We start from the raw sequence: 486,856 nt of genomic DNA on the forward strand, positions 1-486,856 counted from the left end.
AAAAAAATCGATTTTAAACTGACTTTTCCGCAACTCCCATTTTAAACTGGATTTGTCTACCAAAAATATGGGGGGAAAAAATCAATTTAAAACTGATTTTTCTGGAACTCCCATTTTAAACTGGATTTTCTACCAAAAATATGGGGGGCGAAGAAAAATCCCTTTTAAACCGATTTTTCGGCCACTCCCGTTTAAACCGGGCTCTCCCCCCACGAACCTGTCCCTCACCGGTCCCTTTCACCCGCCTGTCCCCGCTCTCCACGCCAGGCCCGCTCCAGCGCCGCTCCCGCCGGGCCTGGGCCCCGCGTCCCTCAGCGCCCCTGAGGCGGGAACGGCCGCGACCTCCCCAACATGGCGGCGGCCCTCGCGCCCCCGCGCGGCCCCCGCGCCCTCCCCAACATGGCGCCGACCTCCCGCCCATGGCCGCCCCCGCCGCCCTCGCCCTCCCCAAGATGGCGGCGGCGCGGCGCTATGACGCCATACGTCCCGCTCCCCCCCTCTCGCTGTCCCCGGCCTCCTCCGCCGCCGCCGCCGCCGCCGGTCCCCGCCTCCCGCGCTCGCCACCGCGGCGGCCGAGGGCGACTCGCGCCGCCGCCCCGCTCGCCCCCCGCCCGCCGCCCGCCCTCCGCCCGCCGCGGCCCCGCGGCGCGGGCCCGCCGCAGCGCAGCCGCTCTGAGGTGAGCGTCCTACCGCGCAATCTCCTCCAGCCCCGGCGCAGCCGCACCAACGCGGGGCCCCCGCCGCCCGCACCCGCTCCCCCGGCGGCCGCGACCGCCCGGCCGCGCCGGGCCCGCGGGGCCGCCCCGGGGCCGGGGCAGCGCGGGGGGGCCGGGACGGGCGGCGCGGGCGGCGGCCGGGGGAGCGAGGGCCGGGGGGCGGCGGGTGCGGGGCGGCCTCGGAGCTCCGGCCGGGCTGAGCCGGGCCCGGCCGGGCGGGGAAGTTGGGCCGCGGCCGCAGACATTGGCGGGGCTTTTGCTTCGCCCTTTTCCCTGCTACTCTCGGAGCCCCTTCTCTCCTGCTTTTGGCCCTCGTCACCTTTTTTTTTTTTCTCTCCCATTATCCCTCCTTTTTTCCTCCCTTTCACCCTCCCCCATTTTTTTCTTCACCCCCCTTTTTTTTGCCTTCACCCACTTTTTTCGCCTTCACCCCCACTTTTTTGCTTTCACCCCCATTTTTTAACTCTTCAGCCCCCCTTCTTTTTTCTTTGGCCCCCTCTTTTTTTTTCCCTTCACACCCCCATTTTTTTCCCTTCACCCCCATTTTTTTCCCCTTCATCTCCCCTTTTTCCCCCCATAATCAATAGGTTTGTAAAGGCCTCAGAGATAAATGAGTCCGGCCTTGATGAAGTTCCTCTTTATGACCCCTTTCATCCCCCTCTTTCACCTCCTCTTTTTTTGCCCCAGAATCACAGAACCAATTAGATTGGAAAAGATCTCTGAGCTCCTTGATGAAGTTCCCCTTCATTCTCCCTTTCCCCCACTTTTTTTCCTGTCATCCCTCTTTTTTCCCCTTTTACCCCCCTTTCCCCCTCCCCTTTATTTTTCTTTACATTTTGCACATGGATAGTTTTCCTCCCTCTGTACAGGAGGTTGGGAGCGAGTTGAAACGTGTTAATCACTCACCTCCCCTCCATTTAATACACCCAAAAAAGGGCTGTAAATTGCCTATAAAAAAGGGGTGTAACTGGCTGTGTGTTTAAAAACCCAAAAAAGGGCTCTAAAACATCTGGCTCAGGACAGACCTGGCTGTGACTGAGGTGCTCAGGCCCTTTTTAGTGTAAATAATAATTAAGGGACAGAAATAATTCAGCTCAAGACTCTTCCTACATTTGAGGTTACCAAGTCTAAGCTTTCTTGTAGCTACAGATGATTTTTGTTGCGTGGGGAGATGTTTTCTCTGTTCAAGTTTGGGTACTCTGCTTTATGTTTTTATTCTTTTTTTCCTCTTTCATTGAACTGTTACTTCCTGAATTTGGGATTTTTAATCCCTTAGGCAGGGCCTGGCTGTTGTGGTTTTGTTTCTAAGCCTCGTTGGTCTCTGAGCACGCTTTTAGACCCTCTTCCCACATCCTGAGAGGATTCCCAGTGTGAACTCATCCCTTCTTTTCCTTCATCCACGTCACAATTGCTCCTTTCCAAATCCTCTCACAGTGAACTTTCATTTCCCAAATATAGAGGAAATAGGTGAGAGAATTGTTTATCTGTTTAATGGCAATTTTTGTGCTGGTGGTAAAACTGGGAGCAATGTTTTGTTTTATTTTTTTCTTGAGGGTGAAAGATGAAGTGCATGATGATGATGATGGTACTTGTGGAAAGCTGAGGATTGCAATAACTGAATTTTTCCGGGTTTTAGTCTTGCCCATCCATCCCTGGAAATGTCCAAGGCCAGGTTGGATGGGGCTTGGAGCAGCCTGGGGTGGTGGGAAAATGGGATGGGATTTATGGTCCCTTCCAACCCAAACCATTCCATGATTCCACCAAGTGTCACAGTGCAGAGTTTGTTTAAATCCTCTCTTCTTCCTCTGTAGGTTCTTGGTGTGTTTGGTGTTCTGCAGTGTCTCAGCAGGTTTTTAGGGAGTTTTGTTGCATCCTGGTTGTTTTCCATGAGCCTCACATCGTTTTTGTGAGGTTTTGTGATGACCTCCTGTGCACAGGCCATAAACACAGCGAGCTGGGAGCTGTCAGCCTCACCCCCTGTGGGTTTTGTGCAGCTCTTGGAATATTTTAGGATTTAGGAGATGTGTGGTGTGACAGAGGTGGCTGGGGCAGGACAGCAAACACTCCATCCCAGAAGTTAAATGGAGCCATCCTGGAAAACCCAGCCCTGCCAGTGAGAGTCCTTGGTGTGGATGGGGGGGTCACACCTCTGTGCTGCTCCACCAGGAAAGTGGGAAATTTGGGGGGTTAAGCTCCGGGAAGGGGTGCAATCCCCATCCCTGGAATTGTTCAGCGTGGCACCCGAGGCTGTGGTTTGGCGGTGAGCACGATGAGTTTGATGGTTGAACTGGATGCTCTCAGAGGGCTTTCCCGACTTCACCTACTCCATGATTCCATGGAAAGGCCTCTTTGCTCCTGGGGGAGCTTGGCCCCGTGGGGTTTGTCCTGCCATGGATCCCCTGGAGCTCCCTGGACAGAAGCCCCAGCCTGCTCAGCTGCTCTGATGTCCACCTGCAGCCCACAGGTGTCTTGGCGTGAGGGGTTCTGCCCACGCTGGGATTTCATCACTTTTCTGTCCCTCAGGAGCCTGGATCACCTTTTTTCAGCCTTACACTGGGCAGTTTAACTTCTGGCCAGCTCAGGCCTGGGATCTTTCAGCCCTGTAGGGAAAACCAAGGGACCCCAGGAGAGTGGAGGAGCCCAGACTGGGAGCACTGGGGCCACTCTTGGTGACCATTTCCCTTCTAGGCTGGTCATGTCCAACTTCTGCCGTGTGCATGCACAAGCTCTGGGAATATTTCCATGGCTTTTCCAAAGGAGGGAGGTTTCCATGCAGCTTCTCTCTCCTGAAAGGTTTGGGAATTGTTATTTTTTATGCATTGCCTTTCTCTGATCTGGGAAACTGTCTTCCAGGAAGGCAGCAGGGCACAGTGAACTCTGCTGTGCTCCTGAATCCCTTTTACCAAGAAAATTTAATCCACTCTTTCCTCCATAAGAACATTTTGTGCTGTCAGTAGGAGTGGTGGGGTTGTGTTGATGATTTTCAGTGCAGGGAGTTCTGTGAAATTCAGCCTTGGACTTTATCTTCCTTAGGCTGCTTCTGAAGTTGATCTGTGGGAAAAAACCACACAGTTCAGATATTCTGTGTTACCCATTGCCCAGTGCCCAAGATACTTCATAAAATCACTTTAAACCACTTTTTTGGGGGGTTTAAAATAACTTCTGCTGCACAGTGGGGATTTTACTGTTGAGTGCCCCACTACCCTCTGGGGAAAGAACCTTTTCCAAAATCTGGCCTAAACCCCCTGACACAGCTCCAGCCATTCCCTTGGATGAAGTGGAACCCTTTCTCTGTGTGTGTTTAAAGGGAATCCATCCTCTTAGGGTTTGGAATTCAGCTTTTTTTTAGGTCATTTTAATGTTTTCCTACATTCCCACTGTTGGATGCAGATCCCCAGCCCTGCCCTGATCCATTTCTCACTTATTTTAGTGATTAAATTTGTGTGTCTGCTCTCATGAATCTCTTCATCAGCTCATTTTGCCTGTGAATCCAAACCAGGTGAATAAATCCTGGCAAAACCCCTCTGGTTTCCAAATATTGCAAATTACAGAACTTAGAACATCATTGGTGTCTTTTATCTCTTCAGACTGAAACTCCCACCAGAAGCCCTCACCACTTCCCAGCCCAAAGGCTGCAGTGGAGTGTGAGAAAAGTGTCAAGGTCCAGAATTGTGCAAGGCTTTGTGCCAGGGATGAGGAACCTCTCACCTGTCCAGGTAGACCTGGACCATCCAGCACCTTCCTTCAAGGTCCAGAATTGTGCAAGGCTTTGTGCCAGGGATGAGGAGCCTCTCACCTGTCCAGGTAGACCTGGACCATCCAGCACCTTCCAGCTTTGGGGAAATTCGGATTTGTTCTGTGCCCACTGCAGCAATTGTAGTGGTGTTCAGTATTTGGGACTTCCCCAATCCTGGTCCTTCTACTTGTGCTTTTTTCCCCAGAATTGGTGGGGCTGATGCAGTTGCTGGGTGGACAGTCCCACTGGGAGGGCTGGCCGGGGTTTGTGCAGTTTCTGGGAAATCTCAGAGCCTGTTATCCTTTGGGAAAAGCACAGCTACAGCCCAGAGCTGTCCCTCTGTGTTTCACCAGAGTGAGAAAGGTTTTCCCCAGGTTTTTGGAGCTCAGGCTGTGCTCCAGTTTTTTGGGAAGGACTCTGAGGCTGCTCTGGGTTTGTTGTGGATGAGTTGCTTGCCAGACTCTGAGAAGGAATCCAAGAAGAAGTCCAAGAGGGAATCCCTTGCTCTGCCAGATGGAGCCCGGGAGCTGCAGGCTGTGTTTGGTGGAGCTTGCAGCCTGTCCTGATCCATGCTGACATTTTGATGTCAATGAAATTCCACCTTGGTTTTTCCCTCCTGGAAAAAAAAGGTGTAGCTGTACAAAAACCCTTAGGACACTCAGGATGGCAGGTGGATTCCATCTGAGCAGGACTGGGAATTCCAGTGTCCCCTTCCTGTTTTCCACCCTTTCTCAGGGACTGTGCTGCTTTTGCCAGGGTGTGGAGCCTGGCTTTGTGCTGGAGGATGGCAGCAGGAGTCTCCTTGGTTTTTGGAGCATTATTTTTGTTGTTGTTTTTGTTTGGCAGATGTGTGAATTGTTTGTGTGCTGCCTGTGGTACCTATAAATAATAAATGGGTTGCTCAGATCCTGCAGCGACTCGGAGGGAAACTCAACTTTTTCAGTCCTACAAAATACACCTGACCTCAAATACAGAAGGGAAGACCCATGAAAGTGTATTTTCCCTCACAGACCACGATTGCTTGTGATCAGTGTGACCAAAGAAGCCAATCCAGAAGTAGCTGAGTCCCTCCCACTGTTCATTACATAACCATCTAATTAAAGGAATCAGACAGGGATGACTTGGAAAACTTCATACTCTGGGTCAAAAATACTTGCAAAGCCACAGCCCAGAGTGCCCATGTTTTATTTATGCTGAGGAATGCTGTGTAAATGAAGTTTATTCTTGGTGTCAGCCTTTAGAGTCTCCTGCTGCTTCTGCCAGCCTCTTCCTTGGGCACCAGGAAAATCCTTTAACTCCTGATTTCCCTTTGGAAGGAGAAGGGACTCCAACTGTGCTGCTCCCTTCCCTCCCTAGAAGGAGATGGATTCAGAGCTCTTCTTGTGGTTGCTTTGGGTTGAAAGTTGGGTTATTTTCAGGCTTATGAATTCTGCATCATGAGCATTCCCATGGATTTAGGGGTGAATCGGTGCATTTGGTCCTTTCTCCAGAAGGAAATGGTGAATTTCCCTGGGAATGATGGTTGGAATACTTCAGCCCTGATAATTAGAAGCGTGTGTAGATGGAGGTGGTGATGGAGGGACGTGAAAGAAGATCTGAAGAACAAAATGTGGCAGCAAATGAAAATCCACAGTCCGTTTTCAGCAGATGGAACACAGGGTTGTGGCAGGAGCTGTGGAAGCCTGGAATTCCCTCAGGATTTGCATACCTTGCTCAAAGCAGGAAAAGTACAGGGCTAGGGTGGGTCAGGGCTGGAATTCCAGGATGGCTCATTTCTGGCTGTTCTTTGTGGGTCTGCAGAGTCCCCTCTGCCCGTGTGGGACCGAGGGGACACGGGGAGCGCCACACCCGGCCCGTTCAGCAGGCTCTGTCAGTGTGGGAGCAGCGTGTAAACCCAGCTTGGGGGTGCTTTGGACCTGAAAGACTGGCAGACAAACCTCTCTGGTGTAGTTGGGCTGGAAATGCAATCTTTTTTCCCTCCACAAAACACAAATGTTGGTGGTGTGGAGTGTGAGGCTGTGAGTGTGACGTGGGATTTTCTCGTGGGGTTTTCTCACGTACCTGCTGTGTTTGCACAGGGTCAGTTTCCCTTTTTGGGGTCGTGGAGTCATCATGGAATTGTGGAATGGTTTGGGAAGGACCTTAAAGCTCATCTTGTGCCATGGCAGGGCCACCTCCCACTGTCCCAGGCTGCTCCAGCCCCAGTGTCCAGCCTGGCCTGGGACACTGCAGGGATGCAGGGGCAGCCCCAGCTGCTCTGGCAATCCCAGCCCAGGCAGGAATTCCTCATTGCCAAGATCCCATCCATGCCTGCCCTCTGGCAGTGGGAGCCATTCCCTGGCTGCTGTCCCTGCAGGCCTTGTCCCCAGTCCCTCTGCAGCTCTCCTGGAGCCCCTGCAGGCCCTGGAATGTGCTGGAAGCTCTCCCTGGAGCCTTCCCCTCTCCTGGAGAGCACTCCTAGCTCTCCCAGCCTGGCTCCAGAGCAGAGGGGCTGCAGCCCTGGGACAGCTCTGGGGCTTCCTGTGGAATTGCTTCAGCAGCTCCAGTTCCTTATGGTCATGAGTTCCCAGTGAGTTTTCTGGGGAGTTTTTCCTCCTCAAGTGCATGTTTTGCAGGGCAGCCAAGCAGACACGTTCTTGAACAACTTGAACTTCAAGAAGGGGTGGCCAGGCTGCCATTTTGGGTGGAAGTTTGATAATTAAACGTGGTTAGGGCTGTACTGTCTGTTCTCACCATGTGCTGATCTGGAGTTAATGCCATGTGAGGACTGAGTCCTTCAGGTGGTCCCTCGTAATTTGGGGCACCACCATAGAAAAGGTACAAAGGTATTAGAGAGTGTCCAAAGGAGGGACACAGGGATGAGAAAGGGGCTGGAGGAGCAGCTGGGGGGACTTGGTTTGTCCAGCCTGGAGGAGAGGAGGCTGAGGGGAGACTCACTGGGGGCTGCAGCTTCCTCAGGAGGGGCAGCTCTGACCTCTGCTCTGTGTGACCAGGGACAGGATCCGAGGGAATGGTATCAAACTGTGCCCAGGGAAGGTCAGGTTGGATATCAGGTTGATTTCAGGGATAGGTTCTTTCCCAGGGGTGCTGGCACTGCCCAGGCTCCCCAGGGAATGGGCACAGCCCCAAGGCTATCAGAGCTCCAGGAGCATTTGTGCAGCTCTCTCAGGGACAGAGTGGCATTGTTGGGGTGTCTGTGCAGGATCAGGGGTTGGATTGGTGGTCCTGTGCATCCTTTCCATCTGAGGATATTCCCAGCTGCAGCCAAGGCTGGGCAGAGCTGGTCCATGCTGGGCACGGTGATCCTTCCCACCCCGGAGCCTCTGCAGCATCCCTGTCCCCACCCCGCTGCTCAGACCTTTCTGTGTCACCCACTGCCATTCTCTCTGCTGGGGTAGTCCAGCACAACCAGTAATCCTCTCTCCCCATGAAAGAGGATTAAAAGTGGGAACGTTTGCACCTTCCAGCAGCCAGCGAGGGCTGTGCTCTGTCTTTTCCAGCAGCAATCCCAAGGGCTGTGCCTCTGTGCCCAGCCAGGAATGCTTCAGCCAGCACCAAACAGCAGCCTGTGCTTGTTGGGTTAGGGATTCTTACAAGACCACTTCTGCCTGTTAATTAAAAGAGCTGAATTGACTAGAGATGAGTAACTCGCTTCACGCTGTTAGAACGACTCCTGGGTTCTGCAGGTCTGAGGAAAATAGGTTAAAATTGGGATTTCCGTGTGGCTCTTGGAATAAAATGCAAGAGTTACAAAGTATTACCTCAGAGAATGGCATTTATCATGTCCTGGTTCCTAACTTGTGGCAGACCACACATCCTGCAGAAAGATTTTAGAGAAAAAGGTGCTACTGGTGGGTACTGGTGAGGGGGAGTCACCCCCAGTGCTGCCCGTGGAGCCTGCAGAGCCGGGGCAAGCCCAGAATGCCAAATGAGAATTCCATCCCCTGGGTCACGGTTCTGGGTGCAGTTTCACTGCCAGCTTTGGGTTACACTCGGCTGCCACAGCCTGGGCTGTGCTGGTGTCCTTCCCGTGGGTTTCCAAATGGGAAATGTGCCCTTTTCCTCCTTGCACTCTTCCTGGGGAGGGCTGATTCCACTGGGATATTATTTCTTGGTGCCAAAGCTCCAGAAGAGTGTTCAAGAGGAATCCACCTGGTCCTTGTGTTTGCCCCGTGGCTTCCTGCTGGTGTTTGGTGCTAAATCTCTGAAATTTAGCTGCAAAAAGGACCCATTGCAGGTCACTCTGTCCCTGATGTGTCCTGTCATCACCCAGTGGCAGCTCCCCGCAGCAAGTAGGAGCTATCATCCCAATAAATAAATACCTGTGAAATCCTGTTTGTTTCTTCTCCAGACCTGTCACAGTGAAGGTTTTTCCTGCAGGGGGATTTCTTTGCTCTTTGATGTGAGATTGTGAGAAAGGGAGCGCGTTAATAGGAGGAGTTTTGGTTTTGTTTGCTGGAATCCATTTGATTTCAGGGCTTTTCACGCCGAGACCAGGAGCATTGGGATTTGTTTTGTGCCCCATGCTAATTAAAAGGATCATTTTACTAATGTTATGCCACAGGAGGACGCTGTGGAACGAGAGCCGGTTCCTGGTGTTGCTCGAGTCGCCGTGTCTGTGCCAAGCACGTAAATGAGATGTTCACTTCAATCTTGATAGGTAGGGAATAAACTGGAGTGTCTTATCTTGCTTTGTGCCTGGTGTCAGCTGTGCTGCTGACAGGAGTCAGTGTCTCCAGTCCTGGAAAGTCCCATCCAAAACCTTGAGCAGCTTCTGGAGGGGCAGGTGCTCCACTGGAGGAAAATCCCCATTTTTTTATCAGGTTGTGGTGTTGGCCTCAAAATTTTCCTCATGAACAAGGGAGCATTTTTTTCTTTCCGTGGAAAATGGGATTTAGTATTTAAATGAGTGCATTTTCAATGAGTTGTGGTAATAAGTGAGATATTAATCAAGCTTATCCCGGTGAATGGTGGTGTTTGCTTGTCAGACCCGCAGGGGTGGTTCCCTCTAGGCACAGTTCCATACAGGAGTGGTGTCAAATTCACCCTAAATAGGAATTAATGAACGGTATTTACCAGTGAGAGATGCCAATGCAACATGGGAATCATGGGAAGAGCTGCATCTCTGTGACTGGGAGTCTGGAATCACCTGCTGGGGACACCTGGACAGGCTCTTCCTCCTGTCCCCGTGGAGAAAAGAGCAGGAGAAGGCCTGGGGCTGGCTCGGTGGTGGCAGCTCTGCTGAGTGAAGGGAGTGGGGGCTGTTCCCTGGCTCTCCCAGAAGCTGGTGCTGTTGGAATTGGCTGGCACAGAGCTCCTGGCAGCTCTGATATCTCCTGGAAGTGCTTTCTTAACCAGCACCGTCAGGAAATGCCGGGAGGGAGCTCCGTGCCCCGGCTGGGAGGTGGGTGAGATGCCAGGTTGGCCCAGATGGAGGAGAAACAGAGCCAGGACAACACCAGGAGTGGCCATTCCTCCTTTTTAAAGGTTTCCCTCTAATCCTCCCCTCAGCTGGAGCAGCTTCTCTAACCCAGACCGTCCCAGGAACCCCCAAAACCAGCTCGTTTCTGGCCATTCTCTTGGAGGGAAGACACAAATCCCTCCAGACTAACGAGGCTGACCACTGGTTTCAGTCTCAGCTCCTGGTGGAAATCGTGGAATACATCCCTGGATTTGTGTTTGTTCCCAGATGAGGTTGGCTCTCCGTGGTTGTGACCATCAAAATGTGACAAATCAGAAATCTGCAGGTGCTAAACCAGGATGTGCCTGCTCTCCTGAAAAAACGCATGGAGGGTCTTGTGCCAGAGCAGGAAGAGCAGGACTGGACAATTTCAAAGGTCTAATTCCATTCAAACAGGGTTTGATTTTATTAGTAAATGGCCAGTGATTGATTTCTGGCTAAGATCAGTTTTCACTTAGGCATTATCCCAGGCTGCCTGGGCAGGGAAATTGGAGTTTATGGAGACACGCAGCCGGAAGTGTGGAACAGCTTTTTAAAGAACACATTCCTGAGCACTGAGTGCAGAGGGAGTGCTTTTCAACCTGATTGAATCCACCAAGTGTGACCCACTTGAAAAATCTCCTCCACATCACATCAGCCCAGATCATCAAAGGTGCTTTTGATCCCTCCCCGTCACGAGCTGCCAGCGGTGCCGATGCTGCCGTGGCAGGCGGGAGGAAGAGGAGGAGGAGTTGCAGCCACAAACTGTTGGTAGATCTTGAAATAAACGGAAGTGGGGTCTTCCTTACCCTTCTGGGAGTGAGGAAGCAGCTCAGCAGGCGCAGGTGGGAAGTCCTGGGTGCCACCAGCAGCATTTGGGAAGCTGGACACTGCTCCAGCCTTGCTCTGTGACTCATGGAGATGAAGCAGCAGTTAGTGAGGAATCACCACAGCTCCCTCCCAGCAAGGGGAAGGGGAACAGCAAACAGAGGCCAGAACCTGATCTAGAGGGTGGTTTCCTACAGAGAAGGAAAGGGTCACCTTCCCCAGGGTCCCTTTCATTGTTGCATCACAGGAGGGATCCTCTCATGAGCGTGCATGAGAGGACAGAGCGAGCAGGTCTCTCAAAATCTCCATAGAATTCCTCTTTTGCTTCCTTTCAAAACTATTTAAACCACCAAAGAAGCGAGACCCAGCAATTCTTTTTATTTATTGCTGAACTGAGCAGGGTTTCAAATTAATGAGGTGTGGGCTGAGTTGGTAAAAATGGCACCATGATTTAACATTGCAGAGGATAATGCTCATCTCCAGCTTCAGTCTGTTTCAGTCGTGTCTCCTGCAGCATCTGAAGCAAAACCTCTTCAGTGGGATAAAGGTTTAAAATAATTCCAGGCCCTGCCTGTGTAAGGGAGTTTTTCCATGGTGCTGCTGTTCCTCATGATTTTTTCTGGTGGGGAATTTTTATTTTGGACTCAGTTTTAAGCGCCCATTAAGCTGGATGGTGATGGTAGAGGATGGTGTCTGTGGGTTTTTTTATGGTTTGAGTTGTGACTTGTCACAATCACACCACAGGGACCTTCATTTCAATCCACGTGGGTTTAAATTTGGTGTAGAGTTTATGGGGTTTGCAACCAGTTCCCGTTGTTTTCTGGTGGAACCCCACACACTCGTGAAGCAGCTGCGCTGTGTGGTGAGAGGGACTTTAGCCTCGTATTTTTTATAAGCACTTCAAAACTACTCCTGGCTGTCACCCAAGCCTTCTGGACTAAGGAAGTGTCCAGAAATGTCCCTGTAGTCACCACTGTGTCATTAGGCTTTCCCTCCTCCTGAAAGCGCCCTGGGATTGGGAGAAAACCAGGGATCGGCGTTCCTTTCCTGGAGTGGGGAATGCTCCTCTGTCAACATGAAGGGAACAGCTTTCCTTTCACCCCTGTGCCCAGATCCTGCTCAAATCCAAGCTCCACCCTTTGGATGTGTCACAGGGATGCTTGGCTGGGCCAGCTTGGTGGCACCTTCACCTGCCAGTCAAGGTGTTGGCCCACAAAGCCTGGCTGGTGTCAGGAGTCCTTTGGGAACAATTCGAATATGGGAATGGCTTCCCGAGGTTTCAGTGGTGGTGGCACTGGGTGTGGGTTGCCTTTGAGTGCAAGGTTTGGTTCCAGTGGTTTCATCTGCTCTCTTGGGGTCTTGTCTCCTGATTGAAAGTCACTGTGCTCTATCAGTCATATTCTGATCACATTTTTCCATGTTTTTTTTTTAATTTTAATAGTAAGAGAAGCAGCAATGTCCCCTTTCAGGAAAAGCTCAGTGTTTTGGGAAATCTGTTAAGCTGGTCCATAAGGATTTACTTGAGATATTTTTTCCCACCCATTTTTCTGTGGTGATGGCAGTGTGAGTTTCGTGGAAGGAGGTTAGGGCTGATTGTTTCTCCACCAGAAGTTTTCAGTTTGTCTCAGTTTGTACCTCAATGTCTCAGTCCCTTCCTCACTGGCACTGTTTGAACTCCTGCTATTTTTGGATGGTTCTAATATTACAACCCAAGTTGTAAACAGGGTTGGACAGCAGCAACATCAAACTCCAACAGCTTTTTTGGGAGGATTGGGAGTCTGAAGCTGGTTTGGCTTTAGCTGTAGCCTCAGTAGGTTTGTGACAGTCTCACAGCAACATTTCTGCTGTCCCTCAGGCTGGAATATTCCAACCCTTCCCCAGCACTGCCAATCCCACCACTAACCATGTCCCCAGGGTCTGTTAAATCCCTTCAGGGATGGGGGCTCCAGCACTTCCCTGTTCCACTGACAACCCTTCTGGAGAAGAAATGTTCCCTAAAATCCCATCTGAACCTCCCCAGCACAACTTGAACCCATTTCCTCTTGTCCTGTGGCTTGGCAGAAGAGACTGACTCCCACCTGGCTGCAACCTCCTTTTTGTTTGGTCAAAATACCCCTCTGGACAAAATGGCTTGGGTTCCTGTCTCTCACTGGCCCCCATGGCATTCTGTGATCTGTGCCAGTCAGGAGCTGTAATTCCATGACTGTACTTACCAGGTCAGAACCTTTTTTGTTTATTTTCTCATTCCCTGCAGCTGGCCACCTCTTTCTGCTCTTTGCCCTGAGCAGGAACAGATTCCCTGTGGGGGATCTATTTCTGAGGGTTGAGGTTCTAATTCTCCTGTTTGAAAATCTCGTAGGGATGTGCCTTTTCTTTTCCACAAACGTACAGCAGGCACAGACTGAAAATATCCCTGCACCTCCCATGCTGTCCCTTCTGCACCGATCTGTGCTCCCAGTGTGTGGTCCAGGGCCCTGCTGACTCTGTAAGCTGCTGCTTTGCTCAGTGCTTTGCCACTGGACGCTGTAATAAATCAGCTTTCTGTGATATTTGTGCTTGGGCTGTGATGGCTTTGCCTCTTTCTGGACTCTGAGTCCAGGTCTGGGTCCCCCCTGATCTGGAGAAGCTGGAGCATGTCCAGGGAATGGAGCTGGGAAGGGCCTGGAGCCCCAGGAGGGCTGGGGGAGCTGGGAAGGGTCTGGGGAACCAGGAGGGGCTGAGGGAGCTGGGAAGGGTCTGGGGAACCAAGAGGGGCTGAGGGAGCTGGGAAGGGTCTGGGGAACCAAGAGGGGCTGAGGGAGCTGGGAAGGGGCTGAGACTGGAGCAAAGGAGGCTCAGGGGGCCCTTGTGGCTCTGCACAAGTCCCTGCCAGGAGGGGACAGCCGGGGGGTCGGGCTGTGCTCCAGGGAACAGGGACAGGAGCAGAGGGAACGGCCTCAGGCTGGGCCAGGAGAGCTCAGGGTGGAATCAGCAGGAATTTCCCATGGAAAGGGGGGTCAGGCCTTGGCAGGGGCTGCCCAGGGAGATGGTGACTCACTGTCCCTGGGGAGGGGACATAGGTTGGGACATAGGTCCCAACCAAAGAAGGACTGGATGTGGCACCTGGTGCTCTGCTCTGGGGAGGGGACATAGGTTGGGCTCGATGATCTCAGAGGTCTTTTCCATCCTCTGTGCTGCTGGGATTCTGTACTGGATCCTTGTTTGTGTCCTGAGCTACTGAGGTCAGAGGAGACCTTGTGTCACCCTCAAGCCTCTTCCCTGAAAGCTGGAGCTTGACATGGCAAAACCAAGTTGCAGCTTTGGCCCCTCCATGTGTGGGTGAGGGACAGTCTTAGAGTTGCAGGGTCCTTGGGGACCTTCCCTCCAGCAGAGATGATGATGTCTGGGTGCTGTGTTCTGTTTGGAGGTGTGGATTTTTCCAAACTCTTTAACCTAAAGTCCCTCTCCTGGCTCTTGGCAGAGTTATTTCCCTCTCATAGATGCCCTTGTAGAGGGAGGTGATCTCTGTCCCCGGCGCTCAGCTTTTTGTCACGGCTTTGTGTCCCTCCCCTCTGGCAGTGACTCTTGATGGAAGACCACGGAGTGAGCCAGGCAGAGCACATGGCTACCATCGAGGCGCACGCCGTGGCCCAGCAGGTGCAGCAGGTGCACGTGGCCACCTACACGGAGCACAGCATGCTGAGCGCCGACGAGGACTCGCCCTCCTCGCCCGAGGACACCTCCTACGACGACTCCGACATCCTCAACTCCACCGCCGCCGACGAGGTCACCGCTCACCTGGCTGCCGCAGGTAAGGCCCGGGGGCTGCTCCAGCATCATCAGCATCATCATCATCATCATCATCACCTCCTGGTGATGCTCCAGCATCATCATCATCATCATCACCTCCTGGTGATGCTCCATCATCATCATTATCACCATCGTCATCACCTCCTGGTGATGCTCCATCATCATCATCATCATCATCATCATCATCATCATCATCATCGCCTCCTAGTGATGCTCCATCATCATCATCATCATCATCATCATCATCATCATCATCACCTCCTGGTGATGCTCCATCATCATCATCATCATCATCACCTCCTGGTGATGCTCCATCATCATCATCATCATCATCATCATCACCTCCTGGTGATGCTCGTATATTAAAATTCAGGCGCCCCCACCATCTGGGAATGATTGGCATCCGACTCTGTTGATTTAGAATGCTGAACAATTGTTTTATTAAGCTGTATTATATCATACTATACTACATTAAGGAGATGCTATACTATAGTAAATTACATGCTAGAGAAAACTCGTGGCTGTCTCGAGACAGCCAGGACACAAGCTTTGAGTGATTGGCCAAGGAAACAAAACAATCCTTAGCAGAAGCCAAGTAAGAACTCCCTTCAGGTAAACAATCTTCCTAACACATTCCACATGTGCAGAAACAACAGGAGTAGCAAGTGGAGATAAGAATTGTTTTCTCTTCTCTCTGTGCTTCTCCAGGAAAACACCTGGGAGAGAGAATTATCTCTCTGTTCAGAGAATGTGAATGCTACAATGCTTGGAGTGGCTGTTGGAGCCCTGGTTGCTGAGAATTTTAGATTTTCTGTGCTGACAGACACTGACACCCAAGAGAACACTGCATCTGACCTCAGATCATAGGAAAAGCTTCCAAAATTGAATAATAGAACTGAGATTATCAGTGTGTAAATGTCTGGGTTTGGAAAGCCAGGTGCCTGCTAAGGAAGGCAGGAGCCTCCCCTCAAATGGAAAATGCAAACCCCCTCCCTCTGAATTGTTATAATTTTGAAGTTAAGGGGGGCTCTCAGGCAAAGATATGGGAATGGGAATAACAGTTCCTTACTGGGAAAATTAGAAATACAAATGCAATAGTACAAACAAGAAACCAGCCCAGTGTCAGAGTGAGCAGAGCAGTCCCTGTCCCCTGTGTGCCAGGGTGGGGGCACAGCCCCATCCCAGGGGGGCTCAGCCCTCCTGCAGTGCCAGCTGTGGCTCTGCTGCAGCAGGATCCTGCACAAGGGGGGAGTTTTCCTCTGCAGCTGCAGGGCTGCTGGAGATGGGCCTGCTCTCCCTCTGGGAATGCAGGGCAGGAGAAAGCTGCTCCTCTGGGAGTGCAGGGGGCAAAGGCTGCTGTGCTGTTCCAGGGCAGATTGTATCCAGGTAGGAATGCTTGGCTCCTGCCCTGGGCACAGCATCTCCCCATGGGATGATGGAATTGGATCAGCCCTGCAGGGACACTCAGTGGCCATGGACAGCAGAGATCTGCTGGAGGGAGGATGGGCTGTGGGAGAGAGAGAGAAAACTGCCCCATGGACAGAAAGAACTGCCCCACAGATAGGACTAGAACACACACACCCATCTCCAACCTAAGACAGTACTTTAATTCAAAGTGTGTAATATCACATAGTAGAAAACTTAGAGCTTAAAGTTTTAGAATATAGTAATATATATAAAAGAAAATGAAAGTTTTAAGGCAGAAGCTAGTCCTTCTTCTTTACCTTCTTCATGAGTTTAAGTAGTATTGTGTAATTAAACTTAAAAGTTCACCTTGTGGAGCACAGGTAGTTGTTTATTGAGTTAAAAGTAAAAATAACTTGTGTCATTTTCTTAATTAGACATTTTATCCTTTAAAAGCCTTGTAGAGAGAGAAATAATCTCAATTTTTAACTTGTTATAGAAAAGTACTATCGAAGTCAGAGTTTGTGAGACTGTAATTTAAATAAGAACTAACAGACATCTAAGTCCAAACAAGAAATACTATCTCACACAATTTAATGCTAACCTTTAAAAAAAAAAACAAAATAAATCAACAGCTACCTAAAACAGAAGTTAGACAAAATTAAGAGAATAAAAGTGGGTGTTTATTGAAGGCCTTCCATAGATACACCTTGGGCAATCAGAAGCCTTCCAGAGGCTACACCCAGGATGGACGGTGGTCACAAGTTTTTCAGACAATTATAAGTTTGGTCCATTTACATATGGGGATTAATCCTCCAATTACAGCTTCAGGTAATGAAGTAATTTACCCCAATTTGCCCCCTACAATTTTTACATCTCTCAGGGTGTTCTAGATAGCAAGGCAATGTGTATTCTGCTCCCATCAGTCAGAGCTGGGGCAGTTCTCTCTGTCCATGGGGCAGTTTTCTCTCTCTCTCCCACAGCCCATCCTCCCTCCAGCAGATCTCTGCTGTCCATGGCCACTGAGTGTCCCTGCAGGGCTGATCCAATTCCACCATCCCATGGGGAGATGCTGCGCCCAGGGCAGGAGCCAAGCATTCCTACCTGGATACAATCTGCCCTGGAACAGCACAGCAGCCTTTGCCCCCTGCATTCCCAGAGGAGCAGCTTTCTCCTGCCCTGCATTCCCAGAGGGAGAGCAGGCCCATCTCCAGCAGCCCTGGAGCTGCAGAGGAAAACTCCCCCCTTGTGCAGGATCCTGCTGCAGCAGAGCCACAGCTGGCACTGCAGGAGGGCTGAGCCCCCCTGGGATGGGGCTGTGCCCCCACCCTGGCACACAGGGGACAGGGACTGCTCTGCTCACTCTGCCACTTGGTATTACTGCATTGTTTAGTTTAGTTTATTTTTTATTTTCTTCCCTAGTAAGGAACTGCTATTCCTGCTCCCATATCTTTGTCTGAGAGCCCCCCTTAACTTCAAATTTATAACAATTCAGAGGGAGGGGGTTTGCATTTTCCATTTGAGGGGAGGCTCCTGCCTTCCTCAGCAGACACCTGGCTTCCTAAACCAAGACACAGGGCCTAAGACAGTTCTTGAGTTCCAGGCCTAGAGAGGAATTGCTTTGTCTGAATAAAATGGGAGAACAGCAGCTGACAGGCTAAGGAGTTTTAGAGTTATACACTAAAGCAGTACAGGATCTGAAAATTAGAAAAACTAAATCCTCAGGCATCACTGGTCCATCCCACCCACAGGAATATTCCACAGGAAATTCTCCCTGCTGCCTGCTTGAATCCCACATCATTTCTGTGTGGATCACAGAGATGCTGGGAATTGCTGCTTTTCACTAAGGTCCCTGCTAAAATGCTGCCTCAAGTAACAAATTAAAATACCAAATATTTCAAAGAGCAAAGATGATTTCAGGCCCCACAGAAACAACAGCAAAACTAACCCAGGAGAGCAGCCTTGCTGAGTCAGGGAGCTCTCGTGTTAGGTCTCTCCCAGGGAGTTCTGCAGAAGATCCCGAAATATCTGGCCTGGGAAAGGACCTCAAAATCACAGATTCCTCCCAGTGAGCCAAATGTCCTCCAGACTGGCCCTGTAGTGGGTCTGCATTGGCAGAAAAAGGGGGTGATAATTAAGCACTGAGTCTGGCCTGACTCTGTATCAGACTTGAGACCAAACCTGTGATGTTCCACCACCCCCTGAGCATCCCATGCCTCCTGCTTATGAGCTTTCCAGCCTCCCATCCTTCAGGGTTTTCTCTCTCTTTCCCCTTCCCTTCCAGCACACAGGATTTGCAGGCCTGGGTGGTCTTCAGAAGACTCTGGCAGGGCACTGCTGGGAGCTCTGGATTTTACATTTCTTTCCCTGGTAGGGCACTGCTGGGAGCTCTGGATTTTACATTTCTTTCCCTGGTAGGGCACTGCTGGGAGCTCTGGATTTTGCATTTCTTTCCCTGGTAAGGCACTGCTGGGAGCTCTGGATTTTGCATTTCTTTCCCTGGTAGGGCACTGCTGGGAGCTGTGGATTTTGCATTTCTTTCCCGTTAGAACAGGTCCTCAATCCCTCAGGAAAGCCTCAGACTGCTGATGCTGTGGTTGAGGTGTCCAGGCAGGATTTGTGGAGCTGTACCTGGGTACCTCTTCCCAGCCACCAGGATCTCCTCAGTTTTTCAAAGTCTTGGGAGTTTCTCAGTGTGTTTAGAAGATGAAACACAGAATTCTCTGAGTGTAAGGAAAACTTCAGGCTGAAATGTGTGACTTTCACCCAGGACTGAGCTGGGATTTGCCAGCCCGGGGGATGGAGCAGTGCAGAGCAGAGCTCAGGGAGGGATTTGTGTCACTGGGCTGGGACACCCTGGGCACCCTTTCCTGGCTGGGGGCACGGTGCCAGGGTCCCTGCTGAGCTGCTGGAGCTGGCTGACCCTCTGTGCTGTGCTTTGCAGGCCCTGTGGGGATGGCAGCAGCTGCTGCTGTGGCGACGGGGAAGAAACGGAAGCGGCCGCACGTGTTTGAGTCCAACCCCTCCATCCGGAAGAGGCAGCAGACACGATTGCTCAGGTGAGCACTCACCTGGCCCTGCCACCTCAGCGTCCTCCAGCCAGCTCTGGTGCCCTCTGTGGTCACACCAAGGGCTGCCCAGGACTCCCCCAGCTCAGGGGTTTTTGGGAGTGCGTTTCTGGAAGCCAAGAGTTGTGTTTTAGTTTGCATTAAAGGGTTGAATTGCAGCTCTGCTCACCTCTGATTTCATGGTCACCGGGACTGACACTCTGGTGGATCCATTGTTCTGTTTAACCCCAGCTGGTCACCAGGTATCTGTCACAGTGACATTGCCAGATAGCCATAGTGGCTTCAGCAGAAATTCCATCCATGTCCCAGCTCTGCCTCACAAAAAAGTCATTTCTGCTCGATTGAACCATTCTGGGGATAAATTCGGTGTGTGTGTACCCAAATTCCCTTTGCCACTGGACAAACCCCACAGTGAAGACTGCGGGGATTAGAGCACAGGTTTAGGAAGAATCATCCAGGGGAGATTCCTGCCTGAGCTGAAACACTTCTGTTGGCTTTAGAAACTTCCAGTGGAGAGAGCAGAGCTGCACAGCCCTGCAGGTGCTGCACTCCAGGTGCTCTGAGGCTGTCTGCCCACCTGATGGCCCCCGAGCCCCAGCAGAGCCAGGGCACTGCGCAGCCCTGCAGGCACCACCCAGGCTCCCTGCTCTGGGAACATTTGTGAGCATTGGCTGCTGCTGTTCCCTGCCTTTGCAGCACAGCAATTCTTGCTTTTTCTGCTCTTTGGGGTCTCATTGGGCAGTCAGTGTTAAATGATGGGGCAGAGTTACTGCTCAATAATAATCCTTGGGAGTGAACTCCCTGCCTTTTACAGCTCTGTTCTGGTTTTCCCTCCTTCCCCCAGCTCAGGTGTTTGTTGCAGTGTTTCTGTGTTTATTGCAGTGTTGCTGGAGAGCAAATCCTTTTCTCCCTTGAAATATGAACAATATAGTTTTAAAGGAACTGCTCAGTGAAGGAATTATTTCTTCTCCTTTCACGCACCTACTTCATTTTGCTACATTAAGATAATGACAAAACATCATTTTTTTCCCACTCTGACCAATGGAACACATGCTTGTGCTCGATTTTAACCCCACTGGGAATCAAGTGGTAATTCCAAAGCCCTGACTGTGGGATCTGTGTGGAGCTGGTGGTGCTTTTTGGCAACAGCAGGTTCTGGAATGACCAGGACAGGGGCTGAGCTGTCACCTCACGGACTGCTCAGGTTTTCTGGGGAAAACACTACTTCCCTCTTGCTTTTGGAGTTTCTGCCACCATTTCTGACTCTTGCCCTGTTTCAAAGGGAATAAGAGGCAGAAAATATCCAGTGGAACGTTTGAATTCTGAAGGAGTTGCTGGTGGGGCAGGTGTTGGGACACCTGGGTTTCTTGGGCTGAGCTGTTGCAATATTTCCAGTTCTTGCTTATCCTGTAGCTTGAATTCCTACAGATCTGGTTTGAGGACTTTGGTGCTGGAGAATTGCACTGCTATGATCTGGATGTAAAGCAACCTTTGTCTGCAGGCCTCTTTTGATGAATCATTCAGGTGCTTCAACAAAACACAAGTTTTGTGTTGCTGAGACAGAGTGCAAGTGCAGACTCTCGCTGCCCCAGCTTTGCTGCTCTGGTGATTTCTTTTTTTACATCAATGAGAAAAGGAGAGAGGGGAGAATAATTGACATTTGAGCTGCTGGGTGACTGCAGGGAGTACAGCAGGCCTGTGGAACACAGGAATAAACTCAATATGTGGCCAAGCTGAGCAGCTGGGGCTCTGTTTCTCACCTGCTTTGTGGAAGGGAGCTGGCAGGCAGAGGGGTGGTGTTTGTGCAGCCTTTCAGCTGACCCCCATTCCCTGTTTTGCCCCGTTTCAGGAAGCTGCGGGCCACGCTGGATGAGTACACCACCAGAGTGGGGCAGCAAGCCATTGTCCTGTGCATCTCACCCTCCAAACCCAACCCTGTCTTCAAAGTGTTCGGTGCTGCACCCCTGGAGAATGTGGTAGGTGTCCCTAGGAAAGTGAGGAAAGAAATTCCTCACCTTCTCTGCAGCTCTTGTTCTGCTCAGGGCAGCCTTGGAGGCCTGGTAGGGATCTGAAGGGCATGTTAAAAACCCTGGAAAACGGAGGTTAGGTTTTATGGAATGCATGCTGGGCCTGGTTTAGTCAGTGATTTCAGAGATCTTTTCCAGCCTTAATGTTCCTGTGACTCCCTGGCATGAGGGCAGCCCTGAGGTCCTCTCTGCCCTTCAAGAATGGCTGCCTGGCACATCTCACCAGGGGGGAATATCCTGGATTAAACATCAGAGGGAACAGGTCAAGACACAGAATGCCAGAACCCCTGAGGTTGGAAAAGACCTCCAGGATCACTGAGTCCAAGGTGTCAAAACCCCACTTTGTCCCCAGCCCGGAGCTCTGAGTGCCACATCCAGGAATTCCTTGGACACCTCCAGGGATGGGCACTCCAAACCTCCCTGGGCAGCCCTGACCCCCCTTTCCATGGGGAAATTTCTCCTGGTGTCCACCCTGAGCTCCCCTAGCCCAGCCTGAGGCCGTTCCCTCTCCTCCTGTCCCTGTTCCCTGGAGCACAGCCCGACCCCCCCGGCTGTCCCCTCCTGGCAGGGACTTGTGCAGAGCCACAAGGTCCCCCCTGAGCCTCCTCTTCTTCAGACTAAACCCTAAAAAAGGCCATCTTTAAACTCAGCTCTGTTGTCTGCACCTTATTGCAGACCCTGCCCAGGACAAGTTCTGCCTCCAGAACTTTTCCTTTCGTCCCACAAATTCTTCCCTTGCCAGTGTTACTGCAAGTTTCATCAGCAGTAGGGCTGAGTCTCGGGGGGCTGCTGGCTGTTTCCTGCCAGCTGTGCCCCTGTTTGCTCCTCCCGCTCTGCAGCCCCTTGGGGAAGGTGGTTGGGCCCTCACCCTGCTCCTCTCCTGGTGCTGCTCACCTTGTTTACCCGAGCCTAACAACCCCCCTCAGGTACGCAAGTACAAGAGCACCATCCTGGAGGACCTGGAGTCGGCGCTGGCCGAGCACGCCCCGGCCCCCCAGGAGGTCAACTCGGAGCTGCCCCCCCTCACCATCGATGGCATCCCCGTCTCCGTGGACAAGATGACCCAGGTGAGTGGACAGATGGCCCAGGTGAGCAGCCAGCCCTGGCAGAGGCGGGGAACAGAGGGATGTTGGGCATCTTGCAGTCACATCCTGTTGTTTTGTGCGGCTGTGTCTCCAGGGGATGCTCTGATCTCTTTCCCCTGGGGCTGTAACAGCTCAGGTTGTGGTTGGATGTGGAGCTTTGTTAGTGGTGCTGATCTTCTCTGTGAATAAACTGCTGCTGGGGGGAGCTCAGGCTGCTGGGAGCATTCCCTTTGGAGCTGGTTTTGGCACCTCAGAAGGTGGGAACAGAAAATTTCCCTGTTCCCTGTTTGTTCCATTCTTTGCCACAATCTATAGGCACCAAGGTTGGGAAGGTCTCTCATGGACACTGACACCTTTCTGTGTCCTGTAGCTCATTCCCTCCTCTGTTTCTTGCTGTGGGTTGGAGCAGAGGGGAGTTTAACCCCAGATCAGACCCTGAGTGAGATATTTTTGTTGGAGCTTTGTTAGTGGTGCTGGTTTTCTCTGTGAAAGAACTGCTGCAGGGGAGAGCTCAGGCTGCTGGGAGCATTCCCTTTGGAGCTGGTTTGGGCACCTCAGAAAGTGGGAACAGGGAAGATGTTTGTTCCATGCTTTGCCACAGTCTTTAGGCACTGAGGTTGGGAAGGTCACTCATGGACACTGACACTTTTCTGTGTCCTGTAGCTCATTCCCTCCTCTGTTTCTTGCTGTGGGTTGGAGCAGAGGGGAGTTTAACCCCAGACCAGACTGTCAATGGGATATTTTTGTGGGAGACAGGGAATTATCTGCCCTGGGCATGTGGGAGATTCCCTTCCTCTCCAGGTCCAGCCTGACCTCACTGCTGGAAGAAAGTGGAGGGGGCTCCCCAGGAAAGCTCCATCTGGAGGGGAATCTCCTCCCCAGGGATGCAGGACCTGAATTCAGGCAGCTGTGTCCTGCAGGAGGCTCTGGGTGCACCAGTCTGAGGCACCACAACAAGTTTTAAATGCTGAAAAGCAATTTTTTTCCAAGGGAGTAGCAAGATGGAAAGGGCAGCACACAAAGAGGTCAGAGCAGGGCAGAGATGTGCAGATTTTTCTGTGCTCTGCAGAGGTCACACCCTGCTCAAAACACCATTTCCATTTCTTAGTGGAATCAGACAAGCTCACACTGATAATAAAATTTTATCGAGCTTACTGTGCTTTGGCTGGTACAGATCATTTCCCCAGTCCCTGACAAATAAGACAAAAATGATTTCTTAGATTTTTAAACTCCTGTGAAAGGTGGCATTGCAGGAGCTGCTCATGGCAGCTTTTGTTGTGTACCAGGAGCACTTCCCCATGGAAATGTTTTTCTCCTCCTGGTCCTGCAGGGCCTTTGCTCAGCCAGCCCAAAGTGCTGATGTGGAACCTCTTCTCTCAAACCCCCTCCTGCTGCTCTGTGGTAGAAAAACAAGGATCCTTTTAGGGATGGCCCTCATTGTTCCAGCCCAGTGAAGTAGCTCAGAAGAGCTTTGTGGAAAGGTTTCTCTGAGCTGGGCACATAATTTATTGTGGGAATCTAGATTACCAGAGCTTCCAGTATAGTTATTCATATTTTCTAGCAAAAAATCAGATTTTTTTTTTGCACCTTAGTTGCACAAAACCCTATGGAAAACTGGAACAAAAATAAATATAAATGTAATTAGGATGGCAGGGACTGGAAAAATGAGGCTTCTGCTTTCAGCAGGTGCCAGCAGGCAGGTGTAGAGGTGTCATCAGTGAGGAGGTGAAAATAATTCTCCTTTTAATTGCTCTGCTTCCCCAGTGGTCTGGAGGGAAATAAAGCTGTTATTTGCCTGGGCAAAGATGTTTCTCCAGCCTTGGGAATGGAGTTTCACCTGGGCTGGGCAGGAAAACCTGTGTTGCAGTGGGATTTTCAGCCCTCACAGAGGGGGATCTTGGTGCTTTCTGGACTTGGGTGACAGCTGAGTTTGCCCCTCAACTTGTTCTCAGCTGCTCGTTGATGTGATTGAGGAGTAAAATTGGGTAATCTGAGCTTAACCAAGCTGAGCTCAGTGCTTCAGTCAGCTCTCACTCTTTCATGAACAGGTGATTTGTCCTTTAAGCTGACTTTTTTTAAGCCCCTGTGATTTATAACTTGCTTGTAGGAGGGAGTAAAAGCTTTTCTGGCTCCTACAAGCCAGAAAAAGCTTTATAAAGTTTTTCAAAGACCATCATGGTGCCTGTTCACCACCTGAGAGTGCATTCCTGCTCTCCCAGCTGGTCCCTGGCACGGGGCAGGATCCTGGCTGGAATCAGCTCCCATGCAGCTGAGCAACAGCCTGGATGGTCTGATGGTTTCCCAGCCCTGGGCAGTGCAGCAGGGATGGATTCAGCCCCGGGCAGTGCAGCAGGGATGGTTTCAGGGCTGTGCTCCCTTCCAGCTCTGGTGCAGTTGCTGTTTTTCCCTCTCCCACTTCAGGTGCAGCCTGAGGTCCTGCGTGGACTCAACTTTGCTTTTCCCAGAGATCCTGAGGCTGAGCTGTGGGGCTGTGTAGAAAATTCCAGCCATAGGTTTTGCTCTGTTCTAGAACCCACTTAGTGTTTCCAGCTCTAGAGAGCAGTTGGGATACAGCTGGCTGTGCTTTGGGCTGTTCATTTGGGATTGGGATAGCTCAGTATCATTAACTCTTGAATTTAACATTAAAAGTGAAAACTGAGCCTGTGGGGAAGGGTGGCAAAGAAACATTTCTCAGAGTTTCTCTCAAATCCTCCATCCTGGGGGCACCTGAGCCCTTTACAAGGGCACAAACTGGCTTTTTCCCAGCAGAGGTTTGATTTTGGGCTGTTTCCTGGATGGTGCCAGTGGCTCCTGCAGGTGAATGTTCCCCCTGTGCCCCAGGGGTGTGGGGGACATTACCTGTGCCAGAGCCTGGCCTCGTTAGGGCACTAATGAGCCAAGTGCTCTCTCCTGCCAGTGCTGCTGATTGTCTCCCCGTGGATTAAAGACAAGCCCTCCTTAACGAGCACCTGGAGTAGCTGGAGCCCTGCACTGCCGTGGAGCAGACATTGCTGCAGCTGGAAACAAGGAGCAGGGCAGCTCCTTGAACTGGCTTTGCACCAGTCCTAAATGCTGAAAATTCGAAACTTTCTGTACCAAAAAACTCTAACCCCCAAAGGAATCCTGCATTTTAACCCAAAGCCCTAAACCAGAATTGTTACTGACACTAAAATGACAAGCCTGTAGTTAATTGAAAGTGTGTAATATCACAAAGTAAAAACTTAATGTTTAGAATTTTAAAATATAATATGTATTATTTTAAATATAATACATATATTATTTAAAATATATATAGTATATAAAAGCAAATAGAAGTTTTAAAGCAAAAGCAAATCCTTCTCCTTCCCTGTTCTTCATAAGCTTAAATAGTATTTTATAACTAAACAAAAAAATCTGCATTACACAGTTCAAGTAATTAATTATTAAGTTAAAAATAAAAATAATTTAAGTATAATTTCTTAATTAAATAGTTTAACCTTTAAAAACCTTATTCAAAAAATAGTTAACCATTTTGTAACTTATTAATAGAATACTATAAATATATATTATATATTATATATTATATATTATATATTATATGTTATATGTTATATATTATATATTATAAATATTATAAAGAATATATATTTTCTATCTTTTATATATTATATAAATAAACATATTATATATTATAAATATATAAACATATCATATTATAATATATTATAATACCTATTATATATTATAATATATAATTATATATTATAATATATAATATATTATATATATTGTTAAAATAGATCAGATAAAAATATATTATAAATATATTATATATAAAGAAACATATTATAAATGTATATTTATAATATTAATACAAAATAACAAGCATCTAAACCTAAACACAAAATACCATTCTCGAACACTTCAATCCCAACCTTAACAAAAACAAGAAACCTCAAAAACCAACTCCAAAACCCCTGCTGCTGCCAGGTTTATTTGAATGAATAATTGGGCAGAGTTGCTGCTCAATACTAATCCTTGGGAGTGAGCTCCCTGCCTTTGCAGCTCCGTTCTGGTTTTCCCTCCTTGCCCCAGCTCTGCTCACTCAGCCCTGTTTGCTGCAGAGTTCCTGAAGAACAAATCCTTTCAATGTCATTTGAAAGGAACTGCTCTCTGGAGGAATTCTTTCTTCTCCCTTGAGCAGGCTGCATCCAGGGAGCCTGGCCATGCCAGGGTGGGTGCTGGCCCTGCAGTGGAAGGTGGGTCCTGGACAGGCTGGCTAAAAGGGGCCTTGGGGCATGTTCCATGGAAAAGGCAGCTGGAAATGAGTTCAGGGACAGCTTGGAGCCAATGCCTGCAACATCCAGACTGTGTCCAGAGAGGGAAACAGCTGCAGCACGGCGAGGAGGGTCTGGAGGGGCTGGAGAAGCTGGGAAGGGGCAGAGCCTGGAGCAAAGGAGGCTCAGGGGGCCCTTGTGGCTCTGCACAAGTCCCTGCCAGGAGGGGACAGCCGGGGGGGTCGGGCTGTGCTCCAGGGAACAGGGACAGGAGCAGAGGGAACAGCCTCAGACTGGGCCAGGGCAGGGGCTGGGGGGATTTTGGGACAATTCCTCCATGGAAAGGGCTGTGCAGCCCTGGCACAGGGGTGGAATCCCCATCCTGGAGGGATTTCAAAGCCCTGTGGATGTGGCTCCTCTCAAAGCCCAACTGCCTGTGGATGTGGCACTTGGGGACACAGTCAGTGGTGGCCTTGGCAGTGCTGGGGAACTTAAAGGTCTTTTCCAACCGAAATTACTCCATGGTTCTATGAAATATTTTACTCTAAAAGCTCTGAAGGGATGCAGGGAGCTGCTCCTAAATGCAGTTTTTAAGCTCTGAATGTGAGTTTCTCTGATGTAAGGAGAGCTGTCCCCTTCCTGCTCTGCTCTGCAGCTGAACCAGCCTTTTCCTGGTGCACCAAGGAGTCCCTGGTACAAAACCAATCTTGTCACAAAACCCTGGGTGAGTTTTTCATTTATTTTGGCAGGACAGGGCTGGAGGAGTGTGAGATTGTGGTTTCCACATTTCAGCAGTCACTGAAGCTCCATCTCCTCACAGCATCTCTGTAAATGATACATCAGCTCATGCCTGAGCTCCAGTCCCTGGAGTGACATTGATTATGGGGGTTTTAATAGGTTATTGCAATTCTTTAAATTTTTTTTTCCATTTCAGGTTGGCTCATTCTCTTCCTGGTAGTGTTTGAATTGTGAAGTGTCAACACCGTGGCCATGCCTTGCTGTTGTAATTTTGTATTTGCTGATGGAATTTTGTTTCTTCTCTTCCACCTGCTGCCAAGCTGAGTCCTGGGGGAAGATGGCAAAGTACTGTCCACCTTCCTTGGGCTTTCAGGCCTCTTCTGTTTGATGGCTCCAACAGGATGGAAGTTGAGCCCAGTCCTTCTGTACAACACGCCTCAAAACCACCCGAGGTGTGACTTCCTAAACGCCTCCCAACCTTTGGTTTGTTCCAGGCACAGCTGAGAGCCTTCATCCCCGAGATGCTGAAGTATTCCACGGGTCGTGGGAAGCCAGGCTGGGGCAAGGAGAGCTGCAAGCCCATCTGGTGGCCCGAGGACATCCCGTGGGCCAACGTCCGCAGCGACGTCCGCACGGAGGAGCAGAAGCAGAGGGTGGGTGTCTCCCTGTCTGCCCCAAATGGAGCACAGGGGCTGCAGGCTGGGTTTTTGGGGTGGTTTTTGCCTTGAGGGACAGAAGAAAGGGTCTGTGTCGTGGCCTCCTGAAGGAGGGAAGGGATGCTGGCCTGTTCAGAGCAGCAGGGAGCTTTGTGCTTAAAGGAAGGAGTCGTGGATGTGCAGTGGAGCCAGGGAAGATGGGAGAACTGGGTGAAAAAGTAAAGTTTCTGTCGCAGAGATAATCAAAGGAAGCCACCATGGTGGGGAGGCAGCAGGGTCTGTGCAGGCTGCTTCAGGGCTGCTTGGCTGGGGAGGCTGGAGATGGTGCTGTGGCAGATTTCCCAAATCACCACGGTTTTCTGCTTGGAGTCACAGAACGGTTTGGGTTGCATGAGCCCTTTTAAAGGTGTTCTCATCCAGCCCTGCATTGAACAGGAACATCTTCACTGGATCAGGTGGCTCTCCAGGCTGATTCCCTGGGGGAAGGGGGGGATGAGCAGAGGGAGATTAAATATTGGGGCTGTTTGCGAATCCTCGCAAAGCACCCGGCAAGGCCCGGCGAGGACACGGCGCGAGCCCCGGCGCCGAGCGGGCTCAGAGCCCTTCCCTGGGCTGACTGTCCCCTGTCCCTCCCGCTGGAAGGTGTCCTGGACCCAGGCCCTGCGCACCATCGTCAAGAACTGCTACAAGCAGCACGGGCGCGAGGACCTGCTGTACGCCTTCGAGGACCAGCAGACGCCGCAGACCACGACCACGCACAGCATCGCCCACCTGGTGCCCTCCCAGACCGTGGTGCAAACCTTCAGCAACCCCGACGGCACCGTGTCCCTCATCCAGGTGAGAGCAGCCCCCCGCTTCTCCAGCTCCAGCACTGTTCAAACCACCCCTCTGGGGGCTTCAGCTGCTCACAGGGACCCCGAGATGGGTTAGAAAATCTCCTTTCCCAGCCCAGTGCTCAAAGAAGGAGTCAGAGCTCTTCTGTTCTCATTCTCAAGGTTGTTTAGTGTGTCTTATCTATAACATTCTTTCTCCTGCCCTGCTGAGGTCTGTTCAGCAGGTCAGACAGAGGCACAGTGGTTGCCCTCAGGGCAGTGTTATCTTTTTATACTAAAAGCTACATGTACAATATTTACCATAACTTCCCAACCCCTGTCACCTGTGTTAGACACTGAGCTTCTGCCCTCAACCAATCCCAAAGTGGCAGCATCACCCAGAAGATGGAGGCTAGGAAGAAGAAGGGAAAAGGACAAGGCACACCCAAATTCCTCCATCTTGGGACCACAAGCCCCCATTCTAAAGCCCCAAAAATTTATTTTTCACCCTGTGACAAATTCTCTATCATTATACTTCAACTGTTGTGGCTTGTAAATCCTCATATAAGGTTGGTATTTTTTTCCATGGGTCAAGATCAAAGGCACAGGGGTCTTGGGCTCTGTGCCAAGGTCTCTGAGGCCCCTGGGCAGGGGCTCAAGCCCTGCAGGGCAGCCAGAGGGATGTCCTGGGTTCCAACACCACAAGGTGGTTTAAGGAAGCTCAGAAGCTAAACTTGTCCTTCAGGAATTTCATCTTTATCACATCTTAGATAAAGATGTGATAAAGACAAAACAAAGATCCATCCTCATCCTCCCACAGCAAAGATCCATCCTCATCCTCTCTCTTCCCAACTCCCACCCCTTGTTCTCCAGTGCAAGGATTTCTGTGATGTGGTCAAAAAAAATCAGGGCTTTCACCCAAGTTTAGTGAGCCTACTTAGAACAAATCCAGTTCCTGGTGCCAGCACACAACACCCACCTGTGGTGGCAATGGCAGGAGAGGTGGTGGCACTGCCTTCCTTTAATGGTATGAAATGTAGTTTAATTAGCTGCATTTCAGGTATTATATATAAATATATACATAATATATATTATATATGTGATCTATCTATCTATAATCTATCTATATCTATATCTAGATATTTATAAATATGTATCTATATAGATCAGGTATTTCTGTGCCCCAGGTCTTTATCTGACACCTGAAGTGTATTATATTTATTACAAACACCAAATACATATATATATATAAATATAAAATATCTTTTTATATATATTAAAAAATTATATATATCTATATATAGATCAGGTATTTCTGTGCCCCAGGTCTTCATCTGACACCTGAAGTGTATTACATTTGTTACAAACACCAAGTGCACATCTGTTCTCATGGAATAAGGATTCCTCTCCCACTGTTCTTAGCTCTGTGCTGCTGCTGTGTTCCATGTGTGGGAAGGCAGACTCTGGCAGCTCAGGATGTCAAGAAAATTGGTTTTTCTCTTGAAACTTCCCACAAACTCCTTGTGGGGGTGAGAATTGAGTCTCAGTTTCCCCTGTGCCTCCACACCACCACTGGGGGTGTTTCCTAACCAGGCCCAGCACTTTGTCCCTCTTGAGCATGACATTTTTAGTGAAGTCTCAGCCATTCTTGTCTCAGCCATCCTGCAGATAAATCTGGGTGTATCAGTAGGGTTTTTCCCCCAAATGGAGCTTTTCAGTGGCTGTCAGAGTTTTCTGTTCCCCACCAAGGCCCAGCATACCTGCCAGGCTGGTTCTCTCTGCTCACCTGTCCATTCAATCTCCCTTTGACTGGTGTCCTTTCAGGTGCTGGACACCTGAGATGCCACTGACTTGCTGGCATTTATATTTCATTGTCCTCAGAGACAAAGCTGCCCATCTCCCTGCCTTTGTCCTTTCCCAGCTGTTAAGTGGGGAAAAGATCATTTCCAAAGGGGGATCGAGGAGGAGCTCGTGTTGGCCAGGGTGCCTGGAGATGAGACCCAGGGAATGGGGAGCAAGGAGGGTGTGCAGGGAATTCTGAGCCGGTGCTGGGTGGCTGGGAGAGGGGAGTTGACTCCACCATGCTCCCACAGCTGCTCTTCCTGAGGCTGGGAGACCACTGAGGCCTCCATGGACACAGGGACAGCACGAGAGATGGGCAAAACTTGGCTCCAGTCTGGAAGCTGCCATGGCTCCAGCTTGGGATTTCCTCCCCCCTGGGGACAGCTCTGTGTTTTTTGTGAGCTCTGCAATTACAATTAGTCACAGAATCATGGAATTTGAGGGGGTTGGAATGGACCTTAAAGATCCTGTCACTGCCATGGGCAGGGCCACCTTCCAGCATCCCAGGCTGCTCCCAGCCTGGCCTTGGCCACTGCCAGGGATGGACCGTCCACAGCCTCCCTGCACCACACTGGCAGTGAATTCCTTTATTCTTTTCAGCCTGGCAGCACGTGAGACCCCCACACCCCCGAGGGCTGTGGCACTTCCTGCACTCACAGATGCACTGTGGGCAATTCCTGCACTGACTGATGCACTGTGGGCAATTCCTGCACTCACAGATGCACTGTGGGCAATTCCTGCACTGACTGATGCCCTGTGGACAATTCCTGCACTGACTGATGCCCCGTGGACAATTCCTGCACTGACTGATGCCCCGTGGGCATTTCCTGCACTGACTGATGCCCTGTGGACAATTCCTGCACTGACTGATGCCCTGTGGACAATTCCTGCACTGACTGATGCCCTGTGGACAATTCCTGCACTGACTGATGCACTGTGGGCACTTCCTGCACTGACTGATGCACTGTGGGCAATTCCTGCACTGACTGATGCACTGTGGACAATTCCTGCACTGACTGATGCCCTGTGGACAATTCCTCCAGTAACTGATGCACTGTGGGCAATTCCTGCACTGACTGATGCACTGTGGGCACTTCCTGCACTGACTGATGCACTGTGGGCAATTCCTGCACTGACTGATGCCCCGTGGACAATTCCTGCACTGACTGATGCCCCGTGGGCATTTCCTGCACTGACTGATGCCCTGTGGACAATTCCTGCACTGACTGATGCCCCGTGGACAATTCCTGCACTGACTGATGCCCCGTGGGCATTTCCTGCACTGACTGATGCCCCGTGGGCATTTCCTGCACTGACTGATGCCCTGTGGACAATTCCTGCAGTAACTGATGCCCTGTGGGCAATTCCTGCACTGACAGATGCACTGTGGACAATTCCTGCACTGACTGATGCCCTGTGGACAATTCCTGCACTGACTGATGCCCTGTGGACAATTCCTGCACTGACTGATGCACTGTGGGCACTTCCTGCACTGACTGATGCACTGTGGGCAATTCCTGCACTGACTGATGCCCCGTGGACAATTCCTGCACTGACTGATGCCCCGTGGGCATTTCCTGCACTGACTGATGCACTGTGGACAATTCCTGCACTGACTGATGCCCCGTGGACAATTCCTGCACTGACTGATGCCCCGTGGGCATTTCCTGCACTGACTGATGCACTGTGGACAATTCCTGCACTGACTGATGCCCCGTGGACAATTCCTGCACTGACTGATGCCCTGTGGACATTTCCTGCAGTAACTGATGCCCTGTTCTCTCCCCCACAGGTTGGCACAGGGGCCACAGTGGCCACGCTGGCCGACGCCTCCGAGCTGCCCACCACGGTCACCGTGGCACAGGTCAACTACTCGGCCGTGGCTGACGGAGAGGTGAGAGCCTGCTCCTCCTGGGGGCTGCCCCAGCTTCCAGAAACATCTCTGGGCTCACAGCAAACAGCAGCAGCACCAGCCTGACACGTGAGGGCTGGCACACAACAGGAGGCGGGGGTGTGATACAGAAAGGGATGAATTGCTATTGTGGCTTGGGACTATGCAAACACAATTATATATGGAATATATATAATATAATATAATATAATATAATATAATATAATATAATATAATATAATATAATATAATATAATATAATATAATATAATATAATATAATATAATATAATATAATATAATATAATATAATATAATATAATATAATAATAGAATAGTGTATAAGTATATATAAAATTGTGTATATGTATCATTTCAGCTAGGACTCTGCAAGCACACACACATATAGCTATATATATTTTAAAAGTCATTATGTTATGTTATGTTATGTTATGTTATGTTATGTTATGTTATGTTATGTTATGTTATATTATATTATATTATATTATATTATATTATATTATATTATATTATATTATATTATATTATATTATGTATAATTGTGTATATATATAATTTCAGCTCAGGACTTTGCAAAGACATAAAATATAAAGTATATAATATATATTATAATATATTATTTATTATATATAAAAATTATATGGTATATTTTATATCTAATTATATATAATATATATCATATTAATAATATAATAGTATATATAATTGTGTATAAGTATCATTTCAGCTCAGGACTCTGCAAACACATTAAAAATATGATATGATATGATATGATATGATATGATATGATATGATATATAATATAATATAATATAATATAATATAATATAATATAATATAATATAATATATGTATAATATATGTATAATTATATATGTAATTGTATGTATATATATGTATAAAATTCTGTTTGCATAATCCTGAGCCAAAATAGCAATTCAGCACTGTCTGTATAAAAAATATAAAAGACATTATAAATATAAATTATAAATATATTATGATTATATATTTTACATACACACACATGCACACACACACAAACATACATATATATATATATATAAATCCACAATTATCGTGGAAGCCCTAGGTCTGAATTTTGGGGGTTTTTTTATATATATCTCCTATAGATTATTTATTTAGGGGTTTTTGGCATTTCTGTGCCTAAATCTGAACACTCAAACCTGCAAACATTTATTTTTCACTTTTTAAAAATCGAATCATACATTAAAAAATAGAATTCTTTCTCTGGGTTTAAGAAACATTCCCTTAAAATTATAGAGAGGTTTTTTTTTACCCCTTTGGCTTCACACCCCACCTTTAAATGAGGCAGTGGGTCCCTTCTGTCCCTTCTGTCCCTTCTGTCCCTTCTGTCCCCGTGCTGTCACGGCGAGAGGTGGCAGCACAGAACAGCTTTGCTGGCCGCACACCCTGCTCCCATCTCCGCCCTGCCCAGCAGCCTGCAGTGACCTCGGAGCGCTTTGCAGCTGCTTTGGGGTTTTCAAGAGCCAGTTTTACCTCCTGAGAGCCGCAGGAAATCTTTCAACGAGGCTGGATGGGGCTCACCTGGCTTAGGGAAGGTGTCCCTGCCCTGGGTCTGGATGGGGTTTAAGTTCCTTGTAAATCCTTGTAGCTGTAGAGTCTCAGCAGCTCAGCCTTGGTGGAGGCAGTCCCAGCTTCTTTTCCTTCTTTCCTTACCCCATCCCTGTTCTGAAAGCCCTTGGGCACCTTAGCAGGGCATCTTTGGGATCTCCCTTCCCACCCACAGTTTCAGGTTCTCCCTCCCTCTCCATCCTGTGCTGGGATTTCCCTTTGCCCAACAGCAGCAAAGTTTCCTCGTGCAAGATTTTACTTTGAGCCTCAGATCACCTCTGCTTTTAGGGATTTTTTAGCCATCTCCATCCAACAAATTGAGGTTTTTTTTTTCATCACCCCCTGCAGCATTTTAATTTTTGTTTCAGAACTTGGGGAGTGTCCTAAAATGTTTATGGGGATGGGAGGTGGAGGAGAACTCCACCTTGCAAAGCAGCCAGTAGGATTTGTCAGCAGATCCTCTGCTTTCTTGGACCAAAGTATGTTTTGAGTTCTCATCCTGGTGGATTTTGTGGCCATATAATCATTATCTCCACTTGAAAATATGGGGGAAAATGAGCAGCTGGGTGAACTTCAGGTAATATGGAAATTATCTATGGGAATGTCTGGAGTTAGGGAATTTTAAATACCTGAGATAAATGAACATTGCCAGCCACCAGCATCTTTTATTAAGCAATATGGCTCAATCCCATCCGAGGTCACAGGTGCTGTCCAGATAAATCCTGGATGGGAACATGGACCAATCCCCAAAAAGTGCAAATAGAAACAGGGAGGAAAGCACAGCTCATTTCCCTGGGAGATGTGATCTGTGCTGGGGCTCCAGCACTGCAGAAACACAGAATTCCAGGACAGCTGGGGTTGGAAGGGACCTTTGGGAGTCATCCAGTCCAAGGCAGGGTCACCCAGAGCAGGTGACACTGGGACACGTCCAGGTGGCTTTGGGATGTCTCCAGACAGAGAGACTCCACAGCTTCCCTGGACAGCTGTTCCAGAGCTCTGCCACTCTCCATGGAAGGAAGTTCTTCCTCCTGCTGAGGTGGAACTTGTGTTTTAATTGATGGCCATTAAACACAGCTAATTAACGAACAGCCCAGGCTGGCAGGCAGCAATCCAGGTACAACAACACCACCACTGCTGGGTTTGGCTGGACAAGAGGGATTTGGAAGGACTTGGAACACAAACCCTGAGAGGAGCCCTGAGGGAGCTGGGCGTGCTCAGCCTGCAGGAAAGGAGACTCAGGGCTGCCCCCAGCCCTCCCTGCAGCTCCTGAAAGGTGCCTGTGCTCAGCTGGGCTCGGGCTCTTTCTGCAGCAGCACTGACACAGCCAGAGCACACAGCCCCAAGCTGTGCCCAGGGAAATTCAGGCTGGAGAGCAGGAAAAAGCTTTTCCAGCAAGGGGATAAAGTTCTGCAGTGGCTGCAGGGGAGGTGCTGCAGTCACCATCCCTGGGTGTGTTTAACAAGCCTGGATGTGGCACTGCCTGCCAGGCTCTGCCCGAGGGGCTGGGCTGGACTCTGTGACATTGAGGGTCTCTCCCAGCCCAGGGATTGTGTGACTTCTCTGATTTCTGGGTTTTTGAGAACTTTTCTGGATCTCTGTGCCCTGTGAGCCTCCTGGCTGATGCAGGGCTGCAGTGTCCAGCTGGATCCCTCCCTCCCTTCTCCCGCTCCCAGAGCCGGGCACTGCCGGGCTCTGTGAAACCCCATCCATTTCTCCTCCCCTGGAGGGGGTGCCCTGACCCCCAGGCTGTGCTGTGTTCCTGCAGGTGGAGCAGAACTGGGCCACGCTGCAGGGAGGGGAGATGACCATCCAGACGACGCAGGCCTCGGAGGCCACGCAGGCGGTGGCCTCGCTAGCCGAGGCGGCGGTGGCGGCGTCGCAGGAGATGCAGCAGGGAGCCACTGTCACCATGGCACTCAACAGGTACCTGCAGAGGGCACAGCTGCCTCGGCCTGAGCCTGGCATCTCCTGCTGGGCTTTCTTCTGATGGGGCAGAGTTCACCCTGCTCAGCCCTGAGAGAGGCTTTTCCTCAGCGGATTCCTGCCTCAGGTGGTGAGTGCAGGGCAGCTCCCGAGTCCTGCTCGGGTCAGAATCAGAATTTCCTCCACTGCCCGCTGGTTTTGGGGGTTTTTTCCCCACAATCTTTCTGGAGTAGAAGCTGAAGGAGCTGCAGTGGTTATTGGGGTTTTTGGCTGCACTCAGGTTAGCAGGATCCGAGGTGTAGCTGCACAGGTCCATCCAGCAGGATGAAATATCTTTGCTCAGCTCTGCTGAGCTGCTTAAACTCATCCTGCTGTTCCTAAACCCTGGAAATGGCTGTGGCACTCCCTGAGGGACAGGAAATCACAGCACAGCAGTGAAGGAGGCTTCCCACTGCTGAGGTGTGGACAAGAATTTCCCTCATCCAAAGCAGGATCCTGGTTAGAGGCTGTTGGCTGAGCAGCCAGGGGGTGGAACAGGGCACCAGACCACACTGATGGTAGCTGGAATAAAGCTCCACGAGCTTGAAATTGCATCCAGAAATTGCTGGAGGAATCGCTTTGATCCCAGTTTGCTCCCAAATCTCTGTTGGGATTGAATCCCAAACACACCTAGAGCTGTTCCTGCTCTTTACAATGCAGATTTGGGTCCTTCAGATATTTCTTGTCTGCTCCATGAGGTTGAAAACCAAATTATCTTTTCAGGACACTGGAGTTACAGGAACAACCCCCATTTCCCCAAATCCAGCTTGCAGGATTTTATCCTGCACATTTCCAGGATTCCAGATTTCCCTGCATGGATTTTGTTTAGAAGTGGGAAGGCTGGGCATGGGGTTACACCTGATGCCAGGTTTGCTGAGCTGCCCTGGGCCTTCCTGCAGGGAAAATGCCTTCCCAGAGCTCCTGAAGGAGAAGGAGGTGCCAAGGGGAGGAGGGAAGCCAGGCAAGAAAATATTCTGGTTCTCTAGGAGTGTTTAAGAGCTGCTCTGAGACACAGAGGGGCTGTTGGGAACTGAAAATCCCCCCTGAGTGGATGCAGTAGGAAAGTGTTTGGCATCTAAGCAGGAAATGAGGGAAGAGAAGAAAAACTATGGGGAAATAGTTGGAAATATTTGAGTCAATTGGTCAAGCAGAGAATAAGCAGAGGGAGAGCATCCATGGGGAAGCTAAAGGAAACCCCTACTTTTTTTTTTTTTCCTAATTCAGGTAGGAATGGGTAGGAAATTTGACTTCAGGAATGTTTTACCACTGCTGAGCAGATATTGTCAAAATAAGTTGAATGTTAGGAATTGTCAGGAAAGGCATTGAGGGCAGGCCAGGATTAGGAATTACTGGTGGTGCATTCACATCTTGGACAGTGTGGGGAATGCTCACCACTCAAACTGAAAAGAGTGATCAAGCCCCAGGAATGATCCATGCCACAGTGGCCATGGGAAGGAGATCACTGGAAATGTGGGAAGCCACGAGGAAAACAAGAAAGGAAAAGTTTTATTTTCTGTTTCTCACAATATCAGACTAAAGGCTGAGTTTTTGAAGCACTATAATGTAATTTTTCCTTCTAATTCAATGTGAAACTCTTTGCTCCAGGATGCTGGGGCAGCAGAAAGGGTAGATGGGTTTCAGAGGGGATTAGAGACAGATCAGAGCTGATGGTCCAGCTGCAGACTCTGGGAAGCTGGGAGGGTGCAGGAGGGGAAGGATTGGGCACATCCCTTCCTAAATATCTGTCACTGCCCTGCTCCCAGCAAGGCTGCTGTGAGACAGCACAGAACACAAACCCTGAAACAGCCTGGGGTGACCTTGGGTGGGAAATGAATTTGGAGAGAATTCTTAAAGTTTGACAGAAGGCTCACGTGGTGTGTGCTTGTATGTAAACCTTGAGATAAGAAACATTGACTTAGAAATGCTATGGAATAGGATAAACCTTGTTAGGAGAGAAATGGAATCAAAAATAAGTTTTAAAGGATGGTTTTGTAAGTAAGACTAGGTATTTTAGAAAAATGTAACTATGAAAAGTGTATTGTAGTAAGATCTATGAGAAGGAACTTTAGATTATTAGCTTTAAAGCATTTACAGCATAGTGTAGTAAAGGCTGATGGGCTAAGGAACACTTGTAATTAAGAAATGGTTCATTTCTAATTGTAATTGTGTGAATTATAACATCTGTATTGTCTCACCCACAAAACCATCCCATATAAAATATATATCTTATAATATATAAAATAGAATATATTATTATATATTATGTTATATATGTATTATTATTATAATATATAATAGATATATATAATTATAACATCTGTATTGCCTCACCACAAAACCACCCCAGCTCTGGGTGAAAAAAGGCTTAATCCAACAACCCTGAAGCACTTTGCAGCTGCTTTGGGGTTTTCAAGAGCCAGTTTTACCTCCTGAGAGCCGCAGGAAATCCTTCCAAGGCACCAAGGAGGCTGGATGGGGCTCACCTGGCTTAGGGAAGGTGTCCCTGCCCTGGGTCTGGATGGGTTTAAGTTCCTTTTACACCCTTGTAGCTGTAGAGTCTCAGCAGCTCAGCCTTGGTGGAGACAGTCCCAGCTTCTTTTCCTTCTTTCCTTACCCCATCCCTGTTCTGAAACTCCCTGAGCACCTTAGCAGGGCTTTTGGGCCTGGCCTCATCAAATGAAGAAATTCAAGAATTTCTTCATCATGTGTAGAAATTTAAGAGCACTCTGCTGGAAAATAATGCTCATTAAAAAGAATTATTGAGCCACTTGGCTGGGAGGAGCTGAAGGCAGAGCTGGTGATGCTGCTCGTGGCAGCAGGGCGAGGGGAGGGGGCAGAAGGGAGAGCTCTGAAATCTGCAGAGGCCAGGATGCACCAGTGCCAAAAGTCTGATACCTGAATGCAGAGGCAGGAAGCAGCCACGTGGAATTGTCCCAAAGCTTTATCCAAGTCCCAGGGGAAGGGGAGAACACAGGGCTGTTCTAAAAGACCTGAAAAAATCCCATCCATTCCTCCTGCAGTGCCGATTTCCTGCTGTGCATCACTTCCCCCAGGCCAGATGGGAATCCCTGCGCTCTGGGCTGCTCTCCTGGCGTGTGTTTGCTGGTTGAAATGGAGTTTTATTTTATTTTATTTTATTTGTTTCTCTGCCGCTCCTAACCCTTGTCTCCCCCCTGCAGTGAAGCCGCTGCCCACGCCGTAGCCACGCTGGCCGAGGCCACCCTTCAGGGAGGGGGACAGATTGTCCTGTCTGGGGAGACTGCAGCGGCAGTGGGAGCACTCACAGGAGTCCAGGATGCCAATGGTAAGGCCTCTGCAAAGCTTTTGTTGTGGCTTGTTTTATTTAGGCTCTTAAAAACGGCCTTTTCCTCTCTTTTTACCGAAATGGCGCAGTTTGGGTGGTAAAGTACTCCTCCCTCCCTCAGGGGGTCACTGACCAGTTGTGAGTTTTAATCTCAGGGTGGAATGGGAGCATTAGCTCCTTGGTGGCTCCCATAGTGCTGCTGGCTCTGATCTTTCCCTCCTCTGCCATCTGACTCTCTACCCTTAGTTTTTTTGGGAAAACTCATCTGTGATGTGTGTCTGTGCCCAGCACAGGAAGGACCAGCCTCGATCACTTAACACAATCAGTTGGTGCCATAATAAACTCATCTCCAGGACTCTTAAACCAACATTTTATTACTTATTTCCTTCACTTCTCAAGGCTTTTTTCCTATGCTTGGTGGCTGTTGTTGAGTCAGCCTCAGGTCGTTTTCCTCCTGCTTCACTTTCCATCTTCCCACCACAGTCGATCTCTTGATTCCAGGGATTCTCTGTAGCATTTCTCCCCTGTTCTATGCCTTCTGCCAAGCCTGGTGACTTTTGCAGCTCTTCAAACTAGAAATAAAACTGTAAATCTGTAAAATCCAGTTCAAGAGATGAATGGAATATGAGAATGTGCCTCGCTGGGGCTCATCCCCTGCCTTCAGTTGTCCTGTGCTTCTGCCTGACCCTGGAGGTGTTTAAGGAACGCCTGGACATTGGCACTGAATGCCTTGGTGTTGGGTCATAGGTTGGATTCAGTGCTCCCAGAGGTCTTTTCCAGCCTGACTCTGGGATAATTTCTGAGCTCAGAGTGGTTGGTATGGAATTACCCAAGAAACCCGCCGGTTGTTTGGGTTGGTGGAAGGAGGTGTGTCAAAATCTGCCGGAAACGGGCGCAAAGGGTAAAGTCGAAAAGAAACCTCGCCTCGAGGGTGGGGCTGTTTGGACAGGAATTGTCAAAGAGGGGCCAAGCACGTGTGGCTGGGTGGCAGAACTGTCCCTCTGCATGAAGGCAGAAACCTGCTCAGGTGAGAGCTGCCTTCCATCAGGCTCCTCATGCAGCCAGGAGCGCGCTCCGTGTGAAACGTCCCTGTTCAGCTTGCAGCAGAGGAGAGGAGAGGAATTTGAGCTGGTTTGGTTCCCTTGCTGTGGAGTCAGCCAGCCTGAAGAGGGAGCAGGAATGAAGGGAAATCCCTGTCCCTGGAGCTGGGGATGCATCTGGCACCGAGGGAAGAGCAGGATTGTGTTTATTGTGCCGGCAGCCTGGCGTGAGGGCGATAAGTGCTGTGTGTTTATCAGAGGCAGGATCTGACCCCGGATGCTCAAAACCAGCAACTAATCAGATTTGGAAAAGCAGATCCTCACCCCTGGCTCCTTCTGCTCTGCTTCCAAAATGCTTTCCCAGTCTGGATTCCTCTGGATGTTTCTCCTAAAACTCCCCTTCTCCACACCCTCCCTGAGTCACTCCACCTCACTCTCCCAGCATTGACATCATTTCAGTACAGGCTGGGCTTTTTTTTTTTCCCTTTTTTCTTTTTTTTTCTCCTTTTTTTTTCTTCCTAGCAGCCGAGTTGGAAATCAGATGGGATTTAGAGTGCATTAAGAGGAGAGGCTGCAGCATTTTCCTGTGAGCACAACTTCGCCCACAGCCCCTCGCCTGCTTTCCACTCTCCTTCGATTTGCTCTAATCTCCGGTGGTATTAAGGGGAAGGGCTTTGGAGTCCTTGGAAGCTCCATGCTGCTGCTTCCTTACGTAACCAGCTAATAGATCTCCCTCAGGGATGGAGGAGATGCTGCTATCCATTGCTGCTGTCTCTGTCTGGGGAGGCAGAGCAGATGGATTTCACCGCTGGCAGGATTTATCTCCGTGGCCGGGGTGGGAGTGGGAGCATCCTCCTGGACACCATTTGATGGATGCAGCAGGAGAAATCCACTCTGTGCCCTTCTGTCCAGAGGAGGTGGGATTGGGAGTGGGAAAACAACTGCCAGAGCCAGAATGCTCCTAACCAGCAAATTCCCCCTTCTCGCTGCTGCTTGCAAGGTCTTAATTTGCTGATATTCCCAATAAATGCTTCTCTCTGGGAATGCTCTGACCCTTCTGCAGGACTTTTCTGAGGAAAAAACCTATCTGCAAGGGTAGGATAGAAGTTTATCTCCATCTTATTGATAAGGCAAAGGAGACAGTTGGACACCTTTGGACACCTTCCCATCCCTGGGAGTGTCCAAGGCCAGGTGGGACAGGTTTGGAACAACCTGGGATGGTGGAAGGTGTCCCCATGGCAGGAACACCATGATCTTTAACTCACTTCCAACCCAAACCATTCCATGATTTCTGTGAAAATTTCTGGAGGTCAGGCAAGGTGTTTCATTAGCCATTTAATGTAATTACTCTCTTTTTAAAATTTTTTTTGTTTGTTTCTCACTATGGCATTTTTCCCATCCCTTCTCTGAAATTATCTGAATAATAATAACAATACGAGACATCCAGGATGGCTAAAAAGAGGAGACCTCTGAATATTCATGGCAATGTTGGACTCTAGGGCTGGATATCTTGCAGGGAGCCCAGGAACGTGGCTGCACTGAGAAAGGGCTGTGGATAACCTTGTGATCTGTTCCATTCCCAGCTGAAGGAAACAAGATCTCCTGCTCCCATGCAGTGTCAAACCAGCTAAGTGCATTATGGTTTTCCTGCTCCTCAGGAGCATCTGCTCCGGGTGGGGATGCAGGAACTGCTGACCCCACACCGGGAGCCTCAGATGGTTTTTTTTCCTAAGTGGTTGGTATTGAACAGAGGGCAGCGTGGCAGCACCAGCCCCTGGAAATGCTGGGAAATGCTCTGCTGAGAAAAACTGCGTGCCCTGGAGCTGCTTTTGGAGCGAGGGGAGCGCAGAAGGAGCGGAGCCGCGCCGGAGCAGCTCCTCCCGCCGCCCTTTGTTTGCCATTGATCGCGGGGCCCTGGGAGCTGCCAGGGCTTCCCGGCTGCAGCTGAAATATTGATGAGGCTCCTGGCGGGGCCCGGGAGGGGCAGGGCAGCTCCCGGCACAGCCAGGCTTCCACAGCTCCGGCGGGGCTGCTGCGGGAGGCCAGGGGAGTGGAACGCTCCAGCTCCTGCGGTGAGGAGCAGTGGGACGAGCTGGGAAGGAAGAAGAAGCTGTGGAGGATGTGGGATCGAGCCATAACCAGGGAATTAATTTCACACACCGGAGCTTGGCCCAGCCGGAGATCCAGTGGGTCCTGCTTGTCCCCCTTGGCTGCTCTTTTCCTGTCCCCAGAGCAGATTTTCCTGCTGAATCTCCTCCCTGTGCTGCTGGAGATGCTCCTGGGAGCACAAAGGGGGGCACTGAGAGGAGCCCACCCCGAGTCCTGCCCTTCTCCATCCCAAAAATCCAATTCTGCTCTCCCCACAAGCACAGGGGGCCATGTTCAGGGCTGGGCTGAGCCAGGATCTGTGAGGAGCATTAGGGTCTGACGTGGGCAGGGGGATTAGAGAGCTCCCTGCTTTCACAAGCCCAGGAAAGAGGCATCAGTGCTGTTGGTTTTTTGGCTTCTTTTTCCTGCTTCTCTCAAGGCTGGGATTGAAGCTCTCAAGATGATACTTTGTGTTCAGATTTAGGTGTTTATTATTTCTTATTTATATTACAAGTGGTGAGTTCTACAGCATTGTATAAAGAAGCTACAAAATGGCCAACTATCTTTTATATGAGGTCATTTAAGGCTAAATTATCCAATTAAGAAATGGCACCTAAATTATTTTTACTTTTAACTTAACTATTCACTCGAAGTCCACAATGCAGAGTTTTTTGTCTAATAACAAAATACTACTTAAACTTATGGAGAAGAAGGGGAAGAAGAACAACTAGCCACTGCCCTAAAACTTCTATCTTGCCCCATATGTATTGTTATATTTTAAAACCTTAAACTCTAAGTTTTCTATGCTGTGATATTACAGACTTCTAACCAAACCACAGACCCCGTAGTGCTGTCAGTCAGTTTTGGAAGTTTTCTCCACAGCCTCAGGTCAAATGTAGTATTTTCTTGTGGCTCTGTGCCCTTCAGCACAGAGAGTTTAAAGTTCTGAGCAGGCAGGACTCCAACATGTGCAGGATAAAGGAGCCTCAGCGGGGTTTGGGGTGACGGTGCCACACAGAACTGCTGCCCCAGGTGGTGATTTCCATGTGAGAAGAGGTTTAAATGCTGGAAATATTCAGTTCTGGGCGAGGCTGCCGAGCTTCCCGCCCAAAGTCAGCAGGTGGGAGCTGTGCCCAGCCTGGCCGTGCAGGTGGGCGATGGGAGCGCTGCTCTGGCAGCTCCTGCAGCTCTGCCTGCCAGTCCCAGCCGGCTGCCTGCAGAGGAGGGCACATCCAGAGGGCAGGGCAGGGCTGGGATCCTGTTCCTGCGCTCTGTGTATCTCCCAGAGAGCAGGAACACGGGTGGGAAAGCCCAGCACAGGTCTGGGATCCCTGTCCTTGCTTTGGGATGCCTCGGGACAGGGAGGTGAAACACTGGGAGCTGGTGGCTTTTTCACATGAGAAAAACATTTATACATTTCATGGGGGGAGGCTTAGGGGCTGCAAATGTCACTTTTTAAAAAGGAGTATTTTATGTTTTTCCTGTTGGATCTCCTTTTTAGGGAAGATGGAGCCAAATGAATCGCTAGCAGCTTGGCAAAGTGCAGATCAGCATGTTTGCATCCAGGAGGACAGGAAGGAAAGAGTCAAGCTTTTTGTAGGGCCTCCCTGGTGGGAACAGAATTTTTTTATGAAGGTTTTCCCTGAAACAGGTAGGATTTAATCCCAATCTGAAGGAAAGGTGAGGAAAATAATTTTTGCAAGTGTGTTTCAGATGAGAAAGGGTAGAAGAGATGCCAGCAAGGAGAGCAGAAGAGTGAATTCCTGGGTTTGCTGAGCAGCTCCAGGAACAGGGAGAGGTGTTTGCTAGAGGACAAATTGCTGTGTATCAATGAATAATTATCAGCAACAGAGCTGTTGGGCTCTGAGTGAAATCTCTTGGCATAAACCTCAGTCAAAAGGAGTTTCATCTGTGTGGGGTCGGGGTCTCTTCTCCCAGGGAACAAGCGACAGGACCAGAGGACACTGCCTCAAATTGCATCAGGGAGGTTTGGGATATTAGGGAAAAAATTCCTCACAGAAAGGCACTGAAATTCCTCTCCTGTCAGGAACTGGTACAGGGCAGGGGTGCAGTCCCCATCCTTGGGGGGATTTCAGAGCCCTGTGGATGTGGCACTTGGGGACGTGGGGTCGGGCTGTGCTCCAGGGAACAGGGACAGGAGCAGAGGGAACGGCCCCAGGCTGGGCCAGGGGAGCCTCAGGGTGGATATTGGGGAAATTCCTCCTGGGAAGGGCTGTGCAGCCCTGGCACAGCTGCCCAGGGGGGTTTGGAGTCCCCATCCCTGTTGGGATTTCAAAGCCCTGTGGATGTGGCACTTGGGGACAGGGTCAGTGGTGGCCTTGGCAGTGCTGGGGAATGGTGGGACTCGATCTGGGAAGTGTTTTCCAACCTTAATGATTCCATGATTCCAAGGACACTCACTCCTCTGTGTGTGCTCTGTAGAGAGGGGGCTCCTGGCTGCATCCTGTGCCCACCCCCATTCCCTGTTGTTGGTTTTTTTAGTTTTTATCAAGATGGGGTAATACTGAGTGAATGGTGTCAGGAGTAACAGCAGCATTGTGTGGCAAAAGCTAATAGGCTGGAAAGCATTTACAAAGTATTGTGACCCAAAACCAGGTTAGCTTTTGATGGAATAGCACCGAGTTTTACATCTCTCATGCCTCACTATTCATCAAAACTGATAACAGAATAAAATCCCTTCAAACACCTCTCAGTTGCCCCATCTCTATAAAAGCTGGGAAAACCAACACTGTCAGCCTCTGGCTCTGCTGGGTGCGAGCAGGAATTCCCTGCTGGCGTTTTGGGGCGAGCCAGAGCATCCCCCGGCCGCAGGGGCAGCGTGTGCTCCGTGCCTGCTCACGCCTGGCCGTGCCCTCCGGAGCCCCGGTGCCGGTGCTCACCCCGCCGCGGTGCCCGTGACGCGGGGCTGGGCTCACGGCCCCGGCCGGCTCTGCCCTGACAGCCTGGCCCTGCTGAGGAGGCGGCTGCCGCTGGCGATTAGCATTTGTCTGCCCACCAACGGGGTTAAAAACAGCCCACATCCCCGGCCGGAGCTTCCCCCTCCGGCTCCCGTCCCAGGTGCGCGGTGGGAGCGGCCCCGCTCAGCCCGGCAGGGGCTGGAGGGGGATTCCTTTGGGCTTCCGTGGTGGGAACACAGAATGGTCATTGCTGGAGACAGTTTGGTCTTTTGGGGGAGAAAAACCTGATCTTATTGTCTTCATTCAGCCTGGAGAAGAGAAGGCTGCAGGGAGACCTTAGGGTGTGGAATGGGGATTTACAGGAGCGAGGCTTGCGGGAATGGCTCCCCACTGTCACAGGGCAGGGTCAGGTGGGATTTTGGGAAGGAATTCCAGGCCCTGGCACAGGGTGCCCAGAAGAGCTGTGGCTGCCCCTGGATCCCTGGCATGTCCAGGCCAGGCTGGACGGGGCTGGGAGCAGCCTGGCACAGTGGGAGGTGTCCCTGCCACGGGCACAGGGGTTGGAGCTGCATCCTCAAGATCCCTTCCGGCCCAAACCGTTCCATGACTCTTGGGGAGATTTTGACATGAGGGGCACTGGGGCTGTCCCAAGGCCTCTCTCCTCTCCACAAAGTGCCCGAGGAGCACCAGGAGGCTCCTGGGTGGTTTTGTGCCCCTGTTCTGTATCCAGGTCTCACGTGAGGTCTCCAGGCTGCTCTTTGAGAGCACAGAGGGAGGAGGCAGCGCCCTGGGGAGGCCCCGGGAGGGACTCAGCTCCTGATGTTGTCCCTGCTCAGCGTGTCCATGCCAGAGTTCCCAATATCCCAGAGGGAACCCCTTCCCTGGGGCAGAGGGGGCTTTATCCAAGGCCTTTCCTTGGACACTTCCATCCCTTCCATCATTTCTCCCGCTCCTGCCGGTCTCGGGGAGCTGCCAGCCCCTAAATGAGCCGTGCCCTGTCTGGCCTTGTCTCCTGGCTTCTCCCTGACCTCAAGCATCCCCAGCACCTGCCCTGCCCTCCCCGAGTCCCCTCCCCTGGTGAGCTGTGCCATGCATTGCTGTGATCAGGCCGTTGAGGCTGACAGGCTCCCCAGCTGTCACAGCCCGGGCTGCCCTGCTTTAAGCACAGGCCATTTACCTTCCACGTGTCCTGAATTAGGGGAAATGGACAGGAGGGCTGGCTCTGTTTAAAAATTAAAGCTGATTACAGGGCATTAACATTACATTTAAAGCAATAGACAGCAGCCCTCCTCTCTCTCATAGTTGCAATATGTTCCCTTTTGTTCTGGGCTGCAAGAGGGAAGGGAGCAGCGCTGCTAGCGACTCCAGGCTGGGCAGGATTTCTTCTTTAGCCATAAATTTTGAAAGAGGAGCTGCCTGTTGGCTGGTGCAAGAATTTAAAGCAGGTCTGACTACCTAAAGCAGTTCCTATCTTTGCTGTGCTATCAGGAAGCTGAAGTTCTTTGGCTGATCCTGAATTTCCCTTGGAAAATTCAGATGATCTGACACTATCTTCTGAATGTCATGTTGGGAAGTTTTATATTTGATGGATCCCAGTTGTTTTTTGTTAAATCCCACAATTTTCATGGTGACTCTTCTTTCCAAAAGCAGGAATTACTCAGCCTGGCTGGGAACTCTCTGAATGTGATGCTTGACTGGGACTCCTTGTGGGTTTGGGTTGGATTTGAAGCCTGTTTGTTTGGTGGATTTGTATGATGCCTTTCCAGGCTTTGACTCCTTCATCTCCCAGCCCCTCAGGAATTCAGGTGGCTTCAGCAGGAGCTGCTCAGTGCAGGGTGGGTGCTGAAAAGAGGCCTTTTGGCAGGTGAAGGGATGTGTTTGTATTCCCTGGATCCTGCTTTTCTCTGTGTTCAAGAAAGAAAAGCTCCAGGGAGAGCTCAGAGCCAGGGCCTGCAGGGGCTCCAGGAGAGCTGCAGAGGGACTGGGGACAAGGCCTGCAGGGACAGCACCCAGGGAATGGCTCCCACTGCCAGAGGGCAGGCATGGATGGGATCTTGGCAATGAGGAATTCCTGGCTGGGCTGGGATTGCCAGAGCAGCTGGGGCTGCCCCTGCATCCCTGCAGTGTCCCAGGCCAAGCTGGACACTGGGGCTGGAGCAGCCTGGGACAGTGGGAGTGTCCCTGCCATGACAGGGCTGGCACAGGGTGCCCTTGAAAGGTCCCTTCCCACCCAAACCATTCCATGGTTCTGTGATCTCTTAGTGACTTTTCATTTGACTTTACCACCAGCAGCATTCCCATTAAATTCCAGGGTGGGTTTTCTTTTTTTTCTGTTTATTGTGTCAAAATCCCCAACAACTTGGCTTTGAGAGCCATGCCCTGAGCTTTCCTGCTCCCCTCTGGGCAGCTGGGGCTGTCAGGGCCCGTGGCTCTGTGGTCACAGCAAATGTTTTGGGGTGTCTGCAGTAGATGGGAATTTTAATCCAAGCTCCTGTCTAAAAGAGATGTGTTTGAACCCAGGCAGGACAGGAATGGCAGCCAGTAGAGCTGGCATCTTCTCCTAAATACATCTAGAAGCACAAGGAAACATTTCCTTGTTTGCCACTGTTTCCAGCCCAGGAATGGGCTGGAAAGGACGGAGGTGTTTTTGAAGGGGGTCTGCAAGCAGATCTCAGCAGTGCCACCCTCTGGGATCAGTGTTCTGGCTCCAGCACAGGGAATTGCTCTCCTGACGAGCTGCACCTCTCCAGCCTGCTGCTGTTTTATTCACAGCCCTGGGCTTAGGGAGAAGGGCACAGGTGGGGGCAGAAATCCAGCTCTGCCCAGCCCTGCAGCACTCCTGGCCCATCAGAGGTGCTGCTGAATCCTTTCTCCAGGTCTTCTCCTCCTCCTCCACGCTTAACCTAACCTGGGTCATTGGCTTGGCAGAGCTTGACCAGCAGAGCTTCTTGAGGGGGTCCAGACAGGACCTGGAAGGGCCACAGGCACCACCAGCCTGGAGAAAACAGCTGGCTGGACATAGGTGAAGCCAAAATCCAGACCAGCTCTGCTTTGCTGCTCCTTTCTCCAGGATAAATTTCCCATGTGGTGGATTCTCCCTGCAGTAACAACTCATTCCAAACCATCTGCAGCGTGTGGCAGCCCCACCTCAGCTCTTTGAGCCCGTTTCTGGCAGATCTTCCAGCTTAACAGCAGAGATCCCAGGGCAGTTTCGTGCTGCTGGCACCATCCCTGCTGATCCTGCTCCTCCAGAAACCCCAAGGAGAGGTCCCAGCTCTCCCTCCTTGTGAGCTGCAGCCCAGAGCAGAGCTAAATTTGTGCCTGGAGTTCAGGGCAGTTCCTCCAGCTGACCCCAGGGGTGGGGATGTCACTGCTCCCCACAGCTGTGGAGCTGCTGCAGCCTCTCCCAGTGCAGATTTTGGCAGATTTAGGCTTGCAAGGCCTCCTGCCTCGTCCCCATCCGTGGTGGGGAGGGACAGTGCTGCACCAGGGGCAGGGCTGGGGATGTCACTGCTGCTTCCACCTGTGCCCCATGCAGCACCCAGGGAGTTCATGGCTGTGATTCCCCTGGGCAGATGGAGAGGGGCTCCCTGATCCCCTGCCCCCCATGGCAGAGCCTGCTGCAGGGTGACAGCAGGGCACAGCTCCTGCCACCATCGGGTGCCCTGGTGGCTGGGTCAGGCCATCCTCTCCAGGGCACAGCTGAGAATGGCAGTGCAAGGAGGCTGCTGTGACCCCAGGGCTCTGGGGGAGCTGCAGGCCCCTGATGGCTCTCGGGGTGCAGGCTGCAATCTGATCCAAATGGGAAGCTGGCTGAAATCCCAGCAAGCTGTCGCTGCTGCGGGAGGCGTCCTAGGAAATGAGATGGGCTCTGGGGGCTCTCCCCCCGGCCTGGGGAAGGAGAAATGCCCTGCCTGCACCTTGGGGCTGCTGCCTGCACTGAGGTTTGCTGGCTCTTCATTTACTGAGCTCGTGGCCTTTTGTTTTACACCAAAGTTTCCTCCCTGCGGGCCACTTGTGGTTTCTGTGCTCCCTCTCTCCCTGCTCCTCTCTGGAATGTGCATTCCCCGCTTCCTGGGTGGATTCTCCAAACTCCAGGTGGCTGTTGGCTTTCTTTGCCATGAAAAGTGCTCAGCCCCTCTTTTCTGAGAGCCTCAGCTGCTTCCTCAGCAGGCCCTGACCTCCCAAGTTCCTCCATTGCTTTTTTCCTGAGCACACCCAGAGGCTCACTTGGTGCCTGGATTTATCCTCCTCGTTGGATCTCTGGAGCAGGCTCTGATTTTGAAGGCTAAAAGCACAGCCCCATCTGTCTTCTGCCTCTGGGGCATAGTGAAGAGCCCTGTCCTGCAGCCCCCGAGCCTGTGAGCAGAAAGGATTTCCTTGTGCACCAGCCCTGCCCTGGCAGAGTGAGGAACACGGGAGGTTTTAATGAATTTCCCAAGTGGCTGCACTGAACTTCCAGATTTCTGCTTTCCCAAGTGAAACTCTTTCCTCTTCCTTGATGTTCAGCCGTTAGATTTGGGATTGAGGAGGACATTTCCTGCTCTGGGGTAGCCTGGGCTGTTATTTGAGGCATCAGCAAGTTGCACAAGAGCCTGAGGAGATGCAGCTGCACCTTGGTGTCCCTTGGCTGGTGAGCATTGGGTGGCTTTGTCCCAAACATCCGTGGGCACCCAAGGAAGAGAGGGCAAACTTGTCACCATAAGGACTCTTCCAGCTTCCAGCACTTTCCTTGGAGCCTGGTCACTGGACGGCAGTGGCTCAGCACTGGGATATCCCTCCTGTGATGTGGAGTCCAGCTGAGCAGAGGGGAGGAGGTAGAACCACCTTCCCTTGCCCTCTGAGCGTGGGGAACGCCCTTCCCACAGCCTGCTGTCCCTTTGGGAAGGCAGGGGAGGGTGATGTGTCTGTCCCTGCAGGGCCCTGTCTCCCAGTGACCTTCTCAGCTCATGGAGACAGCTTGGCTTTGCTGTAAAGCAGCTCATGTGACAGCAGTAATCCTCAGTGGGTAAACAGCTGTGCAGGAAGATTCCAGGGAATCGCCCTATTTTCCCTGCTCCGCACCCTGGCAGAGGCTGCACAAGCCCAGCCCCGCTGGATGTCTCTGGAGCCATCCCTGAAAAGCCAGGGCAGGAGCCCTCACTTCCAGGACTCCTCCTGGGAGCCCTCGTGGAGCTGCAGAACAGGTTCCAAGAATTTTATGAGCCATTTCTCCTCAAGTGGTTTCCTCTGAATATTTTCCAAAACCATGCGTGGCATTTTTAAGCCTGAATTTGACTCCTGCCTCCCACCCTCCATATCTTTTGGCATAATTTATTCCCTCACAGTTATACAAATTCCTCTCCCTGGGTAACACTTCCTGATGGCTCGTGTGGACCCTCTTCTGCTCCTGGGATACTCAATGGACTTTTTGCCATCTGCCCATGGGAAGCTCAGTTCTGCCCTGGAGAAAATGCAGACTGAGAGAGCACCAGCTTGGAATTGGTTTGAAATTAACCATGGGTTTATTATTCCCATCCCCACCTTACAGACTGTAGCACACTTCCTTTCCCTGTGGGTTTGCCCCCTTGTTGCCACAAATCCCTGAGCTTCCCCCTCTCTGTTTCCCCCATGATTTTAACCTTGCAGACCTCCCAGGGGAAGGTCAGTGAGTGTGTGCTGGTGCTGACAAGTCCAAGGAGCTGATGACAGCTAAGGCAGGTGCTTTTAGCCTGAGACCCGGGTTCCTGCCCCTCACAGGCAGCAATTCCCCTCAGTTCCCTGCAGGAATGAGGTGCCTGGGATCAAGTGGGCAGCAGTTTCTTCGTAGCTGTGGAATCCGGGGGTTTCTCGAGCAGAAACCACCAGCAGGGCGTTTGTGGCTGCAGCAAATTGTCCACCAGTGGCCCGAGACAATCCCTTATTGCATGTAAGCCACAGCCCAGCCCTGGGGAGGGACCATCTGTTCCTCTGGCCTAGGACAGATTTGAGCAGAGCCCTCGCAGTGAAAGGCTCTCTGCTATTCCCCCGAGCCGCCTGATCTCTTCCCTTCCACCTCTTCCCATGGGGGAGAAAACCAAAAACCCCAAAGCTTTGTGCTGCCAGGCATTAGGGGAGCTCTAATTGGTGTGCAAATTGGGACTGCTGCCTTTAAGTGGTGGACATGGAGCTAATGGAAGTGGAGTTTTATTGCTGGCATCAATGGGGGATGTTCAGCTCCTTTGAAGTCGCAGGATCAGCAGCCAGGGGGGTTTCTGCTCACTCAGAGCCAGCAGTGAGCTTGGTCCCTGTTATTTCCCGTTGCTCTGACCCATGGATGAGTTATGATGTCTTTCTCAGAGGTTCCTGGTGCGTTCTCCCAAAAAATCAAGTTTGAGTTGCACTTCCAAATAAGAATTACATAATAAGAGGTTGGAAGCCCAGCAGAAAATGAAGGCTTGGACTCGGCCAGGTTTTAGGGTTTCTGTGTGTTTGCTGCTGTTGGAGATGTGCTTCCTCACCTGTGGGCATCCCATCTGAGCCAGAGCAGTGGGAATTTGGGCCTGAATCATCCCAGCAAATAGAAACAGAATTCTCCAGCCACCACCACCACCACAGCTCTCTCATTTTCCAACCTGTTTTGTCTGCCTGGGAAGGGACAGGACAGGCTCTTGCACTGCTTGATTCTCCTCACAAATTTTGTCTGTGCAGGTCCATGTGCCACAAATCTCCACTTTGCACATCCAGGGTGAGACCCACAGGGACAAAACAGCTGGAAATCTCTTTTTAGGGAAAACAAACTCATCCCTCTCCCTGCAGCCATCTTTGCTTTTTCTTGGTGTGCAAAGGATGCTCCCAACCCCCAGGCCCGGATGGCTGGAGCACAAAAGTTCTGTGCCTTCAGCTGCCAGGCCAGGGCCCAAACTTTGTGTTTTTAGCACCAGATGTGCAGAGTTTACAAGGGAGGAATCTGCCAGAGGCAGCAGCATTCCAAGGATAAATACTCTCAGGAGAGCGAGGTGGGAACCCATCTCAGCTGCCGGGCAGCGGGAGACGGTGGTGTGCAAAAAAGGAGGAATGTGGACTGTAAAAACTTGCTCTTTACATGACAAGTTCCACCTCTGAGCCGTGTTTTCACTGTGATTTATTGCTTACCTCACTGAGGATGGGCCAGGCCCTACCTGGGGGGAGCTGTGCCCAATGTGTCCTTTGTCCTCTAAAGGACAGGCTGCGGACACCAAAGCCCAGGATGCTGCTGCAGGAGGGGATGTGCTGGTTTGGGGCAGGGATGCTTTTCTAGCTGGATTTGGAGGCTGTGCTTTCAGGAAAAGGGAAAACAGGAGCCTTCAGGCTGCATTTCCAGCCCATTTTCCCCTGAGGAAAAAAGCCAAACTTACCTCCTGGTAGCTGGGCAGGACCTAGTGCGAGGTGAGGCTCCAGCAGATCACCACAGCTGCAGCTTTCCATGTCAAGGTAAAGCTTTCAATGCCTTCCCAAGGAATTATCCTCCTCCAAAGGCTCTGCTGGGGGGCTGAAGCCACCTCTGTTGGGTTAGGAGCACAGAATTCCCTGGCACACAGGCACCGATGGGGCAGGGGGGGAGAACCTGAGGCGTCGGACCCACCGGTTGGCCATGAATGTGCACCCTGTTGTGGCAGGGCAGGCTCCTGGGGAGCAAGTCAGCAAAAATGCTGGGAAAGTGGCTTTCAGATGGAGCCAGGGCCTATCTGGTTACAGATTGCCTTTCTGCCAGCACAATGGCCGCTTTATGTCTCCCTGTGCTCCGCGCTCTGGAGGATGTGCCCGCGTCCGCGCTCGCCTGTGATCCGTGGGCAGCGGCCCCGCTGAAACCTGCCAGGCCCCCCGAGCCTTGAAATCACATGGAGCTCCTCCCAGCCCCCAGGAGTGCCTGCATTCCATGAGCTCCTCGTGCTCCTAGGACATGTGGAAATTCCGCTTGGGCACCATTTCTGCTCCTCGTCTGTCTCTCTCGGTGGGAATTGTGGAGAGCTTTGTTGGAGGTGGCCCGAGCTTCTCCGTGATGGATTTCACTGCTCTGTGCAGACTTTCCTCAGTGGGCCTCTCTGGGCCAGTTCAACATCTAAATGTGGTAAAATATCTGGCAGTGCCTTATTCTTAGCTCCCACTTTACCTCCCACTCACACACTCAATGTTCTGCATGGAATTAGAAATGTTTTAGTTGCTCTGCCTGGTATTGGGGTCCTACTTCTATGGGGGCACTGAATTTTTGCAATCACCCAGTAAACCAAAGGATGCATTTCCTATTAATACATCAGTCACCCCACTAAATCCCCCTCTCCAGCTGCAGTATCTCCCCTTTTACACTTGCATTTCATTGTCAGGCATGCTAGCAGCAGACTATTCATGTTGCAAGTGGAGCGTGGCAGAGGGTTCATCAGGTGAGTGGATTTTTGTGGTGGTAGTTTGGAATGTTGGGGTTTGGCCGGTTTTGCACTTGGACCTTTAGGTCCCTCTTGGTGTTTCTTGGGGTTAAAGGGATTCTGTCTGTCTGGTTTTTGTGCCTGGGCACCGTTTGGGGTTGCAATGCCTTTGGGATGTGGTGATATCACTCAGGTAATAAAATGCTTTTGTAATTTTAGGTGGTGCCCTGCCATGCTTCACAGAGTAGCCATTACTAAAAACCTGTGGAAAATACAGGACACTAAAATCAGTTTAAAAAAGCAGGATAAGAATCCATCTCTTCCTCTGGGAGAGCCCCTGGGGATGTTAGAAACATAACTGGGCAGTCAGCAAAGTGCAGAATCTACCCAGGGTCCCTTTGAGGTGATTGTTCAGAGTCTCGTTCGTGGGTTTGACACCTGATTCCTGTGGCCAGGAGCAGGCTGGTGGATCCTGAGGTGTTTCCTCTCCCTGCCCCCTGAGAAGCTTGGCCCTGATGACCCCTGTTTTGTACCAACACCCAGCAGGTCGTGGGGGAAGCAGAGCCCAGCTGGAGCAGACCTTTGGGGTTTGGACTTTCTCTATTTTTATCTGTGTTTCGTGTAGAGATGATTGACCACGATAGACTTCTAATCTTCTCAGGTGTGTCCACGCCAAAGCCAGCTCATCACAGAGGCTTAGACAGGTTATTCTCTAAGCTTCCAGCCCTGGAGCCCAGGAAAAACCTTCCTTCCCACAGGCAGACACATTCCCTGGCTTTGTCACCTCTCCTTAGTGACAAATCGACTCCAGTTTAAGGTGCCACGCCCTGGAGACCCAGCACCAGAGGGGTGAGGGCTGAGTTGGAGCAGGGACAGCTTAATTCTGCCTCAGGTGATGCCCAGGGTCTGTTCTGCAGCTCTGAATTCACCCCATGAAGGGAGAGGAGGGAACAGATGGCCTCAGGTAGGACACAGCAAAAAGTGTGGAGCTAATCCACCCCCAGGATACCAAACTGCTGTTCTGCTTTGCCCCAGCACCCTTTGCTTGGGAGTTTTCCCATAAAAAAAAAAAAACAAAGGGAAAAGCTGGGATTTCAGATTGTTTCCCATGTTAAACATCACTGCAAGTGTTTTTCCTCTGGGACTGTCCTTGCTCAGAGACAGGCCCATGGTACTGGTGTCACAGTGAAGGACAGGTTTGTCACCACTGCTGCAAACTGAGGGAATTTGCTGGGCCAGGGAAGAGTCTGGGCATCAGGTTGGCTCACTGGGATTCCCCTCTTTCCATGGAAGTGCAGAGGCTCCAGAGGAGATAATTCCTGTACTTCAGGAGTTCCAGCCCTGTCTTTTTTGTCTCAAAGTGCTGCAACCTTAAAAGAAGTCCAGAAACTCCCTAGGCATCCAAAACAAACCCCAAAAACTCAAAGCCCCCACAAAAGATCTGGAAGAAATAAGGGAGATTAATCCAAAGATGTTTCAGATTTTGGCTAGGCCATGGCCCTTCCCTCCCCACAGGGAGGAAGAAACCAGGGATGTCCCAGAGGTGCTGGTGCTCCCAGCTAGGGAAGACCGAGATTTGGAGGTAAACCTCGAGTCTGGATGGTTGGATTTCATTTAAAACAACACAAAATACCAACAGTGCCTTTGTGGGTCCCTGGGACAGCAACTCCTCTGCCCTGGTGAGCAGAGCAGGAGAGCAGCCAGAATCCCAGCCTGGATCAGTGAGGCTGGAGAAGATCTCCAAGGGCATCGAGTCCCAGCTGTGCCCAATCCCCACCCTGTCCCCAGCCCAGAGCCCTGAGTGCCACAGCCAGGAATTCCTTGGAAAAACGAGTCCCTGGCCACGCTGAGCAGGCAGGTGAGCCCCAGGGACCGTGTGAGAGGTGAGGTGTGACCAGGGAGGTGTGGTGGCTGCAGGGCAGGAGGCAGCAGCTCCAGGGCTGCATCCGTGCAGCTGTGCCTGGGAATGCTGGATCTCATCTCCTGCATTTATTGTCCCTACTAAGGAAAAGTCAGGGCTGTGGTGTAACTTAATTGATTCAACTTTGATATCAAAGCCTCATTAAATTGTTCTCTGTTGGGGTTTTGACCAGAGTAGCTCCTGAAAAGACAGATGGAGGAGGATCTTGAATGAGGACCACAGCTTCTTGCAGATAATTTGGTGGAGAAACCTTCACGTGTTGACCTGGCTGGCACAGAGGTTCTGTGGGGAAGAGCTGTGCCCTGTGAGCCTGGAAAGTTCTCAGAGCTCACATCACTGCAGGGGGGTTTGTGGTTTGTCAGCATCACAGAATCCAGGCCAGCTTGGGTTGGAAGGGACCAAAGATCATCATCCTGTTCCAGCCACACCTCCCACTATCCCAGGCTGCCCCAGGCCCTGTCCAGGCTGGCCTTGGACCCTTCCAGAGAGGGGGCACTGAGCCATTTCTGATGGGAAAAATCCTTCAGTGATCATCCTGAAAGAGATCAGTCAGAGTCAATCATTGATGCTCTTGCAGCTGAGGTGGTCAAAGAGGGAGGGCTGAGCTTTCAGTTCATCTTTTCTTAATCCAAGTGCCCATGCTGAGAGATGTCTTCTGCTCCTGTGTCACTGCTGAGTGTGGTGGCATTCCTGAAATGCTTCATTTCTGAGGCTGGCTTTGGGAGAAATCCCTTCCATGGTGTCCTGTCAGCACCTCGTGCCTCAAGGGACACGTTTGGTTTGGCACTTTGGGGTTTGTCAGGGTGACAGCTGACTTTGAGAGCTCTCCTTTCAGCTCCTGTGGCTGCACCTTGTTAGAAACTGGTTTATCTCCCTGCAAATACACCCTGGTGCCCACTGATTGTCCCCCTCCTCTAATCTTGAAGGCCCATCTAGTCAGTTCCCCAGAAGAGAGGTGGTCAAGAGGATAATTTTTTTGAAATCTTCACAAACCAAGTTCCCAGTCAAAGGAAACATCTAATAAAAATCAACTGTGGGACACTTTAACATTTGTGCTGAGCACTGTTGGCAGTAACACCCAGGTGGTGCCCAAAATGCAGTTGGTGAGGACAGAAATGAGTTTTGCTCCAGGATTCTGTGGGACCAGCCCCTTTCCTGAGCCAGCCTCACTCTTACTTCCTCTAAAACACCTCCAGTGATGGAGACTTTGCTCCAGAGCTTCACCAACCTTATGTTCAGCTGGCAGCTGGTTTTTCCCACTCCCTAAGGGCAGGTTTCCGTGCTGCACTTTAAGCTCCTCGTGTCTTACTGGGGCCAAGCCAATCAGAAAAGATGATTATTCCCTGCTTACCTGCACCAGCCTGCATGTTTCACCCTGGGAGTGCACACCAAAGCACGCCCTCTCTTTGTGCTGCCCCCCTAGGGCAAACATTTCATTTTCTGGAGGTCTTCTGGCTTGATTTTTTTTTTTCTTTTTTTGTGTATTAAAATCTACTCCTGAATCATTGGCAAGAATTCTTCCATCACTTCTCCCAGAGTCACCCTTGGCTCTGCAGGGAGCGAGATGATGGGATGGTGTCTGTGAGCCAGGGCCCTGGAGGGCATCCCTGAGCACAGGAATTGCAGCTGGAATTTCACAGGAATTCCTCAGCCCCTGCCTCCAGAGGAGGGAAGGAGAAGCTGCAGGAGTATCCACCATGAGTAGATGGTGCTCAGCAGGATGGTGCTCAGCACAGCTTGCTCTGGTTTCCCCCCAGGGCTGGCAGAACAAACTCCTCTGAAGGAGTTGGACGTCAACAGCCAAGAAAGTCCAGAGGAAAATTCCCACTCTTTTTAGCCTTTTCCATTTGGTGCTGGAACAGGGGGCTGAGGTGACTCCCTCCTGACTCTGCAGTGCTCACAGCTTGCAGCACCTGGGCCTTGGTGCCCAAGAGAGCAGAGCACAGAGTCAGCCTTGGCCTCTGGAGCCGAGGATCCCCAGTGGCAGCAGCAGTTGAGGTTCTGGCTTCTCATCAGGTGATGCTGCTCCAAACCAGACAGTGTCCTGTGGCTCTCTGAGGGGCTCCAAGGTGATGGCTCCAGTCCTTGTGCATTTTCCATTTTGTGCCACAAAAGAACTCCCAAGAGCAACAGTTCTGTGCTGCTTCACGAGCCCAGACTGGTGTCCCCACTCCTGCTCCGTGCCCAGCAGTGTTCCCTGTGACATCTCAGCCTGCAGAGCCATAAACCCCCCAGGGAACATCTCCACTCCTGGGTTCTTCCCTCAAGCACGAGGGTGCTGGGGAGGTTCCCACCATCTCCCCATCTGCCGGGAGCTGGCTCCTCAGCCCTGCCGAGGACAGGAGGGGCTTTTGGGGGCTTCATGGCAGTGATCCATGCCCTCTGCTGCTGTCCCTGCCGGGCAGGAGCTGCTCTGAGCAGCCTCAGCTTCCAGTGGGATCCCATTCCCTGCCTGCCCCGTTCCTCGCAGCGCTCCTGGCCCCGCTCCGCTTTCCTTGCAGAAATGTATTTCCCAAAGACTCGAGAAGTTGGTTTGGGGCTGGTTGGGTTGGGTTTTTTTTTGTCTGATGGATTTCCTGTTTTTAATACAATTGAAAGGGTCTGAAATCCATGCTTTAGATTAACATATGCCAGCTAGATTAGGGCTAATCAGGGCGCAGGTCTGAGCAGATGCAGCGCGGGGCCAATCCCAGACCTGATTATGGCATCTCAGCGCTCTAATCGTCTCTCTCCCAAGGGCGATCAGCCCTGCTCTAATGCACAGCAGACTTTGCAGCCCTCTCCTGCTCTGGTTTGTCACCACCCCTGGCAGGAAGGGCCGCCACGTCATCCGCTGAGGCGATTTGCGTTAATCCCACGCAGAGGGATCCGCGCCGCGCCGCCTCTCACGGAGACCTCCCCGCGCTGCCCAGGAGCTCCCGGGGCTGGCCAGGCTGGGCCAGGCCCTGGCTGAGCTGACTCGCCCTCCCCAGACACCCCCACGGGTGCCCGGGGCTCGCCAGTGCCGGTTTGGCAGCACGGAGGGACGGTGGCTCGAGCGTGCTGTGGGCTGGGGCCATGGGGTGGTGGCTCTGCTCCCTGCGCTGTCCGTGTGTCCTTTGATCTCCCCTGGGTTAACAACCCAAGTAACCCAAAGGGCTTAGTTGGCTTCTCGGTCTGGAGCGGGGATTTGAGGTGCATCCCAGGCCAGAGCTCCAGCCCTCGCCTAAACTGGGATGCGCTGTGTTCCCTGCGGGGTCTGCTCGGAGATTTCCTTCAGCAGGGCTGAGCCTGAGCTCTGTCTGCTCATTTCTTCTGGGGCCTGAAATTCCCACTGACCAGAGAGCGCCCCGGGAGCTGGGAACCTCCTCCTGACTCTGCACCTTTCATGGCAGCAGCTGCTGAGAGCCGAGCAGGGAACCAAGTCCTTGGCCGGGCCGGGGGAAGGTGGCCAGGACCCCTCAGGCTGGGGGATCCGGAACCTTCCAGCGCTGGGACCCCGAGGGGAGGGGTGAGGCAGCGCCTGGGTCACCCACCTGGTCAGGATGATTAACTCCTAAGCTTTCCTGTCTGCACACAGAGTTATCCAAGGACACCGAGCTGCCTGTGTTACCAAACCCGTGCCCTTGGCGGGGCAGAGCTCTGCTCCCTCTCCTCAGCCCGCAGGGATTGCGCTGCTTTTTCGGGAAAGCCCTGCTCAGGAGCCCGCTGTCCTGGCAGGGCTGGCCATCCATCCCGTGCTGCTGCTGCTGCAAGGATTTGCTGACCTCAAAAAGCTGGTTTTTGCCCCAGCAGAGGTGTGGGTAGTTGCTGAAATGTCTGAATGATCTCGCTTGTCCAAATCCCCCTGGGGCCAAGCCAGAGGTGGAGGTGGGCACAGGGATAACAGCACGATGGAGTTCCTGCTCCCAGCCCGCAGGATTTGCCATCCCCCTCCCCTGCCCAGCTCTGCCGAGTGCTCATTGCTGGTTTTTGCACCTCTTTCCACCGTTCACATCACAGCGACCCTCGGGGTGTTTTGTTGTCACCTTGGTTGGTGTTCCCTGGCTCACCAGGGCTCGCCTTTGGCACTGCGGCGTTTTCCTCCCAGCCCCAAGCTTTGCCAGCTCCATCCTCAGCCTGGAGGCGTCTGAGCCATTCCTGCAGCTGGGCCAGCCATGGAAAAGCTGTGTCTGCTTTGCTGGACCCATCCATGACTGGGGAAGTGCTGAGAAAGGGAGATTGCTTTCCTTTCTGTGTCCCACGTGTCACAGACAGGTGTGAGAGCCTGGGGCCAGCGCCAGGAGCGGGTTTGGCTTGGCCAGGGCTGGTCCCACACTGCCCTTTCCCTGCGAGGACAGAAGGACCTGGCTGGCATGGAGAGGGAGCAGGAGGAAGGGAATTGTGTTGGGGAGGGATTGTAGTGGGGTTCATGGATGCACGGCAATGGGATCCTCTCACGTGCCCCTGCTGGGGAGGTGTTGGGGTGACCTGCAGAGTTACAGGGGATGGGAGAAATTTATCCCTTCCTCAGCTCCACAGTCCCCAGTTCTGGGTATATCAAGTGGAAAACACCTGTGGGGAGTGTGTTCCTTGGCAGTGGGGGATCCCTGGTGGGCTGTGGGCTGGGTGGGAGCAATCCCTGCCTCCAGGAAAACTCAGCCTGATGGGTTTGGCTGAGCAGCCCAAAACATGGCTGGGCTGGGTGCCTCCTGCAGAAATGATGTTATTTCTTTGCTCCTCATCCTTATTCCCTCCCTGGAGCTGCACAGCCCCAGGGTGAGCCCCAGGGTGCTGCCCCCATCTCAACCCCATCCCGTCCCTGTTCCCGTCCTGTTGGCTCCAGGGAGGGCAGATCCAGCTCAGCGAGGCCACCAAGGCACAGATCATTCACCCAGCCTGGACACAGCTGGGGGCCATTGCCCTTCCTGATCGCTGCTTTCCATGGGTAGAGTCATGGAATGGTTTGGATGGGAAGGGACTTTAAAGATCATCCAGTTCCAACCCAGACCATGCACAGGGACACCTTCAAATATTCCCAGGGTGCTCCAAACCCTGTCCAACCTGGGACACTGCAGGGATCCAGGGGCAGCCCCAGCTGCTCTGGCAATCCCAGCCCAGGCAGGAATTCCTCATTGCCAAGATCCCATCCATGGCTGCCCTCTGGCAGTGGGAGCCATTCCCTGGGTGCTGTCCCTGCAGGCCTTGTCCCCAGTCCCTCTGCAGCTCTCCTGGAGCCCCTGCAGGCCCTGGAATGTGCTGGAAGCTCTCCCTGGATCCTTCTCCTCTCCAGCTGAGCACCCCCAGCTCTCCCAGCCCGGCTCCCTGGGAGCTGAGGGGCTGCAGCCCTGGGGCAGCTCCGGTGCCTGCTCTGGGTTTCCCCCAGCAGCTCCAGGTGCTGACAGAGCCGAGACCCCTGCAGGGCTCTGGGGGAGCTCCGAGGACGCCCCGAGCAGCCCCCAGAGCCCTGCAGCCCCAGTGCCGTGGCCCTGCCGGTCCCTGACCCCCTCGTGTCCCCGCAGGGCTGGTGCAGATCCCGGTGAGCATGTACCAGACGGTGGTGACCAGCCTGGCGCAGGGGAACGGCCCCGTGCAGGTGGCGATGGCGCCGGTGACCACGCGGATCGCGGACACGGCCGTCACCATGGACGGGCAGGCGGTGGAGGTGGTGACCCTGGACCAGTGACCTCGCCGCGGCCGCAGCCGGCCCTGTCTCCTCCACTGCAGGTTTTTTACGCCTCTCCAGAGATGCAATCAGGTGGCATTTGAGTCTCCCAGCTTTGGAAACGAAAGGTTTTGATGACCTTTATTTTTTTCTTTTTTTCTTTTTTTTTTTTTCTCTCTCTTTTTTTTTTTTTTTTTTAAATCGAGAAAAATAGAAAAAAAAAACAAAAAAACAAAAAAACCAACCAAATCCTGGCAGAGGATGTGTGTAAAGTGCATTTTTCTAGCGCCACTCTGCTCTCGGAGGAACGAGAAGCCAAATTGTGACGGGACTTTGATTCTGAGGAGGTTGGAAAGAAAAGAGAAATAAAAATAAAGCGACCCTTTATGCCCCGTTTTCCCCCACGTGGGATCGAGCAGGAGGAGGCTGGGGGGCAGCACGGACACCCTCAGCCAGCACCAACCTCGACAGCAAATTAGGTATCAAAGATTTTAATATGGACTTTTATATTCCAAAAAACCCGCCCCGGATAAATAAAACAAAACAAAAAAAAACAACAAAAAAAACCCAACAAACCACAAAAGGAAAAAAAAAAAAGTTGGGGAAAAAAAAAAAGACTCCTCTCCTGGGAAGAAAACAAAAAAAAATTAAAAAAAAGAAATGCATGTGTGACTGCAGGGGGTGGAGACCTCCCGAAGGGATGCCGCTCTTCCAGGAGCCTGCCGGAGGATCCGCGCCCGCTCGGCTCCCTTGGTGCACACTGGAGACCTGTTCCTACTTCTCTGCTCTCCTACCTGCCATTTGACATCCTGGGGTTGTTTTTTTTTTCTTTATTATTATTATTATTGTTGTTGTTGTTGTTGTTATTATTATTATTTCGTGGCTCTAGACCGGAGCGGAAGCGCCTCTAAAGGGGCTCTGGCTGTGTCCCCCCTCCCCCTTTTTCCCGGCACATTCCCAGGATTTCCCCCACCCGGGAGCCCCCTCGGGCTCGTCCCGTTCCCTGCTGCCAGCCCCGACCTCTCCTGCTGCAATTCCCACAGGAAAGGCTCTGCCTGGGGGGGGGATGCCAGTGAGACCCTTCCCTTTGGGGGCCCCTCCTCGCCCCAGCCCCCGCCCCGTCCTGCTCCTGCCCTGTGCCTCTCCCAGCACGGTTTGAACCCCAAAATCCTTCCCAGGAGGGTTCAGAAAAGCCTTTGGGGTGGGGTGGGGTGTTTTTGGGGGGCAGATTTTACTCAGCATCCCCAATGGGCCAAACCCTCGTGCCCACCCAAACCCCTTCCCCCCCTGCAAGCACTTCCCGTGGGATTTAATTTTTGGGGTTATTTTGGGGGGTTTTTTATTATCATTTCCAAGTGGTCGTTCAAGTTCTCCGCGTCTCGCTCTGCCTTCGAGGGAGTTTTCAGATTCTTGTATTTACCTGTTTTATATGGGGGAAAAAACCACAAAAACAAACCTCTCAAATGTTCTTTGTATACAGTTCTTTGGTCCTTTTTCCGAGGGGAGGGAGATCTTTCCAGCAGTCCTGGTTCTCCAGTTTCTGACGTTTCTTGGGTTTGGTTTTTTTTCTAATGATTATTTTTTTATCGTTGTTGTGAAGATGTCGGTGGCTTTCCAAGTCAGTGTTTCTTTGGCAATGAAATGAGGTTCTTTTAGTCCCCACCCCCCCAAAAAAAAAAGACAAAAACCAGGCAAATAGCAGAGCATGGACCCCCCCTTGTTTTCCCAGTGTCTATTATTGCCTCATTCAATAAATTGTTACAAATGTGTCTACCCGGCTGTCCAGCTCTCCTGTTTTGGGGGATTTGGGGGGACCTTTGGGAATATTTGCCATCCCTCCCTTCCTGGTGGGTGTTTAGGGCTTTGGTCCCTCCCCCCTCCCACCTTGGGGCTGGAGAGGAGAAGGTGAGCATCACCTCACGGTGATGGTTTTGGGGTTTAATCCTTTGTTTTGGTGCAGTTTATCTCATTTTCATCTTCCAGCACCGACCTTGGGGGTGCTGGAGCATCCCCCCAAGCTCCCAGCCAGGGGCTGAGCTGCCTTTTGGGGTGAGTTCCTCCATTTTCGGCCCCTTCTCACCCCCAGGGCCGATGTGTTTTTGGGATGCCAACCCAAGGAGGAGCCAGGAAACGCAGGGATGGGTTTCAGCAGCTTTATTGAAGGATGGTTGCTGGATCCAGGGATTCCTGCAGGGCTCCTGGCGGCCTGGGCTGAGAGGAAGAGCAGGAGAAGCTGAAGGACAAAGAGAGGGAGGAAAGGAGCAATGGGGCTGCTCCCCTGGGGATGCTCCCAGCTATCCCCCCCAGCTGGAGCGGATCCCTGGGACGTGGAAGGTGCTGGGAGCGTGACCTGGGGGTCTGGGGACCTCTGGGGACCCCAGGACATCCCATGGCCGGGCTGGGGTGCCCCAAAGGGGCCCTGGGTCCAGCAGCAGGGCCGGGGGAGGCGGCTCGGGCTGGCAGACGCTGCTGGGAGGGTTTAATCTTCGTTAATCGGCCTTAATCAGCAGGTCAGGGCCTCCTGCTGGGGCAGCCCCCCCCGTACTGGGAGAGACTGGTGGGGCTGCACCCATCCCCTCCCCCAGCCTGGCTGTAACAGGGGGGTGCCCCAGGCACTGGGGGGGTCTTTGTGCGGATTTTCTGCCCCTACCCTCCCATCCCAGCACTGCTGTGCCCAGGGAGGGCGCTGAACTGCAAAATGTGGCCCCAAACTGGAGGATTTGACCCCAAAATGCAGGTGGATGCTCAGGATGAACCTGGCTGCTGCAGCTGGGAAGGGCCAGGACGAGGGGGGGTCCTGGGGTGCTCCCCCAGAAGGAGCTGATCCCGGGAATGCCGAGCCGGGTGGGCACCGGCGGCACCTCGGGGCGGAGCCTTTGGGGAGGGGAGGAGCTCCGGGGGGTGTGGTCAGGGGTGGGGCTGGGGATGCTCCACCCCTGATCCCCCCGAATCCTCCCCCGGCAGGGCAGGGCCCGCTCTGAGTGGGGGTGGGGTTAAATCCAGCGCTGGGGGCGGGAGGGTGGGATGGACAGACGGACAGGTAGATGGACAGCTAGATGGAACGGCTGGTGGAGAGATGGATGGATGGATGGATGGATGGATGGATGGATGGATGGATGGATGGATGGATGGATGGATGGATGGATGGATGGATGGATGGATGGATGGATGGATGGATGGATGGATGGATGGATGGATGGATGGATGGATGATTCCACACCTGGACAGACAGACAGACAGGGGATGGGTGTCCGTACAGCCAATGGATGTGGCTGCAGGAATGGACAGACATTGGGTATTTGTTACTGGACGAGCAGAGGGATGAAGAAGCAGACAGACACATAGACACCTGTGCCCCCACAGCCCCCACCTGCCCCAGCAGGGCGATGAGGACCCCCACCCGTCCGTCTGTCTGTCCCTCCCTGCCCCCCAGCACGGGGAGGATGATTGGAGCCTGCAGCCTAATCCAGCGTGATCCAATCTCCGCGGGCTAATGCCGAAAGCTCCGTAATCGCAGCGCTGCCCTACATACCCGGCCCAGCCCGCGGCCAGCCCGCCTCGGGGCCGGGGGCGTGCCCAGCCCCCCGCCCCGCACAGCCCCAGCTGCCCCTCCCCTCACCTGCCCTGCCCCCTAAAAGCCGCCACCATCCCTGCCCCGCACCCGGGGACAGGCAGGGGACACGGGGCAGCTGCCACCCCCAGATGCTTCGTCCGTGCCTCAGTTTCCTCCCAGCACGGGGCTGGTGTGGGGTGGGATCCGGGAGCAGGGGTGGGATCCGGGAGCAGGGGCTGGATCCGGGAGCAGGGGCTGGATCCGGGAGCAGGGGCTGGATCCGGGAGCAGGGGCTGGATCCGGGAGCAGCGGTGGGATCCGGGAGCAGGGGTGGGATCCGGGAGCAGGGGCTGGATCCGGGAGCAGCGGTGGGATCCGGGGCTGGGGCTGGTGGCCTGACCCCGTCCCTGCAGGGCCCTGCCCGGGTCCCCCTGCGGGGCCGGCCCAGCCCTCGGCGCCCGGAGCCAGGCGGGGACACGAGGCCGCTCCAGTGACCGGTATCCCCTCAGATCCCGCTTCCCCCCGGCCACGGAGACGGGCTGGGGTGCCAGACTCCCCTCTGGGGCTGGGGGCAGCCCAGCGTCGCCATTCCCCCAAACCACATGTGCAGGGCACCCGCAGCATCCCCCAAATCCTCACGGGATGCAGCGGGGCCCTCCCCGGACCCCACGGGGCCCTCCCAGCCCGGCAGCAGAGCCCGGGGGGTGCCGGGGGGTGCCGGGGGGGACACTCGTGTCCGCGGCGGTGCCCCGGGGCCGTAGTTGGCAAGTCTAGAACCACCGGATCCTGCTACCGCACCAGTGTGAGTTCTACCATTGCCAAAGACAGCCCCGGGGCAGCCAGGCCCGGCCTGGGGACAGCCGGGGACAGCGGCCGCCCTGCCGGGCCTGGAAAGCTGCAAAAACCAGGAAAAAGGCATGATGGCACCCATCCGGCCGGGAAACCCGCGCGGGGCTCCAGATCCCCCCGGGGACGCTCCCCAGGGAGGGGGACGAGAGGTGCGGGGTCCATCCTGCTGGTGGCGGCCACCACGGGGACACGGCCTGGGCTGGGACACCGCGTCGGGACGGACGGCCCTCGGTGTCACCCCGGCGTGGGGGCGATGGACACCCCCCTCAGCCCGGCAATTCCAGAGCCTTTCCAGCTCCCCGTCCCAGCATCCCCACCAAAGCCGGCGCTGCTCCGTGCCCGGCCCGGCGCTGCTCTCCCCGCCCTCTCCCATATTGGCACTACACATAATTGCTCAAAAGCTACGAATCAAAGCAAAAATGTGCTAGTGCCAAAACGGGCCAGGCGGCGTCGGCGACGGCCCCGCGGGGCTCGCGGGTCTTTCTCTGCTCTGTTTATGGCCCTATGGTAATTCACTGACCGCGGGGTTGCACAGTGAATTCTACCAGTGCCATACACAGAACAGGAGTAGCGAGCTCGCACCTGCCTTTTTTCCCCTGGATTTCCACCCAAATCCTCCCCCAGCAGGAGCCCGGCGCCCCCGGCCCGGCCTCGGAACAGCGACGGGAGAAATGGGAATCGATTATTATTGATCGGCAAAACGATTCGGGAAGGGCCGAGGGAGGGAGGTGCTCACCCTGGCGGGGAGGATCCGGTCCCCGCTCAGCCGCTGCATTTTTTGGGATGGGGATGCTGGAAGCCATTTCCCAGCCGCTGCCTCTCCAGGGTTATCCGGGAATCCCAGCCCCAGGTCCGCCACCCCCGGGAGGGCTGCAACCCCCCTAAAATGCTCCCAGACCCCCAAAATGTGGCAACCTCCCCCAGATGGCCACAAGCCCCCCAAAACGGTCCCAGATCTCGAAATGTGGCAAAGCCTCTGGGTGGTTCCACAACCCCCAGACGCCGCAATCCCTCCAGTTAATTCCAAACTGTCCAGACGGCTGCAGCCCCCACAAAATGCTTCAACCCCCCAAAAGGCTGCGACCCCCCTGGACGACTGAAACCCCCCCAAAATTTGCAACTCCTCTGGATGGCTGCGAGCCCCCTGAAGGTTAAAACCCCCCTGGATGGTCACAGACACCCCAAAAGGTTGAAACCTCCCCTGGATGCTTTTGAAGCATGCAGATAACTTGAATTCCCCTCAAAAAAAAAACTACTGCAACCCCGTGAAAGATTACAACCCCCCTGAATGGCAGAACCCCCCAAAACATTTGAGAAGACTCTTGATGGCCTTAGACCCTCCAAAACCCCAAAAAGGATGCAGACCTCCTTGATGGCTGCAAGCCCCCAGATGGCTGCAAGCACCCCAAAATGCTGAACCACCCCCCCAGATGGCTGCAAACCCCCCAAAACTTGCAAACTCCCTTTGCTGCTGCAGATCCTCCAAAAGCAGGAGCCCACCCTAGAGGATGCAGATCCCCTCAAGCGGTTGAGACCCCCTGGATGGCTGCAGGACCCCCCTGAAATTTGCAACCCCCTCAGAGGGCGGCAAAGCCCCCCTGGACGGTGCAGACCCCCAGCTGGCAGTGACACCGTCCCCAGGGCTGCGGCAGCCACGCCGGAGGAGGAGGAGGAGGAGGAGGAGGAGGAAGGCACAAAGTCTCCTTTGTGTGGGCAAAGCCGAGGCCCCGGCGAGCCCAGAGGGCCCGGGATGAGCTCGGGGTCCCCGGGATCCGGGGCTGGGAGCTGACCCCCCTAAGGACGCAGCCCCGGCCCCCACACCCCACCCGGCCTCAATGCGGGACAAAGGCGAGCAGAGGCGGGCGCTGGGAGAGTCACACGCGGAGGGGTCAGCGCCAGCAGGGACAGAGCTGTCCCCAGCCTGCGCCCACCTCTGGGGCTCCAACAGCAACGCCCCCAGAAAGCGCCCGAAATTGCTGGAGAAGCCCCAAAACCGCGTCGTGCTCCGCCAAGCAACCCAAAGGGAAGAGAAGCCCCCCGTGACCACAGCTCCGTCCTCACCTGGGGGACCCCGCCCTGGCGCCGCAGTGGCCTGGGGACAGCGGGCCCTGGGGACACGGCGAGGCCGAGCCCGTGGCCATCCCTGCCGAGCCCGAGGCCATCCCTGCCGAGCCCGTGGCCATCCCTGCCGAGCCCGAGGCCATCCCCGCCGAGCCCGTGGCCATCCCTGCCGAGCCCGTGGCCATCCCTGCCGAGTCCCCGGCCATCCCTGCCGAGCCCGAGGCCATCCCTGCCGAGTCCCCGGCCATCCCTGCCGAGTCCCCGGCCATCCCTGCCGAGCCCGAGGCCATCCCTGCCGAGCCCGAGGCCATCCCTGCCGAGCCCGTGGCCATCCCTGCCGAGCCCGTGGCCATCCCTGCCGAGCCCGTGGCCATCCCTGTCGAGTCCCCGGCCATCCCGGCCGAGTCCCCGGCCATCCCTGCCGAGCCCGTGGCCATCCCTGCCGAGTCCCCGGCCATCCCTGCCGAGCCCGAGGCCATCCCTGCCGAGCCCGTGGCCATCCCTGCCGAGTCCCCGGCCATCCCCGCCGAGCCCGAGGCCATCCCTGTCGAGTCCCCGGCCATCCCTGCCGAGCCCGAGGCCATCCCCGTCGAGTCCCCGGCCATCCCCGCCGAGTCCCCGGCCATCCTTGGCGTGACTTTGACGGCGACGCCTTCGCCCCGATCCGGCGCTCGCCGCCCTCGTGGCCCCGGCACCGCGCCAGGCGAGACCCGGCCGCTGCCACCGGCCTGGGGGTGCCCCCTTTGTCCCTGTCCCCCTTTGTGGCTGTCCCCCGCCCCCGCCCAGGGCGCTGCGGCAGCCGGGCCCGGGCTGAGCCAGCCCCTCTGCAGAGCCGCCCGTGACGTTGGGAGCTGCCGCATTGCGGATGTTGCCCCCCCGGGGCCCCCCCGGCCCCGCTCCCGCTGCCCCCTCCGAGGGCTCCCAGACCTCCAGCGTGGGGACATCGGCGGCCCCTGGCCACCTTTTGGGGGCCAACGGGGCAAAACGCCGTCCCCGAAGGCGAGAGGCCGCCGGAGTCACCTGCGGCGCTCGTGGCACCAAGATGGTGCCCGGGCACGGCCCTGGCACGGCGGGGGACGGGGACCTGGTGGCTCCTGGAGGTGGCTGCCCTGCCGGGGGGGCAGTGGGGTGGGCACCCGGCCGGCCTCGACACCCTGACACGGGCGGCTGCATCCATGGGAATGGCCAGGTGGGGATGGGATGGGGACAAGGACAGGGACAGGATGGGGACAGCATGGGGATGGGGACAAGGACAGGATGGGGACAAGGACAGGGACAAGATGGGGATGGCATGGGGATGGGGACAAGGACACGGACAGGATGGGGACAAGGACAGGGACAAGATGGGGATGGCATGGGGATGGGGACAAGGACAGGATGGGGACAAGGACAGGGACAAGATGGGGATGGGGATGGGATGGGGACAAGGACAGGGACAGGATGGGGACGGCATGGGGATGGGGACAAGGACAGGATGGGGACAAGGACAGGGACAAGATGGGGATGGCATGGGGATGGGGACAAGGACACGGACAGGATGGGGACAAGGACAGGGACAAGATGGGGATGGGGATGGGGATGGGATGGGGACAGGGACAAGATGGGGATGGGGACAGCAGCAGGGATGGGAATGGGGACTCGGATGGAGATGATGGTGATGGGGGTGAGGTGTGGGACAAGGAGAAAGAGGAGAAGGAGAGGTGGAGAACAGAAGGACAAGGAGACAGGGATGAGCATAGGGATGGGGACAGGGACAGATAAAGATGGGCATGGAAACGGGACAGAGATTTGGTCAGGGATAGAGACGAGGATGGGGATGTGGCTTGAGATGGGGACAGGGATGGAGACAGAGAGGGGGACAGGGACAGTGCTGGAGCAGCCGCGAGCCCCCATTCGGGGCTAAACCGGGCAGCTTTGTGCCGCAGTGCCCGAGACAGCGGCCACGGCCCCCGCCCAGCGCCCGGGGGACACCTCCGCACCCCCCAGCAGCCCGCAGCCCGGGGCAGGACCCACCCTGCCACCCCGACTGGGGTTTGGTGTCCCCAGACAGGACTGGGGGACCCCCAGGGTCCCTCCACGCTCCGCAGCCCCGGGCGGGGCAGGGGGGGCAGGGGGTGCGCACCCCGGGGGTCGGGGGGCTCGGACGGCCCCCCAAAGCAGCCCCCCCGTGTTCCGGGATCCCCCTCGGCCGGGCTTTCGTTACCGGCAAAATTCGCGGCAGCGGAGCCGCCATCGGGGCCGCAGAGCGGCCACGGACCGCAGCCGGGGGCGGGGGAGGCACCCCCGGAGCCCCAGAGAGCCCCCCCGGGGCCGGGGGGCAGCGGCGGCCGCGGGCGCCGGGGCCGCTCCGCGATCTCGTTGTCACTCGCATCGCCCCGCCGGGACGCGACCGCTGCGCCAGCGCCCCGACGGGAGAGGGTTGGGGGACCCCGGGCAGGACGGGGGCGCCGGGAGGGGGGAGAGGCACGGGGGGCTCAGCCCGAAGGGGTTTGGGGACCCTCCCGTCCAGGAAAAGCGGGGAGAGGGGGGGACGCAGCGCCCCGGGCTGGGGTCCCGCCGGGAGCGGGTGCGGGGGGAAGGGAGCGGTTCAAAGGGGGGGTCCCCGAGCCCGGGGGGGCCCGGCAGGACCCGACCCCCCCCGGGCCGAGGGCCGCACTTACCTCGCTCCGGGCGCTGCCTCGGCTCCGGGCGGCCGCCCCGGGGCCCGACGGGGGGGTCACCGCGGGGCTGGGGGGAACCGGACGGACGTGGGAGACCCCCCCTCCCCCGGCACCCCGCATCCCCCGGGGGTCCCCGCCGCCGCCCACCGCCCCGGCGCTCGCCCGAGTGGCGGGGAGCGGCGGCGGCGGCGGCCTTAGCCCGGCCGGGGGACCCCCCCTGCGGCTCCCAATTGGCCCAGGTGCCCCGGAAGGTGGAGCCGGGCCCGGGGCGGGGAGGGGGGGGACGGGCTCACCTTGGGCCACCCCCCCTCCCACGCACCCCACCCCCGGGGCCGCCCCGCCGGGGCCAGCGGCGCCTCCGTGCCCCCCGTTCCCCCTCCGGGCAGCCCCAGGGGCGATGGCGGGACCCCCCCGGGGCCGAGGACGGAGCGGGGGCTCCTAAACAGGCGGAGCAGCCCCCCCGCTCCATCCCTCCCTGCGCTCCGTGGGGCGGAGGCGGTGCCCGCCCATCCCCGCGGCCTCGGGGCGGCTCCGTCCCGGCGGCGGCGGCGGCGGCGGCGGGCAGGGCCCGGGGAAGGCTGAGCCCCGACCGGCGGTTCCTTCCCCTTGGGGGGGCATTTTTATAGCCGGTGCCGTCCCGCCCCGGGGCCGCCGTCGGGGCCGCTCACCGGCTGTCGGACACCGGAGCCGCGCACCTGAGCCGCCCCGCCGCCGCCGATCCGGTTTCCCGCTCCCGAAACTCCCCCCACATCCCCCCTCGGGGCCGGGGGGGCGAGGGAAACCGATCCCGAGCCCCCCCGCACCCCCTCGCACCGCAACTCGAGAGGCGCAGCTGCCGCCGCCCGCCCCGAGGGGCCGGGGATGGGATGGGATGGGATGGGATGGGATGGGATGGGATGGGATGGGATGGGATGGGATGGGATGGGATGGGATGGGATGGGATGGGATGGAATGGGCGGGGGGCGCGACCCCCGCTGTGGGTGCGGGGGGCTCTGGGATGGATGCCGGGGGTGGGAAGCGCTCCCGGTTGTGCCGGGCTCCGGAGGGGTCCCCTCCGTGTCGCAGCGCTGCAGCTGCAGGGATGGTCCGCAGCGGAGCAGCCCGGCCCCCCCTCCTGCTAAAATTGTATCCCACTCCCCAAATTCCGTTTCTTGTCCCCGCATTAAACCCCCGCCCCCAAATCGCCCCCAAACTCTCCCAGCGCAATAACGCAGGTTCAAACCATATGTAAAAATCTAAATAAATAAAAATACAAATTTATAAGACTGTAACTCTCGGGGGGGGAAGTCAGTGCCGCCCCCCTGCCCAAGGCGCGTGTGCAGCGCGGGGCTCCAGCGCCGCAAACCAGCCCGACCAGTTTGGGGCCGGCTGCCCGCTGGGACCGGGATCGGGTTGCCGCAGGCCGGGATGGAGGGTGGGAGAAGCCATCGGCGCTTCCCGGGAGTTGTGGTGGGGGTTAAACCCCCTGGGCCTGGGGCAGGGGGCTGGGGGAGGGGGAGTAGCCCCCCAAGAGAGATGGGGGAGAGGGGAGGAAAGGGCAAAGGGAGGAGGGGGCTGGGATGGGTGAGGGTGGTGGATCCTGGGGTTGGGATGTGCTGGGGACGCTGCTCTGTGGGACCCCGGGGTGGTGCTGGAGAAAGGAGGATCCTGGGATGGTCCCCAAAGCCAGGGAGCCCAGGGTGGTCCTGGAGCCTGGGGGGCACCTCTGGTGGTCCCCAAGTCCTGGCGTGGCCCCCACCAGCCAGGGGTGGTCCCCAAGGGTGGTTGCCATGCAGGGAAGTGCCTGGGATGGCCCCTACATCCCACCAGATGCTTCCCAGGATTCCGGGAGGATCCTCGAGTAGGGAGGGAGCCAGGATGGTTCCCAGGTGCCAGGATGGTCACCAAGAGGGTCCTGGAGACCTCACGACACTTCTGGAGCCTCCAGGATTATCCCCAAGAAAAGAACAACCCCAGATGGTCCCCAGGAGTCAGGATGGTCCTCAAGACCCCAGGATGGTGCCCAAGAGCCTGGGATGGTCCCTGGGACCCCAGGATGGTTCCTGACACTCCAAAACTGTCCCCAAAGTGGGAAGCCTCCCAGATGATTCCCAGAGAGCAGGGTGATCCCTCCTCAAGGTCCTTGGATGGTGTCCAAGCAAGAAAGAACCTGGGATGATCCCCAAGAGCCTGGGATGGTCCCTGAGCTCCTGGGATGGTCCCTGAGCTCCTGGAATGGTCCCTGTGTTCCTGGGATGGTCCCTGTGTTCCTGGGATGGTCCCTGAGCTCCCAGGATGGTCCCTGTGTTCCTGGGATGGTCCCTGAGCTCCTGGGATGGTCCCTGAGTTCCTGGGATGGTCCCTGAGCTCCTGGGATGGTCCCTGACTTCCTGGGATGGTCCCTGAGCTCCCGGGATGGTCTCTGTGTTCCTTGGATGGTCCCTGAGTTCCTGGGATGGTCCCTGAGCTCCCGGGATGGTCCCCAAGAGCCAGGGATGGTCCCTGAGCTCCCGGGATGGTCCCTGAGCTCCTGGGATGGTCCCTGAGCTCCTGGGGTGGCCCTGAGCTCCTTGGATGGTCCCTGAGCTCCTGGGATGGTCCCTGAGCTCCTTGGATGGCCCTGAGCTCCTGGGATGGTCCCTGACTTCCTTGGATGGTCCCTGAGTTCCTGGGATGGTCCCTGAGCTCCTGGGATGGTCCCTGAGTTCCTGGAATGGTCCCTGAGCTCCTTGGATGGTCCCTGAGCTCCTGGGATGGTCCCTGAGCTCCTTGGATGGCCCTGAGCTCCTGGGATGGTCCCTGATTTCCCGGGATGGTCCCTGAGCTCCTTGGATGGTCCCTGACTTCCTTGGATGGTCCCTGAGTTCCTGGGATGGTCCCTGAGCTCCTGGGATGGTCCCTGAGTTCCTGGGATGGTCCCTGAGTTCCTGGGATGGTCCCTGAGCTCCCAGGATGGTCTCTGTGTTCCTGGGATGGTCCCTGAGTTCCTGGGATGGTCCCTGAGCTCCCAGGATGGCCCCAACTGAGGAGGGTCCCCAAGGCCGTGGGAGGGTCCCCAGAGCAGGTGGCTCCTGGGGTGGTGGCCGTGCCAAGGATGGTCCCAGAGCTGGCACACCCCGCTGGCCTGCCCGGTGCCAGCCTCAGCAGGGCTGGGCCCTCAGCTCCGGGCTCATCCCTCTCCTGGCATCGCCGGGATTTCGGCTCCCCCAGGGAGCGGCCGCAATTTCACGGCGGCCTCGTCCCGCGTAAGCCGAGCGGAGCCGACGGCCCCGTTTAAAAATTTACATCTCCTTCTTGGGTTCCTGTGCCAGGCTCGGGGGGGATGGAGCTGCAGGAGCCTCTGGGAAGGCGGAGGGGGCTCTGCGGGGCCGGGTGGAAGGATGATGCAATATTGATGTGCGGGGAGCCGCATCAGCCAGGGAACCCTCCCGGCCAAACCCTCCCTGCTCCCTGAGCTCCCGGCCCCAAAATGGGGGGAAGGGACTGGGAGGGGGGAGCCTGGTTCACCCTGGTGGGTGTCACCCCGAGCTGGGACGAGCATCCCCTTCCAGTGGGTTGGGGGTTTTTGGTCTGGAGCTGTTGGGAATGGGGAGAGGAAAACGGGATGAAGGGAGGAGCTGGGGGAAAAGAGCTAAAAATTGGGAATGAGCAAAGCAGGGAGGGAGAAACCCCAGCTCTGAAAGGCTCAGAATCACCGGCTTTGGGGAAAACATTTGCCACCAAACGTGCCCTGAGCTGGGAGTGTCCCCTGCAGGGACAGGGGCAGTGGGTCCATCTGGGAATGTCCCCACCGTTCCAGCCGGGCACACACGTGTCCCACAGGCCTTGGTTGGCTCTGAGGCACATCCTGAGCTGGAATTCGGGTCTGCAGGGAGGAGGAGGGAGCCAAACCCTTCCCACAGCCACCCTGCCCCTCCTGCCCTGCCCCGGGGGTGCAGAGGGCTCCGGGGGGGGGACGGGGCCGTGTCCCGCGGGGATGTCATGCATTAGTAATGGCCACCGATCCGCCGGCGCTGACGGCATTTCTTCCAGCGGGAGGAACAATCGGGCCGTAACCGGAGCCAGCCCGGGGCCGGCCGAGAGGCTCAGGTGTCCCCCGGGGACAGCGGGGTCACCACACGGGGCCCGTCTGCTCTGGGTGCCCGCCGGGGCTCGGGGCGCATCCGGACGGACACACGGCACCCGCCGGGCTGGGCAGGATCCCGGGAGACCTCCGGGGCTCCTCGGGCGTGGGAGGGGCTCCCGAGGCAGAGGGTCCCGGGGTCTGGCACGGGGACAAAGCCGGGAGGGCTGGGAATGGCACACCGCCACCAGGAGCAGCCCCAGGAGCAGAGCCCTGAGCACCTGCCAGCGCTGGGCTGTCCCCATCTGTCACAGGGGCTGTGGGGTCCTGGGGGTGGCACCCACAGACCTGACAGGGGTGGCACCCACAGACCCCTGGGGTGGCACCAACCAAAGCCCGATGGTGATGGCACCCAGATCTTCATGGGGGTGACACCGAGGTCCCCGCAGGGGTGGCACTGAGCAGAGCCAGAAGGGAGCAGCAGCCAGAGCCCAATGGAAATGGCACCCAAAACCCCACAGGGAGAGCACCCAGAGCTCCAGAGAGTCCTCAGAATCACCCAAAGCCCTGGGGAAACCCAGAGACCCACGGGGATGGCACCCAAAGCTCCATGGGCTGGCACCCAAAATCCCTGAGGGTGGCACCCAGAGCCCAATGGGAGCGACACCAAAAGTCCCATTGGAACAGCACCCAAAGGTCCTTGGGGACAGCACCCAAAGCCCAGCGATGGTAAAAGCAGAGTCCCATGGGAATGTCACCTGCAGCCCCATGGGAATGTCACCTGCAGCCCCATGGGAATGTCACCTGGAGCCCCATGGGAATGTCACCTGCAGCCCCAGGGGAATGTCACCTGCAGCCCCAGGGGAATGTCACCTGGAGCCCCATGGGAATGTCACCTGCAGCCCCATGGGAATGTCACCTGCAGCCCCATGGGAATGTCACCTGGAGCCCCATGGGAATGTCACCTGCAGCCCCAGGGGAATGTCACCTGCAGCCCCATGGGAATGTCACCTGCAGCCCTACAGTGATGCTCCCAGAGCCCCCTGAGGTGTCACCCACGTCCCAGGGAGCCCCAGCTCAGGGTTTTGCCCTTTGACCCTGCCACAGACGGGCAGGGTGACACCTCCGGGTGCCCCCGGGGCAGGGTGACACCTCCGGGAGCAGGAGCAGCACCTGCCGCCAGCTCTGTGTCCCTGTCCCCCCGTGTCACCCTAACACTGACCCTCCAAACCCCAGCCACGCCGCGAGGGGGGACGGCGGGTGGCACTTGGCACGCAGGGGACAGCGGGGACAGAGCAGCCGTGGGGGCACTGCCGGGGGACAGGGAGGGCACCCAGGGCCGCGCCCCGGACTGGGCGGACTGGGAGGCCACTGGTGGGGCACGGGGGCCACCTGCCGGGCAGAGGGGACAGCGACAGTGCCACCCCCGCTGGCCTTGGAGCCCCCCGAGGGAGGGGACAGAGCGAGGGGGGGGGGGGCTGTCCCCCCCTCCCGTCCCTCCGCAGGGGCAGGGGCAGAGCCCGGGGACAGCGGCCGCAGGAGGTGGCCCGGGGACACTTGCAGGAGGTGGCCCGGGGACAGTGTCGCACCCCCGCAGCCGCGGCGGGCGCTGGCAGCAGGTGGCACTGGCGTGGCACGGAGCCGCCGGCGTGTCCCAGGCTGGTGACAAACAGCCCCGAGCCGGGGAGGAGGAGGAGGAGGATGGAGAGGAAGGGCGGGCTGAGCTCCAGCAGCTGCAGGGGACAAGGGACGTGCCGGCCCTGTCACCTTCCCTGGCCCATGCACAGCCCCAAACCCCCCTGGGCTCCCTGCCCTGCTCCCACCACAAACAGCCCCTCTGCCTAATTACCGTCCGTTAATTAATTAACGAGTGACGCGGCTCCCGGGAATCCCGGCAGCCTCGCCCGGGGCGCTCCGGGAGCCGCGGCGGGGACGGGAGCAGCGGGAGCTCCGGTGCCGCTGCAGCACGGGAGGAACCGGCGGGGCAGGGGCAGGGCAGGGCCCGGGGCGGCTCCGGAGCTGGGCCGGGGATGCAGAGCCCCGGCGGCAGCACAGGGCCTCCCCTGCCCGCCCAAACACCAGGCAGATGTCAAGGTATATACAGATTTTATTTTAAAAAAAAAGGAAGTTTACAGTTCTTGAATTATACACAACTATTGGAGAGGTTATACCCAGAGGAGAGGCAGCCGTGCCACTCTACCAACACCAGGAAAAAAGGAAAAATAACAAAAAGCCAACTCAACCCAAGGGCAAAAGCACCCGCAGATCTCTGGAACCCAGCACGGGGAGGAATCGCGGCTGTGGCAAAGGGGCAGCAGGATGTGGAGGGAAATTAAAAAAAAGAAGAAAAAAAGAAAATTGTGGAACATATCCCAGGTGCAGGGAGCAGGGAGGGGAGTCAGGCTGGGGCACAGCTCTGCTCCCTGTGCCAGAAGCATCCCCGGGGCACAGCCCGGGCACAGGGCCCAGCCAGCCTCTCCTTGCGGGAAAACCTCGAGGGAAGAGGAGGAACGCCAGGGGGAGAAGGCGAGGGCTGTTCCCAAAGCGGCTCCGGCAGAGTTTGGCAGTGGGGAGCTCACCCCAGGGTCCCCAGGGTGACGCCACCGCTGCGGGGTGGAGAGGAAAATCACCCTGAAGATGGGCAAAGGAAGGTGGGGATGATCCAAAAAGCTCTCCTCCAACATGGTTCCACCTTCAATCCAGATGAGGGGGAAGTTTTCCCTATTTCTTGTGGGGGGGAAGATTCTTTTGGGAGAAAAAGGGAGATGTGAGGTGAGAAGAAAGGAGGTGGGAGATGCAGGAGGGGAAGCAGCAGCGGGGCTGGGGGGACAGGAGCAGCCCCCACCCCACCCCGGAGCACCCAGCACACCCCTCCAAGCAGTTTTGGCAGCTGGTTCTCCCTGCCAGGGCAGCAGCTGGGGTTTGTCACAGCTGGGAAGTGCTGGAATGTGCTGGAATGTGCCTCTCTGTGGCCGAGCCACCAGCCTGGACAAGCTCCACCAAGGCATCCCGTTGTGTCACACAGCCAGCTGTGCTTCCCCCATTTTGGGGGATTTTTGGGCATCCCAGCTTAGTGTCCCCCATCCAGCAGTTGGGTGCCCTAAATCCACGTGAGGGGAATGATGGAGATGCAAAACCCTGCAAGGGAAGGGGGTGAGGGAATTAGAACACTATTTTTATACAATATTGAAAAAATACAAATTTTTATTGTGATTTCTTCTTTTTTTTGGTTGCCTTTTTTTTGTTTGTTTTTTTTTTTTTTGTTCTGTTTTTTGGTTTTTTCTCGTTTTTTTGAAGCTTTTTAAACTGAAATCACCACCCAGCACTTGACTCTACTCCTAAGTAGCACCTACAAGTAAAGGTTTATAGCACAAGCAAAACTGCCAGGGCAGCAGGAAAGCGAGTTAAACGTGGCCCCTCCCTCCCCAAATTAATGAGCAAACAACGTGCTAGATAAGAGTTAATTACATCATTACATGTTAAATAATTAATATTACCCTCCAACAAGCCACAAATGCTAGATAGAGAACTTCAGCACAGTACTAGCCACAGCCCTACACCACTGCTGGGGAAGGATGGGGAGGAGGAGAGGGGGAACTTTGCTTCGTGCCCGGAATTAACAGAAAGGAAATTCATGGTAGGTTTTTTATTAAGGAAATTCATGCCAAAGCCAAGTGGGACTTGATGGAGTTTTTGTTTTCTCCCCCAAAAGCAACAGAAAGAAAAGAAACTGATTGTGCTTTATGAATCAGAGGTGGGGTTGGACTCTCCCAGCCCCAGCTCGGTGGAGTCTCCAAAGGAAAAGGAAACAAAGCCCAATAATTCTGGAGAAATGACAAATGTACCAGTCTGACATTCAAAACTCTGCTCCAGAGTCGCTCAGGGTGGGTTGATTTTTTTCCTGCAGGTCACATCACAAATGAAAAGATCTTGTCCAAACCCCTCCAAAAATCCCCAAAAGAAAACAGCAGGTAACATTCAGCTTTAAAATCCATCTCAGTTTGAATCTCCGACGCACAATTATCCCAATTCAAGTATCCCAAGGAGACATTTACTTAGCAGATTTCTAGGAACAACAGCAAAAAAAAAAAACCAAAAAAAAAATCTCTCAGTTTGCTGCAAGACACCAGGAGAAATCCAACATTCCAATTCCCAAACATCCTGGAAAAAAAACCCGAAAAACCAAAAAAACCCAAAAAACAAACAAAAAAAAAAACCCCAAACCAACCAACAAAAAACCAAAGAGTGAATTCATTTGCTTCCTCAATTGGTGCTTTTTAGGCTTTTTTTTTTTTTTTATTCAGCTCAAATTTTGTGGTTGTTTTTTTTTTTTTCCTAGATAATTTTCTTTGTTAACTCTTAAGGAATTTTTATCCTGTTGTACACACACAAGCAGATGGGAACCAAGCTGGTGCAGAAGGAGGAGGAAAGAAAGATTTAAAAAGGAAAAAAAAAAAACCAAAAGGCAAATCAAGCTCGGTGCCGATGGATTCGTGGACTTGGGCCAACGGGACGATTCCGTGGAGCCGGGCTCTGGCACGGCCGATCCATCCGGTCAGAGCAGAACTCCCAGACACAGCCGGCGTCCGTCAGGGGTCTGAACCACATCTCCGGCACAAGAGGGAGGGGGCAGAAGAAAGGAAGGGAAAACCAAAACCGCCAAAGCCAGCTGGGAGCCACGGAAGGGCGGCGGGTCCCACGCGGGGCAGAGCAGGCGCCGGGCTTCCAGGCTGCATCCTCCCCATCCTCGGGGCGGTTCTTGTGCAGGGCGTTCCAGAGGCCCGGGCTGAGCGGGGCAGCCGGGAGGGCGGGGAGCCCCGGGCTGGAATCGCGGGGTCGGAGCGTCCGCAGGTGAGCTCGGTCCCTCCTGCCATTTCCTGAACAACCTGCAGGAGCCCCTTCCATCCCTGCCCCCCAGGCCTCACAGCTGGAGGAAACACCAACCTCCGTCCCACAGCAAATCCCTCTTCCTTGTCTCTACCTCTTGTTTGGATTTTGGGTTTTTGGATTCCCTCCCTCCCAGGGCAGCCGGTCGGTAGCACACCAAAGCTGACTCGGCCAAATGGAAAATCTCAAGGCATGCATCCTGCATATTGCTACCAGAATGGAATGTTGGGAATGCTCTAATGCACCTGGGGAACCGGGACATGACCGAGAAAATCAAGACCTAAAGGGTGATATATATATATTTATATATAAATACACATATATATAAATATATATATAGAGAGCTCAATGCTAGAATTCATAAAAACCTTGTTTAGTAATAAAAAAAATTGCTTTGTTTAAATATGAATATTATAGTCTGCTTCTCATGGTTAGGAAATTAGAGTCTCTCTGAAAAGCAGGTGGCCTCCTCTACTACAACTCCATGTCCTGAGCCTCATCTTCAGAGAAGTCAGACATGGAGCTCTCGGATGAGCTGTCCCCGGTGCCTTCTTCCTGTTCTTTTAGTGCTTCTTCTGTTGCATATTTCTGGATGTATTCTGGATGGGAGAGAAAGAATCCAAAAAATGGGATATTTAGGGACAGGTAATCAACAGCTGTAGGATGTTTGATAAATCAGAGAAATGATTTCTTACAGAATTGGTAATGTTGTAAAATATAATTGTGAATAAAAATTATCATGAAATAGGATCAATTACCATAAATTATCACAAAAATTAATACTGATAAATCATGTAAATGTATAAATTATAAATGGCATATTTGATAAATCAGATAAATTACTTATTGTAAAATTGGTAATGTCAAATGTAATTGTGAATAAAAATGATACAAACACTATGCAATAGGATAAATTGCCATAAATGATCCCAACAAGATAAATCCTGGAAGTATGTAAATGATAAATGATCCCACTGCTCAGAGAAGCTGTGGCTGTCTCATCCTCAGGAATGTTCCAGAGCAGGGCTCGGAGCACCCTGGGGTAGTGGAAGGTTCCCTGCCCACAGCAGGGCTGGAATTTGGATGTCCCCAAGGTCCCTCCTGCCCCAAAGCATTCCAAGGTTCTGTGGCACATCCCCGGGGTGGCTGCTCCCTCCCCAGAGCTTCCCAAGAACTCACCTCCCTCTGGAAAAGGGAAATCCCCAGGAAGCTGTTATTCCTTGTACACTCCCCCTTCGGGGGGAGCTCTGGAATTCCCGCTGGGATTATTCCAAATCCACCCAAACTGTGGCTGGCAGCAGCTCTGGGAGCTCCCAGACACAGCAGGCACCTCCTCCCTGGCTGCCCCAGGGTACATTCCCACCTGGAAGCTGCAGCCTCCCCAGCCTAAGCTAAAACTCAAAGCCCTTCAAGCTCCAAATGCCACTCTTGTTCTCCAGGAAAGCTCCTGGGCTGGGTTTTTTGGAAAGTTTAACCCAGGAAAAGTGAAATTTCCAGGGAGTTTCCATGCTGAATGTCACATTGATTGGGATTTGTATTGGGATGTTCAGTCCATCAAGGAAAAAAAAAACCACCAGAATACCTAAATAGTGACAAAGGAAGGGGAAGGCTCAGGACACCAATTCCTGCCAGGAAAACAGCACTGGATTCCTGTGTCCCAGAGGCTGGAGCAGCAGGGAGGAGCTGTGCTCCCAGCCCTGGAGTTCCAAGGGATCCCACTGCAATTCCAGACAAGTGACCCAGAGATGTCCTGAGCTCCCAGCAAAAGCTCAGCCTGGACATGCTCCAGCTGCTCCTCACCCTCCCAAAGGAGGATCCCCAAGAAACCTCCCAGAGAGGAAGCAGAGAAGAGGAGGAATTACAAATTTTGGGGCACACCTGCGTGCCTGTGCCCCCCTCCCAGAGCACCAGGAACATTCCCTGTGCTCCAGAGCTGAAACCACCAGGAGCAGCAGCAATAAATAAAACATTGCATTTGCACTCCCAGAGCACAGGGGCTGCCAGCATCCTCTGCAGCACTTCCACCATGCCCAAGGTGATTTTTTAGAGCAGGGGATGGCAGAGTTTTTAGCTCCATGCCATCCTTGTCACGCAATCCTGGCAGGAGCTGCTGCACTCTGGCATTCCTGGAACACGTTCCAGGCACTCCCAGCTCCTTCCAACAGTCTGTACCTGGCTGCAAGGGTGCCAGGGAGGGAGCAGGCTGTCCCTTCATCCCAAGGGATGTCCTCAGAGCTTCCTGTGGCTGCAATCAGTTTTTCTGGCCTTTTTCCAAGGGTATTTTTGGGTTCTGGGCTGTTTTCATGAAAGCCCAGAGGACTCTCAGTGCTGGCACTGGAGATTTTATCTGACAAAACCATTTTTTGCCTGCAAGGGATGAAATTTTTTGCCTTTCCCTGGTATGAAAAAGCAGGGAATGGACTTTGGGATGCTGAGCAGGGCAGATCTGCAGGAAGTCCCCACAATCCTGTCAGAGGAATCAGCTGAGGATGGCTGAATAATTCACAATTTAAATCAAATTTTGAGAGTTCTACCCTCAAAACTCAGGCATTTCACAGCAGAACAGTGACTCCAGATTTAACACTCCTGGGTGACGTGGCAGAGCTGATCCCAGCTTTTGGGACACTTGAGCCTTCCCAATTTCCACCCCAGCAGCACCTCACCCCTCCCTCCCTCCCACAGCCCATGGAAGGGGAGAAAGCAGCAGAACCTGCAGCCCAGAGGCACCACTCCCTGGGATGGAACCCCAGCTGACTCTGCTGACTGGGCTCACCTTTAATTTTCTGTTTGTACTCTTCTGGTCGGTGGAGGTACATGGCTGCAGCGTCCCCATTGAGAGGGTCGATGGGGTTGGGGTAGGCCAGCAGCTGGGGCAGGAACGACTCAAAGATATTGGTGAGATCTGCAAGGCAAACACAAGCTGGGCTCAGTGTCCCCAGGGCAGAGCCATCCCAAAAACCACCCTGCAACACCCAGACAGCAGCACCAACTCCCAGGGAACCCACTGAGAATGAGGGGAAATCAAGGGAGAAAAGTCAAAAATGAAAATAGAACTGCTCATCCCTGCACATGCAGGCTGACATCCAAGGGTTAAACAAGGAAGGGATGGAACTTTCCTGATTTCTAATCCTGGCTTGAAAAATCAGGAAAAACTCCAGACAAAGAGTGCTGTGCTTTGCCCTCCCCTGAATCCCCTACCTCTTGCAATCCCTATTTTAATGGAAGTTCTCTGCCCAGGGAGCAGGGCTGCAGCTCAGCCTCTGAGCTCCTTCCAACCCCAACCATTCCATGACTGTGTGGAAAGCACAGAGCTCTTCCAGAGCCTTCCATGATGTGGTTAACAGAAACCAGCACTAAAAATGAAACAATTCAGGGAGTGTGCAGAGCTCCCAGAACTCCTCAGTGCCAGCAGGAATCTGTCACCAAACAATCCACAGCAGGAAACTGCCCAGGAGTGACTGGGGGGGCACAAACCCCTCTTGGGAAGCACCAACTCCCCATTCCAGAGCTGGGGATGGGCAGGAACCAGCCCTGTGCCACCATCCCTCCTTGGAAATGTGTTGGGCATTCCTGTGGGAATGTTCCAGAAATCTTTGATCTGTCTCTGTTTCCCTGTGCCAGGGAAATCCTGTGGGTGAGCATCAGCAGTGTGCTGATGATCAGAGGCAGGATCCCATCACAGCCCAGGAGCCAGCCCAGAGCAGTGGGGCCACCTCCACCTGTCCCTGCTCCTGCAAAAAAGCTGGATCCCATTCCTGAGCCCCCACAGAGCTGCTGAATGCAATTCCCAGAGCCCTCAGCTTGCCCAAAAATTCCCCACAAAAGGGGAAGGAGATCCCCAGGTGCTCTCCCTGTGCAAAGAGCTCCCCCAGCTCTGGGATGCAGCCACAGAACTCCAGGCTCCAGCTCTGGATGTGGTGCCCAGGTTTGACAGGAGCTCCTGGGATGGAGCACAGCAGCACCTGAGAAAGGATGTGAGTCCCAAAAGGGACCCCAGGGAGCAGCAGGAGGGCTCTGGGTGGGCATTCCCTGATCTGAGTCCCAAAAGGGACCCCAGGGAGCAGCAGGAGGGCTCTGGGTGGGCATTCCCTGATCTGAACCCCAAAAGGGACCCCAGGGAGCAGCAGGAGGGCTCTGGGTGGGCATTCCCTGATCTGAACCCCAAAAGGGACCCCAGGGAGCAGCAGGAGGGCTCTGGGTGGGCATTCCCTGCCCTGGCACTGCCTGGCCCTTGGCAGCTGCAATTCCCAGGGACTGGATTTGGGCACTGGCAGCAAGAAGTTGATTTCAGTCTGTAAAATTTGGGCCAGGTGTCTCCACTGGGCTCCTGAGGATGAGGAGCAGAGCCCTGGAATCCCCTGTGGCTCACAGGACACCCAGGAAAATGAGCTTTTCTTGAAGGATCCTTCTCTCAAACCCCCCAGATGAGGTTCCAGTGTCCCAGCACGAGGTGCCCCACACCTGAATCAAAAGAGGAATTTTGTTTTCCAGCTGCTTGTGCAGGAATTTCACCCACAGCACTGAGGAGCTGCTGCTCCCCCAGGAATGAGCAGGAACTGAACCAGCAGGACCTCAGGAATTTTTTGGTGGGTATTCCAGGTTTCTCCCACCTTGGCTGCTGCTGGAATTTTCTCACCCAGATCCTTTGCCAGCTCTGCTTTAAAGGAATTGAAAAATTCCTTTTTTAAGTCCAAAAAGGAAAGGAATCATTCCCTTTTCCATTTCTCTGGGAGGTGGTGTTGGAATCTTCATTGGTGACTTTGGAGGGAGCCCAGCCCTGCCAGTGTCCCCCTGCAGCTCCAGGGCAGCACCTGAATGCTGGAGCACAAACCCACTGGGATTATTCCTTTTATCCTTTGGTGGAGGAGTGGAGAAGCTGATCTCCCACAACAAATCCAGGCTGGGATCCTCATCCTCCACCACATGGCAGCTCCAGAACTCCAACGAGGAATTCCAGCTGAAATCAGTTTTCCAGGGAAGAACCTGAAAGCCTTGATGTCCACATCCCCCTGGATTTCTTCCACAAAGCAAACCTGGAATATCTGGAATTCCCATTTTTAAACAGAGACTCAGCTGTGCTCCTTCTAACAATTCCAGCTTGAAACTCTATTTGAAATTGACTGGGTTTTTAAATTGACCTCTTTATCTCTACAAAGTGGATTTTTAACCAGGAATGAGCCCATGGAAAGCACTCTGCAGCATCAGAGGCAACACCACCTCCTAACCTGTAAAAAAATCTTATTTTTCTCCAGATCTTGGCCCAGGGAGGAGTTTCAAATTCAGTTAAAAAAACCCAAAATCAAAGGGAAAAAAGCCCCAAAAAGTGGTCTGAAATCATCAGTCCCAGAGGAAAACGCCCAACTCACCGTAGAGAGCTGTCCAAGTTTGATTGATTACATCTAGACATACAGTTCCTGACCTGGAACACATGGAAAAAATGGAATTAACACTGCAAAACACTCTGGGAATTGAAAAGCTCCTCCCCAGCCCCTTCCCCAGGGTTTGGGGTAAGCCCTGATTTATTCCTATTTATGGTCTTTAACCACCTCAATCTGCCCACTCTGCCCACGAGAAAATAAATTGGAATTTTACAGCCAGGGAAGCTCCACACAACCAAAACATGATGGGGAAACAGTTGAGATTTGGAAGGATTTACTGCAAGGTGAAGGAAGGATTTACTCACGCTTCATCAATGTTGGGATGGAAGATTTTATTCATGAATCCTGCAAGGAGAAACAGAGGGAAATGAGCAGGAAAACCCCAAGAAACGTGGTTTGTTCCATGAGAAGTCTGGAATTTATGGACCAAGGAGCCAAAGCCATCCCAGCCATAAAGAACCTTTCAGATAAGCAGGCACCACTCCCTCAAAGCCCAGGAAATCCAGGAAAACTGCACTGCAACCACCAAGCTTCTGCTGGATCCTGACAACTCCTGTCCAGGAGCTCAGGGAGCTCCCCCATCTCATCAAGTGGGTTTAAAGGGCACAAATTTAAGCTCAACCTTGGATTTTTAAAATATATTTTAGATATATTTTCTATATTATACATATATATATATATAATATAAATATATTTGTCCAAGCAGAGATTTTCTGAGCTTGGTATCGTGACATTAATCTACACTTGTGAGCCAGGGAGGTAAAAATTGGAATTTTCCATCAATACAGCAATTAATTCTCCTGTTGGTGCCTCTGGTCTCCTAAAAAACAGGTTTAGGAGGAGGGAGCTTGGTGTGGCTTTGTCCACATTTCAGATTTCTGGATTTGAGAGGGATTTTTTTTTTTGTTCTGAGTTGCAAATTAAATCGTGAAATAAATAAAATAAATTTATTTCTTTTTTCTTTCAATATTTATTTTGAAATTTTTTAAAATAAAATTATTCAGAATAAATTTGGAAATGGTTTCAAGCCTTACAATGTCCCCCCACACTTGAATCAAAAGATAAATTTTGGTTTCCAGCTGCCAACTTCAACCCCAAGTTCAAGACAGTTGGAAGCTCCAAACACTCTTTTTTATCCCATAAATAATGTTAAATAAAATACATGAATGGAATTATGCACCATCCTCAGCCTGGGTGGAAGCAAAGCTCATCCATCCCCCCAAAAAAACGTTTCCAGTGATGGCTGAGGGTGAATGCAGAAGCCAGGATCCCAAACTCCTCACCAGGAGGAACCCAAACATCAGGATGTGGGCACCAACTGAACAGGAACAGGGATGGAATGAATTCCTGCATTTCTGGCTTGGACAGATCATGTGGGATCTGCCCAGGGGGGAGCCTCCAACCAGGAAAAACTGCTTCCAAAGCTTGGAGTTGTTCTTTGGAGTGAGAGTTTGCCATAAATCCCCCTTTTCCCTGTTGTGCCACCATCCCACAGATCCCAACAAACAGCCCAGGTGGGAATTTCCCTGAATTCTGCAGGAATCCTTTGAAACCAACAGCAACTATTGCTTCTGACAGGGATAAAAACAGGGAAGGAATTCAGGTTTGGGATATTGACTCCATCCATGGAGAAAGCTCCTCCCAGGACTCAAAAACCACGGAAGTTTTCTCTCCAGAGCAGCCAAAAAAGCCTAAAGCAATCCCTATTTAACCATTTGAATGGTGCCAAGCTCCCCCACCGCATGCAACACTTCAGGTGAGGCACTGGGGAGTCCTCCCTGCCCAAAGAAGGAGCAGCCCCAGGGTGAGTGCCAGCAGGGAGCCCAGCTGGGACTGAGATCCCCTCCTTCCTTCCTTCCTTCCTCCCCAGGAATTGGGCAGAAGCAGAGCCCAGCCCTGCTCTGCCCCGGGGGCTCTGCACTGACCCAAGCCCGGGCTGAGACAGCGCCCGAAGCCGGAGCAGCCTCCAGGAGAAGGGAGAGCTCCACACAGCTCCACGCTACCAAGTGAATTTCAGGAGCAGCCTGGCAGGATTCAGCTGCAAGAGCTGAAGCAGATTCACCAAGGGAAGCTGGGCTTCCATCAAATATTTACGTTCTGCAGCTCCCAGCAGTTTAAATCAGGTCACGGATCCCTGTGCCGGAGCGGGGCTGCAGCTGATCCCGACCCCAAAGCCTGCCCGGCTCTTTGGGACACCAAACACAGGCTGGGGAGGGTGGGGAACACTCTGGGAATGAGACATCCCTTCCTTCACACTGCCCTGGGGCTCGGGCTGTTGTGCAGGAAGGACAGGAACATCCTCTCCCTGCATTCATTTCATTTCCAGGGATCCCCCCAGCCTCATTCCATGGACACAGAGTGCCCAGGCCAGGAGCAGCTCCACGAAATCCTCCTTTGTCCTGATCCAGGGATAAGCACAACTCCCTCCTCCTTTACTTGAGGGGTAAATTCTCCTGTGCCAGTAAAAATAGAACTCCTCACAAACTGCTCATCCCTGCACACACATGCTGATATCCAAGGGTTAAACAAGGAAGGGATGGAACTTTCCTGATTTCTAATCCTAGCTTGAAAAATCAGGAAAAACTCCAAACAAAGAGTGCTGTGCTTTGCCCTCCCCTGAATCCTCTACCTCTTGCAATCCCTATTTTAATGGAAGTTCTCTGCCCAGGGAGCAGGGCTGGAGCTCAGCCTCTGAGCTCCTTCCAATCCCAACCATTCCATGACTGTGTGGAAAGCACAGAGCTCTTCCAGAGCCTTCCATGATCTGGTTAACAGCAACCAGCACTAAAAACCTGCCTGGCTCTGTATTTTTTTTTATGGATAAAAAGGACACAGTGCCCATAAACATCCAGGAAAAAATGAAATTCCAAGTTCTACAGGAAGCCAGGAGGGAGGAAAAAAAAAATTCTCAGCACTGGGGCAGGTTTATTGTCAGCCAGCTCATCCCAAGGAAAGCACTGTGCAGAATTCCAGGTGAGCATTCCATCAGACAGCACTGGCATTTTGGGGTTCCCTCCATGACATGGAGCCGAGGTCACAGCCTGAGATTCCAGCTGCTGGACTGCCTGCAAACATCTAACTGAATATTTCAAACCAAAATTCCCACTGAACTCCTGGAAAAGGCAGTGCTTGGGAAGGATGTGAGCAGCACAATCCCCCCTTTCTGTATGGAGACACTGCAGTCCAGGACTGCCTTTGGAATAAAAGCATAAAATCCATGTGGATAACAGGAAACCCCCTGGCATCCCTAAGGAACTCCACACCAGCAAGGGATGCAGCTGTTCCCACCCCTGAAAACCAACCTGGGAAACCATTGTGTTGTATCTACAGCCCTGGAGAGAGAATTCCCAGGATTGCCCAAAACCCTTGAGGAGAAGGGCCCTGTTAAACTGAAACCTCAGCTCACTGAGGGCTGGCAATTCCTCAGGGCTGGAAACTTGGGGATGGGCAAGATTCCCACCCTAATATCTGGAAAACCTGGAAATGGGCAAGATTCCCACCCCAATACCTGGATAACCTGGAAATGGGGAAGATTCCCACCCCAATACCTGGATAACCTGGAAATGGGGAAGATTCCCACCCCAATACCTGGAAATGGGCAAGATTCCCACCCCAATACCTGGATAACTTGGAAACGGGGAAGATTCCCACCCCAATACCTGGAAAACCTGGAATTGGGGAAGATTCCCACCCCAATACCTGGATAAATTGGGAAATGTGGGAGATTCCCACCCTAATACCTGGAAAAATTGGGAAATGTGGGAGATTCCTACCCTAATACCTGGATAACTGGGAAATGTGGGAGATTTCCACTCTAATACCTTGGGAATGTGAAAGATTCCCACCCCAATACCAGGATAATTGGGAAATGTGGAAGCATCCCACCCCAATACCTGGATAAATTGGAAAATGTGGGAGATTCCCACCCTAACACCTTGGGAATGTAAAAGATTCCCACCCCAATACCAGGATAAACTGGGAAATGTGGAAGATTCCCACCCCAATACCAGGATAATTGGGAATGTAAAAGATTCTCACCCCAATACCAGGATAATTGGGAAATGTGGGAGATTCCCACCCCAATACCAGGATAATTGGGAATGTAAAAGATTCCCATCCCAATACCAGGATAATTGGGAATGTAAAAGATTCCCACCCCAATACCAGGATAATTAGGAATGTAAAAGATTCCCATCCCAATACCAGGATAATTGGGAATGTAAAAGATTCCCACCCCAATACCAGGATAATTGGGAATGTAAAAGATTCCCACCCCAATACCAGGACAATTGGGAAATGTGGAAGATTCCCACCCCAATACCAGGACAATTGGGAAATGTGGAAGATTCCCATGGAATCCCAGAATGGTTTGGGTTGAAGGGCTCATAGAGCTCCTGCAGGTTCTACCCCTGCCATGGGGACATTTTCCACATTTTCCTGGTTGTTTTTCCACCATCCAGGCAGAGCTGACAATCTGGGAGCCAAGAGGGAAGAGTGACATTCCCAAAGGCACAGCCCAACTCCCAGCCTGGCCCAGCAGAGCCAGTGACACTGACGTGCTCTGTGCTCATCTGGATGACAAAAGGGACAAACTGAGCACGGACACCCATGGAAAATGAAATTCCAGCTGCAGTTTGGGATCAGGTCAAGAGGATTCCCCACTGGATGCAGGTTTCCATCCACCTACCCATCCCAAACTCCCCACACATGGATTTGCTCATGGACTGAGGCCAGCTGGACACTTCTCCCTCCCCAAACACCCAAGGGCCTGCAAGGAAAGTGGTTTTTAAATTTAAAATTTTTAATTTTTAACCCCACTTCACACCAATTTCAGGGACTCCCTTCCTGTGGAGCCACCTCTAGAAGGCTGAGAACCCTTGGCAGGAGGCTGGAGAGGGCAAACCCTCTGTCCCAGGCCCAGCTGGATGTTGGGATATTGGGATGTTTGCCTGGGGATGTTCCCATTTTCCAGGGATGCTCCCACCCTGGAGCTTCACTCCCTGTCAGGTCAAGGAGCCCCCTTGGCAAAGGCACAAACTGATTTTTGATGGAATTTGAAGTGAGGAGCCCTCTAAGAGCACTCACTAACTCAAGGAGTTTTTATCCCTCAAATCCCAGGAGCTTCCCAAAACAATAAATGAAGCAGAAGCCAGGAGAAATCTGTGAAATCCTGGCTGGAATTCAATGAAATTTAAAAAAAATGAAATTAAATCCAGCTGCATTCCTGTACCAGCTGCCACAATGCCTCATCCTACACACACACACACATATATATATATATTTATACATATATTCCATATGTTCTGTGCACACACCAGGTGTTTTGTTTGGGAAAACACTTGGAAAAAAGGGAAAATAGAAATGCAAGGGAAAGTAGAAATATCTGCACCTGCAGGTAACTGGGACAGAGATGGAGGAAAATGAGAGCTGGGTGTGAAGATACAGAAAATATAATAATGCAGATAATATAGAAATAAAGATAAAGAATTTATAAATATAGATAATTTATAAATATAGAGAAAAATCATAAATATATATAATTTATATATAGAGAGAGACTTTCTATGAAAATATGCAGCATATATAGAATGTATTTGAGAAATTGAGGCTCTGGGCATTTTGAATATGAATTTTCCAGTTGTGGTATTTGAATACTAACAAAGCCCATGCTGGCCTAATATTCCTGCAGATGTTAAAAGAAATAGTAATGAAATAGTAAATAAACTCCAGGCTGCCAGGCTGTTTCTGCTCCTGTATCCAAGCAAGGCAGGACATTCCCACTCTGGATTTCCTCCTGCTTGTGGCATTAAAGAGAATCCATCTGCAGGAGCAGGGAGGGATTAAAACACCAAATTCCCACAAATCTGAGTGAGCTGGGAGCTCCAAGGAGCCCTCCCAGTCCTCCCAACTCCTCTCTGGGAAAGCAGGAAAGGCAGGAATTGCCCTGAAGATTTTAAATCCCAGAGAAAGGAGAGAAGCAGAATCCCAAAGAGGGAAAGGAGAATCCCAAAGAGGGAAAGGAGAATCCCAAAGAGGGAAAGGAGAATCCCAAAGAGGGAAAAGAGAATCCCAAAGAGGGAAAAGAGAATTCCAAACAGGGAAAGGAGAATCCTAACAGGGAAAAGAGAATCCCAAACAGGGAAAAGAGAAGCCCAAACAGGGAAAGGAGAATCCCAAACAGGGAAAGGAGAATCCCAAACAGGGAAAGGAGAATCCTAACAGGGAAAAGAAAATCCCAAACAGGGAAAAGGAGAGAAGCAAAATCCTAACCAGCTCCCAACCCTTTGGAAATGGAAGCAGACATGGAGCAGGGAAGTGTTTCCTCAGAAATGCAGGAATATTCCCAATGATTGGCTGAAACACCAGGAGCAGCAGGAGTTGGGGTTTTTTTGGGAGCAACTGCTCCAGTGAAACCCTGAGAACTGGGATATTCAGGGATTGATTTATGCTGAGGGGAGCACTCAAGCTGCCAGCCCTACACCAAGCTCTGCTGAAATTCCTGCTTTTCCTGGATGTGCATTTCCCTTCTGGGGATTTCTCCTGTTGGGAAGAATCACCCTGCAAAAGCCAGGCTCTGTCAGACTGCACAGCAAACCCAGGCAGGGCCAGAACACTGCAGCATGGGAGGGAGCTGTCCCAGGAATCCCCACACCACAATTCAGCATGGTTTGGTTCTGTGGGAACTCAGAAATTCCCAGTGCAGCTTTTAGGGAACAGATAAAGAGCAGGGAATAAATGCCACGGATGTCAGAGGGTGGGAGAGGGGAGAGAAGATTTGGCAGGAAAAGAGCCAAAAAAGCTTCTCCTGCAGCCAAGGAATCCCTGCTCCTTCAGGATTCCCAAAACATTCCCACCCTTCCCAAGGGCTGCTCTGGGACCCACTGGAAACCCTCTCCTGGTCACATTGGTGCTCTGGGACAGAACACCAGGATTCCCTGGATCTCACCCTTGGGATCAAAGATTCTCAAAGATTCCAAGGGAATTCTTAACCATCATTTTTCTGGAGCACATGGATACACTAAAAAAGAAAAAATCAAAAGGTAAAACCAAAAGAAAAGCCAAAAATGCTAAAAAAATTAATATTTTTTTGCAAAAAATCCAAGCCAGGAGCAAAGATATTTTAGGATGGAAGGAATATTTCAGCCTCCAGTCCTGGAATATCAAGGGGAGGTGCAAGGATGGGGTTTGTGCTTTAAGCTTGGGGATAAAGGTGGAATTCATTCAAGGAAAAGCTGCTGGATCCCAGGTTTTCTCCAAGCAGGGACTCACAGTTTGAACCCTGCTGAGAACAGGAACAACTCCAGCACCTCCTGTCCATCTTTGGGCTCCAAACCCCTGAAATCTTTCCCTTCCACCCCTAAAAACCAGAGATCTCCACAGGAAACTTCCTCCCTCCTGACTGTAAGGATTCCCCAGGGCTCAGGCGGGGTCAGGAGGGGAGAATTCCCATTTCCATCGCTCCCAGTGCTCCCAGTGCTCCCAGTGCAGTGGGATGGAGCTGTTATCAGCAGGGCCCAGAGCAGAGATAATCAGGAGCCCCAGGAGGCTTCACCCAGGCCTGGCTCTCCCAGATAAGCCAGGCTGGGACAGCAAAAATGGGAAATAAAGGCAAACAAACCCTTCCCTGAGTTCCAGAACTTTCCTTGGAGCTTCCCAGCTTTTCCTGAGCTCTGCTCTGCTAAGCCAGCTCAGCTCCAGCAGGGATTTTACCCATCCCAACTCTGGTTTCCAGCAAGAGGCAGATTTTTAGGGAGAAAAATGAGGGTTTTCAGCAAGAGCCTGGGGAGGAAAATGGGGTTTTTCTACAAGAGGAAGATTTTGGGGAGGAAAAAAAGGGATTTTCCAGCAAGAGGGAGACTTTGGGAAGGAAATAAATGAGGTTTCAGCATGAGCTTGAGGAGGAAAAAAAGGGTTTCCAGCAAGAGGCAGTTTTTGGGGGTGGAAAAAAGATTTTTCCAGCAAGAGGCAGTTTTCTTGGGAAGAAAGAAAGGAGGTTTCAGCAAGATCTTGAGGAGAAAAATTTTTCTACAAGAGGAAGCTTTTGGGAAAGGAAAAGGGGTTTTTCAGCAAGAGGAAGATTTTGGGAAGAAAAAGAGAGGTTCCAGCAAGAGCTTGAGGAGGAAAAAAAGGGGGGGGGGTCTCAGCAAGAGGAAGCTTTTGGGAAGGAAGAAAGGGTTTTTTCAGCAAGAAGCAGTTTTTTGGGAAGAAAAAAAATAGTTTTCAGCCAGAGCTTGAGGAAAAAAAAAAGGGGTTTTCTGCAAGAGGAAGATTTTGGGAAGGAAAAAAGGATCTTCCAGCAAAAGGAAGACTTTGGGAAGGAAAAAATGAGGTTTCAGCAAGATTTTGAGGAGAAAAAAGGGGGTTTTCAGCAAGAGGAAAATTTTTGGGAGGAGAAAAAAAGTTTTGCCAGCAACAGACAGTTTTTTTGGGAAGGAAAAAAGGGGTTTTGCACCAAGAAGCAGTTTTTTTAGGAAGAAAAAGATGATGTTTCAGCAATATCTTGAGGAGAAAAAAGGGGTTTCTCAGCAAGAGGAAGATTTTGGGAAGGAAAAAAGCAGATTTCCCAGCAAGAGGCAGTTTTTAGGTGGAAAAGAAGGGTGACAGAGACCTGTCGGGTGAGGGAAGCTCCTCTGGGATAAACCAGTGGAAACACAACAGATTTAAATGAGAGAGGGATGGAAAACCGAGAGAAAAGCAGCAAAATCAACCTGAAAAGGACCAAAAGAGCTCGGGGATGCAAGCAGGAGAGCTCCCTGCACCCCAACCCTGCCCCTGGGCCCTGCAATGCCCAGCCAGGCTGCACTGGGGCTGCAGCAGCCTGGCACAGGGCAGTGCTGGCCTGCAGGAGCTTTGGGATCCCAGTCCAGGATCCTGCACTGCTCTGGGAAGGACAGAGCACAGGACAATCACTGGGAATTCCCACTGGGAATGTGCTCTCCAAGAGGGAGCTCAGAGCACACTCAGCAGGAAGAAAAGGCTCCTCAGAGCTGCAGATCCTGTGCTCTCACTCAGAAATGTCCAAAAACAAATTTAAAAAGGGGAAGGATGGTGTATGGAGAGCAGCACCCTCCCCAAAGGGCACAATTCCCACTGGAACAGAGCATTCCTCATCCCACAGAGCTCCCAAATAAACTCTGAGCCGAGGGGTGTGTGAAGGAAGCAGCCAAAGGAGGATGTGGATGTTGGAAAGGGTTCAGCCACTGCAATGGGCCCCTGCAGACATCTGAGGTGGTTTCCTGCTCCCCAGGGATGGATCCAAGCTCACAGCATCTCCTACTGGAATGTCCTATTGCTCTCCAAGGGGAAACAAGCCTGGCCAGTCAAGGCAGATTGATTTTGGTGATAAATCCCTGCTTTTCAGCTCTTCCACATGTGCATTCCCTGCTCCAGGAGGATGGAAGCTTCAGTGGAAGAGCTTCCACCCACCTTTGGACAGAAAACCCCCAAAGCTGGGTTCACCCCAACACCAAGAACTGTGGTCCTTGCTGCCCCACTCCCCAATGAGTGGAGCTATCATTAGAAAACCCCAGATGGAATAGAATGAATTGATCAACACACAAATATGCAGGCAAACCCCACTCCCAGCTCCTCCTCCTCCCAAAGCCCAAAATTCCTCTCTTCTTGGGATCTGGAATCCCATCCAAATCCTTATATTACACTGCTATCACTGCACCTGCAAAGGTCAGGCCCAAAGCACAGGATTTTGGTGGCAAAGGAGCATTTGTTACCTATAGATGGGGATTTGAAGGGGTATTTGTCAGGAAGGTCGACTCTAACTTTCCATACTCCACCTTCATAGGGTGCTGCAAGGGAGGAAAAGCAGAATTAGACATTGCACAGCTCAGCAGAGGACAAACACAAGCAGAGCACTCAGGAAAACACATCTCTGGAATAATGCACAGCTCCACTGGGAGGGAGATTTCAAAGCCTTCTCCCTGCTCTGCCTCACACCATTTGAACAGATCCTGGAGAAGATCTCAGCACAAAGACACCAGAGCCTGATTAAAAGCAGGCACTGTGGGATAATCTCCTTACCTTTGGAGATGGTGCTAAATTAAGGTGGAAAAGCCATTTTAATCACAAACTCCATGGAAATTCCCGTGGCTGATGCAATTTTGGCCAGGTCTAGGAAAGCTCAGGGGTGCTGAAGGAGTTTTCCAGGGGTCTCTCCGTGGCCATGCTCCCAGCTGGATCCTCCCCACCCTCAGAGATGGATTTCTCTCCACCCCCCTTAGATTTGCTCATCTGTTCCCCTCTGGAATGGCATTTCCTTATTCCCAAGATTGTTTCCCTGCAAGGGCAGGGTCATGAACTTACTTCCTTGTGGTCCATAAAACTTCACAACAAATTCGTTGAGTCCTCCTAGGATTGTGACTTCGTGTTTGCTCTCGATCCTGATGCAGCAGGTCAAGGAAAAGCCCCCAGAGCAGGAAACCAACCCCATTTACTCAGACCCACAGAATGCACTCAAAGCCCACTGACCCAATATCCAAAACATCCTGAGCCCCACGTGGGATTTCAGCGTCCTGACACCTCTGAGTGCCCACAGCACCACAGTGACGTTGGCAAAGGCAATCCCTCCCCCTCCCCTGCCCTGAGGAACCCTGGGATGATCCTCAGGGTTTTCCATTTTCCATCCCCTCCTGCACAGATTTGGGAGAGCACTGGGACACATCTGAAATAAATCCACTGCTCCAGTGAATCCCATTCTCCCCTCCCACAGCTCCCATGCAAATCCTGGCAATCTCACCCTAATCTGACTGGCAAGATCAAAAAACTCCTGAGTCTGGGAGAAATGGGGTGAAAAGAACAACAGGAAGAGTCAAAGGGCTTTGGGAAGAAGGGAACACAAAAGGAAAGGCAGGAAATCTTGATTCCAGGGAACACAAAGGGAAAGGCAGGGATTCTTGATTCCAGGGAACACAAAGGGAAAGGCAGGGAATCTTGATTCCAGGGAACACAAAAGGAAAGGCAGGGAATCTTGATTCCAGGGAACACAAAGGGAAAGGCAGGGAATCTTGATTCCAAGCCAGGCTCAGTCAGGACAATCACTGCTGGTGTTTCAGCACTGAAGCTGACAGGGAATCTGCTGTAAATCAGGGATTGGGAATGATATCCTACAGCAGTCACCTCTCATCAGTGCTCTGGGCAAGAATGACAAGGGAGGCAGGAGAAAATCCAAGGTTTGTTCCCACCTGAACTTTGGCTCTGCAGCACCAAGGCTGCTCCCATTTGAGGGAAGGGAATATTTCATATAAAGATGCTTCACATCACAGCAGGGCTTGGCAGAAATGCTCCAGCCACAGGGAACTAAAGGCAGATCCTCTTTTTTCCCCCTTGGATGGAAAAGGTTTCCTGCTTTCATGGCACCAAGTTTGCCCAGGATTGCAGGAGTTCCACAGACCCTGATGACACCTGGGCACACACTGAAATATTCCTAACCCACCAGGAATTCCCAATCACCAGGAACAAAGAACTCCCCCTCAGAGCCCTGATTCTGACTGACAACCCATGAAATCTGCTGGATGTCACTGGGCTGAGTGAGGCTCCTGCATCCCAAAGTGCTGACTCCACACTGGCAGTTTCTGTGAGGAGATCCCAGTCTGGGATCCCTCAGGATTTACTGCAATTCCTCAAGCACCAGAACTCCCAGATTGCACAGACTTTTCCCACAGTGTCAGCTCCAAAAGGGTTTGGACACAAGAATCTCCTTCCTCTCGTTCTCACAGGGAGAGGGAAAAGTTTACAGCTGTTTGCTCTGGAATTGTCTTGGTTCAGCAGGAGCTGCTCAGCCCTAGGACTCCACAGCAAGGAATTTTACTGGCTGCACCCACCCAGGAGCAGCCCCCAAAGGGCAGATGGGAACAGAAATGCCTCAGTGCCAGTGATGTTGCTGCTGAAATCCAGTGGAATCTCTGGAAACGCAGCATCCTCCAGGTTTGTGGGGAGGAGCCTCCCAAGGCAGGGTGCTGGCTGAGGGACATTTGTCACCAGACCTTTCCATGGCACTCAAGCTTTACAGCTTCCTGTTGAGGTACTCATTCCTTAGGAAATGCATCCCTGGATGAGCACTCCGAGCTCCCACAGTCCTGCACAGCCCCGCTGTGGGCAATGATGGCCCAGCAAATGTTTCATTGTCTGGACTGTCACACCCACAGAAGCTTCATGGATCACATTAAACACAAATGGTTTTACTTTGGACTAAATCAAGTCCTGCTTAATAAAAACCAGCTCTCCCAGGCTGCTCCTGAGCAGCTCCAGCCTGGATGCTGCTCAGCTCCCTGAGTTAATGCCAACTCTAAATTAAAGCTCAGCTTCCCACACTCAGACTCAATCCTGGTGTTGCCAAATTCAAAAAATATTCATGGGCCACACAGGGCCATATCAGAATATTGTCCTGGTGGCAAAGACCTGAAATTCCTACCAAAAATAAAATCAATGAGTGAATTACTTCATGAAAGGGAGAAATATTGGCACGAAAGGTTTGGGAACTATCATATTGTTTATCGACACAATCCCAGAAATTGTTCCCTGTGAGGGTGGGGAGACCCTGGCACAAACCCCCAGAGCAGCTGGGGCTGCCCCTGCATCCCTGCAATGTCCCAGGCCAGGCTGCACACTGGGGCTGGAGCAGCCTGGGACAGTGGGAGGTAGCCCTGCCATGGGTTGGAATCTTTAAGGTCCCTTCCCACCCAAACCATTCCCTGAGTCCATAACTGAGGACAGACTGAAAAGAAAATGGATTTCAGCAACAAAGCCCTTGCATCAACAACAAGGGAAATCTCTGGAAACAGCAGAAATGAAGCTGGGAAAGGCCCCCCTTCCTTGAAACGAGGTGAGCTCCAGTTACTAACACAGCTGGGGTGAGGCACCTGCCCTCGCCCTTCTCCACCAAGGAAAAGATGCCCAGGAAAGCGAAATCTTGGAATCCCACCAACAAAAAAGCTGAGAGCACTCCTGGGAGAACTGCATGGAGCTGGTACAGAAACATTTCCACCCTACAAGCTTTTTCCATCTCCAGAAAGTCTTCAGGAAAGGAAGCAACTATTGCAGAAGCTGAGACCTGGGAAATGCAGGAATCCAAGGCACACCTCCAGGCTTCTGCATCCCACAAACTGTCCCAGCAGCACAGGGGACCAGCAGAAGGGACCTTTGGAGCAGTGTCCAGAGCACACTCCCAGAGGAAGCTCCAGCATCACTCCTGGGGATGATCTGGCAGTGAATGCAGGCTCTGACCCAGCTGTTCTCTCAGCTCCCGCTGAATTTTTTCCATAAGGTGAAAATGTGACAGCCCAATCCCAGATGAATTCTGTCCCAAACACACCAGGAATTCATCAGCAGGCTCGCAGTCCTGAGGGAACCCAGCTGTGCTGAGGGCACGTGGGATGTCCTCTCCTGCATCCAGGTTCTGGTGGTGGATCCTGCAGTGATTCCAAGGAACTCCAGGAATGAGAAATGCTCCAGGTCCTCAGCAAGTGAGCACAGCTCCAGGAAACCCCAGGAAAGGAGCACCAAGAACTTGGAGAAAGATCCCCACAATTAAGGTGATCTCCAGAGGTTTCTGCTGGGATTGCTAAATTTGTGTCCAGAACTGCCAGCCACCCCTCTCATGGATACTGGGGTGATCCCTGCAGAAAGCCCCCAGGAACTCACCCACACATCCAGCATTTCCTGGGAAGACCATTTTAGTCCACCCTGTCCAGGCCAATCTCCCTGCACCCACAATCTCTCTCAGCACACTTCTCATCAGTCAAATTTACAAAACCCTAAGCAATTAATGGCTAAGGACTTTAAACATTGCTGATTCCAGGGGTTCACCCTGGAAGGAGCCCTTGTTCCCACAGCAGGACACAGAGCCAAGCTCACAGCTACAAACCCAGCCCTAAAATGTTGAAAAACCATCACCCAAATCCCTCCCAAGACTTTTGGCCTTGCTGCTTTTATCTCCTCATCACCTCAGGATGCCAACTGGAGCTGGTGCCAAAAAAAGCCAGTGGGAAAGTCAAGGGAAAAGAGAAAAATCTGGCCAGGAGTTAGATCTCTGAGTTCAAAAGCCACAGAAATGAGAAGTGAGTCCTGAGGATCTGAAGATAAATTATCTTAGTCCCAGGATGATGAAGAGAATTTTAACACCAGAAAACACTGGGAATATTCAGATGATGCTATGGAAGCTTGTTTTCAAATATCAGCTGGGAAGGGCTGCTAGCAAACAGCCAAAGGAATTTTTCACTCCCCATCCAGGGCCTGGAACATCCCAGGAGCTCCAAGGAGGACAGAGCCATGGATCTGCACAGCAGGAACACCCAGCTCCTGGGACAGGGGGACAGGGGGACAGGGGGACAGGGACAGCCCAGCTCCTGGGACAGGGGGACAGGAACAGCCCAGCTCCTGGGACAGGAACACCCAGCTCCTGGGACAGGGGGACAGGGACAGCCCAGCTCCTGGGACAGGGGGACAGGGACAGCCCAGCTCCTGGGACAGGGGGACAGGGACACCCAGCTCCTGGGACAGGGGGACAGGGACAGCCCAGCTCCTGGGACAGGGTGACAGGGACAGCCCAAACTCCCTGCAGGGATCAAGGCTCTGCTTTCAGGGCTGAATTCATTGAGGAAACTGAGACTGAAATTGTTTCCTCAGTCAGAATAAAAAGCAATTTAAAGCATTTTGGGTTTTCTATGTCAGGACAAAATCCCCTCAAAACTTTTCAAATCTGGACTGTCAGGACCTGTCCAGCAGTCAGGAAAATGTGGCCACTGTGGATTTGCCTGCTCCAGGGTCAAATTCCCATTTCCTCATCCTCATGCAGGGCCACCCAGCACTGCAGGGCTGGATTTCCCCTGCAGCAATAAAATAAAAATTTGTTAGGATTTGACTTCACAGCCAGACCTCCCCACATCCCAGCTGAACATCACGGCCTACAGATGGTCTGTCTGCTCACAGGGTTGAGTGGCTGTTTCCTGGCAAACCTTTCACTCAAAAAAAATCCTTTCATTAAGTTTCTTGAAAATTAACATTAGTTACAAGCTTGGTAAAATGAGTTACCAGCTAAAAATACTCAGCAAGCAACACAAATGGCAAAGAGGAGCAGAAAGTTGGAATATTCTGTAAAAAATAAAGATTTATCTGGGGGTTATAACTGAAGTGAGAGATGGGCTGAGGGTCATGATGAGGAATTAGGGATTTTTAAGGATCTCTGTCATGACACTTGTCTGCAGGTGAATTACATCCCCAGGAAAATCACCCTGAACTTGAAGGAAAACCAAACAGCACACCGGAATATATTCAAAAAATACAGAAGAAATTATCCAGCTCTGCCACCTAAGCAGAGAAGCTGCCTTTGAGCAAACAAGTCCCCGTGTTCTGTGACAAAAGATGATTTAAAAATGAGATTAACGCTCAGCCAGCTGATTTCCCATTGTGCAGAGCTCTGCCCCACCTGCTCTCTGGAAACCCGAGGTGGCAGAGGCGGGAATGCCTCCGAAGGAAGCCTTTGCAAGCAGCAGTTGTGCAACACCAGTGACCTCCCCGGGTGCAGCTGATGGTTATTCATGTTTGTTTTCCTCCAAAGGCAGATGAGCTCCAGGATTTCCCGAGCTGCCTGCGTGGGCAGCAAAGGGCAAGTTCAGCTCAGCCCCTCCCTGCCCCCGAGCCTCTGGAAGCTGCTTTGCCTCCTCCAGAGTCCCTCCTGCTCCTGACGCAGCATCCCCAGGTGCTGCACGTGAAACCGCAGCCAGCACCTGGGATGCTTTCAGGAATATTTATCCCTGTTTTCCCTCTATCCCTGTTTGCCCCAACTCCCTGCCCTCACTCACATTTCACTTCCCTCCTCCAGCCCTGCAGGGCACCAGAAAAAAGAACTTTTCAAAGTCAAAAAGGTTAGAAAGGCCACAAAAAAGCTGTGCTCTCTTGGAGCAGCAAGAGGTGGATTTTAGCACCTGATTTGTTGCAGACTTCATGAGAACTCCAGGCTAAAATTATTCCCATATTAAAATCCGTGGGCTTCCCTCAAGCCAGGAACTCTGATTGCCACAGGGCACCCTCAGAGTTTCTGCCTTTAAGCAAAGGGAGTTCTAGCACCCAGCCAGCTTTGGGATCTGCCAAGGATGTTCTGCTCAACACTTCCTGGGGTCTGAGCCTCACATTCCTGGGGCAATCCCAACCTTCCTTCCTCTGCATTCTCCTCTGCTCTGCCCTGATGAGATCCCACCTGCAGAGCTGGAGCCACCAGCAGCAAGAGCTGGGGGTGCTCACCTGAAGAGGAGAAGGCTCCAGGGAGAGCTTCCAGCACATTCCAGGGCCTGCAGGGGCTCCAGGAGAGCTGCAGAGGGACTGGGGACAAGGCCTGCAGGGACAGCAGCCAGGGAATGGCTCCCACTGCCAGAGGGCAGCCATGGATGGGATCTTGGCAATGAGGAATTCCTGCCTGGGCTGGGATTGCCAGAGCAGCTGGGGCTGCCCCTGCATCCCTGCAGTGTCCCAGGCCAGGCTGGGCACTGGGGCTGGACACTGGGACAGGGGAAGGTGGCCCTGCCCAGGATCTTGAAGGTCCCTTCCAATCCACACCATCCTGGGATGCCAAGAGTCTGAACTGGACTTATGCAGGAATCCCACAGCTCTGAAAGCCACAAAACTGATTTTAATCCTTCAGAACACAAAGAAAGGACAGCAAAGCACTCCTGGAAAGCTCAGAGGACAAACAGCTTTCCCTTGGCTCTCGTGATCCCTGTGACAAGTGAAGCAGGGACACCTCAGCACAGAGGGGGTTTCACTCCTTGTAAGACAACACCAGCTCTGCCTGCTGCCAAAACTGCCCTGGAAGGGCAGGAGTTGTGAATTAATAACTGAACAGCAACCTGTGCCTGGCTGCTGAGTTTTCATTTTACTGCACACAAGAGTTTCCTTGTTGAAATGCAGCTTTGCTGTGAAAAAAGCCCTTCCTGGCCACTCCTCCACCAGGTTTTACCTGCCTGAGGGAAGAAATCACACACAAAAAAAAGAATTTTTCAAATATTCCACAGGCATCCCTCCCAAATTCATATAAGGATGCAAATTTCCCCCAGACAAAGCCCTTGGTCACCAGTGACCCCATCAACTTTCCTGGGAAGCAAAAGGCACCTTCTGGATGAAAGCAGGGATTTGGGGAGAAGAAAATGCTGCTCCAGCAGAGCCTCCAGCCTGCCCTGCTTGCTTTGGAGCTCCTGGTGATTTACATCTGGCTGATTTCCACCCAGCTTTGTGCCAAGAAACTGGAGTAATAAAGAGAAGGTAGAAGGAGAAGTCAGCTTTTCCCTGGAGACACTCTGCAGCCGAGCTGGCTGCTCTGAAGCAGCACAAACCAAGTCAGCATTTTCCTCCAAAGCTGCTTCTCCTTCCCCAGAAGCACCACAGAAGACAGGGGCATCCCATCCCATGCTGGATGGAGCAGCACTGCCCTTCTCCTACAGAAAGAAATCCATTCCCTGCCCTCCCCAGCCCTCTGCTGCTCCCTCAGAAAGTTTCAACTGGAGGGAAAAAGAAGGCAGGTACACATTGGGTCTGTTATCCACGGAAGGGAAAGGAGCTGGGAAGGCTCTGGAGCAGCTGGGGGAGCTGGGCAGGGGCTCAGCCTGGAGCAAAGGAGGCTCAGGGGGGACCTTGTGGCTCTGCACAAGTCCCTGCCAGGAGGGGATGTTGGTTTTCCTAGTTTTTATAGAGATGGGGTAATTGAGAGGTGTTTAAAAGATTTCATTCTATTATCAACCTCAATAAATAGCAGAACACATTCTAATTCTCTAAAATATCTAATATTTTTACAAAACCCTCTTTAAAAACCTCTCTCAAAATATCACCTCTATTCTAGAACCTTCCTAAATCAACACACCTTATCTCAATATTTATATACAAATATACCAAACTATATAAACTTTCTATCCAATTTTACAAATTCCTCACAAATCCATTTCCCACAAGGGGACACTGGGGGGGTGGGGCTGTGCTGCAGGGAACAGGGACAGGAGCAGAGGGAGCGGCCCCAGGCTGGGCCAGGGGAGGTCTGGATTGGATTTTAGGGAAAATTCCTTCCTGGAAAGGCTGGTCAGGTTCTGGAGCTGCCCAGGGCAGGGGTCAGTCCCCATCCCTGCAGGGGTTTAAAGCCCTGTGCATGTGGCACCTGGGGACATGGGTGGCCCTGGCAGTGCTGGCAATGGCTGGGCCTGATGAGCTCAGAGGCCTTTTCCAGTTAAAACGATTCCACCACCCTGGGTTTTTTGGGTTTGGTTTGGGTTTTTTTGCTTTTTTTTTTTTTTTTTTTTTTTTTTGCATTAGAGAAATCAGATTGGAACAGACTTGCCCAGAACCGTGCTCAGCTTCCACGGGATGGGCCAGTACTGAGTGCAGTGGTGGCACCAGGAATCCCCTCCCTCCATCCCATACACAGACCTCAGCCCCTTTAAAGCAGCCCTCCACCCTCCTGGCAGGGAGGAGCTTCAGGCAAGGTGAGGAGAAGCTGGCACAGGAATTTCACAGGGGAGGGGATTTGATGGAAGCTGGACTGAAGGTGGGATCAATGAAGCTGAAGGATGTCCCTGTGTGTGACCACAGTGACAGAGCCACCTCCACAAGCAGAGATTTCCTTCAATCTCAGGAAAAGCCAAACAGGGCTCCAAGAGGGGCAATTAACACCTAATTAGAGACAAATGTCAATGAGCAAACTCCTTAAAGGGATCTTGGAGAGGGGGAACTGCAGGCAGGATTTCTCTGGGATAGCTGGAGAGGCAAAGCCATCCCCAGGACTCCACTGTGACCTGAGAGGTTCCCAGGAGAGCTCCCTGAGCGCTGGGGATGACCTGGAAGCAGAAGAACGCCCCAGCGTGAGGCTCAGCTCAGGGAGCCAGGGCTGGCCCCAGGAGCACTGAGGATGCAACTGGAGTATTTTGGTGGCCACACATCTGTCCCTGAGCTGAAGCACCAGACAATGTTTGCATCACTCCAAGCTCCCACCCTTGGAGCTGGTTTCCATGGAGACGGGACACACGCTGGAACGGAGCGGTTTGTGTACAAACCATCAACTTCTCCAACAGCCAGAAATTTCAAGAGTGTTTTCAGAGAAACAGCAGAAGGAGAAAATACAACCTTTGCCTTTTTCCAGGTGTGCTGGCAAGGGTTCATTTCCTGTTGGGGAGGATTCAGGAAGTGCTGAAACTCTCGTGAAAGAGAAGCCCTGGTTGTGAAACCACAGGACTGAGCACGACCCCAAACCTGTGCTAGACCTGACACCAAGCCCAAGATCTGAGTTTATTTTGGGGCTGGGCCTCATCACGTGATTTACAAGAATGCAGCAGGTCTGTCAAAAGCAGATTTGACATATTCTTCTCCAATTTAGTCTCCACAGGAAAAAAAAAAGAATTATTTTAAGATGTGGCCTCTTCCCTCAAGGGGAGTTTGGGCTAGGTTTTTTGAATGTGAGTGAAATGCTTTTTCCCTTGCAGAAACCTCCACAGTCATTCAGAAAGTGCCTCAAAGCACCTCAGTAACAGTGACACGAAGCCCCCAAGGGACAAACATCCATCTCCTCCTGCTGGAAAACCCTTGGGATCAGATGCTTGCACTCAAAGCAGATGCAGAGGAGGCCAAGAGCTGAGCTTTGGCAAGGGCTTAGTCAAGAAAAAAAACCAAAACCAGAATTATGTCAAGGTCTTGATTTTAAACAAGATAAAAGAGTTTCATGTCAGGAAGGAGAAAGTGTCAAAGGAAATATTTTAAGCTTGAAATAAATGAAGCTCAAATTTAGCTTTGGCATGGAGCAGGTCCAGTTCTGGAGGCAGATTCCACATCCCCTCTGCTGCCCACTGCCAGGACCTTTGCTTGCCTGCAGAAGATGCTGAATGAACCACAGAGAGTGAGGAGGAAGATGCTGATCCTCAGCTCAGACTCCAGCCTACCACTGACCAAAGGTGAAACCGAGCACTGGTTAAACAAACACTCCATGCTGGGATGCCCCAAGAAAAACCAAGCCTGGGAGAGGCTGCCCAGGAACATCCCAAGGGGGAGGAAAGGCCTCCCAGGCCCTGCTCAGATCCCAGGGGGATCCTCATGGCTGCCTGGAGCAGAGCCCAGGGGGAGGGGGCTGTCCTGCTGCCCAGGCTCCCCAGCCCCCAGCAGAGCTGAGCTCTCTCCAGCCTGGGGCTGCTCTGCAGAGCTCCTGCCAGCCCCACCAGAAACACCCAGGGATGCATCTCCCGATCCCACCTGCACCAGGCTTTTGAACCACGGTTTTCAGAGCTGAGACAGCACCAACTGCTTGAAATTCCAGCCTGGGCAAGCTGGGCTTGAACTCCAAAGCAGACTCAGAGCCCACAGAAATGGACAGTGCCACTGGAAATGAGGCAGCTCTGTGCTCACAAAGCTGCTTCAACCTTAATTCCTCAATAATTGGCTTTTGTGCTTCAAATCCAAACTCCCAGCAGGAACTGCCTCCCACCCAGGTGTTTCCTGCTCCAACCTCAACAGCAATAAAGTCTCCCAAAGATATTTTAGGGGTGACTTGTCCCCTGCTATCTCACAGAACCATAAAATTTGGGTGGGAAGGGATCTAAAACCATCCAGTGCCACCCCTGCCATGGCAGGGACACCTCCCACTGTCCCAGGCTGCTCCAAACCCCAGTGTCCAGCCTGGCCTTGGGCACTCCAGGGATGCAGCCACAGCCAACCTGTGCCAAGGTTTCAGCACCCTCACAGGGAAGAATTTCTTCCTAAGATTTAAGCTCAACTTATCCTCTCCAGTTTTAGGCCATTGCCCAGTTGTTTGCTCCAGAATTCTTTGCCACTTGAGCCAGAAGCTCCAGCAGTTCTGAGCCTTCCTGGTTCTTATCTGCCAATCCTCAAAGAAAAGAGCTTTAAAACAAATCTCCAAACCCACTGGGATTTCTCCAGCATAGGTGGAGGAAATAAAAGCCAGCTGAATGTGGAATTTAAGCCTGAGATAAGTGCAAGTCCTCTAACCTAAAGCAACACAGAGGAAAATCTTGCTTTGCCCTCAGTGCAGTCCCCAGCACCCAACCTGAAGGAATGCACCAGGTGGTTTTTTCAGGGGGGATCATTCCTGAGGCACCTGGGGATTTCTGTTCCATTCAAAACACCAAGAAAAATACACTTTTTTTCCAAGAACAATTAAAATTCTGCTCTTCTGATTCTCAGGGGCAGCAGAGAAGACACAGAGGAGCTCACCAGCAGTGGCAAATCAAGATGAACATCAAGCCTGTGGAAGGGGATGCACCCAAAATTCTTCCTGAAGTGCTGAGGCAACACCCACACCTTGGAGAGGCTCATTTGAAAGCCATCAGCAGGGCTGGTCAGGATCCTGCTCCTTGGGTTGGGGGAATGTTCACAACAGCTCTCCATGGCCTGCCAGGAACAGAACCCTGGGGGATCTTTCCTTTCCTGCTCCCCAAGCACTTCTAAACTCCATTTTCCTCGGTGCATCTCCACAGCGGGGTTGTTTTGCAGAGCTCCTCCCAATCCCACATGGAAATATTCTGGAGTTGGGGACCAGAGGGTGCTGTGCCTTTTCCAGATCCTTCTTAAACTCCAGAGGATGGGATTTGTTCCCTTCTCTCCCTGCCAGAACTTCCAGAGGGATCAGATTTGCTTCCCCCCACCTTGGCTTTGTTCAAAGTGTTTTAAGGAGCAGCTCAGGCAGGATTTACACACCATTTCCTTGGGTTTTTAGCCCAAATTCCAAACCTGAATCACAGACCTGGTGAAGTTACAACCACCCTTTTTTTCTCTCACACCAAAGCAGAAAACCCCCAAGTGATTTAGGAACAAGCACCCTGGTTACACACAGCTGAAGTTCATAAAATTTTCCTTCTTTCCAGGTCACCTGCCACATAAAACCACCACAAAGCCACACACCAGGAAACTGCAGCCCAGTGCTGCCACAGGAAAAGGTGCAGGAGTTTCCTGCATGCCAGGGGTTTGGACAGAAATGCCTCCAGCAATCCAAGGTGCCACTGTCACAGCTATTAACCCAATTATCCTCTTCATCCTCCCAGTGGAATGAGGGCAATGGGGCACTGTGGCTTCCCCAGTGCATCCCATAAACACATCCAACACCCCAGGGCTGCCTGGGAACAGCCAAGCTGCACAGGTGGCTCTGTCCCTCATTTTTGTCCAGTGCATGTGGCCACTTCTATTTAAAGAGTTCATTAATAAATCTGAGTTCATCACTCAGCCTCCTGCCAAGTCAGGTGGGACTCCACTGCACCATCAGTCCTGAGAAAATGCAAATACACAATTTCCAACACTGGCTCCCACCCATGGAGCCATTAACTCTGGAGAAGTGGAATCACAGGCTGCTTTGGCTGGGAATGGACCTTCAAACCCCCAGTTCCACCTGCAGGGACACCCTCCACTACTCCAGGCTGCTCCAAGGTCAACCCAGCCCGGCCAACCCTGCCTAGAATGTGAATTAAAGACTGACTCTGGGGCAGTTAATCACCAAACCACCTGCAAAAGTTCATTTAAGAGCCCAGGAAGTTCAGGAAATCAGGCTGGTGCTTCCTTTAATGCCAGCAATCCCTCCTGATCCAGCTCCCACCATCTCTGCACCAAGAACAACTCGCTCACAACAAAGCCATTTTCAGGCTTGAGCTTCTGAGGGGTTTTGGCCTTTCCCAAGGGATTCCTTGCACAGGATTTTCCTGCAAGCTGAAGGTCTAAAGATACATTGTGTTCCAGAGGAAGACAGGAGAGAGCCAGGCTGGAATGAACAAAGATCCCCACAGGAGCTCCCAAGGCAGGGGCCAAGGAGGGAGCAGCAAAGCCCAGAGCTCTGAGTGCAGCTGGGATGGCTGAGCTGAGCTGGCCAGCACCAACAAAGCCAGGGCCAGCCAGGGCTGGGCAGCACCAGAGCCAGGACTGGAGGGTGCCCAGACCCAGGACAGCTGCCATGGGAAACACCTGTTTTTCTTTTTTTTTTTTATGGTTTGCAGGCTTTGGAGATCCTCTTGGCTCAGCAGCTGCACCAGAAGGAGAAGAAGAGGTCCAGGCTGTGTTCAGGCACTGGGGATTTCTCTGACTGTGGGAAGCCTCTGATGACAGGAAGGCAGGGATCAAAATCATGGAACGGTTTGGGTGGGAAGGGATCTTAAAGATCACCCCCATGCACCCCCTGCCAGGGCAGGGACACCTTCCACCATCCCAGGTGCTCCAGGCTGGCCTGGGGCACTGCCAGGGATGCAGGGGCAGCCCCAGCTGCTCTGGCAGTTCCAGCCCAGGGCCTCCCGAACAGCCCAGCCCAGACCTAAAACTCCCCCCTCTCAGCTTATGGCCTTTCCCCCTCATCCTGTCCCTCCAGGCCCTTCCAAGTCCCTCTCTCTCTTTTATAACCCCCTAAAGCCCTGCAAGGGCTCATTGAAGCCACCTTGGCACAGGTGACACCAGCACAACCCAATACAAGGACAAGGGGATTTTTTTTTTTTTTTTGGTAACAGCAGCAGCAGAGGAGCAGAGGGTGTTGGTGGAACACAGAACACAAAGTCCTGGTCCCTGTGGCCAAGATTCCTCCAAAACAACCTCCAAGATGTGGAGTGGGAGGGCTGAGAAAGACTGGGATGTTTCCCAGGGAGAGTCTGGAAGGTGCTGTCACTGCTGGAAGCTCTTGGAAGTAAATTCCCCACCCAGAAGCACCAAATCCACTTGGAGAGGAAAGGAGGACACAGGAGTGAGTTTGCATCTGCTGGGATCAGGAGCAGCTCATCCACACTCCTGATCCAGATCTTGCTCTAGCACATCTGCTCAGGCTTAATTATCCCCCTTCCCTCTCAGCTCCCTCAACTCAGAGCCCAGGGGAGTTTCACAAATCAGCCATCCCTAAATTTATGTCCTCACATTTCACAGAGCTGCAGCAAGAAAAACTCACCTGGAGGTTTCCCCACAGGAATAACAACACCTGGGGCTTGTTGTGTGGATCACAAAGAAAAAATTCCAGCAGTCAGTTTAAAATGGAAGCTGGGCTTTGGGTTCAGGCCTGGAGTACACCCCACACTGTCAGGACAAATGGTGCTGTCAGGACACTGCAATTCCCAGCTTTCAGGCTGTGTCTGGAGTGAAGGCAGAGCTTTCTCATAATTAGTTAAATGCAGCTGAAACAGAAGATTCCTTGACATCCTCTCTTTGAATCACCATTATAGAAGAGACAAAGGAACACCACTGCAACTGCACTAAAAACTAATTAACAGTTTAGTCGTTAGCAGGTGCAGCTGCCTGAAAAGTGGGATTTTGTCACCAAGTTTGAAGTGTCTCCTCCTTCAGAGAGGAGCTGATAAAAACCCCCCGAGTTTTCCCCAGCACAGAACAAAAAGCCTGGAGCCGACCTCTGCCAGATGCTCTGAATTCCAGGTGACCTCCGGCAGAGGCAGGCAGCCTTTCAAAGGCACACATTTATCACAGCCTGCTTCAGGAAATCAGAATTAAGCAGCCTTGACACACTTGAAGCCACTTGGAGGACAGTATTACTAATCCACAAATAAAAAAATCCCAATTAACCAGCGTGCTGCTGCAGAGAACCAGGATGCTGCAACAATCAAGGAAGTTCACATAAAGACAGCTTGGAATTACAGAACCAGCACGCTGCTCCCAGCAATTTTCCCTCGTGCTGCCACTGTGACTTATTTTCCTCCCCTTTACTCATCTCTGCCATTTGACAATTTTAGCAGAGATGTGGGGCTTGGAGGAGAAAAAAAAAAAAAAAAGTGGGAACATTCCTTCCCTGAGATAAATTTACAGGGTAATGAGAGAAGTGGTTTTCTCCCTTTAGCCCGAGCTGCTCCCACCCTAAACCTACACAAATCTCCAGCAGCAAGCAGAGCTCAGCAAGCCACACTTTTCTGGGCCATGATGCTGCTGCATACACAGACATGGGCCAGGATTCTCCTCCTGGCCACACTGGCAGCCCTGGGGGGGACTCACACCCCTGATCCACACAGAGGCTCCATGTCCTGCTGGCCTCTGTGCAATTCCACCTCCTCCTCCAGGAGCTTCCCCAGCCCAGCTCAGGCAGTCCCTGCCCAGGGGGATTAGAACCCTGGGGATTTCAGCAGAGGCAGGGCTGGCTGCAGGGCACAGCCCAGAAACAGGGATGGGGCAGGAGCTGGGATCCAAAACCTCCCTCTTCTGGCTCACAGGCTAAATTTAGCCCAGTCTGGTAATGACCTAAAAAGCAGCTGATGTGGGTTTCTGTGACGCCTGTGGCAGCCCCAGCCACTTCCTGAGAGAGGGATGGGCACGTGGCAGAGCCCTGCTGCCTCCTGGGCGCCTCCAGGAGACCCAGAATGGGAAATGTGGGCAATATTTCACACCTGCACCCAAAGGATCTGCCTGAGCCAAGCGGTTCCAGCTCCTGACCTGTCCTACATCCTGACAGGATTAGGGGAATGCTCCCCTTTCAGGGTTTTTTTGTTGTTTGAGGCACCTTGTAAAAGAGTATGAAAGCCTTCAGCATCACAGCCCCATCCAGCTTTGCCTGGGATGCTCAGCAGCACATCCCCAGCTGCCCCTGGAAATAAAACAAAATCTGCAGAGGTTTATGGAGTTCACCTGTTCCAGGGTTCACCTCTGGAGCTTTCCAAGTCTGGAGAAAACTGGCAAGAGAAACTCACACACAGAATATCCTGAAACCTTAATGACACTGAATTTCAGGTGGCACCAGATAAATCTGTGACTCTGGAAGCCACCAAGAGCCACAGAGGACAATTTAAAGGACTCAGTGGCTACTGAGCTGAAAAAAACCTCCAAAACTCTTCAGAAAACCCCACTAATGCATCTCCTGGGCCTGCAGAATCCCAGCCACACTGAGCAGGAAGCCACTGCAAAAAGCTGAAGTCCAAAAAGAAGCAAACTCCAGCAAACTCAACATTCATCAGCACAGGACTGAAATGTGCCTCTACCAAGACAGAGATGCTGGTTCAGACTCAGAGCAGCCAGGTAATACAGAATTTCAGGGTGGAAAGGACCTTAAAGATCAGCTGATTCCCACACCTTCCCTAGACCAGGTTTGTTGTGCTATAACACAAACTCTTCTTACACACAATTCCCACTTATCCAACTAACTCCAGAAAAAACCTAAAGGAAAAAAAAGCCCCAAAGCCACGTGGAGAAGAGGCAGCAGCAGCACCAGGGCTCTCTCTCAGCACCGTGCCACAACAGAATCCCTGCACAAACCCCACAAACCCATTTCTTGCTACATTCCAGCAGGTGGAACAGGCAAATCTTTGCTAAACCCTCACTCTTTTCCAATAAACTTCCTGCTGAAGGGAGGAAAATTTCTGATTTTTTCCAGAGAACTGCCATTTAAAAAGCTCTGGCAGGTTGGGACCACACCTGAGGGGCTGCAGGGATTGCTGTGGTGCAGCAGAGGGAGAGCAGCTCAAGATCCCAAGAGGAGGCTCTGACTGATCCTCTGGGACACACCAGAAGAGCCAAACACACCCCTGTTCTCCACCATCTATTCCCTAAACGTGCAAATTTGAGTTTAGCACCAGGATGTGCAGATGCTTTAAATACAGGTCAGCAAATTTCCAGATCTCAGAGCAAAAGCAAAGTTGTGGCAAACCTTGAAATGCAAAATGGGGCCTTCCCAGGGATGAAAGGGATCCATTAGGGGCACATTATTGCTCATCAGCTCGCTTTTAGGGGATCTTCTGTTTCATCTGGCAAGGCACAAGTCTCGATTTTACTTCAAGCAGTGACCAGTGACTCAAGCAGGGCTCACAGTTTAACAGTGAATTTGCTAAAACCACGTGGGAATATTTCTTCAGTCCTGCCAAACTGGGGGCCTGAGGGACTCGCCACCCCTGTCCCTGGTGTTTGGGTTTTCTCCACCCCTGTCCCTGGGGTTTGGGTTTTCTCCACCCCTGTCCCTGGGGTTTGGGTTTTCTCCACCCCTGTCCCTGGGGTTTGGGTTTTCTCCACCCCTGTCCCTGGTGTTTGGGTTTTCTCCACACTGTTTTGCCTCCTGCCCAGTTTGCAGAAGGTGATGATTTTCTGGGCAATTTTTGCTCCAAACCGGGCAAGCATTTAAAAGATAATTCAAATTATATAGATAATTCAAATTATCAAAAGATAATTCAAATAATTCAAAAAGATAATTCAAATTACCTTTTCATGGCAACACCCAACAGACCATGGCACAAACCATGAAGCAACAAACCCAGTGGATTTTGAGTAACCTGCAGCTTTCTCAGCAGCTGTGAGCATGACAAAATGTGTTTCAATCCCAGACCCTGGAGCTTTCCAGGAGGTGCAGGAGTTGAAAAAAGCGTGGAGCAGCTCCAGTGGGAGCAGGGTGAGTTAACACCTCCTCACATACCTTCCCTTTCAAGGAACACAGGCTCTGGCTCTGACTTACCGGGATCTGATTTCTGACATCCCAACTTTTCAACCCAGCCCCGAGTCCCCCCTTCTCAAAGCACATTCTCCTGCTGGGATCTGAGCTCTCTCCAACATCCAGGCACGGATTCCTCCCCTGAGCCAGGAGGATTAAGTTACCAACGATGTTAAACAAAGCACTGATCATTCAGCTTCCTTATTTCCACCGCTTCCCTCAATTCAACACTGACACGGCCTCAAAAGAAAAAATATAAACAGTGGGACACAAAAAGTAGGAGGTGGCTTCAGGAGCAGCAAGGAATAAATCAGTGTAAGCACGCTGAGTCACCTCAGAGATGTGACATTCCCAGGATAACTGCTGCACTCCTGGAGGGACTGCTCCTTTATTTCAGCCCCCTTGACTCTGGAATGAGGATTCCCAAGCAAGGCCATTCCCAAAACTAGCAAAAATCAGTCCATATTTTCTTATCCAAACAAAGCCCCTGCTGCTTTCTAAACCTGGCTTTGTGTTTAGAGTTCCTAAAACTCAGCAGCACAGCCAAGGGGGACGTGGGTGCCTTGGGAAAGGATGGCAGTGCTGCTGAGCCACGGCCACGGGCACGTCCTGCCGCACAACATGAGCTCAGCACGAAAGCAGCCGGGGCATTGTGAGCTTTAAAACCTGCCTGGCTGCCATGTGAGACCAGGTCCAGCCCTCCTGGCTTTGGGGATCTCAGGGGGAAGGTCACTGAGTCTGAATTAATGGCAGCAGACAGAAGAAAAACAAATCCAGTTTCAGTTGCCTTCAGCAGGAGGAGGGCGAGGGAGCGGTGGCTTCCTCTGATGGAGCAGCTTCCACCCGAGTTAGCAGCAGGCAGAAACCTCCCCCCATTCACAAAAAGGAAGAAAAAGCAGGGAAATAACAGGAGAATTGAAACAAAAGATCAATTAGAAAAGGGTTTTGCCTGAACAAATCAGTTTGGGAGCAGCCAGGAACCAACAGCAACTTTTGGGCTTCATCTCTCACCAATTCCATCTCACGTTCTTGCTGTCCAGGCAAGTGTGGGTTCCCAGCCCTGGGAGTGCCCAAGGCCAGGCTGGATGGGGTGTGTGGGACACCCTGGGATGGTGGGAGGCGTCCCTGCCCATGTTTGGGTGGGAACTGGATGATCTTTGAGGTCCTTCCCAGTGAAACACTCCATGATTCCGTGTTCTGCTCCTCCAGGTTCCCCTCAGTGCAGATCTCCCAATATTATTTTCTAAAAAGCCAAAAACTCCCCTCCCCAAATGAATCTGAAAGCTCAACCTGGCCCTTTTCAAACTAAAAAGAGATCTGGCTTCACACCACTCACTCCACTGAGCAAGGCTTAAAAGAGCAGCTTCATTTCCTAAAACCAAGAGGAGCCTTAACTCCTCAACTGCAGCCACACCAGTGACCCAAGAGCTTCAGAGCCAGTTTTAAAACAGCATTTTCATTTAGAAACTCCTTTAAGAGCAAAATCACTTTCAATCTCTGCTCAGACAAGCTGGGCTTGTGTTCTCATGCAGCTTTCCTGCTGCAGAAGTCGGGTGTCTCCTCGGACACAGCCTCAGAGCAGGCCTGGACCTGCCAGCACCAAGACAAAACAAAGCACCACAGCCCACAAAAAAAAAAAAATTGCCAGCGTGGTTAAGTTAATAATTTATCAATCTTTTCAACTTTGCATCCATTAATCTACCACGGTGGAGGTTAATCCAGGACACCAGGCTCAGTATCACACACTGGTTTTTACTTTTTCAGGGGTTATGCTTGGTAAATTGTGTAAAGAGCTGATCCTACCCTAAAATCTGTTTTGTTTTCTCATAACCCCAGATTTTACAGCCAGCCAGTGTCTGTCCCTGCTGCAAACATCCTCAAGCTCACCTTCCCATGCCATTCCTGGCTCCAGGGCTGGGAGCAGGGAGCCTGGGTTCCTCCTCCCCCAGCCCCACTCCCTCCTCATGCAGGGCAGCACCTCACCCCTCTCCTTCCCTCCCATCCCACAGCCTGTCCCAAGCCAGGCTTTAGAACAGATCCCCCCAGCAGTGCCACAAACCCTGCTGTGACACACCTGTGACACTGAGAAGGCAGCAAGGACCTGCACAGCTCTCATTCCCACCCCAGAGCCCCCCTGCCACTGCTCAAAGCCAGGTAAAAGCCCCCTGGAATTAGGAAAATTATGCAAAATTTATTGAATAATCAACTGTCAGCTTTTAAGCTCAACCATTCACAGGGAATGACACAAAGCCTCCGGGGTGAAGCTCCTCTAAAAGGCAGCAACTGTCATAAATGCAGCTTTTTCCCAAAGAAAACACCAATAAATTCAAAACATTCATTTTTAAGGAAATAACACCAAGAACCCCCAAACAATTAAAGCCAGAGATTGCAAAACCTTTCAGAATTATCCACCCAGACACTCTATTTGTACAATCCTTAACAAAAAAAATATTTTCTGCTATTTTCTTGTAGTGATTCCAAGGAAAGCAGGCACAGGGAAATGCAGCAATCTCTGGAAAGCAGCATCTGACCCCCAGCAAAAACAATCCAAAATGGCTCTACCCCTTCCTGAGGCTGAGTCACCAATACCTGGGAGTCTCCATCGCCTCCTGGATGTGGATCATGCAGGATGCCCAGGCCTGCTCTGTAATTCCCAATTTAAATGGATTCAAGTCCAGAGACCACCAGGTCAGTTTACAAATCATCCACCCCTCCCCTGATCTGCACCACCTCATGCCAAGGGATTTGGGAGTGACTTGGCTTCTCCTGGAAGGCTGCATCAATTTGCTCCAGGGAATCAGTGAAGTGATTTAAGATTAGAGGATGGCTCTTGGAAGCTGCAAAATAAAACAGTGGCCAAGTCCTGAATCCAGAACCAACCCTATCATTACTGGATACTCAAGAAGCAGCAAATCACTGTTTTCCAAGAGATTAAATTCACCCTCAACCTCAGACAGATCTTCAGGGAGGCTGAGGAGCTGGGAAAAGATGGAGAGTGAAGATGAGGAGGCAGCAGCTGGAGGTGAGGGTTTGTAAAGGCGATAGGATGAGGGGGGCTGGCAGATGGAAATCTTGGGAAGAGACTGCCTTGGTGATGGGAGAGTGGATCCTTGCACTCCTCTCCACTAACCAGCACTCCAGGGGCATCCACATCAAGGTACAAGCAGCTCTGAGCACCCCAAGGAGGTGAAAAAAGGCAATAAAAGAAGCAGGGAAAAGCAAAGCGAGACCCAGCAACACAAGCAATGAGGCCATTTCCCTGGGACGTGCTGGGGGATCCATCCCATCCCAGAGCCCACCCAGAGGCTCCTGCTGGGACCCCCGGGGGCTGCAGAGCAGGGCTGCCAAGGTCGGGGGATCCTTCAGTGACGCGAGCTCCGTGCTGCTGAGGAGAAACAAAGAGCAGGGCTCTGTGCTCATGAGTCCAGAACCCATGGACAAACCCACAGGGAAATGGAGGCACTGAGGAGGGGAGCTGAATGCACACTGTAAGACACACAACGAGGTGCTGAGCTGATACACACACCCACATCTATAATTCACATCTCAGAGCTAGGAAAAAATTGTTATTCAGCATTTTTGCTGCCGGAATAAAGCTCAGGACAGCAGGAAAACTCAGGCACTTCTGCCTCAGCGTGGGATCACCTCTGACTTAAGCAGACAGTGAAAGCAGGAGGAATTTGGCTGGGAATCTGCTCCATATGGGAGCCTGTCACTTTAACTGTGGGCTCTCTCCTTCCTTCCCAACAACCTGTTATGTATTTATCCCGGGGACGGCTCTGATTAAATCACGGTTTCAGAAGGGCACGAGCACCAACAGGTGCTGAGAACATTTGGTGACACTGCACCCAGCTCTGGGTGCTTCCAGAGGCACCTTCCCTTCCCAACAGCCCCATTCCTGCTGCTCTGCCTTGATGGAAGGGGAGAAAAGCCCAAGAAAATCAAGAGGGAAAAGGTCTGTCAAGGCTTTCAATCTAGGAATAAAACCCAGAATAAATAACAAAGAAATGTTTCCTAGAATAAGGAAACAAAGAGGGGAAAAGTCTATCAGGACTTGAAATTTAGGGGAAAACAAAGAGGGGGAAAAGTCTATCGAGACTTGAAATTTAGGGAGAAAAAAGAAGAAAACAAAGAGAGGAAAAGTCTATCAGGACTTACAGTTGAGGAATAAAACCCAAGAAACAAACAGGGGGAAAAGTCTATCAAGACTTGAAATTTAGGGGAAAAAAAGAAGAAAATAAAGAGGGGGAAAGTCTATCGAGACTTTCAGTTTAGGAATAAAACCTGAGGAAACAAAGAGGGAAAAAGTCAATTAAGAGTTGAAATTTAGGGGGAAGAAAACAAAGAGTGACAAAGTCTATCAAGACTTTCAATCTAGGAAAAAAAACCCCAGGAAACAAAGAGGGGAAAAGTCTATCAAGAGCTGAAATTAAGGGGAAAAAAGGAGAAAACAAAGAGGGGGAAAAGTCTGTCAAGAGCTGAAATTTAGGGGGAATAAAAAGAAGAAAACAAAGAGAGAAAAAGTCTACCAAAAAAAAAGTCTACTTTCACTTTAGGAATAAAACTCAAGGAAACAAAGAGAGAAAAGGTCTATTAGGACTTTCAGTCGAGGAAGAAAAAATCCAAGGAAACAAAGAAGAAAAAAGATCCATCAAAACTTTCAGCTGAAGCACTCCTTTGCTTTTGTTTCCCCCAGGACACAGGGCAGGGATCTGCCCAAGATGTAACAGCCCCTTTGGGAATCACCTCCATGCTCAGGTAGCTCCCCCCTGTGCTGGCATTCCCACGGAGGCAGCAGAGCTGGAGCCTCCAGGAATGATCTCCTGCAGTGATCCCGGTGTGAGCTCCCAAGGAGGCACTCCAGGATTTACTCCCTCAGCTTCCAGACTGTCTGCTCCTCCAGGAACAGGAATTAAGGGTGATCTTGAAGGAGAAATTAATTAAAAAAACCCCAAAACATTAAAAAAACCCAATCATCATTTAATGCCAGTGCACGACGATGCGCAGAACCCTCCTGTGAAGATTAAATGTAATTTTCCCCTGGCAAATGAAACAATGCAGGGCCTCACGGAGGGGCATCTCCTGCTTCATCCAAAACACTGGGACCTGCCAGGGTCTGCAGGACTGGGAGCTCAGCTCCCAGCCCCCGTTATCAGCTCCTGCTGCCCAGAAACGCCGGGCACGTGGGAGTCACCCCGGGAGATGTTTCCAAAAGCTCACCAGGATTGTCAAATAGCCGTGGTGACACTGAAAAACAACCCCCTACTACACATCCGAGCACAGCTTCCCTAGGAAAGGCAGGAAGAGCAGCTGGCACAACCTCCTGGACCCAGTGGAAGGGAGAGCAAGGAGACCATTTCACAGGAATGTTTGTTTTCCTGAAATCCCGTGTTCACTTTTGGGGTTTTTAAAGAAAAGGCCTCTAGGATTTGTTTACTCAGCATTTAGTGCCCTAATGCCACTTCAGAGCTGGGAACCTGGGAAGCATCATCCTGCCAGACTACTCAGTATTCCAAAAACTCTGTTCTGAGTCGGAGGAATGAGATGGGGAAATAATTAAAATTACCCCTATTTTTGGTTCTTTTTAGCAGGCCTGGGATGTCAGGCTCCAACAGGCACTCTGCTCCAAGCAGCCCTAAGCAAATCCATATTTCCCAGTCTGAGCTCCACGATTGTGGCACTTCCATGATTAAACAGGTGCACTTGGCTTTCAGGCCTGATTGAGGAGCCCCAGCCCCCAAATCCTCCCCATTCCAACTGACAAAGCAACAAAGGGAGAGTGAACTTCCAGCTCCAGTCAATTATTTGGGAAAAAAAACATCCAGGCACCAGCAAAGACGCTGAATTCTGCTCTAAAAGCAGCAAGATGATACCCTTGGAAGTTGTCATTTAGGCAACAAAGATTATTTATTTTCCTCCAGTTGGTTTGGTTTGGGCAGAGATTTATGGATTTTGAGTTCTCCTGAAGACAGGCACCACCTCCCAAGCCACGTTTACCTGATTTGATTTATAAACCACCACCTGTGACAGCATTTCTGGGAAAGAGGGGGGCTCTCCCAGTTCTGGGAAGGGGCTGCTGCCACGTCTTTGTGCATTTTGAAGCTCACCACACGATTCCCCTCATCCCCGGAGACCTCATTAAAACAGAGCCCCAGAAGCGGAGCAGAAAGAAGCGTAGCGTGACATTCAAAAATTTACATTCAAAGTTTCCAGAAATATCCGTCCTTTAAAACAAAACAAAACAAAAAAAAAGGAAAAAAAAAGGCCCCAAACAAAACCCCAACAAAACAACAAAGCCCCACCAAACCCTACCAAAACAAGACATTCCAGTGCACACGCTCTTCCCTGGGGACAGGCCAAAGAGAACAAAGCCACGTGACGCCGCGATTGCTCAACGCGGCTCTTGGAAGGTGTTCAAGTGGGATGATAAGTGCGGGGTAAGCCTATAATGACCAGAAAAAGGAATTTATCCCAAATGTAAACTCTGTCCTACCCTTTGCCTCCACGGAGCAAACGCGGGTGGGGGAGTTTGGAGATTACAAAACGCTCTGCAGGTAAACTAAGGAGCTTTGTACCTTTATTCTCCTTGACTCAGGACGAGCCTAAAATTAGCAGGGAGTGCAACGCTCCGTGAGTTACGCTCCCGAACCCCCGGCTCTGCAAACCGGGCAGCGCAGGGAGATCCAAACAAAGCTGGCCACTATTTATAATTCCTTTCAGGCACAAAACAGGGTGACACTTCCCTTTTCCAGCTCTGACGCTTAAAAATAGAGCTCGGGGACTACAAGGCAGCCAGCAGCGTTTCTCCACAAAAGGAGGAAAATAAATCAGCACTAAATAAACTCCCGGCCAAGGGGAAGCTGCGAGCGCAGCGGCCGCCGAACAATGAACCCCGGGGCCGGACGGGAAACGGCCCCGGGCTCTGGGGGGAACGGGGTGCCGGGGTGGGTCCCCCATGGGTGTAAACACCCTGGCAGGGGCACCCCATCAGCTGCAGCCTCGCTCCGCCCCGGGCCCGGTTTCCGGGTAGTAACAGAGCAGCCAATCCGCGGAGTTGCGAGAGCTCGAGGCCTTTTCCCTGCAAACACGGCTCCGGGGCTGGCACTCGCCCCAAAACTGGGGGGAACCACAAAGGGGAGCCCCCGTTCTGCCGTCCCCAGGCCGGGAGCTACCTGGAGAGGCCTGCCCTGGAACCCGGGGGCTCCCCAGTGGGAGAAGCCTACGCTTCCAGGCCACCGGGGAGCGGGCCCGGAGGTGTTCTGGGGAGCACGGAGCCTTCCTGCAAAACCCCTGCTCTGAAGGGCCACGGGTCACCCAGGACACTTGGGCTGGAGCCCCCCAAAAGGGGGAGGAGGGATTCTGGCTCTCTTTTCCCAGCCTCAGCACCACAAACCCAGCCTGGAGGGAGACAATGAGCGACGGGGAGTTGGAGCACATCCTGGTCCAGGAGATGATTAAACATCAGCTCCACACGTTCCCGCAGAGCTCTGCCCTTCCTGCAGCCCCACGGAGAGCAGGCACCTCTCCCCTTCCCTCCTCACAAAGAGGCATCCACAAAAGGACACGGACGTGGTAGGATTGAAAATAGGAACCATAAAAAGACCTCGCTCGGCTCCTAAACCTGTCAGAGCAGGAGAAGGCAGGAGTGTTATTCACCCTGCTCGTGCCCCCTCCCTACTGGGAAAGGTAGCCCTTGGCAGGCCATAAATCCGTACTATTATTCTCTGTTGAAGACGTGGAAAGGGGATGAAAAGGGAAACTGTAATGAAAATGGCAGCAAAAAGGGGAGGTAAAAAATCCCAAACAAAAACCCTCCACAGCAACAAAACCCTGAAAGCCCTAGGAGGAGATGCCCTCAAGCACATTCCTTCAGTCCCTTCCCTGGCCAGCACCGAGAGAGACCCTCCTCGCAGCCGTGTCTCAAAGGAGAGCCTGATTTCAGATCAGCTTCCAGAGGGGGAGATTCCCCAGGGAAGCGTCTCGGGAGCCGGGGCCTAGCGAGCCTCTCACCCCGGGCGAGTGAGGCAGACAAACAAAAAAGGCTGGGGAGGGAGGGAGGGGGGAGGGAGGAGTGCTGAGGAGTCATCTGACACATCCAACTTCCTAAGTTTGTTGTCCGCAGGAGACCGACTGCTCTAACCCTCACTCCTTGGAAAACAAGGAAAGCAGAGCCGACAACAAGAGCTTTGCTTTAGGAAAAGCCATCGGGGTTCCTTTTGTCAGGGGGCAGAAAGAGCAGGGCAGAAACTGCCCGGCACCGAGAGGAATCCCGGATATTCGGGGCTTTCTACCTACCCAGCTCCTAGAAACACACAGCAAAGCCGCTTCGCAGGGAAAACCTGCTCTTTGTCCTGCAAAATGCTGCGATCGCTGGAGAAGCCGGCAAGGAACCGAACAAAAAGGGAAAAAAAAAAAAAAAAAAGGAAAAGAGAGGGGGAGGGGAAAGGGAAACAGAGCAGCAGCCGATCAGGTTGGGCCTCGGCCCCTCTCCGGCCCGAGCTCTTTCCAGGGTATCCCTAAGAAAGGTTTTCCCCCCTCGCTGAACAGCTGGAATTCCCGACCCTCCTCCCGGTGCGATTAAGCATCGATCGCAATTGGCGGAGTCTGACATGTGTGTAACTTTAAACCCCCGGATAAAAATAGCTCCGATTCGAGGACCATCAGGACTCATTTCCTATTTGCTTAAAAACAGGGCGAAAAATACACCGAGAGCAGCTTTGTGGGGAGAAAGGCGCTGCGCGAACGTCAGACAAGTTTCCTTCGATAAGCCACAAACAGGAGCGCTGCTGCTGCTCCTCCCTCCCCCCCCCCTTCCAAAAAAACACCACCAAATCCAGATAAGTTTGTTTATCTCTCTCTGGGAACTAAATCAGACCCGTTTCTCGACCCCTCGACAGCAGCAGGGCAGAGCCAGCAGCCCCGAGTCCTGCTGAGGGAGGTCGGGCACGTTCAGGAGACAGATCCGAAAAACATTTCATCCACTCGTGTCATTGCTACCCTTTCCCGGCTCACACCGCCACCTTGTAAACAAAAACTATTAATAAAACAATCCCAGAACCGAATTCCCAATGGTATTTTTCAACGCCACCCACTCTCCAGACAGAGAGAAAAAAGGGATTCACCGCCCCGTAAAGGGCCAGGAATAAAAACAAGGAGGAAAAATATAAACAGATCTATGTAGGAAGAAGGGGAAAAATAAAAAGTAATAAAGCCTAACCAAACCTGGAGGGTTACATAAACCTCTTGGGAGACGGGCTCGGGCCCTGATGCCCTTCACCCACCCCTGGGTCTGCTGAGCCAGACCCCGAGGGACCCCCCCGTCCTCCCCAAAAAATCAAATCCCTAAGCCGGCACCAGAAGCTTCATGAACTGCGGGGTGAGATAGGGGAATAAATAATAATAATAAACCCCACAAAAGCCTTTCTTTGGGCTGTGGCTGCTGGAACTGCTCTCCCCCTCCTCGCCCTCCCCGGGGCAGGCAAGGGGGGTGCGGTGCACCCAGATTGGGGGGGCATCACCGAGGGGGGTCTGCAGAGACACCCCCAGGGCCGCCTGTAAAGCCCCAGAGGGGGAAAACCCCCCAAAATACGGCAGAAGGGGGGGTAAGGCCTCCCCCGGTGAGAGGGGGAAGGTAGATCCGACCCCCGGCTCCGGGGAGAGGCCGCGGGGGTGCGAATGGGGGGGTTTGGGGGGCGACCCCGGCGGGGGTCCCGGTGCCCCCCGCCCTCCCACCCCTCTGCAGGCCCGGCCGTGGGGGGGGAATCCTCATCCCCCGCGGGCCCGGGGGGGGCACGGCAAGGATACAGCTTGACCACGTCGGTGTCCATCCGCCTCTTGCCCGGGCTGGGGGACGACATGGTGGCCGCGGCCGCCCCCGGGGCTCCGGGCGGGCTGTCAGCGCCGCCGCCGCCGCGGGCCGGGGCCGCCCGGCGCCGAGGGGAGCGGGGTAACGCCGGGCCGCGAGGCGCTGGGACCCGCCGCTGTCGCTGTCGCCGCTGCTGTCGCCGCTGCTGTCGCCGACAGGGCCCCCCCCGCGCTGCTCGCGCTCCCTCAGCCGCTCCGGCCGCCTCTGCCCCAGCCTCTCTCTGGACCCCTGACGTCACCCGCGGTGACGTCACCGCCCCGCGGCGCTACCATTGGCCGCGCCCTCAACGATCCGCCGGCCCCGAGGCACGCCGGGAGTTGTAGTTCTCGGGGGGAGGCGGACGGGCAGTGATGGATGGGCCGCGGGTTCGAGGCCCCGCTGGGGCCGCCAGCTCCAGTTCCTCCTTTTCCAAGGTTTCCCGCAATTCCCCCCGGCTCCCCGTACCCTCCCCGTTCCCCATGGATTCTGACACTCCTCTTATTCCCCCATTTCCATTTTGCCCGTCCCCACCACGGCCAGGGAACCACCTCATAAAACACGGGGTGCACCTATGTCAGGGCCTTGCAATTCCCCATGGCTCCCCCATTTCCAGTGTTTCTCCACAATTCCCCATGGCTCCCCCTGTTCCCAGTATCTCCCTGGTTCCCCATGGATTCTGACACCCCCTTATTCCCCTATTTTCTGTTCCACCGGGATCAGCAAACCACCGCCACAGCATATGGGGTTCGCCCATATAGAATATGGGGTTGGCCTATATAGAATATGGGGTTTGCCCATATTGCATATGGGGTTGGCCTATATAGAATATGGGGTTTGCCCATATAGCATATGGGGTTTGCCCATATAGCATATGGGGTTCGCCCATATAGAATATGGGGTTTGCCCATCCAGAATATGGGGTTTGCCCACACAGCATATGGGGTTGGCCCAAATAGAATATGGGGTTGGCCCATCCAGAATATGGGGTTTGTCCACATAGAATATGGGGTTGACCCATCCAGAATATGGAGTTTGCCCATCCAGCATATGGGGTTTGCCCACACAGAATATGGGGTTTGCCCACACAGAATATGGGGTTTGCCCACACAGAATATGGGGTTTGTCCATGGCAATCCCATTCAACCCAAGCAGGAATGTGGCAGCTGGCCAGGCCCCACAGCAGGAGTCACCACTCCGGATTTCCGCTGGGACATCACCAGAGCATTTCCCCGTGCCTCAGTTTCCCCAGCCGGATGATGACAGCACTAATGGGTGTCTCCCAAACTGATGGGATTCCTGATGGTGTGGAACCTGCCCACCCCACATTCCTGACCCCGGCATCATCCCATAAATCTGCCCTGGTGCTTCCTCCCCCTGTGGGGAGGAGGCACAGCCAAAGAATCCAAAAAAAGCTCCTCCACTGAATGCCCCAACATGCCCCGAGCTTGGCAGGGGCAGGAGGTGACATCACCTGGCGGGACTCAAATCCACACCCCACATTCCAGGGGGGAATTTGGCAGGGGAACAGGGCTCTGTTTGAGTAGAGCAGCTGGAAAACCTGGGATAGAGGACCCTTATTTCCCAGGCCACAATATTCCCTGACTGGTTCCGAGCAACTGGGAGAACTGCACAGGGAAAAACAAGGATTTTACCATAATTCCCTGGAATGCTTGTATTCCATCTGTGAAACACCAGTTTTGAAACACCAGGGATTATTCCAGGATGTCAGGGACTACAACAGCACCCTGTTCCTTTTTGGAACACCTCAATGCCACTCTTACAGTACCCAAACCTTGGAATGTGGGCGCAGAGGGAATTTTGGGGATCCTCTGGAAATCGGGATGGAGGGGTTGTGGCGGGGCTTTCCGCCCTGGGATGGGAATACCATCCTCCCTGGATTGGGTGCATCCCATGATTTGTGGGGTGGTTCCCTGACCAGAGATGGGGGGAGCCAGGAGAATCCATGGTCTGGGAATAGAGGGAGCCAAAGGGAACTGCTGGAAACCATTGGAAATGGGGAAAGCAGAGTTCCAGGGGGATGTAAGGAATGGGGAAAGCATGGGGGGCTGCTGGGGGATCTGTGGGTCCAGGCAGCTGGAAAAGGGGCTCTTCCCTGCCCATCACAGCCCATCCTCGTCCCTCTGGATTGGGGGCATCCCCATTTCCACCCCAACTCCCAGCCCAGCAGGGCCATGGGATGCAGCAGCCCCTCCTTAGGGCCCTGTAATTAGGGAAAGGAAGGGAACCCACCCGAATCCAGGCCCTGCTGCTTCCCATGGGATCCCAAAACAGTGGATCCCAGGAGAAGCCCCAAGGTGGGCAGGTGGGCAGGTGCACCCCCAGTTTTGGGGTTCAGGGAGAGCCAGGATCAGCCCTGACCAAGGCAACCACTGCATTCCCAGGCACAGGGCAGCTAGAATCCCAAAACCCATCTAAGGGCATGAGACAGGTGAAACCTCAGAGCTGGGGCTGGGGAAATGGAGGCAGGGGACTTTTTCCTCCAAAATAAAAAAGGAAGACCTGGAGGAAGGAGATCCAACTGTGCCAGGTTGTCTGTGGAATCCCAGCCCTTCCCAAAGCCCTTTCCCCAGTATCCTCAAGGATGGAGATGAAAGCACTCCCTTCCCAGCAGCCCAAGCCATGGAAACTCACCTCTTCCCAGGTTCTGGGAACCCCACCCTCCAACCAGAGGGGTTCATCACCCCAAACTGGCCCTCAGCAGAGGGACAGGGACTGAGGCAATGGAAAAGTGCCCACAACAGGCAAAGGAGACAACAGAATGTGGAGTGGGAAACAGGGATCAGTGGGATGTTGATCCCATAAGGACAAAAATCCTGAGGGACACAGGAGCCACACCAGGTCCTGACCTCCTCCTGCCCTGGGAAAAACAACCACGCCAGCAGGAAGGAAAAAGAAAAAACAACAAAAATGAAATGTTTATTCCCACCTGACATCACTTCCTGGGGAGGTGACAATGTCCCCTTGTCACCCCACGGGCCCACAGCACATCCCAGCTCCAGGCAGCCCTCAGAGGGAGGGACACAGCAGCAGTTTGTGAAGGCTCCAGCAGGGCAGTCAGGGAGGGGGATCCCAGCGTGGCTGGAGCTGCCTGGGGTGCCCTCCCGGGGCAGGAGCCAGGCAGAGCTGTGGGTGTGTCCCCTCTGGGTGTGTCCCCCTGCCCCTGCTGGCTCCCAGAGGCAGCAGCGTGCTCAGGAGGAATTCATGCTCTCCCACTGCCGGAAAATGCGGAACACCTTGCAGGACTTCTCCGAGAGGCTCTGGAAAAGATGGGAACAGAGCACGGGTCAAGGCATGGAGCAGGAGCTGCAACTGCCACTGGCAAAGGGCACGAGGAGAAACTGCAGCAAAAACCCATCCAAAATATCCCAGCTGGCTGCCAGGACACCACTTTGCTCCTTATCTTTGTGATCCCAATTTGCCAGCTGGAGGGGAGAACAAGGAGACTACAAGCAAGAAGCAGGAAGGGAGCCCAAAAAGCAGGAAGGGACCCCCAAAAGCAGGAAGGGACTCCAAGCATCCCCTCCTCCAGCTGGGTCTGGTGCCTCTGACTTGTGACTGGTCCTGCTGGACCATCTGGAGCTTTCCTGGCACATGGCAGAATCACAGAATCATGGAATGGTTTGGGTTGGAAGGGACCTTAAAGACCACCCAGTTCCAACCCCCTGCTGTGGGCAGGGACAGCTCCCACTAGAAGGGACCTGTTGGGGACACAAATGCCACGAAAGGCCCAGGACAAATGCTGAAGGGGGAATGCTCCACCGCTCCCCTGAGCTCCAAGTGAAGCAGGAAGGAGCTGGCAGGAGGAATCCAAGTGGATAATGAGATCCAGGGAGGCAGCAGATGCTCCACAGCCACATGGGGAGGGAGTTGTGGCCTCAGCAAAGCTGGCACCCCAAGAGCCTGGAGCCAAGAATGGGGATGGCTGCAGAGAGGAGCTCTGGGGACACTCTGGGGAATGAAACTGGATCTTGGGCAGCACTGTTATTTATAGCAGCCCTTGAGCAGCTCCAGCACGGCCCAGCCTTGGATGGAGCCTGGCTGTGGGAATGCCAGGGCTCAGGCTCTGCAGCTTGGTCCTTGTCACCTGGCTGGGACTGATCCCAAACAGAGCCCACCCATCCCAAATTTTTGCTGCCTGGACAAGCTGGGATGCCCCAGGCTCACCACTGGCTCCGTTTCGGGCACTGTGTCACATTTTTGGATGCCAAGGAGCCTCTTCAGCACCACTTCCCAGCCTGGCTCAGCCTTCCCAGGCTCCTTCTCTGTCTGGGATGCAGCATCTTCCAGGGATTCCTCTCCCTCCCCAGTGCTGACCCAGGGACACCAATCACGGTGCTGAGAGCTGGGGTGAAAGAAGCTCCTCATGGAAGTGTCCTGGGAAGCGAGGAGGGGACAGAGAAGGGACACAACAATGGCACGCTTTAGAGACACCAAGAAACCCTCTAGGTGCCCAAAGCCCAGCCCTGAGCAGGCTACAGGGACAAGAGGAGCTCCCTGCCCAGGTCACTCACCGAGCTGCTGGAGGAGCAGAGCCGCGTGCGCTTGGCCCTGCGGACAGGACTGGATGGCACTTCCATGGTGTCCCCCTGTCCCATGCTCCGGGTCACGGGACGGCTCCTCAGGGCAGGGCTGCTCACATCCAGCTCGCCCCTGTCCATGGAGCTGGGGGAGTCCCAACCCCGGGGGCGGGCCACGGCTGGGGACGGGCTCTTCTCGTGCTGCTGCGGGCAAAACCGGCACCCGTGGAGCTCCTCCGCTCACCGAGGGGCCTTGCCCGGCTCCAGCCCCCCTCAGCCATCCCACAGGAGCCCTTCCCACCACATGGACGTGTCCACTGGATGTGGGTGAGGGATCTGGAGCACCTGGAGCTGGCCAGGCGTCCCCGCCCCGCCCAGGGAGCCCAGGACGTACCTGCTCGGACGCGGGGTCCTGGCTGCGTGTCAGCATCCTGCGTGGGGAGGTGGGGACGGCCGGGAAGCGCTCGGGAGCAGCCGGGGGGGTGCTGCTGGAGCCGCAGGAATCCAGCTCTGGAGCTGCAGCAGATTCCAGCTGGTGGAAGCCCCACAGCCCCACCTTCCTCATGCAGCGGGAGCAGGTGATCACCGAGAGGTTCATGGAGCCCGAGGCAGCGCTGCAGGGACAGAGCCAAGGTGTGGGATCCTCGCAGGATCCTTGTGGGAATCCTCATGGAATCCACATGGGAATCCTCATAGGGTCCTCATGGGAATCTTCATGGAATCCTCATGGGATCCTCATTCTCTCATGGGAATCCTCATGGAATCCTCATGAGATATTCATGGAATCCTCATGGAATCCGCATGGAACCCTCATGGAATCCTCATGGAATCCGCATGGAACCCTCAAGGAATCCTCATTCCCTCATGGGAATCCTCATGGGAATCCTCATGGGATCCTCATGGGAATCCTCATGGGAATCCTCATGGGAATCCTCATGGGAATCCTCATGGGAATCCTCATGGGAATCCTCATGAGATCCTCATGGAATCCTCATGGGATCCTCATGGGATCCTCATTCCCTCATGAGAATCTTCATGGGAATCCTCATGGAATCCTCATTGAATCCGCATGGGAATCCTCATGAAACCCTCATGGGAATCTTCATGGAATCCTCATGGGAATCCTCATGGGATCCTCATGGGAATCCTCATGGGAATCCTCATTGGAATCCTCATGGGAATCCTCATGGGAATCCTCATGGGAATCCTCATGGGATCCTCATGGGAATCCTCATGGGATCCTCATGGGATCCTCATTCCCTCATGGGAATCTTCATGGGAATCCTCATGGAATCCACATGGGAATCCTCATGGGATCACAGGATGGGTTGAAAGGGATCTTAAAGCTCATCTCATTCCAACCCCTCATGGGCAGGGATACCTCCCACTATCCCAGGTTGCTCCAAGCCCTGTCTAACCCAGCCTTGGACACTTCCAGGGTTAGGGAAAGTCAGGAGAGGTGGTCAGGGATAAGCCTGGGCTTGGAAAAGTCAGGGAAATAAGTCCATGAAATCCCATTTATGATGTTGATTTAAACTGGCTCAGTTGTGTTTTGCCTTGCCAGGAAGAAGGAACAGAGGGGGAAAAGAGGGAAAAAAGTGGTAAAACAAGGGAAGTGGGAATGTAGTGGAAAAGTGTGAAAATAGTTTAAAAAGGGAAGCAGGATCCTAGTAAAAAAGAGGGAAAAGAGTGGTAAAATAAGGGAAGCAGGAATGTAGTGGAAAAGTGGGGAAATGATTAAATGAGGAAGCAGGATTCTAGTGAAAAAGAGGGAAAATTGCAAAATAGTGACAACAAATGAAACAGGGGAGTAGTGAAAAAGAGAGAAAAGGGAAAATAAAATCAGGTAGGCAGAAGCATGGTGAGAAAGAGGGAAAATGGCAAAAAAGGGATACTGAACATTCCACAGGAGGAACATTCCACATCCCTCCAGCCTCCAAGAGCTTTCATGGCCAGCCCAGAGTGTGAGGAACATTCAGGCCCAGCCCTGCAGCCCTGCCCACCTGCAGGTCCAGCCACACAGCGCCAGGACACAGGCAGGAACGTGCACCTGCAGGATTTCCGTGGAAAACTTCCCAGGAGGCTTCTCTCCCTCTGTCCCTTTGGGCTCCAGCTCCTCCCCAATGAGCTGGAGGAGCCGAGTGATCCTTTCCTCTGTCAGGGACTGCAGAGCACAGGGATAAAATGCACTGGTTTTACTCCCAAATCCTGTCCCACATGGAGAACAATCCCTTCTGCACCCCCAGCTCTGGGGAACAGGCAAAAGGCACTCAGAGCAATCCTCCCTGCCTCTGGCTCCCCATTCCCTGCAGTGTGCCCAGCCCCAGCTGCTCCCTGAGGAGGAGCAGGTCCCACTCCTGCCGTGCCTTCGGGAGTGCCCGGTGCTTTCCCAGCTCAGCCAGCCCTAAACCCCCCCTGGGCTGTGCTGAAGGGATGAAGATTCCCTGGATCCCACACAGCTCCTGGCTGCCCAGAGCCATCTGCTCCCTGGCAAAGGAAGAGCCAACCAGCCAGACTTGGCTGCAGCAGAGCAGGGCCACGACAGGTTCTTGCAGGGTGACAATTCCACACTTGCTCCTGGCGTCTCCTGATTTTCCCTCCTGCCTGTGGAGCCTCCTCTGGCTCCTTCACCTTCCCAGGTCTCTGCCCACACCTCAGGCTCAGGGTGGCAGCCCCTGGCATCCCAAATTCCTGTCTCCAGACATCCCAGCTAAAGGAGTGATCCGTGGGCTGCCCCTTCTCATGGAGTGCTGGAGCTGCCAGGGAGAGCCCCCAAAGGAGTCTGTGGGATCCCAAATCTCCCAGGCACCACAGAGCAGCCTGGACGCTGGGAAGGTCCAGAGTGGGAACCAGACACACTTCCCAGGTGATGAGCTATTCCAAATTCCTCTTTACACGTTTCCATGGTGGAACCACCACATGGGGAATGTCCAAGGGGAAAAACCAGGTGGGAGCAGATCCCTCACACACACACAGGCTGAAATCCCTGATTCTGGCTGGGCCCAGGCTCGTTCCTGGAGCCTGGAATGCTGCAGATTTTGAGAGCAGGAGGGAACTCACCATGTTTTTCAGGTCTTCTGGTTTGAGGGAGGGCAGCTGCAGCTCCAGCTGGCACAGGCTCTGGAAGCGCTCCAGGAAGTCCTGGAGAAGGACGCGGGGCTCGTCCACCAGCAGCCTGGCAAAGCGATCTGGGGAGGGCAAAGCTGTGCTCAGCATCCCCCCCTCACCCCACAGGGAAAGGCAGGGCACAGCCCAGCCAGGCTCTCCTGGTAAATGCAGCGCTGGGATAAGAGGGAGTGACCTTAAGCTGAAGGAGGAAAAGTTCAGGTGGGATCTTGGGAATGGGGAATTCCTGGCTGGGCTGGAACTGCCAGAGCAGCTGGGGCTGCCCCTGCATCCCTGACAGTGCCCAAGGCCAGGCTGGACACTGGGGCTGGAGCAGCCTGGGACAGTGGGAGGTGTCCCTGCCTTAGTGGAAGGGCTTTAATGTCCCTTCCAACCCCAACAATTCCATGATTATTTTCCTGGCTTTTAAAGGAAAAGCTCAGCACAGCTTTTTCCCTTCACAGCACTCCCAAGCAGCACCCAAGCTCCCAAGACAGGATCTATCCCTCTCTGAGCATTCCATGACACCCAACCTCCCCTGTCCCCTCCCAGGTACAACCCAAAAACATTTTAACTGCTCCAGAGGCACCCAAAGGTCAGGAAAAGCTGGATACAGCCCTGGGGCTTTCATCTGCTGAGGCTGCTAAGGGACATTGCCTTCCTGTTGTATTCCATCATTCCCACAGGGCAAAGGAGACTGTGATGGCAGGAACAACGATGGAAAGGAGGGGAAAATGGGAGTAATGCAGGGAGCTGAGGCACCCACCTGGGCAGGGGCTGTCTGGCCAGAAGCAGAACTTCTCATGGGCAGTGCTCAGAGCCTTCCTGAGCTCCTCACAGCGTTCTTTGTCTGCAGGGAAAAACTCAGGGATACTGCCCTGCACGGCCAGCTCCTCAGGGAATGGCCAGGAAAACCAAGCCAGGATGGCAGAGTTCCCTGGGATGCTTTCCCAGGATTTCCCAGGATGCTGCCTGAGGCTGGAGGCTGCACAGCCTGAAGCTTCACCTCAGACTCTTGGAATCCTGGAGGCTGAGAATTTTAAACTCTACGCACTCTTTCAGCACAGGAAGTTCAAAATTCTCAGCATCCAGGATTCCAACCTCACACTTCCCCCCTTTTCCCACCAAGAGGAATTCCAGGCTCCCTCAGGCAGCCCCGGAACAGCACATGTCACCTCAGCAGTTCCACCTGCACACAGCCAAATCCCTCCCTTTCCCAGGCACAGGAGCAGGGGAGCCTGGGGAAAAACAGCCCAAGCCAACCATGGGCACAAAACCTGCTGGATCCTGCCAGCTTCTCCTCCTGGGATGCTGCCAACCCCTGGCTGAGCTGATCCCTCCACCCCGGCTGTAGGAGCCAAATCCCAGCCATGTCTGGAAATCAAACTTCCCCCAAAAACCCCAAAAAAGATCTGACATTTAATTTCACTTACACTTTCAGAACTAAATAATTTCTTTTTCAATTTGTTTTTGACTGCCTCCTTCCCAATCTTTGATTATTTTAGATTTTCCTAACCCAGTGTGATTTCCAATGGAATAAATAGGCCAAGGTTTATTTAACAGAGATAATCTGAATAAATAGGGAATGTTGATCTTGAGTGACCCAAAAGGAAAGGCTCAGTATTCCCACATGGCAGCACCTGGCAGGCAGCAGGAACGTGCCCCCTGTTCACTTCCAGGGCAATTGCAGCCAGGAAAATTGAGAAGTGGGGATGACACTGCCTTGTGGGATAATAAGGAGTTCATTAATTAAATCTCACAGTGCAATTTCTGCCTGAATGGCTTTGGTGAACAGCAAGCACCAATCAATTTTTCCACACTGGAAAAATTCAGTGGAGGATCAGGGAAGCAGATCCAGGAACTGGGAAAGAAAAGAGAATTTTTAAAAGGATTTTCAGATCCTTAAATGCATCCTGAGGGCAACGAGGCTGGAGAAATGGCTGGAAAACCTGGAGAGAGGCTGAGAGCCTTGGGATTGTTTGGAGAAAAGGAGGATGAGGGGTGAACTCTGCACCTTCTGGAGGAGGGAAGGGCTGAGCTCTTCTCCCTGGAATCCTGAGGCAGGACTGGCATGGAATTCCAGCATGGGAATGGCTCAGAGCTGCCATGGGGAGGCTCAGGCTCAACATTAGGAACTATTTCTCTACCAAGATGATCCAGCTCTGGGATATTCCAATAGGTGATCAGTGCTCCAAGCCTGGAAGTGTTTCGGATGTTTTTGGATAATTCCCTTTGGTCTGATTTGTGGTTTGGAACCCCTCTGGGGTTTCCCAGTCCTTAAAGGATGGGTACAATGAGGATGGAGGGTCTCCTTCCCACAGAGAGGACAAGGAGCAGTGGGGACAGGGTGTGCTGGGAGAGGTTTTATCCCAGCACAAAAAAGGCATTTCTTACACTGAGAATTCCATCATTCCCTGGGACCACCATTCCTTGGAACCACTGTGCCATGGAACCATCATTCCCTGAGACCATCATTCCTGGCACTATCATTCCCTGGAACTGTAATTCCTTGGAATCATCATTTCCTGGGACCAAAATTCCCTGAAAGCATAGTTCCTTGGAACCTCATTGCATGAGATCATCATTCCTGGCACTATCATTCCCTGGAACCATAATTCTTTGGAATCATCATTCCCTGGGACCACCATTCCCTGGGACCACCCCTCCTTAGAATCATTCCCTGGACTCCAGGACGGAATGGGAGTTTTAAGACTCCTCCCAACCCAAACTCCCTACAATCCCATGACCTCTCCCAGCTGGAATTCCCTGACACCAAACAGGATTGATTATCCCATCCCCCAGCTAAACACTCCCACTGGCCCTGAGCTGCTTTCCCACCTCCCTGCCCCTGGACGCCGCCGCACCCCACAATCCCAAATCCCAAATCCCAAATCCCCAAATCCCCAAACGCCCAAAGCCCAGCTTCTGGCCGTCCCCACTCACAGTTGCTGAGGTCGAAGGCGAGCTGCAGGCTCATGCACAGGTAGGCCTGGCAGCTGGAGCAGCGCAGCATGTCGCACTCCACGCTGACCCAGCCGAAGCGCGCGCACACCAGCGGGGACAGCGCGGCCGGCTTGCCCGCCCACTTCAGGGGGTGCGCCCGTCAAGGAGACACAGCCACAGCTCTGGGGTCCCAACCATGGCCACAGCTCCGGGGTCCCCACCATGGCCACAGCTCCTGGGGTCCCTGACCATGGCCACAGCTCCTGGGGTCCACACCATGGCCACAGCTCCGGGGTCCTGACCATGGCCACAGCTCTGGGGTCCCAACCATGGCCACAGCTCCTGGGATCCCTGACCATGGCCACAGCTCCGGGGTCCCAACCATGGCCACAGCTCCGGGGTCCCAACCATGGCCACAGCTCCTGGGATCCCTGACCATGGCCACAGCTCCTGGGATCCCTGACCATGGCCACAGCTCTGGGGTCCCCACCATGGCCACAGCTCCGGGGTCCCTGACCATGGCCACAGCTCCTGGGGTCCCCACCATGGCCACAGCTCCGGGGTCCCTGACCATGGCCACAGCTCCTGGGGTCCCCACCATGGCCACAGCTCCGGGGTCCCTGACCATGGCCACAGCTCCGGGGTCCCTGACCATGGCCACAGCTCCGGGGTCCCCACCATGGCCACAGCTCCGGGGTCCCAACCATGGCCACCACAGCTCCAGGGTCCCTGACCATGGCCACAGCTCCTGGAGTCCCTGACCATGGCCACCACAGCTCCCAGGGTCCTGACCATGGCCACCACAGCTCCTGGGGTTCCTGAACATGACCACAGCTCCGGGGTCCCTGACCATGGCCACAGCTCCGGGGTCCCTGACCATGGCCACAGCTCCGGGGTCCCTGACCATGGCCACAGCTCCGGGGTCCCTGAACATGGCCACAGCTCCGGGGTCCCTGAACATGGCCACCATTCCCAGGGTTCCTGACCATGGCCACCATTCCCAGGGTCCCTAACCATGGCCACCACAGCTCCCGGGTCCCTGACCTTGGCCACCATTCCCAAGGTCCCTCACCATGGCCACCATTCTGGGGGTCCTGGGCTGGGGAAACATTCCCAGGGAGGGAGAGCTCGGGGCAGGCTGCAGCTGGCTCAGGGGGGGAAGCACAGGGACAGGGAGCAGGGCAGGAGCGCAGGGAGTGGTGGGAGCTGGGCCAGGGGGAGCTTAGGAAGAGGCTGGATTTAGGAAAAGGCTGGGTTTAGGAAAAGGCTGGGTTTGGGAAAAGGCTGGATTTGGGAAAAGGCTGGATTTCGGGAAAAGGTTTCATTTAGGAAGAGGCTGGATTTTAGGGAAAGGCAGGATTTGAGAAAGAGGCTGGATTTCAGGAAAATGTTTGATTTAGGCAAAGGCTGGATTTTAGGGAAAGGCAGGATTTGAGGAAGAGGCTGGATTTCAGGAAAAGGTTTGATTTAGGAAAAGCTTGGATTATAGGAAAAGTTGAGATTTGAGGAAAAGGCTAGATTTCAGGAAAAGGTTGGATTTTAGGGAAAAGCTGGATTTTGGGAAGAAGCTGGATTTTAGGAAGAAGCTGGATTTTAGGAAAAAGTTGGATTTAGGAAAAGGCAGGATTTTAGGGAAAGGCTGGATTTAGGAAAAGGTAGGATTTGCGGAAGAAGCTGAATTTCAGGAAAATATTGGATTTTAGAAAAAGGCTGGATTTGAGAAAGAGGCTGGATTTTAGGAAAAGGCTCTTCCCCAGAGGGTGCTGGGGCACTGAGCATTCCCCAGGGAATGGTCACAGCTCCAAACCTCCAGGAGCCTTTGGACAGCTCTCAGGGACGGGGAGGAATTTTGGGATATTCCTGCCGGGCCAGGAATTGGATCAATGATCCCTCTGGCCCTTCCCCCACAATTGCAAGCTGGAATTCCCAGCATCCCAAAGGATATGGTGAATGTTTCCACTCTGCTGAAATAGGCCTCCCTGCTGGCAGATTCCAAGGAAGGAGCCTCCAGCTGGGAAGGTCCATTGGCTTGCTCCGAGCAGTCGGACGTGTCCTTCCTGAAAGGAAAATCAGCAAGGAAAACTCCTGGGAAAGGCTGGACCTGGGAACAGGCTGCATTTGGGGAAAGGCTGGCTTTAGGAAAAGGCTGGACTTCAGGAAAAGGTTGGGTTTTAGGAAAAGGTTGGGTTTTAGGAAAAGGTTGGGTTTAGGAAAAGGTTGGGTTTCAGGGAGAGACAGGATTTTGGGAAATGCTGGGTTTTAGGAAAAGGCTGGATTTGGGAAAAGGCTGGATTTTAGGGATAGACTGGATTTTAGGAAAAGGCTGGATTTGAGGAAGAGGCAGGATTTTAGGGATAAACTGGATTTTAGGAAAAGGCTGGGTTTAGGAAAGGGTTGGATTTCAGGAAAAGGTTTGATTTAGGAAAAGGCTGGATTTAGGAGAAGGTTGGATTTTAGGAAGAGGCTGGGTTTCAGGAAAAGGTTGGATTTTAGGAGAAGGTTGGATTTTAGGGACAGACTGAACTAAGTAAAAAGCTAAATTTAGGAAAAGGTCGGATTTCAGGAAAAGGCTGAATTTGAGGAAAAGGCTGAATTTAGGAAAAGACTGGATTTAAGAAAAGGCTAGATTTAGGAAAAGGTTGGGTTTTAGGGAGAGACTGGATTTCAGCAAAAGGCAGGATTTTGGGAAAATGTTGGATTTTAGGAAAAGGATTTTTAAAAAAGCACAGAGCACTTCCCAACCCCCCCATCCCCCAGGCTTGTCCTGAGAAGGATCTTCCCCAGAGCTCCCCATTCCCAACTCTTATTAATTCCTAATAAAACAATGAACAAATGAAATTCCAGGGGTGCCTCCCCCAGTGCTGAGAGCTGGGCCAGTGGGATCTGGGACAAGGAGGGCACAGGGGTTTGTTCTCTGAGCCCAGCAAGGGCTGACTGAGGACAGGGATGTCTGGAACTGCAATCTGTGGCAGCAATGCCAACCCCATGGCTGCCCTGTGGCCTCCTCCCAGCACCTGAATTCAGCCAAAATTCAGCCATGGCTGGGACAAGGGAGCCCCTGAGACACCCCCAAAGCCCAGCCCCCACTGCTCCCAGTAACCCCAGTAACCCCAGGGACTCCCAGTGCCCCACTGAGGTGTGACCACTGTGACCAGGACGTGGCCACTTCAGGCCATGGGGACTGCAAGGGTCACTTGCCTGGGCTGCCCTCCAGGGCCCCCAGTGCCCTCCCAGTGCCCCCAGTGCCCTCCCAGTGCCCTCAATGCACTCTCAGTGTCCCCAGTTACCCTCTCAGAGCCCCCAGTACCCTCCCAGCGCCCCCAGTACCCTCCCAGTGCCCTTAATGCACTCTCAGTGTCCCCAGTTACCCTCTCAGAGCCCCCAGTACCTCCAGAACCCTCCCAGTGCCCTCAGTACCCTCCCATTGCCCCCAGTACTCTCCCAGTACCCTCCCAGTGCCCTCAATGCACTCCCAGTGTCCTCAATTACCCTCCCATTGCCCCCAGTGTCCTCCCAGTCCTCTCAATACACTCCCAGTGTCCCCAGTTGCCCTCCCAGTGTCCCCAGTGCCCTCCCAGTGCCCTCGGTACCTTCCCAGTAACCCCAGTACCCTCCCAGTGTCCCAGTATCCGTTTCAACTGCTGCCTTCTTGTCCGTCCAGTATTCCCAGTGCCCCCGAGTCCCTTCAATATTCCCAGTGCCCCTGAGTCTCTCCAGTATTCCCAGCGCCTCCCAGTGCCCCCTCCCAGCCCCCCAGTGCTCCCCAGTCGCTCCCAGCCCATTTCCCCGCTCTCCCTTCCCGCTATCCCCCCCAATAATAATTCCCAGCACCTCCCAGTCCCCTCCAGCCTCGCTCCTTCAGACTCCAACCCCGCCTCGGGACCCCAAATAACACCGAGGGGTTCCCGATTCCCTCACGAGTTCCCAGCCCTCCCCCTCCCCTCACACGGCCGGGCCTCCCCCCGACTGCCGCCCGGCGCCAGCGAGTCCCCCCCGCCGCTGGCCCTCACCCGCCGGGCCCGGGCCCCTCGGTGGCGATGCCGCCGTCGATGAGGTCGCGGATCTGCCGGGGGGTGACGGGGGGCGGCCGCCCTCGGTTCCCCCCGGCCGCCGCCGCCGCGGCTCCCCCGGCGCTGGGCGCCGCCATTTTGGTCCCCCCCCTCCCGTCACGGCCCGGGAAACGCGGGCCGGCACGAACGTTCCGCCCGCGCACGATCGTTCCGCCCGCGCCGCGGGGTCGCTCATGGCCTCGCGCAACCCCCGCGGGGCCTCCGGAACCTCGCGGAGGGTTCGGGGGACCCCGGCGCCCCCGTGAAAGTCGCCGCGAATGTCCCCGTGGGTGGCCCCGTGAGTGTCCCCGGGAATGTCCCCGCGCCCCCGCTCTCGGCGCTCTACTGCTCTAGCCTGGATCGATCGCTCAGCTCTCCCAACAGCGGCGCTCTCGCCGCAGCCTCCCCCGACCTGCCAACAAGCCCGCAGCTGATAGGCTCCGGCCGAAGAAGCCCGGCGCTGATTGGCGGTTGGCGCTCCGTCCCTCAGGCAGCGGACGGGCCATGTCGGCGGCGGCCGCGGCCCGGGACGGGCTCGGGGAGGGCGCGGGCGGCGCCGCGGGAGGCGGCGATGGCGGCGGGGGAGGGATCCTGAACCGCTTCGTGCAGCTGCCGGGCAGGCCGCGGGCGGCGGGTGAGTGGCGGCCGGCGCCGGGGATGACCCCGACGCCAAGGCCCAGAAGGGGTTCGGGACCGGGACAGCCCCGACCCTGACGGGTCCGAGGGGTCGGGGAGCGAAGCATCCCCATCTCAGGGGACCGCGACCGGAGCACCCCCGTTTCTACGGGCCTGAGGGATTCGGTGTCGGGGCATCCCCGTCTCCGGGGGTCGGGGACCGGGACACCGCCGTCCCCAAGGTCCTGAGGGGTCCTGGACCGAGCACCCCCATCCCGGAGCGTCAGGGACTGGGACAGACCCATTCTTCAAAGCGCCTGTGACTGGCAATTGCCCGTTCCCACGGGGCTCGGGAGCGGGGCGCCCCATTCCTGGGGGGTCCTTAACCGGGGCATCCCCATCCCCAGAGAGATCTGCCCACCGAGCCACAGGCTCCCGCTGTCCCAGGCTGGGACACGCGTGTCCCCAAGAGACAGGGGCACCCAAGCCCCCGAGGGGACAGCTGTGCCTGCCTCTGGGGTGCCCCCGCAGACCGGGAATAATGGGGTCCCCCTGTCCCCAAAGCCGGGAATGGTGTGGGGGGAGCTGGGCTGTTCCCATCCCAGTGATCCCGGGGTATGGAAGCTGGGGTCAGGGATGGGGGGCGGTTATCCTTTTACAAATGGATTTAGGGTCACCCCCTCCTACAGCCCCGTGGGTGGCAGCTCTTCCTTCCCCATCCCAGTGCTTCCCAGGTGCTGGGAGGTGCCTGGATGCCCCCCGTGGGCTGTTCATCCCCGTGGATGTGGGGATAGGGGCACCCCAGAGGGAGCAGCCCTGTTTCAGTCACCCTGGGTAAGCCTGGGGTGACCCCTGGGATCCCCCACCCTGCAGTCCCAGTGTATTGGGGGGTTTTGGGACATCCCCACAATGCTGGGAGGGGACATCCTGCCTGGAGTGTGACATCAGCTTAGTCCTGGTCCCTGGGAAAATTCCAGCTCTCTCCTAGCAAGGCTGGATGCTGAAGGGTTATTCCATCATTGCTGATGTCTGTCACCCCAAACCCCCCAGGGGGAGGCTGAGGTTAGCCCAGGATCCCAGGACTGGGAAGTTGTGCAGCGCTGGGAGAGCTGTGGGACAGCCCCTGGCCCTGGGGCACTCCCAGCTCCTGTGCCATATCCATTGTTCCTTATCCCTGTAGCTCCTCCTGACCTTGAGCTGCACGTCCCAGGGCCAGGAGTCCTTTCCTGCCACTCACATCCCTCAGTTCCTGTGGGACATGAATCCCCTCAGCCCTCAGGGCTGGCAGCAGCAGCAGCAGCTGGGAAGGGCCTTTCCATCCACGTTCCCATCCCTGAAACCTGCCGTGTCTTCTCCCTAGAAATCCATTTCCCACAGCCACGCTCTGCCTCAGCCTTCCAGCCTCCTCCAGCAGCACTGGGAATTTGCTGAGTGGCTCCACACCTTCTATTTTTGGGCAAATGCTCAGCCACATCTCCTTCCTTGCCTGGAAATGCCTTTTTTGGCACCAAGGCCCCGCTGCTGTCCCCGTGCTGGGTTGGAAGCGTTGGCTGGAGCGGGTGGGAGTTGCACCCTCCTGATCCTGCACGGATCCTGTCCCTCCCTGCAGCTGCCCAGCTCAGCCTGGCCACTCAAACCAGCCTCAGTCTGCCCCAAAAGCCCTGCATTGTTGGAGGTTTCTCCCACTTTGACACCTGTTAGGCCCTATTTATAGAGCCCCAGCAGCAGCCCTTACATAACCATTGAGAGAGGAATTTTCCCCCTCATTCCACTTCCTCCAACCTGATTTGTTCCTGAGCTCCCAATTCTCTTCCAGGTTTGTTTTCTTGGCTCCAGTTCTCCTCCAGACTTGTCAGGTTTCATTCCTCACCTGCCAGTTTTCCTGCAGAATTCCAGGTTTTCTTTCCTTCCTTCTCTTGCAGGGTTTTCATTTACTCCCTAAATTTTCTTCCAAACTTTTCAGGATTCTTTTCTTTCTCCCAATTCTCTTCCAGAGTTCCCAGGTTTGTTTTCCTAACTCCCAGTTCTTCTTCAGACTTGTCAGGTTTCATTCCTCATCTCCCAGATTTCCTGCAGAATTCTCAGGGGTTTTTTTCTTCCCAATTCTAAATTTTCCTCCAAACTTTTCAGGATTCTTTTCTTACTCCCAATTCATTTCCAGAGTTTTCAGGAGTTGTTCCTCCATTTTCCCCATGCTATTCCATGCCCTGGTGTTTGGAAAGATGAAAAAAAAAAGTCAAATATAGGTAATTTGTGGTTTGTTCTTCTTTTTCTGTCCACATTTTCCAGTGTTTTCATCAGACTGCTGGGATTAAGGGAATTGGAAGAATCAGGACACCTAAGTGGATTTTTGCCTCTCCTGGCTCAGCATTCCTGCTCTTGCCTTCAGCTGTAATTTTCCCAGTCACAGAAGGTTTGGGATTTTTTTCAATGGAGAGGTTCAGTTTTTAATAGGTATTTTAAAAGTACAGAAATTGCAAATATCCCAAAGCCTTTTGTGTCATGGAGAGTTCCCTAATTAATGGGATAACATTCCCGGGACCTGCTGAGGCTGCAGGAGTGGGCAAGCAAGTGTGAAGTGTACCAAAGACAAAATTCCAGGTGCAGCAGCTGGAATGACATCCCAGGAGCCCAGAATCTGGCATCTGGCAGGTTTGGGAGCAGCCTCACAGAGAGGGAACTGAGGGAAGGCAAATCAGGGCCTGGGCTGCAGCCACAGGGGCTCTGGGAGGGAGAGATGGGATCATCCTGCTCTTCCCAGTGCCCCTGGAATTCTGGGACCCTTCTGCTCTCCACAAGTCAAGAAATTCCCAGACTGGAGAGCATCCCAAGGAGATGGTCCAGGAAAGGAAGGGCTGAAGGATTCAAGTCTCTTCTCCCTGGAAAACCAGAGCAGCTGGGGCTGCCCCTGCATCCCTGGCAGTGTCCAAGGCCTGGCTGGATGAGGTTTGGAGCAGCCTGGGACAGTGGGAGGTGTCCCTGCCATGGAATGGGATGATCCTTTCCAACCCAGACCATGCTGCGATTCCATTCCATGATTCTGTGAGAAGGGAGGGCTCAGGTGGAGCCTCACTGGGGTTTTCCAGGCCTTGAAGGATGGAGGGTCTCCCTTCACATGGAGAGGACAAGGAGCAGTGGGGACAGGGTGCACTGGGAAGGTTCATCCCAAGGGAAAAAAAGACATTTTTTCCAGTGGGAACCATCGTTGCCTGGAACAAACAGCCTCCCCTGGGATGTGCTGGAGTCCCTGGAGGGTTTCAGGATGTGGCTGCTCAAGGTGCTGATCAACCTCATCCCAGTTCCTTTTCCCACAGGACACTGGGCCAGATGATTTTCCCAGTTCCATGGTTTTCATTCTCCAGAATTCCTTTCTTTTCCTTTATGCTTCTTGGAAACAAACACCCCAAGGATCACTCAGTTTTAGTGGTGTAAAATCCTTCAAAATGGGATTGCCCCAGAGATTTTGGAAACAAAGCCTGGCAGAGCCAGACCTGTTCACAGAATCCTGGCTTGGGAGAGACCTTCAAGCCCATGGAGTCCAGCCCAGCCCCTCAGGCAGAGCCTGGCAGGCAGTGCCACATCCAGGCTTGTTAAACACACCCAGGGATGGGGACTGCAGCACCTCCCCTGCAGCCACTGCAGAACTTTATCCCCCTTGCTGGAAAAGCTTTTTCCTGCTCTCCAGCCTGAATTTCCCTGGGCGCAGCTTGGGGCTGTGTGCTCTGGTTGTGTCAGTGCTGCTGGAGAAAGAGCCCGAGCCCAGCTGGGCACAGGCACCTTTCAGGAGCTGCAGGGAGGGCTGGGGGCAGCCCTGAGTCTCCTTTCTGCAGGCTGAGCACGCCCAGCTCCCTCAGGGCTCCTCTCAGGGTTTGTGTTCCCAGCCCCTCTCCAGCTCTGTTGCCTGTTCTTGACGTTGGTCCAAAGCCAGGAGCTCTCCCAGGATGATAATTCTGGAAACACTGCTCGGAGGTCTCAGCAATATCTGGAAATCTCTTGTCTGTCCTGCAGGTTGTGTTTGGCATCCTTGGCTGGATCCTCTGGCTTCTCCCATTTTCCATCTGCCCCTCAGAGCCATTGTTCAGGGACCCAGCTACAGCAGGGAATTTTTCCTCTTGGGAATTTCTCAGGCGTGGGCAGCCTGCCCAGGAAGGGAAGGGTGGGATCTGCAGAGGCTGAACACAGCTGGATGAACAAATAGGTTTTAAACCTCACTCTCAGCAATGCATTCCCAATCCTGCTTATCCAAACATTCCTGAGGGACTCCAATTACATGAGTTCCAAACTTATTTTGTCCAGATGTTGTGGAAAAGATGAAACTTTGAAGATGGGAGTCAAAGTCAATATTGACTTGTCTTGTTCTGGTTCAGTCCTTGTCCTAAATGTCCCTCAGGAACCCTGCAGGGATCAGAAATGGAAAGGGAGAGATTGAATCCTGCTGTTGTGGATGTTGAAATCCAGACAGGAGGAAAAATAATCACAAAACCATCTTTAGAAAGCTTTAAAAAGCAGAGAAAAGGATGTGTGCACAGCCCTGGGATATTCACCATGAATGTGGCATGTGGGAAAGAGGAGGATCCCAAGCCATGTTGGATTTGTTGGGCTTACACCCTGTAGTTATTCTGTTTGTATTTCCGAAAATAGGGCTTGAGTAGAAATTCTGCTGCTGGTGGTGATGCTGATAATGTGGTGGTGTAACACACAGCTGGTGGGATGGCCTTGCACTGGGATTTGTGGATTGACATCATGGATTGCTTGGGACACCCTGATAACAGGACGGGCTTTTCACTGGTGCTGTTCCTTTTTCTGTTATCCTGATAGGAAGGACTGAGGTACTCAAAGCACTGCAGATAATCCTGGGGTGGATATTGGGATTAAATTAGCTTGGGGAAAAAGGGAACTGATAAAGGAGTGTACAATTGTGGGATGGTTTGGGTGGGAAGGGAACTCAAAGCCCATCCAGGGTCACTCCTGTCATGGCAGGGACACTGTCCCAGGTGGCTCCAACCCTATCCAGTCTGGCCTTGGGCACTGCCAGGGATCCAGGGGCAGCCACAGCCTCCCTGGGAAGCTTGTTCAGTGCCCCATCATTCTCAAAGTAGAAGTTTTTCCTTATATCCAGCTGGAATTTCCTGTGTTTCAGTTTGTGCCCATTGTCCCTTCTCCTGTCACTGAGCAGTCTGGCCCCATTCCTCTCCACACCCACCCCTGAGATATGAATGGATTTGTTTAGGGTTTCTGACAGTCATAAGAAAAAGGATGCTTTCAGGAGGCTCTAAACAACCTCACGTTCATGGGATCATGGAATCCTTTCTGTTGGAAAAGGTCTCTCAGACCACTGAGTCCATCCATTCCCAGCACTGCCACGGCCACCGCTGCCCCACGTCCCCAGCTGCCCCATCCACAGGGCTTTGAAATCCCTCAGTGATGGGGACTGCCCCCCTGCCCTGGGCAGCTGTGCCAGTGCCTGAGCACCCTTTCCATGGAGGAATTGTCCCAAAATCCCCCCAGCCCCTGCCCTGGCCCAGCCTGAGGCCGTTCCCTCTGCTCCTGTCCCTGTTCCCTGGAGCACAGCCCGACCCCCCCGGCTGTCCCCTCCTGGCAGGGACTTGTGCAGAGCCACGAGGGCCCCCTGAGCCTCCTTTGCTCCAGTGTCACATCTGGAAACACCTTCTTGTCTCATCCCCTGTCCTAATTACAGCTCCTGCAGGAGAGGAGTTCAATTAGGAACAGCTTGGAAGTGTCAGGGCAGCAGCTCCCTCAGAACTCCTGGGGTGAATCACTGCTTCAGGGGAATTTAGCAGGGTGTTGGCAGGTCAGTGCCCAGCCAGCCCCTGTCTGGTGGATGGCTCAGCCCTTCATTAGGACTTTCTTTAATTATGTCCCTGTCCCCTGTGATGCTTCAGCCTGCAATCACTGAATCCATTGGGTTGGAAAAGCCCTCCCAGCCCATCCAGTCCCAGCTGTGCCCCATCCCCACCTTGTCCCCAGCCCAGAGCCCTGAGTGCCACCTCCAGGAGTTCCTTGGGCACCTCCAGGGATGGGCACTCCAGAGCTCCCTGGGCAGTCCCTGGGCAGCCTGAGCACCCTTCCCACGGGGAAATTGCTGCTGATTCCACCCTGAGGCTCCCTGGCACAACCTCTCACCCTGAGGGGATTTTCAGGGCCAGTTTGCCCCAGGACCCACCTTGAGCACGTGCAGGGGCCGCTGCTCGTAGCTCTGCCCGATCTGGACCTTGCTGACGAGCTTGGGATGATCCTCCACCAGGACATCCAGCCACTCGTAGATCTGCAAGGAGGAGCTGCTGCCTCACCAGGCTCAGCCTGGCTCTCACCTTTTGCTTTTCAGGGTATCCAGCACCAGATGCCACAGGCAGAGCTTCCCTGGGGAAGATCTGGTGCTTCCCTGGGGACCTGGGGCTCCTCTGGAGAAGACCTCGTGCTTCCCTGGAGAACATGGGGTGGCTGGGGCTCTGTGTGAGCAGGGAAAGGCACATCCAATCCAGGCTGTGACTAATTCCCACCTTGTCCCCAGCCCAGAGCACTGAGTGCCACATCCAGGGATTCCTTGGACACCTCCAGGAGGGCATGGGGACTCCAAACCTCCCTGAGCAGCCCCTTCCAGTATTTAACAACCATGGAGAAATTCCTCCTGATGTCGTACCTGAGCCTCCCCTGGCACAGCTTGAGGCTGTTTCCTCTCATCCTGTTGTTAAATTTCATTCTGAGGGTGGAACTTGTTCCCTGAAAATTTTACTATTCCCTTTTTTGTCCTCAGCACTAAGGAAAAAGAGTCTCCTTGTAAATGTACCTTCCCATCCTTCCTTCCTGCTTCTCTCTGGAATCTTGAACTGGGAAAACAAATGCTTCCCAGATCATATCCATCCATCCATCCATCCATCCATCCATCCACCATTTTCCCTAACTTTACAACCTCTTTCCCCCAGACCTGGTAGATCCTGCTGCTTTCCATGTCCAGCATCAAGGAATTCACAGCAGGACCTGGTGAATTCCAGCTTTTCACACCATGGGGCCTTGCTGTGCTGCCCTGAGCTTTGGGTGTTTTGGGGTTCAGCTCTGGGAAAAAGGGCTTTGCTCATGACAAAGCTCAGCAAATCCCAGGATTTTCCCATCTAAAAGTTACACCTGAGGAATGCGCAGCAAAACCAGCTGCAGACCTCTCCTGAATTTCAGCAGGAGCTGTGAATCATCCAGTGAGTTCTAATTAAATGGAAATGCAGCTCTCTATTGGAGCCATGGAGTGTGGCTGCTGAAGGAACTCATTGGAATTAACCCTTGAGCAGGTCCAGTTTTTACAGCTCTTCTCCTTAAAAAGACACAACTGGAGGAATCCTTTCTGAAGGCAGTGATGAGCAAGAGTTGGAAGGGCCCTTAAAGACCATCCAGTGCCACCTGCCATGGGCAGGGACACTTTCCACTATCCCAGGGTGCTCCAAGCCTGGCCTTGGACCCATCCAGGGATGTGGGATCTCTTCCTGTTGAAAACAGGGATTTCTGGCAAGGTCAGGTGCCTTCCCTGTTTAATTCTGGGAGGTGGATGGCAGTGAAGGCCTCCTGGGTGGTGTGTTTTAATTTACTTTTTTAGAATTACTCCTCTTACCTTTAGTTTATTGGCTTTATATAAAACTCAGCCTTATTGTCCTCTTTTCACTCTGGAAAATTCTCATGGCAAGTGTTAGAACTAGAGGGAAATAAAATCTATATTTAATATAATAGCTGAACTCCTAATTCCTTAACACCTCTTAAATTAGGATGTGGAATATCCCCCTCTCCTGTGCCCAAACATCCATGTCCCCACTACAGATTTTTCCCTTAAATCCTTAACTTTCTTCCCCTCTTTTCAGCCAGTGCTGATTAGTTTTCTGAGTGGGAATTGCTGTGAGACACAATTACTCCTGGAAACACCCCAAATCTGTCAAAACCTTGTTTGAACCCTGGAGAGCAGCTGAATTTTGGACCAGAGTCGAACATGATTAAGCAAAGCTGCTTGTGCTCAGCTCAAGTGTTTATTATCTGGTCTGGACAAATCATTTATTTCACTTTTCCTGTAGGAAAAATGCTTCATGCCTTTTTTTTTTTTTTTTTTTTTTTTTGCAGTGTTGGATTCACTGCTGGGAATTATAACAGAAGAAAACATGCTGGGTCCTCATTAGATGCTTTCCTGGCTCCTTTTCCATCCTAAAATCCATAAAAATGTCTGTGGGAGCAGGTGGGAGGTGAAGGTCACTGATTTGTTTGGGTTTGTTTTGGTCAATTGTCAGCCAAGACCTTGATTTCTGTTACTTCTGAATATTCCTGGTAGTTTTTCCTTGGCTGAATCCATCTTTTTATCTATTCCAGTTGAGAGCTGAGCTGGAATTGTCCCCCCTGCTTTTATTTCCATTGAGTTTATTTCCAGGCAGAAGATTCCTTTTGGGAATGGCTGCATCTGCCTGTAGGATCTCAGCTGGATTGCCTGCTCCTCCCAGTGCAAGTGCCTTTATTCAGGAGCAGATTTTCCCTCTTCTGTCAGACCTGGTTAGTGACAAAAGTCACTAAATTTTCTGTCACTAAAGTAAACTGAAGTGTGCTGTTTAGTGACAAAGTCTTCTTGAGATCCAAGGAGCAAAGGGAAGTCGCAGAGAGGTATTTGGAGGAGGAAAAGCAAATCCTTAATCGTTTTCTCTATTGGGCAGCTTTAAATACAAACACTTGGAATTGTTTCTAAGTGAAATTTGCCAAAGAGAATGAAAGAAAAGGGATTTTATCAAATACCTCAGAAAGGGCTGTTGTGGAATGATTGCCACGTGGTCCAGGGGCAGAGCGGCCAGGGATGAGATGGTGACACACAGACCGTCCCTTTTCCAGTTTGTCCTTCCAAAGTCATTTCCTCGTGCTGCAGAGGCCCTTCCCTGTGGATTGCCTGTGGAATCCATCCCAGGGGGTGCCCTGGGACACACCCTGAGCTCTTGTGGAGCTGTTGTTTCTCCTCCTGCTGCAGGTCACAGGTGCCCCCCGGCCAGGAGCGGCCATCGCTGCGTGGCCGACAGTTCCAACCTCTACGTCTTTGGGGGCTACAATCCTGACTACGATGAGTCTGGGGGCCCAGAGAACGAGGACTACCCCCTCTTCAGGGAGCTCTGGAGGTACAACTTTGCCACAGACACCTGGCACCAGATGGGCACCGAAGGCTACATGCCCAGGGAGCTGGCCTCCATGTCACGTACGTATGGAAATCCAACCCCTCCTGTGCCTGCTCCTGGAGCTATTTTAATCCTGCCTATTTTAATCCAGGCAAGAATTGGAAATCTGGATTCTGTTTTTCCAAGTAGGCCCTGAGGTTGGGTTGGGTTTGGGATTTTTCTTTCCATTTTTGCTCGGTCGAGGCAGAGGGAAAGGAAGAAATGGGAAAGCAAGAGGTGTTTCCCAGGTGTTTACCTTGCTGTGCTTTCAGCAGGAAGGTGCCTCATGCAGACATCTCCAAGCATCCAAAAATAGCTGTCTTTGTTCACTTTTCAAAGCAGACCTTTGGTTACCATGGTTTTAGCTGGGATCCTTTCTCCTTTAGAGCCTCTCAAAGCCATCAGTGCACGGGGTGGATTGTGGGGAATTTGAACAGGGCTGAGCACTGCTGTCTCCAGGGCAGGGAAACATGGAATGGTTTGGGTTGGAAGGGAGCTCCAAGATCATCCAATTCCATGCCGTGGGCAGGACTCCTTCCCTAGAGCAGCTTGCTCCAAGCCCAGTCCAGCCTGGAGAGCTCCTGCTCTGCTGATCTGCCAGCAGCGAGCACCCCTGTTTTCCCCCTCTCTCCCCCAGTGGTTCTACATGGCAACAACCTGCTGGTGTTCGGGGGCACCGGGATCCCCTTTGGAGAGAGCAACGGCAACGACGTCCACGTCTGCAACGTCAAGTACAAGAGATGGGCTCTGCTCAGCTGCCGCGGCAAGAAACCCAACCGCATCTACGGCCAGGTACGGAGCTCAGGGAGCGCCGGGGCAGTGCTCACACAGCCCCACAGCCCCCTCTGGGCCTCTCCAGAGCTCCTCCTCTGTGCAAAAGCACAGGGAAAAGCGGGTGTCCTGCGGGAGGAAATGAAGCAGCTTCGGTTCTTGGAGATTTCAAAGGAAAGGAGGTTTTCCCCTAGTCAGAAGGAGCAGAATTTGTTCATTAAATGCCTGGTGCAGCTGAATGAAGAAAGCGGGATTTAAGGAGTGGTTGGTAGTCAAAAATCTTCAAAACCCAAAACTCTAGATGAAAATAAAAAAGTAATTTAAGGAGTGGTTTGCAGTCAAAACCTTTAAAACCCAAAACTCTAAATGAAAATAAAAAATTCATTTAAGGAATGATTTGTAGTCAAAACCTTCAAAACCCGAAGTTCTAAATGAAAACTTAAAGTGATTTAAGGAGTGGTTTGTAGGCAAAGCCCTTAAAACCCAAAACTCTAAATGCAAGTTCCCAGGGTTCCTTTATATTAGCATTACACCTTTTAAGACTTTCTATTAAATGGATGAATGAGGTGACATGGAAATGAATTCCCACTCACCACATGACTGACCCTTTTTGCTGCTGCACATCTGCTTTGGAGGAGCAGGAATTCCCTCTTCTCCAGCCCCAGGTGTCCCAAGTCCTTTCTGGTTTCTCTGCCAGGCCATGGCCATCATCAATGGGTGTCTCTACGTGTTTGGAGGAACAACTGGGTACATTTACAGCACTGATCTCCACAAGCTGGACCTCAACACCCGGGAATGGATCCAGCTGAAGCCAAACAACATGTCCTGTGACATGCCAGAGGAGAGGTGAGCACCTGGGCAGCCTCAGGGAGCTTTTTTGGGAGGCAGGGAATGGGAAGCTTTGGGATACCTTGCTCTGCTTGCCATTTCCAGCCCTCCTTTGCCTGGGAGTTGTTGTGGTATTGGGAGGAAGGATTTTGGTCACTCTCTTCCGTGGCTTGGTGTCCAACTGAGAACAGGGAATTAGGAATGGAAGAAGCCCAGAATGGTTTAGGTTCATAGAAATCTTAAAATAAATCTACTTCCAGGCCCCTGCCATGGGCTGGGACACCTCCCACTATCCCAGGTTGCTCCAAGCCCTGTCCAGCCCGGCCTTGGACACTTCCCTTAGAAGGGGCTGGAATATTGATGGCTGTCCTGGTACTCACTAATCCTTGCACTTCATTATTTAATAATTACTCTGCAATCAGAAAATGCCTTTCAGACTTCTGGGGTGCTGCTTGGAGAGCTCAGGAAAACTTCCACATCTCCTGCATGCTCCCAGCCTGAGGGACTGATGCAGCAGAGCCAGGCTTAGGAGTTTCTGCTGAAATCCCTGGAATTTGATGGGGATTTCCAAAAGGGTTTTTGTTGTTGCTAATTGTGCTGCTCTGCACCTTCAGGTACAGACATGAAATTGCTCATGATGGTCAAAGGATTTATATCCTGGGAGGTGGAACTTCCTGGACAGCTTATTCCTTGGATAAGGTGAGGCATAACCAGCACAGCCTCTCCATCTGGCTTTGCCTGGAGAGCCTGGTAAAAAAAGAAGAAAAAAGATAATTGGGAGCAGATTGTTCTCCTATTTCTGTAAAACCTGGATTTGCCACACAGTGTCCTGGTGATGAATCTGTGGTCACTTTAAATAGTGCTCTGCTTCCAAAAAAGTGGAGTCTGCAGCACTTTATGTGACATTTTATCTTTCCATTGTCCCATTTTTCTCCCTATGTGCAGCAGGAGGAAGGTATTTCTAAATCCTTCTGAGAGCTCGAGGGTGTGGATTTTAATTGGTCCAGCTCTTTTCAAAAGCAATATTCTTTTCTTTTTTTCAGCTGTAGGGCTGAAATAGCAAAGCTGGGATGGAGCTTGAAAGGTGATTTTAGACCTGCTTAGTCACTGGCTGGGATCAGCTATTTTTGGGTATACACTTAATGAAAAAAAGGGATTTATTTCTAGTGGGTCAGAGCCTGTGGCTGCATCACCCTGGAAGATCTCATGGCTCCTCTTCTTCCCCCCAGATCCATGCCTACAACCTGGAAACCAACACCTGGGAGGAGATCACCACAAAGCCTCACGAGAAAGTCGGTGAGTTTGGAATTTCCCTTCTTTCCCTGTGAGCCCATGGCCAAGGTGCTTGAGGGTGCAGTTTTCTTGTTCAATGTGTGGCTTTATGCCGGACTGAGATCCTGCTGGTGCTGCAGCACTGAGGATGAACCCATGCAAGGGAGTTGGGCAGTCTGGCTTCCCTCTCTCCCTGCTTGGGAAAGGTGGCAGTGCCTGGATCTGCTCCCAGAGGATCCAGATCATCCCTGCTCCCTTTGAGGCCCTGGGCTTTCCCTGGAGTCTCACAGCTGCTTTTCACCAAGCCAGATTGGAGACTCTGGGGAACAAAATTCCAGCATTTTTCTTCCTTCCCCAGAGAGAAATTAAGACTCAAACCTGAAACAGCTGCTTAAAATTATACCTTTTGTACCTGGGATAGCAGGAAAGCAGAACCTCTTAAAAATGAAACTCCATGATTAAATGTTGAGACAAAATCACCACTTGCACAAGCACTTTAAAACGATTATTGCTGATATATATTTTTAAATTCATTCTCCCCAGGCTTCCCAGCAGCCAGAAGATGCCACAGCTGTGTCCAGATAAAAAATGGTAAGATTTACCTCTGGAAAATTGGTGTGTCTTGTACAACCAAAGAGGGGAGAGAACTGCAGGGAACACGTGGCTTTTCTGGAAGAGGATTTTTTCCTCACTAACCGGCTTTAAGCTGCCCAGTTGGCACCATTCCTTCTTCTGCACTGAAAAACCAGTTACAATCTTGATCCCTCTTTCCAAACCCTTCAGATCAGTGGCTGCCTACTCTCTGTTGAAGGGTGGAGGGAAAAGCTGGATTGTGCTTCCTAGGAGTGTTGATTGTGCCAATAAAAGTAAGGCAGGAGCTGGGAGATGCTTCCAGCCCACCAGCAGGATTTGGCAGCCTCTGAACTGAGAACTTGGGCAAAGCTGGGAGCAAGGCAGGCCTGGGAGCTGGGGCTGTTCCCTGTGGGTTTAAAATCCCTGGGATCTGATCAAGCCCAGGTGTTGAGAACCCAGCTTGGCTGTGAGAAGAGGGAACGCTCTCCTGCTTGCAGTGGCATTAGCCCTGGGTCTGCCATGGTGGGGCTGGGGTCATGGGCAGGCTGGGAAGGGGGACATGAGGCAGAAATCCACCCTGACCCCCAGTGTGGGCAGCAGGGGAGGGGGGATTCTGCCCCTCTTGGGTGAAACCTCATCTGCAGAGCTGCCCCAGCCCTGGGGACAAACAGCAGCAGCACCTGGAGCTGCTGGAGAGAGCCCAGAGGAGGCCCTGGAGCCCCTCTGCTCTGGAGCCAGGCTGGGAGAGCTGGGGGTGCTCTCCTGGAGAGGGGAAGGCTCCAGGGAGAGCTTCCAGCACATTCCAGGGCCTGCAGGGGCTCCAGGAGAGCTGCAGAGGGACTGGGGACAAGGCCTGCAGGGACAGCACCCAGGGAATGGCTCCCACTGCCAGAGGGCAGCCATGGATGGGATCTTGGCAATGAGGAATTCCTGCCTGGGCTGGGATTGCCAGAGCAGCTGGGGCTGCCCCTGCATCCCTGCAGTGTCCCAGGCCAGGCTGGACACTGGGGCTGGAGCAGCCTGGGACAGGGGGAGGTGTCCCTGCTCATCAGGCTGGAACTGGATGGGCTCTGGGGTCCCTTCCCACCCAAGTCAGTCTGGGAATCTTTCAGTGGCCTCTGCTTTGTGGTGGGCCTGATTTGGGAGATCCTGAGAGCCGTTGTTGAGGTGAAGGAGTTACTGATCCCAAACCCATGTGGGGAGGGTGATGCCTGAGCTCTCCCCAGCTGTCCCCTGGTTCCTGGCAGGGGCATGCCTGGGCCTGGCAGCTCCTCACATCCCCTCTCTTGCAGATGTGTTCGTGTGCGGGGGCTACAATGGAGAGGTGATTCTGGGAGATGTTTGGAAGCTGAACCTCCAAACTTTCCAGTGGGTCAAGCTCCCAGCTGCCATGCCAGAGCCTGTGTACTTCCACTGTGCTGCTGTCACCCCAGTAAGTGACTCCTTTTGTTCCTCCAAGTACTCTTACCTTGGTGTGGGCTGCAGATAGAGCTGATGCTCCCAAGGAATTGACCTCCACTGGATGCAGCAGCTGTTGGGAGGCTCTTCTTCCTGCTGCTGTTTGAAGAGTGGAGCCACACTGTGGATTTTGCTTTCTGAAAGAAATAATGCAGAATTTGAGCTTTTAAAGTCAGTGTGGGAACAGCAGTTCCTGCAATATTCTCTGAGTAAAGTGATTTTATCCTACTGAGAACAGCCTGAGGTGAAGGATTGGATGAGGCTGTTTCCAACCCTTTGGAAGCCACTAAGGAATGTTGGTATTACCAGAGATTTTGGCCTTAAGCAGAAGGCTGGAGACCTGGGATTGATAATTACCAGGCAGCAAGAAGTGCCTTTGCCCGTGCCTTCACCTCCTTCAGCTCCTCAGGGCAGAGATCACATTCCTTGGTGTCACTTCATTTGGGGAATGTTACAAATGCAGCTTTTCCTGGGAAGTCTGATAAAGGTGTTTCCCAGGCAGCTCAGTGACTGCCTGGACAGCTGGAATGCCCTTTCTTTGCCAGCCTGTGGAAAAAAAAAGCCACTCAGCAGCTGAGCTTTTCCCATCTCTCTGTGTTCCTGCCATCCCTGGCGCAGGGTTGTGCTGAGCCAAGGGAATGCAGGATGTCTGTGTGAGGTGGGTGTAGTTTAAAAATACATTCTTTTTAGCTGGAACATGAGTATGGCTCTGTACTACTTTATTAACAATTTGCCACACTCCTAAAATGGATTTCTTGTGTTAGAAGAACCTAAACCTCAGAGCAGAGCACTCAGAGGTGGTGGGTAAGTGGTTTAGGATGAGACATGGCTCCTCCAGCAGTGATTCCTCCCTTGACTCAGAGGATCCCAGAGCGAGTGCCTGAGGCAGTGACAGCTCTGCTGAAGGGAGGGAGGTGGGAATAGAGCCCAGTCCTGCTTCTCCTGGCTCTGTAACTCCTGTCCCCTCTCCCACCCAGGCTGGCTGCATGTACGTCCACGGAGGGGTGGTCAACATCCACGAAAACAAACGGACTGGCTCCCTGTTCAAAATGTGGCTGGTGGTGCCCAGCCTGCTGGAACTGTGCTGGGAGAAGCTCCTGGAATCTTTCCCTCACCTAGCAACTCTCTCCAGATCCCAGCTTTTGCACCTTGGACTGACGCAGGGACTCGTGGAGCGACTAAAATGAGAAATCTCCCACTTCTGTCCAAGACTCACCACGCTGAAGAGTTCCCCCTCCCACCCCCTATTTATGGATTCCATGGATGGTCTCGCTAAGAACACGGAGGAACCTGCTCAAGGCCTTACTCAGCAAATACATCAATGCCTTTCCAGACATGGTTACTTTTAGTCATTGGAAAAAAAGAAAGTCCCCTTTTTATTTATGGAGCTCTAAGTTACACCATTAATCCAAAAGTATTTTCTGAGACTAAGCAGCCAACCAGCAACCTGTCATCAGCACACGCTTGCAATTAATTGGGGAGCTTAACGAGTCACTGAATGTCTGAGCCCGTGCTTCACGTGGCACCTTCACCTTGGTACTTCCACCTTCGCATCCAACAAGGGACATTTGATGCAGAACAGGCACCAGGCTGCTCCTTAGCTGTGGCTGCCCCGTCCCTGGCAGCCAGCTGAGCTCCCTGTCCAAAGGCAGGCCGTTCCTCCAGCCCTGCATGTGCTCCATGGGCATGTTCCCACCTCGTTCCCACCCCCAGCCTCCGGAGACGGCTGGAACGTCGCCCGGGGCGGCGAGCCGAGCTTGGCCCCTGCAGCTTCCCCGGTGCAGTGTCTGTGTCCTCCCCTTTTCATATTGAAAGGTTTGCTTGGAAGACTGGGAAAAAGTTGCCACTTAAGGGACTACTGTGTAGTTTACTTGGGGGGGGGAGGGAAAAGGTTTTCCTGAGGCTTTTTTAACCTTTTTGGCTCGCTTTGCACCCAGAACGAGCTGCAGCAAAAACTTACCCTGTAGATTTCAAAGCTCTTTGAACCTGCTCAGCCAAGCCCTGGTTCTCAGCATCTCCCAGCTTTTTTTTTTCCTCCCTCCCACACATCCCAAAAATCGGCCTTTTTCTTCTTGCTTCACGTTCCCCTGAAGGTGGGAGATGTGATTTAAAGCTGGTTTGGGGAGTGGCTTTGTGGATCACTCAGCCCGGGAAATACAGCATCCCAAAAACAGGAGAGGGAACAACTGTCCCTCCTTCTGGGGACAGGGATTGTCTGTGCACAGGAAGGGGTGGCTCTGGTCCTCTTGTGCTCTCTACACTGCATTTGTTTAAGTGGCCACTGAACTCTGAACAGCTCCAGGCATGAGGTTTGTGCAAAATCCTTTTCAGTTGGAGCCCATTTTTAAGTGCCTTTTGTTTTTAAAATCAGCTTTTCCCAATGCTTTCCTCGTCATCAAAGGCAGAGGTTACACTCTGGGGTTTTAGTTTCTTTTTAAGAAATTGCATTTATGTTTAAATAAACCATAGCATTGTCTTCATGTTGTTAATCCAAAGGTGCTACCCTGCTGGAGTCACTGCCCTCCACGCAGGGAACTCACCCCTTGTCCCAAAATTAAGCTTCCCCTGGTCTTGAGAATAGATTTTCCTCTTTCTCCAGCTTCAGTTGCTGCCTTTCCCCCCCACCCCCCCAAGGCTCAGAAAACAAAGTCTGAAACTCACAGCTGAGGCTTTCTCAGGTGCTTGGACCACAGGAACTGGTGGGAGCTGCTTGGAGCTCTGCTGTCTCCATCCCCTGCGTTGCACCTTCACAGGAATTGTGCATTTCAACCCCTTCTCTGCCTCCCTGGCTGCTGAATCCAGACCCTGCTGGCAGGTTTGGGCTGGGCAAGGGTTTCCTGCTCTCCCACCCCGGCTTGCAGTGACCTGCAGGACCATTTCTCCAGCTCCTTCTTCCATGCCAGACTCTGAGGCTGAATATCCACACTTCCATCTCTGCCTTGTGGACCTTTGCCCTGGTCATCCCTGTGCTGGTTTTCCTCTCACCTGCTTTAAAGGGTATCTCCCTCGTCCCCAAGGTGATACTGGAGCCATCCAGGATCTCTGAACAAGCACATTCCTTGGGTTCTTAGGTTTTCTTTACTCTGGAAAGCTCTGGAGCTTTCTCTGAGGTTGTCACAAAGCCACTCTCGATGATTTTGGAGCAGTCTTGGCACTCTGGAGAGCTCTCAGCTTTCTGGAAGCTGGTCCAAATTTTCAAGGGATAACCCTGGAAACCACAGGGCTGTCAGTCCCACCTCAGTGCCTGGTAAAACCCTGGAAAAGATTATTCTGGGAAGTATTGAAAAACCTCAGGTGGACAGCACAGACACGGGTCACAGCCAGCACAGCCTCCGGAGAGGGAAGTCTGCTTGGCCACCCTGATTTCCTGCTACAGCAGCACAACCCACCTGCATGATCCTGAAAAGCCAGGAGATGGAATCTTCAGCCTTCAGCAAAGTGCACCCAGGACAGGCTGGGGAGCAGCTGTGGGAAGGGACCTGGGGGTCCTGGCACTCAGAAGTGCCCTGGAGCCAGGAGGGACACCTCTGTCCTGGGGATATCAGGGACAGCAGCAAGGGAGGGGATTGTTCTGCTCTGCCCAGGCTCCCCAGGGAATGGGCACGGCCCAGGAGCATTTGGCCAATGCTCTCAGGGCCAGGGGAGGATTGCTGGGGTGTCCTGGGCAGGGCCAGGAGCTGGACTCCATCCCTGTGGATCCCTCCGCCCCCAGCCGCTGGGAGAGTATCACCAAGAAAAGCACAAAGGTCCAAGGACTTCTCTTTTGCTGATAAAAGCTATACAAGCACCACCCACTGATGGATTTTCAGGGGTCTTTCCCATTCCATAACCTCCACTGACTGCTGCAGGAGGGACAGCAGGTCTTTGGAGGCTGCTCTTCCTAAAAAAATGACTTGGTTTAAGCACTGAGCTCACAGCTCCTGCTGAGGGGGGCTTTAATTGCTGCTGGGCTACTGCCTGTGGGTAAAAGCTTTAATTCTAATTCCCTAAGGGAGAGGGAAAGGATCCAGCATCTGCAGCAACTGATGGAGAGGAGTAGGAGCATCCATGGTGCTGCCTGGGATGGGGACAGGCTGCAAGGAGACAGGGAAAGCCAGCTCAGAACAGAATTCCTGAGCAGCCCTCGCCCCAGGAGAGATGGTTTGTTTAATGTCAGTAAGATGGTGGCACTGAGCAGGTTCTCCTACAGCTCTCCCATCCCTTTTCCATGTCCTGCCATCAGCAACTCCAGCCACTCACCTGGCAATGCTCCCAAATGTCCCAGAGGAAGGACAGCAGGACTGGCCCTGCTGATGCCTCCCTAGGAAAACAAAAAGGCTTAATAAAGCAGCTTCATTAATCACTAACGAGCTGCTGCCTTCCCTGCAAAGGAGGGCAGTCCCAGGCTGCTTCCTGCCTCACTCAGGGCTGTCCATTCTGTCCAACACCGCTGTGACAGCACTCCCTGGCTTTCGTGCTGAAGGAAGAGGGGAGGGGAAAGAGGCACCAGAGCCTCCTTGCTGTGTTAATGGATCTGCCAGTGTTTTGTTTTGGGATTGTTTTTGTTTTAAAGACAATAAATATATCCAAGCCCCAACTTTGTCCTCTCACCTCATCCACCAGCATTTCCCTGCATGGATGGGGATGTCCCCAGCCTGTCACATCCTGTGGACAACACCAGGAGCATCCCTGAACCTTCTCAGGAGTGTGGGACAGCCCTCAAAGCCAGGAGGACCAAGGACAGAGAAGGCTGGAGATGAGCTGGAGCTTTAGGAGGGTCATGGAGAAAGCTGGAGCCCACACCACCCCTCTTGTCTCTGTCCCTGGGATGAGGTGACAGAGGACAGGGAGTGGTGGCCACAGAGGGGCCCAGGCTAGGGCCTGAGGCTCATTTAAGAAGAAACAAACTTGCTTCTGATTTGTACAAAACTGCTTTAATGACAAAATAGCTGAAAATACCTTTGGGTGCATTTCTGGTGCCATCAAACATCCCGTGTGCGATTCCCAGGCCCCTGCCAGGCCTGGGAGGATGAGGGACTTCTCAGGCACCTCCTCCCAGTGCAGCACATCCCCAGGGAGGGGTCTGTCCTCGAGACACACAGAAATCCCCTTCCAGACCCTCCTCTAAGGACAGTTTTCCTTCCAGCCACTCGAGTGTGGGCTGGAGATGCCTGTGTGACGTGCTCTGGCTTCGAGGCTCCTCATCTTGGGAGCCCTCCCATTGCCACCACCCTTGCCATCCCTGAAGGCCCACGGGGGAGCCCAACAGCAGCAAGAGCTTCGGGAAACGGCGCTTCCAGACCGGAGCCAGCCCGGCCAAGTCCCTGAGACACTGGAAAAGGTCTTGATGGGTGCTGATCCCAACCAGGGGGCTGGAGACAGGAGAATCCAAACCTCAGCATCCGCTGGGCGACGGGGCGAAGAAATACACAGCCAGCAGGATGAAGTAAACCATCACCAGCACCGTGCCTGGGGCAGACAGAGAGGGGGGAGGGAGTTACTCCCTGGAGCAAGGAGGGACGTGGGCTTAGACCTGGTGTGGTCTGGGTTAGCCCCCTGTAGAGGACTTCCATGCTTCTCTTACAAAATGTTCATTCAAAGGGAGTTGGAAACCTTTTAAAGGGGGAAATGGGAGTGATCTCCCTTGGAGCTGCTGCAGGGGAACAGCTCCGGGATGTTCAGCCAAGACCCCAGGATTGCTCAGGTCACCACATGCCAAGAGCCCCAAAAAGCAGCTGACCCCAGGGTTGGGCCCAGGAGCCTCCATCCCACATCCCAAGGAACACAGGGATGCTCCAAGCCCCACGGCAGCCCTGTGGGAGGTGGTCACCTTGGAAATAGTCACATTTGCCATCCATGAAGATGTAGTTCATGAGCACCACGCTGAACATGCTGGCGTAGACGTGGAGGTCGCTGAAGACGAGGGTGAAGTTGGTTGGCTGCAAGGAAAAGGATTTGGGGTTTATGGCCAACCAGGACAACCCCGCACTGACTCTGTCTGAGGACTTGTGTGTCACCCCCTAAACCCCCTCTGCCACACGTCCCCAGGGTGGGGACAGCACCGGGAGACATCTGACCCCACTTGTCCTGCACTGAGCAGAGAGGACACTGGCAGGGGCAGCTGTGTCCTTCTTGTGTCCCACAGACACCGTGTCCCCAACCCTGCTGCAGGAGGTCCCCCAGGGCTGGCTGGGACTACTCACGTAGAAGATGGTGAAGAGCACCAGGATGGGGATCTGGAGCATGCAGACCTGCACCGCAATGCAGTTCCCGATCTCGATGCTGGGGAGGAAGGACAACTTAGGGGCTGTGTCTGGGTGAGAGAGCCCATCCCAGTTCTGACACTGTTTTTTGGGTGACTAATCTCCTTGAGGACAAGCTGACACGCTCTGACCCACCAGTGGCTGGGCAGCCCATCATGGGCACCAAGGCACGGCAATGGGAACGGGACGGGCAGAAGAACCACCCCAAAACTCATCCTTGGAGCCGTCTCACCTCAAGCTCAGATTGTTCTGCAGGGCAAACTGGATGCCATTGACAATCTCTGGCAGCTCAGGCACCATTGCCAGCACGGTGACACCGATGAAGTACTGCAGGGAAGAGGTGACATCAGCCTGGGCCTGACCACAGCCAGGCCCTGGCCAACTGTGCAGAGCACCTCAGCATCTTTCCCCCACTGCTTTTGGGGTTCCAGCTGCAGCCAGGGCAGGTCCCCATCCCTGGAGGGCACATCTCGGTCCTCAGGGACAGCCAGAGGCAGCTCACCTGTGAGATGGTGGAGTTGGTGAGGATGGGGCTGATGTGCTCCGTGGCCAGGTCAGCACAGGCCGACATGCAGAGGGTGGAGAGCAGGAGGATGACCAGGGCCCGCCAGCGGGACCAGTGGACCACAGCACTGTGGTGGTGGCCAGGCACTGGGGAGAGAGCAGAGACATGTGGGACACTCCCGAGCAGTGACAAGAGCCAGCCCTGCAGCCAGGACATCGGGGACACTCACTGTGACAGTCGCTGATGTGGATGTCGTAGATGTGCGTGTGGGTTTTGAGGGTGAAGAAGAGCCCAATGAGGTAGGCAGCAGGGAGCAGGATGGACACCGTGTACACCAGGGGTCTGTGGGACACAGGTGACACTGTCAGTGCCACCAGGGTCTGGCACGGAGACCCCAGGGGACTTGCCCTGGGGATGGGAAAATGGGGCACTGGATCATTGTGGTGGAGAGGGGCCCTGGGAGGGATGTAGGAACACGACCAAACACAGGAGGTGCCACCCCATCGTGGGGACAGCTCTGTCCCCACTGCATGGACACTCACTGGACGTGGCTGTAGTAGAGGGTGCCGTTGTTGTCCATCTGCAGAGAGAGCACCTGTCAACAGGGATACAGGGGACAAGGGACAGCCCCACTGCCACCACCCAGCATGAGATCCAGGGGGGCTCAGAGCATCCCTGACCCCAAATTCCCCCTGTTGGGGGTCCAGGTCCCCACTCACCAGGTCAAAGTGACAGTTGTGGCAGAGGTAGTGGCCCAGCGGGTTCTGGGTGACATTGTGGCACTCGCCACAGATCAGCTTTCCGTACACCTTGGAGAAGAGCGTTGGGGCAAAGACACCTGCAGGGACAGGACATGGAGCAGGCACCCATCCTGGTGGGACCCCCCACACTGGGGACACCCCGGTCCCCAACTCACCTCCCACGGAGAGGAAGAGCAGGGCCGAGCTGACGCCCGCAGAGCGGCTGTTGAACCGCTGCTCCTGGTGCCGGATGCCCCCGATCACCATGCACAGACCCTGGGGAACGGAAAAAACCCCCAAAAAAATTCCCCATCACTGCTTTGCTCGCAGCACCTTCCCAGCTCTCAGCGCCACCCGTCTCACCGGCACAAAGAGGACACAGCCCACCAGTGTCCCTGTCAACGCCGACTTGACCACCTCGGCGTAGCAGCGGTTGCCCTCCCGCGAGCCCTTGATGAGGGCGGTGATGTAGAAGGTGAGCTCGGTGATGGAGCCGAACGTGGCGTTCACCACCGCCCCCACCGCGAAATTGCTCTGGGCCGAGATGCTGGAGAGGAGGAGGAAAAGGTGTCACAGCGGGGCTGGAGTGTCCCCACTGGGCCCCCAAGCGTCCCCATCGCCGCTCACCTGGCGATGGCCATGCCGATGTAGTAGGAGAGGGGCATGATGGAGAGCAGGGCCAAGGTGAACTTGACGGCAGAGCCGGTCAGGTGGTTGGGGCTGTCCGCGTAGCCCAGCACCAGCGTCACCAGCACCAGGGGCAGCAGGTCTGGGGCGGCCAGTCAAGGACACAGCAGAGGGGGTGGGTTTGGGCTGGCTCCCCACCCGTCCCGCTCCAGCTCCCAGAAGGATACTGACGGCAAAGACGTTGATGCCGTCCACGGCGTATTTGTAGTAGTAGGGGTTGGCGGCGCGGTAGCAGCAGAGAATCACCTCTCCCTCCAGAGGCACCTCTGTCTGCAGAGGGACCAGAGGGTCACCCCCACCCAAAATGGCCCCCTGAGCAGGGTGTGGGACCCTGCCCCTGCCCAGAGTCACTCACCATCCTCAGGTGCCGGATGAGCACCCGCTCTGGGGGCAGCAGCAGGACGCGGGAGGCGGCGCGGGCGCTCAGCTTGGCCACGGGGATGAGGACGATGAGGAGCCAGGCGGTGACACACACGAGCCCGTGGGCCAGCGCCAGCAGCGGGTAGCCCAGGCACAGCCACGCTGCGGTGCTGGCGTGGCGCTGTTAACAGGAGGGCACCTTCAGGGACTGACCCCCAAACCACTGAGCCCAGGGGAGGGAAGGGGCCCGTGGGCACCGTGCCACCACGCTGGAGGCTCCAGGGGTGATGGCACCGGGTCCGGCACGGGGCTCACCCAGTATCCGGCGCCCACCCAGCACCGCGGGCGCCAGCGGAGCGGTGTGGGACCCCCGAGCAGGGCTGAGCTCTCTCCCACGCCGGCATCGCACGCCTGATGGGATTTGGGGACCTGGGGAGAGGGGGAACATCAGGGTGTGCATAGGGCACCCCAAGACCCCCCCAGGGGTTCCCCAAGGCACCCTTACCTCCACTTTCTGGATCACTTTGCCAAAGGGCCAGAGGAAATACCCAGCCAGGTCCCAGCAGAGCCTCCCTGTGGGGACACGACCATCAGTGTCCCTTCCACCTACAGGGACAGTCCATGGAGAAGGGACCCAGGAGACCCCACCACCTATCAGTGCAGCTCTGAGCTCATCCAGCCCTCACAGGGGGTCCCAAATTTGGAACTCACCATAAGGAGCCCCCATGACAGTGATGAACATCATGGCAGCCACGAGGATGTACAGGAGCGAGAGCCACCAGCCAAAGAGCAGCAGGTAAAGGACATTCCCACAGGTCAGCGTGGACCCTGCGGGAGGGAAGGCACCAGGTGGGACCGTTGTCACCTGCAGCTGCCCAAATCCACACTGGGTTGTCCCCAAGGCCACCCACCTCCAGAGCCTCGGATGACGTTGAGGTCAGAGTAGAGCTCCTTGACAATCTCCGACCGGTCCTCCCAGGGCCGCGCCGTCACGTGGCTCTTCCATTTTTTGAAGCCAAACTACAGAGAGAGGAGGGTTTTTTGGGATGAGCAAAGAGGAAGAAAATTAAAACCCATTACAGCTCTCCAGGAGCACCCACGGGTGCCCCCACCCACCTTGTAGTTGTTGGAGAGCTTGTTGGCCTCCACAGCGTTCTCGGCGGTCAGGGTGGTTTTCACCACGCAGCTCTCGCACACCTCCTCCGAGTGCTGCTGGCAGCAGGACGGGGTGGACGTGGCTGTGGGTGACACGCAGGGGGTGTCACAGCGGGTGTGGGACCCCCCCCGGGCCCCATACCCCGCCCACCCCACAGCCAGCCTACCTGGGGGGACACGGGGACGGTGCAGGTGGCAGCCCAGCTCCCCCAGGTCCCCCTGCACGTTGTTGATGGCAGCGCAGTGCCGGTCGCAGAGGGAGCCCCGGCGGGGGCCGTCGCTGTCACCGCGGTAATCCGGGACCTTGGGAGCATCTGCGGGAGCTGCCGGAGTCACCCCGGGGCCACATCCCCACACCCTGCCCGGGCTCAGCACGGCAGGACAGCCGGGTGCTGCTGTGCTGGGGTGTCACTCGGTCCCCAAACCCCGCAGGGGGGACACAGAGCTCCCAGGGCGGTACCCAGGGATGCTCAGGAGGGGGGACCTCACCAGCGCCCGGTACATGGCGGGGAATTCCCGCTCGGTGCCCGGCGTGGGGGCCGGGAGGGGTGGGGCCCGGTGAAGACCAGGGATGGGGGATCCCCTCTGGTGCCCGGGGATCCCCCGGCGGTGCCCACCCCCGCCTCAGCTCACCGGGCGTGTCCTGCGCGCAGCAGCGGCGGCGGCGGCCGGGCTCGACGTCAGTGGCCATGGCGGGAGCGGCAGGTGCAGCGCGGGTGGTCCCGGCCCGGCCCGGCCCGCCGGAATTTAACGGGCGGGGCCGGACATGCGCGCCCCCGGGAGCCGCCCCCGCCCCAGCGGGAGGGGCCGGGGCGGCGATGGGGGAGCACGGGGACCGGGGTGCGCAGGTGAGAGGATGCGGAGATTGCGGTGTGCGGGGACCGCGGTGCGGGGGGAACGGCGTGCGCAGGGACTGCGGGGCGGGGAGTAACGGGGTGCAGAGAGAGGGGGGTGCGCGGTGTTTTGGGGTGCAGAGAGAGCGGGGTGCGCGGTGTAACGGGGTGCAGAGAGAGCGGGGTGCGCGGTGTAACGGGGCGCAGAGAGAGCGGGGTGTGCGGAGTAACGGGGCTCAGAGAGAGCGGGGTGCGCGGTGTAACGGGGCGCAGAGAGAGCGGGGTGTTTTGGGGTGCAGAGAGAGCGGGGTGCGCGGGGTGTTTTGGGGTGCAGAGAGAGCGGGGTGCGCGGAGGAACGGGGTGCAGAGAGAGCGGGGTGTGCGGTGTTTCGGGGTGCAGAGAGAATGGGGTATGTGGGGTAACGGGCTGCAGAGAGAGCGGGGTGCGCGGTGTTTTGGGGTGCAGAGAGAGCGGGGTGCGCGGGGTAACGGGGCGCAGAGAGAGCGGGGTGCGCGGTGTTTTGGGGTGCAGAGAGAGCGGGGTGCGCAGAGTAACGGGGCACAGAGAGAGCGGGGTGCGCGGTGTTTTGGGGTGCAGAGAGAGCGGGGTGCGCGGGTAACAGGGTGCAAAGAGAGCGGGGTGCGCGGTGTTTTGGGGTGCAGAGAGAGCGGGGTGTGCGGTGTAACGAGGTACACAGGTGAGAGGGTGCAGATATTGGGGTGCTGGGGAACCAGGGGGCACAGGGATATGGGGTGCGTGGTACATCGGGAATTGGGGTGCACAGTGTGTGGGGCGTGCCCAGGGATCAGAACGAACAAGATTTGGGGTGTGCCGTGTATCGGGGTGCACGGGGATGGGGGGGCAGAGTTAGGGCCTGCAGGAACAGCGGTCTGCGATGTATTGGGGTGCAGGGGGAGCAGGGGCTGTGCAGTGTTGGGGTGCACAAGGAGGGGGTGCAGGGGGAGCAGGGGCTGTGCAGTGCTGGGGTGCACAGTGAGGGGTACATGGGGAGCAGGGGCTGTGCAGTGCTGGGGTGCATAGGGAGGGGTACATGGGGAGCAGGGGCTGTGCAGTGTTGGGGTGCACAGTGAGGGGTGCAGGGGGAGCAGGGGCTGTGCAGTGTTGGGGTGCACAAGGAGGGGTACATGGGGAGCAGGGGCTGTGGTGCAGAACATGAGGAGGAATGGGGTGCACGATGAATTTGGGGTGCACAGGGTGTCAGGGAGCAGCAGGACAGGGGTACACAGGAGTCTGGGGTCTGTACTGGGAGTGCAGAGTGCACTGGGATGTGTGATGTGCTGGGGGGCACAGGGAGCAGGCTGGATGGGAATTAGGGGGCACAGGGCCTGACTGGGGTGCACAGAGAGTGGGATGTGTGATGTATTGGGGTGTACAGGGAGCAGAGTGCACCAGGTATTGGGGTGCACAAAGACTGGGGTGTGTGATCTATTGGGGTGCACAGGCACTGAGGGGTGTCATGTACTGGGGTGTGCGATGTGTTGGGGTGCACAGGGATTGAGGGGTGTGAAGCACAGAGGATTGGGGTGCACAGGGACTGGGCTGTGTGATCCTTTGGGGTGCACAGGGACTGGGCTGTGTGATCCTTTGGGGTACAGTGGGACTGGGCTGTGTGATCCTTTGGGGTGCACAGGGACTGGGCTGTGTGATCCTTTGGGGTGCACAGGGACTGGGCTGTGTGATCCTTTGGGGTACAGTGGGACTGGGCTGTGTGATCTTTGGGGTGCAAAAGGATCCAGCTGGAGGCTGTGCAGGAAGAGGCTGTTGTCGCGGTGAGGGCAGTCTTGGGACTCTTAATGTAAGAATCAAATCAGCAAGCTCCCCCTTTATTGATAAGCACCAGACTTTTATACACAACAAGTGATAAGCTCATGCATATTCTGTAAGCTAAACAATCTCTTGGTTATACTACAATATCAGCTCTTCCTCATTCTTGAGAACTTACATTTCTGCTTCTCAGTCTCATCCTCGTTACTGTTATCGTACTACTGCTGTGCTCAAGGACATGATGTTGCAGGTGCAGAAACTCAGATTAGCTGGGTTTGGTACTTTCCCAGTCCTTCCTTGGTCAGCTAACAAAAGCATATCAGAATGGCCTCTACCCTGTAACCATTCCTCCACAGTCCCCCTGTTTTATTTTTGCACAAGCAAGGTTTGATTAAATGCAGCAGATATCATCCTTTGCACCATATTTTGCAAGCATATACAAAAACAAGGCAAAATTAACACTACTAACAAAGCTATAATGCCTACTATAATACCAGCCTTAGCAATAGCACGTGGCCAGGAGCCCAGGCCTAAAGATTTGAGCCATCCATCAATGCCAAGGCCCGATTCTTCCTGTAAGTTTCCAGTCAACCTCCGCAACTCAGAGAGCTGGGAGTGGATGGACTGAGAATGGTCAGAAAGGTTCATACAACACATGCCTTCAAATTCTTCACAGCCATGGCCCTGTGCAAGCAAAAGAAAATCAATTGCAGCTCTATTTTGAAGCATTGCATGGCAAATAGAATCAACATCAAGCCAAAGGCTGGAAAGTGCCATAGAAGTAGCGTTGGTTTGCTTTGCACGCCAGCATCCCAACTTATTTAAGGTGGCATGGGCACCTGCAGCTGACACCCCTGGAGCTAGAAAGGATGCTGCAATTATGGCCTCTGGGGACCAAAACTTTACATCATCTTTACAGTCAGCAGTAAATGCATGAGCCATTCTTTTACTTCTATAATGGTGGCAGCTCATATTCAATATCATGGAGGTGTTTGCTGTAAGCAGAGACAGCCGTCCAATTGTACATGGCCCCCCTGGCAGCATAGATGGGATACCAGGCCAGGCACGGTCTCCACATATTAATAAGTAACCTGCTGGCAATTGTGTAGGGTTATTTGATGAGATTGACACTTCCTTTGTAGCATAATTGCACCAGGCAGTTGCATTATGGTATTTGTTTCATAGAGAAAGAAATATTTTTAAATGAAATTAGTACATTTAATGGTAGGCTTCACTCAGCAAACTACTTGGGGCAAAGCAAAAACATGTGCTCAGAAGCCTCAGACTGACAGTGATTCTTGCTTTAGTGTTTTTTGTTTGTTTTTTACCCCTTTGATGGAAAGGTACATTTGTAAAAGAGTCAATTGTTGCAATTCCACTTATCATTGAGCTATCTGCCACTGTTGCCTCATATACAGATACAGATATCACATATAGGCCTTATAGTATTAATCTGCAAAATAGTCTTTAATAGTCTTTAAACTTTTCTCTCTCTCTCTCCTTTTTTTTTTTTATATTTGCATTTATTTATTTATAGAAAATGAAAATACGAAAATATGTACAAAAATTTCTTAGAAACAACAGATTAAGTTCTCCATCAGAAAACTACCACTTTTGTGGTACATATCCCTTTTTTTTTTTGGTGCAATCCCCAAATTTTATTTTCATTTTTATGTTTCCAAGCAAAAATGTTCCAAGTTGCATTTTGACCAAATACTGCGCTACGAAATCTTTTAAGTTTTGGAAAACAGGATTGCTTCTCTGGAGATTCTGTTCCTGGCCACTGATTTTCCTCACGGCTGACATCAGAACGCTCCGAACCAGATGCGGCCAGGGCTCCCCTGCCCCCGACTGGGGATAATTCTGTGGAACAATGCACTTCATGTGGCTGACCACCACACAGACTGTGCAGAGAGGGGAAGAAAGATGAAGGTTCATTCCCATCCTCTCCTGGAAACAGCTTTTTTCTGATAAATGCAGCGATCAGCTTTTCCTCAGACTCATCTGCCTGCTCATCAGTTCTAAAATATGCACCTACTATTTTCTCTAAATCAAAATCTACTGGCAAAGACAGTACTGTCTGACAAGCAGCATTGCTTTTCCTTTTCCAAGGCTGGAAGTTCAGCTGTGGAATCTGGGAAGTGTCACTTACAGCTATGTATGGAGTTGACGTAAACTGAGGAACTTGCTTGCCTCCATGTTTACTCCAAGGAGACGGAACTATCAGGTTTTTTGGGAAAAACTCTTCAATAGCTTTTTGCCTTCGGTCTTCCCCCTCCTTGTCAATTCCAGCACAGCTCAAATACACTGCTTGGAGTTGAATTTCTTCTGAGCCTATCTCCACAGGATTCCTCTGAGCAAGCTGACCAATGGACCATTCGAGTATTCCTTGTGCAGGTGAGGATGCCGTTGGCTTAAGGGATGAAGGACTGGAAACCATCAGCTCCCAAAGAGTGGAAAAATCACTGAGAGCATCAAAAGGATTAAAGATTATGGGTGGTCCTGGAGTTATTGGTGTTAACTCCATGTCATCTTCTTCTGAGTCACTCATAGCACCCAGCTATACACCAGGTCCTCTGTTTTCCATCAGGAAAGTCCATGCAATGGCAGTCTCTATAAAGGGAGATCTGTGGTAAGATGTCCCAATTGTGCCAACCTGTTGCGGCCCAGCAAGGCGTGGACACCCTCAGGGAGTGGTACTACAGAAACTGCACAGGTGACAGTCTTTCCCTCTATAAGAATTTTCAGCAGAGGGGATTTTTGTGCAAATGAGTCCTCTTACTCCTGCCACGGTAGCATTTCCTGCATGGGTGGGCCCCTGAGGTGGCCATTTCTGCGTCCCTATGATGCTGACGTCTGCGCCGGTGTCCAGGAGCGCAGTCAGAGCGATGGTGTGACCTCCATACTGAACGTCAATTGTCCCCTAGGACGATGCTTTAAGTCCATTGTTAACAAAGCCATTGTTCCTGTAGCCAAAACTACCCTCACCACGTTGCTGCTTGTTCAGTGGTAAAGTTCCTCCAGTTAACTGAGGTAAGGGAGTAATTCGTGATCCAGCCAGAATGAACAAAGGGAATAACGTTGGTGCCATTATTTGTATTTCTCCTGTATAATCAGCATCAATAAGTCCAACAAGAATAGTAAGTCCCACCATGCTGTCAGACGAGCATCCAATCAATAAAGCCCCCACTGATTGTCCACCTGCTGTAACAGGGTCTTTAATACGCTGTGGCTGGCTGTCTGTTAGGGTACAGTCTATTGAGGTTGCCAAGTCCAAGCCGAGGCTTCCTCTGGTTGCAGGGCGGAGGGAGGAGGCACTTGTGCTGGGAAGGCGCTCGGGTCCTGGGCAGCCAGCTGTGTCGACGTGGGGCGACCCTCTCACTCAGCTTCCCGTCTCCCGAGACGCGACGGCAGGGTGACTCTGTGTGTGTCAGACTGGCAGTGCCGGCACCAGACAGTTCATAAAACCAGCGATTCTAAAGCGGAGTCGTGATGGTCTTTTTCTCTGAGGCCGATTTACGGACGCTTGCAAGGTAGCAAGAGCAGCTGACCCCTGATTCTGCGTGGTCTACGCCTGTCCCTTTAAACTACCTAACAGTGCTCCGTGCATATATTCAGGGACCCCTGCTGTCTGAATAGCATTGGCCACTCTGTCGATAAGCAACCCAAATGGCTCTTCTCTGCCTTGTTTAATTCACATGAATGAGGGAATACACCCTGGGGATTTTACCCTGTCGAGCCTCACCCGGGCTAACTGCATAGCCTCCCTCGGCTTCTCGGGTCCGATTAACGCTTGCGCCTACCCCCGCTGCAAGCGGCGGCACGGAGGGAGCGGTGGGAGAGGAACCGGCCGAAGGGGAGAGCCAACCTCAACCTCCCCCTGCAAGCGGCGGCACGGAGGGAGCGGTGGGAGAGGAACCGGCCGAAGGGGAGAGCCAACCTCCCCCTGCAAGCGGCGGCACGGAGGGAGCGGGGGGAGAGGAACCGGCCGAAGGGGATGCAGCGGGGTGGGGGGGGAGAGGTATCTGACGCGGCAGCTGAGACGCCTGAGCAACCTTTTGCTCAGCCTGATGTTTTACGACGTTAGCAACTATCCGCTACGTTTTAAACAACTTTTTTACAGTTTTACAATCATCTAGCACCGCCACCCATAATTATCTCTAAACCTACGCCACTCCATACACAAGCAATCCCGGAAGTTCTTTTGCTAGATCTATACCCTGTAATTCCTGCTTTTCTAAAAAGCATTTTAAAAGATTATAAGCCGCTTGTCTCTCTATTACCTTCTAATTTAATCGTCAGCGCTGTTGCAGCCTTTCAAGACTTCGGGGGCTTTATCGGCCGAGCCCTCCCGTAAGGCCACTCGGGGCAAGGGAGCTCCCGCTCTTTGTGCCTCCCGCGCTGCTCCAGGACCGACACGGATTCTACACCGGATCGCGGCTCGCAGTTTCACCTTCTGTAAGGTCCCTGTGCAGGGCACCATTTGTCGCGGTGAGGGCAGTCTTGGGACTCTTAATGTAAGAATCAGCAAGCTCCAACTTTATTGATAAGCACCAGACTTTTATACACAACAAGTGATAAGCTCATGCATATTCTGTAAGCTAAACAATCTCTTGGTTATACTACAATATCAGCTCTTCCTCATTCTTGAGAGCTTACATTTCTGCTTCTCACGTCTCATCCTCATTACTGTTATCGTACTACTGCTGTGCTCAAGGACATGATGTTGTTGCAGGTGCAGAAACTCAGATTAGCTGGGTTTGGTACTTTCCCAGTCCTTCCTTGGTCAGCAAACAAAAGTATGTCAGAGTGGCCTCTAGCCTGTAACCATTCCTCCACAGGCTGTGCAGGATCCTGGGAGCACAGAGGGATGTGGAGTTCTGGGTACCCCAAAAACGTGCAGGGTCCTGGGGCTGCAGAGCCCAGGGCAGCCAAGGGTGCCCTATGGGATGGGCTCTTCCTGAGGATCCCCACTTACTGGGGACAGAAGGGATTTCTGCACTTCACGTTTTTAGAATGTGTGACTAACAGAGCTCATGGGGCTGTGCTGTCCTTGAAGGGGAGAGTTTTGGGGTGAAACCCAGCTAAATCTGGTTCTTGAACATTCCTCTGTGGTACATGGATGAATGTGGTCATGCTGAACACAAGAAAAACCCCAAAAGTGTTTGAGAAAACAAACTCATTTAATACAAGAACCAAATGAGCCATGTTGTTACCAGTTCCTTGGAAAAACCCAGGTCCCCCAGGGAAGAGAGACAGAGTGCCCAAAACCAGTCAGTTCACACCAAAAAACAGCAAAGTTCCAAAAACTCCTCTTTCCCTCCCCTCAGTAAAAAATACAGTACAATGATTCCATGTGTTTATGGTCCTATATACGCTTCTAAAATACTCATTTACCAGAATTTACAACAAATTCTCCCCCTGCCCTTTAGAGAAATTTGACAAATATTGACTGATCCTTTCTTTGAAGCAAATCCGAGTGCTTTTACCAAAAAAGGTACATTCCCAGAAACCTGTGGGTGTGTAGGGCCTGGTTTCCCACCAAGGTGCATAAAGCTCCCAAATTAGGTGGTAATTAGTGAAAAAAGCTGAAGGAAAATTAAATTCAAAAGCAAGGCAGGTGAGAGTTGGTGGCAGTCACGGTACCTGGGGAGTTCAGAGCTCTCAAGGCCCTTTAAGAGGGGAGGCCACGCTGGTTTTGTACAAAACAATGAAAATAAAAATTTAAAATATAAGTAAAATTCATATTTGCTGAACTCAGCAAGACAAACATGGTTTTGTCTTTCTTTTTCAGTTGCAGGAACATCTTGAGGGGTCAGAATTCACAATTACACCAGTAATCAGGGATAAAAATAATTGGTTTTTATCATGCAGAATAAAATGAAGCAAAACTGAGCCTGAGCTTCCAGACTTGGAATTTCTTGGATGCTGAAGTTGTCCAAGTTGCTTTATCCCTCCAAGTGCTCACAGCTGTGCACAGCCTTGGGGAGGCTGTTCCAGCTGCACCTTCCAAGGAGCTTGGGTTGGGTTTAGTCTGAGATCAGTGAAGCTCAGTTTGAACAGGACTGGTTGAGGTGAGGAGCAGGAAGCAGAACTCCTGTCTGGAGTTCATCCCCACAGTGAAACATTCTATGTAATTACAGGCACTTCCTCCCTCTGTCCACAAAGCTGAGCTTTAATGCTCCTGGTTTGTAGCAAATGCACGTTGAAGTCCAAGCTGATCCCTCAGAGCAGCGCTGTCCTCCAGGGCTGGGTCCCACTACTCCCCAAAGATCCAGAGCACGTTGACTCCTGACAACCCCAGATTTACACGCCTGCAAACCCCAAAGGGATCACAATTAGCCATTTCCATTTAAAAGCTACTGCTAATTCGATTTTAGCACCATTAATTAGCAGCCCACCGTGGTGGTTTTGGTCTGACACCATTCCCATGCTGTTCCCATGGGATACCTACCCCAACATCCCAGATTCCTTTGTCTTTATGATGTACAGGAACATCAGCAAGGTGTGGAACATGTTGTTCCTGCCCTGGAGCCACAGAGAGAGACAAGGATTTAGAAATCAAAACAATTCAAAATCTCAGATTTTTCCTAGTTTGGAACTTCCCCTCAGAATCTGCACTACCCTCAAGGGGTGACATCAGTGACACCACCCACCAGGGATTGTGATTTGGGGTTTTACAATAAATTGGCAGAAAATTAATAAGAGGAAGATCCTGCTTAGGAACTCCTGTCTCCTAAACAGACACAGGGGGTTTTCAGCAGCAGGGTAAGGACCACGTGCTGGGCAAAGACCAAGCTGGACCAGCCTCTGTGTAAAGGGACAAAAATGTGTCTAGGATTTAAAAAGATCCCAAATCAGCCCTGGAAATGATTCCTGAGAGCAGGAGGAGAACAAAGCCCTGTACCTTGGGCAGGCTGTAGACGTGGCACTCGTAGATCAGCTCGTAGTGGGGAGGGTTGATGCTGCTCTGGTAGATGCAGAACACATTTTCGTTTGAAGTGTCTGAATTCAAAATTAATTTAAAAAACAGATTTCAGAGGTGCTGCTGTGATGCCAGAGGAAAAGAGCAGCTCCAGGCCAGCCCAGTACCTGGTTTATCTGGAGTCTGGATGAAGTGTTGGGAAGTGAAGGTTTTGCCATCAGGATACTTGGGGTGAGGCGGGAGCCTGGAGTCCAGGTACGTGCAGAACACGTGCATCAGGATCTGGGCAAACACAACCAAATCTCACTGCAACGGCCCCAAACCCAGCAGCTTCTTCCCTGTGCTCCCAGGAGTTAATCCCAGCCTTTGCTAATCTGTGGTTACAATGCTGGCTTAGCCCCAGACTTAGGAGCAGCTTCATGCCTAAACCACCAATTTCAGATTTGGCTGAGAACAGCAGAGGAGCCCCAAAAACAGCTCTGCCCACCCCAAACCCAGCAAGGAACCTTCTCCCTTTCCCTCATGAAGATCACTGCAAAGTCTGCGCTGGCCACAAGTCCTAGGAATGCCAAAATTGTGAAATAAAGTCCTGGATGAGCATCCAGAAAACCAGGGACAGCCTGAGGGCTGTTTCAACCCTTTCTGAAGAGTTCTCAATATTTTATGTGGGTAACATCAGCAAATTATCTGTGATCTAGTGCTTTCTTTGTTGCTTATACCCAACAGGAGCTGTCTGGCAGGGAGAACAGACAATTTGCTAAAAAAAAAAAAAAAAAAAAAAAAAAGCCACAAATCTTAAAAAATCTGGGAGCTGCACCTTGGAGCTCACAGCATTTTATTACCAATAATTAAGAAAAATGTGCACTTTTCCCGTTTATCAGGACATTCAGAGCTGCTCCATAGCTGGACAATTCCAAATATTGAACCATGTTCCCAACCAGAAAATCAAATCCTCTTTCAAGGTTGATTTTCCATTTCGAGTAATGGAATCTCCTTAACTATCCAGCAGCAAAGCTCCATTTTCTGATTTCCCCATGATCCTCAAAGGCTTCCTGGCTGCTCCCTCCAAACCCTATCCCAAAATGCAAGCACCCCTGGGATCCAGGTGTGCCTGAACTCACCGAGGAGTCGGTGGGAAGGTCCGTGTCCCATTTGCGGCCCTTGAAATCCCCTCCTCCGTTCCAGCGGAAGGAGCTCATGCACCCTCCCTGGGAGAGCTCTGCAAGTACAGCAGTTTGCACCTCGCTGCAGGCACAGCAATTTGCACCTCGCTGCAGCCGCAGCAGTTTGCACCTCGCTGCAGCCCCGGCAGTGATTCCCTTCCCGGGGGCTGGAAGTGCATCTAAACAAAGGGGGGTTCTGGTGTAGGAAATGGGAACAATTCCAATTGGAAGGGAAGATATCGATCCAAGGGGTGAAGTTACAGGATGATTTTTGTTTGTGGATAATGAAGTGATTCGATTTCACCCTGAGCAGGGTTTGGATTGGAGGGAAAGTGAAGGATCATGCAGTGCCACCCTGCCCTGGGCAGGGACACCTCCCACTGTCCCAGGCTGCTCCAGCCCCGTCCAGCCTGGCCTGGGACACTGCAGGGATGCAGGGGCAGCTGCTCTGGGATGCAGAGCCAGGTAGCTCACGGCAGTATGGAAATGTTTGGCAGTCAGAACAGCAACAGCACGAACCTCTGATCCTTTCCACCAGATACTCCTGGTTTGGGGTGAGATCCAGGTACTGCACCAGCGCGTTGAGGGTGGGGATGAGCGGAGCTTTCACCAGGGCTGCCTGCTTCAGGCTGCTGATGCTGGCTTCTGCAACAGAGCCGGCCTCAGCGGGGCACTGCAGCTCCCCTGCCGGGGCTGCAAACACCCACACCCCACAGCCCAAACACCAGCCCAGTCACTACAAAGTAGCACAAGTCTCCTCCACATCAGCTACAAGGAAGCAACAGGAGCTTAAAGAGCAGCGGGAGAGAAACAAAGTGAAAACAAAAGCAGCATTTACAGGTTTTTTTAAGCACTTTGCAACAGTAGCTTTGGAGGAAACACTCTAAGAACAACCCAAAAAAGGCATTTAATTAAAAGGCAGCACATCAAATCCACTTCTCAGTTAATTTGAAACCGCAGGAGAAGCAGCTGCTACAGAATCCTAACCTGAAATGAAAAACAGAACCCCAGGTCATCAGAATTTCTAAAAAATTGAGAATTTAAAAAACCCTTTTCTTTCAAGAAGTGGGTGAACTGAAGGAAGAACCTGGAAAAGCAGATGGCAGTGGAGACAGTGAGACTTTTGGGAGACACAAATTTTAATTTACAGCCCATCTGTCTATTAAATGCTTTCTGCCTAATTAATAATCAATTGTTATTGAAAATTTGAGCTGTAAAATTAAACTCATGGGAGAAAAAAGGGAGAAAAAAAGAGGAATTTAAGAATTGTATCCAAGTGTCCAAGCATTGATATTTATAGAAGTACTATGGAAAACCTCAGCTTAAAGAAATGCAGGAGGTGGAACAAAGACAATATCTAAAGAGAGCAGAAATGGAACAAAACTGTTTGCCAGCCCTAATTTATGTCCCACCCATTCCAAGGGAATTCCCGGGCTGCTGATCCTACCTCCAATCTGCAGTTCTGGACAGCCCATCCTTCTCAGCTGAGTGCTCACAGATTCCATCTCCTCCACCAGTGGCACCAGAATGGTGTCATTGATCCACTGGGAGGGAAAAAGGGGAAAATTCAAGCTCAGAAGCAACAGGAATGTTTAATAAACCCCTCAGCTTACACCCTACAACCATCCCCACCACAACCACAAAGCAGCTCAACAGAAACACTGAAACCAATCAAGGAGGGAAATAACTGAATTTAATTGTCAAGCCAGGCAGAAAATTCAATGTCTAGGAGTTGGGAAAAGCCATCTGTATCAGGTGAAGCTTTTCTGGACAATGAGGAGAGGGGATAATGAATCCCAGCCCTGCAAGCACAAACTGATGGATGCAGTCCCTCTCCTGTTTGGCTCAGGAGAGCAGGGAGATGATAAATGTGTGGGTTTGAGTGTGACAGAGCACCCCAACCCTCAGCCAGGCACTGCAACCCTTCCCATCTCAGGCACAGAGGACACGGAGGAATTTTCCCACTTGAACTCCTCAGAGAAGGACTCACATTCCTGAATTTTGCTGTCCAGGAATCCATGTGATCCAGGAGCTGCCGGTTCATTGTCACCCGTGCCCAAACCTATGGAAAGGTTTATTAAATCCACATGAGAACCTCACAGAGCCCAGAGTTTTTAGGGTCTGTGACAATTCCTGCTGCTTGCAAAAGACAGGAGTCAGCTGAATGCTGGAGGACTTTTTCCCCCACATTCTTGACTCAGCTCAAATCCAAACCTTTGCACAAAGGCACATTTTAAAATCCCATTTCTCCCTCTTGACTTTTTTTGTGGAATTTACCTCTTCTGCAGCCTGTTTGGAGGTCAGATCAGCTTCATCCTTGTGTGCAGAAGGAGCCTGGGACCTGCAGGCCAGCTGATACTGGAACTTCCTCAGGATCTGTGCGTGGTCTGCCATGGAGCGGCTGTAGTTCCAAAACGTTGGGCTGCTGGAGGGAGAGCTGGAATCTGAGCTTCCTGCAAAGATTAATGCATTAAGAAGTTCAATTATTGCCAAGTGATTCTGGAGAAACAGCACGGGGACAACAGGTCAGTGAGAGTGAATACTCTGCAGAAACACTGCATTTACCCTTATCTTGATTGTCCCAACCCAGGAGAAAAACATACTGGGTGTAGTTCATCGCCTTTCTCCTTATCTTGATTGCTCCAATCCAGGACAAAAATGTACTGGATTCAGCCCCTTATCTGAAACCACTTAGACAAAATCCCCCTCTTATCAAGGTGATCTTATCTCAGTCCATTACAGCCACCAACTGCTACAGAGATAATCCAGCAGCATTCCCAGGCTTAGATCCTGTTCCAAGGAATAACTGGAGGAAAACTGCCTGAAGGGGAAACAGGGGGTTCTACCTCACACCCCAACTCCTCACTAGGAGAGGCCCTTTGCCTTTTTACTGGTACCACTCCCATCCCAAAAGCCAACACTGGATAGAACCAACCCCTCTTCCCTGCCAAGCTTTTCCCAGCAGCCCCCCCAGTTTACCCAATTGAACTCGGTGCTGTTTCTCCTCCTCGTTCCTCAGGAAGGTGTCCAGGGATTTGACGTCTGTGATGCAGTCGTCTTTGTAGGTGGAATTGTTGTACAGGATGGGGGAGAATCGGTAGTGAGACCTGATCCCAGCGCTGTCCACAGGCCCCACACTCATGGAATAGGGAGATCCATTGGGAGAGTGGCTGAAGCTGGAAACCTTGGGAGAAAACAACAACAAATATTCATTTCTTTCCACTGACAAGGCTGAAGCTGTGCCATTGGGAGCGTCCTGGTGATTACCTTGGGGTAGCTGCCGCTGGGTGAATAGGTGCCAGAGGTGCTGTGAGAGGGGCTGGTCCCTGCCAGAGCCTGGAGCTGGGGGCTGTAGCCACTCAGGCAGCCTGCAGAGAACTTGGGGCTGGCGCTGGGCGAGCGGGAGGGGCTGTAGCTCAGCACACACTGGCCCTGGATGGGAGGGGACGGCGTCAGGGACAGCACTCGCTTGGCTGCTGCCTCCCGCGGAGGGGTGATCTGCACAGCTGCAAGGCAAGCACCAGCAGGTTAACAAACTGCCCTTCCTCATTGAAATAAATATCCAGGGCAATTTTAGGGATGTTCAAAGGGACACTGAAAGGCTGGTCCCTACAGAACTCAGATAAAACTGACACCTGTGAGCCCAGCTCAGAATAAATCCTGCTGGGGGCTTCTCTAATATTCCATCAGCTCCTCCACCTGCCCACTGCTCTCATCCGTACCACACCAATTAACGTCTCAATTATCCAAAACACAATTAGTTCCACTTCAAATGGCACAAACTAAACCAGGACAGCCCCAAACACCCAGCTCAGCTCACAGCTCTTGCCAGGAGAGAATTCAGACTGAAGAACCCAGAACTGGAGAAACAACAATAAAACCATGGGAAAGAACAAGAGGGGGTTCATTCCCCACCTGCCTTGCGCAGCCAGCCCACGATCTGCTGGCTGGGACTCGTCACCAAGCTGGCTGGTGCTGCTGTGTAGGTGAAGTACCTCCAGAAGTCAAACAGGGCATTGAGGCTGAACAGGGCTGCCAGGGCAAATTCTGCAAGAAACACACCAGTTTCTGTCATGGCTTGAGCAAAAATTACATTATCTGCAAAACCAGGCTATGTCTATTTAAAACAGATCATTGTTAGTGCTGCCAGTCTGGGGAAGTATCCAAGATTTCTTCACTTTCTTAGGCAAGAACCATTGGAGAAAATTTTCCTCACTGTTGAAAATAATTTATACATTTTAAAACGGGATTGTTATTTTCCAAAAGAGAAATCTCATGATTCTTGCTTCTTTCCATCCTGTTGGACAGAGCTTAGAGTCTCCTCCTCTGAAAGCAACTTGAATTGTTGTAAAATATCGCCCACACCCAGAGCACAACACAGCAGGAAAATAAATCTAAGGCTCTCTAAAGCCTTAATGCACACATCAGGAAAGACTTCACACGTTAAATATGTCCTTCCTGCCCATTTCCCATAGAGAAATAGCTGTTAACACTCCTTATCTGCCCCTGAAAAGGCTGGAACTCCAGCAGCTTCAAGGGAGATCACAGAAAGCTAAACAAAGTTTTGATTTAAAACTCAAACAGAAAAAAAAAAAAAAAACCCAAAAAAAACACCCTGCCTTAAAAACGACCTCCCAGCAATAAAAATGAGTAAAGAACAATGCTGAAATTTGATTTAAATGCTGCAACGACTCACCAATGTACCAGAGTGGAAAGCAGGTGATGTTGTAATATGTGCTTAGGAGTTTCCCAGTCCTGAAAAGCAAAACAAGAAGGGAGAATTTAGCAGAAATTCTACCCAGGGGGGTATTTAGGGCTCCTCATGGTGGAATCTTTGCTGTTTTGAATCAGATGGAATGAGTAACTTACATTTCAGTGTAGATCATGCCTGCTACAGATATATTGAGGAGTCCCCAGGCCAGCACCACCTTCCTGGTCTCAGCCTGTTTCCTCATCTTCACAGCCAGGTCGATGAGGGAAGTGTCTGGACTCTTATTTGGCGTCATTGTCTGTGAGAACACAGGGAAAAGGCAAAATCTGTGAATTTTTAATCAATGGGAAGATTCTTAACCAGGTTACTGAGGAACAGTGTCCATCTTCTGCCTATTTTTGAATAATAATATCCTTCAAAAGGAGAAGGGAAAGCTCCTGCCTCCTCCAGGCAAGATCAGTGTTTTTAGTGAAAATTCTCACTTATTTCAGTAAGTAACAGAGTATTTTCTGTCAAATGAAACCCACAGATTTTATTTCCTCCTTTATGCCCAGTAACACCTAATATGAAGGAAATAACTCTGTCCCAGGCAGCCCTAACATCTCCCCCCCGACCTCAACCCCTTCCCCAAACTTTTCCTCTCCCCTCCTCAAACCTCACCTTCCCTCCACCCCAAAGCTCTCCACTCCCCAACACAAACCTCTTCGATGATGATCCTCCTCCTCAAATGTCTATGATCCCCCTCTCCAAATTTAAACTCTCCCGTTTCTCAAACTTCCTTTCTTTCCCCGCCCCAAACCTCAGCTCCTCCCCCTCCCCAAACCTCTCCGACCCCCCTCCTCATATTTCATCTTCGCAGACCTCGATGTCCTCCTCCTCAAACCTGCCCTCTTCTCCTCCTCCCCAAACCTCTCTGATCTCCTTGTTCACATTTTATCTCTGCAGACCTCAGTGTCCCCCTCCCCGGACCTCCCCGACCCCCCTCCCCAAACCTCCCCTCTCCTCCTCCCCGACCCCCCTCCCCGAACCTCCCCTCTCCTCCCCGCCGAACCTCTCCGGTCCCCCCTCCCCGAACCTCCCTTCTCCCCTCCCAACCGCCCTCCGCACACCTCCCCGTCCCCGTCCCGAAGCTGGGCTGTGCCCCTGCCCATGTCGCTCCTCACCTCTCGGCAGATCGGTCCGGTTTCCCCTCAGCCCGGGCAGATTTTTCCCCTTTTCCCGCCGGCTGTCTCGGCTCCCCTCACGCCGCCGGGGCCTCGCGCTCTCTGCGCCTGCGCGGGCGCTCGCGCCGCGTCACCGGCCGCGCCGGGGGAGGGGCAAAGGGGGCGGGCGCTCGCGCGCGGGTTTTGGCGGGAAGGGCGTGAGGGGGCCGCCATGTTGGGGGGGGCGAAGGAGCCCTCACGGTTTCGCTCAGGTTTTTTTCATTTGTCTTTACAGCTAAATTGCTAAATTGCACCTTGCCGTGTCTGTGCTGCCACAGTAGGGAAAACTGTAAGGGGTTTTAGGTCTCTTTGCGTGCTGTGCAAGTGTAGTTTCATATTTCTGCGGAGGTGTAACTTCGTATTTCCATGTGTGAAAAACGCCAATCGCTTGTTTTTAAAATTTAAAAAAAATTAATAGTAATAAATTGGTTATAAAAATAGTAACACAATTAGAGTAATAATAATTTGGAGAATTTGGATTAGGACAATAGAAGCAAAGAGTTGCAGATAGTCTGGTGCCATTTCTGGGCAGCACAACCTGAAAAAGGCCCCACGTTAGAGGATTAACCCTTAAAAACAATAACCTGTTGCATATTCATACACCTCATCCATGATGCATCAATTCAAATACAGGATTCTGTCTGGTCAACTTCTCCCTCTGAATCCTAACAGCACCTTTGAGGCAGGAAGAAATTAATTTCTCCTGATAATGGGGCAATAAATTCTCTTTCTCTGAAAGATTCAGCTGTCCTGTGGCTGCTATCTCGGTGTGAGTCCTTTCTTTAAAAAAAAGTATCTTACATAGCATAGTTTCTATTTTAAGCTTATGCTATAACCTAAAACTATATTTAACACACTGCTTAAGAGAATTAATACAACATTGCTTTCTAACACAACACATACAATATTCATTTTATATTTGCAAAAAGCCAATCATAAAATATGCATTTTTCACATTTATGTATTTTAACAAACAAATTATTGTTCATCAATTCTAAGTTGCAAAATCATCTTCATTAATTACCATTTTTATCAATGTTCCCTATTCATTTCTTCACTTTTCATATTGATATGGTCCAAATTATTTAGTAATTTTGTTTTCTTTTTCTCATACATAGTCTCCAAGCTTTCAGGCCTTAATTTCCTGTAATTTTCTGGTTACTCCAACATCCTTGAAGTGCCATAAATTTAAGTTCCCACATGCCCAGCCTTCAAATTCTTTGTGTCTGTTCCTTGAAGTTTGTCAGGTTTGTTTTAACAAACTTATTTGATGATCTCATTATTGAAATAATAATAAATTGTCTGTGGAGAAGATTTACTAGTGCTGGTTAAAAGTGGGCACTGCTCATAAATCATTGGAAAGACCAATTAAATATTAGTTAGGAAAGTTATATCATTTCCAACACGTGCACAACTTCAAATTTTGGTCCAGGTGTGAGTTCATATTTGTGCTCTGAAGTGCTGCAAATGGAAAGGGTTGTGTGAGGATAGGAGGATAGCCCTCCAAATCTGAGGGCCTTCATTTCCTAATTTCAGGAGAACTGACTTGGAAATAGATGGCTCCATTGCAGCCAGGGTTATTACACTGACATAAAGCCTCAGCTTTTCCTGACATAAAGCCTAAAGATTTTCCAGAAACATCAAAAATACAGGTTCTGCTTCTAAAACGAATTCTAGGTGTACAAGTGGTGAACCACATACTGAAATCCCTACTCATTCCTTATCCAGGGCATTTCCAAGGGGGATTAGGGACATGGAGGCAATCCATCATTTACAGAAACAATAACTCCCCCATCAGTAATCCAAAATAAATTGGCGTTATAGCCAATTAATTCTGATTATCCAGGAGATGAGCTGCCAGTGGAGCCCTTTGCCATGCCAGTGAAATATTTCTATCCAAAGGTGAAAAGTTTCTGGGATTTTTTCCCTAAACATGACGGGAGAGGCTACAGCCCTGGATCTTGGTTTGCATCATTTGGGGCAGCAACAACAAAGGGTCTGGATTTTACAGAAATGGACCCACCCCACTGAAATTTAATGATTTTTGAGGCTGTTCTAGTTGTTGTTGTTGTTGGGGGCTGGTATCCATTCTGGCCTCTCTCAGGGAAAACGTGTACCAGTGCAGGGATTTTAGGTGAGGAGAGGGTTTGGCAGGCTGCGGTTGGTTTCACCTTTGTGTCACCCAGGTGTCCCCAGCTGTTCCTGAGTCACTGGGTGACTCCACAGCCCTGCAGGGCAGCGGGGAGAGCCCTGCCTGCCCTCACCACACACCCTCCACCCACCCCGCCTGCGCAGCTGCCCGAGCCCCAGCCCAGCTGTTCCGGGGCTGGTTTGAGCTGCAGCGGGCTCAGGGGCACTTGGGCCTGTGCTTGGTGACATCCTGGCTCGGAGCTGCCCCGAGGACCTACTCAGTGCCACCAGACCTGCTCTGCTGCTGGCTGGACCCCGTGGGGCTCTGCTGCTTCTGGTGAGTCCCTTCTCCACCTGCCCTGCTGTGTCACCTGTGCCTCCCTGCTGCTCCCCTCCTGCACCCCGGGCTCAGCCCTGGGGAGGTTGGCAGCCTCTCAAAACCCCACAATGGTTTGGGTGGGAAGGGACCTCAAAGCCCACCTGGCTCCAACCCTTCCATTGTCTCAGTGTCCAGCCTGGCCTGGGACACTGCAGGGATGCAGGGGCAGCCCCAGCTGCTCTGGCAATCCCAGCCCAGGCAGGAATTCCTCATTCCCAAGATCCCATCCATGGCTGCCCTCTGGCAGTGGGAGCCATTCCCTGGGTGCTGTCCCTACAGGCCTTGTCCCCAGTCCCTCTGCAGCTCTCCTGGAGCCCCTGCAGGCCCTGGAATGTGCTGGAAGCTCCCCCTGGATCCCTCTCCTCTCCAGCTGAGCACCCCCAGCTCTCCCAGCCTGGCTCCAGAGCAGAGAGGAGCCCTGGAGCAGCTCTGGGGCCTCTCTGGATTCACTCCAATGTCACGGATGCCCAAGGCTCAGGGCTGATCTCCAGACCCTTTAGGACCTCGTGGTCACTGCAGCCCCCCAGGGGAGGAGGGGTGAGTCCAAGGTTTGGATTTAGATGCAGCTCCTGAAGTGCCATGGGTGGAGGCCCCAGAGGATGCTGATCAGGGCACTCAGAGCTTGTTGGGATGCTTTGGATCCTGACATCAGGTTTGGCAGGGTTTCCTGGCAGCCCTTAAATCCATGTGGGATGTAGCATGAGTAACGAAACGAGCTCTAATATTGCCCTAGATTAAATCCCTTCTTCCTGTTTTCAAAGAGTGAGCCGTGGCAGGTCGTGTGGACAGCCAGCTGATTCCTTAGGAAATATTGGAGTCTGGAAGCTACAGGTGGGGTTGGACTCCCAGCACAGTTCCTGCTGTAGTTCCAGAAGCAGGAAATTCCTGTGATGATTCCTGTCTCTGGGGATAAATTTTTATTATTTGGTTCAAGTTGAGGGAGTGGAGATCTTTTTCCCCAGGGACTGGGTTTGGTTAAACCTTGGAGACCAGAGCAGCTCTCCTGTGCCCCCAAGACACAGCAGTTACAGGATGACTCAATCCTGCAGGCCAAAACAGGACTAATCCCTGCCCGGGGCTCCCTTTGTTCCCAAAAACATGAGACAAAGGGCTTGCTTGGGACTGTGAACACAACAGGACACCAGGAGGAGTGGGGTGGGAGTGGAGATCAGAGGAGACTCCTCAGGGAGGTGCTGACAAATGCTCAGTGATACAACTGGGATCTTTGTTAGAAGTTTTCTCTGGGAATTCCTTTCCTAGTTCTCCTGAGGTGGATTGAGCAGCTGAACGTCCCCCAGGAACTCTGCTCCCCAGGAACTCCAGCTGTGCCAGCAGGGCGGCTCCTGGCTGTTCTCAGAAACCCTTGGGTTTGGATAAACAGAAGGTTTATCCAGCAGCCCGGTGGGACAGCCGCAGCTGGGGGCTCCCACGGGACATTATTCCCAAAGCTCAGGCAGGACTCTGCCTCCCACGTGGATAACAACTCCTCAAACATCCTTTGGAACCAGGAATGGACAACTCAAAATCCCCACAACCAAAAGGGGGCTGGCAGAGCTCCTGAGCCCCAGTGAGAGCTGGGATGAGTTCAGTTTGTCCCTGTTTTCCTCTGCCCTGAAGAACGTGAAAGAACACACACATTTTTGTGGTCAGAGCTTTGGAACCGACTCCTCCCCCCTGGTTTGGATGTGTCAGTGGAAAATATTTTTTTGGAGGTGAAATCAGCCTGCTGGTTGCCTTGAAGTCTCTGATAAATGTGAGAATTTGATCACATGGAGTGATAGGTTCTATCAGATGTGTTTGATCTGAAAAATAAAGCTCTGTATAAATTCCCCCTTGCCAGGCCCAGCTGAAGTTGCAGCAAACATGAAGCTGATTTTGATCTTCAGTGCCCTCATCGGGGCTTCCCTGTGCCTGGAAACCTTCGTTGGGTGAGTTCCACTTTTGTGGAAAACCTTTCATTTAGGGCTGGTATCTTCTTGTTGTTTTTCGTGGTCTCACCTTGACAAAATCTGCTCAGGGCACATTTTTTTGGGTTTTGTGACTGATTGTTCTCATTGCTCTGCTGCTGTGGTGTTTGAGGGAACCTTTCCTTACTTTAGTTTGTGTTTTCTAAGGAGAAGGGTCCAGCTGTGGAGTTGAGATCCTCAGTTCCTGTTCATCCAAGGCTTGATTTTGGCTTGAGCTGAACCTCACTGCAAAAGCAGAGCTGAAAGACCAGAACCTGTCCTCACAGCAGAAAGTTCACCCCTTTCCCTTTCCCCCCAAGTTTCTTATTTCTTTTTCTTCCTCTTCTTTCTAAGCATTTGAAATCCTGATTTCCAACCATTAAATTCTGAAAGTCTGTTTTTATGTTGCATTGAAAAAATCATCCCACAAGGTATTTCCTCACAGCCTCACCTACCTTGGAAGAGCCTTAATAATTAAAGATTATGAAATCCCACTGGATAAATCCTGAGGTGCAGGAAGTGAGCCCTAGATTCCAGTGAGTAAATTTGTGCATGAAGGTTTAAGGATTAAGAATAAAAAATAATATAATGTCCCAAAACTAGGGGATTTGTAAAGCCAGGAGGGGCTATTTTGAGGGGCTATTTTTCATTTAATCCTAAACTGAATTCTGGTTATTCCATTCCTCAGCAGCTGTGGTGAATTCACAGGAGAATCCAATCCTGAGATAAAGCTTATGAACGATCCAGTAATGAGTTATTAATGAGGAAAAGTGCTTTCAGAGGTGATTTAACTCGGTTCAACAAAGAGATCTTATCCCTCTGCTGGCCAGGGAGAGGATGCTGGTGTGAACGCGGTGTAAACGCGGTGTAAACGAGTGCTGCTGTAAATAAAGCTCGCACATTACAGAGCTCGTGTGCCGGGACCCTTTCTAGCTCCTTTCCATCGGGAAGGTTCCAGCTGTGCAGCTGCCGGGCTGTGCTCCCCGCTGTGGGTTCATCACTCCAGCCGCTGCAGGAGGCACTTCGGAGGGTGATTTATCGCAGCTGGACTGGTGCGAGCCGCCCTGCGCTGCTGTCAGCCCCTGGCTGAGCGCGGGGAGGTGAAACCAGTGCCAGCTGTAGTGTTCGCTCTGCTCCGCAAGCATCGGGTCCTTCCCCAGCTCAGCTGCAATATCACTGTCCCACGGGGTGCTGCCCAAAGGGACGCAGCATCGATCCTTGTGGTTTAAAACTCATCCACGTTGTCTGGTGGTTGGTTGTTTGGTTGAACTCTTGGGTGACACCAAATCAACTGATTAAAGGAGCCATTAACACACAATTAACGCTGAATTAACGATCCTAGGAACAAACCAGCTCGGCTAGCCCCTTCCGGGACTGCTTCTGAAAACACTGATTTATTGCAGGCACCAGGTTCTCCGGATCAGGACCAAAAATGAGGAGGAGGTCAAGCAGCTGCAGCTTTTGGAATCGCTGGAACACCTGGAGGTGGGTCATGGCCACAGAGGCATTTCGGACTTGCATCTCATTCACAGCAGGTCAGGGGTGAATCTGCTTCTCATTTGGAAGGTTCCCATCACCCCGGGGCGGCTGCCATAAATAATTTTACTTTCTCAACACTTTAAATTTGACCTGCAAGTTCGAGTACCAGCTCAGTGTTCAAGAGGGCCAGAATTGATTTTTTTTTTTCCTACTGGTTTTACATCAATTTTGAATTGTTAGATCTTAATCTCAGTGTTGAAAAACTTGTTTTTCCAGTGGGAATGTTTTGTCTCCTAGTTATGGAAGGAATTTATTAGTTGGTCTACAGTGCATTGAAACAGGAAAACACAATGTAAAATTCCAGGTTATTACTGTTCTTATTGCCACTGGTGAGAATTTTTAACATCACTTTTTAAAATCCCTGGCTTAAAAAATATATTATGAATAATTTAGAAATTCAAATTTAGAAAAGTCCTACCAAAGGAGAGATAAAAGGAGAAATGAAAACATTGGGTTTCATATTACCTAAGACTGGAATATGGAGTTTTTCTTGAAATTATTTCTAGTAGAAGGGAGAATAATAAATAAAATAGTCATCAGATACAATTAAAATTTCCTCTTTTTGTGTGACCAAAGCCTAGAAATCAGTGATAAAACTGACTCAAGCCCTTGGTATTTGTTATTTTATTGAGTTATCAGAAGAGCTGATACAAGGTTGTGGTGAGGCCACAGAGAACGGAGCATTCCAGGGCTCCTCTCTGCAGGGGCCCTTGGAATGGGGAGAAATCAGCATCTCTAAACTCTGCAAGAGCTGTTTGCAGGATGCCTTCCCCAAATCAAATCCATTTTCCTTTCCCTCTCCAGCTGGATTTCTGGATCAACCCCTCTGCCCCTGCCCTCCCTGTGGATGTGAGAATTCCTGCTGTCAGTGTCCAGTCAGTGAAAGCCTTCCTGGAATCCCAGGGCATTCAGTATTCCATCCTGATCGAAGACCTGCAGGTGGGCAGTGCCACTGGCACCTCTTTCTTACATCTTTTGGAAACACTGGTTCACAATTTGGCCTCACTCCCACTTCCCCATATTCTGTTTTCCGTGGGATCCTCCCGTTATTTTTGTAGGCTGTGGATTATTCCCCAGAGACAATCCATGGATCGCTGTAGCTGTTCTCTGAGTAGTGACATCAGTAAATTCCACAGGGCTCTTCTGACAGTCCCTGAGGAATTACACATGGACTTTTGATCCCAGACATTTGGGAACCCCAACACTGAAGTTACTATCAGTCAGTAAATTCTGCTGAAAGTAGTTACAGATACAGATCGCTCACTTGGGCACTAATCTGACATTTCCTCACGAGGAGTAATCCCCAAAGAGCACCTAAACCAGCATTAAGTCACTGCCTTTTCATTTATTTATCTTTCTCTCCATTTGAATGTTATTTTAGGATGTTCTGGATAAAGAAAAGCAAGACATGGTTGAGAGTGCCCAAAGGCAGCGCAGCAGCAGCACCTTCGACTTTGGTGCTTACCACACTCTGGAAGATGTGAGTACCTCAGGGGAAGAGTATTCTGATTTTTTCAGGTCTTTTTGCATGCTGTCTTCAATTCAACATCCTATATTAGCATCTAAATTGTTCTTGCAGCTTTTTCTGGCACGTGGGTTTGTTTTTTGCAGTATTAATTTTGTGCTCAGAACAATCAGCCAGCGCTGCCCCTGACAGTGTTGATCAAAATTCCATAAACTCTCCTGCAGACTCTGTCAAAACCCATCCTTTCAAAGAAAGAGAAATAAAGGGATCTTGAAATCGGGAAGTAAAGAACTAAAAAGAAATAAAGCTGTGGCTTCCCCATCCTTGGGAGTGTCCAAGGCCAGGTTGGAGCAACCTTGGATAGTGGCAGATGTCCCTGCCTGTGGCAGGGGGTGGAATGGGATGGGCTTTCCAACCGGAATGAGCCCATGGTTCTCTGGAAGGAATGGTAGAGCACATAAATATGATATTAATGCCCTCAAAGACGATGTTCATGTCCTGGTGGCCTTGCATTTCAGATTAATGCAGAACTGGACCATCTTGCATCTGAGTACAGCTTTGTGGAAAAGATCCAGATCGGGGAATCCTACGAAAAGCGGCCTCTGTACGTCCTGAAGGTACGACAGACATCACGGAATGCATCCCTAGGGATGAATGACAGCCAGCACAGAGCACCCCAGTCTATTATGGGATGTGCCAGAGTCTGAACTGCTGTGTTTGATTTCCCAGTTCAGCACCGGAGGCTCCAACCGCCCGGCCATCTGGCTCGACGCCGGCATCCATTCCCGCGAGTGGGTCACGCAGGCCAGCGCCCTGTGGATCGCCAACAAGGTTCCTGCAGCAGGGATTCATCTCTGGCCTGTCTTGGCAGTGTTTCCTGCTGTTTCAGAGGATATCACCCTCTGTGTGTTCAGTTAATTCCCCTCCCAAAAGCAGCTGACTCCTTGGGGATCTGCCTCAGCCTAGAACTGGGAAACTCTGTCCTGTTAGAACAGCTGAGTTGGGGCAAACAAGATGTAGTGGTTCAGGTGAAATTGCTACACAAATAACCAAAGACTTTGAGATTTTATTGCTGCTTTGCTCTGCTCACCCAGAAAAATGCAGTGGGGCTGGTTTATGAGGTTTATGCTCAGACCTCCAGCTCTCTATAAATGAGGATTCTCAGCCACCAGGACCACAGAGTAAGCTGAGCTGGAAGGGACCCACCAGGATCATGGAGTCCAACTCCTGGCCCTGCACAGAACCATCCCCAAGAGCCACCCTCCCTGTTAGTGTTGTCCAAAAGCCCCTTGGGCTCTGTCAGTGCAGCACAGTTGAGAATTCCCAACCTGGCTCTTCAATTTCAGTCTTATTGCCAGCCTTGGCCTGTCCTCTGGGAGGAAATTTTATCCTCCTCCATTTTATTCTAAAGACCTCCTGTCTTCAGAGTAAAATAATAAAACAGATTCTCTGCTCACTCCACATGTAGAACAAGGAACAGTTATGGCCCAAGGATAATGGGTGTTCCTTGTTTCCCTGCCCCAAAATCCAGCCTTTCCTGTGTCCCAAACCATGAGGGAATGAGCATCTGGGAAGGAATTATTGTGCTAAGCAGGGTGTGCTCTGTCTCTGCCTAGATTGCCTCTGACTATGGAACTGATGAATCCATCACCTCCCTGCTGGACAAGATGGATCTTTTCCTGCTGCCAGTCGCCAACCCTGATGGATTTGTGTACACTCACACCTCGGTGGGTCAGCTCTCTGAGCTCAGTGAGATTCCTGGCTCTTCCAAGGAGATAATACACATGAGAGAAGTGGGCTCTGAAAGTCTTAATGCTGTGAGAGGAGTTACCAAAGAGCTGGGCAGACAAAGATTCTCATTATTTGTCTAACCCATCCTAACCCCCTGTAAATACCCATTTTTAGTAAATACATTTGATTTTTGACCATTGGCCCATCTTGGCAGTCAGGAATACTCTTGGGATCATCCTAAGATCAATCCCCCATGGATGGCAGCTCTTCCTGGGGAGCAGTTTTGGTGCTAGCACCCAGATTTGCTCCCTTTTGAGCATTTCTCTGTTGTAGAATCGCATGTGGAGGAAAACCCGCTCCAAGATTCCCGGCAGCATCTGCGTCGGAGTCGATCCCAACAGGAACTGGGATGCAGGTTTTGGAGGTAGGGAGGAAGCTTCTGGATTCTGGCTCCTGCTACACAGAACCAGCAGCTGCCTTTATAAAGGGGATTAATCACCCTAGAGCACAGGGTGAGGCAGCATCATGGAATTATGGAATCACAGAATGGTTTGGGTTGGAAGGACCCAAAATATTATTTAGTTCCACTCCCTGCCATGGGCAAAGCCACCTTCCATTATCCCAGGTTGTTCCCAGCCCCATCCAACCACAGAATAGCCCCAGGAATGTGGATTCCTGGGTTTCTGGGCAGCCTGTTCCAGGTTGCATCATGTCAAAGTGCATTCCTTGAACATTCACACTCTGTCACTGCTGTTTGAGCATTTATCAGCGTTTAAGGCCTTGCTTTGGCTGCAGCCCCATCCTTAGGAAAGCCCAGCTTTGTGTGGCTCTGCCCTGACCTCCCAGGAGTCCCACTCCTCACGGCTCTGTTCCCTCCTTGCACCACCAGGTCCTGGCGCCAGTAACAGACCCTGCTCTGACTCCTACCACGGGCCCCACGCCAACTCCGAGGTGGAGGTGAAATCTGTTGTTGACTTCATCAAGAATCATGGAAACTTCAAGGCCTTCCTGACCCTGCACAGTTATTCCCAGCTCCTGATGTATCCCTATGGATACAAATGCACCAGGCCAGATGATTATGCCGAGCTGGTGAGACAGCAGGACTTGGTTTTACCTTCCTCTCTTCTGTCCAGCTGCCTTTCTGTACTTTCCTTACTCTTCCCCAATGACAGCACCACAGCTGGAATAACATCTCTGAGGCAATCTGGATCTCACAACCATAATTCCAATGGGAAAGACCTCTGGAGGTCCCTGTTCTAACCCTGAGCTGAAAGGGCTTTGGAGTCAGAGCCAATTTCAGTCTGAATTTGGATTGTTTTGATATTTCTAAAGAAGAATTCCACAGCTTTTTCAAGCTCATCCCAAAGTTTCCTTAATCTCATGGGGATTTTTTTATCCTAATACATAAATGCAGTTCCCCTGTGGCAATTTGTTGCCTTTTTCCCCCCTCACAAAGAACCCAGCTCTGTTTTCCATCCAGCCCCCATTAGGTAGTTGAAGTGAGCACAAAGCTGACCTTGGAGTATTGGAAGATCCCAACTGCCTTGGGAATTTCTGGTATCTCTTGAGCCTTCCCTTGACAAGCCAGTGAGATAAACACTGGGTGAACACTTACAGAACCTGCTGGAAGTTAACTCACCTGCAGTGGCACCTCCCAGAAATGCTGTGGCTGCTGTTGGTGTGAATCATCTCCAAAGCAGTTTGGGTATTTCTGGTGAAATCCCAATGTTTGATCTCAGGAAGTGTGGCTGCTTCCTGACTTTCCCTTCATCTTCCCTGCAGGAATCTCTGGGAAGAGCTGCTGCCAGTTCCATCCGCTCCCTCTATGGCACCACCTTTCAAGTGGGCACCATTTGCAAAACCATCTGTGAGTATTTGGCCGCTCAGAGCTTTCAGGGGCTGTCTCGGGACACCAATCCCTGTCCTTCCCACAGGGTCTGTCCCTGGTGGAAGCCACAGTGTCCTGTGCAGTGACACCACCGGTCACACATCCGACCTGAGCGTTCCCATCCAAACCTCATCCCTGTCCCCCAAACTGCCAGCAGCAGAACAGCAGAGCTGCACCATCCTCTGCTCCCCCTCTGGACCACCTCCCTTTCCCTTCCAGACCAAGCCAGTGGAGGCAGCATTGACTGGAGCTATGACAATGGCATCAAGTATTCCTTTGCCTTCGAGCTGCGGGACACGGGGCGCTACGGCTTCCTGCTGCCCGCCAACCAGATCCTCCCTGCTGCCAAGGAGACCTGGCTGGGCCTGAAGAAAATCATGGAGCACGTGCGGGACAAGTCCTCCTGAGAGCTGGGCTGGGAGCCAGCCCTCTGCAGCGCAGCTCAGAAATCCTCCATGATGGCTGAATAAACCCTGTGCATTCCCCCACGGTGTTTGGCACGTGTTCCTTGTGTGTGACACATCCTTAGGGAGATTTTGGGACACGACCCTCCCTGCCCACACATCCTGTGCCAGCCCTGCCATGGCAGGGCCACCTCCCACTGTCCCAGGCTGCTCCAGCCCCAGTGTCCAGCCTGGCCTGGGACACTGCAGGGATGCAGGGGCAGCCCCAGCTGCTCTGGCAATCCCAGCCCAGCCAGGAATTCCTCATTGCCAAGATCCCATCCATGCCTGCCCTCTGGCAGTGGGAGCCATTCCCTGGCTGCTGTCCCTGCAGGCCTTGTCCCCAGTCCCTCTGCAGCTCTCCTGGAGCCCCTGCAGGCCCTGGAATGTGCTGGAAGCTCTCCCTGGAGCCTTCTCCAGGCTGAAGGGGCTGGTGCAGAGGGCCTGTTGTTAACCAGCATAATCCAGGCTATGGAACTAATTAAAGGAATTTAATTTCCCTTAACGAGCCCCAGGACCTTGCCAGGCCCCTGACCACTGTCCTCAAATGTACTCCCCCATATATCTGGCTGTCCCTTTTCTCCCTCCCACATGTTCCCAGTGGACATGGCTGGAGGGAAGATGGAGATGGGAGGACACCTCCCCTGATCCAGCACCCAGTCCCTCAGGAGCCCCTTGTTCCATTTTCATCCTGCAAATTTCTTGGGGATTAAGAGCAAAGAGCTCAGGAGGCCCTGAAGGATCAGAGATTAGCTCAGGCTGCTGCTGCTGTGGTGATTATCGAGTCTAACAGGTTTATCTTGGTGTCTTGTGACCCCCCAGCAGCTGGTGAGTTACTCACCCTCGGGAGGCTGGCAGGAGAGCAAACAGCGCTGATGTGTCCGATAAAACCCTGCAGACTCGGGCACGGAGCTGTGGCAGGAAAAGGGGAAGGTGCAGCTGAGGGAAGTGACCCAGGGGTTGGGTTTGGGTTAAAAGCAGCTGTTTTGGAAAGCAAACCCATGCTTGGGGCAGCCAGTGCTGCCCCTGTGTCCCTGTCCCCTCTGCTCATGGCCTTATCCAGGGGCACCTGCTTCCCAAACTGAGCCAGCTTTCCAAAATCCCATCCTCTGCCTGGTGACTAAAAACCACTGATGGTAAATCCTAGGGACAGGGCACACAGTTGGCTCTTGGACCTGGATGAGCTCTTGTCTCCAGAGCAGGAACTGCAGAGCCTGAGGAGCCTTGGCTGGGAATGTAGAATTGTGACCTTGTCCTGGCTTGGAAGCTCATTCCAACCATCCAGGGCTTGAGGCCCCCTGTCCCCTCCTCCCTAAGGGCCTGGTGTGAGGAGAGCTCATCCAGGTCTGGAGCCCTGACTCCAGAGAGATCTGGAGCCAGAGCAGTGGATGCCACCCAGAGGAACAGGAGGGTGGGTGCCATGGTGGGGCGAGGAGGGAGACGGGCTGGAGATGACACAGGTCTGGGGTGGGGGGACCTAGCAGGGACCTCCTCATCCCAAAGAAGGAGAGTATTGAGGAAACAGCCCAGCTCCTCACCACAGAGAGGGATGGGAGAGACAAGAGCATCAGCTGGAATGAGGGAGAGCCAGGAGGGACATCAAGAAATGCTTTTCACCAGGAGGAGAAGCAGCAGGACCTGGTGCCAGTAGGGCCGGGCTGCCTCCATCTCTGGAGGACTCCAAGATCCAGCGAGGAGGGCCCTGGTGGGTCCCCAGAGCTGCCCATGCTCCACCCAGGCATTGGATACAGACCTCCCATGGTCCCTTCCCACCTCAACCACCTCACAATCCTGCCCTGAAGAGGATCCTGGAACCCCCTCAGCAACAGCAGCAGTTCTGCCCTGCAAAGCCCCAACAGACCCCAGCACCTTCCCCTGGCACCTCCTGCTCCTGGTGCAACCAGAACCCCCTGGATTTAATGGAGAAAACCATGGTCAGAGGATGTCAGCTGTACAAACCTGCCCTGGGAGGTGCCTGCCAGCCTGGGAACACAGCCCAGGAGCCAGAGCATCCCTGACAGGCACGGTGGGAGCTCAGGGGCAGCGCAGATAAGGCCCAACAAAGGCCCTGCTGTAACCTGCAGAACAAAGACTCTGCTTTAACTGGGGAACAAAGACACCTCTGACAAACTGACCTCCTGGGATAGCCCAGTCGGTGACAGCTCCTCCACAGCCACTGCTTACACTGACACATAAAAATAATTCATTTTCTACCCAAAAATGAACCTTTCTGTCTGAACATTACCCCAGGTGAACGTCCTTGTGCACCTCTGAGCTCCACGACTTCCATCCGCTTTGAAGAGAGATTTCGTCCACCATCAAGGGACCCCACTCCTGGGAATGGTTTGATGAATAACTTGAATAACATATTTTACATTTTATATATCTATTTTACATTTTATATATCTATATCTATATACATGTATGCATAAACTAATTAATCATAAATAAATCTACGTTTAAATGCTTGTTTTTTCTGCAAGTAACTTTGTAGTAGCTTGTCATTACACATGCATTACTAATCATAATTATGATTGACTTACTCATAGCAGTGTGTAATGAAGAAATCCATGGAAACAAAGAGGTGTTTCCTTGTGGTTTTGGGGCTCCTGTGACCACGCCATCCCCACCGTCCCACGCCCGTGGGTTGGGAGCCGCCCGTGCCCACGGCAGCTCGGAGCTGGGAGCGGGGACACTCATCCAGGACCCACTCACCGAGGAAGACGTTATCAGATCCTCCCTAATTTGGCTGCTCTTGTGTTGACTTTGCCAAATAAAGCAAACATTTGGGCTCCGGGAGCCCTTCCTGCCTGCTCTGTTTGTCGCTGCCGACGCCGCGGGGACGGCGGATGCGGCCCCGGTGAGGAGCTCCGGGAGGGACCCCGAGCACCGAGGGGGTTCTGTCCGTCCTCGGGGCTGTGCCCTGCTCACACCCACCATGGAGACCCTCCTGGTCTTCCTCACCCTCCTGGGGGTCACCAGCACTGAGCAGCTCTTCGTGGGGTGAGTCCTGCTGGGGCGGGGGGCGGTGGGACACCGCGGCTGGGGTGGGGATGGCCGTGCCCACCACGGTCCTTCAGGGTCAGCCAGAAGGGTGACATCCCAAAGGATGGAAATCCAGCAGGGGTTTCTGCCAGCTGGGAAAGGTTTGCTTTCACCCCAGCTTTGGAGGGAGGTTTGGAGCAGGTAGAAATTGGGGAATGCTGAAGCCTGAGGACGTCGCTGCAAGCTTTGCCAGGGTGTGGAATCCCAGAGGATATGGGGAGCATGTGTAGGGCTCAAAGACGATGGCTGTGGAGCCATCCAAGGATTGCTGGGAATAACCAAGGATTTCTGGGAATAACAGCCAAGGATTGCTGGGAATAACCAAGGATTGCTGGGAATAACAGCCAAGGATTGCTGGGAATAACCAAGGATTGCTGGGAATAACATGCCGTGGGAAAGAACAAGATGTGGCTGGAGAAGGGGCCCTGGGGAGGGAGGGCAGCACTTTTCCAGGAGGAACACCCTGGTTGCAGCTCCTGCAGATAAGAACAGCACCAGTGCAGGAATGAGGCTGAGAAGGGGGCATGGAATATAGGGGGAGGTCAGGACTACCCAAAACTCCCAAAGCTTCCAACCCATTTCCAGAAAGGTCTGAATGAATGGACTGGCAATGAGAACTAACTTGTAGAGAAAGTGGGAATTCTGTGTTCAGAGTAGGGAAAACTTTTCCATAAAAAAGTGCCCCTGGGCTGCTGGATGTCCCAGCAGCTGGACTGCCACTGGAGCCAGAGCTGCTGCTCTTGTGACCCAGAGAACAGATGGGGCTGTGCCAGGGGGTTCAGGTTGATATCAGGAAAGGTTCCTGATCCAGAGGATGCTGGCACTTCTCAGGCTCCCCAGGGAATGGTCACATTCCCAAGGCTGCCAGAGGCCCAGGAGTGTTTGGACAATGCCCTCAAGGTCAGGGTGGGATTGTTGGGGTGTCTGGGCAGAGCCTGGAGTTGGATTTGATCCTTGTGGGCCCCTTCCAGCTCAGGATGTTCTGTGATGTGGCTGACCCACCTTCCTCCCTGCTTTCCTTCCTCCTGGGACACGATGCCATGGTTGAGGGATCCATCCAGGATCCCATCACTCCCCTCCAGACTTGGGGTAGCTGGGAGGGATCTGAGCAGCTGTGAGCCAAGAATGTCCAGGGAATGTCAGGGCTGCTCCCTGATTTTGGAAAATTCACAAGGATTTAATGCCTGCCTGAGTCCTCCAGGCCCAGAAAGGAAATTGTTATCACCCTGGGGAGGTGGCTAAACTGATAAATGGGAGTGAAGAGGATGAAAGGTACAAAAGGGGAAAGCTGAAGGAATTTTGTGCCATTTTGGAAGCAGCTTTAAGCACTGCCCAGCAGGAGAGGTTGGAGGTAGAGGATTGATCCAAGATGAGAAAACCTCTCTCCCACAGAACATTTCCTCCTCTCCAGGGGCTGTGCCTGTCCTTGGGAAGCCCAGCCAGGCTGGACTGGGACCTCTGCTAGGGAATACATCCACAGATATAGAACATATCCATGTGAGATATGCCCCAATATCTTGGGAGCTGACCAAACAAGGCTGGAGATCATCTCAGGCTCCCAGCACTTGCTCTTTTCCCATTGTGGCTGCTCTGAACCTGCATTTTTTTCTCCCAACACAACAATTGATGCATTTTCCAACCCTCTGAGCTGGTGTGGAGCTTCCCCAGCCTCCCCCCAGGCCAGAGTCCCCTCCCTGTGACCTCTCTGCCTCCCTGCAGGGACCAGGTCCTGCGTGTCACAGCCAGGAACGAGGAGCACATCACTCTGCTCAGGGTGCTGGGCGAGCAGGAGGAGCTGCAGGTGAGCTCTGAGACCTGAGCACCCCCCTGGTCACAGACCCAGGTGAATCCAGGGCTTCCTCCTTCTGTTGCCTTCCCATCTTTTTTCCTCCCCATTTTGGAGCTACAACTTGGGCTGAAACATTTCTGTAAATCCCTATGCAGACATCCATCTGTGGCCCAAAATTTGTTCAAAACCTTTTTAGATCCTTCATGGCAATTCCTGTGAGACCCTGGAGGTGCTGGGGAGCTCAGTGGATGAGCACCAGTGCAGGATGGGGCTGAGTTCTCCCTTCCAGCTCAATTTCTTCTTCCCAGGTGGACTTCTGGCGTCACCCCAACAGCCCTGGGCACCCCGTGGACCTGCGGGTGCCCTTCCCCAGCCTCCAAGGAGTCAAACAATTCCTGGATTCCCATAATTTTTCCTACAGCATCATGATTGAGGATGTGCAGGTAATGGCTATGACAGGAACAGGATGAGCTCTTGCAGCTCAGCCCTGAGAGAAATCCAGAAGTTGGATTCAAGAAGAAAAATCCAACCCCCTCCTCCTTCCAGCCTTTTTGATCTTGGGTTTTTTTGCATCCTAACCAGGAATTATTGGATGCAGAAAAGGAAAGCATGAGGAGGTCTAGGAGGGTAAAGAGAAGCTCCAGGATGTTTGATTTCGCCTCCTACCACACGATAGATGAGGTACCTTTCTCTGCAGAGCATTGGCTTTGTCCTGCTGGGGTCACATCCCTGTGGTGAAGGTTGTGGTGAGTTTTTGGTGACAGGTGAGACCTCCCTGAGACACGTTTCTCCTCCTTGGTGGAGCTTTCAGCTGAGATGTGAGACTGGGAAACCTTCCACATCCAGCGTGGCCACTCCTGCAATCTCCCACCCTGTGGGAGACATTTCCAGCTTCACTTTGGGAGTGCTTGGAGAGTTTGGGACTGCTGGGGGCTGTGGTGGTGTTGGGAGGTCTCAGAGCTTTTTCCCTCACCATTCATTCTACTTTTTCAAAAATGCTGTGACATGCCTTTCCCTGCTCACACAGAGCCCCAGCCACCCCATGTTCTCCAGGGAAGCACGAGGTCTTCTCCAGAGGAGCCCCAGGTCCCCAGGGAAGCACCAGATCCTCCCCAGGGAAGCTCTGCCTGTGGCATCTGGTGCTGGATACCCTGAAAAGCAAAAGGTGAGAGCCAGGCTGAGCCTGGTGAGGCAGCAGCTCCTCCTTGCAGATCTACGAGTGGCTGGATGTCCTGGTGGAGGATCATCCCGAGCTCGTCAGCAAGGTCCAGATCGGGCAGAGCTACGAGCAGCGGCCCCTGCACGTGCTCAAGGTGGGTCCTGGGGCAAACTGGCCCTGAGAATCCCCTCAGGGTGAGAGGTTGTGCCAGGGAGCCTCAGGGTGGAATCAGCAGCAATTTCCCCGTGGGAAGGGTGCTCAGGCTGCCCAGGGGCTGCCCAGGGAGCTCTGGAGTGCCCATCCCTGGAGGTGCCCAAGGAACTCCTGGAGGTGGCACTCAGGGCTCTGGGCTGGGGCACAGGGTGGATTCCATGATCCTGGAGGCTTTTTCCAGCCTCAGTGATCCCGTGGTTCCGCACAGTTCAGCACCGGGGGATCGAACCGTCCGGCCATCTGGCTGGACACCGGCATCCACGCGCGGGAATGGATCACCCAGGCCACCGGGCTCTGGACGGCCAACAAGGTGACCCTGGGATCACCTGGGATGTGGGACCCCAATTCTTACCCTGTATCCATCCCACCCCTCATCTGAGAGGCACCAGGGCAGCTCCTGCTCCTCTCCGTGCACAGATTGCCAAGGAATACGGGCAGGACCCCTCTGTCACAGCCATCCTGGACAGCATGGACATCTTCCTGGAGATTGTCACCAACCCCGATGGCTTTGCCTTCACCCACAGCTCCGTGAGTGTGGGGACAGCACGGCAGGATCTTGTCCCAGCGCCTTCCCCAACCATGGCTGTCCGTGGGTTTTGGGTGGGGAGGGATGCTCCTCTCTTGTGGGGCAGTGAGTGGAGATCCCTGGAGATGCTTGGGCAGAGGTTGGGACTCACATCCCTGTCCCAGCGTCCCCTCCGTGTGCTCCTAGAACCGCCTGTGGCGCAAGACCAGGTCCCTCAACGCCGGGTCCCGCTGCGTCGGAGTGGATCCCAACCGAAACTGGGATGCTGGGTTTGGAGGTGAGACCTCAGCCATTGTTTGTGCCTCAAAACATCAAAACTTTCTGCTGGAGTGGAGAAACCCAGGGATGGAAACCCTTCCTGAGGGATCCCCTCTGGATCTGCTCCCTCCCCCTACTCCAGGCGCTGGCTCCAGCAGCAATCCCTGCTCTGAGACCTATCACGGCCCTCACGCCCACTCCGAGAGGGAAGTGAGAGCCATCGTGGATTTCATCCGCGCCCACGGGAACATCAAATCCGTCATCTCCATCCACAGCTACTCCCAGATGCTGCTCTTCCCCTACGGATACAGGAGGGCGCCCGCACCCGACCACCAGGAAATGGTGAGATGGCCCCAAACGCGGGGCTGTGGCCACCTGGCAAAGTCAGGCAGAGCATCCCAGGAGCTTCCCTGCTCCTCTTGCTAGATGCAACCCAAACATTGAACCCCTGCACCGGGGTTCTGGTGGAGGGTGGTTGCAAGATGGACCTCACACATCAAAAATTAAGGGTTTTTTGGGAAAACCTAGAGCAGAAGGGATAGGGAATGATGGGCTCTAGATTCCCCTGCCCCTTGATCCACCAGATCCCACCACTTTTGGTGGTTTCTTTGCAGAATGAACTGGCCAAGAAGGCCGTGAGCGACTTGGCCGCCGTGTTCGGGACAAAATACACCTACGGCAGCATCGCCAACACCATCTGTGAGTGCCCCTCCCTCATCCCTCAGCAAACCCCTCGGGAATGGGCTCCCATCTGGGCTCCTCTCCCTGCAGACATGGCAGGAGGCACCACCATCGACTGGGCCTATGACAACGGGGTGAAATATTCCTTCACCTTGGAGCTGAGGGACTCAGGGCGCTACGGATTCCTCCTGCCCAGCTCCCAGATCATCCCCACTGCCACCGAGACGTGGCCGGCGCTCCTGGACATCATGGTCCACGTCCTGGAACATCCATACTGACCCCAGCATCTCCCCCAGCATCCCCTCCCCTCAATAAATCCTCATGGAGATTCAGTGGTTTCAGGCACCCTCATTTTTTTCATGCTAATCTCCAAAAAGAGGGTGGAAAAGGACTCCCAGTCCTGCAGGTGTTGACTTTCCCCTTGTGACTTTGGCTCAAAGTCCCCATCCTTTGGAGCCAACAGCCAGCATGGCAGGAGATGAGGTTTTTGGGCAAGCAACCCCAGATTTGTGGGGTTTTGAGCAGCTTTGCTCCATCATCCTTTCCCAGGGGCCTACAAGGAGGGTCATGGGGTACCCTCAGGGTATTTGCTGTTTATTTTTGGCTACTGGGACAACTGCCACCTGCTCTGACCTCTGTCCTGGGCCAAACTTACACCACTTTCCTCAGCCAAATTTTAAACCAGTTTCCCTACTGCTGTGGTTTAGGGATCCAGCTCCAAGCCCCAAGTGAAAATCTGCATTTTGTGCATTCTCAACCCACATTGATCCTTTCCCTCCCCTCTGCCAGTGCTGGAGGTTGTGGGATTTTGGCACCTCCCGGTCTCACCTTGCTGGCAGCTGACTCAGCAGGGCCCCAGCCGGTTCCTGGGACAGGTTTGGCCAGGACTGGGAGCGCCTGGACGGGGACAGCAGGGCCTGACCTTGGCTGGTGGCAGCCAGAGCCTTCCCAGGGCCCTGGGAAAAGGGACAGCTGGAGGGGCTGGGCTGGGGCTGCCATCCCATGGGATTTAAGGGGCCCCAGGGCACTGCTGGGATGTGAGACCGGCTCTCCCCGCTGACCATGAGGCTCCCCGTGCTCCTGGCTGCCCTGGTGGCAGTGGCCACCTGCACCGAGACCTTCTTTGGGTAGGGGGGCTGGGGTGGGGACGGTGGCACCGGCTGGGGCAGGCAAAAGGCTCAGGGGAAATCCTCGGAATGGGGGGATGGATGGGTGGGGTTAGGTCGGACTAACGGGGCTGGAACTCGTCCCACACCCCCCAACCCACAGGCACCAGGTGCTGCGCGTCATCCCCCAGAGCGATGAGGAGCTGCAGAAGGTGCAGGAGCTGCAGGAGCTGGAGCATCTGCAGGTACTGCCTGTGCAGGTGGATTCTGGGGACCCCCCAAGCACAGCAAGGATGGGGTTGGATGTGGGATTATGGGAACCAAGCGGTGAAAAGCAAGACAGGCTGGTGCTGGGGGTGCATCCCGCGGCAGGATCTCACCCCTATGTCCATCTTTCCCATCCAGCTGGATTTCTGGCTGGCTCCCCGCAGGCTCGGACTGCCCGTGGACGTCCGCGTGCCCTTCCGCAGCCTGCAGGCGGTCAAAGCCCACCTGGAGGCCGCTGGGGTCTCCTATTCCATCATGATTGAGGATGTGCAGGTCAGCAGCGCCGCTGGGGAGGGGAGGGAGAGGTGGGATCCCCTCGGTGGGAATGAGGCTCATCCCACCCCGTGTCCCACAGGCCCTGGTGGATGAAGAGCAGACGGAGATGCTCCGCAGCAGCCGCCAGCGGTCACTCGACACCACCACCTTCAACTACGAGGCCTACCACACCATAGATGAGGTGGAAAGCACAAGATTTGGGGCATTTTGGGGAAAAAGTTTGCTCTTGGGCGGGGGGTGAGCTGGGAGTGACCCCCACATCTCTCGTTCCCAGATCTACAATTTCATGGACATGCTGGTGGCCGAGAACCCCAACCTGGTGAGCAAGCTGGAGATTGGCCGCTCGACCGAGAACCGTCCCCTCTACGTGCTCAAGGTGAGGATTTGGGGATTGTGATCCAGGGGGGAAAGCGGTGACAGGGACAAAGCCAACCCCCCCCTCTCTGCTCTCCCAGTTCAGCACGGGGGGCACGAACCGCCCGGCCATCTGGATCGACACCGGGATCCACTCCCGCGAGTGGGTGACACAGGCCAGCGGCGTCTGGTTTGCCAAGAAGGTACCGACACATCCCAACAGGGCCAGCCGCTCCTCAGGAGCTGTGGGATCCACGTGGGTGATCCCACAGGGAGGACAGGGAGCTCCAAACCTCCATCCTCTCTAGATTGTCCAGGATCACGCGAATAACGAAGGCGTGGCCTCCATCCTGGAGACGATGGACATCTTCCTGGAGATTGTCACCAACCCCGATGGCTTTGTCTACACCCACACCAAGGTACTGCCCCGGCTCCTCTCCCTGGCTCCTACCACTGCCCTGGATGGGGCTGGGGAGCAGGATTTGGGGGCTGCACATCCCTGAGAGGGCAAGGCCTCCTCGCCCACGTTTCCATGGGATGGAAGGGGACCACCACGAGCTGTGGAGCTCCAGCCCTGGGCACCGGCTGAGGTGGCTCTGCCCTTCCAGAACCGCATGTGGCGCAAGACCAGGTCCAAGCACGCGGGCGCCCTCTGTGTCGGAGTGGACCCCAACCGCAACTGGGACGCAGGTTTTGGAGGTCAGAGCTGTCCCCTCGCCCCTGTGGAGCGCTTCCACTCTCCAGCTGGAGGCTCCAAAGCTGTTCCTGGCTCAAAGATCCATTGATGTCCCCTGGGGAAGAGGCGGGATTTGCTCTCCGTGGCAGAGGCGAGGGTTTGGGCTCCACCATGGCTTTGATGTCCCCCAGTGACAAATGAAAGTCACCACACAAATCTCTAGGAGGAGCCCCAGGAGCATCCCTTGATCACCACCAAGGAGCTGAGGGGTGGGAAAACCTCTTGGGCTTGGAAGCCCCCAAATTCCCACTGTGTTCTCACCATCCTCTTCTCCACAGATGCCGGAGCCAGCGGAAACTCCTGCACGGAGACGTACCACGGACCCTACCCCAACTCGGAGCCCGAGGTGAAATCCATCGTGGACTTTGTGAAGAGCCATGGCAACATCAAGGCTTTCGTCTCCATCCACAGCTATTCCCAGCTCCTGCTTTACCCCTATGGCTACACCGAGACCCCGGCACCAGATGAGCAGGAACTGGTGAGGCCCACGTGCTTTGAGGGGCTGGGATGGGGTGGAGCTCTTCTGCAGCTCCAAGGAGGAGCCACCTCTGTCCTGCATCCCTTGGGAAGCTGGGAGGAGCTTTGTTGCACCCAGAAAAAAGCTGTGTCCCACTGGTTTTTCCTTTCTTTGGCTCATCTTTCCCTGTTCCCTGTATTCCCAGCACGAGCTTTCTGCCAAGGCCGTGGCAGCTCTGTCCTCCCTGTATGGCACCAAGTACAAGTATGGCAGCATCATCACCACCATCTGTAAGTGCTGGGGCAGCCCCAAAACCCCCAGATCCCAAACCCATCCCTCACACAGGCCCAACATCCCATGGGATTCCAGTACAAAACCATCGAGGCTCTGATTCCCCCCCATTTTTTCCTCCCTCAGACAGAGCCAGTGGCTCAACTGTGGACTGGACCTACAACCAGGGGATTAAATATTCCTTCACCTTCGAGCTGCGGGACACGGGGCGCTACGGATTCCTGCTGCCCGCCAAGCAGATCGTCCCCACGGCCCAGGAGACCTGGCTGGCACTGAAGGTCATCATGGAGCACGCCCGGGACAACTCCTACTGAGCTGGGAGCAGGGCTGCAGCAGCTGGAGAGAGGGAAGAAGGCAATCAGTAAATAAATGGGAAGAAGGATGAGAAAAGCTTGTGGTTGTTTCCCCTTTTTCCCAAATTGGGTGGAAAAGCCCTTTGGGAGCTGGAGTTGGTGCCAGCACAAACAGGGTGTGCTGGGTCAGTGGCCTGGAAAAGGAATGGATTGAAAGGGCATGAAAATAGCAGGAACAAAAAGGAAGGGAGGTGGTGGTTTTCCCTTTGGTCTGGCAGAGGATGCAAAGGGAATTGGGCTCTGGACACGAGGTCAGCAGCATTCCAGGGGCTCCAGGAGAGCTGCAGAGGGACTGGGGACAAGGCCTGCAGGGACAGCACCCAGGGAATGGCTCCCACTGCCAGAGGGCAGGCATGGATGGGATCTTGGCAATGAGGAATTCCTGGCTGGGCTGGGATTGCCAGAGCAGCTGGGGCTGCCCCTGCACCCCTGGAAGTTTTCCAGGCCAGGCTGGACAGGGCTTGGAACAACCTGGGATAGTGGAAGGTGTCCAGGAGTTGGAACTGGATGGGCTTTAAGGTCCTTTCCCAGCCAAACCTTTCTGACTGTGGGACCCCTCCTCACCTGCTGCAGTCCCCTAGGGAAGGGGGAGCTGAGCCCCTGCTCACTCCCAGCTTTTCCAGGCTCTCCACAGCTCTCAAAGCTGCAAATAAATCACCCAAACAGATGCTGTAGTTTACATTTTATTAAATTAAACCTCTCAGCCTCTACAGAGTTTGACTCTGCTCCAAACAACACCAAGAGTCCAAATCCACACAAATCCATTGAGATGGTGGGAAAGTACATCCAGTCCTTGCTTTGATTCCTTGGATTTGGAGGATCACAAACAACTCAAGCCAGTTTTATCCAAGTTTCACCAGGAGGTTTTCATGCAGCACAGAGCAGCCAGGGATTCTGGATCTGTCTCCCACAGCTGGATAGCAAAACCAGGATTTTAGCCAATGCGATGACACAGCCAAGAGCTCGTGGAGCTGGAAAAAATCTACTCCCACAGCAGCAGGACCTTATCAGACTGAACCTGCCAGTCCTGCAATCAGCACTGTCTGATTTCACACTCACAGTCACAATAAAAGATAAATGTGCTCAGGGATGCCGAGTCCTAATCTCCCAAACGGGAAATTATGTGCCATTTCTCCTACTTTTTGTCCTTTCACCAGAATTATCCCAAAATCACCAGTGAGTTTTGGGATGTGTTGAAAATTGTCTGCTTCAAAAAGGGGGAAAAAACCCACTGAATCCAAAAATAGACACAAACCCCACAAGACCACGATAACCAAGGCGGGACCAGGCTCAGCAATACCAGATGGAAAAACCGGAGAGCAGAATCCCTCCAAAATCACTTCCAAAGTGTCCCATAGGCAGCTCAGGAAAATCAGAGGATTCCAGGTTATGCAGAAGCACCAATTCAAGGAAAACTGTGCTACTCACTTTTCCAAATGCTCAGTTCCTGATTCCAGGGCCCTGCTGGGTTTTAGGGACCCTGGTGAGGCAGCAGCAGCAACTTTTCCTTCAGCCACCCTAAACCTTAAAGAAACTCCTAAAAAACCACTGGCAAAGGAGTTATTGGGGAAAAAATTCCAGTTATTCTCCTTCAGGTCACCTTGAAAAAGACACAACTATTCACAAAGTGTCCACGACTGTCGCAGCACCAACTGAGCAATAAAAAACATCTTTATTACAAATATTTCTGTTCATTATCATAATTTATTTAAAAAAAACAAACAACCCTTCCAGGATCTTCTCTCACTTTTGGCAAGTTGCTGAATGTCTTTGTCTCTGCTAAAACCACCAAAGTTTGTGCTCACAGATGACTTGTGGCCTGTTCACCCTCACAGCTCCAGGCATGGCCCGGGAATGTTACGGACACAAATTCCTCCAGCTGGACTAAAAACTTTGTGGAACAGTTTTCTACTGGTGCCAGCCTTTACTAGCAGTTTTCTCCCTCCCCTACAAAACCAGTTCTATCACCTCTGTCCTGCCCTGCACCCCAAGTGATGCCATTCCTGCTTCTAGGAAACATCATCCCAGCTGCCCAGCCTTACCCGAGCTGCCAGTTCTCACCAGGGCTGCTTTTCCCTGCCGATTCCTAAAACCACAAACGGGCTGCCCTGCTCGGGATTCCCAAAACCCGGATCCTCCTTTATTTCCAGGGCCTGTTCTGGACGCTGGTCCTGCTGTGGGAGCGGCTGCTCAGGGATGCCATGCTGCGAGCGGGGCTGCGCAGGCTGCGGCTGCTCCTCACGGACGAGAGCTTGGAATCGTGGCCTGAAAGACCCCGGGTAAGGCGGCCTGTGGGAAAAACAACCCCAAATCACAAACTGGCTGTCCCACAAGTCGTGGCTGCCCCATCCCTGGATGTGTCCAGCCAGGCTGGATGGGCTTGGAGCAAGCTGGGATAGGGGAAGGTGTCCCTGCCCATGGTGGGATGGATGAGGTTTAAGGCCCCTTCCCACCCAACCATTCCATGATGAGGTGGAAGCCTGCTCTGGAGATACCTCAGAATTTTAGCTTTTATATTTTTCTAATCCTGTACTGCATTAGTGCTGCAGCACATGTCATAGCCGAGACAGCCACCATACCCAGAGTGTCACTATGCAATATCAGAAAGCTCCACCCCACACACAGTAACACCACTCCACTTCAGAAGGCTGCAAGCATCTGATCTAGTCCTTCAGCCCAGCCTTTTATCCCCTCAGGTTCATGCAGTGCACCTGTGTGCCCTCTGTGGTTGCCCAGCACACCTGGGCACTCCATGGCTCATTGCTGCTCACCTGCTTCTCACAGCTGGAGCCATTGTGGATGAGGCTGGGCTGCAGCCCCACTCCCACTTACCACAAACTCTGTGCCTACAGCTTCCCACCCAACCATTCCATGATGAGGTTGAAGCATGCTCTGAAGATACCTTAGGATTTTACCTTTTATATTTTTCAAATCCTGTACTGCATTAGTGCATGACTAAACTCCACATAAAAGGTTAATTAACTTCATCTGCCCTTAATGTACCTGAAGGTCTTTCATTAAATATATCCCCTTTATTCTTTTAACTTTGCCTCGATGCCTTGTGAAGGCTGACCTAGATGGAGCTGAAGAATAAAGCAGGGATTCATGGAAAGGATCTCCTGCATGGATGCACCTGGGGCAGCAGCAGAGCCCAGCCAGGGCTGCACCCAAGATGAACCAAAATGGCCCCAAAATCCCCGAGCGCTGCCGGGGTCTCTCCCTGGGATCAGCTCTGCTCCATTTGCACCTTGCAGTTCATTGTCCCATCCCAGCTTCAGCCCCTGCAGTCCCACCCTGCTTGTTTTTCTCTCTGCAGCCCACGGGGTTTGTGCTCCTGCCCTGAGATTTGGCTCATTTGTCCTTGGTGCCCAGCTGGAGCAGGAATTGTTTTGTCTCCCTGCTCTGTGCACAGAGCTCACCATCCCATAATATGAAGCCCAGACCCACACACCAAAGCAGCACAGAACTGAAAAATAGAAAAGCCAAACCCTGAGGCACCAGCCTGGCCTCTGCTTCTAGGCAAGCCCATAAAGGCAGCATGGTCTCTTACTGGCAGCATCTGAAGGAATCTGCTCCTCAGCCAGGTAATGCCTTAACTTCTGCAGATCATCTGCAGAAAACCTCCACTTGTTCTCTGCAGGTGTGGGTGGCAGCCTGGGGGCCGTTCTCCTCCGGGCAGTTCCTGTGGGAGCGGCCACCTGGCAGGACACGGGGAGTGTGCCGGTGATCAACCCCTCTGGGATCTTCTGGGCAAGGACCTTGAGGCCTGCAGGGACACAGAGCAGCTGTTATCCCAGCTGGAAGGGTCAGGAAGGACCAGCCACGAGGGACTGATGCAGCTGGAGGTCCAAAGTTTGGATGGAGAAATGTGGGTGGCAGGAGAGAGGGAATTCTGCCCCTGTGCCCTGCTCAGGTGAGATCCCACATGGAGTCTGGGGACAACAGCAGGAGGACGTGGAGCTGCTGGAGAGAGTCCAGAGGAGGCCCTGGAGCTGCTCCCAGAGCTGGGAATGTTCCCCTGGAGAAGGGAAGGCTCCAGGGAGAGCTTCCAGCACATTCCAGGGCCTGAAGGGGCTCCAGGAGAGCTGCAGAGGGACTGGGGACAAGGCCTGCAGGGACAGCACCCAGGGAATGGCTCCCACTGCCAGAGGGCAGGCATGGATGGGATCTTGGCAATGAGGAATTCCTGGCTGGGCTGGGATTGCCAGAGCAGCTGGGGCTGCCCCTGCATCCCTGCAGTGTCCCAGGCCAGGCTGGGCACTGGGGCTGGAGCAGCCTGGAACAGTGGGAGGTGTCCCTGCCCATAGGGACAGGACTGGATGATCCTTCAGTTTCCTTCCAATCCAAACCATCCTGTGATTCCACAACCCAGATCTTTCCCAGCTCCAGCTCCCACAAGTTGCTCCCTTTCCCCAGGAGCTCTGGGGGAGCTCTCCCAGCCCCACCTACCCCCAGATAACATGAAGAGGTTCTCGAAGCCCCTCTCACACATGGTGGTGGCTGCCTGGCTCGCCAAGCGCTCGTCGTTGTCGTACACGATGATGATTTTGCCATGGGCGTTTTTCTGCCATGGGCATTGTTAAGGAGTCACTGTTGAACTTAAGAGGATATTGAAACATTTTAGGAAGCAAAAGAGACAAATAGGATTGGGGAAAGAAAGACTCCATATTTGGCTTGCAAGCATCCAGCAGGAATACTTCCCCTGCAGAATTCTCAGTGGCTGAGGCTTGCCAGACACAGTTTAATTCCCACTGGATCCAGCATTGCTTGAAGATTGGGAATGGCAACAGCCCCTTTGTTCACAACCTCCCCTCAGAATCAACAGCCTGGGAATGATCAGCCTAATCCCACTTAATAATCCTGTCTGTCCTCAGTCCCATCAAGGTGCTGACAGGAAGCCAAAGGATTTGATGGATGCATCAGCAGCAGGAGAGCAGTGCCCAGGTCTGGCCTGGCCTTCCAGCAGCCAAAATCCTGGGAAATGCCAAATCCAGGCAGGTCCCCTAGAATCAAGAGGAACCTTGAGGAAGGAGATTCCAGCATCTGATGGAGGCAGTGGAGCTGCACCAGGTAACTCCACCTCCTGTCCCAGCCTTTTTGAGACCCCTAACTTTGCTTGGATGTGCTCCAATTGATTTTGGGAGCCCCCACCAACACCCCCCCACGTTCCCATGTAAAGGATACATATTCCAGAATATTATTTGTATAGGGATTCATGGTTCTAGACAACGTTGCAATGGGGTAGGAATAAGCTGCAGAAGGAAAAAAAAAGAAAAAAAAAGAGGGAAAATCATCCAGAGGCTGAACACCAACAGCCTGGGCTACAACAGCCTTGAGAACTCACTGAGGATGGGATGAACACCAGCCCAGGCCCCTCACCGCTCCCAGGAAGGTGCTGGGTAAGTGCTGAGAACAGCAGTGATGTCCAGGGGGGCTCAGGCTCCAGCAGGGCTGTGGCAGAGCTGTGCTCCGTGCCCAGGGGCCGTGCGCTCACCTCCCACGATGTGGCACTGCTCGTAGGCGTCGCGGTCCCGCACGTCCAGCAGCAGGAACGGGCAGTCGGGGTAGGGCCTCTCCTTGGCCTGGCTGTCCCTGTCCTCCTTCTTGGGAGAATCCTTCTCCACGTCCAGCTCCCCAACCCCGCTGATCACACTGCAAAGGGAACGGCAGCCTGAGGAACGCTTTTGTGTCTCTCCACCGCTTCCAAGGCTGGGGAAGAGCTGGGCTAAAACTTCCTCTTCCAGCGCCATCCTGGGATCCCTTCACATGGTGGGTTTGGAATTGTGCTCAATTGTCCCAGAATGGTTGGGGGGGGAAGGGACTTTAAGGATCTCATTCCAACCCCTGCCATGGGCAGGGACACCTCCCTCTATGCCAGTGCTCCAAGCCCTGTCCAGCCCAGCCCTGGACATTGCCAGGGATCCAGGGGCAGCTCCAGCTTCACTGGGAATTCTATTCCAGCCCCTGTCTACCATCCCAGCCAGGAATTCCTTCCTAATATCCCTGTGGCACTCTGAAGCCATTCCCTGTGTCCTGTCCCTCCATATCCATACAAAACCATCACCAACAGGAATGCACATGACTAAGATGACCAGAGCACTGCGTTATTCCCAAAATTCTGGAACATGGGGGGCTGGATGGAATCCCACAAACACATTTCCTTGTCAGACCACCATCGGGTGACAACAATGTTGGGTGGCTGTTCAATCCAAACCCATTCCAGCAGGAAATCCTGCCAATCCCCTGCCTCTCACCTACAAACCCAGGCTTTAATGAGAAATACAGCATAAAACCCCTTAGCAGCAATTTAACACCAGCAGCTGGGCTCAAATATTCATCAGGTAGGACAGGAAGAAAGTGATGCTATTGTGAGGCACCTCTGCAGCGTGGAGCGAAGGGATTCCCCGGCTCCCGCGTTGTCCAGGAACAGGACGGGGCTGGCCGTCCCCTCAGGGCTCCCTTTGCCGTTTGTCCCCGCTGCTTCGTCACCTGCAGCACCAGCATCTGGGGAGAGAACAGGGCACCAGGGGCTAAGGAGCTGCAGGAGGTAAACAAGCAGGTTTTAAGGGCAGTTTCTATTCCTGGAAAGAAAAGTGTCACAGCTTTATCTTCATCCTCTTAACCAAGAGAATTTACCCAGAGCCTCCTTATTGAAAATAATAATAAGAAGAAGTCATTTGAAGAAGAAGTCAATAAAGCAGAATTTTGATGTAGATTATGTTACTGCCAGCACAAGGCCTTTCCTACTTGCAAAGCTTTCTTTTTCTAGGAGCCTTTCTGCTCCCAGGACACAGGTGAAGTTTTATTTTTCCATTTCTCCTCCTGCTGAAGCCCTGCTGCGGTGCCAGCTCTGCCACTTCCCCCCCAGCAGTGACCCCCTGCCATCAGTGCTGTCACCTTGCAGCTTGTGCAGCTCCTCGTTTGTCACTTCTAGGGTTTCATTGGACAGAGAGGCGACCTGGAGAACCTGCAGGGCACAAAAACAAGCACACACTGATCCCCACATCCACAGCAGGGAGCAGCTCAAGGAAAACAATCCAGGGAAAAAAAAAAATCCCGAGTCTGCAGGATCCCACTCTTCACATCTCTGAGTTTAACCTTCCCTTTCCTTCTCTCCTGAGAAGACAATTTGGGGTTTTTTTCCTAGTTTGAAGCAGTTTTCTTGAACCAGCACTCCCCAGCTCTTTATTTCCTGATCAATTTTACATTTTTTTTAATATGATGATTCAGTGCTTTTAAATAAAATAACGCACAGCCAGCCCTAAAGTCCCAACTGCCCATCTTCTGCAGTTAAACCTGGGGTCAGGGAGGGCTGCACACACAAAACTCAGATTTAGGTGCTGTTTTACACAGCCTTTGTCATTTGCAAGATGCTTGAAGATCCTTCTAAGTTAATGGACAAATCAAATAAGGACTAAATTTCAAAGATGGAGTCACCACAAACTTTAATTTGTAATTAAAGGCATTTGGCCATTGTGGAAATGAATGATTTGTTTTTATTAATGGCAGGAAGAAGCCAAGACAGAGTAATTACAGCTAAAGCTAAATAATTACAGAGGAATTTTTATTCCAAGGAAAAATGCTGCTCCTAAAAGATTTTGGAAGCCAGAGAGGGATCTGTACATACCAACTGAGCAAAAGTTGTCACCTTCAGCCTCTTAAACAGCTCATCCTTTTTATACCTGTAATCTACAAAAACAAAACAAAGATAAGTTTTCAGACCATTCCCAGTTTTTTTAGACACCAGGTCATGGCTTAATCCCAGCTTTCCTCTGAGACTCTTCTGCAGCCAGGCAGGAATTCAGGGCAGGTTTGTGCTGTGGGATGAGAGCAGCAAACCTGGAGATTTTGTGAAATGCCAGTTATAAAGGAAATGTTTGCTTAATACCAGTTATAAAGAGAAGGTTTAACCAATCCCAGATAAAGAGAGAATTTAATTAATCCCAGTTATAAAGAGAGATATTGTGCAGACATGATGAAGTGGAAGGGGCAGATTTAGTTGCTTTTAGACTCAAATATGAAGTTATATTTTCCAGGAAGCAGTTCAGGAATTCCCCCTTTCCCTGCTGTTCTTTGGAGCCCACTGGAGTCACAAAGCTCCTTAAACCAAAAGATTCATTTACTTTAATTTTTAATTTGTGTAAATTATAGCAGCATCAGAGCATGGGGCATTGTGTCTTTGCAAACACCAAGATAAACATGCAGTTACATCTTAACAATTTAAAAAATCCAAGATTTTATACTTTATCTGACAATTAAATTCTGATTTCTTCCATTTGCTGACACGGATCTCTCAGGAACGGATAACTGACACAAGAAACTGGACTAATTGAGTCTTAATGGGTAATTAATACAAGAAACTGGCCTAATTGAATCTTAATCCTGAAGACACAGCTTAGGGAGGAAGAAAACTGAGCAGGGCTGCTGGCAAAGATCCAGAGCAGAGATTCCCTGAGCCAAGGTGGGAGCCTGATCCCATCCAGATCCTGCAGAGGAAGGGAAAAACCTCCTGGAGCGAAACAAAAGGTGGAGGAGGAGAAAGAGAAGCCAGGGTGGGTATCAGTAGGAACATCTTGATATGGAACAACCTGTCCTGGGAAGCAATGGGAGCTTTGTCCCTTGGGAAAAGGGGCTGGGAAGGAGCTGCTCCCTCTCCAGCTGTTCAGCTCCTAGGGATAACAATGGAGCTCAGGATCTTCGGCAAATCCACTCAGTTCAACGATTCTAAATCCCCTAAAACCATCTGCTGAAGGCTCCAGCAGCTTGGGGGGATGAGGAGAAGGGGGAAGGGCTCCCCTGCACATTCCTGCAGCCACCACACAAAAAATTCCTGTGGGATTTGCCTATGGAAATTCTCCAGCTGAGTTGTGTTTAGAGAGCCATGGGAATGCTGGAGGCTGAGATCTTTTCCCAACACATTGAGAGTTCCCAAATTCAACACCCTACCCTAAATAATTTTGATTTTTGCATACAAAGCACCTCTCTGCTCCTCACAAGTCATCCTAGGAAAAAAGGAGCCCTTCCAAAATATCCACTGCACATCCAAAGCACAGAACTGAAGCACAGGAAGTGCAGAAACTGCATTGGAGGATGAAGAGCTGCAGAAACTGAATTTCAGGATTTCAATTAACTGGGAAATGACCCTTGTGGTTCTTGCAAAACCACCTGCTTTCAAACCTCAACTGAGGTTGTTAAATCTCCCTTTAACTCCAACAAACCCCAGCCACAATTATCTCCTGTAATTATTTCCCATTTCATCTGCTCAAGGATTAAAATTGCCCAGCAAAGGCCAAAACAGAGCCTTTCTGTCACAGCAAATAAACTTCATTTAGAAGGACAAATAAAAGCAGCAAAGCTGGGGAAGTGCTGCATGGACAGAAATGAAGCAGAACCGCTGCCGGACGATGCAGCTCCTGCGTGGCTCCTTCCCACCTCAAACAAGGACTTTTTACCCCAGAAAAGCCTCTTTGCCCTAGATCTTGCCTTTGCCACCCAAAATGCCCTCCCAGAGAGCTCAGGAGCGCTGCTTCCAGCCCCAAGAGCAACCCCACGTACCCGGTCCGGTCCTGGTGGATCCATTGGAATTTTCTGACATGGTTTTGCTTGGAATGATTCTGTTTTCCAGGAATGGGCTTTGGAGAGGAGGGAAACAACAGCAGAGAGAAGGAAGAGACCTCCTGCGTGTCCTCAAGCCAATCAATCCTCCAAAGGATGGATGGTGGTGGGTGCAGCTCTTGAATTTTTGATGGCGTGGATTTAAATCTCTCAGGTTACATAAGGGACAGAGAGGTGCCTGTGCTGGGGATTTAAATCTGCATCCAAAGGGTGTCATCTATCCCTGAGAAACCAAGGGGGAGAACTTCCTCCGCTCCCTGGGAACACAAGGTGGCCATTCAGCCTGCAGAGAATGAGAAAGTTCCTCCCTGGCCTCCCAAAAAAAGAGGAGGGAATAAAAGAAGCGCACGGAACAGATCCGCGGTGAGATTGGGAACGCACAATAAACAAGATTTTCAACAGAAATAAAAAGCAAGGCAGTGTCCAGCACTGAAATCTCAGTCAACAGAGCTTTCTGGAAAGCTCAAGGTCATTCCTCTTTTCATTTTTCCCCCCAAAGACCTGCAGTGCTTGGAAAAAAACCAACCCAAAGCCAACAAACAAGGCACAAACAAAGGCCTGCTTTGCACCAATACATTCCCCCAGACACTGGGGCTGAGAGCTAAACCTGAGCTCTTCAAACCCCAATTCATGGAGCTTTCACCTCAATTCAGGGCTTTTTTCACCTCCATAAATGCAGCTTTGAGGCTGAAGAGCTCTCCTGGCTCCTCATGTGAGAATAATCTGGGAATAAAGGCATAAATTGCTGGGTTTACGGGGAAAAATTATTTGGAAAGCCCGGGTTTGGTGGGAAAATAGAGAAATAAAAATAATTGAGGTCTTCATTACTCTGAACAACATAAAGTCTTCAAAATGCCCATGTCTAGTGCTGGTGAAACCAATGGAAACACAAGGAATGAGCTTGGTTTTTATCTTTTCTGGAGTATTTAGAGAGGAACTTAAATGATATAAAGATAAAAGAGCTCAAGTTGTGACCTAAAAGTGAAATAGAAGTCTTAGAAACGATCCATAAATCTTCCCAGATCAGTCTAGCCTGGATTTCTCAGCTCAGAGAGCTTCCAACAACAAAATCCCATAACAAAGAAGGATCTGGAAGATTCCTGCTTGGATTTTTAAATTAAATCTGTGGGGATTTCCAAGGAAAATCTCCTGGAATTCATCTCCTGCTCTTTGAGTTTTGAACCAACCCATTTTTAACCCACCCTGCTCCTCCCCAGGTACTCACTTCTTTTGATCTCTTCCAATTTTTCCATGTATTTCGACAAACTATTTCCTGTAACAACAACAAAAAAATCAATTTATTACAATTATTTATTTCTTAGAGGTTTTCTTCAGGCCCACAGAGGCTTAAATTTTAATTGCTCTGAAGGAAACAGCTGTTTGTTGTAGATCCTCCTTCCCAGTGGCAATAACAGGTACAAAAATGCCAAGATTTTCCTCTTTCCTCTCAACTAAAGTAGAATTAAACAGAAAAATCCAAGGATTTGCTGTTCCTTCCCCAACATTTTGGTGAGGGTGCTACAAGATAACGTTACTGGATAAAATTCAGCTGCTTTAACAACAACAAAGAACCCCACAAAGATATCCCCAAATAATGATCTTGGCTCACACCCTTGATGAGAGACAGGAAAAGTCCATGGACAGAAATTCCAAGCCCAGTAACTTCTATGGGAACCACCACAACAGAGCCTGACCCAGTTTAAACCTATTTAACCCCCAAATTCTTCTTTTAAAAAGAAGAGGAGAAAAAAATAAACAAGTTTTGGAACAATAAAGGCTTTAAACATGTGGCCATCTACACACAGAGCATTTATTCTCAATTTTCAGGGGGGTGCATGGTGGTATGTGAAGATATTTGTACATAAGTACATTAAAAAATATAAATACACATAAATTTGTATGATTCGTGCTTGTTTTAACTTCAGATTTGAAGGAAAATTGTGAATAGGAAATTTTTAGAATTTTTGTAAGTGCAAATAGGAAATTTTTGTAATATTTGGTGAGACAAATCATAACTACAATAAGGATTCTGCAGGGTTGGGGTGAATTAGCTCCGGGCAGAGGTAATTAAGACATTAATTATATTTTTCTGTCATCCTACACCAATTTTGGATGGTTTTACCCCACAGTAATTTCACTTACCAGTATCCAGACGAGTTTTTATATGTTGGTACTTGGGATTCGAGGGGATGCGCCGGGTTAGAAGCTGTTTCAAAATGGAAAAGACGAGAAGCCAAAATTAAAAAAAAAAAAATAATTATTAAAAAACCCATAAAAATGAGCAGAACACGAGATTTGAAGGGGTTTACGAGACAGAAAAACGAGCGAGAAATTCCTGAACCCCCATCTCGGTATAAACCCCGCTGATTTAAAGGCTCGAAAGGAGAAGTTCTGCCGTTTCCTCTCCGCGCGGAGCTCTCCCGGCTCCGGGGGCTGCCCGAACCAGCCCCGCGGCCCTGCCCCGTGCTGCCCCTCGCCGCCCGGAGGCTGTTGAGAAGGGGAGGCCCCTCACGGCACCTGGGGGTCGCCGAAGCCGCCCCGAGCCGACATCTCCCCTCACGGCCGCCGGCCCGGCCCGCTCCGCTCCGCCCGTCCCTCACGCGCGGCCGCGCTCCCGCCTCCCGCCCACCCCCCAACTACGCCCGCCGCCATTGGCCGCGCGCCGCGCTCGCAGCCAATCAGAGGCCGCGCGGAGCGGAGCGCGCGCGTCGCCCGGCAACGGGAGGGACGCGGCGGGCGGGAAGCGGCCGGGAAGGGGAAAGGGGGGAGGAGCTGCGCGTGCGCGGGGCGGTGGCCACGCCTCCCCGGCCCCGCCCCGCCCCGTCCCGCCGGGAGAGCGCGATGGCGGCGCGCGCCCGCAGCAGCACCTGAGCGCAGGTGAGAGCGGCGCGCGCGCGGCCGCGGCCACGCCCCTGCCCGACGGGAGCGCGCGCCGAGGCTCCGCCCGCCCGTGCTCAGGGAGGGGGCGCGGCCTGAGGGGAGGGGGGGTGGGGGTCCCGGGCTGGGTTGGTGGGCGGGCTCTGTTGGGGGTGTGTCCCCTCAGTGGGTGTGTCCCCTCAGTGGGTGTGTCCCCTCAGTGGGTGTGTCCCCTCGGTGGGTGTGTCCCCTCAGCGGGTGTGTCCCCTCAGCGGGTGTGTCCCCTCGGTGGGTGTGTCCCCTCGGTGGGTGTGTCCCCTCGGTGGGTGTGTCCCCTCAGCGGGTGTGTCCCTCAGTGGGTGTGTCCCCTCAGTGGGTGTGTCCCCTCAGCGGGTGTGTCCCCTCAGCGGGTGTGTCCCCTCGGCGGGTGTGTCCCCTCGGTGGGTGTGTCCCCTCAGTGGGTGTGTCCCCCGGTGGGTGTGTCCCCTCGGTGGGTGTGTCCCCTCCCTTTGACCGCCATTGACTCCATGAACCCCGGTGGTGTCACGCTCCCCCAGAGCCCAACAAGCTCCTGGTCCCCCCATGGCCCCGCAGGCCTCCCACAGCCCATGGCCCTTGTGGACTCTTAGTGGGGTCATGCCCCCTCTCCCTAAACCCCATGAATCCACAGCCCCCCTTCAGACCCCTTTTGGATCCACAGCCTCCCAATGACCCCATGTTCCCCCTCAAACCCCAAATGGCCTCACAGTCCCCCTCAGACCCCAAAGTGGATCTTTGTTCCCCCTCAAACCCCACAATCCCCCTCAGACCCCAAATGGGATCGACCTTCCCTCTCAGACCCCAAATATTTGCTGCATCTGCCACCCCGGAGACATGCCACCCTGGGAATGGGGGAGTTTTGGGGACATGCAGGTTATGGGAATGGGGATGTTTGGGGCCATGGAGGTGGGTTATGGGGATGGGGGAGTTTGGGGCCATGGTGGTGGGTTATGGGAATGGGGGAGTTTTGGGGACATGCAGGTTATGGGAATGGGGGTGTTTTGGGGCCATGGAGGTGAGTTATGGGAATGGGGGCGTTTTGGGGCCATGGAGGTGGGTTATGGGAATGGGGAAGTTTTGGGGCCATGGAGGTGAGTTATGGGAATGGGGGAGTTTTGGGGCCATGGAGGTGGGTTATGGGAATGGGGATGTTTGGGGCCATGGAGGTGGGTTATGGGAATGGGGGAGTTTTGGGGCCATGGAGGTGGGTTATGGGAATGGGGGAGTTTTGGGGCCATGGAGGTGGGTTATGGGAATGGGGGAGTTTGGGGCCATGGAGGTGGGTTATGGGAATGGGGGAGTTTGGGGCCATGGAGGTGGGTTATGGGAATGGGGGAGTTTGGGGCCATGGAGGTGGTTCCTGGGGACCTGGGGAGCTCCGTGGGAGTGCGGAGCTCCAGGGTGACCCCGGTGTCCTGCTGTGTCCCGCAGGATGAAGGAGTGGTGGCTGCAGGTGGGGCTGCTGGGCGTGCCCCTCCTCGCCGTCTACCTGCACATCCCACCCCCCCAGCTCTCCCCAGCACTCCGCTCCTGGAAATCCTCCGGGAGCTTCTTCACCTACAAGGACCTGAACATCTTCTACAGAGGTGACAGAGTCACCCATCCCCCTGTGGCCATGGGGACATTCCTAAACCTGGGCCAGCTGGTGACAAATCCCTCCCGGTTTTTGCCATCCTGGATCCGCCAGGGATGGATCAGAACGTTTCTTTGGGGAAAGTTGGCTCTTGTACCTTGGTGGGAAGGATCTCAAGATGCTCCAATGGATGCCAACATGGACAAGACACTGGAAACCCTTTTTGCAGCAGCACAGAGGCTGCTGGAGTTAATTTGGGCTAATTAAATCCTTTCATCAATTAATTTAAAATTCATAGATTTGAAATCAGTCCCTGGGTTGATCACGGGGCCGGTGAGGTTTCCGAAGGGAAGCTGTGGTGGGACTCAAACCCATCCCTGGTTTTGGGGGAGCAGAGGGAGAGGTGGATTCCCAGTGGGATGGACTCAGTTCCCATCCTAGAAGGGAGGAATTTTGGGAGGAGCTGACTCCGAGGTGTCCCGTTGTCCCCACAGACTCCAGCGGCGCCGTCGGCAGCTCGGACATCGTGGTGCTCCTGCACGGCTTCCCAACGTCCAGCTACGACTGGAGCAAGGTCAGGGGGGTGGGATCTCACAGCAAATCCCAGGATTTTCAGCTCCTTGGGATGGGCAGGCAGCACAGCAGGGGTGGGCCATGCTCCAGAGGAGAACTGATTTCTGCTGGAGGTACCACCGTGCTCCAGGATATCACCTCGCTCCTCTCCCAGTGTGAAATCCCAGCTCTTTCCACATCCCACAGTCCAGGGAAACAGCCACAACAATTCCTTGGCTTTTTTGGGGGATGGTGTGGCTGTTCATTGGGGAATTTTGACCTGCTGCTATTGGAGCTGGAATGTTCTCTGGGGTGGTGGGGAGGAGCATGTCCAGCCATGGCTGCTCATCCCTGGCAGATGTTTCCATCCTCTGCTCCCACTGGATGCTTTTCAAATGCATTTCTCCTCTTCCCAGATCTGGGAAGGGCTGACCCAGCGCTTCCACCGGGTGATTGCCCTGGATTTCCTTGGATTTGGATTCAGTGACAAGCCTGTGAGTACTCTGGCATGAGGATTTTCATGGTTGCTTTCGGCCCAGCACTCTGGAAAATTGGTTTTTGCCATCCAGGAGAAAAATTGATTTTTCTGGAAATTGGGTTTACTTCTGGAAAAGGGATAAGTCATTACAACAGTGGAAGGGATAGGGTTGTGGTGGATGGGTTTGATGGGACTCCAAAATGCACCTTGACCCCTCTGGAGCTCGGACAGGGCTCCCATGGCCTTGTGGACATCCCAGGACATCCCAGCTGCTGGGCCCGGGCTCACAAGCTGCTGCTGTCCATATTCCATATTTCCACATTCCTCCCTTGGGGCATTTCTTGTGGAACCTGAGCGCTCCTGCTGGGTCAGGCTCTCTCTGGGACCCCTCTCCCACTTTTGCAGAGGCCCCATGGCTACTCCATCTTCGAGCAGGCCACCATCGTGGAGGGGCTGCTGCGACACCTCGGCCTCCGGCACCAGCGGATCAACCTCCTGTCCCACGATTACGGGGACACGGTGGCCCAGGAGCTGCTCCACAGGTCCCTGCCACCCCTCCTGCCCTCTGCTGTCTCCACCAAGATGATTTCCAGCAGATAAGTGGAAGGACGTGGTGCAGAATTCCCTTTTCCTTGTGCCTGAGGTGTCTCAGGGCACATCCAAGGCTTCCACCAGTCCAGTTCCCAAAGGAAATGGAGATGATCCAACACAATTTGAGCTCCTGTTTGGTGTTTTCTTGGAGCCTGGAGAGGGTTTGGTTGTGTTTCACCTTCTTCTCTGCTGTCCCCAGGTATGAGCACAACAGAACTGGAAGCATTCTGATCAACAGCCTCTGTTTGTCCAACGGAGGTAAGGTTTGTCCAGGGTGGGATGGGGATCCATGGGATGGATTGGCTTTCCCATCTCCACCACTCAAATCCCAAGGATTGCAATCAAGGTGCTGTAATTAACCAGAAGCATCAATCCTGGGGCTCCCTGGGCCACTTTCATGGCACCACGAAGGGGGACAGCCTGGGAGATGTGGAACAGAACCCTTCCAGCCTTACAGCTCCGTTCTTTGCTGTCCTTCCAGGGATTTTTCCTGAAACGAACTACCCCCGCTTCATCCAGAAGGTGAGCTGCTTCTCTTTCCAGCCATGCTGAATCCCAAAATCCCAAATAAACACCCCTTGGTGAGCTGCTTCCCTTTCCAGCCATGCTGAATCCCAAAATCCCAAATAAACCCCCCTTGGTGAGCTGCTTCCCTTTCCAGCCATGCTGAATCCCAAAATCCCAAATAAACACCCCTTGGTGAGCTGATCCCCTCTCCAGTTGCACTGAATCCCAAAATCCCAAATAAACCCCCCTTGGTGAGCTGCTGTCACACCCCATGGACACCTCAACGGTCTCGGCTGGGTGTCATGGGAGAAGCTCTCCAAGGATTTATCCCTCTTTTTTTCCCTTCTTTCCAAGCTCCTCAAGGATGGGGGGCTGCTGTCCCCCCTCCTCCTGCGGCTGATGAACTTCTTCTTCTTCTCTGGAGGGTGAGTGGGGTCTTGGGGGTGCTGGGCACAATCCATAAGGTTTCCCTTCCAAGTGGGGAAGGGGAAATGCAGGAGTGAGAAGGAGTTCCTGGCTGGGAGGGTGGGAAGACCCTGGAATAGAATTCCCAGAGCACCTGTGGCAGTCCCTGGATGCCTGGAAGTGTCCAAGGCCAGGTTGGAGCAGCCTGGGGTAGTGGGAGGTGTCCCTGCCCATGGCAGGGGGTGGGAGTGAATGATCCTTAAATTCCCTTCCAACCCAAACCATTCCCTGATTCCATAAATCAGGGATTCCCTGGCACTGGCCCTGCAGAGGTGGGATTGACATCTGGACCATCCCCTCTCCACACTGGCCAAGCACTTCAGTTTAACAATAAACCAAACAACTTTTCCCTGGACACTGGAGTCCTCTTCTCCACCATTGTTGGAATTACACATTTCAGAGGCAACAAAGCCCCTGCACAATCAGATTTTTGTATTTTTAGCAGTGCTAAAAACCTTTTCTTTCCCCAAAAAAAGCCCTTTGAGGCCATCCAACACTTAACCCAACTTATCTGGGGGACATCTTGGCACTTGGAGTTTTGCTGTGGAAACTGGAAGTGCTGGAATTTTTTGCCCTGGAGTAGTTTTTGAGTGGTTCCCTGACACAGCTGCTGTTGTGTCTCTCCAAATCCCGTTGTTTTCCAGGCTCAGGGCAGTTTTTGGGCCCTACACACAGCCCTCCCAGGCAGAGCTCTGGGACATGTGGACAGCAGTGAGGAACAACGACGGGAACCTCGTCATGGACAGGTACCTGCCCTGAACTCCTGCATCAATTGGGTGCCACACCCAGAGCCCAGCCAGCCTCTCCAGGACTCCAGCTGCTGCTGGAAAACAGCCCTTGGAGGGTTTTGTTGGGGATCAATATTGGAGATGTTTTTTTTTGTTGGAGATCAACGTTACATCTCAAGAAAGAGCTGGGGGGTGATGCTGGAGCAGAAATTCTCTAGGGTGATGCAAGGCAGGGAAATGAAGGTTGGAGCTGGGTCTGAGATGTGGATTTTTTTTTTTCTTTGGAAGTCAAGGGTTTGGATTTGGGGGAGTTTTGGGAATGACTAGAGCTCAATCTCTATTTGGCAGGTGTTTGAGCAGCATAGTCCCAGGAGAGATTTACCTCCAGATTTGAACCTTCTGGGCCATTCCCAGAAGTCCCAATCTCAAATCTTCAGCTTGGCAATTGTGGAAGGACATGTTTTGTCCAGTTTGCAGGTTTTGTGCTGGTGGTTGAGTTGAGCTCTTGTCTCCCCTTCCCCCAGTGGGAGAAGAGAGTCCCTGAGCCCAGGGCTGATGGTGTGGCACTGCATTCCCACAGGAGATGTAGATCCCACCTGGATCTCATTGTGTCCACAGCCCCAGGAGCAAATTCCAGGTTGGGCAGCATCCAGTGCATAACAAGGGCTTTTCCTTCCCTCAGTATTTTGCAGTACATAAACCAGAGGAAGAAGCACAGAGAGCGCTGGCTCGGGGCTTTGATGTCTACCTCAGTCCCACGTGAGTAGGAATCCATCCTTCACTGCTTGGCATTTTGGGGAACTGCCCCCCTCACTTCCAGGCTCCTTTCCACTTATCAGCCTCTCTTCTCCTGAGCTCAAACCCAGTTTTGCAGCAGAGATAACGTTCCCTGGTTCACAGCTGCTTCTCCAAGTGCTGCTGCAGGAAAGTTGAGGAGCTTTTCAAGCCCAAAAAGTTGCAAGCAGGGAAAAATGTGCGGGTTGGAGGCTGGACTTGAGCCCAGGACAGCCCATTCAGAGCTGTTTTGCTCAGTGCTCCACTGGAAGCTTCCCAGGCTTGTGTGAGGAGGGAACGCTCCTGCAGGTCTCCTTGGGGGATGTTCTAATTAACAAATCCATTAATTTCTGGATATTAAAGCTATGTCTGTACTTCCCTTGCAGTACATCTCATCTACGGGCCCCTGGACCCTGTGAATCCACACCCAGAGTTCCTCCAGCTTTACAAGTAAGACAAAAGTGGGAATGTGCAGCTGGGGCTTTGTTCCAAGGGATGTTTTACCTGGCTATTCCTGCAATTCCATCCTCAAGGAGGCTGCTTCTCATTCCCAAAGGCACCTGCACAGCCAGGGGGTTCAGTCAGCAGTTTGGAAATTGGTCCTGCATTTTCAGTCATGATCCATTTTAAAACCACACAGGGGAGATTTGTTTCCTGAGGAAGTCTCCTCCTCCAAACTGACCTGAAGGAAATCCAGCCCTTGGAAGGGGTCGGATGGAGCTGCTCCAGGCTTTTTTTATGCCAAAAATGGGCACAGTTGAGTCTGCAACAATTCCTGTGCTCAAGCCTTGCTCTGTTTTTCCACCAGGAAGGTGCTTCCCATGTCCACAGTGTCTGTGCTGGATGACCACATCGGCCACTATCCCCAGCTGGAGGATCCCCTGGGATTTCTGAATGCCTATCTGAACTTCATCAACTCCTTCTGAGCTGCTGCAGCTCAGTTCTCACTCTTTTCTTAGAGTCAGGCTTTGGGGGCAGGAAAAAACATTGATTTTCTCTCCCAAATCCAGCACTGTGCTCACACCCTCATCCTGGGCTGCCAAATTGAGTGAAATCCTTGGAGAGCTGGAAAAATGAGGGGGAAAGCAGCCCTGCATCCCCTTCTTGCTCAGCTTAACTCGAAATATTTAGAGAGGCAGAGGTTTAAATTAACATGAAATCAGAATTTCTTACTTCCTTCATCACCCTGGCTTGGGAAGAAACAACCACTTCATCAGCAGGGAGAGGCAGGAGTTCCCTCTCTTCCCTTCCCAGTTTTCCATATGGGATTTCTCCCAGTTTGCACCCAGGAAAAGGCTGCCCTGAGGTTTGGTTATTACCTGACATAAAGCTCAGAGAATTGAATCTGCCTCAAGAGATGGAGTTTAATCTCTCTCTGTACATTGATTTTTCTGTGTGGAAGAAGAGACAGTCACAAAAATACTGCAAATTTGGAGGTTGGGGTGGTTTTTAACTGTTTATGTTGGGAATTTCATAGCATCCCTTTAGGAATAAGGGGGTTTTGCTTTATAAACAGCCATTATGGGGTATTTTTTCTGTACTGGAACAGACAGAATTAGAACAAAAAAATTCTATTTTATTAACAGTAATTCATATGAATTCCACCACTTGAACCAGTGTTTATTTTCTGTTAATAAAAAGCAATTTTGACAAAAATCTGATTCTGTTTTCTCACATCTTTTCTCTTCCCTGGTTGAGTTGCCATAAGTTAGGTGGGAGTGGTGTGACAACGAGGGAAGGGACGTGGGGATGGCTCAGTACCAGCCAGCCACTACTGGACAGCATAGAAAAGGTTTGCCAAACAGAGAATAAAAACCCCATGCAGAAGGAGAGCAGGACAAAGGGGCAGTGCCAGCCTCACTGCTGCCACCCTCAGCCCACAGACGCCAGGATGACATCGACGGCCGCCTCGTCCTTGCTCCTCACTGTCACCTGCATGGTCACACCGTCCCCAAGGGCCAGCCTGGACCTGACCAGCACATCACAGCCACCTCTGTACACACCTGGGACAAAGCAACACAGAGAGGTCACTTGGGACAGGCTCAGGGACCCAGTCCTGACCCAGGGCAGGTTTAGTCTTCAGCCAGGGTCTGCACGTGGCTCACATGCCCATGGAATGCTCCAGGCTGGAAGGCTGGGACAGGCTCTGGGGGTGCTGGTGACAGTGGCTGCACAGCCCCAGGTGCACAAGAGGCCAATGGCACCTGGGCTGTGCCAGCCCCAGTGTGGGCACAGCCACAGGGCAGGGACTGTCCCCTGAGGGACACCCTGGAATCCTGGGGACAGCTCTGGGCAGGAGAGCCCTGGAGGGGCTGGAGCGTGTCCAGAGAAGGGAACAGAGCTGGGGAAGGGTCTGGAGAGGCTGAGGGAGCTGGGAAGGGACTGGGGAACCAGAAGGGGCTGAGGGAGCTGGGAAGGGTCTGGGGAACCAGGAGGGGCTGAGGGAGCTGGGAAGGGTCTGGGGAACCAGGAGGGGCTGAGGGAGCTGGGAAGGGTCTGGGGAACCAGGAGGGGCTGAGGGAGCTGGGAAGGGGCTGGGGAACCAGGAGGGGCTGAGGGAGCTGGGAAGGGTCTGGGGAACCAGGAGGGGCTGAGGGAGCTGGGAAGGGGCTGAGCCTGGAGCAAAGGAGGCTCAGGGGGCCCTTGTGGCTCTGCACAAGTCCCTGCCAGGAGGGGACAGCTGGGGGGGTCGGGCTGTGCTCCAGGGAACAGGGACAGGAGCAGAGGGAACGGCCTCGGGCTGGGCCAGGGCAGGGGCTGGGGGGATTTTGGGACAATTCCTCCATGGAAAGGGTGGTCAGGCACTGGCACAGCTGCCCAGGGCAGGGGTGCAGTCCTCATCCCTGAGGGATTTCAAAGCCACCTGGACATGGCACTTGGGGACAGGGTCAGTGGTGGCCTTGGCAGTGCTGGGAATGGTTGGACTCAATGACCTCAGAGGGCTTTTCCCACCTAAACCATTCCATGGTTCCAGGAGAAGTTGTGGGTGCTGGAGGGCAACTCAGGAGGTGTCTTTAGCTACAGGAACTTGAAAACAAGACACTCCCAGAATCAGCCTTCTGAGATAAGCTCAGGCATTAAGGGATTCAATTCTGTCTGCTCTGGAAGCTCCCAAATCAGAGATTCTCCACCCTTCCCACAGGTGGAACTCCCCCATTCCCAGAGCTTGGCCTGAGCACATCCAAGACAGAGGTCTCCAAGTTAGGACCAGCTGCATTCAACACACAGGGTCACTTGAGAGAAAAAAAACCTCTTTCTACAGAGAAAAAAAAAAAAAAACAAAATAGCAGCAGGATCTCCTAAACCATTTCCCTTCATTTAGAAAAATCTGTGGGGACATGGAAACATGAAATTCAGCAGCAGGAACACTTACCAGCCAAGTAGAGGGTGTGAGAATTTTTGTTTTCTGGCACTTTATCTGACCTCTCACAGGGCTGCATGCCCAGGAACTTGATGATGTTATTGACAGCCTCTGCATTCAGAGATTGAAGAAGAAAATCATTCCAGGTAATTATTTATTACACTGAATAAAACCCCAGCCTGGCAGGTGGGTGATCAATAAGTGAGGGATTATCTCACCATCCAGGGTTTTGATGGAGCTGAGTGCAAAGGTTTCTTCTTTCTCAAAGTCATCTCCCACCTCCTCCCAGGCAGCTGCAAAGTTGGGCTTTAAAACCTTCTGGAGATGATCAGACACTGTCACCTCCAAGTCTTCCAACTGGGAGGAAAAAAAAAGGAAATTTTCAGGCCAGTTATGGAAATGATCCTCACCTTGGAAAGGGAAAGAGAGCCCACAGCATTCTGCCATGCCTGGTTTTAATTCCAGGAGAACCATATAATAATAGCTTCTAAGAAGAGTGGAAATAGTATTTATGGTTATTCATGGGGAAATAGTATTGATTTAAGAGGGGAAATGGTATTTATGATGAATAAATAAATAGTATTGATTTATTCATCTATAACCCTTAACAATTTTTACACAAAACATCTGTGGGACTAAAGGAGAGCAGAAAATGAGGGCATCACTTGATGGGTCAAAGCCTTTACAGCCCCTCCTGTGCTTCTTCCATAGATTCCTCAAATCCATGGAATTCCAGGATGCTTGGGGTTGGAAGGGTCTTGAAGATGATCCAGTGCCAGCCCTGTCATGGCAGGGACACCTCCCCCTGTCCCAGGCTGCTCCAGCCCCAGTGCCCAGCCTGGCCTGGGACACTGCAGGGATGCAGGGGCAGCCCCAGCTGCTCTGGCAATCCCAGCCCAGGCAGGAATTCCTCATTGCCAAGATCCCATCCATGGCTGCCCTCTGGCAGTGGGAGCCATTCCCTGGGTGCTGTCCCTGCAGGCCTTGTCCCCAGTCCCTCTGCAGCTCTCCTGGAGCCCCTGCAGGCCCTGGAATGTGCTGGAAGCTCTCCCTGCAGCCTTCCCTTCTCCAGGTGAGCACCCCCAGCTCTCTCCAGAAGGAGCCTTTATTTCCTCCAATACTTCCTGAAATCTGACTGTATCCTTATTAATGAACAAAAATCCAAATGTCTGAGGTGGAAAGACTGCAGCACAATTCTGCAAACAGACAATGGAAGTTATTTCTTCCTTCCCTCTTCTCTGTCCCCACAAATTCCACTCCACAGGGCACTGAAACTTGGACAGAAGTGAAGCTTTGGGGAAGGATCTACAAATGACATTTTAGGATATTTTGCTGTTTCAGGCACTGGTTTCAGGATTGAGAGGAAACTTGACCCAATAGTCCCATTTCTCCCAGCTGAGTGAGAATGGGGAACAGGGAACAAATGCTGCACTCACCACATACTCATCCTCATAGCCATCCTCCTCGGGCACCCCCGTGCTGGGGTCGCAGTCCCGCACCGTGAACTTCATGGTGCAGCTGAAGGTGCAAGCCACTGGGAAGAGACACAAATCCTGGATGGCTGGGGAACAGCCCTCTGCTGGAGCCCTCTCCTCCCACACAGACACTGCAAGATCCATCAGTTCTGCCCCAGGAATACAGATGTGGCCAGGACAGAGCACTTGAATATCATTTTGCCTTTGATTTTAAAATAAAGGCCAAAGGAGGAGCTCAGGAGAGTTCCAGAGGTAACAAATCACTGATTCCAAATGCTGCCATGAAATCCAGCAGCAGCCACCAGGAAAAATTCCATGAGGGTTTCTGACAAATGGAATATCCAAACCAACAGTTCAGCAAATTCAGATTAGTTCTAATCTTCCCTGGTATTAAAATAACTTCAAAATCCCCTCCATTGATAAGTCACGTTAAATAACTGCACAGCCAGTGGTGTCTAAGTGAGAGTAAGAAAAGAAAGGGAAGTTTCATGTCCAAGAAAATCTCATTCCTATATTTTGTAGTAGTTTCTGATTCTCTAAAGAGAGGAAAAAATTAATTAGTCCACTAAATAAAGCCTCCAATTAGGAATATTTTTATTCTATCTGCATTTTCCTTTTAGTGGTTCTGTTCTTAAACACCACAAAACATCCAAGGTTTTCAAGGTGTTCCTTTCACCGATTCCAGGCAGAAATCCAAGCTTCCATTACCTGTGTGCTCTGCAATCCTCTTTAACATCCCATTTTTACTCATCCAACTGACTTATAACAATTATTTAGCTGAAAAGCAGCCCTTGAGAGACAGTGTGATGGTTTTGTACAGGAGGTATCTAAGGAAGTGATGTAAGAGGTTTTGTGTAACAGAGTTTGTGGAACTACTGAGAAGTTGTACATGTAAAAAAAATAATCTAAAATTTTTATTCTAATTATTTTTACTCTTTACTGTTAATAAATTTTTCTTTACACCCTTTTAAAATTTTAAACCTGGTTTACCTTCCTCCTAATCCTATCTCACAAGTAAATACATTCATAATTAGCCAACACCAAACCCACCACACTCCCTAATACATTAACCAAAAATATCTCAAAATTAACAAAATCTCAAATTAACAGACCAAAGCCACTACACAAAATTAGTATTTCCACCCAGTTCAAACTAAAACCACCACACACAGAAAAAAAAAAACATCCAAGGAGCTCAGGATGAGCCAGACCCCACTCCTGGCATTCCCCAAACCCTTCATTTGAGGGCTTTGTGGGGCACAATTTCTCACAATTTCTCACCTGCAGTGGGGTCGTCCTGGGGGATCCTGACCAGGGTGTAGCACATGCCAGGCTGGTTGTAGGCCAGGCTGGGAGCTGGGATGCAGCAGATCACATCATAACCATCTGATGGCTCCATCTGCACTGTCACTCTCTCCAGGAGCTGATCATTCAAGGTGTTTGTGCAGTCAAACTGCAGCAGCAAACAGGGAAAGGCATTTGCAAACACTTCCTCACCCAGAGTTCCCTCCCCACCAAACCAGCTAAAATCCTCCATGGCCTGCAGCAAATTCCCTGTTTTGATCAATTCTGCCAAATCCTGCTGGGCCCTGGGAGAAGGGGCTGGGTTCTCTCACCTGGAAAACGATGTGGGCTGGGAACACGTGTTTGATGCAGCAAACAAAATACTCTGTTTCTGCTTCTGTGAGCTGCACTGGCTCTGAGGATTTGAACAAGGGACCCAGGCCCTTAAACTCTGGGATGGCTGCCAGTTGTTCTGTGCAGGGAAGAAAAGAGGATCAGCAGGGACAGGCTCTGGTCCTGCCCTCATTCAGCACTTCAGAGACTCCCAGAATGGTTTGGGTTGGAAGTGACAGGATAATTCAGTTCCACTCTCTGGACACCTCCCACTGTCCCAGGCTGCTCCAGCCCCAGTGTCCAGCCTGGCCTGGGACATTCCAGGGATGCAGGGGCAGCCTGCAGCTCTGGACAGCCACAGGTCTCTCCTACCTTGAAAGATATTCTGGCGTGAAGGAGCCACTTTCTCAGGTTTGCTGGTCACCAGGGCAATCTCTGTGGAGAAAAAAAAGCAAAGCCTTTGTGCTCTGCCTCAACTAAACCATGCAGGAGGTTTAAATGCCAGTAAATCTCCACTAAATATTCCTTATATTTATTACATTCCCTGTTTGTTTCTCACATTCTGCTGCAAACCAGCCTGCCTCCTCACACACTGAAGTATCTTTTTTTTTTTTTTTTTTTTTTGGTGTGGAAATACTGAATTGAAAGTAGAGAAAGTAAGGCTGAGTTATGAGGAATAAACCACACCTTAACCCTGAAAAGCCAGGAAAAAAAAAACCTCCAAAGTTGGTTGTGCTAAGTGAAGATGCTCAAGAATTGTGCAAGGCCATGGAAGAAAGCCAGAGAAGTGACTGAGAGCTCCTGGAATGGCCTTTGCCAAAGGCTGTGAACCAATAAATGCTGATTCTGCACAGATTTGTCCCTGCTAACAAGATGAGCAGCCCCAAGGCCCTGAGCCTTGCCTCAGTCTGGGTGTTACCTGCTTTCTGCTCAAAGATGGGGGCTGTGGCCAGGGGAACTGTTTTCATGTCAAAGGGTTTCTCTGAGGGCTCCAGTGTGTACTGGTGCAGGGCCTTCTCCATCCCAGGAACAGAGACTGTCAGCCCTGCAGAGAAGAAAGGCAGAAAATTCAGTTCTGAGAGCTGGAACTGCCCCAGGCTCTGCTGAGCCACAGGAAACACAAAACAGGCAAAGCAGGAAAAAAGCTGCTCTGAAGATGACACAAAGTTGCCAAGTCTAAACAGTTCATTCCCAAGAACTTGACATGGATTAATGAAATCCTTTGCTCACGTGAATTTTCAATCACAAAGTGCTTTTATAACCAACCCTCATCCTGGTTTTGGAGTGGAAAAGATAGAGCAAAAACCAAGGAATGACAGCCCAGGTCATACTCCTGGCTCCATTTCCCAGATTTAGATGATTTATGATTTCCAGAGCAGCTGGGGCTGCCCCTGGATCCCTGCAAGTGCCCAAGGCCAGGTTGGACAGGTTTAGATTGCTAAATCTTCCACTCTCAGCACAAGCACTTGGCAGGGAAGTGCTAATGCCAGAAAAACCACTTGAATCAACAGCTCTGAGTGGTTCCTTTCTCTCACTGACCATTAAAGATGTAGGCAGCGTTCAGGGCCAGCTGTCTCTGCTGCAGGACGTTCAGGTAGAACGTTGCCCTGTCCCTGACTTCGTCGTCGCTGTCCATCATGCACCTGTTTGGGGACAAGGGGACAGGGTCAGCCAGCTCTGGCCACCAGAGAGCTGAGCTAAAAATGGCACTGAGAAAACTGCCTTTGATACTGCAGGGACAGCCAGAGGGATTTTCAAATTGTGCAAAAGCAGTTTGTACAACAGAGGAGTTGGTGTAATTTCAATTAAATCATTAACGCATTTCTTAAGAAGAGACCTGAATGTGAGGGAACATCCAACTCTGGAAACACAAATGTTATTTCTGAGTAACCTGGACAGGAATTTTCTTGCTTCAAGGGCTGTTAAAAATGCTCACATATAGAAAAGCTCTGTAGGGGGAAGCTGACTTTTTATATGGGCAAATATTGATAGGACAAGGGGGAACAACTTCAAACTAAAAGAGATTTAGGTTGGATGTAAGGAAGAAATTCCTGTCTGTGAGGATGGGGAGGCCTTGGCAGCTGCCCCTGGATCCCTGGAAGATCCAAGGCCAGGCTGGATGGGGCTTGGAGCACCCTGGCACAGTGGAAGGAGCCCTGCCATGGCACAGGATGAATTTCAAGCTCTCCCAAGCCAAAGCAGTCAATGACTCTGATTTATTACCCCCCTCAACCAAATTACCATCACATGTTTCCAGGAGTAATCCCATCCTTCACTTCCTTGTGATCCTTCCCTCCATCTCCCTTCCTCCAGCAGTGCTCTGCTCCCCCCAGCCAGGCAGGAAAGGTGGCAGGAGCATTTTCCCACTGCCCAGCTGGACTGCCAGCCTCAGAGCCCGTGGCAGCTGCTGTGACCTTGCTTGCAGCCATCAGTGTCCCCCCAGGCCAGGCAGCCCCTCACCTCTGCAGCAGCACCAGGATGCTGGGAAGCAGATTCTCATTCTGGGCCCCAAACTTGGCCAAAGCACTGACAGCAGCTGCAGAGAGAACAGGGAGGTGTCAGAGCAGCCCAGGTTCTGCACAAACACATCCTCACAGTCCTGAATTCCCAACTGGCACAGCTCTTCACTTCCACACCACAAACCTTGCAATGATATGGAAAGCTCAACTATTCTGTATTTCCACATGGAAACAGTTCTGTGATCAAGATCAACTCAACAGCTCTGAAAACCAGCTGGGGGAGAGGCTGCTTCAATCTGCTTCTAGAGAAACCCCTTTGCAGGTTTTCTCCCAAATTGGTCCTAAATCAGGACAACTCCTTACTACAATTACCTCAAATTTCATTTCCAGGTTGAGAAAAAGGTGTGATAATTTACTTTGGAAGGAATTTGAGATGGGATTTTTGAATTGTTTTTGATGATCTGGTATATTTTTAACATAGGTAAGAAGGAAAAAATTTGGTTTATATTGTTATAGTATGGTTTAGAAAGCTACAAGATTCTTAGTTATAAGACTTTTTAAGGATTTATTGACTAATAAAACACTGTTAATAAGGATATTTATGTTTTTGACCTAATCTTTAAATATTTTGTTTTATGGATTTATGTTATAGTGTAAGTATTTTTAGTTAATTGTTTTATGACACACAAATTTACAGTATTGCATTCTAAACTCTTTATCTCTGTAACTACTTTTATTTTTTCTATATCTTAACCTTTAAAACTCTACTTTACTTAGCTTACTTAGCTTAACATGTCTCTGCTCTAAACTATAATCCACATTCTCACTTTTAGCACTTAAGTTTGGAAGTTTATTCTAAGGTCTCAGATCAAATCTCATGTTTAATTCTAAGCTTTGGCTTACAGCCCCAAAGTTCTGGGAGTTCTTTGGATGTGGGATTCTAACAAAGAGGCAAGGAGGCAGAAGTGCAGGTCTGGAGCTGCACTCACCAGCCCTCACAGCCTCGTTCCCCTCTCTCAAAGGGGTTTTTGAGAAACCCCTTTGGAGGTTTTCTCCCAGATTTACCCTAAACCAGGACACCTTTCTAAAATTATCTCGAGTTTCATTTCCAGGCTGAGGAAAAGGCAAGGAGCCAGAACTGCAGGTCTGGAATTCTCACAGCCCTCACAGCCTGGTTCCCCAGCACCACCCTGGGGCCCTGCTTGGCCAGCAGGGGCAGGATCTTGCTGGCCAGCACAGGGTGGGGCTGCTTGAATCTGCTTTTTAGAGAAACCCCTTGGAAGGTTTTCTCCCAAATTTCCAAGATACCTTAATACAATTATCTTGAAGTTCCTTTCCAGTTGGAGGAAAACACAAGGAGGCAGAACTGCAGGTCTGGAGCTGCACTCACCAGCCCTCACAGCCTCATTCTCCTCTCTCAAAGGGTTTTTGAGAAACCCCTTTCAAGGTTTTCTCCCTGATTTACCCTAAACCAAGACACCTCCTTACTATAATTATCTCAAATTTCATTTCCAGGTTGAGAAAAGGCAATGAGGCAGAACTGCAAGTCTGGAGCTGCACTCACCAGCCCTCACAGTCTCCTTCTCCAGCACCACCCTGGGGCCCTGCTTGGCCAGCACAGTGTGGGGCTGCTTGAATCTGCTTTCTAGAGAAACCCTTTTGAAGGTTTTCTCCCAATTTACCCTCAACCAAAATACCTCCTCACTACAATTATCTCCAAGTTCCTTTCCAGTTTGAGGAAAAGGCAAGGAGGCAGAATTGCAGGCCTGGAATTCTCACAACCTCATTCACCACTATGGGGCCCTCTTACCCAGCAGGGGCAGGATCTTGGTGCCCAGCACGGTGTGGGGTTGCTTGAATCTGCTTTTCAGAGAAACCCTTTTGGAGATTCTAGAGGAATCCCTTTGGAATTTCTGCCAAATTTGCCCTAACACCAGACACCTTACTACAATTATCTCGAATTTCATTTCCAGGCTGAGGAAAAGGCAAGGAGGCAGAACTGCAGGCCTGGAGCTGCACTCACCAGCCCTCACAGCCTCGTTCCCCTCTCTCAAAGGAGTTTTTGAGAAACCCCTTTGGAGGTTTTCTCCCAAATTTACCCTAAACCAGGACACATTCCTAACATTATCTCGAATTTCCTTTCCAGGCTGAGCCAGAAGCGCAGGCCTGGAGCTGCACTCACCAGCCCTCACAGCCTGGTTCCCCTCTCTCAAAGGAGTTTTTGAGAAAACTTTCAAAGGGGTTTCTCCCAAATTTACCCTAAACCAGGACACCTTCCTAACATTATCTCGAATTTCCTTTCCAGGCTGAGCCAGAAGGGCAGGCCTGGAGCTGCACTCACCAGCCCTGACAGCCTCATTCTCCAGCACCACCCTGTTGAAGATGAAGCGGATGTACTTGGAGGGGGAGGGGGTCCTGGGGCCCTCCTTGCCCAGCAGGTGCAGGATCTTGGTGGCCAGCACGGTGTGCTCGCAGTCCTCGATGAACTCGCACAGGTGAGCCAGGCCTGCCTCCTTGCTCTCGGGGTTCTCCTCGATGATGCTGATGATGCAATCCACAATGGCTCTCTTGTACTCAAAGCCACCCTGGCAAAGGGAAATCAGGGACAGTGAGGCCTGGGCTGGAGCCATGCTCAGCTCCTTCATGCTTCACGGACTGCCTCCCATGGAGAAAACAATCATTTGTACAAACTGGGGGAAAATAATGGACTGGATGACCTCACAGGGCATTCCCAGCCCTGTGAGCATCCTCTGCATTAGGATTTTAGCTTTTATGTTTTTCAAATCCTGTACTGCTTTAGGGTATACCTCCAAACTCCATACAGAGTGTTAGTTACTGTCCTCACATTTTGGTCAAACAAAACAATCCCTCCAGGCCTGAAACTCAAGGACACCTTACAGCCTCAGGCCCTGAAAAGTATAAATAAAAGTGACTTTGGGGGGGATCAAACTGTGGGTACAGGACTTCATTACCTGAAACTGTAATTGGAGGATTAATCCCCATATGTAAATGAACCAAACTTGTAATTGTCTGAAAAACTTTTGACCATCATCCACCCTGGGTGTAACCCCTTGGAGGCTTTTGACTGCCCAAGTTGTGATGCCTTAAGTTTTATATTTCATCTTTTCCAGATTCTGTGCTGCATTAGAGTGTGACCCTGAACTTCATATAAAGTGCCAGCAAGGTCTCCTCACAGCTCAGTCAGACAGAGCAATCCTTTTCCAGCCCCTCGGGTTTTGGGCAGCTTCAGGCCCACAAAGTGCAAACAGCAGGGAACTGAGGAGAGCAATCTGGGAGGATGGGACTGCATGACCTGGAATTGGACAATGGACCCCAGTGTGGAAATGGAGCAAAGCTTATAAAAGTGTGAAACTCTTGACTCAGAGTCCATCTTGGATCCATCTTGGGTGCAGCCCTGGCTGGGCTCTTGCACTGCCCAAGGTGTGTCCTGTGAAGACCTTTGATAAATCCCTACTTTACCACTTTGACACTATCCAGCCTCTGCTCTAGGCAGCCTCTGTACCTACTGAAGGTCTTTAACAAATCCCTATTTTACTCCCTTAACTCTGTCCAGCCCCTGCTCTAGGGAGCCACTCCAAGGCATCACCAATTCCCAAGCATTTCATGCAGGTCTGACCCACCAGGAGCTGCAACCACCCAGCCCCATCTCCCTGTGCACCCACTGACAGAAGAGACCCTTCCCATCACCAAGCAGGTCCAAATCTGCCAAAATCCTGCCAGAGCCCCTCCCCAGAGCAAGTGCCCCACGTACATCATCCCTGAGCATGTTGGAGAGGAAGGTCATCATCACGCTGTGCTTCCGAGGGTACTTCTGGCACAGGGCACTGATGGCCTGCACGACCACAACCTGCAGGGACACAGAAGGATGTGGGTCAGGGCTCCTTTCCCTGGGAAACACACCAGCTTTCGGCTCAGCTGGTCACCTTGAGTGATTCAATCCATGCACAAGGATAAAAACCACGTGGTGGATTCTTAGGGTGTGTGCCAGGGTGTGCAAAGCCTGGCTCTGCTAAAAAAATTGGAATTTAGGGTGGAATGTGTTAACTCAAAGTCCTTCCTTCTTCCCCCCCTTATCCAATTTTAATTTGTCATGTTCTATCATTAAAACTCTTTGCAATTTCAAACTTGTCTGATACTTATTTTTCTCATAAAAACAAGGGCTGAAGACCAGCTGAAGCACACTGATTTTGCAGAGCTGTGCTCCTCGTGATGTAACAGGTACAAATGAACCATCCTGAACCTATTTCTTACCAGCTTAGTCACTATAAAACTTACAAATTAAATAGAAAATCATAATTAACAGTTCCCAAACTATGCACCAATTTCTTACCAGCTTAGTCACAATAAAACTTAAATTCATGATTAACAGTTTCCTAATTATGCATCAAGACTGATGTGATATAAACTCACTTAAAATCTTTCCTCCTCCCTAAAACAACCAGAAGGAAGCCCAAGATTTGCAGGATATTGCACAGGAGCCAGGAATCCATCAAATGATATCTTTCTTTCCTTGGAGGGGTGGGAGGAAGGCATACAAAGATAATTAAGCTGGAAAGGAAATTCCGAATTTTGCCCTGCCAGACTAAAGCACCGAAGCATTAACAAACAGGAAAAGTTTCATTAAAAAACCCAAAAAAAACAAGAATGGGAGAAAAACCTGCAGCTGGAAAGAGCAGAGGCCTCCAATGCCACACCTTAAACTCATCTGAGATTTCTGACACGAAGGAGGAGATCTGTTTCATGAGCCTGTCCACGCTGCTCTCGCTGCCCGTCTTGAGCAGCGTGGTGATGGCCAGCGTGGCGATGCTCCTGTTGGAGTCTGTGATGAGGTTCTCCAGGTCCAGGTTGCAGGCAGTGACTGCAGATGGATGTTTCATGGCTACCTGCAAGGAATGCAATTCCACAGTTATGTGGGAGGTGTAGCATCCTGCAGTTCAAAGCACTGGATGCAAGCAGAGCTCAGGGGCTTTGGTGGCAGTGTTTTAATGGATTTAAAGTTACAGCTCATGGGTTTGAGTCTCACATTTTTGCTGTTGTGTTGTGCAGCTCTGAAATCAGAATCTTCTTCAAGTGGATTTTGTTACATTAAATATCCAGGATTGCAGCTGAAAGCTCACAGATTATCAAACTGCACTTGTTCTATCCCCACGGTCCCAAAATGAGCAAACCCAGCCTGAATGCAGGAAAGATTTCTGTGCCACCAGGAGATCTGGCATGGAAAAGCCAGTTCTCCAGCATGGAATAATTCCAAATAAAGGCATCCCATGGGCAGCTGCTCTGCTTGGGCTAACACACACATCATTAGGCCCTGCTGGCTGGCTCTGCTCTCAGAGAATGAAGTTTGTTTGGGGGTTTTGAAGCACTCACTTTATTGAGGGTCCGCACGGCTGCGTAGCGCAGGACAGGTTTGGGAGAACTGCAGAAAAGCTGCAACACTGGAAAAGGAAAAATAAAAACCAACCAAAACCAAAGATATGGCCTCTTTCAGAGAGAGGAAATAGAGTAGAAAGTCTAACATATCTCCAGCTACACACTGCTGAATATTCCTGCAGTCCATGCATAATTTAGCGCACAGGTCAGAAATAAACTGCTGGCTTTTATCCCACTGCCAGTAACAGCGGCTGGCTCGGCTGTCTCTACATTCCAGTTCCATATTCCAGCTGGAGGAGAGTTTTCCCAGAGAACCTGTGGCTGTTCCATCCCTGGAAATGACCAAGGTCAGGCTGGACAGGGCTTGGAGCACACTGGGATAGGGGAAGGTGTCCCTGCTGTGGCATTGGGTGATCTTTAAGGTCCCTTCCAACCCCAACCATTCCATGATTCCCTCCCATCCCAAATTTTGCAGCTGGACCAAGAAAAGCATTGCCCCATGCCACCTCTAATGCCATTTATCTAAACCTCTGGATGGAAAAGGGAAAAGGGATCTCATCCAAAAGCCCTTGAACTTCGGGTTAAAGGGCTTTTAACCCCAAGTTACCAGAAAATCAGGGTTTGGCTGTTATAATTCTGCTGGATTTTCTCTAAATTTCTTTATTTCAGCTGTTTCAGGAGTACAAAGGGCTGTGACCAACCTGACACAGCAGGTGCCAGCTCCCTGGCAGTGCAGTTTGGCAGGTGGATGATGGCAGAGGCAGCCTCATAAATCACCATCTCGTGCTTGTTCCTCAGGCAGCTCTCAATGAAGTCAAACAGGGGACTTTCGTGCCTACAAACACAACAATCCCAGGATTTTAGGCTGGAAAAACCCTTTAAGATTGAGTCCAAAACTTTCATGGCCACAGACCCAACAATACCAGGATCTTTTAGGTTGAAAAAAAACCATTTAAGACTCAGTCCAAAACTTTGATGGTTACAAAAGAAGAATCCCAGGATTTTAGGCTGGAAAAATCCCTTTAAGATCGAGTCCAAGCCTTTATGGCTACACACACAACAATCCCAGGATCTTTTAAGTTGGAAAAACCCATTTAAGGTCAGGTCCATGACTTTCATGGCTACAAAAGAAGAATCCCAGGATTTCAGGCTGGAAAACCCCCTTAAGATCAAGTCCAAGGCTTTCAAGGCTACAAACAACAATCCCAGGACCTTTTAGTCTTGGATTCAAAGGGTTTTTCCAGCCTTTCATGGCTACAAATACGACAATCCCAAGATCTTTTATGCTGGAAAAACCCATTTAAGATTGAGTCCAAAACTTTCATGGCTACAGAAGAAGAATCCCAAGATTTCAGGCTGGAAAAATCCCTTAAGATCAAGTCCAAGGCTTTCAAGGCTACAAACACAACCCCAGGATCTTTCAGGTTGGAAAAATCCCTTTGAATCCAAGACATTTGTGGCTACAGACACAACAATCCCAGGATCTTTCAGGTTGGGAAAACCCATTTAAGATCAAGTCCAAGGTTTTCAAGGCTACAAACACAACAATCTCAGGGTCTTTTAGGTTGGAAAATCCCCTTTAAGATCAAGTCCAAAACTTTCATGGCTACAAACACAACAATCCCATGATCTTTCAGGCTGGGAAACCCCTTTAAGATAAGTGCCTGCATTATCCCAGCACTACAGTTCAGTCTCTGTGGAGATTTCCACAAACACTAAAAAAAAGCCACAGCTGTTTCCAAACCTTAATGAATTGCTGTGGTTTCAATCCTGCCTCTTACTTACCCCTCTTCAGACTCCCTGAGGAGTTTGCTGGCAATCCTGATCAGCATGCAGTAGGCAAACTGGGATTTCAGGCCAGATTTGGTGAATTTATTCAGCATCTTGGACACAGCCAGGCGGTCGTTTTTCCTAAGGTGATAGAGCAGCCCCAAAGCATGATACTATGGGATGGGAAACAGAGGGGCAGGCACTGAGTACAGCTGGAAAATCCACATTAAAACACCAAAAGAGGGGTAATTATTGCTCTTTCCTGGCAGAAATACCTTCTAACCTCAACTGAGCTGAGATTCCTGACAAGTTGCAAAGATCTGCAACGTTTCCTTGCCCTTTCTGGCCACTCTCAACTATTCCTGAAGATCCAAAGAGCCACAAAGTTAATTGATTTCCTTTTTGCCCCCCATTAAATCTCATAACTTCAAAGGTTTCCCCTTTGCACAGTAATTCCTGCATTTTTAATGAACTCCACATCCAGGATATCCCAAGGCCTTGAAAAGACAGCTGACCTCACAAAAATCCTCGAGGCCTTTTTGATGGAAGCACAAAAGGACATTTTTAGTTGCTTGCCAAGTTATTTTGGGTTTTTTACCTCCCATAAAACTGATTTACTGCAAGGCTTAATGAAGCTGCTAAGTGGGCAAGAACAAAGCTGATTTTACACAATTTTTCTGATCATGAGTCTATAACAGACAGAATAATTCCGTATTCTGAACACTCAGAACAATTCAATTTCCACAAATGTCTGGAATATCTGAACAAAAATTTTACTCTTGTGGAGATCTTGCTGATATTTGGTTCATCTTTTGCATCTGGCAGATTTTTTGAAGGCCAAGAGAGACTCATTGGGAAGCAGTGAGATAATTTCCCACTTTTTGAGCACTCAGATTCAAATCCCTTCTGCAAGAAGCACTGTGGGACAGGCAGCAGCATTCCAGCTCCTAGAAATTTAGGAGGAAAAAGGGAAGAGAACTCCAGAGCCAGCTCTTAATTAACAATCTTGTCCTGGCATCATGGAAAAAGTCATTAATTTTTTGAAACTGTCCAGTTGTTTCCCAAAAATACCAATCCTTGCTTTTAAAAGACTAAAGAAAAGAAAAAAGATTTTTTTCTGAAGTTTTTTTTCAGAACTCTCAGAATGCCACTAAGCTCCCCCAGCATTTTTAGGGACAGCCACCCCAAACACACCTGTACCATGATGTTGTCACTGGAAGCTGCTTCCTGAGCTTCATTGATCCACCTTTTGACCACATCATAACTGATCTTCATCATGTGCTGCAAAAGAATTGAGATTGGAGACAAGCTCACAGAGTTTCACAGCCACTCTTTATCCTACACCCCTGTAAACTGTGCATTTCCCTCCAGCTCAGTCTCAAATTACCATGCTCCACTTCCATGAACAAAAATATTCACTCATGAGACCTTTCCCAGCCTTTTCTCCTCAAAAAGGGAGAGGAAATAAGGGTGGATTCCTTCATCTTGCCCTCCTGGTGTCTATTAGCAGAAATAAACCTGAATTGCAGTTTCAGCAGGTGATTTCATAGCCCCTCCCCAGATAAATTCATGTTTTACACTGACTGCAGAAAGCTGAGCATTTTGCACTAGACTGCACTAGAAATCATTATGATTGATGTACTCAAATGTTAAGAAAGGAATTAGAAGAGAGAAAGGAACTCTGTTTTTTCTTATTTTTCCAGTGAGATGAAGAGACATCTCAGAGAAAAAACCAAAACAGACACAGCAGGGTCACCTTCCCAGCTTGACAAAACCCCATATTTACAAAAATCTTCTGCTTTGCTTACCAAGGAAGACACCAGTGCAGAGCTGGACACGCCAGGGACTTTGTCCACAATGGCCTGTTTCATGTACCTCTCAATGGCTTGGAGCATTGTACCCTGGCAAGGGCAAAACAGGGAAGAGGGAAGTGTGGGTGCTTTGGAAGAAGAGGATAAAAGCAGCAGAAAGCAAAAATCCACATTCAAAGGACCCTCAGCAAAAATCTTAATTCTGCAAGGTAGATGTGGGTTTGAGCTGCTTGGTCCTGAAGGGTCAGGGACAAAGTCACCGGCTGAGCAACCCCAGATCAGAAACTGGAGCTTCTAAACACAGTGCTCCAGTCCCACAGAGCTCCTGGAAACTGCACAGGGCACAGATCAGAGCAACCCCAGATCAGAAACTGCAGCTTCTAAACACAGTGCTCCAGTCCCAGAGCTCCTGGAAACTGCACAGGGCACAGATCAGAGCAATCCCAGATCAGAAACTGGAGCTTCCAAACATTGCAGCTGCACATTCCCAGTGCTCCAGTCCCACAGAGCTCCTGGAAACTGCACAGGGCACAGATCAGGGCAATCTCAGATAGAAACTGCAGCTTCTAAACATTGCAGCTGCACATTCCCAGTGCTCCAGTCCCACAGGGCTCCTGGAAACTGCACAGGGCACAGATCAGAGCAACCCCAGACAAGAAACTGGAGCTTCTAAACACAGCACTCCAGTCCCACAGAGCTCCTGGAAACTGCACAGGACACAGATCAGAGCAATCTCAGATAGAAACTGGAGCTTCTAAACATTGCAGCTGCACATTCCCAGTGCTCCAGCCCCACAGAGCTCCTGGAAACTGCACAGGGCACAGATCAGAGCAATCCCAGATCAGAAACTGCAGCTTCTAAACATTGCAGCTGCACATTCCCAGTGCTCCAGCCCCACATTTCTTTTGGAAATCGCACAGGGCACAGATCAGAGCAATCCCAGATAAAAACTGGAGCTCCCTCCCAACCCTTCCAGCTGCACAGTCCCAGTGCTCCAGTGTCACAGAGCTCCTGGAAATTGCACTGGGCATCAAGAAGACAAATCTCAGATAGAAACTGGGGAAATCTTCCAGCTGCACATTCCCAGTGTTCCTGCCAACTGCAGAGCTCCTGGAAATGGCACAGGACATCAAGCAGAGCAGTCTCCCACAGAAAATGGAACTTCCTTCCAGCAGCACATTCCCAGTGCTCCACTGTCACAGAGCTCCTGGAAATTGCAGTGGGAATCAAGAAGACCAATCTCAGAGAGAAACTGAAGCTCCCAACCCTTCCAAGTGCACATTCCCAGTGCTCCAGCTCCACAGAGCTCCTGCCAGTGCACAGGGCATCAAGCAAAGCAGACCCAGATGGAAACTGGAGCTCCCAACCCTTCCAGCTGCACATTCCCAGTGCTCCAGCATCCCAGAGCTGCTGAGAATTGCACAGGGCACTGAGGAGCCCTCCATAAAGCTGCAGTTCCAGCACTGCTGTCAAATGCACCCTGCAAGGGCAGTTTTGGGATTTCCAAGCCACTCAGCTGTGCCCAGTGGCCCAGTCTGTACTCACATCAGTGATCCTGCACAGAGCTCGGATGGCTGGGCCTCGATAGACATCCTCCTTTCCTGTCATGTCTTTGGTCAGACTGAAAGCACCAAAACATCCTGTGAGCATTTCCTGAACACCCCCATTCCCAGGGCTTGGGGGACATTCACCTCACTTAGCTGCTCTAGCTCTGCTGAGGAGCAGCCTCCTCATAATCAGCTTAATTTGAAATTCATCAATCAAAACCTGAGCTATAAATGCACAGCCCCTTGCATTGCTGTGCCATGGCCTGCTTTGTTTGGCTCATTCTCTTTCTTGGAGAATGAACCAAGCTGCTGCTTGTTCCACATGGAATTTTGATTTAGAAATAGTGAGCAAAGTTTACTTTGGCTTATTTTATATATTTCTAAAGCTGTTCAGCAATCCAACAACGGATGCAATTTTTGCTCTTGCAACAGCTGCAACATCTATTTTTGAAGTCAAAAAATTTAGAGTTCACTCTTAAAAAATTAAGAGTTCAGTTCAGAATGAACTGGGCTTTACTCTGCTTTTAATTGCTCTGACTGCAAAGTCACAGCCTAAGCTCTGACAAACCGGAATTAAAAAACCCCCAACACCCTAAAGCACAGGAAAACAAAATAACAACCATTTGATAAACTGAATTGTCCCAGAGAATGGGAACAAAATAACATTTCAGCGGGAGGCACAAACTGTGTATCACTGAACTGCTGTGTCCTTATAAAACCTCAACACTGTAGCAGCTCAGCCAAAGGCAGGCAGGGGCAGCCCCTTTCCAGAGGGCAAAACCCTTTTTCCCGGGTCCTGGAGAGTGTCCCACCTGCTGGTGACAATGATGACATCCTCAGAGATATTGGCCATCTCTTTGATTGTGAGGTAACACATTCTTCTGAGGGTTTGCTGTGGAAATGTGAACAAAAAGATTAAACTCTATGGTAATTAGAAGTTTTAAAAGATAAATGAGCATTTATCTTTTCAAAAGATAAATGTTCACTTTTAAAAGCTTATTAAAAAAAAAAAAAAAAAGTTTTAAACAAAACACATTGTTTTCAATTCAAAGTTAAAAGTGTAGAACTACATTTGATCCCTGGATAAGAGCCAAAGTCCCTGATATCAAACAAATCAGAGAAGGAAGACATCAGCATTATGTAAAATGATAAGAACTAACACAAAAACTCATTATAATTATCAAAGAAGTGATGCAGCATATCTGTACTCGGAAGTCTCACAATTATCAGTTAAAAGCTTTGAAAATAACTTTGTTATTGTTAAAAAAAAGGAAACGTGGAGTGTTGACATTAAGTTTGAAAACAATTAACTTTATATTTTAAAAAAACCCTTTACTTTTTAAATGTGGATACGAGAAACACTTCAAACACACTGTACTCCCAAAAATGTCATGACATCTTGGAACAGCTACACCTTCCTTGGACAAATCTCTAACGAGCAAACCCTTGTTAATTAAAATGAATGAGCCCCATGCCATGAAACACACTGCTAGGAGCTCTCACACTCTGCAGAGGAGATCACAGAAGGACTTTACACTCTGCTGAGGCCAAAGCTGAATTCCCAAACTCAATTCCCAAACCATTCTATGGATTTTAGGGTGTTCTCATCCCTTGCCTCAATGAGATCAAGGCTGATCCACGTCCTGAGGATCAGAACTTTGATCTGCAGGCAGTTTTAGAATTCTATTTGCAATTAAGCAAGATTGTGACTTGCAAGGGGAAGCAACACCCACCAAGTGCTGCTGATTTGTAAACTCAGGCTTTGTCATTACCCCACTTTTAGAGCAGGAATTAACTCAGAGCCCACCTCCACCCCCAGCCCAGCCCACAGAACAAGCACAGGTTATTATGCACTCCTTCATTCCCAAAGCAGGAGCTGCCTGCAGAGCTCCTCCTGGGCAGGGCTGGCCCCCCACAGCCCCAGCCCCAAGTTTGGCAGGAGCAGGAGAGGCAAAGCACCAGGTCCTTACATCGTTAGACTGAAACAATCTGGTCATGGCAAAAAAAGCTTCCGTGGCTTCCGTGGTTCCGAAGTGTTCCCCCTGGAACAGGCAGAGAGGAAAAGCAGGAATTATCCAGCTCCTTTCCTAATGCCCTCCCACACACCAGGAACCTCTCCTTGGAGACTTTCTCCTGGAACAAACCATCCCTTCCTTCCCAGGGAATCCACAATCCTCTCCACTCTAAGTGCCCTCCACAGGGATGGAAGTTTCCCAGGGAGCTTTCCCTTTGAAAAACCTCTTTCCCACTAAAAATATGAAATATTTCCCACTCAAATATGATTCAAATTCATTCTGGATGAAGAAAAATCCTACCAGTTACCTGGTTCAGCAGGTACAGGATCTTGGTAAGGATGTGGAGGCATCTTCGTGGGTTTATTGGGGTCTCATTGAAGAGCCGTGCCTGGAAATGAAACAAATTCTGCTTGAATAGATCCCAACACTAATTATTTCTCTTTCAACATCAAAATTCAATGAATCTGTTTCCAGCTGAGCAGCTTGTAATTTTTATTTGTATTAAATATGAGTCTCAGAGAATGTGCTCAAAATTCAATGAATCTGTTTCCAGCCAAGCAGCTTGTAATTTTTATTTGTATTAAATATGAGTCTCAGAGAATGTGTTCTTGCATCTTTCATTTGCAGCAATATGAACAAAGCACAAACAACTCAATTTGCCATCTGGAACTGGCAAAAATGCCTCAAAATAAAACATTTTTTCTTCAGAAGAGCACCCTGAGATGCCACATATCCATATGGGAGGCAGAAGCCACGTGTCACCTAATTACCCTAAAAAACCCCCTCATTAACTGTAGATAAAATTAGTTTATTTACACTTTGTGTGGTTTTCAATTAATTCTATGAATTTAGCCATCCACATTTCCCCACAAGGAAGGAGAAACTCATGAACTGCACAGCATCATCCTGTGACTGTCCCTACCTCCTGCAGCACAGCACTCTTCTCCAGATGCTGGAAAGGATTGGAGCCACTCCCTGAGGAAAAAGAGACCTCTCAGTTGTGGAAATGAATTACTCACACACCTCAACAGGTCTGAGCATGCAGCAACAGCCCCAAAAATTCACCAAACCATCTGAAAACAGTGACATTTCTCTTTGAATGACTGATGTTGGCCATCCACAGCTTTGAATCCACTTTCTTAAGTGATATATTCAGAGTTACAGAAAGAATAAAGGTAAAAAATAAAATAAAAAAAAGAAGGAGAGGAAGAAGAAAATGGTTTGCTATTTGAAATACCTTTAATACCTTTTATATACCTGATATTTTTGATATCTAAATGGCCTTTACATAAAACTATTTATTTTCCCACTTTCCTAACCCACCTGATTTTATTCCTTCAGGCACCAAAAGCACTGAAGGCTTCAACACCAGAGCTGCTGCCCTGGACATGAAACAGAACTGAAACCACTTTTCAGCCACATAAACCCCCCCAGAGCCTCACTTCTGCTCCTGGTCCTCTCCTCCCAAGCAGGAACTCCTCATTTCCAGGTCATTTATTCCCCAGTTCTCACAGCCCAAGCAGAAGGAAATTGAAAATGAAACCAACTCGAGCGCAGCCGGGCTCGTTTGGAGCTCAGAGCAGCATCGGTTGCTGTGGGAAACTGGATTGAACCTCCAGCCCTGTGGAAGGCACTTCCCAGGGACACCTCCCCCTGCCCCAGGTGCTGGAGTCACAGAGACTGAGAATTCTAAACTTCCTGTGCTCACAAACTCTAACCCCCAGGACAGCTCTAGATTTAACCTAAAACCACAGAGAAAATTTCCAAAATTCATTAATAACACTAAGAGCACAAGTGGATAGTTTAATCAGAAGTATGTAATATCAATAAGTAAGAAACTTAGAGTTTAAAGTTTTAAAATATAATAATATATATGAAACAAAAAAACTATTTTAGAACAGTAACTAATCCTTCTTCTCTACCTTCTTCTTCATAAGTTTATGCAATGTTTTGTAATTAAACAAAAAAGTCCACATTACAAACTCCAAATTATTAGTTATTAAGTTAAAAGTAAAAATAATTTAAATATTTCTTAATTAAATAGTTTAACCTTAAAAAAACAAGAAATACAAAAAATATTATACAACAAATAATTAACCTTTTAATAACTTATTAATAAAATACTATAAAACTCACAACTTATATTATAAATTAAAAATAACAAACATCGAAACCTAAATTCCATCTCTAACACTTCAATCCCAACTTTAACAAAAATAGGAAAAAAACCCAAAACCCAAGACCAGGGTGTTCCAAGTTCTGTCCAGCCTTGGTGACTAAATGACAAAAAAGAGAAGTTTCTGTTCTTTGCATGCATCAGCTCAGCATTCAGGGTTAGGGCACTATATAGGGTTTATTATATAAATATAAATACATGTAATCAACCCCCTCCTCTTTTTTTTGAGGGATGAAACATCTGCACTGAGCAGACAGGGATAAAATCCTCTCTAAAAATCAGCTGTCCAAAAAGGGAGAGCAAACAGACCCCAGCTCCTTGGGATTTGTCACCAGAGGAGAGAAATCCTTTGTCAGTCAGTCCTTGCAGCTGAGACACAAATACCCCAGGAGCTGTGAGACGAGAGATGACAGAAGCATGGCACGGGCTGGAAGGAGACCTAAGGATCGCTCACTTCCACCGGCTGGCACCAGCAGGGACACCTGCCACTGTCCCAGCTCGCTCCGGCCTGGCCTGGGACACCGTCAGGGATCCAGGGGCAGCCACGGCTGCTCTGGGAATTCTATTTCACCTCAGCATTTCCCTGAGCTCAGCACCTCCCTCAGCATCCCCTCAGCTCAGCCCCTCCCTGAGCATCCCCTCGGCTCAGCACCTCCCTGAGCTCAGCACCTCCCTGAGCATCCCCTCGGCTCAGCACCTCCCTCAGCTCAGCACCTCCCTGAGCATCCCCTCAGCTCAGCACCTCCCTCAGCTCGGCACCTCCCTCAGCTCCCTCACCTCCACCCCGCGTTCACCTCAGCGCCCCCCTCACCTCCACCCCCGCTGTCTCCGCAGCCCCCTCGCCGCCCCAGCACCGCTCCCCTCGCTCCCAGCCCCCCCGTACCGGACTCCTCGTCCTTTTTATCGAACTTCTTGATCATGGCGGCCCCGCTCCCGCTCCCTCCGAGCGCCGCCGCCTCAGCCGCCCCGCCGGAAGCCCCGCCCCCGTCTCGCTCTCTGACATCTGATTGGGCAACGGCGCTGTCAATCAACACCGACGCCTTTCTCCTCGCCAAGCCACGCCCCCACCGCGGGCTGAAGGGGCGGGGCCAGAGCGAGGGCGCTTCTTAAAGGAGCCGCGTCGTTATTTTGTGAGGGGAGCGAGGTTCCGCGGGCCGACAGAGAGATAAATAAATAGATAAATAAATCGATAAATAAATCACCTGCGCTCCTGGCCAAGCAACGGCAACTCCTGTGGAGTTCGCATGGAATTTATGTGGAATTCACATGGAATTGACATCGAATTCACGTGGAATACACGTGACAATCCAACCCTCCGGGGCCTTTGGCAACAGCCGGGGTAAGTCACAAGTAACTCCTGTGTAACTCTTGTGTAACTCACATTTAACTCCCGTGGCAAGCCACGCCCTTGGCAGAAAAAAATCAATTCCCATGTAACTCATGTGTTAACAAGTTAACAGAGTTACCTCTCAAGGCAAAAAACCATTGTTCTCACTGGCAAAAAAAAGGCTTGCCATTAACCTCCCAAGTAACTTCTGTGTAACTCACAGGGAGCTCACAAGTAACTCTCATGTTACTGTCCAGACCAAACAACTGTTTGAGCTTTCGGCAAAAGAAGGGATTGCCATTAATCTCTCAAGTAACTCCCATGTAAATCCCAAGATCCCAAGTAATTCCCAATTAATTCCCATGTGCAGCTTGCAAGGAAGTCACTAGCGATTCTCACCTAACTCTCCACATAAAACAACCATTTGAGGCCATTGCAAAAAAACCTCCCATTAATCTCCCAAGTAATTCCCATATAATTTCCATGTAACTCGTGTGCAACACTCAAGGAACCAACATGTAATTCCCATGTAATTCCCATGTAATTTCCATGTAACTCATCTGTAACTTGCAAGGAACCCACATGCAATTCCCGTGTAATTCCCAAGTAATCCCTGTGTAACTGACACATAACTCTCATAACACACCAACCATTTGAGCCCCTTAAGCAAAAACACTGCTCAGAGTTGTTCCAGGGAAGGTTTAGGTTGGATGTTGGGAAAAGTCTTTCCTGGGAAAGTTTGTGCCCATTCCCAGAGGGGTTTAACACCCTGTGGATGGGGAATCTGGGCACATGGGCAGTGCTGGGAATGTGACTAAGTTTTCCCTAAAATGTGAGGAATTGGGATATTTACTGTTATTTGATATTTATCTAGGGTTAGATATTTATTTACTGTTGGATGATTGTCTGCTGTTAGATGTTTATTAGTGATGTTTCTACTGATAGTTGGTTACTATTGTTAGATACTTATCTGTTAGTAAATACCTATTCTTAGTAGATGTTTACAATAAATAAAGGTGGAAAGTGATGCCTCAGGGTTTGGCTTTTCTATTTTTCAGTTCTGTGCTGCTTTGGTGTGTGGGTCTGGGCTTCATATTATGGGATGGTGAGCTCTGCGCACAGAGCAGGGAGACAAAACAATTCCTGCTCCAGCTGGGCACCAAGGAGAAATGAGCCAAATCTCAGCCAGGAGCACAAACCCCGTGGGCTGCAGAGAGAAAAACAAGCAGGGTGGGACTGCAGGGGCTGAAGCTGGGATGGGACAATGAACTGCAAGGTGCAAATGGAGCAGAGCTGATCCCAGGGAGAGACCCCGGCAGCGCTCGGGGATTTTGGGGCCATTTTGGTTCATCTTGGGTGCAGCCCTGGCTGGGCTCTGGTGCTGCCCCAGGTGCATCCATGCAGGAGATCCTTTCCATGAATCCCTGCTTCATTCTGGGACTCTGACCAGCTGTGGGAAATGAATTTGTAGAGAAATTTTCAAGTTTATTAGAAGGTTTATCTAGTATTTGTTTGCATGTAAAATTTGAGATAAAAAATGTTAATTAAGAAATTTTATGAAACAGAAAAGATATTGCTGAGAGAGAAACAGAATTCGAAATAAGTTTTCAAGGATGGTTTTGTAAATAAGATTAGGTATTTTGGAGAAATAGAATTATGAAAGATGTATTGTAGTAGGATTTACAAGGGGTAATTTTAAAAGATTGGTTTTAAGGTATTAAACCAATAATAAAACCAATTAATTAAGGTATTAAACCAATACATTATAAACTTTTCTTAACCTATCAATTTTCCCACACCATAATGTGGTAAATACACATAAATATAATAATATGTAAATATAATATACAACTTTTATCTTATCATAGTATTGGTGTGGTAAAAGTTGATAGGTTAAGAAATGTTTATAATGTATTGCACTTAAGAAATAGTTCTTTTCTGATTGTAATGGTGTGAATTCTAACATTGGCATTATTTTATTTTTTATATGAGATTGAACATGGAATAAAAGTTTTTAAAATGTTTTTCAGTTGTTTTATTTTGGGGTTAGAAAAGGATATATTTTGATAAATTTATTTGGAACTATTCTTCTTCCTGCATGTGGCTGAGGTGATGAAACCAAGGTGAGGTGTGAGGTGTGAGGAAAAAGGGTTTTTTGGAGTATAGTGATGTGTTTGGGTTTTTTTGAAGAGCATTAGTGATCTTTTAAAGGGGTTTTTTGAGTTTTAAATGCTAAAGTTCTAGGAGATTTGATGTTATAGCTTTTCCATTGGGAAACTGGGAAAGAAGGCTGGCAGTGCTGCCAGGTCCCAGACAGGATTTTATGGACTGGCCCAAGGGATTTAGGAACTTCCATCTAAATCTGCCCCACTTTTCCCTGGTTTTTCCAAGTGGGGATTGCTTGCTGCATTCCAAACCCCAGGGACAGGGAAATTTAGACCAAACTGGGGTTTTGCCACTGGCAAATTTGAATTGATTTGTCTGAATTCCCTGATATCAGCCTTGTTTCCATGGAATTGTGGATTTGTGCCCTGTGTGGGTAAAGATTCCAGTGGTTTGTGCTTGGAGGGTTGTAAGGGAAGGATTTTGTTTTACTCTTCTAAACACCAACAGCAAATGGGTTTCTGAAACAAGGAGGGTGCAGGATGGGGTTATTTCCTAAAATAAAATGTGAGATATATAACATATATTATATATAAAATAGAAAATAGAAAAATAAACAATTACATATTACACATATTATATTATATTATATTATATTATATTATATTATATTATATTATATTATATTATATTATATTATATTATATTATATTATATTATATTATATTATATTATATTATATTATATTATATTATATTATATTATATTATATTATATTATATTATCAATGTTATATGTTATATATTATTTTAAATGTAGTCCCAGCCTGTATCCTGCTAAATCCAGCAGCAGTGACTTGGGAAGGCTGGAGCACAAAGCCATGAGCCCATTTAAAATTTTCTTTCCTCAGGTGGATTTTTCATGGTATTTTAGGAACTGTCAATGAAAAACTGCTGAATTCCCTCCCATTTTCCTGACTTCTCTTGCTTGTAATCCACGATCCAGGGAACTGTGAAAACTCCTGGGTGATTTACAAGTTTTTAAACTTAGTTCTGGTTCTTCCCTGTGTTGTTGAGCCAGGTTTAACAGCCCAGACAACAATTTTGGGCAGGACACCAAGAGTGGAGTGACCTTTCCGGGACATCCTGCTTGAGTGGGAACATATCCTGCTCCTGACAGAATTCTTTTTCCCTGAATAAACCCCTAGTAAATAAATGAAGATAAACTCCATGGTTTCCAGATAGAGAGGCTGGAGTGGTGAATGGGTTCATTCAGTGCCTTTCCCCCTCAAATGGAGGAAAGAAATCAACATAAACAATGTCAGGGCATTGTTTCAAACGTCTGCTTTCCCTTCCCCATTCCCTGTCTTCAGCACTTTGGGGTCTCCAGCCTGGAGAAGTGTTCCCAAACCGCTGGGAAAGAAGGCTGGCAGTGCTGCCAGGTCCCAGACAGGATTTTATGGACTGGCCCAAGGGATTTAGGAACTTCTGTTTAAATCTGCCCCCCTTTTCCCTGGTTTTTCCAAGTGGGAACTGTTTGCTGCATTCCAAACCCCAGGGGCAGGGAAATTCAGAGCAAACTGAACATCTGTGATATACAATATCTAACATATATTCTATAACATATATTATTTAAAAATATATCAATATATAATGGTTTTATGTTATACGGTATGTTATATAATATGAGATGTGAAATATATTCTATATTCTATATTCTATAATTATATATTATATAAGACATAAGATATAAGATAATATATAGTACATAATATAGAATATCTTCTAAAATATATAATTTCTTTTATATGTTATATATTATATTACATATATTGTCTATATTTTATATAATATACTAAATTATATATCATATATAATTGTTCATATTAGTTGTATTATATATTACATATTACATATAACACTTATAACATGCATGATTATAATATATAAAATGTATTCTATATTAGATACATTTAATATATAGTAAATATAGAAATATATTTAATATAGTAAATGATATTATGTTTATTATATTGTTTTATGGATTATAAATTATATTATATACTATCATATATTAAATATGTTATATATTATCTATGTACAACATTTTATATAGTACACATTGAAATATATAATATTATATAATGCTATAATATAATATAATAATTTATAGATGGTATGGCATATTATAGATTGTTTTCATGTATATAGTTACACATTAAATATGTTATATATTACATGTAATAGGTATTATATATTGCATTATATAATACAATATTACATTATACCCTTTTATTAAACCCTGGGGACCACTTTTTATCTCATTTTTGCTTCTCTGGATCTGCTCAGGACTCTCCTGGAATTCGGATTTCCTTCTTGTCTCATGGCTGAAGTTGTCCCACCCTGACCTGGCTGGGGTGAGGTTGTGGTGTCACCTCTGGTGGCCTCCAGGAGCAGCAGCATCCCCTTAATCCTCTGCTGAAGAACTTTTAATTAAAAGCTATTATTTTATTGTTTTAATTACTCTCCCCACTGAGCTTACTCTCTCCTTCCTCACATTCTACTGCACCCCCAAAAACATGGTGGGGACAGAGCCACCTAACCCCCCCAATTTTGGAGCCCCAGCCTCTTTTTAGCAGCTCCCCACCCCTTTCAGGAGCTTTCAGGAAAGGCTCTGCCGTGGGTGGGCAGCACAGCCAGGATATTTGTCCCCAGGGTTTATCCTCCCAGGATGAGGAGGGAACACAACCATCCCACAGGCTGTGGGTGCTTCCCAGCCCTCCTCCCGCCTCCAGAAGCCAAAAGCTGTTGCTGCCACGCTCCCAGCTCTGGGGTTTCATAATCTCAGCCACCTGCAGGAAGAAGAATTGTTCCAAAGGAAATCTATAAACAAATGCCACAAAGAAGTTCTTCCTGCAGTTTTTCTTCCTCTTTAACACATCGACTCCTTCAAGTGCTTGTAGAGGTCGAGGAGAACTTCCCAGCTTTAATTCCAGGGGGAATACTTGGGTTTTTTACAAGCTTTTCCAGTGATTTTAGCACAAGCTTACATTCAAGATTCCCAAGCTGTCATAATTCACAGCTGTTGATAGCAGAGCCAAGTGGAATTTGATAATTATTGACTTTTAAGATAAACTTTAAAAAGGAAAGGCTTTTCCCACCTGATTGGAAGTAAATATAGAAGGGGAAAAGGAAACAAACCCCACATGATGAATGTTTATTCCTAGAAAGTGAGGGTGGAAAGGTCCACACAAATCTTCTCTCTTCCTTCTCACCCTCAGAGAACAGAAAAATGTGTGAATTCATTTTGTTTCAGGAGAAACCCTCTGGGAATGTTATTTGCAGGGAAAAGGGGATGTGTCCAAGCCTCCAGCTGGAATTTTCACAACCTCATGTTTTGTCAGTGCTCTTCTCTCCTAGAGCAGCATCAAATAATTGAATTGGATTAAATAAAACTTGGGACCAAAACCTGCTCATTCTCTTTGGGAAAAGGCTGATTCTCAAAAGCAGCCTCACATCTGAGAACTGAAAGTCCCCAAATCAGAAGCTGAGACCTAAAGCAACCCCGTGGGCAAAATCCCCCGGCTGGTTTCACGGGTGCTTTCCCCTCCCACGGAAAAGGAGCTGAAGTTCCAAAAACTCCCACCGGGGATCCCCTGAGCCCAGCACAGCCCAGCCCGCTGCTCCTGCGGCTCCCGCTGCATCCCCGGAGCGCCACACTCCTGACACTGAGGCAGGGCAGAGATTTCCCTCGGGAAGCTCTGGAAAGGCTGGACTCTCTCTAGCCTGGGGTCAGAAATGCAGCAAAGACAGCTCGTTTTTACCAGTTCTGCCAAATGCCAGCCAAACCAGGAAATGTTTGTTTGTAAAACTGCAGCAAGTGTTACAGGTGTTGTATTTTAGCTTTTATGAGAGAATGACTTGGAATGCTTAGCAATGGATCTCCTTCCCTTCTTCTCCTTCTCCTCTGCCTTCTCTTCTCCTTCCCTTCTCCTTCTCCTTCACCTTCTCTTCTCCTTCTCCTTCTCTTCTCCTTCCCTTCTCCTTCGCTTTCTCTTCTCCTTCTCTTTCGCCTCCTTCTCTTCTCCTTCTTCGCTTTCTCTTCTCCTTCTCTTCTCCTTCTCTTCTCCTTCTCCTTCGCTTTCTCTTCTCCTTCTCCTCCTCCTTCTCTTCTCCTTCTCCTTCTCTTCTCCTTCTCTTCTCCTTCTCCTCCTCTTTCTTCTTCTTTTTCTCCTTCTTCTTCTTCCTTTTCTCCTTCTCTTCCTTATCCTTCTCCTTCTTCTCCTTCTCCTCCTTCTCTCATTAAAAATAAATCCATAATTCCCATAACACAAAATGTTACCACTGGAATCTTTTTCTTTCTCCATCCCTCTTCATTTCCAGGGCAATATTTTGACTTTTCCAGGTGTCTCCGATCAAAATGGGCAGCGCTGCCTTGGGACAGAATCTGGGCCCAGCAACTGCTTCTTGCTGGATGAATAGTAGGTAATTAAAATGAAAGTAATTAACCTGATGGGAAACCATCCCAGGCTATCAAATACAGACCATTTCTTGGGATCATTTTCCCTGAGCACATGGAAGTATCAGGATGAATCACAGTCCCAAATGTTCCTGGAAGGATGAACTCACATCCTGAGCGTGTTTTATGTACTCAGTGCAGGAACCTGTGAAAGCTGATAAGAAATTAGTAAATCCTGCTTAAATCCTCCTAGGAAAACAAAAGCTGATTAATCACTGGACTTCGGACCATTCTGCTCCTTGAGGCAGAGTTTTGGTTTCTGTTTCTGGAATAACAATGCCAAGGAATCTTTTTGTCCTGGAAGGAGATGGATCCTCATCCCTGGTGCTTCAAAACAAGGAGTTTGTCTCCCTTTGGACACCGGACTAATCTCTAGTCCTGACTTAAAATCCAGCTTTTTTTACCCAGGAATCTCCAGTTCAAGAGTCACATCCAAGAACACAACCCTTCCATGAGCTGCATCCAAGGAGAAACCTGGTACTCCTCAAGCACTTCCACCTGTGCTGCTGCATCCCCCCAGCTTCCCCTTCCTTGGAGCTGCTGGGGGACCTCAGGAACTCCCACCTGGATGGTGAAGTGTCCCTCCACCAAACCTGCCAGACAGGGAAGCATCCCTTGACCACACCAGGAACTTGTGCACAGAAAAGGTGGGAGAATTGTCCATGTCAGGAGCCCCAGCTGCCTGAGCAAGGTGAGGAACAAGGGATCATCCCTTATTCCCTGAAGGCCTTGGAATATCACAGCCTGGAACCATCCCAAGTGGAAATGTTCCATTGTTAGTAAAGGTTTGAAAAAAAAAAATCCTTTAGCAATTCCCAGCATGGGCTGTGCTCAGGGTGGAAACTTCCTGATGACTTGTGGGAAATCATGGAATCATAGAATGGCTTGGAAAGGATCCTAAGGATCATCCAGTGCCCCCCCTGCCATGGCAGGGACACCTCCCACTGTCCCAGCTGCTCCAGCCCCAGTGTCCAGGAGAGCTGCAGAGGGACTGGGGACAAGGCCTGCAGGGACAGCACCCAGGGAATGGCTCCCACTGCCAGAGGGCAGGCATGGATGGGATCTTGGCAATGAGGAATTCCTGCCTGGGCTGGGATTGCCAGAGCAGCTGGGGCTGCCCCTGCATCCCTGCAGTGTCCCAGGCCAGGCTGGACACTGGGGCTGGAGCAGCCTGGGACAGGGGGAGGTGGCCCTGCCATGGCAGAGGGATGGAAAATGATGATTTAAAGATTCCAACCCAAACCCTTCCATAATTCTATGAAATTTAAATTAAAACCAGTATTGGTTTTGCCAATACCACTGACGGTGGTGGTGACGAGACTGTGGTGACAAGCCAGACCAAAAATTGCTTCTCAGATGTTCAAAGCACTTGAAAACAGACAACCCCAAAAGCACAAGCTTGGGTGTGGGGTGGTGCATCCCTTTGGAGACCCAGATGCTGTGTCCAGCCCTTGGTGCTCTCCCTGCCCCAAGGGAGGGATGCTTTGGGATCACATCCTTGTCCTGGTGCTGGATGGGAAGGATCCTTTGATGCTGCACAAAGGGCTCCCTGAGACAGGGACCTGGCAAGGCTTGGTGGGATGATCCTACAAATCAGCCTGTCAGGGAAAATTCCCTGTCTAACCACTCCAGAGCTGCTCTGGAACTCACAATTCCTGAGCTGGGAATTCTTTCCCAGCTCCTCCCCACACTCCCAGGGTCAGACCACTCTCTCCACGTTTGTCATGGCAGAGCCTCAGATGTCTCAATCCTTAAATAATTTAATCTCAGTGCAATAATTAAATAATAAAACAACAGCTCAAACTGGTGCCTCTCAGGAGGCAAAGGACACCCTGGCTTTGCACACCCTCACAGTCCAAGCATGGAAAATTCTGGATTCCTCAGCTCCTGCTGTGGCTCCGAGTGTCAGGTCACTTGGCTGGACCACAGGTCCCTGTCCCTTTGCTGGTCAGTGCCAGCTCATGTCCTCTTGTCCCCAGCTCATGTCCTCTTGTCCCCAGCTCTGTCCTCTTGTCCCCAGCTCACGTCCTCTTGTCCCCAGCTCTGTCCTCTTGTCCCCAGCTCACGTCCTCTTGTCCCCAGCTCTGTCCTCTTGTCCCCAGCTCACGTCCTCTTGTCCCCAGCTCATGTCCGTTTGTCCCCAGCTCATGTCCATTTGTCCCCAGCTCACGTCCTCTTGTCCCCAGCTCTGTCCTCTTGTCCCCAGCTCACGTCCTCTTGTCCCCAGCTCATGTCCGTTTGTCCCCAGCTCATGTCCATTTGTCCCCAGCTCATGTCCTCTTGTCCCCAGCTCATGTTCTCTTGTCCCCAGCTCATGTCCTCTCGTCCCCAGCTCATGTCCTTCTGTCCCCAGCTCATGTCCGTTTGTCGCCACCCAGAGCTTGACCTGTCACGAGCACAGAGTGCATTCCTGAACAGCCAATCCTTCCCTAGCCCTGATTTTTCATGGAAAGGTTCGAGGATTTTCATGGAAAGGTATTGCAAAAAGTGCCCTTCCCAGGGATCACAATCCTCCAGTGCAAACTCTCACCCAGTTGTGCTTATCTTCTGGAAGATTAGCAGCCACAGAACTTGTTTGCATCGGCAGCACCAAAACCCTCACCTGGAAATTTCAGATGCAATTGGATTTTTCACATCCTTTGGAGGAATTCTTGAGCAGAAAGGCAAAGTCTTCCCCTGCAGACTGAATTTTCTTTTCCACAACACGAGATGACCGTGCTCAGCTCTTGTACAAAGCGCTGTGAACCCTGCCCTGCTGACTGTTTTCCATAGCTCTCATCCTGTGGGATCCCAGCCCGTCCAGAGTACAGCCACAGGCGTCACCAGCCAGCCCTGGGGACCTGGGATAGCCCTCAGCTGGAGTGCAGCAACGTGGATCCTTTGCTCCTTCTTCCCTCAACATCCTAATGTTAAGTATGATAAGTTATTTTGGTTGCTTTTTTTTTTTTTTTGTTAGGGTCAGGATTAAATGTGTGAATGTGAGCTGGTATTTCTTGTTTGGATTTAGATGTTTAGTAGCTCTTATTTATATTACAGTCTCACAAATTGTGAGTTTTACAGTATTTCACTCAAATTAACTAAAAATAGAGTTGTATCTCTTTCTTTAGAAAGCTTTTCTAAGGATAAGCTGTTTAATTAAGAAATGATACTTCAATTATTTTTACTTTTAACTTAATGACTAACTACCTGTGGCCTGCAATGTGGACTTTTTTATCCAATTACACAGCACCACCCAAACCCCTGGAGAAGAAGGTGAAGAAGAAGGACTAGTCACCACCCTAAAATCTCTATCTTGTTTTTTATATACATATATATAAATATATATATTACTATATTCTTAAACTTTAAACTCTAGGTTTCCCAGCCTGCGGTATCACACACTTCTGTTCAAACTGCACACCCACAACCCCAGCTCCATCATTCCATTCTGGAAGCTTCTCCAGGGCCTCAGGTCAGTGCAGTGTTCTCTTGGGGTCACAGCCTGGCAGCACAGACAGTCCCAGATTCCCAGCAGCCAGGGCTCCAACAGAACTCCTGCAGTGTTTTCATCTGGAATGTTCCAAAGCAGCACCCTCAGGCATCTCCTGCCGGTTCTCCAGGCTCACAATGCTCTCTCTAAAACACACGTGGCAGGGTGCAGAGCCTTGCCACGGGTACAGCCTCTCTTCTGCTTCAGGGAGGGTTCATTGAGGTTTATTCTCTTTCCTTAGTGGCAGAGGGAGAATTTATTCCCCTGTCATGAAGATTTGGCCATGAAATATTTTCCAAGTTACCCTTTGCTTTCCCTTTTCTAGACATGTGGGGCTATTTGCTGATGGTCGCTGATAAAATAAAAATCCAAAAACCAAGTGAGAATAAAGAGGCCACGAGCAAGGAGCTGAGCTGAGGAGGATTTGTTGTGAGCAGGAGCTGTGGGATCTGAGTCCTGGGAATGCTGTGGGCTGGAGCCTGGCTGCAGGAGCTCTGCAGAACTTCAGGGCTGGATCACAGCTCGTTTTCCAGTTCTGAGATTTGTGTGGGGACCAGCATGTTTTATCTCCAGGACTGGGATTCATGGAATCTCCCCAGATCCACGGCCAGGCACAGGAGGAGGAGCTGCGTCCTCCCAGGACACCGCGATTCCCTTGGACACCACATTCCCCCGGGCAGGGAGTGCTGCCTCATCTCCTGCCGGGATTGCATCCCTCCCCAAGGTGTTGCCTCCCAAGAGAACCACGGCGCTCCTGGGTACTGCAGTGACCCGCACATTGCATTCCCCCAGGCACTGCTTTCTCCAGGGCTAGCCCATCCCCTCTCCCCCCCCCCCAGGTACTGCACCCCCGGCTCACGAACACAAATAATTCATTATTTTCCTCCCTGGTACTGCACCCAGGTACGGCACCCCCGGGTCACAAACACAAATAATTCATTATTTTCCTCCCTGGAAACTGCACCCTGGTACTGCACCCAGGTACGGCACCCCCGGGTCACGAACACAAATAATTCATCATTTTCTTCCCAGGGCATCTCACACCCGCTGGCTGCTGCATCCCTGTATTTCGTCCCTTTGTGGGTACTGCGTCCCCGGGCACCGAATTCCCCTCGGGTACCGAATTCCCCCCGGCACTGCCACCCCCACTCGCCCCTCCCGGACGCCGCATCCCCTCCCTGCCCCTGGCTGCCCAACCCCTCAGGGCGGCGCGTCCCCCCCGGTGGCCCGACTCGAAAGCGAAAGCGAAACCGCTCGGGCCACACCGGGACGGCGACAGCGGCAGGGAAGAGCCACGGAGCTCCCGCTGGAGCCCGGAGCTGCCCCCGGGCCGGTGCCATGGCACCGCCGCTGCTGCCGCTGCTCTGCGGGACCGCCGCTCTCCTGCTGCTCCGCGCCGCCGCCGACACCGGTAAGCGGGACTGCCCCGCGCTCCCCGGCTCGCCGCCGGCTTCTCCGAGCCCTGTCCGGGACGTCCACACTCTCCCCGGGATCTCTACGCCTTCCCCGGGGTGCCCACACCCTTTCCGGGCTCCCTGCGCCTTCCCCGGGTGCCCACTCGGTCCCGAGGGTGCTCGCTCCGCTCCCCGGGATGCCCGCGGTACTCCCCGGGATCCCCGCTCCGCTCCCTGGCGAGCCAGCTCCGCTCCCAGGTGAGCCTGCCCGACTTCCGGAGGGGATCGCGCCACTCCCGGGGGTTTCCAAGCTCCCACGGAGGTGCCCACACTCTCCCTGGGTGTCCGTGCCATCCCGAAGGTGCTCGCTCCCGTCCCCAAGGTGCTCGCTCCGCTTTCCCGGGATGCCCGCGCTAATCCCCAAGTTGCCCGTGCCGCTCCCTGGGATGACAGTGCCAGTCACCGGCAGGCCTGCGCCGCTCCCTGGGATGCCCGCTCTGCTCCCCGGGAGGCCGGTGCCAATCCCCGGGATACCCACTACCCTTCCCAGGCTGCCCACGCTATTCCCTGGGGTACCCACACTCCCATTTGGGGTGGCCACGCTGCTCCTGCGGGTGCCCACACTGTCCCTGGGGTGGCCATGCCATCCCTAAGATGCATTCTCTGCTTCCTGGGATGCTTGCTCTGCTCCCTGGGGTGCCCATGCTACTCCCTGGGGTACAAGCCCTCACTTGAGGTGCTCAGGGTGTCCATGCTGTCCCTGGGGTGTCCATGCTGCTCCTTGGGGTGTCCATGCTGCTCCTTGGGGTCTCCATGCCATCCCTGGGGTGCCCATGCTGCTCCTCGGGGTGTCCATGCTGCTCCTTGTGGTGTCCATGCTGCTCCCTGGGGTGCCCATGCTGCTCCTTGTGGTGTCCATGCTGCTCCCTAGGGTGCCCATGCTGCTCCCTGGGGTGCCCATGCTGCTCCCTGGGGTCTCCATGCTGCTCCTCGGGATGTCCATGCTGCTCCTCGGGGTGCCCATGCTGCTCCCTGCATTCCCAACCCTCTCCCTGGGTGCCTCCTGGCCCCCCAGACCGCAGCCCTGTGCTCCCTGGGTGCTCACCTGGCATTCCCACACCACCTCCACGGCGTCCAGGGAGGCTGGGGGCGCTTTCCAGGCTCTGTGCCATGGACCCACGGGAGCTGCATTTCAGCCTGGCTGTGCTCTCTGGGTTTTCCACCGCACTGGGAGTTGTCCGTGGCTGCTGAGCCTGGAATGTCACATCATTGTCGTGCCTCTCCAAAAGTCCAAAATCCTGGAATCACTGGATCATGACGGCTGAAAGACACCTTCAAGGTCACTGAGTGTAACAATTAACCCAGCCGTGCCAAGGCCCCACCGCTGACCCTGTCCCCAAGGCCCCATCCACGGGGCTTTAAACCCCTCAGGGATGGGGACTGCCCCCCTGCCCTGGGCAGCCCATTCCAATGCTGCCCAGCCCTTTCCAGGAAGGAATTTCCCCAAAATCCACCCTGAGCTCCCCTGGCCCAGCCTGAGGCCGTTCCCTCTCCTCCTGTCCCTGTTCCCTGGAGCACAGCCTGACCCCCCCGGCTGTCCCCTCCTGGCAGGGACTTGTGCAGAGCCACAAGGGCCCCCTGAGCCTCCTTTGCTCCAGGCTCAGCCCCTTCCCAGCTCCCTCAGCTTTTCCTGGTTCTCCACACCCTTCTCCAGCTCTGTTCTTGGAGCTTTGGGAAAAATCTCATCACAGCTTGGGCCTTGGAACTACGCCTTGGTTCATCCTCCCAGGAGCTGCTGGAAGCAGCAAGACCATTAGGAAATATTTAATTTGCTGATGATGTGGCAGCTGTGAAGGATTCTGTGAAATAAGGCTGGAAGGGAATGCAGAGCTTTGGGACAGCTTCAGTGCTCACTGTCTCCAAGCTCCTGCGGGCTCCTGAAACCTTGCAAAATGAATTTATCCCTATTTATAACCGAATGATAGAAATGGCCAGGAGTGGAAAAGTCTTGGGTGACAAAAATAAGCCAGAAGAGTGCCACGCACTGGGAAAACATGAGCCCTGAGCCTCAGGAACAACCTAAAAATAGCCCTCCTCCCTCCCAAAGTCATTCCTCACTGACCACGGATCCCAGACATCCTGACAACATTCCAGGCAGCAGTGCTGCCACCAGGATTGTTCTTCGGGGCAAAAAACCGTGGGTTTAGGGGGTGTTAAAGAAAATAAATAATATTTATTTCTTCTAGTTCACGTGATGGACAATTTGGGATGTGCTGTTGCATCCCACGCTGCTCCCACTGGGCATCCTGTCCTCTCCTGCTCAATTGGAAATATTTTTGAGTTAAAACGTGAAAGTTTTGTTTATTTCTGTGATTTTGGCATTTCTCATAGATTTTTCTTGCACCCAGATTTGTGAAATTCCTCTTTCCTCCACTTTTGTTTTTTTTTCCACTCAAAATTTTGAGCAGGAAAACCCCACCTCTCTGGGCCTTTTCCTGATAATTTTTTAAGGAGAACAGCCAAGTTTTTCCTGGTGTGGATTCTCCAGTGTCCACCCATGGTTGTGCATCCTTGGGAAGCTGTATTTGGATATGGGATGACATCACATGGCAGCATCTTCATGCCTGGGATCATCCTGGCTGTATTCCCTGTTCTGCTTCCCCACGTGCTGGAATGAGCTCATCCTCCACAACCGGCATCGTTCGAGGGCACTGGTGGGGAAAGACAAGAAAAAGCAAAGAAAAAAACCCATGGAAATGCAAAATCCATGGATAGCAGGCACGTTTCAACCTGGATATTTAATCCCAGCAGGATGCAGGGAATCCAGATGGAAATAAAGCAGCTGGAGGTGTTTTCCTGGGCTGGTGGGCTCCTGGCACTGCAGCGCCTTTGGGAGGTTGGCCAAGCATGGGATGAGTCTTTGAGCACCTGGGATGACCCATCCACAGGAAATTACAACTCATTCCTGAGTGATTAAAGCCTAAATCCTGCAGCTCCAGCTGCTTCCTCCTCTTTCCCCCCTTGGAATGTGTTTTGTCTCATCAAGCAAGCTGAAATCCACGGATGGTGTGAAACAGCGGATGGTGATCCCGGAGAGTGGCGCTGCTGGGATCTCGCTGGAACAACCTGGGCAATTTTTAGAAGAGGTGATTCCAACCAACTGTAAAAAAAAAACCCCTCTTTGGAGGGATTGGGACGAGGAGAGCAGGTTTCAAAGCTGGAAGGCAAAAACAGCTCGCAGATCCCGGATTTTCCTGGACATGTTTGGTGTTTCTGGCTGCATTTCCTGCTGTGCTTCCTTCAAAGGCACAGCTGCAATTGGCACCGGGAGGGTTTTTCAGTGACCAAAGGCACAGTGCCAGGTCTGGTGAGCTGTGACACTGTTGTGAAACATCCCCAGGCAGGCACTTCCTCAAATCCTGGTTCCAAGAGCTGCCGATTCCAGGAATTTCACCCACATCTTGAGGAGACCAAGAGCTGCTGTGCTCAGCACATGTATGTCCCCACGGCACTCGTGTCCTCTGGCCACACCAGCCAGGACCACACCAGATCCACCTGGGCACTCAAACGGAGCAGATTCCTCCTGGGATGTTCTGGGGATGCACCACAAATTGGGGCAGGAGTTCTTCAGGATGGAGATTTTTACCTCTGGATGTTTTGTGTGCTGCAGGTGCACATTGTGTTCCTGTCCCTACTGCTGCTGTGCCACTGTCCCCTTCCCATCCTGCTCCCATCCCCACTGTTTCCAGTTCCCCATCCTGTTCCCATCCCCACTGTTTCCAGTTCCCCATTCCGTTCCCATCCCCACTGTTTCCAGTTCCACACCCTGTTCCCATGTCCACTGTTTCCAGTTCCCCATTCTGTTCCCATCCCCACTGTTTCCAGTTCCCCATCCTGTTCCCATCCCCACTGTTTCCAGTTCCCCATCCTGTTCCCATCCCCACTGTTTCCAGTTCCCCATCCTGTTCCCATCCCCACTGTTTCCAGTTCCCCACCCTGTTCCCATCCCCACTGTTTCCAGTTCCCCACCCTGTTCCCATCCCCTCTGTTTCTATCATGTTCCCATGCCCACTGTGCTTCCAACCCCATGTTCTCATTCCTACCATTTCTATCCTCATTGTGCTCCTATTCCCATCCTGCTCCCATCCCCACTGATCCATTCCCATCCTGCTCCCATCCCCACTGCCATCACACTCCTGTCCTTGTCACCAGCACGTTCCCATCCCTGTGTGCTCCTGTCCTCCCTGCCATGGCATTCCCATTCCCACTGTTCTTCATTCTCTATTCCATAATGATCCCGGCCCAGCTGTGTGTTCCTCCTGGCTGGACACTGCTCCATCCCAGCTGGACATCATTCCATCCATGGCAGGCACCAATTCATCCATCCAGCCTGTCCATGCCTCATTCCATCCCATCCCTCCTTCCCATCCCAGATGTCCATCATTCCATCCTGTCCCTATTTCCCAGATGTCCATCATTCCATCCTGTCCCTGTTTCCCATCCCAGATATCCACTGCTCCATCCTATCCATACTTCCCATTGCTCCATACTTCACATCCCAGCCCTGCACATCCATTGCTGCCCCCAGGTTATCCATCCCATCCCAGATATCCACCACTCCCTCCTGCTCATCCCTCCCATCCCAGATATCCACCACTCCCTCCTGCTCATCCCTCCCATCCCAGATATCCACCATCCCTCCCATCCCACTCTGGCCCTCCGTGGCTCCATCCCAGCTGCATTTTGTGTTATTCCCATTGTACCTCTCTCCATCTCTCCGTGCTGGCCCCCACTGGGATAGGGGAGCTTCCAGCAGCCAGGATCATGGATGAGCTGTTCCCACACCACCGCTGGCATCCAGATGCTGGCACAGTTTTGGAGCAGCCAGGGAATTCTGCCCCTTGCACCAGAAGAGTTGGGAAATTTCATCCCTCTGGTACGGAACCGAGCTCATCCTGAGGCTGAAAGGGAAGCAGGAGCTCGTTTGGGGAAAAGCAAAGCCACAGCTCAAAATCCACTGTTGTCCCTCTGTCTGGGATATTTGTATTTCAGCTGCCACTTTCCAGAGGGGAAAGTCTCCTGGGAAGTGGCCAGAAGACTCACCAGCAGCTGGAATTTTTCATTTCCAGCTGTGAAATGAGTGGAGAAGGATGGGGGCAGTGACCACAGCTGGAATTCAGCAGCTGGAGTCAGCTGGGGCTTCTGGCCTGGGACAGTCACTGCAAGGGGATGGGATTCCATAAAAATTCCTTGCTGGCTGGAGGAGCTGCTATGAGTGACCACAAACATGCCCCAAGTGGAGTTTTCCCTTTCTCCAGCCTCTGGAGCAGCTGCTACAAGTGATCCCAAAAATGCTGGGAATATTTTCCCTTTCTCCATTCCCCGTGTCAGGCACAGGGTCCCTTTATTTTTGCAGGATGGATAAAACCCTATATCCACCTCTAGGCAGGATTTTATAGCATCATGGAAAGGTTTGGGTTGGAAGGGAATTTAGGGATCACCTCATTCCAAGTTCTACCATGGGCAGGGAACCTTCCTCTATCCCAGGCTGCTCCAAGCCCCGTCCAACCCAGCCTTGGGATGAGGAGTGGGGAATTCCCAGCACAGCCAGAGGTTTCTGATCCCCCTGTTGTGATTCCATGGTTTTTTCCCACCCCAGTGCACTGCAGCCACCCCAAGGCCGTGGCCAACGCTCACATCGACGCCGGCAACCGCTCGGAGCTGAATTCCCGCCTGCGCTACTCCTGCAACCGCGGCTACAAACGGAAAGCCGGGACCTCCAGCCTCATCCAGTGCATCCTGTGGAACGGCTCCGAGCCCCGCTGGACCGACCCCACCCTCCAGTGCATCCGTGAGTCCTCGGGGGAAGCTGGGACACCTCCGCACAGGAGGACGGGGAGAAAGGCGAGCGCCAGCCAAGCTCTGCTTCTTCCGAAAGAATCAGAAATGGGGGAATTATGGAGAGGGATTGAATCCGTGGGATTCCCAACGGAAACATGGCTTGGGAAAACAAAAGTTTAGGGCCTCACATCCTTCAGTGCTCCCAGAGCTGGGGGAGGAAGTTAAAACCTGGGAGAGGAATTTATTGTTGAGGATGGAACGCCAGGAACATGGAATTTATAAACCAGAAAGAGACCCTGCATAAACCAGAGGTGCCCAATCTGGGAAAACATAATTAAAAATATGGATTAATTAGTATAATTAAACAGGGACAAATTATTAACCAGTTGAAGATAGAATGGTAATTAATAACTTGAAGTCAGTGAGCATTAATTCCTTGTTTTGCTAAAATATAAAAATTGTTAAAATTTGACAACGAATATCCATTTTTTGGAATTTGTGGAGTTTCCCCCAGACCTCAATGTTGGATAAAATAATTTTGACTCTCTAAATTACCAAACCACTTGGAGAGTTCCTTTCCCAGCTGATGGTGTCTCCCTGTTGTGTTTTCCCAAAGGAGATCCAGCTCTTTCCAGGGAAACCCCCGGCCCGGCGAGCACGACCCAGAGGGGTGAGGAACGGGATTGGGATTGGGTTTGGAGCTGCCATGGCCATGGCAAAGCCACGGCTCCCAGGGTGTGGAAACCACAACATTCCTGTGCTGGGATCAGATCCACCCCATGGGGGTGAAATCCCAGCATTCTGCAGCTGCTGGATGACGGCACAGAAATAACGGCGCCGCTTTTTGATTGGGGGAATTTAAACATTTCCCACCGTTTTCCCAGCAGGAACCACCAGTGCCAGCCCAAATTCCAGCCCCTCTCCAGCTTCCAGTCAGTCACCTGTGCCACCAGCACCTGATGGGCCATCACCAGAAGCATCCAGGCCACCAGAAATGATTTCAACACCGGACACATCCACGCTGGGAGAGGGGCCAACCCAGCTGCCCATCCAGCCCACGGATTATGCCGCAGGTTGGGCTGATTCCCGAGGGAATCCAACCTCCCCTGGGGCCTGTTTCATCCACAAAAGAGCTCTTGCTTTTCCAGTGGAACTTTTCCTTCTCTTTAACCTCCTTTTTAGTGAGGCTCCTCCCAGCATCCACCCCTTTCCTACCTTTGCAGCTCAAAATTTCCTTTTCTCTCCTCTTTTCCAGTTTCCGTCCGGTCCGTGGCCTCTTCTGTTGGTAAGCTGGGGGAAAAAAAACTTCTTTGGGAAAGAGGGGTTATTTCAATTTTTTTAAGCTTAAAATCCCTTTTGGGGGCTGTGGGAACTTTATTCCATGGCCAATGGGAATGCCACTGAGGGGGGGAAGAATTCAACACCCAAATTTCCTCCTGGCAAGAAGAATTCCCAATTCCCTCCTTCTGGGGGTGGAGAGGGATCTTGTGATGGTGCCTGGAGTGGTTCTGGCTCCTTATGGAGCTATTTTGGTGGAATTCATCAGCCATGGGTTGGGAGATGCTCCTCACCCCGAGTGTCCCTCCCACAGGACTCCTGGTGCTGCTGGCCATCGGAACTGCGGCCGTCTGCTGCTGGAGGAGGAGGAGGAGGAAGTAAGTGCCAAACCCCAGGAATGAGTTTTCCAAGGCTCCAATGAGTTTTCCAAAACTCCAATGAGTTTTCCAGAGAAAAGCCTTGGAATGCTGACATTCCTCTTCCCCCCCTAGATGCACCAGGCAGGGCTACACGGTGACAGAGAGGGACATCCCCATGGAGGGAATTCCCTCTGGGAATGAGGAGGTGGCACCTCCTGTCATTGTCCCCACGGGCTGAGCACCCACCCTGGGGACACTGGGCGCACCCACCCTGCCGAGGGCTGCCGGAGGATGGAATTCTGGATGCTTCCCTGAGGGGTGGCAGAGCACACGCAGCAGCTCTTCCCGGCCTGAACACGGATGATTCCCATGGACGATCCCTAAGGTGGGTGGGTGTCCCGCACCAGGAGCTGGGATTTGGGGGAATTGGCCCTGGGGATGCTGGTGGTGGGTAAGAGAAAGGGTTGGGATGCTGGGATGGGGTTTGGGATGAAGCTGAGCTGCCCTGCCCCAGGTAATTCCCATTCCCTTCCAGGAGCATGGATAGTTAGATTAGCTGGGGATCTGTCCCATCCCTTTCTCATCTTTGTCCCCAAATCCCAGAAAATGGATGGAGAGGGCCCCAGTCAAGCATTTCCCGACATCCTCATCCATTTCCTGGCTTTGTCCCCAAATCAAGAAAATGAATGGAAAAGGACCCAGCCAAGCATTTCCTGACATCCTCATCCATTTCCCAGCTTTGTCCCCAAATCCCAGGAATTAGAGTGAGAGAGCACCCAGCCGAGCATTTCCCCACATCCTCATCCTTGTCCTGCCTTTGCCCCAAATCCCAGAAAATGAATGGAGAAGGACCCAGCCAAGCGTTTCCCCACATCCTCGTCCTTTTCCCAGCTTTGTCCCCAAATCCCAGGAGTTAAGAGTGAGAGAGAACCAACCAAGCGTTTCCCCACATCCTCATTCCTTCCCTGCTTTGTCCCAAATCCCAGAAATCAGATGGAGAGCACCCAGCCAAGCATTTCCCTACAACCTCATCCCTTTGCTGCTCTCTTCCAGGCCCTGAGCCAGAGCCAAAGGTGTTGGGACCATGCCACCCCCACAGAGCTCAGGGATCCTTTGGAAGTTCTGGATCCCGATCCCCACCGGCTCACGGGGAATCCAAGCTGGAGCAGTCTCTCTACAGACACCATCAAGCACCAATAACACAATTTAGGGAATATTTTGTGTTTCCTAATATTGTGTGTTTCCCCTTTATCCCTCAGCAGTTTTTATCCACTTGTTTCCTTAGCCAGGTTTTATCCACTTGTTTCCTTACATTCTGTAAAAGGCAGCTCTTTATTTTTTATGTATAGATAAATATATTTTATATAAAAAATAACAGAGCAGTGGTTTCTTTAACTGGATGGGAAGGACTGCATTGGGATGAATCCATCCCCACAGCACCAAGGAGATTCCCATCGGACACCATGGAAATGAAGGGTCCAATCCCATCCTCTGAAGCTGCCAGATCCCAAAAAGCTTGGGAAGCTGCAGGGATCCAACAGCTGAAATTCCATGGCTTTTCCTGGCTGCTCTGTGTTTGTGCCTCTGATCTGGGATGTGTGACAGGCTCTGGGCACATCCCTGTTCCCAAGGGCATGCTCGGGAGGAGGGGCTGGCAGGGAGCACTGCAGGTGCCTGATCCAACGCCCGCTCCCGGCTTTGTGCTTCCAGCCACATCCAAGGGTTTGGGAATGCATCCCTGGAGTCAGCTGTGAAAGTGAAAGGAGAGGGAGGGAAGCAGCTCCATGATTGGAGAAAACCAGGATGTCTGAGATTCCTGCAGCAGGGCCCTGTCCAAGGGCAGATTCCTGAAACCACTTTCAGTTTTGATTTCCCGTGGCACAGGCTCTGGAATTGCAGCACAAGGCACAGAGAGCGTGATCCACCTGAGCATTCCTGGGAAATAAAGGGTATTCAGGAGCAGGCAAGAGACACAAAGAAGTGTTAAGGCTTTTTTTGGCTACACATTTCATTTTAGGATTGGAAATCCCTCTCCAGTTTGTCCCTGAGTTTGGCTGGAACCAAACCAAAGCAATTTTTCTGCTGCTGCCTCATTTCTTCCTTCCTGGTTGGCTACAGGGAGAAGGGAAAGAAATTCAGGAAAACGCCTCGGCTGCAAGGGTGGAAAATTAATTCACTGGGAGATATTTATGATTTCCTCCCCCGGCTGGACAGGAACAGTTCATTTTCAAGTAATTAACTTTCTTTGGATACTTTCCAGTGTTGTGCTTCCTCTTTTTCCAGTAGGTCAGAGGGATTTCCAGGAATGATGAGATATTCAAGTTTGGACACTGGTGACAGGGGGAAGACAGTTCCAAAATGAACCCTGCTCTGTCTGATCCACCCTTAAAGTGCAGATTCCTCTGGATATCCCATTCCCAGCTCCTGGGGGATGAGGCAGGGCTGGAGGAAAGGCATCACATCGTCCCCAGGGAGCCTGGAAGTCCCTCTGGAGCAGGGAACATCCCGCTCCAACATCTGCCTGAATTTGGAGCTAGGCTGAAATCCTGTCCAACATCCACCTGGAATTTGGAACTGGGCTGAAATCCTGCTCCAATATCCACCTGATTTTGGAGCTGGGCTGAAATCCTGTCCAACATCCACCTGCAATTTGGAGCTGGGCTGAAATCCTGCTCCAATATCCACTTCATTTTGGAGCTGGGATGAACCAAGAGGATTTGTCCTACATCCAGGATAGCTCTGGGAAGCTGGAGGGCTTTGTCAGAGCTGGATGGGCTCCTACTGGATCGTTGGGAAAGAGGTGAGTGAAGTCAGGGAGCCAAAGAACTGCCAGGTGCAAGCCTGGCAAAGGAATCCCCCTGGATCCTGGCTGCCGTCGCTCTGTGGGAGGAAAAGAGGAGATTTCAGGGAAGAGGAAGCTGCAGGAACACAACCTTGGCTTACCAGCTCTGCCACAACCCAGGGAAGGATTGTGGGCCCATACTGGGCTCAAAGCAAGGAAATCCCACACAGAATCGGGGAATGGTTGGAAAAGATCTTTAAGGATATCGAGTCCAACTATTCCAAGCAGAACTGATGCCCTGTGCAGGCTGCCCTAGAGCAGGGGCTGGGCAGAGTCCCAGAATAAAGCAGGGATTCATGGAAAGGATCTCCTGCATGGATGCACCTGGGGCAGCACCAGAGCCCAGCCAGGGCTGCACCCAAGATGAACCAAAATGGCCCCAAAATCCCCGAGCGCTGCCGGGGTCTCTCCCTGGGATCAGCTCTGCTCCATTTGCACCTTGCAGTTCATTGTCCCATCCCAGCTTCAGCCCCTGCAGTCCCACCCTGCTTGTTTTTCTCTCTGCAGCCCACGGGGTTTGTGCTCCTGGCTGAGATTTGGCTCATTTGTCCTTGGTGCCCAGCTGGAGCAGGAATTGTTTTGTCTCCCTGCTCTGTGCACAGAGCTCACCATCCCATAATATGAAGCCCAGACCCCCACACCAAAGCAACACAGAACTGAAAAATAGAAAAGCCAGACCCTGAGGCATGGCAGCCAGGTGCCCAAGTGCCACCTGCACGGGGTCTGAAATCCCTGCAGGAATGGGAATCCCCCCTGCCTTGGGCAGCCCACTCCCATCCCTGGAACCCTTTCCATGGGGGAATTGTCCCCAGTGTCCCCCAGACCTGCCCTGGGCCAGCTGAGGCTGTTCCCTCCTGTCCTGTCCCTCGTCCTGGCCATGGAGCTCCCAGAGTGACCTCGTGCTCCCCACGGGGCTCGGCCTCCCCAGCACCTCTGGCAGGGCCCAGGTGGGACCAGAGCCAGCCTGGCCCTGGAGCTGGATCGTCCCTGGGCCAGGGGAGCTGGGCCAGCCCCAGCTGGGCATTCCAGGGACTGCCAGAGCCACACCTGGGGGTGAGACAGCACAACCCCAGGCTGGAATCCACCTGAGGTCTCAGATGGGATCTTTGGGATGGAGTGGATTTGTGGGAAGTGCAACCCGACCTGGAATTACCCTTGGAATTCAGCCCTGGTTATGAGCACAAGGAAATGGATGGGGAGCCGAGATCCCTGCTCAGAACAGGGACTGGAATGGCTCAGGAAGGCTCCCAAACCCCAAATCCCAGATCCCAAGGAAGATATGTACATGAGTCAACGGGAGCTTCTTCACCACCAGCCCGGAGCTGACTTCCAGGGATTTGGTACATCCTGACATACAACAAGTAACAGGAGCTCCATCCTTGTCCTTCCCAGCCTCACTCAGCAGCTCCACCCGGAGGAAACGCTCCTAGGAAAGATGGAAAAAAGGGAAATTCACCCTCCAGAGGCAGATGAGGGAAGCTGAACGTTGCTCCAGAATTTTTTTAGCCCCTAAGGAAGAGACTTGGAACACGATGGGACTTAAAGAAGGAACAAAACCCCAAATTCCTGGTGGTGAAAAAGCTCCAGCAGAAGCCAATGGCAGGAAGGAAAGGGGGGGGGAAGGAAAGGGGGGGGGAAAAGGAAGGGCTGGAAGGCACTGCAGGCAGGCAAAAGGGAACCTCCACACTTCCATGGTGATAAAACCCCAGGATCTGTGGAAAACAACATCCAAATGCAAGAACTATGGAAAAAGGCCCCCTGCAGTCCTGTGTCCTCCTACTGGAACCTCTGATGGAGCAGCAAAAGGCAGGAATAAAAGTGATTCCTTCTATTCTGGTGCATGCCAGCACAAGGAGCAGTCCATGGCATGAACCCTAGGATCAGGATGGATCTTAGGATAATCCTTTGGGGCCTTGAATCATCCCACAGCAGGATTCCCTTGCCCTGTAAGGTTTCACTTACTCCAGCCAGAGATAGAAGGTTTTCCAGGGACTGGGACATCAGCAGGCACTTCTTGGCTCTGGTCACAGCCACGTAGAGCAGGTTCCACTCATCCTCAGGGGTCCTGTCTAGGAGGGGGGAGAGACAATCCATGGATTTAGGGAACAGGGATGAGCAGCTCTCTGTGGTCCTTCCAGTGCTTCAACCAGTGTCCCCAGAATGAGCTCTGAGGTTCCTTCCCACCCAACCCATTCCAGGATTCCATTTGGGATGAATCTCTGGCATTTTGTGCTGCTGGACCTGCTTTGGGTGGGAATCTGATCCTGATTTTCTTCCTACTGAGGATTTCAGGCTCTGTCTCCCTGGAAAGCTGGGAGGAGACCTGGGACATTCCCACTCCTGGTTGTCCTGACAGGAGGAGGAGGAAAACAAAGCCTGGAGGGATTTGGGATGGCTGGAGGCTCCTTTCCATGGAGAAATTCCCAAAAATCCAATCCAAACCTCCCCTGGCTCAGGCTGAGGCTGTTCCCTCTTTTCCTGGGGCTCATTTCCTGGATAACCTGGATGCACTGGGCATTCTCATGGAGGTATGAACACAAAATTCCCAAATTATTGAGGCTGGAAAAGAGTGCTTCAACCAGGATGAGGCTTGGAGCACCCTGGGATAGTGGAAGGTGTCACTGCCCATGGAATTGGATGGGCTCCAAGGTCCCTTCCAAGCCAAACCATTCCAGGACCCAGTTCTGGAGGGACAGAGGGGGTTTCTCTGGGAAAGCAGGAATTTGCAGCCCCTGTGTTTGCAGCTCCTGCCTCATCCCACATTTCTACCTCCACTCTGCATGCCTGGAGAAGCCACCCCCAGATTCCTGTTTCTCTGTTTGGAGCCCAGGCTTGGCTCTGGAGGAGCTTCCCAGTCCTGGGATTCCCTCTGGGAATTCACTGGGAAGGGAGAACTCCAGAACACGAGCCCCAGGGAAGCAGTGGCTTTCCCAAGGCTGGATTGGGCTTTGCTGCTACACAGCTCCAAGCTTGGCTGTGGGAATATTTATGGACAAGGAGAATCCATAGGGTTGGAAAAGGTGTGCAGGAGAATGAGGAAGTTGTTTTAATGAGAAAAATCACTGGGAGGGCCCTAAAAATAGGTACAGAAAAAAATAGGGACTTGACTTTTCTTTTCCTTGTTCTGTTTGGACACAAGATCGTGGAATCAGGGAATCATGGAATTATTTAGGTTGGGAAAGGCCTCTAAAACATGGAATCCAACCATTCCCAGCACTGCCAGGCCACCCATGTCCCCAGGTGCCACATCCACAGGGCTTTAAACCCCTGCAGGGATGGGGACTGACCCCTGCCCTGGGCAGCTGTGCCAGGACTGGACAAACCTTCCATGGAGGAATTGTCCCAAAATCCCCCCAGCCCCTCCCCTGGCCCAGCCTGAGGCCGTTCCCTCTGCTCCTGTCCCTGTTCCCTGGAGCACAGCCCGACCCCCCTGGCTGTCCCCTCCTGGCAGGGACTTGTGCAGAGCCACAAGGGCCCCCTGAGCCTCCTTTGCTCCAGGCTCAGCCCCTGCCCAGCTCCCCCAGCCCCTCCTGGTTCCCCAGACCCTTCCCAGCTCCCTCAGCCCCTCCTGGTTCCCCAGACCCTTCCCAGCTCCCTCAGCCCCTCCTGGTTCCCCAGACCCTTCCCAGCTCCCTCGGCCCCTCCTGGCTCTCCAGACCCTTCCCAGCTCCCTCAGCCCCTCCTGGCTCTCCAGACCCTTCCCAGCTCCCTTCCCACTCTCCAGCCCCCCACCACACTTTTCTTTCCCACTCTCAAGTGTCCCCAGGGAGGTGTTCCCTCACCAAGAGCAATGTTCATTCTCCTCAGGAAGGCCCCACTGACAGAAGGGATTTGTACAAAATCATCTGCAACACAAACGGTGTCGAACTCCAGGCCCTTGGCTTGGTGCACGGTCCCGATGAGAAAGTCTGGGAAAAACAAGGAACAAGGGTCAGTCTTGGCAGCAATAATGATAATTTTTGTTCCATTTCATTCTGCATCCACTCTCCTTCTCCCAGAGAGAGCAAAGCTCCTCTGTGGGGAATCAGAATAGATGAAGGGAACTTTGTACCAAGGCAGATTCCAGATTGGCATCCCAAGCTCCAGCCACATTCCCAAACAGGAATGCTCAATATCTGAGGAATTCCCCTTCCCTATATTCCAGCAGGAATCCCAAATGGGAAGGGCTCCACTTTCCACTATCCCAGTGTCCAGCCTGGCCTGGGACACTCCAGGGATGCAGGGAGAGCCCCAGCTGCTCTGGCAATCCCTTCCCAGTCTCCCTTTCCAGGGAATTCCCTCCATTCCCAGCTCTCCCAGCCTGGGATTGGATCCATCCCCACCCTGACTCTGCTCTAGGAAGGAATTTTGGGATCCGGGGGCTTCACTGGCAATCTCAGGTCTCCAGGAAGGGTCTCCCTTCCCTTTTCCATCCCCACCTTCCATAAAAATCCCTGGGGATGGATTCTGAGCCTCCTTGATCCCAGGATGGTTTGGGTGGGAAGGGACCTTCAATCCCATCCCGTTCCAATCCCACCATCCCAGCCTGGCCTGGGACACTGCAGGGATGCAGGGGCAGCCCCAGCTGCTCTGGCAATCCCAGCCCAGCCAGGAATTCCTCATTGCCAAGATCCCATCCATGCCTGCCCTCTGGCAGTGGGAGCCATTCCCTGGGTGCTGTCCCTGCAGGCCTTGTCCCCAGTCCCTCTGCAGCTCTCCTGGAGCCCCTGGAATGTGCTGGAAGCTCTCCCTGGATCCTTCTCCAGGAGAACACTCCCAGCTCTCCCCCCTGCCTGCAGAGCAGAACCATTCCAACCCCAAAACCTCCCGTTCCACCCCAACCTTTTCCCAGCATGGAAAACCACCCCAATTCCCTCCTGGCCCGTGGACTCACCTGCCAGGGACTGCTGGGCCACGTGGCAGTCCCTGATCCTGGCGAGCAGCCCGGGGATGCTGTCCCTGTGCTTCTCCACGATGGCAATCTTCACCTGCAGGTCCCTGTCGTCCACGCGCGCCGCGTACTCGCGCAGCCCCGCCAGGCCCTCGCGCTCCTCCCAGCGCCGGAGGAACGCGTCCTCCACCGCCAGGTGTGCTGCCAGGCACCGGGGAGCCGCTCCATTTATTCCATTTATTAATTCATTCATCCCATTATTTTCATTTCCATCCCGGGTTTCATTAAGATTTTTCCATCCTGTATTGGTTTCCCTCGTTTTTCAGGAATTTTCCAGGCAGTTCGCCTCGCACAAAAGCGGGGATGATGTTTATGTGATCAAATGTTTGTGGAGAATTGGGGAGTCTCATTGTTGTCTCCATAAAAAACTCACCTGCTGTTCCTAGATTTTAAAGGGATGGTTTTTAGCCTGAAATTTTTCCTGAATTTTACTCCATATTTTAAAGGAAATCCTGAATCTCATCCTGAAATTTTTCCTGAATTTTATTCCATATTTTAAAGGAAATCCTGAATCTTATCCTGAAATTTTTCCTGAATTTTATTCCATATTTTAAAGGAAATCCTGAATCTTATCCTGAAATTTTTCCTGAATTTTGCTCCATATTTTAAAGGAAATCCTGAATCTCATCCTGAAATTTTTTCTGAATTTTATTCCATATTTTAAAGGAAATCCTGAATCTCATCCTGAAATTTTTCCTGAATTTTATTCCGTATTTTAAAGGAAATCCTGAATCTTATCCTGAAATTTTTCCTGAATTTTACTCCATATTTTAAAGGAAATCCTGAATCTCATCCTGAAATTTTTCCTGAATTTTATTCCGTATTTTAAAGGAAATCCTGAATCTTATCCTGAAATTTTTCCTGAATTTTATTCCATATTTTAAAGGAAATCCTGAATCTCATCCTGAAATTTTTCCTGAATTTTATTCCATATTTTAAAGGAAAATCCTGAATTTTAAAGGAAATCCTTAGTTTTTAAACTGAATTTTATTCTGAATCTAAAGGAAGTCTCAAATAAAGGAAAGCCTGAATTTTAGCCTGAATTTTACTCCATACTTCAAAGGAAAATCCTGAATTTTAAAGGAAATCCTTAGTTTTTAAACTGAATTTTATTCTGAATTTAAAGGAAATCTCAAATTTTTATCTTGAATTTTATTCCATACTATAAAGGAAAGCCTGAATTTTAGCCTGAATTTTATTCCATACTTTAGAGGAAAATCCTGAATTTTAAAGGAAATCCTTAATTTTTAGCCTGAATTTTATTCTGAATTCAAAGGAAACCTCAAATTTTTTATCCTGAATTTTATTCCACGTTTTAAAGGAAATCCTGAATTTTACTCCATATTTTAAAAGAAATCTTGAATTTTCCTCCATATTTTAAAGGAAATCTTGAGTCTTATCCTGAATTTTACTCCATACTTTAAATAGAAATTCCTGAATTTTAAAGGAAATTCTTAGTTTATAAACTGAATTTTATTCTGTATTTAAAGGAAATCCCAGATTTTTATCCTGAATTTTATTCCATACTATAAAGGAAATCCTGAATTTTATCCTGAATTTTAAAGTAAATCCTGAATTTTTACTCCATACTTTAAAGGAAAATCCTGACTTTAAAGGAAATCCCAAATTTTTATCCTGAATTTTATTCCATGTTTTAAAGGAAATCCTGAATTTCATCTGCATTTTATTCCACCTTTTAAAGGAAATTTTAAAAACGGAGTTTTACACCCAAAACAATCCAGGGAACACTGAAAATAAATTTAAAACAATTGAAAATTTGAACAATTTTGGGGAAAATATCCCAAATTCTGGGTTTACTTACACTGAAAATAAGGAATCACCATGGAAAGCTGGGAAAAGATGCCTGACAAAAATTCCCAAATTTTGGGATTTCTGGAATTAAACAGCCCAACCCCTGATAAAATCATTAAAAAATGAGATTTCAACCAGAAAATTAATTAGGAAATATAAAATTAACCAGGGTTAATTATTAAATGATAATATATAAATATCTATAATGTATCATATAAAAATAATATATAATATAGAGATGATATGTGATTATTAGGTATTAAATTATTGCTGTTGTTATTTTTATTATTATTGTAATTATTATTATATATTATATAATCAAAAGGGTTTTGATTTCCAGCAAAACCTAAAAAAATCCTGGAAAAAAGCAGGATAAGGGAGCACTCACAGTTTTTCCTGACATCTTCAGGCAGACTGAGCTTCCAAATGTCATAAATTTTGCTCAGGCCAAATCTCTCCAATCCCTAAAAGGAAGAAAAATATATTTATAAAACACAGAAATAAAATGTATTTATAAACCAAATTTTATTTATGTATTATTTTTATATCAATTTTTATTTTTATTATTTTATCTCTTTATTTATGTATTTTATTTACAAAATAAAAATTATTTATAAAATACAGAAAATATTTTAAAATAAAATAGAATAACATAAAATAACATAAAATAAACTAACATAACCCCAAATAAGAATTAGAAGTTTATTGTATTTATAAATTCGACTGCAGAAGATTTTAATCCTGAGCACTTCAACCCCTCCTTGAACTAGAATTTGGGTGGAAAAAAGATGGAAAATTTGAAATACCAGCCTAAAATTCCCAAGGATCAGATCCCCAACCTGTTAAAATTCCCAAAAATCAGGCTCCAAACCTCTCAAATTCCACCAATTTTGTTGTTTTCCTGCCCCATCCCTGATAAAAATGGAAAAAAATAATCCTAAAAGAGAGATGAGGTCTGCAAGGTTTGGAGAGTAACAGCTCTGAGTATCAACCCTGGCTACAAGAAATTCCTGCTTTTTCCTGGAATATTTCTTTAAAACCTCAGAACAACTAGTTCCAACTGACCATCCCTTTTTTCCTGCCCCATCCCTGATAAAAATGGGAGAAATTATCCCAAAAATGGGATGAGGCCTGCAAGGCTTGGGGAATAACAGCTCTGAGTAACATCCCTGGCCACAAAATATTCCTGCTTTTTCCTGAAAATTCCCGTTTTTTGCTGGAATATTCATTTAAATCTTTGCAGTTCCTGCTGTCCATCCCTCTTTCCCTGCCCCATCCCTGATAAAAATGGGAGAAATTATCCTAAAAATGGACTGAGGCCTACACAAAGGAGCCTCAAAATGGGACAAGGCCTGCAAGGGCTGGAGAGGAACAGCTTCAAATAACATCCCTGGCCACAAAAACATCCTGATTTTTCCTGGAATGTTCATTGAAAACCCAGGAATTCTGTATTTCAGCTGTCCATCCCTCTTTCCTTGCCCCATCCCTGATAAAAATGGGAAAAATGATCCTAAAATAGGGATGAGGCCTGCAAGGGGTGCAGAATAACAGCTCTGAGTATCATCCCTGGCCACAAAAAAATTCTGCTTTTTTTTTTGAGAATTCCTGGTTTTTCCTGGAATATTAATTTAAAACCTTGGAATAACTTGTTCCAAGTGTCTATCCCTCTTTCCCTGCTACATCCCTCATAAAAATGGGAGAAGTTCTCCTAAAAATGGATTGAGGCCTGCACAAAGAACCCTCAAAATGGGACAAGGCCTGGAAGGGCTGGAGAGGAACAGCTTCAAATAACATCCCTGGCCACAAAAAACTCGTGATTTTTCCTGGAATATTTATTTAAAACCTTGGAATTCTGTATTCCAGCTGTCCATCCCTCTTTCCCTGCTGCATCCCTCACAAAAATGGGAGAAGTTCTCCTAAAAATGGATTGAGGCCTGCACGAAGAAGAAGCCTCAAAACGGGATGAGGCCTGCAAGGGCTGGAGAATAACGGCACCCCGGGCACAAAAAATTCCTGCTTTTTCCTGGAATATCCTTTAAATTCCTTGGAATCTGACTGGGTGCAATGCCCCTCACCCCGATGACGTGGATTTTGGCCGGGGGGTCTCTCCCAGAGAATTCCACGGCGTCCTCAAACACGGTCCAGTTGCTGCGGGACAGCAGCGCCGGCGTCCCCCGCCGGCCGCCCCGCACGTCCCCTGCGGGAGGGATTCCCAGTCAAACATTCCCAGTTAAACATTCCCAGTCAAACATTCCCAGCCAAACACAGCATTCCCAGTCAAACATTCCCAGGCAAACACAGCATTCCCAGTTAAACACAGCATTCCCAGCCAAACACAGCATTCCCAGCCAAACACAGCATGCCAGCTGGAATTCCCAGTTAAACACAGCATTCCCAGCCAAACGTTCCCAGTCAAACACAGCATTCCCAGCCTGAATTCCCAGTCAAACACAGCATTCCTAGCCAAACATTCCCAGTCAAACACAGCATTCCCAGCTGGAATTCCCAGCCAAACACAGCATTCCCAGTTAAACACAGCATTCCAAGTTAAACACAGCATTCCCAGCCAAACATTCCCAGTCAAACATTCCCAGTCAAACACAGCATTCCCAGTCAAACATTCCCAGTTAAACACAGCATTCCCAGTTAAACACAGCATTCCCAGCCAAACATTCCCAGTCAAACATTCCCAGTCAAACACAGCATTCCCAGTCAAACATTCCCAGTTAAACACAGCATTCCCAGTTAAACACAGCATTCCCAGCCAAACATTCCCAGTTAAACACAGCATTCCCAATCAAACATTCCCAGTCAAACACAGCATTCCCAGTCAAACACAGCATTCCCAGCCAAACATTCCCAGTCAAACACAGCATTCCCAGTTAAACATTCCCAGTCAAACACAGCATTCCCAGCCAAACATTCCCAGTCAAACACAGCATTCCCAGTCAAACACAGCATTCCCAGCTGGAATTCCCAGTTAAACACAGCATTCCCAGTCAAACATTCCCAGTCAAACACAGCATTCCCAGTCAAACACAGCATTTCCAGTTAAACACAGCATTCCCAGCTGGAATTCCCAGTTAAACACAGCCATTCCTGCTGGAATTCCCAGTAACCCACAGCCATTCCCAGTTACCCACAGCCATTCCCAGTTACCCACAGCCATTCCCAGTTGCCCATAGCCATTCCCAGCTGGAATTCCCAGTTACCCACAGCCATTCCCAGCTGGAATTCCCAGTTGCCCACAGCCATTCCCAGCTGGAATTCCCAGTTACCCACAGCCATTCCCAGTTACCCACAGCCATTCCCAGTCACCCACAGGCCATTCCCAGCTGGAATTCCCTGTTTATTGGTAATTATTATTATTATTTGTATTTCATTAATAATTTAATTGATTTATTGTATTTTATTCCTAAATTTATCTTTTATTATTATTTTAAGTTTATATTTTGTATTAAATATTTCTATTTCATTATTTTATCTGTTATTATTAATATTTATATGTTCTTATTATTTTAATATTTATCTGTTACTATTAATGCATTATATATTTTATAATTAATTTAGTAAATTAATTATTTATATTTAATATTAATTTAGTTTTATATTTTATGCATAATTTAATACTTACATTTATTATTCATTAAATATTTACATTTCATTATTTTATCTGCTACTACTTAATATAATATTTTTATTCTCTTAATAGTCAATATTTACCTGTTATTATTAATTGAATATTTTCCATTATTAATTGAATTTTATGAAATTAACAAAATCTTTATTTTAGGAAATTAATTAAATCTTTATTTTCAGGAAATTAATTAAATATTTATTTCCTAGCACACATTTTCAAATTTTAGAATAAATTGCATCAACTTCATCATTTAATATTTCTTGTTAATAGTAATTAATTATTTCCCAATGTAATAAATATATTTCTAATTTATAATTAACCTTAAAAATTAAATTGATAATTTCATTATATGTATTATATATTATATTATTTAATATAAGACTATTTAATACAATTCAGTAATATTATTCATTATTTAATAATAATAAAATATTATTATTTATTATAATAATGCTATTCAATATTATATTAATATTAAATATTACTTTACTCTTTGTTGCATTATTATATATACTATAATACACTATACTAATAATAGAATAATAATATATAATATAATATGAATATATTACATAATTTAATTTTATTAATTTTATTATATTAAATATACTATTAAAACATACTATACTATACTATATTATAATTAATTTGTACTGTATTATTTAATATTGTATTATTTCATATTGTATGATATTATTTCATAGGTTATATTATATTATATTAGACATAATATGACATAATATGACATAATATGATGTATTATAATGTAATATACTATACTATACTATACTATAATATACTATACTATAATATACTATACTATAATATACTATACTATAATATACTATACTATACTATACTATACCATACTATACCATACTATACCATACTATACCATACTATACCATACTATACCATAATATAATATAATATAATATAATATAATATAATATAATATAATATAATATAATATAATATAATATAATATAATATAATATAATATAATATAATATAATATAATATAATATAATATAATATAATATAATATAATATAATATAATATAATATAATATAATATAATATAATATAATATAATATAATATAATATAATATAATATAATATAATATAATATAATATAATATAATATAATATAATATTCTATCATAGTATATTATATCATATTATATCTATTATATCATATCATATCATATAATAATTATATTATATTATATTACATTATAGTACATTATATTACATTATAGTACATTATATTACATTATAGTATATTATAGTATATTATTTCATAGTATATTATTGTATATTATAGTATATTATAGTATAGTATATTACATTATTTCATAGTATATTAATTCATATTATATTATAGTATAGTATATTACATTATTTCATAGTATATCATAATATATCACAGTACAGTATATCATATCATATTATATCATATTATATCATATCATATCATATTAATTGCAGATCAAAGGAATGCCTATCCTCATTTTCTGGCATTAAGGAATGACTGGTTCCCGTTGAATCCGGGGGCTCCCTGGGGCTCCCCCAGCCGGCTCACCGCGCTGCCTGCCCCCCAGCAGGGTCCTGCTGCGGATGCCCTTGCACACATCCAGGATCGTGGCTCCCACGTAGGCGATCTCGGGGCCGAACCTGAAACTCTGGAAAAGGCCCGGCATCAGCAGGAGAGCAATTCTTGGAGTCTCTAAAATACTATCTGTATGGAATTATGGGATTCCCAGCAATATTCTGGACTGTGTTTTCCATGGAAAAAGCATCAAAATCCCTCCAAAACGTTCCTGGGAATCCTGGTTATTCTTAAGACCTTCCAGAGAACTTCCATCTTGGAAAAAGCATCAAAATCCCTCTAAAATATTCCTAGAAATCCTGGTCATTCTTAAATCCAAGTGATGCCATTGCCACCAACCTCCTGGATAATTTTTTTTCCTGGAAAAGGCACCAAAATCCCCAAAATATTCCTGGAAATCCTGGCCCCAGGCAGGGACACCTCCCCCTGTCCCAGGCTGCTCCAGCCCCAGTGTCCAGCCTGGGGTGCAGGGGCAGCCCCAGCTGCTCTGGCAATCCCAGCCCAGGCAGGAATTCCTCATTGCCAAGATCCCATCCATGGCTGCCCTCTGGCAGTGGGAGCCATTCCCTGGGTGCTGTCCCTGCAGGCCTTGTCCCCAGTCCCTCTGCAGCTCTCCTGGAGCCCCTGGAATGTGCTGGAAGCTCTCCCTGGAGCCTTCCCTTCTCCAGGGAAACATTCCCAGCTCTCCCAGCAGCCCCAAGTCAGCTGGATCCAGCATTCCAGATGTGATCCGCTCAAAAAAGAGGAATCTCCCTGAAACAAGGCCTCAATCCAACTCCCACTTTTCCACCAGCAGGATGGGATCCCTCCACTAAAGCCCCACAGCTGCCAGATTCCCAGGAATCCAGGGAAAAGCAAACCCTCCACGGTGCCACATTTTCCCTGGATGTGGGATTCATCCAGGATAAAGGCTGCCCTTACCTGGGTCAGGTAGTACACGTGGGTGTGAGGCACCAGGTACAGGGTGTTGACGGCCCCTCGGAAGGTGTAGATCTGCTGGTGGGGGTCTCCCACCAGGATCTTCCCACACATTTGGGATTGCACGATATCCACGATGGCTGGGAGGGAAAAAAAAATTGGATCATGAGGGAAGAACCTGCTCCAAAGCCAAGGAAAAGCTCAGTTGGGATCATGAGGGTCCAAATCCAAGGGAAAGCCCCATTGGGAGCATGAGGGAAGAACCTGCTCCAATCCAAATCCAAAGAAAAGCTCAGGTGGGATCATGAAGGGAGAACCTGCTCTAAACCTGAGGAAAAGCTCAGCATGGATCTTGGAGGTCCAAACCCAAGGAAAAGCTCCATTTGGATCATGAGGGAAGGACTTCTACTGGTGAGGGTCTCCCACCAGAATTTTCCCACATTTTTGGGATTGCACAATATCCACAATGGCTGTGAAGGAAAAAAAAATTGGATCATGAGGGAAGAACCTGCTCCAAAGCCAAGGGAGAGCTCAGTTGGGATCATGAGGGAAGAACCTGCTCCAATCCAAACCCAAGGGAAAGCTCAGTTGGGATCATGAGGGAAGAACCTGCTCCAAACCCAAGGGAAAGCTCAGTATGGATCATGAGGATCCAAATCCAAGGAAAAGCTCAGTTTGGACCATTGAGGGAAGAACCTGCTCCAATCCAAACTCAAGGAAAAGCTCAGTTTGGATCATGAGGAAAGAACCTGCTCCAATCCAAACCCAAGGGAAAGCTCAGTTTGGATCAGGAGGGTCCAAATCCAAGGAAAAGCTCAGTTTAAACATCAAACCTGAGGGGAAAATTTGTTTCAATTCCAAGTGTTTAGGCTGAGACACTTCCAGCACATTGCTGAGCACATGGGAATCCCCTCTGGGAGCTGCAGCTCCTGGAATAACTCACCTGGAGTGCAGTCCTGGGCTTCATCCACAAAAATGGCATCATATCCCGAGAGCTGGGGCTTGCTGAGCTGCCAAAGTTTCAAATATCCTGAGGGAAAAAATCAGGAATTTCAAGGATAGGGAAGATCCACCGGGATCTTTAAAACAAATCCATTTTTTCCTTTTTTTTTTGGTTGTTTTTTGACATTTCTGGCTTCACTTCTTCACTTCCTGTTTGGAATTTCCACATTTGAAAGGGTTGCAAAAAATCTGTCTCCCTTAGCAGACCAAATTTGACGATTTCAAGCTTCTTAATGCCCACCAAAACTTTCAAGAAAAACGTTTTTCCCAGTTATCAACAGCACTATCCAGAGGAAAGGATGTTCTGGAAGTGACTTCCAAATTTTTGCCTTGATTTTTACCCATTAAAAAATGTGAATATCCTTAAAATCTGCACATTGTTATCCTAGTGGGAGCAGAAATTCATTTTATGTATTTTATAAATACATGTAAAATGAAAAATTGAGCCAGAGGGATATTCCCTGGTGAGCCAGTGTCAGGAAAAAAGGGATTTTCTTTCTCCTCCTGGATGCTCAGCCAGAAGCAGGAATAATAAACCCATTGATTTTTCCATCATTAAATCCCTTTTTCCCAAGGGATTTTCCATCTCTTTTACCATCACAAGTCATCTTGTATTTCTTCTCTGGGTCTCCATCCAGCTTCTTCATGTTGTGCCAAATCTCTTTGGCCTCTTCCACGTTGATCTAAAATGGGAAAACAGAAGGATTGGGATAAAAATAAAATTATGGAATGGTTTGGGCTGGAAAGGGCCTCAAAGCCCATCCAGTCCCACCCCACCCATGGACAGGGACATTTCCTTCTGTCCCAGGGTGCTCCAATCCTTCCTGGGACACTGCAGGGATGCAGGGGCAGCCCCAGCTGCTCTGGCAATCCCAGCCCAGGCAGGAATTCCAAGATCCCATCCATGCCTGCCCTCTGGCAGTGGGAGCCATGCCCAAAAAGCCCCAGATCCCTTTTTTTCCATCCCAAGCAGCTCCTCAGATCCACAAGGATTTGGTGAGGAGATTGGCTGGAAGTATTTTTTAGGGAAAACAGGGATTATCCCTTTTTTCCCAAACATCATCTTCCTCCCAGTCTTTTGGTTCCTCCTCCCAGTCTTTGATTCCTCCTCCCACCTTTTGGGTTTTCCTCCTCCCGTCTTGATTTTCATCCCAGTCTTTTGATTTTCATCCCAACCTTTGGGTTCTTTCTCCTCCCAACCTTTGTGTTTTTATCCCAACCTTCTGATTTTCATCCCAATTCCTTTGCAAAGTTGCACCAGCCTCTGATTTCTTCCAAAGCTCAGGATTTACCCCAACCCCTTCTCTGACTGAAGGATTCCCAATCCCAAATTTCACCAATCCCAAATTTCAGCTGAACACGGGAAGATCCCTCCCTCTCAACATTTTGGGAAGGGGGGTGAACATGAATTATTTTATAGAATCATGGAATGCTTTGGGTTGGAAGAGACCTCAAAGCCCATCCAGTGCCACCCCACCCACGAGCAGGCACATCTCCTACTGTCCCAGACTTCTCCATCCAACCTCAGAAAATTCCAGAGGCTCCATCCCAAGAACTCACTCTCTTTTCCTGAGGGCTCACTTGCTGCATCTGCCCATGAGTGTTTTTGAACCACAGGGGCACGTGCTCCTCACAGATCTCCTCATCTGAGGAGGAGAAGAAGTTTTCCAAGGTTTGGGACACCGTTTTCCCTCTGACAAACAGGGATTGGCCCTCCCTGTTCTGCAGGAGGAAGCTGATGGAGTACACTGACATCTTGGAGAAGTTCAGCTTGCCTTTCTCTTTGTACCTGGGCCAGAGAGACAAAAAAAACCAAACAAAGACAAAAAAAGACAGGAAAAAAGAGAGGAAAAAAAGACAGGAATAAAGAGAGAGTAAAAAAAAAGAGAGGGGGAAAAAAAAGAGAGGGGGAAAAAAAAGAGAGGGGGAAAAAAAAGAGAGGGGGAAAAAAAAGAGAGGGGGAAATGTTTAAAAACACAGAAATCCCCCTTTTTTTTTTTGGTGCACTATCCCTGGAAAAAGCTCAGCTTTATGTCCCAATTCATTCTAGTAATGGAATATCTTTAAAGCTGCACAGATGTGTCCTGGTGGAAGCACAAATTTGTTATTTTATACATTTTAGAGATGGAAAATTGAGCTCATCCCTGGAATTCCAGAGTGTTTGCAGAGGCAGGGAATGGGATTTCCCTCTTTTTCTAGGTTATGGCTCATTTTCCTTCCTATGTCCAGCTTAAATGTGCCAGAATTGGACAGAAACTGGATCATGAGAACAGGATGAGGACATTGATCCTGTGCTCAGGAAAAGCAGCACTTGGAGCAGTTGTAGCATTCCAGTGGGAATGGGAGGTGGGAAAACCTCAGTCCCAGTGGATTTCCACCTCCCTGCAAGGAGCTCCTTGGCTTTGAGGTGTGAAAATCCCTGGAGCATCCCACTGCATCCATCTGGAAACCACAAATGACAAATCTCCCCCCGTTATTTGTGCTGCCCCAAATCCTGGAGGTTTCCCTCAAAACCACTTCCCCTTCCCAGTCCTTTCTCTGCTCCCACAAGGGAATTGGAATTCCCCACTCACTGTCTCCCAATGCTTCCAAAAGCCAAGGAGTGGAAGGTCTTGCAGGTGACATTCCCTGGAAAAACCTGTTTCCCCTTCTCTGCCACAGCTTTGTTGAAACTCAGGTAAAGGAATTTCAGCTCTGAGAATTTCTCTGCGTACTTCACCAAGGTCGAGGTTTTCCCTGTGCCTGGAGAGGAGAGGAAAAGAAGGAATAAAATAAAAAAAAAGGAATAAAATATCCACAGTCAGGAATTAATGATTCCATATATATTGAATTTTTTTTACGCCTCCTTCTCCTGCTGTCCCAACTCCAGTATTGCACTTCACTCCAGATTTCAGGGAAACAGGGAATTATTCAGGTTGGCAAAGTCCTTTAAGGTCAAGCCCAACCATTCCCAGCACTTCCAAGGTCATCCACGTCCCCAAGTGCCACATCCACAGGGCTTTGAAATCCCTCCAGGAATGGGGAGTCCAGCCCTGCCTGGGCAGCTGAGCCAGGGCTGGATAAACCTTTGCATGGAGGAATTGTCCCAATATCCAACCTAAACCTTCCCTGGCACAGCCTCAGGAGCTGTCCACTCCAGTCCCTTTCCATGGGCTCAGTCCTCCAGGAACTGCTCCAGTGTGGATTCCTTATGGGGTCAGTCCACCAGGAACTGCTCCAGTGTGGATTCCTTATGGGGTCAGTCCTCCAGGAACTGCTCCAGTGTGGATTCCTTATGGGGTCAGTCCTCCAGGAACTGCTCCAGTGTGGATTCCTTATGGGGTCAGTCCACCAGGAACTGCTCCAGTGTGGATTCCTTATGGGGTCAGTCCTCCAGGAACTGCTCCAGTGTGGATTCCTTATGGGGTCAGTCCTTCAGGAACTGCTCCAGTGAGGATTCCTTATAGGTCAGTCCTCCAGGAACTGCTCCAGTGTGGATTCCTTATGGGGTCAGTCCTCCAGGAACTGCTCCAGTGTGGATTCCTTATGGGGTCAGTGCTTCAGGAACTGCTCCAGTGAGGATTCCTTATAGGTCAGTCCTCCAGGAACTGCTCCAGTGTGGATTCCTTTCCATGTGCTCAGTCCTTCAGGAACTGCTCCCTTTCCATGGAGTCAATCCTTCAGGAACTGCTCCCTTTCCATGGAGTCAATAGTTCAGGAACTGCTCCTCCAGGGATTCGAGCGAAATCTCTACTCCAGCACGTGGAGCATCTCCTCTTCCTCCTTTCCCAAACTCAGGATCTGTAGGGCTGTTCCACATTTTCCCACTCCTCTTTCCCCTGTTTTTATTCTGCCTCCATTTTTGGCAGATTTTACCTTAAATTTGTTATCCCAGAGGCACAAATTGATCCCCTTGGGATCTCACAATCCCTCAGACAGAGGGATCAGGGAGGGAAGGAGCAGACTGGGAGTTGTCCAAGCATTTTCCCAGCCTTTTGGGCTCTTACCTGCAAATGCCATTATTTTCACTGTTTGGCCAGGCTCAATTTTGTGACTCAAAATCCTCTGCTGTTCATGGGTCAGTCTGACATCAGCCCATCCACTAAAAACAGGGAAAAAATTCCAATCAACAAGTGGGAAAGGAATTAATCCTTTAAAAATTCCTAAAATAAACCATCCCAGTTAAAAGAAATGAACAGGGAAATCAGGGATTGATTGATCCCATCCCAGCTTGGTTAATGGGAAAAGGAGAAAAGCGTGGAATAAGAAAATACTGAAGATAAAAAATATTGGGAAAGATTTCTTAGGGAATACAGGAAAACATCACACACCAACAAAGGAAAAAATACTTTTGAGGGACCAAGGTGTGCTTTAGGAATGAATTTGGCACCTCAAGCTCACTAAAACCAGTTTTATCTCTGTTAGACCTCGGGGATGGATGAATTTATCCCATTCCCTTTCTCCAGGTGAGGATAAGGAATGAAATGACCCAATCCAGCAGCAGAAAAAGAACCCAGCTTGGATCTCCACAGGCCAGGGAGGTGTTTCACTCCTGATTTATTGGGAGAGCTGGGAAAGGGTTGGAGCTCTGGATGCTGAGAATTTTAGACTTGCTGCAATGACAGCCTCTGACTCCCAAGAGAGCACTACACTTGACCTAAGGTGTGGAGAAGACTTCCAAAATTAATTACACCGGGATTACAAGTGGGGAGTTTAATTAGAGGTGTGTAATGTCACTAAATAGAAAACTTAAGAGAGTAGGGTTTTAAAATAGAGTCATATATATAAAACTAAAATAAAAGTTTTAAGACAGTAACTAATCCTTTTTCTTTATCTTCTTCTTCATGAGTTTAAATAATGTTTTGTAATTGGACAAAAAAGTCCACATTACAAATGTCAAATAGTTATTATTTTAAAAGTAAAAATAATTAGAGTATCATTTCTTAATTAAATAGTTTAATATTAAAAAACTTATATAAAAACACAGTTAAGTATTTTTTAAGATTTTATATCTTATTAGTAAAATTCTGTAAAACTCACAACTTATAATATAAATAAAAAATTATAAATATCTAAATCTAGACACAAAATACCATCTCTAACACTTCAATCCCAACCTTTAAAAAGACAAAAAAGAAAACCCCAAAAATCAACAGGAATGTTGCCCTGGAGAGGAGAGAAGGCTCCAGGGAGAGCTTCCAGAACATTCCAGGGCCTGCAGGGGCTCCAGGAGAGCTGCAGAGGGATGGGGACAAGGCCTGCAGGGACAGCACCCAGGGAATGGCTCCCACTGCCAGAGGGCAGGCATGGATGGGATCTTGGCAATGAGGAATTCCTGGCTGGGCTGGGATTGCCAGAGCAGCTGGGGCTGCCCCTGCATCCCTGCAGTGTCCCAGGCCAGGCTGGGATGGTGGGATTGGAACAGGATGGGATTGAAGGTCCCTTCCCACCCAAACCATCCTGGGATCAAGGAGGCTCAGAATCCATCCCCAGGGATTTTTATGGAAGTTGGGGATGGAAAAGGGAAGGGAGACCCTTCCTGGAGTGCTGAGATTGCCAGTGAAGCCCCAGATCCCAAAATTCCTTCCTAGAGCAGTCAGGGTGGGGATGGATCCAATGCCAGGCTGGGAGAGCTGGGAATGAATTCCCTGGGAGAGGGAGACTGGGGTGATGTTTTGGGAATAAGGAATTCCTGGCTGGGCTGGAATTCCCAGGAACTGCTCCCTTTTGGAATCACTGGCTGATTCCAAACCCTGCCACGATCCCAGGACAGACCCAGCACTGAATTTAAACCCAGCAATTCCAATTTTACAGATCTAAGGCCCAATCCTGATTTCCCCTGAGAATTCATGGGAAGGTGGTGAGCAGCAGCACCAGCTGTGGCACTGATCCACCTCCACCTTTTCCTGCTGTGGAATATTTGGAATATTTGCTCCTCACTCCATGGAATGCTCAGCATGCACTGCTTGGATCACCTGGGACACAAATCCATTCTGCCCTCTTGCAGAGGCTGCACAATTCCAGAGGCATTTTCCATCAGATACAAACAGTAGAAAATATTGTAGTGAAGCCTGGAAAAAAAGGGATAAAACAGGAATTAGCACTGAGAAATAATTAATAACTAATTAAACCTCTGCAGCCACTTAAAACACCACCAATATCTTGGATAATTAAAAAAAAAGCCTCAAGAGCTGCAGGAAATGATGAATAATTGAAAATGTTATTTAAATAATTCTGCCTTGGGAAGTGACAGCAAAGGAACTGTGGGGTCAGCTCTGAGTGTGGCCTCTCCCTCAGCCCTGCCAGGTTTGTATTCCAGAGTCTTCCATGCCAACATGACCTGGGATCAGAGTCCAGGGGATAATTCTGCTCTCCTGAGCCACAACTAACAACAGAGCTGGGGCTGGAGGACCTCACAGGGAATTTGGGGCTGCTTTGGGCTTTTAGAGGGAAGCAGTTTTTGGGTTAGAATGGTTTTAGGGGAGGTTTTTAACTCTGATAATAATTCTTGCTGGTTTTTCACTGCAGAGGGAAAAGAGATTCTTTGGTTTTAACTGTGTTGACAACAACTGGTTGAAAATTAACCTGGATTCTCCAGCAGGGCTTTCCCACTGTGGTTTTCCCTCTTTTAGGGCAGTTTGAGTCCTTTCTTCCAGCCCTCCAGGACAGGTTTTGTGTCTCTCATCAAGATTTGGACCCTCAGACTCATTAATTACTGCAAACAGCAATCAGGCAATTCCTCCAGGACACATTTCCTCCTTATTCCCAGGAGGAATTCCCACTTTTTCTGGTCTGGCTTCTCCAGGGAGATGGAAATTCTAAATCCCTGGATTTTGACCTGCCACATTTCCTGCAGGTTAATGCCTTTATCCAGCAATTAATCAATCACTAACACTCCAAACAAAGATCCCAGTTTCCCTCAGGATGAGCCTTTCCCTGTCCTGCAGTCCCTTACAACTCCCAGCTTCCAGAGCCATCTCATTCCCGGCTATTTTCATTTTCCACTCCAGTTCCTTCCCAATTTTCTCCCAAGAAGGATTTCCCTGTGTCCTTCATCCTTTTCCCCACTGCAATCCTGAAGGAATCTCGAGGAATCTCTGCTCAGATCCCTTTTTTTGGGGGGCGAGAACAAAAGGATCATGAGGGAAGGAGCTCCTAGGACTTGGAATGAAGTAAAATAAATCCATTTTGGGGAGGTAATAAAAACATTAAATTGTTGTAGCTGAGCAGGAAAAGTCTTTAAATCCTGCTTTTATTTTGGGAAAATTTGGAGTTTTTTGAATATTGTATCCTGAAAGGAGTGACAGGATAAGGGGGAATGCCAGAGGGATGGGAAATTCCTAGAGGAGCTGTAGCTGCCTCATCCCTGGAAGTGTCCAAGGCCAAGCTGGAGATCCAGATCCCCTGGGAACTGGAGGGATTTGAAATTCAAAGTCAGAGAGAGCTCAGAGCCTCTGCCAGGGCCTGAAGGGGCTCCAGGAGAGAGACTTTGGGCTAAAGGATGGACAGGACACAAGGAATGGCTTTAGATTGGAAAAAAGGGGAGATTTGGGATGGGATATTGGGAAGGAATTCTTGGGCTGAGCTGGAATTCCCAGAGAAACGTTAGCTGCCTCATCCCTGGAACATCCAAAGCCAGACTGGAGCAAAGTGGGATGGTGGGAAGCGTGCAGGGCTGGAATGGGAAGCTCCTGACCTGCTGGAGATGGGAATGCTCCTGTCCTACTGGGAATTGGAGGGATCTAAAACTTAAACTTGGAGAGATCTCAGAGCCCCTTGCAGGGCCTGAAGGGGCTCCAGGAGAGCTGCAGAGGGACTGGGGACAAGGCCTGCAGGGACAGCACCCAGGGAATGGCTTCAGATTGGAAAGAAGGGGAGCTTTGGGATGGGATATTGGGAAGGAATTCCCAGAGCAGCTGCAGCTGCCTCAGCCCTGGAACATCCAAGGCTGGATTGGAGCAGCCTGGAGCTGGTGGGAAGTGCCCAGGGCTGGGATGGGAAGCTCCTGACCTGTTGGAGATGGGAATGCTCTTGTTCCTCATGGCCAAGAGCAGCGTGGCCATGCAGTGCAGCACCTCGGTGACCTCCAGCAGGGCCAGCTCCGAGCGGGGGCTCCGGAAACATTCCAGCAGCCTCTGGATGTCACCAACACTGTCAGAGAACAGCACCATGACAGCAAAGATTGCCCACGTCTTCTCTGCCTGGGAAAGGACAAGGAAACACATCAATAAGCTTGGAGCTGCCAGGAGAATCTCACTAGGAGGTGGAAAAATTCTGTGAGGAGCTGGTAAATCCTAAATTGATGCCTTGAGAAGTCTGAGCTGGGGCAGAGGCTGGGCAGAGTCCCAGAATAGAGCAGGGATTCATGGAAAGGATCTCCTGCACGGATGCACCTGGGGCAGCACCAGAGCCCAGCCAGGGCTGCACCCAAGATGAACCAAAATGGCCCCAAAATCCCCGAGCGCTGCCGGGGTCTCTCCCTGGGATCAGCTCTGCTCCATTTGCACCTTGCAGTTCATTGTCCCATCCCAGCTTCAGCCCCTGCAGTCCCACCCTGCTTGTTTTTCTCTCTGCAGCCCACGGGGTTTGTGCTCCTGGCTGAGATTTGGCTCATTTGTCCTTGGTGCCCAGCTGGAGCAGGAATTGTTTTGTCTCCCTGCTCTGTGCACAGAGCTCACCATCCCATAATATGAAGCCCAGACCCACACACCAAATCAGCACAGAACTGAAAAATAGAAAAGCCAAACCCTGAGGCATCATTGTCCCAACTAACACCACAGAGGGAGGAGTTTGGGGTACAGGAGGGCAGAGTGACCTCAAACAAGTTTTAGGATGGGTTAAAAAGGGAGGAGCACATCCCATATTTGCATCCTGTCCAGCTTTAGCCATCCAAATTTATGGGAATGGCATGAAGGAAAACCTGGATCTCCCCAAAGATGTGGGCTGAGGTCAGTTCCCAGGGGATGGTGAGTGACTGGAGAGGTGCTGCCTTTTCCCAAGCCACTTTTTGTGGGATTTAGGGATCGTTCCTTCCAGCTGTTTGCCTTGATTCCAGAGGAACCAAAACCCATTAAAACAGAGCTCCAGGGTTTTCCTCCAAATCCATTTGGTGACAAGAAATACCACAGACACACCCAGAGGCTTGGGGACACTGCAGGAATTTGTTAAAAAAAACAGAAATAAGAGTGAAACTTACCCCAGGCTTGCACTGTAAATCTGGGAATTTGCTGAGGACACAGAATTGAGCCTTTGGGAAGAGGGGATGACTTCCCAAAACCTGGAGAAGCCTGCTGGGATCCACCTTGGGTCCCGTGGATGCCACCAACCTGTGCAGGAGGAATAAGGAGGGGTTTACTATCCCAGGAATGTGTGGCTCCTCCAAAGCACATCCTGCTCATGCCCACAGCCCATTCATTATCCATGCAGCATGGAGCCTTTGAGAGTCACTGAACTCATCAGAAATAATGCTGCTAATTGTCAGAAGGGATTGCCTCTGGACAAAGAGCACTGCACACAAATTAGTGTTTACCTGACTTTGTACATGGCTAAATGACCAAATACCCAGCTTCTAGACAATTTACAAATATTCATGTGTCTGTAGATACTTTTTCAAGCACAGTTTTGTCTTCTGCACTCAATCAATCATACCTGCTGTCACAGTTTTACATGAGAGACATTAAAAAAAGTGATACAAAGCTTCCAACCATTAAAAAACTGCACACACCTCTGTGAGAAATACACAGAGAAAAGAAACCTGGAAACTATTAATAAAATTTTCTTTATAAAGTTTTAAACCTATTTTACCTTTCTCCTAATCCTATCTCACAACAACAACAAAAAAAACCCCATTAATAATTAACCAACACCAAAAGCCACCACACCCTTTAATACATTAACAAAAAAAGCTTAAAATTGAAAAAAAACTTAAATTAACAAACCCAAACCACTACACTTGCTGAAGTTATTTACAGGCTTTTGCTTCATTGAGTGTACCCCAAAAAGTAAAACCAAACAATGCCCCACATCCTCAACTCTGAGGCCATCAATAGACAGAGGTTTTCCCACCTTCTTGGTACCTCTCCAGGTCTGGGTTTGGGGTTTGTTTGTTGCCAGACCACGCTGGATAAAGTGACACTGACAGAGTCCATGAACAAATCCAGAGCTGGAAAAAGCTCCAGAAACTCAAACACTGCTGAGTGCAAAGAGCTGAGCCTTAACTGCTGGTCAGGATTTTGGGTGTTTGGTGACACCTCACTATTCCAGACTGGAGCAGGAGGTGGGAATCTGAGATCTCTGCCTCAGGCCGTGCTGAGCAGCCTGCTCTAGAGGGAGGTGTCCCTGCTCACGCAGGGGAGTTGGGACTGAAGGATCTTTAAGGTTTCTTCCAATACAAACCTTCCTGTGAGTCTATATTTTGTGGAAAAAGGCAGGAAAGAAAAGAGTGCTTGTGTCTAGTAACCAAACCATGCATGTATTGCCTACATCTTCACCTGAACACACTGATGTCTCAATTATAATTACTCTTAAATTTGCTCTTCACCTGAACACACTGATGTCTCAATCATAATTCTTCTTAAATTTGCTCTTCACCTGAACACACTGATGCCTCAATAATAATTCTTCTTGAATCCTCTGCACCTGAACACACCCATATGAATAATAATTCTACATTATTCTTAAATCTGCTCTCCACCTGAACACACTGATGTCTCAGTAATAATTAATCTTCAATCTGCTCTCCACCTGAACACACCCACATTAACAGGAGCTATACACCATTCCTCCTTTTCCTGGGAGGAATTTACCTCCAAAGCATCCCCAGGGTGGCTGCAGAAGCTCCCATTAATCCCTGCTGTGTTTTCCATGGAATTTGAGCAGCTGGAATTTGCATTTCCAGCCCATTCCTGTGCCAGGAACCACTTGGACAAGAATTCCCAGTTTTGTGACCCAGAAGAGCTGGAATAAATTCCTGCATCCAGCTCTTAGCCTGGAAGTTCTGGCTGTCTCCACATCTCCTTTAGTGGAATTCCATGCCCAGGGGGTGGAACTGGATGATTTTAAGGTTCTTTCCAATCCAAACCATTCCATGATTCCAGAAGTTGGATCCACCTTGCTCCAAACCCAATTCAGCACACAGAATTCCCCTCTCAGTTACAGGGATGAGAGCAAAGCACTCGTGGTTGTCAAGGATTTGTCTTGGGATTGGGTTTGTTGGGAGCTGTGGGGGATAAATCAGTGCAGATCCAGGAAATCTGCTTGCCAGCAATGGGAAAAGAGGAAAATCCATTGGAAACAGAATCATGGAATCATGGTCTCTACAGCTTCTCATCAGGCAGGGCAGGACAGGAATTCCAGCCCCTTTCCACCTCCACAGATTTCCTCCTGGGAGGAAATCATGGGAATATGATTCATGGGATCAGTTTGGGGCCTGGGAATGGAGCTGGGAAGGGTCTGGAGAACCAGGAGGGGCTGGGGGAGCTGGGAAGGGTCTGGGGAACCAGGAGGGGCTGAGGGAGCTGGGAAGGGTCTGGAGAACCAGGAGGGGCTGAGGGAGCTGGGAAGGGTCTGGGGAACCAGGAGGGGCTGAGGGAGCTGGGAAGGGTCTGGGGAACCAGGAGGGGCTGGGGGAGCTGGGAAGGGGCTGGGGAACCAGGAGGGGCTGAGGGAGCTGGGCAGGGGCTGAGCCTGGAGCAAAGGAGGCTCAGGGGGCCCTTGTGGCTCTGCACAAGTCCCTGCCAGGAGGGGACAGCCGGGGGGGTCGGGCTGTGCTCCAGGGAACTGGGACAGGAGGAGAGGGAACGGCCTCAGGCTGGGCCAGGGCAGGGGCTGGGGGGATTTTGGGACAATTCCTCCATGGAAAGGGTGGTCAGGCATCGGAATGAGCTGCCCAGGGCAGGGGTGGAGTCCCCATCCCTGGGGGGATTTCAGAGCCCTGCATGAGATAATTTATTTGTGGAGAATTTTGGATGGAATTTGAGATGAGATTTTTGATTATTTTTTATGATGCAATTGATTTTTCTTATTTTCTGTAGAGGCAGGAAGGGTGAATTCAGCTCACATTGTTACAGTATGGCTTAGAAGGTCACAAGACAGTTATTAAGATATTTTATGGAGTTATTGACTAATGAAACACTGCTAACAAGGATATTTATGTTTTTGACACAATCCTTAAATATTTCATCCTATGGACTTATGTTATAGTGTAAGTTTTTTAGCCAATCATGTTATGATACACAAATACAGTATTGTATCCCATTTTTTTACTTTTGTAGCTACTTTATTTTTTCTATATCTTAAACTCTAAAACTTTCCTTTACTTATTTTAACGTGTCTTTGCTCTAAACTATAAACCCACATTCTCGCTTTTAGCACTTAAGTTTGGAAGTTTATTCTAAGGTCTCAGATCAAATCTCGTGTTTAATTTAAGCTTTGGCTTACAGCCCCAAAGTCCTGGGAGTTCTTTGCATTTCAGGTTCCAGCACCTCTGGATGTGGCACTTGGGGACATGGGTGGCCTTGGAAGTGCTGGGAATGGTTTGGACTCCGTGTCTTAGAGGCCTTTTCCAACCTAAAGAATTCCATGATTCCAGGATCTCGTGTCCAAACAGGATAATGAAAAGAAAATGAAAGGTTTGTACCTCTTTTTAGTGTTTGTTTCCTATTGAAATCACTTTTCCCTCCCCATTTTCCTGCACATCTCCCACCTGTTTAGAAGACAAATCTGGAAATTCCCAGGATCCAAAGGAAGAAATCCCAAAGCCAGGAAAATCTGAGGATCTGCAGGTGCAACCTGGACTCACCTGACCAGCCCCAGCACACATCCCTGCTGCTCCTTGGTGATGGAGAACTCCTGCAGGATCTGCTCCACCCTCTGCAGGGCTGAGCCCTCCCTCTTCAGGTACTGGTGGTAGAGCTTTTTCCAAGGGATAAACTGGAACGGGAAGCACAAAGCAGCAGGTTTCACCTCACAGCATTCCAAAGGGGGCTTCCAGGGGGAAAGAGAGAAGTCAGGGACTCCCAAAATCTTGGGGTTCAAAAAGGAGCTGGAAGGGAAAGGGAAATGGGGAAGGAAAGGGGGGAAAGGGGAAAAGAGAGGGGGAAAAATATAGAGGGGGAAAAAATAGAGAGGGGGGAAAAATAGAGAGGGGGGAAAAATAGAGAGGGGGAAAAAAAGAGGGGAGAGGGAAAGAGAGGAGGAAAAAAAGAGGGGAAAAGAGAGGAAAAAAAGGAGGGGGGAAAAATAGAGAAAAAAAGGAAAAAGGAGAAAAAAGGGAGCAGAAAAAATAGAAGAAAGGGGGGAAAAGAAAGAAAGAAGAAAGGGGGGAAAAGAAAGAAAGAAGAAAGGGGGGAAAAGAAAGAAAGAAGAAAGGGGGGGGAAAGAAAGAAAGAAAGAAGAAAGGGGGGGGAAAGAAAGAAAGAAAGAAGAAAGGGGGGGGAAAGAAAGAAAGAAGAAAGGGGGGGAAAGAAAGAAAGAAGAAAGGGGGGAAAAGAAAGAAAGAAGAAAGGGGGGAAAAGAAAGAAAGAAGAAAGGGGGGGAAAGAAAGAAAGAAGAAAGGGGGGGAAAAGAAAGAAAGAAGAAAGGGGGGGAAAAGAAAGAAAGAAGAAAGGGGGGGAAAAGAAAGAAAGAAGAAAGGGGGGGGAAAGAAAGAAAGAAGAAAGGGGGGGAAAAGAAAGAAAGAAGAAAGGGGGGGAAAAGAAAGAAAGAAGAAAGGGGGGGAAAAGAAAGAAAGAAGAAAGGGGGGGAAAAGAAAGAAAGAAGAAAGGGGGGGAAAAGAAAGAAAGAAGAAAGAGGGGAAATACTCAGAGCCTGCAACTAGGGCTGGATTTTTGGGGATGGTGAGTGACTGGAGAGGTGCTGCCTGTTCCCAAGTCACTTTTTGTGGGATTTAGGGATCATTCCTTCCAGATGTTTGCCTTGATTCCAGAGGAACCAAAACCCATCAAAACAGAGCTCCAGGGTTTTCCTCCAAATCCATTTGGTGACAAGAAATACCACAGACACACCCAGAGGTTTGGGGACACTGCAGGAATTCCCTGGATAATTCCTGTCAGGATAAAAGGCTGCAGGGAAAACTGTGCAAGGGGGATTTTATGGAACATTCCAGGTTTTTTTTTCCATGGATGAGAAGGAATGTTGTTCCAACGTGGATTTTTGATACAGGGCTACAACTTTTGGTCCAGAAGACCAAAAAAAAAAAAGGCAGGATATCTAAAAATTCATGGAGCATGGGAATAATGATGGGATTTACAGGAACAAAGCAAGGCATGGATGATCCCATGGGATAATCCCAGAGCGTTCCTTACCTGTGGATCCCAGATTTTGGATATAGGGCTGCAACTTTTGGTCCAGAGACCAAAAAAAAAAAGACAAGAAATCTAAAAATTGATGGATTGTGGGAAGAATGATGGGATTTAAAAGAACAAACAGAGGTAGGAGGAGCATGGATGATCCCATGGGAAGAATCATGGGATTTAAAGGATCAAAGAGAGGCACAGATAATCCCATGGGATAATCCCAGAGCGTTCTTTACCTATGGATTCCAGATTTTGGATATAGGGCAGCAACTTTTGGTCCAAAAAAAATGGCAGGAAATCTAAAAAATTCATGGATTTGGGGAAGAATAATGGGATTTACAGGAACAAAGGGAAGCATGGATGATCCCGTGGGATTGTCTCAGAGTGTTCCCTACCCATGGATCTTGGATCTTTTGGTCCAGAAGACCAAAGAAAAAGGGCAGGAGATCTAAAAATTCCTGGATTGTGGGAAGAATGATAGGATTTAAAGGAACAAAGGGAGACGTGGATGACCCATGGGGTAATCCCAGAGCGTTCCTTACCCGTGGATCCTGGATTATCTCCCTCCAGCAGCGACACACCAGGCTCAGGTTCTGGTACAGATCCAGCACTGGCAGGAAAGCAAAAATAATCCTGAGGACTTCAGGAGGAAGATCATCCATGGATCCCTGAGGAACTTGCCAGCTCCGAGTGCCCAGGAGCCCATAGTGGGAATCGGGCAGGGGTTCCACCTCCTGCTCCTCCCATTCCTGCTTGATCCCACTGAGCACTGGAACTTTCTCCTCAGGTTCCTCCCAGAGATCCTGCTCTGGGTTGGGAATTCCTCTTTTCCTGGAATGTCCCCTGGGAGGTGGCACCAAGTCCTGGGCATGCAGGGAAAGCGAGGGGTTGCTGAAGGAATCAGGGGGTCCAGGGGAAAAGGGATCCAGTGGCTCTTCCTTGATCCCACGGCTCGACATCCCAGCAGTTCCCACTTGTGGGGCCTTCAGGATCCCGAAGAAATCCGAGAGTTTCCTCTGCTGGCCTGGTGCTGCACAAAGGGGAGAAGAGGGAATGAATGCCATGGAAATCAGGGAACCAGGAAGAATTTGGGGTTTTGGTGGCACATCCCAGCCGGGCAGGGAACGTTCACTGCCAGGGATGCAGGGGCAGCCCCAGCTGCTCTGGCAATCCCAGCCCAGCCAGGAATTCCTCATTGCCAGGATCCCATCCATGCCTGCCCTCTGGCAGTGGGAGCCATTCCCTGGGTGCTGTCCCTGCAGGCCTTGTCCCCAGTCCCTCTGCAGCTCTCCTGGAGCCCCTGCAGGCCCTGGAATGTGCTGGAAGCTCTCCCTGGATCCTTCCCTCCTCCAGGGGAGCATTCCCAGCTGTCCCATCCCAGCCCAGCATTCCCAGCAGTACCTCTGGGATGTCTCCGAGTGCCGTGGATGGGATGAAGGCCCCGATGTGCCCCTCCTCCTCCTCGGGGCAGGCTCAGGGGCAGCCGCAGGGGGGCCGAGCCCTCGGGGCTCCGGGCCAGGGCGGCGCACTCGGGGGCTGAGAGCTGCCTCCTGCGGGAGCGCCGCATCCCTGCGGGAGGGAGGGAAAAACCTCAACTGCATCTCCCATTTCCCCTGGGACTCTGAGAGGCCTCGGGGCTTCAGCAAGTTTGTGTGGAGCGATAGCTGAGGTAACTAAGCCTGAGAGCTTTAGTTCGGATATTTAGGAGAAGATTTAGTTTGGAATTCCATCCCAGCCAGGAATTCCTAGAGAAGCTGTGGCTGCTCCTTATTATAAATATAATGTAACATAATATAATATAACGTAATATAATATAACGTAATATAATCAGACAAGTCAGAGGTCAAAACCAAAAAAATGAATTCCCATAACATATAAAATCACAAATATATATATAACACATATAAATAATATATTAAAAATAATATATTTCATATTGAAATCTATAGAATCCTCATAAATATGCATTTAACCAATGTAATAAAAATATAGAAGAAAATTATTTTAAGCTAATGGTGCGCTTTTGGCATTTTACACTAGATATATATAGAAGAGACAAAATAAAATAATAATTTAAAAAAAATTTAAAAATGAAATGAAACGAAATCACGAACTCACTTTCCCAGAGAGGAAATTGGTTAAGAAAACTCTTTTTCATGGAATTTATGGGATCCTTTTATCCCTTATGAAACTTTTAATAATTAAATATCCCCTATTAAACTTTTAATAATTAAAAGAACCAGCCTCGTTCCTCACACCCTGGGTCCAACATTCACCCACCCAATCGGGGCCTTTCCAAGCTGGGATCATTCCTTGGCAGAGGAAATTTAACCCATTTGCAGTTACAAAAATCCTCCTTGGAATTATTCCCATAAAATGACCAAACCTTACTTGGAATAGGCACAAACCCCTCTCTTCTGGCCACCAAACAAACCCCACAAAATGGATTTTTTTCCACAAAAGAACCCAAACCCGGCAGGAATGGCTGTCACAGGATGAGCTCCCCTCCTGCCAGCACAGGCAGTTTCACTTTTGCTTCCTTTAATTTATTTATTTCTCTTTAACACGGCTGCAGCAGCCCCAGAAATGCTCTGTTTCCCTTTCAGGGCAGGATCCAAGGGTCAGCCTCGTTATTCCTTGGGGATAATTTTAGGGTTTTTTCCCAACCTGAATGATTTTATGGATGTGCTGCTCCCTCCTTTTCAGCTCAGCAGAGTTAAAACCACTCAGCTCCCTGGGGAGGCTGGTTCCCAACATCCCAATTTCCTCAAAATATGGGAAATGAGGCAAATAAAAGGGGGAAAACCCCAATTCAAGACACTCCCGAGGCTTTTAGGAACGTGCTGAGCGAATTTGGGGCTGGATTTGATGATCTTTTCCAACCAAAATCATCCCAGGATTCTACTCAAAAACGGAATTTCTCAGGCTTCACTTGCATCCCTGTTTTTTCCCTATCTCCCGTGTGGCTCTCAGTATCAACCAGGACACGACATTCCAGCTGGGAAGTCAAAGGGTCAGAGGATGGAGGAGGAAGCTCCAGAGGGATGAGAAACATTTGGAAGTTGGAGCTGCTCCCTGTTTTCCCCCCAGAACGTCCTTTCCAAACCCTTTTCCCACTTGGATGCACCGACCTCGTCCAGAGGGTCCCCTCATTTCCAAGCCCCCCTATTCCCAAAAGGCCCTCAGTGCCAATCCCCCCAGTTCCAAGGATTCCCTCATTCCCAAGGAATTCCCTTTTAACCCCTTCTCGGCCAAGAGTCCCCCTGTTCACTCCTCCACCCTATTACCAAGAGTTACCCCTTTGGCAAACCCTCAGATCCCAAGGATTCCCTCGTTCCCAAGGGACCCCTCAATGCCAAGGGTGCCCTCAGTGCCAACCCCCCAGTTCCAAGGATTCCCTCATTCCCAAGGAATTCCCTTTTAACCCCTTCTCGGCCAAGAGCCCCCCTGTTTTCAGTCCCCCACCTTGCTACCCCTCATTTCCAATCCCTCAATTCCAAGGATTTCCCCTTTTCCAAGGGTCCCCTCACGCCGAAGGAGCCCCCATTCTCAAGGTCCCCTCAATATCCAAGCACCTCCGCAGTGCCAAAAACCCCTTCAATACCAAGCTCCCCCTCATTTCCAAGGGTGCCCTCATTCCCAAACCCCTCAATTCCAAGAATCCCCCCATTTCCAACGGTGCCTCCATTCCCAAGGTCCCCTCAAAGCCAAAGGCCACCCGCAGTGACAAAAGCCCTTTCAGTATCAATCCCCCGCCTTTGCCAAGCGTCCCCTCAGTGCCAATCCCTCAGTTCCAAGGATTCCCTCATTCCCAAGGGCTCCGCATTCCCAAAGAAACCCCATTTCCAAGGAAACCCCCTCCCGACCCCCCCACGTTGCCCAGAAATGGTCGCGCCCTCTTTCCCCGGCCTCACCCGCTCCCGGCGCTCACGGCCCCGCGCGCTCTGCCGGCCCCGCCCCTCCCCGCTGTCCAATCAGCAGCCAGATCAGCGCCGAGCACTGTCCAATTGCGCAGCACTTCCGGGTTGGGCGGGGTTTATTTGCTTTTCCCCTTGCGGTGACGTCAGTCTCTCCGTGTGTGACGTCACGAGCGCTCCGCGGCGCGCGGGTGGGTTGGAAAAACCGGGAATTTTCCCGCGGGAATTGCGCGGCCTGGGATGAGCTGGGAGGGAATGGGGAGGGATCCCCGCCTGCGGGAGCGGCCCCTTCCCGGGAGCCCCGAAGGGAACGGAAATTTCGGGGTTTTTTCCTGAGGAAAAAGGAATTTTTGGGGTTTTTTTCCCTGAGGAAAAAGCGATTTTCCCGTTCGTTTGGGAGGGAAAAGGGAATTGCTGCTTTTCCTGGAGGAGGGGTTGGTGTCTGACTGTCTGCAGGGAAAAGGAAATGGTTCGTTTTCCTGAGGAAAAAGGGAATTTCAGGCTTTCCTGAGTGAAAAAGAAAATGTGTGTATTTCCAGCTGGTTTCTGGCTTTCCTAAGAGGGACGGGAATTTTCGAGTTTTCCCAGAGGGAATGGGAATTTCTGTGTTACCACAGGGAGAGGCTGCTTTCTAATTTCCCGACTGAAAATGGAAATTCCTATTTTTCCTGAGGGAGAAACCCATTCCTGGTTTTCCATATGAAAAAGCAAAACTCTGTTTTTCCTGATCGACTGGCTAATTCCTTGTTTTCTCAAGGAAAAAGGAAGTTCCTGGTTTTCCTAAAGGAAGAGGGAATTTCAGGTTTTCTAGAGGAAGAGGTGGGGTCCCGGTTTTCCTGAGTAAAAAGAAGTTCTCGATTTTTTCCCGAGGAAAAAGGGAATTTCAGGATTTGCTGAGGGAGACTCTGGTTTCTGTTTTTCTTAAGGAAAAAAAGGAATTTCTTCTTGCCTAAAGGAGATGCTGCTTTCCTGTTTTCCTGAGGGAAAGGCTGATTTCTGACTTTCCAGAGGGAGACTGAATTTCTGTTTTTCCTAAGGGAAAGGTCAGATCCTGCATTTCCTAAGGAAAAGAAAATCCTATTTACTGGAGCGAGAGACCAGATCCTAATTTTCCCAAGGGAAAAATGGAATTCCTGCTTTTCCTGAGGGGTGACTGCTTCCTGAATTTCAGAGGGAGAGGAAAATTCCTGCTTTTCCTGAAGGAGAGGCCAGGTCCCGGTTTTCTGAAGGGCAGTTTTTAATAATCCTGAGGGAGAAGGGAATTCCTGCTCATCCTGAGGGAGAGGCGGGCTTGTGGATTTCCTGAGGGAAAAATTCCCATTTTTCTGCAAGTAGACACCAGGTCCTGCTTTTTCCGAGGGAGAACTTCTTCCTGCTTATCCCAACACCCCAAACCAACCACAATATCCTCCAAAATCCTGAGTTTTTGGTCTCTTTCCCCTCAGGCCTGGCTCCATGGCGGAGATGGAGAGGCCGTGGTGACTCCTGAGGCTCCAGAAGGGAAGCCCGGATGTGCTTTGGGATTTGTGGATTTCCTGAGGGAAAAAATCCCGTTTTTCTGCAAGTAGACAACAGACTTTGCTTCTTCTGGGGGAAAACCGAAGAATTTGTGGATTTCCTGAGGGAAAAATTCCCGTTTGTCTGGAAGTAGCCACCAGGCCTTGCTTCTCCTGAGGGGGAACCTCATTCCTGCTTATCCCAACCCCCCAAACCAACCACAATATCCTCCAAAATCCCAGATTTTTTACCTCTTTCCCCTCAGGCCCAGCTCCATGGTGGAGCTGGAGAGGCCGCGGCAGCTCCCGAGGCTGGTCCAGGAGAGAAACCTGGATGTGCTGTGAGATTTGTGGATGTCCTGAGGGAAAAATTCCCGTTTTTCTGGCAGTCAACAGCAGCCTCTGCTTCTCCTGAGGGAAAGCCTCATTCCTGCTTATCCCAACACCCCAAACCAACCAGGATATTCCCCAAAATCCTGGTTTTTTTACCTCTTTCCCCTCAGGCCCGGCTCTGTGGCAGAGCGGAAGAGGCCGCGGCAGCTCCTGAGGCTGATCGAGGAGGGAAGCCTGGATGTGCTGTGGGATTTGTGGATTTCCTGAGGGAAAAATTCCCGTTTTTCTGGAAGTAGCCACCAGGCCTTACTTCTCCTCAGGGAGAACCTCATTCCTGCTTATCCCAACCCCCCAAACCAACCACAATATCCTCCAAAATCCCAGATTTTTTACCTCTTTCCCCTCAGGCCCAGCTCCATGGTGGAGCTGGAGAGGCTGCAGCAGCTCCCGAGGCTGGTCCAGGAGGGAAACCTGGATGTGCTGTGGGATTCATGGATTTCCTGAGGGAAAAATTCCCATTTTTCTGGCAGTCCACAGCAGCCTCTGCTTCTCCTGAGGGAAAGCCTCATTCCTACGTATTCTAACCCCCCAAACCAACCAGGATATCCTGCAAAATCCCAATTTTTTGGCTTCTTTCTACTCAGGCACGGCTCCATGGCAGAGTGGAAGAGGCCACAGCAGCTCCTGAGGCTGGCCAAGGAGGGAAATCTGGATGTGCTGTGGGATTTGTGGATTTCCTGAGGGAAAAAATAATGATTTTCTGGTAGTAGACACAGATTTCTGCTTCTTCTGAGGGGAAAACCTCATTCTTCCCAACACCCCAAACCAACTAGGATATCCCCCAAAATCCTGATTTTTTTACCTCTTTCCCCTCAGGCCTGGCTCCATGACAGAGCAGGAGAGGATGCGGCGGCTCCTGAGGCTGGTCCAGGAGGGAAACCTGGCTCTCCTGCGGGATGAACTGAGGCTGGATGAGGTTCCAGAGGCTCCCAGCTGGCGCTGGGGCCGTTTGGGAGATTCCCTGCTGCACCACGCAGCTCGCCTGGGACACCGGGATGTGCTGGAATTCCTGGTCCAGGAGATCGGGATGGACATGGAGGTGGCCAATGGGGACTACAAGAGACCCCTCCATGAGGCTGCTTCCATGGGACACCAGGAATGTGTGTCCTTCCTCCTGGAGAGAGGGGCGAGCGTGGACTGCTTGAAAAAGGCTGACTGGTAGGTGATGGGATTTGGGATTGGTGGGGAAGGTGGGAATGTGGCTGCTGGAGGTGGTGTTTGGGATCCTAGAATGGGTGGGAAGGAGCTTAAGGATCATCCAGGGCCATCTGGGACACCTCCCCCTGTCCCAGGCTGCTCCAGCCCCAGTGCCCAGCCTGGCCTGGGACACTGCAGGGATGCAGGGGCAGCCCCAGCTGCTCTGGCAGTTCCAGCCCAGCCAGGAATTCCTCATTGCCAAGATCCCATCCATGCCTGCCCTCTGACAGTGGGAGCCATTCCCTGGCTGCTGTCCCTGCAGGCCTTGTCCCCAGTCCCTCTGCAGCTCTCCTGGAGCCCCTGGAATATGCTGGAAGCTCTCCCTGGATCCTTCTCCTCTCCAGGGGAGCATTCCCAGCTCTCCCAGCCTCTCCAGAGCAGAGGGGCTCCAGCCCTGGAGCAGCTCCATGGTTTCCTCTGGGTTTGCTCCAGCAGCTCCAGGTCCTTATATTGGGATCCCAGAGTTGGACCCCATGTGAGATCACCTGAGTGGAGGAGGGAGGGCAGAATTCCCTTCCCCTGCTGCCCACACTGTGGATCCAGTTGGATTTTTGGGAGAAATTCCAGCCCTATCCCTGCTTTCCCCCTGTTTCTCCTAAGAGTTGTAAGTTAGTGCTCCACTCTTCCCTTAGGCATGGGGAGTTCTGAAAAAAGAAAAGAAGGATTCTCTCCTGCTCCCAGATGAAAGCCTGGGATGGTCCTTTGCAGCTGAATTGCCACAAGTCCAAAGGCAGCATTCCAGAGCTGGGAATTGGGGCTGTGCCAGCCTGGAGCTGAGGCCAAGATTCCATGTGCCTGGATTTGTGTGGCCGTGCTTTTCCACCCATGGATTAACAACAGGGAGCTCTGTGCTTCCTAAGGCATAGCCAAACCTTTGGAACAAGTCTCATTTGCCTTAAAAATACAGAATGCTCTGAGTGACTGCATGGAAAAGGTGCTGGAATATTCCCAACCTGGAACAACAGTGCTGTAAAATCTCCTGGATCCTCAGGCAAAGCACCTGAATCAGATTTGTTGTGCCAGGTTATTTTATTTCCCTGGATCTTCTTCCAGGACTCCCCTGATGATGGCTTGCACCAGGAAAAACTTGGAAGTGATCAAAGCTCTGGTGGAGCACGGAGCCAACCCGTTGTTGAGGAACAAGGATGGCTGGAATTGCTTCCACATTGCCAGCAGGGAAGGGCATCCCGAGGTGCTCCGCTACCTCCTGGATGTGTCCCCAAGCTGCTGGGACACGGAGAGCACCACGGGGAGAACTCCTCTGCACACAGCAGGTACACCAGGGGTGGATCCAGAGAAACCTCTGGAATCTCATCCAGCCTCAGCTCATTCCATAGGAGAGCCAGGTTTCCCTCCTGGACCAGCCTCAGGAACTGCCACAGCCTCTCTGCTCTGCCGTGGAGCTAGGCCTGAGGGGAAAAGGGCCAAAAAATCAGGATTTTTGGTTGGACTGGGGGGTTGGGATAAGCAGGAATGAAGTTTTCCCTCGGGAGAAGGAGAGGCTGCTGTCTACTTGCAGAAAAATGGGAATTTTTCCCTCAGGAAATCCACAAATCCCACACCACATGCAAGTTTCCCTCCTGGACCAGCCTCAGGAGCTTCCATGGCCTCTTGTGCTCTGTGATGGAGCCAGGCCTGGGGGAAAATGGCCAAAAAATCAGGATTTTGGGGGCTATTGTGGTTGGTTAGGGGGGTTGAGATAAGCAGGAATGAGGTTTTCCCACAGGAGAAGGAAAGGCTGCTGTCTACTTCCAGAAAAATGGGAATCTTTCCCTCAGGAAATCCACAAATCCCACAGCACATCCAGGCTTCCCTCCTGGACCAGCCTCAGGAGTCACCAAGGCCTCTCCATCTCCGCCATGGAGCCGGGCCTGAGGGGAAAGAGGCAAAAAGGATGAGATTTTGGAGGATATTGTGGTTGGTTTGGGGTGTTGGGATAAGCAGGAAGGAAGTTCTCCCTCAGAAAAAGCAGGGCCTGGTGTCTACTTCCAGAAAAATGGGAATCTTTCCCTCAGGAAATCCACAAATCCGGCCTCTTGGAATTCTTGGGATCCTTGGATCAAGTTCATCTCTCCCTGGAACAGATGGATCTGAGCTCCCTTGGCTTGGAATATGGATATGATTTTTCTTCCTGGTGTGAAAAGCTCCCCAGCTCCAAGCACATCCTGGCATTTGAAATTCCTGGAAGCAGCAGAGCTGCTCAGGGGAACTTTTTGGGATCTGCCTGGGGATGGATTTCTTTATCACAGCCTCAAGCTGGGCCTGGGGAGGTTCAGGTGGGATATTGGGGAAATTCCTTCCTGGAAAGGGTTGTAAGCATTGGGATGCGCTGCCCAGGGCAAGGGTTGAGTCCCCATTCCTGGAAGGATTTAAAATCCATGTGGATGTGGCACGTGGGGACATGGGGCAGTGGTGGCTTTGGGCGTGCTGGGAATGGTTGGGCTCAAGCACTTTCCCAACCAGAAGGACTCCCTGATTCCAATAATAAACTCCAAATTTTGGAGTCCCCTTGCTCTCATGCCATGGTGAGATTCCAGAGGGCCTTTCAGTGAAGGGGAGGGGCAATCCCTGCTGGGAATACACAGGAGCTGTTGTTGGAGCCCACCATGTCCACAGTTCCCTTTCCCTGGCCTTTTCCTTGCTTTTAAGGGAGATTTAAAGGGGATGGGCAGGTTTAGGAATCCCAGCCATCCTCGGGATTGTTGGGAAGCAGAAGAGGGCTCAGACCACATCCAGAGTGGGAATCAGGCTGTGTATTCCAGGTCTCAGCAGCAGAGATGAGCCCTTTCCCAAAGAATTTAATTGGGATTGACTCCCTGGAAAAACCTGAGGTGCTGGGAGGAGCCCCTGCTGGGCTGTCACTCCCGTGGCTTTTCCAGCCCTTGCTCTGTCACTCCTGGCTCATCAGCAGTGACAATTCCAGCCCTTGGGCACTGCTGAGTCCTTGTGCTTGACCTGGGAATGAAAAAAACAGGGAATGAGTTGTTGGTGGGATCACAGCAGGTTGCCTGAAGTGGCTGCTCTCGATTTTTTTATGTTCTCCCATCCCTGCCCAGTTCTGGGTGTTGTTTCCATGGAGCTGGCAGCTCCTCTCCCAGCAGGAGGTGGATGTTGGGTTGGGATCTGGGAGCTGAGGGGCTGGGACAGGGTCAGGAGCAAGGTGAGCTCTGGGATTTGGAATTATCCTGTGGGAAGGGGGGAATTCTGGCCTTGGGCCAAAGTCATCTCCCTGCCTTGGGATATGGGAATACAATTGGGATCCAGCACCTGGATTCTGCTTCCTAGAGTGTCTCCACCTGTGTTTTCTTTGGCAGAGCCACCAATCCACAATTTGGGTGGGTTCCTGGAATTTCCTGATCCAGCCAGACCCTGGAGCAGCAGCTGGAGTGGGAGTGACTGGGAATGGGGAAGGGCTGGAATTAGGGAATTAGGACTTAACCCCCCAGTGCCCCCAGTGCAATTTGATCCCAAACTGCTGCTCCCTGATATCCCCACACTTATCCCAGGGGATATTCCCAGTTCCCAGGGCAGGAGCAGGGGTGGGGGGCTGGAGACGGTGTTGGAGCTGCTGGGGGAAATCATGTCAGGACCAACTGCCTTTTCCATGGGTTTCCACGGATTTCCCCCCCAGGGGTGTGGATTTGAGCACATTAACCCGTGACTGGGCCAGCTGCCTTCCTGAAGGGTCATTTTCTCCCTCCTGCAATTATTCTTTATATTAATAAGGGTTGATTCCTTCAGCTTTGTTGCTTCTTCTGTCCCGAGGGAAGAAAGCTGGGAAGAGGTAATTAGAGGATGTGGGATGCAGCAGTGGATCCCAGCTGTCCCGAGTCTCTGTTCCTGATAAAAGATGGGATTGTGAGGAATTTTTCTTCCCAGGACTTGGGTTTTCCATCAGCTCAGGTGAAGAACAGGCAGGGAGCAGGAGCCAAGAGGCAAAATCTGTGAATCCCTCACTGGGATTCCAGCTGAAAGTTGTTCCTGGGAGAACACATTTCCCAGGAGCCCTTTTTCCATCACCTGATGGAGCAGCTCCAGCCTTGGTTTGATATTATTTTTCTCTTGAATGTGTTCCATTTGTTTTGCTAAATGACTTGCAGGGAAAAAAAAAAAAAGCTGGATCAAAGCTGTGTGAAGTGAAATGTTTAAAAAAATCAAGAAAAACTGAAATATTTCAGTGCCTCGGGTTCAAATCCTTCCCCTCTGTTGTTGTTTTCCCTCTGAGATGGGTGAGGATGATGAGATGGGAGTGGCTGAGGAGGGCTGGGAGTGTTATCCAGCATTTCCCCAGCTCCCTGCTCTGTGTTCCTTTTGCTTCTCCCAGATCCCAGTTTGGGAATAAACAAATAATTGGGAGAAACCCTCTTTGTTCCAGCTGAATTCTGTGGCAGATGGAGCCAGGCACTGCCCATTCCATCCCTTTTCCCTGCTTTACCTCACATTTCCCAATGGGACCAGAGAAAGGGAAGCCTTTTTTTTTTAATCCCACCACAAAATTGATGGGAATAAAGCCCCTTGGAGCCGCTTCCCTCATCCCAAAAGGATCAGCAACCCAAGCATGCCTCACTGTAGGAGCACAAGGCCACAAACCCACAATAAATCCTTGTTTTTCCTGTTTTTTCCCATCTTTTCCCAGCGATGCACGGCTGTTCCCAGGTTGTGGAGCTGCTCCTGGAACGGTAAGCAGGCTCCTTCCAGCTTCTCCAGCTTTTTCTCCCCCGGCTCCCATTCCCTGCCAGGGTTTGGACACAAAGGATGCTTGTGCTGCTCCAGTGGGGAAGCACAGCACAGCTGCCCTGCCCTCCATCCCGAGGCTGGCTCCTCGTGCTCCAGGTTTTTCCCAGCTGGGAAAGAGACAAGGATTCCCTGGGGATGGGCTCCCTCTTGGTTGTGACACAAATCCCAGTTATGTAACTCAGCCCTGGCTTTGTTTTCCCTGCTGATTCATTCCCAGTGTGACAACAACCAAAGCAGCTTCCCTAGGCTGGGTTTATCCTTATTTTCCTGGGAAATTTCTGGGAAGTGGCTTTAAAGCAGCTCTGTTCCCTTTCATTGTTCTCCCTTCCCTTCCCAGAATTGGAGCAGCATTCCCTGGAATGGCAGCTCATCCCAACCTGTCCATGCTCGGCCTAGCATAAACAGCTCTGTGATCTAAGCCAGGCTTTAATTCAGTTTTCTCTCATTTCACTGGAGTTTAACCTGAATGAAATTGGTGGCCTGTGATTTTGTATGTCATTCCATGAGGATCTGGTAATTTCCTGCTTCCAGTGCACACCTTGTCCCTTCTGTAAACCCTCTGGTCAGGAAAAAGGGAATTATAAATGATCTGTAGAGCCCAAATGAGCTGAACCTGGTCTCTGATCCCCAAAAACCCCCACACATCATTCCCCAGGCCCTAAAACACCAGGACAGGTTTATCCATGGTCTGTGGATGAGCTTCATGTATTCCATTTTCAATCCCAGCTGCTGAGTCTCCTTCCATAAGGATTTTGGTGCTGCCCCCAGCTCTGTGCTGGTTTTTTCTCCTCTCACTTCCAGGTGCCAGTACAAACCTGACAGCAGGGACAGCTGTGGGGTCACTCCCTTCATGGATGCTCTCCAGAACGGGCACGTTGGCATCGCCCGGCTGCTCCTGGAGAAACACCAGGTGGGTGCCAGAATGCCTCTCTGCCTCCTCCAGGAGCTGAGCCAGGGCTGCCAGGACAGGTGAGCCACGTGTTCATCCTGACTGGAGCATAAGGGAGCAAATTCCCAAATGGTAAAGAGAGAAATTGTGTACAAAGGCAAATTCCCCCTGGAGATGAGAAGGATTTGGCTGAGTGAGGTTGTCAGAAATCAGCTCCTGGGGCAGGAATCATGGAATGGTTTGGGTTGGAAGGACCTTAAAGACCATCTCATTCCCCCCCTGCCATGGGCAGGGACATCTTCCACTATCCCAGGTGGCTCCAGCTGGCTTTGGATACTTCCCAGGGACCCAGGGGTGGCCACAGCTTTTGTGGTAAATGTGTCCCCAGAGCTGGTGGAGTGGGTTGGTGACACCAGGCAGTGGCAGGAGGGGCAGGACATTCCCAGTGCTCCAGGGGCAGCTGTGGCAGAGCCAAAAGCAGCTCTTGGAATGCCAGGACTCGGCGTGGAGGCTCCAGTGGCTGTGGATAACGTGGAAATGTCCATCCATGAGTTATCCAGAGCTCCTCCCTGCACTCCCTCTCTCCTGGCAGCTCCTGCTCCTGTGCTGGCTCCCAAAAATCCCTGATTTCCTCCAGGGAATGCCATTAAAACCAATTGTGCACAGCAGGAACCAGACCACTGCATAATTTATTGATGATTGATTGATTGCTGGTTGCTCCCAGCTGGTTGGGGCGCCCTCATGGCTGATTCTCCCAGATGTGATGGTCAGATCTTGGATTTCCTAAGTAAAAGGAAAGGATTGGGAAGTTTGGGAAGTTTGTTGTGGTTTTAACCTCACATTCCAGTCACTGAGGGTGGGAGAGGTGCGCGACCTCGTGGAGGATTCCTGGTGGTGCCAGTGCCTCCAGAGGGTGCTGATCTCATTTGGGATGAGAGCACTTTGTGTTATTTCCATGATATTCCGTAATTGCAGGCCTGTCCCACAGCTGTGGATGCCCTGGGTGCTCAGGCCCTGCACAGGGCAGCTGTGACAGCCCAGGATGGCTCCATCCAGTTCCTGGTGTCCGAGCTGGGCGTGGATGTCAACGGCAGAGCGACGTCCCTGCAGCTGCCAGCCCTGCACTACGCAGCCAAGGTTTGTCCCTGCTCCCAAATTCCCTTGGAAAAGCCTGTGCCAGGCACCTTAACCAGGCTGGATCAGGGGTTGGCCACCATGGAGGATTTGCCTTGCTGGCTCATTCTCTGCCACAGTCCATCTGCTCCTGACCAGTCCCATTCCCTGTTTCCTAGGCATCAAACAAAATGTGGGCAGCAGGGTGAGGGTGGGATTCTCCTCCTCTGCTCTGCTCTGGTGAGATCCCGCCTGGCACCAGATCCCAGCCCTGGGGCCAACAACAGCAGCACCTGGAGCTGCTGGAGAGTGTCCAGAGGAATCCATGGAGCTGCTCCAGGGCTGGAGCCAGGCTGGGAGAGCTGGGGGTGCTCACCTGGAGAGGGGAAGGATCCAGGGAGAGCTTCCAGCACATTCCAGGGCCTGAAGGGGCTCCAGGAGAGCTGCAGAGGGACTGGGGACAAGGCCTGCAGGGACAGCAGCCAGGGAATGGCTCCCACTGCCAGAGGGCAGGCATGGATGGGATCTTGGCAATGAGGAATTCCTGGCTGGGCTGGGGCTGCCCCTGCATCCCTGCAGTGTCCCAGGCCAGGCTGGGCACTGGGGCTGGAGCAGCCTGGGACAGGGGGAGGTGTCCCTGCCATGGCAGGGGTGGCACCGGAGGGGCTTTGAGGTCCTTCCCACCCCTGGAATTCCATGTTTGTGTCCAGCTGCCTGCAGAGGAAGGATAGGACATGTCCAGAAGTGGGAAAGGAGAGCTGGGAAGACGGGGGGAGCTCCCAGAATGTTATCAGTGTCCTTCACACCAGAGTTGTTTTGAATTCCAGAACCATTGGAGCTTTCTCCTCCTCCCAGCCCGTGTGGGGAGCAGAGCTGTGGATCCTGCAGCATTCCCTGGGAATGCAGAGCAGATCCCAAAACTTCCCTGCTGACCAGGATCCCTCCCAGGATCCAGCTGTCAGCACAGCTGGAATGTCCCTGCTTAGATCCAGGGATGTTAAAGCCAGGATTTTAACAGCACTCTGAGCCTTGTAGTGGGAATTAAACCTCATCCCAGCGCCCTGCTCCTACAAAACCATCCGTGCCACTCCCTGGGAATGCTGGCACCATCCAGCCATGCCACAAAGGAGCCCTTTCTCCCACTTCCCTGGCCTCCTGCTCCCAGAAACCACGTTCAAAGCCCTTCTGGTTGCCAAGGGTACGTTCAACAGCAAGGCTCCGGGGAGAATATAATGTGCCTTGGAGAAAATCCCAGCTCCTGGCTGATTTGGGAATGATTGGATGGGATTCTCTCCCTTCCCCAGGCTTGGTGTCACTTTGTATTTACAGCACCACTTGTTTGCCTGGTGGGTTGTGTTTTTATATCCCTCTTTTCTTATTCTTTTGCATTTATAAACATATGAAAATCAAATTCTTTTTTAAATTCAATTTGCTGCCAGGGCTGTGGCAGCTGCAGCAGTTCCTGGCTCGGTGGCTTTGCCATGGAATTGGGTTTGCAGGGAAATGGGAGCCTTGGGATCAGGAAAGATGCTGTGGAATCCTCTGGGAATGGGGAAAAAGAGAGGGGAGGGGGTGGATAAAAATACGAGCTTTCCATTCCTGGGCTGCAGGACAAAGACTAATTCATGGCATTGAGGATGTAATTCCCAAATCAGGCGTGTTATTTAGGGAGAAAGGATTTATTCCTAGAAAAGCCTGTGTAGGGTAGAAGGAGGTGGGGGCTGTGCTGGGTTTTTCCCTGTGGAGTTTGAAATTGGCTCCTGGCAGAGGAAGGAGGGAGGACACAGTGGATTGTGGCTGGCTGGGTCTTCTCCCAGGCGCTCACAAATCCTGGAGGAATCCTTTGGGAAATGCAAGGGCCTGAGGGAGGCAGATGAGCAACAGCCCAGATTAGCAACAGGTTCTGGAATAACCTTGGAAACATCAACTCCAGATCCCCTGAGAATTGGAGGAATTTGAAACTCAACGTTGGAGAGACCTCAGAGCCCCTGCCAGGGACTAAGGGGCTCCAGGAGAGATACCTGGGATAAGGGATGGAAGGACAGCACCCAGGGAATGGCTCCCACTGCCAGAGGGCAGGCATGGATGGGATCTGGGGAATGAGGAATTCCTGCCTGGGCTGGGATTCCCAGAGCAGCTGGGGCTGCCCCTGCATCCCTGCAGTGTCCCAGGCCAGGCTGGAGCAGCCTGGGATAGGGAAGGTGTCCCTGCCCATGGCTGGGGTTGGAATTTGATGATCTTTAAGGATTTTTTCCAACCCAAACCATGCTGGGATCTTAGGAAGCTGCCTGGTGGCACCTTCTGGCCAATTCCCATGGGATGACATGATTCCCATGGGATAACAATTGCTGCCTCGTGGATCTGATGTGAAGGCAGCTGAGCCTGATTTCCACCTGCTCCAAGATCCTCTGGAGCTCCTGGTGCCCCCAGACCTGACCAGGACAGGGCAGATCTGTGCAGTCCAAGGTGAGGGATGGATCCAAGCACAGAGCTGATCCCAGATTTCCCACTCTGCAGGAAGGACACGGACACACCATCCAGACCCTGCTGTCCCTCGGTGCTGATCTCCAGGCCAAGGATGGGAAGGGCCGTTCTGGTGAGAATTCCAAGCTGCTTTTCCAAGCTTTATGTGACACCAAGAGCTTCCATAAACACGTCCCAACCTCAGCATGCAGGGAGATGCCAAATCCATGGATACATTTGCTCTGGGAGCAGTGTGAGGGATCAGCCCAGGGTTTTTTTGGGCATTTTGCATTCCCTGGCTTTCAATTTTCTGGCATTTCTGCTGGGACTTTTCCCTTGGAGGCCCAAATTGGGAAATTCTGCTTATTTTTCACCTGAGGAGCTCTGATGCTGCCTCTTCCCCATCAAATTTGGCTGGAATGATCCTGCTGGAAGCAGGTTGGATGGACAAACACAAGGATTGAGCTCTCCAGCCTCAATTCCTCAGCAAACAGCCTGGAAATGGCTGATGAGCAAATAATACCAGAGAGCTGGCACGGAAATGGAGTTGCTATAGCGATGCCGGAGTGTCGGCATTCCCAGCGGGAAAAGCTCAGGCAGCTCTTGCATCAGCATCTCCCCCCCAAAAAAATTAAAAATTAAAAAAAGACAAATTTGTTTCTGCCATTGCCAAAATTGGCAAATTCCCCAACCCTGGGGTTTGGTTAAAGCCATGTTTTAGCAGTGCCCTCTCTCCCTCCGCCCCCTCAGTGACTAAATCCGAGCTCTGCTGAGCTCATCCAACCCTGGGATGTTTTTTCCTGTGGCTCCTCCTTGGCTGGGTTTGGGTCACTGCGTCCTTGGGAGGCTTCTCAACCACATCAGGATTACCCAGAGGGATCAGGATGCCTCCCTTGGATTAGATGGAAGGAAGATTTTTTACAGTGAGGGTGGGGAGGGGCTAGCACAGAATTCCCAGAGCAGCTGTGGCTGCCCCTGGATCCCTGGCAGTGCCCAAGGCCAGGCTGGACACTGGGCTTGGAGCACCCTGGGATGGTGGAAGGTGGAACTGGATGATCTTTAAGATCAGACTCAATGATCCCCAAATTAATCCTGCGATTCTATCCCAACCCAAAAACCCAAACCACTCCATAATCCCACAGCGGCAAAAATCTCATTTTTCACCCTCCACCTGTTTACTCCCCACGGGAATGCTGTTTTCCTGCAAAGCAGGAGGAGGCAAGGGCAGGAGGTGAGCCCAGGGGTGTTGTGTCCTTGTGTCCCCAGCCCTGCACGTGGCCAGCGCCGGGCAGCGCGCGGGGGCCGCGGGGGTCCTGCTGCGGGCCGGCCTCCGGGACGCTCCTGATGCCACGGGAGCGCTGGCCCAGCAGCTGGCCAGGAGCCCTGATGTCATCCAGCTCTTCCAGGGAACACCAGGCAGCACCTGAAGAAGAGGAACCTGCTCCTTTTCCACATGGTACAGTGGTTATTCCTTCCTGGATTTAGGGAAACAGCTGATTAACACCCCCAAACTGATCCCCGAAGTGAGGAATCTCTTTAAATTAAGGATCCCCCAAACAGGGGACCTGCCCCAAAACGAGAACCCCCTTCAATTGTATCTTCCACCAACAAGAGGACTCCCAAAATGAAGAATCTCCCCAAACAGAGGATCCTCCCCCATAAATTGAGGAAGCCCCCCATAAATTGAGGAAACCCCCCCCTAATTGAGGCCCCACTAAATGGAGGATTACTCTCCCCCCCAACCTGAAAACTCCTCAAATTGATGAATACCCTAAATAGAGGATCCCCCCAAACAGGTCTGTCTCTAAATAAAGGACCCCTATAAACCAAGGATTTTTACCCAAAATTGAGCAGAGGAGCCAAGCTTGGCATTTGGGAGTAGATTGAGGAGAAATGTTTTAAATAGGTTTATCTCAAAAGATAATGGAGGTGATGAGTCTGGACTCTTCCTTGGGAGGGTGGGGAGGCCCTGGCACAGGTTTCCCCAAAAAGTTGTGGCTGCTCCATCCCTGGAAGTGTCCAAGGCCAGGTTGGAGCAACCTGGGATGGTGGAAGGTGTCCCTGCCCATTGGAATGAGATGATCTTTAAGGTCCCTTCCTGCCCAAATTTCCACATTCCTGTTCTGATCCATGGTTATAAATTTATTTTCTTCTTTCACCTCTTCCTGTGCAGCTCACTGAAACAGAACCATCCAAGGGAATTGCCACTTCCAGGGATCCTCGTGGCTTTTCCTGGGAATTTCCCCACCCTGGACATCCTCATGGAGAAGATCCACCTGGATCATGGATTTTCTAGTTCTTCACGGACCTGCTCTCCACTAATCCCTTAAATTGCTTTCATTTGCAATTTAATTTTTTATGTGACCTCTTAGGGTAGGACAGAGACTCTTGAAGCTGCATCAGCCTTTTGAATCCTGTTTGTAGTCCACAGCTGATCCCAAAACCTGCAGGAATCTGTAGCGGGACCTCAGCCCAGTGAGGACATCAGGGATCTCTGGATCAGACTGGAATAAGGAGGTGTTTTATCCCAGACTGGAATGCTGGGCAGTTCCCAGCACTGATGAACTTTAAATCTCAATAATCTGCTCTTGGCAGCCTGGAATACCCAGCAAGGTAAGAGCAGCTGCAGCTGATGGCTTTGTGCAGCTGGAATTATAAATTCCATCAAAAACTGATGTGTCCTTGTCTGTTTGTGATGCCAGGAGCTAAAAACTGATGAAATTCTGCTTTTTTGAGGGTGGCAGATGTTAAAAATCAGGAAGGGAGTGAGTTGAGGTGTGCACCATGAGCCGTGGTGCTCATGGCTGGGTTTGAGAGGGAAATTCCCACCTTGCTATCCCTGGAACAGGAATTTTGAATCAGCCCCTGGGTGGGTGAGGAAATTATTTTATTCCTCCAAAACGAATAAAAAAAATTTAAAGGATTAAATTTAAGTTAAATCCTTAAATTTAAAATTTAAGGATCTATGGATCCTTAAATCCATAAATCCAGCTCTGGCCTCCCTACAGCAGGAAGTGCAAGGGGCTGCTTCATTCCCATTTTTATCATTTTAATAAGCTGTGGAATAGCTGTGTCCTCCCAATATTGCTGATGAGAAAAAAACAGTGGGAATGTTCCCAAATATCCATGGAAACACCAAGGGAAAACTCCTTAAAAACATGGGAACACCTTCAAAACACAAAGGGGAATGTGCATCATTTTGAGGGTTGGAAAAGGAACGTGGATTCAGCTTTATGACAGCAAAATTCCTCCAGGGAATTCTGTTTTTTTCCAAAAGCTTTTCCTTCCTGTTTTTTTTTTTCCCAAACAGGGTTTTAGGAAGTAGGGATGCAGCCTGATTTAGGGGTGTTTGTTGGGATAGTTGGCAAATTTCCCATCAGAAGTGGTTCATGGGATGCCTGGGATGGGATGGAAAAGCATCAGATGTGGAGGGATTGGGGGGGTCCAGTTAAACCCCCCTCAACTGAGGAACCCCCAAACTGAGGAACCCCTCATTTAAAGACCCCACTAAACTGACAACCCCCCCTAATTTAAGAACCTCCCTCGATTGAGGATGCTCCCCAGAGAACTCCCTAAACTGAGGACCTCCCCAATATTAAGGAACATCCCCAAAGTGAGGATCTCCTTGAAATTAAGGATCCCCCAAATAGGGGACTCCCCCCAAAAAGAATCCCCTTCAGTTGTATCCCTCACTAATGCGAGGTCCCCCAAAATTAAGATCCACCTCCAAATAGAGGATCCTCCCCTAAATTGAGGAAATGCCCCCCAAATTGGGGACCCCCTAAATGGAGGATTCCCCCCCCAGACTGAAAACTCCCCCAAACCTAAATAGAGGAAGAATACCCTAAATAGAGGAACCCCCCAGGTTCAGGAGCCCACCAAAACTGAGGGCCCCCAAACCTAGGTCTGTCCCCCAAGAAAGAACCCCCCATAAATCCAGGGCCCCTCTCCAAGTGGAGGAAATTCCCTAAACTGAGAAATCCCCCAAACTGAGGATCCATGAAACCTGAGGACCCCCCCCCGATTGAAGGGGCCCCCTAAACTGAGACCACCCCAAATAAAGGACTCCCCCAAACTGGGGACTCTCCCAAATTAAGAACCCCCCAAAGTGAAGTCCCTCCCAAATTGGGAACCCCATAAATTAAGGAGCACCCCCAAATTTAGGGCCCCCCCCCCCCCCTAAAGGTTCCCCCTCTGCACACACCGAGCTCGTGGGGCGGCCATTGAACTGCGCATGCGCGCCGCGCCCCCACCACGGTGGCAGCGCCGCTCGCGCGCGCATCGCTCCCGCCCCTTGAGTGACGGCGCCGCCGGCCAATGGCGTGGCATGTCTGGCCGTGATTGGCAGGCGCGTGGGCGGGGCGCAGGTGGCCCGGCCCCGCCCCTCCCGGCGCGGTCCCCTCACGGCGGCGGCTCCATTTTCTCGCGCTCCCGCGGCCCCCGCGTAGCGCTCGGTTCGCCTCAGCCCCGGCCGAGAGACCCCCGAGACACCGCGCGCCGCCATGAATGAGGAGTACGACGTGATCGTGCTGGGCACCGGCCTCACGGTGAGGAGCCGCCGCCGTTCGCTCGCGCCTCGGGCCTGCTGCGGGCGGCCGCCGCCCTGCCCCGCCCCGCCGCCCCCCCTCCGCCATCCCCCGGCTCCTGCGGCTGACCCCCTTCCCCATCTCTCACCCGCCCCGGCGCCGCTGTCCTTTGCCCGTCTATCACCTGATCATCCCCCCCCTCAGCCTGGGTTTGAGCCCCCCCCGCCTGGGGCGCTCGGGTCTTTATCCCCTCCCCCAGGGTGTGCGGTCCCCTCCCCAGTCTCTCACCTGATTATCACCCCACTCGCCTCATTCATGTCGTTTTCTTCAGCTGTCACCTGTCCATCGTAGCCCCCCCGCCTCTATCTGGATTCTTCCCCCTGTCCCCATCCCCAGAATTACCGGGGGTCTGGTGTATGTGACACGCTGGGGGACCCCTGGGTGCTTTCCCCTATCATTAATTATCACAGCACCCCCTCGGCTTCAGTCCCACCCCCACCCTGGATCCTTTCCCATTCATCTCCAGCCCAGCCTGGGATCCTTCCCCTCCGCCCCTCAACATTACCCCGGGGGTCTGGTGCGTGTGACCCCCCCGGGGGACCCCTGGCTCATTTCCCCATCGTTAATTCTCACAGCACCCCGCAGCTCCAGTGCCGTCCCCACCCTGGATCCTTCTCGCCATCCCTAACTGGACCCCCGGGTGGGGTTTTTGTATGATTTATAGTTATATTTTACAACAGCTCTTCGTGTTTGGATATACCCCCGTTCCCGATCCCCGCCGTTCCCAGGGGGCCCCAGGAAATGCGGTTGTTTTGCAGAGGGAGGGCGTGGGGAGACTCGGACAATAAAACGCCGACGGGCATTTATTGCCTTTTATTTATTTTTTAAATTATTACCTTATTTTTTTCCATTCACGCATCTCTCCCCACGCCCCCCCCGTACCACAAACCTAACGTGGCTGCAGGTCCGTGCAGGGTGGAGGCAGCCGTGGTTATCCCCCCCCTCTCCATCCCCATTCCCGCTCCGCCTTTGCAGCCTTCGGCTCCATCCAGCCCTGACTGCAGCAGGAGGGGGATGGGAGGCTGGCGAGCCTGTCAAATTTCCCTTATTCCCCCCTCCAAAAAAAAACCCCTTTCCTGCGATGTGGCTGCATCCCGGTGATCCCTAAGGAGAGCTGACAGCTGATGGGGGTGCGGCGGAGGGAAGGGGATGAGCCCTAGTGGGGCTTTGTCCTATTGTGGAGGATGCAGCCCGCGCCGCAGACAGCCCTGGGGAAAAAAAACATGGCAGTGCCGCTGCCCGGGAGGTTTGCAGGAGGATTTCTCCCGGTTCCTGCATCCCTGGAGGCCAGGAGATGCCACGGGAGGGCAGATTGCAGGTTACAAATGCGAGGCATTGTTTGGAGAAAGGAGGAAGAAAATCCAATATGGTGGAAAGGTTTTCCTCCTTGTGGAACTGTCCTTTCCTGCTTTTGTTCCTTCCTGTTGGTGGGGAAAGGTGGCTGGACAAAGGGATCTCTGGGCTTGGTCCCAGAGGGATTTCTCCCACTTCCCCTGGGGATGGAGGTTGAATTGAAATCTAGGCGTTTCCTCCCGTGGTTTTGGTGCTGTGATTGATGGGGCTGCTGGCACAGGACCCCACCGAAGGCACGGCTGGATTATCATCCCCCTCTTTTGGGTTGGGGGAGAAGGGTAGCACACCTGGAACGTGGCACAAAGGAAAGGTGGAAGGTGTGTGAGTGTCTGCTGTGGGGACACCCAACTTTCCCAGTTGCTTTCATTCCTTTCAAGGCTCTTCTTTGAGGTGGAGGAATGGCTTAGGAGGAAAAAGCTTCTTCCCTTTGATAGGGAAAGCTGGAGTCTGTCCTAAAGCCTGCCCCAGCTCAGCAAGGCAGGGAAAGGGACTTTTGGGGAGGTGAAATATAATGAGCTTGTAGTGAAGGGGCCTCCAATAGATCCGAGCCCCATTAAAATGTTAATTTATGCTTTAGTGTGAGCGGGGTATCAAGTTGGTGAACGCAGGGCTTAATCTCAAACTGACAAATGCCAGTGTAAATTTGACAAAAGGCCTCTTGTGAAATCACTTTTAAGACAAGCTCCTGCTAATGAGCAGCGGTTGAGTTAAAAGGAATAAATTAGGGCCGTATTTTAAGGTGTGCTGACCAAACTCCAGAGCCTGGGAATATCCAGGAGTTCGGATTTTGCTTCTGGTGTGCTGGCTTTGCCTCCGAAATACCAATTAGGGTGGACTTCGTCTTGTCTTGAGCAGCTCATGTGGAAAAGAATGGAAACCAGAGGTGCTGGTGCAGCCATCCCAGAATTCCTGGGCTTGGCTCAACCATTGTGGCTGGTGAGTGGTTCAGAGCAGAGCTGGATCAGGCTGGGCTGAAGGACTCCCCTGCTCTCAGGTGAAGCTTGAAGGTTGCTCCTCCAGCTGTGGTAGCAGTGGAAAAGGATCTGGTACCTGTGGTACCTGAGGAGAAGGAGCTGGAAACACATCCAGTTGTTCCTTTCCTTTTCCAAAGGAGCTGTCACAGAAGTGGTCAAGCTGGTCCTGGATTCTGCTGCTGGAGCCCCATCAGGCCCCTGTTCCAACTCTGAGGTTGTGTCTCTGCTGCTGATCTGGAGGTTTTTTTTCTTTTTCCAAAGGGAAAGTTCAGTTGTTGGTTTAAAGAGGAAGAATGAGTTGTTGGAGGCTTTGTAGAAGAGCACAAATACATCCATTGTAGTGGTCATTCTGGTTGGGTCTGTGGGGCCATCGAGTGCACGTGTAAATTCCACTGGGATGGATCTGGAAGTGCAACATGAATATTTCAGGTGTTAATCTCTTCCTCTACAGTAATGAAGGACTAAAGGCAGCTTTAGGACTGGGATTACTGGCACTCAAACTATTTCAGCTTTTCCCTTCTGTGTGCTAGTCAGAGACCCCATTGCAGTGCCAGCTCCAAGAGGTGTTTTAGCCCTGTGGGGAAAAATAATCCTGAATTACTGCTGATACAAGTCCTCAGACATCCACCAGCTGTAGGGAACTCCATGGCTCCTCCTGCTCCCTCCTGCCTGGATCAGTGTGAAGTTAGAGATCTGCACGAGAGCTGGTAGATCTTCCAGCTGCCTCATTCCTGGTGGGAATGACTTTTCCAGGCTGCTGGAGCTTTAATAGCTTTAAGGTCCTTGTCTTAGGCTTTCTGTGTGCATCATGTGTGGCAGATTAGGGATCATCTTCCTGCAGCCCTACTGCACACACTCGTTTTTAATCTGGTGCAGTGGTCACAGACTGGAGAGCTCCTCATGGCTGTATTTTCACACCTCTCTTTTCAGTTCAGGGAATTTCCCAGCTCACCCTAATTTCCACCTCTCTGCTGTGGGAGCGGCTGGGTACTTCCTTGCTGGGTTATTTCAGAGTGGGATGTTGTGCCTGGTGACAGGCTCTGTTATCTGCCCTCCCTGCTTCTACAAAGTTATTTTCCATGAATTTTGGGGATAATTGAACGCTCCAGTTGAGCCCCAGTAGGTGAATGCTCTGTTCCTGCTGAGGTTTCACTCTCTGCAGGCTGAACTAAGCTTCTTACCTGCCAGCTGCCTCCCCATGTTAAAGCTATTCAAATCCATCACAAAGATACAGATTCACTTTCTGCAGGAGCAGAGGAGCCAAAGTCGTTGGTTCAGGATATATTTATTCACACAGGCCCAGGCTGTGTGGCCTGAAGAGCCTCAGAGTGACTGTGAGTACCATGTGGGAGCGTCTGCTGTAGGAGACACCCAACTTTCCTAGTTGTTTTCATTCCTTTCAAGGCTCTTCCTTTGAGGTGGAGGAATGGCTTAGGAGGAAGAGCTTCTTCCCTTTGATAGGGAAAGCTGGAGTCTGTCCTTTGCATCACGCCCTGGTTGCAGAGGGGATTGTTGCAGTGCAGTGAGGAGTTGTTTTGGCAGTTGTAGCATGAGCAGAGCTTTGGGTCCGGTGGTGAGGGGTGGAATTGCCCGTGTCACTGATCCAGGTGACCCTGCCTAGGTTGGAGCAAGGATCTCCAGAGGTCTCTTCCAAGCCCAGCCACTCTCTCTGTGTGACTCTCTGGCCACAGCAAGCCCTGCCTTTCGAAGAAAGAGTCTGGCAGTGCCAGAGCCCGTTCCCGAAGCTGAAGGGATTTTGCTTGTTGCTCAGTGCCCAATCCTCCCCTCGGCGCCGTTACAGGAGCTGCGCTGGCTCGAGTTTCCATCGGGCTGTCTGAGCCTTTCTGAACTGCCGCCCTACTTGGAGAAAATCCACAGAAACCTCCTTGCTTCCCTCCATTCCTCAAGGCCTCTGCATGCACAAGGTCTGGTCATGACCAGCTCTTGCTCTCCAGGGAGGGGCTGATGGTCTTAAGCAAGCATGGAAACACCTCCAAGTTACTCCTTACTTTTATTTCCACGGACTCCCAGTGGATGTGCTGTCCCCACATTCCCAGTGCTGGTTTCTCCCTGGTTCCCTGGCCATTTGCAGCAGACGACATCGACGGTGCTCAGATTGTTCATTCAGCAGCACAATGAGCTCCTGGGAGCTCGTAACCTGAACTGGCTCAGGCAGTGCATTGTAGTAGCAGCGTGACTGCAGTTTGCATGGATTCTGTTGGATCTGGATACCCGGAGCGATCCCTGCTGTGTCCTGGTGCTGCTGTCAGCAGCTGCCCCCTGTTCTTGTTTGGTGGTGGCGACGTTTATAAAACAGCAAAAAACGCACAGATTTGAACTGTGACACTTCCCCTTTTTATTTGCGCTCTAAACTCTCCCCAGCCCTCCCCTTATCAGCACAGGCCGTTTGTTTTCCTCGCTCCCTGACCCAAATGACAGCGTCACACTTCAAGCGGTTCCTGGTCCCCCGGCCAGCACTGCATCCAAAGGAATTGCTGAGCTGGGAGGATAAATCCATTGTGCAGCCCGGGTGCTGCATGGCCATCATGGCTGCAGAGGGAAGTGGCCTGAAAGGGCTGGGCAGGATTTCAGAGTGCTCAGTGAGCTTGGCTTAAACAGCTGTGTGATAGCTCCACCTCCGTCCCCACAGCAGCGTTCAATGGGTGCAAACGAAGAGTGGACAGGAGCTTAAGGCCTTTTGTGTCTTCTGCTGGTGCCCAAATTCACTCCAAGGGATGCACACTCCCTCTTCTGGAAAGACAGACCAAGAAGTGCTTTGAGGTTAAGTTGGTGACTGAAATCAGCTGACATCCAGATCAATGGATGTGGCTTGTGCAGCTTTTTTTCCATCCCTCCTTTTGGAACTTACTTAGTCGTGAAACCCTGGTTGGCTTCCTTGTGGCTCAGCTCCAGCATGGACACTTGCAGTCCTGTGCCACCATCTGGCCGAGCTGGTGAGCCAGGGTTTTGGGAGATGTTCCAGGGGCATAAATCACAGGGCAGAGCAAGAAGTCCAACCACAGAGCTCTGTGAGTGTAACTGCTTGGTGATGAGGCCCTTGGTGTGACAGTCCTGCCTGGGGTGTGGTTCATCATTAATGCTGTAGCCACTTTTACTCCTGTGGTTACTCAGCATTGTAGGCTTTGAGTAGTGACTTCACATGGGGTTTGGTGCAGCTGTATCTGCTGGGAGGATCTCTGCTTGCTCCAGCCTGTGGGGAAAAAAGGAGGGACCTTGGAAGGATGGTACAGTGGAAGGAGCAGCCAATGGATCATGGAGAGCTTTTGTGGGAAGCACTGTGGCTCACTACTCACAGTCCACGTGGTGATCGTGAAGCCTTGTGGGCATCGTGCTGGAAATCTTCCATGACTTCAGGGACTGAATTCTGAGCGTCCTTGCTGTGCGTGAGGCAGCTCCAGCTTTGCTCCTCGGGTCCTTGGCTGGATTTTGGTGACATCCTGGTGGGTGACAGACTGGCCAGCAGTGCCCTGCTGTCCCAAGAGAGAAGGTTTTTCCATTGCCACCTGGAAGCACCAGCACAGCAAATTCTCAGCCAGCGATCCCTGCACCTGCAGATGTCTGACCTTAGAACAAAACAACCCCTGAGAGCTGCTGTGGCTGGGAAGTTGATTTTACAGCTTCCTTTACAGCAAGGATTGACTGGAGTCAGGATTTACACAAACAATCCGCAGTGGGAAACTCCTGGTGTTTGTGGTTTTCCTGCCTGACACCTGCACTGGTCAGTCTGGAGCTGGAAATGAACCTCCTGCGCTCCGCAGGAGGGGGAAGTGACCCAGGGGGAGACTCCTGCCTGAGGTGCTTGTGGAGTAAACAGGAAAGATCTCCTGGAGACACATCTCTGCAGGAGGGCCAGCCTGCCTGCAGCAATCCTGTCAGATGTGCAGTGGTGGCATCTCTCAGCAGCTGGGTGAGGGTTTCAAACTGAATGAAAGGTTTGCAGTGGTTTGGGTGGAGAGGACCTTAAATACCATCCTGCCACAGTTGGGACACCTTCGCTGGACCAGGTTGCTCCAAGTCCCCTCCAAGAAGCCCCACCCATCACGTGAGATGTGGCCAGGACCTACCAGAGAGATGGTGGTGAGGAATGGGAGCTCAGCTGCAGCCAGAATTCTGCTGCTGGAGGGAGCTGAGGCAGAGCAAGATCAGTAAAACCTCCAAGCTAAGCTGTCCTAAGCACACAAACATTGAAGTTTTTGTTAAGCTCTTTGGCTGGGGAATGCCAGCACCGGTGCAAAGTCGTGTTTTAATGGGGATTTAGCTGTGCAAGGCCTGAGCTGGTTCTGCAGACTGTGTGTGCTCTGTGTGGTGCTGCAGTCACACACAGCAGCTGATCTGCTGCTCCAGGAACCTCAGTGTGCACAGAGCAAGGAAAGCAGAGCTGAGCTGCTAAAGCACCCAAATGCCTTCATTTATTCTTTATGCTGCTCTCTGAGAGAAGCTGTTGATTATCCTGAGTGTCCCAGTGTGGCAAATATTAATAATTGAAGTTCTGAGGAGACTGATTGAAGTCCAGGTATGATTTCATTCTCCTGCTGCCTCTCTGTGGACATCCTTAAACTGATGGCTGGTGCCTTAGATGACAAATTTTCCTTTGGCTCAAATACATGAAATTCAAAAAAAAAATCCTCTAGGAAGCCCTGATAGGTGGTGGTTGTGCAGGGATCCAGCCTACACACAATCTCTGACCTCTTGCTTATCTTGCCCAGAGCAGACATAAAATTTATTAAGAGGTTAATCTGCCTCCAAGAGGTTCCTGAATTCTGGAATGAGGCAGCTGCTGTGCAGCTGCAACGGAGCTGTCTGAACATGCTCTTAGGAAAAATGGGAAGGAGGAGGCTCCAGTGCAGCTGACCTGTCCCTTGCATCCTTTCCTTCCTGCAGGAATGCATCCTCTCCGGGATTATGTCAGTGAATGGAAAGAAAGTCCTTCACATGGATCGGAACTCTTACTATGGAGGGGAAAGTGCTTCCATTACACCCCTGGAAGATGTAAGTGTGGAGAGACAGCCATCCATCCTTGTGTCCTTCCTGGGTACACAAAGGGCTTTATTCCCACTTAGCCTTGGGCTGGCTTCACATTAATGACTCTAAGGGTTTCCTTTGAGTGAGGAAGTTTTATGGCACTTCCTCAGCAGGTAACAGTGAGGAAGATGCCAGTGTGGGGTGATTGGAGTTGGTGGGTTGTGCTTGTTTGCTGTAATTCCCAGTTGGAATCTGAGCAAATCTGAGCATGGAGCATTCCAGAGGTGTTACAGCTGGGTGTTAAAACTCTTCAGCTAAATTGTAAATTGGACTAAGAAATGTCATGCTAAACAATTCATCAGGTTCACATATTCCCAAAGCCTGGATGAGCAGAATTACACTGCCTACTTCTTACTGTAATAATTCACTGGATGTGTTTGTGTGTTCCAAACTCAGATTGGAGCTAAAACTGCAGCCAGAAGCTGGCTCTGAAGAGCTTGTGTTCAGCCTGGAGCTGTGGGGGTGGAAAGTGTGTCCATGTGTGGGAGAAATGACACCCAGACAGATTTCCTGGGCTATAATAAGTTCTGTATTCTCTCTGCAAAGCTCTACAAAAGGTTTAATCTCCCGGGAACTCCACCAGAATCTATGGGGCGGGGAAGAGACTGGAACGTGGACCTCATTCCAAAATTCCTTATGGCTAATGGTGAGTGACCCTGAGCTCCCAGATATTCCTTGGGCTGCTGCTGGGTGCTGGAATTGGACAGGCACTGTCAGTCCTTGTAATCCTTATCCTTGAATCTGTGTGCTCCAGTACTGGAGTGCTCTAGAGCAAACCCCCTATCAGTGAAGTGGTTCCCAGTGCAGGGCCAGCTCCCTTTGCCTAAAACAGCCCCTGGCTGCTGGAATCTCATCCTGGAGCACCAGGGGATGGATGGATGGATGGATGGATGGATGGATGGATGGATGGATGGATGGATGGATGGATGGATGAATGACGGATGGATGGATGGATGACGGATGGATGGATGGATGACGGATGGATGGATGGATGGATGGATGGATGGATGGATGGATGGATGGATGGATGGATGGATGGATGGGGCAGTGTCTGGCTCAGGGCTGCTGCAATGGAAGAGCTGATCGATCCCAGCCAAGGCTCGGATGCTTTAGTCCCAGCCTGTCTTCAGCCTGCAGTGGGAATTGAGCGTGGGGAAGGGTTTGTTGCCTTGGGAGCTGCTGTGTCTGTGTTTGACTGTGCCAAACCCCTTGCAGGTCAGTTGGTAAAGATGCTGCTCTACACAGAAGTCACTCGTTACTTGGACTTCAAGGTGATCGAGGGCAGCTTCGTCTACAAGGGAGGAAAGATCTACAAAGTTCCTTCCACTGAGGCAGAAGCTTTGGCCTCCAGTGAGTAGCTGCACCTTACCTGTTCCCTCTGAATCCCCTAAATAGAGGCAAACCCATCCCTTGGGGTATTCTTGATGCTCCTCGTGTGTTAAGGAGCATCCTCAGGGTTCTCCTGCACCTCTTTGTCTTCAAACACCCCTTGCTGTGAGCCTTGGGTTTGCTGAGCCCTGTTTTCTTGGAGCTCCCAAGCTGCCTGTTCAGTGAGATTCTGCTGAGAACCTGGCAGTGTTTTCCTTCCTCAGGAGGTTCCATCTGGGGCTCATGCTCCCAGCTCTGCCATAAATATTTGATGTCATGTCCTTGTTGGAATTGTGTGTGGGAAAAACATTGCAGGCAAATTGGAATGACTAATTCCGACCTGTGGCACCTCAAACCTTAATTGTTGCCTAGTTAGATTTCACTCCTCAAATAAAGCTAATAACAGTGTGGTGAAATCCATTAGGATTTAGAGGGCATTCCATGAGCTCCAGACGTGGGATGTGTTCAGGAGCACCTCTGAAAAACCTTCTGATAAAGTGACTCCTGCAGTTAAGGCCCCAGATCTGTAGGTCTGAGCCTTCCTCATGGCAGATGTTCCTGTGTGCTGAAGGGATCAGGAATTCCTTCACTCTGGCCATGTCTCCTGTGTGCTCTCCAAGACACTCATCCTGGCAGGAGTGGAGGTGCTGCCTCTGCCCTCACAGTTTCAGTCTTGCTTCTGCAATTTGTGGAGAATTCAAGTGCAGAAATGGTGTCTTGTCCAGCCTCATGTTTGGGGTTGAGGGACAGGACAAAGGGGAATGGCCTTAGGCTGAAGGAGGGCAGGGTTAGACAGGATCTGGGGAAGGAATTCCTGGCTGGGAGGGTGGGGAGGGGCTGGAATGGAATTGCCAGAGCAGCTGTGGCTGGCCCTGGATGGATCCTTGGCAGCATCCAAGGCCAGGCTGGACACTGGGGCTTGGAGCACCCCTGGTGTCCCTGCCATAGGGGTGGAACTAAGGCCCTTGAAGGTCCCTTCCAACCCACACCATTCATTGTTTGAACACTCAGGAGTTCTTTACTCACTGCTGATAATGGAAAAGCCACAAAAGTCACTGAGGATCTGAGTTGTGCCAAACGCCTGGTTCTGCTGAACTCTCACAAATCCTGGTTCTGAATTCTCACAAATCCTGGTTCTGAATTCTCACAAACCCTGGTTCTGAATTCTCACAAACCCTGGTTCTGAATTCTCACAAACCCTGGTTCAGCATTCTCTCAAGCCCTGGTTCTGAATTCTCACAAACCCTGGTTCAGGATTCTCTCAAGCCCTGGTTCTGAATTCTCACAGACCCTGGTTCTGCTGAATTCTCACAACCCTGGTTCTGAATTCTCACACCCCTGGTTTTAGGTTTAATGGGTTTGTTTGAGAAGCGCCGCTTCAGGAAGTTCCTGGTGTACGTGGCCAACTTTGACGAGAACGACCCGCGGACCTTCGAGGGCGTGGATCCCAAGAAAACCACCATGAGGGATGTGTACAAGAAGTTTGACCTGGGCCAAGATGTCATTGACTTCACAGGCCATGCCCTCGCTCTCTACAGGACTGATGAGTAAGTGGGGGTGATCAGTTGCTCCCCCAAATCCCAGGATTTGGGGTTATGATGGGATTGATCGTTTATTTTAAACTCGGAGGGTTCCTGAGCAAAACTTGTGCCACCGAGCGCTCCTAGAAGGGAACTGCCAGGGAAGCACTGCCAGGAGCAGCTGGGGGCGGGGAAGCAAACCTCATGGGAAGTCAGTGTTTTGCTCTCTGGGTGTATTCTGCTGGAAGTGCTGGTTGGGGAAGCATCCCAAATGATGTAACTGTCCTTCCCAGCTATCTAGATCAACCCTGCCAAGAAACAATCAACAGGATTAAGCTGTACAGCGAGTCACTGGCTCGATACGGGAAGAGCCCCTACCTGTACCCCCTCTATGGCCTTGGAGAGCTGCCCCAGGGATTTGCAAGGTGAGCACTTGGCTTTCACTCCGGGTTTCCTCCAGTGGGGTGTGCAGTGGAGTTGGCTGTGTGGAGTCACTGCTTGAGCTTCCAGAATGTGATGCTGCACAAAATGCTGTGGTCCTTAATGGTTCTTTCACTTAATAGATGGTTCCTCCACATGAGATTCTTTCTTTGTGGGCTTGTTCACCTCTGGATTTGCTGAGAGATGCTGTTGGTAGAGTATTTATCCCTTGTGTTTAAGCAAAGGATTTTGAGGAGGTTTAAGTCTGAGGAGGGGTTTATCTACCCCGGGGACTGGAAGGGCAGTTCAGGTCCAGCCCTGGAGGTGCTGAAGGGATTTTCCTGTTGCAGGCTCAGTGCAATCTATGGAGGCACCTACATGCTCAACAAGCCCATCGAGGAGATCGTCATAGAGAACGGCAAAGTGGTCGGGGTCAAGTCTGAGGGGGAGGTACGGACCCTTCCCACCTTCCCTGCTCCCCTCCCCACATCTGCCCCTCAGAACTCACATCTTTTGGGTTTGATCACAACTAACACACAGAAAACCATTTTTTAAGCCCAAGGGCCAGGTGTGCTGGGTTGGGGCTGTTGTCCCTGTGCCAGCTCGCTGAAGGCACAATGTCCTGATGGCCAGAGTGCTCAGCATCCCTGCTCCAGGATTGGGATGAAGTCTCATGGGCTGGCAGTGAATAATTCAGGAAGGGAGCTGCTCCTTGTGTCCAGCTCGGATCCAGCTCTGCCCTTGGCATTCTCAGCTGCTCTGACAGCTGGCACGTGGCTTTCCTGCAGCTTCTCCACCACCTGGCTGGATAGAACTGGGAATGCTGCCAGCTTGGGAGCTCTGAGTGGGCACTGATGGGACAGTTGAGCACTTGCTGGTGGGATAATGTGTCCCTTGGGGTGGGAATGACATGTCCTGGCCAGGAACAAAGGTGACAATCCATGCCAGAGACCAAAGTGTGCGCAACCTGGAGGCTTCAGATTGATAAATTGTAAATTATTACTGGAGAAACCATTTCTGATGTGAGCTGGGTGATGTTTCCACGTTGGCGCTCAGGTGGCTCGCTGCAAACAGCTCATCTGCGACCCCAGCTACGTGTCGGACCGTGTGACGAAGGTGGGCCAGGTGATCCGGGTCATCTGCATCCTGAGCCACCCCATCAAGAACACAAACGATGCCAACTCGTGCCAGATCATCATTCCACAGAACCAGGTCAACCGGAAATCAGGTGCGTGCAGGGCTCAGCAGCGGGGCGAGGCAGGGCGGCGCTCCCCGGCCGGCCTGGGGTGAGCTGGGGATCCCTCAGGGACAGGGACACCTCGTGCCCTGCTCCAGGGGCTGCTAGGGCCCAGCAAGGCTGAGCTGCACTCAGGGGAGGAGTCTGTGGTCGGAAAACCTTGTGAGGAACCTGCAGCAGGAAGGGCCCCAGACTGGGAGAGGTGGGGGGAGGGCTGCGGGGAGGGGCTGTTTGACCTGGAACAGAGCACTGGGAATCCCCACTGGGAATCCCACCAGATTTTGGGAGCCATCATGGGAAACTGAATTTTGGGGATCTCCCATGTCCAGGCTGCTCAGCCAGGAGATGAGAGCATGTAGGGCAAGGATGGGACTCACTGCAGGTTCTCTAAACTATCCAGGGGGTGCCAAGTGTCAGGGCAGTGGGAAGACATGGGGGCAGTGTTTTGGGATGAGACTGAGGAGGTTTTGGGATGAGGCTGAGGAGGTTTTGGGACGAGGATACAGGAGGTTTTGGGATGAGGCTGAGGAGGTTTTTGGGATGAGGCTGCAGGAGGTTTTGGGATGAGGCTGCAGGAGGTTTTGGGATGAGGCTGAGGAGGTTTTGGGATGAGGTTGGAGAAGGTTTTGGGATGAGGCTGAGGAGGTTTTGGGATGAGGTTGGAGAAGGTTTTGGGATGAGGCTGAGGAGGTTTTGGGATGAGGCTGCAGGAGGTTTTGGGCTGCAGCTGTGCCCTGTCCCCTCAGATATCTACGTGTGCATGATCTCCTCTGCTCACAACGTGGCGGCGCAGGGCAAGTACATCGCCATCGCCAGCACCACCGTGGAGACCGCGGACCCGGAGAAGGAGATCAAGCCAGCCCTGGACCTCTTGGAGCCCATTGAGCAGAAGTGAGTCCTCAGGCAGCCCCTGTCCCTCTCTGCTGGCACATCAGGAACCTGCCCAGGGCTGTTCAGGCTGCGTTTGCTCAGCACCCTGAGCGCTGCCCTTGCATCGAACTCCTGCTCTGAGCCCATCCTTTTTCCAAACCAAACCAAACCAAGGCTCTTTCTCCCTTCTCCAGGTTTGTGAGCATCAGTGACCTGTTTGCACCGACCGACCCAGGAACCGAGAGCCAGGTGAGTGAGGGCTGAGCCGGGCTGGGAGGGGACGGGCTCCAGCTCGGGGCTCCAACGCTGCTTCTGCTTCCAGATCTTCATCTCGCGCACCTACGACGCCACCACCCACTTCGAGACGACGTGCGACGACATCAAAGATATTTATAAGAGGATGATGGGATCAGAGTTCGACTTCGAGGAGATGAAACGCAAGAAGAACGACATCTACGGGGAGGAGGAGCAGCAGTAATGAGAGTCTCTAATTAGGAGAAGTTTAAATCGGCTAATATGAATATATAAGGAACTTAATGAACACTGTACGAAATTCAATATTGTAAGGCCTGCTTTTGTAATCCCATCTCTGAGAGATTGAAGAGTACTGCACTGGTAATGTTCCCTTTTTGGATATCATGTGTTAATTATTTCATTCTAGTAGGGCTGCTGTCCAGAATCTGGCAAATTCCTGACTGATATTCCTGACTAACCTCGTAAGCGAAAGGCAGACTGAACTTACTGTTATTATTTTTGCAGACGTAGACGTGGGTGCAGATTTGAGATAACTCATTGACAGCTGTGTCTTACCTTGTCTTTTTAATCATTTGTAAAACATCCTTCACAATCCTGTGCTTCTGGTGAGCTCGTAGATGTGACGCTGATGTCACTCAAACCTGATATCAAGGAAAATAGAAACTGAGCACTCCATTATTGTGGACAGCATCCCTAAAAGTCTCTCCCATCAATCTTAACTCTGTGGCAAAGTTGTATCATGGACAAAGCCCACACCTATTGTAGCAGCAAATGTTGGCTTCGTTCTGGGCACAGAACTTAACCTCCACTTAAGCTTCTAAACCCGTTTACATCGGTTGGGACACAGCTGTGCCTCAGGCTCCTTTGTGTTTTAATCTTAATAAAATTGAGAGAACAAATTACAGAGCAGGCAAGATGTGGAAGTATTTTCTGTCCCCTGGTGGCTTCTCGGATGGACCAAACGGCGCTGCGGTATCGGCATGACAGAGCCTGTGCTTCTCGTGTCTCCTGAAGGCTCCAAATGATTTCTGTACTGCGAAGTAAAGCCAAATTCTGGAAACCAGTCCTGGCCTCTGGTCTGATTCACTTCAGTTCCGGGAGCAGCAGCTCCAGGCTGAGATCCTGCAGCATCTCTGCCTGCCAGGGGTGAGACGGGAGCGTTTCCTGCAGGAAAGCCTTTCTTGGTTCCGTCGTTCTTTCCAGGCTGTGCTGCTCTGGCTGCCTTTGGTGGGGCAGGTGTGGCTCAGGCTGTGCTGGCACAGTCTCCATTCCCTGCAGCCACCCCAGTGCCACAGCTGGAAACAGCAGCAGCAATAAAGAATTCCTGTTGGGCTGCTCTCCATCCTCAACACGAGCTGTTCAATCCTGAGCGATCCTTCCCCATTCCCTGGCTGGCACAGCTGTGCCAAGTGCCAGGAGAACCCAGGAAAAGCCTTGGAGCAGCTCTCCAGGGTGCCTCAGTGGCTTCCCCTGGCACCATTCCCACACAGGAACTGGGGTCTGATCCTATGGCGGTCCCAAAGCTGAGCTGAGCCCACCTGGGCCTTCCTTTCTCCTCCCAGCCAGGGCTTCTGGCACTTCCTCCTCCCCAGGTGCCACTGGCAGGAGCAATCCCGAGGTGCCACTTAAAGGAACACTTCCTGAGGTGCCACTGGCAGCAGCAATTCCGAGGTGCCACTTGCAGGAACAATCCTGAGGTGCCACTTGCAGGAACCCTTCCCACCCTCAGCTGCTGGGAGTGGGGTGGGGAAGTTCCCTCTGGGCCATGCCCACAAGCCAGGTGGAAAAGAAATCCTTGGATGATCCCATTATCCCTACCTGCTGCAACCTGCTCATTCCTCTGGTTATTCCATCCTTCCTGCAGGGAAGCACAATGGGATCCATCATCCAGGAGCCCACCATGGTCTTGCTCACTCCTTGCTGCTTCCCAGCCTCTGTCCCAGCTGGAAAATCCCCTGCCCTCTGTTCCCCTGCTGGAAAGGCTGGATGCTGAGCGGGATCCCCTCTCCAGAAAGCAGAGCTGTGTGACAAATCCATTATTTTGGAGGTTTTATTAATCAAACTTTACAAAGTCATCCTGTACAGAACGGCCTGGATTGAAAATCGAGCTGAAGGACGCCCCTGCCCCGCGGAGCCGGGTCAGGAACGGGGCTCAGCCGTGCTGCTCCCCCATAAATAAAAGCTTATTCTGTTCCTGCAGCCCGGCTTCCCGCTATTTACAAGGATTCCAGTGCTGGGATTCCACGAGTCCCAGCAGGGAACCGGTACCAGGAGGCAACGGGGGTGAGCTGAAATGTAGTGTGGGCCTGAACAGCAACAACCACGTGGAAAAGGGATTTGTTCTCATTCCTCATCTTCAAGTAGACTTTGGGAAATTCATCTGCCTGCTCCAACGGCAGCTGCACGAAAATACTTGAAACCATTTCAATAATTTAGCTGTACCGTAAAAAGAACCTTTCCTACGTGAGCCTGCATGGCAGGGAATGAACCCCCTGAGGATTTGCATTTCCTACCTTTAAATAAGATTTATGTACAGAGCTAAACCCGACTTTCCCCCACCTCCAGCAGCTGCTGGGATCCACTGGGATGGATGGTGGGGATCCACTGGGATCACTGGGATCCAGTGGGATTGATTGGGATGGATGGTGGGGATCCACTGGGATCACTGGGATCCAGTGGGATTGATTGGGATGGATGGTGGGAATCCACTGGGATCATTGGGATTGATGGGATGGAAGGTGGGGATCCAGTGGAATCACTGGGGCGCACTGGGATTAATGGGATTGACTGGGAGGGTTGGTGGGGATCCACTGGGCTGGTTGGGATCCACTGGGATGGAGGCGATGTCCCCCACAGGACCGGGATGCCCAAATTGGTGCCACAGGGCCTGCGGAAGAGCCGTGTCCTGGTGGCTTCACTTTGTCACCTGCAACACAGAGAAGTGGCCCAGGTCAGTGCCTGGCACCCTGTGGGCAGTGCCACCCTCCTGCAGAGCCTCTCCAGGGCCAGGCCTGGAGTTTTTCCCGTTTTCCAGCAGTGCCAGGCGTGGCTCTCACAGATCCAGTGCTGACTGGCAGATGCCACATCCAGCACTCTGGGATGGTCCCTGCCCTGCTGCAGGATCCCAGCTCCCTGCTGAGCACCCCACACACAGCCCTGAGCTGTTCCCAGCTTTTTGGGATCAATCCCAAGCTTTCCCCACTTACCAGTAGCTTCTTCTAAAGGGAGCAGCCACTTTCTGCACCGTCTCGAGGAAGGTGGTGATGTCAGCCACAAGAATTCCTTTGCTTTCCAGGACCTCCCTGCAGCTGGGATTTTCTGCAAGGGCAGAAGCAGCAGCTCCGTTAATTCCAACAGAGGAGGTCGTTCCTAAACCTGTGGGAACTATCCCCAAACCCCACCGTGGCTGCTCTGGCGCTTTGCCAACAGCCTCAGCCACCCACAGGCTCCAAAAAACGCTGGAATTCATCAACCTCCAAAACTCCTTTTCACCACTCACACCTGACCTGCACCTCGAAGAAGCGATTCCTGCAGTAGAACAGGGATGTTTTATCCCTCCCCCATCCCTCCCCAGGGCCCTCTCAGACCTGCAGGGTGTGGGATCCCCTCACCTGTGAGGAACACGGCGAACCTGGCGCGGACGTGCTGCACCTGCAGCTCCAGCAGGCACTGGGCGCGCCGGGGCTCGGGCGCGGAGTCGCAGCCGTGGAAGGGCAGCAGCTCCAGCAGCTCTGCCCCCTGGCACCACCTCAGCAGCAGCTGCTTCTTCTGGGCACCGCCATCATCCCTGCTGAGAGGGGCACGGGCAGGGCTCAGGGGCTCGCTCCCTCTCCGTCCCTTCCCAGGGAACGAGCAGGGAGGGTGGGATCTGCCTTTCCTGGTGGATTTTCCAGCCCCACGGGTGATGTTCTGATCCAAAGTGGAAAATTCCCCCCTGCTCCAGGGCTGCCTGTGCTGGTTTTGCCTGGGGTTCGCTCCTTTTCATCTCAGGAGCTGCTTTTGGGGTTTGTGCTGGGAGCTGTGGGTAGGTCAGGGAGGGTTTGGAAAGCCAAGGCTGCTCCTCACTCACCCCATAGGCCTGGGGGACACAAGGCCAGGACAGGTGAGTGCCACTGTCCCAAGGGGTATTCCAGAGCCTGGAATCGGGCTCAGGATATAAAGCTGGGAGGAGGAGAAGGAAGAGGGGATGTTAGGAGAGGTGGTGATGGAGCCTGGCTTTCCTGGGGATGGCCTGTGATGGGAAATGGGGATGAATTCCTTGGTTTTTCCCAGCTTTCCCTTAACCTGCTAAATGATTTATCCCAACCCAGGAGTTTTCTTACTTCACCCATCCATGGATGAACCCATGCCAGAGCAGCTCCATCTTCAACCATTCCTGGTGGGAACTGGAGAAGCAATTCCCTCTCTGCACCCCCAGCTCAGGGCCCCCATCCCTCCCCAAATCCCAGATGTGATGGGGCAGGAAAAGGACCAGAGGGGGCAGAGCCCCAGGAAGGTGCCCTGAGCTCCAGGGGTGTGTCAGGAGCTGGGATGAGCTGCTGGGAAGGGAGGGAAGTTTGCTTTGGGAGTTTTGGCAATGTGCAGCTCCTCAAGGGAAATCTGTGCCTCTGCAGGAGCCTGCAACACTCCCTGAAGGCATCTCTGCCAAGGAGCCAGGGAAGAGCCTTATGGAAGCCCAGCAGGGAGCAAGGAGAGCTGCCAGAGCTCTGCCTCATCCAGGATCACATCCAGGACAACGTTCCAGGCCATCTGATGCTCTCCAGGTCCCAAGCCCTGCTGCTCCATCCCAAAAATCCCCCATTTCCAGGCAGAGCCGTTACCTGAGGTCTCCTCTGAGCTTCTTGCTCTCCCTGTGGTGCAGGAGCCACTTCCACCTCCCGCTCCTGTTCAGCTTCTCCAGCACCTTCACCACCTCCTTCAGTTGGCCTGAGGGGACACCAGAGCTCAGGGTGGGTGGGCAGGGGGACCTGGGGATCTCTGGGCCCAGCCCTGCTCCAAGTGGGGCCACCTGGGGGTGCTCAGGACTTTGTCCAGGGGAGCTTTGAGTCTCTGCAAGGATGGAGACTCAAACTGCACAGGATGGGGAACTGGGATCGTGTCCTGGTGTGATTTTTTTCCCTAATATCTCTAAGGACACGTGCAGCCTTCTCTGTCACCTCACTGAGCATCTCCCAGAAGAGGTGGCTCTCTTTTCTCTGCCACTTCCCACTAAGGAGCTGAAGGCAGCAGCAAGTTCTCCTCATTTTTCCACTGGATATTGGGAAGGAATTCCTGGCTGGGCTGGAATTGCCAGAGCAGCTCGGGCTGCTCCTGGATCCCTGTCAGTGTCCAAGGCCAGGTTGGAGCAGCCTGGGACAGTGGGAGGTGTCCCTGCCATGGAATTGGATAATCCTTAAGGCCTCTTCCAACATAAAGCATTCCATGAGTTTCCAGGCCAAACAAAAACAACCCTGCCCTGTCCTGGGGACCCCCGAGCTGGGCACTCCATCCCAACGGGATCCAAATGCCAGAGAGAGGGCGAGAACTCCCCTGGAAACAGAGGCAAGGGGAAGGTTGGGAATGTGTCACCGACACTCACCCAGGGTCACCTTTTCCAGCAGCTCCTCGTCGGACACCACGAATCCTCCAGCCTGGAAGAGCTCCTGGAATGTGTCACCTGTCACCTCCTCGGGATCGTCCACGCCGGCGAACACCACGCTGGGACAGCGCTTCAGCTCCAGCAGGCACGGCACCTGCTCCAGGAACAGGGCTCTGGGAACAGCCCAGCCCAGCCCAGCCCAGCCCAGCCCAGCCCAGCCCAGCCCAGCCCAGCCCAGCCCAGCCCTGCAGCATCCCAACATTCCTGTCCCCACATCCCACCCAGCGCTGCACGCAGAGATGAAACATTCCCTGGAACAGGTGAGTGAGGGCGAGGCTGGACCAGGGAAGCCCAACCTCACTGCTCTGCTCCAGCTCTTTTACTGGATCCTGGGATGAAAGCCCAGGGCTGGGAGGAGGAGAAGGGGCACTCAGGCTCACAGTGTGGATGTGGGAGGCGATGTCCTCGTTCCTGATGATGACCAGCAGCCGCTCACTGTCCCGGTGCTGGGCTCTGCAGAAGTCCAGGGGCTCCATCCTCACAAACCCCTCTGCCTTCAGCAGGGCCTGCAACACAGACAGGGGAGCCTTGGATGGGGAATGTTTCCCTGGGAACACGGAGAGAGGAAGGGAAATGAGCTGCCCAGGGGAAGGGGGAGTCCCCAGCCCTGCAGGGATGTAAAAGGCACATGGATGTGGCACTTGGGGACATGGGCAGTGGTGGCCTCGTCAGTGCTGGGGGATGGTTGGACTTCAGACTAAACCAGAGTAGTTTTAGATGGGATATTGGGAAGGAATTCCTGGCTGGGCTGGAATTGCCAGAGCAGCTGTGGCTGCCCCTGCATCCCTGTAAGTGTCCAAGGCCAGGCACAGCACCCTGGGATGGTGGAAGGTGTCCCTGCCGTGGGGTTGGAATTGGATAATCCTTAAGGTCCTTGCCACCCAAACCATTCCATGACTCTCTGATGACTCAATCCCAAGGCTCCTGTGCCTGTCAATCCAACTCCTGGCATTGAGAGCCAAGGTGGCTCCTGGCTCCCAAACCATCCCTGTCAGGTTGCCCAAGCTTCCCTGCTCCTGCCACCCTCAGCTCTCCCCCAGTCACCCATCCCAATCCATACCCATCCATCCCAATCCCTCCCAATCCATCCCAGTCCATCCCAATCTCTCCCCATCCACCCCAATCCACCCCCATCCATTCCCTCCCCCCCTCCACGAACAGCTCCCACCTCCACCCTGTCGAAGAAGGGCTCCGTGCCCGTCTCCAGCACGTAGAACATTCCGGGCTGCCCGCAGGCGGCCACGCGGCGCAGGTGGCAGCGCAGGGCCCCGCACAGCTCGGCCACCATTCCCCGGAACGCCGCCGTGCCGCGGGGCCGGGCCAGCCCCGCCCGGCCGCTCCCGGCCTCGCCCCGCGCCGGGGCAGCGCCCTCGGCCCCGGCCCCGGCCAGCAGCACCCTCTGGAACTCGGAGAACTCGTGCAGGATGCCGGCCACGTCCCCGCGCGGCTCGGCCGGGGCGGGCTGGTGCCGCAGCCGGGCCAGGCGCAGGGCGGCCCCGGGATCCCGGCTCCGCGCCCGGGAGCGGCATCTCCGGGCGGCCCGAGGGTCCCCGCGGGAGCGGAGCCCGCCCGGCCATGTGTCCGAGCGGGGAATCGTCACCTGCAGGGGGCTCCTGCTGCGCGGGGACAGCGGGACGGCGGCGTGGCGGGGAGACAAGTCCGTTGGGAAGATGCTTTTGGAGGTAGAAAAGGGAGGTCTGCCATTCCTTAGGATTTCTTTTAGCTTATAATGGAAGCGGAGACACTCCATGTCCAAAGTGTTCTGGGTGATTTCCTCGAAGCCCCTCCAGGTCCCCAGCAGGGAGCGGGCCAGGTGAGACTCCCGGGCACGGCGGCTGCGCCCCCTGGGAGGCTGCAAAGGTTCCATCCTGTCCTGGCATTGCCTGGTGACCACCAGGCTCCCGTAATCCCTGGGGATGTCCCAGTCCCAGGCCTCCCCGGGCTCCTCTGTGTGCACGGAGCTCCCGGAAGAGCTGTCCCAGGTAGTCCTTGTTCCTGCAGCATTCATGGACCTCATGATGCAGGAACTCCTGCTTGGAAGAGGGGAGCGAGAATTCCCCTCAAAATATTCCTGGTCTGAGTCACCAAAGGAATTCTCCAATGGATCTTCAAAGGCCAAGCCCTCACGTGTGTCTTGGCTTGGGAGCTGCTCTTCCCCTGGGAGCAGATCCGAAATATCCTTGGCATCACTGAACTCCAGGGGTTCTCCAGAGAGATCCCTGGGCTCGTCCCAGGGCACGGGAGAAGCGGGAATTTCTCCCTGTCCCGCCTCAGTGCCGGCACAGTCGGGATCCGGGAACGCCTGGGATCCCTCAGGGCTGTGCTCACACACATCCCAGGGCTCGCACAGGGGACACTCCCAGGCTGGCAAAGGCACAGGACTGGGAATGCTGCCTCCTTCCAGCTCCTCTGGCAGGAAGGGCTCCTCCCCGGGGCTCCCTCCGCCATCCCCTGCCTGGCTCCGGGGGCTACCATGGCTACCACAGCTTCTGGGGCTACCATGGCTCCTGGGGCTACCCTGGCTCCTGGGGCTACCCTGGCTACCATAGCTCCTGGGGCTGTCATAGCTCCTGGGGCTACCAAGGATCCTGGGGCTACCATGGATCCTGGGGCTACCATGGATCCTGGGGCTACCATGGATCCTGGGGCTACCATGGCTACCATAGCTCCTGGGGCTGTCACAGCTCCTGGGGCTACCATGGCTAACATAGCTCCTGGGGCTACCAAGGATCCTGGGGCTGCCATGGATCCTGGGGCTGTCACAGCTCCTGAGGCTGCCATGGATGCTGGGGCTGTCACAGCTCCTGGGGCTACCATGGATCCTGGGGCTACCATGGCTACCATAGCTTCTGGGGCTACCATGGATCCCGGGGCTGCCATGGCTCCCGGGGCTGCCATGGCTCCTGGGGCTGTTCCCAGGGCTCCCAGCCCACCGGGCACTGTCTGGAGTGGGAGGGAGCATCCCGGGGAGCAGCTCAGGGAGTGGCGAGCCTGGTTCCGCAGGCTCCGGCTCGTCCCATGGGTCACACGGAGAAGGAGGAGCAGATCCCGGCTCCGCTGACGCTTCCAGAGGAGAGCAGGGAGCTGGGGATGCTACCAGCTCTTGGGAACAGCTGGGATGGAAGGAGCCATCCAGGCTCCAGGCAGCCACGCTCACCTGCGTGGCTCCTCCTTCCCAGCACGGCTTCCAGAGGCGGCACAGCACCGACTCCCGCCGGCCCGGCACGCCGGGAATGCCGGGATTGGAGTCTCCGGAGCCAGGAGAAGCAGGAGCCGAGTCCCCGTGGATGTTTGGGAAGCTCTGCTGCTGCCTGGGGAGCTCCTGTATGGCTGAGATGCCCTCCGTGATGGAGGAGGAGGGCTCTGATTCCAGGAGGTGATGGTGGAGAGGGATCTCTGCCGTCTCCGTGTTCGTGGTGTCATTCCCAGGGGAATTCTCTGTCCCAGGGAACACATCCTCGCTCTCCTCAGCTCTGCAGTCATCTCCTACGTCTGTGTACTCAAAGGGGGAGTCCTGGCCATCTCCTGCTCCCATGGGATCATCCAGCTCCTCCATGCCCTTGGCAGAGGGGCTCCCCAGCTGTTCTTCCACCAAAACCCCGTTCCCACCTCGGTGTGACTCCTCAGCATCCAGGGAATCGGGGTCGGGATCGGCGTCATCCCCCCAGCGCTGGGAGAAGCAGCTGCTCTGCCCCAGGTCGCTCTGGGACGGGGACTGCACGCTCTCCATGGGCTGATCCTCTGGAGCAGCCCAGGGATCCACAGACCCAGTGGGAGAGGTCAGGCAGACAGAGCTGGTGTCGGGGGACAGGGCCAGGCTCATTCCCGCTCTGCAGGGGGACCCCGTGCTCCCAGCAGGCTCCCACCGTTCTCCAGAGGGCGCCTGATCCCGGTTTTCGTGCTCGGAGCAGTTCCCCAGCATGGCTCCAGCAGGTCCCGGACTGTCTGTAACGCTGTCGGGCTGTGCCCCACGGACAGGGCTGGGCTCAGGGGGCACTGGCAGCTCCCCACTGTCACTGTGGGGTGACCCCAGCTCCGCCAGACTGGCCACTCCAACCCCGTTTGTCGCTGACTCCGGCGTGCCCGGAGCGTCCCAGGGATCCTGGAGCTCCTCCTGGTTTGGTGACATCTCCTCAGGAAAGCCTCCAGGGTCAGTCCCAGCCCCATCTGAGGGCGCTGGGGAGGATCTGTCAGGGCAGGGCGGTGCCAGAGAGGTGGGGCTGGGCACGGGGTCCTCTTCAGGAACACCAAACTCCTCTGGAGACGCCGAATTCCCTGGATTCTGCTCGTCGTGCTCGCATTCCATCTCGGCATCGCTGCTCTCAGACAGCACCAAATCCACAGGGCCCACGAAGGAGCTTTCATCCTCCAACTCCTCGTCCTCTTTCTTCTCCTCCTCCACCTCCCTCTCCTCCTTTTCTGAGTGCTCCGAGGGCTCCTGGCATTCCTCCCCTTCCTCAATGGCTCCCCCAGGCTCTGCACTTCCAGGAGTTGCCTCCAAGGGCACGGAATCACAGGCAGGCTGCAGACCAGCACCATCCTCCACTGCCAGGGAATGCCCAGAACCTCCCACTCCCTCCTCATCCTCGGGAGGGCCGGGGCCACTCCCTGAGCCTGCTTCCTGCTGCTTTTCCTGCTGCTGCTCCCCGTTGTCCTGAGGGGCACTGGGGGGGTCTGTCCATGGAGCTGTGCTGGAGTTTGGGGTTTGGCTCCCGGGGTTTTCCGTGCCCGCAGCATCCAGGGATTTGCTGGGACAGCCGAGCTCCTGGGGAGGGCTGGGGGTGATCCTGGCATCCAGCAGGTCCTCCTTGGCTGGCTCCTCCTGGAACACAATCCACAATTTAACAAGAAAAAAACCATTCCTCATAGGAAAATGCAGGGGAAAAAACCCACTGGAATATTTTTTTCCTTCGTGCAAAACAATTCCAGCCCTATGGAAGCTGCTCCTCTGTCCAAATTTTAAAGGAATTATTTTAATTCGAGAATTCAGGCTGGGAAATATCTCAGCAGACCCCCGAGTTTTATGTTTACCCCAAGGACCTCCACTCCTGACCATATGCAGACTGGAGAAAGTGTAAAAATTCATTTCAAGTTTTATCCAGAATGGAATTCTCACGGATTTCACCGGAGGGATGAGGGAAATGATGCAAAGCACTGCACTGGCACCTGTGTGGGGGAAAATCTCCTGAGCCAACAAATCCCAGCTTTCCAAATCCACGTGGGAATGGCTGTGCTGGATTTGGAATTCTGCTCTGGGATGCTGGGGGCTCCCCTGATCCCTCAGCTGAGGACACACAAACTCAGAATTTAAATCAGGAACAGGCGCTGAGCTCAACCCTTAAATTACTTTAATTTGGGATTCCTCCCCCTTGGAGAGCATCCCTGCTTCCCTGGATAGCCCACAAGCACAACTCCATTCTTCTGGAAAATCCTGCTTCTCTGAGAAGAAAACTCCTGCTCTTTTAAGAGGAAAATGCTGCTCCTCTAGAGGGAAATTCCTGCTCTTTTAAGAGATGAAAATCCTACTCCTCTGAGAGGAAAATCCTGCTCTTACAGGAGGAAATTCCTGCTCTTACAGGAGGAAAATTCTGCTCTTCTAGAGGAAAATCCTGCTCTTTTAAAAGGAAACCCCTGCTCCTCTAAAAGGAAAGTCCTGCTCCTCTAAGAGGAAAATCCTGCTCTTATAGGAGGAAAATTCTGCTCCTCTAAGAGGAAAATCCTTCTACCCTAAAAGGAAAATTCTGCTTCCCTGAGAGGAAACTCCTGCTCCTTTAGGAGGAAAATCCTGCTCCTTTTAGAGGAAAATCCTTTTATTTTAGGAGGAAAATCCTGCTCTTTTAGAAGGAACATCCTGTACTTTTAAGAGGAAAATCCTGCTCTTTTAAAGAGGAAATTCTGCTCTTCCAAGAGGAAAATCCTGCTCTTTTAAGAGGAAAATCTTTCTCTTTTAAAAGGAACATCCTGCTGTTCTAAGAGGAGAACACTCCTTGGCCCCCGCCAAGGCCACACTCACCGCGGTGACGCTCGAGACGCGGCGCGTGCTCTCCTCGGGAACGCCCTCGGGCTCCCCGCCTGCCACATCCAGCTTTTCCCTGGGATGATCCTGCAGGAATGATCCCTCTGGACAGCTGGTGGAGGAAGGCTCCTCCTCCTCCTCCCTGCAGGGCAGCTCCCCCGAGGAGGAGGACACCGTGCTGTCCACGGCTCCGGCAGCTCCGTCCGCGTCCGTCTGCGAGTCCGCGGGGCTCTGCTGGGGCTGGGCAGCGCCCTGGGCAGGGGGGCTGGGATCCAGGGAGCTGCTGGGAGTCTGGTCAGGATCCGAGCCCGAGTCCGCAGGACACGTCTCGAAGCCGAAGCAGTCCTGGCTGTCGTCGCTGAGCTCCAGGAAGCCACCGGAGCTGTTGATGGAGACGAATTTCCTGGGATTGCTGTGCTCCACCACCTTCCTGGAGCTGCTCAGGAGCTTGCTGGGCTTCCTGTAGAACAGAGCCACCCACATGTGCAGGATCAGCTTCATCCCTTCCACATCGTCGGGAAGATTGGGATCCCAGGGCCTGGGAAGGGAAGCAAAGAGAGTCTGAACCATCCTCATCCTCCCCTGTTCAGCTCCAGGGAGCTCATCCCTGAGTTCATCCCTGGAGTTCATCCCTAAAATTCATCCCTGGAGCTCATTCCTAGAGTTCAGCCCTGGAGTTCATCCCTGAGAATTCATCCCTTAAGTTCATTCCTAGAGTTCATCCCTAAAATTCATCCCTGGAGCTCATCCCTGCAGGGCTCAGCCCCAAGGCAGAGGGGCACACACTGCTTGATGCAGATTGCAGCTTTTTGTAGGAAGAAATAAAACTAGAGGAAATCTGAGCTCCAAAGGAGGGATGGGCTCGTGGCTTGAGGGACCAATTCTGGCTGCAGAGCCATGGGAACTGCAGAATCATGGAGTGGGTTGGGTGGGAAGGGATCTTAAAGGTCACCCAGTGCCACCCCTGCCCTGGCAGGGCCACCTCCCCCTGTCCCAGGCTGCTCCAGCCCCAGTGTCCAGCCTGGCCTGGGACACTGCAGGGATGCAGGGGCAGCCCCAGCTGCTCTGGCAATCCCAGCCCAGGCAGGAATTCCTCATTGCCAAGATCCCATCCATGCCTGCCCTCTGGCAGTGGGAGCCATTCCCTGGGTGCTGTTCCTGCAGGCCTTGTCCTCAGTCCCTCTGCAGCTCTCCTGGAGCCCCTGCAGGCCCTGGAATGTGCTGGAAGCTCTCCCTGGATCCTTCTCCTCTCCAGGTGAGCATTCCCAGCTCTCCCAGGCTGGCTCCAGCCCTGGAGCAGCTCCATGGATTCCTCTGGGCTCCCTCCAGCAGCTCCAGGTGCTGCTGCTGTGTCCCCAGGGCTGGGGCAGCTCTGCAGGAGGGCTCTCACCTGGGAGGGCCAGAATTCCCCAATTCCCCCTTTTCCTGCTGCCCACACCATGGATCACCCCAGGACAGGGTGGAATTTTGGGTCCAGCACACGAGGCTGGGTCACATCCACTCTGCCCCTCACCAGCACCCCCAAACCCTCTTTTCCAAGAAAACCACAGCAACCCAGGGAACAAACCCCCCAGTTAGGGAAAAGAAAGGGCTGAAAGCACAGAAACCCCATTCCCAACCTCCTCCAGCCACCCCCAGGCCGACTTACCCATGCAGGGCCCGGATGACGGTTTTCTCCAGGGAATCGTTGGTGTACCTGCTGTCCAGGTGGAAGAGGTACTCCTCTTCCCAGCGGCACGTCACCTTCATGGAGCTGCCGCAGAGATTCACCGTGTGCCTCTTGCAGAATTCCTCCTTCTTCCTGGCACAGCGGGCGGGCTCGGCGGCGCGGCTCTGCTGGTGCCGGAAGGGCAGCACCTTCCCAACCAAGGGAGCTGCAGGAGCGCTCCTGGCATTCCCTTTGGGATCTGGGGGTGCTCTGGGATCCTCGGGCATGGGGGAGGCGTAGGAGTGCTCGGCCGAGATGATGGAGTGCGTGCTCACCTCGCAGGCTTGCGGGGCTGGGCGGGGAGGGAACACCTGGAATATGGAGGGGATGGGAATCCCGCTGCTCCTGCTGAAAATTCCAGAGGTTTTTTCCCTGGGAGGAGATGCCAGCTGGCTGGAATCCATTTGCTCAGGAAGTGGCTGGGTCAGGGACACCTTGCTGGAGGTGGATTTTTTGCCCTGCTTGTCTGCCCTGTGGTATTTGTGTTCGGAGGCCACGCGCAGGGATTCGGGCTCGGAAGGGCTCTGCTGCTCCCAGGAATCCCCGGATTCCACGGGGACCGTCCCAGAATCCTTGGGAATCAGGGCAGGAACGCAGGAGCCCAGGGCCAGGTCAGCCAGCAGGTTCAGGGCGTGGGAGTCACTGTTGTCCCCGGGCAGGGCAAAGGCAACGCTGGGAATTGCCATGGGATGAACATTCCTTGGGATTTCTGCTGCGGGGGGTTGGGACGAGGCTTCGCTGGGGAGCTCCGAGAGCAGCTCCTTCCGCTCTGGGGGAAACAGGGAAAAATCCATTCAGAAAAGGAAAAATCCATTCAGAAAGGGAAAAGTCAGTGTAAAAAGGGAAAAAATCCATTTTTGGATTGGGGTTTTTTTACAGCCAAATTGGCTTTTTTGGGGGATTTTTTGGGGTTTAGCAGGAGCCATCCCATAGGAGATGCTGGATGCACTCTAGGTGCTCCAAAGGCAACAATCAATGCTGGATCATGGAATGCTGGCAGGGAATTTAAGGATCATCCCATTCCAACCCCATGGCTCATCCCATTATCCCAGCGGCCTTGGACACTTCCAGGGATTCAGGAGGATTCTCTGGGAATTCCATCCCAGAATTTCCCCCAAGTATTTGCCATTTTTCCCATTTAAATCCAAAGCCATTTACTTCATCCCTGCCATTGGATGGCTTGGCTTTAAAAGGAATTTTTTCCCCAGGGAATTTTTTCTCACCACTCCCTTCCTGCTGATTCTCCGGAGGTTTTGCTGCTCTGTTTTCCACGTTTTTCTGCATTTTGCTTTTCCCTGGCTTTGTGCCACTCTCAGTGACAGAAACCTTCTTTGAGTCCAGGTTTTCCAGAGTTTTTGGCCTCTTTGCCTCCACAGCAGGACCATTGGCAACTGAGCTTTCCTTCTCAGCACTTTCACCCTGGGGTTTGTGGACAATTTCTGCAGCCAGGACCTCTGCACCTGGGACAGGGAAAAAGAGGGGTTGATTTGAATTTGGGAATTCTTTGGGTTAAAAATTCATTGGGAAAAGGGAGGGATGGGGAAGAGGGGTTTTGGTGATTTTACTTCTCATTATGCTGATTTAATTGGGAATAAATTAATTATATTCCCAAACAAATCAGGATAATGAGAAGTAAGATCTGACCTGGAAGCAAAGGAAGGGGCCTGGAATTTCAGGTAGCTTCCTGGGGATAATTCCTGAGATTTATTTGGATGCTCCGGGCACTTGCAAATTTCCTGGATGGTTCCCAGTGAACTCTGAGCATCCCAGCTGGATGGAAGGAGGAAACCAATCCCATTTTTCCAGCACTCACCTCTTTTCCTTCCATGTGGCAACTGCAGATTGGCCAATTTCAGCATGGGCTCGTTGGAACTGCCCGTGGATCCCGATTTTTTGGGACAAGAGGAAGCGACACTGCTTTTTTTCTTGGCTGCCTCCTTGCTCCTGCTGTTGTTCTCCCCAGGATGTGTTTGTGCCTTGAAAGGTGGCATGTTCTTCCCCAGGATCCTGCTGGATTTCCTGATCTCCCGGCCCCAGGGCTTGGTGGGAGAGGTGACGCTTTTAAGGAATCTCTCTGGAGCGGGACTGGGAAGATCTCTCTGATCCTGCATTATTCCCGTTGCTCTGGTGGAAGGAGCAGGATTTGGGGGCACTGAGGAGGGGGAGGAATTCCCAGGCTCAGCTGCCACATTCCTGCCAGCCCCACTGAGACACTGCAAGGCTGCTGAGATTCCCAGGGTGAAGCTGCCGGGGTCGGAGAGGTAACGGCGCAGCTGGGCCAGGGATCGCTCCGAGAGCTTCTGGCCAGGGGGAGCCTCCCCCTCCTGGCCTGGGGAGGGGACAGAGGCACTGGGAACGTCACTGCTCTGCCCAGGGCTGGCCTGAGAGCTTTCCTGGAGCTTTGCATATTCCTGGAGGTGCTCCTGGATGCGGGGGCTGTCCGTGGCGCTCCAGGAGGAGCCGGCCGCTTTCCGCAGGGCGTAGCGCAGTCCCGGCAGGACGGAGGCGATCTTCAGGGAGATGGCACTGCTGGCACCGCCCTCCTTGCTGCCCTTGGGGTCCTGCTTTTCCACTGGGAAAGGAAAAGCAAAGTGGATTTCAGCCCAGTTAGCACAGGGGTGCATTCACTGAAGCATTTCCCTGGTGCACGGAAACACTGGAGGGAAGGGGAAGAAGGGAAAGGAGAAAGGGGGAAAAGGGTAAGGAAAAAAAGGAAACACTGAAGTAAAAAGCTCCAAAAATCAGCCTGCAAAAAGCTCAGCCCTGGGGAAATGTCCAAATGCTTTGGATGGACCCCACCAAACATCCCAAACCCATGGATCCCAACAAACACCCCATGGATCCCACCAAAGACATGGATCCCACAAAACACCACATGGATCCCACCAAACATCCCAAACCTACTCCAGGAGGATTCCACCAAACACCCCAAACCCATGGATCCCACCAAACACCCCATGGATCCCACCAAACACCACATGGATCCCACCAAACATCCCAAACCTACTCCAGGAGGATTCCACCAAACACCCCAAACCCATGGATCCCACCAAACACCACATGGATCTCACCAAACACCCCAAACCTACTCCAGGGGGATCCCACCAAACATCTCAAACCTGCTCCAGGGGGATCCCACCAAACACCCCAAACCTGCTCCTGATGGATCCCACCAAACACCCCAAACCTGCTCTTGATGGATCCCACAAACATCCCAAACCTGCTCCTGATGGATCCCACAAACATCCCAAACCTGCTCCTGATGGATCCCACCAAACACCCCAAACCTGCTCCTGATGGATCCCACCAAACACCCCAAACCTGCTCCAGGGGGATCCCACCAAACATCCCAAACCTGCTCCAGGGGGATCCCACCAAACATCCCAAACCTGCTCCAGGGGGATCCCACCTAACACCCCAAACCTGCTCCAGGGGGATCCCACCAAACATCCCAAACCTGCTCCAGGGGGATCCCACCAAACATCCCAAACCTGCTCCACATGGATCCCACCAAACATCCCAAACCTACTCCTGATGGATCCCACCAAACACCCCAAACCTGCTCCTGATGGATCCCACCAAACATCCCAAACCTGCTCCACATGGATCCCACCAAACATCCCAAACCTACTCCTGATGGATCTCACCAAACACCCCAAACCTACTCCTGATGGATCCCACCAAACACCCCAAACCTGCTCCTGATGGATCCCACCAAACACCCCAAACCTGCTCCTGATGGATCCCACCAAACATCCCAAACCTGCTCCACATGGATCCCACCAAACATCCCAAACATCCCAAACCTGCTCCTGATGGATCCCACCAAACATCCCAAACCTGCTCCTGATGGATCCCACCAAACACCCCAAACCTGCTCCAGGGGGATCCCTCCTAACACCCCAACCTTGGAGCAGCAAACGCAGCTTTTGCAGGGCAATGGGCCCTTTGGGCCAGGACTGCAGCCTAGAGCTGAGCCTGGGGCAGCACAGGGAGGCTCCTACCTTGGGGGCTCAGGGCCCGGGGCGAGCTGAACAGGAACAGGGCCAGCAGGCTGACAGGCTCCTTGGGCTCCAGGCCTGCAAAAACCAGGCTTAGTCTGGGAAACCAGGCTTAGTGTGAGAAACCAGGCTTAGTCTGAGAAACCAGGCTTGGGTTTAGAAACCACGTATAGTCTGAGAAACCAGGTTTAGTTTCAGAAACTTAACTTTTGTTGAGAAAGGCTTGGGTTCAGAAACCAGGTTTAGTTTAAAAGAACAGGTTCAGTTTGAGAAACCAGGTTTAGCTTAAGAAACCAGGTTTAGATTGAGAAACCAGGTTTAGATTGAGAAACCAGGTTTAGATTGAGAAACCAGGTTTTAAATAAGAAACCAGGATTTGGTTAAGAAACCACGTTCAGTTTGAGAAACCAAGTTTTGGTTAAGGAACCAGGTTTAGTTTGAGAAATCAGTTTTAGTTTAAAAAATCAGGTTTAGTTTGAGAAACCAGGTTCAGTTTAAGAAACCAGGTTTGGATTCAGAAACCAGGCTCAGTTTAAGAAACCAGGCTCAGTTTAGGTTCCTAAGGCTCCCAAACCCAGCAGGAATTAAGCCCAGCCCCAGCCCGGCCTTACCGTCCTCCCGTGCCAAGGCTGAGGACGTGAGCAGGATGAGAACTCCTTGGTCCTGTAAATATTTGATGATTGCCTGCAACAAACAGAAAAAAATATCAAATTCTGTTCCTTCCTTGCCAGCTGTGCCAGCTGGGATCAAAATATTCCTTGTTCAGGCATAAAATTCCTTAAAATAAAGAAATCTCCTTATCAAGCTGGCTGGAATTAATGAGGATTAATAATCCAACCCTGCCAGGAACTGCAGCCCACAGGGGAAGGTTTTTCCCAGCATCCTGGGAAACACAACATTCCAGAATCCTGGGAAAAGACAGAATTCCAGCATGCAGGAAAAGCACCAAATTCCAGCAGCCTGGGAAAACACAACATATAAATATCTATAAAACCATTATATATATTAAAAAATATTACATTATATATATATTTATATATATATAATGGTTATATTTTCTCTTGTAAGGTTTTTTAAGGTTAAATTATTTAATTAAGAAGTGATACTTAAACTATTTTTAACTTAATAATGAATTTCTTGAAGCCCACACTGCAAACTTTTCTGTTTAATTCTAAAATATTACTTCAACTTATGAAGAGGAAGGTAAAGAAGAACAATTTGGTTTTGTCTTAAAATCTTTATTTTGTTTTTTATATATTACTATATTTTAAAACTCAAAACTCTGAAGTTTTTTACTTTGTGATATCATGCACTTTTAACCAGCTGCACACTTGTAATTTTAGTGTTATTAATTAATTTGGGAAGGTTTTTTTTATGGCTTTAGGTTATGTGCAGTGTTCTCTTGGGAGTTAGAGTTTGTTTGTACAAGAAGTTGAAAATTTTTAGTATTTAGAACTCCAAGGGAATAAAATGGAATAAAATGGAATAAAATGGAATAAAATGGAATAAAATGGAATAAAATGCAAGTGTGGCTTTGGCTGCCCTGGGTGCTGAGTGATGTCAGGGCTTCGCTCCCTCCTCATCTCCCTAAAGCCATCCTGTGATTCCTTTGGAATTCCTGCCTCTTCCCCCTTCTCCTCTCTGCCCTGAGGCACCCAGAGGAGAGGCTGCTCTGCTGAACCCTGAATGTTTCCCTGGGAGTGCCCAGAATTCCCAAATTGTTGTGTTTTGCTGGAGGAATGGGCACCAATGCAACCCTGAGTGCATGGAATGGGATCAGGGAAGTTCCTTCTCCTGGAGCTGGAGCTGCATTTCCCCAGCTGAGGGACCAAGGGACAAAGTTCAGGAGCTGCACTTGGAGCTGCAGGAGTTTCTCTCCAGCTCCTGTGCACAACTGCAAAACCAAAGTTTCCTGTGGGGATTTGTGAGCCTGGACCCCCTCAGACACCTCCTGCCTCCAGCCCAAACCCTGCAGTTCCCAAATCCCTTCCTCTCTGACCATCCCTCCCTGTTTCCATGGCTGGGCCATCCTGCATGGATGGCTGGGACCTCTCTCAGGGGATTCCTGGGGCTGCCAGGCCAGGACCTGCCTGCTGCTGGCCTGCAAATGAAGATTCCAGCCCAGATTCCAGCTCAGAGCCAGGGGAGGATGGATGAGCCCAGCCCTGGGTTTGCAGGAAGAGCAAAGCCCAAGCCCAGTCCCAGAGGGAGGGGACAGCTGTGGGTTTATCCTGGGGACATCAGACTCAAGTGTGCTGGAAAAAATAGAATATAAAAATATATCCCAAGGAAAAACCTCCAGAATAATTCCTAGCTCATGGTGTTAATCTTCAGGTGATAAAGACAAAAAAAAATCAATGTTTGAGAGCAACAGAGTAGGAAAATGACATTTAAAGCAGGGAAATTCATTCCATTCTGCATTAGTTGTGCATAATGACAGCAAAAATGTCATTTAAAGGCCACTTTGAAAACAGATAAATACTCACCAAGTCCTTCTCCTTCAGGTTTTCTACCAGCTGATCCATTTTGGATTGATCCTTGTTGGATATTTCCACCTCATAGAGACTGGAGTAAACACCCTGAAAGCAGACTGGGGGGAAAAGAAAAGATTTGGGCTGGGGCTGGTGATTTGTCACGGATTGTGTCCCAGCAGGATGCAGGGGGATTGCTGGGAGCTGGGATGTCTCACACCCACCTTCATTCCTCGTGTAATTTTTTTTCCCAAATGCAGCTTCTGGCAGTTTTTTCTTCAAGTCAGACAATCCCATGACGTGTTTGATGTCCAGGCTGGGAGGTCTGTGGGGATAAAGCACAGGAATTTCAGGGTAAAGGAGAGCTGGGAGATCTGTGGAGCCAAAAAAAGCTCTGGGAAAGGTGCAGCTTGCTCAGGATGCTGTGTGCAAATCCTGAAATCCTCAAATCACAGATCCTGCGGTGTTTAAAGCCAGGTTTGGAGTGGTCTGATTTAGTGGGAGGTGTCAGAACCGAATTATTTTAAAGCATTTTTACCTCCTCACCCAGCTGTGACCCAACACCACATTCCTGACTGCCCCAACATTCCAGCAGCAAAGGCAACGGGCAGAAAAAGACAAAAATTGGCTTAGCTTGAGAAACCAGGTTTAGGTTAAAAAACCAGGTTTAGTTAAACGGGAAATCAAGTTTGGGTTAAAAAATCAGGTTTAGTTTGAGAAACCAAGTTCAGTTTGAGAAACCAGGTTCAGTTTGAGGAACCAGATTTGGGTTAAGGAATCAAGTTCAGTTTGAGAAGCCAGGCTCAGAGTGTAACCCCAGACTCAGTGTGCTAAGCCCAGCGCAGCCCCACTCACAGCTGGGCAGTGCTAAGCCCAGCTCAGTTTGCTAAGCCCAGCCCCACTCACAGCTGGGCGGGCATGCTGCCCGCGCTGTGCTAAGCCCAGCTCAGGGCGCTAAGCCCAGCCCAGCCCCACTCACAGCTGGGCGGGCACGCTGGCCGCGCTGTGCTAAGCCCGGCTCACGGTGCTAAGCCCAGCCCCACTCACAGCTGGGCGGGCACGCTGGCCGCGCTGTGCTAAGCCCGGCTCAGTTGGCTAAGCCAAGCCCCACTCACAGCCGGGCGGGCACGCTGGCCGCGCTGTGCTAAGCCCGGCTCAGGGTGCTAAGCCCGGCTCACGGTGCTAAGCCCAGCCCCACTCACAGCTGGGCGGGCACGCTGGCCGCGCTGTGCTAAGCCTGGCTCAGGGTGCTAAGCCCAGCCCAGCCCCACTCACAGCTGGGCGGGCACGCTGGCCGCGCTGTGCTAAGCCCGGCTCACGGTGCTAAGCCCAGCCCCACTCACAGCTGGGCGGGCACGCTGCCCGCGCTGTGCCGGCTCCTCAGGCCGATGGTGCAGAGGCGCCGCCCCCCGATGCACAGCTGGCCCCGCCACGGGCACGGCGCTGCCGGCGGCGACCGCGGCTCTGCGCAGGGATCCAGGGAGAGGAGAGAGCAGTCCATGGGGAAACCCAAAAACCACAAACACAAAGCCAAAATCCAAACCCAAACCCCACAACCTCAAACCCAAAAACCCCAAACCCACAACCCCAAACCCAAAAACCACAATCCCAAAAACCCAAAACCCACAAACCACAAACTCAATCCAAAAAACCACAAGCCCAAGCCCAAACCCAAAACCCACAACCACAAACTCAAAAACCCCAAACCCCAACCCCAAAAACCATAAGCCCAAACACTAAAGCCTCAAACCCAAAAAACCCCAAACTCCAACCCTCAAAACCCCAACCTAAAAAAACCACAACCACAACCCCAAAAACCCCAAGCCAAAAAACCGCAAACCCCAAATCCTCAAACCCAACCCCAAAAATCACAACCCCAAAAACCAGAAACCCCAAATCCTCAAACCCAACCCCAAAAATCACAACCCCAACCACAAACTCAAAAACCACGACCCCAGAAATCCCACACCTCAAACCCAGAACCCCAAAAACCTCAAACCCACAAACCCCAAGCAGTTCTTACCTTGGTGGTTCTGCTCTGCTCTGGAGAGAGAGATCAATAAAAAAAGAAAACATTCAGAGATGGGTAAAGGAATAAAAGGGAATATTTAGATACGGGAAAAGGAATAAAAGGAAAATATTCAGAGATGGGAAAAGAGGGAATAAAAGGAGTATTAGAGATGGGAAAAGCATAAAAGGGAATTTTAGAGACAGGAAAAGGAATTTTAGAGATGGAAAAAGAATATTCGGGATGGGAAAAGGAATAAAAGGAATATTCAGAGATGGGAAAAGAGAGACTAAAAGGAATTTTAGAGATGGGAAAAGCATAAAAGGGAATATTTAGATATGAGAAAAGGATAAAAGGAATATTAGTGATGGGAAAAGGATAAAAGGAATATTAGACATGGAAAAAGAAATAAAAGGAAAATTGATTCAGAAATGGGAAAATAAAAAAAATAAATATTTAGAGATTGTAAAAGGAAGAAAAGGAATATTTAGAGATGGAAAAAGGAAAAAAAGGAATTTTAGAGATGGAAAAGAGGGAAGAAAAGGAAAATATTCAGACATGGGAAAAAGAGTAAAAGGAATTGCAGCAATGGGAAAAGGAATAAAAGGAATTTTAGAGATGAAAAAAGAATAAAAGGAATATTAGAGATGGAAAAAGAATAAAGGGAATATTAGAGATGGAAAACGGATAAAAAGGAATATTAGATGGGGAAAAGGAGCAGAAGGAGTTTCAGGGCTGGGCAGGGGGAGCACAGGGCTCTGCGGGCTCTTACGGGCGCTGCGGGGCCGGCGCGGGCATCTCCCGGGGCGGGCGGTACTGGCAGGCCAGCAGCACGTAGGGACACACCTGGCGGGGCCGCTCGGCCGCACCCGCCCCGCTCACCTCGTACACGTAGTACTGCGGAGAGAGGGGGAGACAGCCATGGGATACTGGGGATAACCCATGGGGTACTGGGGATAACCCATGGGGAACGGGGATAACCCATGGGGAACGGGGAATTCACCCCGCTCACCTCGTACACGTAGTACTGCGGAGAGATGGGGAAAGAGCCGTGGGATACTGGGGATAACCCATGGGGGACGGGGATAACCCATGGGGACTGGGGATAACCCACGGGGAACAGGGATAATCCATGGGAACTGGGGATAACCCATGGGGAACGGGGAATTCACCCCGCTCACCTCGTACACGTAGTACTGCGGAGAGAGGGGGAAAGAGCCGTGGGATACTGGGGATAACCCATGGGGTACTGGGGATAACCCATGGGGAACGGGGATAACCCATGGGGAACGGGGATAACCCACGGGGAACGGGGAATTCACCCCGCTCACCTCGTACACGTAGTACTGCAGAGAGTTGGGGAAAGAGCCGTGGGATACTGGGGATAACCCATGGGGAACGGGGATAACCCATGGGGACTGGGGATAACCCATGGGGACTGGGGATAACCCACGGGGACTGGGGATAACCCACGGGGACCGGGGATAACCCATGGGAAATGGGAATCACCCATGGGAAACAGGGAATTCACCCCGCTCACCTCGTACACATAGTACTGCAGAGAGATGGGAAAGTGCCATGGGATACTGGGGATAACCCATGGGGAATGGGAATAACCCATGGGGAACGGGGATAACCCATGGGAAATGGGGATAACCCATGGGGAACGGGGAATTCACCCCGCTCACCTCGTACACGTAGTACTGGGGAAAGATATGGAATAATCCATGGGGAATGGGAATAATCCATGGGGAACTGGGAATAATCCATGGGGAACTGGAATTCATCCATGGGGAATGGGAATTCACCCCGCTCACCTTGTACATGCATACTGGGCAAAGACAGGGAAATATCCTTGGGATACTGGGAAACATCCATGGGAAATGGGGAATAACCCACGGGAAATGGGGAATAACCCACGGGAAATGGGGAATAACCCACAGGAAATGGGGATAATCCATGGGGAACGGGGATAATCCATGGGGAATGGGGATAATCCATGGGAAATGGGGATAATCCATGGGAAACGGGGAATCATCCACAGGATACTGGGAATTCATGCATGGGATACTGGGAATCATCTATGGGGAACTGGGAATTAATGGGAAACACAGGGAATTCATCCATGGGAAATGGAATAATCCACAGGAAACACAGAGAAATAATCCATGGGAAACTGGGAAAAACCAGGGAATTGTGGAATGAGGGAAAAACAGGGAATCGTGGAATGGGGATGGGAAAAACAGGGAAATCACGGAATGGGGCACTGGGAAAAAAGGAAAACCACGGGAGAAAGGGAAATCCATGGAATGGGGGACTGGGAAAAGGGAAATCCATGGAATGTGGGAGTGGGAAAATGGAAATCCACGGGGAAAAGGGCAATCCATGGAATGTGAGACTTGGAAAAGGGAAATCCATGGGAAAAAGGGAAATCCATGGAATGGGAAAAATAGGGAAATCATGGAATCAGGGACTGGGAGAAAGGGCAATCCCTGGAATGTGGGAGTGAGAGAAGGGCAATCCCTGGAACCCCTGGCCAAGGGCAATCCCGGAGTACCTGGCTGCTCCCGCTGGACACGTGGCAGTCGTAGCCAGGCGAGGGACAGGTGGAGCTGCTGGGGGAGCTCTCAGGGATGGCTCTGACCTTGCCCTGCAGCAAAAACACATCCCAAGCCTGGAAATTCATGGAATCCATCTTGAAAATCCATCCAAAGGACGGGAATCCAAGGAAATATTCCCAAGAGTGTGGCTCTGTTCCCCACGTTGGAAGAGCGGGGTGAGGGCGGTGCGGCTGTGGTGTTCCAAAAATCCTGGTGGGTTTGGGGTGGGAAGAGCCAGTGCCAGGAGTGGGGGGTGGAATCCAGACAGGAGGAATGAGGAAAAAAAATTAAACCTCCCAAAATTCCTGAGAATCCAAAGAAAAATTGGAATTTGAGTTTCCATCTCACCAGAACTGTGGGCAGCGAAATCTCCTTCACAGAGAAATTTCCAGTCTCAGGGGTTTGGGTTTGGAATCAGCTCCACAAAGAAGGGAAAAAAAAATCCTCAAACTTCCCAAAACTCCTAAAAATCCAAGGAAGAATTGGAGCCTGGAGTTCAATTTGCCATCCCATGAAAATTATGGGCAGCAAAATGTAAAAAGCTCAAATTTCAAAGAGGAATTTTCAGTGTCAGACTTTGGGTTTGGAATCAGCTCCAGACAGCAGGAAGGGGGAAAAAAAAGCTCAAATTTCCCAAAAATCCTGAAATTCCAAGGAAAAACTGGAGTTTGATTTTCCATCCCACCAGAATTATAGGCAGTATAAAAATAAAAGAGAAAAAGGAATAAAAAGAGAAATTTCCAGTGTGAAGAGTTTGGGTTTGGAATCAGCTCCAGAGAGATGGAAGGGAAAAAAAAAATCCTTAAACTTCCCAAAATTCCAAGGAAAAATTGGATTCTGGAGTTTGATTTCTAGGCAATAAAGATTTGGGTTTTACCTTGATGAGTTTACAGATGACAATAAATCCTGATTTCCCTTGGTGCCAAGGGCTGGGATGGAGGCAGTCGGAATATCTGGAAATATAAACCCCTGGAAAACAAAAAAAAAAGGGAATTATCTGTCAGCAGGGAAAGTTATTCCCAAAAAATCCTGAATATAGCCAGAAAAAGGTGGAATTCTGGCTCTTTCCATTGCCTTTTTTGGATCTTCATTACGAGAAAATGAGAAATATTCTCAGGAAATGAGAAAATATTCCAAGAAAATGAGAAATATTCCCAGGAAAATGAGAAATACTCCCAGAAAATGAGAAATATTCCAAGAAAATTAAAAATCCTCCAAAAACATGAGAAATAATCTCAGAAAATGAGAAACATGCCCAGAAAATGTGAAATATTCCCAGGAAATGAGTTTTTGTGCATGACAAAGGGTGTTCATATTCACACAAAAATGAGAAATCTTCCCAAAAAAAAAGAGAAATCTTGCCAGAAAATCAATTCTCGGCTGACAAAGGCTGCTCATATTCCCAGAAAATGAGGAGCTGGAGGAATGCTGCCATTCCCTGGGAAAAACCCCATTCTCACCTGGCTGGAAGAGCAGGAAAAAGGGAATTTTGCAAAGATTTTTGCAGCAAACCCCAGGAATTTCAACCTTTGCCTTGGCTTTGGAAGGAGTTTATTCCCAAAATGAAAATTTTAAAGGAGTTTCATTCCCAGAGTGGGAATTTGGAAGGAATTTGAAGGAGTTTTAGTCCCAGAGTGGGAATTTGAAGGAGTTTTAGTCCCATAATGGAAATTTGGAAGGAATTTGAAAGAGTTTCATTCCCAGAGTGAGAATTTGGAAGGCGTTTCAAAGGAGTTTTATTCCCATAATGCAAATTTTAAGGAGTTCTGAAGGAGTTTTATTCCCAGAAAAAAGGGAATTTGAAGGAATTGCATTCCCAGAATGGGAATTTGGAAGGAAATGGAAATAGTTTCATTCCCAGAGTAGGAATTTGAAGGAGTTTTTGAAAGAGTTTTATTCCCAAAATGCAAATTTGAAGGAATTTCTTTCCCAGAGTGGGAATTTGAAAGGAATTGGGAAGGAATTTGAAGGAGTTTCATTCCCAGAGTGAAAATTTGAAGGAGTTTTTTGAAGGAGTTCCATTCCCAGAGTGGGAATTTGGAAGGAGTTCCATTCCCAAAGTGGAAATTTGGAAGGAGTTTGAAGGAGTTTCATTCCCAGAGTGGGAATTTGAAGGAGTCTGAAGGAGTTCCATTCCCAGAGAGGGAATTTGAAGGAATTTGGAAGGAATTTCATTCCCAGAGTGGGAATTTGAAGGAGTTCCATTCCCAGAGAGGGAATTTGAAGGAGTCTGAAGGAGTTCCATTCCCAGAGTGGGAATTTGGAAGGAATTTGAAGGAGTTCCATTCCCAGAGAGGGAATTTGAAGGATTCTGAAGGAGTTCCATTCCCAGAGTGGGAATTTGGAAGGAATTTGAAGGAGTTCCATTCCCAGAGCAGGAATTCCCTTTCCAGGTGGGTTTTACCTTTGGCAGGGTCCCCCAGGGTGGAGATGTTGCTGCTGTTGACACGGAGCCCGCTCTGACACACCTGCTGGGCCTGCAGGGAACAGGGAAATTCCTCTTTTCCCACCTTTTTTCCAGGATTAATTTCCAGGAAATTCCAGGAATATTCCCAGGAAATGGGTTACTGGGTGATAAAGGGTGTTAATATTCCCAGGAAATGAGGAATTCCAAGTAATTCCAAATAATTCTGAATAATTCCCCTGGCACCAAGGAAAATTCCTTTTTCTCCAATCAGATCCATCCCTAAAACCCCCCAGGGGCCAAAGAACCCCAAAGAACCCCAAATAATTCCAAGTAATTCCAATAAGAATTCCAAAGAACCCCAAATAATTCTAAAGAATCCCAACTAATCCCCCTGGCACCAAGGAAAATTCCCTTTTCTCCCATCAGAGCCATTCCAAAGCCCCCAGGAGCTGCTCCCAGAGCTTTTCCCAGCATATCTCCTGGGTGTGATGGGATAAAATCAGGGATTGGATCCCAGATTTCCCTGGAGATCCCAGTGCAGGTCACCTCCTCCTCCTTGTCAAAGAGCAGGAATGCAAAGGTCTCCTGCAGCTCCTCCTGGCTGTATCCTGCAGCTGCCTTGGCTCGGGCAAAAGCTCGGAGCTGGAAAAGAAATCCCAACATTTTGGTCTCAGGTGATGCTGATCCCAGAAAAAAAAAATCCTTTTCCCACTTTTTTTTTTCAGGATTAAGGGAAAAAAGTAATCTGGAAAAACACCTGGATGTGGTTTAATTCCTGAGTCTTAAAATCCCAAAAAATTGAGGTGTGAGGAAAATGAAACACAAGAGCAACAGGAAAAATCAGCAGTGGGAATGGGATGGAGGGATCAGGAAATGGGAATGTGGGGATTTGAAACGTGGGAATGAAGGGAATTGGAAAAGTAGGAATGAAGGGATGAAGAGATTTCAGAAGTGGGAATGAGAGGATTTGAAAAGTGGGAATGCGGGAAGGAAGGGATTTAGAAAATGGGAATGAAGGGATTTGAAAAGTGGGAATGGGAATGAAGGGATTTTCAAAGTGGGAATGTGGGAAGGAAGGGATTTTGAAAATGGGAATGAAGGGATTTGAAAAGTGGGAATGGGATGAAGGGATTTGAAAAATGGGAATGAAGGGATTTTGAAAAGTGGGAATGTAGGGATGAAGGGATTTTGAAAATGGGAATGAAGGGATTCAAAAAGTGGGAATGTGGGAATTTTGAAAGCGGGAATGAAGGGATTCAAAAAGTGGCAATGGGATGAAGGGATTTGAAAAGTGGGAATGAAGGGATTTTGACAGTGGGAATGGGGATTTTAAAAGTGGGAATGTGTGGACTTTAAAAGTGGGAATGAAGGGATTACAAAAGTGGGAATGAAGGGTTTTTGAAAGTGGGGATGGGATGAAGGGATTTGAAAAGTGGGGATGGGATGAAGGGATTTGAAAAGTGGGGATGAAGGGATTTTGAAAAGTCCAGCCAGCTGGAAAAAAGAAGTTAAAAGGAAAAGAAAGGTGAAGACGGAGACATCCCAAAAATCTGCCTTGAGGTCACTCAACAGAAAGCAACCCAGGGAAGGGAGTTCCCCCAATTCCAAAGGAATTTTAGGATTCCCAAGGTTCCAGCACTTTTGAGCACCATTGGCTGCATTGTTTATTGATTGGCTGATTGTTTATTCCCAATGGGGATGGAAGTGCAAGGAAGGGAGAAAAAAAAAGTTGGGAATTTCAAGAGGGAAAGGAAACAGAGCTGGGAATAAATCAGCATTCCCAGAGGTGTGAGCTCCCAGAAAACCCCGTTTTCCCTGGGATGGCAGGCTTACCTCACTCAGGAAAAACTCATTTTCCACCAGGATGGCTCTGCTGTACTGGAAGCCTTGCTGGGAGCTGGAGTGCAGGGAGGAGCTCTGCAGCACCGCCACGGCCCGCTGCAGCAGGGAGCAGCCCTGCTCCTCGGGATCCAGGGATGATCCTGGGAAAACAGGGAGCATTCCAGCTGGGAATGGCTGCAGCAGGGAGCAGCCCGGCTCCTCGGGATCCAGGGGAGATCCTGGGGGGAAAACAGGGAACATTCCAGCTGGGAATGGCTGCAGCAGGGAGCAGCCCTGCTCCTCGGGATCCAGGGGAAATCCTGGGGGGAAAACAGGGAATATTCCAGCAGGGAATTGCCAAATTGGCTCCCTGGGATCCAGAGCAGATCCTGGGAGGAAAACAGGGAACATTCCAGCAGGGAATTCCCAGGTCAATGTGGGGATGGATTCAGGATAGAAACCAGGGAATATTCCAGCTGGGAATTGCCAGATCAATGTGGGGATGGGTTCAGGATAGAAACCAGGGAATATTCCAGCAGGGAATTGCCAGAGTGGCTCCTTGAGATCCATGGGAAATCCTGGGGAAAAGGGGAATATTCCAGCTGGATGCTGCCAGATCAATGTGGGAATTCAGGATGGAAAAATGGGAAGCATTCCAGTTGGGAATGGCCAGCTCAGCTCCTCGGGATCCAGGGGAAATCCTGGGGAAAAGGGGAATATTCCAGCTGGGAACTGCCAGATCTGGATTTGGGATGGGGTGGTGCAAGGCTGTGCCTGACTGCTGTCCAAATCCCAAATTTCTGGGAGTTAAAACAGCCTTTGGAAAAAGGGATCTGAGCTCCTGGCTAATCCCCCCAAAAATCTGCAGTAATTGCCAGAAGGAAAATTATATCTTATAAGTAATTATGAATAATTTAAATTAATTATACATTAATTTAATAGAAATTAATTTATGACTATCATTTAGCTCCAATCATGAGATTCCAAACTCAGTGTTTGATCCCTATTTTTAAGGGCAAGTTTGAATATTTTCTGTCTTTTCAATTTTAAAAAAATTAAGATCAAATCATTCCTTGTGTCCATTTTTATTTCTCTCCAATTATTCCAGGAGGAAAAAAAAAAAGAGGAATAATTTCAGGAATAGGGGGAAGGGAAGGGGCAAGGGCAAGGGCAGGGAAAAAATCCAGATGAGACAAAAATGTAGAGGGATCTAAAAATGATCCTGGAATCCCCAAATGATCCTGGAATCCCAAATGATCCTAGAGAAACACAGCAGGAGAGGATGGAAATTTGGAGGGAAGTCTTTAAAGAAGATTTTTCTGCTTTAAACCTTTTTTGGTCTTTTGTGCCTTTCTAGATTCACTTTTTACTCTTCCTGCTTTAGGTGCTGCCTCTGCATTCTTTGGAATGAGGGAAAAAAGCAGAAAAATGGGAAATAAAGGGATTGTCCAGGTTTTGTTCAGCAGCACAAAATGACAAAAGTTCATTTTGCTCATTTTTCCTGCATATTTTCCCGTGTTTCCTGCATCATTAAGGAAGCATTCAACAAACTGAAAATCTAAAAAAAATTAAAATATTACATTTGATATTTAAGATTTCATGGATTTTAAATCCCAGCTTAGCTCAAGGGATCCAACACAAGCTCCCTCTTTTTTCTTCTGCTGGAGCACTTCAACATTTTATGTAAAATATCAGGGATTTTCAGGGATAAAGGTAAAAAAAAAGTATGGAAAATTCTTGGGAATACAACAAAAAGTCTGGGAATTTTGCAGGTGATCACTCCAATATTTTTTCCTAAATGTAGCTTCAAAATGAAAATCCAGAAAGGGGGGAAAATAATTTTAAAAATAATTAATAAATTAATAAATAAATTAATGAGAAGAAACTGAGCCCAAGTGGCTGCACCCCTCAATTCCCTCCTGGATTTTGGGGAAATGTGTCCCAACCCTAAGGAAAAAAATTCCCAGGGAAAAATCCCAAATCCTGCAAATCCCAGGGCAGGAGCAGAAGGTGAAAGTGAAAGTGGCCACGGCAGAAGGGAAAGGGAAAGTGAAAGTGAGAAATGGGAATGGCAGCGGATCCACGGGGGTAAAGTTGGGAATGAGAAACTCAGGAATGGCACTGGATCCATGGGGAGGAAACCTGGGAATGAGAAACTTGGGAATGGCACGGGATCCATGGAGAGAAACTTGGGAATGAGAAATTTGGGAATGAGAAACTTGGGAATGAGAAACTTGGGAATGGCACTGGATCCACAGGGGGGAAACTTGGCAAAGGGAAACTTGGGAATGGCACTGGATCCATGGAGCAAACTCTGGGAATGGCACTGGATCCCTTGGGAAAAACTGAGGAAACAAGAAACTTGGGAATGGTATTGAGGGAAGGAGAAACTTGGGAATGGCACTGGATCCATGGGGCAAACTCCGGGAATGGGATCAGACAGCAGGGATGGCACAGCACTGGAAGATCCAGAGGGGATGGAGGATCCCTGCCCTGAAACCCTTGGGAATTCCCAGCTGGCCCTGGTGAATTCCCACCCTTCAGCACAGAACTCAGGCAGGCACTCCTGCAGCTCCCCAAATCAGCTCCAATCCAAGGAATGCTGAGCTTCCCCTCCCTACTGTGCACAATCCATCCTCCAAGGAAGGATGGAATTCCTTGGAATTCTGCTGGCCTGCTGCTCCTTCTCCTGGGCAGCACGAGCAGAGCCAGGGAATCCTTGGGCTTGGGAAAGATCTCTAGGATGGAATCCAACCATTCCCAGCATTGCCAGGGCCACCCATGTCCCAGGTGCCACATGCACAGGGCTCTAAACCCCTGCAGGGATGGGGACTGACCCCTGCCCTGGGCAGCTCCAATGCCTGACCACCCTTTCCATGGAGAAACGGTCCCCAAAATCCAATCCAAGCCTCTCCTGGCACAGCTTGAGCCCAAAAACAGGATCAGAAATGGGATCAGGGAATGCTGAGCTGCTCCAGAGCATGGAATTCCCAGCTGGAATCAGCTCTGGGCACCCCTGAGCCTGGCTCAGCCTCCCACACCAGCCCCACTGGGGATGGTTTATCCAGCTCCTGCCCTGCTGGGATGGGATTGCTGGAGCCAGGGAATCCTTGGGCTTGGGAAAGATCTCTAGGATGGAATCCAACCATTCCCAGCATTGCCAGGGCCACCCATGTCCCAGGTGCCACATGCACAGGGCTTTAAACCCCTGCAGGATGGGGACTGACCCCTGCCCTGGGCAGCTCCAATGCCTGACAGCCTTTTCCATGGAAAAATGGTCCCTAAAATCCAATCCAAGCCTCCTCCAGCTCAGCTGAGCCCGTGGACTTCCAAAATCCAGGATTTGCCTCTGGCTCCTCTCTTTTCCTGGCATCTCTGGATGGCCTCAGCACTCAGTAACTTCCAAGGGAGTTTTCCCAACCCAGGAGGAAAACTCCAGGCTTTGGAAGTGCAGAATTTCCTCTTTTTTTACATTTTTTTAACCTTAAAATTTGAGCAGCGTTCACTGCAGACACTTGGATGCTTCAAATCCTCAAAATTCCACGATCCAGAAATTTTCCTGGCTTGATCCCAGGGCTGGAATGAGCTGGAAGATTGGGAATCACCAGCAGGATCAGCTCTGGCACCACCACATTCCACTGTGGATCTACACCAAAATTTGGGATAAATCCAGGAGCTTTTTATCATGACATAAATTCTCCCAAAAACCAGTTTGTGTTCTTCCAGAGGTTCCTTGGGATCATCTTTCCCCAAATTCTTCTGGAGTTTAACTCCTCCCATACCAATTTCCTTGTTTCCTTGTGGGGGATTTCCCAGGAAAACCAGAGTCTCTCCCTGGCTGATCCAGAGATTTCCTTCTCCAACTGATCCCACTCCTGGGAGTGGGAACAACTTCCTGAGGGGGCTGGGAACAACAGAAATTTCAGGACAAACTGGATATTAGGGAAAATTTCCCTCCTAAAAAGCATGGGAAGGGGTTGCCCAGGGCACTAGAGGGATTTAAAAGCTGGAAGTGACACTTGGGGACATCATTGGTGGCCTTGGCAGGCTTGGGAATGGCTGGGCTGGATCTCTGAGGGTTTTTCCAACTCTGGAATTCCACTTTCCCAGCTTTTGCCCACCCCTGGACACAGGGAATTATTTAACCCTGGATGGGCTGGTGCTGCCATGGGATAACAGATGTGACCTCACCCCAATTTTCCAGGCAGATGTTGGGAAGGGGATGGCTTGGGATCAGAGCAAAACCTCTGGAACAAACTGGCCTGAGGTGTCCCTGTGTTTCCTGGAGGTCTTGCCCCAGGATGCTGCAGGTAAGGAATAAAAAACAACCCACAAATGCAGAGATTCCACCTTTTCCTCAGGAAATGGGGCTTCCATGAGTTTGCAGGATGCAGCTCCACGTTCCTAAATTAATTGTCCTTGGCCCCAAACTCGGCAATTAGATGCTGGTTTGGGGTGGGATCATTTCTTTGGCTGTTTTTAACTCAGTGAGCTAAGGTGCTTGTTCCTAAGCAAACCCAGGGGCTGGACTGGATTTCCAATTGGTTTTTTTGCAATTTTTTTTCCCATACTTTTTCCCAATCACTCAGGGCTGATTCCAGCTGGGAATTCCATGCTCTGGAGCAGCTCAGCATTCCCTGATCCCATTTCTGATCCTGTTTTTGGACTCCAGCTGTGCTAGGGCAGGTTTGGATTGGCTTTCAGGGAAAATTTCTCCATGGAAAAGGAATGAGGATGTGGAGGCTGCAGATGTCTTTTAGGGCCTGACAGGATTTATTTGGATGGGTTTTAGGTGCTGCAGGGAATTCCTGGCATCTTTTCAGGGCACTCTGCAACCTTCAGAGAGCTGCACTCAAACTGGGATTTGATCTCACAACAAAACCCAAATCCCATTGGATGGGCTGGGAATTTTAGCAGTTTCCTCATGGGAAAGGATTATGTTTTAAAAAACAAACAAACATACAAACAACAAAAAAAACCCTCTTTGTGTTATCAGCAAATCTGTGTGTTTCCAAATTCCCACCCAGAATTTTGTTCCTTCTGTTCTTCTGTCTGGCTCCAACAAAAGAATTCCAAAGGAAATGTTTCATCCAGGAGGTAAAAGCTGGAAAAATCCAGCCTGGTGGAGAAATGATGGAGCCTCTCCTGCTGCACCAGCAGATGGAAAAATTAAGAGGGGAAAGAAAAACCTCCTTGGGAGGTTCAGGCTGGATGAGAAGTTGGAATTTTCCCCCTGGAAAAGGACAGGTCCCCACTGGTGGCTGGGCAAAGCCACATCCACCCCACTGAGATGAAAAAACTCCTCAGGGTAGGAATCCTCCAGCCCCCATCCTTCCACCAGCCATTTCTTGGATTTTGCAGCCTCCCGCCTGCTCCTTTCAGCTGCTCAGGAAATCCAAAATGTGGTTTTTACACATGTTACACATTAATTGATAAAGATCAGGAGTTTTTATCCCAAAACTCCAATTTTGTCACCTCACCCAGGGGTGTGGCTTCACTCAGGTGACACCTGACTTTTCCCAAGTCACCAGCACAGGAATTCTGGCACTTGGACAACAAAAAACCAACATTTTGTTTGCAAAATCAGCCAGTTCAGTGATTTTCCAGGGAGCTGAGAAAACAGCCGTGTCAGGAACAATCTCCCTGAGGCAGAGAAATTCCCTTTGGGAAAAGGGAAAAAATCAAAACAAATCCTCCAACCACATTCCCTATGGATCCTCTGGCTGGGGAAATCACACCCTGAAAATTCCCAATAAAAACAACCAAAGGCAAGCACTCAAATCCAAAGATTCCCTCAGAATTAGTGGGGTCTCACCACCAAAAAAATAATCCGGATTTGGCAAAAAACTGAATTTATCCCCCCCCCAAAAAATCAACATTTCACTTTCTGGTCTCAAAGGGATGCTAAGAACAAGGAATTGGTGACTTTGGGGAAGAAAATCCCAAGGTGGGATTCTATGGAATACTGAGGGTGAAGATCTGGGAAGGGGGAATATTCAAGCTGGCTCTGCTGCTGCCAAAAACTGCAGGTTTAAGGGGAACACTAAAAAGAAATAAAGCAAATTATGCATAAAACCGATTTCAAAGGCACCTAACAGTCTGTGGTGCAAGGCAATTAACTGCAATTAATCACAATTCTTACCAGAGAGATAAGAGTTTCTGAAATGCTCTGATAACGATTTTTTTTGGCTGGAAAACAGCAACTTCTGTGAAATCAGACATTCAGTAACAACAGAACTTATATAAAAATTCCTTCTAGAGCAGAGCAGTAATTTCCAGACTCAACCAAAGCAAAACCCCACCTTTTATAAAAAATAAAATGTTTTCTAAAAATCAAGATGAGTTTGGAGCTGCACTAAGAAATATCCATTTTTATCAAAGACTTGGGGTAAATCCATTGATTTTATGTTCTGACTTGAGTAGCCCAAAAAAAGCAGAGCACCTCCTGCACCATTCTGGATCATTCTGGATCATCACAGAACGCACGTTTTTTAGGAAAAAACCTTGGTTCCCATGGAGCTAGGAGTATGATTTACAATCCTTTTTGTGCCATCCAACCTCCTGCTTGTTTCATCTAGCCCAGATTATCCTCCCTTTAGGAGTGCAGACCTAGAGCCGGGCAAGCTCTGCTGCAACCCAAACCTCTGTGGGATAATTTGAGGACAATCTGGGATTAGAATTGTGCAAGACCCGAGCACAAACGTATTTTTCTCCCCTTATAAGACCAAATTTCAGCCCTGCAGCTGCTCCAAAGGGGGACCGAGAGGCCTGCAGCCCCTCCAGGAGAGGATCAGCACCCATTCACGCTGTTTTTATTCCCAAATCCCACTCCCGAAGGGCACCCACATCACCCAGCACGTGCGTCCAAAAAAGCACCGTGACTTTCCCAGCTGCTCAGGCCTTGGGATCAACCACTTGGAAAAGCCAACGTGTCGCTGGTGAGCCAGAGAATTTCAAAACCATCTGGTTCCTACGTGTCCGAGGCTTCCAGGAGCTCGGGGTCGGGGCCTCCCCGACCTCCCCCGGCAGCAACGGGCACGGGAGGGGGGCAAAGGCGGTGTGGGCGCTGCTCTGCTCCCCCAGGGAAGGGCGGGATGGAGCCGGGAAAGGCTCTGCTCCCCGCCGAAGAGCGGGATGGAGCCGGTAAATCGTCTCTTCCCCGGGGAAAAGTGCGATGGAGAGGTAACCCTTTGCTTCCCAGAGAAGGGCGGGATGGAGCCAGCAATCCTCCCCACACACAGGCACACTTCTCCCAGTGCAGGGCGGGATGGAGCCGGAAATCCTCCTCTCCTTAAGGAAGGGCGGGATGGAGCCGGGAACCCTTCTTTTCCTTAAGGAAGGACGGGATGGAGCCGGGAACCCTCTTCTCCTTAAGGAAGGGCACGATGGAGCCGGGAACCCTTCTCTCCTTAAGGAAGCGCACGATGGAGCCGGTCGCCTTCCCCTCTCCAAGGGAAGAGCGGCATGGAGCCAGTAACTCCCCCCCTCCTAGGGAAGAGGTGAAGCCGCTCGCTTTCCCTTCTCCCAGGGAAGAGCGGGATGGAGCCGGTCGCCTTTCCCTCCCTCAAGGAAGAGCGGCATGGAACCGGTAACCACCGCCCAACTCGCAGGGAAGGGCGCGATGGAGCCGCCCGCCCTCAGCCCCTGGCCCCGCTTACCCGTGCCCGGCTCGCCGCTCTCCCGGCGCCGCCTCTCGCCCATGGCCGGGGCTCGCTCGGGGCCGTCCCTCAGGCCGCCCTCATGGCCGCCCCGCCCGGCCCCCGGCACGGCGCCGCTACCGGGCCGGCGGCATGAGGCAGCGCGGGGCGGCCGCCGCCATCCGCCGGCCCCAGGAAGTGGAAGGATGGAGCGGGCGGGGGAGGAGGGAGAGAGAGAGGGAGGGAGAGAGGGAGGGAAGGAAGGAGGGGACGTGGGGCGGGAGCGGCGGGGAAAAAAACAGAAAGTGAAAACTGAACCGGAAAGACAGCGAGGGGCCGCCCGCGGGTTTTCCTCTTCCCGCGGTCACCGGCCCTTGGCTGCCCGTAGCTGGCCTGTCTTCTTCCGTCCCTCATTGCTGCTCCCTCGTTGTCAGCTCCTGGCTCGGCCATCGGTGTTTGCCGTGGTGGGGATCTTGTCCCAGTCTTGCCCTCTGCTCCTCCTCGATCACCTCAGCCCCTCCATGCCTGACTTCAGCTCTTCCCGCTGCCCCTTCCCTCGTCCCCTCACAGCATGGGGAGAGACCCTTTTCTCCTCCTCAGTCCTTCCCCATCAGTGTTTTCCCTTTTTTGGGTCTTCCCTCAGTTTCCCCCAGTTCCCTTCCTGACCAATTCAATGTTTGTTCAGCTCTTCCACTGTCCCTTCCCTCATTCTTCTGCTTTGAGCTCTCAGCCCAGTGCCTTCCCCAGAGCCATGTTTTGGATCTGCCCTTAGTCCCCAAACTTCTTCCCTTGTCCCCTCACATCATGGTCAGAGCTCTTTGTCTCGACTCAGTCTTTCCCCCTCAGTATTTTCCCATTGTGTTCCTTGTTTTGGGCCTTTCCTCAGTCCCAAAATTTCTTTCCTTAATCCTTCACACTTCGCCTCATGGCCAGAGCCCCCTCCCTCCCCTCAGTCCTTCTCCCTCAGTATTTTACCTCAGTCCCCTTCCCGATCCCCTCAGCCCCTCCACACCTGACCTCAGCTCTTTCCACAACTACTCAAGGACAAACTCTCTCCTTGCTGGGCTGATCTGGGCAGATTCCAGGTGGTGCAGAAAAATGAATGGTTTATCTTGTTTTTCTGCTTAGACATCCGTGTGTGTGGCCTGGAGCCACCCTGTGAGGTACTTCGGGGGTATCCCAATCCATGGGGGACAAGGAGACATCGGTGACAGGGATGGGGCTGAGGGAAGCACTGAGGTGAGGGACACAATAATGGGGTGAGGAGATGAGGAAAGGGGACAGAAGGGATAAAGAAATATGGAGAGAAGGTCCTGAGGGGATCGGGGAAGGGGTTTTGAGGAGATTGAGGGAAGACACTGAGGGGGAAAGACTGAGGTGAAAGAAGGGTTTAAGGAATGCTGTGAGGGAAAAGGGACAGGAGGGATAATGAAATATGGGGGGAAGGCCCTGAGGGAAGGGGCTGAGGGGATCAGGAAGGGGACTGAGGGGAGGGATTTTAGGGAAATTGAGGGAAGGCTCTGAGGGGGAAGGACTGAGGTGGAGGAAGGGTTTAAGGAATGATGTGAGGGAAAAGGGACAGAAGGGATAATGAAATATGGGGGGAAGGGGCTGAGGTGATCAGGAAGGGGACTGAGGGGGGGGGATTTTAGGGAAATTGAGGGAAGGCTCTGAGAGGGAAGGACTGAGGTGAAAGAAGATCCAACATGAGAAACTGAGGGCCAGAACAGATAAGAAATGATGGGGAAAGGCCCTGAGGGAAGAGCCAAAATGAGGGGCTGAGGAAAAACACTGAGGGGCGAGGACTGAGGTGAAGGGAGGGGTTTAAGGAATGATGTGAGGGAAAGAGGAAAGATCCAAAACAAAGATCTGAGGAAGGCACTGAGGTGAGGGAAGAAAACTGAGGGGATGAGGGGGAGTGACACAGAAGGGGGGAGAAGAGGTGAGGGAAGGGGACGGAATGGATAAAGAAATAGGGGAGAGAGGCCCTGAGGGAAGGGACTGAGGGGATCAGGGAAGGGGTTTGGGGGAGGTTGAGGGATGGCTCTGAGGGGCAAGGACAGAGGTGAAGGAAGGTGTTTAAGGAATGATGTGAGGGGTGAGGAAAACAAGGAACAAGAGGAAGGTCTGAGGGAAGATCCAAAATGAGAAACTGAGGAAAAACACTGGGCCAGAACAGATGAAAAATAATGGGGAAAGGCTTTGAAGAAAGAGCCAAAATGAGGGGCTGAGGGGATCAGGGAAGGATTTTGGGGGCATTGAGGGAAGGCTCTGAGGGGAAAGGACTGAGGTGAGGGAAGGGGTTTAAGGAATGATGTGAGTGGTGAGGGAAAGAACAAGAGACAAGGAATGAGAAACAAGGAATGAGAGGAAGGGGACTGAAGGAAGATCCAAAATGAGAAACTGAGGAAAAACCCTGGGCCAGAACAGATAAAAAATGATGGGGAAGGGCTCTGAGGGAAGGAGGTGAGGGTATCAAGGAAGGAGCTCATTAATGTCCCTTCTGATGGTTCTGAGTTTCCTCACTCCAGTGTTGAACCCTACAGGGAACAGAAGAAGCCGGGGATCATTTTTAGGTTTCACCAGGCTTGGCAGAAACACCAAAACCAACAGCGAATGTTGCAATTGACTTTGGAGAGGGAACAGGGAGAGCTGGACTTGCCCAACCTCTTACACAAGAGGGTTTAGGAACACCCTGTCCTGAACGCTGGGGCAAAGGTTGTGTTTGGCTGAGCAAGGAGTCTTGGAGGGGATTCCACTTGGCATCCCTTTTGGCAAGGAGCTCCGTGGTGCTGAGTCCATAATAAATTCACAGAGGGGCTGATCCCTGATCCTTGCTGAGCTGTCTCCATGCTCAGTGCCCAGGCTCTGCTTCAGCTCTGCTGATCTTTGCAGGAAAGATTGGCACACAAATTCAAACAGAAGGAACAACAATGGGCCAACTCATTTATGAGTCACTTATTAGCCAAATAAGTCAGGAACGTGCCCTTACAGATATTTCACCCACCCTAAGAATTGGCCACAGCAGCAGCAGAGTGCAAAGTGCTGCTGCCCAGTGAAAAAAATGAAGTCAGGAGGGAGAAAAAGTCATTTTTTGGGGGGAGGAAGGAGCAGGGCACCATTTATAGCAGTTTTTATAGCATCATTTATTTATTATTATTTCTTAATTTTTATTTGTTTATTATTTAATTTTTAATTTATTTATTATTTTTTATTTATAGCATTTTTCACAGCAAATTTGCCAGATCCATGGGTTTTTCTCGCTCCTGCTGGCAGATAAAAACCTGGAATTCTTGCTGAGACTGAAATATGTTCCTGGTTGCCCTTAAAGGGGGAAAAATCCACAGGCTTGGCCTAAGAGGTGTGAGGAGGTCTCTGTGATTTTGGGGGGTCTCGAGGGCAGGTCTGCAGTCAGAACATCCAAGTGTCCACCTGCAGTGGGATCATCCAGTCAGTGTCCCAATGAAATCCAAGTATTTTAGTGCTGGGAGCTGCTTCTGGTGAGGAAATGTAGAATTACAGCTCCTTTTTCGTGCTTAGAAAAACAAAGAATTCAAAGGAACTTCATCATCAGCACTTCTGATGGCTCAGACTGGATCATCCTAAAAAATCTTTTCCAATTATTTTAATTACAATTCTTTTGTTCATTTTGCTGAGGAGAGGAACTGGAGCCTCTGGAGGTCAGAGCCCATTTTAAAGTGGTGTTTCTGTCCCTTTTTGGTGCCTCATGACTTTTTTGGGTGGTGACAAGCCAAGCTCATGATGTCACCGTGGTGGGGACCTGGTTCCTGGCAAGGCTTTATTTTGACTTCTTTGAAACCTTGACTCATAAGGCTCTGGCGTACTTAAATGTGAATTTTAAGAAGTCATTTGGAGTTTTATTTCCCTCTTTCATTCAGAAGAAAAAGAGAATTATTCCACGGGTTACTTCGTGAAGGAAAAGAGTTGCAGTGGAATGACTCAGGTGGGAGTTCCTGATGACATCAGGGTAGAGCAAATCAATTTATTAATTATTGACTGTGTGGGGCAGTGCCAGGAGCCCAGGGTGAGAGCACAACCTGCAAACACCGCAGAGGATCCTTCTCCTGCCCTGCCCTAATCCCAGAAATTCATGGAAAAGCTGAATTTCTCTGCTTTTCTCTTATTTCTTACCATGGCAATGCTGATTTCTCTATTTCCTCATGCTCATGGGATGGTTTGGGTGGGAAGGGACCTTAAACATCTCCTGATTCCACACTCCAGGAGTTCTTCCATGGGCACCTTCCACCATCCCAGGTTTTTCCAGCCTCACCCCGGACTCTTCCAGGGATGAGGCAGCCACAGCTTCTCTGGGAATTCCATTCCAAGGCCTCACCCCCCTCCCAGCTCATTTGGGACGTCACCATTTGGGTTGGCTTCCCTTGATTTCCTAAAGTTTGGGATCGTTTCTGTCTCTTCCATCAATTTTTGAAGGCAATTTTGACAACAAGGCAGCGATTTCTCCAATTTTCTCCAAAATCCGTGGGTTTCTGCTCATCAGCTCAGGAGGGCAGAAATTTGCTCCCCCATTTCTGTTTTCTCTAAAGAGGTGTCAAACCAAAACAAAAAAAGGCATAAAATGCAAAATCTGGACCTTTTAACCCAAATTTTTACTTTATTCCACTCCACTGCCAAGGTGGGTGTCAACCCTTACCCCATTCTTCACTCACTCAAGAAAAACTCCTTTGATCTCTAAGACCTCACAGCAAATTTTATATTTTATTTTATTTTATTTTATTATTTAATTTTTATTTTTTTATTTTATTCGACTTTATTACATTTTTATTTTATTTATTTATTCATTTATTTAATTTTAGGCCCAATTTTATTTTATTTCCCCTTTAATTTTTGTCACACCTGTCAAAAAATGGTGAAAATCATTAAAAATACTCCATGAAAGAGCATTTTATTTTATTTCCCCTTTTATTTTCTTACTTCTGTCCAAAAATTTGTGAAAATCATCAAAAATACCCCGTGAAAGAGAATTTTTGGTGCTTTTTCATGGGGTCTTCATGCAGCGCTCACAACCCAGTTCAGGTTTTTGCTTTTTGCTTTGATTTATTCCTGGTTTTGGTTTTCTTTCTTAGCAACTTTGACATCTTGCACCTTTAGAACCCCATGGTGCTGCTCGAGTGGTGATGCCAAACATTTCAAATAGTTTTAAGTCAGGCCTAAAGTTAAACCAGCCCTGAAAAGAGGCTTGAACTAAACCCAGCTTATTTGAATTTAGTGGTGTAACTGTAAAACCACAGAGAATCCTCAGGAAATGACTCAAAGGTGACAAGGAAGGCAGAAAATTCTCATTTTCTTCAAGTCTCTGCCATTCGCCCCCCCCTTATTTTTCACAAAAATTCTCAATTTCACTTTTTAATTCTTAAAAAAGATAATTCCTGCTGCTGCTTAGCTGAAAATTTTGCAATATAAACCTGAAGATTTCTGAATATTGAGTTGAAATATGAATTATTGACATTGATTATTGCTCTTTACCAGGTCCAGCTGGAGCCAGCAGAGATGAGCTCTTTCCAAAAGGTTCGATCCTGGCAAAAATCTTGGAATCATGGAATGGTTTGGGTGGGAAGGGACCTAAAACTCCTCCAATTCCAGGGGCAGGGACACTTCCACTATCCCAGATTTCCCCAAGCACCATCCAACAATTCCAGGCATGGAGCAGCCACAATTTCCTTGGAAAAATCTCTTTGTTCGGAGAGATGCCAGCCTGGAAAAATCCTCCAATTTTCCCTTGGCAGGATGGGAGAATTGTAATTTTTATGGAATTATTGCCATGGAATTTCCAGCTCCATTGTTTCAAACAACAATGAATTTATGGAAATTCATCCTGCAGGGCAACATTGGTATTTTCTCCCAAATTGGAATTTTCAGGAGAAAAACATATATGAAAAACCCCTCCAGTTCTCACTTGTCAGGATGAAGCAATTGTAGTTTTTATGGAATTATTGCCATAAACTTTCCAGCGCCATCATTTCAAACCAGTGCCCCTTTCCCCATCCCAGTACATCCGGTACCCCCGCTTCCCCATCCCAGTCCCCCTGTTCCCCATCCCAGTACGTCCAGTGCCCCCTGTTCCCCATCCCAGTCCCCCTGTTCCCTATCCCAGTATGTCCAGTACACCCTGTCCCCTATCCCAGTCCTCCCAGTACCCTGTTCTTCTATCCCATCCCCCCAGCCCAGTGCCCCCAGTACCCTGTTCCCCATCCCAGTCCCCCTGTCCCTCATCCCAGTGCCCCCAGTACCCTGTTCCCCATCCCAGTACCCCCTGTTCCCCATCCCAGTGCCCCCAGTACCCCTTTCCGCACCCCAGTCCCCCCATTCCTCTATCCCAGTACCCCCAGTACCCAATCCCCCCATCCCAGTTCCCCCGTTTCCCCATCCCAGTGCCCCCTATTCCCCATCGCAGTCCCCCCAGTACCCCATTCCCCATCCCAGTGCCCCTGTCCCCCCATCCCAGTGCCCCCTGTTCCCCATCCTAGTGCCCCGTTCCCCATCCCAGTACCCCATTCCCCATCCCAGTGCCCCCAGTACCCCATTCCCCATCCCAGTACCCCATTCCCCATCCCAGTACCCTGTTCCCCATCCCAGTGCCCCCTATTACCCCGTTCCCCATCCCAGTGCCCCATTCCCCATCCCAGTGCCCCCAGTACCCCATTCCCCATCCCAGTACCCCATTCCCCATCCCAGTACCCCATTCCCCATCCCAGTGCCCCCAGAACCCCATTCCCCATCCCAGTGCCCGCTGTTCCCCATCCCAGTGCCCCCAGTACCCCATTCCCCATCCCAGTGCCCGCTGTTCCCCATCCCAGTGCCCCCAGTCCCCCGTTCCCCATCCCGCTGTCCCCAGTGCGGCCCCGTAGTCCCCGCACTACAACTCCCGGCGTGCTCCGCGGCGGCCCGGCCAGCCCGGGAGGCCCCACACGGGACGAGGCCGCAGCGGCGGCTCCGCGGGGCCGGGCCATGGAGAGCCCCGGCAGCAGCGGCTCCCTGCGGGGCGACATCAGTGCGTGGGCACCGGGCCGGGCTGGGCACACCTCGGGGAACGGCTGGGGAAGGAGCTGGGAACGGAGCCGCGCCGGGGATAGACGGGAGCTGCGCGGAGCGGCGGGTTTGGGGGTTGCGGGATGGGCTCTGGGGCTCGCAGGGTGGTTTGGGGCTCGCACGGTGGGTTTGGTGGTTAGAGTGTGATTTTGGGTGTTGAAGGGTGCTTTGCGGGTTTAAGGATGGGTTTGAGGGATTGCGGGACGGTTTTGGGGGCTGCAGAACGGTGCTGGGGTTTAGAGTGTGATTTTGGGTGTTAGAGAGGGGTTTGGGGGTTAAAGGATGGGTTCTGGGGGTTGCAGGACGGTTTGGGGAGCGAGTGGCCTCTCACAAGGAAAGGGAGAAGAGGATGCTCTCGGGACGGCGTCAGGACACGGGAACGATCCTTGCTCCTCCCTAATTCCCGGGGAACGATCCTTGCTCCTCCCTAATTCCCGGGAACGATCCGTGCTCCTCAACAATTCCCCTCGTGCGGTGTTGTGGGGCTGTGGGATCGGGATGTTCCCACCTTGGAGCCGGGCCAGCGGCTGCTCCCGGGTCACCCCCGGGGCTCGTGTCCCGATTCCCGGGGCAGGGACGCCTCCCCCTGTCCCAGGCTGCTCCAGCCCCAGTGCCCAGCCTGGCCTGGGACACTGCAGGGATGCAGGGGCAGCCCCAGCTGCTCTGGCAATCCCAGCCCAGCCAGGAATTCCTCATTGCCAAGATCCCATCCATGCCTGCCCTCTGGCAGTGGGAGCCATTCCCTGGGTGCTGTCCCTGCAGGCCTTGTCCCCAGCCCCTCTGCAGCTCTCCATCCTCATTTGGATTTGCTTCTCCTGACAAAAAACCACAAGGAGCTCCAGGCAAGGAAAACCACCCTACCCAGGGATATTGGCAAAGGAATGAGGCTCTCCCAAATCAAGGGAAAAAATCCCTGGGAAAATGTTGGGACTCAGAATTCCTTTTTTTTTTTTTTAATGGGGCACCTACAATAACACAGGGAACTGTTTTTACTCAGGGCCACCTCCAAAGCAGTGCCCACCTGAGAGGAGGTGACATTGTCACCTCACAGTGCCAATGAGCCAGAACTGCCCCGTGCTGGGTGCCGAGCAAAGGTGCTGGAGGTTGCAACTTCTTTTTCCAGCTCCATGGACTTTTTGGGATGGGATGTTTTGAGTTGGGCTGAGTTTTCCTTGATCCCAGCTCTTTCTCCTTCCATTCCTGCAGGAACCCAGAGGGATTTTTCAGTTGGGCTGAGTTTTTCCTTGATGCCAGCTCTCCTTGTTCCTGCAGGAATCCAGAGTTTGGGAAGGGATTTTTGAGTTAAGCTGAGCTTCTCCTTGATCCCAGCTCTCCTTCCAGCCAGCCCATGTTCCTGCAGGAACCCAGAGGGACTTTTTGAGTTGGGCTTTTTTCATTGATCCCAGCTTTTTTTCATGTTCCTTCAGGAGTCCTGAGTTTGGGAAGGGATTTTTGAGTTGGGCTGAGTTTTTCCTTGGTCCCAGCTCTCCTTCCATCTAGCCCATGTTCCTGCAGGAATCCAGAATTTGGGAAGGGATTTTTTGAGATGGGCTGAGTTTTAGCTTGATCCCAGCTCTTTTTCCATGTTCCTGCAGGAATCCAGAGTTTGGGAAGGGATTTTTGAGTTAGGCTGAGTTTCTCCTTGATCCCAGCTCTTTTTCCATGTTCCTGCAGGAATCCAGAATTTGGGAAGGGATTTTTTGAGATGGGCTGAGTTTTAGCTTGATCCCAGCTCTTTTTCCATGCTTCTCCAGGAATCCAGAGTTTGGGAAGAGATTTTTAAGTTAGGCTGAGATTTTCTTTGATCCCAGCACTGTCTCCTTCCAGCCAGCCCACATTCCTGCAATAATCCAGAGGGGTTTTTGAGTTAGGCTGAGTTTTTCCTTGTTCCTAGCTCTCCTTCCATCCAGCCCATGTTCCTGCAGGAATTCAGAGTTTGGGAAGGGATTTTTTGAGGTGGGCTGAGTTTTTCCTTAATCCCAGCTCATGTTCCTGCAGGAATTCAGAGTTTGGGAAAGGATTTTTGAGTTGGGCTGAGTTTTTCCTTGATTCCAGCTCTTTTTCCATTGTTCCTGCAGGAATCTGGAGTTTGGGAAGGGATTTTTTGAGTTGGGCTGAGTTTTCCCTTGGTCCCAGCTCTCCTTCCATCCAGCCCATGTTCCTGCAGGAGTCCAGAGTTGGGCTGAGATTTTCCTTGATCCCAGCTTTTTCCATGCTCCTCCAGGAATCCAGATCTCCATGGAGCAATTTGGGCTGGAGGGGTTGGAAATCCACCTTGTTCCAACACCTTGCACCATCCCAGGCTGCTCCAAGCCTTCTCCAGCCCGACCTGGGACAATTCCAAGGATGGAAGAACCACATCTTCTCTGGGAATTCCATCCCAGCTCCTCCCTTCCCTCCCAGCCAGAAATTCCTGCCTGTGGGATGCCATTTTTCCCCACATCTACAATCTTACTGACAAACTTCCCCATGTTTTTATGTAGTTATTATGAAATTAATGTCAATTTTATGGAATTATTGCCATGGATTTTCCAGCTCCATCATATCAAACCAGAAGTTTCCCACTGGATTTATGGAATTTCATCCTCCTGCAGGGGCAACATTGGTATTTTCTCCCAAATTGGTACTGTCCCCAAAATGAATATTTTCTCCCAAATTGGTATTTTCAGGAGAAAAACATATATGAAAAATCCATATATGAAAAATCCTCTAATTCTCCCTTGGCAGGATGGAACAATTGTAGTTTTAATGGAATTATTGCCATGGGATTTTCCAGCTCCATCATTCAAACCAGAATGGATTTATGGAATTTCATCCTCCTGCAGGGGCAAAATTGGGCTTCTCCAAAATTGGTGTTTTCTCCCAAAATGGATATATTCTCCCAAAATGGATATATTCTCCCAAATTGGAATTTTCTCCCAAATGGATTTTTTCTCCCAGATTGCTATTTTCTCCCAAACTGGAATTTTCTCCTTAATGGATATATTCTCCCAAATTGGTATTTTTTCCCCAATGGATATTTTCTCCCAAGTGGATATATTCTCCCAAATTGCTGTTTTCTCCCAAATTGCTATATTCTCCCAAATTGGAATTTTCTCCCAAATTGCTATTTCCTCCCAAGTGGATATTTTCTCCAAAATTGGAATTTTCTCCCAAACTGGTATTTTCTCCCAAATGGATATTTTCTCCCCAAATGGATATATTCTCCCAAATTGGTGTTTCCTCCCGAATTGCCATTGCCTCCCGAATTGCCATTTCCTCCCGAATTGCCATTGCCTCCCGAATTGCCATTTCCTCCCGAATTGCCATTGCCTCCCGAATTGCCATTTCCTCCCGAATTGCCATTTCCTCCCAAATTGGTATTTTCTCCCAAAGGGATATTTTCTCCCAAATTGCCATTTTCTCCCAAATGGCCATTTCCTCCCAAGTTGGTATTTTCTCCCAAATTGCCATTTCCTCCCAAACTGGTCATTCCCAGGAGAACAACATGGATTTTTCCATCCCCGCAGAGACCAAGACCAGGGCGGATTTTTACATTACGAAGTGAACTCACTGCAGAATAGAAATGACCAAAAATACAATTTTACATTTTTTCCCCCCACAAAAAAAAAGGGATTTGCTAAACTCCCCCCCTTGTTTCCCAGGTTTCTGGGCGGACCGCACGCCGGTGCACGAGGCCGCCCGCAGAGGGGAGACGCAGCAGCTGCAGCAGCTGATCGAGAGCGGCGCCTGCGTCAACGCCGTCACCTACGACTCCATCACGCCCCTGCACGAGGCCAGCCTCAGGGGACAGGCTCAGTGCGTCAAACTGCTGCTGGATGCGGGGGCCCAGGTGTGCACCCCGCCCTGATCCTGCTGGGAACGCGCCTGCACGGGGCTGGGAGCTTGGGGGGCTCACCCGGGTCAGGCCTTTCCTCGGGGTCACCGTTTGTGACTGTGATCGCAGGGGTCCAGGGTGAGGGAGGAGAGGAGAAAGTTGACTCCATGTTCAGAAGGCTGGTTTATTATTTTATGATATATATTATATTAAAACTATGCTAAAAGAACAGAAGGAAGGATTTCATCAGAAGGCAGCTGAGAATAGAAAAAGAAGAATAACAAAGGTTTGTCTCTGAGACAGTCCGGACAGCTGGACTGTGCTTGGCCATTGATTAGAAACAACCCCATGAGCCCAATCCCAGCTCCACCTGTTGCATCCCACAATCATTGTTCACATTTTGTTCCTGAGGCCTCTCAGCTTCTCAGGAGAAAAGATCCTGGCCAAAGGATTTTTCATAAAATGTGTCTGTGACAGGAAATTCCTCCTGATCTCTCTATTTACCACCTTTTTCCATGAGGAAATTGTGCTGGTGTTCCCAGGGGTCCCAGGATGAGGGAAGAGATGAGAATCTGACTCCCTGTTCACAAGGCTGATCTATTATTTTATGATAGAAATTATGTTAAAATTGTACTAAAAGAACAGAAGAAAGGATTTCATCAGAAGGCTTGAAAGGAATAGGAAGAATGATCATAAAATCTTGTGACTGACCAGAGAGTCTGAGACAGCCAGACTGTGATTGGCCATGAATTAGAAATAATTACATGAGATCAATCCCAGCTCCACCTGTTGCATCCCACAGCAGCAGACAATCCTTGTTTGCATTTTGTTCCTGAGGCCTCTCAGCTTCTCAGGAGGAAAAATCCCAAGGAAAGAATTTTCCATTAAACATGTTGGTGACAGTCACCCCGTCAGATCTAGGGGGGAGATGGGGGGAGGCTCTGCATGGACTCAGCCTGGTTGTGGGGATTCAGTCCTAGAAGGTTCTGGAGGGTGTCCAGGGAATGGAGCTGGGAAGGCTCTGGAGAGGCTGAGGGGGCTGGGAAGGGGCTGAGCCTGGAGCAAAGGAGGCTCAGGGGGCCCTTGTGGCTCTGCACAAGTCCCTGCCAGGAGGGGACAGCCCTGCTTTAAACCTGCTTTTCCCTCCTTTTAACTTGTTTTTAAACCTGATTTTCCCCACTTTTAACCTACCTTTCCCTACTCTTCCCTACTTTCCCCTGCTTTTTTCTGCTTTTAACCTGCTTTTGACCTTCTTTTCCCTACCTGTAACCTCCTTTTCCCTGCTTTTAACCTGATTTTCCCCTGCTGTTCCCTACTTTTAACCTGCTTTACCACTTTTCCCTGCTTTCCCCTGCTTTTAACCTGCTTTCCCCTGCTTTTAACCTGCTTTCCCCTTCTTATAACTTGCTTTTCCTTGCTTTTAACCTGTTTTTAACCTCCTATTCCCTACTTTTAACCTCCTTTTAACCTGCTTTTTCCTTCTTTTAACCTGCTTTTCCCTGCTTTTCTCTACTTTTAACCTGCTTTTAACCTGCTTTCCCCTGCTTTTAACCTTTTTTTCCCTGCTTTTAACCTGTTTTTCTTGCATTTTCTCTGTTTTCCCCTATTTTTTTTAACCTGGTTTCCCCCATTTTTAACCTGCTTTTCCCCCTTTTATGACCTGTTTTTAACCTGTTTTCCCCTGTTTTTAACTTGTTTTCTCCTGTTTTTCCCCGTTTTCCCCCTTTTTTCCCTGTTTCCCCTGCTTTTTCCCATTTTCCTGTTTTGAACCTGTTTTTCCCCGTTTTCTCCTGTTTTTAACCTGGTTTTCCCTGTTTTCCCCCTTTTCCCCCCCTTTTTTCCCTGTTTATCCCATTTTCCTGTTTTTAACCTGTTTATCCCATTTTCCCCTGTTTATCCCATTTTCCCTTGTATATCCCCTGTTTTCCCCTGTATATCCCCTGTTTCCCCCTGTTTTTTACCTGGTTTTCCCCTGTTTTTTACCTGGTTTTCCCCTGTTTTTAACCTGGTTTTCCCTGGTTTCCCCCGTTTCCTCTTTTCCCTATTTCCCCCTTTTTTCCCCTTTTCCCCGTTTCCTCCCTTTTCCCCTCTTTTCCCCCCTTTTCCCCTGTTTTCCCCATTTCCCCCCTTTTTCCCCTGTTCCCCCTCTTTTCCCCCTTTCCCCCCGTTCCCCCCGTTCCCCCTGTTTCCCCTCGTTTCCCCCCGTTCCCCCCATTTTCCCCTGCTTTTCCCTGTTTTCCCCCGTTTCCTCTTTTCCCTATTTCCCCCTGTTTCTCCTGTTTCCCCCGTTCCCCCCATTTCCCCCGTTCCCCCCGTTCCCCCCATTTTCCCCTGTTTTCCCCTGTTCCCCCCTTTCCCCCTGTTCCCCCTGTTTCCCCCTTTCCCCCCTTTCCCCCATTCCCCCTGTTTTTCCCTGTTCCCCCCGTTCCCCCGTTCCCCCATTCCCCCCATTTCCCCCCATTCCCCCATTTCTCCCATTTTCCCCCCGTTTCCCCCGTTGTTCCCCCGTTCCGGGCCGTGTTGGCAGGTGGACGCGCGGAACATCGACGGCAGCACGCCGCTGTGCGACGCCTGCGCCTCGGGCAGCATCGAGTGCGTGCGCGTGCTGCTGTCGCACGGCGCCAAGGTCAACCCGCCGCTCTACACCGCCTCGCCGCTGCACGAGGCCTGCATGAACGGTAACCCCACGGAACCCGCCCTGGGCCCGCTGCCCGCGGCGCTCCCGGGCATTCCTGGAGAATTCCTGGGTTGTTCCAGGGCAGCTCCCAGGGCATTCCTGGAGAATTCCTGGGTTGTTCCAGGGCAGCTCCCAGGGCATTCCTGGAGAATTCCTGGGTTGTTCCAGGGCAGCTCCCGGGGCATTCCTGGAGAATTCCTGGGTCATTCCAGGGCAGCTCCCGGGTCATTCCAGGAGAATTCCTGGGTTATTCGAGGGCAGCTCCCGGGTCATTCCTGGAGAATTCCTGGGTTATTCCAGGGCAGCTCCTGGGTCATTCCTGGAGAATTCCAGGGTCCTTCCAGGGCAGCTCCCGGGTCATTCCTGGAGAATTCCAGGGTCCTTCCAGGGCAGCTCCCGGGTCATTCCTGGAGAATTCTTGGGTCATTCCAGGGCAGCTCCCGGGGCATTCCTGGAGAATTCCAGGGTCATTCCAGGGCAGCTCCCGGGTCATTCCTGGAGAATTCCAGGGTTATTCCAGGGCAGCTCCCAGGGCATTCCTGGAGAATTCCTGGGTTATTCCAGGGCAGCTCCTGGGCCATTCCAGGAGAATTCCTGGGTTATTCGAGGGCAGCTCCCAGGTTATTCCTGGAGAATTCCTGGGTTGTTCCAGAGCAGCTCCCGGGTCATTCCTGGAGAATTCCTGGGTTATTCCAGGGCAGCTCCCGGGTCATTCCTGGAGAATTCCTGGGTCATTCCAAGGCAGCTCCCAGGCCATTCCAGGAGAATTCCTGGGTTATTCCAGGGCAACTCCCGGGTCATTCCTGGAGAAATCCTGGGTTATTCCATGGTCATTCCATGGTCATTCCAGGGTCATTCCAGGGTCATTCCAGGGCAGCTCCCGGGTCATTCCTGGAGAATTCCAGGGTCGTTCCAGGGCAGCTCCCGGGTCATTCCTGGAGAATTCCAGGGTCGTTCCAGGGCAGCTCCCGGGTCATTCCTGGAGAATTCCAGGGCAGCTCCCGGGCCATTCCTGGGCTATTCCAGGGCAGCTCCCGGGTCATTCCCGGGTCATTCCTGGGTCATTTCAGGGTCATTCCAAGACAATTCCTATGTCATTCCTGGGCCATTCCAGGGCAGCTCTAGGGTTATTCAAGGGTCATTTCAGGGTCATTTCTGGGTAATTCCAGGACAATTCCAGGGCAGTTCCAGCGAAATCCCAGGGGCTTTCATTCCAGGAGCATTCAGGGCAATTCCAGGGTTATTCCAAGACAATTCCTGGGTCATTCCTGGGTCATTCCAGGGCAGCTCTAGGGTTATTCAAGGGTCATTTCAGGGTCATTCCTGGGTAATTCCAGGACAATTCCAGGGCAGTTCCAGGGCAGTTCCAGCGAAATTCCAGGCGCTTTCATTCCAGGAGCATTCAGGGCAATTCCAGGGTTATTTCAGGGCAATTCCAGGGCCATTCCTGGGTCATTCAGGGCAATTCCGGGGTCATTCCAGGCTAATTCCAGGGCAATTCCAGGGCAATCAATTCCAGAGCAATTCCAGGGGATTTAATTCCAGGAGAATTCCAGGGTCATTCCAGAGCTATTCCAGGGCAATTCCTGGGTCATTCCAAGGTCATTTCAGGTTCATTCCAAGAGAATTCCAGGGCCATTCAGGGATCATTCCAGGAGAATTCCAGGGTCATTCCAGGGCAGTTCCAGAGCAATTCCAGGGTTGTTCCAGGAGAATTCCAGGGCAATTCCTGGGCAATTCCAGGGTCATTCCAGGAGAATTCCAGGGCCATTCAAGGGCAATTCCAGGGTCATTCATTCCAGGGTCATTCCAGGACCATTCCAGGCAAATTCCAGGGCCATTCCAGGCAAATTCCACGGTCATTCCAAAGCAATTCCAGGGCAATTCCAGAGCAATTCCAGGGGCTTTCATTCCAGAGGCATTCAGGGCCGTTCCAGGGTTATCCCAGGGCAATTCCAGGATCATTCCAGAGTAATTCCAGGGTCATTCCAGGAGAATTCCAGGGTCATTCCAGAGCCATTCCAGGGCAATTCCTGGGTCATTCCAGGGCAGTTCCAGAGCAATTCCAGGGTTGTTCCAGGAGAATTCCAGGGTTATTCCAGGGCCATTCAAGGGCAATTCCAGGGTCATTCATTCCAGGGTCATTCCAGGACCATTCCAGGGTCATTCCAGGAGAATTCCAGGGCAATTCCTGGGTCATTCCAGGGTCACTCCATGGGTGTTTGTAGCTTGGACAAAAGCAGCAGAACTCTTCATGTGACCCCGCACTGGTCACGCTCTGCTGCTGCTCAGGGGCTGCCAGGTGGGAAGGGAGGGAAATCCCTGCAGGGATCCCTCTGATCCCAGTCTGATCCCATTTTTCCTTGCAGGGATCCCTCTGATCCCATTGCTGATCCCATTTTTCCCAGCAGAGTGGGAATTCCTGGTTTTCACTGCGAATTCCATCCCAGTGGGGTGGGAATTCCTGTTTTTCAGTGGGTATTCCTGGTTTTCCTTGGGAATTGCCGGTTTTCCTTGGGAGTTCCCAGTGTTCAGTGGGATTTCCCGGGTGTCCCTGTGGCAGGCAGCCCGGAGTGCGTGCAGCTCCTGATCGAGGTGGGGGCCAACCTGGAGGCCCACGACTGCCACTTCGGGACCCCCCTGCACGTGGCCTGTGCCCGGGAGCACCTGGACTGTGCCAAGCTGCTGCTCCAGGCAGGTACGGCCCGGATCCACCTGGGAGAGCCTCGGGAACCACCCTGGGAAACGGCTCCCTGCACACACCCTCTGCTCCCACTGCTGCTCCCACTGCTGCTCCCATTGCTGCTTCAATTCCTGCTCCCATTCCCAGTCCCATTTCTGTCCCTGCTTCTGATCCCTTTTTCCTTGGATAAATCCCCTTTTCCCTGGATAAATTCCCTTTTCCCTGGCTGGATTTCCTTTTCCCTGGATAAAACCCCTTTCTCCTGGCTAAATCTCCCTTTCCCTGGCTAAGTCTCCCTTTCCCTGGCTAAATCCCCTTTTCCTTGACTAAAATTCCTATTCCTGCCTGGATTCCCTTTTCCCTGCCTGGATCCCTTTGCTCTGTCTAAATCCCCTTTTCCCTGGCCAAATCCCCTTTTCCCTGGTTAAATCCCCTTTTCCTTGAGATAAATCCCCCTTTCCCACCTGCCTTTCCTTTCCCTGGCTAAATCCCCTTTTCCCACCTGGACTTCCTTTTCCCTGCCCAGATTCCCTTTTCCCTGGCTAAATTCCCTTTTCCCTGTCTGTATCCCCTTTTCCCTGCCTGTATCCCCTTTGTTCTGGCTAAATTCCCTTTTCCCTGGATAAATCCCCTTTTCCCACCTGCCTTTCCTTTCCCTGGCTGGGTCTGTCCCTTTCCCCCCTGCCTTTCCTCTCCCTGGCTGGGTCTATCCCTTTCCCCCCTGCCTTTCCTTTCCCTGGATAAATCCCCCTTTCAGCCCTGCCTTTCCTCTCCCTGGCTGGATCTATCCCTGTCCCCCCTGCCTTCGCTCTCCCTGGATCTATCCCTGTCCCCCCTGCCTTTCCTCTCCCTGGCTGGGTTTATCCCTGTCCCCCCTGCCTTTCCTCTCCCTGGCTGGGTTTATCCCTGTCCCCCCTGCCTTTCCTCTCCCTGGACAAATCCCCTTTTCCCCCTGCCTTTGCTCTCCCTGGCTGGGTCTATCCCTGTCCCCCCTGCCTTTCCTTTCCCTGGATAAATCCCCCTTTCCCTCCTGCCTTTGCTCTCCCTGGCTGGATGTATCCCCTGTCCCATCTGCCTTTCCTCTCCCTGGATCTATCCCTGTCCCCCCTGCCTTTCCTCTCCCTGGCTGGGTCTATCCCTTTCCCCCTGCCTTTCCTTTCCCTGGACAAATCCCCTTTTTCCCCTGCCTTTCCTTTCCCTGGACAAATCCCCTTTTCCCCTGCCTTTGCTCTCCCTGGCTGGGTTTATCCCTTTTTCCCCCTTCCCTTTGCTCTCCCTGGCTGGGTCTATCCCTTTCCCCCCTGCCTTTGCTCTCCCTGGACAAATCCCCTTTCCCCCCTGCCTTTGCTCTCCCTGGCTGGGTCTATCCCTGTCCCCCCTGCCTTTGCTCTCCCTGGCTGGGTCTATCCCTGTCCCCCTTCCCTTTGCTCTCCCTGGCTGGGTTTATCCCTTTTCCCCCTTCCCTTTGCTCTCCCTGGCTGGGTCTATCCCTGTCCCCCCTGCCTTTGCTCTCCCTGGCTGGGTCTATCCCTGTCCCCCTTCCCTTTGCTCTCCCTGGCTGGGTTTATCCCTTTTCCCCCTTCCCTTTGCTCTCCCTGGCTGGGTTTATCCCTTTTCCCCCTTCCCTTTGCTCTCCCTGGCTGGGTCTATCCCTGTCCCCCTGCCTTTGCTCTCCCTGGCTGGGTCTATCCCCGTCCCTCCGCTCCCCGTGTGCAGGAGCCAACGTGAACGCTGCCAAGCTGCACGAGACGGCGCTGCACCACGCGGCCAAGGTGAGGAACGTGGACCTGGTGGAGCTGCTGGTGGAGTTCGGGGGCAACATCTACGCCCGGGACAACCGGGGCAAGAAACCCTCGGATTACACCTGGAGCAGCAGCCCCACGGCCAAGTGCTTCGAGTTCTATGAGAGTGAGTGGGGAATGCCCTTTTGCTTGGGAATTGGGCCATCAGATCCCCTTTGTCCTGGGAATTGGGCCATCAAATCCCCTTTTTGTTGGGAATCCAGCCATCAAATCCCCTTTGTCCTGGGAATTTGGCCATCAAACCCCCTTTTGATTGGGAATTTGGCCATCAAACCCCCTTTTGATTGGGAATTTGGCCATCAAACTCCCTTTTGATTGGGAATTCGGTCATCAAAAATCCCTTTTTTATTGGGAATTCGGTCATCAAATCCCCTTTTGATTGGGAATTGGGTCATCAAATCCCCTTTTAATTGGGAATTTGGCCACCAAATCCCCTTTCTGATCCCATTTTTATCCTGTTTTTTTCCCATTTGTGATTCTGTTTTATCCTGTTTATGATCCCATTTTTATCCCGTTTCTGATCTCGTTTTTATTCTCTTTCTGATCCCATGTTCCTGTTCTGATCCCATTTTCCCATTTCTGTCTCATTTCTGATCCCATTTCTGATCCCACGTTCCCCTTTCTGATCCCATTTCTAACCCCACATTCCCCTGTCTGACCCCACATTCTGATTTCCAACCCTGCATTCCCCTGTCTGATCCCACATTCCTATTTCCAACCCCACATTCCCATGTCCGATCCCACATTCCCCTTTCTGACCCCACACTTCCGTTTCCAACCCCACATTCCCATGTCTCACCCCCCATTCCCATTCCTGACCCCACACTCCCCTGTCTGACCCCATTCCCATTCCCACACCCACTCCCCTGCCTGACCCCCCATTCACTCCCCGGTCTGACCCCACATTCCCATTCCTGACCCCACACTCCTCTGTCTGACCCCATTCCTGTTCCCACCCCACACTCCCCGGTCTGACCACATTTCCCGTTTCCAATCCCCCATTCCTATTCCAACCCCACACTCCCCTGTCTGACCCACACTCCCCTGTCTGACCCCCCCAATCCCATTCCTGACCCCACACTCCCCTGTCTGACCCCACATTCCCATTTCCAATCCCCCATTCCCATTCCCACCCCCCATTCCTGTTTCCAATCCCCCATTCCCGTTCCCACCCCACACTCCTCTCTCTGACCCCACATTCACTCCGCTGTCCCACCCCACACTCCTCTGTCTGACCCCATTCCCATTTCCCACCCCACATTCCCCTGTCTGACCCCACATTCACTCCCCGGTCTGACCCCATCCCCATTCCCCCATTCCCTCCCCTGTCTGACCCGCCATTCCCATTTCCAATCCCCCATTCCCATTCCCACCCCACATTCCCGTTTCCAATCCCCCATTCCCGTTTCCCACCCCCCATTCCCATTCCCCCCCTCCCTCCCCGCTCTGCCCCCATCCCCATTCCCATTCCCCGCTCTGCCCCCATCCCCATTTCCCCCCTCCCTCCCCGCTCTGCCCCCATCCCCATTCCCATTCCCCGCTCTGCCCCCATCCCCATTTCCCCCCTCCCTCCTGCTCTGCCCCCATTCCCATTCCCATTTCCCCCCTCCCTCCCCGCTCTGCCCCCATTCCCATTTCCCCCTCCCTCCCCGCTCTGCCCCCATTTCCATTCCCATTCCCATTCCCATTTCCCCCCTCCCTCCCGCTCTGCCCCCATTCCCATTCCCATTCCCATTTCCCCCCTCCCTCCCGCTCTGCCCCCATTCCCATTCCCATTCCCATTTCCCCCGCTCCCTCCCCGCTCTGCCCCCATTCCCATTCCCATTCCCATTCCCATTCCCATTTCCCCCCTCCCTCCTGCTCTGCCCCCATCCCCATTCCCATTCCCATTCCCATTTCCCCCCTCCCTCCCTGCTCTGCCCCCATCCCCATTCCCATTCCCCCCTCTGCCCCCATTCCCATTCCCATTTCCCCCTCCCTCCCCGCTCTGCCCCCATCCCCATTCCCATTCCCATTTCCATCCCCATTCCCATTCCCATTTCCCCCCTCCCTCCCGCTCTGCCCCCATTCCCATTCCCATTCCCATTTCCCCCCTCCCTCCCCGCTCTGCCCCCATTCCCATTCCCATTCCCATTCCCATTTCCCCACTCCCTCCCCGCTCTGCCCCCATCCCCATTCCCATTCCCCGCTCTGCCCCCATTCCCATTTTCCCCCCTCCCTCCCGCTCTGCCCCCATTCCCATTCCCATTCCCATTTCCCCACTCCCTCCCCGCTCTGCCCCCATTCCCATTTCCCCACTCCCTCCCCGCTCTGCCCCCATTCCCATTCCCATTTCCCCCCTCCCTCCCGCTCTGCCCCCATTCCCATTCCCATTCCCCGCTCTGCCCCCATCCCCATTTCCCCCCTCCCTCCTGCTCTGCCCCCATTCCCATTCCCATTTCCCCCCTCCCTCCCCGCTCTGCCCCCATTCCCATTCCCATTCCCCGCTCTGCCCCCATCCCCATTTCCCCCCTCCCTCTCGCTCTGCCCCCATTCCCATTCCCATTTCCCCCCTCCCTCCCGCTCTGCCCCCATTCCCATTCCCATTCCCATTCCCATTCCCTGCTCCCTCCCCGCTCTGTCCCCATCCCCATTCCCATTCCCCCCTCTGCCCCCATTCCCATTCCCATTTCCCCCTCCCTCCCCGCTCTGCCCCCATTCCCATTCCCATTTCCCCCCTCCCTCCCCGCTCTGCCCCCATCCCCATTCCCATTTCCCCCTCCCTCCCCGCTCTGCCCCCATTTCCATTCCCATTCCCCCCCTCCCTCCCCGCTCTGCCCCCATTCCCATTCCCATTCCCATTTCCCCCCTCCCTCCCCGCTCTGCCCCCATCCCCATTCCCATTCCCATTCCCATTCCCATTCCCATTCCCATTTCCCCACTCCCTCCCCGCTCTGCCCCCATTCCCATTCCCATTCCCATTCCCATTCCCATTTCCCCGCTCCCTCCCCACTCTGCCCCCATTCCCATTCCCATTCCCCCCTCTGCCCCCATTCCCATTCCCATTTCCCCCTCCCTCCCTGCTCTGCCCCCATTTCCATTCCCATTTCCATTCCCATTTCCATTCCCATTCCCATTCCCATTCCCATTCCCATTCCCATTCCCATTCCCATTCCCATTCCCATTTCCCCCCTCCCTCCCCGTTCTGCCCCCATCCCCATCCCCATTCCCATTCCCATTCCCATTCCCATTCCCATTCCCATTTCCCCCCTCCCTCCCCGCTCTGCCCCATTCCCATTCCCATCCCCATTCCCATTCCCCGCTCTGCCCCCATTCCCATTCCCATTCCCTGCTCCCTCCCCACTCTGCCCCCATCCCCATTCCCATTCCCCCCTCTGCCCCCATTCCCATTCCCATTTCCCCCTCCCTCCCCGCTCTGCCCCCATTCCCATTTCCCCACTCCCTCCCCGCTTTGCCCCCATCCCCATTCCCATTCCCCGCTCTGCCCCCATTCCCATTTTCCCCCCTCCCTCCCGCTCTGCCCCCATTCCCATTCCCATTCCCATTCCCATTCCCATTCCCATTCCCATTCCCATTTCCCCCCTCCCTCCCCGCTCTGCCCCCATTCCCATTCCCCCCTCTGCCCCCATTCCCATTCCCATTTCCCCATTCCCATTCCCTGCTCTGCCCCCATCCCCATCCCCGTTCCCGTTCCCGCTCCCTCCCGTGTCCCGGTGTCCCGGTGTCCCGCAGAGACCCCTCTGAGCCTGGCGCAGCTGTGCCGCGTGGCGGTGCGCAGGGCCGCGGGCCAGCGCGGGCTGGCGCGGCTGGCGCAGCTGCAGCTGCCGCCGCGGCTGATCCAGTACCTGTGCTACAACTGAGGGGCCGCGGACGGCCCGCGCTGCCCGGAGCGCCTCTGCTCTGCTACCTCCCCAACCCTTCTCAGTTAACGTCAGGCACTGCTGTAAATAGGATTGGTCGGGAATTCCTCTTTCCTGTGAGTTTTCTTGGAATTTCCCTGGTGGAATTCTAGCCTCTCCCGGGTGGGATTGCCTGATTTGCCTGGATTTCCTCTGTGGGATCCGGCCGGGGGGGAGAGAAATGGGATAACTGTGGAGTGGGAATCATTCCAGCGGGGAATCCCGTGCTCTGGAGCAGCTCTGATCCCATTTTGATCCCATTTTTCCCTGCACAGACCCCTCTGATCCCATTTTGATCCCATTTTTCCCTGCACAGACCCCTCTGATCCCATTTTGATCCCATTTTTCACATTTTTATCCTGTTTTTCCCATTTTGATCCCATTTTTCCCTGCACAGACCCCTCTGATCCCATTTCTGATCCCAGTTTTCCCGTTTTTATCCCACTTTTCCCTGCAGGGATCATCCATCCCCTTTTGGATGATCCAGCCTGGAATGACCCAGGAGCCCTTTCCCTGTGGGCTGCAGTGGGGCTGGGAAGGGAAATCCTTGGATTTCCAAGTCCTTGGATGTGGATGGGATCCCACCCTTGGGAATAACTCCAGTGACAGCTGCAAGCCCTGCTGGGGGCAGATCAATTCCCTCTTCATTCATTCATTCATTCATTCATTCATTCATTCATTCATTCATTCATTCATTCATTCCCCAAATTAACAATTCCCTAAATGAATTCCCTGAATGAACCAGCTCAGGGCTCATTAGAGGCACTGCAGCCCGTTCATTCAGGGAATTTTTAGGGTTTTCCAGGAGCATCCAGAGGCTATGGATCAACACCAGGAATGAGGAGAGGCCAGGCTGGGATTGGCTGTGCCCCATTCCCAGTCCCATTCCCACTCCCAATCCAATTCCCATTCCCAGTCTCACTCTAGTCCCATTCCATTCCTAGTCCTGTTCCCAGTCCCATTCCCAATCCCATTCCCAGTCCCAGTCCCAGTCCCATTCCGAGTCCCATTCCCAATCCCAGGCCCAGTCCCATTCCCAATCCCATTCCCAATCCCAGTCCCAGTCCCAGTCCCAGTCCCAGTCCCAGTCCCATTCCCAATCCCAGTCCCATTCCCAAACCCATTCCCATTCCCAATCCCATTCCCAGTCCCATTCCCAGTCCCGCTCCCATTCCCAATCCCATTTCCAGTCCCATTCCCATTCCCAATCCCATTCCCAATCCCAGTCCCAATCCCAGTCCCATTGCCAATTCCATCCCTTCCCAATCCCAGTCCCATTCCCAATCCCAGTCCCAATCCTATTCCCCTGGAAGTTTGGGGATTTTGGGATTGATTTTCCCCCTTTGGAGCTCTTTTCCCAGTGCCAGGTTGGGATTGGGATTCCAGGGATTGGGATTGGGATTCCAGGCCTGAATCCCAGCTGGAATTCCTTGGGCACCTGGGGCTTTGTCCTTGGATGTCTGAGCTGGGATTCTCCTCCCCTTCCAGGTTTTCCATTTTTCCCAATAATCCTGGAAAATCCCAGAGCTTCCCCACAAGAACAAATCCCTCCCAAAATCCTGGAATCCACTTGAGATCCAGGCTGGGAATGCTGAGCTGGAGATGAATGCACTTTATGGGGTTTTAGTTGCATTTTCCATTTTATTTATTCCTCCCTTCCCCTTTTTATCCTGAAAATCCCAAACCCTGCTGTTCTCATCCCGAGTTTTGGGCTGGGATTCCCAGAAATGTGAAATTGTAGAAGCTCAGGGAAGCCCCAGAGGGGATTTTTGTGGGATTCATCCCTGGGAATGGCAGGAAAAAGGTTTTGTGGGACAGTTTAGGGATCCCAAATCCCTTTTTAGGGATCCCAAATCCCTTTTTAGGGTTCCTAGATCCCTTTTTAGGGATCCCAAATCCCTTTTTGGGTGATTTTTCCAGTCCTGCCCATGCTGGTGCAGTAATGGAGTTACCAAATCCAAGTTTCCCTTGGAAAAGCAGAAAGATTCCTTGGAGAGCCAACAGGAAATTCCCCCAATCCTGTGGATTCCATCTTCATCTTCCCTGATCTTGGAGCCTTCCTGGGGAATCCCAAAGTTTGGGGCTTTTTATTGCAAATCCATCAGAGGAATTCCTGCTGCTGGGATCTGGGAGAGCTTCAGGCACCCTCCTGGGATTCCAGCTTGGAAAACTGGGAATGACATTTGGGCTGTGGCCACTCCTGATCCAGGAATTGCTGGGAATAATCCCATTTATTCCATTTATCCCATTTATTCCATTATTTATCCCATTTATTCCATTAATCCCATTTATTCCATTTTTTATCCCATTTATCCCATTAATCCCATTTATTCCATTTATTCCAATTCCAAGCCAATCCCAGTTTCTTTGATCCCAGCTGGAATTTTTGGGGATCTTCCCTGGGTTTTTAGGAGCAGCTGCATCTCCTGTGGATCTCCTCTGGATCAAGGTTTGGGATGAAAACCTTGGAGAATCCAAGGACCCCAAATCCCTCTTGGATCCCAGGGCCTGGGGTTCTTCCCTAGGATTTGTAGGATTTGGGGATTTCTGGGAATGCCAGAAGCAGCTGAATAATAATGGGAATATTATTGGAATAAATATGGAATAATTTGGAATAATATTGGGAATAATAATGGGAATAAACTCCTGGACTGTTGATTTTTTGGGTCACTTTGGGACAATCCCTTCACCCTTTATTCCCAACTCCAGGCCTGGATCCATCCCAAATGCCCTTCCCAGACTTCCCAAATTCCAAACCCAGCTGGAAAATTTGGGATAATTCCTCTTCCCTGGGGGTTTCCTGTGCATCCAGCAGGGCAGGGAATGATCCAGAATAATCCCTGACAGTTCCAGCTGGGAACAGGGATTTGCCTCCATCCCTGGAAATCTTTGGGTTTGGAATGAGGGGGAAAAAACTCCCAGGAGTTCTCCTGAGCTTTGCATCCCTCGGATCCTCGGGAATGGGACGGGAGCAAAGCTGGGATTGTGTCCCACCTCTGGCTTTGGGAATAAACCCACCCAAACACCCCAAATCCAGAGGATTTTCCTGAGTCTTTCCACGCCCTCTTCACTCTTCCCTCCTTTTCCTGGGAAAATCCAGGGCAATCCTGCAGAGCTTTTTGGTGCCCATCCCAAATTTTGGGTGGATTTGGGGAGTCTGGAGAAAACCCCTGGAGCGCCAGGCCGTGGTTTTAACCCCAAAATCGACATTTTCCAACCTCAAACCCCACGGATTTCTTGGGATTTCTGGAAAACTGGATGAATCCTTGGGTTTTCCCACCCCTTTTGCACGTCACAAAATCCTTGGATCCTAAAAAACCCCAAACTCCCTCACTTGGAGATGGATCCTGAGCTTTTGGTGGTGCCCTAAAACCAAGATCCCGGATTTTCCTTGGATTCTGGCACTTGGGAAGTGCTGGAAAAGGGAAGAACTCTTCAGTGCTGGAATTTGGGCACCTGGAATTTATTCCTGATTAAAGGGAATCGGGGAAGGGTTTGAGGTTATTCCTGATTAAAATTCACTCTGCAAAAGTCTCACCCGCGTCCGGCTCTTGTGGGATCTGCCCTGGAATTCTCTTCCTGCAGCAGCCTCATCCCAAATTCCAGGGCTGGGAGAGCTGGGGGTGCTCACCTGGAGGAGGGAAGGCTCCAGGGAGAGCTTCCAGCACATTCCAGGGGCTCCAGGAGAGCTGCAGAGGGACTGGGGACAAGGCCTGCAGGGACAGCACCCAGGGAATGGCTCCCACTGCCAGAGGGCAGGCATGGATGGGATCTTGGCAATGAGGAATTCCTGGCTGGGCTGGGATTGCCAGAGCAGCTGGGGCTGCCCCTGCACCCCTGGAGTGTCCCAGGCCAGGCTGGAGCACCCTGGCATCGGGAATTGTCCCTGTCCTGGGAATGGGGCTGCAGTTGGAGGATCCTGAAGGTCCCAAACCATTCCATGATTCCATAACCCCCCCCCACAACGTTCATTCCCTTCCCAAAATCTTTCACTTCTTGTTTCCCATGGAAGAAAGGCTGGGACTGGGGAATCTTCCCAGAGAAATCCTGACCTCTGGAAGGAATCAGAAGCTGGAAACATCCCAAAGAAACTGGGAGGAAAACGATGCTGGGGAAAACCGGGATAATCCCTTTTTTCCCCTAAGGAATGCTCTCCCGCCGATTTCCTCAGCCAGCCCTTGGCCCGGAGCCGGCTGGGATGGGGAAGAGCCGCCCGGGGGTTTTGGAGGAGGAATTTTGGGGAGGAATTGTGGGTCAGATTCCACAATTCCCACAAACCCCCCTCGCACGCGGGCGGGATTGGGATGCGGGAGCCGCTTCCCGGCGCTTGGCGGAGCTGCTCCCCCCTGGAAAAGCTCCGGAACTGCGGGACGGGAATTCCCGAGCAGCAGGGTCTGCCCAGCCCCGCTCATCCCAAATCCCGGCAAATCCCGGGGAATTCTGCTCCCCCGGACCGGGACCGCGAACCCCAAATTCCCTTCGATCCCTCAAAGCCCCGTCCCCAACACCGGCCCCGCTAATCCTGGAGCTGGGAATTCGGGATTCATCTTTGGGTTTTTGGGAACCACAAATCGCCCCCCGAGAGTTCAGTTCCCACCTCCAGACTCCAATTGTCCCGGTCTCAAAAAGACTCGGAATTCCCAGATCTGCAATAAAATCCCCTCTGCTCTCGGCTCAGCGCAGGCGCTTTTTTAAGGAGAAAAGCGGGAATTTCGGGAAAGACTTGGATTGGGAGGGAAGGGGGAGCACGGGCTGAAAATCGGGGAAAACGGGGAAATGATTCCTTCTTTTCAGCTTTGCCGGGGCCCTTTTATTTTGGGGGATTTCTTCTTCCCAGAGCTGATTTGAGATTAGTTGGGGAATTCCAGGTGGGTTTTTAATCGAGGAAAAAAGTGGAGCTGGGAATGGCGGGTGTGGGAATTTTAATTGTCGATCCCCGGGGTTGTTTTCTGGAGCAGCAGCCCCATCCTCGGGCTTATCCCGGAGGAAAAAAAGAGGGAGAAGATTCCCAAACTCCCGCCGGGCTGGGCCGTGGTGACGCGGGGCTGAGCTCATGCTCCCAGAAATTCCCGGTTGTTAAAATTCCCGACAGCTCCAGGGGGCTGGAAAGCCGAGCGGCTCCGCTTGCCCTTGGCTGCGGAGTCAATTCATTTATAAGACACTTAACCCCTGCAGGGATTCCCGGCAGGAATTTGGGGACTTTTGAGAGGGTTTTCCTTGGAGTTCACCCCCTGCGGGGCGCTGGTCGGCACCCTCCGGAACCTGCTGGATTTGGGACCTTTCCCGATGTTCCCAAAGCGCTTCAGGCGCCTCCAAACTCCTTTTCCAGATTAATTAATTAATTAATTAATAATTCCCTCCCAGCCAGGCGGGCTGGAGCCGCCGCTGCCCATCCTGGGCTGCTGGAATTCATTCCCTGCTTGGAATTTTGGATTTCACGCTCCCCATTCCCTCGGGACTGATCCCCCGGGGAATATTTTGGGAATTGGAGTTGGGGAAAGCCCTGGGCAGCGAAGGGGAGAGGAGCCCTGTGGAATGTGGAGGCAGCTGGGGGAGCCCAAGGCCGCGGCAGAATCCCTCGGGATTCACCTCGGGAATGCCGGGGAATGGGCTGGGGGGGCTGGGGAGGCTCCTCCCTGGGGGGACACCGGGATTGTCTCGTCCCAAAGCCTTGTCCTTGTCCCCTGGTCCCACTGGTCCCTTCTCCTTGTCCCACTCCTCTCCTGCTCCCAAACCCCAAGGCTTGTCTTCATCTCCTTGTCCCCTGGTCCCTTCTCCTGATCCAGCTTTTCTCCATCTCTTGCTCCATCTCTGTTTTTCCTTGTCCCCTGGTCCCTTCTCCTGGTGCCACTTGTCCCCATCTCCTGCTTTTTCAGGTCCCCTTTTTCTCCTGTTCCCATTTATCCCCAGCCCAAAGTCTCGTCCTTGTCCCCTTGTCCCTCCTCCTGATCCAGCTTTTCTCCCCCTCTTGCTTCCACTTTTCCTTGTCCCCTGGTCCCTTCTCCTGGTGCCCCTTGTCCCCATCTCCTGTTTTCTTCAGGTCCCTTTTTTCATCCCATTCTCCTCCTGTTCCCTTTTATCCCCAGCCCAAAGTCTCATCCTTGTCCTCTCTCCTAATCCCAAATGTCCTTGTCCCCATGTCCCTTCTCCTGATCCAGCTTGTCCCCATCTCCAGCTCACACTTTTCTTTGTCCCCTGGTTCCTCCTCCTGGTGCCACTTGTCCCCATCTCCTGCTTTTTCAGGTCTCCTTTTCTTGTCCCCTTTTTCTCCTGTTCCCATTTATCCCCAGCCCAAAGTCTCGTCCTTGTCCCCTTGTCCCTCCTCCTGATCCAGCTTTTCTCCACCTCTTGCTCCCACTTTTCCTTGTCCCCTCTCTTGTCCCCATCTCCTGTTTTTTTCATTTTCTCCTTTCACAAATTACCCAAAAGTGGAAAACCAGGGAGGAAAATCCCTTTAGAACAGGTTGAACAGACCCCCCTGGAGAGTGGAACCATTTCTTTATTCCATGTTTTGGTCACATTTTCCCCTCTCCCTGCTCTTCCTGTCCCCAATTCCTGGTCCCTCCTGTCCCCTCCCTTGTCCCCAGCTCTGCTCTCCCTTATTTCCCTCTCCTCATCCCATTTGTCCCCTCTCCTTCTCCCCATTCCCATTTCCCTGTCCTGCTCATTCCCTCTCCTCAGCCCCAGAATTCCATGAGGGATTAATGCCAAAAACACAAATTTGGAGATAAACCCAACCCCTCCAGCCCCAAAATCAGGGATTTTCCCCCAAAGCTTTCCCCATCTGGTACAACCTCAGCCTCAGGGTTGGAGCTGGCACCAAATTTTTCCCTTCTCCACCACTTTGGCCATCCCTGGATGTTGTTTCCCACATTTCCCCCTGCCTGATTTTGGGATGATTTGTGTGGCCTTTTCACTTCTCCAGCAGACAGGATTTTCTCCTTCCACAAACAACCCAAAAGTGGAAAACCAGGGCGAGAAATCCCTTTAAAACAGGTCACAAAAGCACCCCAGGGAAACAGAACCATTTCTTTTTTTCCAAAGCAAACCTTGGAAAAACGAGTTTATAAACGGATTTTTGGGCTTTGTTTCCCTCCCCCCGTGCAGAACCTGTTGATTTCCCAGCCCCTCACCCCACCAGCCTGGAGCAATCCTGCTTCCCCAGCCGTTTTTCCAGACTTTTCTCTGGCAGCTGGACGTGGAGGGGCCTCCTGTTCCCGCAGACATTTCCCAGGCACCACGTCATGTTTGCTCGGGGGCAGAGTGATTGCTGGGGAGGGGCAGGGAGCCACGGACCCAGAGGGTTGGAAAGGGGAAAAATGGGGAAAACTGGGGGAAAAAAAATCCTGCTTTTGCTTTGGGAAAACCTTGGGAGGTGTCGGTGCTGTTTTCCCAAATTGAAGGAATGTGTTTTTAACGCCTCGTTGTTGAAACGGGATGGAAACATCTCAAGCTGCTGAAATGAAAGGGAATGGGGAGAATTTGGGATTGATTCCACAGGGCTGGAGCAAACATCTCCGGTCCTTTAGGATGGAGGATGCTGGGGGGGTTCCTGAGCTGCTTTTTTTCCTTAAAAGTTCAATTTTAGGGGAAAAAGAGTGTCCAGGTGAGCAGGGAAAGGGGAGCAATGGGGGCAGAGCTGGATCTGTGATTCTGGGTGGTCCTGGAGCCGTCGGTGGATTTTTTTTTGGAAAATACCAGGAGAAGTGGGGGGAGATTGTCTGTGGTGGAGGTGGGAGCAGCTGGATCCAGGAGATTTCCCCTCCAGTCCCATCCCAAGGGATTCCCCCCAGTCCCATCCCATTCCAGGTGATCCACATGTCCCACCCTAAATCCACCCCAGGTCCCATCCCAGGGGTTCCTCATGGTCCATTCCACGGATCCCCCGCCTGCCATTCCCTGTGCTCCCATCCCAGATCCCATCCCAGGTTATCCCCACTCCAGATCCCACCCTGGATGATCCCACATGACCCCTGTCCCAAATCCCCCACCAGATGAACCTCCAGGATCCATTCCAGATTATCCCTGACTCCAGATGATCTCCCAGATCCCATCCCAGGGATCCCTACCCCATGGCCTGGCTTAGATGATCCTCCAGGACCCGTCCCAGGTGATTCCTGTCCCAGTTCCCAGATCAGATGATCCCACAGGACCCATCCCAGGTGATCCCTATCCCAAATCCCACACTGGATGATCCTCCAGGATCCATTCCAGATTATCCCTAGCTCTGGATGATCTCCCAGATCCCATCCCAGGTGATTCCTATCCCAGCCTGTTCCCAGTTCCTATCCCAGCTGATCCCTGCCCCAGATTCCACACCAGTTGCTCTTCCAGGATCCATTCCAGGTGACCCCTATCCCAAATCCCACACTGGACGAACCCCCAGGTCCAGCCCCAGGTGATTCCTATTCCACATCCCATCCTTCAGTCCCATCCCTGGGTGCAGGGAACATCCTGACCAAGCTTTAGGGTGGAAAATCGGGATGTGGAGGGATCAGGGAGAGAGCAGGGATCCTCCAAACTCCCCAGGCTCCAAGTGCATCCCCTGGACCTCGATTAATTTCATTATTAACCGACACCAGATGCAATTCCATTGTTCGTGGATCTGCCAGGCTGGATCCTGCAATTCCATCAGCTCCTTCTCCTCCAGAGGGACACTTTGGGGATGAAAACCTGGATTTGGGAAGCAAAATCCCCTCCTTTTCCTGCTGAAAAAAATGGGACCACCCTGTCCATCCATGTGTCCATCCCAAGGGATGCTGGTGGGAATTTTCCACTGCTCTCCCGAGCACCAAATTCAGGGAAAACTGGGAAAACATGGATGGACTTCCTCCGTTGTTGATGGAGCTGCTGGGTTGGGATCCAGGCTCCCGTTCAGGATCGTCAGGAAAAACCATCCTGGGATAAGTGGAAAAAACACTCCAGAAATTAAACAACCCAAAAATAGAAGGAGAAAAAAAGGTCAGGCCTAAAAATACCAGGATCAGTTTGGAGTTGGATCCTGTCATGAAATAAATAATCCGGGTTTGTGGGGAGGACTAGACTAATTTTAGCCATTCATTACCACAGCCCGGCGTGACCCTGGACATTTTTCCGGCTGGATTTTGCTGGATTTGGGGATTTTGGGGCCGGACTTTGCCCCGCTCCCATGCTGGGAGTGCGAGGGGGAAGGTGCTGGGAGCCAGCGTGGGTGTGCTGGGCTCTGCCAGGACCCGCCCGGTTTTCCCGGGAAAACAACTGGGATTGCCAAAGTTCCCAGCCCCAGGGACGGGCTGGAGCCGGGGCTGGAGCCCGAAGGTCCCCACGGAGCACTCGGCCCCGTTTGCTCGTTAGCAACGCAGCATTAATTAGAGCCATTAAAATGAATTTTGCTTGCAATTCCTCTGTGGAGGGAATGATCCCATCCCAGGATTCCCCCTCGTTGTGGGGAAAGTGAGTCCCAGTGAGTCTGGGAAAGGTGAATCCTGCTCTGCTCGGCTTTGGGATGGGGATTAGGGATAAATCCAGTTTTTCCTAGGTTAGAAGGGGGAAAAGGAACCCTGAGATCCTGGGGGTGGAGACAGATCCCAAAAGTGATGAGATTTGGGATGGGGATGGGCACATCCTGGTCTTCCCAGCTTTTTGGGAAGAGGGATGGAATGGGGAGAGGATGGAGATGAGGAGGGGTTTGAGCCTGACCAGGATGATTTCAGGGAACATTTTTCAGCAAGGATCCCAAGGAGAAGCTGAATGAAGCAGCCACCAGGATGTGGGGGGACTTTTTTATTGGACTCGGGGATGTCAGGGAATTTTCAGTGGCCTCTGGAATATCTACAGACACGAGACATCCCATGGGGACCCCAAACCCATCTGCATCCCCCATCTGATGCAGACGCCGGTTGGTGACGCTCCAACTGGGATAAGAGAGGATTTTTCCAGCCTGGAGAAGGTGGGAGGGGATGGAGGGGCTGGGGGAGAACCACCACAACCTCTGTTCCCTATGGGAAAGAAAAAAAGAAGGAAAAATTAAAAAAAAACAAAAGAAAGGCACCACAAAAATCGATTTTTCCAACCCCCAACACGAGGAGGGAGAGCCAAGATTTGGGGATTTTCCGTGGACGCTGCATCCCAGGGAGTTACCTGCGGAGCGGAGCCGGGGGTGGCCGACGGGGGCCGTCACTTCTCCGTCATCATCCTCACGAACTCCTCGTAGTTGACCTGCCCGTCGTTGTTGCAGTCGGCCTCCTTGATCATCTCGTCCACCTCCTCGTCCGTCAGCTTCTCGCCCAGGTTGGTCATGACGTGCCGCAGCTCCGCCGCGCTGATGTAGCCGTTGCCGTCCTTGTCGAAGACGCGGAACGCCTCCCGGATCTCCTCCTCGCTGTCCGTGTCCCGCATCTTCCTGGCCATCAGCGACAGGAACTCGGGGAAGTCGATGGTGCCGCTGCCGTCGGCGTCCACCTCGCCCACCATGTCCTGCAGCTCGGCCTCGGTGGGGTTCTGGCCCAGCGAGCGCATGACGGTGCCCAGCTCCCGGGTGGTGATGCAGCCGTCGCCGTCGCGGTCGAAGAGGGAGAAAGCCTCCTTGAACTCGGCGATCTTCTCCTCCGACAGCCGCTCGGCCATGGTGCTCCCCGCCGGCACGCGGCTCTGCCCCGGCACGCCGCGGCGAGGCACCGAGGAGGAGGAGGAGGAGGAGGAGATGGAGCCTCCTCCCTCCCGCTGCCTCTCCCTGCACCGGCAGCAGCTGGAGGAGGAGGCAGGAATGGGAGTGGATCCAGAAGGTTTGGGAGCTGGGGAAGAAGAGTCACCCAACCCCCTTGGGCCACCCTGGCTCTCGTCCCGCTGCTCCCACGGTGGCGTTCAGATCCCAGCCAAGCCCTAATCAGGGATTTGGGCTGTGGCTCCGGGGTTTCGGGGGCAGGCGGCAGTGGGGGTGACACACGCGATTTCCCCTGTTTCAGGGAAATTTTGGAGAGGATTGGGGCTGCACAAAGGAGCTGTAGAGCCCCCCCCAGTCTCCCCAGCCCCAGGCGGTGCTGGCAGCACATCAAAGGCGCTGAGGGAGGATCCCCGTGCAGGTCCTGGCAGATCCCGGCTGTTCGGGGCTGCCGGGGCCCTGAGTCACCTCCGGGGCCTCCTCCGGGGTTGGATCCAGGGTGGTGACGTGGGGCTGGACCAGGGCAGGGCTGTGGGGTCCTGCCCTGTTACTCAGGGCTGAGCTGAGGGATCTCCCCATTGTAAGGTTGGGTTTACTCATCTCTTACTCAGGGTGTAAAGGAGGGGACAGTGACAAATGAGGGAGTGTTTCTCTATCTATCCATCCATCCATGGATCCCATCCATCCATCCATCCATCCATCCATCCATCCATCCATCCATCCATCCATCCCTCTTTCCTCTGTGCCCACACCAGTCAGATCAAGGAGCTGCTGGACCCGGCAGTCCCACAGCAGAAGATATTTTGATTTTCTCAGCTACGGGAAATCGGCACCAGTTGATCCCAGTTTAACCCAGTGAGGATTTCGAGCTGTGGGATTTGGAGGGAAGGGCACAAACCAAAACCCAGCCTAGGGGACAGCTGAGGAATGGTGGGATAAATCTGGGAGGGGATTGCCCTCCTGGGGAAAGCCTCACATGGAGAAAGCTCTGGGCGTGTGGAACGCTGCAATTCCCGAGAGGAATTGTGGGAGCCGTGCTGGGAACCTGTCTGGTGAGAGGTTTCGGGGAGGGGAGGCTCTGGCAGCTCCTCCTGTGCCAGAGCTGCTCCCTAATTTTCTGTCTGATTGCCCTCACTCCTCGCTGCTCTGCTCCAGATTTAATTGGATCCAATGCAAACAGGCGGGAAGAGCCCGGGAGGAGGAGCTGGCTCGGATCCACCTGGGAGAAGCAAATCCCGACAGATCACCAGGGTTTGGAGGCCTGGGAGGGTTCAGGTGTTGGTTCAAAGTGTGGCAGAGGGGTTGGAGCTCAAATGGGGGGGATTTGGGGTCCCTGTGGCACCTGGCTGGGGGTGGAGGGGTTGTGCAGTCCGGGCTGGCCCTTGGTGCGGATCAAAGCTGGAATCTGCTCTTCCTTCCCATGAAATCGCTGTGACTGGCATCCCATTGCTGGCAACCGTCATCTCCCATCCCATCCCATGGATCCCATCCCATGGATCCCATCCCATCCCACGACCAACACCCACCACTTCTCACCCCATCCCATCCAGTTCCCATGACCAGCTCCCATCTCTTCTCACTCCATTCCATTCCTTTACATCCCTGTGACCAACACCCATTTCCAACACTCACCATCTCCCATCCCATCCAGCAGCACCCATTGCTGGCACCCATCATCTCCCATCCCATCCCATGGATCCCATCCCATGACCTCCCCATGACCAACACCCATTGCCTCTCATCCCATTCCATTCCCATGACCAGCACCCATCACCTCTCATCCCATCCCATTCCTTTACATCCCTGTGACCAGCACCCACTGCCAGCACTCACCATCTCCCATCCCATCCTATCCCATCCCATCCCAACCTCAATTTTCAGGAGAAGGTCAAAGCCAGCCCTTGATTTTGTCTGTGCCTAAGTGTGCCTCATTTATCAGGATAACGATCCCAATAAAAGTTCCTGCTGGCCCATAAAGTCCCAGGATTTATGGCCTCATTACAGCATCCGGGGTGGGCTGCGGGGTCGGACGGGGAGGGGAGACCACCCTGGTGGGATCGGGAGCACGCAGCCGCCGCTGCCGGGTTTTGGCAGCTGAATTTCCCGGGATGTCTCCACCTGGAGCTGGAAAAGCTGGTGCTTTGATGGAGGAGGGCCCCGCTAAAGCCTCACACGGAGTTTTCCAGGCTCGGTGTCTGGCTTTGAGGGGCCTAATCCAGGGAATGGGGGGAAATTTCCCCCAGTGCAGAAGGTGAAAGGCTTCCAGCTGGATCCTCCCGAGGCGGCTCGGCTGCCAGCGCCAGCCCAGATGTGCACAGATGTGTCTGGGTCTGCAGCTGCAGACACGGCGGGGGGATGAATTAATGGAAAAAGAGAAAGTCGGGAGGTGGAGAAGGAAACGGCTCCGACAGGGAAAGCTCCGTGGGGCCCTCCTGTCCCTGCACGAGCCCAGACCGATCCCAGGAGCGGCTGCGGGGAGGGGGAGGGATCTCCACAAATCCCAGCAAAAGCTACACTGAGGTTTAGTGAGGAAAACGGCACTTTGGAGAGGGTGGGCTCGGGGTTGGTCCCAGAACGGCTGTGAGGGTCTCGGGGCTCTTGGAGTAAAATTTGGGATTGGGTGGTCCCAAATGCAAGGGCGAGCTGAAGGGCAGCTCCTAAAGCTGGATCCCCAGTGTCCCCATGGAGAAGAGGCTGGGACTGGGATGTGGGAATTCTCGGATGGGACGCTGCCCCACACTGCCCCCGGCTCCGGGAAGGGCCCACCTGGAAACCCGGGAGGCGCGGGCCGCGCTCCGGAGCTGGGTGGAGCCCGAGGGCAAACACGGATCCGGGCGCTGCTTACCCAGGGCGGAGGCGCCACATCCCTGGGCACGGACACGTCCCCAGTCCCTTCCTGGCACAGGGATGTCACCACAGGTGCCCCTCCGCCCTTGGGAATTTTATCCTGCTCTATCCCGGGGTTCCACACCCATGGGATGAGGGTCTGGGCTCAGCAGAGGCACAGACAGGCAGGATCCCGTGGAATTCCATGGGAGGAATCCAGGGGAGCTGGGCTTGTTTAGTCTGGAGAAGGGAGGGCTGAGACGGCTGCACATTCCTGCAGGAGGGACAGAGGAACCAGCAGGAGTTGTGGGGAATTATTTGAAGGGCATTGCTTCCAAAGGGAATGAAGGAGTTTTGGCTGATTTGCGGTCGGCTGCAGGATGAGCAGACGCAGGTCCAGCCCAGCAGACAGCCCATGGGAGTTCCTCTCCCTGCTCCAGCAGCTCACTGCTGCCTTTTTGCAGGAAGAGCCTTTATTCCAGCTTCTCCCTGCTTGGGAAGGGCTGAATTCCCTCTGGAGCAAGTCAGCTTCAGAGGTCAGGGCTCAGCTGTAAATCCTGTCCCTAAAACCGAGCTGCTCCTTCCCTGCTGGGGAGTGGGGCCAGCCTGGGGCCAGGATCCCTCACCCTGGGAGAGATCCTGGCATCCATCATCTCCCATCCCACGGATCCCATCTGTAAATGTGTAAATCCTGTCCCTAAAACTGAGCTGTTCCTTCCCTCCCAGGGGACAGGGCCAGCCTGGAGCCGGGAGTGCTCTCCTGGAGCTGCAGCCCAGCCTGGACAACCCACACAAGGTCAGGCTGGGGGTTTCAGGAAAACTGGGAAGACTGGATGGGTTTATCCTGGTACAACAACCCCCTGGAAGCTTCCTTGGGATCAGCCCAGCAGGATCCCCTTCCCAAGGATTTAACATTTACTAAATAAGGACCCTCCAGCTGATGGGGGTGGAATCCCACTGCTCCCTTTTCCCTGGCAAACTGAGCAGAGTCCATAAACTCAGCTGCTGTGATTGTGTCCTGCCTGACACAGCAGAACAACGGGACACAGAGCTGTGAAATTCCAGCTGGTCCTGCCTGGACACAGCAGAATCATGGCAGGAGGACAGGGGTTCCTCGTGGAGCCTCAGCTTGGAGATCCATCCTTACCCTGAGCCAGCTCCTGAGCACAGACACATCCCTCCCTCCCAGGCAGGACTCGGATGAGGCAGGAGAGGCTGTCAGGAATTTAATGGAACTTGGCACTGGAAACTGTACAACATTTACAGAGAACCACACACTGTGTCTATGTACACCCTCTGCCCATTCCCAAAGTTCCCAGCCAGACACGGGACAGGCAATGACAATCCCTGCACGTGGAGTCACCACTCCCCATCCTGGATTTCAGGTGACAGGGACGGCAGGATGCCAGTCCCCATCCTGGATTTCAGGTGACAGGGACTGCAGGATGCCAGTTCCCCATCCTGGATTTCAGGTGACAGGGACTGCAGGATGCCAGTCCCCATCCTGGATTTCAGGTGACAGGGACTGCAGGATGCCAGTCCCCATCCTGGATTTCAGGTGACAGGGACTGCAGGATGCCAGTCCCCATCCTGGATTTCAGGTGACAGGGACTGCAGGATGCCAGCCCCACCCTGCTGTGCTCAGAGCCGTCACCACTTTGCTTCCCACCACGCTCTGCAGCACCATTCCCAGGCTGGGTCTTTCCCTGGATTTTCCCTGGATCTTTGGAGTGCTAGAAGATGGCAGTGCTGCCACCCTGAGTATTTACAACCACTCCTTCTCCTCTCCTCACACCTCCAACTCTTCCTCTCCTCTACCTTTCTACCACATGCAAGAACCCCTGGGTTGCCTCCAAGTCCTGCTTCCCGGTGGGAAGTGTTTCATTTCCAAAAGGCAACAAAAACACGGAATCTACCTTCACTCCCTGCTACCCCTCTACTCACTGCTCCCCAAACCCTTTTACAACGTGCCTACAACCTTCCTACACCCCAGAGTAAAGCAGTTCTCTTTCAGTAGTGTCTCCCCCCAGCCCGTGGATTGCCCCGGGGTGATGTGAGGGACAGTTGGGACATCACCCTCGGAGCACGAAGGATCAAGTACTGGAAAGGAAATGCCAAGTCTGAGCATCAAAAATACAAAAATAAAAAAAAACCAATCAAAGGAAACAAAAAAAAAAAACCACCCCAAAATCCCAACCCCCAAACTTGAAACAAAACTAATAAAAAAATTAAATAGTTGGCAGAATACAAGAGTGAGACAGAGGAATGTACAAAGGACACACAGAGATCAAAGATTCCAGTAGGTGAATCGAGAACCTGTTGAACTTGGGGTCTGCTTTTGTAGGACTTTTCCTTTTGGAACATGCAAGTTTGCAGGAATTACCATAACCACACACCAGAGTGACTTCAGGTGTTGAGTCCTTTAAGGGACTTTTGCAGTGTTGATCAAAACCCCCGGTGCTGCCCAAAGCTCCACTTTATTTTCCATTCTCTACCAAGGCTGTGGAAAACTTCTAAGAGCCCAAATTTGCTCTTCAGATGTGGCACGAGGGTTTTGGAAAGCCCTCATGGATTCAAAGTGTAAAAACAGACCCCAGTTCAACAGTAACTGCACACCAGTAGCTGCCATTCCAACATAAACCCAGGATCCGATCCGCGGAGCGGCTCTCAAGGCGCTCCCGGTACAAAATGTACACGGAATTATTTATAAATTAACAGTTTCCCCCAGGGTGGCACCAGGGCTCCTCCGCCTCCTTACACCAGCGTTTCTTTCCGCTTCCCACTCAGCTGCTTCTCCCTGGATTTCCGGTGCCCGGATGAGGTTCTGTGGGATTTCAGCCCTTTGGCTTCCCCCGAGTCCAGGACGGAAGCGCACTCGGCCGCGCTCTCATCCAGCTCCATCTCGGATATTCCCGCCTGGCGCGGCTGGCCCGGGAGGTTGGGCACGGCGGGGTTGTTCTCCTCGCACTCCTCGCTCAGCTCGGGCAGCTCCTTGAGCTCGGGGGTGGGAACGTTCCTCTGGAATGGGGCGATGGCCGTGCGGATGCAGTTCACCCACTGCTGCTTGTGGAAGACGTCGTTGGCCTGCAGCGTGTGGGACTGGCCCGGGCTGGGATCTTGGAAACGGACTCGGAAGATGTTTTTGGCTGGGGATGAAGGGAAAAGTTGATCAGCTCCGAGTTGGCATTTCAAGATTCCATTGATAGGTCTGAAACCCCCCCAAAATCCCAAAAATCCAGCAGGGAGACAAAGATGTTTTCTAATCCAAGCCCCAGCTGTGAATTCACGGCTGACTGGATCCATACCTTTATCAGAATTTCCAAAAGCTCCTCGGAAGGAGCCTCCCATTTTGACATCTCCATCCTGGAGGTCTTCAAGGAGCAGCTCCTGGACAGGGATGGGCTGGCGGTACACCTGGAACGCCTGGCGCTCGTTGCGGGTCACCGGCCGTGTCAGCACCAGGATTTCTTGGAAGAGGAAGACGTAGAGCTTCTGGAAGGGAAAAGATCCCAGTATTCATTCACTCTGTATTCCATGAGGTCACACATCCTGTGGGATTCAAGGCCACCTTATCTGCAGTTTCACCCACAATAATTTTGAGAGTCTCCGGTGACAATGCAAGGTCTGGCACACACCAGGATTACATCAGCAGCTTTATTATTTTATTGATCCCTAGAAAGGGAATGGCGATTCCCAGGTGCCTGGGATAGGATGATTAGGAGCCATATCTTTCCTGTGTTCATGGAATGCCTCGTGTGCAGGAGTAAAACAGCCAATTAAACAAAAAAAAAAAACCCAATCAACAGAGAAAACATGAGAAGATTTGAGGTTGAAATCAGGACAAAAGGCAGCAAAGCCCAGAGTGCAGTGGGTGGGAGATAACCTCCAGGCAGCCCAGCCCAAACCAAACAGGCTTTTGCAGGAACCCTTTTGTTTGGAAGAGCCAGGGCTCCTAATGGGGAATGTCAGAGCATTACTGGGAAGTAAACAGTGGCAGGAAATCCCTCTGGATGGAGAGCACTTTCTGTGGGCACTCTGTGCTAATGATTTTCCAGCTTCCCAAAGGCAATTTGGAGCTGCCAGCAGGAAACTTTCTCTTACACCCTGAAATGAGGCTGACAATTAAGAGATTTTCCTCTGCTCTTTTATCCAATATCCAAACTATACCTAAGAATGGAAGGCCTCCAGTCCTGCTCTGAGTTTAAACCAGGTTTGATAATTAGTAAAAACCGAGGGACTTACGTGTCCATTTTTATTCTTCAGCTCCCCGTGGCACAGTAAAGCTTTGCTGCCTTCAATCCTTGGATCCTTCTGCTTCTCATCCAGGTATTCCAGCTTGTCAATGTAGTACTGGCACTCAGACTCGCCCTTCTTCAGGTTGATGTCAGAGAGGACTCCTTGGATTATGGATATCTAAAACCCCAGACAGATGATGAAGAGGGATTAACCGATCGCCTGTGCGACCTCTGCCTGTCTCCTTCACAGCTCCAAGGGATGCAATCCGCACGGACTGATCCCTCACTTTCCCTGCCCCAGATCTGTGCCCCCCAGCAAACCCTGCTGGGCACTGCTGAGGTTTAAGGAGGATTTCTGGAGCTCCCACATCACATCCTTGGGTCAGAACAAGCAAATCAGGATCACTCACGGCTTCTTCCAGGATGTGGATATCGGGATGGTCTTTGGGAGTGTGCCTCAGGATCTCCTTGAGGAGCAGGGGGTATTTGACCAGGCGGCTCCGAGGGATGTCCAGGAAGCTCCAAAGGTCCAGCTTGCGGCTGAAGGGAGACTCCAGGCAGCGCTGCAGGAAATCCTGCACCCTCCTGTCCTGCTTCTTCTGGTCCAGGAGGGCTTTGGCTGCCAGCTGGTTGCTGCAGTAGCCTTTGTAGGCATGGAGTCGGGGTAACTACAGGGAACAGAGGAGATTTAGGAGTCAGATTCCCTGTGGGAAAAGCAGATGTCACCCACATGGCAAACTCAGGGAGTTCTAAATACACTCACTGGGGTATTTTTCCCAATAGAAAGATAAGGGAGGATCTTGTGAGGAGGATGAGCACATGGAGCCCATGCAGCTCCCAGTGTCTGGATCCTGTGAGGAGGATGAGCACATGGAGCCCATGCAGCTCCCAGTGTCTGGATGAGCACATGGGAGCCCATGCAGGTCCCAGTGTTTGGGTGAGCACATGGAGCCCATGCAGCTCCCAGTGTTTGGGATTAGCAGGGATAACACTTCTGGAATCACACTGGGACAAAGAGTCCAGGAGATGCAGACATTTCAACCCTAAATCAGCAAATCATTCCAAGTCTCTGGGGTGAAATCAGGGCCAAATCCAGCTGACAGAATCCCATTGTTTTCAGTATTGCCAGGATTTCCCTTCCAGTCTTGCACTGAGGGCCACTGAAGGCCCAGAGCTTTGCAGCTTCTGCCTTTAAATGTTCTCTAAACTCAGTTTTAGCCTGTTGATTCCAAGTTCTGAACTTACCCACTTCACAAGGATGGGCCCAATTTGCTCCACTGTTCCATCTGGTTTTGTTGCTTCTCCCAAACTTGCCAGTAAGTCTGGAATGGAAACAGGGAAAGAGGAATTGCACCAATGCCCTAATGAGTAACAGGAGAAAGCAGAGAGGTTAAATCCCACCAAGCACAAACCACCCAGCTGCTCTTACCTTCATGCAGAGGAATGTAGGAATCCAAGTCCCCAAAAATGTGGGTGAGTTCCTCCTCAGACATGATGGAGAGTTTCAGCATAGGGTCATGGTAGGCCTGTCAAATATATTCAAATATATTCAAATGTGCCTCCAAGCTGATGATTTACACTGATTTATCAGGTGAAAGAAGTGAAGGCAACAGAAGGAGTAACACTGATTTGATGCTAGAATATTCACTCAGGGTGAAGTATGGAGGATGTAAATGAAAAGCATTTTCCCTCTGGACTCTTCCCAGCTGGGAGAGGGAGTCCCCAAGCAGCTCTGAACAATCCTTTTATGGGTAGGTTTGCTGCAATCACACCAGTGCTGGCCCTGTGCTCACGTCAGCTTTCTGGGCCAGCTTTCAAACTGGGGGTTCTGGGGCTGATAAAGCTCCCACGTCATGTTTGCAGGTGCAAAAAAATCCCTCGTTACTCCCTGGAATGTCGTCACTGACTGCAGGAAAAATCCCACTCACCTTTCTGGCCAGCTTCAGGTCTTCTATCAGGTCCTGCTCTCCCCTGGACATTTCATAGATGGCCTGGGAGGAAGGGGTAAAGCACCCAGAGTTATTTTGAATGCCAGTCTTTCTCAGAAAGAGCCTTTCAGCTCCCATGATGTACAGCCTGCCCTGAATAGGCCTTTGGCCACCCCAATCCCTCGGTGGCACCTGGGCATGACAACCCTGAGTAAATCTGCTTTCCTAGCCCTGAGAAAGCAGCTTTGCTTCCAAGTGTGTGAAAGCCCTGATGGCCCCTGCACGAGCCAAATTAAATACTAGAACCTTTTAAATCACTGCTTTTAGCCAGGCAAGGCTGCAAACACAAAACCCCCGAAACCGCAGAGGTCAAATCCCAGGCGGCTTCCGGCGGCTCCTGTGCCGTCTCCAGAAGATTTGTCCAAGAACTCCAGGAAAAAGGCAAGCCAAGGCCTTGCTGCTTGGCTTCCAACCAATTGTCAGGAGCTTTAGGAGAAAGACAGCTGGCTCTGCGAGGAACCTGAGGTTGGGGCAGCTGCAGAGCAGCCAGCGGGGCTGGGGCTGGGATTTCAGGAATGCCGTGGAAAGTTTGGCATCTCCGAAGGGTCACACTGGGGAGGTGAATTCCAGAGTGGAATCCTCCTTTTCCCATGGCTGATGCAGACATAAATCTTGGGTTTAGGTGCACAGGAAGATGCAGCCCCCCCAAGGCTGTTACTCCTTTCCCAGCAAGGGAAGGACAAAAGGCCTCGGCTGCTGTTCCCAATCCCGTTTTCCGTGGGCAGTTACCTCCTGGCGCTTGATTTCCTTGGTGCTCAGGGATTCCTTTGTGTTGACATCCAACATTTCAGACCAAAGGACACTGTTCCTTCTCTTGGGGGGAGTAGGAGCAGCAGATCTGCTGCATGACTTCTGGGCACAGCCAGGGGATTTGCTGTCACTGCGAAGGGTGAACGACTGCAGGGATTAAAAAAACAAATGAAAAATATGAAAAACAAACGAGGAGAGCCAAGATTTCAGGAGTATTAGATTATCCATCCCATTCCCAATCCTTCATCCCCCTGGCTTATCCAGGACAGGAAAACACACCCAGACACTTTTCCTCAGATAAAGGAAAGCTTTAATCAAGCTGCTGAGAAAGCCCAGAGCTTGGCAAGGTTTTCCATGCCCCTCTCCCCACACTGATCCGCTGGGGAGGAAGATGGGAAGGCAAAGCTTGGCTCTATTTCCAAGGTATGAGGAAGTAAATAAACAAGGATCATAACTCTTGCTCTGAAGAGGTTAATGAGAAGCCACTTGAACTTTGCCCTGATGTTTTGCAAGGTTCCTAAAGCCAGCCGTGCTGTTATCTGCAGGTGAGAGCACAGAGCTCCTTGGCACACGCTGCTGTGCCAGTGCTGGGCAGCAGGGTCAGCTCCCATCACGCTGCAGCACACGTGGGCCCAGGCCCAGGGCAGTTTATCAGCTCTTTATCTGCAGCAGTTGATTGTATTTACCGTTGAACCTGTTTGTACAGCACTTTACACCCGTGCACTCCTGAGCGAGCACCTTCCAGCCCCAAGGCCCAAGAAGGCTCACACAGAGCTCCAAGAGCTGCCCCCAAACCCCACGGGGTGCCTGTTCCACCCCATCCAACCAATCTCTTGCCCAAATCCCTGGGTTTGGCTGTGTTTCTACCTGGATTGTCTGCCCAAAGCGTCGAACTGCCCCATTTCTGACAGGAGAGATCAGGTTAGCCAGGGAGGTGACTCGTGCTAGAGGCCGGACCCGTTTAGTGCTTGGCTCCTGCAAAGCAAGCAGAGAACAAATTGTCCTGGCTGTGCCTCCCTCGGAAATTTCTCAGGCAGCTTCCAAAAGCATAAACCCACTTAAGGAGTGGCAAACACAGCAAGGAGAGTGTTTGGAAGCAGCCATTCATCTTTCAAGGCTATAAATATTTGTCTGAACTTTAAGGCTGCAATTAAACTGCAGAGGTTTTTGCCCAGTGTTAAAAGAGGTGAGAGAACATCAGTGAGAATTCAAAATAGGGCTCCAGCAGGGACTGTTATGCTTTGAACAGAAATAGATTAAAGTGTTCTCTGACACTCTGTGGCAGCTAAAGATGGAGCTGGGATCTGCTTCTCCATTTTCTCATCTTTTCCTCTGGAGAAAGAATGTGTTTTTCCATTTTATTTTGGAGAGCAGGGCAGCAGTGGGGGCCCAGCACAGCCTCGGCAGCTCCTTTAACAACCAGCTAACAACCACAAGCTGAACGTTCCTGCGAGGGACACGCACACAGATAAAGCTGAAATCCTTCAGTTTGCAGTTTCCTCCTCCTGCTCTCCCCCACCCCCTGCAATGACTGCAATTTTTCTTACACGTTGTTTAGATTTGAAAGCTGGAGCTTCTGCTTTTCTCCACCGCTAATCCCTGCCCGGAGCTCAAGTCTGTCCCGACCCAAACGCTGCCAAGAAAGAGGAAACGCCCCTGGAAAGCTCCTGCTGCTTCAGTTTTGAAAATTCTGTTGGCAACTCGACGTGTTTGACATCAAAAATATTGTGTGGTGAGGGCTGGGCAGGAAAGGTGTGCACAAGGGGAAGCTGGGAAGAGATGGGCTCCGAGTTAAGGCTTGGAAAGGGCGGCAGGACTGTCCTGGTGCTCCCAAACATCTGGCACAGGGCTGGACGTGACTCATCCTCAGCAGACTGCTCAGCACGAAGCTCAGAGCAGGACAGGGAAACAGAACAGCCTCAGTTTGGGTTCATCTCGGTTAAAATTGGTTAATTATTGTTGAATTTGTACACTTTCAAAAGGCTGTGGAGGCTGCTGAGGACGAGCTCTGGGCTGTTTCCACTCCCAGCCCAGCTCGGTGGCCAAACCCTTTGCTCAGAAGTGACAAATGTTGAAAACAAAACTAAAAAAAAAAAAGGAATAGGAACACCCAGAGCTGGATTCCAGTCATGAAGACTGAAGGAGCACAAAAGCTACGTGTGTGCGAGATCTGATTTCAGCAACTCGACCCCAGCGGCGGCCCTGCCCACACGCGGTGTTGGGCAATAGAGGAGGAGGAGGAGGAGGTGAGCTCACCCTGAGCTCAGCCTTCAAACTTGCAGGGGGGGAGCATGAAAAGAAACAATTTATGAGCCATGCAGGAAGAAAAGAGCTCTTGGCACAGCACAGAGCTGTGCTATAAGCGTTTGGGGAACGCCAGTTAGGAGGGTACCATAAAAATGGAGAAAAGCTGTAAAAGTGTCCATGACCACGGGATCCTCGGCTGGTTTAAGTGGGACACCAGGAACCCCAAGTGGGACACCAGGAACTCCTCCACTGAGCTCCAGACAGGGACAGTCAGGGAAAGGTTGGAAAGTTAGGCCAGGCTCAAAGACAACAAGGAAGGTTTAATTAATTACAGATGTTTCTGAGTGGAAGAAAAAGGAGGTGTTTACTTCTAGAAAATCATCTATCAGTGCGGGAGGATAAATAGAGGGACATGGGCCTAGGGAAGCTTAAGAAAGTGCAGGACTGAATCAGGGAAGATGCAGACACAAAGCCACCCACGGCTCTGGCAAGGCCAGGGATAAAAATAGCCTGGAAAAGCAAAATGTGACACTGCAAACGAAGAGCAAGAAACCTCGAGCCATGGGGAGGCTCCAACAGGTCACTGGTGAAGGGTCAGCGCTGCAGCTCCGCAGGGATCCAGTGACAGGGCCGGGAGCCCAGGGCCGTGTGGGAATGTGGGAATGTGGGAATGCCTTCCCTGCACATCTGTGCCCGGCTGAAGTGACACGTGCACGTGCCCGAGGGCTGGCAGCAGGAATTCCTGAGCTCAGCTCAGCAGAAGGCCATTTCTCCTCTCTTGAAGGAGGGAAAAGAAAAAATTCCCACTTTGTGTCTGAGCGCTCCTCAGACACGGCCCGACTGCCAAAAAAACCCATCTGGTTGTTCTTCTCCTCCCGAAGATCGTTTGATCCAGAGCAGAGAGGAGGAAAATAAAATCCCTGCGCTTGGAAACTCCCCCTTGGCTGAGCTCAGCGTTTGAGCCGGGGTCACGGGCTCCCCGTCCGGCCGGCGCGGTGTAAGCCGAGACTCCGGGCGGTTCATACTGCGGATAACTCGGGCTCAGGAGGGGTTTTTTTTAGCTCTGTACTTGCAAACAATGACTCTCCTGTCTCCACGCCGTCTTCCTTACAGGAGCCGGATTACAATAAAGTCTGGGAGGTTTCTGTAACAATCCAGGGGTGTTACAGCACTCAGGAATAATTAAAACCCCAGCGGGGTCAACAGCTCCATCAGGAAATATTATTTTTCCAGAGAACTCTTTATTAAAAGTGAATTAATACATCACGAGAGCAGCCACTAAAGCTAATTTTGTGCCAGGCGGGATTTCATACCCCTGAAATTCCTTCAAGTGCTCCTAAGTGGAGGTTAACTCATGAAAAGATTGCACCTTGCTGGAAAGAAAACCAGGCATTACTTTTGAGCAAGACTTTTTTTCAGCAGCACGCCCACAACCTTTCCCCTGTGCTGGGTAATAATTAGTGGTTTTTACAAGGATCCCTTGCTCGAGTGCAATTCCTACGTGCCACACACAGTTCCACAGCAGCCCCACACAAACACGGTGAGCAATGGCAAAACCACGCGTGACAGAAACTTTTCCTCCCGAGCCAATTCAGCAAAAAAGGGATTTTAGTCAGCAGCCTGAATAATTCCTGCCAGAAATCATCAACCACCTGACCACCTCCATGGAAGATTCACACGCAGAGCCTCAAGGTGAACAATCAGAGCTTTCCCAAATCCAACAGCCCATTCCCAACCAAACTCCGGCTCGGAGAGGAGCGCTGGCTCACTCCAGAATTCAGAATTCGAGGCGATTTACTCCCCTCCCAGAGCTCTGGTTTCTGTTATTTCTCCCCCAACATCTGGTTTCCCTTTTGCACAATGAGATTGCCCAAGTTTGGCTGTTGCAAAGCCGGCATTTGCTGAGGTTGGTGACTCGGCGCTGAGCCCTCAAACCCCAGCCATGTCTGGAGACGCCTTTTTTTTTTTTTTAACTTTTCCACCTCATCTCGCCACTAATCTGAGCAATAAACCCAGCCCAAGGCTGCCGGGCCCTACCTGGCTGCTGAACTTTTGCTCCTGTCGCAGCAGGAGGCTCGGGAACACCTACGAGGAGCGCAATTATTGCCATCTGCATAACAACACGCGATAAAAATAACAATACCTCCATCAAACAAACCAGCCCTCAAAAGGCCGGCCAACCCCACCAGGGGCTTTTCGAAGGTTTAAGCAGTAAATAAGCACCTAATTAGGAAAAATCCTGTCAGTGGAAAGAGCGCTGAGAGACAGGCGATTTTATAATAGCAACAGGCGATTTTTAAATGAGAACAGGCGAATTTTTAATGAAAAGCCACCTGGGGGGAGCGGGGTCAGGTGAGGCACCGAGACTCGTTTTGGCTCAGTCTTTGGGGCTATGATCCAAAATACAGATGTAACTGTAACGTACATACATGTATATAAAATACATATAAAAAAGATATGTACATATACATGGACTTAAACATATATACAGTTTATAAATCGGTGGGTGAGGCGCCGACATCGGTTGTGGCTGCCTGGTGCCACTCTTTGGGGGCTATGAGCTTAAATATATTGCATCTATATATATACACACACACATAAAATATACGTACACACAGAGATGAACTTAAATATCTATATCTATATCTATCTTTTTAAACCGCTGGCTACCCTGCGCTCTGCCCGGCTCACCCCTCCCCTCAGACACGGAGAGCGGGAAGCTGAGGGGGATCCCCCTCCCCACTCTCCCCTCAACTAAATCCCATTTTTTTCCCCTCTCCACCCCCTGCTCCGCTCACCTCCTGCTCCCTGAAGTGCTGGTTCTGCGCGTCGATGACCCGGATAGTCCTTTTGATGGGCAGCAGCCCGCCGAGCTCGTCGTGCGCCACCATGGCCGCAGGACCCCCGGCCCTCCCTCAGCCCGCGCTCATCGCGCTCTGCGCCCGCCGCGCGCCGCACCCCCGACCTCACCGCAGGGGGCGGGGCCAGCGCACAAACCACGCCTTCCTTCAACACAAGCCACGCCCATCTGTGCCCGCGGCACTGCGGACCCTCCCGGAGCCCCAAATGCTTCCAGAACTCTCCCAAAAAATGCTCTGGGTCGTTCCTCTGAGTGCTGTGTGCGGCTGCGGGCTCCTCAGGACCGGAGGGACCTGGAGCTGCTGGGACAGGGCCACAGGGGGGATGTGAGGATGGCTCAGGGCCACATGAGGGATGTGAGGATGGCTCAGGGCCACAGGAGGGATGTGAGGATGGCTCAGGGCCGGCAGCACCTCTGTGCCCAGGGGAGGCTGAGGGAGCTGGGGCTGCTCAGGGCAGGGGGACACGGCTGAGGAGCCCATCCATGGGATCCATGGCCACAGGAGCTCATCCATGGGATCCATGGCCACGGGAGCCCATCCATGGGGATCCATGGCCACGGGAGCCCATCCATGGGGATCCATGGCCACGGGAGCCCATCCATGGGGATCCATGGCCACAGGAGCCCATCCATGGGGATCCATGGCCACGGGAGCCCATCCATGGGGATCCATGGCCACGGGAGCCCATCCATGGGGATCCACGGCCAAGGGAGCCCATCCATGGGGATCCATGGCCACAGGAGCTCCCAAGGATGGAGCTGGCTCTGCTCTGGGCCCAGCGGTGGCACCAGGGGAAGGGGCAGGGACTGAGCCCAGGAATTCCCCTGGATGTGGGGCAGGAGAGCTGCCCTGGGCAGTGCCCAGCCCTGAGCAGAGCCCAGAGCGGGGCTGGAGTCTCCTCCCTCCCTGGGGCCATTCCAGAGGCACCCGGACACTGCCCTGTGCCCTGGGATGGCCCTGCTGGAGCAGGGAGTGGGACCAGTGACCCACTGGGGTCCTTTCCAACCTCACCCCTCCTGGGATTCTGTGAAAAACAGGTCCTCCAAGAGACTCTGCTGCGAGGAGGGCAAAGAGGGGCTGTCCCATCCCACAAAGCCAAGCATATATTTGCTTTTTTCCCCCATTCCCCATTTTTAGTGTTTTTTCCTGGCGCTTGCAGCGTGGCGGGACAACCTCGTTTTAACAGCAGCTCTCCTTGCCAACGCTGGAGTATATAAAACCTTTGCTGCTGCAAAATGTTTAAAAAAATAATAATTCTTGTCTAGACCTGTGCTTTTAAGTCTGCTCTGAGCTTTAAAGTTGTGCTGGCACAGCTCTGGGGCTGGGCTGAGCCTCTCCCCCTGCTCTCCCAGGGGAGCCTGTCTCGGCAGGCCCGGCTGGAGCTGCAAAGGGTTTGGATTTTCTGTTTGTTTGTTCAAGTCCTTTTATTCCTGGCACTGCTGCAAATCTCTGAAATAAAAGCTTTCTTGTGCTGGTAAAAATAAACTTGAGTTGATTTGGCTGCCTACCTGTGCTGACCAAGCTGCTGCTTCAAGGAGAGAAATTTGGGGTGGGTTCCAGCAGGAGGTTTGCAAACAGCATTTATCAGAGTCAGGAGGAGGAGAAAAAGGAAAATCCTGCTGTCCCCTCCCCTGGATTTTTAATTTTTGACTTTGTTTGCTTCCCTCAGCAAATCTGCAGCCACTTAACCTCTGCCATGCAAGGCCAGGACATTGAGGATTCTCAGAAATTCAGGATACACTGAGTCTCCCCTTGCTGAAAGGACAGACTGTGACTCTTCCAGACACAAAAATGCTTTCCTGGATTACTGAAATCCGCTATTTTTAACACCAAAGTGACGCTGACTCAGGGGAGGAGCAGACAAACCCTCCCTTGAACTGATCTTTTTTTAGAGAGTATCAAACCCACTTCTCCTAAAATCCAAGGTCCAAGCCTTGTCAAACTCGACCTAAAGATCCAGGAGCTCATTTCTTTGCAGGGAGATGGAAAAGGCCAACAGCAAAGAGCCGTGAGCGAGGGGAGGTGTGAGGCAGAGTCACACCGAGGTGACACCGAAACCCTCCCGGCGTGTCCCGTGTCCCAAAGCTCCTCCTGCTGCCACCCGAGGCGTTGGTGGCACTTGGTGACGCGGGTGTTGCTGTCCTGGGGCAGCCACGGGTGATCCCTGACTTTGCGGTGACACCTGGGGAGGTGACGAATCCCTGGTGATGCAAGGCCCAGGTGAGCAGACGCTCCTGGCCCGATGGGACAGAGCCCAGGGCTGGCTCAGGGCCAGGCAGAGGGATTTGTGTCCTGGGACACGCCCTGCCTTTGGAGAGAGGCCCCAGAGCCAGCGATTCCCTGGCAGGAGCAGCTCCCAGCTGGCCCACTCGGGGTGGGATGGTTTCTGTGGGGCAGCTGCATCTGTACGGGTCATCAACAGCATTTTGGGGCAAAATCCATCCTGAGTGCTGGAGATAAATCCACCCTGAGGGATGGACATGACCATAAATCCATCCCAAGGGATGGGGATGAACACCATAAATCCATCCCAAGAGATGGACATGAACACCACAAACCTATCCTGAGGGATGGAGATAAACACCACAAATCCATCCCAGGGGATAGACATGAGCACCATAAACCCATCTTGAGTGATCATCACCATAAATCCATCCCAAGGGATGGAGATAAACACCATAAACCCATCCCAAGGGATGGAGATAAACACCATAAACTCATCCCAAGGGATGGAGATGAGCACCATAAACCCATCCCAAGGGATGGACATGACCACCATAAGCCCATCCTAAGTGATGAAGATAAACACCAAAAATCCATCCCAAGGGATGGACACGATCCCCATAAATTCATCCCAAGGGATGGAGATGATGACCACAAACCCATAAATTCATCCAAGGGATGGGATGAACTCGCAGGGAAGGCCACAAACCTGGAGAAGGCTGCAGACAGCCAGGCTGGGATGTGCCCAAGGACAGCTCCAAGAACCCTTTCCCAGGATCACATCCCTGGGATGCCCAGCCTAGCTCAGGGTGTGCTCTGCTGCCTCCACGTCCCTCACCCGCCTCTGCTCCACTTCTGCCATGGGAGAGGGAATATTTTAAATTCACTGGAGTCCACTGGGATGCAAACCCATCCTGAACAAGGCTGAGCAACTTGAGAACGCTCAGATAAAAGCCCAAATATGGGAAAAGGAAGGAGCAACAACCCAGCTCGATGGATTTCCCTATAAACCCTGTGCTGCCATTCCAGCTTCCCTCCAGCTCAGGACACATCCCTCAATCCAGGAGATCTCCCAGTGCTCCCTTCCCCCTCTTCCCTGTCCTTCCAGGAGCCTCAGGAACGCAGCCGGGCCGGGCCACGGATACCAGACATGGATACCAGACCAGTTCTTCCTGCTCTCCTGCCAGGGGGCATCCCCAGCATTCCTGGCCTGGATTCTCATGGAGATTTTCATTTCCAGGAGCAAAATCCCTCGGTGATACCTATCCTGTTATCAAATCAGGGAGCTGAGAGCAGTTGGAGTGACAGGGAATCACCCAGCCCTCAGCTTTCCTCTCATTTTCAGGCTGGGATTTCATTCCCACAGAGCTGTTTTCCTTGAGTCCTGGGCAGCCTCACCCCTGTGACATTCCTGGAATTTATTCCTGGAAGAGCTGCCACCAAATAAAAATCCTCTCCGGGGTATTGCCATGCCAGTTTGTTATTTCAGCCCCAAAGCATCATCCAGTAAATTTGAGATCAACAAAGGATGAACTCTGATGAAAACACACATTCAAATTCCAACATTCCAGCATGCAATTCCAGGCTGATGGAAATTTTTAGGGATAAAAATGCCGGGTTGTTGAAGTGACACCTGACACCTGCATTGTGCCAGGGGTTGCCAAAGTGTGGCCATGCAGAAATGTTGTCCCCAACAGCTGAAAATGTTCCCAGGGTGGACACACACAACCTGATCCTGCATTTTCTCTTGGAAAAACTCAAGGAAATGAGGTGTTGGAGCAGCAGGAAGGCATAAAAATCCCAGCAGGATTGGGATTTTCAGCCCATCATGATCAGGAGAATCCTTAGAGCACCATTGTCTGGCCATGCCACCGATTCCAAATGATGCCTCAGGGTTTGGCTTTTCTATTTTTCAGTTCTGTGCTGCTTTGGTGTGTGGGTCTGAGCTTCATATTATGGGATGGTGAGCTCTGTGCACAGAGCAGGGAGACAAAACAATTCCTGCTCCAGCTGGGCACCAAGGACAAATGAGCCAAATCTCAGCCAGGAGCACAAACCCCGTGGGCTGCAGAGAGAAAAACAAGCAGGGTGGGACTGCAGGGGCTGAAGCTGGGATGGGACAATGAACTGCAAGGTGCAAATGGAGCAGAGCTGATCCCAGGGAGAGACCCAGCAGCGCTCGGGGATTTTGGGGCCATTTTGGTTCATCTTGGGTGCAGCCCTGGCTGGGCTCTGGTGCTGCCCCAGGTGCATCCATGCAGGAGATCCTTTCCATGAATCCCTGCTCTGTTCTGGGACTCTGCCCAGCCTCTGCCCCAGCTCAGCCTTCTCAAGGCATCAGTTTCTGGTGATGCTGAAGGGACACCAGAAGGGACCAGAGGAATGTGCAGCTCTGGGATGGCTCCATTTGATCCCTAATCCAAGAGCCAGGATTTAAAGCTCTCGGTTGGAGAGAAGTTTGGGCACTGCAGACTCTGGTGGGTGTTCCTCAGTGGGCAGTTTTTCCCCAGTTTTCCCAGATCCTGGAACGTGGAATCCATCAGGATTCAATTCCTTCCAAGCAGGAACCTGGGACATTTTAACCCCTTGGGTGGCTGCCAGTCTTGGGGAAAACAAAATATCCAGTCCATCCCCGTTTCCAGTTTGGAACCCCATTCCTGGGAGCTGCCAGGCACCTGAGCCATCCCTTCCCAGCTATTTTTGCTGGGGTATTTTTAGTGGAGGGTGCAGAATACTGGAGGATGGGATAAACAGGATTTTCCACTCCGGGCTTTTGCCCTCCGTGCTCAGAGGGACCCCGGGCCCAGGCTGTTTACTGGCCACGGGCTGTGTTTAACATTCCACTCCTGGATATTTATATTGCCGGCCAAATTCAGAGCAGGATTCTGGAAAATGAGCAAAAGTAGGCGATGACCCAACCAGAGACCATTGGGTCATCCAAAAACTTTAGGAGCTGCTCTGGAATCCAGTGTTTTTTTGGGATGCTGGGAGCTGACTATAATTAGCAACCACTCAAATCCTTGCAACAGCCACAAAAATATCAACTCTGATTTTGCTGAAATCCACCCCTGAGCAATTTGGGAATATTTAGGGAACATAAAATCCACCCTCGAACATTTTGGGGAATATTTAGGGAAGGTAAAATCCACCCTTGAACACTGGGAATATTTAGGAAAAATAAAATCCACCTTTGAATATTTTCGAAATCTTTAGGAAAGGTAAAATCCACTCTTGAACTTTTGGAAATCTTTAGGAAAGGTAAAATCTACTCTTGAACTTTTGGAAATCTTTAGGGAAGGTAAAATCAACCCTTGAACATTTTGGGAATATTTAGGGAAGGTAAAATCCACCCTCAAACATTTGGGAATATTTAGGGAAGGTAAAATCCACCCTTGAAGATTTGGGAATATTTAGGAAAAATAAAATTTCTCCTTGAATTTTTGGGAATCTTTAGGGAAGGTAAAATCCACCCTTGAACACTTGGAATATTTAGGAAAGGTAAAATCCACCCTGGAACATTTGGAGAATATTTAAGAAAGGTAAAATCCACCTTTGAATTTTTGGGAATATTTAGGAAAGGTAAAATCCCTCCATGAATAATTTGGGAATATTTAGAAAAGGTAAAATCAACCCTTGAGCATTTGGGAATATTTAGGAAAGGTAAAATCCCCCCATGAATAATTTGGGAATATTTAGAAAAGGTAAAATCAACCCTTGAGCATTTGGGAATTATCTAGGAAAAAATAAAATCCCTTCTTGAATATTTTGGGAATATTCAGGAAAGGTAAAACCCCTCCTTGAATATTTTGGGAATATTCAGGAAAGGTAAAATCCACCCTTGAACATTTGGGAATCTTTAGGGAAGGTAAAATCAACCCTTGAACATTTGGGAATATCTAGGAAGAAATAAAATCCATTATTGAATATTTTAGGAATATTTAGAAAAATAAAATCTACCCTTGAACATTTTGGGAATCTTTAGGGAAGGTAAAATCCGCTCTGGAACATTTGGGGAATATTAAGGAAAGGTAAAATCCACTCTTGAACTTTTGGGAGTCTAGGGAAGGTAAAATCTATCCTGGAACATTTTGGGAATATTTAGGGAAGGTAAAATCCACCCTGGAACAATTGGGAATATTTAGAAAAAATAAATTCCCTCCTGGAATATCTAGGGAAGGTAAAATCCACTCTCGAACAGTTGGGAATATTTAGGAAAGGTAAAATCCCTCCTTGAATATTTTGGGAATATTTAGGGTAAAATCCACCCTTGAACATTTGGGAATGAGCTCCCCCAAGCCTCCTCTGCTGGGGCAGAAATGCAATTTCCATCTCATGAATATGGATGAGGGAGCACAAACCCGGCCGGGCCGCTCCAGGGATCCCCCAAATCCCTTTTTCCCAGGGCTAATGGAGCAGGGAGCTCCAGTGGAGCTCAGCTCCCGTGCCAGGAGTTGTGTTTGGAGCTGCTGGACGGGATCAAAGTCGAGTTTCAAACACAAATTTGTAACTTAATGCAGGGGCACGTTCCTGCAGGGACGGGACACGCCCAGAAAATTCCCGTAAAAACCTCGGGAGGAGGCAAGGGGAGCTTGGGCTGCTTCTCTAAAGCTTGGGGGGATGCTGGAATGGAAGGAAGATTCTGAGGCTGGGTTATCTCTGCCTGAAGCCGAGGGGTTTGGGGGGAAGGACAAGGATTTGGGGAGTTTTTATACGGTTTGGGGAAGAACTGCAAAGTTTTGGGGAGGAAAGGGAAGGTTTTGGGAGGAATGAGAAGGTTTGGGGAGGAATGAGAAGGTTTGGGGAGGAATGAGAAGGTTTTGGGGGGAATGAGAAGGTTTTTAGGAGGAATGAGAAGGTTTTGGGGAGGAATGAGAAGGTTTTGGGGAGGATTGAGAAGGTTTTGGGGAGGAATGAGAAGGTTTGGGGAGGAATGAGAAGGTTTTGGGGAGGAATGAGAAGGTTTTTAGGAGGAATGAGAAGGTTTTTAGGAGGAATGAGAAGGTTTTGGGGAGGAATGAGAAGGTTTTGGGGAGGAATGAGAAGGTTTTGGGGAGGAATGAGAAGGTTTTGGGGAGGAATGAGAAGGTTTTTAGGAGGAATGAGAAGGTTTTGGGGAGGAATGAGAAGGTTTTGGGGAGGAATGAGAAGGTTTTTAGGAGGAATGAGAAGGTTTTGGGGAGGAATGAGAAGGTTTTGGGGAGGAATGAGAAGGTTTTTAGGAGGAATGAGAAGGTTTTGGGGGGGATTGAGAAGGTTTTGGGGGGGATTGAGAAGGTTTTGGGGGGGATTGAGAAGGTTTTCAGGAGGATTGAGAAGGTTTTCAGGAGGATTGAGAAGGTTTTCAGGAGGATTGAGAAGGTTTTGGGGAGGAATGAGAAGGTTTTTAGGAGAAATGAGAAGTTTTTGGGGAGAAATGAGAAGGTTTTGGGAGGAATGAGAAGATTTTGGGAAGAAGATTTTGGGAGGAATGAGAAGGTTTTGGGAGGAATGAGAAGGTTTTGGGGAGGATTGAGAAGGTTTTGGGGAGGAATGAGAAGGTTTGGGGAGGAATGAGAAGGTTTTGGGGAGGAAAGAGAAGGTTCTTGGGGAGAATGAAATTTTTGGAAGGAATTACAAAGTTATAGGAGGAATGAGAAGGTTTTTAGGAGAAATGAGAAGGCTTTGGGGAGGAAAAAAGGTTTTTGAGAAGAATGAGAAGGTTTTTAGGAGGAGTGAGAAAGCTTTAGGAGGAATGAGAAGGTTCTTGGGAGAATGAAATTTTTGGGAGGAATGAGAAGGTTTTTGAGAAGAAGGAGAAGGTTTTTAGTAAGAAGGAGTAAGAAGGTTTTGAGAATGTTTTGGGAAGAATTACAAGATTTTGGGGAGGAATGAGAAGGTTTTAAGAGGAATGAGAAGGTTTTGGGAAGAATTGCAAGGTTTTTTGGGAGGAAAGAGAAGATTCTTGGGGAGAATGAAATTTTTGGGAGGAATGACAAAGTTTTAGGAGGAATGAGAAGGTTTTGGGGAGGAAAGAGAAGGTTTTTGAGAAGAATGAGAAGGTTTTTAGGAGGAATGAGAAGGTTTTTAGAAGGAATGAGAAGGTTTTGGGGAGGAATGAGAAAGTTTTGGGGAGGAATGAAAAGGTTCTTGGGGAGAATGAAATTTTTGGGAGGAATGACAACGTTTTAGGAGGAATGAGAAAGTTTTGTGAGGAAAGAGAAGGTTTTTGAGAAGGTTTTTGGTAGGAATGATAAAATTTTGGGAGGAAGGACAAGGCATTTGGAAGGACTCTGGCCATGGAATGCCCCTCATTGATGGCTTCAAGTGGTCTGCACTGGCAAGAATCCTGGATTTTCTGGAAACAAGGATTTCCTCTCCCTCTCCTCTTTCTTTAAAGCAATTTTTCACATTAAAAATAAGATTAAATCCATGTTCTCTGCCTTGCCTGGAGATGTTGTCCCCACCAGCTTCATTATCCCAGCCTATTCCCTTTTCCCTGGGATTAGAAGCATTTAAGGTCCTTTCCAACCCAAACCATTCCATGATTCCACTTCCCAAACTTCTCCAGCTCCAGGAGAAGCCGGAAATTTGGGCTGAAATCCCGCCTGAAATGTGAGGGACGCTTGGAGAGGAACAGCTCGGGGGGTCAGGAAACGGCTCCTCACTGAGATGTCCCCCTAAATCCTCACCAGAGCACAAAACATCCCCCCCAAAGTGATTTTGTGCTCGTTTTGCCTCGGGGGAAATCGAGTCTGTGCCCTGGCAGACGCTGCCGGTGTTTATTTAGTTGCTAACAACCACCAAGATCCACACCCAGCCCTTGGAAATAACACCCTGCTGCTTCCTCCCTGACTCAGCCGCGCCTCGCACGGCCCGGGGCGATTTGGGATCTCCAACCGCCCCAAACTCACCTGAAATGCAGAAATAATTCGGCTTCAAAGCAGGAGAAACTGAATTTCCTGCCCAAATTTTCCAGGTTTTTTATAGTCAGTTTTGGGAGTGATTTGGAATCACCAAGTACCCCAAGCTCACCTGAAGTGCAGGAATTGAAGTAGGAAAAACCTGGATTTCCTGCCCTCCATTCCCATATTTGTTACATTTAATTATTGGGGCGATTCGAGATCACCAACAGACCCAAACTCACTTGAAATACAGAAATAATTCTGTTTTAAAGCAGGAAAAACTGAATTTCCTGCCCAATTTTCCCAGTTTTTTATAGTCAGTTTTGGGAGTGATTTGGAATCACCAACAACTCCAAGCTCACCTGAAGTGCAGGGATTAAAGCAGGAAAAACTGAATTTCCTGCCCTCCATTCCTAATTTTTGTAGTTAATTATGGGGGCAGTTTGGGATCTCCAACCACCCCAAACTCACCTGAAATGCAGAAATAATTCGGCTTTAAAGCAGGAAAAACTGAATTTCCTGCCCAAATATTCCAGGTTTTTTATAGTCAGTTTTGGGAGTGATTTGGAATCACCAAGTACACCAAGCTCACCTGAAGTGCAGGGATTGAAGCAGGAAAAACTGAATTTCCTGCACTCCTTTCCCATATTTGTTACATTCAATTATTGGGGCGATTAGGGATCACCAATGGCCCCAAACTCACCTGAAATGCAGAAATAATTCGGCTTTAAAGCAGGAAAAACGGAATTTCCTGCCCAATATTTTTATAGTCAGTTTTGCAGGCAATTTGAATGACAAGCAGCCCCAAGCTCACCTGAAGTGCAGGGATTAAAGTAGGAAAAACTGAATTTCCTGCCCAAATTTTCCAGGTTTTTTATAGTCAATTTTGGGAGTGATTTGGAATCACCAACAACTCCAAGCTCACCTGAAGTGCAGGAATTGAAGTAGGAAAAACTGAATTTCCTGCCCTCCATTCCTAATTTTTGTAGTTAATCATGGGGGCAGTTTGGGATCTCCAATGGCCCCAAACTCACCTGAAATGCAGAAATAATTCAGCTTTAAAGCAGGAGAAACTGAATTTCCTGCCCAATATTTTTATAGTCAGTTTTGGGGGCAATTTGAATGACAAGCAGCCCCAAGCTCACCTGAAGTGCAGGGATTAAAGCAGGAAAAACTGAATTTCCTGCCCAATTTTCTCAGGTTTTTTATAGTCAGTTTTGGAAGTGATTTGGAATCAGCAAGTACCCCAAGCTCACCTGAAGTGCAGAAATTAAAGTAGAAAAAACTGAATTTCCTGAACTCCATTCCCATATTTGTTACATTCAATTACTGGGGCGATTTGGGATCTCCAATGGGCCCAAACTCACTTGAAATACAGAAATAATTCAATTTTAAAGCAGGAAAAACGGAATTTCCTGCCCTCCATTCCTAATTTTTGTAGTCAATTATGGGGGCAGTTTGGGATCTCCAACGGCCCCAAACTCACCTGAAATGCAGAAATAATTCGGCTTTAAAGCAGGAAAAACTGAATTTCCTGCCCAAATATTCCAGGTTTTTTATAGTCAGTTTTGGGAGTGATTTGGAATCACCAAGTACACCAAGCTCACCTGAAGTGCAGGGATTGAAGCAGGAAAAACTGAATTTCCTGTCCATTTTCCCAGGTTTTTTATAGTCAGTTTTGGGGGTGATTTGGAATCACCAACAACTCCAAGCTCACCTGAAGTGCAGAAATTAAAGCAGGAAAAACTGAATTTCCTGCCCTCCATTCCTAATTTTTGTAGTTAATCATGGGGGCAGTTTGGGATCTCCAATGGCCCCAAACTCACCTGAAATGCAGAAATAATTCGGCTTTAAAGCAGGAAAAAGGGAATTTCCTGCCCTCCATTCCCATATTTGTTACATTCAATTATTGGGGCAATTAGGGATCACCAACAGACCCAAACTCACTTGAAATACAGAAATAATTCATCTTTAAAGCAGGAAAAATGGAATTTCCTGCCCTCCATTCCTAAGTTTGTTATAGTAAATTATGCAGGTGGTTTGGGATCTCCAATGGCCCCAAACTCACCTGAAATGCAGAAAAAATTCAGCTTTAAAGCAGGAAAAACTGAATTTCCTTCCCCCAATTTCCCTTTTTTTTTCCTAGTCAATTTTGGGGTCACCAACAGCCCCAAACTCACCTGAAATGCAGAAATTAAAGCAGGAGAACCTGAATTTCCTGCCCTCCATTCCCATTTCTTGTTGTCAATTATAAATTACATTCCAGAGCAGCTCTAGGTGTGATCCCAAGAGAAAATTCCCAATTTTCTCCCCGAAGGAGGCACAGGCAAAGAGGCTGAAGGAATCCTACTCAGCTTTGGGGAATATTTGGAAGGTTTGAAAACAGAAGTCTCAAAGATTTGCTGGATCTGGTTGGGTTTGGAGTAAAAAGTAAGGAAATAAATGAAAATAAAGGCATTTCATGGCTCTGGCTGATCCACCTGACCATTCCACACCCCACATTCCCAGGGTGTGGAATAATCTGGATATGGGAGCTTTAAAAAGCATTGCTGGAGATTTTCAGAAAAAATCCCAATTAAAAAAAGAGACCCCAATTGATTAAAAAAAAAAAAAAATCCCAATTAATAATAAAAAAAAAAATCCCCCCAAAATTGAGAATTAAATAATCCCCTTAGCTCTATTTTAAAAGCATACGGGGTAGGGTGGCAAATTTGGGATTTTTCAGTTAAATTTGCTGGAGCTGAAATCCCATTTTTGCTGCACATTTAGAGAGAAAAACCTTGGAAAATCAATTTATCAGGGGCTGAAAATGTATGTGGTTTATCAGTACGTGACTGAATTATTGTGATTTTCTCTGCTGATTTTATTTCAGCTGGGATGGAGCCCAATTTGAGGTTTTGGGTTCATTTTGGTTAAATGCAGACAGAGGAAGGAACAATTTTGGGGCAGCCCAATGGGGATATATATTTTGAAACTTTAAAAATCCTGGAGAGTTGGGATCAAAAAGCCTGGGAATTTCAATTCCAGCAGCACCATTCATGTATTACAACAAAAAATTGGAATTTCTTTGGTGGGTGTGCCTCAAAAATCACACAAGTCCAGCAGAGGCTGATCCTTTTTAAAGAATAAATTAAAAATGAAGTGAAAGAAAAGCTGACCTTTAGCCCAGGGATTTCCCTTTTCCCTTGGAAGATTTCTGTGAAAATGACTGTTGATATTTTAATTTCACAATTGCTTGGTGGGAGAAACCCTAACACAGGGAATTTTTTTCTCCACATGAAGAGCTTGTCCAATTAAAAAAAAAAATAAAGAAAATAAGAAAATCCTCCTCCCTTAGGGCAGATTTCCCAGTCTGAACACTCCCATTGCATCAGGAGCCCAGAATTCCCTCAGGAACAAAACAAAATAAAATAAAAAAATCAGGTTCAGAGGGTCACAACCTCTATTTTTTTTCCTCTCCTCCCATCCTGGAATTTCAGGATGATCTGACCTGGAACAGATCCAGGTTGGAGAGGTCAAAACCCAGAATTTGCCTGGGCAGGATCCAGCAATGCCAGGGGAATAATGAATTCTGAATAAATAATTTACAAGAAATAATTCAGAATAATTAACCCTGAATAGATAATTCAGAATAAATAATCCAGAAAAATAATTTAGAGTAAATAATTCAGAATAATTAATTCTGAAGAAATAATTCAGAAGAAATAATTCTGAAGAAATAATTCAGAAGAAATAATTCTGAAGAAATTATTCAGAAGGAATTCAGAATAACTAATTCAGAATAACTAATCCAGAATAACGAATCCAGAATAACTAATTCAGAATAATTAATTCTGAATAGATAATTCAGAATAAATGAACCAGAAAAATAATTTAGAGTAAATAATTCAGAATAATTAATTCTGAAGAAATAATTCAGAAGAAATAATTCTGAAGAAATAATTCAGAAGAAATAATTCTGAAGAAATAATTCTGAAGAAATTACTCAGAAGGAATTCAGAATAACTAATTCAGAATAACTAATCCAGAAGAAACAATCCAGAATAACTAATTCAGAATAATCCAGAATAACTAATTAAGAATAATTAGTTCAGAAGACATAATCCAGAAAAATAATTCAGAGTAAACAATCCAGAATAAGTAATTCCGAATAAATAATCAAGAATAAGTATTCCAAAGAAATAATTCAGAGTAATTAATTCTGAATAAATAATTCAGAAGAAATACTCCTTGATAAGTAATTCAGGAGAAATAATTAATTCAGCAATGCAAATGAGGTGACGTCAGCAGGATGCCCAGGTCATGAGGTCACACAGGAAATGCCCCACTCGCAAATTGCCTTTAATCCCGGCCTAATAAACCTTAAACCCCACTTAGCTAAGCCTCAACTAAAGAGGTGTTACACGGGAAAATTCCTTTTCTCTTCCTTCCCCTCTCCAAAGGGATCAGGAGGATTTTTTCCCTCAGAAAATCAGGAAAAGCTTCACCTCAGTGGGGTAAAGGAGTTTTTCCCTCAGAAAAGTGGGAAAAGATTCCCTTTGGGAGGGATGAAGGAGTTTCTCCTTCAGAAAACTGGAAAAATCTTCACCTCAGGACTAATTTAGGATTTTTTCCCTCAGAAAAGGAGGAAAAGTCTCACCTCAGGACAGTGGGAAGGAATTTTTCCCTCAGAAAATCAGGAAAAGCCTCACCTCAGGACAATTGTGGGATTTTTTTTGCTCAGAAAATCAGGAAAATCTTCACCTCAGGATGGATGCAGGATTTCTTCCCTCAGAAAAATGGGAAAAAGCTTCACCCCAGGACTAATTTAGGATTTTTTTCCCTCAGAAAAGGAGGAAGAGCCTCACCTCAGGACAAATTTGGGATTTTTTTCCCTCAGAAAATCAGGAAAAGCTTCACCTCAGGGGGGATAAAGGAGTTTTTCCCTCAGAAAAGTGGGAAAAGATTCCCTTTGGGAGGAATGAAGGAGTTTTTCCTTCAGAAAAGTCTCACCTCAGGATGGGTGAAGGAATTTTTCCCTCAGAAAAACTGGAAAAATCTTCACCTCAGGACAGATGCAGGATTTCTTCCCTCAGAAAAATGGGAAAAAGCTTCACCCCAGGACTAATTTAGGATTTTTTTCCCTCAGAAAAGGAGGAAAAGCTTCACCTCAGGACTAATTATGGATTTTTTCCCTCAGAAAATCAGGAAAAGCCTCACCTCAGGGGGGATAAAGGACTTTTTCCTCAGAAAAGTGGGAAAAGATTCCCTTTGGGAGGGATGAAGGAGTTTTTCCTTCAAAAAAGTCTCACCTCAGGATGGGTGAAGGAATTTTTCCCTCAGAAAATCAGGAAAAGCCTCACCTCAGGACAATTGTGGGATTTTTTTTGCTCAGAAAATCAGGAAAATCTTCACCTCAGGACTAATTTAGGATTTTTTCCCTCAGAAAAGGAGGAAGAGCCTCACCTCAGGACAGATGAAGGAGTTTTTCCCTCAGAAAATCAGGAAAAGCTTCACCTCAGGGGGATGAAGGAGTTTCTCCTTCAGAAAGGCCTCACCTCAGGATGGATGAAGGAGATTTTCCCTCAAAAAGCAGGAAAAGCTTCAGGAGAGGTGAACCTCAGGAGGGATGAAGGAGATTTTCCACAAGAAGGTCAGGAAAAGCTTCACCTCAGGAGGGATGGAAGAATTTTTCCCTCAAATTAAAAGCGGGAAAAGCAGGTAAAGTTTCACCTCAGGACAGATAAAGGAATTTTTCCCTCAAAAAAAGCAGGAAAAGCTTCACCTCAGGAGGGATGAAGGGGTTTCTCCCTCAGAAAAACGGGAAAAAGCTTCACCTCAGGACAAATTATGGATTTTTTTCCCTCAGAAAATCAGAAAAAGCTTCACCTCAGGAGGATAAAGGAGTTTTTTCCTCAGAAAAGTGGGAAAAGATTCCCTTTGGGAGGGATGAAGGAGTTTTTCCCTCAGGAAAGGAGGAAAAGCTTCACCTCAGGACAATTGTGGGATTTTTTTCCCTCAGAAAATCAGGAAAAGCTTCACCCCAGGACTAATTTAGGATTTTTTCCCTCAGAAAAGGAGGAAAAGCTGTATATCAGGACAGTGGGAAGGATTTTTTTCCCTCAGAAAATCAGGAAAAGCCTCACCTCAGGATGGATGAAGGAGATTTTCCCTCAAAAAGCAGGAAAAGCTTCAGGAGAGGTGAACCTCAGGAGGGATGAAGGAGATTTTCCACAAGAAGGTCAGGAAAAGCTTCACCTCAGGAGGGATGAAAGAATTTTTCCCTCAAATTAAAAGCAGGAAAAGCAGGTAAAGTTTCACCTCAGGACAGATAAAGGAATTTTTCCCTCAAAAAAAGCAGGAAAAGCTTCACCTCAGGAGGGATGAAGGGGTTTCTCCCTCAGAAAAACGGGAAAAAGCTTCACTCAGGACAAATTTAGGATTTTTTTCCCTCAGTAAAGGAGGAAAAGCTGTATATCAGGACAGTGTGAAGGATTTTTCCCTCAGAAAATCAGGAAAAGCTCCACCTCAAGACAAATTTAAGATTTTTTTTCCTTCAGAAAAACAGGAAAAGCCTCACCTCAGGACAGTGGGAATGAGTTTTTCCCTAAGAAAATCAGGAAAATCTTCACCTCAGGACAAATTTGGGATTTTTTTTCCCCTAAGAAAATCAGGAAAAGTTTCACCTGGGGAGATTAGGAAGGAATTTTTCCCTCAGAAAAGAGGAAAAGCCTCACCTCAGGACAAATTTGGGATTTTTTCCCTCAGAAAATCAGGAAAAGCTTCACCTGGGGAGATTAGGAAGGAATTTTTCCCTCAGAAAATCAGGAAAAGCCCCACCTCAGGACAAATTTGGGATTTTTTCCCTCAGGAAATCAGGAAAAGCTCCGCCTCAGCTCCCTAAATCCCTTTAATCCCCAACTTTAAGGATAATTTCCCACCCAGGGCACCAAAATCAGAATAAAACATTTGCAGAGGCTTTGCAGTTTGCCTTCCTGGCCCTCGAGAAATGCTGATTTTGTGAGTAAAACACATTTATTTCACTCAATATCCAACCTGGGGTGGGTTTGGGATTGAGGGGTTGAGGAGGAGCTGCAGTGTTGGGAGAGGAGGACTCAGAGGCCCCGACTCTTGAAAAATGTTAATAAAAATATTAAAAATTGTGGTTTTATGGCCAAAACACCATAAAAAAGGAGCATTAAACACAAAAAGAGATTTTTGAGAGCCCTCAGATTCTCAAAGGAACTTGGAAACTCAGCTGGTCAGCATCTAAAAAGAATTTTAATGAAAATTTCTATTTCAAGAACTCCCAAATTTCAGCTTTAACAGAGCTCTGGTGTCATGGAAATCCTCTTTAAATATTTGGATGCATTTTGAAAAGCCAAGAAAATGGGAATTGCACCTTTGTTCCTGCCAGGAGCTCAGAGTGCTGCAGTGGGAGGGACAAAAAGTGAAATTTCATGGGTAAAACTCATTGATTTCACACCCCATCCAACCTGGACAGGGTTTGGAATTTGGGATTGAGAGAGGAGCAAACCCAGCTGGGCACGACCCTGAATTCAAACCACACAAAACTGCACAGAAATTGCCAAAAGAGGGGATTGGAAATGGTGTAAATTCATTTTCAGGTGTTGTCAATTGGTTTTCAGGTGTTGTCAATTGGTTTTCAGGTGTTGTCAATTGGTTTTCAGGTGTTGTCAATTCATTTTCAGGTGTTGTCAATTGGTTTTCAGGTGCTGTAAATTGGTTTTCAGGTGTTGTAAATTGATTTTTCAGTACCTTAAAGTCGAGGCTGCTCAGGCTGACGGCGTCGTCGTCCTTCTCTCGGCGCTTCCTCTTCTGTGAGAAACCAAACACAGTTATGGCTTTGGGGTCAGAAATGGAATTTTAAATACAGCAATCTGGAGATATTTCCTTTTTTACAGCCCCAGCTAAGTGTAAGAACTCAAAAATTAAAAGTTGAGCGCAATTTTTTTTTGTTATTTCATGAAGTTTGTCACCTGGAAATTAAATTATTTGTCTTAAGGCTTCTCAACCCTTAATTCTGGTTGGGAATTGAATTTTTAAGTAGGAAGTGGCAGCAGCAGCAACCACTAGGAAATCATTTGGGATTTATTTAAAGTCATAAAATCCTGGAATGGTTTGGATTAAAAGGGGTTTTAAAAATCATCCTGTTGCAAACCTGGCACCTGCACTATCCCAGGGTGCTCCAACCTGGCCTGGGACACTCCAGGGATCCAGAAGTTCTGGATTTTATTTTATTTTATTTTTTAATTTTATTTTATCCTATTTTATCCTATTTTATCCTATTTTATTTTATTTTAGTCCCTTCCTGTGTGTGAGAGCTTTGGGCATGGCCAGCACAGAGCTGTGGCTGCAGAATTCCTGCTGGGAATGCAAGTGGCTAAAAAAACCAGGGATTTTTGTGGCAGAAAAATGAGGTTTTTGGCCTGGGAATTCTCAGCTCTCCTCCCTTCCCAAGAACAGAACCATTGGAATAATGATCAAAGGCATCTGCACTCAGATTCCTGCTATTTTCCACTTGTTTTGGAATATTAAAGTAGAAAATTCCCTTTCTCCTGGCCCCCAAAGTGTGTGGAAAAATTCCCTTGCCCAAAATTATTGAAGTAGAAAATTCCCCTTCTCGTGGCCCCCAAATCCTGTGGAAAAAGTTCCTTTTTTTCCCAGATTTATTGAGGTGGAAAATTCCCTTCTCACTGCCCCAAATCCCGTGGGAAAAAAATTCCTTTTCCCAAAGTTATTAAAGTGGAAAATTCTCCTTCTTACAGTCCCCAAATTGTGTGAAAAAAATTCATTTTTCTCAAACTTATTAAAGTGGGAAATTCCCCTTTTCCCATCCCCAAATTCAGTGGAAAAAAATAATTTTCCCCAAGTTTTGAAACCCCCAGACCCAATTTAGGGGCTTTGTAGAGAAGAAACTTAAAAAAAATGTTGCTCAGGAAGGAAAATGGAAATATTTTGGGATTTTATTTCAGACACCTCCCGAGCAGGGCTGATGGTGGAATTTCAAGGATTGTGAGGGAAGCTCCAGGAAAATGGGAAATAATTCCCATTAAATTCTCCTTTTTTGCCTCAGCCCTCGAAGGAGGTGAGAGCAGGCACAGCCTCCTCCACTCCCAGGTTCAAATTTCACTTTTAGTCCCTCCCACTGCAGCACTCGGAGCTCCTGGCAGGAGCAAAGGTGCAATTCCTGTTTTCTTGCCTTTTCAAAATGCATCCAAATATTTAAAGAGGCTTTCCATGACGCTGCTAAAGCTGAAATTTGGGAGTTCTTGAAATAGAAATTTTCATTAAAATTCTTTTTAGATGCTGACCAGCTGAGCTTCCAAGTTCCTTTGAGACTCTGAGGGCTCTCAAAAATCTCTTTTTGTGTTTAATGCTCCTTTTTTATGGTGTTTTTCAGCCATAAAAACACAATTTTTAGTATTTTTAATATAATTTTCAATAATTATAGGCATTAATTTTTTTTTTTGCCTGTCCACACCATGCTGTTATTTAATATTAAATATATCCAGCTTGTGGTGGTGTTTAACAGAAATTCACTCACTAATTCCTTTTATTTTGGGCTTTTTTGCCATTTGGGTGTTGTGGTTTTATTTCCTCAGCTTGGATTCAAGGCTAAAATTCCTCAATTATTTCAATTTTTCTGTTTTTTATTTTTCCTGACTTTGCAAAGACAGGATCCCAACCCTCATGTGAATCCCTTCTCTGACAGATTTGCTGAAGCAGAGAGGAAAAAATTCCCACATTTCTGTGCCAATCCTTTCCCAGACCCCTGAAAGCCTGGAGAAAATGCAAATCCAACTTTTCCTTTTTCCTTGGGATCAGGGAATTATTCCAGCTCAGTTCTCTCTCCAAGCTGCTCTGGCCACACTTTTCCAGGTGATTTTCCCCCCCCCAAAAATGAGGATATCAGGATTTTTCCAGGTGATTTTCCCCAAAATTTGAGGATTTCAGGATTTCTTTATGAGAGAAAAAAGCTGCAATAAAGACCCCCCCCACCCCACACACACTTTTTTGGGGGATGTATTTTTGGGGATTTATTGGTTCCTTATGGGGTGGAGGATTTAAATTTTTCCCATAAAGCCCCAGCCCAAAGTCAGACACAAAAATGAGGCCAAAATGTTCTTTTTAAACTGGCCAGAGTCAGGATTCCATTGGCTGCAGCCCCATTTCCTCTGCCCAAATGCTGAATTCTGGATAAAATCTCAGACATTTCACTCCAGAGCCAGAAGAGAAAAATATTCCAGGGGAAACAGCTCAAATCCAAGGGTTTGGATCCACAGGATGGAAAAGGAGCAGAAAAATGCTTTTTTCTCCCATTTTTGGGTCTCCCACCCTCCATGATCCCACTCATTCCTCTTTTCCCAGTCCCCAAATCCTGAGGAAAAAATTCCTTTCCCCAAAATTTACTAAAGTGGAAAATTCTCCTTCTTCCAGTCCCAAATTGTGTGGAAAAAATTCCTTTTCCCAAAGCTGTTAAAGGGGGAAATTTCCCTTCTCCCTGTGGGGAAAATTCCTTTTCCTAAAATTATTAAGGTAGAAAATTCCCCCTTTCCCAGCACCCAAATTCTGTAGAAAAAAAATCTTTCTATGAAAGTTATTAAAGGGGCAAATTTCCCTTATCATGGCCCCCAAATTCAGTGGAAAAATTTCTTTTCCAAAATTTATTAAAGTAGAAAATTCCCCTTTGTATGGCACCCAAATCCTGTGGAAAAAATTCCTTTTCTCCAAGTTATAGAAGTAGAAAATTCCCCTTCTTCGACTCCCCAAATTATGTGGAAAATATTCATTTTCCTGAAGTTATTAAATGGGAAAATTCCCCTTCTCCCAGCCCCCAAGTCCTGTGAAAAAATTCCTTTTCTCAAAATCACTAAAGTAGAAAATTCTTTCTTCCTGTCCCTAAACTGTGTGAAAAAAATTAATTTTCCCAAAGTTGCTAAGGAGAAAAATTTCATTTCTCCCATACTCAAATCCTGTGGGAAAAATTCCTTTTCCCAAAGTTATTAAATGGGAAAATTCCCTTTGTCTCAGACCCCAGATCCTGTGGAAAAAATTCCTTTTCCCAAAGTTATTAGAGTAGAAAATTCCCCTTCTCACAGACCCCAAATTCAGTGGAAAAAATTCCTTTTTCCAAAGTTATGAAAGCCCCAGACCCAATTTAGGAGCTTTGTAGAGCAGAAACTTTAAAAAAAATGTTGCTCAGGAAGGAAAATGGGAATATTTTGGGATTTTATTTCAGACACCTCCCGAGCAGGGCTGATGGTGGAGTTTCAAGGATTCTGAGGGAAGCTCCAGGAATTCTTTGGGTTTGAAGTGGAAAATAATTCCCATTAAATTCTCCTTTTTTGCCTCAGTCCAGGATATTTTGGTTTGGAAGGGCCAGAAAGGTTTTTGGTGCTTTTTGCCCAGCTGAAGTCAGAAACTTTAATGAGGTTTTAGGATCATTAAATCCACAAAGCTCCAATTTCCCAGAAATAAATCCTCAAAAATCAAACTGAAATTTAATCAAATGAAATGAAGGGAAACATTCCAGGAGGAATTTTGCTTCCACTCCACCCAAACTGATTTAATTTTTCCTTAGAATTCTGTAGAACTGAGCATTCCCTAAAAATCCTTCCCACTTTGGCAGACATGGAAAATTCTGGGTTAGAATTTTGAATTTCTTCCCAAGCCAGGTTCATTTTCCAGCCTTTTGGCCAAACAGCTGCACCAATTATCCCATAAAAAGAGGATTTTTGGGACTGGCATAGGAATGTTTGAAAAAAAGAAAACCACCCCAGCAAAAATCCCTTTTAATTTGTGTTGCTAGAGCACAGGATTTTCAGATTTAAAAGGAGAATTTTTAAGGCTTTGTAATCATTAAAAACTGGGTTTCATAGAGCTGGAAGTTTCTAAAATTCAGCAACATTTGAATTTAGGAGAATTTGTGGGTTTGGTTGTGCTAGATCAGCTCATCCCAAAATTCCAGGGGTTGGGTTTGGAAAGGGAGATTTTCCAGGTTTGAGATGGGATCAGCAGCTCTTGGGAATGAGCTTTAGGGACAGGAGCTGGAATTCCTTCAACCCTCCCAGCAACCCCAGAGAGAAATTCCCAAGGAAAGCCTTTCCCCACCTGCTCCAGCCTTGGGAAATAAAGGATGGAAAAAAGAGAGTTCACAAGAAGACCAAAAACTCCCTCTGAGGAGCTTCTCCACACCAATAAAAGCCAGATTTTTTTTTACATTTAAGGAATAAAACCCCCTCATTTTATTTCCCCACCTTGCCAAGGCTAAAACACATCAGAAAAATCAGGAATTCAGCCAGGAAAAGTGTCCATAATTTCCCTGAATTCTGGCTGAGCTCAAGAACCTGGAAAACTCAGGAATTATTCTAAGGAAAAGGTTGAATTTCCTTCTTTTCCAGAGGAGTTTTCACCTCTGGATTCCTGCTTTTCCCTCCCCTCTGGATTCCTGCTTTTCCAGCTGTTCCACTCACCAGGGTGAAATCCCAGTGTGGGCCTGGAGTCAGGAATGTGAAGGAGCTGCCTCGTCTCAGAGGGTACCTGAGAGCAGAAAAATTATATTATTATTATTATTATTATTATTATTATTATTATTATTATTATTATTATTATTATTATTATTATTATTATTATTATTATTATTATATTCCTATGATTCTATTTCCCCATTGTTATTGTTATTTTCCCATTATTATTTCATTCCTGCTGCAGAATTGATAAATTCCATGTTTTCCAGCAGCTCCCAGCACAGCCAAGACAAGGAAAGGTGGAATTTTTTGGGAAGGAGGAAGCCAAAGGATTGCCAGCATTCCCCACCAAATTTGGGATTTTGGATTCAAAATCTTGATTTTCTATAATAAAAAAGGGCTCTGTGTAAAAATTCCCACTGGGAATTGCAGGAAAAGCTCTTTTTGATCCCAAATTAAAAAAAAAAAGATACAACAGCAAAAATAAAAAATAATCATAACTGACAGCCTCATTTTCCTCTTTTGACAAGGCAGCCTTGGAGCTTCCCATGAAATTCCAGGCTGGAATTGCACTGGGGATTTCCTGGAGGGAATTTTCCTCCAGGGAAGTTGGGGCACACACAAAGGGCCCTTTGTAATCCCAATTTTGAACCAAGCTGAGCCCTTTATTGAGCCAGTCCCACCTGAGCAAACAAATTCTGCTCCCAACTTCCACCCTCTGCTGGATTGAAGGAATTTTTTCCAGCCAGGATTTTTTCCAGCTTCTCCTGGCCAGAGGATGGAGGGATTTGTGTCTCTTTGTGGGGTCTTTAGTCCCAAATGGGCCACACAATTGTTTTCCCCACTTTTTTGGGGGGGAGATTTCCCCTTTTTCTCTCTGGCATCTCCTCCTCTTCCTCATCCTGAGATCCCACAGGATTATGGAGAACCTGGGACTAATCAAGGGCTGCAAACCCCTGAATGTCAGGGATTCGACTCCCTTCATTCCCAAATTCTGGGGCAGGAATGTGTCTGATCCCAAACGGGCCACACAATTTTCTCCCCACTTTTTTTGGGGGGAAATTTCCCCCTTTTCTGTTTCTCCTCCTCTTCTTCATCCTGAGATCCCACAGGATTATGGAAACCTGGGGCTGCAAATCCCCTGAATGTCAGGGATTTGACTCCCTTCATTCCCAAGTTCTGGGGCAGGACTGTGTGTGAGAAATCCAACACCTCTGCTCCCTTCATTCCCAAATTCTGGTGCAGGACTGTGTCTGATCCTTGCAAAAATCTGGGGAAAAGCACCATCAACACAAATTCCAATGTATTGAAGATCAGAGGAAGCTTTTCCCTGGATCACACAAGCTCCAGGTAGTTTGGGATCAGCCTCTGGATACCATCCCTGTGTCCAGGACACTGCTCCAGGAAAGAAAGTGGCATTTCCAAGAGCTGCATTCCACAGAAACCTCTGGAAGGGAACAGTTTTGGGATTTAGAAGAGTACATTCTGCTCAGGAAGAAAATCTGAATTTGAAATTTCAAATAGAGCCTTTTCTTTTTTTTTCCCCCAGGAAAAGGAAAAACGCCAACATTTCATCTGAGGAAATGGAGGAGTTTGATTAAACATTCCTTGATTAGAGATGGAGAATTAAAGATAATTAATGGCCTGCAAACTGTGTCCAAAGGCAGAATGGATGGAGCCTCCAGGAAGGCAGGAATTTGTGTTTTGGGATCAAGAATATGGCAGGAATCTTCATTTGCAGGCCAGCAGCAGGCAGGTCCTGGCCTGGCAGCCCCAGGAATGCCCTGAGAGAGGTCCCAGCCATCCATGCAGGATGGCCCAGCCATGGAAACAGGGAGGGATGGTCAGAGAGGAAGGGATTTGGGAACTGCAGGGTTTGGGCTGGAGGCAGGAGGTGTCTGAGGGGGTCCAGGCTCACAAATCCCCACAGGAAACTTTGGTTTTGCAGTTGTGCACAGGAGCTGGAGAGAAACTCCTGCAGCTCCAAGTGCAGCTCCTGAACTTTGTCCCTTGGTCCCTCAGCTGGGGAAATGCAGCTCCAGCTCCAGGAGAAGGGTGGAAATTGGAATATTGAATGGAAAAGTTCCCTTAAACTCCAAGGGGGCTTTGTGCAGCCCAGAGCTGCCCCAGAGCTGCTGCTCCTCCCTCCTGGGGCCTGGGAGCACCAGGATGGGCAGGGGATGGAGCAGCTCTGCTGGGAGAGCTGGGAATGTTCTCCTAGAGAAGGGAAGGCTCCAGGGAGAGCTTCCAGCACATTCCAGGGCCTGAAGAGGCTCCAGGAGAGCTGCAGAGGGACTGGGGACAAGGCCTGCAGGGACAGCACCCAGGGAATGGCTCCCACTGCCAGAGGGCAGGCAGGGATGGGATCTTGGCAATGAGGAATTCCTGCCTGGGCTGGGATTGCCAGAGCAGCTGGGGCTGCCCCTGCATCCCTGCAATGTCCCAGGCCAGGCTGGGATGGTGGGATTGGAACGGGATGGGATTGAAGGTCCCTTCCCACCCAAACCATCCTGGGATCAAGGAGGCTCAGAATCCATCCCCAGGGATTTTTATGGAAGTTGGGGATGGAAAAGGGAAGGGAGACCCTTCCTGGAGTGCTGAGATTGCCAGTGAAGCCCCAGATCCCAAAATTCCTTCCTAGAGCAGAGTCAGGGTGGGGATGGATCCAATGCCAGGCTGGGAGAGCTGGGAATGGAGGGAATTCCCTGGAAAGGGAGATTGGGAAGGGATTGCCAGAGCAGCTGGGGCTGCCCCTGCATCCCTGCAGTGTCCCAGGCCAGGCTGGACACTGGGGCTGGAGCAGCCTGGGACAGGGGGAGGTGACCCAGAGAAGGCGGGAACTGGATGGGCTTTGAGGTCTTTTCCCACCCAAACCATTCCATGATTTTCTCTTCCATAGTTCAATTAGAGGAGTCAGATGAGCAGAGGAGCAGCAATGACGATTGATGATGATGATGATGATGATGATGATGATGATGATGATGCTGAGCATGGCTCCAGGCCTGGGCTGGTTTTCTCTCCCTGCAGCCCTTGCAGAGCCCAGCTGAGTCACCTGCCAGCCTCCTGTGGATTCCTGCTCTCAGGGCTGACTCAGGAGGGCTCAGGGACACCCCTGGCACGGCCCTGAAGCCCGGCCAGGTGAGTTAAAGGTCAGGGCTGCTGACCTGGAGCCATCCTGGGAGTTTTCCCTGCACAAATCAAAGTGAGGAGAAGCAGAGCTGAGCACTGCTCAAAACATTCCGTGATGGATTGAACCGAGCTCGGAGAGGCCTGGCTGGAATTTTAGGATCTGAAGAGAGCAAAATAAAGTGTCCAGCTGGTGCCAGCTGGAGTTCATGGCCCTGTTTACTGCCCAGGAGGGACATCCTGCTGTGTCCCTGTCACCCAGACAGGCGCAGGCTGTGTCAGGAGCAGATCCTTGAGGGTTCTGTGTGCAGCAGAATTTCTGTGGTTGGGGCAGGATGAGCAGCCAGAGTCTCTCCTCACCTCAGCTGGAGCACAAAGTGTTAATTAGGGCAGGCTGATTCATACCTCACAGTGATTAAGGAGTTCAAGGTTATGAGAAGGCACAAAAATAAAGTTTGCAGATGTAAAACATCGAGGCAAAACAAATCCCTCCAAACTCAGGCCAACCTTGTAGAGAAAAGAACAAACATTTCTGTTTTGGTACCCTCTGTTGGCTTCAAGAAATGAAATGTTCCAGGCTTTTCCCCAGCAAATGATGGCACTGCCAAGAGAAAACCGTTCTGTTCAAACAGAGATTGCCATGCTGATGATCCATAGGGAATGTTTTCAACCTTCAAAGAGAGAATTCCAGGTGGATTCTCAAGTAAGAAAAGTGCTTTTCAAGTCAGAAAAGTCTCCCTAATGCTGAGAGAGAAGCCCTGAAGGCAAAACCCGTTTGGCAGCATAGCAGAGGAGGAGATGTGGCCCCAATAATCTCAATAGAGGAAGTTTGGGTAATTAATAGATAAGGAATTGATAAAGCAGAGCGGGCAGCTCGATTGTTTGGCTTTGGGAGCAGGGGAGGAAACGCTCATTGTTCCCCACCTTCCTTGGATAAACAGTGGATCCTCCTGCCAGGATCCCATGGAAGCACTCAGCACTTGGCCATATTTGTCCTGGGAATGATTTACCTCAGAGAGTTCAACAGCTCTGCAAAAACACCCTCAAATCTTAAAGCTATTTGTCAAAAAAAAGCAAATTTTTCTATCAAGTCTTACGTTGTTCCTAATCTTTTCACTGCTTTTCTTCACCAGATCCAGGTTGGGGGTTTTCTATGTTGATTTTTGCTGCTTGGTTTTAAGAAAGGAGGGGGGGAAAGCCATAAATGAGATTTTGGGGTCAGCAAGAATGAAAAGAAGCCACAAAGGGCGTGCAGAGAGCTCCCATCAGGCAGAGGGTGAGGCTCAGCACAGCAAATTGCCATTCATGTCATTTTTCTCCCTTTTTCCTGTAAATCAGCACTGCTCAGTCAGCACCACTCGACAGCCTGCCCCCTTTTTTCCCTTCTTTTTGATGACTTCTCCAGAAAACTGCAGAAATGCTTTGATCTGGCAGGACTCTGAATTTTTTGGAAGTTCCAAAATAAATTCTTCAGGCTAGGCAGCAATTTTGTGTTTCCTTCCCCTCTGACTTCCAACCTCCTTTTTTTTTTTGGTGTTTTCAGAGCAAGATGTTCTTGACTATAAACCAGTTTTAAGAGGGTGAAGAGAACAGGAATAGATTAAAATCAGTTTTTTTTCCCCCCACACAATCAGTGAATCCTGCTTGGAATGATAAGAACAAGAAAGCTCCACAAAGAAGTTTTGAATTTTAATTTAAAGCTTTTCTACAGGGAAAAAAAAAAAAAGATTTTCAACTTGTTAGAGTTGGTATTTCCACAATATCCAGAGGCTTTGGCTGCTGGAAGAGGCCTCCCAAGCTGTGTGCAAACAAAGCCTGACTCAAGGCACTTAGGCTGGGCTTGTCACGGTTCCTTATCTTGCAAAGCTCCAGGGGAAAAGCTTTGCTTGAGGAAAACTCCACTGACAACATCTAAAAGCGAGGCAGAAGAAGTCAGGATTTTAATTTTATTGAATAGGAAAATTTGGTAAACTTAGCCTGGAGTTCAAGTGGGATCCTTGCAGCCCTAATTAAATAGGGAGTGAATAGGATTAAACAGGAATGCTGGGTGGCTCTCTGGAAATGTGGTCTGAAAGCTGCAATAATTTGCAGGGTAATTCCAATTTGGGAATTCCAGCGGGCTCAGCTTGCCAGTAGGAGCTAAACAGGGCTGGGAAACGCTCCTGAGCAGGGATGGTGCTGGGACCCTGGCTGCTGGGAATCTGGGACTGTCTGTGCTGCCAGGCTCTGACCCCCAGAGAACACTGCCCTGACCTGAGGCCCTGGAGAAGCTTCCAGAATGGAATGATGGAGCTGGGGTTGTGGGTGTGCAGTTTGAACAGAAGTGTGTGACACCACAGGCTGGGAAACTCAGAGTTTAAGGGTTTGGAATGCAGGAATGGATATAAAGCAGGATGGAGGCTTTGGGGCAGTGCTGCTCCTTCTTCTCCACCTTCTTCTCCAGGGGTTTGGGTGGTTTTGTGTCATTGGACAGAAAAGTCCCCATTGTGGGCAGGGGTGGTTGGGTATTGGGTTAAAAGTGAAAATAATTGAGGTGTCATTTCTTAATTGGACAGGTTATCCTTAAAGAGCCTTGGAGAGAGAGAGATGGGGCTCCATTTTTAGTTTGCTATTGAAGTGCTGCAGAACTCAGGGTCTGTGAGACTGTGACAGAGATCAGAACTGATAAACATCTGATTCCCAATACAGTATTAAATACAACACAAGATGGGGGTTTTGGGGCAGTGCTGCTCCTTCTTCTCCACCTTCCTCTCCAGGGCTTTGGGTGGTTTTGTGTCATTGGATAAAAAGTCCCCATTATGGGCAAGGGTGGTTGGGTATTGGGTTAAAAGTGAAAATAATTGAGGTGTCATTTCTTAATTGGACAGGTTATCCTTAGAAGGCCTTGGAGAGAAAGACAGTGAGCCATTTTGTAGCTACAAAATTAGAATTAGGAATTCTAATTACTAATTCTGTAGTAGAATGCTGTAGAACTCAGGACTTTTAAGACTGTGATATAGATAAATAACAAACATTTGAGTCTGAACACCAAACACCATCTTGAGAGCTTCAATCCTGAGCCTGACAGAGGCAGAAGTTAAAGAATGCACAGGGTGGGATTGAGCAGCACTCCCGTGGAGCTGAGAACTGCCTGTGCTTTCCTTTCCTGCTGGAATTGCCATTTTTTTGTTAGTTTCTCTTGGCACAGGCTCTGCCTCTCCAAGGCAGAGGCTGTGGGCAGGTTGGAATTGCAGAGGGAACACTGGGTTTGTGGTCAGTTTGCTGGGAGTCAGCACAGACCGGCTGAAAAGCGATTCTCCAGGCAGGGTTTGCTCCTGGCAGGCACTGGAATATCCCAGCAGCAATCCCTGAAGGGCAGATAAGGCCTGAGGAGATCAAACACACACTGGGATCCCAGAATAATCACCCTCCTGACCTGCCCATTAACGGGCTCTCCACTGCCGCCAGCTCCAGCTGAGGATTCAGGGATATCTTCCCAGCACACACTTCCCTTCTGAGCCAGCGTTTTCCTCCCACTTTGCCCTCCCAAAGCTTGGATTTGCTTGGAGGTTTGGGTTGACAGGCAGAGCTTTCCAGAGGGGAAAAGATCTTTTCAGGAGGACACTCAAAGCTCCTCTTTCCCCATCCCAATAATGAAAAAAGGACACTCCAGGCTCCACTTTTCCCTCGCCCAAGAATGGAAAAAAGAAACTCCAGACTCCTCTTTTCCCTATCCCAATAACAGAAAAAAGGACACTCCAGGCTCTTTTCCCCATACCAATAATGGAAAAAAACCCACTCGAGGCCCCTCTTTTCCCATTCTAAAAGTGGAAAAAAGGACACTCCAGGCCCCTCTTTTCCCATCCCAATAATGAAAAAAGAAACTCCAGGCCCCTCTTTTCCCATCCCAACAGTGGAACAAAAACCACTCCAGGCTCCTCTTTTCCCCATCCCAATTGTGGAAAAGAGGACACTCAAAGCTCCTCTTTTCCCACTCTTAACAGGGAAAAAAATCACCCCAGGCTCCTTTTTCCCCATCCCAATGGGGAAAAAGGACACAAAGGACACTCCAGGCTCCTCCTTTCCCCACCCCAGTCCCTTTCCAGCTGTCCAGGTTATTCCAGTGTTTGTGCTTCAGTAAATGCAGAGCAGCTCAGCAGTGACATGAATCAGGTACCAAAGGTCCTTCATCCCTGTGGGACTCTTATTCCAGGGAATTAATTGATGTCCCAGCTCCACAAACATGGGCACAGCAGCAGCAGAGGTTCCACGTGAAAATCTTGGAGATGGGATCACTCTGCAGCTGCACAGCCCAGCTGGAACTGCCACTGTGCTCCAGAAATATCCCAGAAATCTGGACTCCTGACAAAAGCCAGGAATCCTGGAGCAGTCCATGAATCCCTGGAGGACAGAGTGGGCAGGAGATGTTGGAAGGACATGAAAGATCACCCAGTGCCACCCCTGCCCCATGGTTTTCAAGATTGAAGGAAATTAGGGATTGTGAGTTCTGGAAAGTTTGAGGGCACATTAACCCAAGACAGGAACCTGGAAGATGCCACATTGTCTGTGACACACTCAGGAAGCCACCTCACCTGAACAGTGGGAATTCTGGGAGAGGGTCAATGGAATCATGGAAAGAACTGGGTTGGAAAGGACCTGGAAGATTCTCATTCCACCCCAGCCATGGCAGGGCCACCTCCCCCTGTCCCAGGCTGCTGCAGCCCCAGTGTCCAGCCTGGCCTGGGACACTGCAGGGATGCAGGGGCAGCCCCAGCTGCTCTGGCAATCCCAGCCCAGCCAGGAATTCCTCATTGCCAAGATCCCATCCATGCCTGCCCTCTGGCAGTGGCAGCCATTCCCTGGGTGCTGTCCCTGCAGGCCTTGTCCCCAGTCCCTCTGCAGCTCTCCTGGAGCCCCTGCAAGCCCTGGAATGTGCTGGAAGCTCTCCCTGGAGCCTTCTCCTCTCCAGGGGAGCACCCCCAGCTCTCCCAGCCTGGCATTGGATCCATCTCCTCTCCAAGACATTCATGGCCCCAGGGGCTTCACTTGGAATCTCAGGAAACCATGAAGGGTCTCCCTTCCCTTCTCCTCTCTTTTCTCTCCCCATTTTCCATCAAAATCCCTGGGGATGGATTCTGAGTGTCCCAAATCCCAGAGTCCCAGAGCAGTTTGGGTGGGAAGGGAGCTCAAAGCTCATTCCAGGGACACCTCCCCTACCCCAGGGTGCTCCAATCCTTCCTTGGACACTGCAGGGATCCTGGGACATCTACAACCTCAGCTCCAAGGTCCCAGCAAGCAGCCTCAGAGGAAGGAATTCCTTCCTGGTATTTATCCTAAATTCTTCCTTTAACTTGTACCTGTCACAACAACCTGAACCTCCCGATGCCGGCGATGCCTCAGAGCATCCCCAGCTCTGCCCTCACCAAACATCCACCTCCATCCCTGGCTGGTTTTCTGGAATGTGGCAGGAATAAACTCTCCTCCCCACACAGGCAGAGACCTCCATTCCCCAAGCAGCCCAGAGAGGATTATGGCAATAATCCATCATTGGAAGGAGGAAAACTTTCTCCTTGAATGAGAGAAGAACGCAAGCTGCTGACGGAAGGAAAGAAGGAGCATCATCTGCTCCGTGAGTAAGCACATTCCCAGCATCTGCCACTCCAGAGCTGGTTGTGCTCTCCCTTCCAGGGCTGTGATGCAAACACCCAGCAGCAGGAGGAGGAGGAGGAGGGAGGGCTGAGGAAGAAGCCACGCAGCTGCTGCCAAAATATTTTGTTCCTCAGCATCCACGCAAGGACTGTCTCTGCTGCGGGGGCAGCCTGGCCCTGCCCAGGAGGTGCAGAGCTTGGGGTCCCAAAAGACCCCAGAGCTGAATCCCCCAATTCCAAAGCACAAATTTGGGTGCTGCAGGGGCAGCCCTGGCCCAGGAAATGCAGAGCTCGGGGTCCCAAAAGCTCCCAAACCTGGATCCCCCAATTCAAAGCACAAATTTGGGTGCTGCAGGAGCGCCTCTGGCACAGGAGATGCACAGCCTGGGATCCCAAAAGTTTCGGTGCTGCAGGAGCAGCCCTAGCCCAGGAAATGCAGAGCCCAGGATCCCAAAAGCTCCCAAAGCTGGGTCCCAAAAGCTCCCAAAGCTGGATCCCCCAAAAGCTCCAAAAGTGGGATTTCCTAATTCCCAAAGCACAAATTTGGGTGCTGTAGGGGCACCCCTGGCACAGCAGATGCAGAGCCCAGGATCCCAAAAGCTCCCAAAGCTGGATCCCCCAAAAGCTCCCAAAGCTGGATCCCAAAAGCTCCCAAAGCACAGATCTGGGTGCTGCAGGAGCAGCCCTTGCCCAGGATCCCCAAAGCTGGATCCCCAAAGCTGGATCCCAGAAGCTCCCAAAGCACAGATCTGGGTGCACCAGGGCCTTGTCAATCAGCCCTGAACGAGGAGCTTGGGGCTAATCCTGCTCATTAAACCCCAGAACAGAAATAAAACCTCCTGGCCACCACCACCACATGCCAAGCTCAGCTCCCTGTTCCTGGCTGGGGCTGATCTCATCTGTCCCCGGGCCGGAGCAGCTGTGCAGGCCCTCCTGTCACTCCTGCAGGACGGTGACACCTCCAGCCAAGCATTTGAAGCTGCCCTGAGGCGCCTCTCTTGCTGCAGGGGCTATAAAGGAACCCTGGGTGAGGCTCAGATTTAAGCAATGGCTTTTAGGTGAAATGAATCTTGGTTAGCAGGCACCAGCTCCTGAAATTTCTAGACATAACGTTCATAAATCCATTTTTGCCTCACTTGCTCGCGTCACCCTAGCTGGGCATCGATGGCAGGTACTTGGAAAGGCTTAGAATAAAGCCTGACTAAAGATTACTCAAAATAGTTCTGCAGCAGTTTTAGTCCCAAGGTCAGCAGGGAGTTCTGTGGTCAAGAAAAACCACCAGCAGTACAGAGAAAATAAAAATAAAATCCAAATAAAAGCAGATTTGTTGATGCAAAGATGTTAGAAAATGCCATGAGGGAAGGTTGAGGAACCTGTATCCAAGGAAAGAGAAAGGAAGCAAATGTTGGACACAGAAACCCTCCAGGAAAGCAGTGTCCCATAGGAACTGCATGGGGAGGTAAGGAATTCTCAGGGAGTTTTTATGGACCAGAGTGGAGCTCTGTGGATGTTTAATGAACCACTGACCCTTCCAAATGAACTTTACCTGCCTTTTCTTCATTCCCACAAAACCAGCCTCCCGAGGGCTCCATGAGAACACTGAAATCTGTGAACATTTCCAGCCAGTTCAGCTGGCATCAGTGGGATTCAAACATCCCTAAGTGTCACCCCCGTGAGCCCCTCTCCCTGGGATCCCTATTTTGAGCATTCCCTGGGGACAGGGGTCTGGCCAGAGGAATTCCAAGTGCCCAGAAGCCCTGGGAGCCAAGGAGGACCATGCTGCTTCAAATCCAGACAACTATTTTGAGTTCTTGTGGGAACTGAGCTTGATCCAATAAATATCAGGAGTTATCACAAGAAAACCCAGAGGAAAACACACACTGAGTGCTGACAGACACAAATTTCCCTTTTTTTAGCTGGGATTTTAAATGTGTGAAAGCAGCATTTTTCCAGTTCTGCAAAACCCATAAAATTCAGTGGGATTGAGGTGGGGGAGAACAAATCCCTTTTTTCCTGCCAGTTTCAGTGGTGGGAATGATGCCTTGTGGAGACTGAGCTAGGGCAGAGGCTGGGCAGAGTCCCAGAATAAAGCAGGGATTCATGGAAAGGATCTCCTGCATGGATGCACCTGGGGCAGCACCAGAGCCCAGCCAGGGCTGCACCCAAGATCAACCAAAATGGCCCCAAAATCCCCGAGCGCTGCCGGGGTCTCTCCCTGGGATCAGCTCTGCTCCATTTGCACCTTGCAGTTCATTGTCCCATCCCAGCTTCAGCCCCTGCAGTCCCACCCTGCTTGTTTTTCTCTCTGCAGCCCACGGGGTTTGTGCTCCTGGCTGAGATTTGGCTCATTTGTCCTTGGTGCCCAGCTGGAGCAGGAATTGTTTTGTCTCCCTGCTCTGTGCACAGAGCTCACCATCCCATAATATGAAGCTCAGACCCACAGACCAAAGCAGCACAGAACTGAAAAATAGAAAAGCCAAACCCTGAGGCACAGGAACACCCCAAAGAAACAACTGAGCTGCAGGACTCCTGCCCAAAGTTACCCTGGGGGGGTCAGGATGAGACCGGACAAGGACTGCAAAAGGGAATACAGCTGATAAATCTGTCAGATCAAGCTGAAAACTCCAAAAGTGAAGGAAAAAGGAGCCTCACAAACGTCAGCCTCATCCTATCGAGCACCCAAATCATTGCTGGATGCCTGGAGCAGAGGGAGCCTTGTCCTTAGGGAAATTCACCTTGCTGGCTTCAGCAGGGCTATAAAAAGCTGCCCTGCATTGCTGAGGGGGATTAGCATTGATCCCACAGGAGAAAAGAAAAACGGGGCCAGGAGTAGATTTGGGCAGGAGGACAGTCTGGGAATCCTGGAGGAGAAAATGGAGCTGAAAGGAGCAAAAGAATAATCAGAAAAGAGCAGGAGGCAGGAAATGGCTGCAGGGTGGAGCTGAGGATTGTAATGTCTGTGCAATTTCAGGGCAAATGGAAGAGAAGCAGGCCTGGCTGGCTGGGTGGTAAAGCAGCACTGAATGACTTCATATTTTAAATATTTAAACATTACAAGGAGCTGAAGGTGTACTTTGCTCTGACAAAGAGTTTGTTTAATGCTTTTACTTTTTGAGGCACAGTCCCTTTCATGGTGCCCTTGCTAAATGCAAAAAAGCAAACACGTTTGGGGCTGATGGGCCAGGCAGGGGCCAGCAGCAGTGACCCGGGCTCAGGTGACACAGCCAGCAGCGCTCCTGGGCTCCAGCAGGGTTTGCTCTCTTTGATTGCCTTCACTTCGAGCCCTTTCACTGTGCTCAGGCAAGATAAATTCCCTTTCTTCAGGCTGCTGTAACCTTGAACCACCTCCCTTTGCAGCACTTGGGAGATTCCTGGATTCCCTTCTCCTGCAGCATTTCAGCCTGGAACTTTGGGAGAGCCGTTGGGGTCTGTGTCTGAGCTAAACCTGCACGCACAGAACCCCAACAGAAAAGCAAAAATTATATTTTCTCAGCCCTCCCTGCCCCTCTGTGTGTGCTTGGATACCTCCTGATTTTTCTGTGACCTTCCTCTCCTTCCTGCTGGGAAAACAAGAGAGGAAAACCAGCTCTGCAATTGTTGGTTTTTTATTTCCAGCATGCAATGATTTGGTTCAGGTCCTGGATGGATTTTCCAGTTTGAGATCCATTCTTTTCCTAATCTAGACATGGATGGGTGGGATCAGGTCAGACTCAAATTCTCCTTGAGAGGATGAAAGTCTTGGATGTTTTTTTGGTTATTTGCCCGTGAAGGTTTTGGAGGCAGGAACAGAGAAGGGCCAAAGAAAAATAGGCCTGGAAGGACTAAAAATGAGATCCTCCTCTCCTTCCTGATGGGAGAACAGGAGAGGAAAATGAGCTCTGCAATGATTTGCTTCAAGCCCTGGATAACTTTTTCCAGGTTGAGGTCCCTTTTCCTCTCCTAGTCTAGACAGGGATGGTGGCAGGGATCAGGTCTGACTCAAAATACCCTTGAGGGGATGAAAATCTTGGATTTTTTTTTTTTTTTGTTATTTGCCCTTGGAGGTTTTGGAGGCAAGAGCAGAAAAAGGACAAAGAAAAAAAGGCCAGCAAGGAGAAAAAAAAAAGAGTTTGAGACTCAGACAAAACAAGAGTGAAAGATTAAGAACTGCAGGAAAATGCAGTTAGTGCAGCAGACGGGGAACTGCTGCCTCCAGGGAGGGTTTGATGGAGCCTGGCAGGGAAAAGCAGCTCCGGGGCCAAGGCAGAAAACACGAGGAGAAAAGGAGAGTTCAGAGCCTCTCATCTCTTTCCATGGCAGAAATATAAATACACCTGAAGTTTGTTTGCAAGTTTGAATCAGAGTAATAAAGAAGTTTTATTAAAGCCTTACAGTAATTCCCAGTTCTTACAACAAACAAACCAACCACCCACACACAAAATAAATCTCCCGGTGCAGGGGGGAAAAGCAGATTTTTATTTAATTTATTTTTTAAGAGAGGAGAAAGTCTGCTAGACATGGCCACAGGAAAACCACTATTAAATCTCCCTCAGCTCAACCTCACGTTCAGGAGAACATTCCTGGACAGTGAGTAGAAAAATTAATCTGTCTGTTCTAAAGATTATTCACAAACACACAAAGAAATCCGACTGAAACTGCAGAACAAGCTCAGAGCTGCCCCCTGATGTGGATGAGTGACGGTGCAACAGCGCTGCTGCAAGGAGAGAATCGCCAAAAAATCAAAATTCATCTAAAAACCCGAGGGCTTTGTAGGAAATCAGCGATATCCCAGGGAATCAGCAATATCCCAGGAATTCAGCAGTCTCCAAGGCAGCTGCTGCCAGGACTGTACAAAGTCCCATGGAACAAACAGCAGTGTCACTCGTGAAGGAACCTGAGTGCAGGTCATTAATTAATTATTTAATTAATTAATGCTTCCCAGTGCTCTGGGAACATTCTTCAAGCAGTTCAGAATAAAATGATTTGGGGTTGGAAAGGGTCTTTAAAAATTCCTCCAATTCCATGGGCAGGGAATGGAATATTTAATGGAATATTGACATGTCTAGATCCATTCCTGTTCTTTTCATTTCCATGTTGCAGCTTGCTTGGTTCAGCTGGGGAACTTCAGTGCTTTGCTGTGAGAGACAGAAATAATTCCAGGGTTTCTCCACACCTGCAATGCCAGGAAATCTCTATCCCAGGCTGCTCCAAGCCTGGCCTTGGACATCCCAGGGATCCAGGGACAGCCTCAGGAGGAGTTTAAGGGACTCATGAACACAAATGGAATTTAAAAAACCACCTCTAGGAATGGAACCACTCAGATTCACTGGAAAAGCTGTGTGCAGAGCTTTAAACCTGGATTCACAGGAAAACCTCCTTAAACCTGAGTTTAACCTGAGCCAAGCTGTGAGTGCTCCTGCTCCCCGAGGCAGACAGGGAGCAGCTCCAAGGTGTGGAGCCCTGGCTGGGTGTGTGGGAGGGAAATCAGGTGGATGATTTCAGCAATCAGCTCTGTGCTCTCTCTGATCCTGGGGATCAGCACATCCGGGGCTCCCCCAAACCACCCAGACAACTTTTGCTCCAGAGCTTTCAAGTGAGGAGCCAGGTGAGAACACTCCCAGCCCACCCACGTGCTCAGAGCCTGCAGCATCCTGGGCACCTTCACCTGCTTCCTTTGGAGTGGTTTTCCCTTCCCAGGTGACCTTGGAGTTGTAAAAGTTCAGGACAGGGCCGTGGCACAGCCAGTGTGGGTCTGAAGGGTATTTTAAACCAGGCCTTGGAGTGGAGGTGCCCCTGCCCACGGCAAGGCTGGAATGAGATGAGCTGTAAGGTCCTTAAAATCCTTTGGGATTTTATTGGTCCTTTGGGATTTTCCAACCCAAATCTTTCTGTGAGTCCAGAAATATTAATTCAGTGCAGGAAAGTGAAAAAAAAATATCCCCTTGAAGTATTGAGGAATTAATTCCTTTCAGCCTTGCTGCGTTTGACTGGGTAAAACAAAATCGATCCCAGTTATTGGAAATATTGAATATTTCAGCCAAAGCAGGAGTGAAATCCCAGCGCTGTGGTTGGAACCGAAAGGAAAAGCTCTGACTCCCGATCCAGTGGTGACACCTAGAGGGAGAGGAAGGATTTCACCTGGGGGAAAGGAAGGATTTCACCTCGAGGGAGAGAATGAAAAAGGAATTTTTGTGAAGCTCTGCCTGAGCCAGAAGCGGCTCTGGAGTCCTTTGGATCGTCCTCTGGAAAGAGAAAATGCTCCGGGAAGAAGCAGAGGGGGAAGGGAGAAGCCTGAGGCTCTTCCCAGGGCTCCTGGGAGGTCCCTGCCTGTCGGTACCAGCGGGATGCAAACCCTGGCGGCTCAGGAGGAAGGGCCAGCACAGGAATCCTGTTTAACCCTTTCCTGCTAAACCTCCCTCCAGGCTGGATCTCCACGAGGCTCCTTGGGATTTTTTAAGCTTTTCTTCTGTGAGGAACTGTGGCAGCTCCACAGGAATCCAGGCTGGTGCTGTTAATCCTTGGAACTGCCTGCTCAAACCTGCAGAACACTCGGCCTGGAGTTGTTCCTCCACCTCCACACGAGGTGGGGCCCACCTGGATTTGCAATTCCAAAGAGATTTTTGGCTCCAGGCCTTTTTTTTGTTGTTTAGTCTGGGTTTTCTTTGGCTTCACCAAAATAAAGAGGAGCAGAGAAGCACCCAAATGGGAGCTCGTGGGACTTGTAAATCTGTTTTATAAAATGTGTTTTATATTTTCAGAGCATAAATCCTTTTTTTTTTTTTTTTTGAAGCTTGACAAGCACAGGGTGCTGCTGAAGGAGAAAAAAAAAATAATCCCCTTGTCCATCTAGGATCCATCCAAACACCCAAGAGTCAGGGCTGGATTAACTGGAGTTTTTTCCTCACTCTTAAAATTACTGGGAGAGCCCCACCTCACCTGAGTTTCTGGGCACACTTCAAAGGAACCCCAAATGAAATTGCTGTGATCAAGCCTTGCCTTCCTGTCCAGTCCCAGCTCAGCTTGGGCAGATAATTCCCAATAATTCCTGGTTAATTCCAATGAGGGCAGCAGCTTCAGTGAGGTGTTTCCCTCTCAGCAGGATGTGGGAAGTGTGGGACCACCACAACCCAAGAGATTTCCTGGCATTCCAGCTGGGGAGAAACCCTGGAATTATTTCAGTCTCTCAGCTGAAGTTGCCCAGCTGAACCAAGCAAGCTGCAAAATTGAAATGAAAACAACAATGTAAATATTCCATGTAAATATTCCATGTAAATATTCCATTCAACTGCAGCTGCTTTCCAGGAAATTTCTATAAAAATATGGGAATAGAAAAGCTTCAACTTACTGACCTTTTAATACCTGACCGTTCCTTCCCAGTCCTGTTATCCCGAACATTTCTGGCAATAATTCCTATTTCTATTTGTTACTTTATCTCTGCTTTCCTTTCTTGGGCATTTGGAAAATTTCCTTTCATTTTTGTGTTTGATGCTCCCCAGATCCCAAATTTCCTGCTGTTCCCCCAGGTGAGAGCAGAGAGGCAGAAATGTACGTGTAAAATACTGACAGGAAAAGAAAAGGAAGGAAAAAGGAAAAAACCAAAAACCCAACAACCCAGAAAATCCAAAAAGTGATGGGAGTCAAACAGAGGTGGAGTTTTCCCAGCATCCAGAGGGGAAATTCCTGTAAATCAGCAAAATGGGAACATCCCAAGGCAAACTGCCTGGCACTTGGGGTCAATCCACTGTACAAAGCAGCTCAGGGAAAAACCAGGGAAGATTCTGGTAAAATATTCCATGAAATCTGGTGAAATCGGGGAATTCTGCCATCAGTTTCACTGAGTTTGCTTTCATATCTTAGCTCTGGTTTAAAGTGCTTTTGTTTTTTTGGTGAAAACCCCACCAAGAAATGCAAATGAGGAAAGGAAAAAGTGATGGCAACTTCTGAGTACAAAAAATGTCAGGAAAACAGGATGGTTCCAGATTGATAATTTTAAGATCTAAACTGTGTTTTGTTACCAAGATTCCTCCCTCATTCCTGAATTTCCAGCCCCAAACTGATTCCCACAGACAGCAGCACCCACGAGAGCTGCCAGCAGATCCCATTTCCATCAGGATCATCTCCCACGATACAGAAATAAATAAATATTTGAAATTATTTCCCCAAATCCCCAGCAAAGATGAGCCCTCATTGAGGAATTCATTTAGAAAATGAAGCCAGGCAAAGACTGAGGAAATCTTTCTTTTCAGGCAAGAAAATTTTCCCTGCAGCTTATCGTGAATATTTTAAAGTGCTGGGAATATTGTCCTTTTTTTGTCCTGTTATTTTACTAACCCTTCATGGCACAGGGCTGGGACTTTGCTGTCTCCAGCTGATCCCAGGTTTTTTGCAGAGGTAACAGCAACCCTGCCCCTCCTGCCAACCCAGGGCTGCAGGAAATCATCAGGAGCACAGGGGCTCACTTTCCCTCTTTCTGCATTTTCAAGGGGAGTTTAAACCCCTCCCAAGAGGGCAAACAACAGGAATTGATGCTTGTAAATATTTCAATTATTCTAAATATGTTAGCTATTTAAACGTTATATTACATTTAAATATAATGTATTTAAAATAAATAAAAATAGTTTAATCTAATATTATTAAATATAAATTTGAAATATAATTATTTTAAATGTAATATTTTAGATTTATTTTCTTATTTAAAATCGAATATTATTAAAATATTACTCCAAGGCTTTTGTGCAGCCAGGAAAGCAGAGATCCTGCTGATCTGAGGTGCTGTCCCCAAGTTCCCAGGGGTTCAAACTCAATTTTTACAATCCCTTTTTATGCAGTAGGGAATGAGTGCAGGCTGTTGTTTCTGGAGCTGAGGAGAGGATTAAATAAACAAACCCAGGTTTTTGGGGCCTTTCCTACAGCTAAACTCAGCTCAGAGTTTGGTTTAGCCAGGCTTGTCTCTCTGGTTTGTTCCTCATTTCAAGTCAGGAAAACTCCTGCACGCTTCCTTGGCCAACCATACATCAAATAATTCCTGTGAACTGATACTTCCTGCACCCTCCAGCCTGCTTTGCAGCACCCCTGGATATTCTCTCACTTGAATGATAAATAGGGAATAAGAAGAGAATATAAAAAATTATATATTTCTAATAATAACATAATAGATAATAATGCATAGTAATAATGATAAATATATTAATAATAGAATTATATAAGTATTATACGATATGGAAAATATTTAATGTGTAATAAATAGAACATATAGGGACTATAGTACAGATATTATATTATATATAATAGCTATAATAATGATATAATAATCTAATACATAATAATAAATATTAAAATGCAAACCAAATTCCCATCATTTGGGACCAGCCAGGTCTCCTGGATTGAGAGGAACAGGGGCTTTTCCTGGGAAAAGTACAAGGCCCAGTCCCTCAAACTTGTCATGAGTAAAACAGTGTTACCCATTGTTGAAAGGTTCAGAGTTCCAAGCTGAGCTGTTGCTGGCAGAGCTCTCTGTCAGTTCCATGCTGTAATCACCTGCTCAGAGTCGGCCCTCACTCCCCATTGCTGAGGATTCCCTTTCTGTCAGTGCCACCCTGCCTGCTGCCAGAGGATGGATGGCCCTTCAGCACAGTGACAGGAGGGGACATCTGAGCCAGCGGGAAAGCCACGCCCCCACACCTACCCAAAAGACCCCAAAACAAGGAGCCAGCCTGGAACCAAGAGATCAAAGTGGTGTCTGGAGGTGAGGAACAGAGCCCAGAGCCTGCAGAGTCGCTGAGACCCTTTGTGCCCCTCGCCCTGGCCAGGGGAGCTCGGCTGGAGGCAGGGCCTGGAGGTCAAACTGAGAAAGGGAACCAGGGGTGTCCCTGGTGCTCTGGGGAGGACAGAACCCCAGCTCTGCCTTCCAGGGGACAGAGCTGCCCTTCCCTCCTGCTCCAGGCCCCTCATGGAGCAGCGGGGTGAGCCTGGACCCGTCAAGCCCCCCGACCTGAGCTGGTCACTTTCAATAATATTGTGAACAAATTCACAGGCTAACACTGCTAGAGTTGTTAAGGTCAGTTTGAAACTGTAACAAGTTGCGTTATTCAAATTGTTGTTAAACCTGTAAGTTGCCCCTTTCTGTCTTACCCCGTGTTTGTATCCTTCTTCCGTCCTACTCTGTATTTGTCCCCTTTCCGTCTCACTCCGGGTACCGCTTCCCCTGCTCCCAGAAGGACTTGCACCCAGGCTGAGTGTTAATGGGAGGCTGACGGGACTGTCTGAACCCTCTCACAAACAGCAAAGCAACACATAAACTGACTTTAACCCAGCAGAACCACACGGGATCACCCAGCAGTGAGCAGAGCTGGATTCCGTCCTGTCACCGTAACTTACATGGCACCCAGCTTAGATGACACCCCTAGACTAGGAGCCAACATTCTCTTCCTAAGGACTCCCGTGAGGATGGAAGCCCCAGCTCTGCTGAGAGACAAAGCTGCACTCCTCCTCCTCCTCCTCCTCCTCCTCCTCCTCCTCCTCGCCGTCCTGTGGGAGCAGGGGCGGTGTGCGCAACCCCTCAGGTTCCCCACCAGAGCTGTTTTTAATAAAGGCCCTCTTAAAGGAGCTGGTCTGCTGGCCCTGCTTTCAACAGATAAAGGCATTAAAAAGGAGAAAGGTCTCTGACCCTGTACATGTCAGTGAGGAACAGGGGCTTTTCCTGGGAAAAGCACAAGGCCCAGTCGTGTGAGACCTTCTCTCTTTGCTCAGCGCTGCCCTGAGATCTGAGATCAGAGGCAGCAGCTGCCAGAGCGGCTCAGGGGAGCTGGGGATGGCTTTGGGCTGGCAGAGCGTGAGGAGAAGCTTTGGGAGGCTCTGCTTTGGGAACATCTCTGAGCTCCGTTCCTTACTGAGCAGGGAAAGAGCTCATTTTATATCCTTTGTTGGTTTAGAGAGAATATTTCAACAACCTGCCTCAGACACCAGCTCTGCTGCAAGTGCTTTTGATTTATAAATTCAGTAATTTTTTATTAGAAATTCCTGCCGTTCCTCACAAGGAAAAGGGGGAAGAATCCTCTCTGGGTTTTGATTTCACTGGATAAAAAAGCACTGAGGGCTCATCCTTATCACCAAGGACATTTTTACAGGAGGGATGCTCTCATTTTTTTGACCCCTTTTTGAGGTTTCCCATCCTGCAAAGCACCTGCCATGAGCTTGCCCTGAAAATATTCATTAAAGCAGCACAAACAACTCCACTGGACGTTGAGGATAATGATTTGTGAGGGAAGATAATTATTTGCTAAGTGTAGCTTGACTTCTGCTTTACAAGACAATCATGAGCAGTCTATCATCAGCACAAAGTAATTAAAAGCCTAGTGTTAAGATAATCAACATTTACACAAGGGCTGGTGAGTGCTGAAAGGTTTTCCTGGGTTTTAATCACTGCAGCATGGTTTAAAAATAGGATTTTACAGTATTTTCTTTCTCCCATCTTTACCTCATCTTTCCTATGAGAAAATTCATTTTTGCAGCATTTCCAAGCACTGAGGAACACCAAATTGCACTGGGAATGGCAGAGATTCCACAGGCCAAAAGGACATGAAATTATCCTTCAGCCTGGTTTATTCATTCTGCCTGTGTTCCCTCACATCTGAACAGAAAATCCAGGAATCATTTCCAGAGCTGCTCACGCCTTCTCTGTCCCCTGGAGGAACACAGCGGGTACAAGAGTTGTGAAGAGGTGTCCAGTGAGATCAGGATTTCATTCCACCTCATCAGGACTTTAATAAACCCTGGCGCTTTAAATGTAAGGAAAGAGAAAAGTGACCTTAACACGTTTCACTGAACATTATCCTATAGCAGAAAAACCCCAAAGCATCACAAGATCACAGCCAAATCCACTCAGTTGTAGGGATAATTTCCTCCCAGCCCTCTCCCAGTTGCTGGAAGATTGTGGAATTGTTGTCCAAGGAACAAAGGGCACAAGTGGGGTTTAAACACTTAACAACTCTTATTTGATTTTTTTTTTTTAATTAATGATTGCACTCAGGGATGATTTCCTCCCAGCCCTCCCCCAGTTGCTGGAAGATTGTGGAATTGTTGTGCCAAGTCCAAGGAACAAAGGACAGAGGTTGGGTCTTAACCCTCAAAAACTAATAGACTTTTTTTTTCTTTTTAATGACTGCTTCCCAAAGTATCAATAGTCTCTCCCAGTATCTTCAGGCCAAAATATGGATTCATAATTTGGGGTACTCTGATCTCCTGGGAATTGTTTGAGGCCTCTGGAAGGACAACTGCCTGCAGTGCTTGTGGGCTCCTCACACTCCAGACACTCACAAGCTGCTTTTGGGAAAAAAACCAACAAACCACTGGGAATTGGAGCCTTTGGACATTTTCTGGAAACTTTGGAGCTTCCAATTATGTTCAAAAGCTGCATTTTAGTCACCACCTTCTTCAGGGGAGGAAAAGTTTCCAGTTTGGGTGAACTTTGATGTGATAATGGCAAGGAGAAGTGGGTGTTTGTACTGTTGGGGAGGCTCTCAGCAGCCCTAGCAAATCTGCTGGAACAGAGCTTTCATCGCAGCCAAGATCAAGAGCAAACAAACATTGCTGGCAGAAAAGCCATAATTAAGGAGAAGAAAGGCAAGAAAAGCATCAGCATCAAAAGCACTTGGCCCTCACAGCAGTGAGGTCAGTGGCCAACAAACAACTGCCTTTAATGGGATAAATGTGGCAAGGGAATAAATCAAAGGCAATTGGATTTATTGCAGCTTGTGCAGGTGATCAGGGAAGATTTTTAAAAGCTTTTTTTGAAATCTATAATTCAGGAAGGACTCTCTCTCTTGAGATGCCTCGTTAAAGCCAATCCTAGTGATGACTGAACAACAAATTGCTTGCAAACAAAGCTCCCCCTGACCAAATCCCTGCATGGATGGGAAGGGTTTTGTTTCACACCAAACCTCTCAGGCTGCCACCAACAAAATTCCACCTTGCTCCCTTCTTCATCCCCGCAAGCCTAATCCAGCAATGCCACAGCCACAGGGAAAGGTGGAAGGGTAAAACTTGACTTTTTTCCACAGAATTCACAGAATGACTGGGTTGGGAGAGACCTTCAAGGCCACGGAGTCCAGCCCAGCCCCTCAGGCAGAGCCTGGCAGGCAGTGCCACATCCAGGCTTGTTAAACACACCCAGGGATGGTGACTGCAGCCCCTCCCCTTCAGCCACTGCAGAGCTTTATCCCCTTGCTGGAAAAGCTTTTTCCTGCTCTCCAGCCTGAATTTCCCTGGGCACAGCTTGGGGCTGTGTGCTCTGGTTGTGTCAGTGCTGCTGGAGAAAGAGCCCGAGCCCAGCTGGGCACAGGCACCTTTCAGGAGCTGCAGGGAGGGCTGGGGGCAGCCCTGAGTCTCCTTTCCTGCAGGCTGAGCACGCCCAGCTCCCTCAGGGCTCCTCTCAGGGTTTGTGTTCCCAGCCCCTCTCCAGCCTCGCTGGCCCCTCTGGCCGTGCTCGGTGTCCCAGAGCTGGGCACAGCCCTCGAGGTGTGACCCCAGCAGTGCCAGGGCAGGGCACAGAGCCCTCCCTGCTCCTGCTGTGTCCCTGACACGGGCCAGGTGCCACCGGCCTCCCTGGCCACCAGGGCACTCTGCTGGCTCCTGTCCTGCTGCCTGTGCACCTGCACCCCCAGGTCCCTCTGTGCCCGGGCACTGCCCAGCCACACCATCCCCAGGCTGTGGCACTGCAGGGGTTGTCGTGGCCAAAGAGCAGCGCTGGGCACTTGCACTGATCAAACCACTCCTGCTGCACTCTGCCCATCCCTGCAAGCACTGCAGGTCTCTCTGCAGAGCCCTGCTACCCTCCAGCAGAGGGACACAGCTCCCAGCTCAGTGTCCCTGCAGATTTACTGGTGACAGACTCGATCCCCTCATCCATGTGGTCAGTAAAGCCTGGACAGAGCTGGGCCGAGCACAGAGCCCTGAGGGGCAGCACCGGTGCCTGGCCCAGCTGCATGCAGCACTGCAGTGGCTCACCAGCACTCTCTGGGCCCGGCCATCCTCACAGCTCTTCATTCTTTTCAACAGGTTCAAAAGCAAAGCAACTCCCCAGGGGGGCTGGAGGCTTTGGGGGACCCCGCCTTGGGGAGCAGCTCGAGGTTGAGAATTTGGGAGAAAACCCAGCCCAGAACTCTGAGCTCTCCTCCTGCTCCTTTGGCAGCCTCGGGGTTGATCCCAGAAGGCGCTGCCTGGCCTGGCTCTCTCAGCCCTCAGCATCCTTTCCACCTTCCACCCTCTTGTGACCTTTAGAAAAGCACCTTTAATCCACAATCAGCCAATTAATTGGGATTAATCTCATTGGAGTTGATGTTTCCAGGTGTCAAAGAGAGCAGCTGGGTCTGGAGAGAGATAAAAATGAACTTTCCAAGCCCTGGGGTTGCAGGGCTCCTTCTCCCAGCTGGAAGGAGCTGCTCCAGAGCCATTCTCCAGGGAAAAGACAAAGTGTCTGGAGCAGGGGAGAGGCCTCAGCTTTATTTCCGTAGGTTCCCTCAGAAAGCTTCACCTGGATTCACCTCCAGATTAGAGAAACAGGGAACTTGGGAACAAGATTAGAGAGTAAACAAACAAATCCCACAGGAAATTGTGTTTTATCTGTCCCAGATTAAAGTGTTTGTCAGGTTTTTTTGTTATCTCCTTGCAGCTAGAGGTGGGGTGGGGGGAAAGGTTGAGAGAAAAACACTCATCCACTTGTTGTGCTGCTAGATTCTGGGAAAACTCCTGGAAAAAGAGGGAAAGTAATTCTTTATTTTCCTTCTGAGCACACTCTGCAGCTTCCTCTGCAATTACCTTTCACTTTTGAACCTGAAACCCAACACAAGAGCTGCAGGTGCATTGCCAGGGGAGAAAAAGAAATAAAAAAGATAAATGGAAAATGAGAAGATGTGAAAAGCACCCTGAGCTCCAACATTCCCTGTTCATAACTGGGTGAAGTCACCGTCTGCAGCACCGTCTCCTCCCTTTTTAGACACCACAAACAAGAGGCTCCTACAAATGCCCCGTCCCTTCCCGCCTCCCTCACTCCGGGAGCATCAGGAATCCTCCGGCAGCACGGCAGGAGTGAAATCTGATCCTTTAAAAATACTCCACAGAAAGAGCAGCTCCAGACTGCTCGGGAATGTTGTAGCGCCGAGAATTCAAGACTAATAAAAGGAATTACCTCGCCCTCTCTTAGTTTGACACGGGAGACGTTTATAGAAGGGACAGAAAACTTTTAGCTACCAGGAGGTTGTACACGCTTTTGTGAAAAGACATTTTAAAGAGCAAAGACGCCCGGGAATTTTGTCTTTCTCTTCCAGAGGGCAGCTCCTATGCATGAGAAAGACACGAGACAATTGGGTTTTTTCCGTACAGAAAAATCTCCATAACATTAACAAGGGAGGGACTTCTCTCCCTAAGTAAACTAATTCCAGAAGTGGCAAACTGACTGAAATTTTAGGTTTTGTTTCTTTACATTGTCAGCGGGAAGAAAAGGTTGTGGGGGAAGGAGAAGCGTTCTAATCGTTTTGTTCTTGTTTTTATTACTCTTTCTTTTAGTTACTGCTCATAAATTTTTCTTTATACCCTTTTAAAGTTTTAAGCCTACTTTGCCTTTCTCCTACTCCTACCTCACAACGAGTCCCTTAAAAACTCTTACTGGGTTTTGTTTTTTTTTTTTTAAATGAATGATTCCACTCAGTTTTAGGGATAATTTCTTCCCAGTTGCTGGAAGATTGTGGAATTGTTGTGCCAAGGACAGCTGAGGAGAAGCCCAAGGAACAAAGGACACGAGGGCAGTTTAAACACGTAAAAACTTATTTTTCTTTTTAATGACTTATTCCACTCAGTTCCAGGGATCATTTCTTCCCAGCCCTCTCCCACCAGAGCTCCGGGTTCCCTCACTGTCCCCAGAGAGTGAGTGCACGGATAACGAGCCAGCACGGAACCCACCACGCTCATTAGCACAACCACCCAGAAATCTCCAAATCGGCAAAATCCGAAATTAGCGGAGCACCACCACACCCCCGGGGGAGTGTTCGTGCCCGGCTCCGAGCCGAAACTCCCCGGGGCAGCACCGGGGTGGGTTCGGGGGGCCCGGGGCTGCCGGAGCCCGGGCTGGGATTGGAGCAAGCTGGGGCCGCCCAGAGGCGCGCTCAGGCTCCGGGGCTGGGGACAAAAGCTCCTTCACGGGTGTGTGCACACACTCGGGGTTGAGGTCACTTGTCCTGCATATATTGGATGTATTTATGGTCTGCAGGCAGTGGAGGCCTTGCTTAAATCCCAGCCAGACCCCTGAACATAAAACAGACTTTGCACATTTGGCTAAAGTTTAAAATTCAACTGCTTCCAGATTTTGGTCTGGGTTTTATTTTAATTAAGAAAACAAACCCTCTGTCACTCTGTCCCCAACAGCTGCAAGGATTAAACAACTGAAATTCTGTTATTGGTGGTTTGCAGAGCTCAAACGATGCCAGCTGGGATTTGGGAGATCCCATCTGGATACTGGGAGCAGCTCTGGCTTTCCCAGTGCAAGGAACAGCAACTGGGGCAAAAAGATACCCGGGATTCCTAAAGGGACTGGGAACAGGGGGCTCTGGGAGAGGCAAAAAGGGATTTGGGGAAGGCAAAAAATAAGGGGATCCAGGCAAGGCAAAAAAAGGGATTTAAGGAAGGTAAAAGGGGACCAAGGAAAGGGAAAAAGGGATTTAAGTGCTGTCTAGACAATCTAAAAAGGAGCTCAAACCAGAAGCAGACCCTTCCACATGGACAAGCTGCAGCATGGAAAATTTCCAGTAAATCCAAGGAAAATTGTCCCCCAGTGAGTGTGAGCAAGCTGTGAGAGGTAAGAAAATCCCTGTCCTTGGAGGTTTGTAGAGCTCACCCAGCCAGTGCCAAGCTGACCTAATTTGAAGCTGGGCTGGAGATCTCCCACTTTAACTTTTTAATTTCTCTAAACAGGCCTCAAGCAGCAGCATCTTGAGCTGCAGAGCACAGAGGTGCTGAGCTGCCATCACCTCGGGTGTCCGATGTACCTGCATTCATTCCTTTCTAGTTTCATCCCAATTCCTTTGGCCTCTCCCACACACACAAACCTCACCCAGCAATGCTCGACCGTCCCAAACCACCAAAGCCTTCGATTAGGCTCTGCTTTTCAGTGTGCTAATTAGGGAGCTCCAGGATGGTTTTTCAAGAGCACGTTTCTATGAAAACATTTCTTTTTCAAAGCCTCTTAAACCCTTCTGCCACCCAGAACTCACCCTATGCTCGCAAAACCCAAGCTCGTCAATGTTTATTTTGCTTTTATCGCCTAATTAAGAACATCCACTCCAGCCCCAGGAAATTTTTCCAAAACAAGGGATTGCTCCATTCGCCTTCCTCGCTCTCATTTCCATGGAAAAATGAGGCTGGAGGAAAAGCAGGAGCGTCTCTCACCCCTCCAAGCCAAGCTGAGATGCAAAGTTTGACCCCTGCTCGTAGTCAGGAATGAATTTCTGCCCCAACACAGCGTTTGGAGGTAGGAACTCTCTGTGCTGAGGTAACCAAAGCCACTTTGGTCAGATATAAGAGGTTTCCACATCACCTGCATGCTCGGAGAAGTCATTTCCTAACCTTGAGGGCAAAAGAAAACCCAAACCTCTGCTGATCTGGGGCTGTCAAATCTGCTGAAATTCTAAAGACACCCAGGTAACATTTAGGGGTCAACACAAATAAGATGAACTGAACCTCAGGGTAATTTTATTCCTAAACTTCTCTCAGGGTGTGACCTTAGGAAAATCTCCCAAGTTTCATACCTCAGAGCAACAGTAACCTCTCACACAGGGGTTTAAACATCGAAATAAAGGCACAGCTGGTGCTGCGGTGGATTTGATGCCCAGGAGAGGGGGATGATCCAGCCCTGCCCAGAGAAGCTGTGGCTGCTCCTGGGATCCCTGCAAGTGTCCGAGGCCAGGCTGGAGCAGCCTGGGACGGCGGCACTGGATGATCCTTAAGGATCATCCCAACCCTTTAAAACTCCGTGATAGAGCAGCTACAGACCCCTTCCTCATTAGGGGACATGTTCTAAAGCTGCTATAGCCTGGGGAAAGAAGCGTCCATCTCATGAGGCAGAAAGGCAAAGGATTCTCCCACAGCCCGCAGCAGAGGAATGCCCCTCAGGAGATGGGGAGACCCTTGAACATAAAGCAGGGTTTTATGGGAAGGGAGGGCATTTCCCTGGAAAATCCCCTCACAGCCGACCAGGGGTGTCCCTCCACAAGGCAGTCAGGAAGCCAAAGGGACCCTCCTCACACGGGAGACCGGCGGGGTCTCCTCTGAGGGCGCACACGCCCCGCGGGTCACCCTCAGCCCCTCACGGGGGAACGCGGGAGGATCGCGACTCCTACCGGCTGCAGGAGGCGGCCACGCCGGGGGTGCCGCCCGCCGGGGGCGAGATGCTGACCCTGCCCCGTCTCCTCCCAGAGGGTTTCTGGCCCAGGGGCTCTGCCTCCATGGGGACGGGGACCGGGACTGGCAGCGACGGCAGCGGCGCCTCAGCCCAGGGAGAAATGGCGGCGGCGGTTTGAAAATGGCGGCGGTGGCGGCGGCGGCCAATCAGGAGCCGCGGGGGCGTGGCCAGAGGGTAGCGCGGGCTGTGGAGGGGGCGGGGGGCGCAGCGCCCCCTGGCGGAGCGCGCTGTGGGAGCGGCCCGGGCACGGCGGGGGAAACTGAGGGAAACTGAGGCACAGGGCGGGCATCGCCCTCCGCGCCCCGGGCACGGCGGGGGAAGCTGAGGCACAGGGCGGGGGAAACTGAGGGAAACTGAGGCACAGGGCGGGGGAAACTGAGGCACAGGGCGGGGAAACTGAGGCACCGGGCGGGGGAAACTGAGGCACCGGGCGGGGGAAACTGAGGGAAACTGAGGCACAGGGCGGGGGAAACTGAGGCACCGGGCGGGGGAAACTGAGGCACCGGGCGGGGGAAACTGAGGCACAGGGCGGGGAAACTGAGGCACAGGGCGGGGAAACTGAGGCACAGGGCGGGGGAAACTGAGGCACCGGGCGGGGGAAACTGAGGCACAGGGCGGGCATCGCCCTCCGCGCCCCGGGCACGGCGGGGGAAACTGAGGCACAGAGCGGGCATCGCCCTCTGCGGCCCGGGCACGGCGGGGGAAACTGAGGCACAGGGCGGGGGAAACTGAGGGAAACTGAGGCACAGGGCGGGGGAAACTGAGGGAAACTGAGGCACAGGGCGGGCATCGCCCTCCGCGCCCCGGGCAGAGCGGGGGAAACTGAGGCACAGGGCGGGCATCGCCCTCCGCGCCCCGGGCACGGCGGGGGAAACTGAGGCACAGGGCGGGCATCGCCCTCTGCGCCCCGGGCACGGCGGGGGAAACTGAGGCACCGGGCGGGCATCGCCCTCCGCGCCCCGGGCACGGCGGGGGAAAGTGAGGCGCAGGGCAGGGGAAACTGAGGCACAGGGCAGGGGAAACTGAGGCGCAGGGCGGGCATCGCCCTTCGCGCCCCGGGGCTCCCGGGAACGGCGGCCTGGAGGAGGCTGGGGAGACCTCGGCCACCAGCGGGTCCAGCGCCAGGCCGAGCTCCGGCCGCTCCGTCAGGCAGAGCCGGGCGCTGGGCGCCCCGTCCGGCCGTTCCTCCAACACCGCCGGGGATGGTGAGTGCCGCGCTGCCCGGAGCGGCCCCTCGCAGTGGTTAATCGCCCTTGGTGGGCCTCGGATTTTAGCTTTTCATTCCCATGGGATGGGCATTTAGGGGCTCCCCAGCAAACTTCACCCCAGAAAAAGAATCCTGCAGTGTGACAGTCCAAGAGAGCAAAATTCCCACTCCCAGCGGAGCTTTAGGAGGTCTCCAGACAGCTCCACCTCAATAGTGGGTGCTGATAACTCAGGTTTGGCTTTTCTGTTTTTCACATTCTGTGCTGCTTTAGTGAGCAGTTCTGAGCTTCACATTATGGGATAGTGCACAGAGCAGGGAGACAAAACAATTCCTGCTACAGCTGGGCACCAAGGACAAATTGTCACAGTCATATTTTCTGGAAAAATCCCTTTGTCCAGGATTTCTTCTGGGAAGCTGAGAAGCCTCAGAGAAAAGGAAAACAATATTATCTGATTGCTTCTGCTGTGTTTTGCTGCTTTGGAATGTAGTTGGAGATTGTTTATCCAACAGGTGATTGTTCCATTGGTTTCATGTGAATTGTTTTGACTTAGTGATCAATCAGGGCCAAGCTGTGTCAGGGCTCTGGAAGGAGTCACGAGTTTTCATTACGATCTTTGTAGCCTTCTGTCTGTATCCTTGCTGTATTCTTTAGTATAGCATAATATCTAATGTAATGTAATGTAATTTAATATAATATAATAATATATCCTTCTAAGAACATGGAGTCAGATTCATCATTTCCTCCTTCATCCTGGGGACCCAGCAAGTACCACAACAAATGAGCCAAATCTCAGGGCAGGAGCACAAACCCCGTGGGCTGCAGAGAGAAAAACAAGCAGGGTGGGACTGCAGGGGCTGAAGCTGGGATGGGACAATGAACTGCAAGGTGCAAATGGAGCAGAGCTGATCCCAGGGAGAGACCCCGGCAGCGCTCGGGGATTTTGGGGCCATTTTGGTTCCTCTTGGGTGCAGCCCTGGCTGGGCTCTGGTGCTGCCCCAGGTGCATCCATGCAGGAGATCCTTTCCATGAATCCCTGCTCTATTCTGGGACCCTGCCCAGCCTCTGCCCTAGGGTAGCCTGCACAGGGCATCAGTTCCATGAGGAAATTTTCCCCAAAATCCCCCTGGCCCAGCCTGAGGCCGTTCCCTCTGTTCCTGTCCCTGTTCCCTGGAGCACAGCCCGACCCCCCCGGCTGTCCCCTCCTGGCAGGGACTTGTGCAGAGCCACAAGGGCCCCCTGAGCCTCCTTTGCTCCAGGCTCAGCCCCTGCCCAGCTCCCCCAGCCCCTCCTGGTTCCCCAGACCCTTCCCAGCTCCCCCAGCCCCTCCTGGTTCCCCAGACCCTTCCCAGCTCCCTCAGCCCCTCCTGGTTCCCCAGACCCTTCCCAGCTCCATTCCTGGACCCTCTCCAGCCCCTCCAGGTCCTTCCTGCCCTGAGGAGCTCAGCACTGACCCCAAGGTTCCAGGGGGTCCCTCAGCAGTGCCAGCTCAGGGCTCAGTCCCTTCCCTGACCCTGCTGGCCACTCCATCCCTGCTCAAATCCAGGTGCCAGCGGCCTCCTGCCCCCCTGGGCACACCTGGGGCTGCCCAGCCGCTGGCACCAGCACCCCAGGGACATTTCCAGCCCCTCTGCTCCAGCCTGGAACATTCCATGAGGTGAACCTGGTCCTTGGGCTTGTTGGGGCTCCAACACCTCCGCTCCCACCTCCATCCCTGAGCCCTGGGAGGGGACAGCTGGAGCTGTGTCAGGTGGCTTCGCCTGGATTTTAGGGAAAGGTTCTTCCTGGGAAGGGGAGCAACAGCCTCACCCAGTCTGGAAGAGGCAAAAAAAATCAGTGGAATTTTGGAGGAGAAACAGCTCCTTCCTAAAAAAAAAAAAAAAAAAAAAAAGGGGAAAATTCCACCTCAGAAATCAGCTCAAATCCCAAAAAATTGCCTCTCTCAAAACACACCCAAGGGATTTAAATCCTGAGGCGTGTCACGGCACAAAACCACTGCCTAAACCATCTGTGGGGAGGTTTTTGAGCGAGATGGAGCTGGGAAAAAGCAGCTGCTTTGGCCAGACAGAGCAGCAAATCCCCAAAGCCTGCCTTGGAAAGCCATCAGGAGCCCCTGCTGTTCCCCCTGTCCCACAACAGGGACAAGTGTGCTCCCAGCCAGACTCTGGGAGGGTTTTTGGACACTCTCAGGTAAGGGGATCATCTGGGAAGCTGTCCCACCTGGCTGAGAGTTGGATTTTGCTCCATTCCAGCCTTTTCCCTCTGCAGAGTGGCAGGGATGAGGAGGGGATGGGGTCTGTCCCCTCAGGGGGTGACAGCCCCAGCCATCCCTCGAACAGGGGGTGGCTTTTCCCTGCTTTTAAATTGGGAATATCTCCTCTGGAGTGCAAATGTGCCTTTGGAGCACACAGATTTGGCAAAAATAATAATAATAAAAAAATCTCTTTTTAACAACTCTGACACCCCAGTGCTGGAACAGCCTTTGGGTTCACCAGGGTGAGCTCAACTTCTGGGCAGCCCTGGGATGAAATTCTTTGGAACCTATTAAATTCTTTTTGAAACCCATTAAAAAAAGAAAAAAAAAAACCCAGAAAAACCAAACCAAACCTACATGTGCACAAAGCATTTCAGTTTCTTGGCTGGATTTAAATATAAAAAAAAAAAATCACAAATTGATTCTTCAGAGCTGCAAAACCCACAAGTTCAGCTGTTGGGGTGGGACATGAATTCAGACAAGGAGATGCCCCCTCTTTAAGCTGCCAAAAAGCTGCACACAACCAGATGTGAGAGTGAGGATTTAAAGGTTTTAGAAGGAATTTGTGCTGCTTTTTTTGGGGAAAAAAAAAATCATCCATTGGGATGGGAGAGGGAGCATTCCTGGGGCACCAGGTGTGCCAGAGGACTCAGACTCAGCCAAAGAAAAGGAAATTAATTTTGCTCTTTTTTTATTCAAAGGAAAGGGAATTCATTTTGCTCTTTTTTTATTCAAAGTAAAGGGAATTAATTTTGCTCTTTTTTTTATTCAAAGGAAAGGGAATTAATTTTGCTCTTTTTTATTCCAGTGCAGACTTCAGATGACCAAGCTGTGAAGTTTCCATTTGGTTTCAGACCTAAACACTTCAGCAGAGTTGTGTTGTCTCACTCCACATTTCATTTTTGCTGCCTGGGAGCTGCTGATGGAAGAATATCCATGAATCCATTTTATCTCCAGCAGCCAAATTCCTTCCCTGTCCTTCCCCATGGCTGAGACCTGCATCCTGCTTTCTGCACCAGCCATTCCCAACCTGCTGTGTCCTGCTGGAAACTGGGACAAACTCCCCAAACTTCCCAAACCTGCTGCTCTTTGCAGTCAGCTGCATCCCCAGCTCTGCATCCCCCCTGGAGCAGCGAGGGATGGGAACTGTGGGATTTGGGAATGCCTTTCCCACCAGCACAGCCACTGGGAGGTTTTTCTCTCCCTGCTGGGCTCATCCTGTGGGAGCTCAGGAGGGCAGAGCAGACCCAAGCATGGATCTCCAGGGCTGATCCCATTTCTCTGTTTTTTTGGTTCTCTGGTTCTCCTCTGGGATTTTGCTGATTTTTGGCCTCTTTTGGACAAGGTGAGGCAGTTGCTGCCCTCTGAGTGCTGTGGAAAGGGTCCCAGGATGATGGAATGTCCTGAGCTGGAATGGACCCACAGGGATCATCCACTGCACTCCTGCACAGACACCCCAAAATCCCACCTGGCCCCCCTGGAGCAGCCTTGGGAGCCAGAAATGTCCCTGAAATCCAAGCTCAGCCCTCCCTGGCACGGCCTCATTCCCTGCACTTCCCAAAGCCCCAAAGTGCAACTGCTCAGGATTTGAGCAGGGATTTTCCAGTCCCATTTTTGCCTGGATATCCCAAATCCCGTTTGTACATTGATATTTCAATCCCATTTGTACATGGATATTCCCAATCCTGTTTTTATGTGGACATTCCCAATCCCATTTTTCCTTGGATATCCCAAATCCCATTTCTACATGGATATCCCAAATCCCATTTTTCCTTGGATATCCCAAATTCCGTTTGTACGTGGATATTTCCAATCTCATTTTTGCTTGGATATCCCAAATCCCATTTTTCCTTGGATATACCAAATCCTGTTTGTACATGGATATTCCCAATCCTGTTTTTACATGGACATTCCCAATCCCATTTTTCCTTGGACATCCCAAACCCCATTTTTCCTTGGATATTCCCAATCCCATTTTATCATGGACATTCCCAATTCCATTTTTACATGAATATTCCCAATCCCATTTTTGCTTGGATATTCCAAATTCCATTTGTACATGGATATATCCAATCCCATTTTTCCTTGGATATTTCAATCCCATTTGTACATGGATATTCCCAATCCCATTTTTGCTTGGATATTTCCAGATTCCATTTTTCCTTGGATATCCCAGTCCCATTTTCACATGAATATTCCCAATCCCATTTTTGCTTGTGTACATGATTGGATATCCCAAATCCCATTTTTCATTGGATATTTCCAATCCCATTTTTTCTTGAATATTCCAAATTCAATTTTTTCTTGGATATCCCAAATCCCATTTTTCTGGGAGTTTTCCAGTCCTATTTTTACATGGACATTCCAAATCCCAGTTTTCCTTGGATATTCCCAATCCCATTTTTACATGGATATATCCAATCCCATTTTTCCTTGGATATTCCAAATCCCATTTTTCCTTGGATTTTCCAAATCCGATTTTTACATGGATATTTCAATTCCATTTGTACATGGATATTCCCAATCCTGTGTTTACATGGACATTCCCAATCTCATTTTTCCTTGGATATTCCCAATCCCATTTGTACATGGATATTTCCAATCCCATTTTTCCTTGGATATTCCCAATCCCATTTTTGCTTGTGTACATGCTTGGATATCCCAAATCCCATTTTTCCTTGGATATCCCAATCCCATTTTTATATCAATATTCCCAATCCCATTTTTCCTTGGATATCCCAAATTCCATTTTTCTGGGAGTTTTCCAATCCTGTTTTTACATGGACATTCCAAATCCCTTTTTTTCCTTGGATATTCCCAATCCCATTTTTCCTTGGATATTCCAAATTCCAATTTTTTTTTGCTTGGATATTCCCAATCCCATTTTTGCTTGGATATTTCCAGATTCCATTTTTCCTTGGATATCCCAATCCCATTTTTGCTTGTGTACATGCTTGGATATCCCAAATCCCCTTTTTCCTTGGATATTTCCAATCCCATTTTTATATCAATATTCCCAATCCCATTTTTCCTTGGATATTCCCAATCCCATTTTTTCCTTGGATACCCCAAATCCCATTTTTCCATGGATATTTCCAATCCCATTTTTCCTTGGATATTTCCAATCCTGGTTTTGCTTGGATATTCCAAATCTCATTTTTGTTTGGATATTCTCAATTCTCCTTTTAAATGAATATTTCCAAATCCCATTTTTACCAGGACATTCCCAATCCCATTTTTGTCTCACTCTCTCCATACCCAGCAGGAAAAACTCCTTGAGGAATTCAAATCAGTTTTTCATCAAATGATTTGAAAAGGAACATTTTCCTTCAGGCATTTCCCTCATTACTCTGAAATCAAAGGGAGAGCAGTAAAAATTGGGAATAAATCAAAATAAATTCTCATTGTTGCTACAGCTGGTGCCCATTTTTATTCATTTACTGGGCAGAAATAAATAAGTAAATAAATAAATAAATAAATAAATAAATAAATAAATTTTTCATAATTTTTTGCTGCTGCTTTTTTTTGCAGGACAATAAAGAACACCAAAATTCCAGCTGATGCCAAATGTTTCATTTTAAAATATATTTTAATTAATTAATAATGATGATTAAAACAAAGATATTAATTATTTTTTGGTGGCAAGGTTGTTTTAGTTTTGGGAGTGTGACCATATCACTGCTGGATGGAGTTTGTCTGAAGGAAAATGTGCAGAAATCAGGAAAAACCAGCAAAAATCAGGAAAAAGACAGCAAAAAATCAGTGCAAAAATCAGCCAAAAATCAGCAAAACTTAGCAAAAATATTGGCAAAAAATCAGCAAAATATTGGCAAAAAAATCAGCAAAAATTAGCAAAACCCAGAAGAATATCAGCAAAAATTTGGCAGGAAATCAGCAAAATGTCGTCAAAAAATCAGCAAAAAATAAGCAAAAATCAGCAAAACTCGGCAAAATATCAGCAAAAAAAGCGATAAAAAATTGGCAAAACCCAGCAAAATATAAGCAAAAATTCAACAGAAAATCAGAAAAAAATCGGAAAAAAATCGGAAAAAAATCAGAAAAATTTCAGAAAAAAATCAGAAAAAAATCAGAAAAAATCGGCAAAAGTCATCAAAATATCTGCAAAAATCAGGTGAAAAATCAGAAAAAAAAGCAGAAAAAAAGCAGAAAAAATAGCAAAACCTGGCAAAATATTAGAAAAATATCAGAAAAAAAATCACAAAAAATCAGCAAAATAATTCAACAGAATAAGTGGATGCCCAAAGGATTGGTTGGATCAAAAAGTGGATTTCCCTTGGGAAGCAGAGGTTGAAAAACGGGATCAGATTTAAACAGGTGAGCAATGAAATCTGGGAACAAATTCCTGGAATTGCAGAGTTTGGGAGTGCCTGAATCCCAATTTTTTCAGCTCAGCCAACCAAGCCAACAGAGAGAAAAATCTCTGAGGGAAAAAAAAAGGATTTTTTTCCCCCTTCAACTTTTTCCTACCCAAAAAAAAAAAAAAAAAAAGAAAAAACAATGAACATAAATTAATTTTTTTCTCTTCCCAGGGCTGAAATCTTTGGATTTTGAGGCAAACTGAGCAGTCCAAGCAGCACCTTCTGCTGAGTCCTGGCCAGAATTCACCTCTGGGATGTTTTGGGGTCAGGATTTACCCCGGGGATGGAAGCAGTGCCAGCAGGGGGGGAGCCAGGAGGGATTTGGGATATTTGGGATGTGGGAAGGAGCAGCAGCTGGGAGCCCTGGCTATAAAAATCCTCTGCCAGAGCCCCTTCTAAATCCAGCCTGGAGCTGAAATCCCAGGCAGGATCTCTCTAACACCACCAGCTCCAGAAATTCCCTCTTTTCCTTCACATTTCCCCCCCAAAAAAACCCAAATTTTGGGCTTAGGATTGCCAAACCCCTATAATTTAGTGAAGAAACCACTGAATTTTCTCATTTTTTTTCTCCAGAAAAGCTGAAATCCCAATCAGGTTCTGTCTGCCACCACCAGCTCCAGAAATTCCTTCACATTCCCAAAATTCCCTCTTTTCCTTCCTGTTTTCCCCCCAAAAAGCCCAAAATTTTGGGCTTGGGATTGCCCAAACCCCCATAATTAAGTGAAGAAACCACTGAAATTCCTTTTTTTTTCCCCCAAAAAACTTGAAATCCCAATCAGGTTCTCTCTGCCACCACCAGCTCCAGAAATTCCCTCATTTCCTTCCTGTTTTCCCCTCAAAAAACCCCAAAATTTTGGGCTTGGGATTGCCCAAAATACATCATTTAGTGAATAAACCACTGAAATTCCTAATTTTTTTTTCCCCCAAAAACTTGAAATCCCAATCAGGTTCTGTCTGCCACCACCAGCTCCAGAAATTCCTTCACATTCCCAAAATTCCTTCTTTTCTTTCACATTTCCCCCCCAAAACCACCCAAATGTCCAAATTTTGGGCTTGGGGTGTCCCAAAAAGACAAAATTTAGTGAAGAAACCACTGAATTTTCTCATTTTTTCTCCAGAAAAGCTGAAATCCCAGGTGGGTTCTCTCTGCAACCACCAGCTCCAGAAATTCCCTCTTGTCCTTCACATTTCCCCCCTAAAAAACCCCAAATTTGGGGCTTGGGGTTGCCCAAAAAGACAAAATTTAGTGTAGAAACCACTGAGATTGCTCGTTTTCTCTTTTCTATTTTCTCCAGAAAAGCTGAAATCCCAGGAAATGTCTCTGCCACCACCAGCTCCAGAAATTCCTTCACACTCCCAAGATTCCCTCTTTTCCTTCCTGTTTTCCCCCAAAAAACCCAAAATTTTGGGCTTGAGGTTGCCCAAAATACATAATTTAGTGAAGAAACCACTGAAATTCCTAATTTTTTTTTTTCCCCAAAAAACTTGAAATCCCAATCAGGTTCTGTCTGCCACCACCAGCTCCAGAAATTCCCTCTTTTCCTTCACATTTCCCCTCAAAAACCCCAAATTTTGGGCTTGGGGTATCCCAAAAAGACAAAATTTAGGGAAGAAACTACTGAATTTTCTCATTTTTTTCTCCAGAAAAGCTGAAATCCCAGGTGGGTTCTGTCTGCCACCACCAGCTCCAGAAATTCCCTCTTTTCCTTCCTGTTTTCCCCCCCAAAACCCCCAAATTTGGGGCTTGGGGTTGCCCAAAAAGACAAAATTTAGTGTAGAAACCACTGAGATTCCTCATTTTCTCTTTTCTATTTTCTCCAGAAAAGCTGAAATCTCAGGAAATGTCTCTCTGCCACCACCAGCTCCAGAAATTCCTCCACATTCCCAAAATTCCCTCTTTTCCTTCACATTTCCCCCCAAAAACCACCAAATTTTGGGCTGGGGTTGCCCAAAACCCCCATAATTTAGTGAAGAAACCACTGAAATTCCTTTTTTTTTTTTTTTTCCCAAAAAACTTGAATTCCCAATCAGGTTCTGTCTGCCACCACCAGCTCCAGAAATTCCCTCTTTTCCTTCCTGTTTCCCCCCAAAAAACCCAAATTTTGGGCTTGGGGTGTCTCAAAAAGACAAAATTTAGTGAAGAAACCACTGAATTTTCTCATTTTTTCTCCAGAAAAGCTGAAATCCCCGGTGGGTTCTCTCTGCCACCACCAGCTCCAGAAATTCCCTCTTGTCCTTCACATTTCCCCCCTAAAAAACCCCAAATTTGGGGCTTGGGGTTGCCCAAAAAGACAAAATTTAGTGTAGAAACCACTGAGATTCCTCGTTTTCTCTTATCTATTTTCTCCAGAAAAGCTGAAATCCCAGGAAATGTCTCTCTGCCACCGCCAGCTCCAGAAATTCCTTCACATTCCCAAAATGCCCTCTTTTCCTTCCTGTTTTCCCCCCAAAAAACCCCAAAATTTTGTGCTTGGGGTTGCCCAAAATACATCTTTTAGTGAATAAAGCACTGAAATTCCTAATTTTTTTCCCCCAAAAAACTTGAAATCCCAATCAGGTTCTGTCTGCCACCATCAGCTCCAGAAATTCCCTCTTTTCCTTCACATTTCCCCTCAAAAACCCCAAATTTTGGGCTTGGGGTGTCCCAAAAAGACAAAATTTAGGGAAGAAACCACTGAATTTTCTCATTTTTTCGTCCAGAAAAGCTGAAATCCCAGGTGGGTTCTCTCTGCCACCCCCAACTCCAGAAATTCCCTCTTTTCCTTCCCATTTCCCCTCCAAAAAAACCCCCAAATTTTGGATTTTGCATTTCCCAAGAAGGTGATTTAGTGATTAAACCCCTAAAATCCGATTTTGGGATGCATCCAAGGATTAAAATTCCCCCAATCCTGGCGTTCCTGCTCCAAAGCCTCTCTGAATTCCTGGGGAGTTAAAGCTCTTCCTCTTCCCAGGGCTCCCATCCCATTCCCTGCCCCAGATGGATCCTCCCAGTCCATGGATTTTGCTCCAGTTTGGGGTTTTTATACTGGGAATCCCAAACTGGAGGCAGCCAGAGAAGAAAATCCCAAAAATGCTGAAGAAAGGGGAAAATCCCTGCTCCTGATTTCTGGGATGTTCTTGTCCCCCCTAGTGCTGAGCTGGTGGGGTTTGGGATGGATCAAAGGAAATTTGGGGTTTTTAATGGGAGGCCAAGAGGGAAATGAGGGAATTTGGGAAAAGTCAGCAGGAGCACAGGGGCACTGCTGGGATCTGGGAAATCCCACAGGAATGGGGCCAAAAACAATTCCCAGTCCTTGGCAGGAGGGAAAAACGAATCCTTAAGGGATCCAGAGGGGTTGAGCCTCCACCTGAACATCCCAGAGCTGCAGGATTCCCATGAAACCAAGGATGATATGGGGGAAAACCACCCCAAAAAATGGCAAAATTCAGAATATCATTGGCAGGGCTGTGGGTAATGATACAGGCAGATTGTTCCTGCTGGATAAAGGGAATTATGTGGGAGCACACAAAACTTTTCCTTCTCTTTTAACCAACCCCAGGCTCAAAAATCAACTTTTATTCCCCTTCAAATAAAACCCTTAAAAAAAAATAAAATAAAAAAGGCAAAAACCTGCCATGACACTGCCTTTAATCAGAGAAATCCTGCAAGGCAGGCAGGATTTGATCCTGATTCTTTTTTTGGGATGGGAGGAAAAGGAGCTCTGCTCCTTTAAGCTTGGAGAAACTTCTTTAAATTCAGGTGGAGTCAGGATTTCCTGGGCTATAAAGTTGCAGGGAGAGGCAGAGGCAGCAGCTGCTTTGCTCAGATCTTCACCATGGTAAGGGCTTTACATTTCCAATTTTTCCCACTTTTCCCCAAGGCTCCTGAGCTGAAAATTCCCTTTTTTTCCTTCTCTTTTCTCCCGGGGGTTTTCATTTCCAGCAGCTCTGCTGGGGTTGCTCGTTACCTCCTGGGTGATTGATTCAGGGTTTGCTCCTTATAAGGGAAAAGTGAGGGATGTGCTGGAATTGTTGGAGTGGCCTCTTGGTGCTTTTCCCCCGCCGAGTTTGCAGCTCCTGAGGTGGGGTCTGGAGACTTGGAAAGTTTTGAAAAAGTTGGGAGTTTTCATTTTTTTTTTAAAATTTTTTTTGGTATGTGTGTGTGGGTAGGAGCAGCGTATTTTTCCTCCACTAAATGATGAATTAAAATCGAAATTTTTCCTCCTGCTGCCCCCTTTCCCCATAATTTTAACACTCCCAAAGTGCTGCAACAAGCACAACCTTTAGGGTTTGGGGTTTTTTTTTCCTTTAGGAATGAGCTGCCATGTTGCCTTTGTCTGCTCTAAACCCTTGGGATTATATTAAATGGATAAAAATCCCCCTTTTCCATGTTGTTTCTCCATGGAATCCCTGCTCCAAAACGTTTGCAGCTGGGAAACTGAAGTGGATTGAGCTGGGGACTAAATAAAAATAAATTCTGCAATCCTGATTAATTCTGTCTGCTCCAGCTGAAACTTTTTGGGAAAGAGGATCCCAACTGGCACTTTTTTTTTTTTTGTGGATGCAAAAGAGCAACTTGTTGGAAAAATCTGGTTGCAAATGGGAGAAAACTTCAAAGTGGCTCCCGGGGATTTGGCTTTGAACTTTTCCTTTAGTCTGCAGATTTCTGGTCTGGCCTGGCTATAAAAGTGTTAAATATTTACATGGTGTTCCCAACGGGAAAATCAGCTGGACAACAATGGGCTGCCTATAGCCAGAGTCTGTAAAAGGCACTTCAGCTGGATGCAAATGTTGGGAAGATCCCAAAAAACCAACCCTCTGGAATGTTTAAGAGGAGGGGAAAAAACTCCAATAAACCGCTGCACTTTCTTCCTTCAGCAGCTCCCGCTTCTTATATTTCATTTTTATTTTCCTTTGTTCTCGTTCCCTGAGCGCTGCCTGCAAATTCCAGTGCTCCCAGTGCAGCAGGTGCTGGGAATGGGCCGGGGAGCGGAGCAGCTGTCCCAGGGAAGCGCTGGGATGGGGAACTATCCCAACCACGCTGCTGGCAGGGCTGGGCAGGGCAGGCGGCATCGCCCGCATAGTGCGGGGGCAGCTGGGACAGCGGGATGGGATCGCCCTGATCCCTGCGGGAATGGGATCGCCCTGACCCCCGATCCCTGCGGGAATGGGATCGCCCTGACCCCCGATCCCAGCGGGAATGGGATCCCAGCCCCTCCTGATCTCGGCGGGAACGGGATCACCCTGACCCACGATCCCAGCAGGAATGGGATCACCCTGATCCCGGCAGGAACGGGATCACCCTGACCCCTGATCCCGGCAGGAACGGGATCCCAGCCCCTCCTGATCCCAGCGGGAATGGGATCACCCTGACCCCTGATCCTGGCAGGAATGGGATCCCAGCCCCTCCTGATCCCGGCAGGAACGGGATCACCCTGACCCGCGATCCCAGCAGGAATGGGATCACCCTGATCCCGGCAGGAACGGGATCACCCTGACCCCTGATCCCGGCAGGAACGGGATCCCAGCCCCTCCTGATCCCAGCGGGAATGGGATCACCCTGACCCCCGATCCCTGCGGGAATGGGATCCCAGCCCCTCCTGATCTCGGCGGGAACGGGATCACCCTGACCCGCGATCCCAGCAGGAATGGGATCACCCTGATCCCGGCGGGAATGGGATCACCCTGACCCCTGATCCCGGCGGGAATGGGATCCCAGCCCCTCCCGATCCCGACGGGAATGGGATCACCCTGATCCCGGCAGGAACGGGATCACCCTGACCCCTGATCCCGACAGGAACGGGATCCCAGCCCCTCCTGATCCCAGCGGGAACGGGATCACCCTGACCCCTGATCCAGGCAGGAATGGGATCCCAGCCCCTCCTGATCTCGGCGGGAACGGGATCACCCTGACCCGCGATCCCAGCAGGAATGGGATCACCCTGACCCCTGATCCAGGCAGGAATGGGATCCCAGCCCCTCCTGATCCTGGCAGGAATGGGATCACCCTGACCCCTGATCCTGGCAGGAATGGGATCACCCTGACCCCTGATCCTGGCAGGAATGGGATCACCCTGACCCCTGATCCTGGCAGGAATGGGATCACCCTGACCCCTGATCCTGGCAGGAATGGGATCACCCTGACCCCTGATCCTGGCAGGAATGGGATCCCAGCCCCTCCTGATCCCGGTGTGAATAGGATCACCTTGATCCCAGTGGGAACGGGATCCCAGCAGCTCGTGATCCCAGCGGGAACGGGATCCCGCCCCTCCTGATCCCGACAGGAACGGGATCCCGCCCCTCCTGATCCCGGCGGGAATGGGATCACCCTGATCCCTGATCCTGGCAGGAATGGGAGCATCCTGATCCCAAAAGAAATGGGATCCCAGCCCCTCCTGATCCCAGCAGGAATGGGAGCATCCTGACCCCCGATCCTAGCAGGAACGGGATCCCAGCCCCTCCTGATCCCAGCGGGAACGGGATCACCCTGACCCCTGATCCCAGCGGGAACGGGATCACCCTGACCCCTGATCCCAGCGGGAATGGGATCCCAGCCCCTCCTGATCCCAGCAGGAATGGGATCATCACAATCCCTGATCCCAGCATGAAAGGGATCCCAGTAGCTCCTGATCCCGGCAGCTCCTTTTCCCAACAATCCCTGATCCCAGCAGGAACGGGATCACCCCAATCCCTGATCCCAGCAGGAATGGGATCCCAGCAGCTCCTTTAACCAGCAATCCTGGATCCCAGCAGGAATGGGATCATCACAGTCCCTGGTCCCAGCATGACAGGGATGCCAGTAGCTCCTGATCCCACCAGGAACGGGATCACCCCCATCTCTGATCCCAGCAGCTCCTTTTCCTGACATTCCCTGATGCCAGCAATCCTGGATCCCAGCAGTTCCGTATCCCACCAACCCTCTGATCCCAGCAATCCCTGATCCCAGCAGCTCCTCATCCTGACAATCCCTGATCCCAGCAATCCCTGATCCCAGCAGGAATGGGATCCCAGCAATCCCTGATCCCAGCAGGAATGGGATCCCAGCAATCCCGGATCCCAGCAACTCTTTATCCTGACAATCCTTGATCCCAGCAGGAATGGGATCCCAGCAATCCCTGATCCCAGCAGGAATGGGATCCCAGCAATCCCTGATCCCAGCAGCTCCTCATCCTGACAATCCCTGATCCCAGCAATCCCTGATCCCAGCAATCCCTGATCCCAGCAGGAATGGGATCCCAGCAATCCCTGATCCCAGCAGCCCCCACACCGCGCAGAACTGGGGATCTTGTCCCCCACTGGGATTTGGGGGTGTTTGGGCAGCTCTGGGTTGGTGTCCTGGGGGTGACCCAGTCCTGCCTTGCTCTGTCCTGGCTCTGTGGTGGCCTCTGGAGTTCCTTGAGGGATGGGGGGATCTTGGCGCCACCACACTCGGGGAACGAGATGGAAAAGTTTCCTTGGATCATCTCCTTGCCCCGGGATGTCCGGCTGGAATCTTCTAGAGACTCCTGGGCGCTTTGGGTGGTTGTGCCCGGGAGATTTGGGATCTGCTGTTCCCACCACCTCCCTCTAAGCCGGGCTTACCTGTGGAGACCCCAGCTAGGTGAGGCCTGAGCCGAGCTGCCCCTGGATGATGCCACATAAAATGGGATCAGCCTCCCTGCTTGTCCTTCCCAGGTGGGATCAGCTCCCTTTCCCAGTGACCCCTTGGGAAGCAGCCCTGCAGTAATTGGGATTGTGGCTGGGGATCAGGGCCAGGAGGCTGTGCCCCGGCTTTGATGGTGGCGTGGTGGCAGCACAGGTGCCAATTACCCAGGGCAGTGCCCAGGGAGCCTCCAGGAGACGCCGCTCCCCGGGAGCTTCCCTGGAGTCACAGCCTGCTGGAGATGACCTGGATAAATCCAGACTCAGAGCTGCTCCCGGCAGCCAGCCCGGCCTTGCTCTGCCCCGGGGCAATCCCTGTTTTCTCCAGCCTCTGTGACTCCAGCTTGGCTCAGCTTTTCCAAGCTTGGCTTCTCCTTGAGCTCTTTTTTCCGGGCTCAGGAGCCTGGAGCTGCTGGTGCTGATCCATCAGGATGGGAGGGATTGGCAGCAGCTCCGAGGAGCTGGTGCTGCTCAGCTGCTTCCTGCCCCAGCATGGAGCCAGCAGCTCCTTCCTTCCTCCTTCCCTGGGCTGGGAGAGCCTTTCCCAGGAATGTTGTGTCCTGCAGATCCCGGTTTGATCCCACCTCCAGCTCCCGTGCTGGGCGGATGCCGCCTGTTTCCCTCATTGTCCCCAGCGTGGCTCTAACAAGAGCTGTGGGGGCTGGAACTCCTGCTTCCCGTGCACAGGATGCGTGCAATTCCCTGTTTCCCTTTTCCAGAGGGAGTGCATTTTGCATTTCCATCCCCATCCCTCTGCACAGGATGTGTGCAATTCCCCATTGCCCTTTTCCAGAGGGAGTGCATTTCCATCCCCATCTCCCTCCACAGGATGTGTGCAATTCCCTGTTTCCCTTTTCCAGAGGGAGTGCATTTTGCATTTCCATCCCCATCCCTCTCCAGAGGATGTGTGCAATTCCCCATTGCCCTTTTCCAGAGGGAGTGCATTTCCATCCCCATCCCCCTCCAGAGCATGTGTGCAATTCCCTGTTTCCCTTTTCCAGAGGGAGTGCATTTTGCATTTCCATCCCCATCCCTCTGCACAGGATGTGTGCAATTCCCCGTTTCCCTTTTCCAGAGGGAGTGCATTTCCATCCCCATCCCTCTGCACAGGATGTGTTCAATTCCCTGTTTCTCCTTTCCAGAGGGAGTGCATTTCCATCCCCATCCCTCATCCCTCTGCACAGGATGTGTGCAATTCCCCGTTTCCCTTTTCCAGAGGGAGTGCATTTCCATCCCCATCCCTCTCCACAGGATGTGTGCAATTCCCTGTTTCCCTTTTCCAGAGGGAGTGCATTTCCATCCCCATCCCTCTCCACAGGATGTGTTCAATTCCCTGTTTCCCTTTTCCAGAGGGAGTGCATTTCCATCCCCATCCCTCTGCACAGGATGTGTTCAATTCCCTGTTTCCCTTTTCCAGAGGGAGTGCATTTCCATCCACATCGGGCAGGCTGGAGTGCAGATGGGCAATGCCTGCTGGGAGCTGTACTGCCTGGAGCACGGCATCCAGGCTGATGGGACCATTCCCAGCTCCAAGCAGGTGAAATCCATGGATCCCAACTCCGAGCAAGTGGATTCCTCCTTCGAGACCTTCTTCTGTGAGACGGCCTCTGGCAAACACGTGCCCCGGGCGGTGTTCATTGACCTGGAGCCCACTGTCATTGGTAAAACCGGGATTGTGCCCCAGCCCATCTTTATCTGTGATTCCCAGCTCTTTTTCCATGGGATCCTGGTGTTCCCACTCCTCTGCTCTGGTTAACAGACAGAATTTACCCTTCCAAAGGGACCAGGAGGGACAAACCCATGGCTGTCGCTGAGCTGTCTTTGCTCCTTCCTTCTGGGCCCTTCAGCAGGTGGGAAGTGTCCTGGATTTGCCAGCCTTGGTGGTCCTGGCTGGAATTCCACCATCCCATGGCCAGATGTGGCACATCTGCTTCTGATGCCCCCCCCAAAGTGTGGGTGCCACACACGCCGTGGGTTTGTGGGACCTGGCTGTCCTGTTTGGCCAACTTGATCTCTTGGAGATCTTTTCCAACCTGATGGATTCCAAAAGATTCCCACTTCCCCTTCCAACTCCCTCAGGGATCTCTGGGTGTTTGTTTGTGTGGCACCTCAATTTGGGGTGTCTTCCTAGGAAATAATAATTATTTGTTTAGGAAATGACTCCAAATCCAACCACCTGCTCCTGCCTTCCAGCCTTCCCCTCCTGTCTTTCTATTTGGGATGTGACTCATTAGCCCTAATTAAAGGATTTGCAGACTTTTGTTTGGGTTCTGCTTAATTTTTAGACACCTCATTAAGGTATCAAATGGAGAACTTAATGAGTGAGCCAGGAGATTACAGAACGTGCCCAGTATTGGGATGGAGTGGATTTAAAATCCCTCTGGAGCTGGGTCAGGTGGAAATGTCAACATTGGAGGGGCTTTGTCTGTGTCCCTTCCCCCTGAGATTACAGAACGTGCCCAGTGTTGGGATGGAGTGGATTTAAATCCCCTCTGGAGCTGGGTCAGGTGGAAATGTCAGCATTGGAGGGGCTTTGTCTGTGTCCCTTCCCTGCTGGAGAGCAGAGGATGGAGCTGGAGCTTCCAGACTTCTCCTCCAAGCTGCCTGTGCTAACTGATCCCACAAAACCTCTGGAACCGTGGTGTCCTAGCTCATTAAACCAGATTAATTTAGGATTTCAGGCTAGGCCTAGGGTGAGGATGGAGTTCTGGCAGCACCTTCCCCGTGAGAGTTTATCCCTCCCCATCCCACTATTCCCACAACCCTCCCCTGACCATGCCATGCCCTCCTGCTGGACATGCCATGGATTTCGCTCCGTCAGCTCCTCCCAGAACCTTTCTGTGTGCCCTGCTCTGGCTGATTTCTCCTCCTGCTGCAGATGAGATCAGGACTGGGCCCTACCACGGGCTCTTCCACCCCGAGCAGCTCATCAGCGGCAAGGAGGACGCTGCCAACAACTACGCCCGCGGCCACTACACCATCGGCAAGGAGATCATCGACACCGTGCTCAGCAGGATCCGGAAAATGGTGAGGGGAACACGATCTGGGTGGGAATGGCACCCTCCTGGGTGGGAATGGCACCCTCCTGGACAACATTGTGGAGTTTGGGGTTGGAGTCTTGCGATGAAAAGTCTTAAATTAAAGCACAGCTTTGGGTGAGGTCCGATGGGTGTTGGGATTTGGTGCCACTCCCACCCGGGAGAGCCCCTGGATTTGTGTGTTTGTGCAAAAAGCAGAGAATTGTGGTGTTAAAACTGGGCTGAAGATGCTCTAAGGGCTCTAAGCAGAATTTTGTGCTGTATTACTTGGGATAGTTATCCCAGTCCTTCAATGGATAAATATCCATTTTGTTGGGATAGTTATCCCAGTCCTTCAATGGATAAATATCCATTTTTTGGGGATATTTATCCCTGTCCTTACAGGGATAAATATCCAGTATTCTTGGGATAGTTATCCCAGTCCTTAAATGGGTAAATATCCATTCTGTTGGGATAGTTATCCCAGTCCTTCAATGGTTAAATATCCATTTTTTGGGGATATTTATCTCAGTTCTTCAATGGATAAATATTCTTTTTTTTGAGTGGGGGAATGGTTATCCCAGTCCTTAAATGGGTAAATATCCATTTTTTGGGGATAGTTATCCCAGTCCTTACAGGGATAAATATCCAGTATTCTTGGGTTATCCCAGTTCTTAAATGGATAAATATCCATTAAATGGTTAAATATCCATTTCTTTTGGTATAGTTATCCCAGTCCTTAAATGGATACACGTCCATTCCTTTTGGTATAGTTATCCCAGTCCTTAAATGGATACACATCCTTTTTTTGGGGGGGGGGATAGTTATCCCAGTCCTTAAATGGGTAAATATCCATTTTTTTGGGGATATTTATCCCCGTCCTTAAATGGATAAATATCCTTTTTTTTTTTTTTTTTTGGGGATAGTTGTCCCAGTCCTTAAATGGATAAACATCCATTTTTTGGGGGATAGTTATCTCAGTCCTTACAGGCATAAATATCCAATACTCTTGGGATAGTTTTCTAGTCCTTGGGATAAATATCCAATATTCTCAGGATAATTATCCTGGTCCTTACAGGGGAAAATATCCATTTTCTTGGGATGGTTACTCCAGTCCTTAGAGGGGTAAATAGCCCTTTCCTTGGGACAGCTATCCCAGTATTCTTGGGGTGGTTACTCCAGTCCTTACAGGGATAAATAGCCCTGTTCTTGGGATAGCTATCCCAGTATTCTTGGGGTGGTTACTCCAGTCCTTACAGGGGTAAATAGCCCTTTCCTTGGGATGGCTATCCCAGTATTCTTGGGGTGGTTACTCCAGTCCTTAGAGGGGTAAATATCCAATATTCTCGGGTAGTTTTTGTGTCCTTGGGATGAATGTCTGACGTTCTGCTGCAGGCTGACCAGTGCAGTGGGCTCCAAGGCTTCCTGGTCTTCCACAGCTTCGGAGGAGGCACCGGCTCCGGCTTCACCTCGCTCCTGATGGAGCGGCTCTCCGTGGAGTACAGCAAGAAGTCCAAGCTGGAGTTCTCGGTGTACCCGGCCCCGCAGGTGTCCACGGCCGTGGTGGAGCCCTACAACTCCATCCTGACCACGCACACCACGCTGGAGCACTCGGACTGCTCCTTCATGGTGGACAACGAGGCCATCTACGACATCTGCCACCGCAACCTGGACATCGAGCGCCCCACCTACACCAACCTCAACAGGCTGATCGGCCAGATCGTGTCCTCGGTCACGGCCTCGCTGCGCTTCAACGGCGCCCTCAACGTGGACCTCATCGAGTTCCAGACCAACCTGGTGCCCTACCCGCGCATCCACTTCCCGCTCACCACCTACGCGCCCATCGTCTCGGCCGAGAAGGCCTACCACGAGCAGCTCTCCGTGCCCGAGATCACCAACGCCTGCTTCGAGTTCTCCAACCAGATGGTCAAGTGTGACCCTCGCCGCGGCAAGTACATGGCGTGCTGCCTGCTGTACCGCGGCGACGTGGTGCCCAAGGACGTCAACGCCGCCATCGCCGCCATCAAGACGCGCCGCTCCATCCAGTTCGTGGACTGGTGCCCCACCGGTTTCAAGGTGGGCATCAACTACCAGCCCCCCACCGTGGTGCCCGGGGGCGACCTGGCCAAGGTGCAGAGGGCCGTGTGCATGCTGAGCAACACCACGGCCATCGCCGAGGCCTGGGCCCGCCTGGACCACAAGTTCGACCTGATGTACGCCAAGAGGGCGTTTGTGCACTGGTACGTGGGGGAGGGCATGGAGGAGGGCGAGTTCTCCGAGGCCAGGGAGGACCTGGCGGCTCTGGAGAAGGATTATGAGGAGGTTGGAAGGGACTCGGCGGACGGGGAGGAGGATGAGGGGGATGAGGATGAGTACTGACAGACTGCGGCCTGAGCTCAGCTGGAGTCCAGGCTTGTGTCCCGAATTCCCGAGGGCCCGGCCACGTTTGATGTGCTGAACCTCCCCCGCTTGCATAGTTTGGGCTCGCAGAGCTCCTCTCTAGCCTGGGTGTCTTGAGCTTTACCCCACTGCTGTTTATTGATGAGTGAGGCTGAGTCGGGCCTAGCTGAGTCGGGCCTAACTTAGGCCTGGCATCCCGCCTAGCCAGGAGATCCCGGTTCCTAACCCGGGGAATGTCGCAGGCTGCCTGCTTTGGCTGGAATGGCAAACTCTCGCTCTGGCTTTTTCCTGTAAAAGCACTTTGGAATTAGACATGCACCTGTAAACTTCTATGCAAATGGCTTTTTGTATGTGAATAAAGAGGGTTTTCTTGGCTCAGAATTCCTTGGATTCCCCCAGGGGGGTTCTGTGGGGAGGCTCCTGCTGGCAGCTGGCCCGAGGAGAGGAGCAAATGCTGATCAGGGTGTGCTGTGAGAGTCATCAGCCCTAATTAGTGCTGCGGGGGAAGTGTCCTGTGCCCTGTGGGAATTCCTGTCTGGGGCTGGCTGCTGCTGGGGAATTCCATGTCTGGGATCAGGGAGTCGCTTCTCAGTGGTGGGGAGCACTTTTTGGCCTCTCACCACCTCTGGGGGCAGCTCAGGTGTTACCTGAGCAAACCCTGGTGGGTTGGGGGGATGCTGAGGATTTGGGAAATATTCCCAAAGCAGGGAACTCCAGGAATGGGGGGAGAGGAGAGGGGAGCTGTGTCTGATATTGGGGAGGGGGGAGGATCCCAAAAACTCTTTGGGGGCCCTAAAAGGCCCAGGGTGGTGACAGCAGGACCAGGTTGGGGATGGCTCCTGGGAAGGTCCCAGTCCCTTGAGCCTTCCCAAAGCCCCCATCCCAGATTGTCCCCAAGAAAATTCCAGGTCCAGCCAGGAATGGGGATGGGGAAGGAAGGGGAGCTGTGTCTGATATTTGGGACAGGAGGTGGAAGGATCCCAAAACTCTTGGGTGGCACTAAAAGGACCGGGCTGGAGGTGGCCCCTGGCAAGGTCCAGGTCCCTTGAGCCACCCCAGAGGTTGTCACTCCCAAGTCCCCATCCCTGATTGTTCCCCCAGAAAATTCCAGGTCCAGCCAGGAATGGGGATGGGGAAAGGGAGGGGAGCTGTGTGAGTGGAGTCACCTTGGAAAGGAGAGGAGAGGGATTTTGGGGAAAATCCCACAATTTTTGGGGAGCTGGAACCTCCAATTCCCTCCTTGAGAGCGACTTCAGCTTTATTTTCTCTTCTGGCAATAGCAAAATTGATCCTACAAGATTCCAGCCTGTGGGAATGTTCCCATCCCTCTGCCAGCCCATCCACCATTCTTAATTCTGCTTTGTTCATGATTAATCCATTGAGTGAGTTGCTTTGTGCTGATAGCAAATTCCACAGAACCTTTCGTTAAATTGTTTTAGTTAGGTCATTAATGAAGTGCTTTAATTTGAGTTTCATTTTTTAATTTAAAGTTAAAACCTTTAAACTGTTGATGGAGTTTGATTAAGGGACCTCAGGATTCCATGGGAAGATCTCCCTCCCTTATTCCTTTTATCCTTTCCCATTCTCAACCTACACACAGCTCATTTTTGTTGATTTTTTTTACTTTCAGATTGCTCAAATTTGGGTTTTATTTTGCTTTTTCCCCGAGCTTTGCCCATCCAGTAAAAGCTGCAGGCTGAGCTTTGCCAAGGAGCTTTGTCACGCTTTCGCTTTTAGATGAAATCCACTTTTTTCCACACTTCTGCCAGAGATTCCCTAGGGAATCCTTAAACCTCCCGTTCCTGCTAAAGCAATCCCTGTCCTGCTGCCAGGGCTGGGAAATTCATTGGGATTGAGATGGGAATTCCAGCACTTTGGCTCTGTCAGCCTCCCATAAAACCATGTCCAAGCTCCCTGTCTCCCTGAAAAAATTCCTTCCCTCTCCTGGCTGCTCCCAGACGTGATGTAAGAATCCCTGGAAGCTGCAGAGGAGCTGGAAAAGGGGATTGAGCCTGACCTCTGCCTTTCCCTGGATTGCAGCTGGGTTATTCCTCCTCCTCTGGGGCCTCCCCGTGCTGTGAGGGATCCAAGAAAAGCAGCTTGGGCAGGGAAAAAAGAGAAGGAAAGAAAGGAATCTAAGGAACATTAAAAAAAAAAAAAAAAAAAAAAAAAGCTGGATTTTCGGAGTTGGCTCTGGAATGTTGAGCTGACCTGGGGGAAGGGAGCTGGATTTAAATCCCAATTTCTCCTCACCAGAGCTCCTGGGGCTGGGAGGTCCCCGAGGTGGGAAATGCCGGGAGCTGCCTCACCTCTGGCTGCCCTTTTCCTTGGAGCATTCCCAGGAGAAGGAATGAGGGTTTTCCATCCCTCCTTCCAGGCCCCAGCAGGTTTAGGAGCTGGGGAAAGCCTCTCGAATTAATTAAAAGTGATGAATTTTCAGCAGAGAAGAGCACGGGGCAGAGCTCCAGGAGCTTTGGGAAGGGCCAACTCCAGCCCTGCCTGCCTCCCCTGGGAGCTGGGGGTGTCATGGATGGATGGAGGATCCAGCTGGGCTCGTGGATCCAGGGGTGGATGGAGGATCCAGGGATGGGATGGAGGATCCAGCCAGGGTCATGGATCCAGGGATGGATGGAGGATCCAGGGATGGATGGAGGATCCAGCCAGGATCACGGATCCAGAGATGGATGGAGGCTCTAGCCAGGATCAGGGATTCAGGGATGGATGGAGGATCCAGCTGGGATCATGGATCCAGGGATGGATGGAGGATCCAGGGATGGATGGAGGATCCAGCCGGGATCAGGGATATCCTGGGTGAGGATCCAGCTGGGATTAGGGATCCAGGGATGGATGGAGGATCCAGCCAGGATCACGGATCCAGGGATGGATGGAGGATCCAGCCAGGGTCATGGATCCAGGGATGGATGGAGGATCCAGCCAGGGTCATGGATCCAGGGATGGATGGAGGATCCAGGGATGGATGGAGGATCCAGCTGGGATCACGGATCCAGGGATGGATGGAGGATCCAGCTGGGCTCGTGGATCCAGGGATGGATGGAGGATCCAGGGATGGGATGGAGGATCCAGCCAGGGTCATGGATCCATGGATGGATGGAGGATCCAGCCAGGGTCATGGATCCAGGGATGGATGGAGGATCCAGGGATGGATGGAGGATCCAGCCAGGATCTAGGGATGGATGGAGGATCCAGCTGGGATCATGGATATCCTGGATGAGGATCCAGCTGGGATCACAGCACTGGTGGGAGATCCTTGGCTCTCCTCCAGATCCGTCCTTTGTGGAATTCACCTGGCTGGAGGTGGGAGCCCCACACCTGAGGGGGCCCAGAAGATCCCAAACCCCTGGATCACGCAGGAGCTGCGGGAATGGCGCTCTGCTGGAATTGCTGGGGGGTGCCAGGGAGGCTCTCGTGGGTGAGGTGGTGATGGGGGACACGAGGGCACAAAACCCTGTCCCCTCCTGCTGGGAAAGGCTCTGGGAGCTCTGGGAATGCCAAGGTGGGAAATGGAGGTGCTTTGAAGGATTTGCACCTGCAAATCCATGGAATTTGGAGTTTTCTTGGCTTTTAAATCCTCACTCGGCGCTGGTTTCCCCATGATGTCCATCAGCACTTGCCGTGGATTCAGGAAAATTATTTTCATTGTTTTTTTAAGAGTGTGGGAATCCATTTTTAAAGTTATTTTATTTAAAGGATTAAGCTCATTTTCCTAATTTCCTTTGCAACCTTCAATGGGAAGGTTGGAAATGGGAATTCTGGGAAATGGAATTCCTGGGGATGGGGCTCCTGGGCTGGGATCATGGGGCTGGGATGCTTCTTCCAGCGCTGGGTCCATGGAAATTTGGACTGCTCCAGCTCCTTGAACCCAAATTTTGACTCCTCTTCCTCCCTGAGCCCCAACATGGATAATGAAAAGCCAAAGCCTTCCCTGTGGAGCTGGATCCCACTTCCAGAGGGAATGAGGGATCTGGCACACTGCTGGGGAGGGGACCTTCCCACCCCTCAGTGTCCCTTCCCTGGAACTGGGATAAGAATTCCATTGGGAATGGGGAATTAGGGATGTCCTGGAAAAGCTGGAAAAGCTGTGGGAGAGGGGATAAAGCCAGGACTGAAGTCACCAGTGAGACCAATCCCATTGCAGGTGGACAGTGGTTTTATTTTCCATGCAAAACAGACAAAATCGAGGAATTCGAAGTGTCCCAGAGGCCGGAAAAAGGAGCTTTAAAACTTTATCCAGATTTAGGATGTGGGAACAGCTCCATGGGAATCAAGGCTGGGTCCCCTTGGGTATTCCTGGTCTGTCCCAAACCTTGCTGGCGTTGGGATCGTCTGAGGAAAGCAGGAAGTGAGGCTGTTCCTGGGAAAAATCCTGAAAAACTGGTCAGGAAGGGGATGGCTGAAGAATCAAAGGAAAAGCACACGGGAATGCCAGGGAGCAGATCCCACCCAATGGAGCTGGGGCTGGGATCTAGGGAAGGAATCCCTGGAATCCCTCACCCTGCTCTGGCCTTTCCATGTGTTGGGGGGGATCCATGAGGAGCTCCTGGCTGGTTGGGAATGCCCCAAATCCCAGGATCAGTGTTCCCAGCCCCATCTGGGGCAGCCTGGAGCAGGCAGGAATCCCAGGAACATCCCAGCTGTGGGACAGGACATTCCAGGAGCAGGGTAGGCATCCTGGGAGGGGGATTCATTCCAGCAGGGATGGCTCTAGGTGGGCCTGCAGCCCCTGCTCCAGAGCTCCTGGCAGAATTCCCTACAAACCCATCCCATTCCTTGCCCTGGTTGCTGCTGGGAATTGCCTTGGTTTTCCCAGCCAGACCCCCATGGATGTGAACGTGGGTGTAGTCCCTAAATACTGGGAATGCCATTTTGGAATCTGTCCCTCAGCAGGTGGGGCTGGATCCTCCTCCATCCCAGGATGGAATTCAGGATCCTGCTGTCCTTGGGAATGTCGGAGCTCTTGCAGCACCTCTGGTTTGGGAAGGGTCCATTTGGGAAGGGTCCATTTGGGAAGGGTCCATTTGGGAGGGGTTAATTTGGGAAGGATCCGTTTGGGAAGGGTTCAGTTGGGAAGGGTCTATTTGAGAAAGGTTAATTTGGGAAGGATCCATTTGGGAAGGGGTTATCCAGGTGCCAGGTGTGGGTGGGACTCTCCCCTGGGATGCAGCTGGGAAGGGAGGATCCCTCCCTTCCCCACCACTCCTTATCAGCTGATAGGAGCTGTCCCTGCCTCAGGAACCAACAGATCCCTCAGCTCATCCCTTCCCACTTCCCTGGGAATTCCCTTCCCTAAAGGGGGAAGATCCTGTGGGAGCTCCAGGCAGGTGGTGTTTGGAATTCCAGTCTCTCCCACAGGGCTGGGACGTTCTCCTGGATATTCTGGGATGTCCTGCCAGGAGCTGGGAAAGGATCCCAGGCACAGCTGGTGGGGGGAAAAGCTGTTCCCAGCCTGGAGCAGGACTTTCCTGGGAATGCCAGGGGGAAACCTCTCCCAGCTTTCTGCTCCAAGCAGGGATTTCTCTCTCCCTGGGCTCTGGGCATATCCCTCCTCCCAAGGCTCCTCTGAGCATCCCAATGGCTGAGCCTGGCACACCTGGGGACACCTGGGGACACCTGGATAGAAGGATGAGTGTCCAACTGGACACGGAGCAGGTGTGACCTTGTTCTTCCCGTGCCTCAGTTTCCCTGCATGGAAAACGGGGACCACCATGCCCGTGTCCTGCTGGATGGGAACACCAGGAATTTGCTGGGCTGTGAAAATCCATACAATCCAAGATTCTAGTGGGATTCCAATGGGAAAAGACCCCCCTGTGCACCCCTGGAGCTGAGGCAGGAGGTCATTGTCCCTCTGGTGGCTCTCCAGGACCTTTCCCAGCCACCGGGACATCTCCAGCCCTCTGGCTGTCCCGTGGTGTCCCACCTGGAATGTCCCGTGGTGTCCCACCTGGAATGTCCCGTGGTGTCCCACCTGGAATGTCCCGTGGTGTCCCACCTGGAATGTCCTATGGCCATGCCCTGGATGGGGCTGGTGGGATCTCT

The 486,856-nt window shown here is 51.0% G+C and overlaps 21 protein-coding genes across 30 annotated transcripts; 11 read left to right on the forward strand and 10 right to left on the reverse strand.

Moving 5' to 3' along the window:
* Positions 1-601: 601 nt before the first annotated feature.
* On the forward strand, positions 602-62,861 carry NRF1 (nuclear respiratory factor 1). 2 transcript variants are annotated; one of them, XM_084206366.1, is made up of 11 exons: positions 602-677; positions 14,279-14,510; positions 18,858-18,972; positions 20,831-20,957; positions 21,935-22,075; positions 27,582-27,740; positions 28,386-28,580; positions 32,190-32,291; positions 35,667-35,824; positions 39,043-39,167; positions 60,975-62,861. In XM_084206366.1, the coding sequence occupies exons 2-11, from the start codon at positions 14,288-14,290 to the stop codon at positions 61,136-61,138; spliced, it is 1,509 nt and encodes a 502-aa protein (XP_084062492.1). In that variant the 5' UTR covers positions 602-677; positions 14,279-14,287; the 3' UTR covers positions 61,139-62,861. The 2 variants fall into 2 exon arrangements, with proteins under 2 accessions (XP_084062492.1, XP_084062491.1); XM_084206365.1 differs by lacking the exon at positions 602-677 and adding an exon at positions 14,066-14,126.
* A 15,688-nt stretch (positions 62,862-78,549) lies between these two features.
* On the reverse strand, positions 78,550-122,000 carry UBE2H (ubiquitin conjugating enzyme E2 H). The gene is made up of 7 exons (XM_084206989.1): positions 121,713-122,000; positions 94,865-94,941; positions 94,276-94,350; positions 84,853-84,892; positions 84,536-84,588; positions 81,943-82,071; positions 78,550-79,768 (listed from the first exon to the last, which is right to left on the reverse strand). Exons 1-7 carry the CDS (start codon positions 121,763-121,765, stop codon positions 79,644-79,646), a joined length of 552 nt encoding a protein of 183 aa, XP_084063115.1. The 5' UTR covers positions 121,766-122,000; the 3' UTR covers positions 78,550-79,643.
* A 2,717-nt stretch (positions 122,001-124,717) lies between these two features.
* On the reverse strand, positions 124,718-136,492 carry ZC3HC1 (zinc finger C3HC-type containing 1). 2 transcript variants are annotated; one of them, XM_084206254.1, is made up of 10 exons: positions 136,349-136,492; positions 134,284-134,395; positions 132,339-132,489; positions 130,162-130,245; positions 129,351-129,478; positions 128,294-128,454; positions 126,685-126,904; positions 126,285-126,491; positions 125,938-126,147; positions 124,718-125,030 (listed from the first exon to the last, which is right to left on the reverse strand). In XM_084206254.1, the coding sequence occupies exons 1-10, from the start codon at positions 136,483-136,485 to the stop codon at positions 124,962-124,964; spliced, it is 1,479 nt and encodes a 492-aa protein (XP_084062380.1). In that variant the 5' UTR covers positions 136,486-136,492; the 3' UTR covers positions 124,718-124,961. The 2 variants fall into 2 exon arrangements, with proteins under 2 accessions (XP_084062380.1, XP_084062379.1); XM_084206253.1 differs by having other exon boundaries at positions 126,285-126,494.
* Positions 136,493-136,888: 396 nt separating this feature from the next.
* Positions 136,889-153,569, forward strand: KLHDC10 (kelch domain containing 10). The gene is made up of 9 exons (XM_084205400.1): positions 136,889-137,021; positions 146,001-146,222; positions 146,819-146,973; positions 147,650-147,798; positions 148,395-148,479; positions 149,010-149,076; positions 149,596-149,643; positions 150,918-151,057; positions 152,061-153,569. The coding sequence occupies exons 1-9, from the start codon at positions 136,892-136,894 to the stop codon at positions 152,268-152,270; spliced, it is 1,206 nt and encodes a 401-aa protein (XP_084061526.1). The 5' UTR covers positions 136,889-136,891; the 3' UTR covers positions 152,271-153,569.
* A 2,888-nt stretch (positions 153,570-156,457) lies between these two features.
* LOC311153723 (uncharacterized protein) lies at positions 156,458-161,463 on the reverse strand (the record flags this gene model as incomplete). Its single annotated transcript, XM_084205725.1, has 20 exons — positions 156,458-156,531; positions 156,893-157,001; positions 157,266-157,344; positions 157,558-157,652; positions 157,828-157,976; positions 158,060-158,172; positions 158,373-158,410; positions 158,550-158,668; positions 158,747-158,846; positions 158,934-159,117; positions 159,198-159,339; positions 159,425-159,527; positions 159,613-159,798; positions 159,933-160,046; positions 160,123-160,190; positions 160,329-160,445; positions 160,529-160,637; positions 160,734-160,855; positions 160,940-161,086; positions 161,406-161,463. The coding sequence occupies 20 exons, from the start codon at positions 161,461-161,463 to the stop codon at positions 156,458-156,460; spliced, it is 2,226 nt and encodes a 741-aa protein (XP_084061851.1).
* Positions 161,464-168,555: 7,092 nt separating this feature from the next.
* TMEM209 (transmembrane protein 209) lies at positions 168,556-177,454 on the reverse strand. The gene is made up of 15 exons (XM_084205846.1): positions 177,354-177,454; positions 176,349-176,488; positions 176,176-176,234; positions 175,395-175,526; positions 174,747-174,985; positions 174,459-174,663; positions 173,757-173,932; positions 173,470-173,541; positions 172,927-173,023; positions 171,999-172,124; positions 171,438-171,535; positions 170,484-170,598; positions 170,299-170,396; positions 169,846-169,919; positions 168,556-169,705 (listed from the first exon to the last, which is right to left on the reverse strand). The coding sequence occupies exons 2-15, from the start codon at positions 176,483-176,485 to the stop codon at positions 169,651-169,653; spliced, it is 1,683 nt and encodes a 560-aa protein (XP_084061972.1). The 5' UTR covers positions 176,486-176,488; positions 177,354-177,454; the 3' UTR covers positions 168,556-169,650.
* Positions 177,455-181,619: 4,165 nt separating this feature from the next.
* Positions 181,620-188,950, forward strand: LOC311154296 (carboxypeptidase A2-like). Its single transcript, XM_084206651.1, has 12 exons — positions 181,620-181,654; positions 181,742-181,829; positions 183,251-183,332; positions 184,191-184,325; positions 184,768-184,866; positions 185,370-185,468; positions 185,581-185,682; positions 186,468-186,578; positions 186,916-187,006; positions 187,472-187,671; positions 188,365-188,449; positions 188,690-188,950. Exons 2-12 carry the CDS (start codon positions 181,765-181,767, stop codon positions 188,875-188,877), a joined length of 1,257 nt encoding a protein of 418 aa, XP_084062777.1. The 5' UTR covers positions 181,620-181,654; positions 181,742-181,764; the 3' UTR covers positions 188,878-188,950.
* Positions 188,951-191,791: 2,841 nt separating this feature from the next.
* LOC311154291 (carboxypeptidase A1-like) lies at positions 191,792-196,862 on the forward strand (the record flags this gene model as incomplete). The annotated part of the gene is made up of 11 exons (XM_084206646.1): positions 191,792-191,916; positions 193,678-193,759; positions 194,056-194,190; positions 194,330-194,428; positions 194,959-195,060; positions 195,328-195,429; positions 195,537-195,647; positions 195,832-195,922; positions 196,046-196,245; positions 196,518-196,602; positions 196,675-196,862. The coding sequence occupies exons 1-11, from the start codon at positions 191,852-191,854 to the stop codon at positions 196,860-196,862; spliced, it is 1,260 nt and encodes a 419-aa protein (XP_084062772.1). The 5' UTR covers positions 191,792-191,851.
* A 724-nt stretch (positions 196,863-197,586) lies between these two features.
* On the forward strand, positions 197,587-200,385 carry LOC311154292 (carboxypeptidase A1-like; the record flags this gene model as incomplete). The annotated part of the gene is given in 12 exon segments (XM_084206647.1): positions 197,587-197,622; positions 197,626-197,711; positions 197,854-197,935; positions 198,096-198,230; positions 198,313-198,414; positions 198,508-198,609; positions 198,689-198,790; positions 198,896-199,006; positions 199,196-199,286; positions 199,602-199,801; positions 199,986-200,070; positions 200,198-200,385. Coding segments are annotated over 12 exon segments (1,320 nt in total).
* Positions 200,386-201,131: 746 nt separating this feature from the next.
* Positions 201,132-212,637, reverse strand: CEP41 (centrosomal protein 41). Of its 2 annotated transcripts, XR_014616164.1 has the most exons (12): positions 212,557-212,637; positions 212,182-212,245; positions 211,265-211,312; positions 208,052-208,113; positions 207,322-207,391; positions 206,802-206,928; positions 205,919-206,076; positions 205,609-205,676; positions 204,874-204,988; positions 203,975-204,190; positions 201,853-202,713; positions 201,132-201,337 (listed from the first exon to the last, which is right to left on the reverse strand). XR_014616164.1 is itself a non-coding variant. In XM_084206141.1 (11 exons), the coding sequence occupies exons 1-11, from the start codon at positions 212,587-212,589 to the stop codon at positions 202,565-202,567; spliced, it is 1,110 nt and encodes a 369-aa protein (XP_084062267.1). In that variant the 5' UTR covers positions 212,590-212,637; the 3' UTR covers positions 201,132-202,564. The 2 variants fall into 2 exon arrangements, 1 of the variants encoding a protein (XP_084062267.1); XM_084206141.1 differs by having other exon boundaries at positions 201,132-202,713.
* Positions 212,638-212,862: 225 nt separating this feature from the next.
* Positions 212,863-220,261, forward strand: MEST (mesoderm specific transcript). 2 transcript variants are annotated; one of them, XM_084206713.1, is made up of 12 exons: positions 212,863-212,916; positions 214,366-214,520; positions 215,002-215,081; positions 215,476-215,553; positions 215,943-216,079; positions 216,328-216,386; positions 216,610-216,650; positions 216,990-217,060; positions 217,745-217,846; positions 218,511-218,587; positions 218,989-219,052; positions 219,411-220,261. In XM_084206713.1, exons 2-12 carry the CDS (start codon positions 214,367-214,369, stop codon positions 219,526-219,528), a joined length of 981 nt encoding a protein of 326 aa, XP_084062839.1. In that variant the 5' UTR covers positions 212,863-212,916; position 214,366; the 3' UTR covers positions 219,529-220,261. The 2 variants fall into 2 exon arrangements, with proteins under 2 accessions (XP_084062839.1, XP_084062840.1); XM_084206714.1 differs by having other exon boundaries at positions 215,973-216,079.
* A 124-nt stretch (positions 220,262-220,385) lies between these two features.
* Positions 220,386-243,202, reverse strand: COPG2 (COPI coat complex subunit gamma 2). The gene is made up of 24 exons (XM_084206712.1): positions 243,108-243,202; positions 240,971-241,023; positions 240,356-240,436; positions 240,004-240,075; positions 238,846-238,925; positions 238,032-238,107; positions 236,484-236,576; positions 235,870-235,956; positions 234,691-234,848; positions 233,607-233,740; positions 232,903-232,970; positions 232,230-232,418; positions 231,287-231,382; positions 229,856-230,099; positions 227,516-227,591; positions 226,595-226,698; positions 225,975-226,100; positions 225,428-225,490; positions 225,055-225,194; positions 224,720-224,891; positions 223,400-223,497; positions 222,182-222,320; positions 221,976-222,074; positions 220,386-220,605 (listed from the first exon to the last, which is right to left on the reverse strand). Exons 1-24 carry the CDS (start codon positions 243,142-243,144, stop codon positions 220,475-220,477), a joined length of 2,616 nt encoding a protein of 871 aa, XP_084062838.1. The 5' UTR covers positions 243,145-243,202; the 3' UTR covers positions 220,386-220,474.
* Positions 243,203-250,073: 6,871 nt separating this feature from the next.
* On the forward strand, positions 250,074-262,224 carry IL15RA (interleukin 15 receptor subunit alpha; the record flags this gene model as incomplete). Its single annotated transcript, XM_084206483.1, has 11 exons — positions 250,074-250,134; positions 250,693-250,819; positions 252,214-252,304; positions 252,400-252,534; positions 254,481-254,544; positions 254,846-255,052; positions 260,695-260,886; positions 261,493-261,546; positions 261,764-261,949; positions 262,132-262,161; positions 262,220-262,224. The coding sequence occupies 11 exons, from the start codon at positions 250,074-250,076 to the stop codon at positions 262,222-262,224; spliced, it is 1,152 nt and encodes a 383-aa protein (XP_084062609.1).
* Positions 262,225-263,904: 1,680 nt separating this feature from the next.
* On the reverse strand, positions 263,905-297,496 carry FBH1 (F-box DNA helicase 1). Its single transcript, XM_084205696.1, has 21 exons — positions 297,458-297,496; positions 294,945-295,112; positions 294,086-294,573; positions 292,049-292,179; positions 288,446-288,575; positions 287,260-287,450; positions 285,225-285,320; positions 283,257-283,351; positions 281,844-282,012; positions 280,831-281,059; positions 279,866-279,953; positions 279,212-279,298; positions 278,272-278,408; positions 277,324-277,423; positions 274,173-274,294; positions 272,486-272,561; positions 270,229-270,426; positions 269,138-269,263; positions 267,318-267,424; positions 266,641-266,781; positions 263,905-265,393 (listed from the first exon to the last, which is right to left on the reverse strand). Exons 2-21 carry the CDS (start codon positions 295,108-295,110, stop codon positions 265,292-265,294), a joined length of 2,979 nt encoding a protein of 992 aa, XP_084061822.1. The 5' UTR covers positions 295,111-295,112; positions 297,458-297,496; the 3' UTR covers positions 263,905-265,291.
* A 138-nt stretch (positions 297,497-297,634) lies between these two features.
* On the forward strand, positions 297,635-312,029 carry ANKRD16 (ankyrin repeat domain 16). 2 transcript variants are annotated; one of them, XM_084205384.1, is made up of 9 exons: positions 297,635-297,651; positions 300,166-300,507; positions 301,600-301,820; positions 305,183-305,225; positions 306,085-306,193; positions 307,148-307,309; positions 309,803-309,881; positions 311,015-311,204; positions 311,922-312,029. In XM_084205384.1, the coding sequence occupies exons 2-8, from the start codon at positions 300,176-300,178 to the stop codon at positions 311,173-311,175; spliced, it is 1,107 nt and encodes a 368-aa protein (XP_084061510.1). In that variant the 5' UTR covers positions 297,635-297,651; positions 300,166-300,175; the 3' UTR covers positions 311,176-311,204; positions 311,922-312,029. The 2 variants fall into 2 exon arrangements, with proteins under 2 accessions (XP_084061510.1, XP_084061509.1); XM_084205383.1 differs by lacking the exon at positions 297,635-297,651 and adding an exon at positions 299,773-300,052.
* Positions 312,030-314,130: 2,101 nt separating this feature from the next.
* GDI2 (GDP dissociation inhibitor 2) lies at positions 314,131-328,430 on the forward strand. The gene is made up of 11 exons (XM_084206311.1): positions 314,131-314,295; positions 321,564-321,671; positions 322,251-322,350; positions 322,920-323,054; positions 324,421-324,619; positions 324,886-325,017; positions 325,363-325,462; positions 326,069-326,240; positions 326,996-327,140; positions 327,314-327,368; positions 327,442-328,430. Exons 1-11 carry the CDS (start codon positions 314,251-314,253, stop codon positions 327,595-327,597), a joined length of 1,347 nt encoding a protein of 448 aa, XP_084062437.1. The 5' UTR covers positions 314,131-314,250; the 3' UTR covers positions 327,598-328,430.
* Positions 328,431-329,426: 996 nt separating this feature from the next.
* On the reverse strand, positions 329,427-363,863 carry TASOR2 (transcription activation suppressor family member 2). Of its 5 annotated transcripts, none has more exons than XM_084205349.1 (24): positions 363,703-363,863; positions 356,057-356,205; positions 354,770-354,865; positions 354,221-354,293; positions 352,694-352,785; positions 351,774-351,890; positions 349,989-350,113; positions 349,232-349,251; positions 348,552-348,672; positions 347,433-347,533; positions 347,224-347,327; positions 345,349-345,421; positions 344,741-344,815; positions 342,550-343,308; positions 341,960-342,196; positions 340,677-341,505; positions 339,026-339,566; positions 334,181-337,834; positions 333,393-333,518; positions 332,953-333,106; positions 332,195-332,300; positions 330,986-331,164; positions 330,581-330,692; positions 329,427-330,300 (listed from the first exon to the last, which is right to left on the reverse strand). In XM_084205349.1, the coding sequence occupies exons 1-24, from the start codon at positions 363,743-363,745 to the stop codon at positions 330,297-330,299; spliced, it is 7,890 nt and encodes a 2,629-aa protein (XP_084061475.1). In that variant the 5' UTR covers positions 363,746-363,863; the 3' UTR covers positions 329,427-330,296. The 5 variants fall into 5 exon arrangements, with proteins under 5 accessions (XP_084061475.1, XP_084061474.1, XP_084061476.1 ...); XM_084205348.1 differs by having other exon boundaries at positions 351,774-351,866; positions 356,057-356,283; XM_084205350.1 differs by having other exon boundaries at positions 339,026-339,488; positions 356,057-356,283.
* Positions 363,864-370,611: 6,748 nt separating this feature from the next.
* On the forward strand, positions 370,612-389,161 carry ASB13 (ankyrin repeat and SOCS box containing 13). The gene is made up of 6 exons (XM_084206086.1): positions 370,612-370,711; positions 374,394-374,581; positions 377,094-377,244; positions 379,807-379,941; positions 381,643-381,834; positions 385,461-389,161. Exons 1-6 carry the CDS (start codon positions 370,669-370,671, stop codon positions 385,586-385,588), a joined length of 837 nt encoding a protein of 278 aa, XP_084062212.1. The 5' UTR covers positions 370,612-370,668; the 3' UTR covers positions 385,589-389,161.
* A 6,621-nt stretch (positions 389,162-395,782) lies between these two features.
* On the reverse strand, positions 395,783-396,232 carry LOC311153776 (calmodulin, striated muscle; the record flags this gene model as incomplete). Its single annotated transcript, XM_084205809.1, has 1 exon — positions 395,783-396,232. One exon carries the CDS (start codon positions 396,230-396,232, stop codon positions 395,783-395,785), a length of 450 nt encoding a protein of 149 aa, XP_084061935.1.
* Positions 396,233-400,367: 4,135 nt separating this feature from the next.
* Positions 400,368-411,242, reverse strand: NET1 (neuroepithelial cell transforming 1). Its single transcript, XM_084206082.1, has 10 exons — positions 411,111-411,242; positions 406,933-407,040; positions 406,045-406,212; positions 405,256-405,318; positions 404,757-404,853; positions 404,573-404,649; positions 403,738-403,995; positions 403,335-403,505; positions 402,398-402,584; positions 400,368-402,238 (listed from the first exon to the last, which is right to left on the reverse strand). Exons 1-10 carry the CDS (start codon positions 411,201-411,203, stop codon positions 401,847-401,849), a joined length of 1,614 nt encoding a protein of 537 aa, XP_084062208.1. The 5' UTR covers positions 411,204-411,242; the 3' UTR covers positions 400,368-401,846.
* A 65,554-nt stretch (positions 411,243-476,796) lies between these two features.
* On the forward strand, positions 476,797-480,781 carry TUBAL3 (tubulin alpha like 3; the record flags this gene model as incomplete). The annotated part of the gene is made up of 3 exons (XM_084205772.1): positions 476,797-477,046; positions 478,264-478,412; positions 479,798-480,781. The coding sequence occupies exons 1-3, from the start codon at positions 476,845-476,847 to the stop codon at positions 480,779-480,781; spliced, it is 1,335 nt and encodes a 444-aa protein (XP_084061898.1). The 5' UTR covers positions 476,797-476,844.
* Between the last annotated feature and the right edge of the window lie 6,075 nt (positions 480,782-486,856).

The sequence above is a fragment of the Fringilla coelebs genome, assembly GCF_963513975.1.
Source record: "Fringilla coelebs genome assembly, chromosome: 5".
Lineage (NCBI taxonomy): Eukaryota > Metazoa > Chordata > Aves > Passeriformes > Fringillidae > Fringilla > Fringilla coelebs.

Excerpts from the sequence above, each read along its gene's own strand:
- FBH1 (XM_084205696.1), bottom strand. The coding sequence starts at position 295,110 with ATGCGGCGCTCCCGCAGGAGGCAGCTCTCAGCCCCCGAGTGCGCCGCC. Across the intron at positions 292,180-294,085 it reads AGATAATCCAGGATCCACGG|TTTATCCCTTGGAAAAAGCT; the intron begins GTAAGGAACGCT and ends TTCCCGTTCCAG. Across the intron at positions 274,295-277,323 it reads GCTGGGGGGCAGGCAGCGCG|GGGACGTGCGGGGCGGCCGG; the intron begins GTGAGCCGGCTG and ends TCCCTCCCGCAG.
- ANKRD16 (XM_084205383.1), top strand. Across the intron at positions 301,821-305,182 it reads AACTCCTCTGCACACAGCAG|CGATGCACGGCTGTTCCCAG; the intron begins GTACACCAGGGG and ends ATCTTTTCCCAG. Across the intron at positions 309,882-311,014 it reads GGATGGGAAGGGCCGTTCTG|CCCTGCACGTGGCCAGCGCC; the intron begins GTGAGAATTCCA and ends TTGTGTCCCCAG.
- ASB13 (XM_084206086.1), top strand. The coding sequence starts at position 370,669 with ATGGAGAGCCCCGGCAGCAGCGGCTCCCTGCGGGGCGACATCA. Across the intron at positions 374,582-377,093 it reads TGCTGGATGCGGGGGCCCAG|GTGGACGCGCGGAACATCGA; the intron begins GTGTGCACCCCG and ends CCGTGTTGGCAG. Across the intron at positions 379,942-381,642 it reads CAAGCTGCTGCTCCAGGCAG|GAGCCAACGTGAACGCTGCC; the intron begins GTACGGCCCGGA and ends CCCCGTGTGCAG.
- TASOR2 (XM_084205346.1), bottom strand. The coding sequence starts at position 363,745 with ATGGGCGAGAGGCGGCGCCGGGAGAGCGGCGAGCCGGGCACGG. Across the intron at positions 350,114-351,773 it reads TGTCCAGCGGGAGCAGCCAG|TACTACGTGTACGAGGTGAG; the intron begins GTACTCCGGGAT and ends CTCTCTCCGCAG. Across the intron at positions 343,309-344,740 it reads CCGGGCCCTGAGCCCCCAAG|TGGAAAAGCAGGACCCCAAG; the intron begins GTAGGAGCCTCC and ends TTCCTTTCCCAG.
- NRF1 (XM_084206366.1), top strand. The coding sequence starts at position 14,288 with ATGGAAGACCACGGAGTGAGCCAGGCAGAGCACATGGCTACCATCGAG. Across the intron at positions 22,076-27,581 it reads CCGTGGACAAGATGACCCAG|GCACAGCTGAGAGCCTTCAT; the intron begins GTGAGTGGACAG and ends GGTTTGTTCCAG. Across the intron at positions 35,825-39,042 it reads GTCACCATGGCACTCAACAG|TGAAGCCGCTGCCCACGCCG; the intron begins GTACCTGCAGAG and ends TCCCCCCTGCAG.
- GDI2 (XM_084206311.1), top strand. The coding sequence starts at position 314,251 with ATGAATGAGGAGTACGACGTGATCGTGCTGGGCACCGGCCTCACG. Across the intron at positions 325,018-325,362 it reads CTGCCCCAGGGATTTGCAAG|GCTCAGTGCAATCTATGGAG; the intron begins GTGAGCACTTGG and ends TTCCTGTTGCAG. Across the intron at positions 327,369-327,441 it reads ACCCAGGAACCGAGAGCCAG|ATCTTCATCTCGCGCACCTA; the intron begins GTGAGTGAGGGC and ends TTCTGCTTCCAG.
- COPG2 (XM_084206712.1), bottom strand. The coding sequence starts at position 243,144 with ATGATCAAGAAGTTCGATAAAAAGGACGAGGAGTCCG. Across the intron at positions 232,971-233,606 it reads GCTGGCACCTGCTGTGTCAG|TGTTGCAGCTTTTCTGCAGT; the intron begins GTTGGTCACAGC and ends TTCCTTTTCCAG. Across the intron at positions 223,498-224,719 it reads CCAGGACGACCCCACTGCAG|TGGCTTGCACCTTCAGCTGC; the intron begins GTGAGAAATTGT and ends GTCTCTTCCCAG.
- NET1 (XM_084206082.1), bottom strand. The coding sequence starts at position 411,203 with ATGGTGGCGCACGACGAGCTCGGCGGGCTGCTGCCCATCAAAAGGACT. Across the intron at positions 406,213-406,932 it reads GCTTTGGGCAGACAATCCAG|TCGTTCACCCTTCGCAGTGA; the intron begins GTAGAAACACAG and ends TAATCCCTGCAG. Across the intron at positions 405,319-406,044 it reads AGGAAATCAAGCGCCAGGAG|GCCATCTATGAAATGTCCAG; the intron begins GTAACTGCCCAC and ends CCTTCCTCCCAG.
- KLHDC10 (XM_084205400.1), top strand. The coding sequence starts at position 136,892 with ATGTCGGCGGCGGCCGCGGCCCGGGACGGGCTCGGGGAGGGCGCGGGC. Across the intron at positions 147,799-148,394 it reads TGTGACATGCCAGAGGAGAG|GTACAGACATGAAATTGCTC; the intron begins GTGAGCACCTGG and ends CTGCACCTTCAG. Across the intron at positions 149,077-149,595 it reads AAAGCCTCACGAGAAAGTCG|GCTTCCCAGCAGCCAGAAGA; the intron begins GTGAGTTTGGAA and ends CATTCTCCCCAG.
- ZC3HC1 (XM_084206253.1), bottom strand. The coding sequence starts at position 136,485 with ATGGCGGCGCCCAGCGCCGGGGGAGCCGCGGCGGCGGCGGCCGGGGGG. Across the intron at positions 129,479-130,161 it reads GCCAGACAGCCCCTGCCCAG|ATCGCTTTGCCAGGCTGCTG; the intron begins GTGGGTGCCTCA and ends TGCCCTCCCCAG. Across the intron at positions 126,495-126,684 it reads AGGACCCCGCGTCCGAGCAG|CAGCACGAGAAGAGCCCGTC; the intron begins GTACGTCCTGGG and ends TTTTGCCCGCAG.
- LOC311154296 (XM_084206651.1), top strand. The coding sequence starts at position 181,765 with ATGAAGCTGATTTTGATCTTCAGTGCCCTCATCGGGGCTTCCCTGTGC. Across the intron at positions 183,333-184,190 it reads AATCGCTGGAACACCTGGAG|CTGGATTTCTGGATCAACCC; the intron begins GTGGGTCATGGC and ends TTCCCTCTCCAG. Across the intron at positions 186,579-186,915 it reads TTGTGTACACTCACACCTCG|AATCGCATGTGGAGGAAAAC; the intron begins GTGGGTCAGCTC and ends TCTCTGTTGTAG.
- MEST (XM_084206713.1), top strand. The coding sequence starts at position 214,367 with ATGAAGGAGTGGTGGCTGCAGGTGGGGCTGCTGGGCGTGCCCCTCCTC. Across the intron at positions 215,554-215,942 it reads TTGGATTCAGTGACAAGCCT|AGGCCCCATGGCTACTCCAT; the intron begins GTGAGTACTCTG and ends CCACTTTTGCAG. Across the intron at positions 216,387-216,609 it reads CCTCTGTTTGTCCAACGGAG|GGATTTTTCCTGAAACGAAC; the intron begins GTAAGGTTTGTC and ends CTGTCCTTCCAG.
- TMEM209 (XM_084205846.1), bottom strand. The coding sequence starts at position 176,485 with ATGACGCCAAATAAGAGTCCAGACACTTCCCTCATCGACCTGGCTGTG. Across the intron at positions 174,664-174,746 it reads CCAGCGGCAGCTACCCCAAG|GTTTCCAGCTTCAGCCACTC; the intron begins GTAATCACCAGG and ends TTTTCTCCCAAG. Across the intron at positions 173,933-174,458 it reads ACAGCACCGAGTTCAATTGG|GAAGCTCAGATTCCAGCTCT; the intron begins GTAAACTGGGGG and ends TAATCTTTGCAG.
- CEP41 (XM_084206141.1), bottom strand. The coding sequence starts at position 212,589 with ATGTCGGCTCGGGGCGGCTTCGGCGACCCCCAG. Across the intron at positions 207,392-208,051 it reads TGACAACTTTTGCTCAGTTG|GTTCTCCAGGTCGCCTCTCT; the intron begins GTATGTACAGAT and ends TGTGCCCTGCAG. Across the intron at positions 206,077-206,801 it reads CTTCGCTCCACGCTGCAGAG|TGTGATCAGCGGGGTTGGGG; the intron begins GTGCCTCACAAT and ends TTCCCTTTGCAG.
- UBE2H (XM_084206989.1), bottom strand. The coding sequence starts at position 121,765 with ATGTCGTCCCCCAGCCCGGGCAAGAGGCGGATGGACACCGACGTGGTC. Across the intron at positions 94,351-94,864 it reads GTTTTATGGACCACAAGGAA|CACCCTATGAAGGTGGAGTA; the intron begins GTAAGTTCATGA and ends CCTCCCTTGCAG. Across the intron at positions 82,072-84,535 it reads AACTTGGACAGCTCTCTACG|ATCTCACCAATATCTTTGAG; the intron begins GTGAGTTGGGCG and ends TTTGCCTTGCAG.